Genomic DNA, 554554 nt, shown 5'->3' with positions numbered 1-554554 from the left:
AAAAGCTAAGGAGACAGAAGAGACAGTCATTCCTTTTGCCTGGAAATTGATATTTAATGGGCCTTTTATTTTATTTAAAAGATTTTATTTATTTATCAGACAGAGATCACAAGCAGGCAGAGAGGCAGGCAGAGAGAGAGGGGGAAGCAGGCTCTCTGCTTGAGCGGATTGTGATTGCGGGGCTTGATCCCAGAACCCTGGGATCATGACCTGACCCAAAGGCAGAGACTTTAACCCACTGAGCCACCCAGGTGCCTCTTAATGGGCCTTTTAAACTCAATGCTTAATTTCCCTGATTATAGTTATATCTTGGGAAGCAAGATATAACTTTCCTTCTCCCATTAGGGTTTAAGATGCTAAGAAATGGCAGTGCTGGGGTGGCAGACTGAGGACTCTTCCCTGTCCCTAACAAAGACCCATTTCCTTCAAGGCTATGCTATAGTAGCTGGAAGATGTATAACAAATTTTGAGCACTTACTCTGTGCTGGGCACACTTCTCTAGTCCTGTGACCTCATGAAAGTCATCCAACTAGATCTAAAGACAGACACTACTTCCATTGATCACACAAAGCTACCTGTCTTTGAAGACCCTGCCAGGAAGTTAAAGAAAATTTCTCCCAGGCTTTTTTTTTTTTAAACTTCTACCTCCAATCTGCTGACTCTTGCTCACCATACTCATAAGAAAGGATGGGACACAAGGGCTGTGTGTCTAGTTTGTCTATCTACAGCCCCAGAGGTTGGGTAGCTTTGGAGACATGTTCATGGTTAAGGAGGATGGTCCTCTGCCCTCAGATCACAGCCAGAAAGACTGGGGCCCAGTCAATTTAAACGTTTAATTTCATTTTCTTGTGTATATTTCTTCGCCCCAGACTTCTTTCTTCCTCTCTACTTTAAAGTGTTAAGAGCTAAGGTTAGGTGGATTTCTGTAAATAGAGGTTTTGTTTGGGTTGTGGGACTATGGGTGCATTCAATTTTTCTTCTTCATTTTCCTTCATGAGATTTAAAATTTTTCGTGACAAAAGTATTTAAAAAATCTATGTACCCTCTTAAAAAATTACTCTTTGTTTTTGTCATACTGAGCATTTGTTATATGGAAAAAATTCAAGGATTCCACCACCAAAACACACACATAAAAAAATGAGAAGCAGTGTATTCTGTAGTGAAGGGTCATTTTCTGGAGTCACACTGCTTGAGGCTAGCATACTTGCTAGCTAACCTTGAGCAAAGCCTGAATTTTTTGTGCCTGTTTCCATATATATGCCTATTATAGGGTCACTGTGAAAATAAAAATAATCCACGTGAAGTGCTTAGGGGAATACTTAACTTAGCAGCACTCAGATGTTAGCTACTGATAGCAACAGTTGAAAATGGAAAGGCAGTTAAAATCCCTGTACTTGCAAATCAGATAGCTGATATTCAAAATTAAATGAAAAAAAAAATTAAATGATAGTCACTGCATTTGGGTGACGTTATCTTAGAAAGTGAACCTTGTTGATTAAATATCTTAGGGAAGGGGAACCTGGGTGGCTCAGTTGGTTAAGCAACTGCCTTCAGCTCAGGTCATGATTCTGGAATCCCCGGATTGAGTCCCACATCAGGTTCCCTGCTCAGCAGAGAGTCTGCTTCTTCCATGGACCTCTCTCCTCTCATGCTCTCTCTCTCAAATAAATAAATAAAAATCTTTAAAATAAATAAATAAATAAATATCTTAGGAAATAGCGTACTGAGTGCTACTCAAACTGTACTTACTGGGCCCCCAAATTTACTATGGAAACATGCATGTCTCCATTCCATATATGAACACAGTCTCAAAAGCTAACTAACATAAACCAGAAGCTCAAACCCCAAAAGGGTCAGTTCTGTTTCTCTAAATGTTAGAGCCGATTTTCCTTCTTTAAAGATTTTTTTTTTTTCAATTTGTAAGTCATCTCTATACCCAACATGGGGCTCAAACCCATAACCCTGAGGTCAAGAGTTGCATGTTCCAAGGACTGAGCCAGCCAGGAGCCCCTGGACTTATTTTCTAAAATAGGTTTTTTTCAGGTCCAGTGTTCCCAGAAACCCAACTGACAGAATGGAGATGGGAAATTCAGACTTGCAGTTAAGTCTCGACTTCATTACAAATTCAACCGACTACCTTTCAGTCAGTCAAATTTCGAGACGTTCCCTCAAACATAAAATGCGAAGAACCGTTCGCTTTATTTCAAAGATGGTGTGAGAAGCATGCACAACTCACAGATCTGAGGGAAGAGTTTATATCAAATTAGGTATTAGCAGCCAGCACTCCTGGGCTGCCCTCCTCACAGCATGACCAATTATAAAACGCTTCCCTCGGGGCGCCTGGGTGGCTCAGTGGGTTAAAGCCTCTGCCTTTGGCTCAGGTCATGATCCCAGGGTCCTGGGATGGAGCCCCGCGTTGGGCTCTCTGCTCAGCAGGGAGCCTGCTTCCTCCTCTCTCTCTGCCTACTTGTAATTTCTGTCTTTCAAATAAATGAATAAAATCTTTAAAAAAAAACAAAAACGCTTCCCTTATCTCCCCGCTCATCCTGTTCTCTCTTTATTTTCACTGGGGTGTGGTTAGTTCCTAATCCCATAGACTTTGAGTGTGAATCAAATTTTGAATATGAAAAAGAGGAACCAAAACACTACCATCATGGGGTACCTGGGTGCCTCAGTCGGTTGAGCGTCTGACTCTTGATTTCGGCTCAGGTCATGATCTCAGGGTCATGAGACCGAGCCCTATGTGGGGCTCCTCACTCAGGCGGGGAGTCTGCCTTTCTCTCTCTCCCTCTCTCTCTCTGCCCCTCCCCCACCCCACACTCACTCTCTCTCAGATAAATAAATAATTTTTTTAAAAGATTTTATTTATTTATTTGACAGACAGAGATCACAAGTAGGCAGTGAGGCAGGCAGAGAGAGAGAGGAGGAAGCAGGCTCCCTGCTGAGCAGAGAGCCTGAGGCGGGGCTCGATCTCAGAACCCTGGGATCATGACTTGAGTCGAAGGCAGAGGCTTTAACCCACTGAGCCACCCACGTGCCCCTAAATAAATAAATCTTTAAACAAAACAAAATACTGCCGTTACACAATGAAATGCTTTGAAGTGTAGGTGATAGTGAGTCATTTGACTAGGCCACGGCATGTCCAAATATCTGGTCAAACATCATTCTGGGTGTTTCTGTGAGAGTGTTTTTGGATGAGATTCACACCCAAATCAGTAGATGGAATATAGCAGATTATCCTCCATAAATATGAAAGGGTCTCATCCAGTCAGTTGTGGGCCTGAAGAGAACAAAAGATTGACCCTCTCTTGAGTGAGAGAGAATTCTCCTGGACCATGGCTTTCAAGCTGGAACTATCAGCTCCTCCAGCCTACGAGACTCTGAGACTCGAACTGGAACATCCAGTCTGTATGTTGGACTCACCAGCCTCCATAACCGCACGAAACAATTCCTTATAATAAATCCCTTTACATATGTATCTCCTCTTAGTTGTGTTTCCTTGGAGAATCCTAATACAGAGCAGTACCGTTACATACTGAAACCCTGCAGATTAAATTTCAGAGGATTCAAATTATGCTTGAAAGCCAGACAGAAGGCAGGGTTTCTCTACCAGTGAAGGCCATATATAGATATATTCTCGAGTCGCAGGTATTTATGGCTGAAGCAAAAATACATGTAGTACTTTCCAACACATACCACTTTATACTGGCTTCCTACCTATTCCAACCTGCACCTCTGGGGATTACTTGGGTTTCATAAACGAGTCACTTACATAGCTAAAGCTTCTTCAGGAGGGTACCGTGACCCAAGAGGGGAAAGGGGAAAAGGGCACTAAGGTTTGTTTCCTTGGGCGAACTGTCAATGGATCTTATAGAATACCATGAAGACATTTACACCTTCTAACCACAGCCTGAGATCATGTCAAAAGCAGACTACTGCTTACAAAAGGCAGCAGCAGACAGGAAAGGCCTCATGTTAGATGGGACAGTGTCCTGAGGACAGATGACAGACCACTTAAAGACGAGTTAAATCTGGAGATGATAAGACAGAGAAAATTTTTTTAAAAAAGATTTTAGCTATTTGAGAGAGAGAGAGAACGTACAAGAGAGAGCACTAGCAGACGGAGAGCACGAGTGTGGGGAGTCGCAGACTCTCTCTACAGCAGGGAGCCCAATGTGGGGTTTGATCCTAGGACTCTGGGATCATGACCTGAGCCGAAGGCAGCCACTTAACGGAGCCACTCAGGCACCCCTGGAGATTATAGAACAAAATGAGGAACCCAAACATATCTTAGAAATAGCTAAGGCAAATGAATTTAGGAAATCATCTGGGGAGTAATTCTGGCTTATTAGTACTAAGTAACAAAAGAGCAAATATATCACTTAGTGCAGAGGGGCCTTCCTTGACCTGTGGTCTCTTTTTCTCTGCTTGTTTGGTCACTCAGCTTCTGTTCAAAGTCCAAAGCCAGGGCAGGGGTGCTTGGGTGGCTCAGTGAGTTGAACGTCTGACTCTTTATTTCAGCTCAAGTCAAAATCTCGGGGTCCTGGGATCAAGCCCCACACCAGGCTCTACGCCCGGTGGGGTCTGCTTGAGGATTCTTCCCGCCCCCTATTAGCTTCCTCTCTCAAAAAATAAATAAATCTTGATTTTTTTTTTTTTTTAAGTCCAAAGCCAGGGCAGTCATAATCCCACAGCTCTGTTCTCAGCCTTTCCTTGGGTCTCTTAAAAACACTCTGCAGGAAATGCTTGTTTTCTTTTTGTCCAAAGTCCAGCTGAATGGCTGCAGGGGCATCCTGTCTGAAATATGGAAACTTCTCTAGGAAAGGGCCACAACAATATTCATGTTCCAAACAATGATACCAAGATGTAGCATCCAAATAACAGGATATAGTTATTTTTTGTATAATTATATTTCCAATCATGTAAATATTTCCCACTTTTTTAAAATCTTCAATTGCTTTCCCTTTTTTTTAATGGATAGAGACATAAAGAGGAATTAGTTATATTTCAATTTCTTCTTTAATTAGTTTCAGCCCTATAATGGTCACCACTATGAGAGAAAATCCAGAACGGCCAGCAATGCTTGAAAAGGCAGGTAAATCCTGACTCAGCACACAGAAAAAGAAAACATATTCAATTTCCCACAATGGTCACATTTCCAAGCAGTATTTAGAATGTCATATCAAGTACTGAATTAGTATTAAGCAACTGATACCAGTAAATTAATAGATAGAGTAACATTTACCTTCATTTTTAAAGAAGGTATTTAAAAAATAGGGGTACCTGGGTAGCTCAGTTGGTTAAGCGTCTGCCTTTGGCTCAGGTCATGATCCCAGAGTCCTAGGATTGAGTCCTGCATCAGGCTCCTTGCTTAGCAGGGAGTCTGCTTCTCCCTCTCCCTCTGCCTGCTGCTCTGCCTACTTATGCTTTCTCTGTCAAATAAAGAAATAAAATCTTGAAAACAAATTAGATAATAAATAATAAAGTCTCCATTTCCCTAATACTCTTAAATTATCAGCATAAAGTAGCATTTTAATAAACTCACATTAAAAGCCAATAACCACCATGAATACAAGACTTATTTTACCTTTATTTGTGACTCTGCAGAGGTTTAAACCAGTAAATAAAAATCAATTTTCTTTTCACATAAAGGAAATTTGCTATTCCACTCTTATCTTCAGAATCATTGTAATAAAAACCTATTTGAAAAGGGTAATACAAAAGAGAACTTCAAGGTCTTAAAACACTGTGCAAAAGTTAGTAACTGGGGGCGCCTGGGTGGCTCAGTCATTGAGCATCTGCCTTCAGCTCGGGTCATGATCCCAGGGTGCTGGAATTGAGCCCTGCATCAGGCTCCCTGCTCAGTGGGAAGCCTGCTTCTCCCTCTCCCTTTCCCACTCCCCCTGCTTGTGTTCTCTCTCTTGCTGTGTCTCCCTCTGTCAAATAATAAATAAAATCTTAAAAAAAAAAAAAAAAGTAACTGGCATTAAAAACAGACCAACCAACCAAGCACTGAAGGCCTGGCTCCTGTTCTCTTTCTGATATTTGGCTTCCGATCATTCGCTTAGGAGAGTAGTTTCCAAAGTCTGGGGTGTATCAGAATCACCTGGAGAGGAAACAGAGCAGAGGGAAACCCAGGATCATTTACACATAGAATGCCTGGGTCTCTGCATCTTTCCTAAATTCTCCAGCAATGTCTTCCAAACCAGGCTGGTCAAATGACCTGGGCAGGATTAAAAAACAACCACAGTTATATTCCACACCACGCCCCTGGAAATTTTGATTCAGTAGGCTTGAGTTTTGGACCCAGAAATCTTAAAATGTACACATTTTATTTTTAAAAAATTTTAACAAACTTCCCAGGTGGTTCTGACAAGTCTGATTCGGGAAACACTTACTTAGGACAATGTATTTAAAATAAGTGTCTTTCAAAGAACTCTAGGACTCTGAGTTCACGAAGAATATTCATAACTTTGGGTGGGTTATAAATCACCATCCTGTGAGAATTCAACAAATGAAGCTGTCTAGAAGTGATTTGATACTAAAAACCCTACCCGATTTAGCACTTAAATTGCTTAATGATTTCCTGTCTGTCTACTCTCCCCACTCAGGCAAAGGTCTGCACATAAAATGCGTTTCTTATGGCTGGTAAGTGGTAGGCACCAACGTGCTCAGAAGGAAGTGGCCCCGCAGGATTTTGTCCTGTTAACCTATCCCTCTTCCATTCAGACTCCCACGGCTGTAAAGAACAGATCTATTTCAGGGCACCACTGCCCGGCAATGTCACCTGCAGCCTTATGCATCAAGACATCAACCCTGAAACCTTGCGAACCCTGCTCCCACCCCACTGGTAGGGAGATACCAGAAAACCCTAATGGGACAATTGTTTCTTTGGGGAAAGGCTCTCATCACACACCACAGATAGTTTCAAAGCTTGACTGTTCTTGAAGCCAAGACAAGAGAAAATCAATTATGACTTTAGACGCTTCAAAAATGGTGTGACTTTTGGGTTACCTCCTGTGACCCAGGACCCATGGATATCCAGCTCCACTCCCTGCCTGTCTCAGAATCAAGAGGTTTAAATTCAAAGTCCAAGACAGAAAGAATCTGAAAGCAATAACCTACACTGAATTTGGGAAATGCCCTTTGTTCTCATTTTCCTCGAAATCTGAAGTCAGATAAGACTGAGATACCCACATACATCAAATGGGAAAAGAAATGCAAAAACAGGTGGGAATTAGGATCCTTCAAACACAGGTGCTGATCTCTAGTGCTCCCCACAAAACCCTAGATCACAAATTGAGGGATGAGGTGATCTTCTTTATATAGAAGGTACTGAGCCCCGGGAGCCAGCAGCAAGCAGGAGCTTGCGGACAGATGCAGAAACGCACACGAATCCCAGGTCTTTCCTTAGTGACGATGGTCCTCCTTCTGGACAGCTTGCAGGAGACAGTTCAAATGTACTTAACAAGATTGCTGGGTGGGCATTTGAAGGGAAGAGATGGAAAGACCTCCTAAACCTAGGAAGGAAAACAAGGCAGACGCTATTAGCAGCAGGCCCAGCTGGAGGTGGGCTTGGTCTGTAGATTGATATAGTCCCCTTGGGTGGATAAAGACATATCTTCTCTGGAATTGCTCATCATCTTCTCAATGAGGACTCTAAAAAACAAAGAAACAGACAGAAGACGGATTAAATGGGTAGAACAATGGGAGAAATGACAGACCTTGTCTGTCTTATCACCAGACGGCATGCAGTCAAGCCATGAGGTTTAAACATCCGCTGTCCCCCGTTGTCTCAGGGGAAAGGGGAGCATCCTTGACCTTCAGAAGCTGACATTCCAGTGGCTCAGTCTGCTCTGGTTTGCTCAGGAAAAGGAAAGAAAGTCCTGGGGCACGGCAGCAGAAGGCGGGTAAATCTGTGTACCTAACCCCAGAACAACACGAGCTACTCACCTCATGGCCTCATTAATATTTTTGTTCTCCTTGACTGATGTTTCTGTCCAGCCTGTGAAACCATTCTCTTTACTGAACCGGTCAACCTGGTCTCTGCTCACTGCCCAAGGGGACAGGTCACACTGGCAAAAAGAGTACATAAAAGGCAACACCATAAACTTCTGGGGAAGAGGAACACTGCTCAGATGCTTCTGGATGCAAAACCTTTCCGCCAGTGGCTGAGAACACTGGCATTTAAAATCTGGCTAACATTCTTCCCAAAGAAAGTCCCAGCATCCCTTGAAAGACGGTAGAGATGATATTTTGCCAACTTGAGAAGGGGAAATTGATGCCGGGAATCAGAGAGCCTTTTAGACATGCTTACTCTCCAACCGCAGAGAGAGGCCAGGGCCCATTTTCCTAGATTGACCACATACTTTGTTGGCCAAGAGCAGGCAGGGCACCGGCTCTCCGTTAGGCAGGGTGAGCTTGCTGTCCAAGTCCTGTTTCCATCTCTGGCTATTGCTGAAGGTCGTGGCGTTGGTAACGTCAAACATAATAATGCAGGCTGACGCATCCCGATAGTACAGTCGAGTCATGGAGGTGAAACGCTCCTGCCCTGGGAAGAAAGGAGGGAGCCCTTGGGCAGGTAATACTGAGAACCAGTCTCAGAACCCCCTCTGATACCCTGCCCTTTCTACCTTCCTTGTGGGGTTGGGCAGTATGCGCTGTGGCTGAGTCCAGACCACCCAAGTCCAAGTCCCTGCTTTGTCATTTACTATCTGTATGATTTTGGGCAAGGGAAGCTTCCAGTGCTTCAGACTTCTCATCTGTAGAGCGGGGATAGAAGCAGTAGCCTTCCTCACAAGGTTGTGATGAGGATTAATGAGTCACTGAATCGCAAATGCTCAGGAAAGTGCTTGGCACATAGTAAAGGTCACCTATTGTTATTATTGTTTCTATTTTCTGGGGATCTTCTTTCTCCCCAAGGTCAGCTGAAACACCAGGAAAAGCACCCTCCCTCGGCTCTGAGAGCACCCACCTATGGTCTGGACAATCTACCGTCTTGCCAGCCATTCCACCCACAGAGAGATGACTGGACATTTATCTAGGGCAAAACATCTACAGAGGGGCGCCTGGGTGGCTCAATGGGTTAAAGCCTCTGCCTTCGGCTCAGGTCATGATCCCAGGGTCCTGGGATCAAGCCCCGCATCGGACTCTCTGCTCTGCGGACAGCCTGCTTCTTCCTCACTCTCTCTGCCTGCCTCTCTGCCTACTTGTGATCTCTGTCAAATAAATAAATAAAAATCTTAAAAAAAAAAAACTACAGAAAATATCTACAAACTCTCCATCCGCCACAACTCAACCATTCCAGCTCCAGAAAAACACCTTCTCGTTGTGGGTCGCCTGGGTGGCTCAGTCCATTAAGCATCTGCCTTCGGCTCAGGTCATGATTTCTGGTTTTGCCATCCCCCCTTTTCTGAGAGCTTGCTGATTAAACCAAAATGTCTTCCCTTGTTCCTATCCCATCTCCCCAGCCTACCTGCAATATCCCACAGCTGGAGCCGCACCATCTCTGAGTCAGACCACTGGAGAACCTTCAGAGCAAAATCCACTGAAAATACATGTACAATTGAATAAAATGTACCTTTAAAAAAATCTGTGAATAAACTCAGATCAAATATGCAGTTACTACCCTAGAAACATACAACTCTGATCCCATGTATCTTTATTTTTAGGCTCTCAACGGGTTGAGATGAACCCACACAAAGGCTTTTAAGAGTGGAACAGACAATTCGCTTTTTAAAAATCGTTATTTTTAAAGTGGACTCTACCTCCAGCGTGGGATTTGAACTTACGACCCCAAGATCAAGATTTGCATGTTCTTCTGACTGAGGCAGCCAAGTGTCTCCAGGGACCGCTAGCACGGATAATTCATTACCACTCTCTGAAGGGGTCCTCAGCTTTTACTCTCTCAACAGACTAATATATTTAATACTACTTGTCCCTAAGGCTGGGGTTAGGAGGTGTGGAAGCAATTATGAAAACAACTCCTGATCTCAAGTGAAACAGTTTCTGGAAGGTCTAGGGGGGTTTTCTAAGGGAAGGGATGATAGGGCAAAGGGGGGAAATGAGGTAAGTGTGGTGGCTTTTGTATCTTCCACATTCAATGTCACCGTTGGTTTCGAATCCAATTGTATTATGAGAAAAACACTGGGGGAATTCTACACCCTCCACAAGGCTGTAGGGATTACTCTGGGTGGGAATAAGGCCAAGGGAACAGATTCCAGAGGATTCCAAGGAAGAAGACACCGTACGGAGGGTGCTTGAGAGCTGTGCTCCAATGCTGAGACTCCAGAAGCTAAGCCTAAAAGAGTATGCCACAGGGACAATCTTTTGAGGAGAGAAACAGAGGAACTTCCCAGAATTGGAAACACATTTTTTCCATATCTGTGACAGGAATGAAAGCTAGGGGAAATTTAGAATAAACACTGAAAAAAAAATTAGCCAGAGCCATTATTCTTTACTAAAGGAAAACTAGAGCCATTGCTAAAAACTAATTAGTGAAACACTTTTAACCAAACCCATGAAATAACAGCCCTCCTATTATTTAGGAGTTTGGGGCAGAATGGTAGGGAAATCCTAAATGTTGCTGGATGTTTTCATTGCAATGTTCATGCTTGTTAATGTTTAAATTTAATTTAATTAATTTAATTCCCTAAGGAACCATCTTCAAAATTTACATTAGTGTAGGTTTTTTTCCTTAAAAAAGGTTCTCTTAATGTTTGTTAACTCTCCCCTTTTGCCACCTCTTCCCAACTAAAGACCTTAAGACAAAAAGTTGAGCCCAAGGCCGTCCCTAGAAAGAAATCAATGAACTTGGTGTTCCCTTCCTTCCCGCCGCAAGCTCTCCCCCCCCCCACCCCCCACCCCCGCTTGAGATGAAGAGGGGTGGGAAGACAGGTCGGATTCCTTGAATAATTTCTAGCTGTCTTTATTTTAAGCAATCCATGGACAAAAATACACACACAGCTCATCAGCCTTGGTGAGCACCAGAGATTGTGTGGCTCAGGGGCTCTCCCACGCAGGCATCCCCCAAACAAAGGGAGGCTCCTTAAGGCCAGATGACACCGTCCTGTTCCTTCATCAGCTACCTGTGAGATGCGGCTGGAGGGCCCCAGCTGGCACCCAACCAGGCCTCCTCGAGGGGGTCCCAGCGGACTCGGCTGATCGCAGAGATTTGCGGGTGACCGCTCGGGAGGCTACGGGAGACCTGAGTTCACGGTGCCCCCGAGAAACGCAACCTTTGAGTATTTCCTCAACCTCCCGACCCCATTCCTCTTCTTCACACCTTCGCCCAGTCCCTCTCCAGGCGCTCAGCTCCGACTGCATGAACCTCATCGGGGAAACCCAAGGGAAACGTGCAAATCGAACACCGGCAAGGACTCCCTCCAGGCTCCCGGACACTTACTTCCTGAGCCGAGTAAGGACCCAAGGCCACCGAGCCCCCGGCGGGCTCCTCACCCGCTGGGGTCCACCCTGCCCCCGCGGCGACGTCTCACCTCCCACCGTGGACTTGTAGTGTTTGCTGAAGCTGTCCTGCGAGTACCGCTGCACGAGCGACGTCTTGCCCACCGCGGCGTCCCCCACCACCAGCACTTTGAACAGGTGATCGCGGCCGCCCATGGCTGGCTGGCCAGACGGGTGAAGGAGGCGGCGGGGTGGGTGGGTGGGGAAGTGTGTGTGGAGGGAGTCGTCTGTTTTAACCCCTTCGGCTCGGACCCCCTACAAACTGAAGTTCGGCATTGCAGCCCACCGCCGGTTGGGGCTGCTCTGACGAGAAAAAAGAAAGGGAAACTTCGCACTCAACCTCTACGCGCTTCCTCCCCGCGCGGCCTCAGCCTGGGTGGGGCCCAGGGCCCGAGCTCCGAGCCGGGGGACTGTTTGTACCTTCCCCCTCACCCCGCCCCGCTGCCGAGAAACGGGACCCGACGCCGCAGAGCCTCGCCCACCGGGACTTCCCCGGAGCGGTGCCCGGGGCGACTGAAGTCGGGGCCAGGTCATTTCACAGTCGGGGTCAGGTGATGGGGTCTTCCCCACCCTACACAAACCAAATTCAGGGGAAAGAGCGGCTCACGCTTGGGTTCCCGGGACCCTGGACCGCCTCAGGCTGCGCGGTCCCAGTTCCTCCGCACGCGTCACGAGCTGGGCAGCTTGGTGCACTACGTTTCCCAGGTTACCACGCGGCGAAGAGACCTGGAAGAGTGCAGAAACTCGCCCGCGTGGCTACCTGGGAAATGTAGTTTATGAACTCCCCAAAAAATCTACACCTAATTTCAAGGCTTTCAAACTCCTTCGACGGTTCGAAATCTTATTTTAAAGTCATACTGTTATAGAAGGATCCTTTGGAGGCTCTTTGTTCCACATGATTTCACCTGCCTGAATCCTTCTCCAGATTGATTTCTCATGATCTTTAAAGGTTTTATGGAACTGGGGCGCCTGGGTGGTTCAGTTGGCTGGGCCACTACCTTTGGCTCTGGTGGTGATTCCGGTTGGTGATCCCGGAGTCCTGGGATTGAGTCCCTTGTTGGGCTCCCTGCTCTGCCCTCTGCCTTTCTCCCCTCTCATGCTCTCTCTCACTCTTTTTCTCTCTCTCTCAAATAAATAAATAAAATCTTTCTTTAAAAATAAAGGTTTTATGGAACTAAGATTAAAAATTATTCCATAGGTTCCGTAAATGATTCTACTAATAGAAACTCAAGCCTCATCCTTCATGCTCCTAGCGAAGTCCATTTGCTATTACTTTAATTTATTTATTTATATATTTTTAAATTTATTTATATATTTATTTATTTTTATTTTTATTTACTTTAATTATTTTAAGATAGACAAGCCCAGGATCCTATGAATATGAAGGCTAGCTCTTTTATTTGCCATATGACCCAGTATCAGTCAGGTTCGGGAACATTTGATCAAGAGACTGATCCGTGGGAAATCTCATGCCGTTAAATGTCAGTTATTATCATTTGATAACTGGCCACAGCAGTAAAGGTAGAAAACAAAAGAGTTCCTCATTCTCACTTCCACCATTCCTAGCCTATCATTTGAGCTGGATGGAAGTCGACTAGAGCACACTGGGAGACCTCCTCCATCTGTTGTTGCTGTTGCTCATAAATAATGATTAACCTACAGTTTTGCAATGACATAATTTTTCAGCCCATAATTTTTCTGACCTGTCCCGTCTTTGGTTAAAGAGTTAAGGATACATGAGTTTCATGGCAAGCAAAATAACTCCGTTCTCTGGGCTGTTGGCCCAGAGAAGAAGAGAAAACAACAAAGTTATGGGAAACACAGCTCTGCCCAGGTCTCTTGATAGAGAGGCTATAACTTATACCCTGGGAAGAAAGAACATTGACATGGTTCTCAAGGTATTTAGCCCAAAATATTTGTAACCCAGGTATGGAAGGTCAAGCTGGCTACCCATCTTTCCAGATGTCTGAGACCCCTTTCCAGCAGTCTCTTCTCAGTTCCCATTGGCTTTGACATTACTACTCTTTGACATTTATTTCTCACAAGGCTTTCTTGTTCGTCCTCCTATCTCTCTGATGATAATCACCTTTTTCTTTTATGGTTTCTTTTCTATCCCATGGGTCCCAAAAGGGGCTATTTTCTAAGGCTTGGTTCTTAATCCCTGAGTTAATCATTCTTTAAACTCTTTTTTTTTTTCTTAAAGATTTATTTACTTATTTGAGAGGGAGAAAGGAGAGTGTGCACATTAGCAGGAGGGGCAGGGGGAGAGGGAGAGAGGATCTCAAGCAGACTTCACAGTGGAGTCCAAGGTGGGGCTCAATCAAATGACCCTGAGATCAGGATCTGAGCTGAGATCAAGAGTCAGACACTCAACCGCCTATGCCACCCAGGTGCCCCTCATTCTTTAAACTCTTTAATGAAGGGGCACCTGGATGGCTCAGTGGGTTAAAGCCTCTGCTTTCGGCTCAGGTCATGATCTCAGGGTCCTGGGATCCAGCCCCACATCAGGCTCTCTGCTCAGCAGGGAGCCTGCTTCCTCCTATCTCTCTGCCTGCCTCTCTGCCTAGTTGTGATCTCTGTCTATCAAATAAATAATAAAATCTTTAAGAAATAAAAAAATAAACTCTTTAATGAATTGTCCTTGGCTTCATCTCTCTCCCTCTCTCTTTTAAAAAGATTTTATTTATTTATTTGACAGAGAGGGAGATCACAAGTAGGCAGAGAGGCAGGCAGAGAGAGACGGGGGAAGCAGGCTCCTTGCTGATCAGAGAGCCTGATGTGGGGCTCAGTCCCAGGACTCTGAGATGGTGACCTGAGCCAAAGGCAGAGGCTTAACCCACAGAGCCACCCAGGTGCCCTGGCTTCATATATCTCTTAGTCTTGATTTTATTTATATTTTTTATCTCCAAATGGTTATGTTCAACTGCCATGAAGGTACCTCTACTTCATGAAAACATCTCCTTTTCTCAGGTTCCCCATTTTTGTCACTGATCTCATTGTTTCTTCTTTCCACTCAGGCTTTGAACCTCGAGCATTTAAAAATTTTTATTTTACTGTGGCAGGAAGGCTTAACATAAGACCTATTCTCTTAACAAAATTTTAAATGTGTAACGCCATTCAAAAAGTACAAATGTGTAAGTGTGCCATAGAGGTACTGTGTCTTACAGCAGATCTCTAGAACTTACTCATCTTGTGTAACTGAAACTTAGGCCCATTGATTAGTAACTCCCAGTTCCTCCCAACCTCATTTTTTTGGCAACCACTATTTCAATCTTTGATTCTATAAATTTGTCTGTTTTATTTTTCTTTATTTTATTTTTTTTTTGAAAAAGATTTTATTTATTTATTTCAGAGAGAGAGCGCAGAGGGAGATTGGGAGGCAGAAGAACGCTCCTTGCTGAGCAGGGAGCCTGAAGCAGCGCTTGATCCCAGGACCCTGAGATCATAACCTGAGCCAAAGGCAGATGCCTAACCAACTGAGTTCTCCAGGTGCCCCATATTTTTATTTTTATTTTTTTTAAGATGTATTTATCTAGAGAGAGAGTGGGTATGCATGTGTGTGCTCACACACAGTGCACGGTCGTTGGGCAGAGGGAGAGAGAGAATCTCAAGCAGACTCCCCGTTGAGCTCTCCGGGGACCGAGACCAACTGGGGACTCCATCCCACCACCTGAGATCATGACCTCAGCCAAACCAAGCACTGGATGCCCAGACACCCCTAAATTTGTCTGTTTTAGATATCATATAAATGGAATCACGCAGTAGTTGTCTTTCTGTGATTTGGTCATTTCACTTAGCATAATGTCCTCAGGGTTCATTCACGTGGTTGCCTACTGCAGGATTTCCATTTTTATGGAAGGCTAAATGATATTCCAGTGTAAGCATATACCCCTTTCCTTCATGTATTTGTCTATCAATGGACATTTAGGTTGCTTCCATGTCTTGGTTATTTGTGAATAGAGGTTAATGAACATGGTAGTGCTAATATCTCTTCAAGATTCTGATTTCAGTTCTTTTGCATAATTACCCAGAAGTGGGATTGCTGGATCATATGGTAGTTCTATGATGAATTTTTTGAGGAACTGCCATACCGTTTTTCCAGAATGGCTGCACCATTTTGCTTTCCCACCAATAGAGTGCAGGAGTTCCAGTTTCTCCACATTCTTGCCTACAGTTGTCTTTTTTTTTCTTGGATAATAGCGATCTTGATGGGTGTGAAATAATATCCCATTGAGGTTTTGATTGGTATTTCCCTAATGATGAGTGACATCGAACATTCTTTCATCTACCTGTTGGCCATCTGCATGTCTTCTTTGGAGAAATGCCATTTTTTAATCACATTATTAGTTTTATTTTTCTTTTTTGCTATGGCAGGCCTCGAGCGTTATGAACACTTCCTTTTACACACATCACTTTATAGCCCCCTCCTTTTAAAAAAGCTGGTCACCACATCATCTGATTCTTCTTTCTTTCTTTCTTTCTTTTTTAAGATTTTATTTATTTATTTGACAGACAGAGATCACAAGTAGGCAGAGAAGCAGGCAGAGAGAGAGGGGGAAGCAGGCTCCCCACTGAGCAGAGAGCCCGATGCGGGGCTCGATCCCAGGACCCTGAGATCATGACCTGAGCCGAAGGCAGAGGCTTTAACCCAGGCGCCCCTCCTTCTTTCTTTCTTTCTTCTTTCTTTTTTTTTTTAAAGATTTTATTTATTTATTTGACAGAGATCACAAGTAGGCAGAGAGGCAGGCAGAGGGGGGGCGGGGGAAGCAGGCTCCCTGCTGAGCAGAGAGCCCGATGTGGGGCTTGATCTTAGGACCCTGAGATCATGACCTGAGCTGAAGGCAAAGGCTTAACCCACTGAGCCACCCAGGAGCCCCCTGCTTCTTCTTTCAAAAAATTTCTCCACCCACCTTTTTTGCTTCATGTTAGGGTCCCTTTCCTGGTTTAGGCTTTCATTATCTCATACCTCGATCATCTTCAATAACTTGTTCATTGGTCTGCCTGATTCAAGTTTCTTTGTCTTCAGTTCATCCTACGTACTGGACAGGATGATTTCCCTAAAACATCATTGTTCCTTCAACTGTCTAGCAAGTATCCAAAGATTTAGCAACCTCTCTGAGCTGGTATCCAACACCCTCTACCGAGCCACCCTCCCTGAACAACTTTATCTCACCTGATCTCAAATGGGAATTTCCCCCTTCAAGAAGGTCAGTTTCCTTATACTCTTTAAAAGCCCAATTTCATTTCTGACTTTGCACCTTTGCCCAGGGCGCCTTACTTATCAGAATGCCCTGCAGGCTTCTCTTCATATACCTCTCTTACCTCACTTCAAGTTTTCAAACTTCTGTGTGCACAAGAATCACCTGGGGCACTTGTTAAATATGGACATTCTGATCCAGGGGAAATTTTTTTTCTTTTTTAAGATTTTTTTTTTAAATTTATTTATTTGACAGACAGATCACAAGTAGGCAGAGAGGCAGGCAGAGAGAGAGGAGGAAGCAGGCTCCCTGCTGAGCAGAGAGCCCAATGCGGACTGGTCCCAGGACCCTGAGATCATGACCTGAGCAGAAGGCAGAGACTTTAACCCACTGAGCCACACAGGCGCCCCAGGGGAAACCTTTTTGTTTGGTACCAACATGATTCTTAGACCAGATTCCACTCTGAGAAATGCTGTTAAAGGCCTGACTTCAGTGTCAACTCATGACATTTCCGTTATCCCCCAACACCTGTAGCTTTTACAGTTGGCTTGACTTGTAGTCACTTATGTGACCAATTTATAATAATCTAACTTAAAAGCAACCAGCATGTTGCAAAGTAAACAGAGACTTCAAATACAAAATTTTGGTTTTGGGCCCTGTTGTCTGTGAGAAGAACTTCCCGAAGTTTCCCAAAACAGAAAGGTGAGGACCAAAGATTTAAGAGGGAAGATTAGCGAGTTCCTGGTGTCTCTCCCCACCGGGAATCACAGTTTCTATCCTCCTTTTGTTGGGGGCCAGGTATATTTCTTCCATAGTAAGTTGCAGTTTCCCAGAGAGGCAGTTATAAATAAGAGGGAGGGAAAGCCCATGCAGAGTGCCAAGCAACTGATTTGCATATGCATGTTTGGAACACAGTTGTTTGCAAGCTGGGGCAAGTGGACAGCCTTGTTTTGTTACTATCACACTTCCTAGGGCTGCCTGCCTCCCTCCATTTTACTTTTGATTTCTCACTTTTTATTCTGAAAATGTTCAAACCCACAGAAAACTTGAAAGAGGAGTAGTACAATGCATACCAGTACGTCTTTGAGCTGGATTTCAATGACTAACATTGTGCCCCATCTGCTTTGTCTCTTTGTGTGCAGGGAATCATTTGAAAGTAAGTAGTACACACTTCATCCCTAAATACTTCAGCACACAGCTCCTAATAATGAAATTTGCTTACGAAACCCAAATACCATGATCACCTAAGAAAAGTAACCTCAGTTGAGGAGTATCTGAACCTTTACATATTTCTATGGCGTTGAAATATTTTTTCTTGCCTCTGATCTAGAATACTAAGTTCATGCATTGTGTTTAGTTCTTTTATTTCTTTCATCTTTTTTTTTTTTTTTTAAAGATTTTATTTGTCAGAGAGAGAGAGAGCACAAGCAGGGGGAGCAGCAGACAGAGGGAGAAGTAGGCTCCCCACTGAGCAAGGAGCCTGATGCTGATCTCAGGACCCTGGGATCATGACCCAAGCTGAAGGTAGCTGCTTAACCACTGAACTACCCAGGCTCCCCTCTTTCATCTTATTTTAATGTAGAACTATGCTGTGTCCAGTACAGAACCCAATAGCCACATGTGGTTATTTATATTTAAATTAATTAAAATTAAATACACTTAAAAATCAGCTCATCAGTCATCCTAGCCACATTCCAAGGTGCTCAGGGGCCACACGCGGCTGGTGAACAGCCCAGATGTGACCATTTCCACCATCTGTTTTGCTTTTCATAACATTGACTTTCTTTCTAACGAGTCTAGGCCATTGTCTTATAGACAGTCTCACAGTCGGGATTGTCTGTTTTTTTCAGTGTTAGTTTCTGGAAGGCCATGTTTTGGCCAGAGCCCTACACAGAGGATGTGTTGCATCACTAATCGCAGGAGCCTGCTAGTGACACCTACGGTATGAGTCGGTAAGTACTTACGGAAGTGGTGACCCAGCACTGGGCAGGCACCTGAGGGCTCAGGAGCTTGACTTCAAATAGAAGAGCAAAGGGTAGGGGTGCTGGGTGGCTCAGTCAGTTAAGCCTCTGCCTTTGGCTCAGGTAGTGATCCCAGGGTTCTGAGATCAAGTCCTACGTCGTGCTTCCCTGGGCTCCTTGTTTGTTGGGGGGGGGGCTGCTGCTCCCCCTGCTTGTGCTCTCTCTCTCTCTATGACAAATAAATAATATCTTTTTTAAAAAATATTTTATTCATTTATTTGACAGACAGAGATCACCAGTAGGCAGAGAGGCAGGCAGAGAGAGAGAGAGAGGAGGAAGCAGGCTCCCCATTGAGCAGAGAGCCCGACGCAGGGCTCGATCCCAGGACCCCGAGATCATGACCTGAGCCGAAGGCAGAGGCTTTAACCCACTGAGCCACCCAGGTGCCCCCAAATAAATAACATATATATATTTTTAATTTTGTTTATTTATTTGACAGACAGAGATCACAAGTAGGCAGAGAGGCAGGCAGAGAGAGAGGAGGGGAAGCAGGCTCCTTGCTGAGCAGAGAGCCCGATGCGGGGCTCGATCCCAGGACCCTGAGATCATGACCTGAGCTGAAGGCAGAGGCTTTAACCCACTGAGCCACCCAGGCGCCCCCCAAATAAATAACATCTTAAAAAAAAAAAAAAAGAAGAAGAGCAAAGTGTTTATATGGTCTCCAGAGCCTCTATCACTGTTTCAGGACAGGGAGGGAAAATGCTTTGTGACATGAAATGCAGACGGAAGTGACACAGCAAGCAGCCGGACAGCACGGAGGGAGAGGAGGCACGGACCCTGGAAGGGGGAGGCCATGGGGCTCTGGCTGTCCCTGGGCCCCAAACTCCATGCTCCTTTAAATAATCATAACTGTGGGGGCACCTAGGTGGTTCAGTTAGGTAAGCGACCAGCTCTTGATTTCAGCTCAGGCCCTGATCTGGGGGGAGGGTCCTGGGATTGAGCCCCAGGTAGGGCTCCGTGCTCAGCGGGGAGTCTGCTTGATGATTCTTTCCTTCTAGCATGCGCTCTCTTGCTCTCACATAAAGAAATAAATCTTAAAAAGAAATAAATAATCATAACTTTTTGGTGACTGCTTTGGGCACAGGAAGCAGCTGGGTGAGATGCCTGTGACCCAGCTAAGCATTCAGCCGGAAGGCTTCACACCAAGGTCCCCTAGGGAACCCTCTAGAGAGAGGCTGGCAGGCTCTAAGAGCAACTGCCGCTCCCTCCACAGGCTTGTGCCCCAAGTCGGGTCAACTTTGCCCCTGGGAGCATCAAGGGAAAACACCAAACTCTAGTTTTTACAGTTCTGTTGCCACATTACCTCCTTGGAAGGATCCTCTCCCTTCCACCCCAAATAAGGACCAGGGAAAGAAGACAGAAAAAGGGCAAAAGCTAGAGGGGAAATTTTGGTTTAAGGAACTGAGCGTATGGTCCCAACTGTCCATGTTGGGAAGTCGCGTCTGTAAAATGAAGGTGTTCCCTTCCAACACAGATGATTCTGCTCTAATTTTCTGGGTCCTTTTAGCTCGGCAAGAGGGGAGGAAGGCAGAGATCATTGTACATATAGACCATCCTTAGTTGTCCACCGGCAATCCCTTGCCCCTCCACCGAGACCTGGAAATACCATTGTCTCCCTAGCTCTTGGAGTTGGACTCTAACATGAACATCAATGAGAAGTCCCCAGGCAGGAGACTGACGAAAGTACACACAGATCTAAAGAAGGAATGCATTGATCTACAGAGAAATTGGTCAACCTCAGAGGCAGGGAGAGGAGACTCGGAGTATACTGGTCACACTTCTTCGGGCACTGTCTGGTAGACACCAGAATCTTCAGGGAGTATCTGGCTGGCTGTCGGGTATTCTTATCATGGAGACTCATGGAGCTGAATAACAAGACCCGGTACCTTTCTATCTTCAAGTTATAAAATCAACTTCTCTGTTAGGATTCTAAACCCTCTGGGTACCTCCGGACTTCCTACCTTCCCACGTTGCTTGCTCTGGAGAGTAATGTGCTGGGGAGGCTTATGTGTCTTTTGTGCCCATTTGATCTTAAGCCCAGGCCTGAAGGAGTCTGTGTGGGTCCAAGTCAGCCTCCCTGAAATAATTTCTGGATGGGAGCGAGTTTCTGAGCCTCTGAGGATGAAGCCGGGCTCGGGGGCACCCAAGTGGAGTTCACCCAGTGGAGACCTATCTGTGAAGACAACTGGCCCGCCTCCCTGCACAGCTCTGTCCAACTTCAGCTGCACTCATGTCCCTGATGGGTAATATCCAGAACGGATCTGGGTCTGTTAACTTCTGGATTCACTAGTTCCTTCCTATCACCCCAAACTCTGTATCTGAGTATTTCTCTCTTCGTTTTGCTCTACCAAGTCAATCAACATTATATAGTAATAATAAAAGCTTCTGTTTATTGAATCTTCCATGTGCCCAACAGCCCCACAAAGAAGGCATTGTTGTCCTAATCTATAAATGGGACAATTGGAGGATCAGAAGAGGTGATTTATGACCACCAGTTGAAAGAGGTGAGATTCAAATCTATGTCTGTCTACCTCTAAAACTTGTGCTTAAATGTTATTATTATTATTATTTTATACATCTTATTTATTTTTAAAGAGAGAGAGAGAGAGAGCACGTGGGCGGGGGAAGTGGCAGAAGGAGAAGCAGACTCCCCACCCTGGGATCATGACCCAAGCCAAAAGCAGATGCTTAACCGACCAAGCCACCCAGGCACTCTACTTATTATTATTTTAACAATTAAGTCCCATGAGATTAGGAGTTTTCTAAGTCTCCTCATTCTGAAAGTGGACATGGGGATTCTTACTTATTGAGGTCAAAGAATAAGAATCTGTCTTGACTGGAGAAGGAGCTTGGTGATCATGCCTGGTGAGAGCAGGAGAATTCCAGTGCTGCCCTAGGGCGTCCCGGAGGATTCTGACTGCCATCTTTGACCCTGATACAGGAAGGAAATAACCCAGATTCTACATGATGCCTTGTCCTGTCTTCACAGCACGGGAGTTACCAGGGAGAAGGATCAGTAGCTGCTGTGCTCCAAGCTTGGGAGTGGCTCCCCCGAGAGCACCTCAGGCCTCGGGGACATGCCTCCACCCCAACCTCCCTGAACCTAGATGGAAGGACGGTTCAGATTTTGGCCTGGCAATCAGATCTTAGTAAATATTTCATATTTGATAGGGCATTTATTCTTTCAAAGCTTTAGTTTCTCTTTCTACAGATTTCTTTTTTTATTTTATATATATTTTTTAATTTAAATTCAGGTTAGTTAACATATAGTGTAGTATTGGTTTCAGAAGCAGAATTGGTGATTCATCAATTACATTCAACACCCGGGGCTCATTCCATCAAGTGCCCTCCTTAATGCCCAACCCCCAGTTACCCCATCCCCCCACCCACTCCCCTCAAGCCCTCAGTCTGTTCCCATAGTTAAGAGTCTTTTATGGTTTGCCTTCCTCTCTGTTTTTATCTTATTTTATTTTTCCTTCCCTTCCCCTATGTTCTTCTGTTTTGTTTCTTAAATTCCACATATGAGTGAAATTACATGATATTTGTCTTTCTCTGACTGTCTTATTTTGTTTCTTCCCACAGGTTTCTAACTCCTAAAAACCAAACACTTCGTTTCTGAATAACTTGTGAGGTAGTCAACAACTTGGGTAATGTACTTGAAACTCACACATGTGACAGTCTGTGGCAGAGTCAAGGGCAGAAAAACATGTGGTTGTCCCTGGCTGACCGTAGTTTGGAGCAATGTTCTCTATCTACTTGTTTAATATTCCTTTGATAGGAGTTAAGAGAAAATAATTTCTATAATGTCCAAAATAAGGGATTTTTTTTTTTTGACCAGGTACTGAGTGTGACATCACATTTAAACTTATTTGGAATTATTTTAACTTTTTTTTTTTTTTAAAGATTCTATTTATTTATTTGACAGAGAGAGATCATAAGTAGACAGAGAGGCAGGCAGAGAGAGAGAGAGGGAAGCAGGATCGCCGCCGAGCAGAGAGCCTGATGCTGGACTCGATCCCAGGACCCTGAGATCATGACCTGAGCCGAAGGCAGCGGCCCAACCCACTGAGCCACCCAGGCGCCCTTATTTTAACTTTTTAAAAAAGGTCACCTATAGCTCGGCAGTATTAGTCACCCATACTTAACTAAACATGAGTGTTGCCATAAAGTCTTTCAAATTATGGTTAAAAACCTTTTCTGGCTGGTCAAACTGTTCTCACTTTTCTGCAGTTTCTCTTTTCTTTCAATTTGTTTGTTTGTTTTTAATTTCCCAAAGCCAGTCATTTTCTTGGGAGCCACATGAAAAGATGTCTGTATCTAGATCATGTAATAAAATGCAGTATAATGGGGCCTGCGGCCCGATACTGTCCATTAGTCAGTTTCTGGATTTTAGCTGGAGGAGAACAGATTTCAGGAGACTGTCCTCTGGCGCTGGTGGATCTTGGGGCTGGTGTTGTTGCCTGTAATTATGTTGCAAAGATACCATCAGGGATAGACTGGAGCCTGGGAGGCCTGTTTTTAAATGTCCACTGGAAGATATTATCTATTTCAGTAGACAGTTAACACTGTGCGGTAATGTAAGGTGTCTCATGGGCAAAATTGACGTAACAGGTACCACATTTCTGATCATTTCAGCGATGCCTTTGTCTTCTCTCTGGCTCCAGGCACGGTGGGAAGCACTGGGCTGAGAGAAGCCTGGGTGTGAATATGTGACCTTGGGCAAGACACTTAACTCTGCTGAGACTCAGTTTCTCTCTTGTAAAAGGGCAATAACATCAATTTTGCAGTTATTAGAAATAATATTGAAGTTGTAAATGAGGCCATTATTATTTAAAAGTATACGGTATAATATACTGTGTACTAAAACATTATGTAAATAATAATTAACAAGCAATTATCCTCTTTCTGTTAGCCCTTAATAAACCTTATTAACATATTGCTTCTTTGAAGAATTAGTTCGGGAGCACAGGCCTGTTATAAAACACTGATTTCTGGACGCCGGGGTGGCTCAGTTGGTTAAGCGACTGCCTTCGGTTCAGGTCGTGATCCCGGGGTCCTGGATTGAGTCCCACATCGGGCTCCCAGCTCCATGGGGAGTCTGCTTCTCCCTCTGACCTCCCCTCTCATGCTCTCTCTCACTCTGTCTCTCCCAAATAAATAAATAAAATCTTAAAAAAAAAAAAAACCCCAAACCACACTGATTTCTTAAATGTTCTCATAAAAAAAAAAAAAAAAAAAAAAACCAAGAAAAGAAAGGAAAAGAAAAAAGAGGGGTGCCTGCATGGCTCAGTTGATCGGATGTCTGCCTTCGGCTTGGTCATGATCCTAGAGTCCTGGGATCGAGTCTCATGTTGGGTTCCCTGCTCGGTGGGGAGCCTGCTTTGCCTCCCACCCCTTACCTCACTCGTGCTCTCCTTTTTCTAATAAATAAATAAATAAATAAAATCAATCTTTAAAAAGAAAGAAAGGGTAAATATGTGAAGTGAAGGGTGTGTTCATTAACACAATGCGGGGGAATCTTTTCTCAACGTATACGTGTATCAAATCATCATGTTGTATTTTAAATATTTTACAAATGTATTTGTCTATTTTACCTTCACAAAGCTGGAAAAAAAAAGGCTGATGACTGAGATGAGTAATGCTCAGCATTTAGCATATGCTCCGCAAGGTTGTCACACATCCTGTGGGGGAAGTGGGGGACATATCCTGGGTGGGCAGCGGTTCCCGGCAGAGGCTTTGCAGTCCGACAGACCTGGGGGTGCTGCTTGGGCCTCTGCTCTTCCACATCTGCTGTCTCAGAAACACAGCTTTGTCACAAACGTGTGTCAGTGTGTGTCTCATGATGCCACGTTGTCACCCTCTGCCCTCCAAACTCCAGCCACACGCGACTACCCATGGTTTCCCAAAGCTCGAGGCTCACTTCCCTGCCTCTCATATCGCTCCCTCTGCAAGACGGCTCTTTCTGTCTCTCTCTCTGCTAACTCCGATTCCGCTTGGCTTCCTCCCAGACTCCCCAGACCCTCGAAACTGGGTTAGGCGTCTTTTCCATCTGCCCGCTCTTGTAGCCACCCTCCGTGTACCCCTGTGGTCACCGTACCGACACTGCCTTGTCATTGACCGATCCCCACCCTTTAAATAGTGACTAGTATCTTGGGGTTTAGTGCATGCTAGGCAGAGCTCAGTGCTTTATGCCTCACCTCGCTGAAGTCTCCTAGCAATTGTAGGAAAGCGGTATTAGTGCAGATAAGGAAAGCCAGGCTTGGAGAGGGCCCAGGTTCCTAAAATCAGGAACGCAAGCGGAAGATCTGGGATCTGGTTCTGGGCTGGTCTGACTCCAAACCTCTTGCAGTCCATTGTAAATTTCTAAGGGCTTCCAGGGTTGAGCACAGTGAAGGCACGTTCTCAGTACTCGACAAAGTAGAGCTGTTAATAATTTTGACCTGACCAGATGGTAAGACTCTGCAGTGAGGGAATCTTACCCCACAGACGCTTGTGCCCCTCAGCACGGTACCCGAAGGAGGCAGGCTCAGTGTGGGGAGGGCGAGGACACCACACTGGCTTCTGGTCTGTGTCCCAGAGCACCGCTCATTTTCAGTAAATGACTGATGTGCACTGTGGTTTTTCCTAATCACACATCTCTATTTAAGAGCTGTTTCTTTTCTGGTCATGCTCTGGCCCCTTTCCGTTTCCGAGCGAGGACCGGCTGGGACTCCAGAGGGGACCGCTCTCCGCATTAGGAACCAGTCACCATCTAAATAAACGTCCTCTTTATTTTACCAAATATAATTTATCAGTTACGTTGACATTTGTCAATTCAGTTATAGTAACTATAAATAATTCTCTTAAACACAGTTCTGTAACTTTTTAAGGATACAAGAGTAAACCAATGTCGCTCCTTGCAGCCAGGCCAAAAGTACACGCAGTTTGTGCAATCAGGGGAAAGAAACGAATCTTCCACGGAAGAGTCCACTTCATTTTCTTTCCCTCTCACCCCGCGGTCCTCTCTCTGCTCACGCACTTGGGGCTGGGGGCACGCCCGCCTTCCTGCTTCTTCGGCAAAGGAGGCTCCAGAGTCTCCTGGCTGAACTCCAGAGATGAGGAAGAGGGGAGGGACTGGGGCCAGGGCGACAGGAGGACACAGGGGAGCGGCCTCAGGGGCAGAGGAACTGGTTTTGGTGCCTGTACAAGAGTGTGTGCAGCCGTGTTCGCAGGTGGACGGCAAGGCGAAAAGAGGGCCCGAGGGGAGAGCAGCAACAAGCCCGGGCTGGTGTTAATGAACTCTGCCGGCCCCAGCCCCAGTCCCGTGGCCTCTACCTTTCCTTCCAACTCGAAGACTCCAGAAGGTGGCGTGGGTGGAAATGGAGGGAAAGGACAGATAGTGTCTGGAGGAACTGGCCAAGTTCTGGGGATGAGGCACAGGATTGGGAGGACCCGGGGTCACTGCCTAGCCTGCCCCTGGAGGTGGACCTTTTCCGCTACAGAGAGGAGGGTCGATGGCGCGGCTGCGGATGGGGAGCCTAGGAAATAACCTGCATCCGAACACTCAGATTCGCACGCATGCGAGTGTGGACAGATTTCTCATCTGGTCAGAGCAATGGGTGGGGCGGATGCCGAGGCTCCCGTGTTCCCCAACGCTTGCGCTGGGCAGAGAAGGGCAGCTGCAGCCGGTGCCGTCCAGCCTACTGGGTCCCAAATCCTCTGTTGCACGGCTGGTGAGGACAGGTGGAGGGAAGAAAAGGTGAGGAAGGGTATAGTTCAGGGAAGCGAGCTGCTGGTGGAGCGACGGGCCTGGGGGTCGGGCCTGCACAGAGGGGAGATCAGGAGGCAGAAGCCGGCCCGATGACACAGATGCAAACCCTCCTAGCAAGGAAATTTTCTCCGCCAGATTGGAAGGAGCACAAGGCCTTTGTATCTGGGGATGAGGTGAGCTGAGAGCCGGCTCCCTGACCGCTGGCACAGGACCTACCACGCGGTCACTATCGCTCAGTGGAAGCCTCAGACCACGGCCGCATGGGACTCTTCTTGGGGAGGCTGTGTACTGGCTGAAGGGGTGATTGAGCGCGGGATGGATGAGGGCAGAAGCCAAGACACAGGAAACCTGACCTCCACAGCGCGACAGCAGGAGTGATCTCGGGAAGTGACGGGGACTCAGGTGACCACATGAAATGTCCTCGGTGGCAATGAAACACCCTCGGTTGCCCTCCGCCTCCCAACCATACCCCGTGTCCTTGCTCCCTGTCCCTAATCTCGGAACCCAACCTGGCAAGCTCTGGGAAAGCTAGAGTTGAGAGACAATTAGACATCAAGATTGAACAGAGATAAACAATCGATGCTCTGGGCCCCGGAAGGATGGAGATCTTCGTAAACCTGTTGGTGGACTTGGGTCAATAGAGAGACCAGGCTCCGGTTCATTTCTTCCCACTGTGACAGTCAATGGGAAGAAGACCAAAGGGAGGGGTTTGCCGTGTTTATCAGGCAATCGGGTAAGAGGGGTGTGTGCAATTTGAATGCTTAGTCCACCTCAGTCTTTTTTGGGACAGAGGGCCGAGGATAGGGTTAGGGTTACAAGGGGCCAGGAGCAGCTATCTCTTTACTAGTGCTTTGAAGTTGGTCCATTTCTAGAAAAAAGTGTGTGTGTGTTTTAGGGGCTGGCAGGCAGGGGAGGGGAATGATACTTATCTCTCTGTTCAATCAAAAAAAAAAAAAAAAAGAAAAAGAAAAAGAGAGAGAGAAAACAAAAACAAACCCAAAAAGCCAGAGCCCACGCACAAAGGGTTTCTCATTAGGGCCACGACTGAGTATGCTAAAGCTAAACCAAACGTCCCCCAACCCCAGAAGGAAACCCCCGCCTCAGTCCACCTCACCTGGAGGCACCCACCATGAAATTGCACTTGGTGATTGTCTCAAAAATCTACTTGTACTGCTTATCTCAGTCCATCTGTCCTGTCGGAATTCTTGCTATACAAACTTGGCTCAATGTATAAAAATTCCCATTGAAAATAATGAGAATTCGGTATCAAAGTGAAGTCCTAGAAGGAGGTGGGAGTGTGGAGTTGGGTAGGGGAAGGGAAACAAAAGAAAAAAATTTGAACAGAAAGTGCATGGGGCGGGGAGGGGGTTAAAGGTGGAGTGACCAGGCTAGTCCCCGACATCCGTGTCTCGGTCCCCAATGAGCCAGAGGACATGGAAGCTGAGTGCTAGGAGCCCAGTGCCAAGCAGGTCCCCCAGAGCCGTCAAGTACGGGATGGAGAAGTTGTCTGGGTCCAGGCCCCGGCCCCACATCCAGTGCACCATCCAGTCTGCGATGTACAGGAGAATCAGCACCTGGGGAGACAGACGGGCCCGGCCTATTGCCATCCCCTCTCTCCAGGGGGAGCCAGAGGCCACTCAAGAGAGCACATTCTTTGTAAGCCTGGGCTTGGCCAGCCACAGTCCCTACGCGGCAGATAGCATCTTTCCACCCCAACCAGCCTTTTATGTTCCTCTGTTGCACAGTCACCGCCTGGGGCAGACAGTCAGCATCCCGAGAAGATGCTGCTACTCCCCAGGACCTCCCCAGCAGCATTACATCCTGCCCCCAAGTGGACTGAACGAAGGACCCCAGTGCCTGCCACGGGGGCCTCTCCAGGGGCCTGGCAGGGGGCTAGGGCCTGGAGCTGGCTTTTCTCGCAAGGATTTTTCCTTGGGGCAGAATGGAATAAGGACAGTGTTTGAGGCTGCTGCCGGCACAGCTGACTGAGGAACAGTCGATTACCCCAAGCTAGTGTCCTCCTGGCCTTTTCCATTCTGCTGTTGTGGGCTCAGACAATGCAAACCTAGTTTAACGTGAGCCCAGCAAAACCGAATTACGTGTAAAGTCGGCCGAATAGAAAGCAGAGAGTGCACATCAACTCAAAAGACATTTTGGATTATCTGCTGCTTTATCTGTGCCCTTGTGTCCCTTCCATGTCTACAGATCAAGCATGATCTCGACTAGACCTCTGCTAGTGGGCCCAGGACCAGTGGCATCAACAACAGCTGGGAGCGGGTTAGGAATGCAGAATCTCGGGGCGCCTGGGGGCTTGGCTGTTTGCATCTCTGCCTTCAGCTCAGGTTATGATCCTGGAGTCCCAAGTTCGAGCCCCATGTTGCGCTCCCTGCTGGGCTGGGAGTCTGCTTCTCCCTCTCCTTCTGCTCCTCCCCAGCTCATGCTCATGCTCTCTCTCTCTCCCTGTGTCTCTCAAAGAAATGAATGAAATCTTAAAAAAAAAAAAAAAAAGAAAAGAAATGCAGAATCTCAAGTCCTGCTCTTGATCTCCCCAGTCAGAATTGCACTTCAGCAAGGCTCCCATACGCTCTGAAGTTGGCAAAGCACTTGATGCGCAATACCGGGGAGAGTGGGCAGGCCTGCATCTTCTCTACACTCAGCACCAGTCCTGACATCTGGGCTCCTTAAATGACCGCACCTGCGTGAGGCTGAAATGCTTTCTAACGGTAAATCTCCAACACAGTCATTTGGGAGGGAGGTTTTACTCTTGACTGTACTTTGCAAAAACTGTGGTATGTAAATTCTACCCTAAGGGGCTCAGAAGCAGGAAATGGAGACCTTGGGCGATCCTGAAGCCAGAACTGATACCTAATTTTAGGCCAGCTTTGTTGTTCTCCAGTCTTCTCTCTGAGGCTCTGACACCCTTCCTGCTGCCCCACCCCCCCCTTGCACACAGCTCCCTGGTGCTCCCATGGCCTGCCCCTGGCCCTGTGTGAGGGCCGGTCCCCCATCGCCTTGCACCTTTCCAGCAGCTGCAGAAGAGTCCCAAACAAAGAGTGTGACCAGGACTTTGGGACATGTTCCAGGAAGGGCATGGTAGCAGCTGTCCGCTCATTCCAGCCTCATTCCAGGGACACATGGCTGAGCGGAGGGAGCAAAGCAATCAGGAAGCACTCTCTAGGGGACTCAGCACCCCGCTCTGGCCCTCCACAGGCCCAGAGGAGACCGCAGAGGTGAGAGTAGGAGCCCAGGGATTAGCCCCAGCAGCAGGCCCTCGGCATCTCCCTGTCACAGCCCCCCACCCTGCTTTCCCCACGGAGTATACTTAACTCCAGCTTGCAAGGGGGGGGGGGGTTGCAGCGAGGCAAGAGCCTATGGCTGGTTCTCGCTAAGCTGTCCCAACACACAGTCCTTTTAAGGTTTGGGGTGAGGGGCTGGAGGATGAGTGCTCACCCAGAGGGAACTGGTTACATGAAACGATGTAATCTATAGGGCAGTAGAATGCAGCCGTAACAAAGCAGGGTGCTCTTCTCTTTATGTATCCATGTGGAATGATCTCTTAAGATCAACTGTGCTGCGAAAACACAGGCTGTGGACAGTGTGTAGAGTGCGTGATGGGTGTGTAAAAAAAAAGGGAGGAAAACAAGAAAAATTATATGTTTGCTTGTATAGATATAGCAGGAGCTCGAAGGATATACAAGACATGGACCGCATGGACGGCTGGGAGGAAGACGCTGGGTGACAGAAAGAGGGCGGGAAAGAAGAGCTTTCACTGTGAACCTTTAAAAAGTTTTGAATGATGGGACTGTTATTATTACTCAAAAGTCAAGTCTATGGAAATTGACAATGTCTAACAGGGTGAGTGCGGCCCCAAGGGGAGCATAGGAGGGGGCTTGTGAGGGGGGAACAGTTCTGTGTCCTCATGGGTGCTGGACGGACGGATCGACACAGAATTACACACAAGCGCGTGCGTGCACAGAGGTGTGCGTAAAGCTGTCGTCATCTGAGTAAGCCCCACGGACTGTTCCGAGGCTGACTGTGGCTTTGCGATGGGGCTGATCTACATGAGAGGCTCCTGGTGGGGAGACCGGCTGAAGAGACATTAGGCCTCTGTGTACCTCCTATTTGCAGCCTCTTGTGAATGTATAATTCTTCCAAAATAAGTCGAAAAAATAATGGGCGGACACTACCAGGGAGAGAGCGGATCGTGTCACAGAACCGCAAGGCCGGGCAGGATCCCGCAGATGACCCAGGGTACTGGATCTGACACCGTTTTGAGCTCTGAAACCCTTCATTCAAACGACGTCTTCTCAGGAAGCCCCAGCATGCAAAGCAGGCAAGAGTTCTGGGGCCAGGCCAGTGGGGGCGGCCCACCCCGGGCCCACCTGCCCGGCACCCGACAACCACCACCTGCCCACAAACCACTACCTTGGGGCCATTCCTCTCAACTGGCAAATGCATCCCAGAGGCTCAGAGAAGTGAAGCGACTGGGCCCCAGTCACACAGCACGTGAGTGACCCTGCCAGACCCACACCCGGTTCTCCGGAGCCCCTGTCCTGTGTTTCTCGGCCAGCCAGGCCCAGAGCACGAGGCGGCAGAGGGGGTGGCAGGCCGTCCCCGCGCTCCTGCCCGCCTGTACCTGGAGCAGTGCGGCTGTCATGTAGAAGATGATGAAGATGAACGTGAGCGTCGTGTGCCCGCCCTGCATACAGCTGATGGTGTAGAGGAACACCAGGTGTCCTGGAACCACGAGGAGGAAGAGGACTCGGGCCGAGCGAGAATTCACATCTGGGGCCAGGGGACAGAAGGGGGGAGGAGTGAGGAGGAGGAGCCCTGGCCCCAAGCTGGAGGTGCCCCACTATGCCCCAGGATGGCAGGTGGCTGACAGTCTCTACCTCGCCACCCCAAGGTCCCCTGCCCCAGTGGCGTCCCAGGAAAGGACAGCCTCCCTGCCTAGGATCTGCTCTCCAGAGAGCCAGTGCGGCCCGGCAGAGAGGGAGAAGCGACCTAGCCAGGTCCCAGCTGTTTCTGAAGGGAGGTTCCCTCACTGTTGGCCCCCTCCCTCCAGGGCTGGCACGGACCAGGAGGCTGGGACTCTGCCATTACCGGGACTGAAGAAGGTCGTACAAGGACTGGGGCAGCGGCGAGGGGTTTGCTCAGAGTTCTCCCCTGGCATCCCATTCATGTGCAGGAAGGTGGAGATGCGGCTGGCCTGCACGGCCACCAGATTGCCCCCAACACCTGCAGAGGGACAGAAGTGCTTAGATGGGGTGGAGTGAGGAGTGGGGAGGGCATGACACATTCACGGGTCCCCAGGAGGAGGGTGAGACTCCAAGAAGGAAGACAAAGATTACCAACCCCCCCGCTCCAACCAGGGAGTCTTCTAGGTTGCTTCTATCCTCCCCTCTATGGAGACACGGCTGTCCCACGTGCCCCCAGGGGGACTGAGAGCGCAGGAAGGGGCACCGACAGATCTGCCCACTCAGGCAGCCCGACTTCACCAGCATAGCCTGCGCACCTGCTGGCCCACCCAGCCGAGGGGACAAGGCCTTGCCCTGCCCAGCCCCTCTCTGAGCCGACCCAGGCAACCCACGCTCCTGTGCTGGTTCCAGGAACCAAGGTCAAGTGTCAGGTTTGAGCTCTGGACTCTGGGGCCTGTCCTAGGAACCCTGTTTGTTGTTTGCCCTCCCAGCCCCGACCTCTTCCCTGCTCTTGTCAGCCCTGCCCGGAGCTCTGAGAGGCTGACTACAGACCGCGTGCCCCAGGCTCCCTTGCGGGCTGCTTCTCATCCGGTTTGTTCAACAGGAGCCACCAGGACACGCTCTGGGAGGGTGGAAGGAGGGCGAGCTCAGGTGGTTTTTTTTTTTTTTTTTTTCCTTTATCCCTCTCTTTCTGGCAGTGGCTTATCCCCGTCGGGAGCAGAAGAGTGTTCTCTCTAGGCTCCTGTAACATTTTTTTCTCCCCTTGACCCTTGAGGATGAGGGCTTCCGGCTGTTGCTCATCTCTGGGTCCCTCCCCTGCTCCCCCCTCTGTGAGCAGCCGGTTCGTTAGAGTCTGAGCTATCTGAGCCGGATGCTCTTGCTGCGGGAGTCCTGACTGATACGAAGGCCCCCGTGTCCTCTTCTCCCGCCCCTCTCCTTTTCCCCGGCAGCTGATGCCAAGACCTCACCATTAATGACAGGCGTGAAGACGGCCATCCCTGCAAAGTTGGGGTCAGAGACAGTCTTGTCCAAGATGAGGCCTCCCACACTACAGACGAAGACAAAGTGACACAGAGATCACTGAGATGTTGTATGTCAGCTCCGGGGAGGACTGGCCCATCTGGCCTTGGGGAGCAAGGGGCTCCCAGGGGTCCCTTGTCTCCTTTCCAGAACCAGTTGCTGCTTATAATATTCAGACTTGGCACAGTGCCCCCCAGAGCAAACTGGTGGTGTAGGGTCAGGCCCCAGCCACCTGTACCCGGCCCCCAGGTTGGCGAGAGGAGCCCGGGGCGAGCCGCCCACGAGGACCGCTGGGGTTTTGCCCACTAGTCCCCCTTGTGGTAACAGCACTGGGCTCGTCCTCAGGAACCACCTCCCTCAAACACAGCCCCTATGGTTCAGGTGACATTGTTCCAAGGATGGCTAGGCCCCAGCCCCAACCAGTCAGAGCAGCACATCCCTGAGGCCACAGTGAGACAGGGACAGCCATGTGATTGGACGAGAGCCAGTGAAATTCTCTGGCGGGACTCTGTGGAACTGCGGACAGACTTCTTCCCGCCGGAGTTAGAAGGAACCTCGAGCCACAGGCCATCAGAGGGAAAAGCAGAACCGAGAGAGAGAACACCACAGCCCAGATGGTGTGATCAATAGCCCTGAAACCAGCTGTGCCCTTCTCGTGCCCTAAGCCAGTGCATTCTACTTTTCAAGGAAACCCACGTCAGATGGTTTCTGTCACAGGTGACAGAAGGCCATGGAGCTGATACACTCTGGAAGGTGTTTCGAGGCTCTGTACCACTTTTTCTCTCTCTAGGGCTCACAGGGGGTCTGCGGCAGGGTGAGAGGGGGTGAGGGTATGTCCCGAGGGCCCGAGCCTACCTGCTGATGGCCATGGCGATGATGACAGGCTCCCAGCCCGAGTACAACACCTCCCTTGTGGCTGGGCTCCGTCGGGCCAGCACCACCCACACAGGCAGCAGGGCCACGAAGAAGGCACACACCAGGGGGTAGATGTATTGCCAGTCATCTGAGAGAGGCAGAGAAGAGGGAGGTGAGCGCTGCAGCTGCCCGCGCAGGCCTGCCCCGGCTCGGCCTGACAACGATCCTGCAGATCCGCAGGAACCAAAAATGCAACACAACACGCAACACAACACAACATGGGACCTCACTGATCCTCCCTGCAAGTCTGGGGGCGGGGCGGGGAGCCTTGTCCATTGTGTGGACGAGAAACCAAGCTGAGAGCTCCCCAGGCCTGGGGCTAATCGGGGGCAGAGACCAGCTTCCAACATCCCCTGCTTGGAGACCCAGAAAGCTCCGTCTCCCCGCCCCTTCCCCATGTTGCGGGTGGATTCCAGGCTTCAGCTTCTCTCCTTCAGCCTTTCCCCTTTACTCCTCCAAGGTAAGCAGGAGTCTGCAGGACCAGGCAGGCATAGAGTTCTCAGATACTCTCCCCTGTGGCTCTGCTGCCTTGTGTGACTTTGAGAGTATTTAGCCTGTCTCCAAGCTCGGGTACAAAACTTCGCTCCAACCAGGTGGTTGAGAACACGGAGGAAAGACTTACACATTTGTAAACCTACCGCCGTCTCCCCACATCCCACCCGGGGATCCACCCTGGTCACACCCCCAGTGGCCTCAGCCTCACCTCGCTCTAGGTAGAGTCCCCAGCTGATGCCTGAGAGCAGTGCCAAGGTGATGAGGTCACCCAGGCTGGCGGCAATGGGCGTGGCCACGTTGTCTGGGTTGATGCCAATCTTTCGAGAGCCAATGATGACCCCGATCATGATCATACCTGGGGAGGAAGGGGAGGGACCGGGCAGCGGAGAAGAGATAAAGGGGTATCAATGAACAAAAGGAGAGACTGGAGGTGCCAGGCCCCGCGACACCTCTGAGGCCGCCCCCCTGCCCCTCCCTTCCTTCCTTACCCAGGACCAGGGAGGCGATGAAGGCGGTGGCCACGCTGCTGGCACAGAGCAGGAAGGCGTGCGGGATACTGAAGTGGCCGTCCGGGATCCAGCCGAAGACAACGGCTGCGATGGACGCCAGGAAGCCCACGACCGTGGCCTGCACCTGAGGCAGGAGTGGTAACTCAGAGCGCCCAGGAGCCGCGGGTTTCCTAGCGCGGGTCGCCCGAGTGCTGGGCCAGCCCTCTGCCTGACTCTTAGCAGCCCCAGGAGGCAGGCGGGGCTGGACTGTACAGTCCTCCCAGGCCAGAATGATGTCTTTATTTATTTAGTTTCTCCCCAGACACTAGTCCTGGGCAGTGCACCCCGCAGGAGCCGGTCATCCCTCTGGGGACTGGGGTGAGAATCAGCAGAGCCTGAGCCTGTAGTCAGGAGACAAGGCCGGGACTCGAGCGGGGAGACCCCCAGTCTGGAACCCGTGTCGCCTCACACAGAGATTTGACAACGGTGGTCGAGGCCAGTCCAGCACTCCTGAGTCTGGTTTGTGGGAACTCGAGCCCAGCGGACCCCTGCGAGCTGGGCCCTGACATGGGACCAGCTGGGGCCCTCCCCGTCTTGGCTGCTTGCCTGGGAAGCTTGGTTCCCTCCTAGAGCCGCTTCGGGAGCGGCCAGCTCGGCAGGATGCTGGCGCCTCACTCACAAGCTGGCTGGGGCTGAGCTCAGTCTTTCAGATTCCTGACCGGGGCGGGGGGTGGGGGGAGCTTAGCCCACCCTCTCTAGTCTCTGCTTTCTTACCTGGATGAGGGCCATGTTCCCAGTGATCATGCGCCAGAGCTCCTTGGGTGTGTCCATGTGCCCAATGTTGGCCTGGGAGAGGGAGGGCAGGGGCTGGAGCTCCAGGCTGGAAAAGGCCTGCGGCTCCTTCGTTAGGACCCTGCCGGGATCAGGAGGCAGTGCACGGGGTCTAGGACTCGGGGACCGGGACGTAACCCCCAGGGAACATGAAGCCGCATCAAGGAGGCCAGAAGGAAGGAGCTAACAAGCCTGAGCTCCTAGAGCTGGGTGGGGGCAGAAAGGAGGCTCCCAAGGCAGCCCCCTCTCTTGTCCCCCTCTTCTCAGGACTGGTCCACCCTGTGCGCTGCTCATCCCAGGAAGCCCATGCCCGCCTGGGTCAGAGGGACCCGATCCCTGGCCCTGAAGCCAGCCTGCCATTCCAGTGCAGGACACAGCAGCTGCTGGTGCGGGTCTGAGGCTGCAAGAGGGTTTGGGAAGAACGAGGTGGCCCAAGAGTCCCCCGGAAGTCAGGCGTGGGCGGGCTGGACCTGACTGTTGCTCTCTCTGCTGCCTCCTCTAGACTTGTAGCCACATGGGCCAGCCCTGCCCCCCGGCCCCCCAGACCCCCTGAGCTTTTCTGCTTCCCACCTTCCACCCCAGAGCCCTGTATCCGGTTCAGTCTCGGGACCATCATGGCCCATCTACGGGGCTGTGGGCAGGGGGAGTGATAAGCAGCCCCCTCTCTATTCCCTTAGTGAGGAGCAAGCTGCCACGAGGGAAAGGGAACGGGACGGACAGGGGGCTGGGAGGGCCTGGCTCCACTCCTGCCCAGCTGCGGAGCAGGGCTGGAGATCAGAGGAGGCCCCCATCTGTGCAAGTGGAGGGACCAGCGTGATGCTCGCGGGTCAAAGCTGCACAAACAGTCACGAGGCGGGTTGCGGAGCAGGGGGCGAGGCAAGAGTCCAGGGATGGCCGGGACATCCAGAAACCAAGCCTGGGAACCACTCCGGGCAGGGAGCCCCTGCGCAGGAGCAGGACACACAGGCCGGGATCTCCCCACACCTTCCCACCCCAGCCCCACACTCCGGGCCTGGGCTCTGGGGAACGGCCTGCAGTGAGCTCTCAGTCTGGCTCCGCGCTGCCCCGTGTCTTCCGTGTGACCCGTGTTTCCCCGCCAGGATACTCACTGCAGTGGACAGCCTCGACGCCAGGGTCATTTCCAGGTTCCCCTTAAGCCCCAGCAGCGCAGGCACCAGGATGAAGACCTCTGTCACCTTCTGGAAGACTTCCCAGTGCTACAAGGTGAAAACAGAACCCAGGAATTTCAGTGCCCCCAAGAGCTGGCATCAGGTTGAACAGATAGTCTGGGATCAGGGGCTTGAGGAGGAAGTGGAATCAGCAGGGCGTGAGCAAGCCGGCCGCCTTTTCGCCAAGAACCCTGGACCCAAACCAAGACCACGGTGCTCCAAGAACACAGCCCCCCCTTCTTGCCACCCAGAAACGGGGAGACACAGAGGTGCTCTTCCAGGCGGGAGACCCCAGCCTGGCTCTTCTCCTTCTGCCTGCTTTCTGGAGCCGACGGACAGGAAGTGGGAACCCACAAGGCCATCAACCCTGGCTAGCTTATACCCAAGAACTCCTTTGTGATCCCCCCTCAAATAGCAATTCCCAACCTCTTTGCCTTCAGCCTAGTTTCTCCGTGGCCTCGGCCTTGGGTGGTGTTGTCTCAGCTGTGAGAGCTGGGCACCATGGGGCTGGGCTGCGGCCGAGGAGATTCGAGTTTGTTTGGTTTCTGTGTCCGAGGGCCTTGGGCCTCAGCCACAGCAACTCTCCTCTTCAATAGGCTCTGAATTAACACCAGGGCCCCCAGACCTCTGCGTGCTGGCCTGCAAGAGGCTTCTTATGTGTCCTCTGCAGTCCTTCACCCCACATAGCTTCCCCAAGCTCTCGGTTAGGAGAGGCGAGTGTACGCCCGCAGGAAGAGCACTGGACTAGGAGTCAGGAGACCTGGGTTCTAGTCCCAGGCCCATCAGGCCTCGCTCCCCTACCAGCTCCGTCAGCTGAGAGCTAGTTCAGTGCCCACTCTGCGCTAGGCTAAGCGCTCTCCGTGCATTTGCTCATTTCGGCAGATCAACAGTCCACTGCGGTGGGGGCTATTTTGATCCCCATTCTGTGCATAAGGAAAGTGAGTTTCAGAGGACACTGTGCTTGTTCCTGCTAAGGGGGAAAAGCCAAGGAGCCAGGATTGGCTATTTGAAAGCTGCTTTAATTGCAAGTGAAACTGAAGACTTGCAAAAAAGCCTGGGATTGCGCCTCCCTGCCGGGCTGAGGGCCACATGGGTTCCTTTCTTTGTTCTTTATTTGTTTCGGGAATGGAACATGGAACGCCTTCAGGTTGGGAGGAGGGGGCAGGCAGCCAGGCAGGCGTATGGAGGTTGATGAGGGGGTCAGGAGGCAGAGTGCTGTAGGTGTGAGGACACCGGACTGAGAGCCCCGGGGTCTCCTTCAGAGACGACGGTGATGGGCCTCATGATATGTCCCGGCGTCCGCCCACACGGACCAGCGTGGGGACATCAGGCACACTATGGGGGCCTCAACCTCCCGACTACAAAATGTACAATCCGGGGGCCACGTCGGAGGGTCTCTAAAGGCAGTTTCGGCATTGACACTCCACAGCTGACACACTGCTAATCAAACCCATGATCCTTATACCTTAGGATGTTACTAGAAAGACACCCCAGGAGATAACAAGTGTCAGCACGGGTGTGGAGAAACCAGAACCCTTGTACACTGTTGGTGGGGATGCAGAATGCTACACTGTCTATGGGAAACAGGAGGAGGTGTCCCCCCTAAATTAAAAATAGAACTACCATGGACCCAGCAATCTCGCTGCTGGATACGTATCCCAAAGAAGTAAAGCAGAGTCCTGAATTCATGTTTGCTCACCCATGTTCCTAGCAGCATTATCCACAATGGCCGAGAGGTATGAGCAACCCAGGCGTGCACGGGAGGATATGGACACGCAAAGGGTTTTAGAGACACACATCCAGCGGGATCATATCCGTGCTCTAAAAGGAAGGACATTCTGACCTGTGCTACAGCAGGGATCAACCTGAAGGACATTATACTAAAGTGAAATAGGCCAGTCACAAGAAGACAAATCCTGTGTGATTCTACTCATGTAAGGTGTCCAAAGTAGTCAAATTCACAGAATTGAAAAGTAGAATGGTTGGTTGCCAGGCGCTGGCAGAGGATTTAGTGTTCAGAGTTTCCGTTTTTAAAAGATGAAAAGTTCTGGAGATGTTTCACAACGATGTGGATATACTTAACACGACTGAACGGTATATTTAAAAATGGGTGAGGTGACAAACTTTGTTAGGTGTTTAAAAAAAAAAAAGTAATAATAACAAAATATGAGCAAGGAATAGCAGAGGGGGCCAGGGCTAGGGCCAGAGACCCGGGGAGGCTGGACACTAGGAGCGCCTATAAGGTAAGGATTTCTCTCCTCTTGTCAGAGTGCGTTTTGTTGGGCGGTGTGCCTGTGTGATGGGGGGACGTCCACACCAGGACCCTGGGGGAAGGGCACATCTCCTTAGGGCTACAACATATGCTGACCTGAGCTCCTGGTCTGGTCCCTCACAGGCGGAGGGCCTAGGACTCGCTTCAGGGGACCCCCTCTCCAAGACTAAGGATGGGAAAGAACCCCCTTGCCCTATTCCTTCTCCCCTAGCAACAGGTGCTGAGCTTTGAGGTACCCCCAGGAAGAACCAGGCCCTTGCAAAATGCTGGAAGGGATGCGAATCCCTTCTCACTCCCCCGGGGTGCCCCGAGAGAAGGCAGGGGAAGTCCTGGAGGAACTCGGGCACTGTTGCTCTTAGACACGGCTGGTGCCTACCACTGGGCTTCCAGTTCCCTGCAGGTCTGGCCACACTGGGCTTTGTCTCATCCTTTCTCACCTAAACTGGACCGAAAGTGGACAAGCAGCTCCAGAGAGGGGAAGAATTCGCCTCGGCTCCCCTCGTCTCATGAGGGCGGCTGACAGGGGGCTTTTGAAGCTTCTTTCGGAGCACAGCCTCATACCCTCCTCCCTGCAGACCACCTGCCCCTCCCAGCTGCCAAGCTACCAGTTTTGTGAGCTCGCCCGTGAGGTGTCTGTGACGGATATGGGCTGGTGGCATCAAGGAGCCTGGACAGACATATGCTAAGTGTACGCATGGAATATTGTCTCAATTGTTTGTAAAGAACACTGTCGTTGTGATGATTTAAGGACAAAATGTAGGGAGCGCAGCTAAGCCCCTCTGGCTGCCCCCATCAGCACTCCCAGAGCCCTCTGCCTCCCAGCAGACATGTGAGCAGGACGTAGAAGGTATAGGGTTTCAGCAGTGATGAGCTGGGAGGCAGGCCAGGGGAACAAGGCGCCACAATACCAGGCCCTGTGCAGAAGTCTTCCCAGCCCACACGGAATTCAGCCCGGGATCTCACACCACCTGACCTCCAGCCCGGGGCTGGCCAATGCCTACACACATTCTCCACCCACAGAACCTTCTCAAAGAGGCAGCTCAGGCGGGGGCAGGGGGAGCCTCTGACACACACACACACACACACACACACACACACACACACACACACGCGGGGGGGGGGGGGCAGAGGCTGGGGATGTGGAACCAGCCTGGGGGGGCAGGGCAGCCCTGAGGTTGAGCGGGTAGAATGTGGCAGGGGAGACAGTGAGCGTCTCTCTTTCTTCCTTTGGCCTAATTCAGGCCCATCCTGTTCATCCTGGCTGGGAGTGCCTGCCTGCCCCTGAAGCCGAACCTGTCAGCCAAGCCTGCGCCCACGCCTTCCTGCTCTGCTGGGGATAGGAAAGGGCACGTTCCAGGAAACACTGCCCCACTTGGCAGGGGGAGGGCGTCCACAGAGAGCTGTGCTTTGCAGAAACGTCGCTCCTCTTCCCTGTCTTTCTCCGTCCTAGAGGGGCCTGAGGTTGGGGGCTCAGGGGGCTCTGCTATCCAGGGGTGAGAAATGAGACTGCTTCCCCCATACCCCCAAATTATCCTGATTCAAAGCGATCACCCTAAGTTTTAGACCGCAGCAGCCCAACTGGTACCCCTTCTCTGTCCTTCCCTCTTGCCTCTTCTGTTCCTCACCTCCTCCAGACCCATATACTGACTCCTGCCTGCTTTGGAGTATTCAGCTCTGAGCTCTCCTCCCCACACCCCACACCCCACATCGGGACAGTAGAAGCAGGGAGGAAAGTCATAGCCAGGAAGAGTTGGAGTCAAGACATTAAGATGAAAATCCCTAGAGGTAAGCTCTGAGCACCAGGCTGTGGGAGGACCCCAGAAGCTGGGCTGGGTTTGACCTTGTGGGGTAAGGACTGAGTCAGATCCCCTGTCTGAGGCTTTCCCCCTCTGCAGGCATCCCAGGCATCCAAGGAGGGGGGCCTCAGGGCAGCGCCTGGGTATTCAGGGCTGTACAAAGTGTGAGAAAGGAGGTGGTCCAGAAGGATGGGTTCTGAGAGTCCCATCCAGCAGCGCAGGTGGCCCTGGGAGCAGGCCAGCCGGGGGGACCGCTTCTTTCCCCCCCGACTCCACTTTCATCTTGGTGGACTCCTCCATACACACAGCAGGGAAGGGAAGCTGGAGGAGGAGGTGTTTGGGCGAGGGGGTTGTCTCCTTTCCTTGAGATCCTCAGCAAGTGAGTAGTGAGTTAAAATAAGGACCTAAGGATCCCACCTGTCTTAACACAGCTGGGAATTCTGAGGAAGCAACCTTCCCCAAACTTCCCCACCACCTCCTGTCTCCCCTATCCGTCAAAAGGCTGACAGCAAAGGGGAGTGAGATGCCCCGTAATGGCCTAGGACCAGATTTGGGGGGGCGGGGCCCAGAGCACAGGTGGCAGATCCAGAGCCAACCATGTTCAACCCGCTCCTGTCCCAACGTGGGGCCCGATCCTGCTTTCCTTCCTGAATATCATGGAAATTGGCAGCCACGGTGGGACCGTGGAGCAGGTGGCAGTCCATTTAGCCTTTTTCTACTTCTGGCTGGTACACCAGCCCCTTATCTCACTGTAGAGGCTGGCTGTGCATGTTGACTGGGCGGAAGGGCAGATAAGAGGCAACAGAAATGACCTTCCAGAAAGAGACTGAATCTTCTGCAGTAGTAGGGAGATGGGGGGCCCTGACCAAGGAGACACTGGCACCAACTCAGACTTCTGCTCATTTGCTCTGAGACGCTGGGGACACTCTTTAGCCATCTCTTCCAGATGGCCCGAGTCTCTTAGGCACTCCCGGATTCTGTCTCACTGAAGGCCAGCTTAGCTTATGAAAGGGGGATGTGAGTGTGAATCCCTAGAAATCATCCTGCTCTTCCTGAATCTGAGCTTGTCTACCACCCCTCCCCTGCCCCTGACCTTTGCCTCCCTGGGTGTGGAATAAGAATGTCCCTGTGGTCCCATGTCCTGGTCTTTCTGCACCCTCCTCCTCCCCTGATATCACTGTAGCCATCTGCTTCAACCCAGCTGTGGCAGGAAGGCTGGGGGAGGGTGGGCAAGGACAAACCAGCCATTGTCATCCGCATCCAATGGACCCTAGCTCTAGGGGTGAGCCTAAGGGCCACATCGAGGGCAATTGCTGGCCCTCTGTGGGCATGTTGGGCAGGCTCCAAAGGTCCCTACCAATGTCTCTGGCTCATGGATGCGGAGGGTGGTGGTGGGGAAAGATGTCAGAACCCTCTTCCAGCTCTGGAATTTTCCGAGTACGTGGGAATGGGGTGGGGGTGGGAGACTGCTAAGGGCCTTTGCACTTGTTCGCTTTAGAATATAACTCCAATTGTTCCAGATTCTGAGCCACCCTGTTCTTCAAGGGAAGACACAGAGAGCAGACTCCTCCCTAAGTCTTTAACCAATTGGTGAACCATGGACATGGTGTAGGCCATAGAGGTTAACGGCACGGCTCTGAGTCAAGATGACCAGGGACAAGTTACCCAATCCCTCTAAGCCGAAGGTTCCCTAGCTACAAACTGGGAGATGATTACGTTTCCTCCTCACGGGCCTACCTCCAGAAGGGCCCAACGAATGCTCCCCATTACTGTTATTAGTACCCAGAAAATAAACCAACTGGAACCTGGTGCTATGCCTCTATGTAAGTACCAAACCAGAACTCAAAACTCTTACGAATTAGAATCGAGGTCACAGGAGAGGAATAGAAGAGGCGAGAAACTGCTACCCCTGTCTTATTTCTCCTCCTGCCACCGCCCCCCCCCCACTGCCCTAGGAGGAAAAGCAGCCACTAGGGGGAGGGATCCAAGGCCTGCCTTCCCAGCTCCAGCCTGGCTTCCCAATCTCCTTGAGGAACAACCTGGAAGATAGTTAGGGGAGAGGGACGGCAGCACATTCTGGCATGACAAACACCATCCTCATTAGCAACAGGCTTCTCCTAAGGGCTCAAGTCAACGTGGTCCGGGTGGACACCATTGACAGAACCACCTACAACCAACCACCCTCGGTCCCCTGGGACACCAGCATAGTGACCTCCATCCACCAGCAGGCCTCTCTGCATCACTGCACCGGTAGGGCTGGCTTGGTACTGAGAGGGGATACTGAGCTCCATGTCCTCCTGGGAGATTTCATGTTTAGGGACAAATCGGAAGGTCCCCAGGGCCAAGGCCAGATCTCCTCTAGTCTTTGCATTTCTCCAAGTACCTAGGACAGAGCTCAGCATGCAGCAGGAATTTGATACCTGCTAATGATTAACTTTGATAACCCTAGAGCCTTGGGGGAAACTCTACACGCTTGTCATCCTGAACTTCAAAAACTCTCCCCTGGTAACAAGACTGGGATGATGTCTTGGACCTGAAGGTTCTGGGTGAGTCCTAACCTGTCGTGCGTTACACAGCATATTCCTGGCTCTCAGCTTCCAGGTCCTGGCAGTTCCCATCCTTAATTTTACCCGGTAGCCCCACAAAGAGCCCTCTTTGCCTAGGGCAGGTTCATGAAAGACAGGTAAGAAGCAAAGAGAAGAGGGAGTTCTGCCCAGGCCCGGTTCCATCCTGTCCCCATTTACGCCCCATAATTAGCACTTCCAGGTCTTGCCATGTCAACCCCCCACCGCACCTCCTGCCCGAATCATGCATCAGATAGCATGTGCCCACCCCCGTTCCCCAGGGAGATCATGCCAAGGTTACAGGCAGATAAGCAACCCAGAATGCCTTTAAGAACCTTCCCACTTAATCTGAGACCCTCTTGGCAGCCGAACAAATTCCTGCCCAGCAGGAGGATGGAGGGGAGACTTGAAACGGAACTTTCTACTGTGGCTATCCTTGAAACCCCAAGTGACGGGAAAAGAAAGCATAAAGAGGAGTCCCATGTAAGTGTCTCCCCTACGGAGCTGGGCTCGGGAGGAATGCCCGGGAGGGACTGCAGGCAACAACCTCATTCCATCTCTCCTCCTCCAAGCCTGAGCTCTGGAACAAATTCTGCTTCTGTTAAGCAATGCTGCGCTCGCTGACCACCTAATCAGGGCTACTGGGCTTCCTCAAGCCTTCTGTAGAAAGTAACTAGACCAAGAAGAAATCGAGGACATGATCCAAAGGGAAACGGTTCTAGGAAGCAGCCGCTGCTTCTCCCAGGGAGGTGGAGAGAAAGCTACAGGAGTTGGTTTCCCGGGAGGAAAAAAGTAGCCCTGGGCTCATGGTCAAGAGCTGCCCTAGGCAGGTCCTACCTGCACGATGTCCAGCACCATGCCAGCAGCCACAGTCCCAAAGCCTGCCAGGAGGAAGGGGAACAGCACTTGCAGCCCGATGGAAAAGGAGGTCTCCTTGAGTGGGGAGGGCGGTGCAGGGCCACGGTCCGTGCTGACATCATCACTTTCATTGCTCTGGCTCCCGTTCTCTAGCAGGGCGTCCTCCTCCCGGACCCCCTTGGCGTTGGCCCGGGACTCAATCACCACCACCTCCACCCCGGCCCCATCAGGCCCCAGGAACTCAGAGGTCCCGGCCAATGGCTCTCGCCCGGGGCCATCTGAAGAGCAGGGTGAGGGAGCAGGGCCAGTCCCGTTGAGCTGGTGGGTGTCCTTCGGCTCTGGCTTAGAGGACATGACGGGAAGGGAGGAAGGGAAGGGGGACCTTTCCTTTCTCTCTCCCTCTCTTTTTTTCTTTTTGCTTTCTCTCTCCCTAAGTCGGGAAAGCACTTAGTCTTGGGATGAACCCAGGCTTGGGCGCCGCAGGGCCTCTTCCCGCGGCTCTCCGCTCCTACCAAGCGCTGCAAACACGGATCCAGCGACAGGCAGCCCCATCAAGCACTGCAGCCGCGAGCTGGAGGGAAGCAGGAGACCCCCCACCAGACTCCGCAGCCAGCCACCAGGGGTGCAGAGGCCTGACTCCGGCCGGCCAGCGTGCTGCTGCGGGGAAATGTATCTGGCCTCTTATCTTCTTTGGTTCTGAGCAGCAGGCTCCTCAGAGCCGGGGGCATCCAGTGTAGAAGAGCCCAGCCAAGTCTGGGGCACCCTCGGAGGTGGCCCTTCTTTCATGAAAAGTAGCCTGAGTTCGAATCCTCCAGAAAGCAGCCTTGGCCTAGGGCTGCGGCTCCAGCTCACGCCTCTGGCTGGGCTCCTTCGGCTTCCCACAGCTCCTCTGGCTCTGCTGGTCCCGGTGCACTGTCTGCTGTCCTTCCCCTTTCCTCCAGAGATTTCCTTCCTTCCTGGGAAGAACTTGCACTGCCCCAAATCCCTGGTCCTTCAAGTCACGGGAATCTGCGTGAAACACCTGGTGTGGGAAGGAAGAAGACAAAAAAGAGAATGTCATGACAGGCCGAGGACAGTTCATACCCAGACGACTTTCCCACAAGGTAGGCATAAAGGGTTTGCTGATTTCCTTGTTCTTTTCACTAAAACTACCCATTCCTGCCCTTGTGACCTCTGCAGGCCCAGCAGGAGCTATCCGTGCCGTCCTCCTGCCCAGCAGCCCACTGCCGCACAGGGATCACCGCTGGTCAACAGCAGTGAGATGAGGCCGGCCTGGGGATTGGGACGATGTGGCACAAGAGACCTTGACATTGTCTTCTCGGCAACCAGGGGTGGACAGGGACGTCCTCAGGGAGATCCCTTCTCGAATGCTCATTAAAAACTCAGGATTATTTAAGTGTGGTCTCCCAGTGGGGTCAGTCATAAATTCAGTCACAAGCTCCCTGCCACACAGCACAGACACCCCACTGTAGAAAGTGATTGTTTACAGTCACAAGACAGCTGCACAAGACAAACAGGCAGAATCTGATCATTAAATGAGAGTCTCCAGACCCCCAAACGTCCTAGCCCCCGAGTGGGGGAAAACAAAACAAAACTAGGAGGACTCCCTGGGCAATGGGGCAAGGCTGCCAGACCAAGGCCAAGAGCCAGAGGCCTACCCACTCCTGCCCTTGAGAGTCAACAGTGTTACAAAAAGCTCAGACGCTGACTGGGATCCAGGCTTCTGTCTCTACTTCTCTCCCCCTGCTCTTGGCCCTGTGGGTCTGTCAGATAGGACAAGAGAGTTATCTCAGTTTGAAGGGGGAGAGGGCAAAACTACTGGTTATTATGTACACGTTTCAGTTCCCTAGGTTCGCCCTGTTCCCCTGGGTGACTGAGAGTTGGATATAGTGGAATTCTAAAAAAAAACAAAAACAAAAAACAAAAGCAGCAACCAAAAAAAAAAAAAAAAAAAGTAAAACACAGCAAAGCAAAATACAAAGCACTATAAGCCAAAATGCACTTTTGCTCCCAAAGGCCACCGTCTAGATGGAATGGCCCCACTTTTCTTGTTTAAGGAATCCCCAGGCCCTGATCGCACTCTATCCCGTTTCACCAAAATAGTTCTTACGAGGGGAAAAATAAATTTAAAGAGAATTTCCCTAGGTAGGATGAACAAGTACTTAAGTATTCCAGACACACACAATTAGTCAACTCCAGTTTGGGAAAGGGTGATTCAAACTCCAGTAACTGACCCATGGGAATTGTTTTCTCTTTCTATGGGCTCAAGTCACACATCCAGATTCCCTTTTCCAAACTCCTAAAACACAGTCTTGTGGTTCTCTCAAAGACCCTCACTGGAGATACAGAAACTGCCTTCAGGGCGGGAGAGATGCCCCTATGCCAGCAGCGTCTGCTAGAACTTGACCCTCCCTCCTCCTCCCGTCTTCCTGCCAGGCCACCTAAACTGAAAGGGGGCTCGCAGGAAGAGAAGCCTGTCCCTCACCCCACTCCTTCCACTAAAGACACTCCGGACGGGCCTAAGGCCCTCAGATGAAAGCAGCAAAAGTGAACCAGGATGCCCTGAGGAGGGAACAAAAAAGACCCGTTTCAGTATCCGCAAACCCAGGGGAGGGGGAGAAGTAACTGGGTGGCCTCCCCCGCCTCTCTCACATTCAGACTCAGCAAATGCGCTGCGCGCCAGGGCTCCCGCCCTCCGCCACCTCCCGCCCCAGACCCCACAGGACTGACCTGCCTCTCGCTTGGGAGGAAGGGGGGCGCCTGGCGAGTGGCAGCAGGGACCCGTGGTCTCGGGGGGTGCAGGGCTCCCCCTCTTCTCATCACTCCTCCTCGGCAGTCCTCCTCGGCCCCCGGCGTGCCCCCCCCCCCCGCACCCCCGGCCAAGGCGAGCGTCCAGCCGCGACACCCGGCTCGCTACATTTCGCCTCTGCGTTACAGCGAGGCCGCCGCTCAGCTTCCACTAGGGGTAGGTGGCCGGGGAGGGCAGGATATACCGCCTCGGGCCCGGGCGGGGGGGACCCGGACGGGGGAACCGCGGGGCTGAACTCACTCGCCCCCAATCGCTTCTTGCCCGCGGACTCGGGCCCGACTGGTTGGCTGCTAGTGGCAAACGTGATCTGGGGCAGACTGGGTGGCACCCCCCCCATCAAAAATAGGTTCGGGATGGACAACGGCAGCAGCCAATCGGAGGCCGGGGAGGGGGCGGGCTCGGCCTCGGCCCGGCCCCTTTCCTTCGCTTTGTGCCCGGGAGGCGGGGCGCCGGGGAAACGCAGTGCGAGGAGTGACGGGAGCTGCGGGTCCGCGGGCGGTGTCGCGAGCTCGCGGGTCCCCTCGCTCGGCGGCCGGCGACCCGAGGTTCCCGCTGGCCGGCGCTCGCGGCGCAGGGCCACCTCCTCCGGGGCCGCCCCGCCCCGCCCCGCCGTGCCGGGAGCCCCCCTCGCCCTTTAAAGGCGTGTGCGCCTGTGCGCGTTTCCTCGCGCGTCTTGAGTGTTTCCTCCAGCCTGTGGCCTCCGGGAGGACCGGGAAGCGTCGGTGTGGGTCTTGCCAGCTCTGACCCCACGGGCTCAAGCAGCCACCCTCGTGCTCCTTCCCGCGCTTGGCACCCGGAGAGAACCGTCCCCACCTCGTTCTTGGACACAGCCCCTTTCTTGTTGGCTTGGCACCTCCGGATCCCGCCTTCCTCTAAGCAAATGGCTCAGCCCTGACGGAACCGGCCTTAATAACGTCCCAGTTTTGGAAGGGGTGGGGATGGGCGGGCGGGAGGGAAAAGAGGTCAGACTTGCGCCTGGGGTCCCATGGGCACCACCTGAGGGAGGGGCGGGTGGGGGGAGCCTGGCTTCCTCTGACCCACTGATCCTGGTGGCAGCACAGGGGAGAGAAGTCTCCATCCCGGCCTAAACGAAACCCAACTTTCCCTGACGCACCTTGTGGGATCAAAGAGGGGTGTTCCCATCTCGCTTTTTGCCACTTCCTCCCTGGGGTATCTCCACCTTTCCAACGCAAACTCAGTACCAGCTCTCTTTGGGATGTTTTTGTGTAGGGGGTGTGACCTACCCCAGAAAGGAACTGCCACCCCCCAGGTTTTCCCCTCTTGTCAGTGGAACCTGTGATCAGTGGTTCCTTCCTGCCCTCTTCCACTGGGAAAGTGGCTCGAGGGCATTCTAGCGTGACTCCAGACCCCTGGATGCGGTTTGGAATAGAGATGGGCCTGGGGAGAGAACATAGTACTGGGTTTGAAGCTGTTGGCTGCCCCTTCCTCTCTCAGACACACACGAAAGCACAAGTACCCTGAGCAGGTAATTCCTTTGGAGGCAGTGACGATCGTGAGCCCCTGGCCCCCTACCCCCCACTCTAGTACTTAGGGTTATTTCAGTTTAGCTGATAGGACATTTGCATCAAGGGCCTGCAGTCTCACAGGATCTCTAGAGGAAACATCAGTGTCTTCGAACCCCAATTTTGGGGGCACCTGGGTGGCTCAATCGGTTAAGTGTCTGCCTTCAGCTCAGGTCATGATCCCAGGATCCTGGGATAGAGCCCTGACCAGGCTTCCTGAGTATCTCCTGGACTCTCTGCCCCTCCTCCTGTTCTGCCCGCCCCTTTTCTGTTAAATAAAAAATAAATAAGTAAAATCTTAAAAAAAAAAAAAAGAACCCCAATTTTGGCTTCAAACACTGGGTCTCTTTGCCTGGAGACAGAAATGTCTGTTAGACTGGGGAAACAGTGGGCTCCAGCCAGAAGGATCCGTTTTTGAACGAATAGAGGGTGTAGAATTAGGTGGGAAACGAAGGCTGGTGTATCTGGAGACTTTTTGTCCAGGGACTGGAGACAATTCCTGTCCTGCTCAGTTCAACAGTCTTCCCTGCTGCTTTAAATCGGTGCCACAGCTCAGCCACTTGGATGTAAAATCTTCATCTCCCCCTAGTCCCTCCCCACCTTCCATTTTTTTACCCACCTGAAAATAGTTCGCTCTCCTGTGGGTTTTGTTGTTGTTTTCCATTAAAGTATACCAGACATGTGTGAACATGCACAAAGCCCAAGTGTACAGGTCAACAAATTATGACACAGTGAACATACCCATGTAACTGTGACCCAAGTCAAGAATTAAATCGTTACTGGCATCCCAGAAGCCCTCCTCATTTTCCCTCCTAGCCACCACCCCACCCTCCTTACCAAAGGTAACCTCTAACACCCTAAAACGGTTTTGCCTGATTTTGAACTGGTAGCATTAGGTATCATTTTGTGTCTGGTTTCTCACAATATTATGTTTGTGAAATTCATGCATATTACATTGTGGTAGCAGTGGTTCATTCATTTGCATTGCTTTACTGTATGGCATTAAATGAACATACTACAATTTGTTTAACTGTTATTCTGTATTTCTTTTTTTTTTTTTTTAAGTAGGCTCTATGCTCATGGAGCCCAACAAGGGGCTTGAACTCACGATCCTGAGTTCAAGACCTGAGCTGAGATCAATAGTCAGATCATAACCAACCAAGCCACCCGGGTGCCCCTATCCGTTATTCTGTTGGTGGACATCTGAGTTGTTCCCAGTTTGGGTTATTATGAATAATGCTGCTGTAGCACTTTTGTTTGTGTCCTTTGGTACACTTATGATCATCTTTCTGTTGGCTGTATACCTAGGAACAGAATTACTAAGTCAGAGAAATCCCACGTTTAGTGTTAGTAAATGCTCCTAAATAATTTTTTGAGCTGCTCATGTTAATTACACTCCTGCCCGCACTGTCTTAGAGTTCCAGTTACTTCACATTTTCAGCAACATTTTGTATTATCAATCTAAAAATGTTTAAAAATTTTAGCCATTTAAAATTAACAAGTCAGGAAACAACAGATGTTGGCGAGGATGTAGAGAAAGGGAACCCTCCTACATTGTTGGTGGGAATGCAAGCTGGTGCAGCCACTCTGGAAAACAGCATGGAGGTTCCTCAAAAAGTTGAAAATAGAGCTACTCTATGGCCCAGCAATCGCACTACTGAGTATTTACCCTAAAGATACAAACGTAGTGATCCGAAGGGGCACGTGCACCTGAATGTTTATAGCAGCAATGTCCACAACAACCAAACTGTGGAAAGAACCTAGATGTCCATCAACAGATGAATGGATAAAGAAGATGTGGTATCTATATACGATGGAATAGTATGCAGCCATCAGAAAATGAAATCTTGGGGTGCCTGGGCCGCTCAGTAGGTTAAGCATCTGCCCTTGGCGCGGGTCATGATCCCAAGGGTCCTGGGACTGAGCCCCACATCGGGCTCCTTGCCCAGCGGGGGGCCTGCTTCTCCCTCTCCCTCTGCCTGCCTGCATGCCACTCCCCCTGCTTGTGCTCTCTCACTATCTCTCACTATCTCTTGTGTGTCAAATAAATAAGTAAAATCTTCAAAAAAAAATCTTGCCACTTGCAATGATGTGGATGGAGCTAGAGGGTATTATGCTAAGCGAAATAAGTCAGAGAAAGACAATTATCATATGATTTCTCTGATATGAGGAATTGGGAGAGGCAGGGCGAGGGTTGTGGGGGGCAGGGAGGGGAAAAAATGAAACAAGATGGGACCAGGGAGGGAGAAAAACCATAAGACACTCTTAATCTCAGGAAATAAACTGAGGGGTGCTGGGGGGTGGAGGGGGAGGGATAGGGCGTCTCAGTTATGGATATCGGGGAGGGTATGTGCTAGGGTGAGTGCTGTGAATTGTGTAAGACTGATGATTCGCAGACCTGTGAATGAATCAAAGAAAATAATAATTAAATGTTAATAAAAAAATTTTAGCCACTCAAGTGGGTATACAGCAGCATCGCATTGTGGTTTAAATTTACATTTCCCTGATAACCAATGAAGTGAAGCACCTTTTCATATCTTTAGTCATTTGGATATCTGTTCAAGTATTTTGTCCATTTTGGGGGGTCCATTTTTGTATCTGGCTGTCTTACTGCTTTGTAGGAGTTCTTTAAATATTTCAAATATGATGGGGCACCTGGGTGGCTTAGTGGGTTAAAGCCTCTGCCTTCGGCTCAGGTCATGATCTCAGGGTCCTGGGATCGAGCCCCACATCGGGCTGTCTGCTCCGCAGGGAGCCTGCTTCCCACACCCTCTGCCTGCCTCTCTGCCTACTTGTGATCTCTGTCTGTCAAATAAATAAAAAAAAATTTAAAATAAATATTTCAAATATGAGTCCTTTGTTGGCTTTAGATATTGCACGTATTTCTACGCGTACATAAATACAGAAGACAGGACCCCTGGGACAAGACTGTGAGCTCTGGGTCCGTTTTGATCGCTAGTGTATTCTTGGTGCCTGGCCCTTAGTAGGACTCGGAAAATACACTGCATGAGTAATGGGTGGGAAGCTAAGATTCGTCCAGGTAGTTTGTCCTGTGTTGTGCTGATCCCTAGGGTCAGACCTCCAGAGGGGCTGGAGGGAGCAGATTTCCTTCCAGCCCAGGCAGCTGTGACCTTGGGAAGGGGAAGACACGCAGCCCTTCCCTACTAGAAGAGCAGAAATAGCTACAATCTGTGGAGAGAGAAGCACGGATGTAGGGAGCGGAGGTCACAGATGAAAAGACAGGAACTAGCAGCAGGTAGCAAGCCCGCCAGATGCTTCAGAACGAGGGACCCAGTTGGGGGTGGATGCTCAGGGACCCCCAAGGAGACGGTGGGCATCACAGCAGACGAGGACCTTCGAAGTTCACATAGGCCTCCTACTGCCTCAAGACATGCCCACTCCTAAAGCTTGACAGCTTAGGGAGCTCACTTCCACTTAAACACACTTCCCTCTCTGAAGGAGCTTCCTGGAGACTTCCATTGCCAGGTCTCCTTCCCACCTCCCCAAGGGGAACTCTTTTTTTTTTTTTTCAGATCTGGGCCTTGATTTCCTCATGGCCTGTAATGTCTGTCTTAAAGATGGAAGATAATTACGTCACCGCCAGTCCCTTCTCCGGGAAGTCTTTCCCCAGGTCTGTGGCGTTCTCTAGCACTTCTCTGTCACCGTCCTTCTCTCCAGTGTCTTCTCCTTTCTTCCTTCAGCCATAGCAGATAACACGTCAGCTCAGAAGTCTTTATAGGAGAGGGATTTCTCTCTTGCAACTCTCTAACACGCTCACAGCGCCCCTCTCCCAGGTCCCTAGAAGACAGTGAGGTTAGTGGTGGCTTCAGAATTTTCTATCTAAGATGAATTTGAGGTAGAAGACTGGCGGCAGAGGAGCAAGAGGGTGTGTCATGAAAATACCCACAGTATTTTCACTCAGAATATGAGATTTTTGGTGGGGTTGAGGGACTTGGGGGAAGGGGGAGGTGTTGCTCACTGACAGGGACCTGTGGGGCAGCCTGCTTCAGTCTTGCATGGCACTTTTCCTAATATGGGGTTCAACCAGCCTCAACCCTGAGGTCCTCCATGTCTTGTGTCCTTCCTTTAGGGACAGCTGGTCTACCAATGGCTTCTCCATTGACTACCTGGATACTCATCCTGAAACATCATAAAATTCCAGAGCCCTGTACATCCTGGATCCCGTAACGAGTGCGGCATAGTCACAAGACTAGCCCTGACATGGCTGGAAACTTTTCTGTCTTTTGTTCCTGCTCGGGAAGGGATGCCCCCTCCCATTTTTCCCCTTGCCATAACCCCTCCCCTGCTATCTCCCTCCCAGAGGTCAACTTCTTTCCTGCTGCCCAGAGCTGAGGTGATATCCCCTTCCGGTTTCATTCAGTTCTAGGAGGATGTAGTGATGGGGGTGGGATAGGGAAGTGTGGCCATCTGTGCTCAGGGCTGGTTGCTCTCACCATTGCCTTTGCTTCCCTATAACTGAGCTCCCCTTTCCCAAAGTCCCCTGGATACTCTCTCTGGATTCCTGTGAACAGGAAGGTTCTATGTATTTCTGAGCTGCAGTTCTGAAATCACTGGCTATTGCTGGAAAGCCCCAGCGGCAAGTCAAATTGTCTGGTGAAGTGTAACTATCCATGCTTGGCCACATATTAGGCCTGTGACCTTGGGTAAGCTCCTTTATGTCTCTCAGCCATATCTGTAAAATGGAGACACTACTCCCTTTTGCAGAGATGCTGTGAGGGTTGGTGATAATAGAGCATTGGGAACACTTCCTGCACATGGTAGGAAAATTTTGATTCCAAAAATTTTGATAACCAAAGAGGAAGAGGAACCATCAAGGACGAGGCATATGGAAGGGGCAGGTCGGGCTCTCTCTGGGACGCACACCAAAGTCTAGGCTTCGCAGACTGTGCGGGTACTCCTAACTGGGAAGGGTTAAAGACGGACAGTCTTCAGCACCTTGATGCCCGCGGGGAGCTAGCAACCAGATATGGGTCATCTTTTTCTTTCCTTTCCAGAGCCACAAGGCAAGAGGATCCTAATTTGCAAATCAGATTATCATTTTGAACTGCCCTCCATGTTTTCTGTTCTCTAATTATCCCATAGCCCAGGGTTTCCTAAACCGGTCTGGTCCTTGAAATCACCTGTGAGCACTTCTTTTAAAATATGGATTTCCAGGCCTCTCTTCCTGAAATTCTGTTTACAGAATCTGGTGCCAGGCCAGGAAATCCACTCTTTTAACTGGTGTCCCAGATGATTCCCATGATCTGACCAGTTTGGAGAATGGCGCCCCAATCTGGTGGTTTTCAACCACGACTGCATATTAGAACCTCCCGGGAAGCTATAACAGAAATAGACCTTTGTTGTAGGAGGAAACACTGAGCTTTGTCTGGGAAGGCTCTGGAAGTCTTCAAAGTCATGGAGATGCTTCAGTTGAAACTTCCTATGTAGATTTATCTATTAACTCACTTAATCCTAATAATTACACTATGATGTGGGCTGTTGCAACACAACAGGTCACAAACAAGACCATGGTTCAGAGAAAGGCAGGTATATTGAGAAGTTATTTAGTTTAGTCATTAGGGAAATGCAAATCAAAACCACAATGTGATACCACATCACAATCACTAGGTTGGCCATTTAAAAAAAAAAAAAAGGAAATCCTAGGTTGGCGAGGATGTAGAGAAGTTGAAACCCTTGTACATTTGCTGGTGAGAATGTAAAAGGGTGCAACCACTATGGAAACATTTCATTGTTTCCTTGAAAAGTTAAGCCTAGAATTACCATGTCCCCAGCAATTCCACTCCTAAATTGATGCCCAAAAGAATGGGGAGTAGAGAAAAGCATTCTAGTTGGAGGAAACACTGAAATGGCAGGACAGGGAGAATACGACATTTTGGGGCAAACAGGTTTTTCAGTATGTAGCTAGATGTGTGTTGGGGTGCGAAGGGAAAAGACAGTGTGGTTTGTGATGACCTCAGTTACACAGCTTGAGACTTATTTTACACAGACCTTTTGTTTGACATACTGGTTTTGTTTTCCCAAGTAGATTGCAAGGTCTTTGAGCATAGATACTTTGTACTTTTAAATTTATCCTAATTTTTAATGCATTATATTTTAAAATTTCAGTGCTGTTGGCTGACACATTCTATTTTTTTAAGACTTTTTTTTTTTAGAAGTAGCTTTGGGTTTACAATAACAAAGGCACAGACTTCCCATATACCTCCTGCTCCGATAAACACATAGCCCCCCGTCATCAATATCACTCACCAGAGTGGTACATTTCCTATGAAGCATGAGTCAACATCGACATATTGTAATCCCCCAAAGTCTGTCGTTTACCTTAAGGTTCTCTCTTGGTGCTGTACATTCTATGGGTTTGGACAAAGGTAGAATGGTACGTTTGTCATTAGAGTGTCATATACACAGTATTTTCACTGCCTTAACAATCCTCTGTGCTCTGCCTATTCATAACACCCCCTCCCCATGACCACCGATCGGATTATTTTCCTGTCTCCATAGTTTTGTCTTTTCCAGAATGTCTTATAGTTGGAACCATACAGAGTGTAGCCGTTTCAGACTGGCTTCTTTCACTTACTAATACAGATTTAAGCTTCCTCCGTGTCTTTTCATGACTTGATAGCTCATTTCTGTTTAGTGCTGAATACTATCCCATCGTGTGGACGGACCCCGGTTTATCCATTCAACTACTGAAGGACATCTTCTTAATTCCAATTTTTGGCAATTGTGAACCAGGTCTTTGTGTAGATAAACATCAGCTCTTTCGGTTAAATAAATACCAGGGAGTGCGATTGGTGGATCTTACGGTGAGGGTTTTGTGAGAAACCGCCAAACTGCTTTCCAAAGCTGCCGGCTGTTCTGTATTCTCCCCAACAATGAAAGAGAGTTTCCGTTGCTCCATATCCTCACCAGCATTTGGTGACGTCAGTGTTCTGGATTTTGGCCATTCTAATAGGTGTGTGGTGGTAATCTCGTTGTTTTAATTAGCGTTTTCCTGATGATGTGTACTACGGAGCATCTTTTCATGTGCTTTATTTGCCATCTCCTTTGATGAGGTGTCTGTGAAGGTCTTTTTATTTCTTCATTTTTAAAGATGTATTTATTGGACAGAGAGAGAGAGCACAAGCAGGAGGAGCAGCAGGCAGAGGGAGAGGGAGAAGCAGCCTCCCCACTGAGCAGGGAGCCCGATGCGGGGCTTGATCCCAGGACCCCAGGATCATGATCTGAGCTGAAGGCAGACACTTAACTGACTGAGCCACCCGGGCACCCCAGGTCTTTTGTTTTAAACATTTTTTATTTGAATTCAATGAACTATTATGTATTATTGGTTTCAGAAGTAGAGGGCAATGATTCATCAATCTTATATAACATTTATATAACATTATCTATGTATAACATTATATATATATAACTTATATAACATTACATCACGTGTCCTCCTTGATGTCCACCACCCAGTTATCCCATCATCCCTCCACCTCCCTCCCCTCCAGTCTGTTAAAAAGTCTTTGCCCAATTTTTATTCAGGTTGTTTGTTTTCCCTTTGTTCTAAGAGTTTCTTGGTTATGTTTTAGTATATGTGCTGCCGAAGCGAGCACTTGGTTATGTTTTAGATAGCAGTCCCTTACCAAATATGTCTTTTGACATTTTAATTTAAACTTACAAATTGAGTTCTCCTTCCTCAGACCCTCAGATTATGAGTCTCTTTCCCTCTCATAGTGTCAGTTTCTGGTGTTAGGTTGATGCCTCCCAGTTACCTTTGTCTTAGTCTTTTCTTCTGAGCTCTGGGCTTGGATGTCTCAGTACTTTCAGCTCATGATATCCAAAATGCAGCCTGTCACTTCCTGGGTATCTGCTCCTTCTTCAGTAAATGAAGTCCCCTCCCATTAGCTCATGTCCGCCACCTGGGAGTCATTCTCTATGTCTTCCTCTAGCCTACCTCCCTACTACCCATCCATCACCAAATGCCGCCCATTGACTCCACCTTCGAAATACCTCAAAAAGCATTGTTTTTCTTGAGGTAAAATTCACACATAAAAATGAGCCATTTCAAAGCATACAATCCACTGGCATTTGGTAAACTCACCATGTTGCGCAACCGTCAGCTTTTTTTTAGTTCCAGGACATTTGCATCACCCCAAGAGGAAATCTTTTACCCATTAAGTTCCACTCCCCTCTTCCCCAGATCTACTAGCCTGCTTTCTGTCTCTGTGGATTTCCCTATTGTGGACATTTCATAAAGGAAATACGGAAACCAGGCTATAGGTGGCCTTCTGCATCTGGCTTCTTTCATGCAGCGTGAGGTTTACAAGGTTTCTCCATGTTGTAGTGTGCGTCAGTATTTCACTCTTTTTTTATGGCTGAAAAATAGTTCATAGTATGGATATAACATATTTTTTTTTAATTTTTTTTTTCTTTTTTACAGATAGAGAGAGAGAGAGAGAGAGAGAGAGATTACAAGTAGGCAGAGCAGCAGCCAGAGAGGGGAGGAAGCAGGCTCCCTGCCAAGCAGAGAGCCCGATACGGGGCTCGATCCCAGAGACCCTGAGATCATGACCTGAGCTGAAGGCAGAGGCTTAACCCACTGAGCCACCCAGGCGCCCCTGGATATAACATATTTTGTTTATCCCATTCATTCATTAATGGACATCTGGGTTGTTTCTACCTTTTGAATATTAGGAATAGTGATGCTACGAGCTATTGGGTACAAACTTTTGTTTAAGAACTTCTTTTCAGTTCTTTCGGGTACATACGTAGCGGAATTTCTGGCTCAGATGGTAACTCTACGTTTCACTTTTTAAGAAGATTTTATTATTTATTTGACAGAGAGAGACACAGCGAGAGAGGGAACTCAAGCAAGGGGAGTAGGAGAGGGAGAGGCAGGCTTCCCGCTGAGCAGGGAGCCTGATGCTGGGCTCGATCCCAGGACTCTGGGATCATGACCTGAGTCGAAGGCAGCCATTTAACGACTGAGCCATCCAGGCGCCCTTGCTTCACTTTTTGAGGGAAACAACCAGATAATGAAATCTATTAAAAACCCAGGGGTGGGGGGGGGGGCGCCTGGGTGGCTCAGTGGGTTAAGCCTCTGCTTTCGGCTCAGGTCATGATCTCAGGGTCCTGGGATCGAGCCCCGCATCGGGCTCTCTGCTCGGCGGAGAGCCTGGTTCCCACGCTCTCTCTGCCTGCCTCTCTGCCTGCTTGTGATCTCTCTCTCTGTCAGATAAATAAATAAAATCTTAAAAAAAAAACAAACCCAAAACAAGGGGTGGGGCTCAAGGCTCAGTCAGCAGAGCCCACTACTCTTGATCTTGGGGTTGTGAGTTCAAGCCCCACGTTGGGTGTAGAGTTATTTAAAATGACATCTTAAAAGGTGGTGAGATGGAGCCCTGCTTCCCGCTCCATGCTTGGCTTGGGGCCTGCCTGAGATTCTCTCTCCCCCTGCCCCTCCCACTTGTGCTTTCTTTCTCTCAAATAAAATTACAGAAAAAAAAAAACCCAACAACCCAAGGATGTTTCTGTCACTTGGGGTTCAGCGCGTGCAGAGCAATCTGTCCCCTGACCCACATATTCCCGAGATGATTACAGCTCCAGCCCCGGAGAAATACGTCCCGACAGAGCTTGCCCTATGTTGTTGGAAAACAAATGATATGTCAACACCCTGAAGATGCGTAGCTCTTGTCCCTGTGGACTTTAGGGACGCCCGTGGATTTGGAGCGCAGGGAGGAACTGAGTTGCCCATGTGCTTAGCTCAGAGAAAAGAAAATTGACTTGTCAAATCCTTCCTCTCAGATAGCATGACTGCAACGGATTCCTGTGTGACACGTTCTTTCTCAGGAGTGCTGAGTGTCCATTTTCCGGCTCCTCTTTGAGTTCCAGTTTCTGCTTCTGGACGTGCTCATGAGCTAGTGCGGTGTTTACAGCATTGCCCATGGTGGCTGAGGAGTACTTTTTGGTATTAAACATTTTATATATTTTTGTATTTGGAGGTTTGGGTGTAACCTACATGAAGCATGCTACTTATCCTTTTTATTGACAGCTACATGGAACCCGAACAGTAAAATGGCAAATAGTTTCATTTTTATAGAATTATGTACATTTTCCAAAAAGTGAATGAGTGCAGACTTTGTGTCTTTCTATGATCTCCTCTGGGGGAGAAGACTATTGGGTCGGGAATGGCCAAGTTCTTAGCAACCCGGCTTCAACCTCCGGGGACTCCAGCCCCACTTTATTCCTTTCCTTTCCCTACTTCTTTGCATGTGACTATTTTGTCTTCCTTCCAACCTCAGGGAGTGAGGTGTGAGTAAGAAGCTTGAGCCAAGTCCTTGATGGGGATGTAGGGTACACCTGTGATTACTGTAGGAGCTTTTCCAAGGGGAATTTGTGCAGTGGTAGATGGATGCAGGTAGGGGTGGAGGAAAGTTCCAGATTCATTGCCCCTCCCTGCCCAGAGTCTTAGAGCTCATGTTGTCCTGGTCTAGCCAGCACTCTTTCCAGAAGCCTACAAGGATACAAGGACCACAGGGATGAAAGGTCTGCATTCTTGGAACTGGGATTTGGAGCAGTTCCCTGTCGAGGGCTTTCCTTCCCACTGCATCGCCTGGAACTAGACTATCCTTTCTGGCACTAGAAAACAGCGGTGACACCCAGCGGGGACAAGGTCCCTGCTCATTCTTCTCCCAGTTATCCTGTGGATTATTAGAGACCCAGCTGTCTCCAAACTCAGACAAGGGAAAAAAACTGAACCCAGAAGCTGGGGTGGGGGTGGTAAGAAATGCTGGCAGACAGAGGGAGAGGTGTGAATAGAGAGAGGTCAGCCAGGGGAACAGTGAGAGCTTGAGCTATGAACCAAAGCCAACGGTAAAACAGCCTTTGTCCTTGAGATCTCCTTGGACGGGTATGAATGAGCTACACACCACAGGGTCTGGAGACGGGTGGTGGGGTACGACTGCAGAAGCACTGGGCTTGGGCTTTTTGCCCGGCACTGGAATTCCAGGGCTGCCCCTTAAGAGCTGTGGGATCTTGGGAAGGTGACCTTTCCGAGTCTCAGCTTTCTCCCTCTTCTGTACTCTTAGGACAGGCTTTGGGCTCCAAGAGGCTTTTGCCCCGAACACCTACATGACCTTGGGCAAATTACTTTATCTCTGGGTCTAAACTGCTTCATCTAGAAAATAGGAACAGTTTTCTAGTTTCTTCCTCGGAGCTGTTGTGAGGATTCAGTATGATAATGGATGGGAAGTCGACTGCATTATTGATTGGGACCAGGGAACAATGGTGCACTTCAGGCCAGGGGACATGGGTCTGGATCTGGCCCCAGCTGGGTGTGTAACCCCTCTGAGAACCAATTCCTCCTCTGTTCGGAGGGCTGGTAATACTTCTTCATGGAGCTCTCGCAGGGTTCCAATGAAATCAGGTATACGAAAGCACTTTGAACAGCTCCGTAGGAAGGTGAAGGATTATGTCTGTTCTTCAGCTCATCACCCTCTAACAAAGGCTGACTAAGTTCTGAATTGGCCAAAAAAAAGGAGGGTGAGGGAAAGAACGTGAATCTTAGGGGGAGGAGCAAAAAAGCTCAAATACTCCCCGCACTGTGTTTCTAACTCTTTCCATGGAGCCTAAGCTCCAAGGAAGAGCCCATGGCCAAGAGCACGGAAGGAGGTAAGGTGAATTGGGGGGGTTGTGAGGTGGAAAAAGGAGCCTTTTGCTGTCAAACCCCAGAAAGGCATGAAAGGTCTTGGGTGAGGGAAAAGGAGGGAGTCTCTCAAGTCCCAGCTCCTCTGTCTCCCTCTCTGACCCCAGCTCCCTTGTGACTCACAAAGCTCAGCAACAAGCCTTGAGCCAAGAAAGGCTGCCTTCCAGTGCCCCTACCTGGCAGCTACTAAGCGGATTCAAATCTGCTCAGGGTTGCACTCCAGAGAAAAAGGACAGGAGCGCTGCTGTGCCCTAAGGGAGCGTATCTTGCCCCTTCCAGGCCCACCCCATGGGGCAGAGCCCCTCAAGTCAGGCTCCTCCTTGCTCCCCCATGCCATGCCCCCCACTTCCCTCTGAGAGGTGAGAACCAGGACTTGATGCCAGGGCCAGAGCCCTGCTGGTCCTGGGCCCCACTGCAAGGCAGGATCGGGAGTGCCCTTCTCTTGGGAGCTCAGCCCATAGGATGTGCCAGCAAAATGTTTCCACAGATTAGTGCCTCCTGGAGTGGGACAGCCGCAGCAGGTGGCAGGAACAGGACAGGGGAGGGAGCAAAGCCCACGAAGTCCTTGGGAGGATCCCAAGGACAGAGGCTTTCTTCTCTAGCCTTCAGCCTCCAGCCTCCAGAACCAAGAAGTTCTGGGGTTTGTGCAAAGCCCCGTGCCTCAGTTTCACCTCTCAGTGACCGCTCGATGTTACACTGCTCACTTTATTTGACCAGTTCTTGTGGTAATTACAGTGGTTTTACAGTTTGACTAAGTTCTGCTCCAGACGTAGCATCAACTGGAGGGATGTAGGGGCAGGAGAAGAGAGATGAAGGGCCAGCTGAAAAAGCCAAGGGAAGGGGGAGGATGAGAAAGGCAGTTACAGCACAAAGAAACATATCAGTGATGGAGAAGGCAGCCTGGAGAGTGTGCCCTAAATTAAGCACTTCTAGAAGATAAAACCTGGCTGAGGTTTTCCATATCTGCATTTGTCCAGTCAGGCCTTAGCAAGGAGCAGTTGAATAACCAGTATGAGACCAGCAAGCCTGGTAACTTGTAAGATCGGGGCACGAAATCAGTAAATGCTGGTTCAGCCGAGGGATGCGGATGTCTGGAGGAAGGAAGAAGTCAGGCTCCTGCCTGCCCACCCCTACCCCTTGGCCTTTTTCTTTGGTGACTCTGGAGTGAGTAAGGCGGGTGGGTGATGGATCACCAAGTGGTTTTGACCCAAAGTTTCATCAACATTAGCTTCTCCTTTGGGTTAGTCACGGCTGAGTTCAGGCACCCCAAATCCAGCCGGCTCCTCGCCCTCACAGTTCGTGCTGGTGGGGTACTGGCTCCTGGTCTGCGTCAGCATTCTGGATGAACTCAAAGAGGAATTTCACCTGGGTCTCATAGGCCTGGACTGAGATTTTCTCATTGATTCCGTGGATGCTGAGCGAGAAAGTTTGGGGAAGAGAGGAGAGAGCCAAATGCTGTAGTGCGTGTTACAGAGAAGCCCCCCACCCCACGTCCCCTGAAGCCACCAGCCTTTGACCTTCCAGGGGTAAGAAGTGAGGTTTCAGGAGACACAAGATCATCTCTCCAGGATCCAGCTCCATGGCAGAGAACGATATGGGGAATATAATAAAAATAAAATCCCAGGGAGTGTAGACTCGTTTCCTGCTTGGGAATCTATGTGATAATTTCTCCTCTGAGGGGAAATTATTTTCTGAATTCTCTTTCTTTTAGGCCAGAGTCTCCTGGCCCCCACATTACTCCCTCTCTAAAAGGAGAGGGAGGACGACTGTCCAGGGTCCCTGTGGGGCCTCCACTTCACGTGGGAACTACCCATCAGATCTCATGCTCATGACTTGCCTCCACATAGCACAACATACAACCAAACCACACACGTAACCTCAAAGATAAAGGAAAGAGAGAGTAGCAACCTCCTCTCCCAGTTAACAAACAAAACCCACAAAGCTGTTCTTATGCTCATATTCAAATGTTTTCATTCTATTGGTCTCTGACTTATGGTGGGAAAATCAAACTGGGTATGATAAGGAACAGAAAGGTAAATGGAATTCAACGACCCCCCCACCCCCCACCCAGGACTAAAAATTGGCTGAAGAACTCACCCACAAAGTAGTTAATTCACACACAGTAGTTACAATTGGTGATCATGTCTTAGATTCCTATAGTGTGTTTTCTTCTGAGAATTCAAAGCATGTACCCATCTTTGACCACATACAGGTCTGGATTTCACTGAGTGGTCACTGACAAGTCTGGAGTCTCCCTTTTTGGGGAGAAAATGAAGTCCAGAGGGTAAGTACTCCTCCGAAGGGAGGAAGGAAGGGGGGGGGGGAATCAGACCCAAGGGTCCTACTTCTACCAGGTCCTTTCCAATCACCTGATTATCTCCATCCCAGAAAAATAGTGGCCAAATCCCCTACATTCTGGGGAGTGGCAAGACTCTGACAATGAGGAAAGTTGGCCAGTTGGGCTCAATAATGTCTTCATTTTAGTTTGTGGAGACCCTGGCTTTCCCCCATTCTGGACACTGGCAGGAGAATGCGGTGGGGGTAGGCCAGATGTACCTCCTCTTTGGCCCTTGCCGTCCAAAGCATCTCCCTCACTCACCTACGGAAGCTCTGAGGATTCATGTAGAGGGGGTTGAACCGGTAGATGCCAGCGGTGAGGTTTGCATAGTGTCTGCTGTCTGTGTTGCCAATACAAATGCCTGGATGGAGAAAATCAAGACGAATGGAGCTTTATGGGAGCCGCCAAGCCACTGTAGATGGGGGAGGTGGACTGACTGGGAAGTTAGGACTTCTGGGTCAATAAGAACATCACCAGGGCCCTCCAGGGAGCCCGCAGCTGTGAATTTCTGTCCTTCAGGCTACCCATTCTCAAAACCTACAAAACGCTCTTTCAGGCAGAAACATGGACTCTCGTCCCCATGACACGAGTGAGCCATCCCTCGAATGATCCAGACCGAAGTGTCCTCTCTCCACGATGACCGGGGAGGCCAATACCTTCATTTTATACCCTTAGCTGGGCTATTTCACAAACTGAGCTCTCTAGAAATCTAGGTATCCGTTCTTTATTGCCTCAGCTCTCTTTATACTGCCCTAACTCCAAAATAAACACCCTCCAGAGAGCTTTCCCGCTCTAAAGTGTAGTCCTCTTTAAGCAGAACATAATTTCCTGTTATTTTTATCCTCTGAAGGATGACTTTGTCTTCCAAGAGTCAAACTTCAGGTTAGGAAAGTCCCAGGACAGTCTCCAGTGTGTTCATCTCTTGAAGATAGAGGTAGCTCACCCCACACTCCAGCTAGGGCTGGGACCTGTCCCCACTGGGAGTGGTCGTTGAGAAAAGACATTCCCCCCCAACCCCGCCCCACCCCAAAGCACCAGTTAAAGAATGGTGGGATGGTCTGAGATGTTAATTGTGTCTTGTTTCATTTTCCACTCCTGGTTTTCAATGGGTAACTAGGCCCTTCAAACTCCTTGCTTTGGGCATTTCTAACAGTTGATGTCTGCCTATCTTTATTCTGTAAAGGACTAAGCTTTAATGGGATTATGGTGGGTGCACCAGAAGGGAGACGGTAGTTCAGGGAGCCTTTGAGGGCCAAGAAAGAAGAACTGGGACTAAGAGGGCGGATAGTGGAGACCCAGGCCTTGCTCCGTGGAATGAGTTGGAAGAGGGGGCCGACCTCAGAGGGGATGGCTGTCTGGTATGCTCAGGGAGGTGGGGTCTTAGGTCTAGAGTCAAAGATCCCACTCCCCGAAGAGGCCAGGAAATCAATGGAAATCTCCAACCTGAAGTGACTTTCTAGCTAGGTCATGGAAGTCCAAGGTAACTGCCCAGGACTGATGACCACTGGCCCAGGGACTCCCACGCCATGTTGCTTCCTAAGACCTCGAGGGCTGGATTCAATGAGGGTGGTGGTAGGGGTGCCCTGAGACCCTAACAGTTCCTGCGGTTGAATTGCCTGAGTAGTGGGGCTTAGAGCCAGATTTAAGTTGATTAAAAACCAAGGCTGCCCCTTTCATGCCTGAGGATATAGAACTTCACCGTGTGCTCCTTAAGGGGCCCGTGCCCAGAACAGAGGCGGGTCCGAAGTGTGCGCTTCAAAAACGAGGGACCCGGGGCATCTGGGTGGCTCAGTTGTTAAGTGTCCAACTCTCTTTTTTTTTTTTTTTTTTAAGATTTTATTTATTTATTTGACACAGAGAGAAATCATTAGTAGGCAGAGTGGCAGGCAGAGGGGGAGGGGGAAGCAGGCTCCCCACTGAGCAGAGAGCCCGATGTGGGGCTCAATCCCAACCCCAGGATCATAACCTGAGCCAAAGGCAGAGGCTTTAACCCACTAAGCCACCCAGGCGCCTCAAGTGTCCAACTCTTGACTCTTACTTTTGACTCAGGTCATGATCTCAGGGTCCTGGGATCGAGTCCCACATCAGGCTCTTAGCTCAGTACAGAGTCTGCTTGTCCCGCCCCGCACCCCCCACCTGCTTTTGCTCTCACTTTCTCTCTCAAATAAATTAACAAAATCTTAAAAAAAATAGCAAATGAGGGAATCCATGATTAAACCTAGATTTTGAAAAACCTGGTCTTAGCATTAGAGCATCCCCTCCCCACGTCATGGACCGGAGATCCTCAAACTGTGGGCAGCCATCACCTGGTCCCAGGATGCCCTCAGGGGATTTGTTAAAAAGGTAGATTCCAGGGTCCTGCCCAGATCTGGTTAGCCTGAGTCTTTGGGAGTGGGTCCAGATTACCTGAACCCACTTTAATGAGTTCCCTAGGGAATCCTCTTCCACTCAAACGGGGGAGCCACTGTCTCCCAGCCTAGGTTTGGAAGGCAAGCTGGACAGCTAGGGAAGGGGCACAGAGGCACTGCTGCTGGGACAGGTCTGGGCTGGGAGAGCAGAAGGGGTTCCTGCCAATGGTATAGGCAGGGAGGCGTTTCTGAGCTGTGATGCTCGGCTATTATCCTAGGATGGGCCAGAACCAGCCTCAGAGAAACTTGGCCCCTTTTGTGGCTCCTCCAGAGGAGTGTGTGTGTGTGTGTGTGTGTGTGTGTGTGTGTGTGTGTGTGGTGGGGGGGTGGGTTCTGGGCTGGGCTGATCCCGTCCTCCATGCCAGAGAGGCTGGACTAGGCTAAGCTAGGACCCAGCCATGACTGACCTAATTTATTGTTTCTGCTCTTTTCCTGTTTGCTTTCTGACTTCCACTCCGAGGGGAAAATACAGTTCCAATCTCATCACGAGGGGAGGCAGCCAGATGTTTCCAGGCCGAACAGCTGGGGTGGAGGTGGGGTAGGAGACATTAGAGAGGAAAATGCTTCCAGCCCCCACCTCCCTCCAGCCACAGCTGATGAAGTCATTACCTGGGACAACAGTGCTGACTTCTGGGAAGATGGACTGTATGGTCTGGCGGAGCAGCTGGTAGCCCAAGGCCTGAGAATCAGTGGGGCTGATGGGAAGGGGTTCAAAGGCAGTCAACACGTGGAACTGGACCCGGTCGTCAGCCACAATGTTCTTGACGAGGTCTAGAACCTTGAGGGAGCAAGGAGAGGGAGTCTGAGTTCATACTAGCTGCTCTCCAAGTACCACATGAACTGCAATAGCTCTGATCGCTCTGCAGTAAGGCAGAGCCCTGGAGCGCACGGGGGAGCCCATTTCTGCACCGGGGCGTCAATTTCAGCACACTGGCTGCAGGAGACGGAAGAGTTGGGTCTTCCTGGCAAGCAATCTACAGCATGGCGGACTGAGGGTAAGCGTTCAGGGGGTTTGCCTCACAGCCACAAGGCAGGCAGGGAATTAGAAAATTAGGAAATCGTATGTCCTTCCTGTTGGGCTGAGTCATGGGCCGGGTGGAATGCAGAAGACACAGCAGAAAGGGGAACACGACCATCTTGAGGCAGGGTGACAGATGTGGTGACCTCATTTCAACCTGGGAATCTGAGACAGTTGAGGAAAGGGTCACACACTTTTCTTCCTCCTCTCTGGGCATCCCTGCTTCCTGTTTGTGACCAACTGCACCGGAGCCAGGAAGATGAGCTCAACACAGACGAAAAGTCAAGAGTTGGGGGACTGGTATTCAAGTTTTCTCTCTGCCTCCTTTCCTCAGGAAGGAACCTGAGGAAGCTCCTAGAAAATTCAGTCTGAAACAACTAGAGTTGAATCCAGCACAAGTCCTGGTCCCAGGCAGGACGTAGACCAGACCCTGAGGATCAGGTCACAGGGAGACATGGGAGAATGGACCGGGAGGCTGGCTTAGGGAGGCCCCCAGCCCCAGCCCACCCCGCAACCCAGGGAAAGCCCCAGCACCGGTCTCATCCCATCTGATCAGCAGTTGCTTTGAACTGCCTCTGCCCTAGAAAGAGGGGTGTCCCACAGCTGAGGATCACCTGCATGGGGGGCATTATCTCAAGAGTACCCCTTTTTATGGCACTGTCCCCTAGAATCATGTTAGCAGCTGAGTCTGGAAAGGAATGAGGGTCCTATTTCTGGTTTAGAAACCACCATTGAGCCAAACCAAACTCCCTGCTGCTGGATTAGTCTGGGGGTGGTAGAGGACAACTCACTTATCAGAGCTTTTTTTTTGACGCCAGCACTTCTGTCCTAAATCCTCTAGTATGTGAATTAGTACACAGTCCTGATGTGCCTTCAACCAACAGGGAGGTTCCCAGTCATCCCCTTTAAGGTGGGTTGGGACTATGCCTATTGACCTCTGTCCCAAATTACTTGAACATTCCTGCCCCTGGAAAGTGAAGAGGGCACACAGATGGGACCCCCACCTCCGTGAGAGGCCACAGGAGCTCCGATTCCCCACTAACTCTTAGGCCAGGTCCCGATGCAAGAGGAACGTAAGGGTAACAGCAGCACCGACCTGGGAAGGGGGCTGTGAGAGCTACTCGAAGGCTTCCCTGGCAGAAGGCTCACCATCACGAGTTATCCATCCCGCCTTCGAGCACCATGGTTATGAATGTCTTCCTTACGAGGAACTCGGATGTGGCTTCCCGAGCACCTCACCCCTCTCCCTTTTTTATCTTATGTATTTTATATCCTCCATGGGATACAGTACTTACAAGTCAGATCAATGGCATCTCAACTCTTTTGAAGTTCGAGGCCTCTGCCCTTGCTGCCTGGAGGCTGTCCCCAGGTCTCTGTTCTGTATCACGTCCCAGGGTAAATGTCACCCTGGAGGACTGACTCTCTGTTCCTACCCCACCCCACAGTCACTTTGTGACACAACATCCTGGGGTTTTAGGGTACTTGCCTCTTAAAAACCCACTTGGGGGGCGCCTGGGTGGCTCAGTGGGTTAAGCCTCTGCCTTCGGCTCAAGTCATGATCCCAGGGTCCTGGGATCGAGCCCCACATCGGGCTCTCTGCTCAGCGGGGAGCCTGCTTCCTCCTCTCTCTCTGCCTGCCTCTCTGCCTACTTGTGATCTCTGTCTGTCAAATAAATAAATAAAATCTTAAAAAAAAAACCCAACTTGGTTATATACTTGACCACTTGCGTATTGCTGTCCCTTCCCCACTGGAACATTAGTGCCATCAGGATGGGAATCTCGGCTGCTGTGCGCACCGTTCTTCCAAGTGCTTAGAAGAATGTCCAGCTCATAGCAGCCACTCAGCAAACACTTGGTGAAGCAGTGAATGAAGGAAGGAAGGAATCTTCTGTGCCACACTCTACAGAGAGGGGGCCATGACCCACCCCTTGAGAAGCTCATTACCATCCAAGGCGCCATATTCTTCCCTAACTCTCCTTCAAGTGGGGGCTTCCTGCAACAGCTCCCAGTGATTTTATTTTTACTCCTTGAGGCCCACTCAGAACAAACCTTCTACAGGGTAGCCGATGACATTTCTGAAGACTGCTCCTCACGCAGAGGTGCTGGGGACCTCTCTACACCCACAACATGGGAGACACCAGTTGGTGATGGAGGACGAGGATTCTGGGAACTGTGCATGCTCCTGCTGGATCCAGCCCAAGGCCCTGCACCCTTGGCCTTCAGACCAGCAGTGTCGGAGGGTAGAACCTGATGTACGGACAAAGAGGGGATGGGGTGGGGAGGGGCCAGAACAAAAGGGTGCTCTGTGCTTTCAAATGCGGGAGGCTTTCCATTCCTCACTGGGCAGGTGGGCTGGATGCGCCCAGGGATTCCAGGGATTTCATGAGACAGACTGGGAAGGAAGGCCACTCTGGTGGGGGACCAGAGAGGAGGGAAGAGTGCCAGCAGTTGGGGAGATGAAAGCCCCAGCTGGTGGAAAACAGCCCTTGGAAAGGGCATAGAGTTGGAATGAGGTTGGAAAAAAACTGGTAGAAAGAAGTTCAATGAGGGGAATTCAGTGATTTCCTGGCCCCATGATCCTCTAGGGAGAGGACAAAGGTTGGCACTCGATGAAAAGCAGCAGAGCCCAGGGCTCACACCGGTCCCAGCTTCCCCCGAATGCTGGGTGACGCTGGGCTGGCCATCAATTCATTCCCCAACCCCTGCAGGGAGGGGTGTGGCTTGCACCCTGTGTGAGGACGAACAGAACCCTCCAGGGTGAAGAAAGTAGGGAGAAAGGAGCGCAGAGGCCCAAGTGTGGCTGACCCTCGAGGATCTGCACTAGAGACTCAGGGACCACAACCTGCCCCTAAGCCTGCTTCATTCTGGAACGTACTAGTCATTCTACAGTTGTTGGGCTGCCTCTTGAGATGATTTTTTGAAGGATCAGATTTGCCTTTTGAACTTTTTTTTTAGCTCAACCTGCTGTTTAAATAAGCTAGCCTTTCCTGCAGAGGCCAAACATTCTGCGCGGCGGCTACTCAATCCTGTATCTTTCAGGTCACATGTCACTTCCCCAGGGAAGCCTTGCCTGACCCCACACCAGGTCTGGTTCCCTGTTACGTTCTCCACTAGCACCTGGTCCCTCTTCGTCATAGCACTCATCACAGCTTGCATTTACGCACGGATTTTAATCATTTTTAAAATGATGTTTCCAGAAGGCCACTCACTGTCAGGCTCTGTCCTCGATCCTCTTTACTTCTAATTTTATACATCCTTCCTGTGGGTTTTTATTGACTCTAGAGGTTTCATTTATGTTAGTAACACTCCAGCCTGTATCTCTAGTTTATTCTATCTCCAGACCCGAGGTATTTATAATTGCTGAGTTATAATTTATAAGCTTCTCAAGCTTCTCAAACTTCTTAACCATTATACTTCTCTCCCAACATGCTCTACTTCCTGAACTCTCCACCTTGGTTAAAGGCATCAGCCCCTGGCCCACAATGCAGGTTAAAACCCTCGGAGCCGTCCTGCCTTCCTGTCTCCCCTTACCCATGACACACGACATTCTGCTGAACCCAGCCTTCTCTGTCCCATCACCGCCACTCCGTTCGCTGCCTGAGAGGCTGTCACAGCTTCCCAACTGTCCCTTCCTCCATGCCCACCTCCTCTGCATTGCCACCGGCACCGTCTCCCCAGAAGCACATCCGAGGACATCAGGACCCCATTTGAAGACCCTGACAGGTCCCTCTGTCTGTGGCACACAACATCCTGAGCCCCACGCTCCATTTTCACCACGTGCCACTTCCGCCCGGGCTGTCCTCCTCTTCATCCCTACTTTACTTTAGTCGGGGTCTGAATGCCTGGCTTCCAGCTAAGTCCTACTTGCCTTTTATATGGTAGCTCACATGTCTTCTATACGGTAGCACTATTCCTAGTGGTCAGGAAGCACTTTCTAGACCCTCAGAGACAGTGACAGTGCCCTTCTCTGCACCGGTCCTTCGGGAATTTGCTCATCCCAAATCACTCTGGTCCTGGTCTGGTGTGGTGGTTGTGGAGCTGGACCCTTGGACGCACCACCTTGGGTATGTCACTTACCTGCCTTTTTGATCTGTGCCTCAGTTTCCCTGTTAAATAAGGATGACCGTAGGGTGGTCATGGGCATTAAATGAGTACACACATACCTTAGAACAGTGCCACATACCAAGCAAGCCTGCGGGATATTTCTGCTACTATTGTTATCATTCATCAGACTCCAAGCTCCCCCCGGCCCAGAGGTCTCCTATCCTAGCCACCTTCCTGGAAGCCTCCAGAGAAGGCTGAACAAATGCTATTGGATAAACCAAGCAAGGTTGGTTGGTTGAAAAATGGTGGCTGGCCAGCCCTGGGACGGGAGCTACACCCAGATCCTGAGCACCAAACATCCCCGATACTGAACCAGTGGCTGGGAACAGAAGTCACACACCTCCTGGACGGTCTGCGTAGGGTCAATCCGGAAGTTGACCGTGGCCTGGGCCACTGGGGGGATGACATTCACCTGGAGAGAGAACCACAAACCCTGGCCTGAGCCACATGTGCCTCCCGCCCAGGAAAGGTCAACTACCACCAGCAGAGAAAGAGGAGGTTGATTTGATAAAGGGACAGGGCTCCATTTTCCGTCGGTCCCTTGTCTTCCTGGGACTCCTGACAAGTGAGCTAGAGAGTGTCTCTGCGTTAGGCCAGACCTCCACGCTTCTTGGTTGTGGGGTGGGGGGTCACAGACTCAGTCCAAGACTGTTTTCTCGGAGGCCACGCAGACCCCGCTGGCCCCGTGCAGCATCGCGGGCTGTCTCCCGCACATGCTCTCTTCCCAGGGCGCCTGGGCTGTCCCTGCAGCAGCTAATGGTCACTCAGGACAGGGCGCCCCGAGCCGCTGCAGGCCCCCATCACGCTGTGCCTGATCCCCAAAGGCGGCGATGATGGTGGTTTCCCACGTCTAACTGCAAAATGTGACTCTGCTCTCTGCCTGCCCAGGAAGAACCCAAGACTAACTGGAAAAGAGAACGGGGCTCTGAGTGGATTTTTTCTTCGGAGGCCATGAGAGAACAGACTCCCCGACTCTGAATCTTTCTTTGAACTGCTGTGGTGCAAAAAATCACTAGAGTAGGGGCAGGAGAGCTGGGCTGTTACAAATTAGCCATGGGATTTTGCGTAATTATAACTTGTTTGTGCCTCTGTTTCCCGAATGCCAACTGGGGCAATGGTACCAGGGGGGGCTGTGAGCAGATCGAAAGGAGTAACCAATGTGACAGCATTCTGGACGGATGAAATGGCATTCACACGCAAGGGCACGGTATTCTGATTTCGGGGAATACTCTAGGCACGCTGGTGAAGACAGCTCGGGTCTGGCGGACACACTGGACACTGCCGTCAGTGATGCTAGGAGGTCACGGAAGTGCCATTCATGGTACTCAACCTGGGCTCAGGGCACCAGAGCTCCACGAGGCCACCCAGTAAGCTAGGGGCATGGTGCTCCCTAAAACAGTGCTGGTGGGACTGGTAGTAACTGGGCCAGTCTCGCCTTTCTCAAGACTGCGGGAAGGCCTAGGCCCAGGCTACCCAGGGTGGTTGTGGCTTGTTCCTTGAAACAGACCCACCCCTTCGTGGCCAACCCAACTGGAAGTAGACTAATTTGCCAAAAAGCAGTTCTTGGAAAAGAGAAATCCATCAAAGTCATCATTCACTCAAAGTTTATCTCTACGAGGGAATTTCTCCTAGAACTGAGGTCCTTTCAGATTACCCAGAGTCTAGTGTGTTTTAAGAAATAAATAATATATGCCTTTAGGCGTTGTATACATCACAAATGTTATTGTAGACTTTGTAAGTGGCAGGCGAGTTTCTCTCTTTTGACTCAGACTAGCACGAGGGTAAAATACATTAATCATGCATTAAATCTGTTGGCAGGATCAATCTTTCCAAAGATGGTGAAGAATAACCAAAAGACTCTTGATGGTAGAAAAATTAGAACCTTTAGTCCGCCTGACCAAAATGCTAGGTAAATACTTAACATGCTCAGTGAGTATCCTTCACAGAAACTCCCAATAACTTCCCTGCAAACCAGTATCATGGCTGTTTTTTTGAAGGGGTACAGACCCCAGTAACCTGAGAGGGGCCACAGACACCCCCTAAAATACACAGGTACAAAATCTGGCCAGCAATTTCAGCAGGTTTGTGGCCCTCAGCTACAAGATTTCTTTTTGAATATTACCCAACCAGTACCACTGTGTAGTTCAGCCCTGGGCCTTCCTAGTATTCGAACTGCAATCAGAGGAGGAAGAAGGGGCGGGAGACAAAGCCAAAAGTTGGAGAGGTGGGTGGACAGTGAGGAAAAGGTGTAGGGGAGGATCCAGGGGATGTTACCTTGACTCCTGCGTTGAACATGGTGAGGGCCACGGTGGTCCTGACCAGCGCGTTGGTTATGTAATTCCTCTCCATATACCTAAAGCAAAAGCACCAAGGTCAGAAGGTCAGACATTAGGAAGAGTTATCCAATGTGGAGAAAGAATGGGTTAGAAGATCACCCACTTTCCTGACTCTTGGAGATCTTTAAGACTAGGAGGGACATCCTACGTATGAATTAGATGTAGTTCTGGTGGCGAAGGGATGATTAATCAGGCCCTGTTTAGCCAGGAAGAGGGGACTGGGTAGGGGGTAGGTTTGGGCTGGAGGATGAGAAAGAAGGAAAGATAAAACTTTACCTGCTTACAAGCGGCCCAAATAGCCACAGGTTGCTCATGATAATATTGGCAGGGAAGGGGAACTGAAAGGAAAAGAACCAGATCAGCAGGGTTCCAGAGGGGTCAGCAGAACGGGGCCCCTGTACCCGAGGCCTGGGTCTCTCCCTCCTTTAGATCTGCCTTGAGGACCCTCAGCGGTAGCCTTGAGTGAGGACGAGTGGGAACCAGCTCTCAAAGGGTGCTTGGGTGTGCCAAGTCGTAGGGTCTCAGAGGAGCACCGACACCCCGGGAAGAGTCAGATCCTTGTGTCTTGGCTCAGCCTCTGGCTGAAAACAGGTGAGCACGTGCACGGCGCTGGTCAGCAGTGGGCCCCTCTACTACTCTGGAAGCTACATTTCTGCCACCCTTTCTTCCTCTCCCACAGCCGACCGGGAATGCGGGAGACGCCTTTTCCCACCTCGTGGGCCAGTTCCTGCAGTGTCATTTCCAGTGGCCCGCTTCCAAACCTGTTCGGCATTGGCGTCTGCTCCAGGCTGGAAGAGAAACAGAATTCTCAAGACTTCCGCAACCCCAGTTAAAGGTCGGCGATCTGAAGGCAAGAAGGAGGGAGACAGGATGTTTCAACAGGTCTGGCCGGGAGGCGTCTGGTTCACCCGCCACGGATCCGCCTGTTTGGAGACCTCAACGCCCAAATGGGACACTTCGAGTCCAATAGCAGAAGCTGTCCCTGTCCGGCAAGTCCGAGCAGGTACTCCGACTCTCACGCCACCTACCACACTGTAGCAGAATTCTCAGTCTCTGCGGCTACCTGTGAGTTCCCTGAGGAAAGGGACGGTCTGTTCCTGGGCACAGAGCCTTAACCGCTGGTCATCAGTTTCGTCTTTAACTGAAGTAATACACTTCTTCTTCCGACTTTGCTAAGAACACCCAGCCGGAGGGAAGCTTTGCTGTGATAGACCCTGCTGTGCTCACCCACAGCCTGCTGCCCTGAGGTCCTGGCCTGGCTTTTACTGCCAGCTCCTGCTTGCAATATGGGTAGATTCTTTTCTGACCTCTAATCCCTGCCTGGGTCCTGGTGCCTCTGTCCTCCCCGCAGCCCCCATCGTGGCTTCTCAGCCCAGCTCCAGGGCAGGAAGCCGAGCCTCTTGCAACTCACGGTGGGAAAGTACCAGGTCTTCCATCCCGAGTGTGGCAAGGGAGCGGGGCCCGTGCTGCTCACCGGCTGAGAGCGGCTGCGAGGACACCAATGGTGGTCTCCTTTGGGGGAGCTGAGGAGTGGCCTGGACTCATGTTTACTTGCAGCCTGAGGTTAATTGAACCCTTCTCTGAGACCGCAATCCTGCAGGAGAGAATCAGAGAGGCACTTCCTGATTTCCTCCCACCCTGAATTATCCCATGGGCCCAGAGGTCTGCCTGCACAGTGGTATGGTGGTCTAGGAGATTGGCTTCATGCTGCCTAAAAAAATCAGCCCTAGAGGAGAAAGGGAAAGGGGGAACCCAAACCTAGTGGGCAATCAGGAGCAGAGGAGTAAAATAAGGAGTTGCCTCAGTATGACTTACAGACTGAAGGGGGGTGAGAACACCTTCCAAAGTAGGGGTGAGCAGGGGTATAGCTCGGTGGTAGACCATTTGACTGCAAAGTAGCGGTGGGGTACTTTACTCACATAGCAAAGGGCTTCTTGAGCTGGGGAATGAAACCATCCAAGATGAAGTTACCCTCATCCACAATGAAGGCTAGCTTGACACCCCTTGCCTGCAGCAGGGCTGAGATCTTCTGAGCCCCGTTATGTCCTGACACCTGCAGACATTGAACCCATGGCCACCGTCCTTTGCAGCGAGACCTCCAGTAGCCAGTGGAGACACATTCAACATAGTAGGGGGCTCTAGAAACTTCCTGCCCAGTCTCTTCCTGGGGGGGAGGGTAGGGGGTAAGGGGCCTAGACAATCCTGCTTCACTAGACCTTGGAATATCACAGCTGGAGAGCCAGACCACCCTCATTTCACAGATGAAGAGACTGGGACCCACAGAATGGGGTTACTGGCCCAGGGTCAATGTAGGTGACATTACTCGAAACAAAATATTGATTCCTTGCTTCCTGTTGGTTCTCTTTCTATCACACCCATGTTTCTCAAGGTGTCACCGATGGAACACCTACCTGCCTTAGACATTACCAGGGCGTTTGTTAAAAAAATTCAGCGCGGGGCGCCTGGGTGGCTCAGTGGGTTGAGCCGCTGCCTTTGGCTCGGGTCATGATCTCGGGGTCCTGGGATCGAGTCCCGCATGGGGCTCTCTGCTCAGCAGGGAGCCTGCTTCCCTCTCTCTCTCTCTCTGCCTGCCTCTCTGCCTACTTGTGATCTCTCTCTGTCAAATAAATAAATAAAATATTAAAAAAAAAATTAAAAAAAAAATTCAGCGCTATGCCTATCACTAAATGAAAGAAGCCGATCTGAAAAGGCTCTATCCTGGATGAGTCCAACTATAGGACGATCTGGAAAAGGCAAAACTATGGAGACAGTAAGAAAAAAAAAGAAAAAAAAATCTGTGGTTTCCAGGACTTGGGGGAGGGAGAGAGGGATGAATAGAGGGAGCACAGAGGATTTCTAGGGCAGTGACACTACTCTGTATGACACTATAATGGTGGACCCATGTCACTGTTGGACCAAGCTAACAGAATGGACACCAAGAGTAAAGCCCAGTGTAAACTAGGGCTTTGGGTAATTAGGGTGTATCAGTATAGGTTCATCACTTGTATCAAATACCCCTCCGCTGGGGATGCAGACAAGGTGGGAGGCTATAAGGGAAGTCTCTACACCTTCTCAGTTTTGCTGTGAATCTAAAACTGCTCTAAAAAAATAAAGCCTTTTAAAACCAAATTCAGATCTATGGCCCCGGCTGTGGGAATCTGCACTTGGGTCCAGGGCCTTAAGATACCCTGGCACAAAGATACCCAGAGGAGCTGGCAAAAACCCTACACCATATTCTCGAGACCCTGCAGCTGGGGAGCAAACTGGCCTAGAGTGAAACTCCCTAACCCCCCCCCCCCCCAAACAGAGGTCCTCGAGATGGTTTACAGGGTGAGGAGGCTTTACCTCTTCATCATGGCCCAGAGCAATGAAGAAAGATCTTCGGGGGATGTAATTTCTGTTCAGCAGGAGCTCCAGGGCCTGCAAGATTGCCTGGGGGTGGGGAGAAGCAGAAGGGAAGAGGGAGAATCAGGGCACCAGTGACATGCAGCTGCCTGCATCAGGCCTGCTGTGGCTGGCTCAGAGACTCTCTTTAAAGAGAACACATTCAAGGGGCCCAGGGGGATGGGAGGTGAGGAAGCTTAGCTCCTTTCCCAGCAGGAGCGAAGCATACATGTATCAATTCACAGTTGAAAGTGTCCCTGGAGATCATCTACTCCAGTCCTTGTTTCACAGTTGAGAAATCAAGACCCAAAAAAGGACAGTGACCAAGCAATGGCTGGAACCCAGGTCGCCTGGAGCCAAGGTTCTTTCCACTATAACCTCCTGCGTCCCAGGGGTCAGCTGAGCGTGCCCAACCTGGGGGACTCTTTAGGGCCCCCAGGCAGAGGGAACAAAGCATTTCAGACCATCAGAGAGTTCTTGTTGTCCACTGTGCCTCGGCCATGGATGAAGCCATCACGCTCCAAGCCGGAGAATGGGGGCACCTCCCAGCCTTCGTCGGGGGCGGGCACCACGTCACTGTGCGCCATCAGCATGTAGGGCTGCAAGCTGGGGTCTGAGCCTTGGACAGTGAGCAGGTGGCTGTATTCTGCTACGACTTCATGCTGGATAAAGCTGGTTTTGAAAATGGTCGGAAAGACTGGGGACAAAGGGATGAAAAGCAGGGAGAGAGAAAGCCAGATTTTACACTTTCCTTCAGTTTTCCTACCATTTCATAGAAAATGTCTGCCTGGGGCCCCCCCTTTTTAAAAACATGCAGCGTCCTGTAGGAAACCTTCCGGAACAAAGCCAGTGGGATTCCTGATGTGCCCGGTCACTCTCTAAAATTCCTCTTCCTCATATTTTAATGTCCTGCTACGATGTAGTAATGGGCATATCGAGATTCTATCGTGGGGACAGCTGATAGAGGAAGCCCTGGTTTGGTGGGACTCACAATATGTTATCACAAGTATATGCTACCGGCCTATGAAGACAAGGAATGTGTTAAATTTTAAATACAGCAGTCCCCAATATCCAAATTACTTGGAAACAAACATGACTTTTATATTAAAAAGAAAAAGAGAAAAGACCTTTTTTTACTTGAAAAATAATATTCCTACTGTGTGTGTCATATGGAGAGAAGACTGCTCTGTCTAGCACAAGGCCACACGCCTGTGTGTGGGTGTGGATTTCTCAGGGTCGATTACTCAGGTTGCAGACAGTGCTCGGGGTGGGGGTAATTCACTATACACCTGGACCGACTCCTCCCAGCTCCGACAACTTTGGAGGGGCTGTGTTTTCCTTTGATTTAGGAAGAGGGCCTCGCTGCTCTCCTGGAGCTTTCCACATGGGGACTGGGGAGTCCCAAGCCTCCTTTTTCTTCTTGACCCATTCCTTCTTCGGCTCACGTTGGGGTGAGGGGCTGATAGGGCAGCTCAAAGTTGCCGATGGCCTCGAAACTCAGAAATGGGTCAGCAAAGAATCCGGGGAAGGGGCCAGGTGGATGGAGTGTGTACACAGGTGTGTCGGTGTGTGTGTGTGGAGGTAGGGGTGGGAGAAGCCTGGGGTAGAGTTTCTAGAAACTTGCACAGGAAGAAGGAATGCCTAGTTCTACCTTTTTTTTCTTCTTCTTTAATCTGAGTATAGTGAAACCAACGTCCCCTCAGTTTTCCGTATACAACGTACTGATCTGACAGGGTTAGACATTATGCTGTACCCACCGCAGGTGTAGCTACCACCGGTCCCGACACATGGCTGTTCGACCAGGATGGACGATATTCCCTACGCTGTGCCTTTTATTTCCTTTCTTTTGATTACATCATATTTACTGATTGTGACACATTCAGGGCAAAGATCGGGAGAGTTCAAACTCCAACCCGACAGCTTCGTGCTTTAGTTTTTCCAAGGCCAAACAAAGCTTTAGTCTCTACTCTGTCTCCATTCTGACTCCTGGGGCACTTCTATTCCTCCCCACTGCGTGTAAACTCAAACTAGGCCCACAGCAATTTGACTGTCCTCTGGTCAGTAACAAAAGAAACTTCTTCATCACCTTATTAAAAAACTCTCTGCTGTTCTGCCCCAGCCCTCGCCCCTTTCCACAGCTTGTGACTGACCTGTCCGAATGTATTCTCCAAACTGGGCCAGGGCTGTTGTATTCAAGTTCTCGGGGCTGAAGGACACTGTTGGAATCTGGATGGCACCTGTCGGGGCAGATAGAGACGGGAGATTACGGACGGTAACTACCAGTGGTTTTCCCATGGCTCTCTGTGCACAGAGAGTTCTTCTGCATCCGGGAACTTACTGTGGAGGGCAGAACAATCCTATGGGGCTGGCACCACTATTTTCTCTAATGCGAAGGTCGGGAAACAGGTTAGAGGGGTTAGGTGAGCTACTCAGGACTGTCCTGAAATAAGCAGCAGAAATGGGATTTAAAGCCAGATCTTTTAGGTTTTTTAGACTAATATGTATATTTTTAAATTTATTTGACAGAGAGAGAGAGTACGTGCATGAGGAGGGGGAAGGGCAGAGGACGAGGGAGGTGCACAGTCCTGGAAGAGCAGGGAGCCTGATGCGGGGCTCGGTCCCAGGACCCTGGGATCATGGCCTGAGCTGAAGGCAGACCCTTACCTGACCTGTAGACTAACATAGTTCTTAAAAGAAACAAAAGCCTATGTTCATTATTTACAACAGCCAGTATAAGAAAACAGAGTATCCATCAGTATATGAATGGATAGAGACTATGGTACATCACTAAACACCAGTAAATTCTGCCAAATTGTTTTCCCGGAGTTTGGAGCAATTCCTGTTCTCACCAGCAGGGCCTGTGAGTGCCGGAACCCTCCTCCACAGGCCTAGACTTAACTCGTCTTTTGCAAAAGTTTGCCCTGGGGGCAGATAAAAAATGAGGTGCTGTTGGTGTTTGCATTTTTAGTTCCCTGACCTCTAAGGCAGCTGGGCATCTCTTTATACAGCCGTTTGCATTTCCTCTGCTGTGAACTGCCAGGCTCAGCCACTCAAACACTCCTGAATCTCTTTCTCACTTTTATTTTCTTTCCTTAAGACCTATGTCTGGGGCTGTTGTGAGGACCAAATGAGTTAGCACTTGTCACATGCTCAGAACTATGCTTACTGTGCTGGTAAGTGCTGAGTTCAGGCTTACTTTAAAATGGTCTATTCACTGGGTGGCTCAGTCAGTTAAGTGCCTGCCTTCAGCTCAGGTCGTGATCCCCAGGTCCTAGGATGGAGTCCCCCATCTGACTCCGTGCTGGGTGAGGAGCTTGTTTCTCCCTCTGCCTGCCACTTTCCCTCCCACTGGTACTCTCTCCCTTTTCTCTCTCTCTGACAAATAAAAAAATCTTAAAAAAAAAAAAATGGTGTGCTGACTATATTCATAGTTGCTTGGATTTACCCAGAAGATCTCCAGGATACAAAGGAAGCTAATACAAGTAGCTACCTCTGTGTATTTGTGGGGGCAAGAAAGTGGTGGTGGTTGGTGGGGATCAGGGCCATAAAGACGGGGTGGGACTGAGACACCCCTTCCCCCACCCCCGACCTCTTACACTATTTTGGGTTTTAACTATGTGAATGTATTACCTATCCAGAAGTAAAGGAAACATTTTTTAATTGGCAAAAAAAGATATGTGTGTGTGTGTGTGTGTGTATAGTATTCAGCCACAAAAGGTGAAATCTTGCCATTTGTGACAGGAAAGATGGACCTAGAGGGTATGGTGCTAAGCGAGAAAGACAAACACCGTATGATTTTACTCCTATGTGGAATCTGAAGGAAGGAAAGAGAGAAAGAAAGAAATTAAACAAATAATCAAATTAAAACAAACATAAATACAGAGAACAGACTAGTGGGTTCTAGAGGGGATCAACCATGTGTGATGGATGGGAACTAGACTTGTGGTGGTGATCATTTTTCATTGTATACAGATGTCAAATTACAAAGCGGTACACCTGAAATTTTAGAATAATAATAATAATAAAGAGTTAAAAAAAAAAGGAAAATAAAGTCCAAGATGGGGGTGGGGTAGGGGTAGGTGGACAGGAGTAGATTTTGTGGATCCTGACCCTAAGTGGGAAGCTGCTATAAATTGCGTCTAAGCCTCACTCTGCCTCTGAAACCATGATCACTCCAATGAACCAGAGAAGCCCACTATCCTGGATCCCTACACGAGGGAGGCTTTGTGTGCAGAAAGCAGATTTATTCTTCATGGACTGGCTCACCCAGAGTCTCACTGATCTCTCAGCCAAGGCCAGCTTTCTGGACACATGATGGAAGGTGTGGATTGAGGGGCCCCTGGGTGGCTCAATAAGTTAAGCCTCTGCCTTCGGCTCAGGTCATGATCTCAGGGTCCTGGGATCGAGCCTCGCATGGGGCTTTCTGCTCAGCAGGGAGCCTGCTTCCCCCTCCCTGTCTGCCTGCCTCTCCGCCTACTTGTGCTCTCTCTGTCAAATAAATAAATAAAATCTTTAAAAAACAACAAAAAAAGGAAGGCGTGGATTTAGAAGCTCCTCCACTGCTTAGTCCTTAATCATCTCATCCACTTTACCCAGATGTCTCAGGCCTTAAATTGCTATTAGGTTTATCCCTTTAAGGCCTGTAGGCATTACACTTTGATCCATGATTACATGAAACACCCGTGGGAGGGGAATACAGTAAGGTAGGGGCGTATTTGATTAGCTATCCCAGAACACAGTGGGAAGAACAAATTCGCCCAGGCACGCAGAGCATTTATCAAGGGAGGGCCTCTGGAAGATATGTTTCCCTCTGTCAGTTTTGCTAAGGATTCACCCTGCATCACAGCCCACCACATACCCCACACAAGGAGATGTAGGCCATATAGCCACGTGGTTATAAGATCCTTACTTTGGGTTCTTTAAATAAGGAAGCTTTTGCTATCTTCTAGGTGAAAAAGACTGGGGTGAGCAGCTGCCCGCCGGCTTTCAGAGAACTCACCATTTGTGCCGCTCTGCTTCCAGACCAACCATCCAGGCACATGGACAATTTATCTTCAGTCACGGGGGTTAGCACTGGGTCCCTGCATCTGCCTGCACATGTTTATGTCAGTTTCTTTTAATCCATTATTTAATGAAAGGGAAAAGACTGGAGCTAAGCCCAGTGGTGAGGGTTTCGTTATCCCCTAGGATCTAGCCTTCCACAGAACCTTTCCGCTTTTCTCCTGGAAAATGCAGATTGAGAAGGCAAGTGAGTTTTTAACCTTGGTTTGAGGTCTAGGGGAGAGATGTCTGTTAATTTGGAGAGGAAATCTGGAACATCTCACACCCCAGGGTTTCAGAATCCTTGGGAGCTGCGTGTGGATCCTACAAGCTAGAGATGTTATCACACCCTGCTCCTTGTTGGTTTCTGGGGAAACTCATTTAAATTGACCTAAGCTTCAATTTCCCTCCACCTTAGGTAAGATTAAGATAACTTAGTTTTATCTTAAGATATCACAGAGACTTCACGGAAGTGAAAACTTTCTAAGGTTAAAAGTACAAAGAAAAGGGGCGCCTGTGTGGCTCAGTGGGTTAAGCCTCTGCCTTCCACTTGGGTCATGATCTCCCGGTTCTGGAATGGAGCCCTGCGTCAGGCTCTCTCCTCAGTGGGGAGCCTGCTTCCCCTCCTCTCTCTCTGCCTGCCTCTCTGCCTACTTGTGATCTCTGTCTGTCAAATAAATAAAATCTTAAAAAAAAAAAAAAGTAAGAAGAAAAGCTATTGCAATACTGAGGAGAAGCAGGGAGTAGGCTGGGTGATGGGCAACGTAGCAGGGGCGATGGTGGAAGCTGGGGAAGATTCCGGACAAGGCAGAGAACATCGGAGTCCCCCAGAAGCCAGGTCTGGGGCAAGAGTGGTGTCCCCAAGCCCCGGCACGAGGTACTGGGACTCGGGCTAGTGCTGGTCTGGGGAGTGTGGTGGCGCTGCAGTTCTAGTAATGGACCCTCTGCGGAGGGCGTGGGGCGGCACGGGTTGGCCCGAGGAGAGAGGGACCCGTATCTGGGCGAAGCCGGCTGCAGGGGACCAGGCTCACCTTTCAGCGCTTCCTTCATCCCGAAGCGCTCGCCTGGGCTGAACTGAGAAGGGATTTGCGGCGCCCTCTGATGCTTCTGACCCTTCGGGCCCTGCGATCTGGAGACTGTGGAGGTACCTAGCAGCAGCAGAGCCGCCAGAGCCAGCACGCAAACACACTGCGGAACCATGCTTCCCTCCGGTCTGCAACTGGAGTTTGGACCTTAACTACCAAGACGGAGATTGCTGTCCTGTCACTGCTCCAATTCCCGCAATTGTCTTAGCCCCACCCTATCCCCAGATCTGACCAATCGTCGCTTGCCCGGGGCTGAGGAACAACCAATCGACGGGACGGCTCCGCCCAGGTGCGCTGGGCCTTTTGGGAGTGGTGGTTTCTCCGTCTGGGGGAGGCAGAAGTAGGGCAGAGGTGAGGGCTCCAGGTCAACGGTAAGTCTGATACGCCGTTGATCTTCTGCTTTGAAGTTCTCAGAAATCCCTTGCTATATGAGAAGCCAATTAAAGGGGGGAAACGCAAAATAAAATCAGCAAAGAGTGTCAGACCTTAATCTGCTTCTCACTTCTGAAGTTTAGAACTTGATTACCATCCCCCTGGATAGGGGGCCCTGGCTTTATTTATTACCCGGCCCCTGGCTTTTTTTAACCTGAAATTGAAACAGTATTTCTCTAGCTATAGTCGTGGCTTTGAATCAGCTCAGAAGGCTTGCCCCTGTGTAGGAATTCGCTGGAAGTGTTTTAGATATTAATGTAAACACTGCATTTTTGCAACTCTAGGCAAATACATGAAGACTGAAGGATTTTGAGAAAGTTTGTGTTTTAATAATTTTGATGTATTTAATAAGCTGAAATTTTAATAGCTGTTCACAGTAAAGAATCATTTTGGAAAAAAAAAAAAAAAGAAAATTGGGACACAGAATAAAATTAGATTTATGGGCGCCAGAAAAAAACATTCCTTTCATATCCCTTGATGCAATTTAATCTGTCACCAGTCACATATTTTAGAATTCTCTAGAAAAAACATCAACAGTAGGGTTGCATAGCTACTCATGCCCAAAGCTGCAAATTCACACTCCTGGTGTCTGCCAAAGCTCAGAGAGGGAGTACTTTGTTCCCTTTCAGGAATCCTACTTAAAGTAATAATAATAATAATAATAACAACAACAACAACAATAATTCCAAACAAAAGACTACAATCATATATTTACTTTTCAATAGCAATATAAAAAACAGTATTATGAAACATTTCACACATATCGAAAGGTATAAAGAATAATATAATGAACACATTTCTGTATTCACCACCCAGCTTAGGATCTAGAATATTAAAAACAGATTTGAAGTGAGTTTTTAAAAGTGTAAATAGTGGGGGTGCCTGATTTTGTCCTGGGTCATTATCTCAGGGTTGTGGGATGGAGTCCTAGGCTTATTGGGGTATCTGCTTGGGATTCTCCCTCTCCCTCTGTCCTTCCCCTTAAAATAAATAAATAAATCTTTTTAAAAAACGGGAACATTGGCAGAATTTTTATACAAAGTGGCTTAATTTCTACCAAACTTCAAAAACATTTTTTAAATAAGATCTTTATTTATTTATTTAAGAGAGAGATCACAGAGGTAGAGGGGAAAAGCAGGCTTCCTGTTGAATGCAGAGCTGGACGCAGGGTTCCATCCCAGGACGCTTAACCAACTGAGCTACCCAGGCACCCCCAAACTTCAAAATTTTTATGATTTTAAGATGAGTACACATTTAGGCCCTTGCGAATTATTTGAAGAATACAAGGAAATATAAAGAAAACAAATCATGCTTCTTACACAGTTAGTCCTTTTTATTTTCTTGCTTAATAAATCTTTCTCTATTTCAATGTCATACATATATTTTGATGTGTCATCTTTTACAGTTTTAAACTTTTGCCTTTTATATGAAAAATAAAAAATCATTATCCAGAGATACTCACTCATAATATTTTGATGTGTTATTCAACTTTTTTTATGCCCTCAAACACTCACATAGAAGGTGTATGTCTTATTTATTTATTTAAAGATTTATTTTATTTATTTATTTGACAGAGAAAGATCACAAGTAGGCAGAGAGATAGGCAGAGAGAGAGAGAGAGAGAGAGGGGGAAGCAGGCTCCCTGCTGAGCAGAGAGCCTGATGCAGGACTCGATCCCAGGACCCTGAGATCATGACCTGAGCCGAAGGCAGAGGCTTAACCCACTTAGCGCGCGCGTGCACACAGACACACACACACACACACACACACACACACACACACAACAATGCATACTTTAAAAAGGAACCAAAAGTAAGGAAAAGTGATAAAGGATAGAGAGGGACAGTTCTGCTAAAATACAGATAAAGGGCTGCTCCATACAAAACATCATAAGGACTCTGAATCAAGTCACTCTGAGCACAAAGAAAATCACCCCACAAGGAACGGGGCTAAAGCTGCCAGCAAATTTCATTAGGCAAAGCATAGGAGCCTTACACCCATTTTCCTCTGTATAGCATAAGTAAACAATACTGGGAGTAGGGATAGGAAGATAAGCTCAGAGAAGGATGGCACCTGGGGATGAGAGTTGTGTGGTCTCACTCCCCAAATCCCCTTTGTTCTTGAACCAGGCCAGGGCAGCTGATGGTTCTTCATTGTCTTGACATTTGACTTTTGACAATTTGATCTGGACCCTCATCCCCTCTCTTCTTTCACTAGTGAACACGCCTCTGTTTCCAACCCCTTAATGAACTTTAAGAAAAGTCCAGTGTTACTGGGGTGCCTGGGTAGCTCAGTCAGTTAAGGATCCACCTCTTGGTTTCAGGTCAGGTCAGGATCTTGGGTCCTGGGATCAGCCGGATGTTGTGCTCCTCCCTCCCTCTCCCTCTGTCTCTCTCTCTCTCTCTCTGGGAGGAAGAAATAAATCCTTACCAAAAAAAAAAAAAAAAAAGTCCAATGTTACTAAAATTAACTGCTGATATTCATACTGGCATGCTTTTTATTAAAAACTTCAAAACTTCAGACATGTAGCATGTTTGGAAAAAATAATTTACTATGTGTAAATAGTGATACAACAGGCAAGACCGAGAGTATAGTGCTCAAAGCATGTCCTAAAAGAGTCGATGACATGGTGACATACACCAAAAGAACAGTTGCGAAACTCTCAAGGCCTAACACCTGCAGTTTCCCAATAAAATATGTGTTCCTCGGGTGTTGATAAGAGACAAAGTAGAGATTCAAAGTAATGCATTTAGGAAGACTTAGGTGGCAGAAATCCACTCGGGTTTGGTACACACAGAGCATTACTCTGTGTTAAGGCAAGATGGGGAAGACAAAAAGGACACATACCTGTGTTTTGGGGACACTTTCATGTGACTTGCATCTGGTATTGGATTGTTGATTTTTCTCAAACATAAGATCCAAGTGCATTTGGGAGATCTAGTCCCGTTTCCCTGATTTAAATAGAAAGACCACCCAAGGGAGGGGGTCAATTAAATCAAACAGGGTGGGGTGTGGGGGTGGGGGGTAGGGGTGTGTCAGTGGAGGGGTGGAGGATTGGGGGGTGGGGATGACTGAATAAGGATGTCCACTGCAGTCATTTCAGAGGACAAAGAGGGAGAAGTGATATATTTATTTGGTTTAACATAATCTCTTTCCAGTAGATCACAAACGACTTTAAAAATTCCTTTTTTCCCTGTATGCTTCCAACCCCCATGTTCGCTTTACACTCATAATATTCAACTAACTACATAGATATGCCCCAAATCTCTTCAATTTAGGAGCTTCCAATGTGCGTCTATTTAAAAAAGAAAAAAAACCAGATACGTACCATATACAAAGTCCTATATTTTGCTTCTTTCCTTTAGTTTATATTAAAAACATTTCCCTGAATTTAAATATCCTTTAAATTCTCTTACCATGTAACATTTGATACTCTCTATATGCAATGAAGGTGTAAAGCAAATAACATGACCCCAAAATCAATAATGGTAAAGGCGTGTGTGTATCCTAATGCCTCGCTTCTTCCGTTCCCTGCTCTAGGTGACCACTCCCTGAAATGGGGTGTGTCTGAGTGTGCTTTCAATCATTCCACCAGGTACAGGATTAGGAGAAAGAGAGAAAGAGAAAGAGAGAGAGTTTGGTTTTGCTTGCTTTTATAAAAGGGATAGCATGCTTTTTACAGTCTTTGCGTTTTTCACCCTACCAGGAGTTTGTGGGGTTTGTCCCTACTGTTCTGTCCCGCCGCAGGCTGTTCGCATTCCCTGTGTAGGCTACTGCATTCTACAAACCCTGAGCCACAGGGGAAAGAGATTCTTGGAGGTCTCTATCTAGGAGTGGGAATGTTGGGTTGTATTATATGCGAATGCTCAGCTTTATAGAATAATGCCGAATTATTTTCCAAAGCCATTGGACTAGTTCACTCCCCTCAGTAAGCTGTGCTGAGTGTATGAGCTCCTATTGCTTCATGTTCTGCATATTCTGACGAGCGCTTGGCATTTCAGACATCTTAATTTTGCCCATCTAGTGGCCGGAAAAAGGATATCTCATCGTGGTATTGATTTGTATTTCCAATTTAGTAAAGACTTTAGGCATCTTCTCATTTGCTTACTGGATATTCTTGTGTCTCAGTAAAATGACTATCTCTGTCTTTTGCCCATTTTTATTTTGAGTTGTTTGTCTTACTGGCTCTTGGGAGTTTCTATACATGTATTTATTTATTTTATTTATTTGACAGAGAGAGATCACAAGGAGGCAGAGAGAGAGACGGGGAAGCAGGCTCCCCACTGAGCAGAGAGCCTCAATCCCAGGACCGTGAGATCATGACCTGAGCCAAAGGCAGATGCTTAACCCACTGAGCCACCCAGGCACCCAGGAGTTTCTATATATTAAATACTAATATTTTGTCAGTTATGCTTATGTTGCAATATTTCTATCCATTTGTGTCATGTATTTCCACGTGGTCTTCGGTAAACTAAAGTCTTAATTTTCATGTTGGTGAACTTATCATTTAAAAAAATCATTGGTACTTTTTGTTTATTATTTAGTAAGTCTCTAGTTCAAGGTCATAAGTATATTTCAATATGTTATCTCTTTTATTTTTTTATTTTTATTTTTTTATTTTTTTAAATTTTTATTTATTTCTTATTTTTTATAAACATATAATGTATTTTTATCCCCAGGGGTACAGGTCTGTGAATCGCCAGGTTTACACACTTCACAGCACTCACCATAGCACATACCCTCCCCAATGTCCATAACCCTCCTCCCCCTCTCCCAACCCCCCCCCCCCCAGCAACCCTCAGTTTGTTTTGTGAAATTAAGAGTCACTATGGTTTGTCTCCCTCCCAATCGCATCTTGTTTCATTTATTCTTCTCCATCCCCCTAACCCCCCATGTTGCATCTCCACGTCCTCATATCAGGGAGATCATATGATAGTTGTCTTTCTCCGATTGACTTATTTCACTAAGCAAGATACCCTCTAGTTCCATCCACGTCGTCGCAAATGGCAAGATTTCATTTCTTTTGACGGCTGCATAGTATTCCATTGTGTATATATACCACATCTTCTTTATCCATTCATCTGTTGATGGACATCTAGATTCCTTCCATAGTTTGGCTATTGTAGACATTGCTGCTATAAACATTCGGGTACACGTGCCCCTTCGGATCACTACGTTTGTATCTTTAGGGTAAATACCCAGTAGTGCAATTGCTGGGTCATAGGGTAGTTCTATTTTCAACATTTTGAGGAACCTCCATGCTGTTTTCCAGAGTGGTTGCACCAGCTTGCATTCCCACCAACAGTGGAGGAGGGTTCCCCTTTCTCTGCATCCTCGCCAGCATCTGTCATTTCCTGACTTGTTCATTCTAGTCATTCTGACTGGTGTGAGGTGATATCTCATTGTGGTTTTGATTTGTATTTCCCTGATGCCGAGTGATGTGGAGCACTTTTTCATGTGTCTGTTGGCCATCTGGATGTCTTCTTTGCAGAAATGTCTGTTCATGTCCTCTGCCCATTTCTTGACTGTATTGTTTGTTCTTTGGGTGTTGAGTTTGCTAAGTTCCTTATAGATTTTGGACACCAGCCCTTTATCTGATATGTCATTTGCAAATATCTTCTCCCATTCTGTCTGTTGTCTTTTGGTTTTGTTAACTGTTTCCTTTGCTGTGCAAAAGCTTTTGATCTTGATGAAGTCCCAATAGTTCATTTTTGCCCTTGCTTCCCTTGCCTTTGGCATTGTTCCTAGGAAGATGTTGCTGTGGCTGAGGTCGAAGAGGTTGCTGCCTGCATTCTCCTCAAGGATTTTGATGGATTCCTTTCTCACATTGAGGTCCTTCATCCATTTTGAGTCTATTTTCGTGTGTGGTGTGAGGAAGTGGTCCAATTTCATTTTTCTGCATGTGGCTGTCCAATTTTCCCAGCACCATTTATTGAAGAGGCTGTCTTTTTTGCATTGGACATTCTTTCCTGCTTTGTCGAAGATGAGTTGACCATAGAGTTGAGGGTCTATTTCTGGGCTCTCTATTCTGTTCCATGGATCTATGTGTCTGTTTCTGTGCCAGTACGATGCTGTCTTGATGATGGCAACTTTGTAATAGAGCTTGAAGTCCGGAATTGTGATGCCACCAACTTTGGCTTTCTTTTTCAATATTCCTTTGGCTATTCGAGGTCTTTTCTGGTTCCATATAAATTTTAGGATTATTTGTTCCATTTCTTTGAAAAATATGGATGGTATTTTGATAGGGATTGCATTAAATGTGTAGATTGCTTTAGATAGCATAGACATTTTCACAATATTTATTCTTCCAATCCAGGAGCATGGAACATTTTTCCATTTCTTTGTGTCTTCCTCAATTTCTTTCATGAGTACTTTATAGTTTTCTCAATATGTTATCTCTTAAAAGGCTTAACTTTTACAGTAAAGTTCTTAATCCATCTGGAATTGACTTTTTTGTAAGTGGTATAAGATCACAGTCCAATTTTATTTTTTTTCCAATGAGATAACCAATTTTCCCAACACCATTCCTTAAATAGACTACCCTGTCCTCAGAGATTGGCAGGGCCAGCTCTGACATTTTACTATGTTTTCATATGTGAAAGGGCCTGTTATTGGGCTATTTTTCTTTGCCTTGGTTTCTTTGTTTATTTCTGTGTTAATATGACTAACTTAATTATTATAGCTTTAAAATGTGTTTCCATATCAGGCAAACCCTTTTCTCCCTCAGTCTGTTAATGTAGTGAATCACATTAATAAATTTAAAAAATATAAACCACCCTGGGAACAACCATTGCTTAGATAAACCCGCTGCTGGATTTTCCTTAAGGATTTTTGCAATTCTGTGTATGAATTTGATTTTCGCCTGTAATATTTCTTTCTAATAATGTCTTTCTTTTGGATTCAATATCAAGTGTATAGCAGCCTTGGAAATCTCAGACAAAATGGTAGAGATTTCCAGCTGACCTCATCATCCATTCCCCTTCTTTCTAAGTAGCAAGAATCCTGAGTTTGAGCTCAGCAGATGAATATTCAGCAAGACCACATTTCCCAGCCCCTGGCAGCTGACTTTTGCCCTGTGACTACATTTGGAGAATGGAAGGTAAGCCCAAGTGTTGCATGTGATTCAAGGAGGTGTTTTTATAGACACACTCTTGTTAAATCCCTCCCTCTGTGCTCAGATGTGATGGCCATAGCTCTAGCAACCCTGTTGGACCATGGTGGTGAGTTTTACACCACAGGAGGGAAGTAGCCCGAGTCCTTGGGGAGCCTCATGACAATCCCAGCTCTGGCATATCTACTTTTGGATTACTTTTACACAAAGAGAGAGAGAGAGACTTATTTCTACTAAATTTACACTATTAAAGGGGTGACTTTTCTCTCCCTCTTTTTTTTTTTGCATTCTCTGAAATTATATATATGTATGTGTGTGTGTATGTGTGTATATATATATATATATATATATGAAATTGGGCCCGAAACATAATATATTTTTCCAACAATTCTAAAAAATAAAGTAATCTGAGCCTGGTGTTTTCTCTGTTTTACTTAATGGCTGGAGGATTTTCAGCCTTTCTACTGTTCTTTAAATTCCATTTTGGTAAATTATATTTTATTAGCAATTTATTCATTGCACTTTAGTTTTTAACTTTGTAGTAGTTAAGAGCTGAAGCTCTGGAGCCAGAATACTTGGGTTGAAATCTTTTTTTTTTTTTTTTAAGATTTTATTTATTTATTTGACAGCAAGAGAGGGAACGCAAGCAGGGATAGACAGAGAGGGAGAAGTAGGCTTCCTGCTGAATAGGGAGCCCGAAGTGGGGCTTGAGCCGGAGACCCTGGGATGATGACCTGAGCGGAAGGCAGCTGCTTAACGGACTGAGCCACCCAGGTGCACCCCTTGGGGAAATATTAAGCTCCTTCATGTTCATGGAGTTGTGTTGAGTGGGAAACTTACATAAAACCTTTCTGGGGGTGTCTGGATGGCTCAGTTGGTTAAGTGTGTGCCTTCAGCTCAGGTCCTGATCTCCAGGTCCTAGGATGGAACATCTTGTCCTCAGTTCCACGCTGAGCAGTGAGCTTGCTTCTCCCTCTGCCTCTGAGCCGCCCACCTTCAGCTTGTGCTCGACCTCCCTCTCTCTCAAATAAATAAGTAAAAATCTTAAAAAACAAACAAACAGACACACCTTTATGAGTTTCGGTTTCCTCATCCATGAAATGGGGATAATAAGAGTCTGTACCCCTTCCCATTGTTGGGAGGATTAATTGAGTTAATATGTATAAAGCAGTTGGAAGCTTATAGTAACAGCTCAATAAGTTAGCTATACTCTCATTACTATCTTTTTCTTTTTATTTCTTTGAGTTTATTTGTTTGTTTGTCTGTTTTTAACTACCACGGTTGAATATCTGGTTCATTAATTGTCAACTTTTTTCCTGTTTTTGAAGATTTTATTTTAAGTAATCTCTACACCCAGCGTAGGGCTTGAACCCACCCAGTGTAGGGCTTGAACAACTGGGAGATCAAGAATTGCATGCCCTACTGACTGAATCAGCCAGGTACCCCTCCCTGCAGGGTTTTTTTCTTCTTAAAGATTTTATTTATTTATTTGACAGAGAGAGAGAGAGCACAAGCGGGGGAGTGGCCGGCAGAAGGAGAAGCAGGCACCCTGTGGAGCAAGGAGCCCCACGTGGGACCATCCCAGGACCCTGGGATCATCACCTGAGCTGAAGGAAGACACTTAACTGACTGAACCAGCTAGGTGCCCCTTCCTGCACTGTTTTGATACATAGTATTTGCATTCTTGTTTAAGTCTGAATGTTTTCAGTTTTCCATATGATCTCTTTTTGGACTCTGGGTTATTTAGAAATATTTAAAAAAAAAATTCTAAAGGGGGGGGCGCCTGGGTAGCTCAGTTGTTAAGTGTCTGGCTTGGGCTCAGGTCATGATCCCAGGTTCCTGGGATCGAGCCTTGCATTGGGCTCCTTCCTCCGTGGGGAGCCTGCTGCTTCCTCTCCCATTCCCTCTGCTATGTTCCCTCTCTCACTGTGTCTCTCTGTCAAATAAATAATAAATAAAATCTTTAAAAAAATTCTAAAGGCATCCTTTTTTGGTGCAAATTGTCTTTTTGTAATTGATTTTTAGCTTCAATGTATTGTGGTCATTGCTTGTGGAAAAGTCCTCTTCAAAATTTGTTGAGAATGATGTAGAGCCTAGAATGTGATCAACTTCTATAAATATGTTATGTGTACTTAGGAAGTACAAATTTAAATGTTGTGTGTACAATTTAACACATGTCCGCCAGATCAAGATAGTTGACTTTGTTGTTTAACTCTTTCATATCATACTCCTTTTTTTTTTTTTTCATCCATATGGTTTACCAACAGTGAAAGAAATGTCCTGAAATCTTCCATTGTATTGGTGGATGGCTCTTAGCCCCTCGTTTCCGTCTAGGACAGAGCAAAGCAAGGCCAGCCTGTTCTGGAGGTGACTTACTTTGCCTTAATGTAAAACCCGTCAAACACATGCATTTGCTCACATTTCAAAACCACTTTATTACCAAAATGAACAAAAGGAGAATGCTGTTTAAATTAAATAAATTACACAAACATCGCGAGTCCCGGGCTTCCCCGGGGATCCCATCGTCACAGGTCAGTATCACGAAGAACATTCAAAAGTATTGAAATTCTGGATTATTTCACTACCTTGCCCTCCTTTCCTGCCTCAGTCACGTGCAGACAGTGGTCTGTTTGACTTTGCTTGGGTTCTTTTCAAAGTCTTCTGGCAGTGAGGTTTTCGTCAATGTTTCCCTCTACCCCATGCGTTTCCAATTTCACCTCCACTGTCTGGACACTTGGTTCAAAGGACACCGCTGCTGGGGATGTCCTGAGGATCTGTGACCTTCTCCCACCTCCTGGGCCTGAGTTGGACTTTCAAGGAGGTGGAGTAGGGGAGATGAGTTGTCATTGGCTAAAGTTCTTGTCCTCCTGGAATTTGGCACTTCGGGTGCTGGGCACGGTGAATCCCAGATAACATTGTCTTCTGCCTTCCAAGTCTTGAGTTCCATTGGCAGCCAGATGGCATAATGAAATCACAGGGAAGCAATGCTTGTAGGCCAAGAATCTGTTGGCTCTTTGCCAGCACCCTCTCCTTTAACTCTAAGAAGACTTGCTAGCTGACCGGCTCACTCAACACACAGACACACAGCATAGGTCAGGCTGAAGTTAGGAATTGGGGCTTTTGTTCCCAGGTTGGGCCAGCCCAACCTGTTGGGCAGGGTCATTGAGTTGAAGGAGCTTGGAAGAAACAGTGGGGGGAAGACGGAAAGGTTTTCTGGGCACTTCCATGGGAATTTCCCCAAATACTTGCACATGCCATCTATTTATTTTCAAGTCAACAGTAGGGTTCTTCAATTAACCCCTCACATCCATGAAGAACGTATCCCTCTTCTCATCTGTCCTAGACGATGACTTCAGGTTCTGAGTCTGTTAAGAAAGCCCGTGGAGGAAGACCCAATCTGGATCAGCCCTTTGCCACGTTCTGCACCCACTTGGGGGGTGTCACTGGCTCTTGGGGGGCTTCTTCCCCTGGCTGGCCGAAGGATCGAGGCCCCAAGCTGATAAGGGAGAGTTAAAATCATTGGCTCTTCACCAAGTGAAAAAGCACAAAGCTGATTTCCTAAGCGGAGGAGGCATTTCTGAAGTCAAGGGGACCGTCAGGGCTCAGGTCCCACCATCTGGCCCTTGGTTGCCCCGAGTGCACCCCACCCCCCAAGTCTCTAGTACAAGAAAGGATTCCCAAGAGCTTTTATGCAGAATAACTGGCATCTGGTACTAGGTTGCCAGAGGACTCTGGTGGCTACCCACCTGTCCTTTTTGGATTCCCTCCGGGTCTCAAGTGGAGGGGAGCAGCCCCTGAAGGCAGCGGGGAGAGATCAAGTTTGGGGACAGCTACGTTGGTGGGCTGCCCCAGGGGAGGTAGCTCTGGTGGTCCCAGGACCCTAGCCACCCCCAGGCTTGAGTCTGAAGTGCTGAATAGCAGCAGAGCTCCCAGCAGCCTTGAGATGAGGAGGAAGGAGGCAGAGTCAAGACTGAGATTCCTGGGTCGTAGGGAGCATGTGGTCCCAGGAGCGCACAGCTGCCAGGGACAGAGTTGGGGCAGCTGGAGGGGGCAAGCCATCGAGCCCTAAGCAAGTTCGTTCCCGTGTCCTGTGATGGCTTGATACCATCTGACACCAAGCTGTTTGGGCCCGAGGGCCTTTGCACACTAGGTCAGCAGGGGCCCATTCTCCCTTCTGTTCTTGGCGCATTCTTAAAGGCAGCAGTCTGGGCCAGGGAGCAGGGGTGCGGTGGGGTGAGCTGTAGGCTGTCTCATTCTGGCCAGGGCCCTGAGCGTCAGCAGGAGAGTGAAGAGGTGGTTTTCCTTGCTGCTGAGGTTGGCTGGCTCTAGAGATGACAGGAGGCAGGCAGGGGAAGAAGAGAGGAGGAGGAGGAGCAGGAGGAGGAGGGGGAGGGTAGGGAGGAGCGGAGGTCCTGGTGGATGTGCTCTCCTCTACCCACCACTCCTCATGACCCCGGGCTCATTCTTCTTGGGAGTCCCGGGTGCCACATGCTCTGGAGACAGTGTGGGCGGCCGGCCGGGCCCTCACAGGGCAGTCAGGGTCTCCGTGTGAAACATACTCCCGAACATCTCCTGCAGGGCCACGGAAGGACAAGGGAGGGGAAGGGAGGGCGTTAGACCTGTTAGATTCACAGTGGCTGCAACCGTGAGGTGACCCTATGAGCCCCTGGCCCGAGAGAGCTTCCGAGGAAGCGTGTGAGTGTGAGAGGAGATGCTTGGAACCTGCTCAGAATCACCTCTGGCAGCCTCTGTGACCTCCACGTGTCCCTCCTCCTTTTTAGCTTCACTTTCTTTGTTAGCTGACAGGAGGGGGAAGATCAGACACGCTCTAAAGTCCTTTCTTGCTCTGATAAGCTGTTCGGGGGCCTAGCCAAGGTTTTTGGAATGTGCTAGAGATTCCACGGGAGAACAGAAATCAGCCTGCCAGGTCTTTGTAGCTCTGGATCTCTTTCCTAATGCCTCCCACACGCCGTCAGCACTCCCAGAGACCTGTTCGGAGGACATGGAACTCAAGCCCAGAAGGAAGGAGAAGAGGTACAAAGTGAGATGTGACCCCCAGGCCCGAAGCCAGACTCCTCCTCAGCTAGTCATCTGGGTTTCTTGTAAGTCAGGGCAGTGGGGTGGTCCTAGTTTCCCTGTCAGGACCACGGGGCCCTGTGCGGATGCTGATGCTTCCTCCCCACCGCGTGGCCACCAGCACTAAAGGGCTGGCTGTAGGCGACAACATTTGTAGTCTTCGAATTCTTCTGACCCTCCCCAAATAGAAGTGTCCTGAGGGCAGGGGTCTCAGCGCTGGATGCCCGCCCTGGAACTGCGCCAGGCAAACAGTCCTCACATGTCTGTTGCATTCGTGAAGGAACACACGAATCCCTCACAGATCCTGTGAGGTAGACGGGGCCAGCCGTCCCCCACAGCTCCCCTGCTCTACAGTGATAGAAACGGGGGCCTTGTGTGTTCTTTGTCCATCCCAGATCATGTGTGAATACGGTGCAGAGTTCAGCATAGACGTCACCTCCTAAGAACCTTGTCCTGTGCACCCCCCTCCCGTGATGCCCGTCAGGGAGTGAGAAGAGGTGGGATCTGCTATTATAGGAGAGTTGAGAGAGCAACCTTGTGGCCTTCAAGGGGCCGGCTCTGGCTTGGTGGGGAGAGAGCCTGGTGAACACCTTGGGTTTGGGAGGGTCTCCTTCCCGCTCCTGGCCCCCCACCCCCATACCTGTTGCCCCTCAGCTCACCTGCTCTAAGTCCCAGTAGCTGGGGCTGTCCTCCTCCAAATCATATAAGGACAGCTCCGGGTCCACTGGAGCCTGGAAGGGGAGAAGATGAGTGCAGGATGAGCTCCATGATTGGATGACACAGTCTGGTGCAAATGGCAGCCCCGGAGGGGCACCATGTTTTCTGCCGCATGACTCGCCCTCTCGCTTCTTCCCTCCCCTCCCTCCTCTACCTCACAAAAGGTAGCACGGTGGCCCTCCCCCTTGCAGCAGAGGGGTGCATCTGGGGCTGCCCTCCTTTGTGGGCACCTTAGAGGCAGGGGAGGTTGGCCTAGCTGACAAGGACGATTGGCCAGCTGCCTGACCTTGCGCAATCCATTTCCCTTCTCTGGGAATATTTTTCTTCATCTGCAAAAGTAGGATAATTGAACTCACTTGGTGGGCTTTCTACTTCACCATGCTGTCAAAAAGGGGTGTGTGTGTGTGTATAATTTATATATATACATAGATGTATATGTGAATATATTTTATAATATGTAAATATAAATATAAATATATTCTACATCCATAAATCATTTTAGATCTATAACCATAGTAACTGGGCATAATTTCTGCAGTAATAAATGGTGAGGATTCTTCTAGAATCTTCCTCTTTTTGCTCTGTGGAGCCCAAAGGCCTGTTGCTGCTCAGTTGTTCTAAGAGTGGAAGACGGGTGCCAGGGTCCTGTGTTTTCCCGGGCAGTCTTTCAGCACTTAGAACAGATGGTTTCACCTTCATTAGTCTCTTACGGCAAAGAGCAAATGGTTGCTTCAGGGCCAGAAAAGCCTTTCTTATGACCCAGGACAGGTGAGGTTTTTTATATAAGGAGGTCTGGGGTGTGGAGTCTTGGGAGGACAAGGGCAGGGGCTGCTGAGCTGGGAGGGGCCCTAGGAGAGGAATGGGGGGGAGGCCGGGGAGGTCCAGGCCAGGACCCCAGTCAGTGGGGTGGAGTTCTTCTGCCTCCCCAGCTTTCTGGAGTCCTAGACAGTGTGATTTGTAGCTCATTTGCATACCATTTAGTGAGCTGGCAAATTAAATGTCAAGAAACTGAGACCAAACTTGGATCCAGCTTCTTCATCCATCACCAGGCTGAAACCTCTAAGCTCTGCTAGATTAAAACAGGCAGAATCACTCCCCTCCCTTGCCCCAAACCTCTTCTAGAACTAGTGAAGGAGGAGGGCAGGTAGACAATGCCAGAATCCTGGGCATACTCTAATATGCTTTGAGTGTTTGTGTGACCTGGAAATTAATACTAATAAAACATATTACAGTAGGCAAAGTGCTTTCAAGTGACACAAAAGGCGTGATTATCAGTTAATCTTAAAAAGGAAGCAAAAGAAAAACGCTGTGAGGTAGGTAAGGTTAATTTAGGCTGCTTGTTCTACAGATAAGGAGCTCTGTGATGACAGTTTTAGAAAAGTGAAAGGACAGACTTGGTGCTGGAACCCAAACCTCCTCCTATGTTCTTTCTCATGCCCCCGGTCCTGCCATTTCAGTGCCCCGGGCCTTGGCTTCCCAATGTGCAGGGACCTTACCCCTTGGAAGTCACGTCCTGGGGCCACTTCTCTGGCGTTTGCCTGGGCAAAGAGGACAGCATCGTGTATGCTGGGAAAGACGTGGTTGCGCTCTAGACACCCATCTTCAAAGACGCCGCCGTGGCTGATGTCGTTGTACACCTGGGCTGGAAGGAGGAAAAGGCTTTCAGAAAGATAACAGTCATGTGGTCTGGAGCTGGGGGTGGGTTGTGCTCTTTGGGGCATTCCCAAAGTCCAGACCAAGGCATTGGCCTTGCAGTATCCATTCTGGACAGCAGAGGGCAACGTGAGCTTGAGGATGCCGAACCTCCAATCCAGGGCAGAAGGAAGCGGTTTGATTTAGAGAGTTGGTACTTTGTGGGGATTGAGAGGGAAAGGCTAAACCATCGACAAAGAGGCTGCTGGCACTTCTATCCCTGGACGGTTTGTTCTTCCTCTCGTTTCTCTAGACCTTTCCCACAACCTCCAATGCGTGGAAAAGCCCTTACTTTTACCAAATGCTGGAGATGATTTCCTGAGGACTGTCCAGTGAGGGAGGAGCCCACTGACTCTAACTGCCATTGCAGGTTCTCCCTCTGAGCAGGTTCCTTGGAGCCTGGGTCCTGCTCAGGCTAATTCTGAAGTTGGGACAGCCCCCAGAAGGGCTCTGGATCTCTGCAGGAAGTGCGGTGTATGTGCCCCATCAGTCCTCTTATATGTCTGTGTGTCCTTGCTTTCGGTCCACGACCTCACACTCTGCATCCCACAGATGATGTGAAAGTCTTCTGCTCTGTGGACATGTCCTCAGGGCCGTGTCTACGCACCCTCCGGAGATGGTGTGTATATAAAACAGCGTGCCCGTGTGTTCCCCAGAGAGCTACCGTGCGTGTGTGCTGTCTGCTCATTCACAGGATCACAGGTTTGAAGAAGACTCCAAATTTATCTAGTCAACTCCCTAATTTGATGTAAGTAGAAAGTGATGCCTAGGCATGAAGTGACTTGGCTAAGGATGCAGGCAAATTAGTAGTGGGGCAAATCAGAATCCGGTTGTCCCTCTTAGACTTCACACCCTGCTTTCCTGCCTCCTTCCATTACTGAAACCTCTAGGCTGTTTCCCCAGTCCGGCCACAGTCTCTTCTGACTTGTGCTCCAAGCGCTTAGGAGCAGGCAGTGGCTGGGGGTGAGTTATTTGAGTGCTCTCGTGTCCACCCTCCCACGCAGTGTTCCGCCAACCTGGTCCTCCCCTCTCCCCCCACCCCCAACCTTCGGGTCCTCTAAATGTCCTCTTTCTCTCACCGTGGATGTTCACCAAGAAGACCTTCACACCGATCTTCCCGTAGGTGGAGCTCAGCTAGAAGTGGTGGGGGAAGGGCGTTGGGATAGGGAGACAAAAGGAAAGGAATGTTCTGAGTAGGTCTCAAAAGTGACTCACAAAACCGCACTTCAGAGGGGAAGCCAAACAAATAAGCAGCCAGAGATAAACATAGCAGCAAAGCACACCCCTTCTCCCTGGAGTGCTGGCTGCCAGCTTTTCTGGAAAGCAGGACAGAAATGGACTTTGCCAATGAGGCGGGCACTTAAAGACGCCGTGGCCCCTTCTTGTGGGGTCAGAGCTTTCCCCTCAGTAGCTTGAATGTCCAGATTCCACCTCTCTCCCAACACTGCGGCTTCAGGCAGAAGCTGCGGGGAGGCTGGAGACAGGTTTGGACTCCAGGTCCCAGCTAGGGAAGCAGGCTGAGCCCACCGCTGGGGATGGGGCTTTCTGAGCATCCAGCAGATGCTCTGTGTGTGATACTCCGTCTCTGTGCTCTCCATAGGCCTCAGTTTTCCCGGGCTGCCTCTATCTGAGCCAGCTCTGAGGCTTGCTGACTCCCTACCATTGGAGGCATTGCTGAAAAGGTATCAGATGGATCGATACCTCTACTCAGGGTGTCCCATGGACTGCCGGTTTGGCCTGAGAATGTGGGGCACTAATATTATATCTTCTCTTCTCACTGGACTGGAATTGGCTGATGTTGGGGTGTCTGGGTGAGGGTGGGAAGGAACAGCAGATCGTGAACCGGGGCTGGGCCGGACTCTACTCAGAGGACCCTGGGGTGGGTTCCTGGTGGCCTGAGAAGGACCTTGGGATGGCCTCTGGTAGAGACCAGGGCTAAGGCAGGTGGGACAGCGACTATCCCTCTGGGATTTCTTTCCAGCCATTCATCACTGTGGGCTGTTTGGGCCTGCTTTGCAGAGAGCAGCCTCTCCTGGTCATGTCCGGAGGAAAGCTCCCTTTGGAAATGAATGAAACCTCCCTTGTCAAAATGAGGGCTCCAAGGAAAGGGAATGTGGGAGAGCAGCGGGGAGGGTGTTGGGGTGGACGGCGGGCTGGCACTCCCTCTGCCTGGGGCCTCACCTTGCCCAGGGCTTTGATGCCCATCAAGTCCACAAAGCTCACTCCACTCATATCAAGGATGATGGTGTGGAAGGTGACAAAGGGTGGGACGCTGGCCAGGATGTCACTGGGCTCACTGGGGGTCTCAGCGGAGGCTGGTGGCTCACAGTGGGCCGCTGGGGAGCTGTCAGGGCTGAAGGTGATGTAGGAGACGCTGGCGCCGTTAGCGGGAGTCTGGTTGTTGTTGGGGTCCGTTGGGGAGGCGTTCTCGAAGTCCTGCTGAAGCTCCTGCAGGGAGACAGTCTGGGGGTGGGGGGGTGGGGGGCAGGGTATCATCAAACTGAATCAGACTTTGCTGTAGTTGAGGCAGGGGCAAGGAATGTGCAGGTGGGGGTCAGTAACGTCAAGAATGTCGAGGTGGTGAATACGAGCCCCCAGAGACCCGCAGGGAGGGCACCTCCCAATGGCCTTTCCCCAGGCGGGGCCTGCGTGCTCAGTTTCCCACCATCCAGACAGCGCTGGAGGAGGCATCTGGGAGAGGCGCGGACGCCTCGGCCCACTCCGCTGTGGGAGAAAGTGCCTCTGGAAACAGCTGTGCCCCAGGACTCCCGCCCCCACATCTAAGCTGGGGGGCACCCCAGCAAATTCACCGCTGCTCCCCCTTTGGGGTTGTTCATAAGTCTATGCGCCACATCCCATCTTAGCCAGAAAATGAGGAGGGGCCGTGGGGGCTCTGTGGTTACCCCCAGGACCTGGCGTCCCCTCACCCAAGGAGAAGAAGGCCCAGAGACTTTACGTCTTTGCTTCAAGGAGTGCTGGGAGGAGGGGTCCCCGGGGTGGGGGGCAGGATCCAGGAGGGTAGGCTCCCCCTAGCGTCAGTTCACCTTGGTTTTCATAAACCGAGACTTCCTCTGCTGTGTGGGCCTCAGCCTCCCCTTCTCCTGCCTCCTGAGGTATTTTTGCTTGGCCAGCAGCACCTTCTGGGGGTCCACACCCGTCTGCAGGGAGAGAACAATTGCAGTTTGGACCTCTTTGGAGGTGGCCTGCCTCCCAGCGCCGTCTTCTCTGGTCAGCCCCTCTGGCCACCAGAGTCCTGAATCCTACCTTGGCAATGACCTTTTGCCTGAAGATCTCCGAGTTGGCAAAGTAGAGAGGGGAGCAGTAAGTGATAATCTTTACCCCTTCGATTTCCTGGACCTAGGACAGGGAGACTGAGCTCAGGTGGCAGACATGTCTTTATTGGCTTTTTTTTTTAACCCTCTTTTCTTTGGGGTGGGGGCAGGGCAAAAGAAATAGGTCTTAACTTTGGATTACTTACCCTATTATAGGTCTTGGGATTAACATAAATATCAGTGTCCATGACCTGGGCCAAAGCGTAGCCATTTCGACTGGATGAAAAAGGAAAAGAAAAACAACCAAGATCATGCTAAAAGCCAGTGGGCCTGGAAGGATGCTGGGATGGGAGCGGGGGCAGAAGCGGGATGGGCCGGGGTTTCTTCTTCCTCCCTGGGCATGCTGGGTTGGTCTTTCTATACTGGAGACACATGCCTGGTGGCCTATGGCTGGGCTATGACCTGAAGGATGACACAGCTCCCAGCCTGGGGCTCAGCACAGAGAAGAGGTGGAGTGTGCGAGGTGACAAGCTTGGGTGGCCCGGAAGTCACCACTTCCTGGTTCTGAGTTCTCAAGGAGGGAAGACAGGGCTTCCCTCTCATAGAGCATCCTGCCTGCCCTGGCCTGAAACCTCTTCCTGCGGTGCCCCTGACCTGTACCCCTTAACCTTTTTATAGGAAGGACATGGCATCTGTCCTCTGGCCTGGTATTCCCCTGGGGAGGGTCCCATTTGGTCTGGGGACTGGCAATGCCCTTGGACAGACTCCTGTTCTTCTCCTACTTTGTCTGGCCCCCAGCCCTCCGAGCCCAGGAGGGCTTCTTCTGAGGCTTTCGGGATATGGCGGTCAGTCAGCCCAGCCTGGGCGCGGGGGGGGGGGCCCACTGCTGTGCCTTGTGGGGGTGGGGGGCCGTTACTTACAACTGAGTCTGGAAGACCACCACCAGGGCGGAGAAGGCGACGCCCACGGCCACACCGTACGGCAGGCTCAGGAAGAACGAGGATAGGAAGCTCACCACCCAGACACACTGTGAGGACAGACATGTCAGAGCAGGCCTGGGGAGAAGGCTGCCTCTTCTGGGAGGTCTTTCAGGAATAGCCAAGGCCATTCTCTGTTTCCGCAAACTCAGATCCGCCCTCCCCTTTCCATGGCGTTTTTGCCCTGTCTTATGTATTGTGGCTCTGGGTGCGCTTGCCCGTCTCCCCCAGATGGAGCGTGGCTAGCAAGCTCGCTGGGTTTTTAGGAAGTGGCCAGGCCACCCAGGGAGGTCGCATGGAGCACACTGAGAGCACGAGGGTCAGATCTGCCCAGGTTCAAAGTTTCATTCTCCCACTCACTAGTGATGTGAGCCAAATTGCCTGACCCTCAAAGGGGAGTAGTGACACCTGTTTCATGAAAGGATGAAAGAGCTAAGGCACCTAAAGGTCCTAGCCTAGCGACGGGCACCCAGTGGTCACTCCACAAGCATGAGCTCCCTTTCCCCACCTAACGGGAGCCTGTGTGTGCCCGACACAGTCTCAGGGGTCTTCCCCGCCTACCCGCCTGGGGTCTGGCTATGTGGGTAGGGGCAGGGTTGGATGCTGTTGGCTGGACCCCTTGATTGTCCTTTACAGTCTCCCAAATTCCTCTAAAGGAAACAAATCTGCCCACATTCCTGTAGAGAACAGTGAGGCTCAGACGGGAGCCCAAACACAATGTAAATATCAGGGACGATTGTCATGACGGGGATTGTGGCAAGGTGGTAAAAGCAGATCATTAGGGTGGGCATTGGAACATTGCTTTCCCCTATCCTCATCACTCACTGGGGGACCCCGAATGGACCGGTCACTTCTCTGGCTTTAAAGATTTTCCTCAGGTACCATGCAGGCAACCCCAAGAGACAGTACCACGCAGAGGTTTGCCTGTCTAAGATTGGGGTTCCAATCCTGACTACTACTTACTACCCCTGTGGCCTTTGAAAGTTCTGTAACCTCTGTGAGTCTTGGTTTCCTCATTTTTTTTTTTTTAACTTTTATGCATCTAAGTCATCTCTATACCCGATGTGGGGCTCGAACTCACGACCCAGAGATCAAGAGTTGCACGCTCCTCTGACTGAGTCAGCCAGGCGCCCCTTGGTTTCATCATCTTGGAAGGAAGTCCGTAAATCCGCTCATAAGTTATGGTGGAGCTTAAATGGGGATGGTGGTTGGAGTTGTCAGTACCTGGTAATCTTAATACTATTGTCCAACGCAAGATGCGTTGGGACCGTGACTAATCGTAATAGTCATGTTTGCTGAGTGTTGCATGGCTGCCGGGTGCTTTCCCATATGATCTCACTTAATCCTCAGCCCCAGTGTGTGATGCTGCCAAGACCGTCATCCCCATTACAGAGGAGGAAACACAACTCCAGAGAAATCTGGCAACTCACTCCAGATCCTGGCACACTGGCTTTAGGTTCTAGGGTTTTGTTGTCACTATTTTTTTTAGAACGATTTCTATCTGCTTTTGCTTTTTTTGCAACTACAGATCATAAAAATAACCATAGTTACGTTTTACTGGACCCGGGTACAATTCAGATAACATGCTTCTTACTTGTATTATCTCATTTCTTCCTCATAAACACCCCGGGGGGCGGGTGGTGGTACAGAGTATAAGATACCCATTTCTCAGATGAGACAGCCAAGACTCAGAGAAGTTAAGGGACTTGCTGGGGACTTGCTGGTTTAGGGTCAAGCACAGAGCCAGTGAGCAGCTGAGATAGGGTGTGAACACAGGATGTCTCACTCCAGACCCTGGGCTCTTGGCAGCTGGTTCTGCAATGAGGGAGCCGCAGAGCAAAGGGATCACAGGCAGAAAGAGCTGACGGGGCTGTGGGGTTGGAAGAGGGTACCAGGGGCCTGGAGGGGTACCCAGAGGCCCCCCAGTACCTACACAGTCCAGCTTGCTCTTCTTCCACAGGTAGTAAGGGTCGGCGAGCTGCCTGAGCGAGTTCTTGAGGTTGACAGCGATCAGTGCTCCCAGCACAGACTGGAGAAACAGAACGTCGTTCTTTCTCACCTGGGGGGCCCCCTTCTTCCTCCCTGTCCTACACACCCCCGCCCCTGGTGTCTTGCAGGACAAAGCTGCAGTTCCAGAACATCTCTGCTGGTAGAGCCCCCAGATCTCTGCACCCCATCTTAGGGCTGGAGAGTGCAGGTCCAAGGCCGTGGGTCCCCTCCAGGCCCTTCTCCACGCCACCCCTCCCCCCTCTCCAAACCCCCCCCCCCCCCCCCGGTGCCCAGAACCTTCTGAGTCAGACACTCTTAAGCACTTGTAAACACTGATGGGGGGACTGACCCTGGGGTCAGAAGGCTGGAGTTGGCGACCAGCCCTGCACTTAAGAGCTATATCACCACAGATCATTAAGACTGCCTCAGCCTCAGTTTCCCTCACCTATAAAAGGAGGAAAGTAAACCCTGTGTTGTCTACTTCACAGGTTGTGATCAGGACAAAGTGCGACCATGCCGTCACTTTGTAGAGGGTTATGCAATGCCTAGGGATTGTTCTTACTGAAGTCTCCTGACTGCCTGTGCTCTCCCGCTGCACTCTTACCTTGGGGAGGGGGTATAGATAGGACCCCAGGACCAGCATGGTGATCATCACGACCAGGGACACACACAGGCTTGCCACCTGTTCCGAGAAAGGGTTGGGAACAGGGCATAGGGGTGAAATTCTTGTTCTTGACTTACTTCCAACAGATGCCTTTGGTGGAGTGGAGACCGATGAGGGGAGAGGAAGGTTGGAGAAGCAGCTGGCCCAGCTTGCAGGTGGTCCGGCTCTCTGGGGCTGCTGTTTTGTTTCCCTCTCACCTCTCGCCCCAACTCCCTTGCTACAGCACTCACCTGGGACTTTCCTCCAGCTCCATCCACAGCCAGAGTGACAGAGAGAGCACAGCAAATGACGTGGATTTTAAAGAAGGAGCCAAAAAAGTTGCTGCAGCCCAAGGCGATCATCTCCTGTGGGGACAGGGGCAGGATCGGAGGCGGGGGCCATGGGGGGGTGGGCAGCAGGTAGAGACCAGACATGGTCATCCATGCAAGCTGGATGTTGGGCGTCAGACTTGAGAATGACCCTACAGCTAGAAGGCCAGATACTCCCAAGCAAGCTGAAGTCAGCCTCCTGTGGTCATAGCCCTTCCTGCTTGCCGGCAGGCACCTTGCTCACCGCAGCCCCAAGAACCCCACAGTACTTGTCGCCATGCCTCTGTGGGACGGGGCCCGTCCTGCTTTGCCCTGCCGGTGGTGGCTGGACCTACCTGGTTCGAATCCACATCATAGCCGTGCTTGCTGGCCAGGGTCCGGCCCATGGCCAGGTTGATGACATAGCCCACAATGGCCAGCGAGAAGGCCGTGCCCATCATGTCCTTCCACTGGGAAACCACAGGCAACACGGGAGTGGGGAACCTGCCAAGGAGCCAGAGAGCAGGCAGGGCCCGGAAGTGTGAGAAAAGGAGGGCGAGTCCTTCCTCAACCCACGGGGACCAGCCAGGCCCCAAAGTGTGCCCGGGTCTACGTCCTCAGTATGACCCTGCGGGGCAGCTGCCGTCACTCGCATCGACAAAACAAAAACCGAGATGTAGACCCTCACTCGTCTGAGGTCCTGAAGCCAGTAAGTGGTGGGGTCTCGTGTGTTCACGCCCGGGTTCTGGACTCTGTGCTCACTAGTTCACAGATCCACAATCCCCGCCCTCTCCCTCTCCCCCTCCAGCCTCCTCTCCAGCCCTGCAACACAGGCACCACCTTCCCCTCCCAGGGCCCGGCGTGGTGCCTGGCACAGAGTCGATGCTCCATACGTGCTGTTTTGAGGCTAATAGCTTCCTTTCCACATGGAGGAAAAGAGCCGACACATGAGAGCAGGCGAAGAGCCGGCAAAGGGTCAATCAGGGAGGCTTTGCTCTGGCGGCATCCAGAAAATGGGACATTCGGGGAGCTGTGTGGTGGTTAAGATTCACCGTTCGTAACACAGCTAGCGTTGGCTGATTGCATGGCTCTCTTCCAAAATAAATAACAGAAATCATTTCCACTTGGTCATTGTCATAGAGTCTACAGTGCTTCGTCATCGAGGTTGTCCTCTCTGGGTCTCTGAGCCCAGGCCTTCATGGGGGGCATGTTGTTGGGGGGTGGGCAGGCTTCTTGGGCACCCGGACTCACCCATGTTGGATCTCTCCCACGATCTGCATGTGATACTTCTGGGGCATCTTACAGCCCCCAGAGATAGCTGTCGCCACCACCACCTGCAAACCCCAAAATGCAGAATGGGGATTGGCAGGGCAGGGCTCTCCCAAGCCTCCCTTTTCTCTGGGGACCCCAAATCCAACTCTCCTTCTCCCTCAAAGGGGAACAACCCAAGGAGCAGGAGGAGTGGGAGCCATGTACAGGGGATGGAATGGATTTACCCAGCCTCCAGTTCTACTGGCTGCCAGTGGAGGGGGAGGCAAAGGTCGGTAAGGGCTCCCTCGGCCTTGGATGGAGCTGAACTCCATTTCTCATGGCCTCTCCAGCCTGGCCCCCAACACTCCAGCCCAGACAGGGTCCTTACCACGATCATCTCCGTAGGGATGGGGAAGCGGATCCTGTGCATATAGCGAGCGTTGAGTTCCTTCACCAGCACCAGGAAGACGCCACTGATGAGGGCGAAGATGAGCGAGGCGATGTTGGTGTGGGGGAGGTTTTTGCAAATGTCAATGAAGGTCTGGGGGAGAGAGCGCCATGCTCATGGACTCCCACCTCTTCTTCCTGGGCTATCCCCACCCTTGGGTGTCTAACCCAGTGGAAGGATGTCATCAACGTGAACGGAGGCACACCAAAGCAGTATTCAGACCCTGGTCTCCCACGGCTCCCCATTTTCCTCCTGCATCTCCCAAAGGGTTTGCTGGGAGTTCACACCAGTGTGGGAGTGCTGATTCTTTTTCTCTTTTTCTCTAGGAAGAATTTGAGCTCAAGAAAGAGAGTTGGAGATAAGACATAAGGAAGGAATTCCCAGGTAAGGAGGGGTGGAGGCACCACATCAAGGAACTGATGGAGAATGGACAGCTCCTTTTCTGCAGGGATTAACCACAGAGAACCTCAGTGAACTCTAAAGGTCACGGTTTCACCCTCGCTCCCAAAGTGGGAGCCCCCAGAGAATCCTCTCGGAACCGTGGGTCAACCTTGTTTGCGAACATCGTGTAAGGAGGAGCTCACAGCTTCTTCCAACAGTAACCCCTGCTCTGTGCCTGCTTGAGCCCCTCCCCATCTGCAGGGATGCGCTCCTAGACTCACAAAGATGATGGACCCCGGGCCTGCATAGGAAGGGATGGTCAGTCCAAAGATGTACTTGAGCACCGAGATCAGGATCTGCAGGCCGGCCGCCGTCATGAAGCCCCGGATGAAGGACTCGGACAGGTAGATGGCCACAAAACCAAACTGCACGAAGCCCAGGCCCATCTGAGACGAGAGGGGTGGGGGGGAAGAACGAGAGGGGTTGGCAGTGCCCACATTGGCCGGACCCAAACCCGGGCTGGGGTTCCAGGCAGCAGCCCCAGGGAAATGAGCCCTTTGTGACCGGGTCTGGCCCTCTGCTGTGCCAGGCGCATCCCGAGTTGGCTTGGGGGCATGGGCCTCTTTGTTGCTTCCTCTCTCTGGCTTTGGTTTTCTTATCTGAAGAATACACCGGCTCCTCCCCCAGAGAGGTCCCTCCTCTCTCAGTGGACGACACCACCATCCACCCAGTGGGCTAACCAAAAACTTGGGGGTCATCCTCCCTCAACCCCACATCCAGCCTACCACCAACGCCTTTAACGGCCCTGGCCAAATGTTCCATAAGTCTGCCGCATCGTGGGAGCCCTCTCCTGGCCCTCGTGAGTCTTGCCTGGGCCTCTGCAGAGTCTCCTGACAGGCCCCCTGCTTTGGTCCTTCGAACCCACTTCCCGCTTCTCTTCCCTGTGGCCTGAATGACCTTAGAGACCACCAATCCCACCCAAAGGCACTGTGTAGGGGACAGGCCTCAGCCTTCATTGTCTAGCCTCTGCCTCTGTTTCCAGCCTCTTCTCTGGCCCATCCCCCAAAGCCACCTGCTGTCCAGATACCCCAAACTTCTTGCCTCGTCATTCCCTGGTCAGTTCACATCCTCAGGTCTCCATGCTTTAGGGTGCGTTCCCTCTGCCTGGACTGTCCTTCTGCGCCTCGTTCGTTCAGTTCCCGGCCAGCCTCTACTCGTCCTTTACACTCCGGTCAAATGTCACCTCCTCTCTGAGGCGAGGCCTTCCCCGACTCTCGACTCTCTCTTCGCTGCTCCCACACCCTTTGAACACAGCTCTGTTATGCAGCTTATCTCGCGGCCTACACGTTGATCTGTTGACATGACTACTTCCTCTGCTGGGCTGGGAGCTCCTGGGGAACCGGGCCCCTTCTCTGCTTATTTTTCCCCTGAGGCCTAGCCCAGCTCCTGGCACAGCGAAGCAACCAGAAACATTAACTGAATGAGCGGACGAATTAAAGGTGTCGTCTGAGGTTGCTTGCTTCCTCCTCTAGTGTCCCACCAGGCAGTGTTTCCCGTCATAAAACCTAGCAGAGGGGCGCCCGGGTGGCTCAGTTGGTTAAGCATCTGCCTTCGGCTCAGGTCCTGGGATCGAGCCCCGCATTGGGCTCCCTGCTCAGTGGGGTCTGCTTCGCCTTCTCTGTCTGCTCCTCCCTTTGCTCATGCTGTCTCTCTCTTTCTCAAATAAATCAAATCCTAAAACAGAAAACACCAAGCCCCCCCACTCCAAAAAAAAGCCGAGCAGAGGCCTCTCCAGTTTGTGCAACTGATGTGGAGCAGGCGAGGCTGTGGCTTGGGGTAGAGGATGTTGGAGAACTAGGACGACTGTGCTGGCAGAGGGACGGGCATTGGAGAGGGTGGCAGAGAGAGGCCGTGAGCCTTCTGGATAATCTGGGACTCGGGACAGTTTTGCCAGGGGCAGAGGCTGGTCTCAGGGACCAGCGGGAGGCAGGTGAGGAGAGGCACCGATTTCTGGAGGTCTTTTGTGGCCCCGGGAATGGGGAAATGGGAGGGGGCAGAGCCTTGAATCAGCGTCAGTGTCAAAAACTGGCTTTGGAGGCAGGGGCAGGACGGAGAAGATGCTCTCCCGAGGCTGAGCCGTCGGCAGGGACACGGCGGTCCCCTCACCTGGATGATGGCTGTCAGGCATGCCAGCGTTGCTGACACGTGCAGCCTCTCGGCCTCCATGGCCGCCGTGTCCACGTAGCTCTTGTTGGTGGCATTGTCGAAGACCCAGAACTTCGACTCTGGGGCCAGCTGCAGACAGATGTTACCCACCAGGATGCTGATAACGGCAAAGGTACCTGCGGTGCCCACCCAGCCAGCGAGTCAGAGGTTTGGAGCACAGCCCTGGACAACAGAATGGGGCCCAGCAGAGTTTCTCTGTCCCCAGAGGGATGGGTCCCCCCCACCTCCAACGTTCCTCTCCAGCAACACAACAGCCGCTCACACGTCACCGTGACCTGCGCGTTCAAGATGCTTTTACCTCGGCTGCTAGTGTGATTTCGTCGGGCGCATGAAGAAATGAGCTTGGAAATGCAAGCAGTGCCTGACCCAGAAACAGGCCTTGTGAGCAGGCCCCTTGTCTCCCCGTCACTTAGCACCAGAGAGCGCCAAGTGTCCCTGCAGGGACCAGCGTGAGAGTGACAGGGCAGCTTCCCACGTCTGTTCGTCTGTTCGGCACTTTGGGGCTCAAGTATATCCTGGCCCACCGAGTGTTCCCCACATTCCGGGGAGGGGGACGGAACAGGGAGTGCTAAATGGGCTCACGGCAGCTCCGCGGTTCCTCTAAGGTCCCAGGGGACCTGGGAGTGACTCTCACAGTGACAGTCCCTTCGGGACCAACGGGCACCCGCTCTAGGAGAATGCAGATAGAAGACAGAAACCCCTCTGCCACGCCCCCTGTCCTCGGGGTACAGGCCACCTTGCCCGCTGGGAGGGGAGAGGTCTTACCTGGCACCATCTGGTGTATACCCCCCAGGAAGAAGTAGGTGAGGAGGGGGAAGAAGGAGGAGTAGAGGCCATTGACGGCAGGAAGGTTGGCCAGCAGAGCAAATGCCATGCCTGCAGAGGACAAACAGATTGCAGGCTCAGGGGTAGGGCTGGGTTGTAGAGGTCACAGGGGGCTGGGAGAGAGGGAAGGGGGAGCGGCAGGCCAAGCCCACCTATAGGGCATGGACCCCTCACCTTGTGGGACCTGGATGGACCCACCGCTGAGCCCGCCCAGCAGGTCGGGGATGATGTAGTCTTTGATCTTGTACTTGGGGAGCCAGGAGAGCACAGGGAGCAGCCCAAACACCACAGCTTTGATCTTGGCCGAGGAACATCTGAGGGAAGAGGGTAGGCTTCAGTCAGCACAGCATGGTTTGGACACTCCGAGTTGCGGAGGGATCACAAGGTCCCGTTCCTGGTCATTCATTCATCCACTCATTCATTCGGAATTCATTCAGCATTCAGTAAGCACCCACGCTGGGCCTGATGCCGGGGACACGGAGGAGAAGGGGCGGGGCTTTCTTTAGGGAGCCATCCACATGTCCTGGGCTTTAGCTGGGCGTCTTCTGAAGCTGGCTGCTCCCCTGGGACATCACGTGACTTGGTGTGAAGGCATGGATTTGGGGTCACTTAGCCTTCCAAGCCACAGGGTCCAGCCCCCATCTCAGACGGCCTTTCTCCAGGCTGACGGAACACAGGGCTGGGCACCCAGGTCTGAGCTTCTGCAGCTTGGTGTACACACCGGGTTGTAATTACTTGCTTTTCATCTCCCTGAACAGCAAACCCCACCATGGCCAAGGGCTGTCTTGTTCATCTTGTGTATCTTGTACGTTGTATCGGGCTGCTTAGTAAATATTTGCGGAGTAACTAAATGAAAGGATGATTGAAAGGGTGGGCTGGTGTTGGAACTCAGTCAGAGTGGGGTCTGCCGCCATCTTTCTCAGCACCGCCCCCCAAAGGAAGCTCCGTTGTGCTTGCAGGGTATGCCTCTGCGGCCCCACCGTCCCTCGTGTGTGGTGACTCCGATGCTAGAGTTCTTCCTACTGTCAACTCATCGGGGGTGCGGAAAGAGTCGGGGAGCTGTTCGCTTGTCAGGGCAGGGTGGGGAGAGTTGATTCCTTCCCTGTTTGTTGAACACCTGGAGGTCTTTTCATCGAAACTCAGGAGTGGTAGGAACAAGGGCCTACAAACTCGAGGGTGACAGCTCGTGGATTGATGACGGGAAGGAGGTGGGAGGCATTTGCTTTTCTTCTCCCCGTGGAGGGAACTCAAATACTCGGGGCCCACGTGGTGACTCACTGGCCTGCTCTGATTAGGACTCCTTTCCTTCCCAGCACCCATTCCTGCTCTTTGCTGTTGTTCAACAATAGTTTCCCTGATCCTGGGTCCCCTGGATGGCACCCAAGACTAAAATCGATACAGACAATGCTTTGTACCCTGTGTAGAGCCTGAACAGGTTTTCTGTCTCAGCCTCCACTCTGGGAAGGGCATCACCACCAACACCCTCTGGGGGCAGGTGGCTGCCTCTCCCATCCTGGGGATGGTGGACAGGGCACTGACCAGCGGCAAATAGCTTAAAGCATCTCTAAAGCTTTGTCCTAAGGGAGACCCAGCCCTGCAGGAACTCGCTCAAGTTCGTTTGTGGCAGAGAAACTGGACTCCCCAACACAGAGCTGACTAGGGGAAGACACACCACCGCCCTGGGGCTCATACCTGCCCGGCTGTACAGCAAGCCTGCCGTATGTTGGGCAAGGCGATCTGAGGCCCCAGAGAAGGGCTGGAAACAGATGCCAAACACCTCTACAGAGGCCTCTGAGCCCAAGAGGGAAGTGGACAGAGGGATTAGCTTCTAGCCATTCATTCATTCCTTCATTGAACAAATATTTATTGGAGCACCTTCAGAGTGTCAGGCACTGTTTAAGGCTCCGTGCCAGCCTCGTGGGAATTGTTAGTTCCCTCTACCACTTTATAGTTTTAATCTATAATCTTTTTAGCCAACAGCAGATACCCTCAACCCTCCAGCACAGAAACAATCCGAACTTCAACTGCTTGGGAACCAAGGCTGGCAGGGCCCGCCTGTCCGAGGAGCCCAGCTGTAGGTGCCGTGCCCAGGCATTGAACACCCAAGGCTTTGGCTGTAGCCTGGCAGAAAGGAGCCTCCTGGGAGAAGCAGGGTTGGGCCAGGGCTAGTAGTGAAGACTCCCGTGGGTGATTCCCCCAGCCTAAACCAGTTCCACCTGCATCTCCATTCAGCCATTGCCAGTGACCTCAATCCAGGTAACTGAATCAGCTGTTTCCCCAGGGGCGTGAGGAAGAGCCAGCCAGCCCACCACCAGGCCCGAGCCAGGTCTGCCAGGAGTGTAGGAAGAGGGAAGGTGAAGCTCATAGCCTCGGGTTTCTGCAGGATGAGCAGAGATCATCTCATGAAGCCCCCCCCCCTTGGAGGTGAGGTTCTGCTGCCCCCCACAACACAGTGCCAGAGATCTGAGAGTGGAAAGAGCCCGGGGGTCTGGAAGGACCATATCCTGGTAGGGCCCTTCTAGGAAAGCCCAGGAATTTAGGGGCTGCCTTCAGGCCATCTCTGGATCTGCAGAAGGAAGGGACATCTAGGCAGGAAAGAGGACAAAGGGCAGGGAGTGGTGACGGCTTCAGATTTGTCTTGATCAGGAGGGAAAGGACGTTAAAGGAAGGGCTCTGATGCCCCCACTGCCCCTGGGGTAGCACACCCATCTAGAGCTCCCTTAAGAACCCAAGAGGGACTTGAGTGGACAAAGAATACGGCAGGACCTCATGCCAGGGATTGGAGATGCCCTACAGCTCTTCTGGAACTCGGGCTGCTAGTCCCTCCCCCACAGCCCCCGGCCCCGCTCCAGGTGTGGGCGTCAGTCCAGGAGAGCTTGTAGGATCTTAAAGTCAGGGTTCCAGAACCTTCCCTCCCCACGGCTTCACCCAGTCCTGTCTCAGCCATACCAGTACAGGACCCATACCCCCGTGCAGAGGGATTTTTGGTGAGGAGCAGCAAAGAGGCGTCTGGGCTCTGGGCCATGTTACCTGAAGGCATGGCGAAGTTTCTCTCCCAGTGGGTATGTCCGGTCCTTCTTCTCAAACTCATCATCAAGGACGGTGAGAGAGTATACAGCTCGGTCTACCACGTAGCGGGGCCTGGGCTGGTTCATGTCTGGGGCATTGACAAGCTTTGGGAGAGGCAGGAAGGGGAGACGAGGGGCATCTCTGGCTGGCACCAGCTCGAGGCCTTCTCTCTCTCTCCAGTTCAGGCCAAGCAGGCTTTTATCCTGGTTTTTCCCCGCCCCCACCCAGCAAGGTGCCTCCCTTCCCGCTTTCAGGTCTTTCCACCAGACTCACTTCTTTCGGTGGCCTTCCTTCCCAGGCAATGATGAGGCACACACTTGCCCCGGCTGTTTTGCTTGGCGCCCAGCACGTGGCTGGCACGCCACCCCTGTGACGTCACTGTCACCCCCGCCGCACACCAGGCAAAGAGGAGGTGGGAGTACACGGGCAGGAGTCACACTGGATATCAGCCCATCGGTCCTGTCCCCCGCCCCCAGCCCGAGACCCTGGTGCTGCCACAAGCCTCAGGGCGCCCTCCCCAGACCTCGGTTTCCCTGGCAGAAAGGCTCATACCGTTCAGCCAGTCATCTTGGGGGAAATAGAGAAAATGGCCTGCCTGGAGGCAGGGGGATGGCTGAGATGACCTCAGGAGGACCCTTCTTGAAAGAGACACCTAGGACTTCACCAACAGGTTTCCCCAGGGGGATAATGGCGCGTTTGGGGAAATCAGGATGGTCTGAACCGGTTGGCTCTCCCACGGCTTCCTGGGCCTAACCTTTCCCCCACCCTTGTGTACTGGTGTTTCTCTCCTCCTTGCTTTTTGCGCAACTCTGCTGATGCTCCAGGAGCCGAGCAGGGCAGAGCTGAGTGCCGGGGCCCCTGAGGCCCAGAGGAGCTCCCTGTGGGAACCATCCCCCATCCTTCCTACAACAACTGGTCCCTCCTCTTGTCCCCTGCTCCTGGCAGCTGGGAAAACCCCCATGGGGGGACCTTGGAGGAAGGAGGGAGAGGGAAGAGGTGGGGCAGGTTTGATGGAAGGAGGAGGGGACTGCGGAGTGGCCATGGCCAGTCTGGCAAAAGATTGGAAATGGGGTTGAAAGTGAGAAACCACTTAGGGGGCTAGGGACAACCCTTGGCTTCCTCTGGGGGAACCCGGGTGCATAGGGTTTGTCGGAGGGGAGCAGGCTGGTGGGTGACTTTTTGGAAAAGACCATGGCAGAGAGATAGAAAGTACATTAACAAGCGTCCAGAAACCTGGCTTCTGGTCCTGGCTTTTTGGTGAACGGGAACAGACATCACCCTGATGAGCCTCGGATTCCTTGTCAGTAAAATGGGAGTAACATATCTGTCTCACTGGGTTGTGAGCACCAGATGAGTTATGGGCAAGAAAGGGATATTTTAAATGTACGAAAAATGAGGCAAATGTGAGTTGCTATTATTGATAGGATTTTACCCAAGCTGATGAAGTTTGGGCTGGTCAATTCCATTCATTTGCTCGTGGGACCCTGAAGCCTGTCAGAAAGTATAAGAAGAGGGACCTGGGTGGCTCAGTTGAGCATCTGCCTTCAGCTCAGGTCATGATCTCAGGGTCCTGGGATCGAGCCCCATGTCAGGCTCCTTGCTCATCGGGGGGCCTCCTTCTCCCTCTCCCTCTGCCCTTCCCCTCTGCTCATGCTCTTCCTCTCTCTTTTTCTCTCTCTCAAATAAATAAATAAATAAAATCTTTAAAAAAAAAAAAAGCCTAAAAGCAAAGGTGGGATGCCTGGCAAACCCCCAGGGTGACAGCCAGCTGGGAGGGAGCTGGGGAGAGAAACTGCCCACAGTGCCTATACCCAGTCCCTCGCGGGCACTCTGTACGTCCTCACCAAATGCTTGTGGAACGAATCAATAAATGGTGTTTTGGAGAAGACATGGGCAGACATGAGTAAGAGCAATGACACGAGAGACATTTCAGTGGGAGAAGCAAGCGACAGAGCGGCGTAAAGAAAACCAGCACCTGCTTTAGAACCAGAATGAGCTGGGTTCAAAGATTCAGTTTCTTCATCTGTAAATGGGGATAATAACAGTCCCGGGTGGCTGCCGTGAGGATGAAATGAGACCGCGTGTGCGAAGTGGCTGGGCTTCCCAGGTGCCCAGTAGATGGTAACGGTGATGATTACTATTATTAAGATGGGAGGGTGCTTCCTTCGTCTTGGGAGAGACTACTGAAAGACATCCAGCCCTTCACCCTCCAGTGAGGCGGGTGCCCTTCCCCCGCCTCCTCCTCCCCACCCTCTCCAGGGGCTGCAAGGCTCTAGCTTTCCAGTGGCTTCCCTGGCTGGCCCTCTGGGAGCGATGAGTAAGGAGCATGACGGTCCAGAGGAACCAGAGCTCCAGCCCGGCTTGGGAGAAGGACTTATGGTTTGGAGGAAGGGGTCTTTCCCCGGCCACCAGACTGTCTGCAAAGGAATGGCCAAGAAGTTCAAGGGCAGCTGGACCCAAAGAGAGAGCCCCTTGGGAGAGCCCCTTGGAAGAGGGGGTGGTGGGAGACCTTGCCTCTGTGCCCCTGGCAGGTAGTGGGAGGCCCCTGAAGCCCCTTCCCAGGCTGCTCTCAAAGGTTCTAAGTTCTAGTGGGTGGGGGAGGGAGTTAACATCCGATTCCGCAGAGCCCTGCTAACCCAGCGCCCCTCACTTCCCCATTTCCTCAGCGGATCTTCCTCCCTGTCACCCAGGCCACCTCCACATCTGTCCCTGCCCTTTCTTTCCCCACCCGGCCTCCACCTTCAGCTGTTCACCAAATGTCATTGCTATTTCTTCCCACTGTCCCTCCTGCCCCTCACCCCCTCAGCGCTTATCGCACACCTGGACTATTGCATTAGTCTTCTGACTGATTTTCCCGGCTCCAGCCTACACCCCCTTATCAGAAACCCTCAGCCTCCTCAGTTCCAGGTGGATCAAACCCCAACTCCTTATTTTGGCATGTTCGTCCTTTCACCATCTGGCCCTGTTTTGGTGGATTGAGAGAATTGTTGGCTGGGTCCTCTGGCACCATTCAGCAGCGCCCCCCTCCAGGCTTGGCCCTATTTTACCCCTGTGCTCTGTCCACACTTTCCTCCTTACCTGCGATGCCCTGACTCACTCTGCCTCCCTAGACCAGCCCAGCCTTAAGACCTGCTTACGTTCCTCCTCCTCCCCTCCCCTCCCTCGCCTCTTTGTCGTGCCCTCTTCCTCCTCCTCCTCTTCCTCTTCTAAGAAGCTTTTCCTGACCACCCTGGCCTAGGATCTCTTCTTCTCCTCTGACCTCCCTTCATTTGAGGCCCTCCAGTCTGCACACCAGCGTTGGCTTTGGCTATTCCCAGCTGTCACTTCCACGGAAGGGAGGGAGGCGAGGGGATGGTGGTGGTGGAAATCCTTCTGGGAGGGGGATGACTCAGGACTGTTTCTGTCCCCGTGGCAGGCTTCCTACAGATGGCGACCAGATGCTAGGGGAGTTCCCTGCTTGCACAGGCTAACTGAGGAGAAAAACTCCCTTGCTTTACTGGCATGCAAAATCGGCCCAGTCCCATACACTCTGCCCGTTTCATTCTAGAAATAAGGTGTTGAAATCAAGAAGGCTCTGGGAGCTCTCCCAATCCTGACTTGGTACCAAACCAAAGAAGAGGAACCCAGCAGCCAGCTCCACTCCAGAACTTTTGTCTAGAAGGGAACTTACGTCTGAGGCTGGTCTAATCCTCTCGTTTTGTGGATAAAGAGACTGAGTCTTAGTGGGAGGTGGTATGGGGATTCGAACCAGGGACCTTGGACTCCATCTTAGCTGCTCCCGTTGGGTCCCCAACCTTCCAGGGATGACCCTGCTCTTGCTCTCTGGGGCGTCGTCCCTCGGTGGCCTCCAGAGTACTCCTTTCGGAATACCCAGCTGACGAGACAGGACTCCGGGGTTCTGCCTCTCCTCTCCAGAGCTCTGTAGGGGCTCTGACGCCTCTTCATGCCCATGGCTTTCCCAGGACGATGACAGACCGAGTGGCGAATCTGCAGCCACGGGAGCTGCCCCAGCTCCTGGTGAGGAGGTGGCCCGGTCCTACTTCCTAATTCTAAGAGTAGGGTTGAGGTGGGGTGGGGCTTAGGAGGGGGGTTACTTCATCCCTGGGCCAGTTCTGTGGGCTGAGAGGGAGAGGGGGATGGAAGGGGCCAGGTGGCAGAAGGCACGGGCTCTGGAGAGGGAAGGGGTTCCCAGGGACCCCTGGAGAGGGCTCCTGCAATGCTAGATTAGGGGTGGGAAGGTGAAAGAGGGAGCAAGAAAGGGAGAGGTGTAGGGGACAGGAAGACTTGATCCCTGGTTAAACAAACACAGCCCTGCTGAGTGATGTCAGCCTCGCTGAAAAAAGTCGAGAGCTCTGTTGCCCTAGGTGTGTAGCAAGGAGCCCGGCCTCTGGGCCTCTCGTCAAACAGCGTCAGCCCCTCTGCGCCTCCCCTCCCCCACCGGATCAGGGAGAAATGGCAGGTGCCATGTGACAATATTGAGGAACAAAAGGGTGCCCCTGCCGCCTCCTGCTCTGTGGAGAGAAGGAGGGGCGGGTCCCGATTTGCTGGAGAGACCTGGTTGGGGGGGGGGCGGGGGAGAGCTGTGGGGTTTAAGGGAAGTAGAGGGCCAGAAGGAAAGGGCATGCAGAGGGTAGGAGGGGTGGGTGTGTGGACAATTTCCAAGGCTTGGCAGGGAAATGGGGTCACATCTAGGGCAAGGGGGATTCAGGGGTTTTGCGGCGCTAAGGAGCTGGTGGGGAACAAAGGGGAAATAGACTCTGTGTGTGGGGCAGTATGGGCTGAGTAGACCTCCTCCCCGGCTTCTTAGGGGCCCCTCATCAGGATCCTAATTCCCCCCTGCAGTGAATTCATGCAAAAGAAAGCCCACAGGTATCTCTTCCCGGGCACGTTTCTGACTGGGTCTGTCTACATCCGTACAAAACTGTGGGCAGAGATGGGCTTGGGCATGGTGCCCGAGTTAATGCGTAGAAAGGCTTGGAACCGTGCCTGTGTGAGCGTGCAACAGATTCTGAGCGTGTCCTTATTGTTACCGCTTTGATTGCTGTGGAGGGTTCTCTTCCTCTCTCTGCAACCTCGGGCAGGTCATTCTGCCTTTCTTGGCCTTTCTCTTCCTATCTGTCCCTGCAGCCACCGCCAGGCCACCCCTTCCCTCTTCATGCCCTTGTCCCTCTCAAATTTCCCACAACTGGTGAGAGGAAAAGCAGAACATCTCTTTACATGAGGGCAGGACATCTAGGGAGCCGGGAGGCCAAGAGCCCTCTGTGGGGTTGTGGTCAAGTCTGGAGGTGATCCTGTCATTGTGGCCCAGGCTGACTTCCTCCTCAGTCCCGCTGTGTGTTGGGGTGGGAGGGAAGGGGAGGGGTGAGGGGGTGTTCCTGGATGACCACCTGTGCCAGGCACGGGAGCAGGCACGGGAGCAGCCCCGGCATGGCCAGCTTACCCTGGCATTCTTATCACTTGTCCCGACCTGGGCGGTCACTGTGTTCTGGGAAAGTTAAGGTCACTCTGAGGTTTCCCCTTTGCTTTAGCGGCTGCTTGCTACCTGCCTCATCCAGGGCGGGACCCCAAGGAGCCATCTCCGAGTGGGCTGGTGGGTGGGAGCTGGGGATGGAACAGGAGGCTTGGCGTCTCAGTTGGGGACTGTGTCCCCGGCAGGAGAGGCGAGGGTATAGAGGCTGTAGGTCTCCAAGACGTTTTTATCAATATCCTTTTATTTTATTGTCCCCATGTTTCTTGGGGAAATTTCTCACCCCCTTTCTACCCTGGCATGATTTCCTCATCAGTCACTTGAAGGGGAAGATGAGATGTCCCTGAGTGGCCTTCCTGTCCCCTGGCTCGTCTGCGGACGCTTACAGCCGAGAGATTCACAGTTACCAGCCCCAAATCCCACTCCTTATCTCTCGCCCACTCACCCCTCCTTCTCTGGTGTCCCTGCTAGGGACAGAGATGGGTGCTGGGCTGAAGAAAACAAACTCCAGCAAAAGGGATTGAGGTCAGACTCTGAAAAGCACTTTCCAGCAGGGAGACCTGACCAAGGTCATGGGCTCCCTGATACAGACTCTTAAAATAGACTCCTAGAGGTCTGCAAGGAGAGGAGGGTTAAGTCTTACTTGGAAGTGGGCAAATGGACAAGGAGACCAGTGAAGGACCCTGCGGGTCTCAATCAAGGAGTCCAGAGTTTCGAACGCACAGAACTGGTCCCTCTTTCCCTCAAGGAGCTTGCGGGTGTCAGTTTGGTTCAGTCCAACACACACTCTCTAAACAGGATGAGGTGTCAGTCTCTGGGAAGGCTCTGGACATTAAGAGATAAGAAAGAGTCCATCTCTGCCCCCGAGCGATTTATCCAGATGAGCATTTAGAACAGTCTTTCGGGCCTGGGAAGTATCCGGAAGAGGCCATTATGGTGATGGAGGAGACGTGCGTGTTGGTGCCCATGCCGCCCGAGGAGGGTTTTGCCAGGTTCACAACACCAGGACTGTAGGGCTCTGGGTGTGAGGAGGGAGTGGGGAGGACTGTGAGGCTTTGGGAGAGGGTTGTGCGTGTGAGTGAAGCCATGGAGGGGGGATAGCCTTCTCTTAGTTCACCCCCCTTGGGACACTCTCCCACCCGAGGGGCACACTCTGAAAGTGGGTCTTCCTCCTGGTGGCTCAGACCCGATGGGGCCAAGGGTAAGTGGGGAATTTATGCTAGAAAGAGAAAAGATTTCTTGACCTAGGCTGGGGACCTCACTGGCTGGTTTCGAGGAATGGGGGCACCGTCTGAGGGTGACTTGGGACCCCTCACAGCCTCAGGATGAGAAGTGAGGAAGCGGGGAGCTGACGGGGATGGCCCACAGCACTGTCCTCACCCCTACCCTCCTGTGCTGAAGCATTTGCCTGGGACCAGGTCCCCTGGGTCCTGTTTCCCCGGCCCGATGGAGCTGTGCCCTTGCTGACCCTCTCCTAATCCTCAGTTCCCTTCCTTCCGCCTCCTCCAACCTCTCAGGATTAATGGGGACAAATGGGATCCCATGCCGCCCATACAGCCGCCCTGAGCTGGTGGAGAGGTGAAGGAGTAAAAGAGAACATCTGGGGGGCAAGAGAGGGGGGAGACAGCCACACAGAAGCAAGCCAGCGAGCCAAGCATGAAGAGCCTTTTGCTTCCAAGACTTGAAAAGAGGGGAGCGGTGCAGCCAGCAACTTCAAAGGCCGGGGCTCCGAGGAAGAGCCAATATTTTTGTTCTTTCCTTTGCGAAGGAAAGCAGCCCTTGGGAAGGAGCTAGCTGTTTCCCCTCACTCTGTTTTGGGGTCTGGCAGACCTCCTCCACGAGAGCTCCCATCCCACCAGCCCCCTGCAGCCTCCTGCCCCGCAGCTGAGGTCCTTCCATGCAAGGGAGGACCCTGGGGGCCCCTCAGAGGTGAAGGGCTGGGGGCTGCTCTCACACTTGGGGGCCCCAGCGGCTTGCCCACATGGGCTCAGGTTGACCAAGAGCCTACCCCGTGACGGGTGGGCTCCTGTCAGCCCTCGTCTCTATGTCCCCGCTGCCTGCCCTCCTCAAGGGATGACCCCCAGCCCCATGGCGGAGGCCCGGGGAGGGGTGCTTACCAGTGGGTGAGAGGAGCCGGCTGGGCAGGGCTGCAGGTGTGTCTGGGGAGCGGGGAGCCGAAAGGTGTTCCGAGGTGTGCAAAAGGGCTCTGCTCAAATAATCCAGGGAGGCGTTTATAAATAACTTTACCTCAGGGCCACGGGGTGAGCCCCGGCTTCTGATTGGCTCTGAGGGGAAGTGGTTTTGAACACTACACCATAGCTAAGCCTGAGGAGATAGGAAAAGGAGATAAGGGGGAAAAGTTCCTAAATGAACAGCCCTTTTTTTGTTTTACCTGAGGAGCAGAGCTGTTTGATGGGAGCTTGGCACTTCCTAAATCCACCCCGAAGACAATAGGTCACATTCAGCGGGGCCCCTGCCCCACAGGCTCCCCCAAGGCGGCCGGCGGAGGCTGAGGAGGGGACAAGGGAGACCCCTCTCTGAGCTTGCTGTCCTGCCACTCGGAGGGCTGGGGTCAAGCCAAAGAGCCTCTTGGACAATGGAACCCATTGAGGCCACCCGAAGGGTGGGGTCCCGGGGCTGCTTGCTTTGAAGGAGGGAGAGCGGGGCGGGTGTCAGGGGGACAGTAGACAGTAGTGAGGGGACAAGCCATGGCCGAGGGCCCGCTGAACATATGGGGCTGCTGTGGAGATCTGGTTCCCGGTTCTGTCCCCAACCTTAAGGCACTTCTCAGCTCTGCACCTTGGTCTGTCTGCCAGTGCCACGGGGAAAGTATGCTTTGCCCTCCTAACTTGCCAGGTGGGGTGCAGGGGCGACATGGGGGCTTGGGATCAGATAAAGGGGCTCAAGAAACGGAATTTACCACAATTATATGTAAGGTGACTGGAATGCCGGCGAGTCTCTAAATCACAGGCCTCTGTCACTCTCAGGAATTAATGTCTGCCCGGTCAGGGCTCTGCTCAGGCTGCTACCTGCCTTCTTGACGAGAGCTGTCTGCCCATCCCAGGCCCACTGAGCACTGTGGGAAAGCCTCCGACAGGGTAGATAGAGGGCTGGGGGAGTTTCCGGATGTATCTCCTGGGAGGGAGTGTACCCCCTGCCCCTCCCTGAGGCCAAGTCCTCCTTTCTTTGGGCCAGCTCTGGTCCTGAATTTCCTTCCCATCCCTCCAGAAGAAAACAGAGGCTCTGAGGTGAGCTGAAACCAGTAGAGAATGCTTCAGTAAGGCCTGCCTGGAAGTCAGCGTGAAAATCCCCCTGAGAGGGCAAAAGGAGCTAGTTTCATATAATAGGGACTCAATAAATATTTGTTGAATGAACGAAAGAATGAATTGTCTGGGAGCCCAACCCAAGGGAGAGTTCATAGATGCATTGGCCGTGGGGACCAGAGAAACGCCAGAGGTCACTGAGAGTTGTCAGGGTGTAGCCGGGGCCCGGGACGTGACTGTGGGGAGCTAGAATGCAAGCCACCCTACACCTGCTGAAGGGAGGATGATGTGTGTGTGGACACTTCCTCGAGAAGCCCTTCCCCAGACTCCCACGCTGGCCTAGCTGCTGGGTTCCCATGATGCCCCTGGCTTCACCATGGTAACAACACACTGATCGCAACGGATGGGAATTATGCATTCAATTATCAGTGTCTCTCCAAAGACCTGGAACTCCATAAGAAGGGCGGAGCATGTCTATTTTGTTCACTTGGAATAAAAACGTAGCCCTGGACGTATGGAATAAAGGAAGGACAGTCTGATGGAGTCTCTAAGCAAAGCAGAGCCAGAGCGCAGGGTCCCATCCATGGACCTCTAGCCTTGTCCAGTGGCATGGGGAGCTTAACCTGTTCTAAATTTTGGGCAGGCAATTCCTAGAAAGTAGATGAGGCATCAGGCTCTCCGGAAGCCAGGGTGATAGGGGCTACCAAGATCCTACAACTAAATCCCCTTCCTGGGACACCAGGCCAGGCAGGGAAACTTTTGGTTATAATTTGGTTCTTTGAGAACAGAGAGGCATCGCTCAACTGACTGGAGCATCTGGGCTGCCTGCAGGTACATTTATTGTTGTTGTTGTTGTTGTTTTAAATTGGCCCGTGGACATTCTGGTCTATCAATTGGCCTAGTGTGAGTTTTGTTAATGTGAGTCAGCCTCCCCTGAGTCTGATTGACTTTCCATTGTAACATTTGGCTTTCACACAGGTGATCTGGTTAATTCTCATAACAATCATGTCATATAGGCATGTTGCTCTCATTTTTCAGTTGAGGAATCTGAGGTTGACTCAAGTGAAATACCTTGTCATTAGGTCACAAAGGTCTGGAAGGAAGAGAAGGAATCAAGCCTGGGTATTACGGTTTCAAATCTTACACTTAGTCTACTGTATCACTTTTATGTTTGCGCCCTCAAAGCTAGGAATGAGACCTTATCCAAGACCCCAGCTTTTAGACACTTTCAGTTTCCCTTATAGGTTTATCTCCAAAGGTAACCTGGATAAAGATGACTGGGGCCTCCAGAACAGGTTCTGGGGCTGAGAATTCATTGGCCATCCTCTCTCAACCCCTCTCCTGCAGTTTTGGTGAAATTTGGGATGGACAGATCTTGTATAATTAGGACAGGAAGGATAGATGAACCCAGAGCTTTCTACAAAGTCACCAAGGGAGCCGGACAGAGGTCTCAGAATCTGGGGACTGGTTATGGGTGGGAGACCCAGGAAGGAGGCAGCCGGACCAGAGGTCAGATGAGCAGAGGACAGGACCGGGAGAAGCCCTGATCAAAAGGGCGTGTTATGGGTATCTTGGGCGGAGTTAAACTGGGGGACAGAGGTAGGGCTCATGGGGAGAAAACAAAGACATGGAGAGAGGGCAGATGGCAGCAGTAAAAGTATGCAGAAAAAGAGATTCAGAAACAGAGAGAGGAACAAAACAAACAAACAAAAACCAAAAACACCTACTGTTTTGCTCCCCAAGCAGCCCGACCTTGAGGTTTGTTAAATCATTGTTTTCGTGGTGAAAGCAGGTGAGCTTCCCACCTTTACCTCTCTCTGGGGCAGAATAGATGGTCCTTTGCAAGCAAGCTACTTTATCTCCCCCGCCCCCAGGACTGGAAGCGGTGTTCATTCGTTCATTCATTCCTTCTCATTCATTCACTTAAAAACCCTTAACCTGTCCTGGGGATACTGAGATAAATAAGACACAACCTCTTCCCTGAAAAGATCTCATGCTGGTGGGGAAGACAGGGAGACGAGGAAGGCACCGTCGTCTAGACCATGGGGTGCGGTGGGAGAGCAGAACAGAGGCACCATTCTCTGCCCTTGAGGGGATGGGGAAGAGAGGTCGGGGCAGACTTCCCCAGGGTGGGGGGAGCTGGGGGGCCACAGAGGGCCTGCCAAGGCTGGAGCCTGGAGACATGAGCTCTAAACCCCAGGGCGGCTACCGCTGTGAGGAGGTGGGAGAGAGGCTGCCTCTGGAAACACTATTTTTAGAAAGGGTTTCCGGCTTGTCCCCAAACCCACTGACTTCTGAGCCCTCTCAAGGCTTTCTGCCATAAGCCCATTTCTGTGTTTCCCTCTGACCCAGAGGTTGGTCATTCCCTCTAACCCTGTTGTTCAACACCTCTCAACACACACACACACACACACACACACACACACACACACACACATATACGCACACACTCACTCACTCATACCAAACAGGTTTTAGAGATTTACTGAGTTATGCAGATAAAGCCAAAGCATTCATAAATTGCCCTCCCAACACCTCACTTCTGAGCTGGTCCAGTCAAGTTTTCAGATGACCAAACTGGGGCTAAACCCCCCGAGAAGGAGTCTAATTCTGCCACCTCTGTCCATCCTTGGGCCTCTGGCCTTATCTGTACCTGCTGGCCTCTTGCAAGTGCGCTCTCTGTGGGACCTGTGCCAAAGGTGTGGGCAGGATCATGTTTTGGGCAGTGACTTAAACAAACACCTCAAGGCTGGGGACAGAAAAATCTTTACCACCCTGCCCTGCAGTGGCAAGGTGCCTCCACAGCGACCAGTTTCACGAGTGCATGGGAACTGGGCAGGCTGTGGAGAGACCCAAGGAACAGTGAATTCTCACCTCTGTCTGCAGGGAAGCCAGGGGCTCCGTCCCCCTGCTGGGAGCATCTTAGGCTGGTCAGGAGATGGGAGGTGGGATGAGGAGGGGAGGCCAGCCTGTGTCTGGCTTTTCCGCTCAAGGAAGCTGAGCTCCTGCCATGTGCTTAGAACAGTGCTTGGTGCTCGGGACACAAGACCCATGGGAGCCGATCCTTAGGAGGTCGAGTCTGAAGGAAGCAGGCGGAGGGCTTCTTGGAGTACATCTCGTGACATCCGGGGGGCAGTTGTTGGAAGGAAGCTAGCGGAGGTTCTGAAGTATGGAGGATAAGGGCTCCCCGGAGAGTCGGATTGGAATTGGCCAAGAACCCCCGGTCCGAATAAAGTGAGTGCCGCAGACCCACAGAACGTGGAAAAGAGCAATGAGCCTTAGGGTTCTTCAGAGCCGTCTCCTCCCTGTGTCACAGATGAGCAGCTTGAGGCCCCAGAGATGGGACGGCCTTGCTCAAGGTCACCCAGAGAGGCATTAAGAGGCACCTGAAGTCAGTGCTTGCCCCAGGACTCCAGCCTGGCCTTGAAGCACAAAGCAGGTTCTCTGCCTACAGAGAGAACAGGGAATTACTTGGGGACTCCCTCCCGGTCCCCATTCTCGGAGTTGCTCAGTTGTTACCCTGAGACATGCTGTTCTTCTGAGGTGAGCACATGCAGAGGGACGGCCTTGCTCCCTGAGCGCCAGTTTTGTGAAGGTTGGGGTTTGGGGGAAGCAGACGTTAAGGTTGCGGTTTGGGGGAAGCAGGTCTGTGTGTTGGGACCCGAGAGCCCAGGGATGCGGTTCCTGGGTGGGCCAGTCCTGCAACTTCCAGACAGAGGAAAAGATCCAGCTCAGAACCAGAAGCAGGCGGACTGGGCGAGGGTGGAGGCGGTTCCTGCCGCCCTGGGCATGCAGAGGATCAGGCTGAAGGTGGGGAGGGGGCAGTTCCAGGTTATTAACGTTGACTGACGGCCTCCTGGCTCTAATTCTGCTTTGGGGCCTTAAGCCAGCCACATATTAACCTGAGTGTCGAGGCTGCCTCTAAGCGGGGCGGTGTAGAGGCCCAAGACCCCCAATTCGGGGGGACTGAGGTAGCTGGAGGAGCTGGGCAGTGCTAAGGGAGGGTTCCAGGGCCTCATCCTGTCTCCAGGGTGTAGCTGGGGCAGCAAGAGAATTGGGTCCAAACGTGTTGCTTTGTGACCTTGGGACCTTTGTGACCGTGACCTTGGGAAAGTTGTAAGAAAATGATGTCCCCTTTCCTAGTGCACATTCTCCAGGACAGAGTCCGAGTGGAAGGGACCTGCCTCCCCCCGCCCCCCAGCCCGGCCCAGGGCTTCCCTCTCTTCCTCCCAGGTTGCTGCCCGGACCACACCGAACGCTGCAGCGGTCCTCTCTGAACCCTGCTGCTGGCCGAAGCAGGGGTGTCGTAGGTCTTTCTGGGTGTCATCTCCCTCACAGCTCCTTGTCAGGGAGAGTGTTGCATGCCCTTGGCAGGCATCAAAGTAGACACTCAGGGTTTGCTAGTCATGTGACCTCAGGCCAAGTAGGGACCTGTCTGAGGCTCAGTCTGTTCATCTGTAAAAGGGGTCACGGGGCAAAAATGAAGTGCTTTCGTCAGGCTGGGGCCTTTCCTTTGGGCACCCACACACACACATGCCCCCAGAGGACTGCGCACGGCACAGCCATTGCTTCTCTCCGTTGGCTCTGATACCCCACGGCCTCAGCCACATCCCGGCCGGCGACACCCTTCCTCCCCCTGCACGGTGAATGCCCCTTGCGCCCTCGACCCGGGGAACAAGCAAACCGGGGGTGCTGAGCTCCACTCACAGGTCTTGCCCTCACTCTCTCAGGAGACAGCCAGTTGGCAGCATGGATTCTGGAAGGCTCTTCTCCCAAGCTGCTATAGTAGAACAAAACCATCACAGCGTCTCCCGCACCCAGACTTCAGAGCCCCGGTCCCCTCTGCCCCCCTTTGCCTCTGAGCGGTGCGAAGGGCGGAGGGCGGGAATGTGAGTGTGAGCATCTGTGCTGTGCGGGCTGAGTGAGAGCAGGTGCTTCTGTAAGAGGGAGCGGAGCTCGGGGCAAGCTCCTCCCTCACCCCCCTCCTCGCCTGGTCCCGTGGCAGCGTGGCAGCCGGCAGTCTGGTGGGCTGGGGGAGCCCACTCACCCTCTAGGTCTGGAGCCCTCCTTCCTGAGGAATAAACTCGCCCTTCTCGGGTCAGACTCACAGTAGGCATGGGCAGCCTTTGCAAGAGCAGAACCTGGCAGGGGGAGCTGCCCTCAGTTCGAGCGAGGGTGGACGGGAGCGTGTCTACCGTGAATTTGTTCCCAGGGGCCGTTTGGGGGGACACGTCCAGGAATTTGGCAGTGCGCCTCCCCCAAATAAACCTTCTATGGCTGGTTTTTTGCTTGTTTTTCCACCTTCCAAGGTCAGGGTGCTTATCCCCTGATTCCTCCCTCGCCTTCCTTCTGGGAAACTCCTCTGTGCCGTGCTACTCATGAGGGGCTCAGGCAGAGGTGGGAGCATGGTCACGGATAGCTTTTCAGCCCTAGAGAAGGGGCTTGTCCACTCTGGGTACGGCCTGGGACCAAGCCGGTGCTGCGGCCTGGGGCAGACGCAGGATTCAGGGTCCCTGAGGCTGCTCTGTTGACCAGCCTGAGCCCTGTTGTCCCTCTGGGAGTCGGGGGCATGTGGGATGTAGCTGGAATTCCCTGAGCATGCGGTCCCAGGGAGGGTGCAGGAGGGAGTTAGGGCACGGCCCCCCGGGACTTCCGCTGCCGCCACTTTTCTGGGTTTTCCAGCACAGCTGGCAGCGGCGGGGATGACGGGAGCAGGCTGGGTGGCTCTGGGGTCCAAGCCTCAAGAAGTGTGTTTCCCTCAACACACACAAAACAGATAATCATGTCAAAAAATGGGCAGAAGACATGAACAGACACTTCTCCAACGAAGACATACAAATGGCTCTCAGACACATGAAAAATGTTCATCATCACTAGCCATCAAGGAGATTCAAATCAAAACCACACTGAGATACCACCTTACACCAGTTAGAATGGCCAAAATTAGCAAGACAGGAAACAACGTGTGTTGGAGAGGATGTGGAGAAAGGGGAACCCTCTTACACTGTTGTGGGAATGCAAGTTGGTGCAGCCACTTTGGAGAACAGTGTGGAGATTTCTTAAGAAATTCAAAATAGAGGGGCGCCTGGATGGCTCAGTGGGTTAAAGCCTCTGCCTTTGGCTCAGATCATGATCCCAGGATCCTGGGATTAAGCCCCCAGTGAGGCTCTCTGCTCGGCAGGGAGTCTTCTTCCTCCTCTCTCTCTGCCTGCCTCTCTGCCTGCTTGTGATCTCTGTCTGTCAAATAAATAAATAAAATCTTAAAAAAAAAAAATTCAAAATAGAGCTTCCCTATGACCCTGCAATTGCGCTACTGGGTATTTACCCCAAAGATACAGATGTAGTGAAAAGAAGGGCCATCTGTACCCCAATGTTCATAGCAGCAATGGTCACAGTCGCCAAACTGTGGAAAGAACCAAGATGCCCTTCAACGGAGGAATGGATAAGGAAAATGTGGTCCATACACACTATGGAGTATTATGCCTCCGCCAGAAAGGATGAATACCCAACTTTTGTATCAACATGGATGGGACTGGAAGAGATTCTGCTGAGTGAAGTAAGTCAAGCAGAGAGAGTCAATTATCATATGGTTTCACTTACTTGTGGAGCATAACAAATAACACGGAGGACATGGGGAGACGGAGAGGAGAAGGGAGTTGTGGGAAATTGGAGGGGGAGACGAACCATGAGAGACTATGGACTCTGAAAAAAAATTTGAAGGGGCGGGGGGTGGGAAGTTGGGCCAGCCTGGCGGCGGGTATTATGGAGGGCACGTATTGCATGGAGCACTGGGTGTGGTGCATAAACAATGAATTCTAGTACACTGAAAAGTAATTAAAAATAATAAAAAATTAAAAAAAAAAAAGAAGTGCATTTCGTACCTGCCCCCCCCTATCCCCCAGGGTGCAGGAACAGGCCACAGCACGACTAGGTTCTGGGGAGTCCTGGGGACGGCTCACTTGGCCGGGGCTAGTTCCTGTCAGCCCTCCAGGGCCAGGCCGCAGCCTGGGCCACTCACAGAGCAGCTTTGTTCCCTGGGAGCCTCTCGAGCATTTAGCTTGTCTCGTCCTGCTGGGACATTCGTTGGCTGTGATTCCCACCGAAGACATCTTCAGGGGCAGGCAGGGCGCCAGGCTTGTGGGCGGGACCCAGACCGCGCCACTGAGCAGGGAGCTCCGAAGCAGCAGGGGCTCATCAGCCCGTGGTGTGACCATCAGGGCCCTTGGCCAAGGGCCTCGGCAAGTTTGCCTGGGAAGTTCTGATGTTGCTGCTGGCCCCAGCCGGGAGGCTCAGAGCAGACGCGGGACTGGCCCAGGCTCCCCGGCAATGAGCTGCCTGCTAATGGGCAAGTTACTGAACTTCTCTGGGCTGTTGGTTTCCTCATCCACAAGATGTGGATAATAACACACCTACCTCAGAGTGGCACTGGCGGATTAAACAAGGCCATGCGCGGAAAGCACTGGCATTTTCCGGAGTCCCCACTCCCCCAACACTGTCCTTTCTCTTCTGCCTTCTCCCCAGGCAGCTTGAAATGTTCTCCCTTCCCTTCTCAGTTGCCAGAGTCCTTCATCTCAAGCCACACCTCCTCCGTGAAGCCCGCCCTGTTTGCTCTGATTGCACCCACATTTCTGCAGTACTTTGAGGTGATAACCGAAGCTAGGAGCTTGACCACGTGCTGTTAAGGATTTGGCTCTGATGGTTTGCAGAAAGCTACCTTCCTGCATCATAAGATTTGGGTGTTTGACTTCTGCAGTGTCCTTCTCTGACCAAAGTGTACTCTGCAGACTAACACAGAGTGCCCCCATCCTGGGCCCTGCCCACAGCAATGAGAAGAACCAGCGTTCCTTGTGGTTTCAGCCCTGAGCTGTGGAGGTCCACGGGTGCTGAAGGAGGTTTCGGTCGCAGCCAAACCCCAGCAGCTGGTGCGCTCTGATTATTGTGACCTGCCCACAGTTTGCCAGCTTGTGCCCTCTCCCTCTGACTCAGAGCTTGGGAGGCTCCGGGGGTCTCTGGGTAGGTTTTTCTGCTTCCAGATCATTTTTACTGTCTGTGGTCCACCAGCCATGGAGAGAGGGCCCCGCTTTGAGAATTCTGCCTGGCTGCCTCCCGGGGCTCCAGTCCCAAGGGCCCAGCGTCCCAGCGCACCTTTTCACGTGTCACACAGAGATGGGGGTGGTGGCTTCTCCCCGGTCTGTGTCACGCTGTGTTGCGCCCCCCCCCGCCGGGTTGCTGTGGTACACTGCTAGCTTCCTACCATCAGGGACAGTATGATCGTGAGGCACATGGAGGGAGGCTGGACCCCGTTTCCCAGCCCTCCTTACAAGGAGGTGTGGCCACGTGACCGAGCCCTGAGCAGTGGCGTGTAGAATGAGGCGGACCACTGCCAGGTCTGGCCTTAAAGAGCTGGGCATGCCCTGGCCACACTCTTCCCTCCTCTTGCCACGCTGGGGACCCAGCTTCCATTGTGCGTGATGGCAACGGCCTGGCAGATGGGACAGTGACAGGTGGAGAGGACCCGAGCCCACGAAGGACCTCAGAAAGCTGAGGGCTCCGCCAGGCTGGGTGGTTCACCTTGAAACTGCTGTATGGGAGGAAAAGTCCTATATTCTGTGACGCACGGTACTGGGGTTCTCCGCAGTGTGCTGGGCTTGAGTCTTTAACACACACATGGGCCTGGTGTGATGAGAACACAGCCCCTCCAGCCTCTGCTGCTAGTTCTGCACCCGGCACTCCGAGGGCTGGACCGATTCCCAGGACTTGGCCTGGCAAAGGGACGGTAGAGACCCATTTCCTGCGTTCTCCTTCTCTGTTCCAGAGACTTGACCACTAGGGTTCTTCCTCTCCTGTAAAGAGAGGTCCGGAGGGCCTCTGATTCACCTAGGCTCTGGATCCCAGTTTTAGGTCAGCTGGGATGCCCAGCCCTGTGCGCCTCTAAGAGCAGAATTTTCCTGACGGATGCCCACAGTGAAGGCGAGCCTCCCTGGGTGAGGGCTCAGCCCTCCTGCTTGAGAAGACGGGGGCAGGCGTAGAGGGTCTTTAGTGTCAGGAAAGCTCCTCGTGGGGTGATAACTTCTAGGCTGTCCTTCAGAGGTTTCCTGGGACTAGCAAGCTGGTCATGTATAAAGTTGTGCTACTAATGGAGGTTAAGAAAAAAATAACGCTTTAATGACTGCTTGCGTCTGCAGACTTACAGTGTACGGGTCTTTCCCATGGGTCATCTAATTGCTGGCCACGTCCTGGGATGTGGGTGAGGCTACTCATTCCATCTTACATTCTCAGAGAGCGAGGGTCAGTTTCCCACTCAGTTGGGAAAGGCCCAGGCTCACACTAGACTTCAAGGTTCCTGATCTCCAGCCTTGTGCTCTTGTCGGGCTGAATAGCCGTGTGTTCTGACTTAGGCTCGGAGGTGCTGGGCTCTGAAGGCCATGTTGAAAAGAAGGTACTGCGTATACTTCGCTGAGCCCTGTAACCAGTCCAGGCCTTAACTTCTCCTTCTGCAAATGGGAAGGACATCCCTGTCATTCCCTGACCAAGCAGAGGCTTTGTTGTTCCTCCCACGCACCCTGTCCCCATCCAATTCCTGCCTTTACTCCAAGACTGCAAGGTGGATCGGTCTGTGGGTCCAGTTGTCTTGTCCAGGGGAGTTGGGGTCTGGGGAGAAAGAGGTATCCTGAGGCTGCTGCCCCCAGATGGGCCCACCTGGGGCCAACCGCTCTAGGCTGCCCCTGGGAGGTGTCATTTGAGAGAAGTCCTCAGCCTAGGGAGACTGGGGGGAGGGGGAGGGAGACTTGCTCTTTCACCTTGAGCAGGGACCATACCTGATGCTTGGGTGGAGCACAGGATAAGGGGCCAGTGGGGGAGAAAGGTTGGTTTAACCTCAGTGCCCCTAGTTTTGCTGCCCCACCAACTATACAAACACAGGCCTGTGCACCTGACACGAGAACACCCACGCGCCGGGCGCCACAGACCCTGGGCCCCACAAACCTTCAGCTTCTGTAGAAAAGCAGCCCGTGGGACTTCAGTTAGACACAGAGGAGAACTTTCTGGGGGTGAGAATATTAATCAGAGACTGAACAATGTGAAATCTTCTGAAAGAAGTATGGTAGCCTTGATAAATGTGGAAGAAATGCTTATCCCTCTCCCTTACCCCTTACTATGGAGATGGCGGGGGGAGAGGGGAGACCCTTAAACCGGACTTGCTGGAGGCAGCTGCATAATAAAGGCATGCAGTCCCTGTTGGTGAACTGCTTCAAGCCCAGGCGGAAGGAAAAGGAATGAAGGACCAAAGTAAGAGATGCAGAGGAACTATACCCCTTAATTCTGTGCCTGGGGATGGGAGACAGAGAGGGATTCTGGGCTTGGAATTCAGCAGTGAGGGGCTACTTGCCTGCTGGCCAAGAAGTTATCCAGGAAGCAGGATTCTTTGGTTTTTAGAACAAGGAGATGGTGAGGAGTCTGTGGGATGCGACATTTCCCTGTGTCCAGTGGGCTGGTGACAGCTAGAGCGGTCGTCAGGGCACTGGGTCCACCCAGGCACCTGAACTCTGGTGTCTGAGCCAGAGGGGAACCTGGTGACAGGTACTAAGAAGGGTGACTGGCCCCTCGGCTCAGCCAGAATCTACCAAGTGGAATGAGCTGAGGCCATGGGAGAGGGAAGGAGAAAGTCCTAGGGAAGTAGGATGATTCCTTGATGACTGAATTCTCTTTAGACCCATGTTCTGTTATGAAAATTGTAAACATACAGGTCAGCAAGCTAGATTTCCCCCATCAGTATTCTGCAAAATGGCTTCATCACATCTGTCCACCTCTCCATCCCTCTATCCGTCCATCAGCCCCTCGTATGTGTGGATGTGTTTTATTTGTTTGTTTGTTTATTTAAAGATGTTATTTATTTATCTGAGAGAGAGAGAGAATGAGCAGGGAGAGGGAGAAGGAGAAGCAGGCTCCCTGCAGGATGTGGGATCATGACCTGAGCTGAAGGCAGACGCTTATGGTTAAGGCAGCCTGGGATGCATTTTAAAGTAAGGTGCAGACATGTGTACTCACCTAGCCGGTTCCGGGATCATAGCCTTACCAAGAGTTCGGTATGTTTCGGTTAATTCTTGTAAGTCTTATAGGTCACGATGCGTGGATCTCAAGTGCGGTGCGTATGAATTCTGACAAACACCTACACCTGTGCAGTTCAAACCCCGTCAAGGTACAGAATTTGGTGATGGCGCCAGAAAGCTCCCTTATGCCCCTTCCCCATAAACTCCACCCCTCCCCCACCTAATAATTGCCCTGATATTTTTCTACCTGTTCTACAACTTCATTCGTGTAATGGGAATCATACAATGAGTGCGCTTGGGAAGGTTTCTCTCCCTCAGCAAAATGACTCCACATTCTCTTGGAAAGTGTCTACTTTATATAAAGTCAGGCCTTTTTTTTTTTTTTTTCTTTCAAACTACCTAAAACTGTGTCCCCCAGTCTAATCTTCACTGAGTGCAGGGAAGCTGTGTTTACAAGGGCAAGGTCAACAAACAGCTCAGCACACCCATTCTGTTTGTCCTTGACCAGCCAAACAGGGCTGAGCCCCCAGAGATCCGTGGGGTGTGCGAGGTTTCTCAGACCCCCTCCTCTCTGCCGCGAACTGCCTTCCCCCGCCATTTTGTATCTTCTTTCCACTTGGTGGCGGATGCACTGACCAGTGCCCTGAGGGCTCTCTGCCTTCGCCACTCACTCCCCCAACCCAGCAGGATCTGATAACCAGTCATTTACACGCCATAACTGATAGCTGGTTACACTGTAACTAGACTGCCTTCCACAGTCCCTGCCTCCCCTGGGTATAGACTTGTTCCCGCTTTCATCGCCCAGTGGGGCCCGGATAGGCTTCCCAGCCCTCTGCCTCTCTGACTTCCACCGAGGCTCCCTAAGGACGGGGAGCCCTGACCGCGTCCCCAGCTAACTCAGCAGTGCTCAGGGGGCGCCCCGTTTCTCGACAAAAGCTATTCTAGGTTTTTAGTCATTATTAGGATCCACCCAGAGATCTAGCACCAAAGGCTTGAAACTTGGATGACAGAAAAGTAATGCCGTGCTGGCAGAAACAGGGAGGAGGGGTGGAAGGGTATGTTTCTGTAAGACCCAACATCAGCTGCCAGAAAACCCCAAATGACAAAAATTCGGGAAGTGGGTAGACCAGATGAACAGTTTCAAAAGTGTCATTGAAGAATTGTGTATTTCCTCAAAAGTGCCTGTGAGTGAGCCATCCCACGATAGACTACGTTCAGGTTTATTCATAATATGAGACACCCCGCCCCCCAAACCTGCCAGATCTCTGAGTCAAAGCCGGCTTTAGGATTGTATCTAGATTTCCGGTGGCTCAGAGTTCTCCTGGGTACCCGGTCCCACACACATCCTGGGTTGAAGCCACAAACTTCGGCAAAGGCATTGCAGGCTTCGGTGGGGAATGGGAAATGGGTATGTAGAGTCCACCAGACCCAGACAATCTCTCTAAGTTGACCTTGCTGGACCTGAAGGGGAATCCGAATTGGTCCTTTTATCAGGAGTTGGTTGTTGGAGGGGGTACCCAGTGGGCTGGATGCCTCCCCACAGCCCCCTGTCCCCAGGCACCCCCAGCCCCTCTCTGGGCTCTTTAAGCAGTGGAATCGATGATACACCATCTTGGTCTATGATCCCCAAAGAGGAAACTTGAGTTAAGTTATGGGGATCGGACTCCTCCTAGCCTTTCCTTTCCAGGGCATTGGTAGTAGGGGAAAAAAAAGAAAAAAAAGAAAAAAAGAAAAAAATCCGTAGGAAGAGGGTGAGCCCTAAAATAAAATTTCAAGCAGCAGGTGAAGATGTCTTTCGGGATTGGGGACATTGTTGGTGCCCTTCAAATTGCAACCACTTTCTACAGTCCCCACTATAAATGTGTGTGTGTTTGATTGGTTCGTCCGAATTATAGCTTGCAAGTTGCTTCTTCCTTGTCTGTCAAAGAACAAACAGAGGAAAGCTCCTACTAATACTGAGGGTATAAAAAAAAGTGACATCTGTAGAAAACGCCTTTTGACCTTTCAAAGGAGTTTTCTTCTTTGAGGAATATATATATAAAATATATTATATATTTCATATATTTTTAAATATTTAATATTTTATTTTTATATTATATATATTTTATATACATACCATATATATATATATATTTTTTTTTTTTTTTTAAATAGATGACCTTCAAAGAGCTTCAGGCATTTTGTCCTTCACTGGTCTAGCCCAGGTTCAGGCTGGGGAGTGAGGTGGTGGGGCAGAGACAGGGCCAAGAGAAACACTCTGATTAGGAGCCTGGAACCCTTTCAAGCTGCCAATGAAACCACCTCTCAACTTCACCCCAGCCTGGTCGCAGCCTAACGGAAAGTGGGAACTTTAGCAGGGGGGCACCAGAGTCCCCAAATCTGCTTACTCCCTGGAACACATCAGCTTAAGTTGATGGACATTCCCCCTGGGCTGCCCTGTGGCGGTCAGGGAAAGGGCTCCCCCAATTAATGAGCACTCCAGCCACTGCCTGGGGGCTGGAGTCCGACCCACTGCTTCTCCGGGCCCTGGGGACTTTTGACAGCTCCCTGCATCCCCCCCTCCAATTTCATGCTCCACAAACAGCATGCTTCTTAAAGTCCCATCGGATGCAGAACAGTCTTTCCTTGTGTATTTTTTTTTTCTGCTTACGAAAGTAATTCTTGCTCATTGCAAAAGTTTCACACAAAATAGTAATGTACAAATAAGAAAACAAAAGCCTCCATAATCTAATTTTCCTGAGATAACCAGCCTTAGCAGCTGAGTGTACACCCTTCCAGATCTCTCTCTAAGCAGGTGCAGTTTATTCATGTCCTGCTACATGTTTCTCCACACCTCCGCTCATGCTATCTGTACTTGCTTCTTGGAATGCCCTTGCTGTGTTCACATCTGTATATTCTTCTGAACTCAGACCACATTTTTCTTTTTGTCACCCGTCCACCCGGACCAGGTGCCTCTCCTTGGGCTCCTTGAGTCTCTGCACAGCCTTATCACAGCAACTAGCATGATGAACAATCAATTCCTTGTTGACGCGTTTGTCTCTCCAATTCGAATCTAGGTTATTGGTCAAGAGATGAGGGTCATGGTGGACCACAGCCCCTCTGGCTCTGCTGGGCTTTCCTATTCACTGTGACATCCTCAGGGTCTCACACACGCAATGACCTATGATCGGCATTCCATACGTGTCTGTTGAATGAGTGAGCGAATGAGTAAGTTCTGGGTCATGGCCGCTGTCCCCACCATGGGACTTTTATATGATGAAGGTAGAGGACTACTGAGGGAGGCAACGACCCAAGAACAGAAGTTCTCTATGTTGCCTGGTCTCAAGAACAGCCTCTAGTTTACTTACAGGAGTTGTGTAATCTTGGGGGAACAGTCCCTTCAGGGTGTTGTGAAGGTAAGAGTTTATGAAGAGCTTACCTCCCATCCCCTACCTCAACAGCTCTCCTGCTCGCACCCAGGAGGCAAGGGGCCCTTTTCCCTCAAGCCCAGATAAACACAAAGAGATCAGGTCTCTGATAGAGCTTGTCCTAACTGGCTTCCCAGGGCCAGAGCTCCGGATCTGCTAGCTGTGTGACTTCAGGCAGGTGGACCCACGATGCTGAGCCCCCTTCCACGAGAATAAAATGAAAATGCTACTAAGGACACCTGCCTCCCAGGTTAGAGAAGACTCAATGAAAGATGATTGCTAAGCACTTTGTAAATTCCCCAGCCCTTATCCTTGTCTGTCCCAGTGGGGTTCAGAGTAAGAGCAGGGTGCCAGGAAATCTAGACTCCAGCTCTGCCCCTCTCTTCCAAGGTGACCTTGGGCAGGTCACTTCCTGTTTCCTCATCTGTAAAGTGGAGGTGGGAGGGGGATGTTTCTAAGTTTCCTTCTAGCTCTAACATTCAACATGCTCTGGGAAGTAAAAAGTATTGCAAAACGTCCCAGTTCCCCGTACTATATCATCTGGCTGTGGGCAGAAAAGTCTCTGCTAGTGGCCGCTTTCCCGGTGGTGGGGGTGGGGTCTCTCTTTCACCAAAGCCACCGAATAGGAGCAGTGAATACCGCCACTGGCAGGTCCCCAACTAGAATGCCCCTCCACCCCGCCTCTGGTCTTGTTTTCTGTGCTGTGTCACTGTGACCTCACCTGATGCTACAGAATCCTCTGTTAGCTTCTGAGTCCCCAGAGAGGGACCCGCTCGGGGACGGCTTGAGCGATGTGTCTTTCATGACATTTGAATTCTTTGGAACCTGATCATTTGAGGTTGGGATTAAAGAGACAAATCCCAGAGTCTGCTCTTGGGGAGGGTGGAGTGTCTGCAGGGAGAGAAGGCTGACGGGTGACCCGGTCTGGGGAGTGACGGAAGAACTCAGTACGTGGGCAGGAGTCTGCAGGCTTGGGAGTTGTTTAGGATTTGGGTTTACAGAGGGAGGGTGTCTGAAGGCCATGGACAAGGCCAGGCCAGCTGAGGCTGAGCGGCCAGTGTCTGGGCAACAGAGCTCACACGTATTTGATTGATCAAGCACTCCTTTTCCAGAGAGTGCCAGATAGCCCCCAGAAGGAGCACTGGGAGGACATCTTTATTTGGAATTCACCTCCCTGAGCACCACAGAAGCCGACTAGACGACCGCTTTCGTTGGTTCCCCGGGCAGACCTATGGTAGGAGCATGGAGAACATTCAAAGGGAGTGGTTCACACTAGTGAACCAACTAGTGAACCAGTGAAAGTAATGTCCTCCAGGCAGTTTATCTCGCGGTCTGATTCTCAAGGGCACTCTGGGCTGCATTAACAGACGAAGAAACCAATGTTCAGAACTGGCAGGACCCTACCCCAGATCACAACGCTTGTTAGCGGCAGAGCCAGGTTTCCGGGGCAGAAAGGCCCTCCTACTCCAAGTCCTGAGCGCCACATGCTGCCCAGGGCCCCCTGTGGCTCCCTGATATGCGGCTGGGGGGCAGCAGGTTCGCACAGAGCCTAGTCGAAACTGGGGGTCGGAGTGCAGGACTGTGGAAGGGTACCCGGACCGGGTGGAGAGAAGTGGCAATTTGGGATGTTTTCTGCTCATCTTTAGGTTGGGGGACGCTCAAGAGCCTTGAGCTGCGCTGTTGGAATGACTCCCGAAAGACAGAGGCAGAGACTGGAGGGACAACTGGACAGCCTTACAGGTCACAGAGGGACCACTCCCCTGGGTGGAGGTGGACCGTCACCCAGCCCTTGCCCCCTCATCCAGCAATCAGATGTTCCTGTTAACCAGGCAGCCAGGCTGGGCTCGTTTGTTGCCCTGGAACCCAGGGACCCAGGGAAACCTTTGTCACTACAGAAGTTGCCTGGCCAGGATGTATCATTTCTTCTCTGAGGCTTGGCTGCCTTTCCCTCTCTGGCTTCTTGCTACCCTGGGCCTTGAGCTGAGGGACGGTGGCAGAGGGTGTCACTTTCCCATGGTGGCTAGATCCCAGATCCTGGCTCGTGTCCTGCCCTTCTCCATCTGCCTCCCGCCTGGTGTGGGCAGCAAGACCAACTCTTTGCTTCCTTGCAGGAGCTGTCCACCTCCCATCCGCCCTCTAGTCTCCTGTGAGAGGTGGTCTGGGGGCAGTGCTCTAGACCAGCAGCACCTGGGAGGCTGGTTAAAGTCAAGCTGGTTGGGCCTTAACCCAGAACCTTGGGATCGGAATGTTTGAAGATGGGGCTCAGAAATCTGCATTCTGAAAGGCTCTCTTGAAGAGTTCTGAGGAACTGAAGGTCAGGAGCCAAGAGCCCCGGCATGAGGTCATCATACCGTACCCTGCTGGAGGGACTAATCTCCCAGGATGCCAGGAAGGAGTCTGGGTCAGTAGCAGTGAGATAAGACCGGTTGAATGAGCAGAGTTTCAGAAACCCAGGCAGGAAGGCAGTCCCCTGGCTGGAGGCCCTTGAAGTGGAAAGTCGCTCTGGCTGCCCAGTCCTCACCCACACCCCACCCCCACCTCGGGCTTCTTCACAGGAGAGCTCTCTTGGCCTGAGCCAGCCAGGAATGCTCATGTTTGGGTCCAAGGAGGAAATGTGAGGAAGGGCTTGGAGATGGGCCAAGAGGAGAGCCAAGGAAGTGATGAAAGATATTTTTGGGATTACTTATTCCAGCAAAGGCTGAGGGGGCGTCTTATCGCCATCCAAGAACTTGGAGAGGCTTATTAGACTCTTGACCTAACAATCAGAGATTAAACAAGAAAGGACTGAGCTGAGACGGCAGGAAGGGACCTGTGAGGTGCTGACACGGGTCCAGGACCAAGGCTGTGGGACCTTCTATCCTGGTGTTTTCTGAGGACAGTTCGTCCACTTGTTTTCCTCAGATACTGTTTAATGTCTACCCGGTGCCTGCCACTTGCTCAGTACAGGGAAGAGAAGGATCAACCAAGGCCCGATTCCTGCCCTCCTGAGCGGAAGTTCACGTGGAGAGTCCCTTCTGCCTGGAAAGCCTTTGTCCTTGTGTCCGCCCAGAGCAGACCTGGGAGGCTGTGGCTCACAGAGGTGTGGTTTTTGCCCAGACAGACAGACTGGCATGGTTTGGATCCCCAAAGCAGGAGCAGGGGGGAGGAGTGGAGGATGTGTGGGGATCCTGGTGGGCGTGGGAGGTGGTGCTGGCGGGGGGTTGCTGGAATGCCTTTCTGTGGTGTCATTCTCCTCCCTGGGGAGATACCTGTCCCCCCCCCCACCACTGCCTTCATGATCCTGCGGGGAAACATCCAGAGAGCTGGACTGGTGGCCAGCTTTCAAGCATGGGACTGCATTTCCATAGTCCCATGGGACTATGAGGGCTGTGGGCAAGCCTCTGACTGTCCCCTAGGGGAAACTCCTGCCTCAGAACCAGCGCCCCGGCCAGGCCTGCCAGGGACCTTCCCGGAATATCCTCCCCACCCCCGCCCCGGGGGCTGCCAGTCACTGGGGTACTGCTCCCCACTGCTGGATGCCTGGGCCACTCGGGCACCCCCGTTGGGTGCTGGTGTCCTCAGGTCGGTTCAGGTTTCCCTGGGGAACCTGGGTGATCAGGGAACTCCTTCTGCCTCACCGTCTGTCAGCCTCCCCGCTATTCAGTTTCTGAGGGTTTCTACAGCCCAGCATTGCAGGGCTTAGGAGGCACACAGGAGAAACCTCTGTCGCTGCCTCCTGGGGTGGCCTGGGCTTGTACGCATGAAGTAATGAGAGAATGATTCAAGTCCCAAACCACAAGGAAATGGGAGTAGAAACTGGGGCACCCTAGGTCTGTCCAACTCCCCTTCCTGAGTCATCAGTAACCCGCGGTAAGTTCCGGAACCTCTCTGGGTTCTTCTTCTGTTAAATGGGAGGATGATCTGTGTGTTTGCCCAAACCGAGGTGAGGCTGAGTTCGGGGACAGGCTGAACAGTGTCTTGTCCTCCTCGAGCCCGTCGGAGGTGCGGGCAGCTCTGCTAAATCTTTTAATCACCTCATCTAAGCTTCTTGGAGGCCCTGGGAGGTAGCGCTGCTATGACTTCTGTTTTACAGGAGAAGACGTCAAGGCAGAGAGCGATGGGTAACTTGGGCCCTGAGTGGTTGGATTCAGCACCCATCTGCCCAGGATTTTTTGCTTCCAGTAACCAGGAGAGTGAAAGGGCAGGAAGGAACTGGCCTGCTGCTTTCAGGCCCGGTTGCCTCCTGGGGTTCCCAGTCCTAGAGACGCAGACTCTCAGTCTCGGGCTTCAGACCTGGAAGCAGGACCTCCATGTCTCCACCCAGCTCCTGTGACAGGTGTCAGATGGGTGCCTACTGGAACCTTCCACGTCCTGCCTGAAGAACCCCATTGCCACTCCTGAGGTGGCCTCTTTGCCCCGAGCCAGGGTCCTTCACATCTCCCCACATAACAGCTCATGCATTAACTTCTTGGCCATTTCCAGAACATTCTCTCCATCTTCCCATTGTTTTTCTTCCCATTTGCCAGAAGAGGGGACTGAGGCTCGGGGTGTGTGTGGTTAGGGGGGTGGGGATCAGAGACTTGCCAAACATCCTATGGGTGGTAGACTCTCAGCTCAGTAATATTCACCAGACAGATGCCTCCAGAAAGACTGAGAGATTCGTGGTCCTTCCCCTCCCCAGGTCCCTCCGTGATTCCACATCACATCGGTCAGAATTCTGGGGACTCAATGCCCAGGCATGGCCCACACCTGCTGAGTTCATTCAGCCATTCATTTATTCAACCATACTACCTGCCATGTTCTGGGAGTTGTGCTGTGTGGGGGTGCCATGGGGAACTGCCTCTGGGTTGCTCAGAAGCTGGGCTGTCAGAGGGGCAGGGAAGCGGACTCAGAAACGATGGTTATATTCCCAGGTTCGAGTACTGAGGAGGGACACCTAAATTTGAGAAGCAAAGATGACTTCCTGGAGGAGGCGATGAGGCAAAATCTAATCCGAGACCAGAAGGATGAAGAAAACTAGCCTTGGAAAATGAGGCTGATGAATGGAAGGGAGGAATGTTCCAGGCAGGGGTAGTAGCATTTGGGAAGGCCTGATGGCAAAGGAATACTTGGTGCCCTTGCCCCCGTGCCCAGCCCCCACTTCCTGTCTGCTGGGCAAGCCGGTGTGGGCACCCTTGCATCCGCCTGCCCACTGCCCTGGCGTGGAGATGTCCCTTGCGAATGTGGATTATTTCCCTCCGGGGGTAACCGGAGAAGAAACGGCAGGTGAGGCGGCAGGTACATAGCCAGGAACATCCTGGCGCTGGCTCTGTCCTGGAGACCCGTGGAAAGCCTTTGTCCCCAGTCTGTAATGGGTTTCAGGAGAGAGCTTTAATATTTGCAGCAAACAGAGGCACAAAAGATATGGAGGGCTATTGTGGGCTCTCCAAAGAGGAGCTAATCCTCAGGCAAGCCACCTCAGCCAGAAGGGGTTCAAGAGCTGGGCGGGGGTGTTGTCATTTATGAGCAACTGTAGGAGATAATAGCAGGAGGGGGAAGAGCTCTACACAGGTGGAGGGAGGTGGTGAGAGGCACAGAGGCACTGGGGGGGTGGAGTGGGGGAGGGGATAGCACCTGTCTTGAAAGCTCAGGGCACAGACGACACTCTCCCACCCCAACCCATCACCGCTGGGCTCCTGTTCCGGCTCTGTGCCCGGAATCGGCTCTGCAGCTCCCTCCAGGCGGCCTGAACCTCCTTGTCAGCTGTCCTTTGCCCGGGGGATCAGTTGAGTCTGGGGGTGGGGTGTCCGCCAGGGCTCTCGGCCTCTCTTTCTTCCCTTTCCCTCTCTCTAGCTCGCTCTCTGGGCCTCTTTTTGGTCCACTGCACATAGACAAGTCATTTCTTGGCTCCAGGGGACCAAGGAAAGAAAACTCAGCTGTATTTGCATATTATTAGCATAAAGAGACTCTATTAGCATGAGTCTGTTTTCAGCTCCTCCCTCCTCCAAACCTGCCCCATCATCTCCAAGTCCCGCCGCGCAACAATGTCCTATCCAGTCGCTAGGACAAAGGGAAATCTTGGCGGGGTGGGAGTGGGGTGGTGGGAAACGGGCTTTGCCCTGTGGCAGGTGTGGATGGAAATAGCCCAAGTAAGAAATCTGCAGTCCTAGAAGTGAGAGGTTGAAAAATCTGACTCTGCAAGCTTTTCATTATTTGGACAGGGCGTTCTGCCAGAATCCCCTCACCCCCAAACAACTTCAGGGGTACAAAGGCTGGGGTTGGAAATAATGAGGAAATGTGATTGTGTACTGATTGGCATTATAATTTGCATAATTCTTTGTGATTTGCTGGGCGGTTTGGAGGGGGTGATTCCGTTTTCTAGAAATTTTGAAATACAATCTTTTTGCTGCTTCAAAGTTGCTCTCTTGGAGTTTTCATTCCTTTGCTTCTTATCAGCTTCCTAAGATGCGGATCTGCTTTCTCTCTAGGAGGGAGAAGAGGACTGGATAGGAGCACGGAGAAGGGGACGGGGTGAAGCCTGGCTGTTGGATACCTGATTTGGAGAAGAGAGGCAGGGCTCTGCCAGGACCCAGGACACCCAGGGATCCTGAGGTGTGTGGGATGGATGCCCTCTTAAAGCCCTCCCTTAGCCATTGCTCGGTGGGATCTTGTCTCCGCTCCTACATTCGTGGACGTGGCGCTGAGATGAGGCTGGGTCTGTCTGTCCACTTCCCATCGCTTCCCACAGGACAGCCAAGGCTATAGGATAAGAACCCAGAGAAAGCCTGACTCCCAGGCCATGCTCCAAAGGAGACTGAACTGATGGGGAAATCCAGAGCCTTGCTCCTGGGGAGAAGGGTTCCCCCAAAGGGCTCAACAGTACCTCGTCCAGACAGCAGGGTTATGAGCCAACTCTTTCCTTGGGGTGGAAAGACAAGGGAGAAGAAATCTGATCCCTCTTGTAATGGAACCCCGGACATTGATTTAGTTATTTCCATCTGCAACCCATTTATTATTATATATAAGTTGAATGAGGCTGAATTCAGTTGACGCTGAGCTGAAGAGAAACACCTGCGAAGTCCTTTGTTAGCCGACTTTCTCCACTCCCACCCCGCTCCACCTCGTCCGCCCTCTTTTGTTCACTCTCTTCTAAACACATTAAAACTATGTTGTTATATTTACCAGTAGCAAACCTCAATGCTATTTATTTATTTATATATTTAAAAAAGTTTTTATTTACACCCAGTGTGGGGCTCAAACTCACGACCCCAAGACCAAGAGCTACACGCTCTTCCCACGGAGGCAGCCAGGACCCCCTCCAGTGCTACTTAAACAACACTAAATCTCTTCTAAAACACAAATCAGATCACATCCCTCTTCTGCCTGGAAACTCTGGAAGCCTCCCCGGTGCTCCTTTTTGCCGTGACTAAGGACCCGCACGGTGTGGGTCCGGCTTCCTTTCTCACTTCACCCCTTACGTACAGCTGTCTGCCCGTCTCAGGACCCTTCATTAATTTTTTATTTTTTTGAAGATTTTATTTGAGAGAGAGAGAGAGTGGTGTTGGGGGAGGGGGAGAGGAAGAAGGGGGAGGAGCAGTGGGGGAGGGAGAGGGAGGGGAAAGAATCCCCAGTGAATTCTATGCTGAGCGTAGAGCCCGACTCTGGGTTCAATCTCACCACCCCGAGTTCATGACCTGAGCTGAAATTAAGGGTCGGAAGCTTAACCCGCTGAGCCACCCAGGTGCCCCTCTCCAGACTCTTTAGGCTCAGTGGCCACCCTATGGCTTGGAGAAGCCCGCCTCACTCCCACCTCGGCTTTTTTGTCTTTGTTTGTTGTTCTGCAAGGTCTGCTGGAGACCAGCTTCTCACAGCGCAGGCTCAGTCTGCAGGCGCTTTCTCAGGCAGATCCTCCTTAGTCTCCCCCCTGGACAAGAGTCTCGGAGTGTCACAGCAGCGCCAATCTTACTCATTTGTTCAGTCATTCATTGTGCCTTCTGTATGGACGTCGGCCTTACTGGCCTCCTCCATCTCCACCTAAAGCTCCTGGAACGTGCTCGTGAAATATTTGCGGCATGAATGAGTGAGTGTGGATAACAATACCCAAGGACAGCTTGGGGTTGGTGACAGAGTGTGGATTTTGGAGTCAGAGAGATGCAGGTTCCTGTCATGGCTCTGTCACTCACTGGTGAATGGCCACGGGCAAGTTACTCAGCCCTCCTAGCCTCTGTCCCTCCTCTGGGAACAGGGATAATAGTAACGTCTACACGGAAGATTAAATCCAGCATTATGTACAAGTGTCTGTCACTAGTAGGGGGCGATTAAAGAGCGATTATTAGCATGAAAAATTATACCTCTGTTTCCTACTTATTGTGTACCAGGATCTGGTCCTGCCCTCAAAAATGCACAGCTTAGGGGCACCTGGGCGGCTCAGTCACTTAAGAGTCTGCCTTTGGTTCAAGTCATGATCTCCCAGTCCTGGCATCGAGCCCCGTGTTGGGGGCCCCTGTTCAGTGGGGAGCCTGCTTCTTCCTCTCCCACTGCCCCTCCTCCCTTTCGTGCTCTCTCTCTCTCTCTCAAATAAATAAAAAAAAATCTTTTAAAAATTCAATTTATTGAGAGACACAGAAAACTACATGGCCAACTATGAAACAACGGGGGTACACACTGAGTAGAGAGAGGAACCAAGCAGCACAGGAACGAGGAGACAACCACAAACGCTACAGTGCCTGTGTCGGGAGAGCCTTTTATGGTTTATACGCCACGTAGACCTCCCGAGACAAAGCCCGTCTCAGTATGCCCAGTCGACAAGAGAACAGTGGCCCACAGAGATGACAACATTGGCCCCTGGCCCCTCTATCCCCCTGCCCTGTTGTGTGTGTGTCCCTCCAAATTCATATGTTGAACTGTAAAGTTTATTTATTTTTAAAAAATAATCTCTATGCCCATCGAGGGACTCAAACTCACAGCCCCAAGATCCAAAGTGGCCTGCTCTTCTGACCAAGCCAGCCTGGCGCCCCCATGGGTTGAATCCTAATCCCCAAGCTGATGATGTTAGGAGGTGAGTCGTGAGAGTGGAACCCTCTTGAATGGCATTAGAGCCCTTAGAAAAGAGACCCCAGGGGGGCTAGCACACTTCTTCCACCCTTCGGAGACACAGCAGCAAGTCAGCCCTCTGTGCCCCAGAAGAGGGTTCTTACCAGAACATGACCGTGCTGTTTCCTGACCAGAACCTAACCGTGCTGGCCCCTGATCTCCGGCCTCCAAAGCTGTGAGGAATAAAAGTCTGCTGTTTATTCTTTTGATTTATACCAGTCGGTGGTATTTTGTTATAGCAGCTCAACCAGACTATGACACCTGCTTTGTTTTTCTTCTACTGCCCTTGCGGCTCTGGACACCTTGGGGGATTTTGGCGAGTGGATCTCCCACACTGGAATGCGGGACCTGCGTCAGTCTGTCTCATTTCCTGGGGCAGCACTCAGTAAATACACATGGTGTACGTATTTTAGTTAGTAAATGGCAGAGGTAGGCTTCAAAACTCTTAAGCAGGCAGCAGAAGGGCTGGCGAAGAGCCAGATTCTGGAGCCTGACCGTCTGGGTCTGGATCTCAGCTCTGCAACATGCTAACTACTGTGCAACTTTGGCAAGTTACTTAACATCTCTGTGCCCCGCTCTCTGATGGGGGTGATCATTCACTCCTTAGTTTGTAGGATTGTTGGCGAGGACTACATGAGTTAATACTTATAAAATGCTTAGAATGTGGATGGTGTATAATAAGTCTCGGTACATAATTGACAGCTTACAACGAACCAACCAATCAACCAACCAAGTCAGTTGCATTTCTTGACTCTAAACGCAATATTCTTTCTCTACATCATATTATATAGTGCTGGAGAATTTCCAAATCACCCACATAGTCACGATTTCTTTGACCTTCGTATCATCTTTGTGAAGGAGACAAGAAATAATTATTGCCCCGTTTTCTAGAGGAGAAAACCACATGATATTAGAAAGGATACTGGCTCAAGGTCACCCAAAGGCTTAAGACGGTCTGACTTCAAATACACAACTCTAGCCATGATCTCACACCTAATTCCCTCCCCCAGAGGTATTGTCTGAAACGGAGTAAAAAAAAATCTAATCAGAGACGGGTAGGGATTCCAGAAGGCCTACAAATATCAGTCTCTCCTATTTTCAGGGTTTGGAAAACCACTTATATTTCCCCTATTCATAGGCTGTCATCGTACGTAAGACAAATGCTGCTGAGACTTGAAGGTGAAGGGAAACTCCTATGATTCAGGGGTGATGGCCCAAGGCTGCAAAGAGGTCCAGGAAGCTCCCTGCAGACCAAAGGCCTCTCATCTCCCAAAGCAGCTGTCTTGGTGAGCACTGCGTGGGCCCAGAACTCTGCCAGCTGAAGGGCAGACACAGCGAGTTCCTCCCCCAGGAATCTTTGGTTCAGTTTGGGGAGCGGAAGCAGGATCTACCCCGAGCTAAGTTTGCTGGCTGCCTGTTTCCAGCAACTCCGGGTGTGTGTGAGAATGGTATTATAATTTTGTTTGAAGTGACCACAATGCTAAGTAGACCATTTGGATCTCGGAGCTCACTCGGGGGAGGACGCGTAGAGATACGGATGAAGGATTTCATTTGTTTATTTGCTCGTTCATTCACAAAATTCCCATTTACTTCACCCTTAGCCTGCAACAGGGATGCCAGAGTCTTACGCCTTTATTTGCAAATAGATTTAAAACAAACACTCCTGCAACTGTTCCTGACCCAGTGCAAACCACCATCTATTGAATATTGAGCACGAATTCGACACCATACATACAGTCTCCCCGGAAGCAGGTGAACTTCCTGACTAATCTCAGAAGGTCGGGGCAGCCTCACGGTTTGCCATAATGCCTCGGTCACTCCCCGCACTTCATCTCATCAGGTAGACACATTATCATGTTCCATCGTCACAAGAAGGGTGAGTACAGGACAATTAGAGATTTATTATAGTGCATTGTTGTAATTGTTCTATTTTGTTATTCATTATTGCTGCTAATCCCTTGCTGCGCCTCACTTATAAATATATATCCACAGTTTGATATGTATAGGAAAACAGCGTAATATATAGGGTTCAGTACTATCTGTGTTTTCGGGCATCCCCTGGAGGGAGGGTCTAGGAATGTAAAAAGGGGGGGGACCGACTGTACCTAACTAGAACCCTGCAAGGTTAGCATCACAATTCCCACTTTACAGGTGAGACAACGGAAGCTCTGAGAGGTCAGGTAATGTGGCCAAGGTCACACAACGATGGAAAAGAGAGTCAGGGTTCAAACTCAAGTGAGCTTGACTCCAAAGCCCAGGCTGTTGTTGAAGTTTTAAAATCTGGATATGTGTGGGGCACCTGGCTGGCTCAGTGGGTTGAGCCTCTGCCTTCGGCTCAGGTCATGATCTCAGGGGCCTGGGATCGAGCCCCCACATTGGGCTCTCTGCTCAGCAGGGAGCCTGCTTCCCCGTCTCTCTCTCTGCCTGCCTCTCTGCCTGCTTATGATCTCTGTCTGTCAAGTAAAAAAATAAATAAATCTTTAAAAAAACAAAACAAAAAGAATTTGAATATTTGAGTTGTAAAAAGCATCTGTGTACAACACATCTAAGATGTGTATTACACATCTTAGTGTATTACTACACTAAGAAGTGTAGTAATAAAGTGACTGCCTGTTGCCCCCAGCCCCGCTGGAAGACCATCGTCACAAGAAGGGTGAGTACAGGACAATTAGAGATTTATTATAGTGTTTTTTTGTCCAGTTGCCTTGTGTGTCTGATGCCTATTGTGTTCCCCCACTTCTCGTCAAACCTGACCCCCATCCAATGTAACTGCTCTCTGAGTTTTGGGCTCATCATCCCCGTTTGGATGTTTTTTATTGTTCTATGTTGTCTTACCAGATGTGTTTATGATAAATATGTGTCTAGTTTTGCTTGCTTTTGAACTTTACTTAAACGGTAACCGCCTGTCTCATTCTGTGTTTGTTACCTTCCATACGCTTTCGAGATGAGCCCAGGCGATGTACGAGGCTTTCGTTTATTCATTTCCACTGCCGTGAAATTCCATTGTTTGACTGTATCACGTTTTATTTATACAATTTTCTGTAGAACAACTTGGTCATTTCCAGTTTTGTTTTGTCTCTTTCCTTTTCTTTTTTCTATTACAAACAGTGCTACAAAGAAAATTCTCGATCATGTCCTAAGCGCCCACCAGCAAGGTTTACATATATGCGGGGTGGAGTTGCAGGGTCATGGAGACTGTATGCCGTGTTTTTATTCAATACAGCCCCGATGTAGCTGTTCTGTTGGTCTTGGACCCACCCTTAGAGGAGGATCTTTTCTGGGGTCAGGGTTGGGCTTAGGAAAGGGGGCTCCAGAGTGTTGACTAGCTGGTAAGTCTTGATATTAGGCTTGGGGAATACCTACCCCTGGGTATAGTCACTCACATGGTAATTCACAGAGCAGTGTGCAAACTTGATCATTTCTCTCCAGTGCCGAGCTTCTGGGGTTGGAAACACCTGTTCAGTTATTGGCCAACATCCCAGGGGAACCAAAAACCCAGACAATCTTGTCCCACCTGGGAGACTTGGCTCCTTGGCCAGAGCATGTGGGCTTGGGGGATTTCTTATGTGTGTCCTTCTACAACAACAGAGTCCAAATTTGTCAGCCCTGGATTCAGGGCTCTGTGTTGTAACTGACCGAAGGCAGCTGGGTCTTGGTTAGAGCCTGACCTGTCTCCCTGCTTGTTCTTTTGCCCCTTCTTCCTTCCACCAGTATTCATTTTCTTTTTTTTTTTAAAGATTTTATTTATTTACTTGACAGAGAAAGATCACAAGCAGGCAGAGAGGCAGGCAGAGAGAGAGGAGGAAGCAGGCTCCCCGCCGAGCAGAGAGCCGGACATGGGACTCGATCCCAGGACCCCAGGACCACGACCCGAGCCGAAGGCAGTGGCCCAACCCACTGAGCCACCCAGGCGCCCCTTCTTTTTTTTTTTTTAAGATTTTATCTATTCATCTCAGAGAGAGAAAGAGAATGCACAAGCAGGCAGAGGGGCAGAGGGAGAGGGACAAGCAGACTCCCTGCTGAGCAAGGAGCCTGACTTGGGGCTCCATCCCAGGACCTTGGGATCAAGACCTGAGCCGATGGGGCACCTGGGTGGCTCAGTGGTTTAAGCCTCTGCCTTCGGCTCAGGTCATGATCTCAGGGTCCTGGGATCGAGTCCCGCATCGGGCTCTCTGCTCAGTGGGGAGCCTGTTTCTCCCTCTCTCTCTGCCTGCCTCTCTGCCTATTGTGACCTCTCTCTCTGTCAAATAAATAAATAAAATATTAAAAAAAAAAAAAAAAAAGACCTGAGCCGAAGGCAGGTACCCAACTGACTGAGCCACGCAGGCGCCCCTGTTCATTTTCCTTTTCAAAAATGTTTGATCACATAATAAATTCAAAGAGTTGAAAATTCCAAGTTTAAGATTACATAAGCAGACTCTGATTCCTGTATCTGACTCCCACCTGCCTAGCCCCCCTTTTGAAAGGTAGTCACTTTTATTAATTTCGTATACATCCTTCTAGAGTTTTCTTTATGTATAAGCAAAAATGAATATAAAGGGGCGCCTGGGTGGCTCAGTCAGTTAAGCCTCTGCCTTCGGCTCAAGTTATTATCTCAGGGCCCTGGGATCGAGTCCCGCATTGGGCTCCCTGCTCAGTAGGGACCCTGCTTCTCCCTCTCCCTCTGCCTGCCGCTCTCCTGTTTGTGCTGCCTCTCAGTCAAATAAATATACAAAAAAAATCTTTTAAAAAATGAATATAAAGTCCTACTTAGTCCTCTTTTTACCGAAAAGATAGCATCTTATACATAAGACTCCACCATGGCCTTTTCAGGCAGCAATGCTTCCTGGCTGCTGTACTCTGTGCCATCCCACAGAACGTTCCAGCGTCCTCTTTGACAGCCGTGTGGTGCACTGTTGTGTTCCACGATATTTATGTGTCATCGACTACGCGCCGATGTCCCTGCTGAGTGCGGGGGTTAATGGTGAATCAAGGCCGGCTTTAGGGAGCCCACAGTCCAAGGGCACGCAGACAAACGGTTAGGATGAAGTATTCCTGATCTTCCCAGAATATTTACCGGGAATCACGGACTTGTCAGGTAGCGCTCTGGGCGCAGGGTGGACGATGGGGAGCAGAGCTGATGACCCCCCCAACCCCGCCGTGGCGGAGCTAGTGATCTGGACAGAGAGTGGGGGGGGGGGGCCTGTGGGGGGCCCGTGGAAGGCCCCGACCTGGTCTGGGGGTCCGAGAAGCCTGGCTAGAGGAAGCGTGTGCTCGCTGACGACTAACAGCTGAGGAGGACTGGCCAGGGAAAGCGCTGGAGGGAGGCGTCTTTGGGGAACCCAGAGAAGTTCCTGAGTGCGGAGCTGAGGGGGACAGCGGCCAGAGCAGAGGCCCGGGCAGGCAGCATCGCGGTGAGGGCCTTGTGACCACAGGGGGATTCTGTCCGCGTGGGTGCCACGGGGATGGCCGGAGTGTGGAGTGGCTGAGAAAAGAACAAGAGGGCTGGCAGGAGCCCCACGGGGAGGGCTGAGGGTGGTCCAAGCATGACAGGCGCCAGCCGCCCAGACCCCCAGACCGGTGGAGCAGAGGGGAAGGAGAAGGGAATGACTTCCCGGAGAGTCGGGGGGAGGGGTCGCCAGGACTCAGTGGGCTGTGTGGGCGAGGACGAGGGAACATCAGCCATCTCCTCTGAGCCTGAGGCTGACCCGTCCTCCGTGGGCTCTTCTGGGGCCTCGCTGACACAGGGAAAGCCCTCCACCCCTCACCCCTACACCTATTGTACTACTGTCATCCAATCGTAGAGCTTCTTTAGAATTTTTCTGTACTTCAATGAGGGAAACCCACTGTCTCGCCCTCTCAGTCCCTACTCCCCTCCCCACCTGCCACCCACACCCACACACACACCACGCAGATCTAAAGGCACACATGTCCCCCCACCAGCACACATCCTAGAGGAAGCCATCAGGGACACACACAGTGAGCAGGTCCTCGTGTCCTCAGGGCATGAGGTGACAGTCGGGCAGCCACCGGCCTGCATGTTCCTGGGAACCAAGACTGCCTGGTGGGTGCCGGCCACCCATCTGACTGCTGGGAGTCGTCTGTAGCTGGGGACAGGGCAGCGGGGGAGCCTCTGCCGAATGGGAGCAAGCAGCAGAGAAAGTCAGCGGTCCACCAAATCCCCGGAGGCCGTGCACTGCCCCCCCACCCCAAGACTCAGCTCAGGTTTACTTGGTAATAAGATTTGGTTTTGTTTTTTTCCCAAGGCCTGGGGGTGTGTGCTGCTGAGAACCTGAGCCTGGACCCTCCCTGTTATTCATGAACAGCTTGGAGCGCCCCTCAGAGCAGGGCTGCGGTGGGACAGGGGTGGCCTGGGTCGGAGCCGTCTTATTTATTGGGGTCCTCTTCTCTGAAAGGATGGTGATGAAGGGGCCCCCGAAAGTGCTGCCCACCCCCGCTCTTGGGCCCTGGTGGTCTCACTTAGCCCAGAGTTGCAGCCCCCACAGGCGGCCTCCCTCTGCGGGGACCTGCCCTTACAGGGTCTGTAAGTCACTGGAAAGTTCTATCCTGCTCCTGACGCTGGAGAGGATGCAGAATGGCCAGTTTAGGGCTGGGGTCGACTCTCCGCGTGGTTCTGGCAAAGACAGGTCCTCACCTTCAAGCCGCGGTGTGTCTGCTGCCGGGCGGGCCTGGCCGGGGGCTCCGGCATTCTGGAGAGCACTGAGCACAGACTTGCTTCCTCAGGACAGCTCGGGGTGTGTGTAACCCGCTCTCCAAAGACCATGCACTTGGTTTAAAGATCCGCTGTCACCGTCTTGAAATTCTTCATTTTGGAACACGGGGCAGGGCGCTTTCCTTTTGCCCCGGGCCCCCCAGTTACTTAAGCCAGTCCTAACTTTTTGTGTCTTCTCTTTAGTATCTTTTGAATTTTGAACTGTGGCAAAATTTTTTTTTTTGCATTTTATTTTTGTTAGTTTGTTTGCATTTTATTTCACTTTAAAAAAAAAAAGACTTTATTTGAGAGAGAGAGAGCATAAGCAGGGCTAACAGCAGAGGGAGAGGAAGAAGCAGGCCTCCGCGGAGCAGGGAGCCTGATGCGGGCTGGATCCCAGGACCCTGGGATCATGACCAGAGCAGAAGGCAGAGGCTTAACTGACTGAGCCACCCAGGTGTCCTTGTTTGTTTTTGAAACTTAATAAAATGCCGAAAAGGAGGACAATAAAGGACACATTTATTATTGTGGCGCACAGTTTGCAACAGTTCATGTGCCCATTGCACGAGCTGCTGTAGACACACACCCGAACACCGTATGGTCAAGCCACAGTCCGGGGGACTCCCAGAAAGCCCGTGTGACCTGCAGACCACTCCCATGAAGGACCCAGACAGTGTCTTACTCCTAGACACATGCCGCTGCCCAGGATGAGCCAGTCTTGATCCCATAGCTGGGTGGGGAGACAAGGCTCCCCAGACTCTCCCGCTGACCCCTTCCCCCCCAGGACTCCCTACCTCCGGGAGTATCGTCAGAGTTAGAGGACATCGGAAGTCCTGTGCTCGCACACCAGCTCTGCTCGGCGCTTGAGGGCAGGGTACGTCTGTGGGGACAGGAGACCTCCGTGACGGGCGCTCATGTGGCCTGGGAGCCTCCGAATGGTCATCTCGTCCACCCCTGTCAGCTGGGCCCTGCCTGTGCTCTCTGTTGCCAGAGAGTCTGCAGGGACAGGGAGTCTATGAGTTTTCCAGAACCCTCATCCTAGTATGGGTCACAGATGTGGATTTCTGGCCTGAATCATTCATGTTTCAGTTTTTGCCCATTTCTTGCCAGGTGGAGGAAATTGGGATTCTCCTACCCCTCAGATCTCACGGGTTAAACATGCCCACAGCCTGAGGACCAGCTTTGAGGATCTGCACAGAGAGAAAAGCCCTTGCTTCAAGCGTCAGGCAGTGGCCGCTGGCCACTCAGCCTGCAAGGAGCACGGCTGCCCTCTGGTGGCCAATCAGCGGCAGCTCAAGGAGCCGCTGGGTGGGGGGGGGGGCGGGGGCGGAGTCCCCTTTGCTTGTCTCTGGGACAGCAGCAGCTTTGAGTCTTCAGATAAATGAATGTCCTTGCACTGTTGCTGGACCACAGCAAGACTGTCCTCACCTCAGGGCCTTGGCTCTTGCTGCCTCCTCTCCCTGAAATGCTCTTTGTCTAGATCTCCAGTGGCAGTCCCCTGTGCATTCTCTAGTCCTTATGCCAAATGACACCTCCTCAGGGAAGTCTTCCTGGACCATTTTGCCTGAAACAGCACCAACTGCCATTCCTGTTTCTTTCCACCCCATTTCCTTGTATGCTTTGTTCAAGCACATATCTACTATTTGAGAATAGGTTTCAGTTCTGTGCCTGTGACTTCTCTCCCTTATCAGAATGGGCTTCCGGAGAGCAGGGTCCTGGTTGGTTTTATGTGTCACTGGACCTCCGTGCATTGTACCTCAGAGATACCCAACGATACTCATGGAAGGAATAAATAAATGCGTACCAACGAGAGCAGCTGAGATTTAAGCCGACCTTCAGGTCCTTGAAATCACACCCTGAGGTGGGCAACTCCCACTGGGCCAACCAGCAAGCCGAGGCTCAGAGAGATTTAAAGGAGTCATCTGAGCTTCCGGCAGAGAGGAATGAGCCAGTCCTCGGTGCATTTTCCTGAGCTCCATACCCTGGGTGGGGGGGGGGGGGGGCAGAGCGATGTTCCAGGCCTGAACCATGGCTGCCAAGGGTTGAGGCAGGCCATCCCTTCTGGCCTGGTGACCAAGGGACCCTGAGCTGCGGCCTGATCCCAAGCTGCCCGGTGGTTTTGCGGGTGTGTGGTGGCCTGGGCGAGGAAGGCCAGCTCACAGGAGAGTAGAACAGGACTCCGGAGACCATGGCCTATCTGCCCACAGAGATGTGTCTTCTGGAGCAGGACTGTGTTGGGGAGGGCGGGAAGCAGGAAGGCTGGAGCCAGTGAGGGAACAGTGACTCCTCCGGGGTCCAGATTTGGCTGTGACATTCTGGGTTCCATCGGGGCCCTGAGGGCCCAGCCGTGTCCTCCCTGCACTCAGCCCGAGGCAGGGGCTGCACTCTGATCTGAGCCCCGCACAGACGCAAGGGGGATTGGGGGCTCCAGCTGCAGAGCCTGGGTTGCTGGGGCTGGGCTTGGGCAGGCAGGGGGCTGGCGGGGGCCAGGATGCCCAGGTCCCAGGCAAGCTTCGTCTGAGCACCAGGGCGGAGTCTGAACGATCAGCAACATCTACTCTTTGACTGGTCTTCCGGTGAGAGCTTGATGGAGTCTGTGAGGTAGTTCTCTAAGATGCTGCGATACTGGGGAGGGAAAAGAGAAGCCAGAGCTCACATCCTGAGAGGTAAAACGCCTCACCTGCCTTCCGGCTGCTGGTGGTTGGGCTTTTTATTCCTTCCCTAATGCGTTGGGAGGAAGCGGAAGTCCTGGTGGAGCGGGGTGAAGGGGGGTGGGGCAGGCACTGGTCTTCCCCACCCTCTTCTTTCCTCCCCTCCTCCTCCAGCTTCTTCTCCGGAGCCCAGAGCAGGTGGACGGCATAAGCCTCCTGACCTCCAGCGAGGTCCTACAACTCTCCATTCTCCAGAGGGAGAAACTGAGGTCACATCGGACCTCAGGCAGACATGACAACCCAGTCCTTCTTTCTGCTGGAGACCTCTCCTTGCAAACACCCACCACGTCTGCCTCCCAGCCTCCCCCACCGCCGCCAGGGCACCTGGAGGGGCCCAGTCAGTCCTCGGCCCTCCCCATGGCCTCTGTCCTCCCTGAAACAGACTCAGCGTTTCCGCGGGGCCTGTTTGCTTCTCCGCCCACCTTCCCAAACCCTTGGGTCCCAACAATGTCCAGAGAAAGCCTCTCCCCACCAGCTGGCCACTTCTCTCCCAGGACCCACCCTGCTTGGCTCAGGGTAAGGGCGGCATGGGGCAAGGAGACCCTTCCTTCAGGAGATGAATTCAAGGGCGAAAGGGTCTCTACTTCCAGGGACCCCACCTCTCTACCCTGCCAGGCTCTCGCCAGTCACCAGGCTTGGGCGTCCAAGCCCGCACCACTGGTACTGCGCGTGTGAGCGTGTGAGTCGGTTAGGGCCTCTTGCTGCCTTGGCGTGGACCCAAGCAGCCCCCATCACTACTGGTGAATGTCACAGCCCTTAATGCCGTGGTCCTGGGTCCCAAGAGATGGTGTCAGGGCTCCCCTGCTGCGCCCTGAGACACAGAAGATGGTCCCCTGATGCCCCATGACTCACTGCCATCCCCGGACGGTGTGGTCATTTAGCCTGATGTGCAGAGCCGGGACCCGGCCCTTTTCCACATAGTTTGTTTCTTGAGAGCCTTTGTCCCTCAGCCCTCCCACAGAGGGTCTCGCGGGGCCTGCGTCAGCCTGGGTGATGGGCCTTGAGTATCCCTGGACAGATTATTTAGAGTTATAAGAATGTATGTAATATGATAATAATTTTAACAGAAGGATTAGTACCAGGGGTGAGGGGCTGTGTTTGCTCTGCAAGGGATCCATCTCTCTGGAGATGTCTCCACACCCAGACCGGTTTCCCCTTGGCCGGGGAGGATGTCATCCGCGGCTTCCACGCTTGACCCAGAACCATCCCAGGGCTTCCCCAGCTCCAGGAGAGAGCAGAATCCCACCCGAGGTGTCTGAGAAGAGGAAATGGGGCTGAGTGGCTCCTTCTAGCCAGCACCGTGCAGCCTGGCATGTGGGTTCCAGCCAGGGCAGCCCCGCGTGCGTCCAGTCCTCCCGCTGGCCCTTTCTGCTGGGTGCGGGGCCCTCTCATGCCACGGAGTGAACGTGACCATCCTGACATTTCCAAACGTCCCTGCGAGGGCCAAGGAAGAGCAGAGCGTCCCTGGCTAAGGCCCCCGTTACACCAAGTGAGCCGTCTCTCCCCGAGAGGAAGGTCTCAGAGGGATTCTCCTATTGTCTGGTGTTTTCCGGGTCCCTCCCTCATCACAAAAGCCCGAGAACTTGGCTGGGATCCGGAACTTTCCTCATGAGATCTTCAGGCCCAGGTGGCAGGGCCTGCTGGTTCTTCCCCCGCGAGTGTGCCCCACCCTCACGTCCACGCAAGGCCCCGGCGGGACCCCAGAGACCCTCGTGACCAGAAGCCTGTGCCACTGTCCACAACGCCAGCCTCTGGGGAAAGAGACGGGGCGCGCCTGGAGGGGCTGCGGCCGGGCTTTCTGGCTCCTCTGCATTTTATTCTAGAGTCAAATGGATCACTGCCTCTGGAAGGTGCGAGAAACCTCCTCATTCATTACACTGGCAAAGCCTGAGGTCTTCCCACCAGCCTTCTTCACCCAGTAATAGTCACACCTCCCCGGGTCCGTGTTGCCGGAGTGCTTCCCATTTCTGACATCATTTCCGTGCCCTTGGCAATGTGTGCGTCTAACTGGAAAGTCACACAGTACCATCCTCATGCAAGCACCTGTGGGCCCAAGCGCTGTGACTGACCGTGGCATCTGTCCTCGCAAGCCTGGTCACCGCTATGGCCCTGCCTTTAGATCCTGCCTCTGGAGGACCTCAGAAAGGTCCCGCCCCTTCACCAAGCTTACCTGCTCACCAGCCAGCCTGCTTCCCTCCTGGACGTGGCGATTGTGTCTTTCTCCTGTTAGCTTAGAAGGAACTGGGCCTCCAGGCTGCAGGTCACGCCCATGGGGGCCAGGCCTGACCGCTCCCAGCCCAGAGAGAGTGCCAAGTTGGTAAGAGCAAACTCTCATCATCCCAGATCCCCTGAAGCAAGCGGTGTCCCTTCCTGGATCATGAGGGCATTCTTAGTCATATTTTGGAATAACTAAGTAGCCCCATCCTTGAAAGTGGCCAGATCGGGATACTGAAGTACCTACCATCTTTCCTTTCAAAATGTTAGCCGCAGACCTATTCTGGTGTTGAACTCACAAATCACTTTCCAACCAGAGTTTGCTGCAGAACTCAGATGTTTTGAGGGACCACGAGTGTGTCATGTGCCCCAGTGGACCGCAACACTCCCTCCTCGAGATGCTTGTGTTCTCCCCGTCTCTTCTCTAGCATTGTAGTCAATCATGCCTCTGATCGCCAAGCTGGAAACCTGGTCATCAACTTAAACAGCTACTGGTTCCTTCTCTCCTACATCCATCATCAACCGCTGAAGCTCTCTCTCCGAAGTCTGCTGAATCCACCCAGTCCTGCCACCTCCATTCTGTCATGCTCGGACTGCTGCAGTACCTTCTCATCCGCCCCTGGGGGCCGTCCTCCACGAAGCAGGGAGCTCCCCTGGCGGAAACCCTTATGCAGAGCTCTTGTTTTAAAACAGCTACCTTCCGTTCAATGCCTTCTCTCTACGATGAATTGCTTTCTTCGGCCCTTGCAACAACCCCAGTAGGAAGATATTATTATTTTTACTTTAAAGAGACGGAAGTGGTGGCTGATGGAGGCTGCATGACTTGCTTTAGGACACACAGTTAAGAGGTAGAGTCCGGACTTAACATCAGATGCACCGGGCTTCGGAGCCCCAGCCTGGGGCTTCCCTCCCCGTCCACCCCTTGTATCTCCCTCTTAAACCCTCCACCACTTCCCTGGAAGGAGAGAAAAGCCGCTGGTAGAAAATGTCATTGAAAACGTGTTTGACCTTAAACTAGAAATGTGCAATCTCCAGTTTCGCTTTAAACATCCACGTGAATTTTAGATTCTATGCTCTAGTAATTATGTTTGTTTCATTTTAATGTGAAAATGTTTCTCCTTCCAGTTTCTGAGTAAAGGACACGCCGGGTGGGGTGTCAAGGTGCTGGGCGAGCCCCCATGCACCTCGGGTCCAGCAGCGCGGTCTGGACAGCCTGTGCCCCCAGTGGGAATTTCAAGTCCCTGTTGGGGCTCTCCAGGACCTCATGATCTGTGCTGTTGACCTTGGGGTCTTCCTTGCTTGCAGCACACCCCTGCTTCCCTTCATGCCACGTTTCCTTCCACAGACCAACCCACAGTTGGTTCCTCATGTGAGCCCTGTGGGTTGGTCCCTGGGCCTCTGGCCATGCCCTTCTCTCCGTCCTTCTCCTGCGCCTCCCCGCCCCCGTGTCCACCAGCAAACTGCATATTGTCTTTCAACACCCAGGTCACATGCCGCTTTTGTAGACAGCATCCTCACCCACCCTTGCCACCAGCCTGCACTGAGTCATCTCTGTGCCTTGACCCTGCTCCCTCTGGGGCACGTAGCTCTATGACAGTCTGTCTGTGAACGTCTTACTCCCCTACCTGACCTTAGAGCCCCTGAGGTCCGTAGCTCCAGCCCTAGCCTGAGAGCTCAATCAATGTTTCTGGGATTGCATTATTTTCATTTTACAGACGAGGAAACTGAGGCCCAGAAGAGTCCCATGTCTTGCCAAAGGGTCCACTTGGAAGCACCAGGGCGGGATTCGAACGTAGGTCAGCCTGACTGTGGACACCGTACTTGTGACTTCCAGACTTCTCATTGGTAAGTTTCCGCCATTGACATGAGGGACTGACCTGGGCTTACTAAGCCATTCTCTTACCAGGTAGGATATTAACACAACACCGCCACCACCACCATCAGCAGAAAACTTCATAAAGTGGACACAGCAAGAAAGACGTAACTTTAAGAATAAAGGACGCTCCTTCTTCAGAAAGGGCAGATGCCGGCCACACACAGACACGGGCTGTGGGCAGATGGCGCTTCCCTGTGACTCAGCATTTGGCAACCACTGCACGGTGTTTGCGGAGGATCAGAGTGCCATACAAGGTCAGACAACATTCCTCCGCTTTCCAGCGGAATGGCATGAGCAGGCGCTGCTGTGGATTAAGAGCCAACGTTGCAGACTGTGTCATAAAACCAACCTCTTGGTCATGCGCTAGAGACGGACGCCCCCAGCTTCCCTCTAACACAAGGCAGCAGGGGCTGGGGGTTGGGAGGGGAAGCATGAAGATAGCCTGTGGGGGCACACCCCGGGATGAAGGCTTGGAGATGTCTGGGTGGCACACTCGGGGTGTGTCCCCAGAGGGGCGGCCACTAGGAGGGGGTTGCTGCCTCTCTCCCCTGGTCGACGCCCCCAGGCAGGGCCTTGGGGCCAGGCAGCTTGTCACCCACGACATCGGCAGGCTCCTCCATGGAGTGGAAATCCCCCATCTCTTGTGCTCCTTTCCTCAATTCAAAATCATTGCTGCCATGAGTTTCTCCCTTCTTCTGAGAAGCCCACCCTGATTACATGTGGCAGACTGATGAGGCAAGCTGATCCCTTCCCTGTGCTGATCACTCAGGAACCCTCCTCTGAGTTTCCAGACTCCGTATCCGAAGGGGATGAAAACCCTGTTCCTGTCTTCCCTGATCTTCCCGCCCTCCCCGCTTCCCCACAGCTGGGGTGTGTGCTGCTTCTCAGGGGCCCCCCACCAAATCGTTCCCCAGCACACACCTGTGCTGCGACCATGCGTGGGCCCATCAGACTGCCTCCAGAGAGCAAGGGGCCCCGAGCCTTGCACACTGCCCCGCACAGATGACACACTCAACGCGGGGTCCGCAGCTACCCGGCTGTTTGACTGGAGCATGTCAGCAACTGCCGCAGACTCGATCTCCCCCTGGACAGATGCTTGGGCCTGTGGGGCTTCTCTCCCACCAGCCCAGATTTGAGCTGGATCATCGTTCGCAAACCTTTACTGCATGAGCATGTCCGGGGGTGAGGGGCAGAACCGTCTGTTTTAGAAACTGCATAGATGATACTCCGCCAGACTGAGGAGTACCAGCTCTCCCCCCAAGGGAGCCTCATACTTCTGGCCTTCTGGGGCTCAGAATCAGGGTATGGCTGAGCCCATTCCATAACTCATTAGGACGACGAGCCTGTCCTACTTATGGCCCTCCTGCACCCAGTGTATTCTCTGGAAGCTCCCGAGTTACTCATCCTCGGGGGGCGGTCCTGGAGGTACTGTCCCCACAGCCACTCACCCTGGACAGAGCACGGCTGGCCAGCATCTCGAAGGCTTGTACCACGTTGATGTCATTCTTGGCACTGACTTCAAAGTAGGGGATATCCTTCTCTTCACACCAGCCTTGGGCTACCTCCTGGGGCACCTGAATGAGGGGAGATGTGATCACTGACCCTGTATCATCACCGCCACCAAGCCCACTGTAGTCATACTGCCCGCATATCCATATCCCCATATCTCCATATCCATACCCACCACCATCTCCCCACCGCCGCTCCCATTTATCCAGAATCTTCCATGTTTCCGAAACTTGACATGCACTCTTTAAAAACAAACAAACAAACAAAACTTATTTGACAGAGAGGAGAGAAAGAGAACACACAAGCAGGGGATGCTGCAGAGGGGAGAGGGAAGCAGGCTCCTGCTGAGCAGAGAGCCCGATGTGGGACTCGATCCCGGGACCCTGGGACCATGACCCGAGCTAGAGCTGATGGCAGCCGCTTAACCGACTGAGCCAGCCAGGTGCCCCTACATACATTCCTTCTTAACATAAATCTATGACGTGGTCCTCGTTAGCTCCATTTTCCAGATGCGGAAACTGAGGTCCATGCTCAGAGTGTAGAGGGTTGAGCAGGACTTGAGCACAGACCTGGACGAGAATTAGAGCTCACTGTGCTATGCTGCCTTCCCAAGGCCCACAAGGCACAAGGCCCAAGGCACACACACTAGGCACTTCTTCCTGCCGTTGGCTCCCCCTTCTGTCCCTTCAAAAGATGAACACTACAGACACTGGTCGGGATGGAGGACTTCCATCCCCGGAGCTGACTGACTAGGGCCTGTGCCCAGGAGGTCTGCTGCTGAGGAGAGACTCAGGTCCTTCCTAACCCTTCTTCCCCAGGATGGAGTCCTGGGAACAGTGGGTAAGCCGCTTCTATGGGCGGATGTCTAGTCCTATTAATTCATTCAGTCCCCCCATGACCTTGTGAGGTGGGTCTTATTAGCTCCACTTTATAGATAAGAACGCAGAGGCTCAGAGGGGTTTAGCAACTTGCCTCAGGTCACACAGCTAAGAAGGCAAAGCAGGAAGGCAGCGCAGCTCAGGGCTCCAGGGACATCAGGGCTGCCCTCTGCAGGGCACCGCATGAGGACCGTGCCCCTCCTGCCTCCCCTGCTAGACCAACTGGCTCCTGGAGCTCCGGCTCAGGGTCTTTTCAGCTACTGACCTGGCACCATGGGCCACTCGGTACGGGTGGAATGAGTACATCTCTACCCGACTGCAAATGGTCCATCAGGGTTTGAGTGTGTTGGAAAGTGCCCAGCAGCTCTGCGAGTTCCTTCCAAAGACAACTGGAGCCATTCAGTTTAATGCCGAATTATTTCCGGGAGGAGGAAATGGCCATATAGCGAACATTTGCTGTGCTTGGTACTTTGAAATTATGATTTCATTTTACTTAAGGGGGCAGGGTTTTTATCATGGAGAAAGGACATTCTGCCTCTCTCCCAGAAGACAGTGCAGCTGGGGGGAAATCAGAGACGGCCTCCCTCACCCCTGCAGGTCCTAGCAATGACTGTCTCACTGGGATTAAAGGAAGGCTCCCTGTCCCCTGTCTCTTGGGTTCTTGCTTCCCTGGGTCTCGGGCGTGATGGCAGCACCCGGGGCTCACAGCTGTCTCTCCCAGTGCCTCCGCTGACACCAGCATTGCCCGGCGATGGGAGGTTACCACCTGAGACTGGAGGGCGCGAAGCCTGGGCTCAGCCGAGCAGCCTTTCCTTTGGGGAGCTAGCAGACGCCTCCACACCCCAGGCCCAGGTCCCGAGGGGCAACCCTAGGCCTTGGTCTAGGCGTCTGATCTCCGAGACCCTCCTGCCTTTACGGGGAGGGCCCCAGAACTGGCCCGGACTGCTTCCTTCCACGGAGCACGGATGTCCAAGTCCTGGCGAGCAGCCGAGAAGGCTCACAGTTCAGGAACATTCTGAGCTCTCTGGAGGAAGGGTCAAGGGTGCCTGGTGATTTGTAGTGTCCTCACCCGTAACCACAAATAGATAGGTCTGAGGAGCTCATCGTTGTACATGGATGGCTCCTTCGTAACGCAAAGGGCTTCCTGCCTTGTAAAGTCCTCCCGCCCGAGGATGGGACAGTCACTCCTTACAGTGCCTTCCTGACTTTCTTCTTTCTGTCCGGCCCCCCTGTCCCCGCCCAACCCTCTGCTCCCCCAGGTGATGAGCATTTGACAGACACAGCACTGATACACAGGAGATAGATGCGGTAAAAACTGAAGTCAAAAATCAAGGCCTCTGCGTCTCCAGGATACAGGGACATCTCTTGTATTTCGTGGCATGAGACACAGAAGCCGGGATGAGTGCCCACGGGCCCGGCAACGACAGAGCTGGGACGGCAACCCTGCGGCAGCAACCCACTCGGCTCGGCTCCCTCCCTTCTCTCCCCGCTGGATGCTGGACGGTGAGAGTGACAGGGCCTGTCTCGTGCCTGGGTGCCTGGTTCTAACAGGCGTTTTATCTTACTTGCCCCGATCTTTCTCTGTTGGGTGATACCGATTGGTTAAATACATTAACCTTCTTGGGGCTCCTGGGTTTGGCTCAGGTCATGACCTCAGGGTCCTGGGATCGAGCCCCACATTGGGCTCCCTGCTCAGCGGGGAGCCTGCTTCTCCCTCTGCCTCTCACTCACTCATGCTCATTCTCTTTCTCAAAAACAAACAAACAAACAAACAACCAAAAAACAAAAAACCAAAAAAAAAATTAACTTTCCTGTCGTCCATCCCTTCCCCTCCGCTTCTCAAACTCAGCGAGCTGGCCTGGGAACAAAGCCTCCCAGACACGCCTTTCACTACTGGCTTCCAGCTCTTGCTGTGGTTTCCTGATTGTTTCAATCATCTTGTCTTTTATTTATAAAATGACAGTTCTTTATACTCTAGGCTCGGACTGTGGAAATGAATTCAGGGTGTGCTGCTTGGGGACTTGGGAAATAGGAAATTTTTGGAAGCATTACTTTGGTTGACTTTGCTTTTGGCTGACAATATATACTATTAACATTTTTCTTCTGCTCTAATCTTGTTCGTCAGAGAGCAAATGTTGAACAAATCTAGCTCAGTCCGCATAATTTTATGTATGATGCCTTTCCATCTTGTATGCATTTAATTTATTTTATTAAATATTTTACTGATTTATTCGATAGAGAGGGAACACAAGCAGGGGGAGTGGGAGAGGGAGAAGCAGGCTTCCCACTGAGCAGGGAGCCCGATGCGATGCGGGGCTCCATCCCAGGACCCCAGGATTATGACCTGAGCTGAAGGCAGAGACTTAATGACTGAGCCAACCAGGCGCCCCTAGTATGCATTCTAAATGACCAATTGTATAAATGTTAACAGTGTGTCAGATACATCTCAAACCTCTAGCAAAAATAACAGAGAGTATTTTCAGAAAATAGAACTCCCTTGTTGGTGATGTGTCAGAAATTGCCTACCTGGGCACAGAGCAAAGAATTCACATTCTAGTGAATAAATTCCTTGTAAGGATGGGTGCTAGAGGAGCTGTTCTTTCTACCAAACTGGTATTTTTCCACCATGACCTTCTATAGCAGGAATAGGGTTTTGTTTTGTTTTTGTTTTTTTTTTTTAAGTCAACAAATCTCTCTAAAATCCTTCTGGTGGTAAATATATGCATATGTAATACATACATATATAACACATATGTGTTTTATTGTGGTAACATCCACAGCATCTTCATGAACGTAAGATTGGCCATTTTAACTGTATTTTCGGGCACAGTCCGGTGGCATTGAGCGTGTTCCCATTGTGGGGAGGAATGGCTGGGTATCACTCCCACCCATCTCCAGAACTTTTTCCTCATCCTAATCTAGCAATACAGTTGTAAACATTTACTTCCTTTTTATTAAGTGGGGAAAACTCCCGTGTTTTCTCAGCTCATCGGTCGGAGGAAGTAAGAGGGAGGCTGACAAGGGCTTCGGTGTATTATGATCCTCACGTGCCTTATGGTGCCACTTCCTTCAAGCCCCAGGCCAGCTCCTGAGGTCTGTGTCTGGGCTCCCTGTCCCCCGGATTTGAGCCCAGAGAAGGCACTTCTTCAGCGGGTCCCTGGTCTTAGCTGCTCAGCCCCATGCAAGTGAGAGCGCAGAGCATGTCTAAGCGGGCCTTTTCTGTCCCCAAATCCTCTGCAAAGCTGGAGCCCAACAAGGACACTGGGGGGGGGGGGTGGGCAGTGGCTTCCCAGTCTCCTTCTCCTCACTCACGGTTCCTCCTCTCCACTTCCCTGCCCACATTTCATTACTGCCCAGCGCTTCCCCACCTCCAGCCTCTGCCTCCCCCTGCAGATGCGCTCCCCAGGGCTTGCCCGTGGATAGACCGACTCCTCTTGCCCGCCCTCCCCCAGGGTCCTCTCTCACTTCCCCACCTTGGCTGAGCCCCGGCTTTTCCTGGAGTCTCTGTTCCGCCTGTCACCCTCACCAGCGGGGGGGGGGGGGGGGGCTATCTCCAAATGACGCTCACCAGAGACCCCAGAGAGGGGGATGGGCTTGCCTGGGGCCTCTCTGCTTCCTTCAAGTCTCTATCCTTCCTCTCTCTGAGGAGCGAAGCCCATCACCACCACCCCCCCCCCCCCCCCCCCCGCTTGGACAGACACTCCCACCCCTTGGAGTCATCACCTGTTCTTTCTATCCTGCTTGCTGCCATCCTGACCCCCATGGCCCGCGCCTCCCAGGGCAGCGTAGCCGTCCCTGCCCCTCCAGCGGAACACAGACTGCATCTTCTCTCCAGCTCGGGCTCCTCTTTCCAGGTCTCGACTCAGGTGACCTCTGTCAAATATTGAATCTGGCCTCCCATTCTGTGACACAGTCTCCTTCCCTTCAACCTCCTCCCACCCTCCCTCTTTCTCTCCTGCCCTTCCGCCTTGGACACCGCAGCTGCCGGCTCCTTCAAACCTCTCCTCGGCTCTCTTTGTTCCTTTGTGGCTTGTCCATGCCCCCACATCGCTACCCTTCAGCTACTCTTGTCTGGAAACACCTTAGTCCTAGGCCCCTTGTTCCTGGCTCTCAACCCGCACGTGGCTACGGGAGAGAAACCCCATGCAGATGCCAGCTCTAACTCCTGGTCTCCGTCACCTGAGCCTCTGGTGTCACCACCGTTCTTATCCTTGACCTTGACTTCTCTCCAGGGTAACTGGCAAAGCTTCACCATGATTCCTGAGACTTCGACTCGGCTCCCTTCCTCCTCCCGCTCAAAAGAAGCCGGTGCCTCTGATTTCAATGAGAAAAAATCAGACTCTCGGGCCTGAAATCCTTCAACTTCCCACTCTGACCTGCAGGCTCATGAAGCAGCATGTTAAAATGGGAGTTTCAGCAGAGGCGCTACACTTGGGTGGATGTCAGATATAAAGTAGGTTGGGAGACAGACCGCCCCAGGAGCTTGCCCATTTCCAAAAGTTCATGACCAAGCAATTGTTAGATGACTCTAAGACCCACAGCATGGATAGAAAAGGACTGCAAAGTGGATTAGGAAAGATTTCTTTGGAAATAGCTGTGTTGTGGGTATACACCTTCGCCTCCTGCAAGAGAGAACAGGGTAAAGCGTAGCCTCTGCCAAAAGAAGGTTACAAGGAGGCCACCTGAAAAGCTTAGCATCCGACCCCTGGAGTTTGGTGGGTACAGTGGACAGGTGCCTGACATGCCCCTGAGGGATTTAAGGCAAAGGCCAGAGGGCACAGAGAGAACAGACTGCCAGGAGAATGAACCCCCCTTCCCCACCCCCATGAGGGAGCCAGAGCTCGAGGGCACACCTCGTGAAGCAGACGGGGCTCCACAGCGAGCACCAGCCTGGAGCTGTTGTAAGTCCCCTCAGCAGCACTGCCTGCAGGACCTGGTGCCCCCGGTTGGGTGGAGGATGGAAACTCAGGAGATGAGGAGAGAGAGGGGGAAAATGCAAGATGCTTGTCATGGGAGAGGCAGTAAATGCTTCCCGTGGAGGCTGCTTAAGGACCCAAAGGTAACCGGTGGAAGAGAGAACTTGAAACACCTGTCAGGACCAGAAAGTAGAAACTATCTCATGATAGTACCCATTAAACCAGGATTTTCTAGATCTCCTGACTTCTCCCTCTTGCTTCTTTTTTTTTTTTTTAAGATTTTATTTATTTATTTGACAGGCAGAGATCAAGAGCAGGCAGAGAGGCAGGCAGAGAGAGCGGAGGAAGCAGGCTCCTTTTTGAGCAGAGATCCTGATGCGGGACTCAATCGCAGGGCCCTGGGGTCATGACCTGAGCCGAAGGCAGAGGCCTAACCCACTGAGCCACCCAGGCACTCCATCCCTCTTGCTTCATTTCTGACAGCGTCTGAAGCCAGAATTATCCGGGGAGGGGAGGAAGCATGGACATATACAGTTGGCAATGAGATGTAAAGGACCATCTCCCCCACCTAGACCACAGTGTTCTCACCTATAACTGCCCCAAGTTGGAAAAAGAAAGGGAGACACCTTGCCTTTCAATGAACTTAGGACTTTGATTATTACCTGAGACTGGATGTTTGTAATTAGAAAACTGACACTAAATTTGCAACCTGAAGTGACCACAGAATCGACGTTGCCTAGATTTCTATTCCCAGCACAGACATCTCCTTTAAAGTTTTATTCTTGTATATTCTACAGCCTACCGTCATCTCCAATTCGTTGTTCTACAAGTTCCTTAAATTCTTTCTTTCTTTCTTTTTTTTAATATTTTATTTATTTATTTGACAGAGAGAGAGAGAGAGAGAGAGAGATCACAAGTAGGCAGAGAGGCCGGCAGAGAGGAGGAGGAAGCAGACTTCATGCTGAGCAGAGAGCCCAACGTGGGGCTGGATCCCAGGACCCTGAGATCATGACCTGAGCCGAAGGCAGAGGCCTAACCCACTGAGCCACCCAGGCGCCCCAAGTTCCTTAAACTCTTTCTGAACAGGAGGCTCTTCTTAATGATAGTGGTAGCTTCATTGGAAGCACCATCATCCATCCATCCATCCATCCATTGGTCCATCCATCCATCCAACCATCCATCCACCTGTTGGTCCATCCATCCATCCAACCATCCATCCACCTGTTTGTCCATCCATCCATCCAACCATCCATCCACCTCTTGGTCCATCCATCTATCCATCCATCTACCCACCCACCTATTGATTCATCCATCCATCCATCCATCCATCCATCCATCCATCCATCCATCCACCTATCCACCTGTTGGTCCATCCATCCATCCATCCATCCATCCATCCATCCATCCATCCTTCCACCCATCCACCTGTTGGTCCATCCATCCATCCATCTATCCATCCATCCAACCTGTCCATCTGTTTGTCTGTCTATCCACCCATCATTCCAAATGATGCCTCAGTTCTACCCTTTTCTCTGTTTGAACCATTGTGAAAATATAGCTCAAAGATGATGGCTCATTCCTTCATTTCTCTATTTGAAACACCAAGACAACCTTGTTCAAATGGCTCTTTTCAGTGTCATTTAAGCTTCATTTGGCACAAGAGCATCTTTTACAAATTAAGTCTACCTCTATTGTTATCTCATTAGTATGCAAGAAAGAAAGAGCTCTAATCAATCCCACTATAGCGGTAAACCTACATGAGTGGGGTCACCATAGCTATGGAGCAGACTAGACAGGCTGTCATGTAGTTACCAGATGATCCAGAATACATGAATGCTAATAAAAATATATATTACTAACTTTCCCAGAAAACTTATAGAGTCGAGAATATATAACTGCAATCCCCTGCCTGACCCTGGATGGAAATACTATTCTACAAGTTAATTCAAATTCCATCTGCCTTCCTCTGATGTCTTAATTCTTCCATTCCCTGTCTCTAGACAGAATTGCTTCCACTTCTTAGCTCCCATCATGCTATTTCTTGCCTTTGCTCATGCTACTTTTTCAGCCTGGAACCCACCTCCCCTCAGAAGCCCTTTCTCTATTCTAGGCTTGAGTAAATCCTTTCACTGGGGTCCCCAAATATCCAAGGTCTATCTCTATCATTGCATTTATCATAATCATCTTTTAGAGTCTCTGTATCCACTGCTAGACTGTGAGATTCTAGTGATAGGAACTGTGTCTGATTCAGCTCGGTATGTGTGGGACCTACCACGGGGCCTGGCACATAGTAGGTGCTCACACAATGTTTGGTGACTGAATGTTTGGACAGTACCTGCCGGTCTGCGAGATCGATCTTGTTTCCCAGCACCACCATGGGGTAGGAGGGCTCCATTGGAATAGTTTTGGCCAGAACATCACCCCGCCAGGTATCCAGCGCTTCAAAGGACTCTAGGTCGGTGACATCGAAAGCCAGGATGCAGCCATCGGAGCCTTTGTAGAATGTGGACACCATGGAGCGAAACCGCTCCTGTCCGCCTGTGTCCCAGATCTGGAGGGAAAGAGCAGCCACCCCATCAGGCCGTGATGAGGGCCTGAAGGTAGACCCAACAGGGCCACATGATGTCAAAGTTTCCTTTCCTGGGTAGGAGGCAGACAGCCCTGGCACAGGTGCTTGGGGTCCTTCCACACACAGGCATCTTCACCCTGTCGCCCACGGACACCGCAGCATATTTGCACCATTGTCTGAGCTCGCACATTTCCCCTGGCTCATCGGGACAAGCACTGTTATTCTCATCTGTCAGATCTGGACCTTGGGAGTGACTTGCTCAAGGCCACTTACCAAGATTTCCAGAGGACCTGAGACTAGGAGTGAGGCCTCCCAACTCGTAGATTTGTCCTTTTTCCACCCCATGCCCCCAGATCAGGGATCAGCAATATTTTTCTTAAAGGGCCATGTTGTAAATATTGTAGGCTTTGCAGACCACACTGCGTGTTGCAACTACTCAGTTCTGTTGTAGTGGGGAAAGCAGCCATAGACTGTAAGTAAACAGTGGACACAGCTGTGTTCCAGTAAAACTTAATTTACAGGAACAGGTGGTGGACAACATTCAGCCCCTGAGTTGAAGTCTGCTGATCTCTGCTCCAGACCTTTGTAGCTCCTGGTGCACACTGCTCGGTGAGTGGCTAGCTAGGGAACGTGGAATGACTTCCAGCCAAGCATGCTGAAGAGGGAAAGGCTGAGATGCTCACCTGCAGCTTCAAAGTTGTGTCATCCAGGATGATAATCTTGGAGAGGATGCTGGCCCCCAGCGTGGTCTGGTAGTCCTCATAAAATGTCTTGTGCACATATTGGTGGAGGAGGGAAGTCTTTCCTACACTGAGGACAAACCCCCAGACACATGTGAACAATGCACGAACACACACACGCACACACACACACACACACACACAGCCATACCATTCTCAGATCTTGCCATGCCCCTCTTGCTGCCATCTCTCCGAGAGTCTGAATTTCTAACACCTGCAGTCCCATGACCACAGTGAGAAATAAGGGATTAGGGAATGGACTTGAGAAGCCAGGACCCATCCACATAAACCAGAAACCAGGCAGCCCAGCTCTCAGGCTCTTTTGCTCATCCGAGCTCTCTCTCTTCCTGGGGGTGGGATGTCCTCCTTGGTGCCACTCTGAATCAGAGAGGGACCCACGGTAGGTGGGAAATATTCAGGAGGTCTCCCTGCCCTTGGGTAGGGGCCGCTTCCCAACCCCCATCCCCTGAGCCAATCTGGGCTTACCCCAGCGCTCCGATGATGATGAGCTTCAGGTCCACCTTCTTCCGGGGATTCATGGAGGGACGTCAGAGGCTGCAGGGAAACAGAAGTCAGTTGCATGCTGGTCAGAGTCTCCGGCAGCCGTTGCTGCTGGGCTGGCCTCTGCTTTCCCTTCCGTGATGTGCAGATCACTGCTCTGGGCCCAGCGAGGTGGGCTTGTTCGCCCGCAGAAACAGATGACCGGCAACCCTTATGCCCCCTGCCCGCTTCCTCTTGGGGCCTCCCTGAGGCTGGAAGTGTGGTGGCCCCACAGGACAGGCACATGGCTTACCCTTCAGCCTTACCAACCCGGCTCTTGGAGGCAGCCTGGAGTGCCAAGACCAGACGGGACTGAACAGAGGCCTCAAGGACAGTCAAGCCTGGGGCCAGGGATGGAGGGCTGTGTGGGAAGAGGAGATGGGGGCAGGACAAGGGGTCCATTGTCAGGACTGCCCGGGACGCTTTAGATGGGAGAGTGCCCCTCCCCCAGCCCGAGGTGTCGCTGCAATCACAGAATCAAAAAGCTCTTCTCCAGTGCAGCTGGTGGGGGTGTCACTGGTACACGTTTCTGGAAAGCTACTTGGCAGCAAGTATTGACAGCCCTAAAAATGTTTCTGCCCTCCATTTCTAGGAATTTGTCCTAAGGAAATAATCTGAAATGCGGGCACAGATTGTTGTTCGAGAATGTTCTTCACAGTATTATTTATAAACATTCAACAACAAGGAAGTGGGAAGGGATGCCTGGGTGGCTCAGTCCTTAAGTGTCTGCTCAGGTCATGATCCTGGAGTCCTGGGATTGAGCTCCTTCTCCCACTCCCCCTGCTTGTGTTCCCTCTCTTGCTGTATCTGTCAAATAAATAAATACAAATCTAAAAAAAAAAAGGAATTGGGCAAATAAATCATGGCATGCAATGAACTATTCATGTGGAGTTTTGGAAAATATTATATTAATGTGGGAAAATGCTTATGCCATAGGGTCTAAAGATTTTTTTTTTTTAGATTTTATTTATTTATTAGAGAGAGCAAGAGCAGGGGGAGTGACAGAGGGAGAAGCAGACCCCCACTGAGCAGGGAGCCTGATGTGGAGTTTGATCCCAGGACTCTGAGATCATGACCTGAGCTGAAGGCAGATACCCAACCAACTGAGCCACCCAGGCTCAACCTCCTGAGGTCTAAATGAAAGACAGAAGACACTGAACTGTATATATGATACCACCCCAACTATTATGAACATGAGTTCCCACTTGCATAGAGAAGGTCTAGAAAGAAGTATACAACAAATTTAAGTGGTTAATTCTGGGTGGTAGGAAATTACACAATTTAACATGTGTTCTCTGTGCTTTTTAGTATGTTCCTTTTTTAAAATAACATGGCAAACAGGTATCATTCCTGTAGGAGAAATACATACACGTGTGTGTGTGCATTTTTTCTAGACATGCGTATATTATTATTATTATTGTTGTTGTTATTATTATTATTATTATTATTATTTAACAAGCTACAGCAAAACTGTCGCAAAGGGTTTGCTTAACTGGCTCTCTGGGTTCTACCCTTATAGGTGCACTTCTGCAAACAGAATTCCGAGCTCCTGAGTCTCCCGTCCTTGGATGTACTCGGTAGGTGTACTGAGCAAACCTTGATCTGACTCATCCTGGCTGAGGTGTCAGAAGAGCTTGAGTTTCCCCGGTACTCGGAAAAAGCTCTACAGCGGATGTCCTCGGACCCTGGTTCTTGTTCTCTCACTCTGCCACTGAGGGGCTTTGGGCCAGTTCCTTCCGCTTTCAGAGTCTTGGCTCTCCAACTGGAGAGTGGACAGGTTGGGCCCCAAAGACTCAAGGTCCCTTCTGGTTGAAACATGCTTTATCTACTGGAGCTGTAACTCACTGGTCACATGAGCCCTGCCTGGGGTGCCTAGTGAGTGCAAAGCTAAAACAACAATCCCAGAGGCTGAGGGCTGCCCGTGTCCTTCCAGGAGCCATGTCATAGCCCAAGAGTGATTTGAGGCTCTGCTCAGAGCTGCTTGTCCCAAGAGCCAGAGCTGGTGTCACTGGACCTTCTGTCATAACCTAGGAGGGCTGGGTTGGCATGGTGGGCAACAGGTCCTGGTGATCCATGACAGTCATTCCAAAAAGACCTACCTGTCCCCTGCTGCGAAGCCCTGCACTAGACACAGGGAGGAGCACAAGCATGGAACAAACAGGACCCGCCCACTAGGGAGTCATCACGGGAGAAAGCCCAGGGCTGAGTGAGTACACCAGAGAGAAGGTGTAAAACATCCCAACAGGTGCACAGAGAAAGTTCTGTGGGAATCTGCAGGTAGGGAGAGAAGCTGACAGTCCAAGCGGGCCCGAGACTTGTGGTTAGGGGGGGATATTTCAGAGGGAGGGGTGAAGTAATCAGAACTCTGGGAATAGGTGAATGGACAAGGTGGTTGGTTTGCTTCAGGGAAGGGTGAGGTGAAGGGTAGGGAGATAGGAAAATGCAGGGAGAAGCAGCAAGTTTTAAGAGGGGTTATGGGGATCAGACCAAGATTCTGTCCATTCATTCCTTCGTTCATTCAGCAAACATTCCCTATGCTCCAGACAGGCAGAGGAAGATCACTGCAGGTATTAGTCATGGTGACATTTTGTTGTGGGTGTCACTGTCCGCGAGGAAACCACCCAAGGGAGAAATGGCTCAGAAGCCGCAGAAAGGTGGCATGTCTCCAAGCATCAGTTTCAGTCTCAGAAGGGGAGCGGGACCCACGGTGAGCTCTTTCGTAAAGGCTTTGGTACAAGAGGCTAATCTAGCTTTGAAAGATAATGCAGTGGTGTAGAAAGGGAGTCAGAGCCACAGGGAGGCAGGGACAACTGGGAAAGGAAGGAGCACCTGCAGACTACCTGCACGGGATGCTCTGTGTTCTCTCAGAGTCTGGGGAATCCTCCAAGAGTCCTGTGAGATGAGTACCTGAGACTCAGAGAAGCCAAGTCACTTATAACCCATCCAAGACCATCCAGACAGTACGAGGGCAAGCCAGGGTTTGAGCTGAAGGCCACAGAAGGCTCCTCTGCCATGTTGCCTCCTGACCTCCTGAGTCTGGACCTGTAGAATCTGTGTGCATGGGCTCTGGGCGCTGGGCTCAGGTGTGGTGTGCCCCAACCAAACCCTAGTAGAGTTGGGGGAGATGGAGAGAAAAGCGGTACAAATGGGAGTGGAGACCGGTCTGCGGAACGAGAGCTGTTGTGTGGGGACTGAAAACCAGGGTGAAGATTTAGCGCGCGGACGTGGCGGGCAATGGGTTTACACCCTGTGACAGGGCCGTGCCTCCATCTTGGAGTCGTCTATGCTCACACCATACGCTGCTCACCCAGCACTGTGTGGAGGACTTTGTGAATATAAAAATACAAATATGCATCTCATGGTGAGGTTAAATGAGAGAATACATTATTATAACACATTTACTGCCCAAACTAAAGGTTCAAGAAATGTTAGCCCTTTTTTTTTAAAGATTTTTATTTATTTATTTGACAGAGTGAGAGATCACAGGTAGGCAGATCACCAGGCAGAGAGAGAGGGAAGCAGGCTCCCTGCTGAGCATAGAGCCCGATGTGGGGCTCGATCCCAGGACCTTGAGATCATGGCCTGAGCCGAAGGCAGTGGCTTAACCCACTGAGCTACCCAGGCGCCTCAAGAAATGTTAGCTCTTTTATGACTCTTGTTAGCACACAGAAGGCGCCTATGGGACCGACACGACCGGTCTCTATTTTACCACTAAAGAAACAGATGTTTAGAGATGGGAGGTAGTTTTTCTCTAAAAACACAGCCTGGACTGGGAGGTAGAATTTGAATCTAGGCCTACCTGCTCATTCTATTGTCTTTGCTAAGCCTAGGGCAGCGGCCTCTCGGAGCCCCGAGAGCGAGGCTCCGGGCTGGGTGGTGTGGGTTTGACGTGGGGCAGTGGAGCTGGGATGCTTACGACGGGAAGCTGGCGGTGAGGGCAGGGGAGGTAGACAGTGGGTGTGTGTAACGGAGAATCGGTAGTACTACTGGGGAAGCACCCTACAGGTAATCAAAGGTAATACACAACATAAAAGTGGGCAAGGAATACGAATGGGTAACCGGCAGGCGGCTTGTGAATGGTAAGTAGTGAGCTTTGAAAGGATTCTCAACCTTACCGATTTTTAGAGACCTACAAAATTGAAATATACCTTTTTTTTCCCACCCACCAGAGCATGGCAAAAATTAAAAAGACCGACGGTAACGTTTAGTGTGGGCAAACGTACAGTGGATTTGCTATTGTATATTGTTGATAGACTGCAAATAGTATGGCCTTTTTGGGAGGGAAATTAGACAATGGCAAAATGTCATATCCCAGATTCTAATTTTAGAAATCTATCCTGCAGAAACGCACCTATGCGCAAACATATCTTTACACAAAGATGACTGCTGGAGAACACTGCTGTGACCCAGTGTCCATCGAGAAGTGATTCTCTACATAAATCGTGATCCATTCAGACTTTGGAATACGAGGCGGTTTTAAAAACAGTGAGGTGATGAAGTAGAAAAATATGAGAGCAATTTAAAAAGAACATCCCCGAAAATTCTGTGTACTATGATCTCAGTCGTACAAAAACAACCACCTCCCGTGTGTTGACCATATGTTTGGTATTATATTTCTGCTTGTCCTGTATACCCTGAAAGCTGTGGAGAGATACTCTCCATCTACATGATTGACAGGAGCTGGGCAAAGGCAGATGAGAAGCTGGGAGCTATTGTTTTATTTTATGTGCGTCTTGTTTTAAAATTTGTTACATAAGGTTCTGCTGTTATGGTAATTAAACAATATCAAATACAAAACCTTAAAATTTCTTTAAAAAAAGCACATGGGTGGTTGGCCCAACGTCATCCGAATGTGACTTCCTGACAAGATGAATCCTTGGTAACAGGGACTGATCACGAGTTTTGGAGTCAGTGTTCTCCGCACATTCATGACCTTGGTGAATTGCTTGACCTTGGTGAGTATGTTCCCTCTTGCGTAATATGGACGTGGCTCATGGCCTTGGCTTATCCTCAGTGCGGCATGCCTCATTTCTTAGAGCAGCACAGGCTCCCCCAACGGGGGAAGGCCCAGATAGATGGTTAACACCTGTATGAGATAGCGGTTGGTGGCAGAGACCGGAAATTGTAGCACCTGCCACTTTCCATGGTGTAGACACTCCTGCCATGGCTGATTTCAAGCCGTTGATGTGGATCCTGCCCCAGCACACTGGAGGAGGGACCTCAGAGATGATCTAGTCCAACCCCCCCGCCCAGTGTCTGAGCCATCTTGACTGCATCATGGCAAGACAGAACTAAACCTGCCCCATAGAACTCCTTCCCTCCACCAGCGGTGGGTTTCTCCTGGGGCCACACAAAACATGCTCGCTCCCTCTGCCGCATGCCAGGCCTTCTGAGGTTTCAAGTCTACTCCTTGACTCTTTCTCGAGTCTTGTCTTCTCCAGACCCTTGTGACTCACCTTGGCCTTGACTCTGAGCTCCCTCCCCCACCCCCCACCCCAGTCCCCTTCCACAGACCTCCTACCCCATTCTAGGAAGGCAGAATTTTCTGAGCTGGCTTTTTACAATAGCCTAGTCCTTGCCCTCAGGATAACTAGCAGGAACAGGAGGGTGACGAGGACCGTATCACTAGCAAGGGAAGGCGGGTTGGCAGAAGACACTGGCTGGGCTCACCAAGGAGGCGTGGGCAGATTTCAGATGGTGGCCAAAGTCCCTTCCCGTGTCCTCTGGGCTCTGCCCTTGGCCGGAGTTTGGCAACAGCTGTCCTTTTGAGCCTCCTCCCACTCACTCAGCTGCCTCGGTTGTCCAGGCTGACTCACCACCTTCCACTGTTAAGTAACAGGGAAAAGCCGGCTTGGAAGGCAGAGCCCTGCCTCCAGCCAGCCCTGGTCCGCCCAGAGCAGAGTGTGCGGGGACTCACTCTCTACTGCACCGACTAACTCTTCTCCCCTTCTTTCCTGGCATCCCTTCTAAGCCCGGAGCCCTGGTTACCCACCAGCCAAAGCTATGGTGTAGCTCAGTCCCTGGGGAGCAAGAAAGAGTGGGTTGATGCCCACCCCACCGGCCTGCCCCAACAGCCCTGGGGCTCGGGGCCAGTCTTACAAGAACTCCTGGATCTGCTCTCCTCTCACCCTCACACTTCCCTTCTCCCCCTACCCAACTGGCCCCAATCAGGATCCAATTACAATCTCCTGCCTCGCTGATGTTGGGTGGGGTGTCATTTCTGCGGACTTGGAGACCAGTGAGCAGGGGCAGATGTGAATTCCGAAGCAGACAGTCTCCCCACCTTGTTCCTACCGCCTTACCACACCTTCACTGCCTCCCCTCCCTGCTCCCACATCTTGGAAACGGATAAATATATCCACCTTAAAAATAATGGGATTTAGGATCATGGGGATAAAGTTTGTGTTTGCAAGGAAGCTATCTATGGAGTGAAAAGCTTTATTGCACTGAGGGAAGGCTTGTGACTCTGCTTTGCCCTCCTAAATCCCAGCAGGTCTAGACCTGCTCCTTCCAGGAAGTGCACTCATAGCTCTGGTTTCAGGAGGCTCAGTACTTGCTAGTGTTCTTTAAGTTCCTGGAAGTATTGGTCCTGTCTCGCTAAGTAGGCTGTCAGTGCCCAGAGGACAGGACACTGCCTCCCATTTCTCTATCCCTCCATAGAGCCTGACCCATGCTGGGAATAATGACTCTTTAATAAATAGTCTTTCACTCATTTCCTTCCATCCATCCATCCATCCATCCGTCCATCCATCCATTCATCCATCCGTCCATCCGTCTAGCACATGTACTATGTGTCTACCAGGCATCAGCACTGTATAGATCTGAGGCTACAGACAAGTCACTATGTCTATGGGACTTCTGTGATGGGGCATCGACTGACAAGCTCAAATTATTTTTACTAATGCATAATGCCTTGCAATTATAGGGCACTTGGCAGTTTACAAAATGCCAGCACAGTCCAGTGGGTTCCTGAGTCAAGAGCAACGAATTAGTGGCAAGCTGAGACTAGAATTCAGATCTGTCCAACTCTGTTCATTGCTTGCTTAGCGTTGCAGAGCTGTGCCGGGAGACACAATTTTGATTTAGAACAAGAAGGACTCTTTCCTACTCTAGAAGATCTTTGATCCCCGATGAGACCCACTGGCCAGCAGGTTCCACCCAAGAAGGTGCCCTGTCAATGTGGCAAGGCGACCCAGGGCATTAGCCAGCTGTATCCTCCCGCTGAGACGGATGGCCCATGCAGAGCCCTGAGCCGGGCCCCAGTTCCCCGGGCTGGGCGGGGACGTCCTTTCTGCCGGGCTCGCTGCCAGCCGGAGACGTTTCTCTGGCACGGGGTGGGGGTTCTTTGGGTTGGATCTAAGCCCTGCAGCTGCCAGATTCTTAGCCTCATACTTGCGTGCCTTGCCTCTCCTCCCCCCAACCCCACCCCAAAACCCCAGTACCTCTGGGGGTTGCTGGGTCAGACAGAAGAACCAAAAAGAACTTCCAGGGTGCTCAAGGCTGTGGCTGCTTAGCATCCGGCCTCCGAGGGCAGGCGGCGTTTCTTTCTGAGTCCGGGGGTCTCCTCTTAGAGCAAAGATCTCAGCCGGTTCAGAGGAAAAAGGCTTTGGATCAGAATGGCTTGTTGAGGCCAAGAGACTTCCTTCTGTTTTCCTCCTCTCCCTCTCATGCACAGACTTGGGAAAGTTGCAAAAGAGGCCGCCCTGGGTGAGCTCAGCAGCGTGGGTGGAGGGGGTGGGGTAGAATGGGAAGCCCGGCCTCAGGGCTCCCTCTGTGGGGTGGGCCCCGTGAGAATCAGAATCGGGTTTACAGGATGCTGGCCCCCGAGGGTGGGGGCGGGAGGAGGAACAAGGAATGGAAGGCTCCAGTGTGGGTGCATGCAGGTCGGAGCCTGCAGGGAAACACACAGGTTTGTGGGCACTGTGCAAACCTTCTGGCTGGTTTAGGAACCTCTGCTGGGGCAGCTGGGAGCCCCCCAGGAAAGGGACCTTTTCTTTGTGGAAGGATTGGTTTCCCATGGGCAGCAAATTTAGTCCCACCACGAGCCTGGCAGGGAGATGTTCTGGTCCTCACGCCTTTTCCTCACCCTAGTGCCGTCTGTCCACCGCATCGCACCACCTGGCCACCGCGCACACGCACACAGGCACGCACGCACACAGCACACAGCACCCCGTCCCCCTTAGGACGGGGAGGCAAGTCCTGACATCTCCCTGGGCTCTCAGATGAAGGCATGTGTCTCCACCTGAAGTCCTTAAAGAGACTACGGTAATTTTCAGCGCTGTTAGCATACGGCCAAGTTTGGTATTCCGTGAAGCTGCTGGAACCATGCCCTGGGTAACCACGGCTGGCAGATAAAAGGGAAATGAAGTGAGTTGAGACAAGCCGGCATTAAATGGGTTCACAGCTCCCCGGGGCTCTCCTTAAGGCTTGCAACATTTGATGGCGCCATGTTCCTTCCTTCGGAGATGGGCTGTTTCCTCCCTGGTGGGCTGTCCCTTAGTTTCATGGTCCTCACTCAGCTCATTCTTCCTCGGGTCCATTGATCCTCTGGGCCTGCCCCTTTGGTACTGTCTGTGTCAGTCCGGTCCGCTGGGTTCCCGTTCCGCAGAGGCAGAGCCAGTAACCTTCAACCCCACACCTTGCCACTCGCAGCACCAGGGACAGGCCTGGGTAAGGAGTTTTCAGTGGGACAAAAGCTCCGGCTGAAGCTCAGATCCTTGTTCCTATTAGCATACGCGCCTGCGGGGAGGGCACATGGATCTCCCCGAAGCTCGCTAGTGGACAGGAGGCACCACGCTGGAAAAACTCCCGAGCACGTTTACTCATCAAATTCTGCTTCGTTTGCCTGGGAAAGGGTGCACCCGTCCACCCTGGGGAGGACCCGGTGTAGGACATCTCATTTGTTCTTAAACATGGCTGCCCTTTAGAACCCACTGGCCCCTCCCTGCCCTACATTCTTCTACTTTTCTGAGACTAGATTTTTTTTTTCTATTTTCCTTTTCTTTCTTTCTTTTTTTTTTTTTTTTGAGTTAAATTTTAGTTAGTTAACATGCAGTGCCATATTGGTTTTTGGAATAAGAGTTCCTGAGACCAGGTTTCCAATGAATGTGTGTGTGTGTGAGAGAGAGAGGGAGGATGGGAACGAGGACCAACCCCCACAGAGCGAGGAGACATATCTGAGCCTCTTGGAGAGAACACGTAAAAGTCACCAACCACAGGATCTGCCGTTGTCGGCGCGTTCGGGGAGGGGAAGTGAACTCCCCTTGCCTAGTCCTTACAGTCTCTGAACACAGGAGTGAAACTTAGACTTTCAGGGGATGTTTGCAGAACCGTCCTTAACACCTTTGAAAGCCACCGTCAGGCTTTAGTTCCCACTTCTTCTGTCCGCATGGATCAAGGGTCAGCAACGTTCCTTCTCTTCCTCTGAAACATGCTGCAGTGGAAAATGGTGACCAGCCGCCTCTCCCCTTCAGGGGCGGCCCTGACCCTGCCTTCACGGAACTTCGTTCCTTCTTTCCCTCTTGCTTGCATTCATCCAGTCATCTGAGTATGCCCAGCCCTTTGGGGCACGAGACATGCACTTGAGCAGTGGAAATAAGACATGGTACTGATAATGCTTTAAGAAATGCAGCTACGGGGTTGTGGGAATTTAGAGGATTTGGAGGAGGAAAAGGCTTTGTGGAAAGGAGGGATTGGAATTGGAGCTTGAAGGATGGACAGGATATGAACATGCGCAGATTGTGATAAGCAGAGGAGGGAGTTAAGTTCAACATAAGAAGTCATCAGTGGATGGAGGGAAGGAGGTGCCGACTGTCTGCTTGGCAGGAGAGGGTGCAGAGAGGAGGCTCCGAGTCAAGGCTGACCACGCAGGACAGCGATTTCAATCTGGTTTCTCCTGGCACTGTGTCTAACGTCTCTTCACCAGGATTTTAACAATTGTTGTCAAAAGGGATGATTTTGTGGAAACTGCTCCTCTGGTAAACAGGATAGAAGGGTTCCTTGGAGCAGAAGTGTGTGAGTGAGAAAATGGGGATAGTTTGGTTTGATCCAGAGTAGAACAGTTGTAAGAGGACAGGAGGTCAAACTGAGGCATGGCCCTAGAGAGCCCTCGTTTCAGCTTGGATTCCCTCAACGTGCAATGGGACAACTGGGGAGTTAGGACCATGGGGAAAGTGTGATTCCAGCTGGGGTTCAGAAGTGTGTGTGGAAGGAGGAGAGACCAGACTCAGAGCATCATGACAATCTTGAAATACACCTGGTGAAAGGTAAGGACCAGGGATATGGGGACAAGGAAACAAGTTGTAGAGGCAGTTTTGTGACAGAACCAATAAGGTAGGGTGCCTGGGTGGCTCAGTCGGTGAAGTGTCTGCCTTTGGCTCAGGTCATGATCCCAGGGTCCTGGGATTGAGCCCCATATCAGGCTCCCTGTTCAACAGGGAGTAGGCTTCTCTCCTTGCCATTCCTTCTGCCTGTACTCTCTCTGTCAAGTAAATAAATAAAATCTTTAAAAAAAGAAAAAAAAAAAGAACCAGCATGGCTGTTGTGAAGATTCAATCCCTGACTGCTGGGTCCTTCAGCTGCTGTCACAGGGGTCCTCCTGCCCAGCCAGCCCTGAGCGGGATGCTACGTGTTCAGTGGGCAGCAGGAAATCTTTTTTTTCCTTTTTAATAGACTTTATTTATTTATTTTTGAGAGAGAGAGAGAGAGAGAGCATATGAGTGGGGGAGGGACCGAGGGAGAGGGGACAGAATCCCAAGCAGACTCCATACCCAGTACAGAGCCTGATCCAGGGCTCAATCCTGCAACTTGGAAATCATGACCTGAGCTGAAATCGAGAGTCAGATATTTAACTGTTTGAGCCACACGGGCGCCCCGAACTCTCAGTAAACCTTAATTACCATGGGAGACATGCTGCGGGACTAGGAAGGAGCACAGGCAGATGGAGGGATAAGCTCGGGCTCTGCTCCCTGAGCCCCTGGAACCGTGGGAATGCCCATGCCCTTGCTGAGGGCAGAAACAGAGAGATGGAAGGGGATATGGGAGCTTCTGTTTTGTCTAAACTGAGGTTGAGATGCCAGCAGGACGTCTCCGTGGCACCAGGGAGGTCTGGTCTGCCAGATGTCAGGGGCCGGAAGTTCTGCCGGGCCGACTCTCCCTGTCTTGTGCATGCCTTTGTCCCCAGACCACGGCATAGTGGGGGGCGCATGCTCAGTGCTCAGTCCTGACCCCCCTGCCCCACCCAGCCCCTCCCCCTCATCTCACTTCCCGCCAGAGCAATTCTGGTGATGGCTCCTGCCGTTTTCTCGGTCTTGAATCCACCAGCGCGGCCACCGCGGGTCTCGGAGCCTGCGAGCAGGGCACCAGGGCAGGAGAAACAGACACGGGGCTGCACCTGGGCTGGAAGATGGGCAGCGCCCCTGGCCCCCAGCAGCCTCCTGGGGAGGCCAGAGACATCAGAAGTTCAGGGACTCCATACCCGCGGGCAAGACTCTGACCAACGGGGACAGGAGAGAGCAGAAACCTGCAGAGAGTTCACGCTCACCTGCCACCCTGCCACCTGGTCATGGGACCTTTCTGAGCTGCACCCGGTCCCCACGGCCTTGCGGCGAGGTCTGGGGAAGCGAGCAGCACGTGAGCTTGCCCCAAATGTGGCGTCGACTTGAGTCATCTTCTTGTACGTTTTCCCTTCTCTCTCTTCCTCACTTCCCTTTGCCCGCTCTTGTTTCCTCCACATTGAACTTCCCAGTAAAATGTTAAATAGAAGCTTCTGACTCAAGAATGAAAAAAAAAAAAAATTCCCTGTTAGGGAACTTGGGCCAGGATAGGGTTCGGTAAGTCCAGGCTGGGTACACGAGGGCGTTAGAGGACTAGAGCTCCGGTCAGACCGCGCAGGGAGACGACTGAAGACCGAAGACTTCACTGGAAAAAGACGGACATTGGCAAACCGTCTGCTTGGAAAGGTCGGCACGGGGCTTGTGTCCATGGCTCAGACCCGCGCAAGAGGCACCTCATCTCCTAAGGGAAGGGGAGAGGAGAGAGAGGCAGGCTGAGGAGGAACTGGAAACATGCTCCCATTTAAGAAGCAGGAGAAAGAAAAAGATCCCAGCCGCAGGCCTGCCGAGGCAGATGCCACTGGTAGTTCATTCAAGCCCCCACACGCCAGGCCACCCTGCAGGTAACGTGTGGCCAGGGGTTACGGTTGAGCTGGTGGACAGAACCGTCAACCAGACAGAGTTCCCGCCTCATGGAGCTCGAGTTGAATAGGTGTGGGGGAAATGTCCTGCTGGTCCCTTCGCCTCCTTCAGATCTGGTGTGTCAGCGGGATCGGCCACCCTCCTTGTCCGTGGGACACAAAGAATGACCCTGAGGTCCTAGGGCTGTGGGAACCACGAGACAGAAGGGATCCCCATTCTTGAGTTGTGTGACTCGTCCCTCAGACGGTTCACATGAGAAACTTTTATTGTGTCGAGACACTGCGATTCGGGTTTATCTGTTACAGTAGTTGGTGCTACGTCATAACCTGGCGAGTGTTGGAAGACCAAGAGGCGGATGGTGAAACGGAGGAGCAGAAGCGTGTTCTGGTCCCGAGGCCCGGCCTTGCGTGTCCTTCACACACCCCATGTTTGTGGTCCGGGAGTAAGTTCTCCCGTGTGTCCTCTCCCCTCACCATCCCCGCGGGTATGCATTCTTCTGGAAGAGCTGCCCAGCCAGGTGGCCGAGCCCTGCCCTCGAGCTCCACTTAGAGAAGGGATCAGGCTTCACAGTCCCGAGTCCTCTGACTCGCACCGTGGGACAGTCATCTGCTCACCCTCCTGTGGCAGATGCACGTGCCAGAGCTCTTCAGCCGGATGACAGGTCGTTGGGAAGGACAGAGGCAGGGTAGCCGGGGCGGTCTCAGCACTGCGGACTTGGGAGCTATCTCCCCGTGTGCCTGCCAGGCCCCAACACCCGTCCTCCCTGTGGGGCCCCTCAACATCCAGCTTCCCGAGAGAGAGAGAGAGAGAGAGAGAGAGAGAGAGCCTGGTGGGCGTGACTGAGGCCTGTGCCTGGAATGTGGGTGCTGATGACTGGACTGCCGGCCCGCCAGCCTCACACGGAACAGGAGAGGGACGACTCCTCAAAAGAGGTGATGCCCAGCCCAGACACAGCAGGTTCCCTGGAACCCTCATAGCGGGGTCTTTCTTCCACAGACACAGGAGGAAGCTGTCTGGAGCTTCTTGGGATCAGCAACCGTGGACTTGTCGGCAGCAAATGCGTTTTTATTTTAAAAGGTAACTATTATTGGGGGGAATGACCAAAATCTCCCTGTCATCCTTGCCCTGGAGACATCCTGCACTGACAGATACCTGGGCTTGGGGGAAGGGGAATAAATTAGAAGCCGAGGGGACGCCTGGCTGGCTGAGTCGGTGAAGTGGCTGCCTTCAGCTCGGGTCATGATCCCAGGGTCCTGGGATCGAGTCCTGCATCAGGCTCCCTGCTCAGCTGGGAACCCGCTTCTCTCTCTGCCTGCCTCTCCCCCTGCTTGTGCACGCATGCTCTCTCTGGCAAATAAATAAGTGAAATCTTAAAAAAAAAAAAAAATTAGCAACGGGGGTGAGGGGCCAGGAGACGTGGATTCTAATTTCACTACGACTTTTGAAAAGTCATTTCATTATTTCATCACTCCAGTTTCCTCATTTTAGAGAATAGGGTAATAAGACCTGCTCTAATTTACAGATTTTTTTTTTTTTTTTGGAGGGGAGAAAACAAAGAGAAGAAAGGGAAGAAGGACAAAATACCCAAAGCTCCTGAAAGGACTTTGATAAGGTGAAAATAAACACATAAGAGCCGCTGATTAGTGACGCATCTGTTACAGGTTGAATTGTGTTTCCCCCAAATACATGTTGAGTCATAAGCCCCAGTCCCTCATTTGGAAAGAGGGTCTTGGAAGATGCAGTTAGTTAAGTTGAGATGAGCTCGTACTAGAGTAGGGAGGCCCTTAGCCAATATAGCTGTGTCCTTAGAAGAGAAGAGACACAAAGACGCACAGAGGACCACCGGGCAGAGACTGAAGTGTTGCCGCTGTAAGACAAGGAACGTGAAGGACTGTCAGCCAGTCGCACAAAACTTTGGAGAGGTAAGGAAGATTCTCCCCTATGGGTTTCAGAGAGACAATGGCCCTGTTGAGCCCTTGATCTTGGATTTCTAGCTTCGGGAGCTGTGAGCTGGTCCGTTCCTGTAGCTTTAAGCCACCCCGTTGTGGCACTGTTTCATAGCAGCTCCAGGGAACTGATTCCCAGGGTGCAGCGAAGCTTGCCCAAAACTCTTGACCTACCACTGAGAGGTTTGTGACCTAGGATCAGACATGGGACACGGGACAAGGACCCAAGTTTCAGGGGTAACAGCGCGGATATGAGGGTCACGAAGAGCAAAGGTCAGGTTTGGGAAGCCCACGGGGCTAAGCTGATGCCGAACCAGCAGAGTTTAGTCCACACGGATGGAAAGCATCACTTCTGCCTGGAGAGACAGCGCACTCAGAGCAGAACTGGCTCTGAGAGCAGAACAGGCTCTCGGCAGCCTCGGGCCTGCTCTCACTTCCTGCGGGCACAGAGCCAGCGCTGCCCTCATGCCCCAGGCCTCCAGCACTCAGGCCCCAGGCCCCAGGCCCACAGGGACATGGAGGCACATGCAACCCATCAGGGGAGCCTGCTGCATGGAGATCGCCTTTAGAGAGAAAGCCTGCTGGGAGGCAATGTGCCGGTGACCTCCCACAGGGCTCTTGGGTGCTTGTTTTAGAGGAGTCATGAAGCTTTTTTGCTCTAGGCCCTTCTGCCCTGTGTGAGACTTGCCCATGCTGAGTGTGGGTCTGGTCCCTGGGTGATGAGTGTTTACACATACGCACTGTAGCTGTTGGATCCTCACAATAACCCATGAGGTGGTTACTGTTAACATGCCCATTTTACAGATGGAGGAACTGAGGTGCAGAGCGCCCACAACTGGTATCGAGAAGCCAGCCCAGGCCTGTACGACTCCGGAGCCTGCGATGCTGTCTGCTCTAGTGTACTCCTTTGATAGTTTATTTGGATCAGGCTGTTCTGAATTAACTCTGGAAGTGATAATTTAGTTAAAAAAAATGAATGAACAAAACCAAAAAAGTGTGTGTGTAAATGTGTGAACCTGGGATCACCATGACTTCATACTTAAAGGGGGAAGGGAGTTAACATGATGAGCTAAGTCCTTCCATCCAGGAAAACCCATAGCTCTGGGAGGTGGGCATCTCAGAGACATTGAAGTCACTAGCCAAGGTCACCAGATTGATCCAGACAGGGCACAAATGCAAATCTAGGTTCAAGTTCAAATGCAAACCTGGTGTGTCTTCCATGACCTCTGTGCCAAAAGTGACAGCTGGGATCTGTCCTACCGATCGTAGAGTTACTCAGTGCCTGGCACAAAATATTTATGGGATTGGGTTGAATTAAACCCAAATGAATCTAATGTTCATTAAAAGAGGATTTGATCAATAAACAGACACCGTGCAGATGTTCCAAGACGTCCCAAGAGCTGACTGTGCTGATGTGGAACCTGTCACATGAGCAGTTTAGACACAAGAGTGTGTAGCATCACCCCCCTCCCCCCCCCAATTTTTTGTTTATTCATTTGAGGGAGAGAGAGCACATGAAAGTGAGAGCATGAGCAGGGGAAGCGGCAGAGGGAGAGAGAGCAGCAGACTCCTCAATGAGCAGAGAGCCCGATGTGGGACTCTATCCCAGGACCCTGGGATCATGACATGAATTAAAGGCAGATACTTAACTGACTGCATTATCCTGGCACCCCTATGATTCCTTTTTTTTTTTTTTAAGATTTTATTTATTTATTTGAGAGAGAGACAGTGATAGAGAGCATGAGTGAGGAGAAGATGAGAGGGAGAAGCAGACTCCCCGTGGAGCTGGGAGCCCAATGCGGGACTCGATTCCGGGACTTCAGGATCATGACCTGAGCTGAAGGCAGTTGCTTAACCAACTGAGCCACCCAGGCGCCCTATGATTCCTTTTTTTGCAGGAAAAAATAATTTCTTACCTATGGCTATCTCTGTGTATACAAAGTCTGCATAAAACAACTTCAAATTAATAATGATGCTTATCTTTGGGGATTAGGATCATTGAGGACTTTCACTTACTTTTTAATAAGAAAATCCTTGAAGATGCTTGCATTTTGCAAAAAGCAAGAGCAAAAGGAAGGGAAAGAAAGTCATGTTGTTCCTGGTGACAACAGATGCCCCCAGAAGAGATCCCACCATCGCACCAGGATGCAACTTGGACCTGGATTTACCATGTCAGCTCCCTCAGGGTGGGCCCTGTGGCCCCATAGGAGAAAAGGGTTCATTCAGAGCCCCTCTCTCCCCATACCCCTCTCCTTGCACATTCTGAAATATTTCCATTTACAATAAACTTCAGAGCACACAACCAGGAACCAGGATTCCTTGGGACTGTGCCTGGAACACCTTTTCATATTGGGGTCAAGTCAAAAGTTCACAGAAACTACCTCGAAGGGGCACCTTCTGGCTAAGTGTGGGGTGCTTTGAATATTGAAAAGACTACAGTAAGTTGAAGCACACTCACTTTTCTGAAAGCCGGTAAGTAAAGGGAAAAAGCCAAGTAAGCTTGCCATTCCTATATGAACTATACCTAATAGTAAGCCAATAGTTGATGAACGCATTTTTTTTTTTTTTTTAACAGAACAGCTCTGGCCAAAAAAAAAAAACAAAAAAAACCCAGGTGAAAAAAATTAGAATTTGAAAAGAATCTCTGTTTTGCAGCCCTAATGATAGTGTGGATCTCGGCCATGATAATTAGTGGTTGCTGAAATCTTTGGGTGAAATGCTGAAGGAAATCGGTTGAAGGAAATTGCTCATGGATGGATGTGTGAGCCCAACAGCTCCCAAACCCACTCATCCGTCCTAACCTTGTGAGTAAAGAGGCTCCAGGCATGATCTGCCTCCTGATGGGCTGCTAGGGGATGTGCCCGGCACTGTGGATGAAATATTATTGCCACAAAACCAGGCTCTAGAGCCCACTGCCATTTTGTAGGAAAGATGGACTCAGAGAGCCACATCGCTGGACATCTCAGGCTTTCAACCTGCAAAATTCAGAATGCAGTCGATTAGAGACAGTTCAAATTTGAATTTTATTTGCATCCTGATACACACAAGTCACCGATAAAAATGACCCAACGTTTCCCAGACAATGGGGAACATCTGAACACGGATTGCCTATTTAAGAGTATTACGAGGATTTATGGATAAATCTTGGATGTGATGATTTATGATGTGATGCCAGGAATTTGCTTCAGGATAATGCAGGCAGGTGGGCTGGGGAAAGGAGGGGTGGTAGGTACTGATAAAACAGGCCTGGCCACGTGCAGGTAATCTCTGTGTCCAATCTCTGCTTGGGTACATGTCTGGAGATTTCCAAAAGGAAATGTTAGCAACAATAAAAAGTATGGGCATACAACTTAATGCTGCCATCCTGATGGCGGTGGAGGTGGGTGCACACGGGTGTGTGTGAGGTGTGTGTGAAGTGTGTCAGTGTGTGTTCGTATGCTCTCTTTGGACCTAATTCAAGTTGCAGCTCCAGAACCGTAGCTTCCTGAAAATGACTTTTTGACCACCGTGAAGTGTGTGCCAACCTAACGGGCGCAGCTGGATTTCCAAGGGGTGTCGGGCGGGCAGGCAGGCAGAGGCACAAGGCTCTGACTTAGGGGACTGCCGGGGCCAGCCCAACACGGTTATTCCCACGATCAAAGACCGAGTAAAACTGCCGAATGAAGACATCTCCCAGGATCCAGAGGGGCCCAGCGGGAGGCTGGATGTCAAGCCCTTGAAAGCCGCTGCTGCAGAACTCCATTCCATCCACAAGGTCCTGGGGTGGGAGAGAAGGTGTAAGTGACGTAGGGGGAGAAAAGGGAAGTAGGAGGGCTGTACTGTGTGGTAGTGGTAGTGACTATACCGAATGGCCGAATGGCCTTGGACAGTCACAGTGTTGGCTCGTTGGTTCTTCCTCCCGCTCTTACACACCTCCACTTGTTTGCTCAGCAAAGTGTCTGCACAGTCTCGTATATGTGGACCTGGGCTTCTAAGTTCTACAATTCTGAGAATTGTTCACCTCTCATACACGCCCCCTGCCTCCCATTTTACAACTGGAAAAAGTGAAACCTTGTTGCATGACTGCAAGAGCAAAAGGGCTGGCTTTAGAAGATCTTGGCTTAAATTCCGGTTTCTTTAGTTTCTAGTGAAGCTCAACTTCATTTTTTAAGGGGGAGAAATTACACAGCTGGTTTTTTGATGTTCTGGGGGAGAACTAGGCAGGTAGGTATCCAGTGTCCTGTGGAAAGAGTGTTACTTCCCCCAAACTTACTTTTCAGTTTGGCAAAGACTTGGGGTCTACTAGGCAGCTGTCGTCTTTCCAACAACTGTTTGAGATTTGAGGTTGCTGATGAGAGTCTGGAGAGTTTACAGAGGGCTTAACGCGCCTTCTGGAGAGGAAGGGGATGACCACGCAATGCTGTTACAGCATCCTTGGCTGGCTGAGGGGGCTCTGATTGAAATCTACTGGCAGGAAAGGACAAGGGTACCACGCTGGGCAATGGGAAGGAAGTGGGGTGGGCAGGGACTCACATAGGGTGCAGGTGGGAGAGTATGGGGGTAATGGGGGGCCAGCGGGTATATAGGCTAGTTAGTATCTAGCTTGTCCCCAGGGTCATGTTCATAGTGGCATCTCCAGAATCCCTTTGTTGGAGAAGCTTAGGGGGCTTGACATGAAGCCGTGTTTTAAAGCAAAAATTTGTTTTCTTAGTAGTGCAATTGCTGGATCATAGGGTAGTCCTATCTGAGGACCCTCCACACTGTTTTCTAGAGTGGCTGCACCCTCTGCACCATCAGTGCAAGAGGGTTCCCTTTTCTCCACATCCTCTCCAATACCTGTTGTTTCTTGCCTTGTTGATTTTAGCCATTCTGGTATGTGTGAGGTAACATCTCATTGTAGTTTTGATTTGCATTTCCGTGATGATCCGTGATGTTGAGCATCTTTTCACGTGTCTGTTGGCCAACTGGATGTCTTCTTTGGAGAAATGTCTACTTGTGCCTTCTGCCCATTGTTAATTGGATTATTTGGGTTTTTTGGGGGTGTTGAGTTTTGTAAGTTCTTTATGTATTTTGGATACTAACCCTTTATTGGATACGTCATTTGCAAATATTTTCTCCCATTCTGTAGACTGCCTTTTAGTTTTTTTGATTGTTTCCTTTACCATGCAGAAAATTTTTACTTTGATGAGTTTCCAATAGTTTATTTTTGGTTTTTTTTTCCCCCTTTGCCTCAGGAGGCGTATCTAGAAAGAAGTTGCTGTGGCCAGTGTTAAAGAGGTTATTGTCTGTGTTCTCTTCTAGGATTTTTGTGCAACTGCACTACTAAGTATTTATCCAAAGCATACAAACATACTAATTCAAAGAGATACATGCCCTCTGATGTTTATAGCAGCATTATCCACAATAGACAATAGCCAAGTTGCAGAAACAGCCCAAGTGTCCACAGACACTTGATGAATGGATAAAGAAAATGTGGGATATATATATATATATATATGTATATATATATATATATATATATATACATATATAAATAGATGAATATTACTCAGTCATACAAAGAATGAAGCCTTGCCATTTGCAATGTTGTGGATGGAGCTAGAGGGTATAATGTTAAACTAATGCTAAGTCAGAGAAAGAGAATTATCATATGATCACATTCACTTGTGGAATTAAGAAAGAAAACAAATGAGCAAAGAGGAAAGGAGAGAGAGAAAGAAAGGTGAACTAAGAAACAGTGATGTAGTCTTAACTACGGAGAACAAACTGATGGTTACCAGAGGGGAGTTGGGTGGGGGGGATGGGTGAGACAGGTGATGAGGATGAAGGCGGGCACTTGTGTTGAGTACTGGGTGGTTTGGAAGTGGTGAGCCGCCATATTGTATACCTGGAACTAATATTGCCCTGTATGTCAACTAAATGGCATTTAAAAACTTTAAAAGAACATTTGTTTTCACTTGCACTGTCTGTTTATGCTTGGCGGCTTGGAGAGTGGGTTAATGGAGACCAAGGTGTGGCGGGGTAGTTAAGTCCCTAAAGTCCGCTACACCTTAGTACCTCCATTCTGATGCAGTCACCCTGGGGCTGTGGGTGACTCTCTGGTGAAGTCAGTATGTTGAGTGTCACCAAAGGACCGCATGTGATATTGAAAATCTAGGCCAACTGTGGTGTGAAGCGATCACAGGTTTCCCCCCAGGAATTCCCTTTCTGGGGAATTCTACCTCAACCCTACAAACTTAGGAATCTACTGCAATGAAAGACACTTTCTTGTCTGAGGAGAATGTTCATCTGAACGTGATTACAACCTCATTCCGTCCCTCCTCCCGAAGTAGCTCGTATCTTGAGCCTCCTAACTTTCTGGGACTCGATATCCTCATCCACAGAATGCGATAATAACATCCAGTCTTACTGGATGTTTGAGGGGCTAAACTTTTGTCCGTTGAAAAGTCTACAATCCTGTCAGAAAACGTCACTAAATGTCCAAGGTTTGCTGCTGCTTCGTGGCAGGACGGGAACTGAGAGAGAACCAGCCTGGCGACCATCTTCCCACCACAGGCAGCTCTGTCCTTTCTGGAGGGAACGCTCCTTCAGTGCAGGAGAAGATGGGAGGGGGGCTCGGCGTAAATGCAGCCTGAGTGCAGGCGACCGAAAAGAGGAAGTGGTGGGCTGGTGGGGGAGGCCCTATGATTTGCAGAATGAGGAAACAGTTCTTACCAGCAGGGTATAGGCGGTTGGTTGGAGGGTGTAGGAGACGCCATTGATGGTGAAGGTCACATCCGGCATGACGTTGAGGTTAGCACACTCCACCCCATACTAAAACACAACACAGAGGACCCATTTAGAGGCATTCCCCCTCTCCTGCTCCCGCCTCTTCCCTACCCGGCAGGCACGGACTTCTCCATCCATGGGTTCTGCCCCAATGGCCTTCTGCAGCTGCTTGATGTTGTCCGAGGGGCCTGTGATGAGGGAAGTCCCCGTGTCCACGATGGCCTGGCAGCCCTCGGAGCAGAACATCACCGTGCCTCCCACCTGGATTCTGAGGACGAAAGAAATGTCATCAGCCAACCCCTCACCCCTGTCTCTATCACATCAGTCCCCCTTCCCCTCGGCCCTGGAGTTCCCCAGGCTCCCCAGCTGCTCTCACCCTCTGCCGGGCTCTCAAACAAACAGCAGTGATACCCAATCCGATGGTCTCACCCATCAATATTTGTCAGTTTTTCTGTGACTGAGATCCATAACAGGAAATACATTTACTTTTAGACCCCATACACATACACACAATATAAAAATTTCACAAAATAGGGCTTAACCTTAGTATGTGAAGTGCATGCTGATATCTTCTATTTTATTCCATTTCATTAAAAATGTGCATCATGATCCCCTAAAATGAGACCATGACCCATAAGCGGGTTAGCCCTGCTGGTTTGAAAAACCCTCAGCAGACAGTGAGCCCTGAGGCTTTCTGCTGTTCTGTCCCTCGTGGCTAGCACAGGCTCTCACCTCGCAGAAACGTGTCCTTGGCAGAATTGAAGTGTGAATTGCATTTCTTTAAATTCCTGCATTCTCTGACACAGTGCTCGGTATGTGACAGGCATCTGGTCCCACGTCCCTGATTGCTCTATGCCACCCGCCCCCAATGTCTGCATGTATGTAGGTCAAGGTCCAGTCCGGGTCACCTCCTCCAGGAAACCCCTGCTTGACGAGAATAGAAGCCGTCCCACCCCATCTGCTGGGCCACTTTGGTGGTCTTTCAGACCACTGACCACTGTCCCTTTCACGATGGTAGCAGGGCGTGTGTGTGTGTGTGTGTGTGTGTGTGTATGATCTTCCGGACATGCTTCACTGAGGCGAAATCTGAGTCTGGTTGACTCCTGTACCCTGTGTCACCCACCCCTGGCCCTGTGTGTGAATTCATGTGAAACGAGCCCCAGGTAATTGGCGGAGGGTTTGTATTTATCGTCTGTCCACTCGAGGGCGCAGCACATAGACCAGGAAGGAAGCTGAGATATGGTAACGCGTGCCTATTGCCCTGGCAACGGCAGCCCCCTCCTGCACCTCCACATTTCCAGCCTCACGTGGCAAGCTCCCCCACCCCCCGGCTCCTCTCCCGGGGACCAGCACGCTGATTCAGGTCAACTCACTGAACCCGATTTGCCTTGTGCCCATCTTGAGTTCTTGCCTCGTACCATAACTACTGCAGGGAGAATACTCACGCATCCAGGGCAATCTGCCAGTAGCCTTGCTTGGTGACAGGGACCCAGTTCAGATTCCCAGAAAAATGGGAGTGGTCATAGCCTCCGAAAATGAGTTCGCTCCCTGCACCGCCTTCTGGGTCACTACACGGAAAGAAAGGCAGATCGTCGGGGAAGGGCCGCTGGGATACCATAGGAACAAGCTGGTCACCTACCTCAAGCATCTAGACAGGCAGAAATATCAGCCTGGGCTTTGAGATCAGGGCTCCCGATTACTGCAAGTTGATTAATCTGGGCCTTTTTGAGCAAAAGGATGAAGTATAGAAATAGCTCTGCCTGATCGTTTGTGAATGTCTTCTTGCTTCTTTGATAAAAGGGCAAGGGAGGAAGTAGATGGGGACAGCTGCTGGGTCATGCAGAACTCATGCAGAACCGAGGCTAGGACCCCTGGGGTGTGCACCACCACATGACTTACGTGCCTCCCCCCACCCCCCAAAAAAAGCCTTTTCCCCTAAGTATCTTTCCCACTTTTGTTTTGATGGTGCCTGGAGTTTCCGTATGACTCATCCCGGCGTGCTAAGGTAAGGAAACCTTAATGGGAATGCAACATGAATTACTAGAGCTGGAAAATTTATTTACTTTCCTTGGTGCTGCTGTTTCAGACTATGATCTGGCACCTAACAGGATTCTGGGGAAATAGGACACGAAACTGATTCATTTTTAGGAGGAAAAGGATCAAAAAATACAAAACTCAGGGCGCCGCGAGGCACCGTGGTAAAGGGGAAAGGAACCAGGTATTGCGGGCATCGTAGGAAAGCAGATTTGGGGAGATGGGGGCAAGGACTCCCGTTTGTTGTCAGCCTTTGTGCAGGGCCCTGGGCGAAGAATTTTACCTGCTTCATCCTATTTATTTTGTACATCAACCTCGTGTCCATCTGAGGAAACTGAGACTCGGGGCTTCAGGTCAGCCAGACGGCAAAGGCTTTGCTCTTTCCCATTCTCCCCCCTGTCTTTCCGGGCTGGAAGGGAGCAGGAAACTCTGCAGGGGGGCGGCAGAGGGGTCTGGGCCCTCTTGCACCCAGTTCTGCCTGGGCTGGGCCCAAATTCAGCGATGCAGTTTAATAAAGGAAATTCAAGACTTTCCGCGTGGAAGTGGAGAACAAGGGGTAGGGGCTTATGAGAAAACAGGGTAAGCTGAGGCCATATCACACAGGGGAGGGGTCGGAAAGGTCAGAAATCTCCGTCCTATGTAGGGATGAAGGTGAGATGACCCTTTCAGGATCCCAGGCAAGAATGACCACAGGCCACTCAGCTTACCCTATCTTCTCCTAAGCCCCTGTTCCTTGTTCTCCACTTCCATGAGGAGAGTCCGGAACTTCTCATTAAACAGCAACTTCCTATTTCCCCTCCCCCCACATCTGGCAACCACCATTCGACTGCCTCTGTGAAGGTGAGACTCCAGGAAGCCTCCTGTAGGTGAAATCAGGCGGCATTTGTCCTCCTGTGACTGGCTCGTTTCACTTAAGGTCCTCACGGTTCATCCTCTGGTAGCCTGTGTTAGAATTTCCTTCCTTTTGCAGGCTGAATAATAGTCTATATTAAATAAATTCTGGATCTTATTATGCCCTTAACAACTCATTATTTTATCATCAGTTTCCTTTTGAATTTTTTCCTGCCTCCTCCCATGGGAATCCAGCTTCCTGGTCTCACGGTGCTCGCGGTACCTGGCACCGTGGTAGGCACGTAATAGGAACTTGATAAATATTTATTCACTGCACAAACGAAGAGCCAACCCCAGAGATTCCTCCCATTGGCTCAGTGCACTACAGTTTACAAAGTAAGGCAAGCCCCGTTTCTTCAATGCCCAGAGAGGGTAAGCCCAAGGTCACGCAGCTGGTAATGGGTGCAGCAAGGGAGCCACGTCAGGCATCCGACTGTTAAGGCTGATGCTCCTTGGCTGTACCATGTTATCTCCCAGGGGTTGTAACTGACCTTCACCTTGGTGGGCTTGACGGGCCTACCTGCTCATGTACACGGAAAACATGGGTATATCCACCAGGTTCTGCGCCATCATGTTGTCGAACACCGGGGTCACCCCTCCCACAGCCAAGGAGGGGTAGCCCAGGCCCAGAATGCCATCAAACTCTGCGTTCACAAAGGTCTGGCCGGGCTCCGTGACGCTCTCTCCAAACTGCTGGCCGACCACAACCAGTCCTTCCACCTGATGGAAGAGAGCCCGAAAGAGAACTGCACGGGAGGTCTCTGGCACAGAGTCTCAGATTCCTGGATTCTCCCTCTGGTCTGAAGCGAACTCTTCCCCCACCCAGCTTTCCTTGATTACATGAGCCCAGTGGTTTCACCATATTCCCACACCCTCAATGTTCTTTATGTAAACTTTTTTTTTTTTTTTATTGAAGTTTAGGGGCGCCTAGGTGCCTCAGTGGATTAAGTCTCTGTCTTCAGCTTGGGTCATGATCTAAGAGTCCTGGAATCGAGCCCCACATCGGGCTCTCTGCTCAGCAGGGAGACTGCTTCCCCACCCCCCCGCCTGCCTCTCTGCCTACTTGGGATATCTTGCTCTCTATCAAATAAATAAATAAAATCTTTTTTAAAAATGGAAGTTTAATGCAGAAATTCTAAGTGCACAGTTCAGTGAGTTTTCACAAAATCACCCTGGTCAGCGAGCTCCCAGACCAGAAGCCGCTTCAGGCACGCTGCGAATTGGTTGTACCTTTCCTCAAAAACACCCGTCTGCTGGCTTCCAGGTACTATGTGTAATCTCGTTCACCGTCAGTATCCCATGATATGAACACACTGTCATTATCCATTGCTGGGAATTTGGGTTGTTTCCTGTCTAGACTATGGCTAACAGTGCTGCCTGGGCATGTCCTCTGGTGGACGCGCACGCAGACCTCTGTTGGACATATCCATGCCTAGAGGCAAAACATCTACAATATATTAGAAGTTTGATAACATGTGAGGTCAGAGTCAAGATTTTTTTTTTAACTTGAATTTTCGTTTAATTTAACTCTATGGCCATCCAAAGGACCTCACACTGTATTTAATAAATACACTCTCATTTCCTCCCCTGCAATTTTCATGGTCAACAGAATTCAGAGTAGTTTCTGAATTTTCCATTTTGTTCCACTTGTCCATTGGCTTATCTTGTGCCAATACCAAACCGCCTTGATTACTACAGCTTTAAAGTAGGCCTTGATATTCGTAGTGTCTTCCTTCATCTAGATTGTCTAGGCGAATTACGTATCCATATACATTTTAGAATTAGCTCATCAATTTCTAATAAAAATCGCTATTGTTTTGACTGAGGTGACATTTGATGAATAGGTGGATTTTTAAAAAATTTGACTTGTCTATAATACGGGTCATGAAATACTGAGTCATTTTCAATTTATGTAGGTCTTCCTTAATTTCACTCACTAATGTTTTGCAGTTTTTAGAGTGGAGATCTTTCACATTTTTTGTTAAGTTTACTTGTAGTTATTTGATGTTTCTGATGTGATCATAAATGTCTCTGAAATCTATTTTCCATTCGTTTTTCCTGATATTCAGAAATAGAAATGATTTTGTTAATCTAGTGTTCAGCGGCTTTGCTAAATAATTATTAAACCCAAAGGGTCTGTACATATTTTTGGACTTTCTACATATAGCATCTTGTCATATGTGAGTAATGACAATATAGTTTCTTCCTTTACAATCTTAATGCCCCTAGTTTCTATTTTCTTGCCTTACTGCACTGAGAGCATCTTTGACTCATTCTTCTTCTTCTTTTCTTCTTCTCCCTCTTCGTTCTTCCCTCTCCTTCCTCCCTCTCCTTCCTCCTTCTCCTTTCTTCTTCTTGCCTTAACTCATTCCCTGTGTACCGTTCCTTTGTGGAATTCGTCCTTGCTGCCGCTCTAGAACCCAGCACCCTGAGCAGACCGGCCCGCTGCCATGATCTCAAGCAGGAAGGGCTACTCCCGCCTGGCCGGGCTTCTCCCTGTCCCTGGAAGCCAGTTCCTTGTTTCCACCTCTTCCTGAGGCAGATCTGAATGTGTTCCCCTAATGGCTCTGAAGAATATTCTGTATCCCAAACTTCTGTCCAAAAGTTGAGACGAAGGAATTGTACTCACATAGACTTGGTCGGCTCCAAGGATTCCAGACAAGCTCCCGGTCCCATACTGAATGGAGAAATGACTCCCCAGTGTGCTGTACGTGTTGGACTGGGAAGGGTAGAACCTGGTGTGTGTCTCTGGAAAAGCAAGGATGCAGCTGTTGCCTGGGCTGCCAGCTCGCTCCCTTCTTCCTGCCCTGATAGCCCACAGATGCAAGCTCTCTTCCCTCGACTCCCAAGATGGAGTGGAGACCTCTAGAAAGGTTGGCCATGGCCCACCTTAGTGAGTTACTTGTAGGTTACTTGTAGGCCGCATGTGGTGGCCTAATCAGGGACCAACTAGTCATCTCTGGGCAAACATGACCACCCACAGTGACCTCATGGGGCACACCAAGATAAGCGTCCTGTATCAGATGCCAGCAGAAGTCTCTGTCGACTAGTGTGGGTCAAAGCCTGGCATTCAAAAGAAACCCAGGGGTAAACAAACCCCCTTCCAGGCAATGACTCTCAACTCCTTGCTTAGCCTGTAGACACCTAATCCTGAGGTTTTCCGAGACATCGTGTCTCTAGACCTTATCCAGAACAGACGCGGGCATCTGTCTTTAGCTATTCCCTTTCCAAAGCTAACAAAAACGCCTGAGTTACCTCTGGGCCAAGGGACGCACCCCTATGTTGTGCCCCACCAGGCGCACCTCTGATATCCTGGGATGGGCCACCAAACCCTCTTGAAGCAGGTGAATAGGCAGCCTTGGAACCCAGCCCACCTACCTGCTCAGAAACAGCCATTTGAATGGAACTCTCCCTACCCCTAACATTCTTTTGGGTGTTCCAAAGAGAGTGAGTCATTGTGTATTCAAAGATTTGTACTGAGTTTGTATTTTCAGTGGCTGAGTTTTCTCCTATTAATTCTGATCTGTATGAAAGTTGCTGGCTTGGCCAGCAGTCAAATTTTAGCTCTCTCCCTGGCCCAGCACTGTTTCTACCGTAGGCACTCCCAGGGCAGACTTGAGGTGGAGAGGGGAAGGTGGTGTGGCATGCCAGTTTCTGGAAGTCAAGGCCCCTCCCCCAGAGTGCCAGACCCCAGCTGCCACTCCCTGCTGGGGCTCCCGGGGGCCCTACTTACTGCAAGCTGGGCTGGTGCAGTACACAGAGGGGACCCAAAGGTTGGAGGAGCCAGTGTCGAAGATGACTGTGAAGTTTTGCGGCGGAGAGCCGATGGAGATGGTGCCGAAGTATTCCATCTATAGGAGACGGAGGGAAGGGAGCAGAGGGTGGGGAGTGGGAAAGGGGAAGGTGCTCACCAGGGGGCCTTGGGCGAGCTCTCTGGGACCAGAGCCCGGGTTAGCGCAGCCTGGAGCTTACAGAGCCTGGGGAGTGGCAACAGTAGGCAGAGGAGCAAACAAAGGGGAAATCACGTCTCCTGTCCCCTACTACTTCTTTAGCTCTCATTTGCACTAATTCTCTTAGTTGCTTTGAAAGCAAGACAGAGGATTGTAATGCCTTTGTTCTAACATCAGGGAGGGGGAGCTCGTGAAAGTGAAATCATTTGGCCAAGGACGCAGAGCAGAGCCCTCCTGTTAGGGAGGCCTTTTCTTCTGCAGAGAGCTCTGCCCATTTGGATGCATTGGGGCTTGCTCGGTCAAATCCACCGGGACCCAGGGGATCGGTCCCTATGGGTTATCCTAGAAGAGAAATCCACCCTGGCCTTCAGTGTCGCTGACCTGACACTGGCCGTGCCCAGAGGCCGAGCCACCCTCCCCCTCCCCCTTCCCCAGCCCCTGCCCCAGGAGTGCCTCACGTCCAAGTAGTTGATGAGGGGCTCGTTGGCATCCTGGTTCATCGTGCAGGACTCAGTGAACTGGATCATATCCAAATTCTGGGATTTCCAGAACTCAGAGAGCTGGCCCCGTGCCCGCAGCTTCTTCCGGAGGGACTGTCGCCTCCTGAGGGGCACCCTGAGGACACAGCCCGTGTGAGACACAGGTGCAGTTCTGCCTCAGACCCTCCCCCTCACCCCCCCCCCCCCATGCTTCCAGGAGTAAACTGGGGAATTACACAGCAGGAGATCTGCAAGGCAGCAGGGTTGCCAGAACTGGCCACAATATGGCCAGAATCCGTGCCCTCTCCGCCCCCGGCCTATCAGTCTTGTCTCTGCTCCTGAAGAGTCTTAGAACCTTAAACTTGAAAGTGGCCCTCCTTCTCAGAGATGAGCTCTTTGAGGTCGTCTACGAAAATGGTCCGCAGTTGTGCTTGAACCTCATAAAGGATTGATTTAAAGGGAGAGAAAGACTCCTGGGGGCAGCCGCGGTCCGTCCCTAGAGGACATGCTCGGTCCCCCGAGCCCCCAACCACAGCCGCAGGCTCCCGTTCTCCACTAGTGTGAGAAGCTCCCTGGGGCTTGGCCAGGGAGTTCCCTCAGAGGTCGGGGCAGAGGGATGGTTTGTCATGGGCTGGAGGTCAAGGCCAACACAAGACGGCCACTTTCCCCAGCCCTTCGTTCTCCTCTTTATTTCCCCGTCAGCTTTTCTCTCCCAGGGCAGCCCTAAGCTCGAGGGCGGGCAGCGGTGCCCGCTGGACGGGGTCTGGGGACGGGGTCTGGGGATGGGGTGCTGGGGACGAGTCCTCACCTGTGGAGCCGCTGTTGAGCCAGCCCCAAGTCCAAGAGCACCAGCAGCAAAAGAACGAGTGTCTTCATCATGGGCCCTGCCGGCAGCTTCTTCCTTGCCCTGCCGCGGCCTTCCCCGGTCCTTCTCCTTTCCTCTCTCCCGCAAGCCAGTGGGGACGAATCGCCCGAACTCTCGGATCTGATCTGCCCAGCCCAGCCTGAGGACCCAATGATAAGGCCTCTTGCGTCAATGGCCAGGCCCAGAACAAACAGAGCGTGCATGACGGGGCGTTTCCCTTCCTCCCCTCAGCCCCCCTTTCCCTCCAGCAGGGGCAGGGGCGAGCGCTTCGTGGGTCTGGGGTGGGGCTTGGGGGTCTGCGCACCCTCTAAGAGAAGGACGGTGGTGCAGGTTCAACTTCTCCCAGAAGTTTGGGTGTCCTTCCCTGGCCTCTAGAAACCCAGTGATTATGACTTGAGAGAGCCCTGTGCCCCAGACACCGGGACCCCCTCCACTCACATGTCACCACGAGTGGTCTGGCTGAGGACTCCCGTGGGTTGGAATCCCAGTCGTCACCTGTGGGACAGGTTCTAACTCAGGATACCCATCAATCAGGTTGTTTTCCCTCGTCTCTCCGCATTCCCTCAGGAACCTCAAGGGCGGTTGACCCTCCCTCCGTCCACTCTGAGGCAGAGACTAGTGCTCCTCAAAGCCCCGGACGTGGGAGATTGGGCTGTGAAGCTAGTTTTTTGCATCTCGAAGGCTTGAGGAATGTGGGGCTGCGTTGTGGAGGGAGGTTTGGAGCCCGGGCTGGGGGTTGTGGGGTGGGGAGGCACAGCACATGGTGGGGTGGGGGGTGGGGGGAATGATTCTAGAGCGGGGGCCTGTATCACTTTGCTAGGGCTGCCGTAACGACTTACCACAGATTGGGTGGCTTAACAGAAAGTTACTTTCTTGGGAGTCTGGAAGCTAGAAGTCCAAGATGAAGGTACGGACAGGATTTGGTTTTTCCTGAGGCCTCTTTCCTTGACTTGTAGGGATGGCTGCCTTCCCTCTTCCTCCGAGTGTGTCCGCGTCCTGATCTCCTGTCCTTATACGTCATGTTGGACTGGGGCCCACCGTAAAGACCCCAATCCAACCTAATTACTCTTCAGAGGTCTGATATCTCCAAACAGTCACATTCCAAGGTACTAGAGGTTGAGACCTCAACATAAGACTTTCGGGGGCTACGATTCAGTGTGTAACAGTGTCCAGAGACAGCAGGAGCCTCAGTCTGTTCCTGGAGTAGGAGGCAGTGGGGCTTAGCATGATTAGCTATTGCTATCCCAGCCTGATTAGCTACTGCTATGAACCCATCTCTACGGCCATCCCACTTCCTAAACAGAGGGTGGGCTTTATCACCTTGAGTGAGGGTGGAGGGTGGTAGGGAGGAGCACCCATGCCGGACCAGGACCCAGATCCAGGTTTATGGGACACTCTGAACCCGGGCCGTCAAGGCTCTGGAGCAAAGGCAGAGAACCGGGGTTTGGGTCAACTTTGCTCTGACAAGCCAGCGATCTCCGCAATGTTTTAGCTGCCGCCACGGCTCTGCTTTCCCTCTGAGGAGCCCCAGCAACAGACAGGCTTGGAGTTTGTAGCTAAGCAGAGTGCTGCCTTGGGCTCCAAAAATGTTTAGGAGGACATCAAAGGGACTTAGGGAACAGCCTGGACCCTTGAAGTGCTGACCCCAAAAGCACAAAGTCTCTGCAACATTTACCCACTTGACAGTTGTCTTTGACCTTCCCTGGGGACAGATGTCTACCTCCAGGAAGGCAGCCTTAGCCAGAAGAGGCTAGACGTTGAGATAAGCCGCTGTGACATTTTGCTCTGTCATGGTTTGCCCATGATTGCCTGACCGCTATGTCCCTTAGATCTCTCACCTGCCAAACTGCCTACATACATGGTTGCGTTTTGAGGGGGATGAAACATACAAAATACGGTACGTGGAGGCACTTGAAAAACCGTCTGTGTCATCCGACTGAAGACCTTCGCTATAAAATCCTTGCACTGGGAGACTTCTTGCATTAGGGCAAGGCCGCTTACATTAACAGATGACAATGAGGCACAGAGAGGCAGAGTGACGGCCCAGGAGTGCGTGTTCCTTTAGTGGCAGAGCTAGGGTTGGGACCTAGGCCTCCTCCTTCCCAGTCCGGGGATCTTTCCACTACGGGTGGGGGCGCAGGGTCTGGCTGGGTTTTGGAAAGTCTGATGCAGGTTCAAGGCAGGAGGATGGAGATGTTTGTCAGAACGAATGGGTTCTGTTCTCTCTGGACATGACAGAAATCTCGCCCTCCTGGTGGCAGATTAGGGGAGCCTCTCCGGCTAGAACCAAATAACATTGCAGATGATTTGGGAACAAAAGCCCTTGGGGGCACATGGGAGACTCCCTCGATTAAGCATCTGACTCTTGATCTTGGCTCAGGGCTTGATCTCAGGGTCATGAGTTCAAGCCCTGTGTTGGGCTCATGCTGGGTGTGGAGCCTACTTAAAAAAAAGGTGGGGGGAGCGCCTGGGTGGCTCAGTTGGTTAAGCCTCTGCCTTCAGCTCAGGTCATGATCTCAGGGTCCTGGAATCGAGCCCCGCATCGGGCTCTCTGCTCAGCAGGGAGCCTGCTTTCTCCTCTCTCTCTACTTGTGATCTCTCTGTCAAATAAATAAGTAAAATCTAAAAAAAAAAAAAAAGCCCTTGGATATGTGCCTGTTGTGGTGTCTGTGTGTGTGTCCGTTAAGAAGAGAGAGGGAAGAGGCTTTGGGGTGAAATGGTATCATGTGGGCAAAAACAGGCCCTAGTATACAATGATCTTGTCCTTCAGCCCTGGGAGAAGGTCTTTGGAAAGACAGATCCTCAGGCATGTGGGTTGGAGGCTGGTCAGATGCAGAACTGATTGTCTGTTTCCAGAACATTTGAAAGCTCTTGGTGTGACACCGTCCAATCAACTTCTCCTTTCTGGAGCTTCAGCTTCAGAAGATAAATTTGTAATAAGAGTACAGTTGCTCAGCGCTCTGTGGAAATCAGCTTTATCAGGGCTCCGGGGACAGAGTGTGTCCGTGTAAGACACAAGCAGCTGCTTCTCCGTCGTGCTCGGCTGGCTCCGGATGGCAGGGCAGCCAGGAATCCGCGATGCTCGGGGCTCTGTCTCTGGCAACATGGCCGGCTCAGCACGAAGTGACCAACTAGAAAATGTCCCAACCTCATTTCTGCTTGAAGCTGGTGAATGAAGGAAAGTCAACAATGCTTTGCGTGGTACAGTAGAGAGAGGGCTGGGCTGGGATGCCTGGATCTAGTCTTAGCTCTGCCGCTAACTGGACGTATGACCTTGGATAAATCACTTTTCTCTGAATCTAGTTTCCTTGTCTCTACCATGAAGAGGGTGGACAACAAGCAACATTTTGAGGACACAGACTAAGTGCCAGGCTCTGAGCTAAGGACTTTGGGAGCATTAGCTCATTCTATGCCTATACCGACCCTAGCCAGTAGGCGTTATTTTAAAGCCCACTTTACAGATGAGATAACTAAAGCACAGAGGGTTTAAGCAACTTGCATAAGGTGCTGTAATCAGCATTCAAACCTAGGTTTGCCTGACTTCAAAGCTGATGATCTGTACTGGGTGATCTTGAGGGTCTGACGTTCATGAATTTCTTCCTGTAAGAGAAAGACCAAGAGAGAGGCTGGGAGGGAGGAGGAGAGGGGAAAAGGAGGAGAGAAAATAATTTTCTGCGTGATGGAAAATTTGACTTTTAACTGTAAGAAGAGAGAAGGGTGTGTGCAGGGTGGCGGGGGTGGGGGTGGTGAGGCGCTGTGTAATGAGAAATTTTGTCATTGTTTCTTTCTGGCAAGTATCTCCTATTTTGCTTTCAAGGAGCCTCTGAGCAAGGATCGTGACTGTACGGCTGACAGGTGCAGAAATGCCCCCACGCCCCCCTCTGCTAGTTACCCCTGACCCAGACGAGGACTTCTGAAAACTGAAATTGAAGGTGATTTTTTGCTTGTTGCTGTAAGAGAGCTCCCGACACGAAGGTGTCCTTTCCCCAGTGGCTTCATCTGCTTTGATTTGGCAAAGCCTCTTGTTTTCATGCGACTGGAAAAAAGAAGGATCGGATGTCTCCAGCATCTTGCCATGTCAAGAATTCAGTTCGTGTGAGTCATTTCCAAAACCACTGTCAGCCCTATTCTGGGAAAGCACCTCTCAGACCAGCAATGATTGCCATATGCCCCGCAGAGGACTCGGCACTGGGGCGTTTCTCGCTTGAACGCTGCCCGTGTGCGCATGTGCACTTGTCCCTATACCTGTGAACAGGAGGGAAAGTTCCTGCCGCGGGCTTGGTGCAGGGCAGGACGGCATGCTGAAGGGGTCTGTTTCTCTGCTTGTTACTGAGCCCAGGCTTTGGAAGCAGACAAAGCAGGATTTTGGGGAGGTGTGATATTGGCATTGTTCAGGATCATCGGATTGCTCTGCAGTAGAAGGGGAAGGGTTTCCTTGCAGACTGATGTGAGGATTTTCTGAGACCATCCTCAGGAGGAGGGCTTTCCAGGTGCCTCTCAGCCCAGTGCTTGACACCCAGTTAGCACTTAGTGCTTGGGCCCTGGCTACACTATATGAACCAGGACAGGGGCCGGGCATGGAGTAGGACTCATTCTATGCCATCCATTGTGTGAAGTGCTTTAAAAATCCTCATTTGTGCAATTCTCCCAATAATCCCATGAGGTCAGTAGTCCTGGAGAGGTAAAGGAATTTGTCCAAGGTCACACAGCTGGTAATGACGGACCTGAGCGTAAACCCAAAGAGACTCTCCATGAATCCGCGATCTTTTACAACTCTCACCGCCATCTGTAGTCTATATATAGGTCACTGTACATATATATTTTTAAAGATTTTATTTATTTATTTGGCAGAGAGAGAGACATAGATCACAAGTAGGCAAAGAGGCAGTTGGAGAGAGAAGGGGAAGCAGGCTCTCTGTGGGGCTCGATCCCAGGACCCCAAGATCAGGACCTGAGCCAAAGGCAGAGGTTTTACCCACTGAGCCACCCTGGCGTCCCAGGTTACTATACGTATTAACTCCTGAAATAACGTTGCAGAGACCACCACCCTTTTGTGTCTTTTAACGTTTCACAAAAGCGATCAAGACTTCTGTCTGTCCTAGTTCTTCTTGTATGACCAGGTGCTTGACTATTTAAAGGCTGGGAAACGCAAAATAAATAAAGGGTACGAAGTTAAAATGCTTTCTGACCCTTAGTTTCTTTATCTGCACAATGAGTTTGTTAGGAAGATTAATAAAAGCATCTGGGGAAATGGATGGAGGACAGGGAGTGATCTGTAAACACCTGATTAAAATTTTATTATAAGGGGAAGAGAGAGTGCACTTCGGCAACTGTGACAGAAATGGATGCCTTTCCTTCGTGATCTCTGTGGCTTTTCATTTGCAGACGTCTAGTGGCCTGGGGTTACTCAGCCAACTGTGCTCTTGAATCTTTTCCTGCTGGTACCAGCTCTGCGGGCCTCAGAACTGGTTCCATCCTGAACTCCTGCAAGTGCCCCCAGGGTAGGAGTTGGGCTGCAGCGGAATAGTAAAAAAGGCGGAAGTTTAATCTTGGGATCTTTGTAAAGTGTGTTTGTCTCCATTTCTAAAAACTCTCTTCTCATCCCTTGTCCGTTAAATGCCTTGGAAACCCACCAGAGGGAAAACACATTCTAGAGGTGTGGTTAAGTTGAGGCCTCTTCCAGGATGCCAAGATACCCGTCTGATCTTCCTTTGTGGTTTAACAAGCTTCTCTGATCAGAGAGTCTCCACACGGAGCTCCATCTCGAAAGATCCAAACACCACTCATTTACTCATACAAAAATCGAGACACCGAATCTCACCGATTTTTTTTCAGAGACAAGAAATCCAAGGCTCCAAGAGAGTTATCCTGCCCCCAGGGTGGGAAGCAAGGACAGGAAATGGAGGGCCTTTCACACTAAGCTCTCCCATGCAGTTCTCTGGGGGGTGGTGGCAGGAGGTGACCGTGGCTTGGACTGGAGTGGGGATGGAACACTGGGAAAACGAGGTGAGCTTAGATTTCTTCCAGAGGTAGAACCTGCAGGCCCTGATCTTGAGTTGAATGGGGACAAAAGAATGGAGGGATCAGGGGTGCCTGGGTGGCTCAGTCGGTTGGGCATCTGTCTTCAGCTCGGGTCGTGATCCTGGGGTCCCGGGATCAAGTCCCGCATTAGGCTTCCTGTTCGGTGGGGAGCCTGCTTCTCCCTCTCCCTCTACCCCCTTCCCCACTATGTTCTCTCTCTCGCTCTATCTCAAATAAATAAATAAATAAATAAATATTTTTTTTAAAAAAAGAAAGAAAGAAAGGAGGGATCAAGAATGATTTTGGGGTCCCAGAGTGATAGACATAGACAGACATAGACTTGTGCGAAATGCTGTTGAGCCCAGGGTATTTATTCATCAAACATTGTTTGCGATGGGACAGCTTGGAAACAGGGGGTCAGGAAGACGAGCTGAATGATTATGGTGTAGCTCTACGATGGAACACTGTGGGACCGTCACAAAATGATGAAAAACTCCAAAGAAGAATCTGTAGTCTATATAGTTGGCTTAAAAAGCATGTAACATTGTGTGTGGTAGGCTACCATTGTAGAAAACACAAGGGGGAGAAGGTTTATAGTCCCTTTTGCTTCCATAGGCACAAAACACCTCTGGTAGGCTCGACCAAGAAACCAGTAGCATCAGAAACTTTCTGGGAAGGTGGGAGGGACAGGGTGAAGAGGCTTGTTGGATACCATATTGTACTTTTTTGAGTTTCGAGTCATTGACTATCTTCCTTCATTACTTTTCATGTGGCCATATTCCTTTATTAGTTTTCTGTTGCTGCTATAGGAAATTACCACAAACGCAGCAGTTTAAAACAGTGACAATTTATTCTCTTATGGCCACAGGCGAGAGGACTGACCTGGGTTTCACTGTGTTAAAATAAAGGGGTCAGTGGGGCTACGTTCCTCTCTGGAGGCTCTAGAGGGAAATCTACTTCCTTGCCCTTTCTGGCTTCTAGAAGCTGTGAGCATGCCTCAGGTTGTGGTCCCTTCCTCCACGTTCAAAGCCAGCAGGACTGCATGTCTCTGAGCACTTGTCCATAGACTCATCCCCCCCTTTGACTGTAGTGGAGGAAAGTTATCTTTTCAGCACTGGTGGGATTAGATCCAGCCCCGTCACTCCAGGTAATCTAGGATAATCTCCCCACATCGAGGTCCTTGATTTCACCCGGGTTAGTCATGTAATTCACAGAGTCACAGATTCCAGGGATTAAAACGCAGACATCTCTGGGGGGCCACTATTCTGCCTACCACAATGACCTATCCAAAAACATTTTAAATGCAAAAAAAAAAAAAAAAAATTTTAATGATTCCTCCACTTTGGGTATAAGCTTTTGGTGGGGAGGGATAATGGTGTTCTTTCCTGAGTACGGGATTAGGGGAGTGGACACAGGTTGGGAGAGGTGAAGAATCAGTCTCGGATAAATTCTTTTGAGATGCTCGTAGACTTCCCAGGGGTGATATCAGATTGATGCGTGATTGTGTGGGTCTTGTGCTCTCCTAAGACTTGTTGAAGCTGAAGATACAAATTTGGGAGCCATCAGCCTATAGAAAGTGGTTAAAGCCGGGGCTCCTGGGTGGCTCAGTGGATTAAGCCGCTGCCTTCGGCTCGGGTCATGGTCTCAAGGTCCTGGGATGGAGCCCCGCATCGGGCTCTCTGCTCCGCGGGGAGCCTGCTTCCTCCTCTCTCTCTGCCTCTCTCTCTGCCTGCGTCTCTACCTACTTGTGATCTCTCTCTGTCAAATTAATAAATAAAATCTTTAAAAAAAAAAAAAAGTGGTTAAAGCCGTGAAAGGGGCTGAGGACACCCAGGGAGAGTGTGGAGGGTGGGGAGGAGGAAAAGCTCTAGAACTGTGTTCTGAAGCCCGCAGGTGGGTGAGGGGAGAGAATGAGCTGAAGAAGCCGGGAGGGAGGCTGGTGGGCAAGTAGGAAACCCCATTACCTCCTCCCAGAGACCCCGCAGCCACCCAGACTGGAAGAAGCACCACCCTCTCTGCTTTTCTCCATCACGCTCCCTCGCCCGCTTTGCCCGTTGCGCTTGTTGCTGGTGTCCCCACCGTGCTGGGAGGTCCCTGAGAGCCGAGCTCTGGTGGTCTGCATCAGGGCTGTCTCCCCAGCAGCGGCGCCTGGCTCAGAGTAGGTCTTCGAACGTCTGTTAACTGAACAAGTGAAGGAAAACAAACCAACTCGATCCTTCTATCCCCAATCCATAAATAATGAAGATGGCTCTAAAATATAGAAGTTAGAGAAGAAAGCAGCACAGGCCTTTCAATGCCCCAGTGACCATTCCTCATGGGTAAGTCTCCACAGGAGCGGTCTACAGTGGATGTTTTTAAAAGCTACCTCTGGGGGCGCCTGGGTGGCTCAGTGGGTTAAGCCTCTGCCTTCCCCTAGGGTCATGATCTCAGGGTCCTGGGGAGGAGCCCCTGGGATCGGGATCTCTGCTCAGCAGGGTGCCTGCTTCCCCCCTCTCTCTGCCTGCCCATCTGCTTGTGATCTCTCTCTGTCAAATAAATAAGTAAAATCTTAAAAAAATTTTTTTAAAAATAAAAGCTACCTCTGGGGGCACCTGGGTGGCTCAGTTGTTAAGTGTCTGCCTTCTGCTCAGGTCATGATCCCAGGACCCTGGGATCCAGTCCCACATCGGGCTCCTTGTTCGGAGGAAAGTCTGTTTCTCCCTCTAATCTCTGCTTCTCCCCTGCTTGTGTTCCCTCTCTCGCTGTCTCTCTCTCTGTCAAATAAATAAAATCCTTAAAGAAAGAAAGAAAGAAAGAAAGAAAGATACCTCTGTTCCACCTGATGTCACCTGGCTTGGAATTCCACGACTGTCCACATTTCCCCTAGAGCTAGACATTCTCCTCTCGGGCTAGTGCTTAGCAAGCTCTCAATAAATCTTAGCTATTTTTCTGAGCTTTTGAAAACGCAAATACCCAGAGAAAGAAGGCTCATGGAGTCACTGACTCCTAAGAATGAATTAGTTTCTCAAGAGAAATAGTTTTCTGTTTTTCTAAGGTTTATTTATTTTTAGTAATCTCTACACCCAACCTGGGGCTCAAACTGCCAACCCTGAGATCAGGAGTCCATGGTCTTCCGACTGAGCCAGGCAGGCGCCTGGCCCCAGTGGGAATGAAGAAAGAATTTAGGGTGTGGGCCGGGTGGAGATGCGGAAAGGGAGAAAGCGTTTCCAAACGGATGCTAGAGAATCTAGAGCAAATCTCAGCTTGTGGTTTTGCTGAGGCCCACACCTGCGCAGCCTGGAGATGGGCCGCATCAGTCAGTGGCTTCTGATTTGGGGGGGTGGGGTGGGGCGGGGAGTGGGGTGTGAGTCTCCCTCTGAGCCCAGCCAGGCCATGGAGGAAATGAAGAGGCTCTCAAGGGAGGGGCAAGGGAGAGAGGATGGGGTAGGGCGGAGGAGAGCGGCCACAGTGAGAGCAGCTGCCTCTTCCAGACGGAAGACTGCCAGACTGCCGCCGCTGATGCTGCTCCCTAAGTCAGGTAAGTGGCTCCGAACGTGCTTCAGTTTCTTTCCTAAGTGCCTGGAACCCCGGGCGCGCCTGTTGTAGAGTCCACACTCTGCGGCTTAACGGGATGAGAGCAACATACCCCCTCTTCACACTGCTCCCTAGGGTGCTGTGATACACCCTCGGTCCCCTCATCGGAGGCGTCGGCTGACAACTGTGTATACGGATAATGGAGAGGAATTCTGTCCTTGTGGTTGGGGTATGTCTAACGGCTTACAGGAAAAGGACTGAGCTGCAGGCTTAGTGCCTTACAATAATGAGCGGTTATGGGCAGATGTGTATTGTTGGGACAGATGTAGGTCCATGTGTCCTTGATCCCAAACTTGACGGTGGGCACCTTGAGGGCAGCAGCCATGCTCTAGTCTAGACATTCCGGCCCTCGGAAACCCAGCACAGTGGTTGGCACTTGGAAATTTGTCTGCACCTGCTGGGTCTGAGACGGTGAATGACTGAAAGGGGGCTGGTCCGAGCTGGGATGTGTTGCAGGGGTAAAATGCATACTGACCTCAAGGACTTGATAGGAAAAGAGAACAAAAAATACCGTAATAATTTCTATATCAGTACAGGTTGAAATAGTCATTTTTGGATATATCGGGTTAAATAAAATATGCTATTAAGATGAAGGTCCTCTGTTTCTTTTTGCTTTTTAAAGTGTGACTACTACAACATTTCGAATTCATGTGTGACTTGTGTTACATTTCTCTTGGACGTGTCTGGTCTCTGTTGCTCTGACTTTTGTCCTCCCCTTCTCTCTTTTCTCAGCTCTCTGATCAGACTAGAGATGCCCTTCGCCCGGGGTATGTAAAGGCCTCAGAATCTTTTATTGGCCAGAGTAAGATCTCCTGTGTATTCTATACTTGTTGAATCACTGATTACACCTTAGCAAATGCGTTGCTCATACCATGTAATCTATCCCTTTGTTCTGGGGTAAAGGAATTTGGGCAGCAAGTAGGAGGGGCACTAACTTTTATTAAGCACCAGCATAATCTATTTTCAGGACAGCTCTGTGAAGTAGACCTTACTGATTTTTTCAGATAAAGAAACTGAGGCTCAGAGAGCTCTGACAACTTGCTCAAAATCGCCCACCTGGAAAGAAGCACAGGATCAGGAATCTGAACCTGACGTGCCTGGCTCAGAAGGCCAGTTTCCCCCTGACTCCTAGCATGTGGCTTTATTTTGCATATTTGAAATAGAGTCTGCAGGAGGTCCCCCCTCCCCCTTATTCGTAGGTCCTATTATGCCTGCACACGGAAGGAAGTCATTAGGGAGACCCTGGATGATTTATTCTTTGTGATTTCTAGATTGTACAAGGAACAAGCCCAGGGCTGGTTCTCAGAACACCTGGGAACATTCTAGTCCTGGCATGGCCCCAGTGTAACTAAGGGGCCTAGGATGCATAGCTTCCACCTCTGAAAACAAAGAGGACTTTTACCATTTGTGATTCCAATCCTGTTGGCTGGGGAAACCGAATGAGACTGCTCTTGTTGCTTAATCCCTCCTGGGTTACACCTAGAGTTGAGTTTTTTTTAACTTAAGAATTTTTTTTTTTTAACAGTCTGATAACCCGTTATTTCCTTATGTCGAGATTTCTATTGATGTGCTGGAAAACAAATTCCAGATAAGGGAGTCCGCGTTGTGTGGGTGGGCAGGAACCCTCAAGTTCATTTTCAAGGATCCCCTCCACGTAGCTAGTGTTTTCCAGAGCCGTTTTGTACATACAGCTGCATGCCTTGGAAATTCCGATCTGGTCTCATTGCTCCGATGACAAGAAATCCTCATTATCTGTTTAGCAGGTGGGAGGGGAAGGCCAAGTCTCTTCATAAACCTGCTTATGATTCCTCCCTGAAAAGCTGTTTTTTAAAAGAGTGACATCAAATCTGGGATGCCCTGAGGAGTGCTGTCTTCAGGACTCCCAGAGCCTGTTCCCTCACTGAAGTTGAATGTAAAGAGGAAGCAAAGTCCCGGGGCTCTCCTAGTTGCAGCTCTGACCTGTCCACTGTAGGCCGTTCAGCTCTGGAAGCTCCCCCAGGTCCAGCGCAGGCCCAGCTCAAACCTCTTGATCCAAAGTGTGCTGACGGCTGAGGACAAGGCCTATGAAGATTCATTTTCCAGAAGGTTCTGCCATTCCTTGTCGCCAGTCTCTGGAGGGTCAGTCTAAGTGTCCTGCAGTAGTTAGTTCTTCTGAATGGATTTCAGGGTGAAGAGTGATTTTTCTCTCTCCAACTTGGCAAAATCATACATTAACTCGCTGTCAGTTTTTGAGGCTTTGATGTTAAAAGAAATGGGTCAGGGAATATACCCTTAATCTAAATCCCTTTGAAACTTGGCTCGGGGGTCAAAAGTGTGGGTGTGGGGGGAAGGGACAGACAGAACTGTTAGTAAGGTTTTGAAAACCTGTTTCTTTTTTGTTATTAATTTCATTAATTGAATTTTATGAGATCATGGTCTGTGTGTTATAGAACATTTGGCATTATTTTAAAGCTGTGTTTCTATTTACACACACACTTGGTAACATTCTTGGTTGGCCCGTTTTTACTGAATTCTACCTTGTATCATTTCCCTTACATATTGGGCGATGACTTCTGTCTGCTTTCATTTCTCTGAAAATACATTTATTTTATTCTCACATTCAAGGAATATGATCACCGGATATAGAATGTTTTTCACTGAAGTGTAATTAACATACGGTCATGTTAGTTTCAGGCATACAATATAATGATCCAACAATTCTATACATTACTCCGTGCTGACTGCTGTCACCATCTGTCAGCAAACTATATTATTACAGTCTTATTGACTATAGTTCCTACGATGTACTTTTCATCTCTCCGACTTATTTATAACTGCAAGTTTGTACCTCTTAATCCCCTTCACCTATTTCACCCATCCCCCCACCCACTTTCCCTTTGGCAACCATCAGTCTGTTCTCTGTATTTAAGAATTTTTTTTTAAATTATTTGCTTCTTTTTTCTTTGTTCCTTTGTTTTGTTTCTTAAATTTCACATATGAGTGAAATCGTAGGGAGTTTGTCTTTCTCCGTCTGACTTATTTTACTTACCTTTATACCCTCTGGGTCCATCCATGTCTTTGAAAATGGCAAAAATCTCATTTTTTAATGGCTGAGTAATATTCCATTGTGTTTCTATACCATCTCTTCCTTAGACCTTCATCAATGGACACTCAGCTTGCTTCTGTACCTTTGCTATTCTAAATCCTACAATAAACGTGGGGTGCATTTATGTTTTTTCATGTGTTGTTTTCATTTTCTTTGGGCAAATTACTGAATCATAGGATAGTTCTATTTTTAACTTTTTGAGGAAACTTCATACTGTTTCCTGCAGTGGCTGCCCCAGTTTGCTTTCCCACCAACAGTGCACGAGGGTTCCTTTTTTGCCACATCCTTGCCAACACTTGTTGTTTCTGGTCGTTTTGATTCTAGTCATCCTGACAAGTGTGCAGTGGTATCTCACTGTGGTTTTGATTTGCATTTCCCAGATGATGAGTGATGTTAAGCATCTTTTCACGTGTCTGTTGGCCATCTGTATGTTTCCTTTGGAAAAATGTCTATTCAAGTCCTCTGCCCATTTTTAATCAGATTCTTTCTTTTTCTTTTCTTTTTTTTCTTTCCTTTTGCTGATGAGTTGCATAAGTTCTTTATATATTATAGGTGTTAACCCCCTTATCAGATATGTCATTTGCAAATACCTTCTCCCATTCAGTACATTGTCTTTGCTGTATAAAAGCTTCTAATTTTGGTGTGATCCCAATAATTTATTTTTGCTTTTGCTTTCCTTGTCCAAAGAGACATATCTAGAAAAATGTTCCTACAGCTGATGTCAAAGAAATTATTGCCTACATTTTTTTCTAGGAGTTTTGTGGTTTCAGGTCTCGCATTTAGGTCGTTAATCCATTTTGAGTTTAGTTTTGTGTGTGGTGTAGGAAAGTGGTCCAGTTTCATTCTTCTGCATGTTGCTGTCCAGTTATCCCAACAGCACTTGTCGAGGAAGAGACTTTCCCCATTGTATATTCTTCCTTCCTTGGTCATAGATTAACTGACCATGCGAGCGTCGGTTTATACCTGGACTCTGCATTCTGTTCCATTGCCTACTTTTGTGCCGGTCCCATACTGTTTTGCTTACTACAGCTTGGTAGTGTGTCTTGAAGTTTGGAATTGTGATGCCTCCTGCTTCATCCTCCTTTCTCAAGATTGCGTTGGCTATTTGGGGTTTTGAACCTGTTTCTTTCTTGAGTGTGCTTATCAGCAGCAAGTTCCTGTCACTCAACACATTCCGTGACTACTAACAAATCAAGGACCGTTGCTCGAACCTGGGTAGCTGCAAATAAAAGGAGGAAAACATTTCATATGAACAAACGCCCTGTTAAGTTACTTCTGGAAAACGAGCTCTTTTGAAGACCTTTCAACCTGTCAGGTGGCTGGGTGGCTCAGTCGGTTAAGCATCTGCCTTCAACTCAGGTGATGATCCCAGAGTCCTGGGATTGAGCCCTGCATTGGGCTCCCTGCTCATCCGGGAGTCTGCTTCTCCTTCTCTCTCTGCCCCTCCTCCCCACTTGTGCTCTCTCTCTATCTCAAATAAATAAATAAAATCTTAAAAAAAAAATCTTTTAACACGTCAACAATGAAGATCAAGATACATGTTACCCTCAAATTAATTATTTTTTCTGTGAAAATCCAGAAGTAAAGAATCTGTTGGTTAACCTTGCAGGCAGCAGCTCTGATGGGGACGAAAAGACAGTGATGTTGTTCTGCTTTGCTACAGCGTATTATATCCTCCTAAAAGATCATAACCTTCAGACTATATCTCAAAAACAAACAAACAAACAAACAAAAAAACCCAACAAAACTCCAAAGGAAAAATGACAAGGCTCACTATTAACATGACCACCAGGATGTGTCATCCCAGGGCATAGTGTGACACTTTCAAATTTATGTGCTTTTAACTGGGTTGAGAGCCTTCCAAGGCAGGGAGCACACAGTAGGCACTCAATAGATGCTGAATAATCAGGATGTGGTAGGGAGCCAGCCCTTGGCTGATTTGCCATTCTTGGGGCTCTCGCTGGCTCCTGGAGCTGCTTCTGGGAGCGCCCCGCATCCTCTAAACCACAGAAGGGAGTGAGGTGCGTTCATGTTCCTTCCATAGGGTACAGTGACATCCCCATATAGATGCAAGTCTTGAGATCCTGACGGAGCAGGCTTGGCAGTGCTGCCCAGGGGTGCCCTCGGTGGGGACGGAGGTGAGAGAGGGAGGGAGGAAAGGTGGGTGGAAAGAGCGCTGTTCTGGTGCAGGTGGTGGCTGATGGTGCTCTGGGAGGTCTTGGAAGGCTTCCAAGGGACAAGGTCAATGCTCCTCCTCCCTCTGGGTGATCCAGCCAAGTCCTTCCTACTAGTAGCACAGACAGAGAAAGACCAAGGCAGACTGGCTGGTGAGTCTGGCCTCCGGTGGGTGATAGAGGGGCGGGTCAGACTGAAGGGTGGGAGGCGGGAGGATCTGGGACTAAACCAGGCAGTCCCTGTGGATTCTTCCCGGGCCGCTGGCCACTCTTTCCTGCTCCCTTTTTCACAGCGGGCCGTGGTCTTACTTATTTAACATCTACTCTGCCGGCAGCTCGGGATTTCAAAATGAGGCTCAGGCACTGGGTGCACCTGATTAAGGTGACATTTACCGAAATGTGTTTTAAAATAGGGTCTCAGGAACATGGAGATCGTCCAACCCTCGCTCGTCACGTATCAAAATCGATTCACGGCAACAAACAAACAAAACAGCCGACAACCCAGGTTCATTGCACAGCCGTTTCACTGACCTACATTAAGAGCAGGCGGTATGAGAAGGAGGTCAGAGCCGCACGTGCATTTGGGGCTTCATCAGAGGCAAGAAGGGGAGATGCTCTGTGAGCAGAAGGGGAAACCCAGGGTTGTTGAAAGAACCTTGACCATCACGAGAACTTTTTATTCTCCTCCAGGCGCTGGGTTCACAGGCAGCTTCAAGGATGCTTCTGGCAATTTCATTCGCCTCTGAATCCTTCTTGTTAAAAACAGTCTTCACTTTCCAACGCTTCTGTTCCATCAGAAGTGGCCTCTTAGGGTTCTCGACTGAGGCCCCTCACACCGGCTGCCTGTCCTTTATCTTGATTCCCACCTTTCTTTGAGGATCACTGCCCCTGCATCTCCATCCTGATGGGGGGAGGCCAGCTCTCTCCCCACCTTGCCCTCCCTCATTCTTTCTTTTCTCCTCTCTTCTTTCTCGCTCCCCCCCACTTTTTTTTTTTTTTTAAAGATTTTGTTTCTTTATTTGACAGAGAGAGATCACAAGTAGGCAGAGAGGCAGGCGGAGAGAGAGGAGGAAGCAGGCTCCCCACTGAGCTGAGAGGCTCTATGTGGGGCTTGATCCCAGGACCCTGAGATCATGACCCGAGCCGAAGGCAGAGGCTTTAACCCACTGAGCCACCCAGGCGCCCCCTCACTCTCTTTTAACACGGTAATTACTCACTGCAGAAGAATTGGAAACATGGAGAAGTAAGAAAGAAGAACAGGAAACTCGCCAGGAACCTCACCACCCCGAGATAATTATTACTAACATTTGAGTACTTACTTTTCCCTGATGTGGACGTGCAAAGATGGCCATAATATGTGGCCAAGTGGGGGAAAAAGGATACTCAGGGCACACATACACAAACACACATGTGTCTGGCGTATTAATTTTAATGGAACATATCTGACATTCTGTTGTGTTATCTATCTTTTATGGATTTGGCACTAGGGTGTGAACATCTTCCCCCGTTAATAAGTGAGTTTTCATAGATCACTTTATGGATGTCCTACAATCCATTTCTCGGTATTAAAGACGTGTCTCAACTGCTGCTGTTGTAAATGACTTAGCAGTCATAGTCTGACACCCAAATGTTTGCATATCGTTAGAAAACAAAATTCAAGGGGTGCCTGGGTGGCTCAGTCGATTAAGCGCCTGACTCTTGATTTTGGCTCAGGTTATGATCTCAGTGTCCTGGGATCGTTTCCTCCGAGGGGAACCAGCATGGAACCTGGATAAAATTCTCTCCCCTCTCCTTCTCCCTTTGCCCCTCTCTCCTGCTCTCTGTCCCTCCCCCATCCCCTCCCCTTACACACACACACACACACACACACGCACACACACACACACACATTTCAACTGAGTGAATCTGAAGATCTAATTAGCTTTATTCAATGATTCATGAACGGGGCAGCATCTCTTCTAGCAAGTAGAGGGGAGCTCCAAGGGTTACAGAAAGGGAAAGGTTTTTAAAGGCAGAACAAGGAAGTCATAAATAGAAAAAAAAAATGAGTTCAGGAGAGGTCACTTTCATGTGGGGTCAAAGGGTATTAAAAGGTAGATTAGTTGATCTTCCTTTGGGGAATGGAGAGAACAGATGTGACAGTTTGTCTTCTTGGTCTTGCCAGGAAAACTCTGAGCAGTTAAGACTAGATTTCTGGGGGAGGTGGAAACTGCAGTTAGAGTGACTTCAAGTCTCGGTTTGGTGACTTGGCCTTAGGGACACTATTCTGGGTCTGTGGTTTTCTTTTGAACAACCCACATCCTTGGCTATTTTCTTAGGATAAATTCCTTTCAGTGAAGTTGCTGGGCCAAAGAAATAGGGTCATCTGTAGGGCCTTCTGATACACACCACTGAATTTCCCTTCACAAAGATTCTAACAACTGACTTTCTGCCAGAGTGTCCAACCCCAGAACATTTGCTAGGACTGAGCATTTTCCTTCTTAAAAACAAAACAAAACAAAAACGAAAACGATAACAAAACAAACAAACAAACAAAAAAAACGGTTTTAAATTGTTTTAATTTAACTGCTTTGCTTATGACTGAGCTATACCTTCGTTCATAGATGTTTTATAGATGGACCTGGCCATTTGCATGTCTTTGTCCAGACATATCTGAACATGGGTTCAGTGCTGGAGACTGGGTAATAGGGTAGCGTGCAAGGATTCATGAGACGCGGTTGGTCTTAGGATTCATGGTTAAGAGGAATCTCCTCTTTCCTTTGTCTAGAATTTTCTCTTTTGGAGAAGATGTTATCAGTGTCAAGAGACTACAGTTTCTTTAGATTCATATTCAAACTCTAAGTCATGTGTTTGGGTTCTTTGCATTTTTTCCTAATTTTTCTTGCAATCCGTCAGTTATGGTTGATAATGGGGCCAAAAGGTAATTTCACATCCTGCTCACATTTCTGTGAGAGACTCACGCAACCAACGGCATTGTGATCTTTTATTACTTTTTTCGACTTTCACCTCTTTCTCCCCACATTTATTCAACAATTCAAAGCATTTCGTTTCTTCTATAAGCAGCTTTTCATTTCCAGTTTATCATTCAATACCTTCTTTTCTTTCACTCCAGTATCTTAGAAAAGCAGCATATGAACCTAGTATTTAATTTTGGTATTTGTAACTTTAAAAAAATGGTATGTAGCAAGCTATGAAATTTAAGAGCAGTTAATTTTTATCTTGAAGAAATTTCCTTTAACAACCCATAAATAATAGCTGTGCTTTTTTTTTTTTTTTAAAGATCTTATTTATTTAATTGACAGAGAGAGACAGCACAAGCAGGGGGAGTGGAAGAGGGAGAAGCAGGCTCACCACTGAGCAGGGAGCCCGATGTGGGACTCTATCCCAGGACCCTGGGATTATGACCTGAGCCAAAGGCAGACACTTCACAGCTGAACCATCCAGGCGCCCAATAGCTGTGCTTTAATTCGCAGTCCATTATATAGACACTTCTAATGTATGGTAATTAAAATTAAAAGAATAATATTAAAATCAAGATACTAATGTTAAAAAGAAATTAAATACTAAAAACAAAGTAATTATTTTACGGAGACAAAATAGTAAATGAGCATTAATTGTTACAAACATGAGTTATGGTATAATGAAAGCTGATAGATTATCATTTGGAGCTCCAAGCTACCATTCAGGCATCCATATGAATTTTAGTGCAGAATTTCAAATTTACTGATACACTAATACTAATAGAGGATTTATTTTTATTTTTTTTTAGTTTAGGTAAAAATCAAAATAGCAGTTGGAAAAGCAGCTCTTGTTTTGAAACAGTTAATGTAGATGTCTCACATCAGTGAGTTCTTTATCAACTCATTCTGCTTCACTGTGTGAAGCAAGTAAATGTCGACACTGTTAGAAAAAGTCTTTATTTCCATGTGTCAGAAACTTATCATAATAAACGGATTTGGTTAGATTTTAGACATTTTTTTTGTTATCTGCCAGAAAATTAATAAGAATATAAACCACCTTGGGCACCCATGTGGTGCAGTTGGTTGACCAGGGGATTCTTGGTTTCTGCTTGGGTCCTGATTTCGGGGTCTTGAGATGGGTCACTGGTTCAGGCTCTGTGCTCAGTGCAGAGTGTGGTTGGGGTTCTCTCTCCCTCTCCTTTGCCTCCTCCCCTGGGCTCTCGCTCTCAAGTAAATAAATAAATCTTAAAAATATATATAATAATATAATGTATGCATAATAATATAATACATAGTAATATATTATACTATATATATATAGTATATAGGTGTAGGTGTATATATACCCCTACCTATGGAATGAGCAGTTAAATAAAAATCTGAAAAAATTTCAAAATTATAATGATGTTTCTGAAGCCGGTATTTGTCTTAGATGCCGTGCCCTTGAGCAATAAGCAACTTGAACAACCGTGCTTCACTACTCGAGACATTTATGTGGCCATTACAGGGAATACAGTGCTCCCACGTGCATAGAAACAACCCATATGGGAAATGCAGGAGCGACTACGGGATCGTGAGACCTGTGTTTGGATGCCAGTCACCCTGTTTGCTGTGACCTTGGGCAGTTCACTCACTACTCCCTAGGAAACCTTAGTCACCCCATCTACAGATGGGAGCAAGTACTATCAGCCAAGAAGCTGACATTCTGATTTTCTTAGGACGCGAATGTTAAGGCAATTGTCTGGGGTTTGCGGATAAGCCACCATGCAAACTGAAAGCCTGAAGATCTTTAAAGCAGCCTCCAACCAATAAATGGCCTTGTCACAAACCTCAAGAACACACAGGGTTTCTATTCTGAGAAATGAAATTTGGCAAAAACAACCTGAAAACAACAGTTAAAGTCCCAGAAATGGTGAGAATATTTACTTCAGAGGAAACCAGGAGGAAATGTGCTTGAATGTCTCCCCCCCTCCCCCCACCCTCGTCTCTGGGCCCTGTCTGCTCTGCTGACCCCGCTTGATGACAGCGACACGTCTGTGGCCATCCTGGGGAAAAGGAATGTGTCCAAGGTTCCAGCGCTTCGTCAAGGGCTCACTGTGGCCGGCTCTGTTCCAGGCTCTGGCCTAGCCCCAGGGCAGATAAATCAAATCAGACATGACCTCGATCCGGGGGTGGGGCTCTTGAAGTCTAGGTTGTGAATGCTCTTTCCTTCACCCTGTCCTCCTGGGTTCCGTCCCTCCTTCCTTCCACTATCCAAGGCAGCAGCTTCCCTCCCTCCCTCAGGAGTTCGGCGCTCCTTCTCCTTTCAGCTCCCTGGCATGTCGTGGTCCCAGCACCGCCCAGTTATCTTGCTGTTGTCCCGCCCCAGCACGAATGCCTCCTCCTCCGGCCCCCCGCCAGCCTTGCCTTGTCACCCAAGCTGGAAATGAACGGTCTTTCCTCTCTGATGCAAGAGCCATTTGTCTGGGTGTCACTCTCACACTGACCCACACCTGCCTTTGGTTACAGCTGTTGGAGTCCCCGTCTCTCTTCCCTGGGGCGGGAGGGGGATCTGGGAGCTCCCTCTCTGTGCCAGGGTCATGTCCAGTTCCTCCCTGACTCTGCCCGGAATTAGCTTGATTATGTCCTTCTGTGGGTGGCCCTCTGCCCTCCTGAGTCCAGGCATGGCTCTTATGGTTTATTTATGTAGTATTTTTTGGTCTCCTATACTGCTGCATGCCCGTTTCCTCCCACTCAACCACCCCACTCCTGCCATTGTTTTATTAATAAAAGCACAACCTCTAATCTGTTTAAACAGCCATAAAGTTATTTACATGTTTGTGTCAGCTTGAATGACTCTTGATGTTGTTTTGGAGTGAATTTGCCTATTGACTAAGGGAATGAAACACCACCTTGAAATTTCAGGCACCAGTAGCCAGCCAGGAAGGGTTCCGGGCAGGGCAGGTGACCCTGGGAATTTCAGTGGGAGGCAGTCAGCAGCTTAGCCTGGTGTGTGCCTCTTTTCCTCCCCAGACTTCCTGGACTTCAGAGCCGTGTTTCCCCCACCCCTGGTCTCTACCCACTCCAGCGGGGCCGTCTACATGCCTGCTGCATTGTCAGCTGGGAGGCTTGGAGAGTTTTCTGTTTCAAGAGATTCTGTCCTTGACATATATTGCCTTTCGAGAACAGCCAGGTCTGACTGTCCTGTGGCTTGTGGTTTGCGCCCCTTGCAGAAATGCCCCCCTCCCACTCTCTCGTGCTGATACACCATGAGTCCCCAGACCAGAGGTTCTCAAACTTTTTGTCTCGAGGTCCCTTTACACTCTTAAACATTATTATTATTTTTTAAAGATGTTGTTTATTTATTTGAGAGAGAGACAGTGAGAGAGAGCATGAGAGGGAGAAGGTCAGAGGGAGAAGCCCAATGCGGGACTCGATCCTGGGACTCTGGGATCAAGACCTGAGCCGAACATTATTAAGGAATCCAAAGAGCTATTGTTTATGTAGGTTATATCTATTTATAGTTTCCATTTTAGAGATGAAAACCAAGAATATTTTTTTAAAGATTTTATTTATTTGATAGCGAGTGAGCACAAGCAGGGGAGCAGCAGGCAGAGGGAGAGGGAGAAGCAGGCTCCCTGCTGAGCAGAGAGCCCGATGCTGGGCTCAATCCCAGGACCCCGAGACCATGAACCGATCCCAGGGTCCTGAGAGGCAGGTAGAGAGAGAGAGGGAAGCAGGCTCCCTGCTGAGCAGAGAGCCCGATGTGGGGCTCGATCCGAGGACCCTGGGATCATGACCTGAGCTGACGGCAGACGCTCAACCGACTGAGCCAACCAGGTGCCCACCAAGAACATTTTTAACTATTTAATTTAATAAAAAATAATACTAAAACCATTTTGTATTAACATAACATAGTTTTATGAAAAAAAATAACCTCATTTCCCAAGATATGAAAACTGCACTGAGAAGAGAGGCATTGACTTACATTTTTGCCAATCTCATTATTAATACCTGGCTTGATCATTGGGAGTTAGATTCTCAGATATGTTTCTGCATTCAGTCTGTTTGCCCAATCACACGGCATGCAGCCTTTGGAAAGTACACTTGAGTACAATGTACTCTGTACACTTGAGAAAGGCAACCAGCATCTTAGTCCTGTTATGGGTATAGTTTTGACCTCACCAACCCTCTGAAAAGATCTCTGGAACCCCCAGGGAGTCCCCGGACTCTACTTTGAGAACTGTCTGCTGCTTGATACCATTGGTTTCTTGATGGCAAGGCCACCTTTTTTTCATCCTTCTAGCCTGGTTTTTAAGCAAACTATGGTTATGATTCAGTAAATCTTGTTTGAAATACTTGGAAATATCCGTGACATTGGGGGTACCCCCCCCCCCCCGCCATGGCAGTAGCCCGGGGAAATACCGCGCTTATTCAGGTGATGCTCCAGAGGCTGCCAGCATCTGGATTCTTTGGGGGGCCAGCCTCGAGAGGCGCTGGCAGTTCTGTTGCGTACTCTCTGTGCTCTCAGATCCCTGCGTTTTGAAAAGGAGCATTTTGATTTGGGGGAACAGCCAAAGGCCATGTAGAGTGAAATCTGGTTAATAATATGCGTAGCCAATTGGGTAACACTACATTTTGGATTTTTCGAAAGTAACACCGACTCCTTACAATTTGGATTGCAAGTCTACCTTAATAGTCATCCGCCAGGTCTACGCCAATGTTTATACGCGTGCAAAGTGATGTTCAAGCATGTTTGAGAATTGTGCCATCATTTGGAGAGCAGACATCGGAAACTGTCTCCATGTCTACTACCAGAGACCCGTTTAATAAATGGTGGGCGTCCACGGAAGAGAACACTCAGCAGCTGAAAGAAAGAAAGTTCTGGAACTTGTTGATGATACGTTAACTCCAGGATATATTCAGTGAAATAGCAGAGGCAGAACAACGGATACAGCACGCTATCACCCGGAGGGAAAAAACTGTTTTGCGTGTGTGTGTCTGTATGTCTGCGTGTGTTTGTCTGTCTGCTGCTGTATACACAAGCTGTATGCTTAACTGGAAATGCTGGTTACCTCCAGGGAGGGGAACAGGCTGGCTGGGGTGAAGGGTGTGGGAAAGCAGTGTTTCAAAGACTCTCCTTTTGTACCTTTTAAATTCTGAATGACCTGAACGCTCCCTGATGAAACAAACTTGTCACCGAAAAATAATTAATTAATTAATTAATTAAAATAAATAACACAAAAACTTTGAAGGAAGCCCCAAGCTGAAAAGATGAATGATGTTTCCTCCTCCCTCCAAAATTAAAAATGAAACGATTCCTAACTCTTAGGCTATTCTCCAAAGAGTCCTCAGTAGTCCGTGAGTGGTGGGACTTTGAGAAGGAATGTATAATGTGCATGGGGCCATGTGCAGAGGGGACACGAGAAGGAGGCAAGGACATGCGTTTGTGACAAGAACCGGCTATCTCTACAGTGGTGCCGTATTCTCGTCACCCTGTCCCCGTTTCACAAATAGGAGTGTCCCCGTTTCACAACGACGGAGTCCAGGCAGGCTCCGTGACTCACCTGGGCTCTTGGTTCCAAATCTTGCCTTATTAAGGGATTTCCTTTCTGCTTCTGCAGGTCTTTTGTGGGGGTTGTGGGGGTTGTGGGGGACAGAAGGGGGACAGATCCTCTTTTATTTGGTCTTAAACCTACTCTGTCCTCACCTCACACCCTGAACAGGGGGTGAGCGGCTGCGATGGCGCCCGGTGGCCTGCGTCTTTCTGACTCTACCCCACCCCAGGACACCGCTCTCGGTGTGTGGTACGCCTAGCTCCCCTGTTTCCCAAACTGGCTTTCCCCACTTTATCACTTTGCCACGCCCCATCTCTACTTTATCACTCGGTTGGTTGTTTCGGGAGGACTTGGGGCTGTCTCAAATCAACCTCCCTTTCAAAAGGTAAAGATCTGCCAGCAACAAGGGAGGGGGCTCGCCCCGGCTCTGATCAGTGGAGGCTCCGGGTGCTAGAAAGCCATCTCTGGCTTCCGTTTGTTGGTTGGACAGATACATATGGAGGCTGTTGGGGGCGTAGGCACTGCAGGAGGTCCAGGGACTGGAGGGGTGGTGGACGGACAGCGGTCAAAACCCAGATACGCAAGCGAGGTAAATTCATACACTAGCAGATCGGAGGGGGCCGTCACAGGGAGAGGCTGGGGGGTGCACTCCAGGCCGCACGTTTGCCGACGGCCTAGCTGAAGATGCTTTGCTTCGGAGAGAAATGTCCTTGCAATGCTTTTGGGGGGCCTCCCCTGCAGCGGGGAGATGCTGATGTCCGCCCCACCCCGCAGGCTCCCGAGGTGGAATGAGAAAGGTGGAGAAGAGAGGGGCCCGTACCCTGGGGTTCCGTGTCTGCCAGCTGCTGCTAAATACCTCTGAGAAACTCTGTTTCCAGCTAAAGGAGACCACCTGTCAGGGCCCGGCACAGGAACAGGCTGGGTGAACTTCCGGGCGAAATGAATTGGACCAACTGCAGGTTCCAGAACTCCAGAGCAGCAGCAATGCCTTCCCGGACGAAGCCACACCACGGCTCTGCTCCGGTTAAACCAGCTGCAAACCAGCCCGAGGCCAAGGGGCTATGATTCACTGTTAAACCATATAGTCAGACCACTTAGTTCTCAACCCTGTGACATGGGTATTCTTACTATGCCCATGTCACAGATGAAGAAAAGGAGGCTCAGTGACTGTCCTAAGATCACACAGTTAGGAAGTGCCCCGAGACCCTGGAGCTCAGGCTCATTCATGACCATCTTCATGCTCGTTTTCCTCACCCCCACTGACCCTCCTCTGCCTTCCCAGCTATGTCCTTGCCTTCTTAACCCTCTGCTCTCTGTCCTCCTCGTTACAAACAAGGGTGCTCTCTCCCAGCCAGCCCCCGCACCCCAACTGGTGTCCCCGGCTCCCCTCTCACAGCTCCAGGCTTACATGTGACTTCTCACCCCCCCCATCCCCCGACACCAAGCCCTATGACTTGGTTCCTCATCTTCGGTGTTGGTGTCACGGGCACTGGGAAGATCTGGTTTCCAAATCCCCTCCCTACCCCTCACTCGGAAGGTGGGCAGGAGCTTGTCAAAGAGAAACTTGGTGAGGTCAACTGTCTTACTCAGAAGGGGGACAGAAGGAAAGGCAGAGGGGAAGTGGACCGTTAAGGTGCCTGATGCAATTCTGTTTGGCTGTAGAGCCCCAAGAGGCTGGGATGCTTAGTGGGTCCACTCCTAGGGGCTGTTTTTCATCAGTGGGCATCAGGTCGCCCTAGGGATGCCTTAGGTTCCCTTCACCCAACCTGAGAGACAGCTCTGCTTTTGGGGGTCTGCAAGCCAGCTCCCAAGGCGTGTCTGGAGAGGTGCTACCTGCCATCGGGGTTGGATTGGACAGCCCCACTTTATAAGGGGAAGGAAGTGGAAGGACCTAGTGCACACAAAGAGAGCTTTGGGTTTGGAGTCCAAAACTCAGTCCACACAGGGCTCCAGCCCCTGTGTGGGCCAAGTGGCTCGTCCTGAAGCTTTTCACATGCGCAGTGGGAGGGTTTGACGGGGTATGTTTTAAGATTCCTTCTAACTCTGAGAATCCAGGGATGGGCTGGCTCTGTCTGGAGAGGGGATGGACTTGGTGTCTCCATCCCTTGACGTGGGAGAAATAGTTTCACAGTGTGGAGAATAGCACATCCCCCCCCCCCCCCACTCCACCCTGAATTTGGGAAAGCTCTCACATAACACCCTCTAGTTCTATCCATGTCATTGGAAAAAGGGCAAGATTTCATTTTTTGGTGGCTGAGTAGTATTCCATGATAGATATTAGATAGATGGATGGATAGATAGAGAGACAGATAGTTATAGAGAGATACAGGTAGATACAGGCACAGATCTTTATGTCTATCTATCTGTCTGTCCCCCACGTCTTCTTTATCCTTTCATCTGTGGATGGACACCTAGGCTCTCTCCATAGTTTGGCGATTATGGGCATTGCTGCTGTAAACATTGGGGTACAGGTGCCCCTTCACCTGCTACCTCCACCCAGTATCAGCCTACCTTTCCAGGGTCCTCGCCCCTTCCTGTCCCACCACATGATCCTCTACTCCTCATCTGCCTTATTCTGGTTATCTTTTTTCTGGACATCCGTCATATCTGGTGTCCCTTAATCCTTTGTAAGGGGGCGAACTTGAGAGTCAAATAACCACACAAAGACAGCAAAGGGTAGCATGCACACACACACACACACACAATTTAAAGTCTGAGACATGTGGGTTCAAGTCCTAGCGCTGCCTCTCACTAGTTCTGAGACCTTGGGCAAGTGTGATCTGTGTCCGAGCTGGTTTCTTTACTAATGATTGCTCCTGTCTCATTGTCTGTTTATGAAGATTGACTGAGATACTGAATGTGCCTGGCGTGTGTTAAGTCCCCGGTAAACGGTAACTGATATGACATTGATGTCCTGTAGAGCTCACTTGCAATGTGTGCTGTGAGTCCTTTTGGACTGCTCTGACAAATGACCGTAGACTGGGTGGCTGGTAAGCAACAGAAATTTGTTTCTTACAGTTCTAGATGCTGGTAGATCCAAGATCAAGCCACCAGCACATTCAGTGTCTGGTGAGAGCCCACCTCCTGGTTCATAAATAGTAGCCATCTCCCTCGTGCCCCATGGCCTCACGTGGTGGAAGGGGGCAGGGGGTTCTCTGGGGGTCTCTTTTATCAGGGCACTAATCTTATTCACGAGGACTCTACCCTCATGACCTACTTACCTCCCGAAGGCCCCATTTCCTAAAACCATCACCCTGGGGCTTAGCAGTTAACACCCGAATTTTGGCAGGACACAAACATTCAGTCTGTGGCATGTGTGTAAAAATTACTCTCAGACTTCCTTTCCTTTTCCTTTCTGCAGAGAACTTCACAACCCTGAAGCCAGAGGCTAAATCTGATGAGCTCAGCAGGTAGGTGAGAGGAGGGCTGGAACCGTGGATGAGACGTACTGGGAACTGTGGAGGAGGGGTCTGCCTGGCCTGGGTGTGGGGACTCGTGCGAGTGGGACCATGGCTCTGGACGTTGGGGCAGAGGAGAGAGGCTCAAAATGGATGCAGGAAATGGGTAGGTATTGGAGACATGGAAGCCCGGAGATGCAAGAACTCCTCCGAGTGTAGGAGGCAATTCTGTGGGTGGTCACCGACCCTGGTCAAGGCACCTGGAACACCCTCATTTCTCTTGTTTGCTTCTCCCAGCTTGGGCACTGCAGCCACAGCCATTTCTGGCTCCGTCGGTGTTGTGGCTCTCATCTTGCTCCTGGTGGGTCTCTTGTCCATGACCCTGAAGAAGTGGAGACATGAGAGTGAGTTGAACAAGCTGGCCCTGGAACTGGGGGATGGAGATGGAGGTGTGTCTCCCAGGGGGGCAGTCTTGGGGGACGGCAGGAGAGGGGGAGCTGTGGCCTCTGTTGCTCAGACCTACCAGACAGACTCTGCATAGAGCAACAGATTGATTTATGGTGCAAATTCTTTATGCTGAGAGTCATATAGAAGCAATCTGCATATACACTTATGGTTTATAACATCAATGAAAAGAAATATTGATGCCACATAACCTCATCTAAGTAATAACCCAGATTACGAAGTTTACCAATAGTGCACACTCTCCCATCGCATTCTGGGCACTTTGCTTCCTCTCAGGAGCCCTGTGAGTTCAGTACAGCGAACTTGGCATTTCAAGCAGAAGTCCAGCAATCAACCAAGTCAAGATGGTTACTATGTCCACTCAAGCTGACCCTGAATTTATTCGTTTTTCTAGGACTGTTTCAGAAACAACTGAGGCACCAGACCGACTTTCTCCATAAAACTTCGGTAAGGAGATAGTCATCGTACCTAGAGGAGTATCTGGTCACTTCTGTCACGATTCCAGGCCGTTTCCTATGTAGATGCCATAGAAGGAGTAGTGGGATGAGACAGAAAACAGCCCTAAAAGAAACTGTTGTTTTTTTTTTTTTAAGATTTTTTATTTATTTATTTGACAGAGAGAGAGATCACAAGTAGGCAGAGAGAGAGAGGAGGAAGCAGGCTTCCTGCGGAGCAGAGAGCCCAATGTGGGGCTCGATCCCAGGACCCTGAGATCATGACCTGAGCCGAAGGCAGCAGCTTAATCCACTGAGCCACCCGGGCACCCTACTGGTTTTGAAGATAGAAGGAAATCCAAGTTTGTTCGGCAAAAACCCAACACTCTACTTGCAGTTCTGCAGGGGGCCAGTAGCTGGTATCGTGTCTGGAAGTCTCCAGAGCCTCGGTATCTGTGTCTAACTGGGGTCCTGTCTCTGAAGGAGCTTTCCTGCCATGCTGACGCCATATATTCCAACATGATCAACCTGGATCCCTGGAAGGAGGACGACTTTGCTGTCTATGGCAACGTGCCCCCTTTCAATCGCCCCAGGAAGACGTCCCCAGACCGAGTGGAATATGCCTCCATTGTATTCCGCTGAACGGAGGCCGGTGACATGCTTCAGGTGGAGTGTCAGACCTACACCCCAGCAGGATCCTGAGTCGGCTTGTGCTTCAGATGGGTGATGTGTGTGTGTGTGTGTGTGCACGCGTGTGTGTGTGTGTGTTTAGAAATATGCATAAAACATATTCTAATGGCTGTAAATGGATGGTATTTCTTCTAATTTATTGGAAATAAAGTGCCGTTCTAACGGAAAGGAGTGGCACACAAGAGACAAGGACATGCTGGTCCAAGCCACCCCGGCCCCAAAAGCAGATTCCTGAGACAGATGGGCCAACAAAGAAGACTTCTCTAGTTCTTGTCCTTCCTGAGGCAGGGTTCATACTATTCAGGGCTTAGCTTCTGGATTGTGTCTTATTCTGCCTTGTCAAGAATTAACACCCTGTTGGTATCTGTGGGAGACGTGAATGGTTGCCTACCTTGTACGTCTGCTCAACAGAACCGCTGGGCAGTATAGCAAGAGTCGGGGGGCGGGCAGCGGAGGCCTGGTGAGTGCCCGCAGACAGGGAGGGCCCTCCAGGGAAAGGAGTGTGGAAGGAATGTCACACTGTCGCCACTGACCAGGGACAGCTCTGTGGGAACTTTGGAAGATGTCTGGAATTACGGTTGCATCTCTCCTTTTCTTCATTTAAAAACATGTATTAAACCTCACCATGTTCTAGACTCTGGGAATCTAGCTGTGACCCCAAAAGACAAAACCTTGTCTTCACAGAGCTTACCTTCTAGAAGGGGGAAATAGTCAATGAACAAATGGCACATACACAAACTGTCCGATGGGGCCGTATGCTGTGGGGAAAAATAAAGCAAGTCGTAAAACATAGGCAAGGCCAGGTGGGAGCGGGGTGCTGTTTTGCATTGGATGACCAGAGGAGGCCTCACCATTGTTGACCTAAAGGAAGTGACAGTAAATAGGGAAGAACATTCTGGGAAGAAGGAATATCAAGTGCAAAGGCCCTGGGGTGGAAGGACACCTCACATGGTCAAAGAATAGCAAGGAGGTGAGTGTGTTTGGAGCGGAAGGGAAATAGAGTGAGGAGAAGAGATTTGTGCAACAAATCAGCCCCTGAGTTTGGGAATCAGGGCCCTAAGGCAGCATTTCCCATAGCATCTTCCATGGGATATTAGTTCGGAGCAGCCTGGTTTGGGAGTGATTGTGCCTCTGGCTGTACATACCACTCTCTGTACTCTCATTCCTCTTCTCTGTGAATCTCCAGCATTCTCCCCACTTATAGGGGGACTCCTGGACCCCGGCCTGATTTTCATGGCACCCAAACCCTGTCATTACCCAAGGTGATTTAAGTAGCAAGGTAGACAGTCCTCCCTGCCTCTGAGCTCAGAATCCCCCACAGTGTATCCTAGTTACAGGAGACGTAAATCGATGTAGGGATGGAGAGATTAAATGAGATCTACGACCAAATAAGTTTGGGAAATAATGAATCAGTGAAGAGTAGTGGCGAAAAAGAAAGTTTCACTTAAAGCCAAAGCTGATGAAAACCACGGCTTGTCTTCAGAGGGCGGAAGTGGCCTGGTTTATGTCAATAACACCATGTCCTATGACTCCATTCCATTCATAGGGAAGGAGGAGGAGTGGAGGAGGTAGAGAGGAAGCACTGACATTTCCAACCCTCTGCCACCTTTTCTGTGTCAGTCAAGGGCAAGTCCAGGAGTAGACAGCCCTTTGTTTCAGCCGAGACGGTATGCTTATCACATGCCCTGGTGGGCTGGGGATTTTCCTAGCATACACCCGCTGTCCCAGCGACATTCTTAAGAGATCCCCTTTCGCTCTGAAGTATCATAGTTTGTATGGGACAGTATGCGGTGACCCATTAACAAGGCAAAAGTGCAAAAGAAGGTCTAAGGCCAAGTAAGGAGGGGAAAGTCAAGATGGTTTGCACCATAAAGTGAGAGTGAGTTGGGTGGGGGCGGAGGAGCCGGGGAGAGTCATGAGTTAGGGGAGATGATAATGGGGAAAGTTTTGAGGGTAAGGTGGGGCTAAAGTCAGATAAAAGATTTCTACCACTACAGACCTCAGGAAAGCCTGCTGAACACACCAATGCCTGGTGTAGGTGTTTTGGGGAAGGGAAAAGGTGACTGAAATAAGCCTCTTGGTCAGCATAGAGCAGAAATAAGAGGGAAGTGGTAAAAGGTTCTATATGAATGAGCTGGACAAGTCGGAGGGAGGCTGAACGCAGAGCTGGAAGTGAGAACACAAACCCTCTGGAAACTCTCAGAAATCTCGGGGAGGGCCCCAGAGTTTCCAAAGAACCAACAGCTAGAATATTGAGTGAATAGTATTTAAATCTTAATGGGTAGATTGACCTCTACATCAATCTGGCTTGTAAATTTAAACAGGATTCTTTATTGCAGGACTTCTCAGAGCCTTCAATATGTAATGTATTCTGTGAATGGCCATGTAGTGGTCTTTAAACTCCTTTTCATTCCCCAAGGAGCATCCCATAGGACAGCAAATATTCCTTATAGCACCTGTGGGAAGAGCTGGTATAAGGGGACATCTGTCCAGGGGGCACTGTCACAGAGAGACCCCAGCGACCAGGCTAATTTTGCTTCTGCCCAGGGAGGGTGCAGAGTAGCCATTAGACTTTCATGGTGGCAAATGGAGTGTCTGCTCAGCCTGAAGCCAGGATACCCCCTCTACCAGCCTTGGTCTGTGACAACAACTCCAAATTCTTAGTGAAGCAGCATGAGATGTCTTTCTATGGTAGTAGCTCTCAGCTGGGAGAAGGTTCACTCCCCCTTCCAGAGAACATTTGAAAATATCTGGAGACGTTTTTGATGGTTACAATGAGGTGGGGTGTGTGTGTTACTGGCATACTTTGGGTAGAGGCCAGGATGCTGTGGAACATCCTATGATGCATTGCCCCCTCCCCCTCAACTAGACTTATCCTTCAGCAGCATTGCTCTTCAGAAATCCTACTCTAGGGTCTTCCTGGAGCCCATGTGCAAGCCCTCCCTGCGCCGGCTCCTATAGATCTCTAAACTGAAGATACTGCTCTGCTTTCTCTGCCCCAATCTTGGGGCCCATGGTGATTTTAACACCAGTAAAACAAACACTTAATAGTCATTAAGAAATCTTAGCACCTGGAACGAAGGATGGCCAACCATCCCAATTTGCTGGGGACTGTCCTAGTTTTAGTGCTGAGAATTCTAGGTTCCAGGAAACCTCTCAGGTATGGGCTAATAGCTAGGACTCCAGTACTAAATCAACCTTTGTGACTTTGGAGGAAATGGCTGCCCTCCCCAGTTTGGATGGGAGAACTCTGGATTTCTCCAGCTAAAGCCTGGAGGGCAAATGAGTTATGTGCTCTAAGAAGGTCCAGATCTTGGGCATTAAGACAAAGTCCTCCAGCTCATCCTCAGAAGAAGTTGTTCACAGCTCAACAGCCTTCCTCTCTTTGCCCTCTACCCACACCCATGACTCCTGCCCATCTCTGAGGAGCTGCTCAGAGCATTTTGCTGAGTGACTGAATGGATGCTGATCTTCTAGAAGATTCTTGGGAAATTCTGTTAAGTAGGTTGAGTAGCTTCTAGACGTTGTGGCAACTGTTCTTTCTTTTGGAAAAGCATAATCCTGCAAGGCTCTGAAAACCCTCAAAGAAAATGTATCTGTTTTAACAAGGACAGGAATTTAGAACATGAAATAATTTGCAAAGTCCTAAGAGAAATCTCTCTGTGACCAGACATGAGGCTTACTTCCTCTCTTAATGTTTCTATGAAAGGATAGAAAAGGCCACCTTCCCAGTGCCCAGCAGGGAGGAGTATTTTATCTCTGACATTATTTAGAATTACTGGTGCATGGTGATAATAAAAAATAGGTTGCCTTTGTTTTATTTTATTGTTCTATTTATTTATTATTATTGTTTTATTATTTATTTATTGTTTATTGTTTTATTGTATTGTATTTGTTTTATTGTTTTAAAATCCTCTACAGACAACGCAGCCCTCTAACGCCTGCTTCGGGGATGGACGCTCCCACGGCCACCTGCACCACCCCCTTGGGTCACCACCGTCGGCTCTCCGTCTCAGCCCTTGGCTTACTGTGCTCAACCTTTGCCAAATAAACTAACTTCGCTGAGTCCAGGCTTTCTCATCTGTAAATGGAAATAATAATGGCGATTTCAACAGGTGCTGTCTGATGATGTTACATGAAAATATTCTAAAACCTAAAAGATGCTATAGAAAATGTGAAGAATTACCAACCGGTTATTACAATTGATGATGTTATCAGAAGTTGTTTCTCTTTGATTAGTTGAGTGAACTGGATTGGCGGGACTGTGCTGCCGTCATGAGAAGGGACTGGCCATATTCATTAACACATATTTTTTGTTTTGAAAACGTGCCTCAAATATCACTCAGCAGCAGCTCCTCACAAACAGGGACTCAGCAAATAAATAAATCGCATGATCCCCAATTTTTCACTTCCTTTGGAGCTGATCGTCTAAGTGGGGAGCTAACATAGACACAAAACAGTGGAAGAAAATTTGTGTGCAAGGTAGGCTAGCCCAGATGGAGGAAAGAACACAACATACAAATATCCAAACTTAACAAGGAATGTCCTTCATTTTCAAGGGATTCTTGTTTTAGAAAAGGATATACTTTAGGCTTTGCAAAAAAAAAAGTGTACTGTACTAATATACTCTGAAAATATTCCTGGGCACGGAATGTTGAAAACTAGATCTAGTAAATTCATCGACACCTGGAAACACACCAGCTGGGGCAATCTTGATTGCACAGGGAAAGTGGGGGGACAGCTGGGGGTTCCGACGTGTTGGATGGATGTTCCTTGAGGTCTGGTGTCTGTGCACTCCCCTTCCATTCCTGCTATGTCTTCACCGTGCTTTTAGGATCTCCTGGTCATGCTCCACCTGATATTGGAGCCCCTGAGGCCTCTCTCTCAGGAACTTTGTCCTCTCACTTTACTCCCAAAGGCTTCAGGAACATCTGCTTGCTCACCACGGAAGCCTGCCCCTCTAACGGCAGACAGAAGCTGGGGCTTCTCTGACCAGAGACTGTGATGAGCCCCTCAGATGTCTGTTCCCTGCCTCCTTTTAACTTTCCAGAACACAGCATTCATCACACACCTTTGTGTGGTTTATTTTTATTTATTTATTAATTTTTACTTTTTGAGAGAGGTGGGACTGAGGGAGAGGGGGAGAGAGAATTTTAAGCGGGCTCAGGGCTCGAGCTCAAGATCCTGAGGTCCCGAGGTCATGACCTGAGCTGAAATCAAGAGTCGGACGTCTAACCAGCTGAGCCACCCAGGAGCCCCCTTCTGTGTGATTTCTTCTCTGACATCTATGATCCCAGTCACATGAGGGTGAGGACCATGTCTGTCAGTTTCACTCTGTATCCCAAGTGCTTGGCACGGGGCAGGCGCATCACAGACCATCAAGAAATAACCCACAGAATGAATGAATGGCAGAGTCATTTGGGAGGAAATAACACAGTGGCCATCGTAGGAAAGCCCTCAGTCTTTTCTAGAATTCTTTTTTAATGGCACTTTATTGAGGTAGAATTCACATACCATACAATTCACTCGTTAACACGCACATTGTTTTTAGTGTATCCACAGAGATGTGCAACTAGTACCACAATCAATTTTAGAATAATTTGCATCATCCCGGCTCCTGGTAGCTGGCACTCTCCATTTCCTCACAGGTTATTTTTGAAAGATGATACAGCCTGGGGTGCCTGGGTGGCTCAGTGGGTTAAGCCGCTGCCTTCGGCTCAGGTCATGATCTCAGGGTCCTGGGATCGAGCCCCGCATCGGGCTCTCTGCTCCGCAGGGAGCCTGCTTCCTCCTTTCTCTCTGCCTGCCTCTCTGCCTACTTGTGATCTCTCTCTCTGTCAAATAAATAAATAAAATCTTTAAAAAAAAAAAAAGATGATACAGCCTGAGATTGAGTCCCAGATCGGGGCTTCGCGCCCATCGGGGAGACTGCCTGAGATTCTCTTCCTCTCCCTCTGCCCCTTCCCTCCTCCCACGAGCTTTTTCTCTCTAAAATAAATTTAAAAATCTTTTAGAAAGCAAGGGGGGGGAGAGATAATACAGTCTACCATTTGCAGAGTGTTTTGTCATTCATAAAGTACTTCATATGGACTCGTTGATTCTTGGACAACTCTATAAGGTGGACAATTTAGGGCATCTGTCCCTGAGGTTAAGCTTCGGGTTTTGGAATGAGACCACCGGTCAACAGAAAGTTTCAGCTGGAAGGGAGGGCAGGAGTGGTGGGGGGTGGCCGGGGGCAGGAAGCTCCCGGCTGTGGACCGAGGACTCTGGAAAGGCCTGGGGCTGGGTGCTTCGTATGCTCGGTCATGTGAACGTACGGCCGTGCGCTGCACCCTGCTCGTGGCACGCTGACCTGCTCACCTATGCACAAAGTCCATTAGGGCATACAGAAGGCACACAAATACTGCGTAGAGCAAGTGGCTTTTGAAATCATAAAAGATGTGAATGTGAATCCAGTTCTGCTTCTTACAAAGATCCTGAATTTGAGAGCCTCCCCAGTTTTCAGTTTCTTCATTTTAAAACAGGATCCTCCATGTAAGTTTGTTGTGAGGATTAAATGAATTCATGTATGGTAGAGTTGCTGGCGCTCAATAAATAGCAAAACATTTTATGACTAATGGTGAACAGATTTGAAAAAAACCCTTGTGGCAGGAACACTATCACTACTGAAAAATGATAATTCATTGCTCTCCAGATTGTAGATAAACGGACACGCTCAAATACTGCTAGTGGAACATATCTTCTGAAAGCAGAAGGTCAATATGATGCAAGAACCATAAGTGCACTTTCCTTGAACTTAGATATTCACTTCTAGAACTTAATTCTAAGGAAAAAGTCTGAACTAAGGGGGGAAAAAATCTGTGTGTACAAAGTTATCCATGACGGTGATGGTGTTACCTGCAATAGTGAAAACACTGGAAACAACTGAGTAGATGACCCAGGGGATGGTTTGAGATTTAGGGTAGGTAGCCATTAAAAATGCAGTGAAGGGGCGCCTGGGTGGCTCAGTGGGTTAAAGCCTCTGCCTTCGGCTCAGGTCATGAAACCAGGGTCCTGGAATCGAGCCCCGCATCGGACTCTCTGCTTGGCAGGGATCCTGCCTCTCCTCTCTCTGTGCCTGCCTCTCTGCCTACTTGTGATCTCTGTCTGTCAAATAAATAAAATCTTTAAAAAAAAAATGCAGTGAAGGGGCACCTGGCTGTCTCAGTTGGTAAGCATGCAACTCTTGATCTCAGGGTTGTGAGTTCAAGTTCCATGCTGGGTGTAGAGATTACTTAAAAATAAAATCTTTTTTAAAAAAAACAACACAAATACCATTTAGGCACTGAGGAACTCCCTTAAGCAGACACCCTGAGGATAGAGGGAGCCTCGAAGAGGGTAAAAAGAGAAAAGCAAGCAAAATATCCAAGATACAGCTTTCAAAGGGTAGGCAGCTGCCTGACAGTGGGAGCCTTATAGATCTTGTTCAAGATCTTGGATTTCATCCTAAGTGTGGTGGGAAGCCGCAGGAGAGTTTTTAGCAGAGGATGACATAACCAGAACTGTGGATTTTGGTTTTTTTTTTTAAGATTTTATTTATTTATTTATTTGACAGCGAGAGAGAGAGATCACAAGTAGGCAGAGAGGCAGGCAGAGAGAGAGAGAGAGAGGGAAGCAGGCTCCCTGCCGAGCAGAGAGCCCGATGTGGGACTCGATCCCAGGACCCTGAGATCATGACCTGAGCCGAAGGCAGCGGCTTAACCCACTGAGCCACCCAGGCGCCCCAGAACTGTGGATTTTGAAAGCTCTTTTGTTATAATGCGGAAAGCAATTTGGAAAAGTATTTTTAAAAAGCAAGTATGCAGGGGAAGTAGTAGGGGAAAATGTATTAGGGTGATTGCCTAGTGAGCAAGGTGTTTCCCTTTGCCAGAATATCCATACTCCTGTTGGCGCACCATTTTCCTCCCTTCAAGACGGAGAGAGAAAACAGTTTCTCCTGCAGAGAGTAGCTGTGTTCTCTGGGACACCCCATATCCCGCAGCCGTTGGAGGCATTGCACGGGGAAAGGGCTTTGGAAGGGATGCGGTCTTCTGAACCCCGGGGAGGGTAGGGGAAAGCGTGTTATCGACGTCCATCAGCCACTCCAGCAGGTGATAAACTATCAAAAATAGCTTCCTGTTGCTGTTACAGATGTTATGACTTCTTTTATCACTGTTCTGATCTCCCCTCAGATCCTGCCTTTGGGGCTGGAGTCTGTCAAACTCAAAGTAGAAAGAGGAGGGTCATATCATGTGGGGCTTGGCAGACGCGCCCTGGATGGGGGGGCCATGTGAGGAACCCATTCCCAGTGGCCTCCGGGCAGGAGCAGGCTAAGTGCCCTTGTGGGTGAATCCTCATCTTCTCTTCGGCAGGTGTCTGCCGTCAGGTTAGGGGGTGCGTGAGCTGCTGGTGTACCCCGGGCACGTGTAACAGAGCACTTGGCTTTAGTCCCTCCCTTCTCCATGCCACCAATCTACTGAAGCACAGGCAGAAGGAGTGCTAGTCACCCAGGACACAGAGACCCTCGATAATTCGTACTTGGCTCCATAAAGCCGAGTCATGGGTGACCTAGTCAAAACTCCCTCCAGTTCTGTATGAGGAAAATACAGTCCGGAGAAGTCAAATGTCTCGGATCTCTAGGGCACCGACTTCCAAGTCAAGTGGATTTTCTACTATTGCTTCACCGTCTAGTGAAAATGCACGCACAGAGGACCCCGAATACGTCCCATTCAAAGATCCTTAAGAGCGACACAGCACTCTGAGCCTCGGAGTGGCATCATGGAATGTTCTGGTCCAGGAGTGGTCCACACAGAAGCACAGAGCTGTGTGAAGCTTACACAGCTCTGGCTGCCGCCGTGGCTACGCCAGGTTCATGTTCAAGGGTAATCACAGAGTCGAGACTCACCTTGACTCCCATAAGTTAACTGTAGCTTGAGTTAATTACTTAGAGGTCGCGGCAGAGATGGGAGCAGAGAGGAGTGTTTTTGACACTGGCAGGTGAATTGGGAGGGTGTGGAGAGCCCCATTAGGAAATCACTCTTGTGGGCTCTTAAATCTTGAGTGATAACAGGGCTCTCTGTTCTTAACGCAACTCATGCAAAGGAAAGAAATCGGCAACTCCAGCCACAGATGTATTTCCACGGCGAGCCAAGGATACATCAAGGACCATAACACTGAGCAGGACTCAGCCTAAGGGAAGGCTTTCTCACTTTTTTTAGAGAATATAAAGATAGATCGCTGCCATTTGTTATTTATCCCAGAAAGGAGCTTCTGTTAAGTGTTCTGCCTATTTATTTGTATTCTTTAACTTTAAACAAACTTACGAGTTTTTTTCCCCCCAAAATTGGGTATATATTATTTTTTAAAAGATTTTATTTATTTGACAGAGATCACAAGTAGACAGAGAGGCAGGCAGAGAGAGAGGAGGAAGCAGGCTCCCTGCGGAGCAGAGAGCCCGATGTGGGGCTCGATCCCAGGACCCTGGGATCATGACCTGAGCCAAAGGTAGAGGCTTCAACCCACTGAGCCACCCAGGTGCCCCAATTGGGTATATATCATTAACCCAATTTTACAAGTGAAAAAACTGAGGATCAGAGAGGTTAAGCAACTTCTCTCAAGTCACACAGCTACCAAGCAGTGTAGCAGGGTTTAAATCTGAATATATCTGATTCTGAAGCCATGATTCCACACTGATTAATTTGTCGTGAACAGAGAGGTGACATCCCAGAGACCTATAAAATTCTGCTTTCTTTGTTTGACAGTGAGATCATTTTACCCTCATGTCTTCTCCACTACCAAATCTCAATCCCGGGGGTTTAGCTTGTGACCCACCCAAAGCCTGTGATTGACCTTCCTTGCCTTCCTGGTGTGATCACAGAAACCGCAACAAGCGTCTTAGGTTGGTGCCATTTAAGGTTTAACGGCAAAGAAATTGTCCTTGCAAAATGGTCCTCATTCTTTGCCCTACATCCCATCCACAATCTCTTAATCTAGGGCCACATCACACACAGATTCAAAGATGGGCCAGGCTGGAAGGAACCTTTGCCAATATCTAGAGACCTGCTTCTTCATCTTCTAGAGGAAGAGCAGGAGTTACCTGATGGGAAAGTGGGTTGTCAGAACTCATGCAGCAAGTGAACCTGAGAGGTGGGACTCGAACCCAGGCCTCTTGACTCCCCCACCAGTGCTCGCTCCATGCTAGCAGGCCTCGTGCGTATGTGTGGTATTTAAATGCGCGTTCACATGGAGATAAAGAAACTACTAATCTCCTCCATCTACGTAAACCGTCTGCAGAGAGGAGCGGGGTAGAGCCCTGCAGAGAAAGATAGAAAGTGCTATCTGCTGCTTCGCTCCACTCTCCGCAACTGAGCTAGATGATAATCTCTGAGCAGCTTGCCCCCACCCAATTGGAAATGGTGAAACATTTGTGACTGACCTCCAATGACCGAGAAGCTTCTGGGTGGGGCTGGGGGAGGGTGTTGGTGGGGACGCTGTTTCCATCAGGACGTTGCTGAAACACAAGCCAGGGTCAGGCGTTGCTTGTGGTCCCGCGGTAAGTAGCCTCTGGGGAGGTAGATTTTTAAATTAGTTGGAGGAGTGTGTGTCTGTGAACATAGGTGTAGAGGTCTCGGAGCGGATTCTCTGCTTGTGTGCTGGGATTGCAGAGTGTGGAATTCACTTGCATTCGGCTTGGAGTGGACCTAAGATTGAACGGTTTGTACTCGATGGACATTAGTCTCTTGTTCCCGAGACCTAAGATGTGTGTGCGGTAACTGCCCTGGCAATCAGGGCTCTGGCTAGAAACTGCGTAGACCTTGGATCTAGACAGAGCTAGACGCAAGGAACTCTGTTAAACCTGCGTAAGCCTCAGTTTCTCCATCTGTAAAATGGGTGTACAACAACCCACCTTCCACCGTTGCTCTGAGGATAACAAACAAGTAGTAGATTTGGTGCCTAGTGAAGCATTCCATCAATAATAGCTATTAATTATCATTCTTGTTAAGTCAATGGGGAACTCGATCCCAGAGAATGTCTCCCTGCAGGAGTACTGTCTTTAAGATTTGTTCCGAGTTGCAAAAGATTGGCATATGTGGAGAGAAGGGACGGGACTGGGGTGGCAATTTGAAAACATTATGAGTGGGAGTCAGAGACTGCATGCCGTCACAAGGAAAGTTGTGGAACACGGCAAAGAGTGATATGTGACCCTTACGTAGAGTTTATCCTGCGCCCAGAACCATCCTAAGAGCTTTACATAAACTAATTAATTCATTTTGTCCACACAGCAACCCTAAAAATGCTGGTGCTATTAAGTTTCTCTTACAGTTAAGGCAACTGAGGTACAGAGGTGTTAAGTGACTTGACTGAAGTCAAACAGGGAAAGAAAAGCTTCTGGAGAACATTAGCGCACAAGAGCATGCTTAGAGCTGTCCTCTGGGAGTTCAAGAGGCGCAGGGCTCACGAGCGTCGATGAGACTCACGGAGCACTTGGTGATGGGCCAACCTGTTTCTCGCTCCGTATACCGACCTTGTTGTTTGAGCTGTGGCAACTCTCCTCCAAACGATACAGTGAGTGGGATAGGCTGTGCAATTGGCGGGACCCGGGGCAAATGAAAATCTGGGGTTCCTTGTTAAAAAATGATTAAGGATCTGGAGATGGCAAGAGCAGAATCATAAACCAATCCAGGGGCCCTCGCCCGACTAGACTACATAGGTGGCAGGCCCTGAGACCCAACAGTGAGGCAGGAACAGTGGAAGCTTCCACAGTCTCACTTACCCCGTGATAAACTCTAGGAGGGAGACATTTGACTTCCCAATTAGCAGAGGGGAAACCGAGACTCAGGGACGTTGAGTGGCTTCTCCAAGGTTAAATAGTGTTTCTTGTAGATAAATGGCTTGAATTGCAGTGTGTACAGAACGTGACAAAACGTGACAGAATGATTTGGCCCTTTCCGTTTACCGGGAGCTTTGTGGGGCCAGCAAAACAAATCTATGAATACTGCTGAAGTTGCTTGCGATTCTCCGGGTACTTGTTGATTTAGGCTTAGAACTAAGTTGCATTCAGGTTGCATTAATCTCAAGTAATTGCTGAAAGAAAATGCCTTCCCCCAGACTACGAATTCGAGATTTTGAGTAATCTGCTTTCTTTCTTAAAACTTGGCTGTTCCTGTCCCTATAAATGTGTATTAGCAGAGATGCGGCAAATCTGGTGAAACTCAGACTTGCTATTTCTGGTTAACTTGAGTGTCTCGTCACTTAAGTCCGTGTTATACTCAGGGCATTCTAGAACAACAACACGTCGGAACTGGATCTATTTAGCACATCCCCCCCCTCAGTTTTACACAGAGAAACTGAGGCTCAGAAAGAAGTGACATGTCCGAGGCGGCTGAATTTGCAAAGTCACCAAGCTGGAGAGTTGATCGGGGTTCTCATTTCTCATTCCAGATTATGTCCCAGACCCCTGGGGTGAGCCCCCTGCCATGGTAACCAGCACTGGAGGGAATCCAGAGAAGATTTTTCTGACGCTCAGGACAAAGGTGATGCCCTCTCTGTTGTCCCCTTTCCCATAGTGTCTGGTAGACCTCACTCCTCCCTTCTCACTGTTGGATACTTTGACCTTCTCTGTCCGCTGGTGTGTGGACACGGCAGTAGTTATGGGAGCAGGGACTGTTTAGGACTGAGGACTTCCCAGGACCATACGGCTTCGTATCTTCGGTTGCTTATAACTCTCATTTAAAAATCACGGGCGAAGGGCACCTGGGTGGCTCAGTGGGTTAAAGCCTCTGCTTTCGGCTCAGGTCATGATCCCGGGGTCCTGGGATTGAGCCCTCCATTGGGCTCTCTGCTCAGCATGGAGCCTGCTTCCCACCCCAACCCCCGCCGCGCCCGCCTCTCTGCCTACTTGTGATCTCTCTCTGTCTAATAAATAAATAAAATCTCTTAAAAAAAACATTTAAAAAAATCATGGGGGAGCCCTGTTTTCTTATGGGGCCCATTAGAAATGGGTGCATTGTAATAGGTAAGCCGGTTTGTGTTGAACCCTCTGTTTGGCTCTGAGGATCCCTCCCTGTTGAGCACCTCTATATGCAGGCACTTGACCAACCTTCTTAAATATTGTGTGCAGTACGGTGAAGGCTCTGGCCCCCAAATAGGGTTTGAATTCTGTCCTCTCCGTGGGGGATTCAAGTCCGGTTTTCTCATATGTAAAATTGGGACAACAGTAGCTACCTTGTAAGTTTGTCATTCTGATGATTAAACAAGATAATTTATAGGGGCATCTGGCTGGCTCATCAGTAGAGCTCGTGACTCTCAATCTGGGGTCCTGAGTTCGAGCCCCACATTGGGCACAGAGCCTCCTTTAAAAAAATTCAAAAAATAAAAAAATAGTAAGATAATTTATGCAAAATGTTTGGCATGATGCTAGCATATAACAAGCCCACAACGTGTGTGAGTCAAGAAAATGAAACAGGCGCTGTCCCCATTTTTCAGATAGAACACTGAGGCCCAGGGAGAGAAAGAAACTCATAGCCAGGAAGGTCAGAGCTGAAATTCCAAACCCAAGCCATCTGGCCACCAAATCCCCACTCCTCACCGTCTGCTTGTACCTACCCGTAAGGCTGCCTTACAGTGAATCCAGCTTTCTCCCACAGAACATTATTTACACGCGGCCAAATCTGTGTGGAAGCCCGCCAAAGACAGTGGCTTCCCCTGCAATCAGGGCTGACACGCATTTCACTGGACTGCCCTGTCCCTCCTTCTCCATCATCCTTTGCCTTTTCATCGAAGTTCCTACTCAGTGACTCCTCTCTGAGTGTTCTGTGGAGTGGGGATCAATTTTTCCTCCAAGACAGTACATATTACAGACATCATGCCTTTATCGAACTTTGTTGTGACGTCTCTTCTGCTTTTCGATTTTTTTGTATATTAATGTCTTGGTTTTTCAGGTACAATGCGAGCTTTTGAATGTTCAGATGGCGTTCTCCCTTTCGTCCTGTCCATCAGACTGTTTCACACAGAGCCACACACCTAGACCACTCAGTATATATTTAACTGGAACTCACACATGTAGCTGAATATCTCAATGTTTTATTAACATAGTAAGATACAATTTATGTAAATAAATTTTTTATGTAGATAAATTTAGTACTACGCTAATTGAGGGACTCAGAGTTTCTGGGCTTATTTCAATATTCTTAAAGTAATTTTTTTTTCCTGGGGCGCCTCAGTGGCCCAGTCGTTAAGCGTATGCCTTGGGCTCAGGTCATGATCTCAGGGTCCTGGGATTGAGCCCCACTTCCGGCTCCCTGCTCAGCAGGAAGCCTGCTTCTCCCTCTCCCACTCCCCCTGCTTGTGTTCCCTCTCTCGCTGTGTCTCTCTCTGTCAAATAAATAAATGTAAGTAAAATCTTTTTTAAAAAATATTCTTTTTCTGATTAGAAAAAAGATATGTTAACTGCGGAAAACTTTGACAATGACAGATAGTATAAAGAGTTAAATAAAACATCACCCACAATACACAGTTTTGTTAACATTTAGGTATATTTTCTTCTCTTTCCCCTTTTTGAACAAAGTACATTTAAATGAAATCCCTGATTCAATTTCCGTAAGTTTATATTTGTGAACAAATCTATATTTGATTTGCAAAATTACTGTCAATGAACTATTCTGGATTTGATGAACTGAATCAGGTGACTGGGGGTTATTACTAAACTACTGTAAAAGACAAAAGAGCTGAGTGACCAAAATGTTCTTTTTCGTACAAGGTTTTACTCTTAATATTTTTTTTAATTTATTTATTTTTTTCAGTGTAACAGTATTCATTGTTTTTGCACAACACCCAGTGCTCCATGCAATACGTGCCCTCCCTATTACCCACCACCTGTTCCCCCAACCTCCCACCCCCGACCCTTCAAAACCCCCAGGTTGTTTTTCAGAGTCCATAGTCTCTTATGGTTCGCCTCCCCTACTCTTAATATTTTTAATATGTTTTGTATGTAGCTAAATAAAAGCGCATGATATATCTTCATGGAACAGACTCCTTCTCTAGATTAATTTTTTCTCAATGTAATTTTAAATGTTGATGTAACATTCCATTCTGAATGTTGGTGTAACATTCTTCACCGTGATTTATTTAATCTTTGTTTTTCAATGAAATAATTTCCCATTTCCGTTTTTATAATTAGTGGTGGGTAAGACTACCTTGTAGGAGCAGCTTTGGCCCCATTCCGGATTGTTTGTAAATTGTTCCATGCCTTTACCCATCTACCAATTGGGGGTGTAAGGGTTTTTCTTAAGAATTTTTGGGGGGAAAAAATCTAAAAGCTTTTAAAGTTATACATAGCACACGCTCATTCTAGTGTTTTTATCTATTTGCCTTTAAATTTTGTTTATTTGACTTAAACATATGAAGTTTTAATATTTTAGAGTCAAGTCTATTTTTCCTGTTGCTTTGTGATTTCTTCCATTGCGTGTAAGCTGAGAAAGTTTTCTCTCATGTAGGATTTAAGAACGATTACTGAATATGTGAACGTTCAATCCATTTCCTTCTACTTAATGCCTACTTGAAAATATTTACTTCTTTAATTCCTTTGGAATTATTTTGTTACATCCCATCTGGATGCAAGCTATTTTTTGTTTTTCTTATAGGTAGCTAATTCATTATTCTGTGCGTGACATTTTTTATTTTATTTTATTTATTTATTTGACAGACAGAGATTTCAAGTAGACAGAGAGGCAGGCAGAGAGAGAGAGAGGAGGAAGCAGGCTCCCTGCTGAGCAGAGAACCCGATGCGGGGCTCGATCCCAGGACCCTGGGATCATGACCTGAGCCGAAGGCAGAGGCTTAACCCACTGAGCCACCCAGGCGCCCCCCGTGTGCGTGACATTTCTTAAATGACACTTTCCTTTCCTCCCACTGCTTTGTGAGCCACTTCTGTGATTTATTTATTATACATCCTAGCAAATTTTTTTCAAGTCTACACCACCCTTTAAAAGTGTTATGTTAGGGGGTTCCTGGGTTGCTCAGGCCTTTTAGGCATCTGCCTTCGGTTCAGGTCATGATCCCAGAGTCCTGGGATAGAGCCCCGTGTCGGGCTCCCTGCTCAGCATAAGGCCTCCTCTCTCTCCCACTCCCTCTACTTGTGTTCCCTCTCTTGGGATCTCTCTCTCTCTCTGTCAGATAAATAAATAAAATCTTTAAAAAATTAAAAAAACATTTTTTTAAGTGGTATGTCAGGGGCAGCCAGGAGATGCAGTCGACTGAGTGACCAACTCTTGGTTTGGGCTCAGGTCGTGATCTCAGGGTGGCGAGATGAGTTTCTCTCTCTCTGTTCCCCCTGCACTCTCTCCCTCTCTCTCTCTCTCTCCCTCTCCCTCTCTCTCTCTCTAACTCAAATAAATAAATAAGTCTTAAAAAAAAAAAGTGGTATGTCAAGAACCTGCCTGGTCACAATTCCTTTTCACATATGTTTTAGCTCTTCTCAACTGTTATTTTTCCCCCTGGGGAAATTTGAGATTTGATTTGCAGTTGTAAAAAATTCTCACTGTAGTTTTGATTGGAGTTATTCAGAACCAACAAATTCATTTCAAAGTGATCTTTCTCAGTCTTCTGGATTCCTGACCTGAAATATCATGTGTCTATTAGTTTATGTCTTTTTTAATTTTTTATTTATTTTTTAAAAAGATTTTATTTTTAAGTTTCTGCACCCAACGTGGGGCTCAAACTCACAACCCTGAGCTTAAGAGTCGTGTGTTCCCCTGAAGGAGCCAGCCGGATGCCCCAATTTTTAGATATCTCAGTACATTTTTATTACTTTCTTCAAATTATTCTTCAAATTATTCTCAGCTCTATCTGGTATGATGGCTGCTGAGGCTCCTGGGTCTCCCTCCCTGCAATTCCATTTCCTAACTGGTTATTGCTGATACAATAGGAAGAAAAGCTGATAATTTCAGAACATTATCGTGCCCTCAGGACTCTCTCAAGTACGCTCATCAATTCCGCTACTTTTTCGATCCGTTCTTTGGGGATTTCTAGGTATATAATCACGTCTTTTGCAAATAAGGATGAATTTGACTTGCCTTTGCCCCAAACCATGACTTCATTGCTTTCATGTATATGTTAATAGCTCAGGCTCCAGCATGAGCCTGCCTGGCACCAAGCCCTGTTAACTCTTCTTATAGTTTTGAGAGAGTTATTTAACCTCTCTTTGTCTTCATTTGGCCCTCTGTAAAATAGAAATAATAATTATACCTGAATTTTTTAAAAAAGAAAAGGGAAAGGAAAAAATAGTACCTACCCCTTTGGTGGCTGTGAGAATTAGACGAATGATATATAGAAAAGTGTCCCCAAGCCTGCCCAGTAACTATTCCATACCCTTATGGAATGATTATTGGAGGTTGGAGGCTGGAGGGACTTCCAACTTCCCAGAGTTAGAATTGCCAGGATTAACTTTTTAAAATGGTTACAGCATCGTACAACATCCTTGTTCTCAAATAACCGCTAAAACATTTTACCGCTTGGTAAGATGTTGATTATTGGTATAGAAGAGATAGTCTTTATTATGGCAAAAAATAAGTCTCATATTCTTATTTTGTTAACTAATGAAAAAAAGAATCGAGTATCTGACTTCATCCAACGATGGTTTTTGGCATATTATGGAGACCATCATTGCAAAAACTCCATCTACGGATGCTCTCTTCATATTCTGTAAGAGGCAGTTCCTGTAATGAGTGAGAGCTGAGCTTGGTTTGCTGTTTGGCTCTTCCAGCAGCGGCGGGAGGGGGCGTGGGGAAGAGGGGGGTGAGGTGGTGGGAGGGTGGGGATCAGGGAAAATTGTTCACCCTTCCCAAGCCTTTTATGGCCCCGTCTAGGAAACGGGGATCATGTCTATTCTTGCAGAGCAAGAGCGCAGAAGAGCATGGTAAATACTCAACACCAGTTTTCATTATTGTCATAGCTGACTTCCTGGATGTTCCTGGAGTAACGTCTTGATATTATCTTATATTTACTTCTGTATTCATAAGCGACATGATCCGGCAGAGTTTTCCATCTTTTTCTGTGCCCTGGATCTGTATAATAGCAGGGAAATTACGTGTTCCTTAAAAGTTCAAAATAACTCATTTCCTAAAACTATTTGGACACACATTTTGAATCGATTAATTCCAATAATGCTTCTATTTTCTAGAGTCATTTATTGCATGCTTCTTAGTATTATGTGACAAAAGCTGTAATAAGTTCTTCTCTTAGCTCCTCTTATGTCGTCCTCAGAAGCAAGTATCATTCATATTTGTCTTCCTGCAACCTGAGAACTAGTTATTATTGTCCCATCTTACAGATAAGAACACTGAGGCTTTGAGGCGTTCAAGAACTAGACCAAGTTCATGCAGGAATGAGCGGGGATGTGAACCTAAGCTGACTGCCGTTCTCTGCTTTTCCTGGCTAAATAGCACGCTGTCTCCGGATGTCTTTCTTGTTACTTTGTTTTGATTTTGGTCTCTTTTAAGTTTCCTGTGCCTTATGGAATCAATTTTTCTAATTTATATTTTTCTAGGAAATCATTATTTTTATTGAGATTTCATTTTAAAAAAACACCTTAGTAGCCTCATAATTTTTGATCTCCTCTGTTTCTGTGGCTTTATTCATTAAGAGTTTGGCTTATTTATGTTACCTCCTTTTCTTGATTATTCCAAAGTGCCTATTAAATTAGGGGAGAAAAGTCTAGTCATGTGGAGGAGAATGGATGATATTATAAAATGGAAACAGATTTTTTTCTTTTAAAATATCCCATTTCCATCGAAATTTGTTTCTCTTCTCCCCTTCCTTACTTCAGTATTTTTTTTTTAAGATTTCATTAACTTATTTGACAGATAGAACACAAGGAAGGGGAGCGGCAGGCAAAGGGAGAAGCAGGCTCCCTACTGAGCAGGGAGGCTGATGTGGGGCTCGATCCCAGGACCCTGGGATCATGACCTGAGCCGAAGGCAGACGCTTAACTGACGGAGCCACCCAGACACCCCTTACTTCAGTCTTTAAAAAAAACAGAATACTTGGATCTCGAAAGAGCCTGAGGAGGACTTTCGAGCGTCCAGCCATTCCTTCGCCAGGGCCTAGAAAGGACGTCTACTTGTCTCAGCTCCACAGTGAGGGAGCGGCAGGGCTGGGAGAAGCAGCTCGGCTCTCATCTCTCTGGCTTTGTTCTCTCTCCACACCATTCAGCTATGCTATGGCTCAAAATTTTAATTTTAAAAATAAGCTAATGAAGATTGCAGAAAAGGTCTTTTTAAGGGATGCCTGGGAGGGTCAGTCAGTTAAGTGTCTGCCTTTCGCACTGGTCATGATCCCAGGATCCTGGGATCGAGCCCCCCGGCACTGGGCTCTGTTCCATGGAGGGACTGCTTCCTCCTCTCCCTCTGCCTGCTGCTTCCCCTGCTTCTGCGCACTCTCTCTCTCTCTGTGTCAAAAAAAAAAAAAAATCAATAAAGCCCTAACTATATTGATAGCAATTATTGATTATTGCAATCCGTGTGGTTTTCAAGAAATCTTCTATTGTGCTCTTCATAGAATGACTCTCTCCAAAGAAAGCATGTCAGGCAGGAATGCAGTGTGTCCTTATTATTTCATGTCAATGTTGGGTTGTACCAACTAAAGGCCCCTCTATCATTAGAAAGGGGAAGCAGAAAGATGGGATCCAGGTGTACCCGGAGGTCTCGAGATTTCCAGGCAGGCCTGAAGTGAACAGAGGAAATCCTTCCAGCACTCTTCTGGACTGCGGTTGGCAGGTCCTTGGCCAGATGCTACATTAGTGTTGGTTCGGGTGTCAAAACTCAGCAGGTCAAAGAGGGCAAGACAGTCCCAATCTTGATGATGGGATGAGCCAGTGGCAAACTCTCTCATGGTCCAGGCACTTTTTTTTCACAACCTAATTACCCTAATTTGCTCATTTCCTGGTTATTTGGTATGTGTGTGTGGGGGGTGCAAATGAGCAGATGTTTTTGCCCACTGTCTGATCAGCAATCTGCAATTAGACCCCAAGGAACAACCTGTTCATTGTGGTTAGGGGCCATTAGCCACTTAAATAATGACATCTGTCATCATTTTTGTACCTCATCCTGTCCCAGTTCTTATCTTCAAACTATACTCAACATGAGTGCCTGAGTTTCCGCAAATAGACCGGCTCAATTCTAATAGCTCTACTTTAGGCGCCATCTTGGTGAAGCGTTTCAGATCTTCCTCCATTTACAAGGGGGTTGGGTCCCGATAATCCCACTGCAAACTGAAAGTGTCTGAAACCTGAACTGCATTTACTCTACCTAACCTACCAAACATGGCTTCGCCTAGCCCATCTTCAATGAGCTCAGAACACTTGCTTTAGCCTATGCTTGGGCAAAGATCATCCGACACGGAGCCTATTGTATAATAAAGTGTTGAATATCTCACATAGCTTATTGAACCCAGCACTGAAAGCAAACAACAGAATGCGTATCGGGGTGCGGAAGGGTCGTGAGTGTACCGGTTGTTGACCCTTGTGATCGCACAACTGACTGGGAACTACCTGGCACCAGACAGGGTACCGCACCGTGCCTGGCCAGCCCGCAAACAGATCCAGATTCAAAATTCCAAGCACGATTTCTACTGAATGGGTGTGCTTTTCCACCACTGTCACGTCTAAAAATCAAGTCAAATTGTCAAGGGCGCCCAACCGTAATCATGGAGTGCTTCCCCCATGCCTAGCATTGTATACCGGTCTTTAGAAACAGCATAACGCACCGAGCCCACACAAGAACTCGGTGAGGCAGAGGCTGTCATTCTCCCCATCTCACAGGTACAGAGGCTGAGGTACTGAGAAGTTTAATAATTCCCGGTCAGAAGGGAAGAGAACTTGGATTCTATCCGACATCTGTTAGACTTTAGGCTTGATCCTGGCACAGGTACAGTGTGTCATTTAGCTGGTAAGATGTTTGTAATATATTTGTAATATGTAATATGGTAAGATGTTTGTAATATGTGAAACGATGGCAGGACGTAGAGGCATTATAATTTAATATAAAGAGAAAGTGATTCTCAACTGGGGGCAAGAGTTGCTGCCTCAGGGTGTGGCTTTTGGAAATGTGTAGGGCCTTTCTTGGTCATTTTTGTTGTCCCATTAACCTATTAGGATAGTGGTCTCCTGGGATGTTGAAATGTCCAGCACAGCGGAAGAGAGTTCTAGACAAAAATGAAAGACCTGTTAGAGCTAGATCTCAGGAAAAGTGCTCAGAAACACTAATAAAGAGGAATAGTAGTAACTGACAATGAAGCCATCAAACTCAAGGGTAGCACACTCAAATGGCTTCAGGGGTCAGTCGGGGACCGAAAACTACATATATCCTTCCCAGGGCCTCCAAATCCAAGTCTTGAAAGGTCCTCATCAAACAGAATCACCGAGGCACCAAATTTGGCCAGCGGGCCTCCAGTTTGGAGCTTTTTAATGGAGGTTTTTCTGATCTGGAAACATGTTTACGATACATTCAGTGACGAGGAAAAGCTGCCGACCAGTACGATGCCGTGTTTAGAAAAGACTGTGTATACGTGTACACACGTATTTACACACGCACATAGAAAGAGTACCTATAGTTATGAGAGTATGTAGAAAATGTTACAGGATAAAAAATGCGGGTGATTTTGTGAAATGTTTTGCTTATTTGCATTTTAAATTCCACCACAAATGTCCGTTGGTTGTTTAATTTTTAATAAATAAGGAGAGAGAGGAGCCTTAAAAAAAATTAAAATTCGAGTGTGGTTTCAGAACACAGCCCTTAGTGGCTTTCTGGCCATTCCCTCTGATGAAAGAAGGAGAATAATTTCTGTGATTAAGGACAAATGAGACATCGAAGATGAGGTAAGCAATACTAAACCACTAGAGCGCCTTTAAAACTGGAACAACACTGTCGGTTTCCCAGACACACTGGCCTTGCTTCTAGCTCCTTTCTGTGATGTTCACGCCTTTTGTGATTCAATAAAGCTCTTCTGTTAAAGTCCAATCTCCCTTTTGCAGCTGCCCCGGAAATCAATACTGGAATTGGCTTGAGAAATCAATACCTGTCCAAATTTTAGTAGGGCTTATCCAAAATAAGTCAAGAGCCAGGCATTAAAACTCTCATCTATGCCTTTTTTCAATCAAGTTGCCCAACCCCTTGAAGGTCATTGTTTTTTCCTGAAAACCCCCATTTTGCTTCATCTCCATCATTTTTGTGTTTTATTTCCAGCTCTGTAAATTTTATTTTGTGCACAAGTCACTTTTAACAGAGCTTTCTTTCTGGAGTTTGCGGATCACTGGGGGTGGGGGTCGGGGGCAATACTGCATTTTCTACGCACTTGTCTGTGGACTTTGGGAACTTCCTGGAGTGTTTTCTCACCTGCCTGACTGGGTTGTGTCTACCTCCCGCTCCCCTGAACCCCTTCTAACCAGCCCATGATGCTCATGAGGCATGAACCTGACGCGTTCAACTTGAAAAGCAAAGGGTAACATTAGGTGCCTTCGGGAGCAGTAGCTCGAACTTATTATTTAGGAAAGGGGGCGGGTTAAGGATATAGGATGAATAAATTGGATATGTGTCGTTTCCAGCATTTGATCTTGTGAAGTCACAGCCAAGGACTAGCTTGTTACTGTGTGAAAGAAGATGGTGGTATTTTCTCTCTGGAAACTTCCAACTGGCCAACACCCACAGCCCTGGAGAGGCCTTCGTGGCAAACCCCACACATCTTCCTGCCCAACACTGCCTTCTCTCTCTTTTGACTCTTGGTCCCAGTTCTGATCTTAGAAAGCCCCTGTGTGAGAACCACAGTTAAAACAAAAGTTTTTAGGACTTTCCACACCGCCCTTAGCCCTTGGAAACCTCAAAGACAGTAAAAGTCTTGTAAAGGTTTACAGTGTACAGCAGGACACTGGGGGGTTGTGCCCCCATCTCAGGACCGTGTAAGTAAGTATCCTTTCAAAAGCTTTGAAGTTGTCCTGCCTTTATCTTAGAGTAAATGCCATATTCAGCAAAATGCTGATGAAATGCATACGCTGATTTTTAAAATCCACATATTCGTGGGCATACATCCAGAGTCTTGGTCCTAAAACCCCACAAAGCCGTGCCCGGTGTCCATTGAGTGTGTGCGCGTAGGTGTGTGTATTTAAGATCTGGGTTTCTTCCAGGACTCCCTCTCGCTGCATTTGCTTGAGTGGAACCCTTGGCACTTCCAGCAGCAGGCTCCCCGGGAGCCGGGACCAGTGGTTGGACTTGGAGGCTTGAGTTTTGAGCCCAAAGCTAGGCCTGGCCACATACCAGCTGTGTGACCTCAGCCGTGTCCCTCTGCTGAGTCCCACAAGATCGTTATTAGAGGGGGGGGCTCACGATCTTTCAGCCCTGGGCCATGTGAAAGAGGTAGGAGGGGGCTCAGCATTGAGTGCCTGTCCCACGACCTGCACCCTGCGCCCCGCTGTTGGGTACAAATACCTAACGACTAGTTACTCCTTCTTTTGTGTATTCAGAAACTGCGATCTGGGGAGAGGAAAGTCAGTGACCCCCCAAACAGCCGAGTTTGCCTGAGGGGAACTGGGGCATAGAGCCCTGGAGTCTTAGCAGCCACCTTGCCTCCTGCGTTTCTCCGGGACGGTCCTGCAGGTGCCCTGCGTGCAGACCAAGTGCCCAGCCTGGTGCCCCACACGTGTCCTCCTTCTGCCCCTGGAAGAGCCCGAGCCTCACTGGCGACCTGCGGCCACCCTGCAAGCCCATCATGCTGACAGAGTGAGTGGGGTTTTCCAATCAGACTCACAGGTGTAGCTGGCTTCTGAGCACGCACACCACCCTCCCTGGCTGCCCAGAGAGGCAAAGGCACCGGCTCTGAGACACACAGCATCAACCGATGGCTGTCTCTGGCTGGGGGCCGGGATGGGTGTGTGGCTCTATTAGAATCTCTGCAGCCTCTGACTCCAACCCTTCTCCCCTCCCAACAGAGACATGAAGCTCTGGCACGGCTTAGTGATCGCAGCGGTGTCCCTCATCCTACAGGCCTGCCTTTTCGCAGTCATCGGCTACCTGCTCAGCAGGCACATGGGTAAGTGGCCTTGCATGCCCTTTCCTTCTAGCCACTTGCAGGGACCATCCCCGAGCCTCCAGCAAGACAAGCCCCTGAACGCGTCTGAAATACCTACTTGAGAATCCACCGGCCAGATCACCCCTTACTGGGTAATCCCCACTCTGACCCGACCTATTTCTGGTTGGGGATGGCAGCCCACAGTCCTTCCACTACCCAGACCTTCTACCCAGAGACCAGAGCCGGCAGTGCTCGCGAGGGTGGGCTCATTCAGCCGGGGTCTGACTCACTTCATCACCGCCAAAGGACTCAATGGCGAAGACATGGCTCTGGGTATGACTGGACTGAGACACTGGCTTACATTCTTGGAGTGATTCACGATGGAAAATAGAGAAGTTCTGTTCTGGGATGGCATTAGGGAAAGTAAAATGAAGGCAGTCTAAAATAAAGAAATAAAGGAAGTAAATAATGAAAGTCTTCTCAAGCCATCCATCCCTCCATCCATCCATCCCTCCCTCCCTCCTTCCATCCATCCATCCATCCAGCCATCCATTCGTTCATTTGAACAAAAGAAAACTCCCTGTCCTTCTATAACTTGCATTCATGGGGGGAACAGACAACAAACCAGATAAACAGGTAATACACACACGTGTTGGATTATGGTGAATGCTATGGAAGAGGATGATGAAGCAAGGCAAGGAGATAGGAAAGGGCTGATGGCCAGCATCACTGACACTGACATGCCGACATTTGAGTATAAACCTCTGGAAGTGAGGGCGCGAGATGCATCTGCAAAGGCCCTGAGGCAGAAGGGTGTTTGGTAGCGAACAGTAGGAGCAGAGAGGCCAAGGTGGCTGGAACTGAGAAGAACAGTGACGCCATGGAGGTCCTTGGAGGCTGGGACTTCAGCTTGTACTCTGAGCTAGGTAAGGGCTGCTTCAGGGTTTTGAATGGGAGCCTGAGGTTTGAAGAGGTCCCTCCAAATGTTTTTGCCCTATTGAGGGCAGTGCTCAGAGACAGTGTGTGCTTGCTTGACCTAGAGAGCTGCCACTGTTGACCACTGCCCTGTCCCCTTTAGCCAAGGAGAGTGAGCGGCTACTGAAAGGGGCCAGGCTCCAGGCCCCAGAGAGCAGCCCTGCCCACCATCAGCCACTTGCTGCTAAGAAGGAGACTCCCAGCACTTCTGTGTCTGTGCCCCGTTATAGGCGTGAGTAATGGGGAGGAAGAGGCGGGGTGGGGAGAACGAACTTGTCCTAAAGCTTCTTCTGCTCTGTCTGGGCCCCCAGGGAGCTACCCTGCAGCGGCCCTGCTCTGTCCCCTTCTGCCCGACCCCCAGCTGGAGGATTCCTTGCACCCACCTCAGGGAGGGCCTTGCCAGTCTACCTTTTGCAGTAAGCTGCTCTTCCTATCACATGGCGCCCATCTCGCTGGGTTTGTGTGGGTCAGGGTTTGGTCCAGTGTGAGCCACTGCAGAAGGGGTTTGCGGCTGTCTCTGTTCTGTCTTTGTAATACTATGGCGCCGGTCAGTGGGGCGGCCAAGATGTCAACTGCCTCTGCGGGTCTCTGGCCATGGGATCCGGGTGTTTTAATAAACACGAGTCTTGGTGATGGTTCAAATCCCCATCCCCTTCTGGCGAGTGACCCAACAGGGACACCACCCTTTTGCTTTCTCTCAGGGCTGGGGAGACGCACCAGGCCACCATTCACACAGTGCAAATGGCTGCTTCCATAGCAAGACAACAGTCCCACTCTACTCACTCCCCGGAGATCACACTGTTTCTCATGGTTTATCGCTTGGCTGATTTGCATTCGCTCCATCTAATTTTAGTTTTTCAGTTGGAGGGATCTGGTGGTCAGGCTTCCCCCGCGCTGAGATAAGAGCCTGTGGGGACCAGAAGAGAGCACTCATGTGAACTCAGTGTTTCTGTGGGAGGGGAGGGGCCCTGGTGTCGCTGGGACCCTGGCCCGAGAGCTTCGCCGGAGCCCTGACCAGAGACTCTCAGGGACCTGGGAGGTGTCATCCACAGCACCAGGGGCTGTGCTGTGTCTGCGTGTCTCTGCTTGCCCCTCCCGACACAGCCCAGCCCTGGGGTGTCCGCTACTGGTTTTAGATGGAACTGGACAGAGCAGTGGTACCGGGACTCTTGGGTGCATTCCTGACTATTTTGGGGGTCCTTTCTCCCCCCCTTTCTTTGTTCAGTTCCTTTTTTCTCTTTTAGGGGGACTCTGTATTTCTCTGCCCCACTTGGCTTTGCGAGGCTGGCTCTGCCTGTCTTTGTTTCCTTCTCCCTTCCATTGTGTCCGTCCCTTCCTAACACCCCCCGGATCTCCTTGGAAGAACAGTTTCTATTTCTCCCTAGAAGACAGCGACACATCCTCAGGTAGCTCCGACAGCTCGGACAGCTCAGGCAGCTCGTCTCCAGCCTGCCAGGTAACAGACGCCCCCAGCGAGCCCAGCCCGTCGTACGCCATTGGGGTCCTTGCTGCACAAGACTTAGCTCCACCCAGGCTGCCCCAGCTACAGAGACGGGAGCAGGGGAGGCAGGCTTCTTGAATCCTTACGGCATCCTTAGGGGATGGGCGGAGGGTCGGGGCAGATCACCCACACAAAAGGGGGTCTGAGTGGGTTGTAAAAAGGCGAGTGCTAATGGGTCACCTCCTCCTCCCCGTACCCCACTCACTGGGCCAAAGTCCCCTTTGAGTCCTGACCTCACTGCGATTCAGTCTTCACATCTTTCCTTAAATCCATGAATCCCCTACAGACAGGAGGCACGAGCCGTGGGCAGTCTTCCCATCTCCCCCTTCCCTACTCTTCTCCAACCCGGGTTCCTGGGAGCCAGCTTCTTTCCCTTCCAGCTTGAGTTTGGGGAGCCACGCATCCTTAAGAGAGAATTCTGTCCTGGGGTTCCCCCCTCCTCGGACCCTGGTAGGAACCTTGACCCCCACGCCTCTGCTCTTTCTCTCCTCTCAGGCCACGAGGAATATGAATTACGCACAAGTGGTCTTTTCCGCCACCAAAGGACTAAAAAATGAATCTGCCCTGGACTATGAGAACATCAAGGAAACCACAGATTATGTGAACGTCAATCCAAAAAGCCACAAACCCGATTTCTGGACTTTTGCAAAGCCGGCTGACTCTGAGCCGGTGGAGTGCACGCAGGTGGCCCTGTGAGGTCTAGGTCTTTAAGGGGGTGCTGTTCTCCAGAAATTCTCGCACTCACCTTGTGGGGGAATGACTTTTTTTTTTAGCTCACTCAGCAAGAAGGAGTCAGATCAGCTATCAGGAAGAACTTCCACGATAAGTATGAACGAGGGGAGATATCAGTAGAGAAAGCAGGGAAGTCTTTCTCCATAGAAAATTGTGGGAAAAAAAATGTTAATCAACTGTAGTGGAGCTCTGTTTGGCAATCCTACCATTAAACGACTCTTGGAGTTCTTTAATGTTTGGCAACAAGCAACTTCCTTAAAAGTTTTAAATAAAATGGCAACCGCCGCGTCTTGGTTTCCTCTTGCCCAGCCCGGCACGCATCTTGCCCTCAGCACTTTAAGTAGGTCACTTAGAAAGCTCCCCATCATTCAACCTTTGAATTCCCCGTTTCTTAGGAACGAAAGCTGACAGGGCCCTGGTAAATACCAACCAGCAGCCCAATCTGTGATTCCAGGGGACAAAAAGTCTCCCCCAGTTCAACCCAATAAAGTGCAGTCTTCTTTTCTGGTTTGTTGTTTGTTTGTATTAAAACAATGAGGAATAAAAGGGCACTTTCTTAACTGCATGAAGCCCAGCTTGTCTCAAATCAGCTGACACCGTGGTATTTACGGGTAAGGTCCTAGACACAGTTTGACTGAATCATGAATGGAGTAAAAGTGTCCACAAGCCTGTCATTTCCTTCCTCTGACACTGCCCTAGAAGTTTTCACCGGTGGAACAGAAGAGTTGACAAAAATAAGGATTATCACTGTTGGAAAGGAGGATAAAATTCATCATCGTTTGTAGGTACCCTCCTCCTACAAAACCTCAGAGGATTTGCTTCATATGTTTTAAAATTGATGATGAGATACACATACAATATACTTTTTGCAACAGGCAATTAAGACACGAAGTGAAAAAACAATATTTTTTTGAAAAAAAATTTTTTTTTTTTGCTCACAACAGCTAAACATCTCAAACAGTGGGCGCCCCAGGAGCTCTCCTAGCCAAATTCAAACCCCAGAGGAGGGGCATGCAGGACTTCCAGAGGACTCTAACGTTACCTGTGCTCCACCTGCCGGCTTTGCGTCCTGGTACGGAGAGCAGTGGGCAGCTTTCATCTTCCCAGGCTCCTCATCCCCAAGATGATCTGAAGACGGGGTTCTGGTTTGCGTTTCTGGGGCTGCACAGTTCTGCCTATTCACACACCCCTCCACCTCTTGGCTCTCATTGTGGTTCCTCTCCCGCTCCGATTCAGATGTCTGTGCCCCTTAAATTCCTATGTCGAAATCCTAACCCCCACGGTGGTGGCATTACGGGTGAGGCCTCTGGGTGTGATTAGAAGGGGAGGGTGGTGCTCTCCTGGATGGGATTAGCGCTTTTGTCAAAAAGCACCCGGCAGAACTCCTTAGCTCCTTTCGCTTTGTGAGAATACAACCCACGTGACGTCTTCCATCCAGAAGAGGTCCTCACTATGCCTCGCGGGCACCCTGATTTTGGACTTCCAGACTCCAACGCTGAGAGAAAGAAAGTTCTGTTCTTTATAAGCCCCCCAGTTTGTGGCATTTTCTTATGGTAACCGGAATAGACTAAGACATCTGCTTAGAGAGCTTTTCTTAGTGGGAAAAAGAGTTTTTATTGATCAGAGGGGCAGAATGAGGAAGAAATACCAACAATGTCGCCACCAGCAACACTGTCTTTGTATCTAGAACTGAAACTCCACTTCTTATTGATCTCTTTCTGAAAAGAAAAAAAAGAATTTAAGGGGGGTGCTGATGAGGTTCAGATGAGTGATCATATACCCAAGGGAGACTAGGCAGGCCCGCTGCAGAGACAGGTCCCACACCAGGAGAGGGGACAGTTGAAATAGTGCAGGTAAAGGGCCTCCTTTCTGCAGGATTCTGGAAGGGCCCTGGAATCCAGAGAACCACACATTAAAAGAACACTTGAACATCTGGGTGGGTGAGGTCAAGGCATTTAGGACCCAGCTGTGGGGACAGGCAAGAGCTTGTACCAAACATGTGACAGAAGGAAATGAACACAGAGCAATGAACACAGACCTTATAAATGTTTGCACAGATTGGGTATGGAATGTTGAGATCAGACATCGTCAGCGAAAATATCCCAGAGAAGGGTGACTTCTGACCTCAGTTTAGAATGAAGGCTGAAAAGTCAACTGAAGGGAGAAGAGGCAGCAGGAAAGGGAGCAGGCCTGCCCAGCGCAGGCTCTCCATAAATGCTCCAGGAACTGACCCATCTCGAACCACAGGAGTCTATGCCAAGGCCCCCTGGAGCGCCTAGCTGATGTCCGCGAGCACAGAGATCTGAATGCCACTGACCATCTGATTAAGGTCTGTAAGGAACTCTGTTATGACTGGCTTCCAAGGTATGATACTCCTAGCAAATAAATATATCCTGGAGGTTAATTAGCCCCCGCCCCCATTGCTGGTCCATTCTTGGAAGGTCCTGTCTCTAACTAGGGTGGAATGTGAGACTGCCCAGTGACTAACGGAGACTGGTGCCCATCGATGGTGCAGATGACTTCTCAGATGCCCTGATAAGGGAAGAGGAGGGTTGATTTCCCATCCTAAGGAGTTTGGGCCAAAAAGCTGAGGGCTGAGGCCAGCTAAGGATGTGAAGTGACCGGCAAGTTCATTGTTAACCATGTTGCTGGAAATACAGCATCCTTTTTACCAACATGAACTTGGAAGGTCAGCTGTGTAAATGTGTATGAATGATCGCCTGTATGAGTAATCACCTTTTGAGGAGCTCAGTGTTCAGCAAAACGAAGTCACTTTCTCCCATGTCGTATGCCATCGGGACATCCAAGAATGACCGTGCCGCCCCACTCTGGATTCCCCCGTGAGTGTGGACTGGATTAAAAATCTCTTCAACTTTATCTTACAAGATATGGAGAAACTGATCTGCTACTCACAATGAGTAGATGGCTGATGACATGCCAGTTATGAACTGGGACTCTCTAGTGGGCCAGAATTAACATGACCGTTGTCAACGGAGTCTTGGTCTAACGGAGCTAGCATCCAAATGCCCACTACAATCATAGCCAAACTCCATGAGCGATGCTGTGTTTCCGGCCAACAAGACCCACTAGGGTGAGGAGGTGTTTTATGCCCACCATCAGTGGGCTTTTTGCTCCTGGGATCAGGATGCATTTCTGAGCCCAGGGGGCTCTCAAAAGGCCTCCTAAGCCAAGCCCCAGCCTCTAAACTGAGCACATTATAATAACTTCAGTTCCTCTGTGTTTTTGAGGTCCCGTTTGCTCTCTCAAACACTCATCTTTTCAGGAAACAGTCTCTACGCTCAGTCCCTCCCCTTGCCCTTGTTCTCCATCCTTTCTTTTCATTGTTGTTGTTTTTTAAAAGATTTTATTTATTTATCTATCTATTTATTTATTTGAGAGAGAGAGAGAGAGAGAGAGCGAGCATGAGAGGAGAGAGGTCAGCGGGAGAAGCAGACTCCCGGCTGAGCAGGGAGCCCGACATGGGCCTTGATGTCGGACTCAATCCCAGGACTCCAGGATCATGCCCTGAGCCAAAGGCAGTCGCTTAACTAACTGAGCCACCCAAGCGCCCTTCTTTGTCCTTTCTTGACAAATACATCCTCCATGAGCTCAGACAGAGAGAAGCATGTGTCCAGGTTAACTCCAGAGAACTGGGTCAAATGGAGAAGACGAAACTCCAGAACTTGTAGGGAAAGGTAGCAGGGTATGAGAGCCCGAGAGGCTCTCCCAGCCTTCCCTGTGGGTCCGGTCAGCTTCAGACTCACTTTCAGCTCCATACTGCCACCTTGTGACCCACAGGGCAAATCCCAGGACACTCTTGTTTTCCTCTGAAGTGGGTGATGATCCCTCCTCACCCCTCAAACTCTCTTCCCCATCGCCACCCCTCTCAAGGGGAGCAAATCTTATTTCAGCTTGAATATCCCATTGTCCCTGCTCCTAGGAAACACACACGCCCAGAAACATCCTGGTTATGGAGTTTCATGGGCCATTTGTAACCTCATCTCCAGATTCCTGACCCAGGAGCCAGCTACGGCAGCCTGGGCTGAGTCTAGAGCCCCTTGATAAACAAAAGACCCATTTACATAGAAAACACAGACCTGGACATCCGGAAACTCACTGGCCTATACCAAGCAGCGTAAGAAACCATTCTGAGAAACCTTCAGTCAACCAATTCCCTCCTGCTGTTCTCCGCCCTGCCCACCCCTTACCCCCCTGCTCCCATGCAGGTTCTCTGGGACTGAGCACTGTACTCCAGAGTCCACAGGAAGGCATAAACACTTCACCAAAGTGCCCAGCCCAGAGACAGCATGGTTCCATTTTTCCCGGGGTTTGCTGTCAAAGTGAGACTAACCCCGGACGACAGAGACCCTCTTTCATGATTCCCATAGGAGGTTACTCACCAGGAGCAATCTGGAGCCAGGCCACCATTATCTCCCCTGTAGAGTGTTCTATGGTCTACCGTCTTACAGCCTACCCTCCTCCCTCCAAAGAGAGGTATTGTTGTTTCTAGTTGATGAGGAAACCATTGCTCAGAGAGATTAGAGGACTTGCCCAAGATCATACAGATAGAAGAGGGACAAGCGTAGGACTCTAACCCAGGTCTTTGGAGTACAAAGGTGGTGTCCCTCCTACCTCCCAGTCATCACAATGAGCAACAGTTTACCCGGTACTGACTTGGGCACGAGGGACCGGACCTGTGGTGTGAGGGTGGTGGGTGGCTTACATACACAGGCAGGAGAAACGTCTGCCGTGCATGCTGGTATGGGAGGCTCCTAAGCCCAGCTCCACCAGGACAGCTGGACAAGGAAGAAGAGGTTGGGTGTCAGGGACTGACATGGGCAACAGAACATGAATGAAGAGGGATTGTGGGCCCTCACCTCTGCCTTGAGCCTTGGTCCCATTAGGGTCTGGGTCCCACTGCCCGGTTGCTTAGTACTGAAGGCTAGGGACACTTTGCTCACTTACAACACTCAGTTCAGGCTCTTTTTAAGGAAGCCGAAGGAAGCTTCTCAGAGCTGAGAGATGTCTTAAAGCTCAAAGTTACAGCCATTTCCTGCAGTTCCCTAGGAATAGAGGGCAGTGAACCTGGTTGCTGGGGCTGTTCTCAGGAGCTTTCACTGCATCAGCAGCCCCGTCCTCTAGCAGAGAGCTCGTGGGTCTACCAACCACTTCTACACCCACAGTCCTATTTGACCCTCATAACAGAGATGAAGGATTAACCAGCATTCTCCCCATGATGGCCATCAGTGGCGGCAGAACCGAGATGCGGTTCTCCTGACTTTCCAGCTGATGTTCTTTCCGTCACCAGGGCCATCTCTTAGATTAGAACCAAAATTAGGGAGGGGAAGTCACCCCGGGGTCTCAATCCCATTGGAGATAATGAGGGGGAACAGGACAAAGCCCCAGAGTCCACCTGCCTGGCTGCCGCTCCCAGTTTCATCATCACAAAACTGAGAGCAAAAGTAGAGAGCATGGCCACGGCGGGACCCGCAGTCACCAGAATTGAGTCCAAGGGTATAAATGTCATTGTCATGAAAATCGTCATGAAAGTCCAGCAATTCTTCTAGAGCCTGCTGGTTAGAAAAGGCTCTCCTGTAGCCCCACGCCCAGTCTGGCAAAGTCATGACAGGGTAGAGACGGAAAAGATGAAGGCACAAGATGATGCACGTTGATGATCTCTGTCCTAACGGGTGGGAAGACAGAGGCCCAGAGAAGGGAGGTGACCTGCCCGGGGACACACAGGCACCTGAAGGCAGAGCTGAGTCTCCAATCCTGGGCTCCTGATTTCATCACGGCAGGCATGGCTTGCAGTAAAGCTGTGAAAAGCCTCAAGGAAATCCAGAGTGTAGATCCAGCCGGAATTTCTGTAAGGATGTCTCCTCTGGGCGTCCCAGAGGAAGGCACCATGTGGGTCCACTGGGGGAGGAAGGAGAGCCAGCAAGCCATGCTGCCTCAGAGAAACTTCGTCCGCTCTTACTGTGCTCATTTTTATCTTCTTCTTTCCTCCCTCTCTCACCCGCTCTCTCCCAGCGTGTCCCACCCCTGAGGGTCTGCTTTGCCCTGGCACCATCCTATAAAGGTGAATGATGGGGGGCTGGCAGGGAGAAACACTAGCGTCCGTGGATTTTTCCTAGCTACAGGTGCCGCACTAAGTCCTCCATCTCCCCTCCGTAGACAGGCCGGCACAGCGGGCAAAGCCGGTGCACCTGCCGTACCCATCCTCCTCTCCGGTTTCCTTCCTGAAAGAAGCCTCCCCATAGAAAACAAACAAATCCAGGATCTGGGTAGAGAAAGAGGACTCTTCTCCGGGGTTTTCACTTCTCCCCACTCCTGGTTGCACCAAGTGTGCTCTTCAGGGTAGGATGGGGACAAACAGTCAAGGCGGGAGACCGGCCAGAGTCCTTGCCCCTGTTGGACCCCCTTGCCGTCCTAGGCCTGCCCGAGACCTGGGGCACCACGTGGACCACATGAGTGGGTTCCCGGGCACGCTGTGAATGCACAGGTTCAGGGAAGCAGAAGCTTTGACTCTCCCCGATTCCCAAGGTGTGAGGCTGGGAGCAAACGGGGGTCCACCCGCATACCAGAGGCACCAGTAACACCAAAGGTAGGGCAGCCACTCTGGCCCCCTGACCCTGCCTCAAATTGGGCTCCCCCAACTCCAACCCGGGCCCTCCCAGCCTTTATAGACAGTGCTGACATGGGCAGAGATCCTCGCTAGCCCCCTGGGCAATGGTTCCCTAAAAGGCAATGGTCTCAGTGGAGGCTTCGCCGTGCACCTGCACCGAGCCCTTCGGGGAGCCTTCGAACCCGGGGCCCCCACGGAGCCTGGGGCTGAGCGTGAGGGTGGGCCGGCCGCTGGCGCGGGTCAGCAGCGTGGTGTGGCGGCCCGAGGGGCTGTCACTGAAGAGCTGCGGGCAGCGCCGGGGCCGGGGTTCCCCGCAGCAGGCCAGGCGGCGCAGAGGGCGTGGCCGCAGGTGGCTGTTGAAACCCATGTAGACCCACGGGTTGCAACAGCTGCTCAGGTTGCCCAGGAGCATGGAGATGGTGAAGGCCACGTTGGTTGAATCTGTAGAAGGAGAAGCACAAGAAGCCTGAGAATTACCCAGCTGGGTGGGACCTGGGAGAGATTCCAAGACCCCACTGCACCGAACTGAGTTCCCAGAGGGGAGAAAGGACTCCCTCGGGTTCTAGAAGCAGAAAGGAGCACAGCTGGGACTTGGAGCTGGTACTCCGGCTTCAGTGGCCAATGTCACTGGATCTCATCTGGGACCACGGGGTAAGGGTATGAGCTAGGGTTTGCTCCAAGTTGACTTCTGAGGCGTACACAGAGTCAGGAACAGGACTAGTCCAAATGGGAGACGGTGTCGTTGTTCCAAAACCCAGAACTTGCCTCACTTAATGGAAAATAACTGTGATTCTAGAGCAAGTTCAGGCCCCTTTGATCTGCGTTCTCATTTATGTCGAAGATATGGGTGCACACTGTCCTCTGGACTCTGTCCTCCTTGACCCCTCGGGGCATCTCCATTCATCCTGTCACTCGGGGGTAGGGCATGGGAGCCCTGACGGTGCCAGGCCTCTGCTGGGGGCCTGGGAGGGCAGTTAGGCCCATGGGCCGCCGTGCAGGTCCCACAGCCTCATCTCTGACTGCAGTGGAGGGGCAGCTGCTAGAAACGGGGCCCCCAAACATCCTGTTCCAGATGAAATCTTGCTCGTATCCTCAGGGATTATACCCAAGGAATGCACCATCCTGCAGGGAAAAACTCATTTCTCTCTTGGACAGTCAAAACGGGAGCATGCAGACTGACAAGACGTCTTCCAGACACGAAATTCTTTCTGAAGACCACGTGGAGCTCCACAGGCCAGTGGGACGGCTTCTGGGATGGGCTCTGACCACCTGCGGGTTGCCCTACGTCCCGGCCGTGGCGCAGGTTGCACACTGCGGAACCTTCCGCAGAGGCTGTGGAATCACTGAAAGCAAGGTCAAAGCTCTACGGAATCTTAGGGGTTGTGGCACAGACGTGAAGCCGGCCCCACCGACTCCAAGGCAGCCATCCTGCACCCTTGCGCAGTTTCAGCCAACAAACTCAAAGGCAAAACTCAACTGCCTACTCTGTAAAGCATGAAGAGACCTTCAGAGACTCTGGTTCCTTGGGTACCTGGCCCATAGCTGTGTTCTGGGGTGTGGCCCCAGCAAAGGGAAAGTGTGTGGTCAGGACGCTGGGGTGAAGACATAAAGCACAATGGTGAGAAGCTAAAGGCATCTGGGCCTGGATTGACCCATGTAGGGCAGAGGATGGGGGGCAGCAGGGAGCACCTAGACGTGCAGGAGGGATCAACAACGAACGGAGCCTCCTTCATTTTCCCTACATTCGGGCCTGCTCCCCAGCTCACACCAGGAAGCTGCGGAAGATGTGGGAAGTTGCTTTGGCTAAGGGGGTGGTGTTCACCCTATCCCCTCCCTTGATGAGGACAGGGACTGAGGGTTTCCATGAGTGCCTTCGCCTGGGAAACTTCTGTTTGACCGGGACCCCTCGGAGTCAGGCCCAGTGCAGGGACTGGAAACAGGGCCCGAGCGCCAGGGTCTGCAGAGCGTCCACCTCTCAGGTCTAGAGGGCAGACCCAAACTGACCCGGACTGCTTCCCCACAGGACCTCAGCAGGCAGTCGGGGGCAGAGCAAGCAGATGGGCTCCAACCAGAGACTCACGGACAGGAGGCCAGGAAGCTGGAATGCTATGGAAAGGAACTGGGTGTCCTGGAAAGTAAGTTTAAAGTAATGGTGGATCTCAGCTCAACTAGAAGGGCCTCCAAGGGTTTCCAGTTTTCAGAGAGAGCACGTTGCCTTGTAAGGTAACATGCTGTTTCTGCCCTCCCTGCTCAGAGCAGCTCTGGCTTAGTGGTAAGTCACTAAGCAGGTGAGGCGTGTAGAGCCGTACTGAGGGGCAGGCTCACGGGTAGTGACACGGGGGGCAAGCAGGGAAGCCCACACTGACTGGGTGGCAGGGTCTCCATCTTCTGGGAGGTTCCTCGATGAAGGGACAAATGACTCTCCACCGCGCCCCCTCCCCGCCCCAACTGCCATTGGATGAGCTGAATTGTTGAAAGTCAAGCCAGGTCTTGGCTAATGCTCAGGCCATAGTGATCTCAATTCGGGTCCCGGCACCCTGTCTTACTAGTAGCAACACTGTGGACGAGCTATTTCACCTCCCTGCGTCTCAGGTTACTCAGTCATAAAGCAGAGAAGGCCTCCGGTAAGCACCGAGGACCAAATGTGCTTGGCACTATTCTTCTTCTATTCTGTGCTTGACTAGAGCGGGGGTGGGTGGGTTTCCTATGGTCGGTTAGAATCAGTGCATTCGTTGCTTAAAGGGTAATTTGCAAATAGCCTCCTGTCCAGAGGGATGTCCAAAAGAGGGGACAAATTGGGACCATAATCGTTGGTGGTGTTTTCACACTTCTCTTGCGGGCTTGTGTTCAATTCATGAACAGCCTGGCCCTTATTTAGTCTCTCCAGAAAAGCAAAGTATTTGTCTTGAGTGTGTCCTAAGATAAGCAAAATGAGATTAGAAACAAAAGCACACAGCAATGGGGATCCGTTCCCTGGAGCTGGTAGGAATTGGTAGCCTGGGTTTGCTGGTCAGCAAACTCTCAGGAAGCTTCCAGAAGAACCTGTGCTCATGGCCTCCCTCAGGGGGTTACATACACACCCATTATACATCCCAGGCTAAGCACATGACTCACATTGCATAGAATCCAGACACCCGCATTCACAAACATGTAGACGAGTTGACTTGCTCTTGTCCCCACATCCCACTCTTCTTACGGGAGCAGGAAGGGACGTCTTTGAACCCTGTCTTCAACATTTAAGCTGCCCACACACAACCCTACCTCCCAGAGTACACACTCATCCTCAGATGGCTGGACCATCCTGCAGTGTCTAAAGCTCGGGAGAGTTCCCTTGACCTCACCCCAGAAAAATGACAGTAGCAAGGCCTCCTTTGTGCCCACCAGAACATGGTCTTCATGGAGGATCCCAGGATCAAATTTTGTTTTTCATGTAGGAAGAAGTCCCCACTGCTCACCATGTCCAGATCCAGGATTATGAGCAGAGCAGGGGTAAGGGAAAAAAGGCAAGGAGACAGCAGGCCTACTTTCAACTTTTCACTTTGCCACCCACTGGCTGTGTGGCCCTGGGCAAGTCACCTTTCCCCTCTGAGCCTCTCTGCTCCGTTAGCAGAATGAAGGGGTTGAACTTGACATTTCAGCGTTGTCATGTGCCAACAGGCTAATTAATTGGAAGTGGTTGTTGAGAAGGAGTTCAAAATCATGCCCAAACTCAGGAGGGGAGGGTGCTGAGAGACACAGCTCTCAGCCGTGGTCACCAATTGTCATCCCAGACAATTTGAAAATTTCAACCCGGTCATTTAATGGTCATCTGTGAAACTGGCAGGTACTTGGTTGGCCAAATCTGCCAACAGTCATATTTTGCTAAGAACACGTATTATTGTTAAATATTTAAATTGGGTGCCCCAAATTTAAACTATGGAAATTTTACATAAAAGATATTCACAGACATCCGTAGGCTGGATGGGAGTTGTAGCCGCCCCTTTGCACAGGGGACAGGCACCACCTTTCATAATTCCTTTGCTCATCTGTTACTGGCCAGGCCCTGGGAAGCTTCAGAACCCTGTCCTAAGCCTGCCGTTCTCCCTTCCCTGTTCTTTTCCACTCCCCCTCCCCCACCAACACACACTTGCCTTCGTTAGGGGCATTCTTGTCCCACACGGACCACATCTGGACGCTGAAGAAGGGTGCCCAGCAGGCGATGTACGCCAGCACGATGACAAAAGTCATTTTCACGGTTTGGATCTTGGCCCTGGAGATGGTGTTGATGCTGCTGACTCGGGATGGCAGCCCCCTCGTGGCCGCTGCTGGGCCAGAAGGTGAGGTCCCGTCCCATGTCCTCCAGCCCTTTCCTTCCACCTTCCGGGCCTGCGTCTTGACTTTGAGGTTCTTACAGATCTCACGGTAGATGAGGCTGTAGCAGGCCGTGAGCATGGCCACGGGCAGGACAAAGATGGCCAGGGTGGTCCAGGTGATGTAGACGCGAGGCCCCCAAGGGACGCGGAAGTGCGCCCAGCAGTCCAGCACCCCAGTGCCCTGGATCACCTCTCGCAGAGAAAAGATGAAGACTTGAGGCAGGCTGAGGATGGCAGCCAGCAGCCAGGGGGCGGCGATGAGCGGGTAGGCGGACTGGCTGGGCTGCTGGAGGCTGCGCAGCGGGTGACAAACAGCCAGGTATCGGTCCAGCGTCATGGCCAGCAGCATGTAGGTGGAGGCGAACATGCTGAGCACCTGCAGGTACTTGACGGCCCGGCAGAGGAGGTCGGGGCCCTGGAAGCGGTAGGTGATGTCCCACAGCAGCTGGGGCAGCACCTGGAAGAGCGCCACACCCAGGTCGGTCAGGGCCAGGTGCAGAACAAACAGGTGCATGCGGGAGGGCTTGCGGCTTTGCTGCCCCAGGGTCAGCAGCACGGTCAGATTGCCCCCTGTCGCCAGCAGCAGGACGGTGGCCAGGACTCCGATCTCCACCTTGGCCAGCTCCTCATCTCGGCCCAGCCAGGGTGTGGTGGCATTGGGGGCAGACAAGGTGCCCCGGGGAGTGGGGTTGGCAGCCCAGGCAGGCCCAGAATCCATGGTTGACTTTGCTGGGAGGGATGGGGAATGGGGAGAGAGGGTGGACAGTGTGGGGGCAAGTGGAGGGGTTTGATGGGTGAAATGGATTGGGAAGGGGAAGGTTTCTGTTGGTGAGAAAGGAGAAGGGGGAATGACAGGGAGAAGGTGAAAATAGGGAGAAATAGAGACGAGGAGGGAGAAAGAGATAAGGAAGGAGAAAATGCTGATCGCACAATGGGGGGGTGGGGGGGGAAGCTTAGGAGCGAAGGGCAAGCCGGCTCAGGGAGGGAGACCCGCCGCCAGGAAAGGAAGAATGAGGCTGTGCAGTGTGAGACTTGGGGAAGGGAAGGAGCTCCCACCACTTCCCAATCCACCCCAAATTCACTTTCTCCCAACTTTTCTAGAAGCGGAAAGTGAATGTCCCTAAGCCTGCCTGGAGGCGCGTCTGGACCAGCGGCGCCGCCCACTGGCCTGCAAGCCCAAGGGAAGCCCGCGCCTGGTCGGGAATCCTGACGGGTGGGGAAGGGAGCGCCCCGGCTGGAGCCAAGCGGGTTTTATGCGCTTGCAGCGGGAGCCCAGCGGCCCCTCCGCGCTGGTTGGCTCCTGCAGAGGAGGGCGGAGTGAGGATCCCCAGCGCTCAGCGGGCGGGAGGACCGAGAGGCTGGGAAGAGGGGCGGGGGCTGGGGCGACAGAAGGGACAGCGAGGCAGTGGAGCAGCGACAGAGCGAGAGAAGCAGAAGACAAGCACTCACAGCCCCGGGCCCGCAGAGATGACTTCATCTTTGCTTGCACCCCGGAGCCCCTCGGACAGGTGCACACGCAGCGAGTGGGGGGGTGGTCACTCCCTGAGGCGGGGCCCTAAGGCTGGCAGCGCTGTTGGGGTGTCCCCTGCCCCAGGCTTCCTGTTAGCTCAGGAAGGGTCCAGAATCTTCAGGAGTGGCGCGGGGGAGGGAAGGCGAGTTGGCGCCCCTAGACGGAGCCCTGAAGCCCTTGGCCGGAGGTCTGACCGAGGCCACTGGTGGGAAACTTGGAGCCATAGGCAGGAAGAAAAAGGGAGGACGCGTGTGGAGAGGGAGCGGTGCTGGGGATTGGACAGAAGCGCGGGGTGAAGGGGCTGGACCTGGAGGCCTGGGGCGCTGGGTGGGAGCAGCCCACGGGAGGAATTCTTTTTTATTTTATTTTATTTTATTTTATTTTATTTTATTTATTTGACAGAGAGAAATCACAAGTAGGCAGAGAGGCAGGCAGAGAGAGAGGAGAAAGCAGGCTCCCCGCGGAGCAGAGAGCCCGATGCGGGGCTCGATCCCAGGACCCTGGGATCATGACCTGAGCCGAAGGCAGAGGCTTTAACCCACTGAGCCACCCAGGTGCCCCCCACGGGAGGAATTCTTGTGTGTGTTCCCAGAAGTCTTAACCCGTGGCCTCCCCACTGTGTTTCATGGGCAAAATCACAAACGCAGTTAACCACCCTGAGGGGGAAGAAAACAGACCTAGAGAAGTGGTGGGACTTGCTCTAGAAGGTCACAGAACCAGAAGATCACAGAGGCAGGGCTAACCCGAGCCCTGTGCCTTTCCCAGAGTGGACCTAACGCCCAGTATGTGGCAGGCACTGGTGCCCAGGGACAAATACACGAGGTGGATTATTGGGATTCTCTCCGGAACAGATTTCCAAGTTCTTTGGGAGTGACAACAGTGTAGTCCCCCCCCCGCCCCCCCCCCCCAGAGCGCGGGGTCCATCCTTGGTCAGAAGTCCTCTTGTCCCTCCCTTGAATCAAACCAGATGCCCCTGTAGAGTGTCACCCACCCACGCAGTTAGCATCACCTCTTAAAGAGCCCCCCTCCTAGACACCTACAGACTCATCTCCACTTGGCCCCACTGCCGTCGCTCAAACACCATCTCTCCCCAAAATACTGTAGTGTTCTCTTGTGGACTTCAGCCCAGGATCCACCTTCTCCAGGATTTTGCTCTCTATGAATGATCATTTTAAGTCTCTCTACTGGTTCGTTTCCGTCTGCAGACAAACAAGCTCTAGTGTTGTTCATTAAAAAACAAGTCATTAAAAAACCCTCCTCAGACACTATACCCCCACCCCTCACTATAACCGTCTTTCCTCTTCACAGCAAAGTTTCTATAAAGGGCTGCCTAGCCGGTCTCCATTTTCTTGTTCCCATTTATTCCTTGATATATGCATTGACGTTATGTATATTTACGCGTTTTTAAAACATTACGTATTATATAAATGATACCATACTAGAAATACCTCTCTAGAATGCACTTTTAAAATTCTAGTTGATTTTTGAGATCTGTCTGTGATCATACATAGTATAGCTCTAGTTCATTCGGCTTAACTGCTGCATGGGATTCAAGCATGTGAACTTAACGCATTTTATTTATCCTGCACCCTATTTTTAATCGTTGAGTTTCATTCCAGCTCTTTTTTTTTTTTTTTTGCTATTTTTTTAAAATGCTACAACGAATATTCTTATGTATGCCTCCTTGTATCCATGTATGAGAATTTTCTGGGGTGTACTTCCAGAAGTACATGCTGGGTATTGGTAGTCTTGGGTCATACAATGTATGAATTTTCAATTAGGTGAGATATATCCTAACTTTTATCTCTAAGTTCATTGTATTGATTTATCCTCCCACTGGCTGCACACAACTTTCCCGACAGCCTCACAGTCAGACTTCTTCATTTTCACGAGTCTGATTGGTGTGAAACAGAATCTCATTTTGCTTTTATTTTTTTCTCTGACTCCTGATTATTGGGAGTGTGTTTCCATATATTTATTTGCAGTTTGGGTTTCCTCTTCTGTGGATTGTTCTTATTCTCTGCATCATTTTTGACCAGGTCATTTTTCATACTTATGTGTAGGACTTTTTACACATTCTGATATGAACTCTTATGTATTCTGATAAGTCACAGATATTTTCTTCTATCTGCCATTTATCTTTTAACTTTGTTTATGGGGTCATTTGAGACCCAGAAAATTTAGATTTTAATGTCATCAATACTTTCTTTAATCATTTCTGCTTTACTGGTTTGTATTCCCTATCTTGAGAACAGAGATATCCCCTCTTTATTTCTTTCTAACATGTTTAACATTTGTTTTTCATATTTAGGTCTTTAATCTGCCCAGAATTTATTTTGGTGTATGTGTCAGGTAAGAACCCAACTTCATTTTTTTCCCCTCACATGGCAAACTGATTTCTTCATTGATTGAGTATTACATCATTTCTCAACTGCTACCTGTATAAGAAATATATCAAGTTCAAAATATGTATGAACTTATCTCTGGGATCTCTGTTCTGTGCCTTTGGTTTATTTTCTACCCCTGCTTTAACGTTTCACTATTTTATGTACTAAGGCCTTATAATAAACCTTAATATATGGTAAAAACAAGCCTTCCTCTTTTTCTTATTTTCAAAATGCTTTTCACAGTTTTAAGGCTGTGAAATTGATATCAGTTTGTCTAGTTCCACAAAGTTCTGTTAAGCTTTTGGTTAGAAGCATCGAGTTTAGAGAATAATTTGGGGAGAATTCACATTTATGATTTTAATCAGATCAACTCTATGTCCTTCCATAATGTTTTATAATTTTCTTCGTAGATGTCCCATCTTTTTTTTTTTTTTTAAGATTTTATTTATTTATTTGACACACAGAGAGAGATCACAAGTAGGCAGAGAGAGAGAGGAGGAAGCAGGCTTCCCACTGAGCAGAGAGCCCGATGCGGGGCTCGATCCCAGGACCCCGAGATCATGACCTGAGCCGAAGGCAGTGGCTTAACCCACTGAGCCACCCAGGCACCCCGTGATGTCCCATCTTTTGATAGAGCTCTTTCTCTATACCTAACAGTTTCTGTTGCCATTATGTGCAAAGTTTTGTTTTATCACATTTCTGGTTTGTTATGGGGACAATGCTGATTTTTGTCTCTTGCTCTTATATTCAGCAATTTTGTTACACACTTTTATAAGTAAATTATTTTGGATTATCTGTGCATTTAATATTGTCTGCAAACAATAATCATTCTTTGTCTTTTATTCCCAGTTCATTTCCTTTTCTTGTCTTATTGTAATGGCTAAGACTCTACTACAAAGTTGAAAAGCAGGCATCACTGATATTTCTGACTTTAATGAGACTGTGTCTAAAGGTTCACCATTAAGTATTGTGTTTATGGTAGTCATCTTCACTTTTAATTTTTTTTTTTTAAAGATTTTATTCGTTTGACAGAGAGAGAGGTCACAAGTAGGCAGAGAGAGAGGAGGAAGCAGGCTCCCTGCAGAGCAGAGAGCCCGATGCGGGGCTCGATCCCAGGACCCTGAGATCATGACCTGAGCCGAAGGCAGCGGCTTAATCCACTGAGCCACCCAGGCGCCCCTTCACTTTTAATTTTTAAATATACTTATTTTTACACATATGTAATATAAAGAGTCAAATGATTCTACGGTGGTTATGAAAAAAAAGGAATCCCCCCAGAGCTACTCTATTTTTTAACTCCTAGAGGTAATAATTTTCTTCTATTTTTAAAGATTTTTATTTTTTTATTTTTTTTTTATATTTTATTTATTTGACAGAGAGAAATCACAACTAGGCAGAGAGGCAGGCAGAGAGAGAGGAGGAAGCAGGCTCCCTGCGGAGCAGAGAGCCCGACGTGGGGCTCGATCCCAGGACCCTGGGATCATGACCTGAGCCAAAGGCAGAGGCTTTAACCCACTGAGCCACCCAGGTGCCCCTTTAAAGATTTTTATTAAAACTTTTTAACCATATACAAAAGTAGAGAGAATAGAACTTCACAGAACATAGTTGTTCCTCTTCCCTTTTTGCAGTTACTTGTCGCTCCAGTTTGTGGATTTACCAAACTCTATGCATCGAATCCCCTTTGATGGGGATTTTTGTTGTATCCAGCTTTGCTACTACAAATAGTGCTTCAATAAATTGCCTTATATATTTCCTTCTATACTTTGCCGGTATATCTCTGTTGTAGGCGTCTAGAAATGAGATTGCTGGGTTAAAGGGTATTTACATTAACAGTTTTACTATATATTGTCAAATTCTCTTCCCTAGGGACTGGACCAGTTGCATTCCCACTAGGAATCTATGAGGGTACCCATTTCCCCATAGTGTTGCCAACAGCGTGTTCTAAATTTTGGATTTTTTACCAATCTGGTAAGATAAAAATAGTATCTCAGTATATTTTAATTTGTGTGCCTTTTATTATGAGTGAAGTTGAGCATCTTAATGTCAAGAACCATTCTTTTTTTTTAAAGATTTATTTATTTTATTTTAAAAAGGGAAAGAGAGAGAGAGAGAGGAAGCAAGCATGGGCAAGCAAGGGGAAAGGACAGAGGGAGAGGGGGAGAAGCAGGCTCCCCACTGTCTCACAACTCTGAGATCATGGCCTGTGCCAAAATCAAGAGTTAGATGCTCAACTGATTGAGCCACCAAGGTGTCCCTGTCAAGAGACATTCTTATTTCTTTTTCTAGTGATTATTGATATCTCTAGTGAATTTTTCTGTGATTGTTGGTCTTTTCATTTTCTCTTTTGGAAACTCTATATACTTTGGCAATGAACCCTTGTCTGACATTTAAATTGCCAATATTTTTTCTTGTTTTGTCATTGATCTTTTTACTTGATTAATGGTATTTCTTGACAGAGGTCACCTTTTATTTTATGTTTTGTTTTGTTTTGCTTTATTAATTATTTTTATTAACATGTAATGTATTATTTGCTCCAGAGGTACAGGTCTGTGAATCGTCAGGCTTACACATTTCCCAGCACTCACCATAGCCCACCCCCTCCCCAATGTCCATCACCCAACCACCCTCTCCCTATGCCCCCTCCCCCCAGCAACCCTCAGTTTGTTTTGTGAGATTAAGAGTCTCTTACGGTTTGTCTCCTTCCTGATCCCATCTTGTAGGGCCACCTTTTAAAACTCATCATTAGATATATTTGCTAGCAACCTCCATATTTCTAAATAATAAACATATATTGCTATTTCTTCAGTTTTGCATTTCAAGCATTACCTATTGGCCTTCCCTTTGGTAGGTGAGCATATAGTAATCTTTCAAAACAGACCTACCACCCACCGACATACTTCCTGTATCCCCATCTTCCCACTGTAGTAATGGGAACAGTGACATATGGGTCGCCACTGGAAACTGACCTTGTATAAACTGAAAGTTGAATCTTTAGGGAATAATAAAGATTTGCAAAACCTTCCGCCAAAAATATTTTAAAATTTGAAAAAGAGATGATTTGTTCTCAAATAATTAAATCTAATCCTTTACAAAAGAATTTGCTTACTAGGATTTGAATGTCAGTATTTACGTTATACTGACTAGTAGACTAAGATGCAGAGAAATCAGAATAAAAATTGATAGGTGTCGGGGTGTCCAGGTTGCTCAGTGGATTAAAGCCTCTGCCTTTTGGCTCAGGTCATGATCCCAGGGTCCTGGGATCGAGCCCCACATCGGGCTCTCTGCTCAGCAGGGAGCCTGCTTCTCCCTCTCTCTCTCGGCCTGCCTCTCTGCTACTTGTGATCTCTATCTGTCAAATAAATAAATAAAATCTTTTTAAAAAATTGGTAGGCGTCACTTCAATTAAAGAAGAAAGAAGTGTTCTATTTCCATACAATTAACTTGAACACAGTGTTTTCAGTAATAGAGCTATCATGAAAAATGAAAATTTTCTTAGAGTATATATTTAACAATATTTCTTCTCTTAATAATCTTCCATTTTGGCCAAAAGGGTGAGCTCAGAATCCTTCCTGCATTATTACTAGCCAGCAAAGAGTGGAGTGCATGTCCTTCTTATACCACACCATAACCTGGATGGAAGAAAGTGGATAAGGACATTTTTCTCCTACAGCCTCTGGGTGCCTGGCCTGCAGAGGTCTCTTCTTGATTGGGACTCAGAACACGTTGAGTTAATTGCCAGAGCTGGGATTTCAGAGATGCTTGGTCCCTTCTCGTCGTACTCATCATCCATCAGGCACTGGCCTTTCTGCCTACCTGGGTAACCCTTGATTCACAGTCCCATAAACGTCTAGATGGAGGAAGTGGTCTGGGGAAGATGGGCCATTACTGGGACTAATGCATCTTTTACAGCCGGGAGCAGGCCTTGTTGTTGCCACTGTCTTCTGTTAAGTTGGTTTCACTCCAAGATTGATGGAGAGCCAATGAGTAAAAGGGGTGGATGTAGAGGACAGGAGGAGAGACTAATCAGTGTTGATTTCAGGGACTCCCAGAAAGTCTCTATTTATTGCCCTTGCCATAAAATAGCTGGTACAGTCACAGAATGTTTGTGTTGAAAGGAACTTATTTTTTTTGGTTCAGACCAAGAGGCTGAGAAGCGATGGAAGGGACCTCAGAGACAATCAAGTTCCATTCTCTCATTTTCCAGAAGGAATTCCAATCTTAAAGCCAAAGACACAAATGAGGTTCTCAACATCACATGGATATCGGAGGTGAGAGTCAGGACCCAAGCCCACCCATGTACGCTTTTCCCCATCACCCTCTCAGGGCTGTGACTCTCCACTCCAGCCATATGTGGGAATCTCTGGATCAAAGTGTAAATGCTCAGGGCTCATCCCAAAGATCTGATCCACTGCCGTGAGGCAAAACATCTAGCCCTGAAGCTGATAAGGCCAGCTCGGTGTTTGGTGGATAATAGAAGCTCAATAAACTTTTGTCGAAAGTGAATTCACAATTTAATGGGCACAAATGAGTAAATGAAATGTCCCTGCTGGTTAATGTTCCTTCATTTTTTTTTTAACTTTATTGCAGAAAATTTGAAACATTCACAAGAGTAGAAAAAGGAGTACAAATGATGTGCACGGTATATAATCTGCCTTTTGACAGGTTTTCTGGAGAGTAGAGGGAAGGGGAGACTCTAATGCCACTGAGAATTCCAACAGCCCCACTAGGCCAGGCTCTTTGGGAACCTCTCAGACCACATGTGGCTGTGCAAGGTGCGGGTGAGGACATCCAGTGTCCAGACATCCAGGTACCCAGAAACATAGCAGGCAGCTAAAAATGAGTGACCCTTCATAAGTTCTGCTGCTCCCTTTGCCCGGCCCCAGGGCGGAGCACAGCTCCAAGGGAGGAAAGGCCAAGTTAGTGCCGGACAGTGTCTCTGGTGCTGGGGTTAAGTCTCCAAGCATGCTCAGCTCTCTGGCATGGCTTCTTAGAACAGGAGAGGACTCTATTACAGTCAGATAACAGCACCGTTGACTCCCTCCGCAGGACGGTTGAAACTTCTCCTATTAGCTATCATGAGTTCATGAGAAAATTTTGGTTTTTCTTTTAAGCTCATTGTAGCTATCAGATCTCCATTAAGTGTTAATAAAATGATGGCAATGACTCCCAGAGCATCAAGTGCACAACAGAGCTCCCTAGTTTCTGGGAAAGCTGGTCCCCCGCTGACTTAGTGGGCTTGAGTGTTTGAGGCTAGGACCTGGGGAGAGAGTGGCCCTGGGGTGGGGACAGAAGTAAGGAGGGGCACAGCGGCTGAGCCCCAGGAGGGGGAAGGTGGGGGACAATTGTCAAGGGCCATTTGCTCCTCCAGGGCTCCCGCTTCCCCACCCCAGAGAAGTAGTGTCAAGATGACTCCTTAGGAAGGCCCGTGTGCCTGCCCACCACCTGCTTCATCTTACATGCAAGGTAGCGGGGCCGGGGAGGGGGTTGTTCTCAGGGCCCTCACAAGCCTGTTTCTAGAGATCTGCCCTCTTTTTCCCATCCTTCTTGCCCTACCCTCCCTCTACACTCTCAGTGTACGAACGCCATGCCCAGCAGCTGAGGGACCCCCACGCTCTACTGCCCAGGTTGGGCTGGTGGATGGGTAGACGGTAGTCCCCATTAGAGACGCTCCTCTCCATTTATCTTCTCACTCATCAACACGTCCCTATTCTGTGCCCCACTGGTAGGTGGGCAGTGGGGGGAGCTCATTCATACTTCTAATGTGTACAGGTAGGTAGAATGAAATGACCAAAGGGGTCTATTTCTCGCCCTCGATAATAGCATCCCCAGCTCTTACCATGGTTCTTGGCACATGGTGGGTTCTCAATAAACACTTGCTGGAAAGATGGATCAGGAAAGATCATTGGCTCTAAAGCCGGGAAACCCACTCTTCCCTTGCTAGCATCAGAGTGATGAGGTCCCCTCTTCACTCCGGCCTCAATTTTCTCTCATGTAAGCCGGGGTGGTTGGACTGGTTGAGCTCTCAGATACCTGCAGTGCCTCTTTTATGATTCCCTGGTGGAACAATTCCTCCCTATCCTGACCCATGCTGAGCCATTAAAACTAAATGTTACCCCTCTTGGGCGGTAGCTTATGTTTAAAACAGGCCATCTGAGAAAGAGGACCTAACCCAAGAAAGAGCTCTGATTCTGAACATTCAGAGCCAAGGGGGCTAAGAAATTCAAAGTCATGGGCCAGATTAGCCTCAGTCCCAATCAGTGGCTGGTCTTGGCAGCTGCGCCTCAGAGCACATCAGCATGTCACACGAGGGACGAGACCGCAGGGTATTGTGGGAACGTGAGGTAACAGAGCTCATCCTGAGAGGCCATGCCCGTCTGTAAGACGCCTCCCACCCTGGCTCTCATCCGTGTCCCCTGCCCAGGGTCGAACCTAAATTCATGCCTGGATTGAACATATTTCATCTTGGTCACAATGGAAGCTGAGCTGAAGATGCGGAATGAGATTTGGGCCAGAACTCCACCATGGAGCCAGGCTGCCTGGGGCTGAGCAAGGGCTTCTGGACGTCACACAGTGTGTGGGCTCAGCGTTCAGGTGACCTTCTCCAGACCCCGAGGAGCACGTGCTTCGGCTGCTCCCAAACCAAGTACAGAAGCCCCGAGCAGATCTCTTGGCCTCTGAAGGCCCCTCATATGACCCCGTGTTTTTTGCTGCCTGGTTCCCATCCCACTGTTGGCATCACAGCCCTTCCCTGTGCAGGTAGCCACATGGTTTTCTGCTTATTTTTTTAAAATTTTTATTATTTATTTGACAGACAGAGATCACAAGCAGGCAGAGAGAGAGGAAGGGAAGCAGGCTTCCCACTGAGCAGAGAGCCCGATGCAGGGCTCGATCCCAGGACCCTGGGATCATGACCCGAGCCAAAGACAGAGGCTTTAACCCACTGAGCCACCTAGGCGCCCTGGTTTTCTGCTGATTAAGTCACATGAAATTTCTTAAGCCTGGCCTCTGACACTATTGTTCACGAAGCTTCTGCTTTCCCCAGGCTGGCCTCCTGTGGCTCTCCTGTCCACATGGCTGCCTTTGTCCCCACGCCTTTGCTCTGATGCTCTCCTTACCTGAAAACGCTGTTTCCACCCCCCCCCCACCCTGCCCCACCTCTTGACTTCTCCGAGTCCTACCGGCTTTCAAGCCTCCCCTCATCCGCAGCCCTGAGCTGCAGGGAAGTCTCTCCTTTTCAACCGCACCGTGCGGGTTAAGGGGTCTTGCCTGGAATTTGGTCCTGCTGGGTTGCCCATGCCTCCCCACCCAAGCAGTAAATGCAGCAGTAGCTGCAGAGAGCTGCTGATAGCTGTCTTGTGTGGCTTAAACAACTAAAGGCCACATGTCCCAGGCTTTCTGAGACATACTCAAATTCAAATGGTCTGCTTCTTGCAAAACTTATCTTAGGTCACACATCCTAATTTAGGGTTCAGAGAACATAGGCTGTGGGCTAGCAGTGCAACTCAGTAAGTATATAGAGCAAGGGACTCATTTGTATGCCTATGACCAATCTGGGCTGAGTGGCCTGGCTGTAGAACGGTAGGCTGGAGGCTCTGTTTGCTGGGGACCTTCCGGAGCATTAATGGCTGAACCCACTGGTGCTGATGGCTATTTGCAAGGCTCAGACCCCGAGATGCTGGGGATCGATGACCTTCTCCCAAGCTCCCAGACATTGTCCCCCATGGGAAGGGAACTCCTCAAAGGAGAAGAGAGTGGCAATCAATGCATGTGTGCGAGCCTCTCGGAGCCGCACAGCACAGTGGGCCCCAAAGCCAGCTGGGCGGGGATCCTCGGGAGATGAATACTTATGAAATCAAAGAGTAAGTTAAATGGAAGAGCCCTGCCGCCAGACGTGCTAGAGACACAGAGCAGAGGCTGCTCTGGCTGGGCACCTCGTGACAGATCCTAGCACTCAGGGGGGGACTTTGGAAGTCAAACAGGGAAGTGAACATGTCCGCTTGGGGGCAGGAGTGACATCCTTATCATGCAACTGAGCATGTCAGTCCTGTGACAGGAGAACCCAGGGTGGGGTGAGGCATGGAGGGGAGAAGGAGTGAGTGGAGGAGGGTGGGAAGAGACGCCAGGCAGCATCTGGGAGCCACCTGGTGAGTATGGGGAACCCCAGAGAGGGAACCTCACCAGGTGGCCAGAAAGACTACAGCTCAGAAGTGTAGGTGAGGAGGACGCCCCAAGAGGAGCAGAGATTTCAAGCCTGGGATGACAGCAATTCTGCCAGTGGGTGGGCTGAGCCAGAGACGTATTTTTAATCCAGAGATACAGAACCTTGATCGGTTAAATGGAATCAGGGCCTGAGGCAGGGCCAGTTACCTTTAATGACTCATCTTTGGCTGGTAATGAACAGAACAGATTACAGAGCCCCAACACGTCCAGGCCTTTTTGGGGATGTGGGTACGTATGCAAGAAAAAGTCAGTCGGTGAACACTTAGGAACAGAAGGGCCATTTCCTACCCCTTGAGACTGAGCTTTTCTTCCCTCTTTTGGCCCTTTCTCCTTCTGGAGCTTCATGACAAATGTGCCTAAGGGTTGAGTCAGGAATATGAGGTTATGTCTTCACGCCTTTTGTTTGTTTGTTTTTTCTCCTAACTGCCCTTGTTTGAGTCATTGTGATGTCATGGAAGGTAAGCAGGCAGTTTCTTTATCTATGAAGTGGGGACACTTAATACCCACTTGCAAGTTATTCTGAAGATTAAAGATTATGCGTGCGCGGTGCTTACCAGAGCGTAGTACATAGTAAGTCCTCAGTGAAAATGCCCAGTGTCGCTCTCTGCGGCTCCTTCTGGCTCTGGCTCTCTCTTCTCTTTTTTTTAAATTTTTTTTTTTTTTTTTTAATTTGACAGAGAGAGATCGCAAGTAGACAGAGAGGCAGGCAGAGAGAGAGAGGGAAGCAGGCTCGCCGCCGAGCAGAGAGCCCGATGCGGGACCCGATCCCAGGACCCCGAGACCATGACCTGAGCCGAAGGCAGCGGCCCAACCCACTGAGCCACCCAGGCGCCCCTCTCTCTTCTCTTTTTAAAAAGTGAACATTCAGATGGAAAATTAGGGCCCAAAATATATTTCCACAAACTATAGCTACTTTTGGAATTGTGCAGTGGAGGGACAAATGATGACGGGGCAAGCAGAGATGGGAAGGCCTTACAGCCGGATGTCACAGATGATAGCATTTGTCTCCCGGGTGTCACCTCACCAACACCCCAGGGGTGCAGTGAAAGCCACTGAGATGCCCCTTCCTCCTTTTCCCTTCTCTGAATATTTTAAAAAATCACTTCAGCATGAGACTAATCAACACTCTACCAGATGCTGGGGAGAAGGAATGGGGACAAATAATCCTTTTGAGGCACCTGGGTGGCTCAGTTGGTTGAGCTGCCTTTGGCTCAGGTCATGATCTCAGGGTCCTGGGATCGAGCCCTGCATCGGGCTCCCCGCTGAGTGGCTGCTCCCTCTGCCCTTCCTCCAGCTTGTGCTTTCTCTCTCTCTCTCTCTGTGTGTCTCAGAAATAAATAAAGTATTTTAAGAAAGGAATTAAAATCTTTTCAGGGCAGATAAAATGAATTAATTTCAGAACAGCTCAACTCAACTTCTACCCATTACCTAGGTCCTAACCAGACTTCCAAGAAAACAGTTCTCAGCTTGTAGTCCATAGACCCCAGCACCACGACTGCTGCGGGTACCGGCCTGGAAATCCAAGGCAGCTTCCTGACTTCAGACTGGTCCCATCCGCCGAGTATCTCTGGAGACAAGAACCAGGCGGTCACATCTGAAGTCTGAGATTCACCATGACCTTGGAAACACAGAGAAGTGTAGCTTATGTCTTAGGCAGCCTGCCGTGCAGGTGGAAATTACCCCAAAGCAGGAAGGTAATAAGATTACTGTGTGTTTCAGGAAGATGACTCGGGCAGCTGTACCCGGGATGGCCTTGAGAGGGACGCTGGGGGCAGGAGGTCATTCAGTGGTGTTGGCACTACGCCTGGCCGGAGGTAAGGGTAGGGACACCGCATGGGAGGGACAGATGCCACATGGCAGTCCCCGTCATAGATGTGCTTTCTTTTATGGCAGGCCAACTCCAATTCCTTGTGGACGCTGGAAAGCTGTAGATGACAAACAAATAAAAATAGTCCAAAAATAGCAATTCCATTTACGCTGGCAGAGGCCCCAAGCCCTGAAAAGAAGATGGATGGTCTGCCTTCTCTGCGTATAATCCAAAATAAACAACACTGAAGGTTCACGTGGATGTCAACATTTAAAACGCTTCTTTCCAGATTCTACAGTTGAAGCTTTTGGGATACGTTCTTCAGAGCTTTCCTTATCTTTTTGGTTTCTGCGTTGTGGGGCCCTCAGCACGGGCTTAGCCTTTCTGGGAGGTTATCAGAACCAGCGAGTGAGGCAGGGCGGGTGGAAGGAAGTCAGGAGGTGCTTTGGGAGGGATTGGGGGTGATGAGCTTTGAGGCAGATTTGACATGGGATGATGAACATGGGATAAAAGCAAGAAGGAAGGAAGTCCTTGTGGGAGGTAAGACTGACCATGGAAAAGGAACTGCAGCTTCTGGGTAGAGACGAATTGTTCTAGAATCTAAAAAATTGAGCTGGGTAAGAAATGGGTACATCCCTCCAGAATGGGGACAGGCAGTCTCTGATCTTGAGTTCCAGTGCTCTCAGCGTGGGTGCACAGGCTCTGACATGTCAGAAAACTGCACCCCTTGACTCCGGGGAGAGGTCAGAAAAAGCCAGAGGCTAACATGAAGCCAGAAGTGCAACGGAAAATGGACACTCTTGGCCATCTTTAGACACTGATTTTGGACCATGCAATGAGGCTGAGTTAGAGAGCCAAATATACCTCAGTATCTATCAGTATTTATCTTATCAGTATCTAAAAGGTCTTGCTAAGTTCTTAAAAAAAAAAAAATTTATCTTTTGAGAGCCAGAGAGAGCCAGAGCATGAGCAGGGGGTGAGCGGCAGAGAGAGAAGGAGACTCCGTGCTGAGCAGGGAGCCCACGCAGGGCTCGATCCCAGGATCCCAGGAATCAAGACCCAAGCTGAAGGCAAAAGCTTAACCGACTGAACTCCCCACATGCCCTGGCCCTGTGAAGTCCTATCATTAAACACCAACAAAAATCTGCCTGGTTTTTGCTGTTTGTTTTACTTTTTTACGCCAGCACTTTGTAAAACGTGTCATCGTGGGATCCTTGAACCCTACGACGCCGAAGTTTCAACTTGACTGACTGACAGAATCTAGCCCCGGCACGCTTACAGCAAGGTTGTAACCTTTCGAAAGGGTGTTATGTGGCTAACAAACGAATAGGTGTTTGGAAAGAAACTTTATCATGGAAAAAGTCCTCTCGAGGTGTTCTAGGCGTGGGGAGACCTGAGCGGGGCTCTTCCCCTGTCTCTCCACAGCCGGAGTAAAACCTCCTTCTCCGTCCGCCCCCTCTTTGGGCTGATTCTGGGCTCACCAAGCAACGTCCTGGTTATAAATTCCATTCCGGCAAATGGGTGTCTCGGAAGGCAGGTGTGAATATCCTGGTGACCGGCCAGCCACGCTCCCTCGTTACTCATTTGCAAATTGGCCTCTGGCACCCCTGCTTCTTGGGAGGCGTGAGTAGCCCAGGCCTGTATCCCCAGAGACCTGAGCTCCTGACCTTGGAAAGCTACAGAGAGGGATACTGAGGAGCGGAATCCTCACCGAAGGGCAGAGTCACCTGCCTGCCCCCAGCTCACCCCGCAGGGAGGTGGGCCCATCTGGGGTGTCACCCGCCAGCCGCAGGTCTGCAGTTGGAGGCCAGGGCTTCTAAGTGTCCCTGGTTGCAGGAAGTCACTTGAGCGTTTCCTCCTGAGTTTCACTGTCCCTGGGAGATACTACTGGCCTCTGACCCTGGTGAGCGCCCTGTGCTGTGCCGACACAGAGAAACAGCTTCTAAATGTCTGTGGGAAGGATTTCAAAAGGAAACATTTTGGCAGAAGCCAGGTGAACCCCCCCCCCCAGACCCCATCAATGACATCCGGGGGGGACTCTTGCTCTGCTTGGGAAGCTGTATTTCTTGCTTCCACAAGGCCCTTCTCTCTCAGGCTCTACAAGTCGGTTCCTAGGCTGACGACGGCAGGGTGCGGGGCGAGGAGAATCGGGAAGAGCGCTGGCTCCGGCCGGCGGCCGTCCAAGGTGGGTCTCTGACGGGAAAGGACAGTCTGGTCCCAGCAGGCCTCTGGAAGCTTCCTGGTGACAAGAGCCGCTCTCCTCGGATCCCTGGATACCCAGGAGATGAAGAAAAGCCACACGGTGATCACTCAGCTCTCCTGTCAGGCCTCAGATGCCTGGTGAGAGCGGGGCGCCCAGGGGCTCCTGCCAACTCAGAGGAGATGGGTGGGAGAGGCCCACAGCCAACAAGGACGTCCCTGGGGCACAGCATCTCGTGTTAACCAATGCTGTGCATCCTTTACCTCAGGAGAGCTTCAGGGCGTCGTCTGGTGTCCTGCCAACACCGCGGCAGGTGAGTGGCTGGAGGGGATGCCAGACAACGCCGCCCCCCCACCCAGTGGCCTCTGAGCACTGCTCTGCTCCTGGCCTCTGAGGCCTCAGAGGAGAACTATGTGGGTAACCTCTTCCTTCCTTCTGTGATGCCCATGATTGGCATAGCCAAAAAGACCGCTTTTATATTTTTCAGAAAAAATATTATGATAGTACCACCTGGTTGTAACATTATTTTCATGTTTCCACGTTTACTTCTTTATGCAAATCCCAGACATCATGGAATAGGAATCTTTTAAAAAAATAAGGACATTTCTCCCATAACTATAATACCAATGACTTTCTTGCATAGCCATAACACCGTTTCGTACCCAAGACAAGAGCAGTAAGTCCTTTGTTTCATCTAATCCCCAGTCTACATCCCAGTTTCCCTGATGGTCCCACAAATGAGTTCGTGTGGTTGGTTTGTTGGCGGCAGAGCCTTTTCAACGTGTTCCCAGCATCCTCGGGCTTCCGCACAAATGTCTCAGAAACCAGCCCAGCAAAGGTAAGCCTGAAGGAAAGGCCCAAGCCCCCTCTCCTGTTTCGGCCAGAGCAGGTTTTATTATTAGGAACAAAAAGGGTTTTCTGTTAAGACAAAAAAAAAAAAAAAAACCACGAAAAAAAAGATTTGAAAATCATTTCCATGAGGTATTACTTCTCTCGCACATTCAAGGAGAATGCCTATTGCCATAATTGCCTTAAATCAAAGGGGCAACACTGGACAGCCTGGGGATGGGATCGTGGCAACCCAGGACTAGGGCAGGGAGATTTGGCAGAGTCAAACAGTTACAGAAGGAGAAGGATTTTATTCCCATTGGACATGAACCTGGACTCACAACGTGGAATTTTCCAGAACCTGAAATACATTGTGTCCACTTGGTCATTTCTCCCCTAGGTACTCACACATCTAACACTGTCACTCTTTCCTGTCCAGGTACCTAGATCCTGCTCTGTGCGCCCCACCTCATTCTGGATTATTCCTGGGGCAGACTGGCCCGTTTGGAGCCAATGAATTTTGAAACCTCCCCTGCTCAGGTCATACTTCTCCTTCCTCTAAGTGAACTCTAAAGCACATGACCTCAGAGGAATGGCCTTCCAGAATTTTCATCATTACAGTTTGGCATTACCAGAACAAGAGGAGCACAGGGCAGCAGTACCACAGCCCTGTCAGTAGCAAAGCAAGAACCATTCTGTCCCACAGGACGCCCGTGTGCAAGCAGCGGACGCTTTGCCGCACAAGCCTGAGTGGCTCAAACCCATGTAAGGAGAGGGGCGAGAAACTCTAGGAAATTCTGACCTTTTCAGGGAACCTTAATCGTCATAGCTATTGAGAATAGCTTGAGACCTTTCTCCTCCTCCAGGACAGGAGCCCAGATGAACCTGCCAAAATGTGCTTTTGAGTTCTTGAAGTTGTTCTCCAAATGAGGCTATTTGTCTGTCTTGTCTGTCCTGTTCGACTGCAGAATCGTAAACTCCACACAGAGGGTGACAGTGTCCGTTTTGTACGTACACATAAGTATCTGTGAGTGCATGTTTATCCACAATATGTGAATCAGACATGAATAAACATAGTTTGGATAGAGGAAAACTAGGGAACATTTGAAAGGAGTCATCCTTGGGGCACCTGGGTAGTTCAGTGGGTTAAAGCCTCTGCCTTCAGCTCAGGTCACAATCCCAGAGTCCTTGGATTGAGCCCCGGATCGGGCTCTGTGCTCAGCAGGGAGCCTGCTTCCCTTTCTCTCTCTCTGCCTGCCTCTCTGCCTACTTGTGATCTTTTTCTGTCAAATGAATAAATAAAATCTTAAAAGAAAAAAGGAGTCCTCCTTTCCCACCACTAGTATTTTTGTAATTTTTCAGTTAAAGTCTTTTAATATCCTAGCTTGCCTTTGAATCCAACTAATATTTATGTCTATCTACTAAGTACCAAGTTCCTCAGGGCACCTGAGTGGTGCAGTCGGTGAGCGTCCAACTCTTGGTTTCGGCTCAGGTTGTGATCTCAGGATCATGAGATCAAGCCCCACGGCATGCTCTATACTCAGTGTGGAGTCTGCTTCAGTTTTTCTGTCCCTCTCCCTCTGCCTCTCTCTCTCTCTCGTGCTCTCTTTCTCTCTCTCTCTCTAAAATACATAAATAACTCTTTTTTTAAACTACCTTAGTTACCTTTGGATATAAGAGATGCATGAACCAAAGCCCCCTCCCTCGGATGTTTGCAATTCAGTTGGTGACACAAACTTGCCCATCAGAAAGACGAAACCATGTAGGACAGTAGACATTCTCCCCTCCTGCCTGTTCAAACACGGCCCTGCCCGGTCACCATGTCCAGATCAAATTTTCCCTCACACTAAGCATTCCTCTACTCAGCCAGCCTCTACGGAGGACCTACTGATGGTCAAGAACAGTATTGAAACCAGAGGTAGAGCGTGAAGGAAACAGCTGAGCCTCCTAGTCTAGGACTTAAACCGATCTTGAAACGTGACCTGTTACTTACGTAGGCACGCTTGTTACTATCACAGTGGTTAGCTCCGACAGGATGGCGATGCTATCGTCCATCCTCCTGTCATCCCTCACTAGTTGGAGTTTGGTCACAGAATTGACTAAATAAAGTTTGAAAGGTTGGGTTGTACAGAATTCTCCGGAAACATGAAAAGCTATAAATTAATAGCAAAATCTTAATGCAGGGGAATTGCAAAACACTAAGAACTCGCGCTCACCCTTTAAAACACAGCTCCAAAGTGACCTCCTCAAAGATGCCTTCCTTCGCTTACTCAGGCGGACTTAATTCCTATCTTCTCTCCAAATCCGTACTACTTGGTGAAGACCTCTATAGATAAAATTCAGCATAGTAGCCGTAAGTATTAGTTTACCAAGTCTCCCCTGAGACAAGCACCTGAGTGTTTGGGGGAAGGGGAAGGACAACCCATACCCTGTGCAGAGAGACAGCTCCTCCCTATTTCTCGGATGGAGGGAGCATGGAGGATACCCGTGTCTGGCAGGCGTTTTCCTGACAGGATGACAGATGTGCAAATAAACATTTGCAAACTTCCCACTCCACAGAAATATGTCATAGTCCTGCCGACTCTCTTTCCTGAGAATATAAAGAAAAGGCGTTCTGAGGGGAAAGGAAGTGGGAGCTAAGTGGTCAAGCGTACCGAGTTTCAGCTACACAAGATGGAGACCTAGAGATCTACTGTACAGCATTGAGACGAGAGTTAGCAAGACTGTAGTGTAGACCTCAACTTTGGCCAAGAGGGTAGGTCTTAGTGAAGTGTTCTTACCACAAAAATATAATAATAATAACAATAACAACAACAATAACAATAATAAAGAGAGTGGGAGGGAACTTTTGGAGAAGATACACGTCATTGTATCTCAATGAAGTGGTTTAAAAAAGAAGATGAAGGAGGAGGAAGAGGAGAGGGAGGAGGAGAAGGAGAAGAAGAAAAGAGTTCCAGGCCTTTGAAAGAGAGAAAAAGAGAGATGGTCTAATCAGAGGCTGTGGTGGGTTGTGCTCACCCACCAGCATGAAGTAAGGACACTTGGGACAGTGGTCACTCAGCTTTTCCAAAACAAGATGGTGGTAGTAGATAATACTGGCTGTCACAAGAAGGGGATGACATCTCAAAAGAATCCACTAATAAGGGCCAGGGAAAAATTTTACCTGAGAAGGTGGGCGTCTGAACAGGAGAGGTCTTGTAGCCGCAGACATTGGTTTAGCTGACAGGGCCGGGGGAGGGGGAGGGGAGGCCATGGGCTGAGGGTCAGGAGGTGGAGGCAGGAACTTCCTTTTAACTTGGAGTTAAAAGGAAGCTTGAGATTCTCTCTTTCACTTCCTTGGACATTGAGATTTTAAACTCATTTGTAAATGTAGGTTTGAGAGGAAGTCTGCACCAGATGATGATCACGGGTTTGTGACTTTCACCTGAAGCCAAATTTCAAGGTTCTCTTGTACCCTGCCCAGCTAACTGGAAAATGTGAAAGTAAATACATTTTGAAGAGAGGAAAAAAAAAAAAAAAATGTGAGTTCCCACTGCTCTCAGAGGAAGGCTTTGCAACCAGGGGGTGATGTCATTGTTTTTGTTGCCTGTGAGAGAACTGGATAGAAAGTTCTGTTTTCACTTTTTTCCAAAGCATTTATGTGTCCAGGAAGGTGGTAGTGGGTCTCCAGGAATTGTTCCTTAACCGCCTTGGTGCCCTCCTTTGGAAAATGAAGGTACGTTATCCAAGTAGAGCACTCAGCGAGGTGGCTCTGGGCACAGCCCCGCAGTGTTTGCTTTCTGCGGACATCAGGAGTGGGAGCCGTGGTGACCGGGCATTTCTGACAGCTGCACGTCTATGCCCCAGCACCTAGGGAGCCATCACATGCGTGCCGGATCAAACGAACATTTCACAGCCCGCTAATGCACTCATCACAACGTATCCAACTTGTCTGATGGATCTGGGGTTTGAGTCGAAGGTGTGGGGACACCTGCCCTACTGTTGGAACTAAGAGATTTCCTGGGATGTGGGAGTAAAATCGGGATCGTATCCCACAAACTGGGCTGGTGGCCACCCCACTGTAGAGCACCCCTCTTTCCTACCGTCGATGCCAAGAGAAGACCCGACGGAAGAGGAGAGACACATATCCCTGCTCCCGTCAGACGGGAGCATTTCTGGAGAGACAGCGCCAGGCCAGCCCGGCCAGCCACCCCGAGCAGGGCCTCCCAGGCCCCCGGGGACGAGCTACGGTCGTAATCCAAGTACAGTGGCAAGCCACTGGGGTGGGGGGACATTCCTGTTTGTGGTTTTATATATTTTTAAAATATCTTGATGACTGTTGTGTGGAAATGGAGGTAGAAAGCATCTGGCGCAGGTCCTTCAGCAAGGACACGTGAGGGTGAAGGGTTCAGGCGCTGAGAAACCACGAGAACGTGTCCCCCGCGGGCAGCTGAGGCTCCAGAGGGGCTGCAGCTCTGTGCAGAGGGGGGATGTGACCGCCCATCACACGGAGTCAAGGTGACTGGCCTCACATCTCCTTTGTGCCCCGCGTGGGCTAATTCCCCAGCTATTGGGTTACGTACATCGGTTCACACCTCTGCCTCTTCTCGGTGTGGACTGGGGCTAGAGGCTGTTCTAATGAGGGGGCAGCTTTGCAGTTCCCTGCTAGATGAGCTGGGCCGTCCGGGGCCGCCGGCCAAGCAGGGAAGTCCAAAGCCAGGCCCTGTGGCCCGGGGACTCGGGGGTCCCAGGTGCACGGCCATCTGCCATTGCCTTTGGCCTTGTATGGGGACTTGTCATCTATTGCCCAGATGGAGGGTTGCGTGAAATAGTTCTGGCAGGGATCCAGAGACCTGAGGTGGGAGGGCAGCGACATGGACCATCTGTGGAAAAGCCTGTCCTGAGCCAGCAGGTGCCGATGCCCTCAGGGCAAGAGAAGGTGGCCGTCTCTCGATGCACCCATATACTCTTTGTCACTCGAAAATCATGAAACTCGGAGTGTTTGCGAGCTGAAAGTAATGTTTCTAACGAGTAAATGAATATGCCTCCTGTGGCCTCCCATGGCCAAAACCTTACCCTTGTCTTTGTGGACTAAACCAGGATAGTGTCCCACATGCAAGGAAAGGAGAGGAGGGCAGGGCTGGCTCCGAGGAGGGCAGGCCTGCCTTAGGCTTGCAGAGCAAGAGCTGAGATCAGGGGCCCAGGCTGCCCGGCCCCCGCACACTGCTTCCCTCTCCATGATGGGTCTGTAAGGAAGAACTTTGTGCTAGAGGGTGCGGCAGGGAACACTTTGGGGCCTGAAGGAGGCAGGACTGGGGTGAAATGTGTGGAGATGGGTCCCAATGAGGTACTTAGTAAACATTTACTGGCAGCGCTGGGCTAGGTGCTGGGAACAAGAGAAGCCCTGCCCCCTGCAAGCGCCTGGGGGGCTCAGTGGGTTAAGCATCAGACTCTTGCTTTCGGCCCAGGTCATGATCTCTGGGCCCCCGCGGTGGGTTCTGTGCTCAGCGGGGAGCTCTGCTTGAACATTCTCTCCCTCTGCGCCCCCCCGCCCCCATGTGCCGTCTTGCTCTCTAAAATAAATACCTTTGGAGAAAAAAAAAAAGAATAAGTGAGATGACGACGATTTGGGGAAGAAAAAAAAAGAGAGGTGAGGATAAAGGATATAGAATGAGGATAAAGAAAAAAAATGCAGAAACTGAGGAGGGAGAAAAACTAGAGAAAATGTAATCAGAGCAACTCCATGTCCTGGGGTCAGCAATCTTTCAGGGTCATAAAAACCTAACACGACCGCAGATGCCAGAGAGAAGCTGGGAATGTGTAAGTGTGGGAAAGACTCATCTACCACCGCTGGGAATATATAATGTCTAAGTACGGAAGTTCCTCAAAAAATTAAAAATAGAATTATCATAGATCCAGTAATCTCACTACTGGGTACTTACCCAAAGAAGACGAATTCATCCTATATTTACTGCAGCATTGATGACAAGAGCCAAACTGTGGAAGCAGCCCAAGGGTCCATTGATAGGTGAATGGATAAAGAAGATGGGACAGATATATACAATAAAGTACTATCCACCATTAAAAAGAATGAAATTCTGCCATTTGCAACAACATGGATGGAGCTAGAGAGTCTAATGCTAAGCAAAATAAGCCAGTCAGAGAAAGATACTCCTATGTGGAATTTAAGAAACAAAACAGGGCGCCTGGGTGGCTCAGTGAGGTAAGCCTCTGCCTTCAGCTCAGGTCATGATCCCAGGGTCCTGAGATCGAGCCCCGCATCGGACTCTCTGCTCAGCGGGGAGCCTGCTTCTCCCACTTTCTCTGCCTGCCTCTCTGTCTACTTGTGATCTCTCTCTCTCTCGAATAAATAAATAAAATCTTTGAAAAAAAAAAAAAAAGAAACAAAACAAATGAACAAAGGGGGAAAGAAAAAAAGAGACAAACCAAAACCAAAAACCAAAGAGTCCCCCCCAAAACCAGGCTGTTAACTATAGAGAACAAACCAATGTTTGTCAGAGGGGAGGTGGGTGGGGGGAGACGTGAACCAGGTGATGGGGACTAAGAACACACTTATCTTTTTTTTTTTTTTAAGATTTTATTTATTTATTTGACAGAGATCACAAGTAGGCAGAGAGGCAGGCAAAGAGAGAGGAGGAAGCAGGCTTCCTGCTGAGCAGAGAGCCCGATGCGGGGCTTGATCCCAGGACCCCGGGATCATGACCTGAGCAGAAGGCAGAGGCTTTAACTCACTGAGCCACCCAGGCCGCCCCAAGAACACACTTATCTTGATGAAAACTGGGGAATATATGGAATTGCTCAATCATTGTGTTTCGCACCTGAAATGAATACAACACTGTATGTTAACACACCGGGATTAATTTTTTGAAAATAAGACGTCTAAAATTGAAAAATCCACACAAAGCATCAGACATTTATTTTTCAGATATGTGAAGGACAAAGAGTTCAAATTGGCTGCCCTTGGGGAAAAGGACAGGAGACGCTCTAAAGACTTCCTCCAGCCCTGGGTTAGTCAACCGGGCCTGCTACTCTCCTCCGCTCAGACCCAGGCAGCAACTGGGTCTGAATCCCCAGGCAACCAAGCCCTGTTACTGAAACAGAAGAGGCAAGACCAGAGCTGTAACATGGAGAACAAGGCAGGCCTTTGACTAGGAAGAGATCGTGAGGCCCCCCAGGCAGCTGCAAGGCTAACTTCCAAAGTCAAGGCCTGTTAAATGATATTTGATTTTCTAGGTTGAATGGGAAACGTCAAGTAAAAAAAATATCTTCCTTGGGTAAGAGCTGAAATAAGGGAGGAAGCCACAGGAGGTAGAAGGGGTCAGGGCATGATCAAAGCCAGTCTTCAGGTTGCTCCTTGCTCAGATGGCCCAGTTTGCCCCGGATTAATTGGGCCTCACAGAGCTTGAAGACAAGGGGAAGAGGCTCTTATTAGATGGAAACAAAATAGGGGCAGGGAAGAGAATGCCAGGGCTGGAACCGTCTCAGCAACCATCTTTGCATGAAATGGAGTAGGGGGAGCCTTCGGTGGTTGAGCAGTCGCCAAGGACACAGAGGCAGATGGGCAGAGCCGTCAGCGGACACTGGCTTTTCTGACCCTTGTCTAGTTCTCTTTTCCTTTCCACACCGCCGCAGAGAGAGCTCTGCAAAGCAGAACGATGGTCTAGTGCCATGAGCCCTGCCTGGAAATCTGCAGGCTTGTGTTCGAGGTGCGGATCCAACGAAAACCAATTGCTAAAACTTGGACAAGGCGCTTAACTTTAAGCCTGGAGTTTCTCATTTGTGGACTAGATGACATTTTAGGAGGTTCTGGTTTCACTCCCAGGTCAGTTTCTAGCTTGGAGAGAGATGGTCCATACTCATGTCAAGCCTGGAAAGTCTAATTCCATATTTAGCGGGCCTCTACGCATACAGGCCCAGATCCCACAACGAGAGAGCCAGATTTTATGCCTGCAAGACAAGAATTCACATCAGGAGAAAATTTCCATGCCTAGAAAGTCAGATTTCATAGTTGGAGGGCCAAACTTGATGTCTACAAGGCCAGGTTTTGTGTGGAGGACCAGATCATATGCATGAAAAGGCAGAATTCACACATAAGAAAGCTAAACCAAGACTGGAAGTTCAGATTTCCCTACACAGAGCTCAGGTTCCATGCCCTGGGAACCTCCCTCCATAACTCATACACAAGCTTCCGTGTGTGGAGTGCCAGGCTCCACACTTTTTAGGTCACTTTTCATGATGAGACATTGATTTCCACACAAAGAGTGCCAGATTCCCAGCTTGTAGATTAAGATTTTGCGTATAGAATACCAACTTTCCTGCTAATAGGGCAAGGTTTAATTTTCTTGAGAAGCAAACTTCTATTCTTGAATTCCCATGTGTCATACCTAAAGTGACGATAGCCCACATGTCAAGACACGTTCCGGACTTGGAGGTTCAGACTCTACCCAGGGTGCCAGTTTCCATGTTGGTAGGGCTGTGCTCAATTTTTGCAGACTAAGATCCCATACACGGATCACTAGTTTCCAGTTTTGGAGGATAAGTTCCACATCTTGGACTTTTTAAATTTTTTATTATTTTTTATTTTTTTAATCTTTTTTAAAAAAGATTTTATTTATTTGACAGGCAGAGATCACAAGTAGGCAGAGAGCCAGAGGGGGAAACAGGCTCCCTGCCCAGCAGAGAGCCTGATGTGGGGCTTGATCCCAGGACCCTGAGATCATGACCTGAGCTGAAGGCAGAGGCCCAACCCACTGAGCCACCCAGGCGCCCCTAAAAGTGCTCCTTCTTTTTTTTTTTTATATATATATTTTATTTATTTGACAGAGAGAAATCACAACTAGGCAGGCAGAGAGAGAGGAGGAAGCAGGCTCCCCGCGGAGCAGAGAGCCCGATGTGGGGCTCGATCCCAGGACCCTGGGATCATGACCTGAGCCGAAGGCAGAGGCTTTAACCCACTGAGCCACCCAGGTGCCCCAAAAGTGCTCCTTCTTAAGATTAATCTGCCTTCCAGTGCATCCGAAGTCAAGGTGCCACACTGGCTTACCTGGTTTGTAATTGCTATTTTCCATTTTATTGAAACAGAATGAGTGAATTAATGAATGAATGAGTGAGTGACTAACACCCCTCACTGAACTGAATTTGGAGCATTGCCCTGGGGGGAATAAACTCCAGCCTAGTAGCAGAAAATTCAGCATATCGTACTTAGGGAAGCCTCCTTGATCCAAGACTGTCATCCTACCCTAGGACTGTGTGTCTTTGTCTGTCTTATTCGTATTTGTGATGAGGGTGATAAGGGCATAGTATAGAAACGAGGTATTTGGGGATGTCCCAAATTCAGGTATGTTATAGAATGAAGTGGCAGGAAGGACAGCAAGTTTTGTTTGATGATCTTGCCTTTTCCACCACTTGGCTGTTGTCAAAGAAGGCAATCCTACTAGAGTTCTAAGAAAGCAAAGCTGAGCGGGTCAAACTATTGAATTTACCAGAGCCTTTTCATTCAGGTGACAAACTCATGGCAAGGCAATCCACCCCTCCCATCCTCTCTTCCTTACTCTTGTCTGTCTTCCTATGCATCTTAGAATTAAGAAATCAGAATGTATTTCTCCAGCTATGTTGGAGAACAGCAGTATGCTACAAAATGCCACCAGCATTCGCCCACACCTTAGTTGAATACTTTGTGTTATTTCCAAGAGAAGACGAGAAGCCCCACGTTCACTTTCCATGTGTCAGCATTAGATCTTCAAGTTGGGAAAGGACTGGAAATTAGGTAGAGGCACTCTATATTTCCTTAAACACTCAGTGAGACTTGTGGAAAAAAAAACATTTTTATTTATTTTGGCCAAAAGATTACTGATATCATAGACCCACGTTCCTCTTTCACTTGGGTGAAAATCTCCTGCTATCCCTTATCAACCACTGCTCTGCTGGGCTAGCCGTCTGGATTATGTAAGAATTGGACTTAGATGAACTTGATGGAGTTACATTGTGAATTCAACTGTAAATAATGCACTTAAAATAAGAATTAGTATGTCTTTTGTAAGCACCACGCTTATCAGTGGCTTAAAAACCTTCTTTTCCTTTTGCTGTTTATTTCCGCGAGGTAGATTAGCCTGCACTCTTAACAGCAGAATGTTTACTTATGTAGAATAAAATGTTCCTAAAATGCATCTAACAGGTAATGACCTGAGCACTTTAGAAAACCCGCTTCATTAAATTTATTTTGGTAGTACATAAATTAAAATGCTTAAAGACTATTATTTTAGAGACTATGAGGTTGTTTGCTTAATCTCAAGGAGAAAGAGAGAGAGATAGGAAACCACGCTCAGAGTGTGGGCAGCCAGAACTTATCTTGCTGCTGCTGTCCCCACCACTGGACAGGCCGAATGCCGGGCAGTGACAGGCTCCCAAACCCCTGCATCTACTTGGTCTGGAGGCTTGATGTCTCTGCCACCCCTACCCTCTCTCCTGCATGGGTCCCCCTCTTGGCTCCATCTTCATGACATTGTCTACCACACTGAAGTCCCACACAGGAGCACCGATGGGGGGAGACTATGCCCCGTGCCTGCACCTTGCTTTAAGGGAAGCTGGGAAAACTTGGTTTCTATTTTCTTTTTTTTTTTTTTTAAGACTTTATTTATTTATTTGACAGAGATCACAAGTAGGCAGATAGGCAGGCAGAGAGAGAGGAGGAAGCAGGCTCCCTGCTGAGCAGACAGCCCAATGTGGGGCTCGATCCCAGGACCCAGAGATCATGACCTGAGCCGAAGGCAGAGGCTTTAACCCACTGAGCCACCCAGGCTTCTATTTTCAAAAAACGGACTCACTGCATGGGAGAGTTCCCAAGTATAGAGTTCCAAGGCTTCTAGATGCCTAAAAGGAATGATAGATGTTACTACTCAAAGTATGTACTAACGACATGATTTTAAATACGAATATTTAAATCGGCACATGATTGAGAATTGCAATCTAATGTTCATTTTATTACAACGCTTTATTGTAACAATGTCCTGCTTTTCCTCATTCCACAAATGATGCGTGCTTCTTAATTTACTTTAAATTAATTGCAGTAAAGGGAAAGATTAGTCAACAAAGAAATCTTTAAACAAAGACCTGCTTTATAGTGTTTGGTCTGGGGCGTGCATGTTAAAATACACATTGAAATTCAAGGCTTGCAATTTTATTCTCCCGTTCTACATTTGAGAAACTCATCAACCTTTACAGAATTTTTTTAAAAATGAAGTTGACACCAATCCCACTTTAAGTATGGAAAGCCCTTGGGAGAACATAACGAACCTGGCAGGTGTCAGAAGCCACTGGTCAGGAAACACTGCTTTCCTCTTCTCTGGATGACACTTGAATTTTAACCTCTCATAGCGTACTGAATCGGCCTGTGACATCATCACAGCTGGAGTGGTGCTAGCTAATCCCAGACCCACCTGCTCCTGAGATCCAGCTAACTAGTCACCCTTCCACCCCGTCTTCACTTGCTTGATGTTTAAATGCTATTACATGCTTGAACTGATCAACCAATGGATGGCCAAGGCCATGTTGAGTGGCTGCCTTCCAACCCCCACTCCCCCAAAACAACATGAAATGACTCCAACCAAGAAACCAGAGGCCTCTGCAGATGAAGAAATCCAGAGTGGATTAGAGCGCCCCCCACAGCCTGGAAGTGGAACTTAGAGCCTATCCTGCAGGGTCAAGGGCAAGCAGTCCCCCGCGGACCTTATGATAGCCTATCCCATTTGGCTTTTCATTTCCTGGGAATGAAGACTCTTTACACCCACGATGTGTTATTTGCTGAAAAGTACTTATAAATAGCAGCCTGTAATCTTTCATCATATTTGTTCATTTAGAAACAAAACGGTTGGGGCCTTATCTTTAGCTAATGCATATGGTATTCCGGTTGTAACCAGCGACCTTTCAGTTAAAAGAAAGTGACAGCAGCTTTTGCTTTCAACCAACCCATAAAACAGAGATGAGGAAACAGATTAAATGTTAAAACAGGGGCCTCATCCCTTAGCAGCCCGGTGGGAGTGAGATCGGAGAAGTTCACTATGGAATAGACAGACCCCTCTTGGAGGTCACGCAAGACACATGTTAGCAAGAATCCCACCTGAAGGACCACTTCTCCTCGAAGGGCCCCCAGCCCAGAGTAGCCAGAGCCTGTGGTCGTGTAGACAGTGCCTAGAGAAGCGTGCCTTGAGCCCGCCATCCAGAGCCCAGCACAAGTGTGGCTCCAGGCTCTCTGAAGGCTTCCGGGCTATGCCCGTCTGTGTGACGCTCGCCTCTTACAATTCCTGCTTACCAGCCAGACCCACCATTCTGCCTTCATCAATGTGCCTTGTGCTGGAGATTGCGTCACCTGTGTCTGTCTCGCCTCTCTTTAAGAGCAGTGTATGGTTGCTCTATTATGCTGATTATTGTCTTATTAAATGATTGTCCTGTTGTGCACTGGTAATGGGTGGGCACTGGTTAAAAAGAAAAGCCACAGGCCCTGGGGCTCCTGGCTGGCTCAGTTGGTAGAGCCTGTGACTCTAGATGTCAGGGTCATGAGTTCGAGCCCCACCCTGGGTGTGAAGATTACTAAAAAGAAACCCAAACCACAGGCCCGAGAGGGTGTCACTTAAGCCAAGTTTCAACCCCTGCCCCCCTGAAATGCAGTCTTCACCGGGTCAGTCAGGAATCATCTGATTAGCATGTATTGGTTTTGCACGGTCTGGCGTCTTCCTACCTTTCCGGTTTCATCTTCTGCTGCCCCAACCACGATGCAGCGACCATTGATTCATGGTGAGCTTTTCAAACCTCATCTGAGGCATATGGCTACTCCTCCTGGACAAATTCATGCTCGGCTTCAGGTTATAGTTTATGTTGCCTCTTCAAGGAAAATGTCCATGAGAACATCTCAGTTTTCATTTCCTGCCCTTCCTCTGGGGTCCCATCGTCCTAAGCTTCCCTCTTCATGGCAGTTACCACTCTGGGCTACAAATACCCGTTTGGCCGCCTGCCTCCCTCACTGGACTGGAAGCTTCTAGAGGCAGAACCAGCGGGGTTTTGTCTTGTTATCCTTCTCAAGCCTCGGACAGTGCCTGGGATGCACAATGGGAAATCAGGTATCATCTGTTGGCTGGAAGATTGAATGAATGACACATGAGATTTATGAATCGAGCCCGAGGCAGGCAATTTTGGGGTCTTTATAACACCTGGGCCCGAAGGAGACAAGAGAAAAGTCCGGGTGGGGTGCACGGTGTTTCCCCATGGCCTGGGGAGACAGGGTTGCCAGCCTGGTTGGCCAGCTTGGGGGGCAGCAGGCCTCTTTCACAGAACAGCCTGTGAAAACCTGAGTGAGTACTTACCCTGAGGGCCCCTGAGACTTTGCACATCCCGCTGTGGGGAGTTGATCTCAACTCCCTTGAGGTCCTGTTTCATAGAAAAAATTCATGAAGCCAGTTCTTCAGGGTTTGCTTAACAGGATCCCACTGGGGAGCCAGATTCGAAAGGTTACAAAGAATATGGGGCATTGGGCTCCTTTTAGCACTTCTTTGCTGGGTGACCCTGGGCAAGCCACCTAAACTCTCTGGGCTTCAATGTCCCCATGTACATGTCAGCCGAGTGTCCCTGGGCTTCCCATGCATGGGTACCGGTGAGGTCACGTTAACATCAGTGCTAGAACATGCTGACCTCTTGCTTCCGGCCGCTTAACAGCAGAGCCCAAGCGCCATGTTTTCCATTGCCTCTGTTATTTCTGGAGTCGAGAGGAAATCTCTCCCATATGTTCATGCTCTGCTGACAAATTATCTGGGGAGGATCCTTGGCCACTGTCACTGCTGCCAGGCCTGAGGTCTGATTTAAAAAGCAAGAAGTTTGGGGGCTCCTGGGTGGCTCAGTCAGTGAAGCGTCTGCCTTCGGCTCGGGTCATGGTCTTGGGGTCCTAGGATGGAGTCCCGCATGGGCTCCCTGCTCAGCGGGGAGTCTGCTTCTTCTCCCTCTGCTCCTCCCCACCCCCATCCTCTCTCTCTCAAATAAGTAAAATCTTTCCAATTAATTAAATAAATAAATAAATAAATAAATAAATAATGAAAAGTTTGTATGAACTTTTCTTATTGACAAAACTTCAGAGGAACCCTCTTACGATGCATTTTCAAGGGACCAGACCAGATGCAGAAAACATGAAAACAGGGTCACCAAGAAGACACCTAAACCTATAAGCATAGCCCCAGGGACACTCTTGTGAGGACTGGAACTCTTGCCTGTTGAACCATGTTCAGAACGAGGCCTCATCTTTTCCAAAGTTGTTTCTGGCTTAAGGACAGCAGGTGGCACCAAAATCAAGCTTTTTGGTAGCAGAAACTTCTGGAGCCTCAACAGGCTCTCAGAAAGAGGAGCCGTCGATTTCAGTGAAAACCTTTCATCTAAAAATCTACACTCGGCACAAGAACAAAAGCAAAACAGAGAGGAAGGGCCACAATCAGCCTTAGTCTCTTCAGATCCCGATGTCATTCCCTGCCGGCCACCCACAGAGCCACACCTTCCCTCCAAGGAATTCTGGGATGTCTATGGAGCCGGGTCATGAGAGGAGCTCCGGGGTCTGTCTCTCCTGGACTAGATATTCCATGGGATTCCAGTCCTGATGGTACCCTTGTCACATGTTGAAGCTGGTTCACCAGGAAACAGACTGTGGTCAGGGCTGGGCTCCCTGGAGAGGTCAGCCCAAATTCAGAACTAATTTGTGCATGAAGGAAGGGGTTTTTTTTTTTCTTTTTTTTAAAGGAAATTCTGTGGGCAATAAAAAGAAATGAAGTAAAGAGAACATGCTACAACATGGATGAAGCCCAAAGATATCAAGCTGAGTGAGAAAGACAGTGGTACAAGACCACACAGTGCATGATGCCATTTATAGGAAATGCCCACAATAGGCAAATCTAGAGAGAAAAAATAGACTAGTGGTTGTTTAGGGCTGGGAAGGTGGTGCTTGCAGAATGACTTCTAATGAGGGCAAGGTTTCTTTTGGGGGTGATGAAAGTGTTCTGAAATTAAGTTATGGTGTTGATTGCATAAATCACCATAAATATACTATCAAATTTTATACTTTAAATGGGTAAACTTTATGGGATATAAATGATCTCAATAGAACTGCTTAAAAAAAGAAGAGGAAAAGGAAGTATACTTTGATCACTTATATATTTCAAGTGAAAATAAACCTCAACTCACTATCCAAGACTCTGAGGATGGAAAATTAGGTCAATAATAATATTGAAGAGGAGAGGTCCCCTCTCTCTGACTACCTGAAGCACAAGACAGAGTGAGTTAGGCGTGACTAACCTGGACAACAACAGTGGGATGGAAACGCTGCCCCCACCAACACTACAGGTTTCAAGTTAGAGAATTTAAGGCATTATTGTCAAAAATGTTTCTAGAAATGATGGAATATTAGGATAAGATGTCAACGTGTTAGCCAGCATTGTGCTTTAAGTTCATGTAAGTTATTAACTCCTCAGGTTTCCGACTAATTGGGGGGGGAGGGTAAGGTAAATTTCACTGTTCATGGCGTAATGGATAAGAGACTGGGCTTAGATCCCAGGCTGCATCATTTCAAAACTTGGCTCTGTCTTCTGTGAAGCCAGGTCAATTGAAGGAATAACCTTACCTACCTTCAAAGGTTTTTGTAAGGATTCTACATATTAATGTAAAGTGCTTGGCACATAGTAAGCACTCAATAAATTCATTCATTCAACAAATGTTTATTGAATACAGTGGAGGTTTAATACGTGACACTGTGTTAGATGTTGGGAACTCTAAGACCAATAAAACAGATTCAGTCCTTGTTCTCATGGAGCTTACTTCCTGGTGGAAAGTGGCAAACAGGAACAAAAATTACATATATATGGCTATGGACTGAATTGTGTCTTCTTCCCCAATTCATATGTTGAAGCTCTATCCCACGATGCAATGGTATTTACATGAGAAGCCTCTGGGAAGTAATTACGGTTAGATGAGGTCATGAGGTTAGGGCCCTTATGATAGCATTAGTGCCCTTATAAGAAAAGGAAGAGATACCAGAGTGCTCTTTCCATCACATGAGGACACAGCAAGAAGGTGGCCATCTATAAACCAGGAAGAGAGTCTTCCCAGGAGCCAAATCTGCTGACATCTTGATCTTGGACTTCCAACCTCTATGAAGAAAATAAATTCTCCATGAGAAATAAATATCCATTGTTTAACCATCCAATCTATGTTATTTTGTTATAGCAGCCTGAGTGGACTCATACAGGTGTGTATATTAATATATATTTGATATAGAAACCTTGCATGAGGGTATGACTGGTTTTACTGATAGGAAGAGCCATATACTGACCCATGATGAGGAGCCTGCTTTCCCATTTTAGCAATGACACCTGCTTTCTACAGTGCCTTGGAGAAGGCACTGGGTGGCTCCTACGTCAGATTCCTGCACCTATACATTGATGAACTGAATGATCCTTGAAATGTTGGTCCTGCCCATGTCGCAGTTGGAATAACAATTCACCCTTTAGGCAAATCACACACCCGGGTACGCCAATACTCAGAATGACAGAGAGGGTGCCCTTAGATTCAAACTGTACTCTTCAAATGGACGATCAATTAAATCCCTAAATTTGGATTTGACTTTCTGGAAAATAAATAGTGTGTGCCAGACAGAGCAGCTCCTCTGGACCGTTTTCCCCCTCTTCCTTGGCTTGTTGTGAGCTCTGACTGTGTCCTTCTTCTGGAGTGTCTTCCTTCCCAGGTGACAGCGGAGAGAACAGAGCTCATGGTTTCCCTGACATGTTTTTTGTTTTAATAAATGACTGACATCTGATTGATCCATTCTCATTTCACTTGTTACTTGCACCAAAAAAAAAAAAAAAACTGTAAGAAGTGTAATGGCAAAAAAAAAAAAAAAGTGTAATGGTGCAACAGAATCATTTTAAAATTATTCAGACATGGGGCGTCTGCGGCTCAGGTCGAAGTGGGCTGGAGCCCCACACTGGGCTCCTTGCTCAGCGGGAAGCCTGCTTCTCCCTCTCCCTCTGCCCCTCTCCTGCTTGTGTTCTCTCTTCCTCTTGCTCTCTCTCTCAAATAAGTAAATAAATTCTTTAAAAAATACTTAAAAATCATTATAAAATTTTATTTTTCTGCTGCTCTCCTTTCTGAACACATTCCGTGGGGTGTCTTGGAGGTAAGAGATTTACTTAGATTCTTTTGCTCTTGGATAAATAATCCAGCTTCTCGGAGCAGGTGACAGCCTGTAGGAACCTTTCCAAGGAAGCATCTTATCATTTCCATCCACTGACCCCTGGAAAGCTTCCGCCATCAAATACACTGAAGGAAACCAAAGTCTTCTCCTGTTGTCTCTGGTGTAGCGGAATTGAGGGAAAACCATCAAGAATTCCGAGTATACCGGTATCCCCTGCTTTTTGAAAGTTCCTCTCACACCACTTTGCCTTTTTGAAAGACCTGTGTTACTACCCGTTTTGGCTAACTGAAAGAAATCCAAAGAGGAATTTTGCTTTTATAAAAAATGCTGAAAAGTGAAAATAACATTTCGCTGGGAGCCCTCACAGAGGCAGCATGCACCCCAGAAACAGCACTGAGGGGGTCCTGGCTCGTTCCCTCTGCCTGGAACTATGCTCAGCACCTCAGCGTCCAGCCACTGGAGTTCTGAACTTGGTCTGTGAGTATCCCTGCCTTATCTCCATTTATTTCGTGCTTCTGTTAGCAAGATGTGTCTCAAGGTATCAGAAAACCCTAAGGCAGATTATTTTGGGGGTCTGGAAATGCTCAAAATTTTTTCCATATAAATTAACAGTAATTATGTCTTTGCTTTACCCCATTTCAGGTTACAAAAGGTTTTGTAAGAAAGCTCTGTTTCAGATAGTGGGGGAAGCCCGTTTATTTCTGCCTGTCTATTTCACAAGGTAGCTTGTGATGGCAGAAATAATTTTTTTCTGGAGATAAGGCTAAAGGAACTTCGTAAAACAAGCCAATGCATTATTTTTGCTCCTGAACAATCCATTTGATCATCGACTGTTTCTGAAAAAGGAACTAGAAGTGAGATTTTTAAAATATAAAAATATGCTTAATCTCTTAAGTGCAAACAAAAATTAATAAGCGGATGTTTGGTGGATTGGCCAAAAAAAAGGGGGAAAAATGAATGACCTCCTCTGTGGGCATTTCCACACAAAGGTTGTGGGTGTATCATTGTGTAGGGAGGGCACTTTGACAATATCTACGACCAAATTTTAAAGTGCCCAAAGCCTTGGATACAGTGATTCCACTTTTAGAAATTTACCCCACAGATGTTCCAAATGTGCTCGAAGATGTAGGGATGGAGATATTTATTGCAGAATTCTTTATGAGAGCAAAACACAATCAAGCCAATAAACAAACAGGAAAAAAAAATCCCTTCATGAAGAAGTTTGGTTAAATGAGAGAGTAAGCTAGAGCGCATTCACACAATGGGATATTACTAAACAATGACCCTCCACCATGTATTGTTGAGGGGGGAAATGGTACAGAGACATTTGTTGGAAACCGCATTTGTTCAATACACAGAAACTACTGGCACAGGTTGCATATGGGGAGGGAAATTAGAAAACAGTTTTTCATTTACATCCTTATCTTTCATTTATGCCTTTTTTAGACATTTGGATTTCGTACCATTTGTATGTAGTATATCTTCAAAGAGAGTTAAAATTTCAATAGCCACAATAGTGACACAGAAATTCCATAGGAATAATATCTTACATTCATTGAATTTTGCTAGATGTCAGGTATTGATTTTCTAATACTTTGCATACTTTTTTAATTTGATTCAACCACAACCTTGTAAGGTGGATTTTTTTTTTTTTTTTTTTAAAGAGCGAGTGAGTGGGGAGGGACAGAGGGAGAGGGAGAATCCCAAGCAGGCTCCACACCCAGTGCGGAGCCTGGTGCAGGTCTGGACCACAGGACACTGAGATAATGATCTGAGACAAAACCAGGACTCAGGTGCTTAGTTGACTGAGCCACCCAGGCACCCCAAGTGGGTACTATTATCTGCATTTCACAGAGGAGGAAAATTGTGGTAGAGAGAGACTGAGTAACTTGCCCAAGAATTCACACCTTGTCGGTGGATGAGCTAGGATGTGAACCCAGGCATTCTGGTTCCAGAGACCAGTCTCTTAGCCACTACACTCCTGTATAATCTCAGACCTCCATAATGAACTTTTAATTATAGTGCAGCCAGTATACAACTTAGATAACAAGCTCAGATGTGCAAGAAATACTCACTTCTTTATTTTCTTTGAACCAACTTACATCTGATTCTCAGTTCCCATCCACATTTATTGGCAAAAACTATAATCTCAGTCATTCCTAGGGACTCCTCCCTCTAAGGGTTATGCAAGGTCTTAAGGTCTTACTGGGCAGCAAAGCCTGGCAGAGACCCTGCCAGTTGTCAGCCCTCAGTGATGACCCCAAAGATGTCCGCCAACCCAGATCAACACTCTCCAGCCACAGAATGGAGTCCTGCCCACTCTCCTGCCCAAGCTGAAAACATCTTTATATTCTCAGAAAATTGGTTCCTTTTCTTTCCCCACAGCCTTCAAAGGCATGAGGAACACTGTCTTCAATGAGCTCAGGTTTTATCTAAAGACAGCAAGATCATTCTGCAAAACATCTGTATGGTGACAAATTACTTAGGGTCTCTCTAACTTGCTTAGACAAAAAGGGAAGAGAAAAATCGGGGAAGAAATTCAAGAAATTCATATGTCAGTAAATTATCCTGCCATAGAGTCATAGTCCTGAAAAACAATACTTTTGAATTGGGAACTCATCTCCCTCATCATTTCCATCTTCAAGTGTTTGAACTTGTGTCGTTCTGGAATGATGACTGTAGTAGATAAATAAAACTGTGTCTCCCGTTGGCACAAATTTAGACTGAGACATGGGACAGTTAGTACGCACAGTCTGAAGGCAAAGGCACACAGAGTATACTTTGCAGAAGGGACAGAAACCTAAATGGAAATGAGGATAGTTCCCCTTTACACCTTGAACATCCTCAAATAAAAATTAGACAAGTTCCCAGCCTCTGCTCAGCTAACCAGCCTATAAGTGCAAAAAAAGAAGACAATATTGGAATCCAAAGCAGAAAGTGTTAGAATCCACCGGCCTGGAATCAAAGAAACAATGTTTAAATAGAAACCAGGTTGATAGAATTTTAACAGGGTTATAGCAGGCTGGAAAAGGAAGATGTATGATTTAAGCATAGGATCTTTTGACTGCAGGAGCCCGGGTGAGAGGTCTGCCCCAAATTCCATCTGCCACCAATGAAAGCAGAAAGGAAATGTGTAGAGAGAGAGCCAAGCCATGGGGAAAGTCTCCAAGGTGGGTGTGCCTCGTGTGTGTTAAGTAATCATGTCCAACTCAGCAAATCCGAGTTTCTTTATTCTTTGGGCTACTTTCCATTTTAATGAGCAGGGAACATTTGATCTTAAGCAGTTTCCGCTACCCAGTTTTCCTCTAGCCTTTGTAGAGGAGAAGAAATGGCTGCAATCCTGGTCCTATTTGCTTGTGAAGGCTCCTGGTCAGCTAATCCCTGGTCCTTTGCTCCACCTAGTGGATTTCCAGGCTAGAGAGGATTTGGAAAGAGACCACTGATTCGAAGAATATACTCTTGCTGATAAATCTGGACTTCTGTCAGTTTCCTTAGGGATAAGACCCTGTTCTACCCCCCCATCTGTCCTTGTTCATGTTGAATGAGATCTTTTATTTATTTCCATTTAAGCTGTGAGTTAGCAGAATCTAATGCATTCCTCTTCTCTCTCTCATATATATATATGTGTAATCGTACAGCATTATAGGCCCAGAAGGCTCAAGTCAGCACAGAAAAACATATTCTACTCATAATCATATCCCCCAAAGGCCAAACTCAATCAAACCTCTACAGGGTCACTTAATTAAATAATGGCCTACCTACTTGTTAATCCCCATGGAGCTCCTTTGAACAATAATTGGTTAAATAAGATTTTTTTGGAGAAGTTTCACATTTAATTATAAAAACAGACGAACGAATATTACAAAGCATGGGAAAGTTAAAGATTTCAGATACAAAGGGATTCAGAGCTGACTCTTTACAAAAATCCATATATGGAGACAAAGATAAGTACACTCTGTACTTATCAGAGTGTACAAAATAGATTCAACAATCTATACTTATTTGTTAGCCTACCCTGCCCCTGTCAGTCACCAGCCTTAAAATCAATCAGGTCATTGTTCTTTATTTCTTACATATAGTTGATGTTTAATTGCTGTTACGGGTTGTATTTGTGTCCCCTCAAATATTTGTGTGCTGGGGTCCTAACCTCCAATACCTGAATGTGGCCTCGTTTGGAGATAAAGTCTTTACAGAGGTAATCAAGTAAAAAATGAGGCCATCAGAGTGGGCCCAATGCCAGTATGACTGGTGTCCTTATGAAAGGAGGAATTTGGGCGTGCCTGCGTGGCTCAGTGGGTTAAGCCTCTGCCTTCGGCTCTGGTCATGATCCCAGGGTTCTGGGATCGAGCCCCACATCGGGCTCTCTGCTCAGCGGGGAGCCTGCTTCCTCCTCTCTCTCTGCCTGCTTCTCTGCCTACTTGTGATCTCCGTCTCTCAAATAAATAAATAAAATCTTAAAAAAAAAAAAAAGAAAGGGGGAATTTGGAGACAGACATGCATAAAAGAAAGAACACCAGGTGAAGACAAAGACGGCCCTCTACAAGGCAAGGAGAGAGGTCTGGAACAGATCCTTCCCTCCTGGCCCTCAGAAGGAATCAACCCTCTCAACATCTTGCTTTTGGACTTCTAGTCTCCAGAACCATGAGACAATACATTTCTATTGTTTACGCTACACAGTTTGTGGTACCTTGTTATGGCAACCCAAGCAAACTAGTAGAATTACCTCTGATAAGCGATTAAGGAGCTCTCTGCACAAAACAAACTTAACCCATAGAATGCTAGAACTGGAAGGGATCTCTGAGAACATATTGCTTGACCCTCTTGCTCCGAAATGAGATGCCTGTGGTCACACAGCAAGTTGGTGACTGAGTCACCTTTTTAGTTCAACTTTAGTTGGTCATGCTCTGTCAGAGCCTGCCGGCCATTTCAAAGATGGTGGCAAGATCAGCCTACGATGGTGATTGGACTAAAGCTTTGTTGGGAAGAACTTCCTGGGGGATACGACACAAACTTTGACCCTTCCTAAGAATTGGCTAATGGAAGCTTGTGCTGAGTAGATGAATTAATTGCTGGTTGGATGCCAGCCAGAAGACTGATACCCAGTGGAACAGTGAGACAGGTAACTTGACCTCTGGCTGGGCTGATAGGATCCATCCTCCCTTTTCAGGCAGGCCCTTGGTGGTGAAGGCCTGGCTCTGGCTGGAAGGCTCCCCCCACCCCAATGAACATGATTCACCAGAGTGACTTAATCATCTATGGGTCAGAAGCTCAGGTTCATGTGAGCAGGGTGGGGGCTGGGGGAATGGAGGCTGATGGAGGCTGAGTCATGCTTCGCAGTGGGTGTGGAGACTTGTTATAATGCTAAGCATGCTGTTGATTGAAGCACATGACACAAGTAATTGCTACAGATCCCAAAACAGCTATCACCTAGGATTATGGAGATCTGACCCAATGTCAGACAGCCCAGTTTCGACTCTGCAGCAGAGGCCTTTAAAAAGTGTCCAGGAGTAATTGGCATTTAATCAATGCAATCATTATCACAGCACGAGACTCCGGCCGCTTCAGGACCCCTTGCAACCGCTGAACTGCAGAAGGGTGGATATGTCCATGCAGTTTTTACCAGCAACAGCATTTGAGGCCCAGTCCCAGACGAGGTCCAAGTGGAAATATATTCATATCTTTATATTTGAGAAACACAGGTTCACCGTCTGTAAGAATTCAGTCTGATAACAATGACGCTATAAACAGGGATGGTTATTTTCTTCTGTAGAGAGGCTTAATCAGCCTTGATTTTGATAGACAGGAGAGGAAAAGCTAGAGCAGGCGGCTAAACATTTGCTTTTCATCCAATCTTCTCTAAACCTGCCAGGAAACACCGGGAAGAATAGGACCGCTAGGCCCTCCCTGAGATATGGAAGGAGTCTAGACGACTTTAAATTGTAGACAAAGAAATACTGACTCTGCTCTCATCAATTGCTCTTTGCTTTGTGAAGTGTTCCTACTGGGCATCAGACTGGGTATTTAAAGAACAGTCTGCCCCTTTGGGAGGGAAGACACTATGTTCAGGCCTTACCCTCTCTCCTTTCCCTGGCAGGAGTTTATGGTTCACTACCGCCCCCCCACCCCGCCCTCACCCCCTACAGAAGGGGTTTAGAAAAAAGAGAAGGTCCAACTTCCCCTGTGAGCATCTAACAAGTCTATGCATGACTGATGAGAGGAAGTGGGGAGAAAGAAAAGAAGTATCCTTGAACTTAAGGACCCATAAGAGGTTTCCTAAGATGATCGTAATCTATTTCAGTGTTTTTCAAAGAGCACTTCCGAATTACCCATTTCAGAATGACCTAAAGATTTTGCCAACAATGCAGACTGCCAGGCCTCCTTATGTGCTCAAATCAGAATTGGAGGGAGTAGGATCCTGGGATCTACACTATTAACCAGGGTCCCCAGGGACTCCCAGATATACTGAAATGGATTCTACTCCTCTTCCCCGTCTCACTGTGCTGTGCTCCAAGGCTCAACCCCTTCTCTATCTACACTCATCCCTTTGATTACATCAAGTCTCATGCCTTTAACTGTTTTGATATGCAAATGGCTCTCAGATTTATCTGCAGCCCACAGCTCTTCCCCCAAGCTCCAGAATTCTATATCTCACTGCCAGATTGATGTCTAATAGGCGCATCCAAAAACAAACTCTTGAAATTTCTCTCTGAACTTGTTCTTCCTCATCTCAGTAAATAGCACCACAATGCATGCCAAAACCTCGGAGTCATTCCTGACTCCATGCTTGATATCTTTCTCACTTTCTCTTCTACTCACTTCCAGTCCATCAGAGTCCTGTGAGCTCTGCCAGGTCCTTCTCTGCCCCCTGGGCTACTTGGTCTCTCTGCTGGTTTTCTAGATCTGTCAGAGTTCAGTGGCAGTAACAGAAGCCATTCTAGGGGTTTGAAACAGAAAGGGTTTTAATGCAGTTGCAATAGATGGATGCTACAGTGGTCCTTTCCATCCAAGTGCCTTTTCTGCAGTGTGGCTTTGCTGCAAGCCTCCAAAAGAAATGAGGTCTGATCTTCCCTTCTCTTGACCGTGGACCAGCCTTCTGGTTGACCACCAGAATGATGCAGCTGTGATGCTGTGTGACCCCAAGCCCCCAGACCTAGCCATAAAGAGGCTCTTGCAGTTCCCATTTTTGCCCTCTTGGAAGGCAGCCTTCATATAAAGCAGCTCAGCGAGATGATCGAGTGATGAGAGACCTGGTGGAGAGATAGGGCTCAGACTTAGGCATCCGTGCAAGATCCCAGACACGTGAGGGAGGCTCTAGGACCTTCCAGCCTGGCATAGCTGACAGACATATGTACCCACATATGTGAGCCCAGAGGAGATCAGCAGAATATTAGGCTCAGCCAAGCTAAGTTTTTTTGGTGGGGGGAGGAGGGTATTCATTACACAGCAATGGATGCCTGAAATGTCAGCCACGTTAGGGCTTGCGAAACCTTTGGCGTACTATAGGGACAGGCTCTAGGCTAGGCCTCCCAGAGTATCTTCTAGAATGATACCGCAGAACTGGCCTGCCAGACATGCTGCTACTTCTGCCATAATCTAGAAGCTAACGGTCAGGAAGCCACCCACCGCTTTCTGGCACCAGAAACACACCGCCTCTGCTATGATCTGGACCTCAGGAAATCACCAGAAGACCTGCCAGCTGCAGAGCCATGCACGGCCATGCCATGTCAGCAGAACGGAGAGTTCAGGTGCTGTCACCACGTTCCCTTGTTTAAGCTAGTTCTGAGTTCAAGGCTTGGGTGAGCACATCAGATTGGCAAACGGTAAATCCTGTCTGAACTTTTGGTGGAAAGAGGATCTGGAAAATGTGCTTTCTAGCTTTTTAGCCTGTGCACTGCTGAAAAGCACAGAAGGCAGGAATAAAACAAAAATGTTTTGTTCACGGTTATAGCACCTAATGCAACGTCTGCACCTAAGAGAGGCTCATTAAATATTTGTTACATGATCAAACTGATAAGGTCTGATAAAGGAAAGGCATAATTTAGAGATGATTGTCTCTAATTAGCCCAGAGAACGATATTCTGTAGGTCTAGAACCCTGACTCTGTCATTCCCCTTTTTGTCTATATCCTGGAATATAGAGAAAGATGTAGAACTTTTGGGGGTATGTGGGTGACTCGGTTGGTTAAGCATGAGACCCTTGATTTTGGCTCAGGTCATGATCTCCCAGTTGTGAGATCGAGCCCTGCTTGAAGAGTCTTTCCCTCTGCCTCTCCCCTGACGGCACATGTATGCACGTGCACTCTTTCTCTCTCTAAAATAAATGAAAATAAAGAGAAAACACAAATAGAATTTAAGATGTTTTTCAGCCCAATACTTGCCCACCTTACCGTTACTGTAGAACCATCTTGAATCAGACACACTGAGCCCTTTTTTTGGTAATGAATTTTCATTTAAAAGGATGAATTTGGAAGAATGGGAAGAAATCCTTGAAGGGCAAGCTCTTCCATCTTTCCGGCTTCCCATGGCTTTGGCCATCTCTCTTTGAGGGCTGTTCTTCAGGATACTGACAGCTTGATTTCTCTGGGTAACATCGTGCAAAGGAAATTAGCTCAGTGTGTCTTCTCCTGAATTCCATCTGTAGCTCAATGTTTTAAGGTATTTGTGAACAAGGCTACAGAGCGATTTCGAGAAGACAAGGCAGCGTTCCAGTCTCTGAGAATATTTCTTCCGAAAAACCTTTTTTTATAAAATACCACTGAGCAGCCTGAAAACCTACCCACGCATGAGCAATCTCCTGCGATATACAGAAAGCCTTTCAGGTGTCACGGCCATAAGAGCAGGTGGTTCTTTTGGGTAGAAAAATGATGGCAAGGATGTAGAGACAGAAAGCAAACTGTTTTGATATTCTGGGTACAGCTTTCCCCAAGTGAATCATTCCCATATGCCTTCTTTTACCACGGGCCCTTTTCCAGAGGAAGTGGGTTGTGTGAATAGAGGTGTAGAGATGGACTGTGGTGGGCAAACTTCTATGGTGCCCATTTCTGGCAGATCCAATTAATCTTTTGATATTTGTCATCCCACTCTTACAAAAGTTGAGGCAAAACTCGAATATGGATTTTTTAAAAAGATTTTATTTATTTATTTGACAGGCAGAGATCACAAGTAGGCAGAGAGGCAGGCAGAGAGAGAGAGAGGGGGAAGCAGGATCCCCGCTGAGCAGAGAGCCCGACGTGGGGCTCAATCCCAGGACCCTGGGACCATGAACTGAGCTGAAGGCAGAGGCTTTAACCCACTGAGCCACAGGTGCCCCTCGAATATGGATTTAATGCCCGTTTTTGCTGTCCTCAAAATAAATACCTAAACTGATTATGAAGATTCAGTAGTGCTAATCAGAGGCAAGGCTGCTTCTGAAATTCCGTATAAATAGATTTTAAAGACAAACTTATAAGGAAGGCTGAAATTGGAGCCGTTTGTAAAGGTGATCATTTAATTCACTTTTTTATTATGAAATATTTGAGACATACAAAAAGTTTAAAGAATAGGTATATACTCCTTAGTGAACATTTGTTGCTTTTAAGATAAAAATCTGAATTAGTGAAAAAGACTTCATTTCCATGTAGAAGTGCAGCAAAGCTGGAAATTGAGTTTTGCCCAAGGTTGTCCCCACCCCCCCCCCCTTTACCAGATTGTATAAGACTAGCTTTCTTATCATGTACAGGCACACCAATCTCCCTTACTGAGAAGGGAGATATCATTTTAATTAAAAGGAAAAAAAAACAGTAGCTAAGGTCTAATAGGGAAAGATGTGTACAGGAAGCTTGCTAATGGAAAACCTGACGTTTTTGAGGGGCACCTGAATGGCTCAGTGGGTTAAGCCTCTGCCTTCAGCACAGGTCATGATCTCAGGGTCCTGGGATCGAGCCCCACATCAGGCTCTCTGCTGAGCAGGGAGCCCATTTCCCCCTCTTTCTGCCTGCCTCTCTGCCTACTTGTGATCTCTGTCTCTCAAATAAATAAATAAAATCTTTAAAAAAAAAAAAAAAAGAAAACTTGATGTTTTTGGACGGAAGACAACTACATTGAAGACCAGAAAGGACACATGGTCATTAAGCTCATTAATTCTAGGCCCTTCAAATCTTAGAGTGGTGTCAGTTACTAGCTGTGTAACAATGACCCAGTTCCTTAACCTCTCTGTACCTCAGTTTCGTGAACCGTGTGGTGAGTAGAGTAATAGGATTTGCTTCTTAGGTTGTTACATGTCAAGCCCTTAAAACAGTAAGCCCTCAGCAAATGTTACCTCACTTTCTTTGTCCTCCTCGAAAGAAAGCGTCACAGGAAAGCAAGAGCTTTGTCTTATTTAGATTCTGTGTCCTTGGCTTCTATTTTTCCCACAGTAGGCGCTCATTAAACATTAGGAGGATGGATTAATTAATGACAATAGCTAGGCTTTGAGGCTGAATGTCAAACAGAATTTGTCCTATCTTTTATAGCTAGTGAGGGAAAGAATGGACGTTGGGTTTAGAATAAGCTAGGATTATTCTAGATAATCTAATATCTAGATATTCTAGATATTCTAATCTTAGATTAAACTAAGATTAGAAGACCTGCATTCAAGTTTAAATTCTTAAAATTTTATTTTTATTAAAAAAATTTTTTAAAGTTTTTTTTGTTGTTTATTTGAGGTGGGGAGGGCACAAGCGGGGTGGGAAGGGGCAAAGGGAGAGGAAGAAGCAGACTCCGCACTGAGCAGGGAGCCCCATGTGGGGCTTGAGCCCCAGGAACCTGGGATCATGACCTAAGTCAAAAGGCAGATGCTTAACCGACTGAGCCATCCGGGCACCCCTCACGTTTAAATTCTTTCGGCTCGGGGCACCCGGGTGGCTCAGTGGGTTAAAGCCTCTGCCTTCCGCTCAGGTCATGATCCTGGGGTCCTGGGATGGAGCCCTGCATCGGGCTCTCTGCTCAGCAGGAAGCCTGCTTCCCTTCCTCTCTACCTCTGCTTGCCTCTCTACCTACTTGTGATCTCTGTCTGTCAAATAAATAAAATCTTTTAAAAAAATTAAAAAATAATAATAAAAAATAAAAATAAATAAAAATAAATTCTTTCGGCTCTCTGGGTGTTGAGGCTAAGATTTTCTTTCTTAATTTGTAAAATGGGAATAATTCCCAAGGTTATTCTGAAGATTACGTCAAGGCGTATGTGAAAGCTCACAATAAATTATAAAGGGATATACAAACACATGATACTATTAATTTTTATCTCAGTACGTTTACCCATTGGATGACAATAAAATGATTCTATGAGAGTCTTGGAAGAAAGAAGCTTTAGCTAAAGATGTAAGTACTAAAAATATTCAACCCCAGAGGTACCACAGACATAGACTAATTTTTTCCATCTGTGCAGTTTAGGGCAGATTTGGCATACGCTCCATACCAGGCAAGAAAGAAACTATGGTTAGGCTGCTTTGAAAGTAAAGAAAAAAAAAGGCAGAAAAGGCAACTATTTCCTTTTATAAGCATGAATGTTAAAATAGGGAAAGCCCTCACCGAATAATTTACCCCCGAAGCAGGACTGTTTGAGCCATATCCTCACTTTCCCCACTCCCCACTTACCTTCTAATTAGTTCTCTCATACATCACGATTTATAGATTATGGCCACTTCCTCCTCACCGAGGAAAAACAACATAGATTACTTTTTATCAGCCATGGGTGACTCAGAGGTCAAAAGAGCAATTCTTTGTAGGGTACTCTCCCTAGATGAGTACTATTGGAAGACCTGGATTTCAGAGCCAGGGATTATTTAAAATATTATGGCTTTGGATGCCTGGGTGGCTCAGTGGGTTAAGCGTCTGCCTTCGGCTCGTGTCATGGTCTCAGGGTCCTGGGATGGAGCCCCACCTCGGGCTCTCTGCTCAGCAGGGAACCTGCCTCCCCCTCTCTCCCTCTGCCTGCCTCTCTGCCTACTTGTGATTTCTGTCTGTCAAATAAATAAATAAAATCTTTTAAAAAATAAAATAAAATAATAAAACATTATGGATTTAAGATTAGGCCCCACCCGAGATGCCTCAACAGAGCCTGAGTTTGAGGTTGAGAAACTGACATGAGGAAAAAGATAGAGGAGCAAAAAAAAAAAAAAAAAAAGTCATAGCGGGTGTGCTGATGAGTCACTGTCCCTTCCTTGAACTTTAGGAACGACAGGATGGAAGAGGGAGAAAAGAGGCGGTGCCCACTGCAGACCAGATGTTCCATGAAAGTCAAGAACTTCGGGGAACTTAATGATCTGTGTATGCTCTTAGGGTAAAGGCAATAAATATAATTTCCATGGCTGAGTTGTTAATTGTATCCAGGAAAGGACACCGGGAGAACTCAGCTTGACTGCGCTTCACGCTCAGAGCGATCATCCTAAATCTCATCACTTTATTTTCTTGTTCAAAACCTTAATCACTCCACAGTGCTACTGGAATAAGTCTAAACCGAGCAATGGCGTAGACCATTCTTCACGACATCATCTCAACTTTCCTTGGTAGCTTCTTCTGCCAATTACTTCTTCTCCTCCTCTTCCTGTTCCTCCTCCCCCTCCTTCGTTCCACACCCATGTGGAGCCCAGCATGGGGACTGAACTCACTACCCTGAGACCAAGACCTGAGCTGAGATCAAGAGTCGGACACTTAACCGACTGAGCCACCCAGGCGCCCCCCTAATTAATTCTTATCACATATCTTGGAACGTATAGGGAATTACTTATAATTTACCAAATAAAGCCAGATACTTTTAAGTGCTGGTGCATGTGTTTATATATTCTCTCATCCCAGCTGGCAAACCCTTAACTGTACTTCAAAGCCTGGCAAAAGTATCACGTCTTGTCTGTAGCTTTCTCAACTCCCACTCTCTCCTACTACTCGGAATGATTGTTCTTTCATCTATGGTGTCGTTGAACTCTGAGCATGTGTTTGTTAAATCACTTACCCTGACGCATTAGGTAGCTACATCAGGTTTATCCCCTTCCCAACTCACTGCGTTCTCCGTGAACGCAAGTGTGAGCCCATCATTGTTCAATTCTTGGCACACCGTACAAACACAAGACAGATTTGCTGAATTGAATCAAAAATTAGAAGAGGGCCAAAGCATAAATGGATTTTCTAGGCCTACGAATTATGCTAGGACTAGGAACTATGTACTAACTCTTCATGTATGATTCCGCTTTTGGTCTTATCAGAGTGCGTGTAACTTGCTTTTTAAAGAAACAGTGTCAAAAATAAAAACCAGTGTCATGACTATGTTTCTTCAGATAAAACATTATTAATTCATTTGTAGCTGAGACTTGCCCTTCCTATGACCCAGTTAGCTAAAAGGTAGCTGAATAATTTGAAATATTCTCCAGCTGGAATGGGATTACATTTGGGGTTTGCTTTAATCAGTGCACCCTCTCCTTGTCTTTGCCTTCAAAGAGCCCCCTTCGAAAGCACGAACACAGTGGAAACCGGATGAGCACTGCCGAATTTCAAACTTGCCACTTTCTCTCTAGCATTAAACTTTTCTTCTCTAATTGAACAAGTTAACTGAAGACGTATATAATGTAGTATCAGTTTATTTTTTTACTCTTATTCATTATGCCACCTTGTTCCAAAAAATCTTTAAGAGAGGTTAAAGGAAAACAAATCCAAATCCAAAACCAAATTGTTCCACATCTGGTCCACATTCACCCACAGCATCCCAGGGCTGACCATTAGTCAGTGTGAAAGACATTTGGAAAAATTTTCCAGGTACTAGTAATAGCATTTCCTGCAGTGGGATGTTGGTTTACAGCAAAGGATTGTGTTGATGCTCACAGGTCACTTCTACCTTATGACCCAGTATGAGTTTGTTCAACCTTGAAATCAGCCACAGAGGCCCCCTCCCAGGGTACATAATGAGGCTGTTGTTACCCAGCAGGCATTGCGGCTAAATAGAATTGTAGCTGACTCACATCTGAAGGGGCGTATGGGGTAGAGCGCAGAGCGTAAAGAGTAAGACAGGAGTTCTGGAGTCAATCTGTCTGTCTGCGTTTGAATCTGGCCACACCCCTGACTGGTGATGTGACCTTGGACAAGCTGTTTTAACTTCTCTATGCCTCAGCTGTGTCATCAGTGAAAGCCGAATGTTAAAATCTACCTTGTGGGTTTGTGGTGTGGAATAAGTGAATTAAACCTGTCGAGAGTTTCGAAGGGTGTCTGGTACCTGGTGAGCACTCAGTGTTAGCTCTTGGGGGTTTTACTTTTCCATTTGGAGGTAAGAGAAGTGGGTACAATGAAAAATGAAAGGAAGGCTGGTCATCGTTACAACAAAACTTTATTTACAGAACCGCAACTCAGACTGTTTTAGTATCACTATTAACAAAATGCCTACAGCTGAGGTATTGCTAAAATCACAATCAACACTATCCCGGTTTCCTATTTCTGTGTGGCTCTGAATGCAGCTTAAAACAAAAACAAAATTCTCTTTATAACGTACAATGGCTTAAGCAAAACCCTTCTTTAGTTTTTAGTTTTGTTTTTTTTTTCTATTTAAGGGTTGGAACTGAGACTGCTCATTTAAAATTTGCTATTTACAGAGAAAGTCCTAGAGAAGAGAATAACTTAAAAGACGGAGGTTTAGTTGATTTGCTTTTATAACACAATAACCTTATGACTCTAGAAGAATGCAAATAAATAATGTTGGTAAACAGTATGTATTGATAATTTTGCGACAAATTCATTTCTCTAACATTGTGCTGAGGAATGAAGAGGATTTCTCCATAGATTTTCAACTTTTATCTTATTCTATTTGCTGATTCACAAAGTCTTGCTCCATTTTAAGGAGTTTTCACCAGTATAACGCAGGAGAACCAGTATCTATGGAAACCTAACAGCTTGGTTTCTTAAAAAAAATATGTATGCATGGTCATACCCATAGATACACGCTTGGTTGACATACACACATGAATATGTACGAACGCCCCTTATTCAAGAATGTAAAATGAAGAGTTTCTGGTATCTAGTTCTAAGAAAAATTCCCCGAGATTGTGAGGTAGTTGACTGACACATGAAATAATCTTCTCCAGTCTGAATTTAAGAATACACCTTCACTGGGTGGAGAGTTGGAGAGAGGAAGAGGAATCAATAGAAGAAAAGAATTACAATGGCTCAAATTAAATTCAGGTAATGAATCTGAGACAGCAAATAAATAAATCAACAAATGTCCCATTTTCCCCCCAAAAAGAGAAATCAGTATTAAATCCTTACTAATACTTCTACAGTCAATCCATTAATATGTATTTTAAATAGGAAAGAGTCTGAATATTACACATGTCATAATCCCTCCCCTTCATCGAATCCAGTCCTCCGCTGAGATATCTAACGAGTCTTCGTCTGCGTTCTCCTCTATCTCTGGTAAGTTGCCCCACAGTAGGAAGTTTACACCTGAAAAGAAAAATCATAAAATTACTTAGTGCTGATTACTATCACAACTCAGAACATGCTGTAGGAAACCTTATATGTTAACATTCTTGTATGAAACCTTAGTGTTAACAGCAAAGAGAAAAGATATTTAAAAATGTACCACAGATTTAAAAAATTATCTAATAGCATTCATGTAGGACATAAACATTATGTAGGCCCTTTTAAGAAAGAGCTTGAATTCTAGAAACTTCGAATTCCAAAGGATCTTAAGAGTCCATTTTCTCAAACGCTGTCCCCAGCTATATTATTGCATAATAACTCTACACTAATAATTTCCAAATCTATTTTAATGATTTTTAAGGATGGAGATCTCGTAAGATTATTTTAGATCAAGCGTCTCTTTGGAGGGTCCAGGGAAAAGGCTTGAAATAAGTCTGCTCATCTCCTCAACCAGGATGGAAGTAGCTGGTGGCTTTTTCGTGATTAAAAAAAAGCAAGGTTTTGCAGCCAGTTGTCATCTGAACTGCAATCCTTACAACAGGTGGGTTTTGGTCTCGGGGGTATGAAGGTAGAACTTTGGGACCAGGTTGTAGCTGCCAACACAATAAACAAAACGACAATCTGAAGCCTCATAATAAAAGACAGTCAGATTTCCTACTGAAGAACCTAGCAAAGGTATGTAGTAAAATGACAGGAGCATGAGATGGCTTATTCTGGGCACGTACTCTATCATATAACTTGAAAGCACTAAATTGGGAAAAATACTGTTATCGGTTGACTTCTAGCAGAGCCAATGGAGTCCAACAAGGAAATGGCCACACAGTAGAATGGAATGAGCCAGGGTTGGGAGATTTGGTTTGGATCTAGTCACTGGTAGTAGCCACTACTATCAGGATATCACGGATGTTTTTGCTACCTCTACAACAAATGTATGCAACTGCAGACAATATATATTACTTTTTGGGTGTATTTAAATTTTTTATAGTGTGGCATTATGTGTATCCTTTCTAACTCGCTTTTTTCATTCAACATTATGTTTTTGAGATTTACCTATATCCCTGCGTATAGCTTTAGCTCATTTCTTTTTATTTCTGTATTCTGTTCCATGAATTAAATGTGTATATAGCAAATATATACATATATATCAAATAGAATGCATCTCTCATTGCTTCCTAACTGCCCATATTGCATAGGAGTTCAAGGAGACATGTACAACGAGGTGTTGAAACAGTGGAAACCATCAACTGTCTCTCTTGGTTGAGATATTAGAATCATAGCATGCAAGAAGTTAGCATCTCTTTCATGCTGGGGGGGTGGATACAGATGTCTATCCTATTTTCTGTAATGTGTGTGTGTGTGTGTGTGTTTGCACTGTTTATAATAAAAAATATTTCCCCTCCAAGAATGAATGGCATGCTGTTTCTGGTAATATGGCATTGATGAGCTAACAGGATAATAAGGAATTACCAGGCCAAAACCTAACGGATCATTAGAACCCATAAGGGTAAATGAGGGCTGTAGTCACCTTGCCTTTGAGAACATTCGTCAATCCCAGAGAATTTGAACTGAATTTTCTCAAGCATCCTCAGGAGAGCTTCGGGAAATCAGGTCAACACGTGAAGCCTAGTCTAGAACATAGACTTGGGGCCCTTTCATTCTAAACATTCTAGAATTTCATAAAGCTTGTGTATGTATTCCTTTGATGCTGCTGATTCAGGTGATTCAAGGACAGTCCCAACATCATGAAGAACCCTATTTTATACCAAGCCTCTAGAAGGTTTTACTTTAAATCACAATATTAGGGTTACAAAGGAGAAGCTTGATATTTTTGGAGTGAATACTCAAGAGACATGAGTAGCTTGGCACAATTGGTTCAAAGGAGAAAAAATAAACTAAGAGATTGGATCTGACAGAAGGAGCACCTTCCTTTCTCTGCTAAGGGAGGAAGGAAATCCTGTGATACATCTGTTTCTCATGGATTAGATTCAATGCAAATGGAAGAATGCAGGGCTTTTATCTTTGAAAAATTGACCAATATTAAAAAGTAAATCAAAATGGAAAAATCTCCACCCTGTGTTTTGAATTCTGTGAAGCAGGAAAAATAGTATCAAAGCAGAAACTTCCTTTAATGTGTCCCATGATCAACACAAATATAAAACTGGAAGCCCAAGCTAGGAGCCCGTATGGCAGGGGAATTCAGATAACTCCTTCCTCAAAAATGGCCCTCTTGGGGCGCCTGGGTGGCTCAGTGGATTAAGCCGCTGCCTTCGGCTCAGGTCATGATCTCAGGGTCCTGGGATCGAGCCCCACATCAGGCTCTCTGCTCCGTGGGGAGCCTGCTTCCTCCTCTCTCTCTGCCTGCCTCTCTGCCTACTTGTGATCTCTCTCTGTCAAATAAATAAATAAAATCTTAAAAAAAAAAAATGGCCCTCTTAACATCCCAGAGTCTAAAATTAAGACTCGCAAATGATGGGTTGAGAACTACAATTGAATGCCAGGTGATTAAAAAAAAAATCTGAGTCTATAAAAACCCAAGCATAATTGGTGGGTTTGAAGACCCCGAGAAGCTAGCTTACAGTTCATGATCTTTAGTCTGTGACGGCAAATCACCCCTAAGAAAAGGAATATGTTTTAGGTTGTGAAGAAGATTAAAACATACATCTAAAAACCTGAGAGTGTTAGTGCCAACCTGGATTGCTGAGTTCTTTAAATTTGTTCTGCAAACTTTAGTTGTCACTAAAAAAATCCCACTCAGAGTCAACCTGGTCTATTGTGTAAATAGATACCAGACAGAGAAAACTTGTGTCCTACAACAAAACCACATGGCTCCAGACAAGATAAAATGTATCATGTAAATATCCTTTAAGAATTGGTTGTATGTAGGCTCCTGGGTGGCTCAGTGGGTTAAGCCTCTGCCTTCAGCTCGGATCATGACTCAGGGTCCTGGGATTGAGCCCTGCATCGGGCTCTCTGCTCAGTGGGCAGCCTGCTTCCCCCCTCTCTCTCTGCCTGCCTCTCTGCCTACTTGAGATCTCTCTCTCTCTGCCAAATAAATAAATACAATCTTAAAAAAAAAAGAATTGGTTGTATGTTACATAATTAGGAAAACATACTGGTATTAAATATTTCCCTTGAATAAAATTCCATCATAATTTATTGCTATAGATGTCAAAATGCCTGTTTTTATCCTGGAGCAACATCACCAAATACAACAGTTACCCAGTCATCTTCCCTCCCACCTCCCCACTGCCCCAGCCTCCCCTCCCCACTTTCTTACACACACACACACACACACGCACGCACACACACACACACACACAAGCACAATTGACCATCAAATCTAAAATCTTCCAAAATTCTCTGGAGTTATAATATGTATCAAGGCAACATTTTAGTGCAACTAAAATATTAATTTAAAAAGACCGAGAAGAGGGGCGCCTGGGTGGCTCAGTTGTTAACCTTCTGCCTTCGGCTCAGATCAGGATCCCAGGGTTCTGGGATGGAGCCCAGCATCGGGCTCCCAGCTCAGTGGAAGCCTGCTTCTGCCTCTCTCACTCCCCCTGCTTGTGTTCCCTTTCTCGCTGTCTCTGTCAAATAAATAAATAAAATCTTAAAAAAAAAAAAAAAAAAGACTGAGAAGAGCCACGTTTGAGGCCTTATATACAATGGTGACAGCAGAAATGGCAATGAATTTTGGCTAGTCGTTTCCCTAACTGAATGCTTGGGATCAAAGGACTCAAGTTTCACTCTTTCAACGCAGGTAAGAGGGTTTCAGAGGGAATCCTAAAATGATCTATTGGAAGCTTCACTGAGGTATTGATAGACAAATAAATGTTAGGGCAATTTCTAAGTCAGCTGTTTCTTACCGGTAGAGTCTAGTCTGTTAATATCATAAACTGCTTGGCTGTGAAACATCCAGAAGTGTCCATTGTTGCAGGAAAGAAGGCAGGAACAACATGGAACGATCACATGATAACCTACAATGTTCCCACTGAGACAGAAAGTAAATACAGTTAGATACCCCCTAATAACTGGCCTTATAAGCATTTTTATGTGCTAAAGTAAATAGATAGACCATATGAAGACCTCATTTCCTCCTAACAACCTCCGCTGCTAGGACCTTTGGGATAGGAGTTACCCGGCAATGTTAAATTTGACAGTGCTACTAGAAAATGGTCTTCCAGGTAAGTAAAACAATACTAACACATTCTCCATTTCTTTCCTGGGATTCCTTTAGGCATTCTCCTTAAGCTAGCTTCTAGATGCTGGGCCCTAGGGTCGTGATGTGCTCTGTAAAGCACCCACAACTGATGTGTTGTGCAGACACGAGACATGAGATCAACTCAGCTCTGTGGGTAAAAGGTTTTTGCTGGTCCCAGGACCGTGGCAGGTTGGGTTCTTCTATGTTCTAGTTCGATGCCAGCACCTAAAAACTGTCTCAACAGATGGAGGAGTAGGAAGACAGCATGAGCCCCTGTAAACCAAACACAGGCTGGCTGCTCTAATTTTAGTTTTGGTGTTTTTGAAGGAATTCAGAAATAAAGCAAATCCATAGCTTCTCGAAAAAGTTGCAAAAGTTTTGACTCTCTTCAAGAGTATCCATCTGATTATAAGTACCTCAGTTTCCACAGATATTTTTCTTCTATGTGGTCACTATTAAATAGAGTGAATATAGAGGGAATGTCTTAGCTAGTGCTTAAAAAAATGACAACACAAACTACTTATACCTTGGGTTGTAAAAATTCTTATTATAGCTTGTTCCCATCCTGGGAGATGTGGGAGTCAGTCATTTTTGTGAGGCCCTATAAAAAAAATTACTATAAAAGGTACCATCCTACCTAAAATATGTCTTCTAATCATAATCTGCTTGAAAGGCAAACAAATGAAAGCAAGTTGTTCTTGGGCCAGGACTGACAGTTATTTGTAAGACTATATTGCAAGAGTAAATTCTATGGCTTTAATCATCATTTATATTCATTCACTCATTCAGCTCATGTTTATTGAACATCTATTATGTGCCAAGTACTGTTCTAGGTGCTGGCAGTCCAGCAGTAGACAAAGTCCTTGTTCTCATGGAACTAACGTTCGAGTAGGGACACATCAGACCATTTTGCTCCCCCATTAAAACCCCTTCAGTGGTTTTCCATTGGCCAAAAATCAAAACAAAAAACCCCTTCATGCCAAGGTCTAGACCCATGCTAATCCAAAATGTGGCTATTAAGGACTTGAAATTTGGCTAGACTGAACTGAAGTGTGTGTAAATAGAAAACATACACAAGATTTTAAAGACTATGAAGAAAAAAATAGAATGTAAAATATTGCATTAATAAATTTTTATGTTGGGTACATGTTGAAATAATATTTTGGTTTTACTGGGTTAAATAGAACATACAACTTAAATTAATTTCACTTATTCCTTTTTTACTTTTTAAAATGTGGTTATTATTAGATTTTATTTATTCATTTATTGTTTTTTAAATAAGATTTTAAATTAGATATATGGCTTGTAGATTTCTTTTTTTACATTAAAATTTTTTAAAATTTTAATAACATATAATGTTTTATTTGCTTCAGGGGTACAGGTCTGTGAATCATCAGTCTTACACAATTCGCAGCACTCACCATAGCACCTACCCTCCCCAGTGTCCATAACCCAGCTACCCTTGTAGATTTCTATGGGACAGCGCTGGTCTAGATTATCTGGATTCTGACTGTATCTCTAATCTACTCATATCACTCTTCCTTGATGTTCACAATGTCTCAGCCACTGGCCATTCTCTTCTTATTCCTGGAGCATGTTAAGTTCTTCTTGCCTTGGGTTCTCCACACTCGATGTTCCATCTGCCTAGAACATTTTCTCTTGGGGTACTTCTCATCCTTTTGGATTCAACTCCAATGTTACCTTCTCATGAAAAGGCTTCCCTAAGCATGCTACCTCAGAGAGTTTTTACCTACTCTCCCAAACTCTACTATTCTCTATCATTTATTATAATTATTTCCTTTGGAACACTTTCCACCCTATGAAATATCTTTTTTTTTTTTTTTTTAAGAAGTCTCCACACCCAGTGCAGGGCGTGAACTCACAACCCTGAGACCAAGAGTCACATGGTCCACTGACTATGCCAGCCAGGTACCCCAAACTTTATTTATCTATCTACTTATTTATTTATTTAAAGAAGGCTCCACATTCAACATGGGGCTTGAACTCACAACCCCGAGATCTAGAGTTGTGTGCTCTACCGACCCAGCCAGCTGGTATCCCTCATACTCTATTCAATATCTTATTTATTTAAATATCTTACTAACTGATTGCCTTATCACTAGAATATAATGTCTAAAAGCCAGTGATTTTGTCTTATTTATTGCAGTGTTTCTAGCCTCTATATCAATGACTAGCACATAGTAGAACTTCAATAGTTTGAATGAATGAAAAAATGAATTTAAATCATCATTAACACATAAGAATTTGAATTATTAGGATTATAATTTATAACCCAAACCCCATTTAAGTGTTAAAATAATCTCAGCTTTTTTCTCTCTAAAATGGGACTAATAATGCTCAAGTCTCCCCACCTCTCAAAAAATAATAGTAATAGCTTTCATCTGTGTTATAATTCATGATCTAGGGGCACCTGAGTGGCTCAGTGGATTAAATCTCTACCTTTGGCTCAGGTCATGATCTCAGGGTCCTGGGATTGAGCCCCTCATCAGACTCTCTGCTCAGCAGGGAGTCTGCTTCCGCCCTCCCCCCCTACCTCCCTACCCCCGCCCTGCCTTCTGCTCTGCCTACTTGTGATCTCTCTCTCGGTCAAATGAATAAATAAAATCTTTAAAAGAAATAATTTATGATCTATTAAGTCTTTTAACATTCATAATACTCCGTAAAGTAAATACAAAAGATATTTAAATTTCTATCTTCTTAAGTTAGAAGATAGTTTCTATCTTTTAAAGATATAAATTAGACAAGGAAATGGAGGTTCAGGGGTTTCGATGTTTAAGGAGTTTACTTGAGATCACATTGAGAGTAAGTGTAGGGTCAGGGCTCAAACCTGATTTGTTATGATTGTAACTGTGTGTTTTTTCCTCCTAAACTATGTTGTTTTCTTTCTGAAAATGGAACCAGAGATTTGTCAATGCACTCTGAAAAATTGTAAAATCATATACAAATGTGCCACAAGACCCTTCTAAAAAATTATTCTAAATAACAAATGGGTTTTCAATGGCTCATTGCATGGGTTATAACCAGTGCTTGATGCGGTCCACTGAACCTTTCTCCGTGTTGTGGTGTTAACATCCATCTTCCAAATGCAGGGCTATCTAGAATCTTGCCAAAAATTTACCATTTTAAGCATGCGATGTCCTTCAGTTTACATTTGCAGATTTCAGTGAAATAGCATCTTCCAATGAAGTCCACTGCACTGGAGAGGGAAATGTGCAGAAATAGTCAAGGTACTTTGAAAAATATTGTTGTAAAAAATGTACATAATGTAAAATTTACCAACTTAGTCAATTTTTAAGTGTACGGTTCTGAAGTGTTAAGTGTTGAGCAATGTCCTTCATTGTTGAGCAATGAACCTCCAGGCCATTTTCATATTGCAAAACTGAAACTCTCTACCCATTAAACAACTCCCCATTTCCCTCTGCAACCACCATCTACTTTCTGTTTCTATGAATCTGACTATTTTATATAGCACAGATAAGTGAAAGCACACAGTATTTGTCTTTTTGTGACTGGCTGATTTCATTTAGCATAATGTTCTCAAGGTCCATCCATGCTGTAGCATGCAACAGGATAGCCCTCCTTAATAAGGCTGAATAGTACTATATTGTAAGCATATACCACATTTTGTTCATTCATCTGTTGATGAACATTTAACATTTTTTTCCCCATCTCTCCGTTATTCTGAATTATACTGTTGAGAACATGTGTGTGCAAATATACTTTTTAAATCCTGCAATGAATTTTCTGGGATATGTATAACTAAATATAAGCACACACTCAGATATATACACACACCCAGAAGTGGGATTCCTGGATCATATGGTAATTCTATTTTCAATTTCTCAGGAACTTCCATGCTATTTTCCATAGCAGCAGCACCATTCTATGTTCCTACCAGTGGTGCACAAGGGTTCCAATTTTTTCATATCCTTGTCATTAAGTTTACTTTTGGTTGTGATTTAGCATGAATTTTGTAGGCCCAAAGAGCTGAAAGAGACTCTGGAGTAGAACATAGTATATTTTGTAAGAGTCAGTTAATACTTGTGAGCTTACCATAAATACAACAAAAGTTTCATTTAAAAAAATCTCATGTGTTCATTAATTCATACACATCTTAGCACGTTAATCCATCAGTCATAAACCCTTCAAGGAAGAACAGACCATAGGAAAAAACCTGGTTCCATTCTCAACTCTGGTTTCACCTCTAACAATTCACATACCTGAGCCCTCATCTTACTGTTTACTACAGCCATTGCAAAGATGAATGGGTTAATATCTTAAATTTGTGTGCATCTGTGTGGATGCGCTACGAAAAGGAAAAGCACTAGACAACAACTCATAGGATGTGTGCAATCGTAGGTTCTAGATTTTTTGTCTAGTGCTTTTTCTTTCTGCAACACACACACATACACGCACACATACTCAAACTTAGTAACCCAAATATCTTTGTATGACTACACTTAAACCACTTCAGAAAAGATTTCAAGAAAGGAAGAGTTTTACAGCTTGGAGTACGTTTTTAAAAATGTTCAAGTTTCTAGCATTGAAAAGTTCATTTTAAAGTGTCATGATTATTGGCCTGTTTCTCTGGCTCTGTGTCCAAAGAATAGCTGTTCGCCCGTATTTTGGATAATTACTCTTTCACTTTAATGATAAAGACCCAAATTTTGAAAAGTATGTAAGGGCATATATATGCTGACTATGGAAAGAGAAAGTACCTTTTAGAGCCCGAAAAGGTATATTTGAGTCAAATAAAATGGCTATTCATCCAAATAGGTAACAAATTCTTAAGGACTCTACCAACAAAAGTGGGTAGTGTCCGAAAACAGAATTTAAGAGGATTTAAATGCATAGTATCTGAAACAGTGAACAAGGATTGTTTCAGGGCTAAGTTTCTATTTCATCTCATACAAATCCAATTCTCGTTCATTAGGAGTGAGATTTTTGAGAAAAGAACACTGACTTACACGGACAATGAATCTGAATCAGCCTGCCAATTGCAAATACTGGCAGAAAATTATGAATATTTTTTGGCCTAAAACCTTATGGATAAAAATGAAAAACCTAGTGGCCTCTTCTTACAGTACAGAAAATCTTGCCCGACTTTACCTAGAGTCTAGGGTCTAGGTCATAGCCTGGATCCAGTGAGATTAGGATGGTTGGGCAGGGCACAGCGCCAGGGATTCAGGTTCAGGGATGTGGTCACATGACTGTAATTGAACTAGAAGCATGACATCAGGACTGACCACTCTGGCTAAACCACAGACTTTGTCCAGACAGTCTGCCCACTTAGTTATACTCCAAAGGGATCATCAGACTGTTGGGAGTGGCTGGAACACCAAAATGATAACTTCCTTGTTGACTCCCCGAGGTCCAAACCATACACTTTTCCCATTTAGTTAAAGGCTACCGTTGCCCGCCACTAGCATGACTTACTTGGTAGGAGGGATGTCGGTAGAGAAAAGGTCTATTTCAGTATCAGCCAGCAAAACAGCCTTCATTCCCCTAGAGCTGAGCACTTGTTTACAGAATTTGCAACACAGGATGGACACGCACCGGTCCTTGAAACTACAAGTGCTGGTAGACATGGCGTCCCGGGAAAGGTGCGGTGTGGGATTTTGAAAGAGGAGACAAGAGCAGCCCCTTTCCTCGTTTGATTCCCCCGGGGTTAAAAATTAGATCGCGAGGTCTAGAGCTCTTCTAAGCCCTCGGTTGGGAAGGAAATGAGTTCTTTTCTGACTCCCGTGGGAAGGTGAAAGTAGTATTTATTGAGGAGGCGCTCGGGGAAGCGAGTGGGGTTTGAAGCTGGGGAGGCGCGAGCTGCAAGGGGCCTCCGGAACTTCTCGACAGCAGGCTCCCCAGCCCCGAGGCTAAAAGGCTCCTCTACGCTTCAGCCCCCGCCCCTTTGAGCAATTCCCTAAGCTTTCTCCAGCGGCGTCTTCCCTTCTCGTCTCTTTTCCGAGAAAGCTCCCCTCCTAAGCCCCTCCCTCGGAGCGCTCCAATTCCTCCCGCTGGGACCGCCGGCCAAGCGTCCCTACCCACGCCTCGTCTTTGGAAATCCTTCTCCTCTTCCCAGGATCCAGAAATCCCCTCAGCTTTTCCCACGACCCCTGGTTGTCCTCAGTCCTCCCGGGACCCTCCCCCGCTCTGCTCGCTCGCCAGCTCCCGCTTCACTTCTCTCCAGGCAGCCCCCAGCCCTCAGCGTGCGGACTAGCTCTCGCGGAGTTTCTCTCGGTCCCCAGTCCTTCAGCTCTGCCTCGTGCCCCCCCCGCGGTCCCCTTAGGTCTCCCTCCGAGCGGCCGCTCCGGAGCGCGCGGTTGGGTTGGCGGGACGGGGCAGAGATCACTTGGGGCTCAGCCGGCGCTGGGGTCTCTGCTACCGAACGCGTCGTTTTTTGCTCCTTCTTCCGCTCTCTCTGCCTTTCCAACCGGCTGTCAGTTTGAATTGCCGGCGCCGCGCACCGATTGGGAGAACTAGAGTTCGTCCGCGTCCCGCATTGGAAGGCTCCGGAGCCTTCCCCTGCTGAGATCTTAGTGGCTTGGAGACCGAATGCCCCGCCTCAGTAACGGTGCCGAGATCTGTTCAGCTTTCTGGTTGGTGGAGTTTGGCTCCGCCTACGCTCTCATTGGCCGTTCCCTAGTGGTTTTGGCAAATCCTACTCCCGCCCCAGCGAAAGCGTCAAGGCACGCCCTTCGCGCTTCTTATTGGAAGATTTTCTACAGTCCCCGCCGGTCTCTACTCTCTATTGGTTAAAATTCTCCGCAACGCCCCTCTTTTCTACACCGGTCCAATTGGTCGTGCTTTCTCTCAAGAGTTTGTGTTTGGCTGTTAGTTCCATTTTAACCCCGCCCATTAATTCTACTTTAGGGCTAGGCAACCCTGGGAGGAGCTTACCTTGTGACCACGCCTCGGTGGCGCTAGTCACACCTCCGAGTTTCACGAGCTCCTCCTCCTCATTCCTGTCCTCTCCGGATCAGCTATTTCTATTGGCTGTAGGCCCCATCGGTCGATAGACTACGGGCGGTGATTGGTAAGGGGGTGGGCTCTGCTTCCCGGCGGGGTCCTGCGGAGTTGGCGGAGGCTCCTCAGGGGACTAGGGGACCGATCTGCGTAGAAGCGGGTGGCGGGGAAGAGGGGAGGAGATCTCTGAGTGGGAAGCGGAGCCGGGGGCCCGGGACCCGTCGCGTCAGAGCCAGGTAAAGGCTCCTTCCCTCTCCCCTTTCCTCTTCCCGGCCGCCGGAGCCCTGTCTGAACAAACCCCGGCAGGGGCGGGAAGGAGAGGGCGCGGATGCTTCTTGCGGCATCGCCTAGCAGTGCCGCCCGGAATCCTTCAGACCCCCTCCCCCCCGACCCTCTCCAAATCTTCCAGTACAGCCCATAATACTTCTCCAGACTGCATCTCTCTCTGCCCTTCACCGCACAGCCTGGGACTCTGCCCTGGGACTCTGCCGCCGCAAAGCCCTCACCCAGCCCCCTCCCCAAGTCCTCTTCACACGGGCACCCTTGGTCCACTGTGGGGTAACCGTCGCTGGCATCACCCGTAACCATCGGCTACGGTCTTTCCCTGTCTCCAAGCCCTGGCAGACAGCCGGGTTACAGCCCAGGACCCAGGATAGTTGTTCCGCCCTGCTTCCGGGGCTCTTGCCCTGTCCCAGTCCCCGGCCCGCCTGGAATGGCTCCTTTTATGCAACCCCGTTCCCAGACTCATAGCGGGTCCCCCAAGTTGCTAACATCCTTACGCACCATGTAACATCGTGGCCCACGGCAGTCTCCTCACCCCCACTCCCTCCCTAGGTAATCTTCCCAGTGCCCTCTCTCCACCTCCCAAGCGTGTGCTGAGGCTCCAGTTATCCCCGGCTCCCGTGCAGCCTCTGGACCCCACCTCACATCCCCCTCCCCGCTTCCTGCCCGCCTGAACCACCACGCCGCCTGGGCTCCCTCTTCCTCCCGGCGCGGGAAGTGGGAGACACCGGCGGGAGCCCGCCCCCCTCACCCCACAGCGGCGTCCTGACAAGGAGAGGGTAAGGGGCGACCCGGGAGGGATCGGCATGGTGGGGAGCTAGACGCCCGACTCTGCGCTCCGGCTGCTTCCCTCCCGCCTCCCGGGCCTGGGCCGGGGCGGGATTTCCTCCGGCACCTCCCGGTGCGAGGAGTCGGGACTGAGACCCTCCCGACCCCTCCTCCCCCAGCCTGGGTCTGGGTGCGGTATCTCGATCTGTGGGCATGGGTGACAAAAAAATATCAGGGGTGGTATTTAAGAGTCACTCTCGTCCCCGGCTTGGGGGAGGCGGTGGCTGCCTTCCGTCCCCCGCCCCCGGGTTTTCCCGACTCCGACCCTAGCCTCTAACCCGTTTCCTGCTTCTGTCGACCACATTGTTTTCCTGGATGTGCCCCGTGCCGAGCAGGCTTTTTCCTGCAGGTCTCTCCCCCCCCCCCCCCAAACATTTTGCTGCCAAGAGAAGCTAGTAACCAAAAACAAAACAACTGGGAGGAGGGGCGGGAGGGGAAGAAAAGTTGTGCCCGGGTGGCTTGTCCCTCCCTGGCTTTGATCCCTTTTGAGGTCCAGGGAGTTGCCCCAATCAGGGGTCAGGGGCCGCGTCGGAGCCACTGCCGAGACTGCTGCCTTCGGCTGGCAGCTGCCCAGTGCTGGCGGGGCTCGGAGGCCGCCGAGGTGCCGCAGTCCCCGCCCGGAGCCCCGCGTTCCCGCCGCAGTCCCCACCCGAAGCCCGCGCAGGCGGCTGCTCCAAAGTGTTTTCTTCCAGCCTTAAAACAAAATCCGGAGGGAGCTTCCTTCCTCCGCACCTCGCCGCGCCGGGCTTTGTGGGCCGGGCGGTGTTTGGCCGAGATGAATGGGCCCTGGCCGGGCTTGGAACGACGTCCCCTACCCCACCCCCGCCGCGATTAGGATCTACGCTGGGGCTGATCGCCCCCTCCCCTTTTCCTTGCATTTACAGGCAAGTGAACCGGAGCAAACGACTTCCGATCCAGTCTGCGCTGCTGCGGCTCCCGTTTGGGATTTGATTTGCAGCATCTTCGAGCCTGTGCAACAAAAAAACCGCGAAGCACGCCCAGCCCTCCCCCGGCACCCTGTTACGCACCCACTCCCTCCCGGGGACACAGCTGGGCGCGTCCACACCCCCGCACCCCCCACACCATGTTGTGCGGAAGGACTTCCACTCCCTGCCTCTGTCGTTGATGTCAGACCCCAGGCCAGCCTCCGGGCGCTGCAGTTCTCCCGGCTAATGCTGAGGCTGCGGCTCCGGCTCTAGCACAGGAACCAGCCGCAGCCGCGGCGCCCGGCCCCAGCGTCCACCGTCTGCATGTGCCCGCCGTAGCCTTCTGCCCAGCCCGCAACCCGCGCTCCCCGGAGCGCTGGAGACCACCGCGGGGGGCCCCTTCTGCCCTTGGGAGAAGCGGTCTTGGAGGTATTGATCTCGGTGGTTGGATTTTTCCCGTGGATCTATCAGTTCACAATTTGAATTTGGAAGAAAGAAGGAAAACATGACGTCTCCGGCCAAATTCAAAAAGGATAAGGAGATCATAGCAGAGTACGATACTCAGGTCAAAGGTAAGGGCTTTGAAAAATAGCATAATGCATATGCTCTGTGGGCCATTGAGGCTTGCATTTCCATCCGATTTGCAGGCTGTTCATTTCTTTGGGTGGAGCAGGTGGGGACAGGCTGAGCCCAGAGGTGGTTTCATAGGTGGGTTTGAGCCTCCGGGGATGGACTGTGCCAGGGGCCACAGGCTCTGGAAAGGAATTTTTAGAGTGGGCTTTAGGTTTGCTCCTGACGGGCTGGCCCTCATTTTGGCAGCCCTTTCCCCCTAGCCTAGATTGGGTGGGGGGAGGGGCGGGAGGTTCTTGGAGAGAGAAAGGCGGCAGTTTGCCTCTGGGTGTCTGGGTTAGGTTTCCTTGAAGGACAACTGAAATCTGACAGGTGTTTGGGAATTTATTTCTGAGGTTGAAGGGGAGTGCAGGTAGAGAAAGGCAGCCTTGAGAAGGTATACCATTTGGGGTGACCCAGGAGAGGCAGGGTTTTTTTTTCCCTGATGCACTATATCAAAAGGTGACTTTTGCTATGACATCGGTTGCAGAAAGTCTCTAGCCACCTTGGGTGCTCCTTGTACCTACCTGCCAGGTCTCCGGTTGCCTTGCATTCTGTCCGAGATCAGAGAACAGAAAGAATAAGGTCATTTCACACCCTGTCTCCGCCCTCACCTAAACATGAATGGAGTTGGCATGTTAGGGTTGCTGGGTGGTGCTGATTCTGGAGAATGGGAAGACATAATTGTTTAACCCTTCTGGGTTGTCACCCTCTGCTCCAGAATGCGTGCTTTTAAAGGCCCACTTCCCTCTGCAAAAATGCGAAGGGTAAAGCAGAATGTGGACCCAGCTGAGCTGTCTGCAGGTTTAGTTGACTACCTGACTTGGTGCATGAATCAGAGCCCCTTCCCAGACAACCTTTTTTTAATCGGTCAATCCCATAGGAGGGGTTCCCGCCTGTTAAAGAGCCCCAGGATGTGTTTGTACAAGGCACTGTCCCTTCCTGGCCAGCCACTGGGAAGAGCCATGTGCTCTAGCCCATTGAGACTTCAGCTGGGGAGTGGGAGAGGTGGGTGGCCTTGAATGTTACACCACATGGTTGGAGCTCTGGGTTTTCCTTTGTTTCAGAGTACAGAGGGAGGGGCCCCTCCTTCTTTCCCTGCACCAATGCAAGGAGACCTTTCCTATCATAGAGGACTTGGGAAGGGCCATGTCTCCCTTCTAATGATTGCCCAGGGTGGGGATAGTGTAGAGCTTGAAATGGGCAGCTGTCTTATCTCTTGGAAGGTTGGAATGTAGTTTGAAGTCCCCATTTTGCCTGTAGGGTCTTTTTAATGTCATCAGCTTGGTCAGTGCTGGAGGTGCCCTGAGGGGCCTTCTATCTACTTGGCTGCAAATATTGGTGGGTTTATTACAGAGATGGGGGAGTTGATTGATTGATGGCTTCAGTTGAACAGGGATTGGGAAAGGTGTGGTTGTGAGTTATAATTGAGGTCTTGGCCTCTTGTCACTGTTCATAATCTGGGCCTGTTTTTGTAAACAATAGGCCACTGGCCTCTGTGTCCTGTCCAGATGACTGTATTCTGCTCCTGGAGTCCCCATTGCCATTTTAACCAGATATGTCACTCTGTTTTTTTTACATATCCTATTCTTAACTGTTGCCATAGGGAGCGTTAATAACTTTGACTTTCCCAGATTTCTCTCGAGAAGCAGGTTATTTGACTAAGGTGCAAAGTGATTTTACATGTTTATTTTTCGGAAGGTTCAGGGCTGATAGGTGTTAATAGAACCTTGTCTGTTGATTCCTATTGGTGAAAGATTTCTCACGAGTGTCTCAAAATTGAACAGTTGTGTATTTACAAACATTGCTCATTGAGATGATGTAATGCAGTTGGCTATTTGGGGTTTCTCTTCAACCTTGCCGCAAGCAGGAGGCTGTTTTGCTTTGCTCTGATATTTTCCATTGACACTCTTCAGGACATAGAATTTTATAGGTGGCCGAGCATGATGTCTTACCCAGAGAAGGTGCCTGATAAAAAACTGATTTAAATGATTTAGTCCCTTATTTTATAGTGGAGGAGAGTACAGAGAAATTGAGAGGCTTGTCCAAGGTCACACAGCTAGGTGGTGGTAGTTGAAATGAGAAGGAGGTTACTGACTTCCCATTCTCTGCTTTATTCTATCTATTCCTATGTACAATGAAACATCATCTGACCAGAACAGGAAACAAGAAATCCTTAAGAAGCCCAAATCTGTCAATGAATAACAGTCGTAGTGATAATAGTAATGGGTCACATTTTGGATGCTCATGATGTTCGAGCCTGTCCGAAGTGCTGTAATATATAAGTTGTCTTGTTTAATTCCCACATCAACCGGGAAGGTAGATACTATTTTACCCTCATTCACTGCGTGAAGAAACAGGCTTAGAGAGGGTGAGAAGCCTTCCCAAGGTCACACAGCCAAACCCTGATAGCTTGACTCCATTCCTTTATTCGTCAGCTCTTTATTTAGTGCCTTCTGTGTGTTCTAGGGACTGGCTATAGAGCAGTGAACAAGACAAAGACCCCCTCCCTTACGGAGCTAACATTCTAGAAGCCAGGTTCTTCGTGGAAGAGCATGGAGACTGGAGACAAAGGACCTGGGTTCTAGGTTGGCTGTGCTCCCCCACTAGGTAGAAGCTGTCGGTCAGAATTCCGACTTGCAGGTTTTTCTGTGTTACACGGGAGTGGTACTGCTGCTCGTCTTCTCTCACAGATGCCAAGATAAAAAAGGTTTGGTCTGGTGGCTGAGAGCACTGGTTTTTGAGTTGAAGGGATCCAGGTTTCAAATCTCTGTTCAGTTGCTCGCTCACCTTGCCCTTTGGGCAAGTTCTGTGAGTTGTCTGAGCCTTAGTTTCCTCTCCGGAAAATAGGCAAAATCAGGTGCAAAATCCCGTACATTTCCTAGGGCAGGTATCAGGAGTCAATGGGATGGTGTAAGAAAATCCTTGAGCATGGTGTGTGCTCACTAGTAGCGCGGGCTACTCCCCTGTTATTGGGCTTGCTTCCTGTTGCACTGGGCTAACCGGAAGGCCACACTGCCCGTTCACCCCCAAAGTGCCAGCGGTTCCATGGGAGGACACGAGTCTGGGAATGAAAGTTGAGTTCTAGTTTAGGTTCCTCCAGTAGTGGTGAAAGGTACCTTAAGCCCTGTAGACCTCAGTTTCCCTTTGTGTAAATGAACAGGTAGACTAATTGTTGGCTGCCATTGCCTCGTATTCTCTGACCGGAGCCCTGGGTTTTGCCTTTTTTGATCAGAAACGGTTTGAAGCCTGTGAACTCGAAATGGACTCTGTGGGACCTCGTCTACCTGTGGCTTTTGCCTCCCTTTAAAGCACCTGCTTGCATGTGCCCTGAAGGGCTTCTGAGGCTGCAGCCCCAACCCTCCCCCAGCCAGCGTTTACGAGGGGCGTGCCTCCTTAGTCAGCCTGCCCTGTAGCCGCCTTCTTCAAAACCATCATTGTTTCTGGTTTGTGGGTGTTCAGATTCCTTTGAAAGTTCATGCCTCTCAATGTCTGACTCGAAAGCAATAATATTCTTAATGCTTTTACATGGCGCTTTCCAATTAATGAAACGCTTTCATACATATGAATGTGTGGAAATTCTCGACAACCCTGGTCAGGTTCATGGTCATAACCTGAGGCCTTTTGGCCTGTCGCCTGTTGGCTTCTTTCAAAAGACTGGAGCAGCACAAGGTGGTAGAGCCCAAGGCCTGGTTGTTGGCTGCGGCTTCCCATCCCTGCGGGGTCTCCCGGCTCGCTGTCGTCCTCTCCTTACTCAGGACCCCTTTCCTTTACCCTCCCCATACCTTGAGTTTTTCTAGTGCCCCAGAAAGCTTGAGATGGACAGTTAGTGCAAATATTCCAGGAGGAATCCTCTGAAACAGAGTGACACTGTGTGCTGAGCAGTCAAATTTTCTTTCTTGAGAACATTGGGGGGCTTGTCCTTTTTTTTTTTTTAATGTCTTAGAAGGGCAGTATGCGCGCAGCCCAGAGCTGAGAAGTGAAATTCTGTAATTTCCATCTGGAGCATTTTTGATAGAAAAGCCTCAGGCCTCTGCCTGGAACAATTTAACCCTTTTAGGACCCTTTCCGAGCAGGAGATGAAATTTCAAACTCCACACATATTGTGTGTGCGCACGCACACTTGGGAATGTGGATTGCTGGTATTTAAACAAGCTCGTTCCCCTGGGAGGTCGGAGCGCTTCTTCACTCATGCCAACAAAGGTCTTCTCTGAAGCCTCTTTCCTCCCAGCCCCCACTCCCCAAGGGAGCTTTAAATATAATCAGTTTGTGAAAAGCTGCAGTAAAACATCTCCTTGGAATCCCCAAGCAGATGCTATCATCTTCCTGCGAGATGATGGAAGGCTTTGCTTCCCTTGCTCAGGGAAAATAGGACTCAGCAGTCAGCCGAACTCCTGGAAGGAAAGGAAGCTCTGGGAAGACCGGGAGGAAGGTGGTGGGCGAGTTGCTGGGGATGCCGTGTGCTGGGCAAAGCAGCAGCGTGAGGAGGGTGTCTGCGAGGAGCTTTTTTTGCAATTTCAGGCATCCTGTTAGGGCACGGGAACAGAAATACCTTCGCAGAAGCCCAACTGGTGGTTATGACCACAGGGTCATGAACCGCCCAGGTTGAAAACCAGGACGAGGCCCGATCATTTCTCTGCTAGGAGGTTTACACAGTGGAACCCGGCCCTGATCCATTGGGTCCACACCCTCTTAAATCAGCAGGTGCCCCGCTCCTGACTCACATGCTCCCATTGTTCCCTCCCGATAAACACGGGCTGCCCGGGATACCTGTAGAGCCCTTCTTCCAGAAGAGACATTTTCTGCACCGCAATTGTGCCTACCTGCCACCCTAGGCCTCCGAGGGCTTTGTTAGGAAAGTATTAGGTCATGTGGCAGGAAAAAAGAAGTCAACGTGTAGATTTCTACTGGTAATAAAATGCAAGTAAACAGTTTGAACTTGGTGTCAGCTTTCAGACCTGGCCTTTGAGGGAATCTCAGAAAGTTACCTCAGAAGTTGTTCGATTGAGATAGCAAGGGGAACACTTAAAAAACCTTTTTAAGGGGGCCCCTGGGTGGCTCAGTGGGTTAAAGCCTCTGCCTTTGGCTCGGGTCATGATCTCAGGGTCCTGGGATCACATCGGGCTCTCTGCTCAGCAGGGAGCCTGCTAGCCCCTCTCTCTGCCTGCCTCTCTGCCTACTTGTGATCTCTGTCTGTCAAATGAATAAATAAAATCTTAAAAAAAAACACTTTTTAAGAATTACAAAATAACAGCTTTACTGATTTTACAATAAGGAGTAGGAACTTTCCTCTCTTTCATGGTGGGAGATTTAAAATTTACTCTCTGAGCCAAGCTTTAGTGGACAGATGGGGAGGTTAGAACATGCCCATTGTGCAAACCCGAGCTACCGTCCATCTCCAGAACTCTGCATTTTGCCTAGTTGAACTCTGTCCCCATCAAACAGTCCCCCCTCGCCCCGCACCCTGTATCTCAGACTGTTCTAGGTCCCACGTGTAAGTGGAATCACGCTGTATTTGTCCTTCTGTGATTGGCTTATTTCACTCAGTGTAACTCTTCAGGGCTCCTCCATGTGGTAGCATTTGTCAGAATTTTACTTCCTTTTTAAGGCTGTTGTACGTGTGGGCCGCATTTTGTTTACCCATTCGTCTTTCTACGCACACTTGGGTGATGTCTACCTTTTAGCTATTGCAAATACTGCTGCTATGAACAGTACGATGTATCTCTCTTTACCCTCTACCCAAGTTTTATAAGCCTGTGTATGCATTTCTCTATAATCTTGTGTCCTGATAAATCTTTTTAGAGTTAAGATTTAAATATACATGTTCATATTTTCATGTTGTGAATTTATATTTATGTTCATGATATGAACCTCGTATGTGGATAACAATTTTATGCCTTTTAATAATTACATGGATTATTAAATTTTTATTGTATTTTTTAACAGCTTTATTGAGGTTTAATTGACACGTAATAACCCACACATGTTTAAGGTGTACATTAGATAAGCTTTGACATATGTTATACACCCATGAAATCATCACGATCAAGATAAGTGAGCAGAACCGTCATCACCAAGAGTGTCTTCATTATGATATATTATTAAATGAGTGATATAATAACCATGTTATAGAAATGACATTAACTTAAAAATAAATCAGTAAAAGTCAGGTATTACCAGATTTAAAAACTATTTAAATAAATAGTGATCCAAGCAGTCCAGATTGGTTCCTGGAAATTTATTTATTTATTTATTTATTGCCTTAGTGAATAAAGATAAACAGCCTCGCAGAGAAGTTGGATTAGTAATCGTGCCTCAGCCAGTAGTGTGTGTTTGTCGGGGGGAAGGTACAGGATAGAGGGAGAGAGAAAAGAAAAAAAAAAAAAAGTGCATGACCTGTTAGGCGTTGATGAGTGACAGTAACTGTTTTTCCTAAAGACCTTGCTTGAACCAGTCCCTAGGGCCTCGCCCTTCTTCTGAAAGGGTCACAAGCAAGCCAGATGCCAAGGGGTGGGGCTGGGGGCTCCCCTGGGAGATCTCAGAATGCTCTGAATATGGCTTATTTCTCGTCATGACTGATTCCCTGCTGAGAAAAGACCAACCTGCCAGGTGAACATGAACTTGGTCCTCAATCTGAGTCTCACTTTTATCATCAACCATCTTTCTCATTTCACTGTGAGAGAGGACTGGAGGCCTATTGGCACGATTTGCCCTACTTGAACACATCTACTATTAGTTACTGTTCTGCTTGTTTGGGGCCTTACCGTGAACTTGTGCTAACTACTTGACACAGATTGTTCCTAACCCTCACACTAACCACAGGAGGAATACATTGCTCTTACCCCATTTCGCTGATGAATAAACTGAGGCGCAGGCAAATCAGTGACTCGCCCAGGGGCTGCTGCTGGTGAGTGACGGGACGGGAATTAGGACTTGGGCTGTTACCGGAGTCTGAGTTCGAGTGCTGTTCCTGGGGTGCCCCTCTCTCCCCACCCCGTTCCACAGCTTCACCTACTGAACTCTCACCCTGCTGGGTGCCTTCCTCCGTCGCCCTGACTAGAGAGGACCCCTCTCTCTGGGATGACTCACACAGCGAGCGCTATGGCACTCAACTCATACCACCTGAAGTTCAAATATGTGTCTTTCAGCCTTCCCGCATCTTCTCGACTTTGGGGGGGATGTTTGGAAGTTGTGTAGTGCCACGCAAAGAACCCAGGCTTTTTGGGATAGGCCCTCAGTGGGAACCTTGTCACCGCCAGCTCCTTCCCCTGTGGCCTTGTTCTCGTTAGGCAGCTTTTCCTCCAGGTGCGCTCTCCTGGGACGCAGAGATTTCCAGACCTACCTGGCTGGCTGATTGTGAATGTGTGTCAAGTATATGGCAAATTGTAAATGCTAAATACGTAGCTCTTACTATAGGGGACCCTTCAGGTAGGAGCGTGTCCAGAATAAGAGCCCTAAGTAGTGGCTCTTGGTGAACATTATCAGATAGAATGATGAATGCAGAATGCATGACCTGAACTACTACAAATGATTTTTTTTTTAATTTTTAAAAACTAGTTTCTTAATTTGATCTTGACAGTCTGTCTTATACAATACCACCAAGGTGACTTAAAACACACACACACACACACACACACACACACACACACAATTATGCTAAGATCATAGCATAGAAGACTATTTATACCCATCATTTGGCTCTGACCCTGCTTACGTTTTATACCGTCACAAAGCGGAATTGTCTCCACTTTCCTTCGCATATTACATTCTGTGCTTCTTGCTTTATCCATGTTGTGTCCCATCTTTGGAATGAATCCTTTTCCTTGAATGTGGAAAGCTCAGTTGTCCTTTAAAAGCCAGTCCAGATGCCACCACCTCCAGAAAGTCTTCCCGGCTTATCCCTTCTCTCTGCATAGTGATCTTCTGCGCAGGCTGCCCGGGGTGGGGCGGGGGGGTGGGGGGATTCCTCTGCATCTCCCCCTTGCTTTCTGCACAGGGTTAATCAGCACACGGTGAGCATTTCGTCAGCAGTGTCCTGGAGCTTCCATTACTGCATCATTCTATTACATTGTAATCTCTTTGTTTACATCTTTTTATTTACAACTCACTGAGCACCTTGGGAATAGACCTATCTTATTCACTGCCATGTGTCCAGCTTCTAGCACAAAGAAGCACAAAAAAATGCTTGTAAATAGAACCAAACGTTTTCTGAGTTGAGGTGGGATGTGACCCAGCCATGCTTCTGCCTTTCTCCCCCTATTCCAGTAAAAAGCCTTCTCCTTATGTTACTGTTGTGTGAAATTCAGAGTGGGTCAGAACATGGTGAAGATTGTCATTATGGAAGGGCAAGTACACAGTGTATAGCCCATGAAGGCTCCCCAGTGGGGGGGTGGGGTGGTGGTGGTGGTGGTGGTGGTGTTTTTCTTTATTTACACCGCCTCTACCCTCTTTAAAATCACTGCCCTAAAGCTCTATTGAGTTGATCAAATTTCGTCAGTCATATTTCTTGCCTCAGAAACCGGGAAAAATATTAACTCTTAAATTGCAGAGCGTCAAACAATGTAGGGTTTTCTGTAATTGAAGCAAAACAAATTCTCCATTTGTCCAGGATTTGTTATTTTAAACAGATATTTGAGGTCCAAGGTTGAGAAAGTTGAGGTCCATTTTAAAACAGAGTTGATTCCACAAGGGGACCGTTGTGTTACTTTTTTGAAGCGTGGGTTTGGAGAGAGCTATTGGCTCTTTGAAAGCAGCTGTCTAATCTATGGAAAACAGGGAGGAAATGTCCAAAGGGAGAAACAGGGAGACCCGCTCCCCTGATTTCAAGTCATTTCAGTAGCCTTGACCTTATTTATACATTGTGAATGAATGGTTCTGAACTTGAAATTTATATTCGTGAGGAAGGCAAAACAGCTGGGGAGTGCGCCTTCTCCATTTCTGTGGGTATTTTAGGATGCCATCTGTTAGGGAGAAGGCAGTTTTTAAAATAACCTTTTCTTCTGAAAATGCGCTAATCAGCGGGCAGGTGACCCGAGAGGCATGATGAAAGTTGGGACCTTGTCCTTGCTCTCTGTTCCCAGATCCTGCATCTCAAATCATAGCTTGGCGGGCAGGGTCTGAGTGCTCTCCCTGGAGAGGATGACCTCACCAGCCATGGGCGTCCGGGTGGCCAGGGCTCCACAGGAAGACAAGGCACAGAAAACAAAGGGATCCAAGAGCATGAGCTGGCCATGACTTGACATGCCACGAGCTTTAAGAAATACATCCTGTTTCTAAAGGGTTGGCAACAGTTTCTCCTTGGGAGAGAGTTAGGATCCTTTAGAGATCTCCCTTTTCCAGTAGTCTCTCTCTTGTGTTTTGATTGATTGATTGATTGGGGTGGAGAGTATTGGGTCAGATCTTGTCGGATGAGTAGGCTGCTCTTTGGGGAGGCCTCCCGACTGGGGTACCTATTTTGGAGCAACACTCCCTTTTGGTCATCACAAATTGAACTACATAGGGTTCTGTGCAGGGAGAATGGTTCTGAGGGAAAGACTGCCATTTGGAGGCAGAAAGTTGGGTGTTAGTTTGGCTTTGCCATTTACCGCTGTGATTTGGGGGGTAACTCTCCTCAGGTCTCCAGCCCCGTCGTGTCCTCATCTATGAAGTGGAGACAGTCATTCTTGGCCCTAGTTAACAACTGACGACAATGATGGTGGCTGACATTTACTGAGCGCTCCTTATGTTTAAGCTCTAAATGCTTTATGTACGTTAACTCATCAATCTCCCAACAGTCCTATGACGTAGCTGCTTTTATGACCCCCGGTTCCCAGATGAGGCTTGGGGAGGCTGCCCAAGTTACTCCAAAGCACACAGCTGGTGAACCATAGAGATGGAGGACGAACCCAAGGTGACTTGACCCTGTTCTAGTCCATAGTTCTCATTTCCTAGGATCATGGTGCAAAATGGAGTTCAGGCCATGTTCTAAATGTCTTTCTGGGACACACCGACTTGCCCTTCCTCACTACCCCCCCCCCCCCCGCCGTCTCGGTTTTCTCATCTAGGAAATTAGGGCTTGAATCAGAATATTGCTAATGCCCTCCTAGCTTTCATGCTTATTCTTGTTCTTGCTTACGTAAGATATTGAAGATTTGTCCCTATTAAGCCGGCACACTCGTAAGAACAAAACCCGCTATGATCTCTGAAGTTTGCTTTCCCTGGTTCTCTAGAGCTTTGCTGTGTCTGCCTGGCTGCTGCACGTACATGGAGGAAGTGTGGGTGATTGTCTTTAGTTATGATTTAAGAAATAGGGAAACGGGAGGCTTTTAAATCTCTGACATCTGGGCTGGGACAAACTAGGGGGAGGCCGTGTGGATGTAGAACTGGGATAGGGTTAATGTAGACATGTGGGCTCGTGGGGGACAGGACTCCAGGCTCTCTGAGGATGTCGGATGGCCTCTTGCCACTTGCACCCCTCTTCCGGGATTAGGCCCTTTGTCCACTAAGGGGTTTTTGTGGGGACTGTGATGAGGTACTCTTTAACGTGGAGTTGAAATGTTTTCACTTTGATGTTTGTTTTCTTTTCACCTAATGAATAGGCTAAGAAACAGTCTGTTGTTTTTAAATGAGTACTATTAATAATAATGACAGCTCATATTTTTATCATTACGGCACTTAAAAAAGATCATTTCAGGGAGTCAGGGAAGGTTGTAGGATAATGGAGGACTGGATGCGTAATGTTGGACAAGCCCTTCCACCTTTGGTATTCCCATCTCAGTGGGAAGGTAGAAAGATGGATCACTAGTTCTTTGCTTCATCATTTTTAGGGCCTGGGACCAAAAACTGGTTATTATAAAGGGAGTTGCCGTGTAGCGTTTCGGTGTTGATTATTGTCCCGAGGGACGGATAGAAACCGGAGAATAGATCCCATAGATTCTTCCGGCTCATCTCTCATACTCCTGGCTTAAAGTTTTATCTTTAAATGACATTAATAGGCCTTGTGTGTTAGTCGCTGTTGGAGTCAATTGTGCTGTATCTCTTGATCTCTCTCGGTTATTCCGTGATTTGTGGTGATGTAACTTATCTCAACTCTTTGCTGTCAGCAATTTTCAACCAAACATCGAAGCGTTTTGGGTAGATGATGTCTGTTGCCTTGATTCATGAGGTTCTCGATCTGGATATTTTAAGGTGGGTAGTGACACAATTTAAAAACATGTAATATTCCTTAAAAACTTCAGTAGCACTCCCCCTGCCAAAGCCTGAAACTGATTCGTACCACTTACCTCTTTTCAAGAGTCAGATGTGGGTGCGTGTGAGCTCTTACTTGCTCTTTTGACGGGAGAGCAGGACTGCTAGTCCAGAAATGCCAGCTCTTCTGTGTTTAGCAGCAAAAAGAGTTAATCATTGTCCAGGTAGAAACAGAACCCTCCCAAGTTTTTAACCTGCTATGGCCCCACATCTCCTCCTCACTGCTCCTAGAAGACCAGGCTCTCATGGGAGCAGGCGTGCACACACACACACACACACACACACACACACACACACACTCTCTCTCTCTCTCTCTCTCTCTCTGTCATGCGTGCGCACACACAACTTAATGTAAAACGATGTCATGTTTATGAGAGCTGGAATTCCTTGGGAGGGATACTTGGGTTGGGTAGGCTCAGTGGACACGATGTGAAAGCAGGCCTATCTAGCCTTGCAGTTTCCAGATAAGAGCGTGATATGTAATTGAGTAAGAATTTGAAAAATTATCCGATAACAGTAGAAGCAGCAAAGCACCCACTTGTGTGTTTCTTTTTCTTTTCTTTTCTTTCTTTCTTTTTTTTTTTTTTTTTTGCTCAAAAACTATTCAGAAGACGAGCAAGGAGCTAGCATTGTTTTCAGGGTGTGGGCATCCCCTCCCCACCCCACAAACCAAATATGTTTGCCCGGGCAGAGTGTGAGGTCTCCGAGAGAGCTCGACAGATCACGTGGTTCATTCTTCTGCGCCCCCTGGGCAAGTCTTCAGTTTCATCATAGGAAAAGGGCTGTCAGCTAACTTTTAAAAAATCTTTTCCGGAAGAGTACACTGCAGTCTACCTCTCGTCTTATTCCGGTGACCCAAAGTATAAGTGGTCTGTTCCTTCATTTGCAGAGCTTGAAACAGGATAAAAAAGAAGGCCTGATGAATTGAACTTGTGTTTTCGCTGCTGCCGCCGCACCCTCTGTACGGACCTTCGCTTGGTTCGGGATCTCGGGTTTGGGGAAGGAAGAGGCCATTGATGAAACTCTCCAGGCGTTGGCTCAGGCTTCTGGGGTGTTCTTTCCAGTTCCCTCCTCTCCTCACGTCTACCAGTGTGGGGATACTTTGTATTAAACACGGAAATCAGGAACTCGTTCCTACCAGCACCCATTATCCGGCACCTACTCTGTGGTTCTGTGCTAGGTTGTGGGCACATAGAGATATAGAACAATGTTTTGGCTTTCAGGAAGCTTCAGAATATTAAAAGGGATGGACAGATTGCACAAGTACAACGAAGGACCACGGTAGAGGGATATGAAAGCCCGGTGATGAGAGAACGGTCTGACAGTAAGCAATGGTTGGGGTGGACGATGGTGATTGTACCTAGTATTAACCTTGAGCTTGGCGGTCCGTGAAGTGCCTTTCCATACTTTATGTCATTTAACCTCTGAACGGTGTGATAGCAGGGCAGGGTGATGTTAGGCCTTTGAAAAATTTTTGGTTTTTTTTAGAAATATTTTATTTTGGGATAATTACACATCCCTATGCAGTTGGAAGAAACAATAGATTGCAATACCCTTTACTTAGTTTCCCCCAATGGTTAAAATCTTTCAACACCATAGTACGCTGATACCGTCAAAATACTGAACAGCCTCATTACTGCTGGGATCCCTCATGTTGATCTTTTATAATCCTGTCTCCCGCCCCATTATCCCCTCATCCCACCTCCCTTAATCCTTAGTCCTTAACTCCCAGAACTGTCAGTCTGTTCTCGTGACTGTAGCCTTATCATTTCCAGAACATCATATATGGAATTATATAGTATGTAGCCTTTTAGGATTGACTTTTTCTCACTCAGGGTAATTCTCTGGGGATTCATCTAGGTTGTTGGGGTATCACTAATTCCTTCCTTTTTATTATTGGCTAGAATTCCATGATAGGGATGGACATGGGTTTGCTAACCATTGACCCATTGAAGGACAGCTGGGTTTTTTCCAGTTTGGGGTTATTATGAATTAAGCTGTTATGAATATTCATGTATAGAATTTTGTGTGAACACGTATTTTTCCTTTTAAAGTGAAGGCAGTTTCGTGTGTTTTTTAATGGAAAGATTATGGATCAGAAGGTAGAAAATCTAGGTTTTGCTTCTCACTAGGAAGCGCTGGATATCGGTCCCTGAATTTATCATTTGCCTTCTTGGGTCTCAATTTCCTTGTCAATAAAATGTTATACTATATGTTCTGCCTACATCCCAGGGTGGTGGTTTAGATAAATTGAGATAGTAATATGATAACAAGTTTATAAGAGGTAATATAAACATATAGAAGTAGGATAAGATGCCACGTCACTGTTTCTGTCCTTTACATTCTGGGAGAAGATGGGCTGGAACCTTCCCCAGAGTAGTTCTTGAACCACAATCTAGAGATGGCTCTTTTAGGTTCTTTTTCTTTTTCTTATTGCTTTGTATGTATTTCTTATGTGTCCTGGTTACCCTTCCTTTATTGGTGATACACAGAGGGGTTGCTTATACCTCTCCCAGAGCTGGCTTATCTTTTCACTTTTTACTGGATTCTCTGATGTATAAGAAGTTTGGTTGTAAGATACTCACATCTATCTGGCTTTTTTTTTTCTTGTTTGAACTTTTTTTTTTTTTTTTTTAAACACACACATCCTTTTCTGTCCTGAAATTATAAGAATATTTGCCTGTATTTCTTCTAAAGGTTTTTAAGTTTTGCTTCTCACATATCTGTCTTGAGTAAATGAGGAATTTATTTTTTGTGAATGGTGAGGTAGGGACCTAACTTTATTTTATATTCCATATGGCTAGCCATTTCTAGTTTCACTTATTGAAAGGGTCCATCTCTTTCCCCATTAATTTGTAATGTCACATTAGTATGAATGTCGAGTTTGCACACGTTTGTGGGCAAGACGAACCCTCCATCGAGCTGTAGAGGTATTAACATTGTGCCACCTGGGATGAGAACTTCCACGTACGAAAAATTTCCTTAGGCTTAAAACGATAATTTTAGCAAATTATGTTTTAAAAAATTTTTGGAGATGCCCAGGGGTCTTCTCTATCATCTTGGGCTGGACACAGCGATACCTCTGTGGAAGCCAGGACCTCGCAGTGAGGAGGAGAGCGGGTGTTTGGCACTGTTAAAAGAATACCGGTTTTGTGATTGTCATTGTTTCCAGGTATATCGCCTATGCCACAAATAATTACTGTGTAGGTTCCTTGAGAGATTTAGGGGTGTCTGGAGTCTAGTCTGTCTCCTCTCCAGTCATATAAACTGGTGGAGAAAAAAGCCAACGTATACGAAAAGTATTAAAAAAAAAAAATGAACCCACAGCAACACAAGAGATGACGTCAGCCAGTGGATGACTGCAAATGAGTAATGTTGATAAGAACTTGAGGAATTCAGAGATGGAGAGGTGTGGGCCAGCATGAATAAGACCTTGACTGATGGAGTTGGCTTTGGCTGACTCCAGAGTAGGAGGGAAGAACAGAGGCAGTGTGTGCGCCTCTGTCGGTGGTGTTCCCACAGCCCCCACCGTGCTGACCAGTCCCGTATCACTTCCTACACCCGAATACAAGGATGGTTTTATCCGTCCTCACACCCACCTCAAGCCCCTTTCCCCAGAAACACGCTCCCTACCAAAGGGACGCTTGTGAGCTCCTGAGGGTGGATAGCACCTCACGGCCCTTTCCCAGCATCTGGTGCCATGTTTGCTTGTGGCTGGCCCCCGGGAAATGTTTGCTGAGTGAGTGAGCGGACTCTGGTTGGAGCAGAGGAGGCAGAGACAGAGGAGGAGGATGGGGCTTGATGGTTCTGGATGATCTTAAAGGTCAGCCCCAGTCTGGCTCTGCGCTGAGGCCCGCAGCCAGGGGCAGTCTGAAGGAGGCCTGGTGTGATGCGGTTGTGCTTCAGAGAGACTGCCTAGTTGGTCCAGGCGGGCAAGCGAGGCCTGCTCCTGCCCACGCACTGGATGCTTGTCTGTGCTGGGGCCCTGCTGTGGGTGCTGCGAGCATGTTGCTAAATGTGGCCAGTTCATAGAGCCACCAGTGAGGGAAGCGCGAATCTCCGTTAACTGAACTAGACACTTGTGCTCAGGCTTTTGATCCAAGGGGACTGGTGACTCGGGCCCAGGTCATGGTGGCTCCAAAGTCAGCTTGTTCCTTTACCCGCGGTCTGTGCTTGACCACATTGGAGGCCAGAGGTCCTACTAAGACGGGTAGCTGAGCTGCAGAGATGGGCGTGGGAGCCACGGGTGAGCTGGGAGTCAGGCCAGCCTGAGGTTCCTAGCTCCGGGCCCCCGGGGGAGAAGGCTGGTGGCTATGGCAGAAATAGTCATAGGGAAGTCAGGAGAAGATGCTGTGCTTGGCAAGAGAGTGAGGGTTATTTTAGACTCCTGAGTTTAAGGTGACAGTTCCATTCAAGGAGGAATTTTATCAGGTAAGTGACAGTGCCAGCCCCCCCCCCCCCTTCATTAAATCTGTCATTTTCCTTTCTTCTAAATTGGGAACATTGCAGAGAAGCTGTGAGATAAATGGCACCTCGGTGTACATGCCAAGTACCTGACCTCGTTTGCAGCTTTTTTACATTTCAGTTTGAGAAATGTATCCCCCTCCTTCAAGGGGACTCACTGTTTGTGTTTGAGAATTAATAGCATTTTCTTTACTCACACCCTGTAGGGGATGAGCCCTGGCTAAACAAGGAAAGCAAAAATTTGAGTTCTGAGCCTCCCTGCTCTGCTGATGAGCATCTCTCCTGCTCTGAGAAATACAGAAAAGTGGATTGAAGCCCCCCCCCACCCCCTCCGCCCCCTCTAACTCCCATGGTTGACAGAGAGCTGGCTAATGAACAAGTTACTTTAAAAACATCCCAGGGAGTGTGGGAGAGGCTGAGTTCAGCAAAACATGACTGGGTGGTGCAGGTGCCTTTTCGAGGTGTGGAGGCAGGAGTGGCTAATCGCCTTAATTTGAATAACTTTGGGATGGTGTGATAGCTCCTGGGTAGAGAGTTTCATTGGAGATTGTGATGTGGGATTTGTTGTGAGAGGGTCAAGCTAAAGCTATTTATAGGCAAATATATTTTAGATATTGGCAGTAGCACTGAATGTATCCCATCATCACCTCCAAAGGCTTTGAATTTTTAGTGTTATTTCTATTCTGAATAGAATGGCCTATGATTTACTGTCATCCAGTGTGTTGGATCTAGGGAGACTGGAGGAATTACTGTCCTCCTTTTTATTTTTTCTTTCTAAGTAACAGACATTACGGACAGTTGGCTTGAGAATTTTAAGTCCCAATTTGGTAGAACGAAACACCCAACTGGAAATCGGAAGGCTTGAGTGCCAGACCCAGCTCCGACCCATGCCATTAATTGCGTAGCCCTACATAATTCCCTAACCTCTTCTGGCCTCAGCTTCTCCAGATAAAAGACGACCATCTAATACTCACAACTGAGGCTTGCTGTGTTGATTAAATGAGATAACCATTTCATAAATGCTTTGTAAATGACACAGCCCAAACAAATATAAACCAAGATTGTATTTGCTGCGACAGAAGGTGGACAGTCTCTTGGAGTTTGTTTTCATGGTACTAACCTACATAACATTGACTCAAGCGTGTTTGTTAGAGTGAATCACCTGCTGCTCTCTGGGCCACACTTGAAAGGACATGCTATCTATGGTGAACCCTTCTGGTACCACCCCAAGTTCAGGTTGCTCTTACACAATCTGGGCGAGATTTATGCACACACATTCTTCCCCCTTGGAAACAAAACAGCGACTTGGGCAGGGTAGACATCAGGAAAGTGACTTAGCCAGCAAATATGTGATTAATAACATAGATTTGGCCTCTGTGTTAGTGTGAGGCTCTGTACACGGATGGGTAAACGATAAATAGCTAGTCTGCCAAGTAGAGCATGTTGGGGAATCCACTGGGCTCTGTTTATGCTGGAAGCCTAATGTGCCAGGGCTGTGGTCGGTACTGAACTAAAGAAATTCATACCAGTCGGCTGTTCCGCATTTATTTATTTGTACACATCTTTCTTGCCTGCTCAGCTGTGAGCTCCTTGAAGGCAGGGACCATCCCCGCGTACCTTTGTTTTTCTGGCATCTAGTGTGGTGCTTGGCACATACTGTGTACTGGGTTGTCGGATGGAGGGATGAGACTCTTTGCACTTTTATTCGGTTAGAGGGGTTTTTGTGGAAGTCACACACGTGTGATTATTTGTGTGGTCCTCTGAAAACGTTGCCGATGTCTTCTCAACTGTCGGCCATCACTGAGGGCGAGAGACCGTACTCCTGCATAGCTGGGTCACGCCAGCTCCCGCCTCCTGCTTCGGCTGCCTTGGCCTGATGGTGCAGTGGTGAGGGCTGACCGAACACTCTTCCCCACAGACTCTACTAGAACTGTGCCCTCCCTCAGCCCCCAGCCCCCTCTGCCTGTCTGCCCTAGGCTGCCAACTCCGCTCATTCTCCATCAGGCGGTCTTGCTCATACGCATGTCCATCGTCTTCCTCACCCTCCTCTTTCCCAATGCTTACCTAGCTATCAAGAGACTCTTTCTTCTCAGACCCTTCTGGATGGTGTAGTCCCGTTCATAGGTAAAACCCACACCAATCACTGTCCTCCAACACGCCTTAAGCATGGCAGGTGAACTTGAAAACGTGAAGGCAGCCTGAAAGGGGGAACAGGCCCTCTGTGAGGTTGGCAGTGAAATGAAAACAAAAAAGCCCCAGGGCTGTCATGGTCTAAGCTTCTAAAGTGCCCCTAAGCCTCCTTTTGAATCACCAGAAGTTTCCCTTTACCTCCTCACCTTCTCAAATGAAATTTCTTCTTTCTCAGATACCAGTCTTAAACAACAAAGCAAACAAAACACTCCACACCTATTTCTCATTCAGTTTGGCGCTAGCATAGAGAACTAGGATAGAGAATGGGATTTGTCACCGTAGCCTTGTGACTTTGAAGCAGTTTCTAGGCCTTCTGTGCCTCAGTTTCCTCAGCCACTGGAGACATTACCATTCTACGAAATACCACCCATCCACAGTGTCATGGTGACGTTTATGTATGTGAGAAACTCGGTAACTGACAAAGCACCGTTCGCACATTAGAAATTTTTGGTGTTAGGCCAGTTTTCTAGATCAGTTTCACTGGCACACACTCACCATTTCAATTACGTTATGGGCTAAGTTGGTTCTCTACCCACCTGAGAACCGAAACTGGTGAAGTGTGTTTGAAATTACAAATAATCTTATTATGTAACATATTCTGCTGGTAAATTAATTGAGGGCTATCTCTAGATTGTTAGGTGTGGATGATAAGGATTCTATTTTATACTTCTTTGGTTCCCATCACTGGTGTTTAACGCAGTGCTGGGCATTGCAGGTGATCGTGACATCCTGTGGTTGATTGTTGGAAAGTCATCTTAATCATGACCGCGAGTCATTCTTATTTATAACAATCTACGTGTCTTGACCTAAGGTTAAACAAAATTTATTTCATTGCTGAGAATGGACCATTGGAGGACCTTATAGATCTGTTTTGGTATTGAAAGCTCCAAAATTGGATAAATTCGAGTAAAGAAAATCAAATCTGTTTGCAAAAATGTTGCACAAAAGATTAGCATGTGTCTGCCAGTACCTATCAGGGCCTTTTTTTTTCTTTTTCTTTATTTTTTATTATTTCTTTTTAAGTGGCTCTATGCCCACCGTGGAGCCCAATTTGGGGCTTGAAATCAGGAGCCTGAGATCAAGACCTGAGCTGAGATCACGAGTTGGATGCTCAAGCGACTGAGCCACCTAGGTGCCCCCCCCTTTTTCTTCTGAAAGATGACATTCCTTCTCAATTAACCCAGGGAGCCATTTTCCCCACCTCTTATCTTATTGGGGTGTTTTAGAAAAAGACATACTAAGTGTGAGAACCTGAAAGCTTGGAGTTTATCAATCCGCTTAAAACCAGTTTTCCTTCAAATAGGTGATCTCGAAGGCAACTATTGTACTTCTGTCCGCAGGAAACAACTCAGGTTTGGTCCTGTCCTCCAAAAGAGGTTGAGAGGCAGGGTCGACATCAGGCAGAGACGCAGTGTTTGCGGAACGACAGGACGAAAGTATGAAGGAAGGCTGTTGAATAGTCTGTTCTGGAGAGTTTAGAGAAGAGAAGAGGTTGCTTTTTAAGGAAGGGTATGGTGGGCTTCTGTGGGACGGAATGGAGCCCTAGGATCTTGAAGCCTTTGTTTCTTTTTAGAAGCTTCCTAAGTGTGGGCCAGGGTTGTATAATGGAATGGATTCTTGGTTAGGTTCCTTTTGTCTTATCTTGCAAGCATATCACTGCACATACTTAAATCATTAACGACTCATTAAAACTCTTGGCCATGTTCATTTTCTACCCAGCCGAAGCCTGGGTGTGGTGGAAACCTGTGCTGGCCTGCTTGGCCGGCGCACCTGAGTGCCCGAGCAGTTCCCAGCACTTGGGCTGTCAGAAAGGCCACTGAGTCAACAGGCTGTTGCAGAGGGAGGCTGATCAGTGTGGATCCTTGAAAAGAAGAGCTAGGTGGCGGCGAGAAGCGGAGGGGTAGTCAAGGGTGGCTCTCCTCAGCCTGTAGGGCTCTTCAGTAATGAACACCTTGACTCTCTCTTTATGCAACCTCCCCTCCCCCCACCCTTAGAGACTGTATTTGTACTCCCCCCCCCCCCCTTCTTTCAGGATCTCTATAGCTTGTTTGCTTCAGGGTCTCAAAGTGCTCTTAGTTCTTTTAACTCATTTGTTCTCTGTAGGGCGAGGATTGAAGGTGTTGTTGGAGATGCCTTCCTGGCCTTGGGGTGAATGTCCCACAGGCTTTGCAGTAGGATATTGACGTGCTGTTGGTTACTTGTGTCTAATTTATAGATACATACATCTGTAGGTATATATGTTGCATACTAATACATATATACACGTGTATACATCTTACCTTATTAAAAGAAAAATGGTGATGGTATCACAGTTTAGTGTCTCCTAAAAGAAAATTTTAAGTATTAGTAATTTTCTGTATTTTCAGTATCTTACTTAAGTCTTGTAAGTAAAGAAAGAAAGGAAAGACTTTCTGCTTCTGACTTGAGTTGTTGAGCTATTTGTCCCTTGGTAAGCTGATCAATTGCCACTTGGGTTGTGAGAAAGATGGGCAATCAATCAAAATATTTCTGCTACATTGGCATGCTTTGTAATGGAAATGAAAATGACAGCATGTTTTTGTCAGCTTAAATGAATAGGTTTCCTTCAGATCGATGTCAGAGTTGGTGTTACAGATATCACAGACTATGAGTGTCAATGATTAATTAGGGAAATGCCTGATGGAGGCACATGATCTCACCTCCCATCTTACAGATAGATTTCCCTGTTGTAAAGTGTGTGCCAGTGTTGACTTTCCTTGGGAGCATAGGCATGACCCAGGACGCTGTCTCTGTGGGCCCTACGAGAGGGGCTTTACCCGATCTTGAAGGACCTTCCGTTCAGTTTGTGTAAAAAATACTCATTCATTCATTTTTTTCATTCAGGTACCCGACGTGTAGTGACACAGGTCCGCTGTGTGCCAGGCTCTGGCTTGGTGCTAGAGATAGAGTGAGCAGCAAGATGGAACAGCTCTGCTTTCGGGGAGCTGTCATCTTAGTGGGAGAAATACCCAGAAAACAGATTCATAAGCAGGGAAATTCAGGCAGTTGAGTGTAGTGAAGAAAATAAAAAGTAAGGCAGTGTGTTCAGCTTGGGGGGGCTGGGAGGGGCAGGGCGTTGCTTACTTAACCCAGGTGTGGTCCCAGAAAGCCTCTTGGAGGTAACATCTGAGCTGCCCAGGAGATGGGAAGAAAGAGTCAGCCGACGGCAGGTCTGGGGGCCGAGGGAGCAGCAGGTACTAAGGTCTGAAGGCGCACAGAGCTGTGCATGTGTGAGGAGCAGGAAGAAGGCGTGTGTGATCTTTTAGAAGGCAGAGAGCAAGCAGGAAAGGGTCTGCGGGGAGGTGGAGCTGGCAGGCAGGGTCAGGCCACACGGAGCCTAGAGAGCATGGCCAGGACTGTGCATTTGATTCCCAGGGCAGTGGGAAGCCACTGGAGGGCAATAAGCAGGGGAGTAACACATCTGATTTGTTTTTTAAAAGATCACACTGCTTGCTGTGGGGGCAATAGACGTTAGCGGGTAAAAACTGGAAGGAAGGTGCCAGTTACAAGACTCTGCAGGCAGGAATCAAGCGAGAGATGACGGTGGCTTTGACTAGGTCAAAAGTGGACCAAGACAGGGGCACCTGGGTGGCTCAGTGGGTTAAGCCGCTGCCTTCTGCTCAGGTCATGATCTCAGGGTCCTGGGATCGAGCCCCGCATGGGGCTCTCTGCTCAGCGGTGAGCCTGCTTCCCTCTCTCTCTCTGCCTGCCTCTCTGTCTACTTGTGATCTCTCTTTCTGGCAAATAAAAAAAAAAAAAAAAAAAAAAAGTGGACCAAGACACTTGCTTCCTCCCTCCACCAGGTGAAACCAGAGTGAGTGGTATTCTGAAGACATGGCTTTTAAGGGAGCACAGGTAAGGAGGGATGGCAGGGTGCGTCTGGAGCTCTGATTTCCATTTAGGCAAGACGAGTAACGCACCTTTCCGCGGGCCAGTGCTACCGCTTACAGCCCAGGCTCTAGAAGATCAGGCGGGCTTGTGGATAAGACCTGAGCTCTGCAGGCGCACTTGAGCTTCTTTGTTCGCCCACTTGAACTTATCTGGAAGAGTTTCAAGCTTTTGTTCTCTATTTGCCCAAGGCTGGGTAAAAAAACCAGCTCCTGGGTATGATTTGGGGGCTGTTGTCAGGGCCCCTGTGTGAGGGCGGGCTGAAGAGATATCTTGCACTCTTAACGTGACCTATTGAAAAATGGTCTCTTCCCTCGTTTTACTCAAAAGTGCTGTGTGTTTTTTTATACTTTAGTGTGAGGTCACATTTGTTTCCCATAAGAGCTGTGGATAAGGGTCTAAGGCTATTAGCTGCCGGAGTGGAGAAGGAGAGGATCTTAGGGAAAGTGACTGTATGTTGGGGGAGGTGGTTGTGGAAGGGTTGAGGCACCTGCATTGGAATGAGTTTGCTTAGCCTTGAACTCTTTGTCCTCTCAGAGAATTAATGTCCTAGGTTTTTTGTTTGTTTGTTTGTTTGTTTTTTTAAATAAAGGAGCTGGATTAGATCATCTCAGTCCCCCTTTCTTTTTTAATTTTTTTTTTTTAAAGATTTTGTTTATTTGACAGAGAGAAATCACAAGAGAGGCAGGCAGAGAGAGAGGAAGGGAAGCAGGCTCTCCGCTGAGCAGAGAGCCCGATGCGGGACTCGATCCCAGGACCCTGAGATCATGACCCGAGCCGAAGGCAGCGGCTTAACCCACTGAGCCACCCAGGCGCCCCCATCTCAGTCCCTTTTAGCTAACCTTTCCAGCTGGATAGATTTGTACCCAACTGCCCAGGCTGCTGTGTTTTTTTCCCCATTTTGTCCTTCAACGAGGAGCTCTCTGTGGCAATGCGTAAAATGCCAACTCACTAGTTTCCCCAGAAAGGGAAGACTCCTCAGTTTCAGAATGGTATCAGCCGTGGTGTCTGCATTCTGGTCAAGCGGCTGTGTTTAGAGGCTGTGCTCCCATGTTGGGGTGCTTCTCTGTGGGAGCCAGAAGGGCCTGTGCACCCACAGTAAGTCACATTTACACAGGGAACAGGTGGGCAAGCAGATATCCAGGAGAAAGGATTCTCAGGTCAAGGTTTTCCAGGGGAAAGATTTCTGAACTGTCAGCAATTAAATAGACCCACATTTCCCCTCCAGGCCCTAAGATGAGCAGAGCAGGAAATGTAGTGCAAGAGATGTCCCGAGTGTTGTAGAACTAACATTAACGACAAGTACCTCATATTTGTTCAGCATCTTATGCTTTGTGACGTAAATTCACATATATGATGCCATTTGACCTCATAAATCCTGTGAAGTAAGCAGGGCAAAAATTATTAACCATGTTTATCAGGTGGGAAAACTGAGGCGTTAGGTAGACTAAGTGACTTGCCCAAGGTCGCACGGCTAATAAGGACAGAATTAAAATTTAGAATGCAGATTTTTTAATTTTTAAAACTTTATTGAGGTGTAATTTCTATACTATAAAATATACCCATTTTAAACTTACAGCCCCGTTAAGCTCTGGCCAGTGTGCATACTTGTATAACCACAGTCATAATCAGTATATTGAACATTTCTGTACTTGAAAGTTCCTTCATGTTCCTTTGCATTAATCAACCCCCCGCCAAAATCTTTTGATGTGGAGTCCAATGCTCTTTTGCTGTCCCACACTCTGATTTGACAGCCTTTTCAGCTCTGTCCTTTTAGGGAGAATACTGGCTGGCAGGCAGCCAGCCAGCCTCATCATGTTGAGTTATGAGAATGAATGGGAAGCTGGTGGGTTGGTTACTCCATTGTTAGTTCCTTCCTTCCCTTCTTTTACCAGCTCCAGGCTAGAGAAAGATAGTGTGGGCTCTCCTTGCCAGGAGAGCTCGAAGAACCGGACGCCCGCTCACCTGTCTGTACTGGCTTCCCTATAGTGTGCAAGGGGTAGGTGGGAGGTGATGGGCTGCTGGAGGGGATGACCTCTAGAGGAGGCCCTACTCCTGCATCATCTGCTCAGTCTCCTCCTTGGAAACCAGCTTTCCTGGTACTTAGTTGCAATTCCCTAAGGCCTTAACCAGCCTGAACCCCATGTTTGAGGACTGGATCCCGAAGGTGTTGAAGGTCCCAGAAAAATGAGCAGATCCTGGATTTTGTTGCTACGTCGGACAGGTCCTGGATAGAGCCACCCCTTTGCACCTGAGTTAGGTTCAGAAGAGAGACCCTTCCCGATATGCTGTCAAAATCCTGGATTTTGACCACAGTGCCCAGTATATTCCAGAGAATTAAGGTTTCTGGCCAGGTGTTGTGTGGCATCCAGCAAAACCAGGGAAGGAGCCTGGGGCCCCTGAATGGCTCAGCTGGTTAGACACCGACTCTTGATTTCGGCTCAGGTCCTGATCTCAAGGTCGTGCGTTCGAGCCCCATGCTGGGCTCCACACTGGTTCTCTCTCTCGCTCTCCCTGTGCCCCCCAACCCTTGCTCTGTTCGTGTGCGCTCTCTCTCTCTAAGAAAAGAGAGGGGGGTGGTGAGCCTGATCCTTTTCATAGATGGCTTTGCCCCCAGACCAGCAGAGAGAAGATGGTGCCCTAGCAAAGAGCAGCCATGGGCGATGACTCAGAATGCGGTCTCTGTTTTCTTGGTGGCATTGCTCCCATTTAGCCACTCAGTGTGGGGACAGCCCATGTGCTGCTAGCTCTGATGATAATCGCTTTGATTTGTTTTGGGCTCCATGAATTTATGGGACCCTCTCCTATCTCCTCGTTCTTCTCAATAAGTCTGGTACCTTCTGTGAGGGTAAAAGCCTCTTCTCATCTGACCTAGGACAGCTGCAGGGACAGAACAGACTCGGATTTCTCTTCTGCCAAAGCTCATCTTAAATCTGGGGCCCTGCCGTATTGATTTTCTTCTGGTTATCTCCGCAAGTTTCCCTGGCTTTGCTGAAGGGGAGAAAATTCACCAGGCTGCATGCTCGAGCTTCAGGTTTCTCCTCAGCTGGCAACCCCGGGCAGAGAAAATTCTTTTTTTTAAAGAATTGAACCCCAGGCACTGGACTGTCTTCCGTCTGGCTCTCGGCAGCTGGAGGCCATCCCTCCCCTCTCAGTGTGCTGCCTACCTCGGCTCCGTGAGCCCCTGGTCGCTGCCCTCTTTCCCCTCGCGGGGGCCTCTTGCACTGTGTGGGCTTAGAAAACAGTGGGCTTCCTGTGTTTTGTCTACCAGCAAAGCTGGTTACCCCAAGGCCCGTGTTGACAGCGCCACGTGTCTGACTCCAGGGTGCTGTGGGAAGACACAATGTGAGGAACAAAGACTTAGTTGAAAGCCCCAAATGTGGACATTTGAGGTGGTTGCACAGAGATGGGGGTCAAAGGGCCGCTCATGTCTGCGGGGAGAGGGACGATTCCAATTTTGCAGAGGTTACAGGCCATAGCAATGCGGTCTCTTGCATTTCCCATTGGGGTTAGGTGTTTAAAGGTCCGTGGAGGTTTTGTTCCTTTTCATGCCCCAAGAGAGCTTTCCATAGCAATGAAAGAAGTGCAGGAAACGGGTGGGATTATGGAGGGCCCAGGAAGCAAAAGGACTGCATTTTAAAAGAAAACTCTGTGGACATGTTTGGTGGGTGCTGCTGGTTACCTGGGAAGATCTTGGATTTATTTGACAATTCCGATCTTTCACTTTGGCTTCATGTGTACACTCTTTTGGGAACTAGGGAGGGGAATAACACCCTCCCCAAGGATCTGTGGCTGAGCTCCCAGTCCCCAGGACCAAATGGAGCTGCTACAGCTAAGAAGCAAATTGGCTCCGCTCTCCCAGCAGAGCTCTGGGCTGTGTGGTTATTTCCTATCTTTTTCCCGCAGTATTTTCCTCTTTGCAGCCCTGGTTTTCTCTTTGGCACGGGAAGTCTCAGCTGCCTTGTCCACAGCCTCACCTGGGCCCAGATGGACTTCAGCTTCCTTCCCTTTTTCCTTATCCACTTTGTCACTTCTGGGTCGGAGACCCCCCTCCTCCCACCCCTGGGAGGAAAGCAGGGTTTTGTTTTGTCACCCGCCTCCTGGAAGGGCTGCACCCCAGCAGGACAGATGGCTGCCTGGGCTATTTTTAACTGTCTCTAGGGAAGAAGATTCCACAGCCTATTTTGGAACCTGTTCCCCTGATTGACAGCTCTCAAATTAGGAATTTCTTGCTGATACCTGACTTAAAATTCAACAGCTGTAATTGAAACTCTTTTTTTTTTCTGTTTGTTTTCCTTTTATTCCTTTGGAAGGAGAGAAATCCTGGAGGTCATCTAGGCTTACCCCTAATGAAGACAAGGCAACCCACAGATTTTCTGACTCCAAATTGAACTGGAAACTAGCTCCTCATCCTCTCACTGAGGATCCCATCAGTTTTGGGATCTGCCTTTGAAAGCACACATTTGGGGGCCATTCTGTGAGACTCAATTTAATTTTCTCGGGGAAAAACAAGTGCTACTGGAGTTGGAAATTGGAGATGGAGAATGCAAGGCATTAACTGACTTCCTCTGTTTTGTTTCTAGGGAGAGAGTTAAATGATGCTTATAGAATTACCTTGCTTCTGTTGGCAGCAAGAGTAAAAATAAACTCAGCTCACAATATACAAAGGTTCCCCCAGTGCTTTTCCCTGGCTCCTACCAATCTCTTGTCTTTAAAGCAAAGAAAAGAGGGAGGGGTGGGGGAGGGTTAGTATTTTTCTCTCTCCATCAGTGGGATTCTCTATATGTTAAATATCTCTTTTAAGAATATCTGAGGTCCCTGAAACTCTGCTGGAGCCTCCGTTTTTCCCTTGCTCTGTGCTGATGCAGACTGCCCTCGACAGGAGGCCCCGCGCAGCCTCTCTTGACAGACTGGATCTCGACGGCATAAAGCTCCAGCGGGAAGTTGATCATGGCCCATCAGTTTCAGTGCCTGGAATTGTCATGTGGCATAGAACGTTATGCAAATGAACAGAAACATACTAGACTGGTGATCAGGGGGTCCTGGGATGGGATCTCACCCCTTGACACTCCTTGATACTTGGTACTGGTGCCTTTTCTCCATAAATCATCACGTGAGACATTGTCTCCTTGCAGAGATGGCATCCCAGGCCGGGCTGGAACAGCAGGTGTTGAATCAACCGATAGGCTGTGTCCAGACCTGCAGTCAAAGATGAGCTGGCCCTTGGGGACATCCCTCATCTCTCAGCCCATGCTTCAGACTACGAGTAGTGTGTGTGGCTCATGCTTACCAGAATTAGCATCTCAGGGCTCTGGATATAAGGCTAACACTCAGTATTCTACCCACACATTTTCTGTATGGGAGGTATTTAACGGTCAGTTCTATAAAATCCCAGGCCAACTTGCTGTGCTCTCTACTTAGATTGCACCAAGGGAACATGAACTCATTTTGCTATCGACCCAAGAGAAACAGGCAGGTATAGAGGTAGCACCTTCTTATCTGGGCAATTGGACAAGTAGCTGGTCAGTCGATCCCAAAAGCCAGTGAAATCGGAGAATCTTAAAAAGAAAAGAGATACAATTCCTAAGCATTTTAACCTAAAAATATTTAAATGTACACACATTTCCAAATCTCTTGATGTGGGCCGGGACTTTTTCTTCAAACGTGGGTCTTCTGAATGGAGTTCTTTCGACTTTCTTTCATAAAGTACATCCTTAACACATTACCTGTGACTTCCAGTTTCAGTTTCTCTAAGTGTTCTTAAATACATTGAGAAGTAAAATGCATCATACTTCCCGAGTTTTTAAGCTCCACCACTCCAGTTTTTTACCATTGCCTAGCTCACGCCTAGTTAACCCATCAAACTGTTTTTGGCAACTTGTCTTCATCAAGTCTTTCCAAAGCTTTCAACTTGTTTTTCTTAGAAATGCTTTTTTGGTACTCCTAGTTAATCAGTTTATGTGACGATTTAATATGTAATTCAAATGGAAAGTAATGTCTGTTCTGAACAGACTACCCACCGGGAAAAACACCTAGCCTGACTGCTCCCATCAGTCAGGCTCAGTATGGGGGCGGATACGCAAGGGAAGGGCCTGCTAGCAGCCCAGCCTATGTAGTGCAGAGTAAGGGAAGGCCAGGTCTTACTTATCTGTGTGCCTCTACTGCCTAGGGTAGTGCCTGGCTGCTAGGATGTGCTCCAAAGTGGTAAAGTGTGTGTGTGTGTTGTGTGCACAGTGTGTACACAAAATTGGTGCCAGACTGTTCTTTCTAGATAGATGGATCTATGTGTATATCCCTGCACCTAGTGTACTCCAAATCAAATCAGAATCTTTATTGTTTAGGGGTTTTTTTGTGTGTGTGTGTGTGTTTTTTTGTCATACTAGTTTTTTGTTTGCCTGAGAAACTGAAAACTGACCGTGGGATGTTTATACTTGGTTAGAATGACATGCCTTTTAGGAAGAGTTTTCTTTTCTCTTTTCTCTTTCTTTTTCTTAGTGGTTTTTATTTGATTTTTCTTGGTGGTTTTGATTTTTTTAGGTTTTTTGGGGGGGGAGATACAATAATAAATACATTGAATTTTTAGAATAATAAAAATAATCTCAATGATAACTACCTTATTGCGTTCTACCGATGTGCCGGGCAGGGTGCTAAGTTAACCGGCCGCTCTGAAAGCAGACGCAATGAAGCACGTGGCTGTTATTCCTCCTCAGGGTCAAGGAGCGATGGGGGACTGGTGAGGGTGTGGGAGAAGACCTCCTCTTTGAACAGCTGACTAACGAGTAGTTGGTTTCCAGGGCGCTGCTTCTTTTTGGAGGGATCATGGGTCCGTCTAAGTGGGGGTGAAAGGAGCCCTTGAATCTAAAGAGGCTGCCTGGAGGGAGAAACTGATACTTGCTTTTGGCTTTCTGGGAACCGGAGCCACTCAGAGTGTTTGAATAGCTTCTGGTAGGTGGTGAAGCGAAGCCAAAGCGGCCAGGGAAACTAGCTACTGTGGGATAGGAGATCCCGCCGGTCCCTTTCCTCCCGGGCCCCTCGCTTGTTGGAGGGCCCTTCTGAACTCTCTTGTTCTCGTGGTCTGGATGTGTGCGAACAGGCTGCTTGCAGGGGCCAATACAAACAGCAGTGTGGGTCCGGGGGGCCTGGGCTGGGAGCCGGGCAGAGCGGGGAGGGGCCCTGTTTTGGAGCAGGGATGACGGAAGTAATTTTCCGAGCTGCTGGCATGGCTTTGGGTCTGGGCTGAACTTGAGAGAGTTGTGCTCCTTTGTCTTTGCACAGGTTGGGATCCAGCAGATACCACAAACCTTGTCTTGACAAATTCACTCCAGACAGAAATGAATCTGAAAAAGCCTGAGTCTGTGGGCCTCTTGTTCAGAAGGGTGGGGACAGCAGCAAGGGCAACAAACAGACAGAGACACCCAGGGGCTGGCAAACAGAAGTGCTCTGCAGGGCCAAGTCTGCATGTCACACTCGCCCCCCCCCCCTTTTTTGGGGGGGTTGGAAGAAGAGAGCATTTAGAAGTCACCTTCTCTAATCCCCCTTCTCAAAAGAAAAGCGGTAGCTAATTTTGTGGTTAGCTTTAAATTAATCTAGACACCGTGGCCTAGATGTTAAATGAAAGAATTCTGAATGTATTTTTCAGCCAAAGGGATTTTCTGCTGCTGTGTGGCCGTTTTTCCTACTTGTCTGCGGCAGTTATAATTTTTGACAGATGTCTTGACAGGAGTGTAGATTTTGACTGAAGAGGGCGATTTTATTTAATAGCAACGCTGATTTCATGTTAGAGTGAATTCTCTGGATCCTTCTTGGATTCCTTTATGTTCTTTGAGAAGAGAGACATTGACTGGGCTTGGCAGTCTTTGGGTTTTTATCCTGAGTGGAATAGAGTTGGCTAACTCAGGAATTCTAGAGTAGGGAATTTTGCAGTGGTGTGGATCACGGCTGTGGGAAGGTGCCGTGTCCATCATGGTGGATGGCTCCTCCGGTTTGACTCCCTGAAATGCACACAGGCGGAAATTGTCCACGCCCAGGTCGAATCTGGATGTCCACTCTTCTTCAGTTTCATATTTGGTTAGAATGAAGTCATACAGCCCTCACAAAACTACAGGCCTTAGCAGCTTCCCCAAAACATAATCTCCACAAGAGCCTTGGAAGGTGGATATTGATGTTTTTGTCCTCATTTTACAGAGAGGAACCCGAGGTTCAGAGAAGTCACATGCCCGAGGACACATAGATCCTAGGAACTCGGAGATTTCAGGATTCCAAAGTCCGAGTTAAAGTCTATGCTTTCCCTATAGGGATTTTGAACTTGACTTCAACCCTTTGCCATTTATGTTGCCTTTTGCATTCCTTAGACGTAATGGACTGAAATGGGTTTGAGAGACAAAAAGACAGAGAGAAACCTCACTGTGAGTGTTCAGTTAGGTGTTTGTGGAGGACCCTCGTTATCAGCCCAGAGCAGCCAACCTATCATTTTCATTGATGCTGACAGACTCATTCCTCCTCTGCTGGTGGCCAGTGGGTAGGAATCTGGGTGCCGGGCAGGGGAGAGAAGCTAAATGTGGCTTCCTGTGATTTACATAATAAAATAAGAATCTCCTCAGTGGCCTTTTCCTGTCTGCTGGTGGCTGTGGTGGACTGGGCCACCCTGGGGACAGCCTCACTTAAGAGCCTCCCTGGGTCATCAGGCCCACAGAGGATCTTGGGATCAAACGTGCAGTTAAATTGATGAGAGCAATTCATTAGGATAAAGACTCCCTCTACTTCCAAAGCAGCATGGGGCTCGGGCCAGTCTCTCTCCTTTAGAAGTCAGTCTAAGATTTCATATCAGGAAGAGATCGGTGCTGCCTTTTTCCACAGCTTTGATTATGTGACGGGAGGGAAAGATTTCAGACAACATCAAAATATTCAACTTTGAAAGAAGAGATTTTTTTTTTTTTGAGGCTACTTATCTACCTGCTCTTTCTTTTAGAACTGATTGCTCTGTGGGTTCAAAAGGTGACACAAGTGGCTTTTTTAAGTCTGGGAGGGCTTTTGCAGACAGTGTGTGTGTGTGTGTGTGTTTTACCTCCTTCAACTGCGATCCCTTGACAGCTGGCCTAATCTCTCCCCTGCTCTTGATCCTTTAATTCAACATTTAATTACCTATTTTGGTGCCCATATGAGGTTGGTTTTTTTTTTTTTGGGGGGGGGGGGCTTTTTCTGAATTCATAAAAGGCACCCCAGCTCCCCGAGGGAATAATGCCGCCCCCGCTGCCCCTCCAGTGGACCCTCCTTTGCAAAAGACAAATGAAAAGTGGTTTGGGTTTGTCCTCTTTGCTTCAGTTCACAAAACACCTTTCATTTCCTTTAGTCTTGATGGTCTTATACTTGTAAGAAAAATCAATTGAAATCAAAAGATGTTAAATTGAGAGAGAAGAAGATGTGGCCACACTCCCAGCTAGAGGCTGACTTTATAATTTCAGACTTATTTTGATTATAAAGCCTAGTGCCCTCCCTCCCTTTATTCTGCTTTTCTTTCTAGTTCTATAATGAGAAGTCTGCTATTCTCTCTCTACTGCTATAATTAGTAGTCTGGTCTAAAATATAAGAATCTTAAAAGTTCTTAACAGAAATACCAGTAACTCACCTCATTTTACAGAGCTCACTTAGCCTCCAAGGGTCATTCAGTCATTCAGCAAACACCACTGAGCGCTGACTGTATGCATAAACTCTGCTGGGTGCTGGGGATTCTAAGACAAAGAGAACATGCATGGTTCCTGCCCCCGAGTGTTGCAGTGTCTGATTGTGAGGCCTGCCTACAAACAACCAGGCATATTCAGAGTGGGAATTGTTGTAATTGAGCTACATACAGAATTCTGATTTTGCATGTGTCCATGGTGTAGCGGTTTCCATAGTGTGTTGTATTTGCCTGTTCACGTGTTCAGTTCACTTGAACAGTTCACCTGTTCACTTGAACAGTGCCTGTTGCACTGTTCACTTGCTTGTTCCTCTGTGAGCTCTCGAGGACTAGGAATGGCTATGGATATGCATCTGGCTATGGCCCGAATGAGTGAAAGGTTGTCTATTACCAATGCCAGGCCTGTCTTACAAGGTACTCCATAGGTTTTAACGTTCCTGCAAAATGTTTTAGTTACTAAAGATGAAGTGGAAGTGGTCTTGGCATGGAGCCACCTGGTAGATAATGGCTTTTGCATTCTTTCTTTAGCAGAATGTCTGATTTGCTTTTTTTTTTTTTAAAGATTTTATTTATTTATTTGACAGACAGAGATCACAAGTAGGCAGAGAAGCAGGCGGAGAGAGAGGGGGAAGCAGGCTCCCTCTTGAGCAGAGAGCCCGATGTGGGGCTCGATCCCAGGACCTTGGGATCATGACCTGAGCCGAAGGCAGAGGCTTACCCCGCTGAGCCACCCATGCACCCCTGTCTGATTTGCTTTTTAGGATCCTTTTTGGTTAAATCTCATGGAATTGTCAGTTTGCAGGTAGTTTCATGCGGTTCAGACTAATACAAAGAGACCATTTTTATGGCCTTCTGGTCTTCTTTACGTTTAGGCCACGCACTGAGGTGAGGTTCTGGGCAGGGACTGGACATCTTAAACATGTCACTGCAGGGTTAGTGTTTCTGAGTGTGTCTCCATTTGGAGCGTGAGAGAGGAAGCCTGTGCATCAGCTCTTCCTGTGACCCTCAGCTCCTGAGTGGAATTCCTCCAGGCAGTGCCTTTTTGCAGACTGGACAGGGAATGAAACTTTCTTTCTGTACCTCTTTAAAAATATTTTCATTTACCTTGGAGAACGTACAAGAACAGGGTTTCCTGCATATAGGAGGGGACATAGCAAGTGAAAAGGGTGGGTAAGTACACAGCAGCGTGAATGGGCTGCTCTTCTTAGCTGGGGCTCTGAGACAAGAACAGGACACCAGGTGCTTCTGATTGTGGATTCTGGTGGCTGCAGGTGAGAGCCGAGAGGCTTGAGGTCGCAGGGAGACTCGTGACAGCTGCTGGTGTCGTCTAGGCTTTCCTTTTGTGGTAGAACATTTTACATTCTCTGTGTCTTGGACTGAGACAGAGGAGGTATGGCTCTCGCTTCCAAGGGGGTGTGGAGAGAAAAAGTAGATCAAGGCTGGGGAGGCGGGCTTCCCGCCTGCTTTCCTTCTTCCACAGGGATGGTCTGGGTCTCCATGGAACGTGGAGCAGCTGCTCTCGTTCTGAGAGCTTTAGCTCCTGAGAAGGAGAGGGGTGCCTTGGCCGACTGGACTAAACCTTCTTTGGCAGCTTAAGAACTCTTGGATTTATTGTTCAGTCTTTCATGTTGGGGTTGAACCTGATTTGCTTTTGAAGGTTAAAGACCAGGAAGAGAAGCGCCTGACATCTGTTACAGCCACAGTGAGGTGCTGGCCACTTTCTAGTTGCTCAGTGGCCACTGACTGATTGGAATACATCAATGTCTGGATGTCGGACCCGTTGCCCAGCTTCCCTGTCTGATCTTGTGAGTGATAGGGGGGGCTTTTCCCACAGCATTGGGTTGGTGATGGGATTAGTAGCCAGGCTCTGTGTGGTCGCTGTCACAGTCCCGGAATGATCTTTATCATGCACTTACTGAGGCTGGGTATAGAAAGGTGATGTACGTCTAGCCCGCATCTTACGTGCTTGTTGTCTAGCATTAACAAGTCAGCATTTAGGAAGGGCATGTCGTTACTTATTTATTTTTCTATTTCTTTGTTTTTTTAAGGAAGTTCTATGCCTAACATGATGCTCGAACTCACGACTTGGAGATCAAGAGTTGCGTGCTCTGCTGGCTGAGCCAGCCAGGCACCCCCAAAGGGCTTACTTTTAATTAGAGCCTGATAGATTTCTTTAAGAAGGGCCTGAAATTGTGGCATCACCTCCAAGCAGTCTCTCTGAAAGGGATGGGGTCTGTCTATAAACCGTTTAATTTCATTTCTCTAAATGACCCCCCCCAAAAAAATCTCATTTCCTTTCTTTATTTCCTACTCAGAGCACCAAGTCCATTCAGCCACCTCAGAAGACATGATAACCAGGACACACCTCTTAGAAGTGAGGCTTTTTCTTTCTACAGAGGGATGCATAGGAACCTCTCATTCTCCTTTCACCTCTCTCCTGATCTGGTTAAGATTTGAGTGAAATGAATGTTGGAAAGAAATGGACTGCAGATAACTGCGAACCTGGGTAACGGCACGTTCCTATTCGTGGTGATTCTGTGCTCTGACTACGTGAGGTCCCCGTATTTTCCAGTTGTCACGCTATGTCACGGCTTCAGTAGTCTCCGTAGAGAAGACAGATGCCGGTTAGCTGTCTTCATCTGATGGAGAGGCGGGTGGGAGAGGACAACTATTGTCAGCTTCTCCACGGAAGTGGTAACCATGTCAGAGCCAGGCCCTGGAGACTGGTTTGGAAAAGCACAGAAGTTCCTGCCAAGAGCCCCTGTAGACCCCTAGACCTGAGCTTCTCAGTGCTGAGTTCCATGAGTTGTTCAGACTTGAGGTAAAGCCATTTCCCAGGGACTGGGAGAACCTGCCCAGTTTGGTTTGGACTGTGTCACATTTACTTTCTCTGGCTTGTATTTGCTACTGAATTTTTTTTCTTTTTAAGATTTTATTTATTTGTTTGACACACAGAGAGAGACAGTGAGAGAGGGAACACAAGCAGGGGGAGTGGGAGAGGGAGAACAGGCTTCCCGCTGAGCAGAGAGCCTGATGCAGGGCTCGATCCCAGAACCTTGGGATCATGATGTGAGCTGAAGGCAGACACTTAACGACTGAGCCACCCAGGCGCCCATTGCTACTCAATTTTCGTGTGAGACTTTTCCCCTGACTGCCATCAATGATGTCAGTGACACCAAAGATTCCAGTGAAGATAATTTTCTGGAAGTGCCATGGAAGCAAGAGGGTGAGAGAATGAATCTTGCCCCCGAGCCGACAAATGGGTCATCAGTTCTGTTGAATAGGGCAAGGCCTGGGGTTGTCATTTTGGGTGTATTCTGGGACATTTGAAGTTCGACACGAAGTATGTAGCATGGAGACTGGGCAGGGAAATGGCTTTGCAGAATAAAAGCTTCATGTGGATGCGATCCCAACGATCTTGCCTTCTGGTTTAGTGACGGCAAGGTGCTAGGTCATTGTCTGTGTGGGTGAAGAGTGTGTGAAGCAATCCGAAGTGAAGGCTGTCGGGACAGAAGAAATGATGTCTTTATTGGAGACTGAAGGTCTCCTGATCTTCAGTGGCCGTTCCTCCGCTGTGGGACGTATTTTGTCTAGCTAATTGGAAGTATGGTCTGGTTGCTGTCACAAGAGACACGGCTGTTGGCCTTGGACTACTTAACTCTCTTTGCTCACCAAATTGATGACATCAGTCATAAGGCATGAGATCTAACGTTTGGAGTATGTTTTGGGATTCTAGGTTCCTTGGCGAGTGGAGGGAACCTGCGCGAGGCGGTATGGAGTAAGTAGAAACAAACGAAACCCTGGGGTCGGGTCCGGTCCTGGCTGCACAAGGTGTATCGCTTCGGGTCAATTGCATCATCTCTCCGAACCTTAGTGTTCTCATTATAAAATGTGAACAGAATGATTGGCTGCCTTTGGGGAGGGCGCGAGGTTCGTGAGGTGCCTGGTAAGGGCCTGGCGTGTGGGAGCACACGTCAGCTCTGGCCGTTTCTGTTATTAGCCACAGACTTAGCCGTATACATCTGTCCCTGCAGGCCTCCCCCTTTTCCATTTGTGAAATGAACTTGACATTCCTTACTTGGTGGTTGACAGGGAGCCAAGGGAAATATCTGAGCTGGTGGGGATGCATCCTGGGACCCCCAGTTGGGGCTCTGTACGTTGCCGAGTATTTTTAAGTTGAAGGACTCTATTAAAAACACAGCCTGCCTCTTTTCCCTTCTCGGCCTCCCATTCAGAGGGGGCTTGCTGGCTTTGTGCTTTAAATAGTCCTCAGAGGGTAACTTGGAGAGTAGATATGCACGATCCTTGCGAGTCCATTTGCCCTGCGCTTGGACGCTCTATTCTTAGACCACAATCACCGGAATAGAAAGCCTGTGACCCGACATCCCACTGGAGCCATGTGTGCCTGGTCGTGGATTTTTTGGGAAGCAGGGACAAAGAACGGGGTCTGCTTCTGTCATTGAGTAGGCTGGGTCTGGGGCGGTCCCTTTCAAGCCAGGCTCCTCCTACTCGGAGCTTGTGAGCCTGGCTTACCTGCCACATACCACATTATGACCCTCATTAAAGTTCAGCCTGTTTACCCTGCTCCAGCCGAGAGGTTATAGGAAAAGAAAGACAGATAAGATATATGCGGGTGAACCTTTTCTGTTTCATGTTTCTCTGGACCTGTGATTAAAGGATTGGCATTTACTGAGCAGAGCTCCGGGAGGGAGCCCGGCTTTAGCTCTTAGTTTGCTCCTTCTGTGAGCCCAGGGCTGTGCCGGCCACGTTTCGCGTGGTCCTTCATTTAAGCCTCGGTGTCTTGAGCCCCATAACACGGAGGTAATAATTGAGGGTCAGGACTTGCCCAGGGGTTCATGATCGTGACTCTTCACTACTTCATACCTTGCACGCCATCTCCTAATAGGCAACCGTGTGGCGGTGTCGGGAAGATACTGGTGATTTAAAAGCATCACTGACTGTTTATGAGACATCTGAATGTAGCTATCATATTTGTGAGATTGGGTTCACACGCAGGGCTCCGGACGTTATCTGCAAACGTGCTGGCTCTGACCCTGAGTTTGGCACCTTTTTGGTCACCCAACTCCAGAGGCATGGCGCGGGGGTGTCTCTGTAATGTGGGGCTGTTTCTAACAGCAGTCTGACCCTTTAATTATCTTACTAAAGACATTGTCTGCTGTTCGTGGAGTGTCTTTCTCCAGAAAACCCCTGGAGCTTCCAGAGACATGATCTCAGCTTCATAATATCCTTGTTAAGACCGGAGGGGGCTGGAATCATTTGCTCTCCTTTACAGTGAGCGGGAGACTCAGGCACAGATGGGAGACAGAGGCACAGGAGTTAAATAATTAGTCTGAGGTCACATCGAATGATTTCCGATTCAGCTGACAAATCCGTCCAGGATATGGTCTCCCAAATGTCACAGCTTCCCTTACGGTGTCATTTGGTCTCCACCACGTTACATGTCTTCTCTTTCTTCCTTCTTTTTCTAATTTGGTAAATAAGATGTTTTTCACACCTACTGCCTGATTAATGTTGGGTTTTAATTTAGCTTTTCAAGATGATCAATGACTTCATCGAGAAAACTGCTGCCAGAATGTGGTTTATAAAACACCTTTGTCGTTATTTCTCCCTGATGCAGAATTTTCTGCTCTTTAATTTCGCACACTGTCAGTCTCTGTGGGTTAAGAGCCTTGGGGCTCTCAAGGACTCTCACAGAGTCCTTGACAGAGAAGCTTCTAGAGTTGGGAATTGGCACCCTTTTTTCAGAGCAGTGGTATTGGGGCAGGGGGAGGGGTGAATGTAGGAATTCCTTAACTTGGCTTCACAGAGGAAGGGGAGCACGGTCAAGGGTAGCCCACCTGCTTGTCTCATAGGACTAGCACAGATTTACCTTGTATTTGCCTTGCTTGTTGTAATAATATTACTATTCATAATTATACCTTCCTAGTTACCCTTATGACTCAGTATTCATAAAAACATGAGATTACTCATGAAACGTTTCTCCCTGTATTTTAGGTGGGAGTTGCTGAGGTGGTGTGAGGTTTGGAGAATACACATGGTCCCGTAGGGAAATGGCCAAGTTGTTTGGATGCTCATCTGCCTTGTGTGAAGTTTTGGGTTGGCTTTACTCCTTACTACTGTGAAGTAAATTATAAAGGGGAACATTTTACAAAAAGAGAGTCCCCCAGGGGTGGGGGATCCTTTGTTTGTAAACTATGTCTAGTTCCAAATGCTTTTGTCTCTGCATAACCTATGAAACTGCACATCTCTTGGCTTTATCATATATTTTATTCTGAATTCATTCATTCACCTTCTCTGCATACCCAGTGTGTGTGAGGTCGCCTGTCAGACGACAGATGACAGAGGCAAAAACCCCTGAATCTTAGGATCTCACTTGATTTAGTGTCACTTGACTTCATTAGCTTCTGCGGTAGTTCTAAGATTTTTCTAGATCCTGTCCCCCACTGGCCTGTTGACCCTATTTCAGAGTGTGTCTTAGACGCTGAGTGTCCTCATCACCCCCCACAGCAGCTTCTGGGCCTGTCTGCCATCATCTCTTACCTGGATGGTCTCAGCAGGAGTACTGCTGTGCACACTCCTGTCTTCTTGGGGCTGTTCTCAGGACAGCAGCTAGCAGCAGTCTTTTAAAAATGGAATTTAGATCCTATTTTACTCCTCTGTTCAAACCCACCAGTGGTTTTGCTTTCCCTAAGTGCTCGGGCCCCACTGGCTGTCTGACCTTGCCTTGTGCTACTCCCCCACCCCCGACTGGATTGGAAGGAATCTGAGAGACCATTAGGCCCACTTCTGTCTTACTGATGTGAGAATAAGAGTCTAGAGGAAGTAGGGGAGTTACCCAGGGTCATAAAGCTGGTTAGGGGGTCAGTCTGAAATTAGACCTTTGACATCAGGTTCCATTGTCCGTACTATATCTAGTCTCCCCTGGCTGAGAGTATTCACAGGCTTTCCGATTTGACAGTTTTCTCTCTAGACTACAAATAGGAGCTGAGATTTTATCTGGATATTCTGGGTTAGTGTTAGACAGATGGTGACCCTGTAATATGTGGAAAATTCCAAAGATTGACCAGCGTGAATGGGAACTCCTTGGGACGTGCCAGGAACACCCCAGGCACGCTCACTCTTCCATTGGCAGGAGAGTGTAGGGTGGAAAGGAAACCAACATCAAGATTCTTTGCCGCTCTAGTTGTTTTATTACATGTCACAGTCAGAACGTGTCTTCCATTTAAATTCAGAGTTTTTGATGAATGGCCAGACCAGCTGCAAGCCCTTTAGGCCTTGATCTTGCCAACTGTTCATTTTCTTGATGGACTTCCTTATTTCGGGCGCTTGTGTCTAGCTAGTCTATTGTGGACTTGTCAGAGGGGTGTAGAGCTCTCTCTTTGGGATAGTCAGTCCCCCCATGCAGCATGTGTCCTGAAGCTGGCTTGCCTCCATCCTCTTTTTAAGTGCGTGTGGTCTTTTGTTAAGTAGGGTTAAGTGAGAGAGGACTCTTAAGGAGAAAAAAAAAAAAAAACCTCCTCCAGCATTTGCTAGAACATGTTTGCGAGCTGACAGAGCTGTAATTGGGATGGCAGAAAAAAAAGACTTAAATTTATTAATTTCTTGCCATCTGTTTTGTGATATAAGGTGCCCTGATTTGAGTTTAGGAGGCACTTCATGTCTGTGTCATATTTAATTCTACGCTGTGTGACCTCTTTGATGGTACCAATCATGCAAAAAGCCCATGTGGTTGCGGCATCTAGTTTTGCCCAAACACAGGCTCTAGATTTTCTTCATCTACTTCAGCGTACTTCCAGTTTCGATACGAAATGGACTCTGGGGATGCTGATTTCCAGGTGGCTGTTTTGGTGTCAAAGGAAGTTTAGTATCCTGAGTTCTAGTAGCCATACTACCTGGAGGGTTTCATTTTGGTTTGGTCACAACATTTATTTTAGCTTAGTTTTCTTGCATGAGGTGGGCAAAACAATAAAGGTTAGAAAGTTTAGGACTGTGCCCTAAGACGCACAGCAAAATAATAAAACCTAGAATTAGGAATCAGGAGTTACGCTATTTGTAGATTTTTTTTCTTTTCAGGCTGGGGTTGTGGAGCTTCTGAGCACCACTGAATTCAGTTCCCTTTTTACATCTTTTAGCCCTCTGGGATTTGGGCAATGCCTAGGTCCTGATCGCAGTCAGTCACGGGAGCCCAGGGTGTGTATGAGGTGAACCTCGAGTAGTTGATTTCACACAACTAGGGAGGCTCGGGAGGCTCTACTCCTGGTTATGTACATTTTCTTACCAAGGAGCTAGAGGAGCAACCTCAAGGTCAGGGGGACTCGCCCTGAAGTTTTGGGTTGTTGGGATTACACTGGATTCGGACTCGGGTTCTTTCCTCAGATGCAGAATGCCCTGATCCTCAGACGCAGAGGCAGCCTGTGGGGTCAGTAACCAGGAAGTGGTATTCTTACCAATTCTTGTTTTCTGTGCTAAAAGTTCTACTTTGAAATTTGGGACTGCTTGCTTGCTTCCTTCCTTCCTTCCTTTCTTTTCTTTTTTTTTGCAATAGTTTTAAATTGTCTGTTTATTTAGACGAAAGCAAAAGGATATTAACCCAACCTTGGATATAAATATGAACCCATAGAGTCTTTTCCTTTTTTTTTCCCGCTATTTTGGTAGGATGTTAATTGTATTTCCTCTCTCAACCTCCCCCACTCCCCCATTTCTTTGGCAGACATTACTTGTCTTGGAAGAGCAGATGAAGAGCTGTTTGAGGACTTTTTGTAAGGGGACACAGTACAGATGACAGCCTCAGCTAATGGTAACCAGAACCCGGGAGCTGGGCTTGGCTTTCGCAAAGCACTGACTCTCAGTGGCAGCAATGCAGGTGACCACAGAGTGTTAAACACATCTGGAAAGGGGTTCTGACATCATCCCCGGCATCTGTGGGGAATACGCACAGCCCGTAGACCCATTCCTCTTTGACCCTATAAGGATTCTTTAAAGAGTCACGCCCTGAGTGGTTTTCTGGCCAGCCTGACTGCTCGTCCATCTTTGAGGAGATGGAAGGAGACAACCTGCCTGTGGAGTTCCACGGGCCCCGGAGGTGAATGGATTCTGCATTGGAAATTGCTGAAGCTAAGAGACTGGATCTTAGGGGACCCCAAGGGATCTGCTTTTCCTCTGCTCATTGTCCCTACAAAACTTTCCTGGCAGCCAGCATTGCTGTTTAGACGGGCCGTTCTCTGCTGCTTAAGTTGTTTGGCAGTGGTGTGTCAGGATGCGGGTTTTCTGAACGCTTTCCCAGCTGGTTGCTTGAGCAGTGGTTAGGGTGGGGCGTCCCGAGCTACTGGGGCTGGCTCCTGTCTGGATGCTCACAGGGGAACCGATGGGGAGAACACCTCCGTCTTCATTCGGCTGCCCGGCTGCCCGTTCGGTGGTGCTGGGGGGTGGCTCTTGAGAGCAGATAAGGGTGAGTTCAGGGAATGATGAGGTCTATTTTGGTTTCTTTCGGTGAAGTAATCACCAATCCAGTGTGACTTTTACCCTTATTCTTGGCATTCTTCTGCACTAGCCCTTGCCCTCTTCCTCGTGCCTTTAATTTTCCTGGCTCCTCTTGGTTGAACTTGTATAAGGCCTCCATTTTCAAGACTTTTTAGTTCCTAAGCCACTCAGGACTGAAAAGCGAGCTCTATAAGCAGCCTCAGATCCTCCACCTGGCAAACCATGGACCCACCAACCTGAAATCTGGGGTTCCAGGTCAAGTGCTGGGCACCAGCCATGATGCCTCTGTGACTTGGCCTCTCACGATATCCTTCCAGTTGGCTCAGCCCAGCAGGGCTAAAATTTCCCCTTATATTCTAGTCCCTTTCATAGGCAGAGGTCTTGTCTAAACCTTAAGGTCGTGGTGGCAGTGGTGGGGTTTTCTATATACACAAAAGAAATATAAGGAACCTCCATTTACCGAGCACCCAGATAAAACAGTTACCCATTTTGCCAGATTTGTTCAATCTTTTCCTAGCCCCTGAACATTTACTTTTTTTTTTTTTTTAAGATTTTATTTATTTATTTGTCAGAGTGAGCACAGGCAGGCAGAGTGGGAGGCAGATGCAGAGGGAGAAGCAGGCTCCCTGCTGAGCAAGGAGCCCGATGTGGGACTCAATCCCAGGACGCTGGGATCATGACCTGAGCCGAAGGCAGCCGCTTAACCAACTGAGCCACCCGGGCGTCCCTGAACATTTACTTTTATACAGGGAAGACTGGATAAATAACGAATTTCCCACCTTCTTTTAAAATCATTTTTCAGAACAATGAATTAGTAACCTAGTAACCTCCAATGGTGACCAACAATTTTTTTTTTTTCCTAAATACCATTACGAACTTATAGATTTATTGTGTATTTGATGTGTTTCTACCCATTGTGGTCATTGTTTATTAACGGTTTTGGGTGCTCACTATGTCTCATCTTAAGTCAGATGGCATCCCTTCAAGTTGACTCCTGTGTTCTTTTGACATGACCCTGTTTAACTTTGACAACTTTCTTGCTTTCTGACAGCAAAATCTTCCAGACTCTATATTCTGCAGCAGATGGGGAATCAGCCATTTCTTTGGGGGCCTTGATTCCTTTTAGTAGAGAACTCAGTCTGGGCTCTAGGACTGAATTACATTTGTGACGCCCTCCCCCAATACACACACAGCCTACATCCTGCTCTGCCCATAGTCAGTATGAGATTTTTGCTGGGAATGAAAGATCAACAATCAACCACTATGAATCTCGGGTAAAGATTCATCTCGGAGAATCTTGTGCTCTACCCCTGGTTCTGACACTTCTACTTCAATTTCCCCTGAATTTTGCTCACCCTGTGTATACTGTGCCTTCCCTGGCTAGAATAGTAATCCCAGCCCATGCTTCATAACCCATAAGAAAGGTTCTGTCTGGGCTCAGCTTAACTTCTGCCCTTTTGGGTCCTGTGTTCTGCCAGTTCCTAACATTCCATTTATCTCAGACTGTCCTTGTCCTCCTCAAAATCATATCCGGTCTTTCAAGATTTACTGCTGAAGAACCAGCTCCGGAGTTCCTGTTTCAGTTTGAGAACCTGTAGCTCTGTCTCATCAGTTTAGTATCAACCTCCCGAGGATCAGGCAGGGCTGGGGGGAGGTTAGAGTGTGCTGTTGGCTCAGCATGTCGCTGGCCGACTTCTTCTTAACCTTTTCTTTCCTCTTGTAATCCACGGATTTCGGCATCTTCGGAGTGGTGTTTCATAGGTTATCCTGTTGATTTTCTGCCAGGGAGGAGCAGAGGGCTTTAAGGATAGGTAATGGGCTACCGTTTCGTTAAATGGAACAATAGGAGAAGATGGCCTTGTGAATGGACTTGGCAGCCGGGCTCATTTGAACGGTTGGTTCTTGGCTCCTGTGTTGGCACATCCTTGACAGGAATTTTGAATGGTCCCAGACCTGACAAATCACTGGTTCTTTCTTCAGAGGCAAGTCAATAAGTCACCCTCAAGGTTGATTGTGTAACTGTCTTGAGTGTTAGTTTTGTGGATCTCTGGAGGTTCTGTGTATAAGGCTTAATTATTTAATCACCTTAGTTTAGCCTGCTTAGCTTCTTTACGTGGGGCTAATAAATGTGGAAGAGAAGCAGACATTAGGGTTGGAAAACCCAGAGCCTTATTGCCCCCTCCCCTCTTTGGGTTGGGTGATTGGACCTCTCCATAGCTGAGTGATGAAGAGCTAGGATCAAAATGAAGTCATCCCAGATCTAGGTCTGCTCTGCGCTTGCTCCAGTCCGCCAGCCGGATTTACTTAGAGGAGCATGTAGAGCCATCACTCAGGGCTGTGCTAATTTGCACTTCATTATATCACATGGGAGACCCGGTAATTTATAGCCTATCATTTTTGGAGACTGGAGATGGCTTAGCTTAGGCTTTGCTGAAACAGATTCTATTACATTAGAAGAGAACCTCGCTGGCTACACCCAAGATGCTAAGTGAGGAGGCCACGCAAAGGGAATAGAATGACGCTGGAACTCAATCCCCCACCCGAGAAGGGGAGTAGTAACATTCTGGCTTGGCCTCTTTTCATTTCCCTTTGATTCTGAGTAATATATTCGCTCCCTACGTCCCACCTGAACGATTTGGGAGTCTGTATTCCCTAGAAAGACTCTATTCTCGCACCCATCAGACGGAATTAGGTGCCAACTCTGTGGCCTTAATGAATGTTGAAGGATTTCAAAGGGCTAATGGAAATTCTTCTAGAAGTAACAATTTCCATTCTATTGGTAAGGCAGTTCTGCAGAAATTCCCTGAATGCCTTGGGTTATTTTAGACAGCAACATAGCTAGCGTTGGGTGTTTTTTGCTAATAGATGACAGAATGTGGACATTTGGAATTCATGGAGAATCCCTAAGTTGCATCTTTGACAGAGCTCTGTCTTTTTTCCTAACCCCTCACCAGAGCTGCTCACAGAGAAGGGCCTGGAGAGATGGAATTTACTTCTCTCCCTGCTTCTCTCCATACTTCTCTCCCACTGTTCTTTTAGAGAGGGGTGAGTGGCTGGCTGCCTGCCAGGTAGAATCCGGGACAAAATCTAAAGCCAGATTCAGAGTTACAAGCCTAGCCCCTGCCCAGGTTGCTTACAAAGAATGGAAAGGAAAGCAAAGTCTTGCATCGTTGGCTTTAAATTTGGTCCTCACCAAGTTATCAATTCTAATTTAGCGTTGTGCAAGTTGCTGTACCCCTGTTGATTGATTAATTTCGTTCAGGGTTTATGGAGCACCTCCAGTGTTCCTGGCACTGTGCTGGGCACTTGAGGTAAAAAGATGAACAAGACGTGGTCCTTGCTGCCCCGAGGCCACAGTCTGCTGGGAGAGCATCAGAGGGTGTGATAAGAGCTGTCCTAGCCAGGTTGCATCATTGGCATTTGTATCCTAAAGCCAGTGGGGGGCCGCAGAACTATCCTGTGCAGGGGGGTGACATGGTCCAATTTGTATTTTAGAATGAGGATGCCAGTGACTTAGAGGTGGTCACATTTCAGCTGGAGCCTCTGCTTAGTGCTGGGCACAGTTCTAGGTGCTGGGAAGCTATGGGCGAACGAATCAGACATTCTAGAGGTCAAGTGAGGTTGGGTAGACAGACAATATACAGGCAACAAATGGCGTTTTTCAGATGGTGATAAATAATTGGAAGAAAATAAATAGAGCCTTGGGAGTTAGAATGGGCGCTGGAATGGGAGCTGACATTTTGACGTAGTTTTAGTGAGGGCCCTTGTGAGGAAGTGACATTCAAACTGGGCAGCTATGGGGCGATCAGGGAGGAGTGGTCCGAATGGGGACAACAGCAAGTGCAGCAACCCTGGGATGGGAATGTACTTGGCGTAGTGTTTGAGTGCCGCAAAGGAGGTCGGGGTGGTTGGAGGAGAGAGGGCAAGTGGTATTGAGATGAGGTTGGAGGGCCTGTGGGCCATGGGAAGGAATTCGGATTAATTCCAAAGGAGCGAGAAGCTGCAGTTAATTAAATCGGAGGTTGGCAAACTGCGACCCCTGGGTCAAGTCTGGCCTGCTGCCTGTTTTGGTAAATAAAGCATATTGGAACACAAGCACGCCCATTGGTTTACGTATCGCCTGTGGCTGTTTTTACATTGGAAGAGCGAGTTAAGTAGTTGTGACAGAGAACATATGGCCTGGAAGCCTTAGATACTTACTTGCCGGCCCTTTATAGGAAGAGTTAGCTGACCTCTGAATTAAATGATCTGTTTAATTTTTTGAGAAGCTACTCCGGGTGCTGTATAAAGAATGTTAGGAGACAAGAGTGTATGTAAGTAGTCCAGAGAAGACCCAACACCAGAGAGCTAGAAGCATACTGCTTTTCTTCTGTTGAAAAGTACCTAGCTATGACCTATGCACAGCAAATGTGGTTGAACAAATGATGAGATACTGAGTAAGGCAGTGACCGTGAAATGAGGAGAAAGCAAGGCTTGAGAGATATTTAGGAGCTAAAAAGTCAGTACAGCTGATCATTGAGTGGGTGGATAGAAGGGGGGGCACACAGAAGGAGGGTCAGAAATTGGTTGAGGTATTTTGGTGCCTGGCGGTACCATTAACTGAGACAGAGAAAGTGGAGCTAGAAAGAGCATATGTTACCAGGGAGAAGGCTCTTCGGACATGGGACACGCAGCACATCCTGGAAGTGGTGTCAGAGGGTAGTTGAAACAGGTCTGGAGCTTAGTGGCGTGAGGCCGGGCTGCTGCAGGGAGGGATCTTTTTTTTTTTAAGATTTTATTTGTTTATTCGACAGAGAGAGATCACAAGCAGGCAGAGAGGCAGGGGGCGCCGAGCTGATAGCCCGATGTGGGGCTCCATCCCAGGACTGTGGAATCATGACCTGAGCCGAAGGCAGAGGCTTTAACCCACTGAGCCACCCAGGCTCCCCTGTGGGGAGGGATCTTGAAGCGATCAGCTCATGCTTGCTCTCCCAGGAAGAGGGCAAGGGTAGATCTCACAGGGCATTTATTTCCTATACAGATTTGGATCTAGGTAGGAGGCAAAGCTAAACTAACTACCTGGGCAGTTTGTGTCAGTTAGTCATGACTATAGGATATTTTTTCTGTGGAGGCTGGTGGGCTCCCGTGAAGGCCTGCTTCGCGCGTTCTTCTGGATGCCATCCTCTTTCTCCCCCTGGTCGGGCAACTGGGGCAGCTCTGGGGACTCTTCCTTACCAGACTCCCTGCTAACACTGGCCTTTTGACTCTGCTCCTGATTCATTCGCACATTTATCTACTCGAGGGTGTGGATCGGTAGGAGTCTTCGTTGTCCCAGGAGTTTCACTGGAGCCAGAATTCTCTGATACGAGGGTTAGACAGTTGCCTTAATATCATTCATTTAGTGCCCACCGTCTTCACTCACGAAGCTAGATAAACCTCCCGACGTGCCCCTCTTCTGTCTTCTTTGTTTTTGTCTGGGGAAGGGGAGCCACGTAAATGACTCAGAAAAAAATCACTTGTGCTGGAAATAGCCTTAAGATCGTTGTAATACTGGGCGCCTGGGTGGCTCAGTGGGTTAAGCCACTGCCTTCGGCTCAGGTCATGATCTCGGGGTCCTGGGATCGAGTCCCGCATTGGGCTCTCTGCTCAGCAGGGAGCCTGCTTCCCTCTCTCTCTCTCTCTGCCTGCCTCTCTGCCTACTTGTGATCTCTCTCTGTCCAATAAGTAAATTAAAAAAAAAAAAAAAGATCGTTGTAATACTAGACATGGATATAAATCTTCGGTTTTCACCAAAGTCCCTCATGAAAGCCCAAGAATAAAAACAAAATTGTAGGGCGCCTGGGTGGCTCAGTGGGTTGGGCCGCTGCCTTCGGCTCAGGTCATGATCTCGGGGTCCTGGGATCGAGTCCCGCATCGGGCTCTCTGCTCAGCAGGGAGCCTGCTTCCCTCTCTCTCTCTCTCTGCCTGCCTCTCTATCTACTTGTGATCTCGCTCTCTGTCAAATAAATAAAAAACAAACAAACAAACAAAAAAACCAAAATTGTAAAGGGAGGAGGAGGGCCGCTCCACCCGTTCTCTGCACCCGCACCATTATTAGCGCAATGTCACAGTTCTGCTGTTTGCACATTTTTAGAAGGCCGGGTTAACCTAGTCTTACAGTGTTCAGATTTTATGTGGCGTTATGTGCGAGCAGTTTCTCCTTCCCTAAGGAAACAGTCAAGTCAGTCTTGACACTTTCCTGACCTAAAGTCAGAAAGTCAGAAGAATACTTTCCTGACCTAAAGTGTTACTGTCCTGTGGTTAGTGACTTCTAGCAGGCCGAGGTAAGAAGTCTGAAGCCTGATCACTTGATCCCCAAAGGGATGGTAACAAAGCCCCTCCCAGCCCCCACCACCCAATGAAGTAGGTTGTAAAGAGAAATTAAAAACATGAAAAAATTGGGGCGCCTGGGTGGCTCAGTGAATTAAAGCCTCTGCCTTTGGCTCAGGTCATGATCCCAGGGTCCTGGGACCGAGCCCCGCATCGGGCTCTCTGCTTAGCAGGGAGCCTGCTTCCTCCTCTCTCTCTCTCTGCCTGCCTCTCTGCCTACTTGTGATCTGTCTGTCAAATAAATAAATAAAATCTTTAAAAAATAAAAACATGAAACAATTGTTTTTGAAATGTGCGTATTGAGAAGTGTTACTTCCATGTCAGTTCTGGTCCACCTCATAGATCTCCTACCCCTTTTATGTGCCTCTCAGTAGTTCCTTACACAACTCTCTAGAGTTTCTTTATGTAAATACAAGCAAATGTGAATATGTGTTCTTATTCCTCCCACAACTCTTTTTTTTTTTTTTTAAGATTTTATTTATTTATTTGAGCGAGAGGGTGAGCGAGCCCGAGCCGAGAAAAAGGCAGAGGGAGAGGGAGAAGCAGGCTCTCCGCCGAGCAAGGAGCCCGATGCGGGACTCGATCCTAGGACTCTGGGATCATGACCTGAGCTGAAGGCAGACGCTTAGCTAACTGAGCCACCCAGGCACCGCTCCCCACCGCTACTCTTTTTTTATACAAAAGGCTGCACATTATATATCCCATTCTGTAACTTGCTTTTTGTCCTTAGCAGTAAGTTCTAGAGATTGTTCTGTGGTGGTACAGAGAGAGCGTCATCCTTCTTTTCTCAGAGCTGCATAGTATTCCGTTGTGTGGACGAGTGCCTCCTCACTTACTGAACCAGTCCCTTCGAAGGACCCTTGCATTGCTGCCAAGATTTGCCGTGATGAGCAATCCCTCCGTGAACAAAGGCAGCTCTGTACAGAGTTATTCCTCATTCTTAGAATGCTAGTTGGTTTTATTGGTTGATAAATTCCCAATTACTGGGATTTGTGAGTGCGGCATCGATGACGGGACCGACATCCCTTCATCACTCGAGAGTCAGTAGTACGACTGCCCCATGGCCACACTGCTCCATCTCAGGTTTATTTTAATAATAAAACCTTTGGAAATTTTAATAATGAAACCTACTTAGGGCCCTTTGCTCAAGAAGTCTGAATCCCTGATCACCGCAATTACTGCCGTGGCAGCTGTAGAGCAATTTAACAGGATAATAGTGAATAAGATAAATTATACTTCAGATTCTTAATGGATTGATGTGCAGAAGTATGTGAGGGATGGTGGGGGCGGGGAGCAGCGCCTTTCCCATGGCAGCACATGGCTGTGTGAAGTAGGGAACTGGGCCACCGGAGTTACTACTGGGAGTGAGTCATTCCGTGCCAACCTCTGGGCTCTGTGGTGGGTAGAGCGTCCTGTTTACTCCAGACAACAAACTGTGTGAATTCTCTTGTTTGTGTGCCTCCGTGGAGTGGGTGGAAATTCTAGGTGACTTGCTAATTGTCTTATTTCAAGGACTCCCCTTTCTACTAGAGAAATACTATCTTTGGTGTGAAAATAGGGAGACCGACTAGTTTTACAAACAGCTGCTGGCCAGGGGAATAACAGTTCCTGCCAGGTGAGTGGTTAAAAAAAGGCAGACTGGAAAAAATCACTGTGGGATGGTAAGTGTTCTGCCCTTGTTTACAAAGCTCCCATAGTCTGCCTGTGTGTCGGGCGTGGGGGGAGGGATAGATCAGTTAAGAAGTAAGTACAGTGCTGGCTTTGTATGCCCCTCAATTTGTGTTTAGGGGAGAATAGTAAGGATGTGGGTCACGTGGCGGGGGAGGGGCTCTCAAAGGGGCCAAAGGAAGCAAATCCAGAAGGCTTGTCCGCCGTTCCAGCCGTACGGACATTCCTTGGCACCTCGTCACATCGCGGGTGCCATAACATCTGCGGGGTATTGATCTTGTACCTTCGCTCTGAGTACAAAACACTTAACACCCATTATCTTGTTCATTCCCACCAAAGCCCTAGGAACACAGGAGACGAGAGCAGAAAAATGAACTCTTTTCTTTCTTAATGTTTAATCAGCATTAACACACCTTGAAGGGCTATTGGATTTGGAGTAGTGTTGTGTTAATATTCAAGCAAACTAAGTGGTCTTGAAATACGAAAAGTCTTCTTGGACAAAGGAGCAGGGTTAAGCTGAGAGGACGGGACAGGTGAGAGTGCTCTGTGCTCCTGCGAGCTGGAAAATGGCTTGTGCCCAGGGAGGATGCCGCAGACAAGGTGGTCAGAGAATTTTGTGTTCAACTCTTAGTCCTGCCTCTTGTCTAGTTCTATAACATCTGATTTGCAACTATTTTAATCTGTAACATAAGGAGAATGATCTCTATTGTGCAGAGTCTTCAGAATGATTCAATGAGATTGAGGGATACCAAAGAGGGTCTTATAGGTGGTAGCTGGTACTATTATTAGCAGAGAATCTTCCAGAGGGGCTCATCTATAGTTTTGGCGAAAAAGAAGGTGCTTGCTCTTGCAAGAGGAGACTGGTACTTCTGCCAGTAGATCATGAGGACTGCCTTGAAGATTCAGAAACATATTGACAGTTTGGAGGAAGATGTTAGTTACCATGGCAACTTGGGAATTCATTTGGTGGGAGAGTTGTAACTGGAGGTTATCTCACTGGAAGAGACTGACGGTGGAGGTGAAAAAAAGGCCCGTCTAGCAGGAATGAAATCACGTTTTATATCGGCAGGAAATACGAAGAGACGTGCTCTAGAGAAAGTTCTGTGCATGGGTCAGGCCTTCCTCAGTAGTGGGGTATGTGTCATAGTGGGCCCAAATGCTGCTGCTGGTTAATTGCTTTTGTTCACGTGTCGTGGGTAGAAAAAATAAATGTATGAATGGGTTTTCAATGGTTTTTTTTTGGCATCTGAAAACATGACATCAAACTGTTGCACATTTTCCTACAGTTGATTACCAGTTCCCAAGAGGGTTTCATTACAAAGAGCATGTGTACCGAATGCATGGTAATCATTTAGTTTGTTCCTAAGGTAAATGACATAACGAATACTGGTATTTCCTCTTGATTGGGCAATTAAGGTGTATTTTCTTTTTATAAAGGCTCTTTTAGTAATATCACTCAATTGCTGATTTTGAAAAGCTTTTTGGTATGACGTGTATAGTGTCCATTGTTGGTTTGATGCATTAGTACATCTGCTGTTACCTGTTACCTTTTGTTAATTGCAACCTTGCCCAGACATGGAGGAATGAACCAAATGAAAGCCTTTATAACAGCATGATTCTAGATTTGCTCTTTGATTCTCCATAGGCCTCCAGTGCACATCACATCCACTTCTCTTTGGATATTCCCTTTGCAGTTGCTTCTGCCCAGAAGGGCCACATATGGCCACATTTCGCTGGCCAAAAAGCAAGTCATGTGGCCCTCCTGGGCAGAAGCAATTACCAGTAGGAGACAACATAGTGTTCTCTTTTCCTGCCTCGGTAATGTGAAAGTTTGTGACTAGGTAGAGCCTCTGTCAACCTGGGTCCTTAAACAGCAATGGTGGACATATTCTCCCCTCTTTACTCCTGTTGGTCAACATATTATGTTGGTCATAATAAGGAAGAAATGAGCTTTTGTTGTGTTAAACCACTGAGATTTGGGGGATGTTTCTTACTGCAGCAGAACCCAGCTCATCCTCACTACTTCAACAGACATTTATTGAGTATTTACTGCATGCTGGGCATTGTTAGGTTGGGATAAAACATGGAATAAGACAGATAAAACCTCTCTCCTTATAGAACGTAAAGATTCTATGAGAGGAGACAGATGATAGAACAAATGAATAAAGATGATTACAAATTGAGATAAGTGCTCCGAAAGGAAAGAAACAAGTTCATGTGATAAGCAAATATCCAAAGAGCAAAGAGGTCGTAAGAAGAAAATGACAGTCTCCTAGGATCCTTGTCAATGTTCTTTAATAGTTCCTGATATGTCTTAAGACCCTGGGTGCTTCTAGAGTAGTTTCTTTTGCCTTGGAAATAAGAGAGCACTAAAGGTAAGAGAGAAATGTGTTGTATTACTGGCGGCATTGTGACAAAATTAAGTAGCTGGTACATTTCAAAATAAAATGACAGCGCAGAATGAGATCAGTTTGCTTTTTTATCTATGAAAACTCATTAGCATCCCACTGGGTTTACTGGAGATGAAATCTGAGTTTTGTTTATGTGTTGTGTGAAGTCTCTCCTGGAGAGAACCAATTCCAGCTGCCAGCCTGTCCTGACATCTGCTTGCTTGGTGGATACTGGTCCAGTTTAGTGGTGTTAACCTGGCTTTTCAACTAAGGGGAAGTAGAACCGAAATAATACAAATCCTTTTGCCTTATCTGAGATGATTTTGGAAGCAAAGAGAACAATGAAATATTTCCTTAAATTTTCCATAAATGTACCCTGGGAAAGTCTGTGGACTGACTATACATTTTCTGAAAGAAGCTTAGGGATAGAGCTCAGGTCTGGTTGTTGAGACATTGATTCCATTTCCTGCTGGCAGTGATTGCTTTGTGGGACCGTGAGATGGTAAGAGGTCTCTTGGTACGAGAGTGGGCAATACCTATCCTGGGAAGAAGTGAGAAAAGTGGTGCTTGGAATTGTAATGGGGAAAGGGAGTTTTATCTGTTTTTCTTTTCTCTTTTCTTTGGGGGCAAACCAGAGGATTGAGACTCGGAGAAGGTCAGGAGAGGAGGCATGTTTAAATGAGAGTTAAAAGGAGAACCGACTCATTCAAAGACTGGGTAATAGGAGAGAGTGTGGACTGCTGAATTCTGTGTGCAAATTCAGAAAAATGCTTTTGCGACCACACTGAAAAGGACAATGGAGGCTCCTGCATGCTGAAGTTAGCCCTTCATCAGTCAAACCAGTCTTTTGATCACCGTCCTCAGAGGTAGATTAAGAATCTGTAAGCTGGAGCCTAGACTCCCCCCACCCCCCCGTCTTGAATGTTTTAGTCATCTCATGTTGGCAAATGCTCTGCAAATCCCATCTGGGTGAAACTTCAGGGAAGTAGGAAAATGGATAAAATTAAGAACTACCCAGCATCGAAGATATATATGTCCTTGCAAATACATGGCTATGTTGATATAGTGTAAATTTTCGTGCCAGGACACATGCCAATAATTTAATGATGTGTATAGCAAAGTTCCTTGTTAGCCCCATTCAGAAACCCAAAAATGAGTTGCAATACTGAAAGTATTGAAGCTGAAGGCCAAAAACAACGATCATGTTACCTAGGGTCTCATGAATAATTCAGCTGACTTTAATACTTTTTCCATGGTGAAAATAAAGCTGAAATATTTGGCATAATGCAGGCAAATTTTAACCTCTTTGGGGGGAGGAGATAGTTGGTTATGAGGAATGTGAAGAAGGGTGGAGAAAAATAAGGAATCTTTTCATATTTCTTTTAACCAAATATATGGAATCTCTCAACATTCCATGTCGAAAGAATATATAAAAATTCAGTTGGGAGTTTAAAGGTGTTTCCTCTGAAAGCTCATTAATAGTGAAAGATTTTGTTTAGGCTTAAGAAACACTCAGAAAATTGCTCCTAAAGTTATAGAAGGGTGGTCATAGAAGGGTACCAAGAGAGAAGGAGTACCTGATACACTTAGTGATATGCAAGCCAAGCGTGTTGGTCTGTTTCAGGAAAATAAGAATAATAAAATAATAATAAAGTAATAGTCCTTGGACATGAACAAAAAGAATTTACAAATGTTCTTGAAGGTGTGTGCAAATTGGATTAGTATAAATTGAATCATAATTTAATGAGTCTTTTTAGGAAGACATTATAACAAGGCATGCCGGAAGGTTAGAATTATTTTTTGTAAAGTGAACATGTTTTCTTCTCTCCAACTTTAAATCTCCAGAATTTTTCTCCAGACTTTTAAATCTAGGTTTTAACTTAAATCGAGACTTTTGCTATCCTGAGGATAAAAGCGCTGGACATTCTGTATCTTTAGACTCTAGTTCTTATCTCTTAAACAAATACATGAATTGTCCTATTTTTTTTTCTACTTTTATCCTAAAAATAATGAGAAGACAAGTGAGTTAATAGACTCTTAAGAATATTTTGCCTAAAGGAGCTTAGAAGTCATCTAGTGCAAGTCACTCACTTGACAGAAACTGAGGCTTAGAGAGGTTATGTGACTTGTCCAGACTCTCTTATTACCTCAGGGAAGGTGACTTCTTATGAATAGGCAAAATAATTCAAAGGAAAAAATACTCAATTTACTAAAAAATATATGGAGAAGGAAATAGACCTGGTTGACATGGTCCATTTCTTTTACCCTCCATACTTTTTATTGCTTGGCTATGATGTGATGCCTGGAATTTCAGTTGCCATTTTGTGATATAATGTGCTATGCTAATTCACTAAAGAAGAACAGATGGTGCGCTGAATCCCTGATGACAACATCAAGGTGCTTAACCAGCTTTGCACTTCCTGCCTCCAGGCTTCTCTTTGAATTTCTTCTTTGAATATCATGGACAAGGTAATTCCACAGAGAAAACCAACAAATAGGACATAGCTTTTGAAAATCTGTTTGAAGTCGTTGGAGAGCTAACAAAGCAATAAGGTATGACAGGGCCAAGATTCTAAAGAACAAGGAAATGTAGAGTTGCATGGGGCAACTTTCCCCTGTAGGGCATCCCTTGATTCTAGAAGAGGCAGCTGAGAGGATAGAAACCTAGTAGAACTTTCAAACACTCATGGGCTGAGGGGTAAAAAATTGTATTCAGAACCTGCCAAAAAGAGTGGGCTATAGTAAATGTCCCAAGCGTTGGGTTGATAACTGCCGGACTGAACTTTAGGATTAAGCATAACTGGAAATTGGCTAGTCTTCCCAAGGACTGAGGCTTGGCTTCATCTTTTCTCATTCCTTGATCAGATCAAGGATTTTGAGTGGATAATCAGTTTCCTTGAATCCTGCATCTTATCTTACTGTATAATCTTTCATATAAAATGCTCAGGATACAATGAAAAATAACCAGACATACGAGATGATATGAAGACATGATTTGAAACCAGGAGAAAAAATAGGCAATAGAAACAGATCCACAGAGGATCGAGGTAATGGAGCTGTTGGACATGGATTAAGATTAAGAAAAAAACCAAAATTAGTAATTCTGGCAGAGATCTGAAAACTAAAAAACTGATATGACAATTAGAAACATAAAAAGATATGATAAATGAAAGTGAGAAGGTATTGACTGTGTGTCACACAGTTGAAAATAAAAAGAATTAGTTAACTAATAATAGTAGAAGGAAGAACAGATACCAAAATTTTTTAAAAATATAAAAAGATACTAGAGATATAAGAAATCTCCCATAGAAATGATCTAACACACTTAGTAATTGGGAGGCCTAGAACAAGAGGACAGAGAGACCAGGATAGAAACAATATTTAAACACATAATGCTGCATTGTTTTCCCAAACTACTAAGTATATCAAACTACAGATTCAAGAAGTATTTTGAATCATGCAGAATAAATCAAGAAAACCACATCATAGGCAATCATAGTAAAAGTGACTAAGAAACAAAGACAAAAAGAAAATCTTAAGAGCAACCAAAAGGAAAACAAAGATCTATTATTATCCTCAATGGAGAATCGATAAGACTGACAGCCGAATTTTCAGTGGGGGTGGGGGTGGGGGAAGGAAGCCATACAAAAGCGAATTGATGTCTTCAAAGTGTTCATAGACTATTTTAAGATAGATTCAAGACAAAAACATGGGTAGGGATAAGAGGAGAAGAGTAATATATATAAATTGTCTATGTTCTGACAAATAGAAATAAAAATGAGAGTAGAAGAGGGGGAGGACACATAGAAAAGAGAGAATAGAGTCAGACTGCCACAAAATTAATGCACAGGTGTCAAAAGAGTCCTTGAAAGCTGACAAGCCAAATAGTGGGAGACTAAGTAAGGAAAAAAGGGAGCTATGGATATTATAAAAGTATTAGTGTAAAGATAACCCCTAGAACAAAGTATATACTCTCCCAAATAGGAAAAAAAAAAGGCAATAAAAAGAACTACAGAATGAATATAGCATAATGAAACAGCAAAAATAACATAAAATGTTGGGGTTGAGACTGAATGTATCAGTGAGATACAAGTATAAATGAACCAAAATTCACCTAAATAAAAGAAAAATATTTTCTGGTGGTTCTCCGGCAGAACACACCTCTACTGCATACAAGAGATATACCTAAAACAAAAGGATTCAGAACAGCTGAAGTTATCAGTAGACTGAAAAACATATACAAGGTTGTTTTTAGTTACCAGAATGCTCATTAGAGGCGGAGTAGATAACAGAGATTGTGGGTTAGTCGCACAGCGGAATGCTACGTCTGTACCCTAAGAATATATGAAGATGCTACGTCTGTACCCTAAGAATATATGAAGTGTAAATACATACAACAACATGGGTGTACCTCATGATCATAATTACGAGCAAAAGAAACACGAAACAAGAGTACGGGGTATGTGATTTCACCGAAGAAGTTTTCTACTTTATTTATGTGTGTTTCATCTTTATTGAGGTATCATTGACATATATAAAGTTGTATGATATTTGAAGTGTACACCATGGTGATTTGATACTTGATATTTGTATACAAATATTACTTAACAATCACCATCTGGTTACTTAACACATTTACCACCTCACATAATTTGTCTTTTTGGGGGGAAAAGGTGAGCACATTTAAGTTCTATTTTCTTAGTGAATCATAATTATTTAATACAGTGTTATATGTGATTATTATGACCATAGATTCCTTCTGCCCGTTTTTAAAATTTCACATTGATTCCATTTATATGAAGTTCATAAACAGGCAGGCAGAAAGGCATCTGTGGCGATAGTCATGAGGATTGGGGGAGGGTGATGGGAACGGGGCCACAAAGGGGCTTCTAGAACCACCAGAGGACCCTTTCTTGATCTAGGTGCCAGTTGCATGATCTTGTTTACTTTGCTGAAAAAATTTTAAGCTGGATACTGAAGAGTTGTGTCTTTTCTTATATGTATGTTACATTTTAATAACAGGCTTACATTTAAAAACATGAACTGTTTACAAAAAACAAAGCAATGGGTAAAGTCCCATGGAATATTGTATTTAGAGTCATTGGAGAGAGTGATTTTTAATTCCAACTTACATGAATACTGTCTCTAGGCTCTTGAAGGCCATTTCCTTTTTCTTATGATACCTCAGGGTTGCTCCCTGAATTTGTTCTTGTCACCTTCACATTAAAAATAGAGCCCAGAGGGGCGCCTGGGTGGCTCAGTGGGTTAAGCCGCTGCCTTCGGCTCAGGTCATGATCTCAGGGTCCCGGGATCGAGTCCCGCATCGGGCTCTCTGCTCAGCAGGGAGCCTGCTTCCCTCTCTCTCTCTCTCTGCCTGCCTCTCTGCCTTGCTGTGATTTCTCTCTGTCAAATAAATAAATAAAATCTTTAAAAAAAAAATAGAGCCCAGAAAAATAGGATAGAGAATTCAGAAGTCGATCTAAATCCATGCAGGAACTTAGTGTCGAGTAAGAGCGTGTTATTTCAAATCGGTGGGATAGGAGAGAAGAATGGATTTTTTAATAACTAGTTTTGAGACAACTGGGTAGCCGTTTAGAAAAATTTAAATTGGATCCTTATCTTCCTTTTTTAAATGAACGTAAATTTTAGACGGATTGAAATATACATGTAATGAAAACATAAAAATAGAAAAAACGTGGGAGAATATTTTTATAAGACCAGTGCTCTAACTCCTGAGCTATGGAGCTGCCCCTTGTGAGAATGTTTTTTAAAACCATTGCGTATAATCTAAACAGGACAGAAAATTTAGAAACTATGTGAGTAAAGATCGATAAATTTTAAAAGTTCTTTTTTTTTAAAGATTTTATTTATTTATTTGACAGAGATCACAAGTAGGGAGAGAGGCAGGCAGAGAGAGAGAGAGAGAGGAGGAAGCAGGCTCCCTGCTGAGCAGAGAGCCCGATGCGGGGCTCGATCCCAGGACCCTGGGATCATGACCTGAGCGAAAGGCAGAGGCTTTAACCCACTGAGCCACCCAGGCGCCCCTAAATTTTAAAAGTTCTTAATGATTAAAAATATAGTGAAAAGATGAAGTGGGAAATATATTTGTAGTATATGGCAGAGTGCTCATTTCTTTTATGGATAAAGTACTCACACAGTCAACAAAAAGTTAAAAAAAAAAAAAAAAAAGGACCAGTAATCCAAAAGAAACTATGAGCAAAGAGTGTAAACTGTTGTTTCAAAGAAACAAACGAAACACCACAGCCTTATTGCAACATATAAGCATACCAGTGTAGGAAACGCTGGGTGGATCTCACTCACCAGAGAAAAATACAAATTTAATTACAACTATAGTACTTAGGCATTTTGTACATATTAGATAAAAATATCTGCTAATACAGTGTGTTCTCAGGGTACAGGGCAGCAAGCAGTAGTGATCTTACTCATCCTTGGTTGGGTAACATCTGAAAGAATTTGAAGTGTGTATACCCTTTGACCTAGCAATTCCCTTCCAAGACTTTATTCTCTGCATATACGCATGTGTGCCTTCAAAACAGCGATCTTGTGATAGCAAAAAATTGGGATCAATGGCAGGGACCATCAAAAGGGGACTGGTTGTATAAATGAGAGCACAGCTGTCCAGTGGAGTGCTGTGCAGCCAGTGGAAAGAAGAAGCAGACCAATGTGTACGAATATGAAAAATTCTCCAGGATGCGCTGTGAAATAGAAAGAAACCTGGTGGAGAGCCGCATTTTGAAGAGGCGAGATGATGCCTGTGCATAGATGCTTGCTTGTACACAGAAAATTTCTGCAAAGATATATAAGGAAATAATACCAGTGTTTGCTCAGAGGTATAGAACTTTGAGGCAGGGTGTGGAATAGAGGAGGAACCTACTTCTCCTTGCTTACTCTTCGAAAGTGGCCTGTCCGTGTCCCTCTCTCCGCCCTGTGCATGTTATACCCATTTAGGAAAGCATAAGACAAGGCCACTTCTGTCCATGGCGATTCTTAGCAGAAATGCTGTTGTCCTTTGGGGTTCTGCTGTATTCCTGTCCCTTCGAACTAAATGCCCGTAGCACTTCCCTCGTCATTGTGCAACCCCACAAGGCCCCTGTGGGTTCCTGAGCATCCCAGGCCATGGGTTGGCGGGGGTGGGGGGGTGCTGTTTGAGTTAAGAATCTAACTTCTCAGGGCGCCTGGATGGCTCAGTGGGTTAAAGTCTCTGCCTTCGGCTCAGGTCATGATCCCAGGGTCCTGGGATTGAGCCCCGCATTGGGCTCTCTGCTTGGCAGAGAGCCTGCTTCCTCCTCTCTCTCTGCCTGCCTCTTTGCCTACTTGTGATCCCTGTCTGTCAAATAAATAAATAAAATCTTAAAAAAAAAAAAAAAAAAGAATCTAACCTCTCTTCAGGGTTTCTCAGGTCCCGGGTTCTGTTGGCCTACCAGGGTCTCCACGTGGGCAGCTGTGGACCTTTACCTGGAGAAGAACCTCAGGAAATGTCCTTTCTGGAACTCAGGCTTTTTAGCCAGTAGCAGTGGACTGGTTAGGGAGCCATGACTGGGCCATGACTGCTTAGGGACCTCTAACTAGGCAGAATTACACCTTCACCGGGGAGAGGGGTAGTGCTCAGGCTTTGGTAATAATGGGCAGGAGTTTAGGAAGCAGGATTTTTGGTTCCCTTCTCTTAAAAGGTATGGAGGATTGGTTGTATCCTGATAGGACTGGTTCATTTTTTCTGTGGTGCGCTTGGTAGCTTTCCTATAACAACAACAACAAAAATCCTCCCACACCATTCTGTGCCAACAGTTTCCTGAGCTGGAAGGGATAGAAGTTTCAGTTGGGAAATTGGCGTGTGTCTCGCCCTTCACTGTGGTGGATGCTTCCTCCAAGCCCAGGCCCATGTAACCTTGAATTAACATGATGTTTCTCGTGAGACTCGTGGCAAAGAACCTGTCCCACTCTGGCTTTGCCGGAGTCCACAGGAAGAGCAAAGATGGGGGTTGGGTGGCGGCCTCCCTGGACAAGCGGGAATGGTGCTCCTGCCTTGTCCACTTCACAGTGGCCAAGGGATGGTTCTGGCCCAGGAGGCAAGCTTTTGAGACACCAGAGAAACCCTAAGCCTTTGGGGTTCTATTGTCTTACAGCCCTGACATGTCCGGGGTAAAACCATGTCTTCTCAGAACATACCCAAAAATAGTGATTCTTTATTTTGAGGACTTTCTCGGGTGCCTTGGTTAGAATATTTTTTTCTAAGTGGCCCACTAAGTCATAAGAAATTCCCACCTTTTCCCAGCCCCCCAGATTTTCTCCTGTTTTAAAAGACTGGATTTTCTTTCATTCTTTCTCTTCCAGCTTCCCATCCCCTGCCTCCCTTCTCACCACCAGCACCCATCACTCCTGCTCCGGGTGTGGGGCGATACCAGACCCCTGCTTCAGAGCCTTGTGGGCATCCTGCTTATACTGACTGTTAAAAACATTTTAAGTGACATGCATTGCTTTTTTCCTAATTGGAAAAGCAACATGTTTATCCTAGACAATTTGGAAAATACAGGAAAGCGAAATGAAGAAAATAATTATCAAGGAAGTCAATACCCTTTTTCTTTTAAAGCATCATTTTCTCTCCCTCTTTGCGGTCCAGACTCCTTCACTTCTCATTTTACATCTTTGAGCGTTTGGGAATTGGCGAGGGGGTTGGAGACCCCTGGAACTCTGTGTTACAGTTGTTCCGGGCTGTCACAGGCAGCCCCGGGCTGTCTCTGAAGCTTTGCAGAATGCAAGAGGACATTGCACGCCAGAGGACATTCGGCTCGTCACCTTCCAAGGAGAGCGACTCCTGGGAAGGAGGAAGGAGCAGAAGTAGTGGGTGCGCTAGACCCTGCCGCAGTTTTCCTTCCTGAGACCTGGTCAGCTTTTGCTCTTGGGCAGGGGAAGAGGGTGTCTGGGGATTTGTGTTTTCTACTGGAATTCAAAACTCTGTCACCTGGGCTCTTCCTCTGTGTCCTTTCATTTTTAGGGCGGAACCTCTTTATTGTGAAATACTGATTTTTCATGCTGTTGAATTTTTCAGAGAAGAATTGGGATCCAGGATGGGAACCCTTCTGCTGGAGGGCTCTGGACTGTTGTGCTTGGCTCATTCCCGGCAATGACTGGGAGGACTGGGAGGACTAATGGCAGAGACGTCTGATGTCCCTTCAGTTTCAGATGCCCCAGGCCCCAGAGCCCCTCTTGAGGACGGCAGTGTGAACCGTCAAAAGAGATCGCCCCACACGTAGAGTTAAGGCTGCTGGGAGAACTTCTCTCCCTTCGGTGGCTGGTCATTATGTTGCGAGGTGGCAATTTACAAGCTTTCCCAGCTGATGCCATTGCTATGGTGTCAGTTACGGTTACCACAGTACGGTGTTGGCCTGAGGAGTGTAGGACATCCGGCCGGCAGCCTTGCAGAGTTCCTTTGCTTCCAAATGCTTTTTTTCCCGCCCATTCCCCCCAGTCGATTCTGATACCTTAGCATCCTTTCCTATACCGAATCGGAGGTTATTTTTACTCCTTATTCTCTCTCTGAAAACTCTGTAACTTTCAGAACAGGGGAAGAGGGAAGCAAACAGGCTTATTAGTAACTATGGTGGTTTGAAAAAAAAAAAGTTGCAGATTCTAATTTTTCAGAGACGAATGTGATGTCAAGATTCTCTCTGCCACCCTTCCTGCCAGACGGCTTATCAGAAGTATACATTCCAGAGCACGCTGGCGGCCATCTGAGTTCTCTCTCCACTTCTGTCTGTCGTTCTTTGACTTTCTTCTTGGTCTCTTCTGGGATGGGGGCGGCAGATGAATCCAGACAAGGTGTTAAGACAGTGGCCTTTAGCTGGGTAGAGCTTCTTTATTATGTATCTCTAATCGAGAGCGTTGACTGCATTTCCCCAGAAGTCCTCTCTTGGCGTGTGGCTAGGAGCCCACTGTGGTTTTGATTGATCAGGGCTCTGATCAATCACTTCTTGTCTTTCCCCACAGGGCAGAAGTAGTAGGTGCTCAATCAAGAGATTGGATTGAGGGGGTTAGAATTAAATCTGACTTGTATGCAATTTTATATTCAAATGAATCTGTTCCCAGTCTAAGTTACTTTTATAGATTGCTGCTCTGAAGATTGTCATTTCCCGAATTATCCTTTCTTGGTTCCTTTTCACCCATTTGCTTCCAGTGTTCCAAATTTAGGCATCTTGGAAGTGAGATTAGGTGGGTGTGGAAGGAACTTTGTGGAATTAAAACGTTCAGTCAGAGGGAAATAGGGGAAATGGCGCAAACCATCAGAATCTTCTGTCTGGGTTTTAGGATCAGAAAGTGGGAACCGTGATGGAGCAGACGGAATACCTTTGCTTTGCTTTAAATCCCAGTTTGCCTTAGAGCGTCCGTCCGCCCTGCGGTGACTGCAGGCCTTCCAGAGTCCTTGGATTTAACCCCCACAGGCAACAGCAGCTCCTGTGGAATGGGTGGGGTGGGGACTACTCTTCCCTTCCTTGGAGCCTTCCAGAGCCTTCTAGGCCTACCCTGGCCCCTTTTTCCTCCCCTTCAGCTTTTGGCCCTTGGCTTCCCCCGTCCAGTCCCCACACACCTGCCCCATGAAAGTGAGGTAAAAAAGCCCTTAGCTGTTTGTCTGCCCTGCTTTCAGTCCTCTTCCCAAGGCAGCAGGAAATACAATCCCAGGCCCTTTCGGCCCCTTCTATGTGGGTTGTTAGACTGAGCGTTTAACTTCTTCTTCGTGAAAATGCACATTAGCTATTCAGAGACTTAATCTCCTAATGATTTGTGTACGTTGGTAAAGAGGAAAAGCCATCATCCCTGCCTGGTACACTCAGATGTTCCCTTTGGTACACTGATGGCAGGATTTCAGAAGCGAGGGACCATTTAATTTAATTTTGCAGACGGCAAGAGCTCCTGCAGGAAGCTTGGTCACAATATGCCCCCTCCCAGGAGAGGAGCTCCGGCAAATTCAGGTTGCCCGGGGGCCTTGGCTATCCGGAATCTAACCCTCTGACTTCTTTTCGCCTCCCCTCCATTATAAAAATCTGTTCTTGGGGAGGGGGAGGAGAGAAAATTGTCCGGGTTGAAAAGCCGGTGACTGCTGTGGGATTGCCGTTTGTAGCGATGCTGTTCTGGACATATGGATTATGACCAGCTACAGATTAACCCATTCCCCCTTTAATTGTTTTATGGCTTTGTCTTTCTGAAATTGCCCCCTCGTGGCCTGAAATCCTTCCTGGGGTTTTCCTTGGTCTGGGGACTATGCTTGCCATTGAGAAAAAAATCTCCCCTTTTTCTGGGCACTAGGTCCTCATTGACACAGAGGAGAGGACCAATGGGGAATGTTCTTTTCGCTTTTAATTTTATATTTAGGGGATGCCTTCCCATAGAGAAGCAGGCTCAGGCTCCTGAGTTGGTACGGCAAGCAGTGGATGTTTGCTGCCCAGTCCTCTTAAGGTGTCAGGAGTGGAAGTCCCAAGCTGTTGGCTTTTAGGCCAGCCCCCAAAATGTGTTTGTCTGTCACCCTTGGGGCCAACAGACACACCCAGGATCTTGGTGGTTTTCACGGTCTGGCCGTTGGATAAATCTGATTTCAAACCTTGCCTGAGCGAGGTGTTTCTCTTCATGTTTCAGAGCCATGAGGCTCTAGGAAGAAGTCCGTGTTGGAGAGCTACAAACCTATTTCTTCATAGATCATCCTAGATGTGGCTATACGCATTCAGAGACTCGAACAAAAATATCTTCCTAAAACTTCTGTTTGTTCCTCTGTAGGAGAAGGTAAACATAAATAGCTCATGGGTAAGTTGTGAGCTGTTAAAAGTTCTTGGTTTCTTGGAAACTTCTTTCCTTTCTTTGCTCTTTTCTCTTCATTTGTTATGGCTGCCGTTCCCACCTGCAGAAAACTACGGGCAAACAGAGGAGGATCAGATAGTATTAGTTTCTACTTTTGGCTTAACCAGTACGGCCGAGGGTAATTGAACATTTGTGCTTCAATCATTGATCTCCATCTGTGACGAGGAGCCCAGTTCTCATTTTAGCCATCACCAAGTAGGCGATGGGAGAGTAGTAATCTGCGCTATAGATTTATTCGTTTCTTTATTCCCTCATGCATCTGTCCGTTCAACAGGTAGTTATTGATCATCTATCATACCAGACACTACTGAGATGCATCATTTTATAAAACCAAGATCTCTGAGAGTTAACGTTTCTGCACCCATTCTGCATTCAACACACATGATGAATATGTAAATTACTTAGGATTTAGAAGGTAATCCGAGCTTTTAGGGGAGGTCTTATAAAGCAGGGCACATTTGTGCTAAGATTTGTGCAAAGATTTGAAGGAGGTGAGAGGGTGTAAGTGGATACTGGGGAGAACATTCCGGGTAGGGGCAACAGCCAGTGAAAGGACCTAGGGGAGGGCCCCAAGGCTCAGGTGTGCTCGCTGTATTTGAGAAATAACAAGGAAGCCACTGTGGCTGAAGCAGAGTGGTCTGGTGGGGGAGCGGGGGCGTAGCAGGAGGTGACCGCAGACGGTGGGGGGTGGATATAGAGGGGAAGGACATGTTTGATCATGTTATGCCATGTAGGCCTTTGGCTTTTACTCTGTAAATATCTTGTATATATCTGTATCTCTCCATCCACATTTATATCTGTATCCCTGTCATTCTTGGTGTCATTAGATCTTACAGCTTTCCACCTCTTCCATGTTTTTAACTCCATACCATCAGGTGTCTCTTAGGAGTTGGCGGTGGAGGGGAGGTTGATGATGAGGGCGGGGGTAGGAAGGTTTGCATTCAGACTTGCTGGAGACCTGGAGCCTGTGCTTTTCTGAGACTTGGCAAACTGATGAGATCCCTCCCCTTCCTTCCCCTGACCCACGGAGCAGGAGGACTGCATGGCTTTCTCTTCATCCAGCCTCTCCCCTTCTTCTGTTTGAAGAATCTCAACTATGATTTCTGGCACATCTGGCATGATTTTAGTCGCTTTCTCAAGGTGTTTCCCTGCTGTTAGCCCTTTTACCCCAGAGAGCATCCCGAAACACGTTTCCTTTTCCACCACCTATGCCATACTTTCTCATTCTCCTTTCCGACAGCGAGGAAGTGAGGAAGTGGAAGCGAAAACACCCCGAAACTCCCAACTCCGGGAAGCGACGGGCTGGCGGCGTCACTCTTCCTTACCCACGAAAGCATAGTCAGAGGCTTAGTCATGAGGCGTTTCATTAGGGGAATGAGTTCCCTGTTGGCCTCACTGGGTGGCTGGTGGACGTGTCTGGGTCCAGTGTAGCGCCCGCCTTTCAACCAAGTTCCCCCTATTTCTTTGTGCTGAGAAGCCCAGGCGTGGTGTGGTTTTCCACAGGAGGATACAGAATGATTTATTCTAGGAGAGAATTTCATCTTGTGTCCCTGATTTTCTGTTTGTTTTCTTTTGAAAAGCTCTTGTGTTACTGCCTGAAGTCTCCAAATGGTTCTTGAAAACGCTGACCGGAGCCCTGTCCGTAGAGTGTTTTTCCAACTGCTGATCGTGACCCCTTTGTTGAATGGGTGGTGAAACCAATTTAATCCACCACTCACCAGCTTCTTTGAAAACGTAAATAGAATAGGAGGGAAAAAAAAGGATAGAAAATATCAAAGTGAATTGGATGTAGAAAAGATAAATGTTGCATCAGACTTAGGGATGTGTGTGTGTGTGTGTGTGTGTGTGTGAGTGTTCGTACAGGATTCACAATGTAACGTGCGTTGCTCGCTATGGGCCATAGTCAGCAAAAGTTAAACACCGTCTTAGGTATCCAGAAATCGTGTTTGCTTCATATGTGACCGACGAGGATGAGATGAGCAGCGAGTTCTTCAGAAGGTTCTGTCTCCATGAGATAAAAGTAGAAGTTCAAATGACAGTTTTTCACTAGAAAAACAACCCAGATTAGGTTCGTTACTCCTTTGTGAGGGTAGAATGTGCCAGAACATTACGCCGTTCAGGTCAACAGGAACTAAGCTTGTTGTTTCTCTCTGCACAAAGAATTGTGCAATTTCCAGGGGGAACTCCCCTCTGGAGGTGGAGAGGGAAGGGGAAGGAAGATCTGGAGAAAGGAGAAAGGAGGCAGTTCGGCAGGAATCTTCATTGTGAGTCAGGTTGACCCAGGATCTGCGCATAGTTAACTCGAAGGCTTTGTTGGAATCTGCCAGCGATTCATTGTTGAAGACAGGGAAAGCACAACTCATTTCCATTTATTTCAATTCAACATTTATGCCAGCTCTGTGCTAGGTGCTGGGATGTAACAATGAATAAGACATGGTCTTGGACTTGGGGCGCTCCTAGCCTGGCAGGGAAGACAGATGTAAATTGCTAATTACTGTACATTGTGCTGAGTGTCATAATAGTGAGTGTGTATAAAATGCTCCGGGATAGAGTTTATAAATTAGAGGAACTATGCTTTCAGGCTTTCTTTCTGAGAAATGTGCCATTTAATAATAAAGAACTGGAATAGGGGTTTCTTATCAGAAAGTTGGAGAAGACACTCCCCTGGAAAGGAAAATGAAATTTCTGAGAGAATCACGTTCGTCCAGTCAGGCTACTGTGTTATTTTGTGTCTTTTACTCTGAACATAATTTGATGTTTTAAAAAAATTACTTTCTTTTATTATTTTTTTAAAAAAAGATTTTATTTAACAGAGATCACAAGTAGGCAGAGAGGCAGGGAAAGAGAGAGAGAGGAGGAAGCAGGCTCCCTGCTGAGCAGAGAGCCCGATGTGGGACTTGATCCCAGGACCCTGAGATCATGACCTGAGCTGAAGGCAGAGGCTTAACCCACTGAGCCACCCAGGCGCCCTAAAAAATTATTTTACAATACATTTAGATGTAATCCCTGCCTGGAAAGTCTGGAGACACATAAAATAATTACACAATGTCCTTAAAAAACATTGACAAACATAACAAATAGGAACTTGAGTTCTTCCTCTGATGGAACGCACAGAGGTTTGTTTTTCCTTTCTCATTGATGTTTAAAATCAGTAGTAACTTTTCAGGACATGTAACATCATGACTAATTCTACATGAGAAATAGGAAGTCACAGAGTGTGTTCAAGGTCTAGAATGCGGGTCTTCCAAATCCAGGCTAGTTTACTTCTATCAACTGTGTGTGGCCCATGACTGCAGAACCAGATTGAGTCAAAAGCTGAGTTTTAAGGTCTTTTATTTAATTTTTATTTTACGAAGTTCAGTGGTGTTTGTTTTTATTTATTTATTTTTAAAGATTTGTTTATTTTAGGGAGGGGAGTGCAGAAGGAGAGAGAGAATCCCAAGCAGACTCTGTGCCCAACCCTGAGTCCAACGTGGGGCTCGATGTCACGACCCTGAGATCACAACCTGAGCCGAAACCAAGCGTTTCTAACCGACTGGGCCACCCAGGCACCCCTGTTTTTGTTTTTGTTTTTATTTTTCAATTGTCAGCTGACTTCCCTATGAATTTTGTTCCTGCTGACAAATTCCGAATACACCCATCTACGGATCTGAACAGTGGAGTATTTTTTTTTCCGAGGTGTGAAATGATCGGGCAGCCTCATAGTACATACAGCAGCCATACTGTATATTATGAAGCATTTTCTTCTTCTTGTTTCTTTCTGGGACTGAGTAAAAGCAGCTGGTAAAATCCTTTCCATTTACATCGTTGGAGACGCGGCCTTCAAGTGGTGTTAGGTGGGTGGGCAGAAGATGAAGACTGAGCACAGTTTTTGGATGAGGAAAGTGAAACCCAGAGACCCAAATCTTCTGACTCATGCATACCTCCTGCTGCTGTCTCTAAATGTCTAAAGGATGGCACTGATCTACCCGCAAGGTCCGAACTTCTGTTGTTTTTGTTGTTGTTGTTCCGTTTTGTGTTGTGATCCTGTTTGGGAGCACTGGACTTTTTGTGTCTTGGGAAGTCTTTGCATTTTCCTTTATTTGGAAAATTCAGTTTGAGGCAATCATTATAAGAAGACTTTTGGAAACCTTGAACTCTCTGAAAATAAAAAGTCTCCCATTTCCCCTCTGCTTTGGCTCTGTGCTGGAGGAGAGCTCTTACGTCACTAAAAGCGCTGTAGTTTGCTTATCTAATTTCTGCTCTGTGTTCATATTAATGAATATTGCTCTTAGCAAAAAATGCCCTTCTTCTTCAGACGATTTGCAGTACTCTCCAGGCTTCACCCCTGCCTCTTTCTTTAATCAGTCTTGTCTTTTTTCATTCTCCCACTTAAACTCTATGTTCCAGCTACTTTGAATTTCTTAGATTATTTCAATTCCTTGCATGTATGTGGCTTCTTTTCTCTTGCTTTAGGGCCTTTGAACATGCTGTTCCCTTTGGGCTAGAACACTTTTCCTGTCCTCTTCCTCTGGCTCACTGCAGTACTCCATGTCTTCTGGGAGCCCATCACTAAGCCCTAGACTGTCCATTCCCACAGTGTCTGCTTTTCCTGTGTTAATGGGCTCATCACACTGCAGTTTTGTTTTTTTTTTTATAGTCTGTCTTTTCTGATAGACTAGTTTCCTTGGGAAGGCAGGCCTAGCATCAAGAGAAGGGAAACTAGTTAAAATTACTGGAGTCTGATTAAAAAGACTTTTATATTAGACTGGCATTGCACAACATTTTAAAATTTATGAAGTCCTTTCAGAGTAATATAATTTCGTGAACCCCCTCAGGAGTTTAAAAAATAATGGTGTCATTTTTATAAACTATGATAAAGAGGTGAATTTAGGTAAAACATTTTCTTTTATATCAACATTATTAAAATTATATTGCACAGTTTATTTTAATAGAGACTTAAATTTTTAATAGCCTCCATTGTATAGAAGGTAATTTTTCTCTTTCCTCATTGAACAAGTGATATGCACTGTTTAATTTTTTAGAATAAATGATGTAACAAAGAGTGTGATTTGTCAAAAATAAATTTAAAAATAAAATATTGTGCTTAGTTTGGGACTAAATACGCATGAAAGGTTAGTTGAAAATTTAATGACCTGTGAATACATTTAAAAAAAAAATAAGAGAAACACTTTTTTTTTGACCTAATGGTTAGAACTTTTGTATTTTGCACTCTATTAGAAAATGGCTTCTTGGGCCGCCTGGGTGGCTCAGAGGATTAAGCCTCTGCCTTCAGCTCAGGTCCTGATCTCAGGGTCTTGGGATCAAGCCCCACATCGGGCTCTCTGCTCAGCAGGGAGCCTGCTTCCTCCTCTCTCTCTGCCTGCCTCTCTGCCTACTTGTGATCTCTGTCAAATAAATAAATAAAATCTTTTTTAAAAAAATGGCTTCTTAAATGTAATTTTCAAGTTTTGTTTCTAAATGGTGAGATACCACAGACGGTTCCAACTGTGTATCGGCAAGGCAGTAACACAGTATAGGTAGGGAATGCCTTTCTTCCAGAACTGAAAAGCCAGTAAACTGTAGCATGCTCAAAAGCACCTTGGCCTGAATGGAGGTTGCTAGGGGTTGGGGGGAGGGGAGAATGGGAAGTTGGTGTTTAATGGGGACAGAGTTTCAGCTGCGGAAGAGGAACACATTCTGGAGATGGATGGTGTTGACAGTTGCACAGCGGATGTGAATATATTTAATGCCGCTGAACTGAATGCTTAAAAAATGGTTAAAGCGGTAAAATTTATATTGTGTATATTTTACCACAGTAAAAAACCACCTTGGCCTAGTTAGTGATGTTTGACTCATCACTCCCAACCGTTGTGCGCACTCACGTGATATACAGAGGCTCTAAACTGTCCAATTTTAAAAGGAAGATTGGGAAAACATTCCTATTACTGATTTTTTAAGAAGACAAAGGAGCCGCAGCCATTGGCTGTGTGAAGGCTTTGGAAGACATGTGTCCACTGCTGGGAATTCACAATCGACTGCTTGGTCGACAGCCTTAACAAATGTAGGTGGAATTGAGTTCTACCCAGGGACGGATGACCTCTACGGTAAGCCCCGTGATGCTAGGTTATTAGACCGCATTTCCAGAGAGGACAGGCTATTACTGCTTCCTTCCTAATCGTGGAAAGAGTGAAAGATACAGGTAAGAGGGGACGGGATACAAAGGAGAGACACTGAAACCATGGCCTAGCTTTGTGTGCCACTCATACCTCATAGTTGCCGTTGGCCTTCACTCCTCAGTGACTGGGGATGGTCCTGTGCTCCCCTCCGTTCCCTGGGCCTCTTGGAGCGGGGAGGAAGCAGATCCTGCCACTTGCTGACTGACCCTGGTGGGTGTTGCTGTGGGTTGGTTGAAGGGACAGGGACACGAACATTTCCTGGTGGTTATGTGTGTCACTAGGGCTCACAGGGGCCTTCTGTAATCTCTCACGGGCCTGTGTGATCTCTGTAATTCTGTAACCCTGGTTGTTGATGTTCAGAAAGCATGAGGTTACTGGAAAGTGTCTTATTTTCTATGTAAGTATTACCAAAGACCATCACACCTTTTCATTTGTAGTATGCTAACAGATTCTGGCATCTGGATTATGGAAGCAATACTGAAAAAAAGATTGCAAATGGGAAGTGATATTTAGGAAAACCTTGCCAATTTACATTCTCGCAGGGGAGCCCTGTGTTCACACTCTGGTCAGCCCTGGGCAATTAAAACTTTTGTTCCAGTAAAGTTTCCTCCTAAAAAGGTTTCATTGTGAAAAATGCCCTGTGGGCATTACGTTGTGAACTCTTTTGTGGCTTTCAGAAATAATGGGGCAAAAACACTTGTCAGAATATGGTAGAGCTGATTAGATAATGCATCTCTCCTTTTTAATTTTTGGTTGGCCTTCTGTTTTCATTTTTAAAGGAATAGCTATTGCTTTCTTACAGAATGAGAAATGCTCATTATAAAAAATCCAAGCGAAACTGAGAGGTACAAAGAAATGAGCAATAAATTGTTCCACCTCGCATTACACCAAGAGTTCTTCGTTCATTCATTTAATGAGTATTCCTTCAGTGCTCCCTATGTGTTAGGGACCAGGGATCTGCAAGGAATAAAGCGAAATCCTTGCTATCATGGGGCTTCTGTTCCAGGGGAAGGATGAGGTGATAAATAAATACCTAAATAGATTTATAAATGTCTTGAAGAAAAATATAATTGGGTAAGGACATAGAGGAGCTCTTTCAGGTGGAATGGCCACAAAGGCTACTTAAGAAGGTGACATCTGGGCTGAGAACTGAGTGAAGTTAGGGAGCTAACTATGTGAATGCTGGGGAAGCATGCTTCAAACCAAAGAAAGCATATGCAAAGGCCCTGAGGTGAGATTGTACTTGGCATGCTCTATGAACAGAGAGGCCAGTGTGGCTGGAGACCAGTGAGTAAGAGTGAATATAATGGAGAAACTGGTGAGACAGTCAGGGACTAGATCATGTCAGACTTTAGAAATCCTTCAGCTTTCTTCTCCAATGAGAAGCTGTTGAAGGGTGATGAGCAGGGGATAGACTACAGGGGAGTGAAGGTGGCAGCAGCAGGACGCTTAGGAAGCTCCCACAGTAATTCAGAACAAAATGATGCTGATTTATATTTAGTTGGGAATGGTGGGATTGGTGGAGGGGATAAGATACAATTGGATGCTGGACACATTTTGAAGGTAGAGCTAATTAAGGATTTGTTCTTAAATTGGATTGGGAGTTTGAGAGAGAGAAAAGAGTCAGTACTGACTCCCAAGTTTTTTGGTCTGACAGGTGAATGAGGGTGCTCTTAGTGAGATGGGGAATCAGGATGAGTATTGAGAGCTGAGTTTGGGCATGTTTAGTTCTAAGTACCTGTTAGCCACCCAAGAGGAACTAACTATTAAGGCATTTATAGGAGGCAGGAGTTCAGGAAGCGGTCTAGACTAGGGATTCAAATTTGGAAATTACCAGACACAGAACTGGAAGAGATCTACAGAGAGCAATTAGAGATGGAAGTGAGGTCCTAGAACTGAGCTCAGGGAGCAATGAGAGGTTGGAAGGAAGGGGGAAGGTCCAGCCAAGGAGAATGAGAATGTGTCTTCAGGGGCATATTAGGAGAGGATGGTGTCCCAGAACCAGGGAGGACCAGGGAGTGAGCCCCTCTCTCCAGTCTGGTGGCGTGGAGTAAGCCACGTCCTGAGAGTCGGCATTGTGGAGGTCATTCCTGCCACCACGAGAGTAGACAAACACTGGCTCCAGTGAGCTAAAGAGAAAAAAGGAAGAGAGAAGGTGGAAGCAGAGAGTATGGACAACCATTTTGAGTTTTCTTGTAAGGAGAAGGCAAGATGGAAAAAGCTGAAAAGGAGCAGGGAGATCAAGGGAAATGTGTGTGTGTGTGTGTGTGTGTGTGTGTGTATACGTACGTGTGTGTTTAATAAGATGCAGGAAATATAGCCGGCTTGTTTGCTTATGGGAATGATCCAGTAGAGGGGAAAATGATGATACAAAACACAAGCATATGATTTTAGTGAGCAAGAACTAATTTTATAAGAATGGCATTAGGCCATATGTGCTTTAAAAATAAAAACAATTGAATGTAATTTTGCTTGAATTTAGAAGAAAAAAGAAATTGAAGTGAAGGTGTAGGACTTGCTGACTGCCTCGTACATGTTTCTGTGCCGCAGAAGATCATAGCTCTTACGAGCTCTCCCAAAGGCTAAAAAAATGATTAGGAAGATCTTGAGGATGCTGAGGTCATTGTTAATATTTTAAACCATATTTTTAGCTCAGTCTTCACTTTGAGACAGATTGGCTGATTCCTTGCCTGGCAGGATTAGGTGATTCATATTCTTACACTTTCTCGTACCTCTCTTCCCCATCTCCTAATTTTTAGAGCTTATCTGGACTTTTTTTTTTTTTTTTCCTTGCTTGGCAGTATTGCTAACATTTACATTCTGCCCTGCATGCTCTCCTGTGTTTGTTCTTGGCACTGTGTCTCCTGCCTGTTCTTTACCACGGTGTCTCTCTGCCTTTGGTTTTATTTTGATTTATCTATTGGGTGCAGGATTTCTGTTTCACAGGAGGGGTTCATGGGTCTATATAGGCTGAGATCTTTCAAGTCTGCAGATGTTGGAGTCTTTTACAGTTGACTCAGCTTGCCGTACTATTCTTGGATCACAGTTATTCTCCCTGAGAATTTTTTTAGAACATGGCGCCATCATCTTCAGGCCTCTGTCGTTGCTTTGGAGAAATCTGACCCCTGTGTTGTTAGGAGTGTTGCTTTTTGATCCGTTGATTCTTAAATGATTCTCTTTATCCTTGAGGTCAAAAAATGTAAACATCATATGTCCTGATATTGACAGTTTATGTACATTTCCTGGTCTACAGTATGCTTCTTCTACCTGCAGATTTAGTTCTTTCATTTTAAGGAAATAGATCTGTATTCTCTATCTGGCTCTTTGTTCTGTCCTATTTGTCTTCTTTTGTGTTTACTGTATCTTAAGCCCCCCTTTTTAAAAAACATGCCATTAATTAGATTTTAAAAACCCTTTAATTGTGAAAAGTTCCAAACATATAGAAACATAGGTAGAATAGTGTTATTGACCCCCATGTACCCATCACCTTGCTCAGTTCACCCCAGGCTTATTTTGTCTATATCCCCTCACCACCCCCACCCACTCCCCTCCATCACTTTAAAGCAAATACCAGACATTATTGATCCTTGAATATTTCAGTACTTGTCTCTAACAGAAAAGAACTTTTTAAAAAAACTTAACCACTAACAAAGTTCATCTCTTCTGTTTATAATCCATGTATTGTATATATAATGACATTGCTTTGTTGTGTTAGATCAGCAGTATTTTTTTTTTCGTATCTTTGGAGGGGCCTCCCTCCAAAGATACGAAGGGTGACTATAGTTATTGGGCCTCAAAATCAGGAAGGTGAAACCAGGGGCACGAGCCAGGGAACTCTCTCTGGCGCAGATGGCACATCCGATCAGGCAGTCACAGTTGTAGAGACGGGAAGTGCCCGCTGGTTCCTTGGTGGTCTCTGAGTTTCTAGTGTTCACGTGAACTGTGGAGGGAAGGGGAGGAGGACCCAGAATGTACAGTTTCTTTTCCAGCAGGAAGTGAAACTTAGGCCTTTTCTGACTCAGTAATAACTGTGAAGAAGGAGCTGAGTAGTTTGAAGACTGTGTTCTAGTTCTGTTTTTCGTGGTCATGTGGTTTATTCTAGAGCTTTTTAATCTGTAGGTCGAGAAATCAGCAGGTCATGAAATGAAATTAGTGGGCTGTAACTAGCATTTAAAAAGAGTTGGAAGAGTGCCTGGGTGGCTCAGTGGGTTAAGCGTCTGCCTTCCGCTCAGATCATGGTCCTGGGGTCCTGGGATGAACCTGGCATCAGGCTTCCTGCTCAGCGGGGGGTCTGCTTCTCCCTCTCCCTCTGCCTGCTGTTCCCTGTGCTTGTGCTTGCTCTTTTTATCAAATAATAAATGAAATCTTTTTTTAAAAAAAGACATGGAGGGGTGCCTGGGTGGCTCAGTGGGTTAATAAACCTCTGTCTTCGGCCCAGGTCATGATCTCAGGGTCCTGGGATCAAGCCCCAAATCGGGCTCTCTGCTCAGTGGGGAGCCTGCTTCCCCCTCTCTCTCCACCTGCCTCTCTGCCTACTTGTGATCTCTCTCTCTGTCAAATAAATAAATAAAACCTTAAAAAAAAAGACATGGAAAATATGAATTTATAGCATGTAGTAAGGATACATAGTTCATGAAACTTCTGATGTGTGTGTGTGTGTGTGTGTGTATTGTCTTGTAAAAGTTTGGAAGCCACTAATTTATTCTATATGATACCTATGACTTTATGAACTTTCTTGTCCAGAAAGTTACAGGATTGAACAGCCCATGAGGCATGGTTTATGTGTTTAACAGAAATATATATAGGACAATGTACTTGGAACTGTTCTGATGAGTTTACAAATATTAACTCATTAAATCTCTAAGAGGGTATCATTATTGTGGAACTTTTACACATGGAGACATTTGGGCACAGAGCAGTTAAGTAACTTGCCCAGAATCCCACAGCTAGTAAGTGGTAGAGCTGGTGTTTTGAACCCAGCCAGATTGGTTTCCAAGCGGATTTTGCTCTGTGCCTCTCCAGTTGAAAGCATCTCTGGGTGGGGCATGGACTTTTTCCTCTAACCTTTAAGAGGAAATGAAAAAAGTTGTTTTCCTACTCCACCCCCTGCAATATACTTAAACATTCATAGCTAAGGTAGTGCGAATGAGGACTTTTATTTATTCATTTATTTTTAAAAGAATTTTTATTTATTTGTCAGAGAGAGAGAGAGAGAGCACAAGCAGATGGAGTAGTAGGCAGAGGGAGAGGGAGAAGCAGGCTCCCCGCCAAGCAAGGAGCCAGACTCAGTGCTGGATCCCAGTACCCTGGGATCCTGACCTGAGCGGAAGGCAGACGCTTAACGGACTGAGCCACGCAGGCGCCCCAGGACTTTTATTTGTTAAATTGAAGAAATTCAGGGATTCCTTTTATTAACCTATCAACATTGCCAACTGAGAACTGTAGGTTTCCAGTGTGAAAGACAACCAGACGAGTCCATATCTCAGCTTAATACACAGAGGCAGGGGAGTGGTGAAGACATAGATTTTAGAAGTTAACTATCTGGTTCAAATCCTGTTGTGATCTTTACCTGTATGGGTGACCTCCAGCAGTCCACCAATCTCTGAACCTCCGTGGTCCTTCGTCTGTAAAATTGGGAGGAGTCAAAGTTGACTTTTAATGGGGACTTACGGGGCACCCGGCACATAGTCAGCCCTTCATCTCTTCAGTTTTCGTAACAACCCACGGGTACGGCTGCTGTTACAAGCTCCATTTTTTGGAGAGTGAAACAGAGTGACCGAGATTAAGCATTTGATCCAGGGATTCACAGCTAGCTTGCGGCAGAGCTGGAGTCGAAGCTCTGGTCCTCCGAATGCAGAGTCTGCACTCTTTAACCACTCGGCTTTCCTGCAGGCTTACCCCACTGGGATGTTTTAAGGATTAAATGAGATCATGTACCTTTACACTTGAATGGTGACTTGACTTTCTGTGAGCTTGTTTGGCTCATAGTAAGTACTTAATAAATGGTTTCTGTGATCCCTGTTGAATACCGTCTTATACAAGATAGTGCCTGTCCGTAACTTCAGTGGAGGCAGTTTTCTTTTCGAGAGAAAATAAGCTGTAGTCGACGACATTAGTTCTTATAACCAACCCATCGCTTGATGTATATGTTGACTTCTTGAAAAATCATCGGTTAGCTATTCTCAAGGATCTGCTTAGCAGAAGAGACTGTGTATGCAGCATCGAGAACAGTGCCTGGTACATGGTAAGTGTCTTCGTCTGAGTTTCTTAGAAAATAGAGCCAAACACACAGGCTTACACTTTCTCTGGGAGAGCCATCCCGGGGAAGCAGGAATGCGGAGAAAAGCGAAGTGACAAGTGGCAGGGAAAGAGAGCAAATGAAAGGGACTGCTTGTAAACTGGCGACAGCTTCACCAGAGGCGGATGGTTTGTCTTGTGGGACATCTTCAGAGAAACTAGGGGAAGCTACTGTGTCTCTGAGCAGTCCTTGGGGCAAGGAGAGAGAAGATCCACTTGCCTATTCCCATCTATTGGCCGAGGGTTGACTTCATGGAGTTTCAGCTCTCCTGTGCTTCTTGGTCCATGGCTGGTGGCTGAGGCAGTCTGTCCAAACCTCAGGCCTCCGTGGCAACGAGGAGACCCTGGGTTGGGACATGAGAGGCCTGCTGCACGGGTACAGGGCCAGGCGCTGTCCGGCTTGAAGGCCAAGGCCCAGCCGCGGTAGCTGGAACAGCACGAGTTGTTCCAGCTGGCCAGCCGGGCGGTTGTGCTGGTCTTGGGTGATGTGTACATGGGGTCTGCCTAGCAGGTTCTTGATAGTGATTGACTCCTAACCGCCCAAGTTAGCAAACTGCCCGGCTCTCTTATTTAAGTGCTTTGCAGTTACTGACACTTGGAGATCTGTCTTTCGTGCTCAGTCTGCTTTCCCATCTCCTCTTCCTTTGCTTTCCACCTAAATGGAGGTGTCTGTAGGCCTAGGCTTACTTCTCGTTGGTTCTCTATGCTTTCTATGGGCAACTGTGTTCACTTTTATAGTTAACTTCATACTTCTGTCTACTTGCTGATGGCTCCCAAGTGCCTGTTTCTAGACTTGACCTTCTCCTGGGAGCTCCAGACTGCACGGTAAAGCTGCCTTTTCCAACAGGAAGTTCCACAGGCACTTCAAAGGCCAAGTGAATGTCTCGGTCCTCTGTAATCATTGTGGTTCCTCTCCCTGCCCCACAACGAGTGGGTGCTCGGTCCATGCTAGTTGAACTACACCTGGAACAACCTGTCGACCTTCCTGCCATGCTAGATCCTTAGCAGAAAGATAAGCCTTCCAGAGCCAGCTCTCTAGGAATTTAGGGTCTGGATTTTAATACTCATCGGTTTGTTTTAGTTTGACTGTGCTGGAGCCTTCAGCACCTACAGTTTACTGTTGTCCCTTACTGCAGTGGACACGTTTAAATGGACATTTTTTTCTTTTGAAGCATTGTTCGGTTGGAGATCGCTTGGGTTTGGACTCTGCTTGTGCTATCCTCTTGCTTTTCGAGACGCTCACCTTGCTTTATTCGCAGTTTACGGAGCCTTTGTGAACTGCATTTGTATCTGACCTGCATCTCGCTTTTCTGTTCCCCTCCTTGCCCCCCCCCCCGATCCCATACTCTTCTGACCCGGAAGTGCTACTCAGAGCCTCCTGAGCCAGATCTGCCCAGTTCTGCCTCCTCGCCTTTGCCTTAGTAGCCACAGCCTTCCTTCCTCTGGCACCTTTATATCTCCGTAATCCTCCCCAGATCGAGGCCCCAAGACTAACTCAGGTCCACGCTGGTTTATACGGATCTCCTTGTCTCTGAGCATCTCAAACATTGTTTTGGTGCTTAGCACGCACAGGCTTATACTGTTGAATACTATTGCATTTAGTCCTCCCCCTTTCCCCCCAGCAATTGGATGGTAAACTCCTTGAGAGTAAGACAGTGCATTATATTTTCTTGTGTGGTCCGTGATTCATTACTTGTACCTTTGCACAGGGACAGTGCAAGATAAATATTTGCTGGATTTGTTGGTTGATTACTGTGGTTCTGGGGAACCGACTTCCAGTTGGCCTCCAACACCGAAATTAGGGCCATCAGGTGACATTTCCCAGAGGAGCTGTTGGTCATCTCATTGCAGATCTTTAGTTTGTAATACAAGTTAATTCTAGACTTTGGACTTTGGGAATTTTGTTTCTTAAACATCTCAGGCAAGGCCTAGGAGCTAAAATTACTACTTTGGCATTTGATGTGGCAGCTTGTTCATTTGGGAACCTTTTGTCTTTACTTTCTGTTGAATCACTTGAAAGACCCAAGGCAGCTTGCCAGAGCAATTGTGATGATTCAAGTTCATTGAGATATTCCCCTTCGCACCCTCCTCCCCCTCGGCTTTACGAGGTTGCTTTCTGTGTTCATTTGGGGGCTTGAAAGTTAATGGATGACAGAGTGTCCTTTGGAAACTCCTAGGACCATTTTTCTCCTCTTCCTTCCCATGGTCTGGTTTCCCTTTGTCTCCAGAGCTGTATGCATTGTTTTTAGATGGTGTGAAGTTAATGCAAGGGGAAGAGAGTTTCTTTTTTCATAACTTTGGGATAATCTACTACTCAGGCGGACAGTTAGGAAGATGGCCAAACTTAAAAGTACATCAGAAAGAACCGAAGTCAAAAGGGAAGCCAGGGAGACCAGAACTTCACTCCTGCCTTCCTCCTGCCAAGATCACTATCTTACCTTTAGACCTGAAGATCTCTCTAACCTGTCCCCTTTGCTCACCATCGCCTAGGGAGGGATAGTTTAGAATCACTAGCTTCAGGACCACTGGTCTACAGCGTGTATTATTACTAATAGTTAGAGTTGGTATGGGCAGGGGTTTTCCACTCATGGAATTCTCCTGCTCATGGTGACTTCTGTACGGTTCAGCCTGGATTGCTCATTAATGCTCAGTCCATCTCTTAATTTTAGAAGGCCTAGGAATCCATCCAGCAGACCTCTTCTGATCTTCCTTCGGCTCTGTTTTCATTGTGACACACACTTTGACCAGCTCCATTTCTGGCTGCTTGAAATCCAGACTCCTCTGTTAGCTTTTGAGTTGCTCCTCCCCACGTACCCTTATCTCTGACTAGGCCTCAAGGTACCCTTTGTTCTAGCTCAGCCATCCTCCTCACTACGTCACAGCAAGGCCATGTTCAAACATTCCCATTTCTTGGCTTATGTCTTATCTTCCTCTGGAATATGGCCTCCTCACCCTTCCACTTACTGAAATTCTACCCATCCTAGGAATACCAGTTCAGACTTCTGTGTCCTCCCTTCTTCCCTGCCTCTTTCTCTCCCCTCCTTTCTTCCCTCCACAAATTTGAAAACCTGCCAGATATTGTTCTGGGTCCCAGAGGTATGTTGGTGAACTGGAGAGACAAATTCTTCCTCTCAAGGACTTTAGTTTTCATCAAGAAGCCTTGCTTTAGTCATGTTAGTCCTCGCTACACTTTCTGACTCCTCAAAACTTTTACTAGTAGTATTTATTCCTAAATTCAAGTATACATATACAGCACACACCATATAGTATACAATAACATGAAAATTAATGTAATACAGATATCTAGCACAAATATCTGTTAAATAAATACCCAGCATAATTTATGTAACATAATATCTAGCATAATTTAGGTAGTGTATTAGTATATAAATTTCGAAAATGTATATTTTGATCCCGTCTTCACAATTAGATTGTTAAGTTCCTTGAGCATAGGGAACTTAATAATGCCTCTGAGCACTTTAGAATCCTTCACTTTATTCATGAGGATTCCTTTGTTTCTACGGAACCAAAAATCCAATGCAAACTATTTTAAGCAAAAAAGTGAATGAGTTGGCTTATGATGATGCTAAAAGGGTCAGGGATAAGCCTGGCATCTGGCCATGACTTGGTTCAAGGGCTCGAGTTTTCTTTTCCCATCTCTGAGCTCTGTTTTCTCTGGGTCAGCTCCATTCTCAAACAGGCTTTCCACTCGTGGTGGCAAAATGGCGGCAGCAGTCTCAGATTCTCATTGTCTTCAGGTCTTGGCCTGCAGGTAATGGCCACCATCTTTGGAGAGGGCAGAGGTGGAATCAGCTTTACCAAAAGCACATAGATTAAGAGTTGGGGAGGATATAGATGCAGAGAAGGAGAAGAGATAATTATCTATCACATCCCCATGTTCTGGAAGCTTCGGAGCTATTATTGGTTGGTTGTCAGATTAACTTATGTCTAGTTCTATGTTGTGTTTAATAGGGTGAAGTAACGATGAAAAAGGCCATCAGTCACTCTTCGAGGAAGAATATTTGCTGTTTTCTACTTTACCAAAAGTAGCTTGATGATGGCCTTTTCTTGGAACAGTGACAACTCAGCCATAAAAGAAGGGGTATAGCAGGTGGACTGAAGCTGATCTATGTCTCCTTTTCCTCTATCACTGTGAGCAGACCTTGTTTATTTCTACTTTTATTTCTCCTTGTTTGCTATAGGCTTTTTCACTGATTTCTTCCCTACTATTGGCTAATTTGGAGTGAGGACTGCTGTCTTTCTATTCTTGGTGAACCCATCAGGTGCACAAATACATTTTTATGATAAGAGTAGGTAAGAAAGGACAGTGGCTTGGGAACCCAATGACCTGGGTTTCAGTCCGACATCCACAGCTAAATAGCTATGTGATCTCTGGCCGTTCCTCTCCTTTCTCTGGGCTTTGGTTCTGTCATCTGTCCGGCAAGGATTTTGGAAGGCGCTGCCATTTTACTGAGTTTGTAGAAGAGCAAACCAGTAGGGTGAAGAGCCGGACTTGGCAGGGCATCCCAGCATTTTGTTTCCTGGGGAACAGTTTTGATAGGGGCTGATTACCCTTGAGATAAGAGGTCTTGGTAAGAGATACGCAGGGTAGAGCCTGATGAAAGCTTCAATTGTCTTCTTATATAACACTTGCTGGAAAGGTACTAGGAATTAATATTCCTGAGGTGGCTGAGGTGACATCATGTGTTTGTGAAAGGGCTAAGAGCAGGTAAGGCAGATTTTGTGGAAAAAGACTGGCAGTCAGTCCCAGTTCCAGTAGGGCACATGGGCTGATCTCACGCGCTGTGTTCTGAACAGAACGTGTGGAAGTTGCAGCTCCTATCCCGTAGGTGCCAGACCATCAAGGAGAAGGCGAGGGCCTGCCTGCGTTACTCTCCTGTGAGATTACATTTTTCTCCTGGCCTACCCACCCACCCTCATTTTCTCCTCAGAAATGTGGGACTCCTAGGAGGGGGTTTTGTGTGACTTCAGCAGAAAATTCCTGAAGAAGGAATTTTGAAAGAGGGGAAGAAAGGTACTCATATCTCTGAATTGAAAGCAACGGATTGAACAAAATTCTCCTCTGCTCTGCTGACTGGTGAATTCCCTGTCCCCTGAAGTGGGGACAGTTTTCAGAAGACTGTTGCCTGTGTTGCCAGACGTTATGTAATTTAGCATCTACATGATTAGAAGTGTGGCAAGGTGCTGTTTTTGTTAAATGATCAGTATCCTGTTAGGGCTAATTTTTCTTCTAATTTCATCCTTCTTGTGATCTTTCACCCTCTTTCCAAAATGGAAACGAGCCTCCTTCTAACTCCCAGGACAGGTGTACTTGGGATCTCAGCTGTGGCCAAGTGTGGACAAGGAGTCAGCACCTCCCGGGGGAAGGCTTGCTGGGTATGTCTGCTGATCCTATATTTGAACTCAGGCATAAAAGCATTCCTTGCTGGTTTTAATCTGACACCGTTCGGAAATGATGGAACGATGGTCTGCCCGTGGAGTTCAATGTTATGGCCAAGCTTTCCAGCCAGAGGGGCAGCTTCCGGTATAGGCTTTAAGAATATTCAATGCAGAACTGAGATTCAGCCCATGCAAATGGAGAAATGGAAACCAAGAATTCCTTCCTCTTTTGGTGCTACTTTGTTGGGCCATTTTCCCCTTAGCTGGCAGGATGGTGCTCAAAAGAACATGACTTTGGGGGGCATTAAATTTTGTAAATGAGATGTAATTCACATACCACAAAATTCACCCTTGTAAAAGTACAGGAATTCAGTGGGGTTGTTTTTCAGTGTATGCACAAGCTTGTACAGTGATCACCACTATCTAATTCCACAACGGTGGCATTAAATTTTGACTGGAATCTTTGAACGAAGTATCAACCAAAGGTCAACTCTGATGCTCAGGAAACTAGTTTTAAAACTTTGGTTCTTTTTGCAAAGGAAACTACAGAAATGTCATTAAAAAAAAAAAAAAAAGTAATAGAAAAAAGAGCCAGAGGATGTTGAATTTTTCTTAGGCTTGTTGTTTTTGGTTTTTTTTTTGTTTGTTTGTTTGTTTTTTTTTTTTGGTTTCTTTTGTCTGCTATTGATGATTTTTTTTAGTCGTTGGTCTTTGGGTTGGGACTTGCTCCCGTGACTATGCTATAATAACCGGTATTCAAAGTATAAGCAATAAGACTGTCCTTGCTTTCCTTTCCTCTCTTTCTTTGTCAAGCCGGGCTTCGTTAGGGCAGGGCACAGGGCTGTTTCATTCATCCCCACCATCACCTAGCTCAGGCTCTACTGTACAATAGGACTCAGTAAAGATTTAGTGAATAAATGAGCTGTGTTAGGTGCCCAGGGGAGGTCATTTTGGCATGTATCACTCAAGGCTCATGGTGACCTTGTACTTGGGCTTTGTGGATGACCATGGAATTCATTTGCATCCCTTGAGGTACAGCTGCTTCTAGAAAATGACTTCTTCCCATGTAGTTCTAGGGACCGAACCCACAAGGACCCCGTCACCTCCAGTTCCCAGGGACGCTCATCCAACTGAAAACTGGACCTCAAATGCCTTCCTGAGTGGATATGGTGAAGCACAGCGTGGGTGGTACGAGTGTGTGTCTTTGAGTATACACCCCGTGCACGTGCGTACTCGCGTAAGCACACGATGGGATTGGGAGGAATTCCTCCGTGCTTTTATAAATTGCCCCTTTCTTCTTTCTGCCCGTGTAGTTTATTGGTAGACCGGGGTGCAGAGGGGCCTCCAGCCTGGGCACATGGCCCAGGCGAGCTGGCATTCAGTGGCCTATTGTTTCCTGCCCCTTCTGTGCATGGACAGAGGACTGGGGCTGGCACAGCTGCCTTCTTGGGGACCATTGTTTGTCTTTGCAGCAGCGGCAGCAGCAGCAAAAGTCTGAAGCAGCACATTTTGTGCCGGACAGAGCAGCCATTCTGTCCCGGAGCTGCAGGCCTAGAGGTGGGGGTGGTTGGAGGCCCCCTTACACGTCGTGTGGGCATCCTGAGGCCGGCAGCCGGGGCGGTTTCTCCTTCTAGGCAGGTTGTGGGGGAGGGGACCAGGAATCAATCACAGCAGCAGGTGGGATCTAGTAGCAGAGACTCTACTTTTCCTGGATCAGGTAGGGGTGTCATTGCTTCCTCACTTTCTCTGCCCTCTGGGCATCCTGGCAGACCTCAGGGTGTGCTCCCGGGACAAGAAAAAACACTTTCTCCAAAGCTGCCCTGTAGAAGCAGGGAAGGGGCCCAGACCAGTCGTGAGCTAGTCAGAACATGGCTCGTTATCGAGTCAGTGGGCCAGTCCAGACTTGATTCTGAATGATTTCTCAGCTAGAAGGTGGAAAAGGGGATGTTCCATAGGTGGGAGCTATAGAAACTGTAATTTACCCAGAAATACTTCCAGAGCCTCCAGGTTTGTGTTCTCTGTCTCTTGTTTCCCTGGTCCACAGTCAAGCTCTTTGGCAAGTTAGACCTTCATTTAGCTTCAGCCTCACTTGCATCTAGTGGTATGACCCCTTGGTAAGTGACTTAACAGGTCTTACTTCACTTTTCTTACCTGTGCCGTCAGGATAATTGGGGATACCTGATGGGCTAGTTGTGGAGATGAGATGAGATGATGCATTTAAAGCCTCATGAAGGGTGCTCAGTAACCCTTCCTTTCGGAGTCCCCTCGGGGACGCCTGAGAGTGGGGTGCACTTTGTATTACGCTGGCCACTTGAGGCACCCGGGAAAGGCAAGGGGATGTCTGTGTTGGCTGGATGCCCCTGGGGGCTTCTTAGATTGGTTCACATCTTTCAGAGGCCGCTTAGGAAGTGCTGATTCCTTGGCCAGGGCAACCCTGGAGGGGTCTACCTCTGGAACTTCACGGGTATCTTGGGAATCTGCCTACGCCCCTCCTTTTTTGTTGGAGCGTGGCGCACAATACGTTGTACAGTGTTCCTTTCTGCTCTCCTGGTTAGTGAGATTACTGAGGCAAAGTCTTACATGAATTTTAGGTGACTCTGAGGGGGCGGACAGCCCCATTTCCCACCTACATCCTCTTGCAAATCTGAAACTGACTGGGTACCTGGAGAGCCTTTGGTCCTACGATGCTCTGATTCTTCCCTAATGGGCAAGTTGTAAGTAATATCAGTGAGCAGCGTGAATGTGCTCTCCACCCACAGTCTGTCCACCGAGGGGCCACTACTGCCGGCTTCTACTTCTGTCTACCAATAGGTAGAAGGGGGACAGATGCTTCTAGGCTTGACAAGGGCTGTTCCCTTTAAGAGGCCCAGAAATCTCTGGCAAGAGCTAGATGTCTGACATTGCCCTCTGCACATCTTCCCCCAACACCCTTGTAATCAGACTCCCAAAAAACACAGAACAAGGGAGCTTTGATGAGTGATGAGGTAGGCGGCTTTTCAGCTCAGCCTTCTGTCTGCTTGAAACCATCCTCCGGGGCTCACTTTCAGTTCAGGTGAGGTTCCCGTAGGCCTGATTGGCATTGATGGTTGGCAAGGAGGAGGCATGGGGATGAAGAGGGCGAGAATTGCACTTACAGATCCCCCCAGATCACCCATAAAGAACCAGATACTTGTGCTACATTCTGATATGGGTGAAAACAGAGACAAAAATGAAGATAAGGATAGATTATAGACGCCCAGCTACTTCAAGGAGAAGCTAAATGCACCATTTGCCCCTTGTCATTGATTCATAAGAGTGGTGGGCAAACCTTTCAGCCTCATAGCTCTGATCCTGGACTTGCCCCTGATTTATTCAGAGATCAGATGAAAATGCTAGATCTCCCTACCACCCCACCCCCATGCATTACATGCCATAGATAGAAAGTTTTGTTATGACGCTACGATTTGGGAATGACTTTGGAGCATGCCTAAGGAAGGGCATAATTGCATAGGTGCTCTTTTCCTCGGGGATTGAAACCACAGTCCCAGCCTAATGCAGCTTGCAGGGGAAAGGTGTGAAGGGATGGCTCCATTGCGACGGGACTGGGGATTGGAACGTAGGTCCCGCAGCATACGCACTGCGGGCCTTCTCTGAGCCGAGAGCAGTCTGGTTTTGGCAAGCTGCTCCCCGTGGCTGCCAGGACTCTTGTCAGTAACAAATGCTGTGTCGCATTTGACGCCGCTCTGGTTGCATCTGGAGCTACGTTGCCGTGGTTCCAGAGAGGGTGTTGGCTAACCCTGGGTGAGGACTCTTCCGCTAGGCAGAAATTCACAAGCTAGAGCTTAGCCCGAAGTATTTCTAGCTTTGACACAAAAGAGGCTCTGAGCATCCCGAGGATGAAGCGACAGCAGTGTGAGTGGTATTTGTTGGTGAAAAAAAAATCAGCTCCTTGAAGACTGGTTTACATTCTGTGATATCGGAAACTATGAAATCTGATCGATGCTGAGAGGTTTGCTTGGCTGGAAGTCTGGTGCTTGTTGCGTTCTTTATCGCCACTGTTTGATCTGGGGCAGGACCCTGTGTATCTCCATTAAAATATCCCAACAGTCACCCTCCTTTGTGAAGATGCGGAAAAACATCTTGAGACCATGGGAGAAAGTATAAAAAGTAGGAGCTTGGGCTCTAGAGTGGGTCCTTCTGGGGTTGGATCCCAGCTGCACTACATTAGCAGCTTGACTTCCTTAAGAGTCAGTTTTCTCATCTTTAAAATGGGGATGAAAGTAGTGCCTACACAACAGGATGGCTGAGAAGTGAATCATTAGGCTTTCAGCCAAAAGAGAGCTTAAGTTCTGGCACTGTGCCCGAAACACAGTAAGGTGCTCAGGACATGGTAACCCAATAGCAGATGCCCGATAAGCAGTTTCTCTTAAATGATTCAGCAGATTCCTGGTTCCAGTTTCTTAGTGGTCCCAGAAGGGTTGGTGGAATTTTTGGAGGTGCCTCATATCCTATGCCCATGTTAACCTTGAGCCTTTTTTTTTTTTTTTTTTTTTTTTTTGGTAATTAAAGGCTTTAAGTTCCTAACTAAATAAAAGGGGTAAATGTGGGTATGTATGTTTTTGTTTTGTTGTGTCTTGGCTTTAGGGATCGCCATCTGACGGTCTAGCCTTGCTTGTGTTGCAGAGATCCGCGCCCAGCTCACAGAGCAGATGAAATGCCTGGACCAGCAGTGTGAGCTCCGGGTGCAGCTTCTACAGGACCTCCAGGACTTCTTCCGAAAGAAGGCGGAGATCGAGATGGACTACTCCCGCAACCTGGAGAAGCTGGCCGAGCGCTTCCTGGCCAAGACGCGCAGCACCAAGGACCAGCAGTTCAAGTAGGGACCCCGCGGCTGCTTCCTGCAGGGACCTCGGGAATGGGGCCAGGGGTGGGGGGGTGAGGCGGGATGTGATACCTAGATCCGTGTGCATTCTCGAAAGGTGCGCGGGGACTTCCGACTGGCTAAAGGTAGAGAGCCCTCAAGGACTTCTTTCCGTATGGGTCGGATGTGCAGGTCAGGATCCTAGAGGGGTCAGAAGAGATGGAGAACTGTGCTACTAATAACAGCACACACTTTCAGAGCGCTTCCTGTGTGCAAAGTGTGGTTCTAAGGGTTTTACATATATAACTCATTTTATCTCCACAACAAGTTTGTGCCTTGATCGTTGTTGTATCCCCAGTTTACGGATGAGGAAACCGTGTCATAAAGAAATTAGGGAGGTTGCTTAAGATCTCTCTCTCTCTCTCTCTCACACACACACACACACACACCCCTCTAGTAAATCAATAGCAGAGCTGGGATTCAAACCCAGGCAGTCTGGCTCCAGAGTCTATGTTCTTAACAAATGACCAAACAGTCTTCAACTGGAAGAAATGAATGATGCTGTCGCCGTATGTCTGACTCACTGCCCACATGGTCTGTTCCTTGAGTAGCATTTTATGCAAGTGACTCTTTCACTCTGTCCTCACTGCCATTGCCCTAGTTTAGATCATCACCCCCGTTGTCTGAATGATTGCATTACTCATTATCATCCACAGCAGAGGTTCTCGACTCTGCTTTCATATTAGAATTCTCTGGAGACCTTTTTTAAAATGCCGAAATCTGGGCCTCATTCCAGAGCAATTAAGTCAGAATCTCTTGAGCGGGACCTGGGTAATGGCATGGTGTAAGAGCTTTGCAGGTGATTGTAAAGAACAACTAGCGTTGGGGTCCTCAGTGTATGGCTTCTTCCCATTCCAGTCTGCCCGGCCTGCTCTTGGCAGATTTAGCCTTCCTGGAACACACTGGAGATCGGGTGGGTTCTCTGTGCAATGGCTTCCCACTGTCTATGTTCTTGATGCCCAGGGTGTGGTCTCCCGATAGCGACACCACCTAGGATGTTGGAAATGTAGAATCTCTGGTCCCATCCCCAGACCTACCCTGACAAGAGACTCCCGTGATTGGCATGCACTTTAAAGTTTGAGAAGTTCTGCTCTAGGCACAAAGGTGTACACGCCTGGGCTTATTCTTCAAGCCCTTCTACATCTGGCCCTGACTGGCTTTCCAACCTTACTTCCTGTTCTGCTTTGGTTTTTTTCCTCCACTGTACCTTAGCCAAACAGAACATCAGCTCCAACGGGCCTTTGCCCATCCGGTTATTTGAACTTAGGTCCCCATTCTTCATATCTCTGCATGTCAAAGACATACCTGTGCTTTGAGACCCGTCTCAGATTCATCATGGTCCAAGAAAGAATGCTCTCCCTTTTCTGATTTTTACAGCATTTTTATTTGTTCTTTTATTAGGGCATTCAGTACTGCCTGCCTTTCATTTTCTTCCCTTCATGGACGGTGTAAGCTTTTTCTGATTCATTTTTCAGCCTCCCACAGTGCCTGGTGCAGTATGTGGTATATAATAGATGCTCACTAAACATTGTTGGATTAGTAAATGAATGAATGAATGTAGGAACTAATGCCAAGTATATCTTGTTTCTCCCCATTTTCTATTTTTGTTTATCACTCTAATAATTTGGGACACAAATTTTCCTTTACAAACCAGCTTTGAATATGGAGGCTAAGTTTGAGGAGAACAGATGACATTCTCAGTATAAGCCAGAATGAGAATTTCCTCCAGATGTTTTGTCCTCAGAGCTCCTTCTCTTTCCCAAGTCCTGTTCTCTTTATAATAAGCAATCCGGAGAGAATAAAATGTTATTTTAGTATATGATAAATGAAGATTTGGGAGAGAAATCATTTGCTTTAGAAAAATGACTCAATGTTGGATTTATTCTGTTGGTAAGCTACTCCTAAGTTTAAAATAGCATTTGATTTTTAGTACTATCATATTTTCAGCTTAAAGACATATTTACTATAAATTAAAGTACAGATGTGCTAATCTCTAAGTCAGCTGAATTGCTCTGATTAAGATCACATGCAGAGGATAGGGTGTTTTGGAAGAACTGATTTCCCTTCTGATAAAACTGGTACCTGGCTTCATCCCACCGCTCCCTCCAAACAACCAGTGAGTATTTAGTAAGAGCTGTCTGCGTACTCCGTATTGTGCAGGCACTGGAAGGTACAAGAGAAGTTTATTTTGTGTTTCCACAGGGGGCCATATCTCGCTGGGAAGAAAAGATTTTTAATACAAGAAGCAACCAGAGAGCAAAGCAATACTGATCTCATTAAGAAATCATTGGTTTTGTGTGGAATATAGATGTGATAAGAGGTCAGAGAGAAATCATCAGAGATTGATAAAGGATCTGAAATAGTCAGGAGAGTTTTCATGAAGCAAGTGGGACTTGGGCGAGGTTTTGAGGGTAGGTTTGTGTAGTAGAGAACAGCGTGTGCCCTTGAGAGGAAGCAGGAGCGTTTGCTGCCGAGGGGGTACGGGGTACAGGGACGAGGGAGGGATCCACCTTCATTAAAAGGAAGTTTCTTTTCCATTCCTTCAACAAATGTCCATTGCACATTCCTTGAACTCCTTCAAGCCAGACATTGTGCCATGGGTTATAGCGGTGAACAAGCACCATTCTAGCGTAGGACACTTACAGCAGGATGAGGAAGCGGACGTTAAACAAATCACACAGTTAGATGAGTTGAGGTAAGTGTTGCAGAACGGAAGTACAAGGTGCTCTAAGAGCTTGTAAGAGGGGACTTCACTCCTTTTGCCGTCCCTTGATGGGTAATTTACTTTAATAGCTTCCTATCTGATCTTATCCTGAGCAACAATCTACTTGCCCACCAAACCCCTTCTAAGTACCTGCTGGGTGCTGCACTCTGTGCTGATTCCTCTGGAGGCTGAGGTAAGCTCTGGAACCCTGGCTCACAGGCAAGAGAGACGTGGGAACAATGTGACGTGAAAGGGGCTTTGGTGAAGGTCTGAGCAAAATATCACGAGATTACAGATATTTTCAAAAGCAGTGAAAAATAAGGTTAGGGAAGTGGAGCAGACCCCAAATGATGGCGCCTTGGCAGGCGGGCAGAGAGAGGAGTTCAGGTTTGATGCGACAACGTGGTAGTGAGCCCTCTGGGTTCTCGTGTGGGGACACCAGAAGGTAGAGTTTCTATTCATATAGGAGAAGAGGAAACATAGTGGGGGACTGTTCGCAGCCTTGCCACGGCATCTGTGAAAGACCGTGTCCACTCTTCCATACAAAGCGCCACAAGTGCATAGAGAATAGACATCTCTTCAGGTTGCAGACTGGGCGGGGCTTCACGAAGGTGAAGGTCAGCGGGTGGGAAATGGGAAAACACAAGTGCAGGTGCTAGGTACTGGTCCTGTGAGCGGAATTCAGTGGAGACAAGGCGGAAGTTGTAGAAGGAGGATAGAAGGATGGGGGAGGGAAGCACTTCAGGCAGAAGGAACAGGGTCCGTGAAGGCACAGAGTTGCAAACATAAGACTTGTGGGTAACTCATCTGGAGGAATGGAATAATAAATGCAATTGTGAAACAAGCTTGGAAAAGTTGGAAGGGGCCTGATCCTAGTAGCCCGGGACTGCCAGGCGACAGGGTTTATTCTGTAAGCGTGGGGAGCCATTGATAGTTTTTGAGCAAGGAACCTAATTATGGCCGCGCTTCGGGACGGTTAACTATGGCAACACCGCAGAAGATCAGTCTTGGAGAAAGCCCGGGAAGCCGGAGGCCGGTTAAGAAGGTGTGGCGGGGAGCCGGAGCCGAAGGTTAACCTGGGCCTGACCCGAAGTCGTGCCCTCGGAAGTAGGGGCGTGAGGGCATGAAGCACTCCGGGCGAGAGAGGCTGGGCCAGAAGAAGGGTTGTGGGTTTCCTGGCTCTCGGGAGCGGCCGTTGTACTGTATTTTCATTCAGCCGGTGGAGTGTAGCCTCGATTTTGCTGACTCTCGGGGCTGATCCCGAGAATAGTTCATTCTCTGCCCAGAGCGTCTCAGTGGGCACTCGTCGCCTCCCCCGGAGCTGTAGCAGCTGTTGGCCCAGCAATGCCATGGATTTGGCTCTCTGCGCTGCCAGGAGAGCAGCTGCCAACGGCAGCTCCGGGCAGACGCGGCTCAGGGCCGTGGAGACTCTCCAGGTCTGGCTGGGGCAGGGTGGCCGGGGCCGAGGTCCGTCTACAGGGACCCGCCCCGCCCTTTTCCAGGCCAGTTTCTCAGCCTGGCTCCATTTCAGCCTCTCGCACTCGGTTCGGTTGGGTATTCGGTTACGGTTTTAAGTGACTGCATTTAGGGACAAACATTGCTGAGCTGCATTTTTCTTCTTTTGGACAACTTCTTACCCGGGAAGCCATTAGGCTGTCACTCTTCGGCTTTGCTTCCCGTTCTGCTTTGCTCCTGCTCACCTTTTGTCCTCTCCCACACTGTGCTCCGCGCCAACATCCTCATTAAAGCCCTCCCAGCTCTGACTCCTTTGCAGAGGCTGACCCTGTGGTCCCATCACGCTCTTTCTCTTCCCCTCCCCCCGCAGAAAGAGTGAGAGATGCTGCAGATGGAACTACATAGCGTTTATTTGATTCTACCCTATTCTGCTTTGTTTAAGAAGGGAACATGGCTTCCGCCTTCCCTTTGAATGGTGGGTGAACCCTGCTCCTGTCTGAAATTCTATCGCCTGGTTTGATTAAGAGCAGAGATAAAATACTATGTGAGGGTAGGAAGTCTTCTTAGGGAAGATGTTCTTGCATTTTCTTTGGCTCCTCGAAGAGTATAAATGTATTCCTATTTGCTGCTAAGCCTTTGATTGTCTCTTTTAAGTGGAATCTGTGTTAATATTGCCCAGCAGGACTCTAATTGATAATGCTTTGGCTGTGGCTGGTTTTTTTTTTTACATAGACTTGTTGTAAATTACCTTTCAGTCATAGCTCACTTGGTTTTGATCTCCTACTTTGAATAGCTCAGTTCTTTCCTTCCTTTTTTTTTTGCCTGTCGAATCTTTAGAGGAATCCTCCTACATTGCTATCCTGCTGTGTTCTTTCCAGAGACCTTATGCTACTGTAAAACCCACTGCCAACATCTTTTCTTTCTTCCAGCTTTTCCTTTTCCTCAACAACAAATATTTGTTGAATATTTTTGAGGTATTGTTCTAGACTCTTAGAGGAGGGAGATCCAAAGAAGTAGAAGGAGTGGTTCTTTCCTAAATGAGTTTATTGTGCGGTCAGGGAGAAATTCTACCTGAATGCTATAACACATCTTCAGTATAAGGCAACATGCGTGTGCTGCAGAAGGGGTGCGGCACGGTTGGCGTGGTCAGGAGACTTCAGGGAAGAAATGGAATTTGAACCAGACATTGAAGAAAATGGACAGGATTTTGATCGATGGGGGGGTGGTGGTGGGGATGTTGTAGGCAGGGAGGGGCACAGCAGGAGGAAAGTACAAAGTGCTTTTCTGGACACAGCAAGTGGACTGGTTTGGCTGGTTAACAACCGTGTGTGGAGGAGTTGGGCAAAGGCAGATAGGGCCATATTGCGGGGGGCCTTGACTTTCGACGGAGATTTGGCTCAATGCAATAGATACTGGAAACCTGCAGGTTTGAACAGCTAGGATCCAAGCTGAGGTATGAGTTCTGCTTACCAAACTTAACCTTAACCTTAATGGTGGTGATTGGCTGGAAACTCGAGATAGTGAAACCCGTTGCCACAGCAGATAATGAGGATCTAATTTAGGGTGGGATGGTAGGAATGAAAAGGACAGAAATTGATCCCTCAGACCATTTAGCAAGTATGTATCATGCTCTTCCCATGTGACAGACACATCCCAAGCAAAAGGGAAACTGTCCCCCTACACTCCTGGAGCTTCCAGTCTAGAGACAGATGGAAAACACCTGGTGCAGGAAGAATCTACAGGAATTGCTGACAGATGGGATTCAGGTTTCAAGTGAACTTGGAAACACAAAAGAAGGAGGGCTGTGAAGTTTCTTTTGGACTTGGGTGACTGGTGGATTAATGGTGCCTTTAATAGAAATACCAAAGGTAGGAAGAGTTGTTTTTGAAGGGGTACAATATGAGAAATTTGGCTTTTGGATGTTAAGTTTAAGATGCTAGAAGGATATTGAAGCTGAAATTTTCAGTAATTGAGAGAAAATCAATGGCTGTGTTCAGGGCTAAAGATCTGGGCTTGTATTCAGGGCTGCAGTCTGGGTTTTGGGTAGATATTTGGGCATGTTCATAGCGAGGTGATGATCGAGGCTGTGACAGTGTCTGATTTCCAACATTAAGGGTTTAGGAGGAAAAAAGAGGGAAAGAGCCTTTGTATTTTCTGTGGTACTCAGATTGCAGCGAATGAAGAGTGATTTAAAAGATATATTTATTTGTGCATTCGTTCAGTACACATTTTGAGGACTAGGCATTGCGCTAGGTTGGGGATAGGAAGAAGACAATATCCTATTCTCACTAACATGAAATTAGCAGGACATTAAAGAGATACACTTGGAAAGTAAACCCTCTTATTTGGCTGATTATGAGTTGTGCAACTCTGGGAAGGGAGGTGAGGGAGCAAGGACCCAGTATCTCAGGAATCTCGCAGACATTCAACCTGCAGTACGCCTTTCAGTGGGAGGTTAGGTACACAATTAATTAGAGAGACATTCTTGTAGAGTCCATGTTCTTGGCCTTGGGCCCAGTATTTGATTGTGTACTGTCTCTGCAGTTACGTCACCTACTGTCAATGGATTTTTCCTCTGGAGTTAACTTCAGAGCTGTTCCTCAGCCTGACAGGATAGCAGGGGGTTGAAAAGCAGAGTCAGTTGTCCATCGAGGTTGTTAGAGCTGTTATTGCAAATCAGAAAAGGGTGGCGGACCAGAAAGTTCCTCCTTGAGTAGTGATGACTTTGAGGACGGAGATAGGAGGAGGCATGAAGCTGCCGGAAGGGAGAACCCCTCACTTCCTGGGAGCAGTGTGTCACTCCTGCATTTTGGACGTATTTGGGAGCTGTTTGTTCCCTTGGGGAAGATTTTGCCCAGATGTAGCATCTGGTATTGAGCAAGGGTTGGCTTCTCTTTGCCATGGCTCAAGCTGTAATCTTTATTTAGAAACTAACAAAAGGTCCCCTGATGAGTGTCTTGTTGGCCTAGTCCATACAGAATTAGGTGGTGCTTGGGTCCTTTTTGGAAGACTTGGGAAGTCTCCTCACACATGGACAAAAGCAGGATAGAAGAGACACAAGAAGGCAGTTTTGGGGGGGCAGGGAGGAGGTCAGCAAGACAGGGTGCTGGCCAATCTTTGGAACAAAGACAAAATTCATTCGAAAGCCTTTGGTAGAGCTTAGTAGTAAAATGACTTAGTAGTAAAAGCTGAGAGCTTTATTACTATTTTTTATTTAATTTATTTCTTTTAAGTTGAGAGCTTTAATCCAGACACATTTGGGTCTGAATCCTGTCTCTTCCACTTGCAGCCCTGTGACCTTGAGCAAGTCGCTTAACCCCTTTTAGCTTCAGTTCACTCCTCTACGAAATGTAGAGAGTAATAGTCACCTTGAAGCGTTGTTTAAGGATTAGATATAATACATGTGAAGCACTAGCCTGGTGCCTCTAACTTACAGATGCTTAAAACAAAATGGTAGCTGATGTAATTATCATGACCACAGAAGGAGGATAACATGGCGGTCAAGATCACCGATTCTGGAAGCATATTTCCTGGGTTTGCAATCCTGGATTTCGCACTTACCAGCTGGATGATTGTAGTGAAGGTTCTTGGTTGCCTCAGTTTCCTTGTCTGTAAGTTCAGGGTCATACCAGTGTCTGCCTCATGGAGCTGGATTCTGAGTAAGGGAATTAATGTACATGAAGCCCTAAGGACAGCACTTAGCACATGGAAATACAAGGGCTGCTCTTGTCCCCAGGAGATGGGACTGAATGTACTTATCCCAGGTAAGACCTTGGTGGATTAGATTCCCTATTTATTCTCTGTGTGGAGTCAAGCATTCCTAAGACTGGCCTCAGGTAGTATCATCATTTCCGTCTCCCTTTTCCTCAGTGACCCCGGTGTGTGGGCCCTTGTGAATGACAAAACTCATCCTCCTTCCTGATTTTTGTGATATGGCTGCGCTGGGCAGGAACTATGCAATTATGTGACTCTCCATAATTGTACGTCCGGTTCCTATAAAAAGTAGTTGCACGTTTTGTCTTATAAGCTGTCATGTTCACAAGGTGTCATGAGCTACGTTGAACCAGGTAGTTAAGCCTGGCATGTTACTTTTAGACCCAGGTTTATAATCACCAAAAGGAGGGCATTTGTCTTCCCTCTGATGTCTAATGGGCAAATCGTGGGTTTCCATAAATATGTGCTGAGGTCCTGATTGCAAGCCGGGGTGGATGAAAGCGCGCCAGGCCTGGTCAGGTCTACCAGCAGCCTCTGTCGTGAGTGTCCCGGATTGTGGTCTACTGGATTGTTTCATGAGGTTAAACTGAAGCTGCTACATTTCTTCATCCATGGCTTTGTAGCATCCTTTCCGGGTATGGAATGATAGAGGGCAGTTGGGAGCAAAACATGCTTTAATGAGCAGTTGGGAGGATGCTGGAGACCACTGAGGGCTTCCGGTGCCTCCCAGGCTCCGCCGTTGGAATGCTAGCAGGACACACCTCAGGCTTTCAGCTTGCTGGAGCCAGCCACTGCAGATCCTGCCCCGTAACGACAGTACTGGGGTGCAGGGAACTTTCAGTATTTGTTTTCTCGGCTGTCGTAAGTCCCATAATGATTCTGCGGTAGACACAGGAAGTAATGTGCGTCTGGTTCGAAAGATCTTTAATTTTCAGGAATTCGCAGCCAATTAAATGAATTGACTTTGATCCAGTTCCCTTTTAAAGGCAAAAGCCATGTCATCTTTATTGGGAGCTGACTGCGTTAAGTGGGAGGGTTTACAAGATAAGAAGAAAAGACCGTCTCTGCCATAAGGACTTTTCATAATTGAAATGGGGAACATCAGACGGGCTGACAGAGAATAATAAGAACACATATGCGCATGGGCACATGATTCTAAAAATAGGACCCTGTCTATGGCAGGTTCTAGTAGTCACCTGGAAGGGAGGGAAGGTGGATTCCTCGGGAGGGACTTGCGCTTGGCTTAGGCAGGAAAAGGTAAAAGATAGCAGTTCTGTTCTCAATTAGGTTTGGCCCCAAGTTAATTGAAGTAAAGACTTTAATGTCTAATTCCTTCGTTGTGCTGAGGCATCGTGCTGGGAAGAGACACAGAGTCATATGGGAAGAGCTCAGTGTTAATGAAGGATTTAGGGAGAATGAGAAAAAAGGAGGGTTTGGATTTTTCAGAGCTGAAAAAGGATCATCTTTCCTGCTACCTCCTGGCCCTTTACACTGCCACCAATCACTGGATCATTGCCCCCTCGGGTTTTCAACTCAGGGAAGATCAATAAGCAGAGCTCTGCTTCTTAACATATTTTGGGTACAGCTGGTTAAAGAATCAGGATTAGAAAATGAATCGAACAAAGTAGGATTATCTTCAACGGTAGGACGCTGAACTGTGTTTGCCAATTTCTACTTAAGCGGTCGAGACAAGGCATCCTTGCATGGAGTTTAGACATCCCTCCCTAGCAGCCTCTGTGTTCAAGGAGAGGTTGTGGAACAAGTCTGGCAGCTCTCAGCCTGCGCCCTTGTAAACAACAGATGTTCAGAACTACTGTGTTCCGGGGGTAGGGACGGGGGTTTCTGTTGGTGCTTGAAATTCTTTGAATTTACAGGCAGCATCTTGAGAATTTAGCAAAAGGAGGAAGTCAGACGGACTTGATTCCATGGCATACAGGTGGAAATGATTCCCAAGACAGTTCCTTTGGAAGACAGAGCCCACGCTCCTGAGTGGACTCTGACAGAGAGCCGGGGAAGCCAGGCTGGCAGGCCCCATAAAGAAGGATCCAGCTTCCTAGGTGTATTGACTTTCTGCACTCCTCCCTGCCCTTCTTCTTATATAGGTGCTCGACTGGTCAGCCCCCTCCTTGCTTCTGTTTTGTCTGCTCATGGGTGGAAACGTGTGCCCTTCCCAACCACAGAGTCCCACGTACACACACACGCAGACATTCAGGTGGGCGTGCCACAGGGACTTTGCCATTAGCACCTCTGGAGGCCGTCCGGGTTCTTGGAACGTGCAGATTACGTGGTATTGTTAAGGACCTTTGTCTTGGCCGCTAACTTTATTCGTGTACATTTTCAGTGTTGGTTTTGCCAGATCTCCATTATGTTATACACTGGAAGTGAGTGAGGGTATTCTTCCTTGTAGAGAATTCAGCTAGACATCTTTTCTGCCCACCCCATTCCCAGCCCTGAAACACACATACTGTGTTTCCCGCTAGGCTTTAGGGACACCTTCTTTATGGCATAGTTCAGGGAAGCCACATGGAAAAAAGATACATAATACGTCTTTCTTTCTTTCTTTCTTTCTTTCTTTCTTTCTTTCTTTCTTTCTTTCTAAGTAAGATGTGGGGGGGGCTTGAACTCACAAGCCCGAGATCAAAAGTTGCACCCTCCACCTGCTGAGCTAGCCAGGCGCCCCTATAATACATCTTTAGTAGGCTTTCTTGCTTCCAAATTAGGGAAGGCTTTAGAAACATTCTCACCTTTAACCAAATAGAAAAAGCAATTTATCAGGTCTGGGCCAGTTTTCAAGTCACTCTCATCAGTAAGGATTGGCTTGAAAATCTTTGATAAGCTCACTTATTATGTTGGGGGCTTAAGAACATCCTTGTGCTTTTCTTTCTTCTGGAAAACAAGTCCACTCCTGGCCCTTTTGTTCATTAACACAGAAAGTTTTGGTGAACACCAATCCTGGTAAGTGAGGTTCACCTGTACGTTTCAACAGCGTTTTTTCAGCACTTAGTCTACACCAAAGGCGAATTAAATCCTCACAGAAGAGTAAGCCACTGTTCTCATGGAGGTTCCCATTGAATGTGAAATATATTAAGGGTAGGTGTGTGTGTGTGTGTGTGTGTGTGTGTGCACGCATATATGTATTCTGAGAAGGTGCAGAGTTCAAGGTTGAGGAATCAGAACTGTTGAGTGACCCTTTAAGTCACCCGTATTATATGTGATTCAGTCCTAACACTTGGCTTCATCTTCATCCTCAGTCCTGACCGATGCGTTCTGGCAGGTCCTGGGGTTCCAGAGTGCTGTAGAACTCAGCTTCTGCCCTCAGGAGGCTCATTGTCTCATGTGGAAGACAAGAGGTTTATATGAAAAAAAAGATAACACAAAGTCACATATATTTAGTGCCAAAGGAGAGATGGAGAAAGGGTTTCTTTTCACTTTTCTCCAGAATGGGATCTTTATAAACATTGTTTTTGGTATCATTTTAGATTTATGGAAAAGTTGGAGGAATGGTGGGAGAATTTCTGTCATTTACCAGATTGTCTGGAAATGTTAACATATTACTGCATTTGCTTTCTAATTCTTTTTCTCTCCAGACACAGCTCATGCATGTGCATGTTTTTTTTCTGAAACACTTGAGCATAATTTGTAGACATGATGCCCCTTGACCTCCATATACTCCAAAATGTAGTCACTTAGAATAAGGTTGTTCTATGACATGAGGACCAGTACAGTGACCAAAATCGGGGTATTAATATTGATAGAATAATATTGTATAATCCACAGGTATTCAGATTTGCCATTTGTTCCCCCAATTTTCTTTTTGGCCAAAGAGATTATGCGTTTCGTTCAGTTGCCTTGTCTCTTTAGTATCCTTTGATGTGGAATGGTTTCTAGGTCTTTCATTGTAGTTCATGCCCTTGCGATTTCTGGGGAACATTCAGCTCAGTTTTTTTGTAGAAGGTCTCTTAATTTGGTGTCTCTGATACTGTCTGGTATTTCTTTATGATTATCTTTAGGTTATGTGCTTTGGGCAGAAATACCATGGGAGCGATGTTATATTCTCAGCACATGATATCAAGAGTCACTGGCGGACGATTTCCCACTACTGGTGATGTTAACTTTGATCATTTGCTTAGAGTGGTGTCTGCCGGATTTCTCTACCACAAAGTTATTCTAGTTTATGCTTTGTAATTAATGCATTTTGGAGAGATACTTTGAGACCATGTAAATATCATGTTGTTTTTCAAAACTTCCACTTATCATTTGTAGCATGCAGTGATGATTCTTACTTGAATCGATTATTATGATGATGGTCACCAAATGGTAATTTTCCTAGTTTCCATATCGTTTTTTTTCTACATTTATCAGTTGGGATTCTGCTGTAAGGAAGAACTTCTCCATCCCCCCCCCCCATTATTTGTCTCGCTATTTCTGTACATCAATGTAGACTCATGGATTCTGCTTTTATTCAATAGGTTATAATCCTTTGTTTAAAAAACAAGGTTTTATTTATTTGAGAGAGTGAGTGAGAGAGCAGGAAAGGAGGCTGGGGAGGGGAGGTAGAAGCGGACTCCCCGCTGAGCAGGGAGCCCGACACGGGGCTCCAGACACGGGGCTCCAGCCAGGGCCTCCAGGATGACGACCGGAGCCAGAGGCAGATGCTTATCCGACTGAGCCACCCAGGTGCCCCTAACAGGTTTTCGTCCTTTACTGTCTTTATTGATTTTGATGTTCATTCCAGGCTGGTTCCTGTATCCTTTTGACATGTTCCCATCTTGTCCTTTCCTTTCTTTACCTCAGGAGTCCTTTCTTCCAGGAGCCCTGGGTCCTGTCCATGGCGGATGGTATTTAGAAACCGTGGAAGCTAGATGTGCTCCTTGTTACTAAACTCCTACTGTTTGCGGTCCCTCTTGGCAGACAGAGCCGGTAAACGAGTGTGTGTGCGCACACGTGCACATACCCACACACTTCTCTGTGTGATGTCTCTATCTGTGGGCTTATCTCTATTAAAGCCAGAAGTCTCGTCGGTATCTTCCAATTCTATTCCAACCCCACATGTTTTATTCTATTTTCTCCCTTTCCACATCTATAACCCTCTTCTCTGAACAGTGAGAAATCTGGCACCCATTATCTGTAATGTGTGTATCTAATTGCCCAGTCCTAATATATCCACAAAATAGTTTCAGAACCGCTAACCCATGCCTCCGAAGAAGAAGACTACTAACTAGAATTTAATACTGGTTTAGAGGGTTTTGTTTGTCTGTTTGTTTCCAGCCTCAAGGACCAAAACACGGTGTTCAAAAAGTTGGGTGCTGATTCCTTCTCTTCCAACCTCCAGACCTTCAGTGTGGTTTTAGTACTTATTTAAAATACCATTTGGTTTATTTCTTTCTGCTTGTATTTTATTTTTTCCCTTCCGAATGAGGTCCTGATGGACATTTCTCACTGCCCGATCTTACCTCTCGAGTAGAAACTGAGCAGCCGTGGGAGAAGTGAGAGACCTGCTTATCCATAGATGTACTTAGGGCATTATCGGAAGTCAGTGCCAGGGCTTTAGGCTGGACACGGGGCAGACCCTGAGGAGACCATCCTGAGGTCATTTCCCCCTCACTGCTGGGCCCATCGTGACCGTGGGAGAGCCCCCGGATGGGGTCTAACCCTCGCCACTTTCTCTCACGTTCCCGCTGCTGTTCTCCATGAACACCTCTCTCCTATCCAGGAATCAAGAGTCCAGCCCTCATCTCAGTTCTAGGCTGACTGTGAAGTCCTTTACCAGCAACTCATGTAATTTGCTTGATGTTGTACCTTGAGCGATCTTGATCTGGTCCCTCAAAGGTGAGGCTGCACGATACTGCTCAGTGATGTCCAGACTTGCAGAATTTGGGGCCCTGTTGCTGGCCTGTTTGCTGGCGCTCTGTTCTGACTCCCCCACTGTTTCTTCTCTTTGGCATTCTGTGCTCAGATGCACAGAAGAAGTTGTTTTGCGTCGATTCTGACCTGACCATTGTCTCTCTCTGCCTGGGGATGGCTTCCAGATCCCCCTTCCTTTGCCCCATGTAACTCTTCCCACTTATCCTACTCCTCTCCTTCCTCCAGACACATATAACATGGTCAGTGCTGCTGATTCCAGCTGTTCTGAATCTTGTCTGCAGCTTAAGTTCAAAAACAGATGGACCCAAAGCATCCTAGATGCTGTGCCAGTTTCCACCGCAGGAAAACAAGTTACTGAAAAGCATCAGGAAATTTAAGATAGTTTTGAAGTTTGATTCTCTGTCTTCTTAATAGTCCTCCCTGCCCGACTTCGCCGTCTTTCCTGACCCTTCTCCACGTCACAGGTGCCTCATCGGACAAGGACTGGCTTCTAAAACCTTTGCTCCCAGTTTCACCCTCTCTTTGTGCGGCTTGGTCAGCCATTAGCATGAGACCATGTAGAGGATCAAACTGGGCTGTTGCTCTTTTTCTCATTGTCTTTGCCTCTTCTGAATCTTCCCATCCAGGGCTGAAGAATTTCTGTCCTTTTGGCCATAGAGAGAAGATGAGGCTGGGTCTCTGTGTTTATAAATATGTGTGCATTTACTGGTCAAAGAAGTCACTAACTTGGGAATAATGTTGATGTTCTTCTGCTGACGTTACCAGTAGGGATGCAGAAAGGTGCCAGTCCCACAGCCGACCCTTGCAGTGCTAGGGACAGGGAACATGTTCCTTGGGGAACACTGACGTTGTGCCCATGTTACTGCTCTCCTCATTCTTGCCATTTGCTAACAGCTTTCTCCCAGTGTTCTGAGGGACACTGTTGATCTTCAACATTTCTAGTCGCCCTGAATCTGAGAGAAAGAGAATCAACATGGTGAGGCCACTTATCTTATATGAGGCAGGTACTAGCTGTCATTTACCGAGCTTCCAGAGAAAGTCATTGACACAGTCTGGAAATTACCAGGTGCGCAGTCCTAGAGGACTAGGCTGCTGTCAGGAGTGTCCTCAAGAGAAGTCCTCAGGGCTGGAGCTTCTTAAAGTTCAGGGACCGATGACTCATACGTTATGGTGTGTGTGTGCATAACACCTCCTCCCTCCCTCCCTCCTTCTCTCCTTCCTTTGGAGGATACTTGGAAGAGAATTCTTAGTTTCTCCAAAAGGATCTGGGGTAAGTAATCACCCCCAAAAAGATTTTATAAAAATATTTTGTAGTACAAACTGGAATGCACACATGTATAGACATTTCACGGTGTATTTTTAATTAACTGAGAGCAGCATTTTTGGAAAACAATCCCTATATGTCTTTGCTCTGTGTGTTGTACTCTGCTATTTTCTGCTTGGTTCTGTCTTACTATGTCCCACTGTTTTCTCTTGCGCTAAACTGATTTATTAACCCTACTAATGGGTTGTATCCCAGTTTGAAAAACATTGCTTTAAGAGCATTGGTTCTTAACATTTTGGTGTGTATGATATTCCCTGGGGTGTGTATTTAAAATGCAGATTCCTGGGGCGCCTGGCTTGCTCAGTCGGAGAAGCGTGTAACTCTTGATCTCAGGGTTATGAGTTCGAGCCCCATGTTGGGTGTAGAGATTACTTAAATAAATAAAACTTTCAATAAAATGAAATGCAGATTCCTGAGCACCTAGGAAAGCAGAAAGTCTGGCAGAAGAGCACAGGAAACCATACTTTTAAAAAAAGCACCGCAGGTGACTCTGAGGCACAGTGATTTGGGGTCCTGAGGACTCACTCTCAGAGAAGCTGTGCTCAGACTCGGGAGCCCGGCTGCTCAAGGCTCCAGGCCCCGTGCGCCCTTGGAGACGGCAGATACGAGCAGCTCTCATCTAAGTCCACACTGAGAATCTCGCCATGGATTGTTCCCTCTTGGATCTGGATTGCCCTGGGTAGTTCCCCTGTTCTAAGAACTGCTTTGACCCTGGTGGAAGCAAAGAAGGAGTTAACTCGAGGCCACAGAGCAGAGAGGGAAGGAACTCCAGGGTCATTTTACAGAGCGGCTGGGGTGTGGTCCAGGGCTTCAGTAGGTGCCCAGAGCCAGTCCCAAATTAGAAGGGGTGGGATTCAGAACTGCTTTTCCTAGTCACTTGCCTTTCATGTGTAACCACATGCAGCGTGTCAACATGCTTTCCGGCGCCGTCGGGCACCAGCAGTTTTGCTCCCTCCGGGTTCACGGACCCTCGGTATTCCGGTTATGTGCTGTCTTGGAATAGCTCTGTGCTCCGGGGCTCGGGCAGCTGAGCATTGTCCATTAACTCTTTCAGCACCAGGAATTTACAGGTTTAGTGGAAATAGAGCGAATGCCACCATGAAATGAGAAAATGATGGCTGTTCAGGAGACCTGAGTTCTCGCCCTGTTCCTCCATCTGAGCCTCGGTTCCCTCATTTAGAAAATGATGTTAGGTCTAGACTCTAGACCACCTAGAAAGTCTCTTCTAGATCTGAAGCTCTGTGATGTTACTTTTTGAACCCTCTGGCTTTTCTCTCTGCACTTGAACAAGTCTTTCTTCTCAATTCTCTTCTAGGTTGGACATAGGAGAGTCACTGAGTTGGGAAGTTTCCAGAGAACCAGGACGATATGTTAACAACAACAGAATGTATTTTTCTTTAGTGTGTGCCAATGAAGTATCAAATTGATAAAGCCAAGTTCATTGCAAACTTGGGTATTAAGGCCTGGAAATTTTGAGACATCTTTGTCTTTTCAGACATGACTCTAGCCACTTTGTTTTGTGGGTGTGAACCCATTGCATGGACTGTCAAGTGATAATAATAGTTATAACAGTAATAATAAACAATGACAATACTGATTCGTAGGAGTAGAGCACTTTAGTGTTTGTGAGCTTTTTTTATGGGCATCACCTTGTTTGACTTGATCTTTATAATAGCCATGTGAGTTAGGCAGGGCGGGTCTGCTGTCCCCATTTATTCTGTCAAGTGGCTAAAGAAGTGTTGAAGCCCAGAGTGCTTCTGTGGCTGATGCAGGATTACCCCGCTCTAGCAAGTGGCAGAGTAAGACTAGACTCCAGGTCAGAGACGTAGTTCAAGGTCTTTGCAGAGTGTACCACCTCTCTGGGATGGGGTACCGTCGTTCATCCGGATCACTTACAGACCTTTAGAACTCAATCACCTGCTAACTGGAAATTGACCAACACCTGCTAACTGGAAATTGACCAGGACATCTCTTACTCCACCCAAACCTGTAAAATTTTGCCAGAATAGTATCGGTCTGGTTAATAATATGCTGTCACTTAGAGCACACAGCCAGTGGGCGTGCAGACTCAGTCACTCAGTGACCGCCCAGATACATGGGACAGTGGTTGTTTGGCGCGATTGATGGAGGCTGGCTATACTAACTATTCATTAAATGAGTTGTTTTACTGTGCTCAACATTTACAAGATTTTTTGACTGTGGCATCTGTCATTAGTCAGTGCTGATTAGGTACCTGCCCATTTTTTGGTGATGGATGTTCATTGACTATTCCAAAATATACCCTGTTCTCAAGAGCATTCCTTCCAGTCAGGCAAGATAAATACCAAAACAACACATGAGAGGGGCCCCTGGGTGGCTCAGTCGATTAAGTGTCTGCCTTTGGCTTGGGTGGTGATCCCGGGGTGCTGGGATCGAGTCCCGTGTCGGGGGAGCCCGCTTCTCCCTCTGCCACTGCCTCTCTCTCTCTGTCTCTCATGAATAAATAAATAAAAGCTTAAAAAAAATTCACATGGGAACTGAGAGTGATGCGTATGGCTGATCTGATGACTATTTAGACTTTAGTCTGTTTAGCTCTGTAGTTTCAAAAAATCAAGTGCTACGTCTTTATTCCTCCTTCTTCATTGTTGTCGTGAGCCACGTAAGGGAGTTCATGATCCCATTGACAAGTATGCAGGAGGGGGAGGTCTGGAACTTAGGGATACCCTTCATTCCCAGGTAGCCTGTTGGTACTTGGCATGCTTACGCACCATTGGCCAGGCGGGAGTTACTGGCTGTAGGTCAAGGTTCTCTGCTTGTGACTGGTGCCGGGGAAATGCCTGCTCCCAAGGTAGTGGTTAGTGCTTTGAAAATAAGTGTGTGGATTTGGGGATGACGTCATTCCAGTTTGGCACAGACAGGTATTTCTGTGGAATGAAGTAGCAGGCAGGGGTGAGCCAGGCTGTCTTTCTCAGTCATCTCCCAAGATTTCATTCATTCAAAAAATCTGTTGACACATCTGCGTGTATTTTTTTTTCTTCGTATGTTTGTCTTGTGCTGTAATTACTTATGGGGTTTCTGGTGACATCTTAATTAACTAGAGAAGAAAAAACCAAAGATATACTTGTAGAGTTATTCACAGATCATTGTATGGAATTATTATATAAGAGATATGTGTTAACTGTATTGTAGATGGTTATAAAATCTTTTTAAAGGGCGCCTGAGTGGCTCAGTTGGTTAAGCATCTGCTTTCGCCTCAGGTCATGATCCCAGAGTCCTGGGATAGAGCCCCATGTCGGGCTTCCTGCTCTGCGGGAGCCTGCTTCTCCCTCTCCCTGCCACTCCCCATTCTTGTACTCTCTCTCTCTCTCTCTGTCTGTCTGTCAAATAAATAAATAAAATCTGTAAAAAAAACTTTTAAACTGAGAAACGTATTTTTGTTCCTAGCACGTCGGTCATACCTTTGTTATATCTTTTGCTTTTGCGGTGATGTTTTATTTTAAGTGAGTTAGCTCACACCTTTTGATATGATCACAGCCTATTTTGGGGGACTTTCAGGATGGAAATGTGATACATAAATGAATTTCTAGGCCTTTGGTTCTGTGGATTACATTGGGGGCTGGGGTGCATAGTGTTTGTTCTCTAGTATTTAGAGAATGCCCAGAGGATGCAGGCGGAGTTCACTAGCTCTTTGTTTATACCTCTGTACAGTTCTGAAAACGCTAGTGGCAAGACAGTATAAAATAAACAAAGGGAAGGTCCCAGATCTGCAGCAGCCCGGGAAGGCTGCTGGGCAGGCAGATCTACGTCAGCGAGACCAAGGTTCCACAACGGGTCAGTGTCCACATGGACATTGAGACCAGGATAATATGTGGGTTGTGGCTTATGGAAGGTTCAGGAGCAAGAAGACCATGTGTTAGATCCAGGAGGTTCTGCAAATGTGGGAGAAGCTGGTCAGAAACAAGAACGTTGCTCCGGTTATCTCTAGTGCCCAAGATAGTACCTGGCAGCTGGTAGGTGTTCAGTCAGTATTTGTTGAATGAATGAAATGAGAAGACTTTAGAGAAAGGACCTGACAATAAGATGTCAGGAATCTAGGCAAGAAACCTGAATGACAGAGATTTGAATCTTGTGTAGACACCCTCCATTGCTGCTGGGTCTGGTCTCATAGGGTCCACAGAGCTGTCTTGAGTGATTAAACGAATCTCCAGCCTCCCTCTCCTTGCCATGAGCACGGGCTGGGGTGGGGATGGTTGAAGGGAAAGCAAGGTGTCTTGCCTGTCATAAATTGATGGAGACATCTCCAGTTAGGGTCTGCGATGGCTTAGATTTGAGAACCCCTCCCAGTTCTCTGACCTAACCCAGGGGGAACGTTGGTCCTGTAATCATTCAGGAAATACTTATTAAGATGTCAGACACGATGCCAGTTCTCAGCTTCAAAGCAGACTTTTAAGCCCTCAGCTCGTGGACATGCCATGATCCCAGGGGTGTGGCTGGGCTCTGTGGAAGTAATCCAGAGCCACAAGAATTCCATTTCCATACAGCGTTTCCCCCAAACCTGATTATAGGGGACAATTGAGACTATTTTGAGGAAGGTGGGTATACCACTGCTTGAATCCTTTCTAATCATCTGTCTAGGCTCCCGAAGACAATTTGTGGGATGAACTTGTCCCTGAAAATGTGAAAGCTGGTTTCTCCATACATAGAATATACATTTTTGCCTTTGGCCCTTTTTCTGTCTCAGAGCTCTTCTACTCTGATCTCACTGCTGGCAAAGCTGAAGCGGAGCTGTGATAAGCCCCCAGAAGTGTGACTGCCCCCTCCCTCCCTGCCTGCTGTCTTTGAAAGATGCCTCCAGGCTGCCGCCACACTCTTGGGTCGCACAACCAGCGGCCACCATTACAAGGAGAATCTTTTTCAAGTCACTTCCCACCTTGGTGATTTTTTTTTTCTCTCTCTCCCCTCCTTCTTTTAACATCTTCCCCAGCAAATCCCATCCATCCTCTGGCTTATCTGGGTCAGCAAGGGTCTGATTTTATGCGTGGCGCTGTCAAACCATAAATCCGCCACAGCTTTCCCTCTCCATCCAGCCCGTCTGCTTCTGTCAGCATCAGCAAAATGCATAATAGAGAAAATAAGCCAGAAAGGCTAATAACATTCATCTGAATAAAATAATCTCTTTGGCTGCCTCAGTTCATTTCATTTTAATCAAGGTGCCAGGAGGGAATTTAGGCTTAAAAATCCGACTCCCTGCTTGTCACGAGTTCCCTGTCCGACTGTCACTAAATGATCCCTTTTATTAAGCAGGTACCTTTTTTTTTTCCCTTTGTCTTTTTATATCCTCTTCTTAGTTGGCTGCTCAATAACATATATCGTATGTATTTAACTCATTTTGGGCTTCGTTGCTCATCACATATGTGTCTATTTTCAAATGTGAGGAATGCTGTTTTTCTTAGATGGATTGGTATTTGCCATCCCCTTGGACAGAGTGGCATATTTGATAGGAATTCCAAGAAAGAGGGGCTCAGAGGAAGTTGAAGCATCTTGGGCTCTGGTGATCTGAGCTCCCTTTGGCTTCCTTCCTGTCTCCTGCAGCACGCAGTTCCCCATGTGGAATGCAGGACTGATTGTTCCACCCTGGTCCTCAGGGGAAGGACAGTGGAAGATTAAAGTCTGCTCTCCCATTGGTATCTCTCACGCGTCTTCCCAGAGTCATACAGCTGCTTGGTTAATTGCCGATTGTTGCTGTCTTATCCCCACAATTCTCGGCCAAGGGCTGTGCATTTGGAGCAGGCTGCGCTCTTGGCCCTGGCCCAGGGCCGGGTGAGGAGCCTGTTGGAAATTGACGAAAGCCGATCCCAGTTTGTTTGGAAATGAAAATAATAATATTTCTTCACATTTGTTCAGTGCTTTACTGTTGATGTAGTTCTTGTGCATTCGGCATCTCATTTTAACTGCACAACAGCCCCGTAGGTGGGCGGGTCGGGGGCGCCCAAAAGGAAACGTACTTCCGAAGAATTAGTGCAGAAGCTCCAGCTCTCTGGTAATGCCAAGCTCATGTCACGCGTCCCATCTGCAGAGCTGGGAGCACAGCAGTTCTTCCTTAAATGGCACCTTCGGCCAGAAGGCCTTCTGGGATTTTACAGTGAGGCTGGGCAGATCTTTAAGGAGTGAGACGGTACACCGAGAGGGCGCGTGTCCATTTTATGGGGGAGACAACTGAAACGGAACAGAGGGGTATGGCAAAAAAGGGAAGTGTAATAGGGAGGCCAACTTGGACCTTTCTTGAGTTCTCTCTTTACCCGAGATATTGTAGAGAAATCCCTTGGAGCATTTGCTGCTACATTTTCTTGAATGTCCACAAATAGTCTGAAGTTGAAGGAGAAAAACCAGCCTAATGGATTTGAAACTAATGATTCAGCTGTGCAGGTTGATCCTTTCAGTGCATTTATAATGATAATCTCTTCTGTGGTTCTGCGGGGGCATAGCCAGCTTGTGACTTTATGGGCCTCCTCTCTCTCTCTTTTTTTTCTTTTTTTCTTTTTTTTGGACTCCAGAGTAATTCCTTCTCAAGTGCAGTATTATGTTTTCTTGATCTGCCTCCTGAAAAAAAATTTTAAGTAAGAAAAATACTTCTGGATATTTTGTCTGCTTTTTAGGGATTAGTGTTTGAGGAGGTTTGCAGCTGTTCAGTACATTTCTAAGGGATGCAGACCCTTTTCTTTAAATGCCCAAGTATTACACAACCTGACTCCAGGGGCAGGGAAAGTAAAGAAGCTGTACAAACAAATGATAGATGGAAAAGATATAAAGACAAATTTCAATCTCCTAACCAAACGAAGTTCCCTTGGCTCTGGCAGCCCCACATAAAATAAGGCTGCAAAGTTGCTGAAGCAGGAAACCACTCTAGCAGAACCTGAATGCGCTCCCTATGAAATCACGTCTCGTTGACTTGCTTATTTTCCAGCCTGAAGTGTGTTTCATCTTTGTTCGTGTTGGCCGGGAAAATTGTCTCTATGGTGTATTTGTGTTCCCCTCATACTACATGCCCTTCGCCTCTCCCGCTCCGCTGCTGCCCCAAAATAAATACATGAATTAATTAAAACCCCTCAGTTGAAAGGAGGAATATATATGTCCAAGAAAGCATACAAACTCAGAGAACTTAAAATATTGCCTGAAAAACTTCAGTAATAGTAAAAGAGACTAGGGACCCATAGGAGAAGCAGACGACAGAGTTTAATACTATCTTGAAAGGATTTTTTAAAAGAGAGTCGTGCGTGGAATCCCCATGTGTGCAGCTGATCCAAAGCAGTGTTTTATTGGTGTAAATCCACTTTTAAAGTGCAGGTTTACGATGTGTACGCCATCACGGGGTCAGTCAGCGGGAGCAAGGAAGCTGTGTTCATGACCCCAAAATATTGAAATTGGGATTATAAATCAGAGTTGTAGTTTTATATCAGTTTCAGCATCCAGGTTATTTCTGGTTCTGATTTGGGTTGCCCAGTATCAAGAAAATCCTATTTCACACAGATGAATTATAATCTTGAGATAATTTTAAATTGAAAAAGGGTATTTTTGTTTTGAAGTCGAATCACTAACATTACCTAGCAGCTGTTCCATCCCCCTTCATAAATATTATTGGGTAAGCCCAAAAATGCATAACAAGCATAAAAACAATTGATAATGATGGGATGGTATTGAGCGTTCTCACTACCCAGCCATTGTCTAACCTGAGCCCAGCCTAGGGCCCCGAGCCTCCTGTGGCATGTAATTGAACTTGGCCACTGTGTGTCGAATCATGTGCCCACCTGCACAGCTTTAATAAGGAGGCACACAGGCTTGAATTAAAAATGAAACCTGCGCAGAGCAACATCCGTTCTAACCAACGGCACATTTTTTCAGAAGTTCAAATACACGCCTCGGTTCCTTATTCCAAAGTTTGCACAGAACGAAGCTTGCCTAGCGGCCGGTGAGACATCGTGATAGCATCAACTGCAGGGAATCTGGACGCCTTACACGTTCCGCTGGGGTTGCTCATTTGAAAGCATGTGTCACAGTCGTTTGAAATTGAAATGTGTTCCTCTAATTCTGGAGTTTCTCAGAACGCACTTTGAAAACTGCTGCTCACTGAAACCAATCATAGTCATCCCACCACTGGATGGTAGTGTATGTGCTAAAAGTATGTTACCACACTCGAACTTCCTGGATTAATTATAAATATATAATTCTGACTGTATTTACAAATTTATTAGTTGGAAGGCATACGGCTTTTTATTTTAAAAGATGCCCACTTCTGCCCATCCTTTTTATTAACTCATCTTTGTTTACTCATCCTTTCTTTTGAAGGTCCCCTGGGGATTTATGCTCTGTATCCTCTTCCATGGTCTCCGAATGGTTTTGCCTCTCCTGCCTCCACTTGTGATCTGCGGTGTACGTTTGAGGGCTAGCTGGCCCTTTGTTCCTACCTCTGATGTTCTGCTGTATTACAGGTCTTTCTTTCTCTCCCATACTGCACTGTGATACGAGCACTTTTACAACTAAAAGCCCCTAATACTGTACTTTGTTCATTTCAGACACAAACGTTTATACATTTGTGAAACTGAGTTGTAGTACCATTGTTACATGTATGAGCCCTCTAGGGAAAGACTTCATAGAGACCACCAAACCCAGGTCCACCCATAAGAAGGGACCGAGCAGTCATCAAGTTCAGATCTTGTGAGATCTGCTCTTTTAAAAAAGCAAGTGTAATTGCCTGATCTATTCCGTGCTTACGGAGGACATGGATACTTTGCCACCCAACAAAAATGTAAATTTGATTACTTAGGATTTGGTAACTGAAACTGATTTGGAATGCATTAGAAAATTTTCTTGCACTGGAAACACCAAAGGTCACTGAACGCCTGGGTTCAACTTTGAGTTTAGGATTGTTTCTTACTCACTTTTTTTGTTGTTTTTCAGAGGCTAAACATTTTAAAGGGAGTAGATTAATTACATGTCTCTCTCTCTCTCTCTGGGCTAGCGTGTGTGTGTGTGTTTGTGTGTGTGTGTGTTTCCACAGAAATCTTTCAATTTCCCTAGAAAAGTAAGAGGACGTAATACTGCTGAGGCAGTCTGAGCAGAAGTATTTGGTGTTCTGGCTACAGAGGTGTCGTGCCTGGGGCAGAGGTGGGGGAGGGGAGCAGGTAGAGAATAGCTTCAGTTTGGACTCTAACATTCATTGGTTTGAAGAAGCTTCTTAGTGCTGGCTAGACAGATACTTGATGTAATGGTCTGGTGCGTTCTGAAGCCAGAGGAGGTGTGGCGTGATGAGTTGGGAATCGTTCCCTTACTGCAGAATTGGAAAACCCCTTCTAAAGTTGAATTGTGTGCTCTACAAATCACAGCCGCCCGACAGCTTCCAGCTCTGAATGCAGGCAGTGCTGACTCAAGAACCAAGCCACTGTCCACTCAGCTTCCTTTGCATTTGAGAGTCTGACTGTAGGGAGGGAAGGAGGGGAAGAGACTGAACAGGTTGTGATTCTTTGCAATGATTAAGCCCCTTCTCTACACTTACAGGGCTTGGTTTTGAATTCCAGCTTTGCTGCTTTTTAGCTATGTGACCTTGAAGAAGATATTTAACTTTTCTCAGTCAACTTCCACAGCTGCTGAATGTGGTTAATAATAGGCCCTTTACATCAGGTTGTTTTAGGGTTCAAGTTAAGTAACGTGAGTATTGGGCCCGACCACGTGCCAAGTGCACAGTAAGCCCTTGATAAGAAGTGTAACAAACAACCCCTACTTTCAGTTTCTCTTTTTAAAGAAATCCAGCTCGCAGCTGCAGAACTTTCTGGTGCTTAAATCGGTGCTGCGAACTGTGTAGATCATCAGTTGATGCTCTTGGATCACAGTGTTTTCATTAGAAATGAACACCCAGGTTTGGCACTTAACTGCTCTGCTCAGACTGTGAAGTTTGAAGAATACACGTGTTCAGGTATGGTTTGTCTTGGTTGTGTGGAGCAAGACATAATGGGTCAACCAGGGAGCTCAACACCTCCTTAGAGGGGTTCTGTGGGCCTGAGGAGGTGTTAGGGACTTTTTTTTTATGGCATGGGCCTCATAAGTTGTTGTCCTTACTGAATCCTAATATGAATAATGTGTGGGGATGTGGTCTGTAGTGCTCTCATGATTTTTGTCTCTAGACCTCTAAGTTTTGTCTCCAAACCTAGACACAAATCAAATGTCTCAGTGGCTAAGGTTATGGACTTTGGAGTCAGACAGCCTAGACCTGTCCTAGTCGGATGACACAGAGCTGTCGTTCTAGTCCCTGATGCCCTTTTACTGTCTCTGTGACTTCTTACTAGTCGTGAGCAAGTAAGAACTTCTCAGAGTTTCAGTTTTCTGATTAGTAAAACGGGGATAACAGTAGTTCTTCTCTTACAGGGAAATGATGAAACTTATGGGATAATAAATATAAAAACCTTCACGAAGTTCCTAGAACATATGCTCAACAGATAATCTTGCTTCTCCTCTTTTCCTCTTCTTCTCTCCTCCCTCCTCTTCTCGTGATTCTTATTTTCTCCACTGAGTTTTTAGATAAGAGAAAACTAGAAGTGTAGGCTTCAGGAAAGATACCTGTTTCTGCCTTGGCTTTGATCACTGTGATTTTATGACACGGACTGTATTCACAGCTGTTGAACCTGGCTACTCACCGACACTGATTTTTTTTTCTTCTTGCTGTTTCTCTGCAGGAAGGATCAGAATGTTCTCTCTCCAGTCAACTGCTGGAATCTCCTCTTAAACCAGGTGAAGCGGGAGAGCAGGGACCACACCACCCTGAGTGACATCTACCTGAATAATATCATTCCTCGATTTGTCCAAGTCAGCGAGGACTCAGGAAGACTCTTTAAAAAGGTATATAGCTATTTCCAGGCACAGAAATACTTGGGTGGAGCAAATACTACCATCTTGTAAATAAGAGCAAGGCTCCTGTATTGGCCTATTTAAAAGGCTTTCCGTTGGTCATTCCTTACCCCGGTCTCGTGGAGAAAAAATACGGACTAGTCGTTCTTTTCTTCCTTTCTGAGTTGAATTAATAGTAGGCCTGGGAGAGGAACCATTTGCAAGGTACAACCCCACCCCTGGAAATATAACTCATAATCTGCATGTTTTAGTGATGACAGTGTTTGCTTGATTGATTTCCTTAAAAAGCGATTTGTGAAGCTGTTGAGATTTGAGGACAGTCAGTGTCATTTCAGGTTTTCCTCTCCTAGTTCATGTGTGCTTGTGTGTTAGATTAGTCATCTTGGCCAAGGTGAACGCATGAATTTAGTTATTCTTATCCTGACATATCTTGGTCTTTGGGTCCCTGAATGCTTTTTGAGGCTCAGTTGTTTTTCACAATTCCTTGGATGTAAGTTGGAAAGTCTGACCAAGGGAAAAACTCAAAATTAATTATGGTAATCTTAAGAAACTTACGCAAAATTGACCTTACCTGTTAGTGGTGGGAATAGTCTCTTGGAACTAAGGAGCCTCTTTTCTAAGCTCTCTCAGCCTGAGCTCCCAGCGGAGTCACCAATTCATGACTTTTAGTATAAATGATAGCAAAAGCCCCAACCATTGTACGTCATGTACCACGTCTAACATCCAAGCTCTGATAACGCCCAAATACTTTTCAGAAGGCAAATAATCCTCCCACAAGTACTAGGTATAACGAGGGTATATAGGGCTATTTTGTTGGTTTCAAATAAAGGAAATTCATTGGTTTTCATTTGACAAAATCCAGTGTTGAAATCCAAGGCTGGTAAAGAAAGGACTTCAGTGAACAGGACTGTGGTCAATCGTAGCCAGTGTGCCAATTCCTAACCTTAGGAAGTTTTCCACATTTCAGTAGGTCTGGAATTAGAACCCAGTTTCTTCTGTTTACACCAGCATGAAAAAAAGAACTGATTTAGAATATCCCATCAACATAATGCATCTGTGTAGGGGCTTTTCCTGTGTCTTAGAGACAGGATATGAAGAGTAAAAAGCATCTGACAATGAAAAGAAGGAAGAGAAAGAGAGCTCCTCCCGGAGTTCACTGACTATTTTTAGTGGCCTGGCTCTGCTGTGGTTGGGGCTGTACTTCACTTAGGGGTGAAGGTGCTTTTCACCATTTCCTCATGGTTTCCAGCATCTGCTCTAGCTTCCTTGTCATTCATCTGAATGATTCTGCAGCACTTGGTGATGTATGGATGTGGCTAAAAAGAACGACTGTAGTTAAAACTGTACTGAATGCTGGAAATGCGCCAGGGAGTAGATTTCATGTGCTCTTTTCACACACACACGCAGGTAGCTCTGTGAGGTGGTATGTGAGTTGGCTTGGCTGTAGCAATCTCTGCACTATGTATTCATCTATATCCAATCGTAATGTTGTACTTCATGGGGCGCCTAGGTAGCTCAGTGGGTTAAGCCTCTGCCCTCGGCTCGGATCATGATCCCAGGGTCCTGGGATCGAGCCCCACATCCGGCTCTCTGATCAGCAGGGAGCCTGCTTCCCCCCTCTCTCTGCCTGCTTCCCCCCTCTCTGCTTATGATCTCTGTCTGTCAAATAAATAAATAAAATCTTAAAAATAAAATAATGTCATACTCCTTAAATATATAGCTTTTATTAGAAAAAAAATTAAGCCTTTTTAGGTGGAACCTTGACTGTAAGACAGATGCCACTTCAGCTCTTCTCTGTGACCTTGACAGCTACTTCAGTTATCTCTAGAAGGACAGGGGCTAACTGATCATTTCCTCCTTCATTTTCCCTGTTCATCTGTGAGCGACGTTCAGCTCTCTCGACTTCACCCGAGCCCTCCATTCCCTTCCCTCCCAGCTTTAGAAGGTTAGAGAAGAGCCACGCCGAAGAGTATTACGGCCCCTCTAAATCTCTGAGAGTGTGCACTGAAGGCAGCCGCTTACCAAAGCCACGGATGCTTCTGCTTCCTCAGGTACCATTCACGTTTCACCAGGAGCTCAAGTGCATGGCTCATAGAGAAGATATGGGGTCTTTGCCCTCCAGAAGGAGACTCTGCCCATGAATGATATTCCAAGCCATGGTCTCAAGAGTTGACCTCTGTACACTGTGCATTGTTTTGCTGAGGGTGTAGGGAAGAACTTCTCATTCCTCACGGGACTATTTATATTTTATATGTCCCTGAAGAAAGAGGCACGTATCATGGGCTTAAAGTTACGTGCATTTTTACGAACTGAACACACTTAGTAACTAGCGCCCAGATCAAGAAACAGATGATTTCGGTACCCTAGAAGCTCCGCTCGGGCTTCCTCCCAGTCCTTGGAAGGAGGGATGTGGGAGGGGTGGTCCCAACCCCTAAGGATATACAAATGTCCTGACTTTTAACAGCAGAGATGGGTTTTACTTGGTTTCATACTTTACATAAATAGAACCATACAGTGTGTCCTCTTTTGTGTCTGGTTTCTGTCATTCAACATATGTTTGTGAGACTTACTCATATTGTATATGGTTGGAGTTCATAGGACTTTCTCTTGATCTTTGTAACTTTTCATCAGTTAAATTATAGTTATTATGAGAGATATGCATAGGATTGCTGAATAGCCAATGTTCACTATCCCACTGCGTGAATAATCTCTTTTCTCTCTCCCCCTGGGGTCCATTGTAGGCAGAGTGTTCTAAGGTAGAAGCTGGCTTGGCTGATCACAAGTGTAAATTAATTCTGTTTTGGCTGGGAGGGAGCCTTTCTGCTTTCTAGTAATGGGCACAGAAGCATTCTGTCTCCGTAACTTAATTTTTTTATTCCCTTTTGTTTAAAGTATGTTGCACATGAAGAATTAGAATCCCACTGGTTAAGATAGAATAATCAAGGGGCGCCTGTGTGGCTCAGTGGGTTAAAGCCTCTGCCTTCAGCTCAGTTCATGATCTCAGGGTCCTGGGATCGAGCCCCGCATCGGGTTCTCTGCTCAGCTGGGAGCCTGTTTCCCTTTCTCTCTCTCTGCCTGCCTCTCTGCCTACTTGTGATCTCTGTCTGTCAAATAAATAAATAAAATCTTTAAAAAAAAAAAAAGATAGAGTAATCAGATAAGAGAACTAAGGAATGAGCCCGGCCCGCTGTCAGTTAAGTGAAGCTTCCCAGGGCTTGCTTTGCTCTATCAGAGCAAAGGTCACTTCCAAATGACCCTTTCTCTTGGGCTCAACTCTGGAGCGACTCTGAAACCTTGGACAATTACTTCTTTCCTAAAGTTAAAAAAGTGCTTGACCTATCTGATCTTCACGCTGCCTTCAAAATTTAATATGCTGTAATTCTGTAGTGAATTCTGTGATACCCAATATAGGGTATCCTGAGTTGGGAGCTTCCTTCTGGTTGTTGGGTGACCTTTGTTAAATTGTGGTAAGGAAACTAGAATCCCCAAGATACAGACAAACAAAAGTGGGTGTGGGTATGGAGAGGGGGCTAGCTAGCTTAGGCAATTAAAGACCAAATTTCTTGAGGAATGAACCATTGTTTTAGATTCTTTTATCTATAATGGCCAGCAACCAAGATATGCCAAACAGGAATCCAAGTGTATAACATAGTTAAACCTTTTGTTTTACCTGTAAATTTGGTTCCAGCCACAAAAGGTAAATCCACATTTCTTTGGAGACACAGGCTTTAGGAACGATATCCTTATTTCTGGTTCAGCTATGGACACCTTTGAAAATTCACCTGAGCTTTATGTGAATTTGGTTCTATTTCTCCCTGGCAAAAGTCATGGGTTTTCCCCCTTTTTACATTCTTTTTAAAAAAACTCTATAAAACTTAATGATTCACTAGCAAAGGTTATGATAACAAAACTCACGTTTTTAGAACCCTTATGTGCTAGGTACAGTACTAAACATTTTATATGCTTAATCTTTACAATAATTCCATGAAGTAGTTGCTATTAATAACCTTATTTTATGAAGGAGGAAACTGAAGCTTAAGGACATTAATCAAAAAAGGAGGCGAGGGGCGCCTGGGTGGCTCAGTGGGTTAGCCGCTGCCTTCGGCTCAGGTCATGATCTCAATCAGGGTCCTGGGATCCAGCCTCTCATGGGGCTCTCTGCTCAGCAGGGAGTCTGCTTCCCCCTTTCTCTCTGCCTGCTTCTCTGCCTGCCTCTCTGCCTACTTGTGATCTCTATCTGTCAAATAACTAAATAAAATCTTAAAAAAAAAAAAAAAGGAGGTGAGAGGGGCACCTGGGTGGCTCAGTGGGTTAAAGTCTCTGCCTTCGGCCAGGGTCATGATCCCAGAGTTCTGGTATTATGCCCCACATCGAGTTCTTTGCTCAGCAGGGAGCCTTCTTCCTCTCTCTCTCTGCCTACTTGTAATCTCTGTCTGTCAAATAACTAAATAAAATCTAAAAAAAAAAAAAAGGAGGTGAGGCTGTAGTTAAATCCATTCATCTCACCCTGGAACCTGAGGTTTCCTCCTACATGCTGTGTTAGGTTAGGACTCTGGGTCTGGTGTGCCGAGTGGAGGGTATTCTGGATTTTCTTACTCTTTTCTGTTGAACCCAGATATTTCACTTAGTTCCAGAATTAACCTCTCCTTTTCTCTTACACACAAACTTTCCAAAGCTTTGGAGGTGTTAAACATCAACATTGGGTTCTTTCTTCTACCTGGTGTCTGGGCGAGTCGCTGGAAGTTGACAGTGAAATAAATAGGACAGCAGGGTTTTCTCCCCAGGGGCAGGATCTCTAGTAAGGGGGAAACAAAGACTCATTAAATGTGAGAATTGGCCAGAAATCTGGCTCACAGCTAACTCAGCTAATTTGGGGATGTCAGGGTGGCTGCACAATTGGCCCGTCTGTACTACTGAACCCCCTTCAGGGATGCTCCTTGCCGGCCCTCTGGCTTGTGGTTATGTCTGCTGGGACATACTTTACATTCTGCATGAAGCCATAGTGGAGATTCCTTTAGCTAAATATAACATCTAGAGAAAGTAACCTCCTGTCCACAGCTTAGAAACAGACCCACTTTGTCTAGGACTCCGGGGGAAATGGAGCCCATTTGGTGCTCCTGACATCTCCTTTCACGTAATGAAAGCTCAGTCTGTCTCACCCCTGTTGGAACCGCGGTTTAGGCAAATGTTATTGCTGCCACCTTCATTTGTTTAATGCGGTAGCTTCAAAACCAGGAGCCAGCCCTGCCAAGGTTGACTTCCAGCTCCACATCGTCTCTGTGAGAGATGTGTTCTACAGAATCTCACCAGGAGGAGAAATCATTTTTCCCACTTTTTCATTTGAACCAAAGTAAACTTGGTGTGCTTTTTCCCACAGGGGAGAGGACAATCCTGTCCTCTCTTCTTCCTTTCACTTAGCTGGAACACACAGAAGCTACCTCGGACCTTGCTTTTCAGCTCACTGTTTCTAGTCCTTAGTTACTCATGCTTTAGCCTTGGAAGCTGGTCAATTCAGAGAGTTCCAAGGCTCTCAATTTGCACTTTTTCTTTCTTCTCTTTTCTTTCTTTCTTTTTTTTTTTTTTAACAGTATTTCAGTTGACTGTACTTTTGTTTTGCCTTTAGTAACCTAAGTTCCATGGTAGAAAGGTTAAAGTGAGCAAGTTAGGTCAGATTCCTGGTAGACCAGTAGTTCAGTAGTTCTCATCTTTGCCTGTGTATGAGAGTCATTGGGGGGAGTTTAAAAACAAAACAAAAAAAACACCTTTGTGACCTTGAAGAGGCAGATTTCTGAGGATATAGAAAGCATGAACAGGGCACCTGGGTGGCTCAGTGGGTTAAAGCCTCTGCCTTCGACTCAGGTCATGATCCCAGGGTCCTGGGATCGAGCTCCGCATCATCAGGCTCTCTGCTCAGCAGGGAGCCTGCTTCCTCCTCTCTCTCTCTGCCTGCCTATCTGCCTACTTGTGATCTCTGTCAAATAAATAAATAAAATCTTTAAAAAAAAGAATATTAAAATTATAAAAAAAAGCATGAACAATAAAAGAAAAAAGATAAATTGGACACCATCAATTTTTGGACTTTTGTTCTTACAAAGACATTGTTAAGAAAATGAAAGACAAATCTCAGACTGTGAGAATATATTTGTGATACACAGAACTCAATAATCAGAAGACAAACTGCCCAAATTTTTAAAAATAGGCAAAAGATTTTTAATAAACACTTCACTGAGAAGATACATAAATGGCCAATAAACACATAAAGAGATGCTCATCATTAATCATTAAGAAAATACAAATTAAAGCAATAATGAGTGTGCTACATACTCACTAGAATGGTTAGAATTAAAAAGACAGAGAACAACAAGTGTTAGTAAGGATGGATGGAATTCTCGTATGTTGTTGGTGAGAACATAGAATGGTACAACCGCTTTGGAAAGTAGTTTGGTAGTTTCTAATAAAGTGTGTGTACTAACCACATGACCCAGCAACTCCATGGATAGGTATTTACCCAAAGGATATAAAAGTATATATCTTGGGGTGCCTGGGTGGCTCAGTCGGTTAAGCGTCTGCCTTCGGCTCAGGTCATGATCTCAGGATCCTGGGATCAAGCCCCACATTGGGCTCCCTGCTCATCGGGGAGCCTGCTTCTCCCCTTCTCTTTCTCCCTGTGTCTCATGAATAAATGAATAAAAAATCTTTTTAAAAAAAGTATATATATATATATATATATATATAAATTTTATTTATTTATTTGACAGAGAGAGATGCAGAGAGAGAGAGAGGGAACACAAGTAGGGGGAGAGGGAGAAGCAGGCTTCCTGCCAAGCAGGGAAGCCCCATGTAGGGCTTGATCCCAGGACCCTGAAATCATGACCCGAGCCGAAGGCAGACGCTTAACCAACTGAGCCACCCAGGTCCCCCTAAAAATATATATCTACACAAAGACTTGTATCTGATTTTTCATAATAGCTTTTGTTGTAGGCTGAGTAATGGTCCCCCTCCCAAAATATCCATGTCCTAATCCCTGGAACCCATGAACTTACCTTGTCCATTTAAAGACTTTGCATATATGGTGAATTTGAGGATCTTGTAATAAGGATATTTTTTACTACCTAAGTGGGCCATAATGCAATCATGAATGTCCTTACCAGAGGGAGGTACAAGGAAATTACAGAGAAAAGAGAAGAAGGCTATGTGATGGAAAAGGAGGAAAGCAGAGTCACAGAGAGAAGGTGGTAGGCCACTGGCTTTGAGGTTGGAGGAAGACGCCACGAGCCAAGGAAAGCAGCTCTAGAAGCAGGAAAATGCAAGGAAATGGATTCTGCCCGAAAGCATCCAGAGGGAACACAACCCTGTTGACACCTTGGTTTTGTCCCCATGAAAGAAACTGGTTTTGGACTTCTGATTTCTGACCTCCAGAACTATAAGAGATTAGAAATTGAAAATAGAACTATCATATGATCCAGCAATTCCACTTCTGGCATGTCTATCCAAAGAAAACAAAAAAACACGAATTCCAAAAGACAGATGCATCCCTATGTTTATTGCAGCATTATTTGTAGTAGCCAAGATATGGAAGCCACATAAGTGTCCGTCATTGGGTGAATGGATTGAGAAATTGTGTTGTGTGTTATGTGTGTGTGTGTATATGTATATATTTTTATATAAAAAACATATATATACACATATATCTATAGTTATAGATATAGATATATAATGGATTATGATTCAGGCATAAAAATGAATGAGATTCTGCCATTTGCAACAACATGGATGGGCCTTGAGGCCATTATGCCAAGTGGAATAAGACAGAGAAAGACAAATACCATGTGATTTTTCTTATAGGTAGAATCAAAGAAAACAAAAAAGCTTAAGCTTACAGATATAGAGAACTAATTGCTGGTTGCAAGAGGCAGGGGGATGGGGGTGTGGGAGATACGGGTGAAGTGTATTTTGTGTTCATTTAGTTTAAGTAAATTGAATGCAAATTAAAAAAAATTTTTTTTTAATTTAATTTATTTTATTTTAGAGAGAGAGAGAGAGAGCAAGAAGGGGGAGGAGTGGGGTGGGGGAGAGAGGGTGGGGGAAAGAATCCCAAGCAGGCTCCGCACTGAGTGTGGAGCCTGACGTGAAGCTTCATCTCAACCAACAATCTTGAGGCCATGACCTGAGCTGAAACCAAGAGTCTGATGCTTAACCGACTGAACCACCCAGGTGCCTCCAAATTAAAAAAAAGAGAGAGAATAAATTCATGTTGCTTTAAGTTACCAACTTTGCAGTACTTTGTTATAACTGCCTTAGGAGATTCATATTGTATTCATGACAGTCAAAACTGGAAACCACTCAAATATCCATCAACAGATGAATGGAAAAACATTGTGGTATATCCATATATGAATACAAGTCAGCAATAAGAAGACACGAAATGCTGATAGATAAAATAATGTAGACGAACTCCAGAAACATTATACTAAATAAAAGAAGCCAGATGCAATGAATACATTCTGTATGATTCGATATAGATGAAATTTTAGAAAAGTATAGCGGTTGAAAGCAAATCGGTGATTTGCATTGAGGCCAGGCTGGGGTAAGGGGTTGACTGCAAAAGGGACACAAGGGAGCTTGAGGGACTGTGGCAATGTCATACAGTCTTAATTATGACGGCGGTTACATGAATGTGTGCCTTTGTCAAAGCTTGTACGTTTAAAACGTATACATTTTATTGTATGTAAATTAAGCCTCAATAAAGTTGATTTTAAAAAATAATTTTAAAAATAGCACCCCGGGGCAATTGAATCAGAATCCGTGGGACAAGGCCTAGGTGATTCTTGCCTATGGCCAGGGTTGAGAACCGTTGTTGTAGGTATTCTGGTTCCTGTCTTGGGGAAACCCGAGAACACAGAGGACATCTGTGATCCTGTCTTGGGGAAACCCGAGAACACAGAGGACATCATAAGATCCTGTCTTGGGGAAACCCGAGAACACAGAGGACATCATAAGATCCTGTCTTTCTGTAACTGAGCCACATTTGCCCTGCAACAATGTTGACACATCTAGGCTGGTTTATCTAGGCAACCCATTGTGGCTTCCCTGCTTGATTCTTGGAGGGTGAAAAAAATTAAGTCTGAATTCAGATAAATAAGTTACACTGCAGAAAGTGGGAGATACAAGAAGGATGCTGAGGAAGAAATGTAATAGGGCACAATGAATTCTTTCCTCTAGGGTCTTCAGATGACCTTTCTCATTGGTTGATCAGTTATGAGAGACTTGTCGTGACCACTCAGATTTCAGGTGGCACCAACGAAATGAGTCTGGCAGCAAAAGGATAAAGGGGGTTTCAGACTAAAAGCGGTGCACGTTATCTGCCTACCTGTTTATCCCCAGTAGACAGGGACAGGATTTCCTAGAGTCTTTGAGGCCAGCTGCTTCACATATGTGAAAAGACTGGATTTTATAAGGAGGCACGTTCTGCAGTGGTCTTGTCATAATACAAAGTGATCCACAATGCCCGTGTAGTTGAATGTCCCTGGTGGGTAGTGTTGATTGAATGAATGGAGAAAGAATGGACTTCCTTTGGTTGTGTTCTACCCTTCTGAGAAAGAGTTTAACCTGGAAACATCTTTGGGAGAAGGAGCAGCTGACTGATTTACCCCAGCCTCTCTCCCCGAGTCGACCCTGCACCTCCTAGCAGTGGAACCCAGTATCTGCAATCGATTGGATTTCCTCCACGTTCTAACATGATCACGAACAACGTGGTGATCAGCTTTACAGACAGCTGGTCCCATTGCCCAGTTTGTCTTGGTGGTAGCAAAAATCTGTTCTGATTAATTGAGCTTTATTCTCTCATATCTGATGAAGAGATCCTCTTTGGAGAAAAGAATAGGATGGGAAGCTGAGCTTGTTGGAGTAGGGGATGGAAGGCTGCCAGCGACTTCAAAGGTATCTCTGCAGATAAGGGGTGTCAGGTTTGCTGCCAAAGCCAACACGGAGGGGAGCTTTGCAACTAGTGCCCTTGGTGCTGTTTAGCTTTGGTTTCTGTGACACTTAGGTCAGCAGCATCTGTATCCTCTCCCTTGGGGCCTCTCTCTGGGTGGTCCAGGCTTTTTTAGACTTAGGAAGATTCAGCTCAGAGGGAGCGTGTGCCTCAAAGATGCCTGCACTCTTCTGCTTCAGTTTATGTGTTTGCCTTTTTGGTGTCTCAGTTCTCAGACATCTGTCTGCCTTTTTGGAAAGAGCCCAAGGTGGTGTATGTGGAACATTCGAAGGTGTAATGGTACTGCCATCCTTATAAGTCAAGGAATGGCTCGGAGAAATTGCGTAAGGACAACTGCAAAACGGGGAGGGGGAGGTAGAGAGTGCGGTAGATAGAAAAAAGTGTCCAAATGCAACCTTGGGTCTGAATACTATTCTAAACTGGGAAGGCATGCAGTCAATAAGTGTTTTAACAAAGACTATAAACACAGCACTGTGCAGGCTAAAAAGAGCTTAAAATGAAATTGATGGGGAAGGTTTGCCCCCAGGGAGCATAGGGTTTCTCGAGCTCTTCAGAGGGTTTAGCTCTCCCCAGACTTTCTGTGGGATGATGATAATAAGACCAATAATAACATGCTTATAGGAAATGCCTGCTATCACTATTATACACTGTAGTAGGCCCTAAATGTATAATTTTCCTATATTTTGTGAGGGTTTTTTTTCCCTTGACTTTTTACAGAAGTTTAAAATGCTTAGAAGAGTGCACATATTGTAAAGCGCTCTATGAATCTTTACAAACTGAAAACAGCTACGTAATTAGCACCCAGATAACGAACAAATGTTACCAGTATCCCAGGAGCCCCCCTCTTGTCCCCTTCCCTTCGTTTCCCCCTGGAAAGTACTTACTATCCTGACTTCTAACACAATGGAAGCATTTGCCTGCCTTTAAAAAAAACCCTTGTATAAATGGAATCATCAAATATTCTTTCAGCAATTTAAATATGTCATTCTTTTGTTTCCTGGCTTCTGCGGCTTCTGATGAGAAGTCGGGTGTGTGATGGTAATTGTTTTTCCCTGTATGTAATGTTTTGGGGATTTCAGGGGCTGCTTTTTTTTTAGTTGAAATACAATATTATATTAGTTTCAGTTATATAGTATAGTGATTTGACAATATTATACGTCACAAAACACTCACTGTGGTAAGTGTTATTACCATCTGTTACCATACGAAATTATTACAATATTATTGACTGTATTTCTGAGGCTGTACTTTTCATCCCTGTAATTTATATATTTCATAACTGGAAGTTTGTATCTCTCAATCTTGAGGGCTGCATTAATATTTTTTAAAGATTTACTTATTTGAGAGAGAGAGGGGATGTGTGTGCCTGAGGAGAGGGAGAGGAGAGAGAATCCTCAAGCAGACTCCCCACTGAGCATGGAACCTGATACGGGGTCCAGTCTCACGACCCATGAGATCAGGACCTGTGCCGAAACCAAGGGTCAGACACTTTTTTCCTTTTTAAGTTTATTTATTTACAATCTCTACACGCATGTGGGGCTTGAACTCACAACCCTGAGATCAAGAATTGTATGCTCTTCCTACTGAGCCAGCGAGACCCCCAATATTTTTTCTTCAGCACTTTGAGTATGATGAGTCTAAGTATAGTTGGCACTGTATTTCTTTGGCTTAGATAAGTGCAATATCTAAATATTCTGGATCTGTGGGTAGTAGTTTTCCTCAATTTGGGGAAATTTCTGGCAAATACTTTTTTCCATCTCATTTTCTCTTCTTGCCTTGACTCCAACTGCACGTTCATTAGACTGCTGGATATAGTCCCACAGGTCACTGAGGCATGCCTTTTTTTTTTTCCCTGCGTGTTTCAGTTTAGATAATTTCTAAAATTAACCAATCCTTTCTTTTGTTGTGTACAATCTGCTAATAACACTATCCAATGAATTTTTTATTTTACATATTGTATACTTTAGTTTTATGATTTCCACTTGGTTCTTTTTTTCAGTGTCCATGCACCTTCTGAAATTTCTCTTGTCTTCAAAACATATGTGGCAATATTTAAAAATTGTTATCCGCTATTTTCAACAGCCATATCATCTGTGGTTCTGTTTCTGTTTACTGGCTTTTCTCTTGACCATGAACCTCATTTCTTTATTTTTTTCATGTTTACCAATTTTTGATTGTAGCTGATACTAGATGTCCTTATCTTCCTCTGAAAAGTGTTAAGTTTTGTTCTAGCAGCCAGTTAAATTACTGGTTGGTCACTTTGAATTTATGGGGAATTCATTTTATCCTTTGTTAAAGTGGGTCTAGTTTCGTTTTGTTTTTAGTTTTGGAACATATTCTGTATACTTAAGGCGTCACCTTTCTAGGGTTTCCATGGAAAGCAGGCCTTGAACTCCAAACTCTGTTTCCTCTACAGTGGGCAGCAACTAGGATAACCAGTAGTTCCGGTTTGCCTGGGGTTGATGGGGTTCCTGGGACATGAAACTTTCAGTTTTATCCATACTACAGTTGATGGCATTTGTGAGTTTCCAGTCTTTGGCTAGTATGGATAATGCAGCTCTGAACATTATATTGGAAGGTTATTTTTCTTCTCATTGTAGAGTTGAAAACATTAAAGCTCACATTGGTAAAATACTTTTGTAAGAGCCACAAAAAGATGACAATGGAATTTGAACTCCCTAGCTCTCTCTGCTATATCCCACTACCACCCATGTTTCAGGATTGATAGGTGGTGTCTTAAGAAGATAGTTATTGGCACATTATTGAGGATCAAAATCTGAGCTTTAAGAATAGTGAATTCAAAACCTGCTTCTCTCTTTGCCTTACCCTCTCCCCTTCTACTCTTCCCCAATTTCCTCTCCCTCTCTCTTTCCACTCCTCCTGCCTTCCCTCTCCCCTTTTATTCTTCCCCCTTTCCTTTACCTCTTTCTTTCCACTCCTCCTCACCTCCCTCCCCCCTCCTTCTTTCTCTATCTTTTTTCCTTTCTCTCTTCCTGATCTCTATTTTGAATAAACTTTTCAAACATTGTAGGATGTGTACATTGTAGGAAATATAAGAAGCAAATGTATGATAATGAAAAACCAAGTTGTACTCTACAATTATTTTAGTCAAGCTTTTCACATTTCCAGGGTATCTGGCTGATTTAATTGGTAGAACATGCAACTTGATCTCAGGGTCATGAGTTCAAGGCCCACACTGCGTGTGGAGCCTACTTTAAAAAAAAAATTACAAAAAAATAAAGATTAGCCACCTGGGTGATGCACTTGGTTGAGTGTCTGACTCTTGGTTTCAGCTCAGGTTGTGATCTCATGGGTCGTGAGATCTGCCCCTTGTGGGGTTCCACACTCAGCAGGGATCTACCTCTCCCCGCTGCACGTGCACTCTCTCTCTCAAACAAACAAACAAATAAATAAATATTTAAATTAGAAAAAAAAAAGATCTTCACTTTTCCATTTCATCTCATCTATATTTTCATCTCTTCTAATGACCAGGCCATATATTTATCTAAGTATCTGAAAAATGTCCTTGAGACTGGTTTGTCCAAGCCAGTATCTCATGCACACTCATTTTTATGTCCCTTAAGTCTCCTTTAATTTAGTGCTGTTCCTTTTCCAGGACACCGATTTGTTGAATTGACCATGCCAGTTGTCTTGCAGCCTGCCCCACCTTCTAGATTTGTCCGGTTGCTTCCTTGTGTTGTTGCTTAACTTCTTCCCGTATCTTGTATTTTCTATAAATTGGAGGTTGATTCCATTAGCCAAATCCATTCAAGTTATACATTTTTGGCTAGGATGCATAATGGGCAATGTATGTTATAACATGATAGTTATGTTGTATTACATTAGGAAATATACAATATCTGGTTAGCCGGTCGATGGTGATGCCAACATTGACCCTTCAGATTAGGGTGTCAACAGTTTGAACCTTCCATTTTGCAGTCAGACTTTTCCTCACATGATAAAAAGGCCATTGTATGGTGTTATATGTGACACCATCATACAAAGGTCGGGGGTTAATTCAGTCATTCATCCAAGGGCTTTAACATCAGTGGTAATTCCAGCCAAGTTACTTTAATATCATCTCCGTATCTCTTATGCTTGACTGTAAGATGCCTCTGTGAGAAAAGGAGTGGGTTATTAATACAACTCATCAGGCGCCATGCAAATAGATAGTAGTTTATAAAAACTTACTACTCTCAGGAGAAATCCCACTAATGGTGTGGAAGCTGACTAGGTACCAATATTTTTTTTTATTGTAAGAGTCACAGCAATAATAAAAACAATAGTAATTATAACTAATACTAAATGAGTGCTCACCATGCCCAGGGACTGTGCTAAGTACTTTTTAGGTATTAACGTATTTAATCATCACAACAACCCTTCAAGATGGTTTCATCGTCTCCATTTGTAGGTAGACACATGAGCAGAGGGGCTAAGCCTTTGACTTAGGGTTATGGAACTGGATAGGGGAAGAATTAGGATCCATGTGTAGGCAGCCTGTTTCCCCGGAATCATCTCTTCACGTGACCACGCTCTGCTGCCTCCCCAGTAGCCTGGGGGCAGTGACTGGTCAGCTGTGGGGCCAGCGTTTGGGCCAGGAAATAAGAGCTTGTGCATTCTGCATTTAGATGCTCCTACCAGGCCAGACTTGCCATGATGCTGTTCTGATTCTGCTTCTTGCCCAGCTTGTCCAGAGAAAGAGAGAGCAGCATCTTTGATTTCAGCCTCCCTTCTTGCAGGACTGGCTTCTTTTGATTTTCCTATGTATCTGTGTCAAGAGTTTTCCTTTGAATTTTTCCCTGCTTGTCTGAGTGTGATTTTTGTGTAAAATGGGGGGGAAAATAAATTCTCCTTCTCTTGGGATGACATCTTTAGTTTTCCCAGTCTCATTTTCTTCTTTGGATACGAGAATGGATTGTTTTCTGATCTCTTGGTTGTTTTACCTGATCCTACCTTTCTTTGCTTTTCAGCCTAGCTCTTAGGGTCCCCCCCTTCTTTTATCCTGTGCTCTAGAAATCATTTCGGTATATTTTCAGCTTTTCCTAATATTTACTCATTATGAAATTTCCACTTACAGGTTAATTTTAGTTGTCTGCACAAATTCTTGTCTTTAAGAGACCATCGGAACCTGGGAGCATCCCTCCTCATGGTCTCAAGAGCTCTCGGAATCATCCTCTTGTTGAGCTAAGAAGTTATTGTTAAGGCCTAGGGACAGGACTGTGAAGTCACAACAAAAATAACAAATTTTATTTTCTGTTTCCTTTGATTTCTAAGCAGACAAAAACCCCTGTAGCTTAGTTTTCTTTTTGCTTTTTATAGATTTTATTTATTTTTATTTTATTTATTTATTTATTTGAGACAGAGTGAGAGAGAGAGAGCCGTAGGGAGAAGCAGAGGGAGAGGGAGAGAGAGAATCTCAAGCAGACCCCTTGCTGCGTACAGAGCCCAGTACAGGGCTCGATCCCATGACCTGAGCTGAAATCAAGACTCTAACATTTAACCAGCTGTGCCACTGAGTCACCCCAGTTTTTTTTTTTTAATTGTAAAAGTAATTAATACGTTTTTTCAAGACATTGCAGGGAAACAAAAAATAATAAAAAGAAAATAATGGGGGTGCCGGGGTGGCTCAGTTGATTTAGAGTCTGCCTTCGCTCAGGTCATGATCCCATAGTCCCTGGACCAAGCCCTGCATCACGCTCCCCCAGCTCATACTTTTTGTCTTTCTCTCAAATAAATAAATAAGATCTTTTTTAAAAATTAAAAAAAAAAGGAAATAATGATTACCAGGAATCAGTTATTCCAGTATTTTTTCTGTGTGCCTTTTTCTTTAGAAAATTAGGATTATATTGGATATTAAGTTTTGTATACTTCTTTTCATTTAACATTTTAAGTGAGTACTATGTCCATGTCATTGTGCCTTCTTTCAAAACACTGTTTTTGATGACTATGCAGGAGGCCATCCCCTGGCTATTCATAGGTTCTTCATATATTCCTTATGGTTCTTGGGTGGTTTTGGTTTTGACTCCACTGGACCATGTTGTGGTACATCTAGGAGAAATCCAAAATCTCACTGGTATCTTTTTGGAAATTACTTGTTGCCTATGTTCTCCTTTGGAAATACCCTACTTCTGATCTGAAACAAGGAGAGGGGGTTTCCCCCATTTCTTTCCCTTTGTCTTCCTCTTCTGTCTTCCTCATCGTCTCTGAGCTCAGCCAGGAATCTGGACCTCAGAGCTGTATCCGAGCCTGGGCCCTGGCTAGATCAGTGGAGTACTTCTGCTGTGCTAAGTTTCAGTTTCCTTATCTTTACACTGCAGAAAGTTCTCATACCCTCACCCTGCCTTCCCAGAATGTCAGAGGAATCAGTAAAACCTGGGAAGGAAGGGCTCTGCCATTGTCAAAAAGACAAGAGATTACAAATGTTGGTGAGGACATGGACAGAAGGGAACCTTTATACGCTATTGGTGTGAATGCAAATTGGTGCAACCACTATGGAAAACAGTATGGCAGTTTCTCAGAAAATTATAAACTGAGCTACGGTGTGATTCAGCACTTCTATTCCTGGGTGTGTATCTGGAGGAATTGAAGTCAGTATCCAAAAAGATATCTGCACCCCATTCTCTGCAGCATTACTCACCATAGCCAAGATAGGGAGACGGCCTACTTGTCTTTCAATGGATGAACATGGAAAGCAAACGTGGTATGTAGATATACAATGGAATATTACTCAGTCATAAAAAAGAAGGAAACCCTGCCATTTGTGATAACATGAATGATTCTGAAGGGCTTTATCCTAAGTGAAATAAGCCATACAGAGAAAGACAAATACTGCATGGTATTATGTATATAGATAATTTTTTAAAAATCAAATTCCATAGAAACAGAATCCAGGGGCTGTGGGCGGAGTAAATGGGGTGATGTAGGTCAAAGGGCATGGATTTTTAGCTGTCAGAGTAAGGTCTACAGGTCTAGGGTACAGCATACAGTTGATGACACAGTAAAATGCACTTGCAAGTTACAGAGACTAGATCTTAAGCTTTCTCACCACACAGTCAAAGAGCTGACCGTGGAAGTGATTGATGTGTTGATTATTTTGATCTCGGCAATCCTTCCAGAATGTATGTGCATATCAGATCATCACGGTGCACACGCTAAATGCGTACAATTCTATTTGCCGATTGTTCCTCGATTCAAGTTAAGACAAAAGAAAGTGCTCTATGAGGCTTGGTTCTGCTCACACAGGAGAGGGTGCCCTGTGCCTTCTCCATGCTAGGATGGGTCTCTGTCTCTCTAGGCTAATCTTTGTCAGCAGCGTGTTCTCATAGAGGGTAGGGAGGAAAAAGAGAGGGCAAACTGGGAGACCCATTCTCTAGCTTTAATCATCTCCTCTCCAAAGCCAAGATAATCCAAGCCTTCTGCCCACATAAGCATCGCATCCCTTCCTGCCTTGCCTCTTCCCATGACCTTGTTTTCCTTTTGATGTTCATTTTGAGGGTGGAGAGTAGAAAAAAAACCTTCTCTTTTCGTAGCTGTCTGAGTCAGTGGCCTTCCTAGGCCTTTTGAGTTCTCAGGCAGGGAAACTACACGGCCCACCTGATTCTTCTTACAGGGACCTTAAAAGGGATGAACGCTGCTTTATTTAAATCCTGGAGCACGAGTACCACTACTAGTTCGTTCACTTCAATTTAATAACTGCTATTTGATTGTCTGTAATTGCTCAGTATTCAACTTGCCACTAGAAAAGTACGGTAGAGCAAGCTTAAAACATGGTTTAGGATCTTAGACTTTGATGGACAGACCAGAGACTGCCGAAGCAGGTTATGACTTAAGACATCAATTTAAAGAGTGGTGCAGATAATTAGCTGTCTATAGGAGCTTGGAAAAGGAACAGATTCATGAGAGGTGATCGGGCAAGCTTCAGAGAGGGGGAAGAGTTGGGCTGATGGTCTCTTAATTACATGCTGCCGGAATTCATAATTCTTCATCCATTTCTTATGGAAGTATCTTCTGAATATTTCCATATTATCTAGTGCCAACTTCCTCTCCTACTCCTTTGCCCCTGTTAGAGATGCTCCCCATAATACAGCAACAGAAGCTTCCTGTTGGCCAGGAATGGGAGAAGTAGGTGGGATGAGTTTGGAGCCTCGTGCTTTGAAGGCCAACTCAAGGCGTTTCAGCTACAGGTCAAAGAGAGCCATTGTTCATTCTAAGCGGGGCAATGGAATATTGAAGACCATGGTCTGCAGTGTTCGGCATGGTATAGGGTGGAAGAAACTATCTGGGAGCCTACTGCAGTAATTCAGGGGTATAATGGAAGCCAGTTCTTGGACCATGGCAGTGGGAACTAAAAGAATGGGACTTACTAAAAGACAGAGCAAAGAAATTGTAGGTGGGAGTGAGTGACCTGACATGAGGTGGGAGGGGGTAAGTGCTAGAGAGGACTCAACATTCATTTAATCATTCAACAGATATGCACAGCGTGCTGCCCGTGTTCCAGGCACAGTGATGGGCACTGTGATACGGCAGGTAACAGAACGGAAAAGGTCTCTGCCTACACTCTAGTCGGAGAAACACGCCACGTACAGATGAACCAGTGAATGGATCATGGGCCCGATGATGATAAAATCAAGCAGGGCAGGAGCATGGCGGTGCTGGGGTATTGCTGTTTTACAGAGAGTGGTCAGGGAAGGCTTCCCTGATCAGTTGGCCTTTGAGGTGCTCTTTAAATGCAATTAGGGCTTTTACTCTCTGAAAAAGGTCTTTCAGGCCGAGGGAACAAAATACCTAAGGCCATGAGAGGGGAGAGAAGCAGGAGGTCTTGTGCACGGGAGGGAAGGGGAAGAGTGATAGACGTGGCTGGGGGGTAGGGGCTGGCTATATCAGGAAGGGCCTCGGAGGCCACTAGAGAGGCCTGTCAGGATCTGGAGCAAAAAGGAATGATACAATCTGACTCCTGTTTCAGGAGGAATATTCTGGCTTCTGTGTGAAGACTGAGGGAGGAGCAAGGTGGGAGCGGAATAGGAGGAGCCGTTCCAGAGGCTTCTGTAAAGTCAGGCGGGAGGCGATGGCGCATTGGAACAGAGTGCTAGGCGTGGAGACTGGGAGAAGTGGTCAGATTCTGGGATGTCTTTTGATCCTGGAGCCAGTAGGCATTGCTGCTGAATTGAACATGCATGTGACCCCCAAAAAAGCATCAAAGGTGACTGCCAGCATTTTCACCTAAGCCATCCAAAGTTGGGGTGGCCATTTATTGGGGGAAGTATGTGAAAGAGCCGTTGATTCTAGTCCTGCCCTGTGATGAGCGAAGAGTGTAAGAGCCAGGAGGTAGTGACTTGTGTGAGGTCACCCAGGCAGTGGTAGTAGAGCTGGGGCCAGACCTCCATGACAGGCCCCCAGGCCTCCTCGGCTCAGCGTCACACACACGGCACCGTGAGGGTGCAGTGAGGATGAGGGCCGGAAAGGAGAGCTGAGCACTGAGCACGTACTAAACTGCTAGGTGAAGCCATGAAAGCAGAGAGGGCAGCTGAGGCCTAGAGAAAGGACTGAGGACCCAGCAAGGAGGACAGACGAGCCTATTAAAATGGGCTGGTGGGGGGGGGGGGGATGAGTGACATGGTTCATAGAAACCAGGTAAGAAGAAGCTGGCTCAGGGAGGGGCACTCTGAAGGGGTTTAGAAGAAAGGGATCTGAGCAGATAGCACTGGGTTTGGGTTTTGGAGCCCTGCGGTGCTGTGGTGTCCTCAGTAGGACCTCCACTGAAGCGTTAAACATTTTTCTTACCCTTTCTGCTAATGGTGAGAAGGATTACAGTAGTGTAAGCCTGAGACAGGGAGTTCAGACCGAACCAAAAATCTCTTCCGACTCTAGCATTTCCTTCTTGTGAACCTTACACAAGAATTTGGCCTTCCTAGACCTCTCTAAGTGGAAGGATAAAGCATGCTCTTTGCCCACTTGGCCTCCTGGAAATGGTGTGAGGTTCAAGAAGACAAAGGCTATGAAATTGCTTTGGCAGAGGAACGTTGCCCAAGTCAAGAAATCCTTTTCTGGTTGATTTTTAGCGAGTTCTTAGTTCAGAAAACTCTTGACCCTGGCATAAAAAAAACTTTGTAATCGGGATGTATTAAATGCAGAACACATTGACCAATAAAATAGCAATTCCTCCTTGAAACAACATAAAATATGTCTATATCATTTTGATTAAATCTTGCTTAATTACTGTGTCCATTAGACTCCTATCAAATCCTGCCTGGGTTTTTTAATTTAATTTAATTCAATTCTGTAGTCACTGTTACCCAACCACAAAAGAATTAGCCTTGCCCCCAAGGCCACAGAGGTCTGGCAGGCACTGGGAGGGTTTGCATCGGTCCCTCCGTGGGAGCACGGGGCGAGGCTGGCCATGCTGAGTTCTGAGCCGTCTGCCTGCTTCTCTGCTGCGGGCTGAAGCCCCAGTGGAGTTTAATTTTGTCCTTCCAGTCCCCTTCACATAACAGTATATGAGGAGCTGGAATGGAAATTAATTGTACCTGCTGGCATTATTAAAGTTATCAGTGCATATCCTCTCCTGGGCCGGGAAGAAAGGGTGTTGTAATCAGAGCAGATGATTTTTGACACACGGGATGGGTTTCCTCCCCAGGTTAGATGTAAGGACCTGAAGCGAGCTTGTTGCCTCTGGCCTGACACTAGTAGCTCGGGGCTATGTAGAGGTCTGCCTCATTCTCGCACCAGCCCTGGAGGAAAGGCACCCTCCTGCCTTCCCTGGATCAGAGGTCGTTTTGGGAGGAAATCGGGCCTTCTCACCGCAGACGAATGTATTCCCCGCTGAACCTTCCTGACCACCAGCTGCGGTCCAGTGTCTTGGTTCGGCCAGGCCCGAGAGTCACACCTTGTTCAGGTTCAGCCTGAATGAAATTAAGGCATTGTGCGACTGTTCCCTGGTGTCTCTGTTCATTTTAGCGAGCACTGATTAACTGCTCTCTGCCCTTACCCGAAACCTAGAGCGGTAGGCTGTCTCAGGATTTGATGGGATCCGGAAAGCATTTTTTTTTAAATCAGCTTTTCTAGAAAAGAGAAATTTTTGGCAAGTTGGCCAAAAGAAGGAGGGGAAAGGGCAGAGAGCCAATTCTTACCTTAAGAAGCAGGAGAGGAGAGATGCTTATTTGTGAGGGGGTAAGTGAACTTTCTCAGTACGGCTTTGCAAGGGAGCCGAAAAGCTTTTTTTTTTTTTTTTTTGACAAGGAGCTTACTTGGGTTTGTAGAATTCCATGAGAACTCTGGGATTAGCCTGAGCCTTTAGGGTTGTCCTAATCCCAGGCCACTTGCCTACTTGACCAGGCAGAAAGAGCTGGTATTAAGCTCCAGGTTCTTTTTCTCCAAAAGCTCTGAAGGAGACACCCGTCTTACAGTCTGGAGTTCTGCTTGCTGGGTTTCTGCAAACCCCCTCATGGGCCGGGAAACAATAGCCCTTTGACTGCATTTCTGTCCGTGGTGACGTGAGCTGATGAAACTGGCAAGCAGATAATGGAGGGAATGGGTTAGATGTCCTAGGCGGGAGGTCGTGGCAAAATGGATCTGTGGTTGACGAGAGGAATTTCAACACGTATCTTAATCAGTTCCTCAGATAGGTTGTCTGAGATGCCCTGCCTCCTACCTTCCTTGAATCAGCTTGACTCCTTCTGGTCCAAAAGACTCGGGCTTCAGAGGTTCGGCTGGGCATTTGTAAATCAGCCCAGCCAGTGGCAATGAGCAGTGAGGCTTTCTCTGGGAGATGCCACACAGCACAGGGAAAGAACATGAGACTGGGAATCAGGTAGCCTGGGTGGGGACCAAGGGCTCCAGATGGCTTCTTTGTTTATTTTTCTTATTGCTTTAATTCCCTACCACAATTTCGAGATTCTCTGGAGGTTGGCTGTGTTCAGAGAAGCAAATTTGAATAAAAATCTTGCTCTCTGCCCTTACCCGAAACCTAGAGCGGTAGGCTGTCTCAGGATTTGATGGGATCCGGAAAGCATTTTTTTTTAAATCAGCTTTTCTAGAAAAGAGAAATTTTTTGCAAAATCACCATGAGTGGAAGGGAGAATGGGGAGAAAGAGCAGGCAGCAAGCTCTCATTGTGTCAACAAGCTCTCCTCTAGTTCTGCATTCTAGAAACAGCCCCGATGAATAAATTCTTTTTTTTTTTTTTTCTTTGCTCTTCCTCCCTTTGGCTTCTGAATGTCTGTGCACTTGCCTAAGAAAACATTTCTCAACCTCTTCAGAATATTTAGAATTAAATACAAATTATAAGAATATGTCCCAACTTAGTGTACTCTATGCATTGGGTTTACACACAAAGTTGACATGCTCTGGCTTGGAGACCCTGACCTCAGCTCCTCAACCTGCTGTCTTCGGCCCCACATATTTTGCTTCAAAGCCCCTAAGGCCACGAAGAATGCGGAACTGACGGGTCCACCCCAACTACAAGCTAGGACATCTTGATTAAATTAGTGTGTGTGTGGGGCGGGGGGGGGGTGCGGTGGAGAGAAAGGCACAGTGACACAAAGGGCGTTTTGAGGGGCCCGGTAGTGCCTGTGGAGAATGAATGTTCTTGGTAAATATGGCCATGACCTGTAGGTCCGCACATGCCAGAGACACAGCTCAATTGTCCCCAGGAGCTGGGGGCTGGGGATGATCAGGGGAAGAGGCCAGTCTGCAGCCACACTCCCCATCCCCAAGTGCAGAGGGCAGCCCAGCATGGAAAGGCAGGAATGCAGGAAGGCCCACTGTTGCTTTCTTTTTTCTATAACTTTTACGGCAAGCGATTCTTTGATCATGGTCCTTGTTTGGGGTTTGGATCAAAAAGTGCCTTCCTTTTCCTTCCCTCTGCTTCTCAGTTCCCCACTGGGCAGTAAGGGAACTCCTGAAAGCATCCTTTGTTTCATGCCTCTTTCCACTCCTTTCCTGGGGGCTCCCCAAGAAGATGGGTGCCTGAACTCTGTAGGGCAGTGCCCCCAGGACAGTGTTCACCCTTGTCATGTACCACCGTCTTCATCCCATTCATCCTAAAGTCCCAAGACCGAAGGGAAGAACCGGTGGACGGGCGGACCATTGCAGGCTTCCACGCTGGCCGCCACGTCAGAGGGAGAGCAGTGGTGGGTAAGCCCCAGCTCAGCTCCATCCGCCCTGTGGCCACGGTACTCCTCTAGACACGGTGTATCATTTGCCCTTTGAACTGCCAGCCATCCCGATACAGCAAAATGGATTCTTTAAAAGCTGATTACGTTTTGGATTCACTCACTGAGCGCGGAGCCTGACACGGGGCTTGATCCCAGGACCCCCAGATCACGACCTGAGCCAAAACCAAGAGTCGGCCGCTGAACCGACTGAGCCAGCCGGGCGCCCCTCCCTTGCTTTTCTTAAATTACATCTTCTAGTTAGTCACTTCTAAACAGCGTAATTTAATTTTGTGTCTTGCTTCTTTTGTTTGCCTCACTTTGTGCGTTCCACCCACGCTTTACCTTGTTTCTTTTCATTGCTGTAGGGGCCCATTTGTGAATGTACCACAATTTACTTATCAATGTGCATTTTGTGATCAGTGGGCCTTGGGTTGTTTTGCTGGGAGACTACTCAAACCGTGCCGGGAACATTCTTATATGTGCACGTCCGTGTGCACGTGGCCAGATTTCTAGGGTGTATGCCTAGTAGTGGAATTGCTCGGTGAAAAAATAAACATATCTCCTTCTTTACTACGTAATGCCCAACTGTCTTCCATAACGTCAGTAGTCACTTTCACCCCCACCAACGATGTATGAGTTTCATTTTTCTACATCCTTGCCAACATTTAGTCTGGTCAGATTTTTAATTTTAGCTGTAGTTTTATCTTTAACTATTTCAATGTTAGCTGTTGTCATATTGGTTTTAGTTTGCATTTTTCTGATTATTGTGTTTAAGGGTCTTTCTTATTTTTACTGACCATATTATATTCTTTTTTTTTAAAAGATTTTATTTATTTGAGAGAGAAAGAGTGAGCAAGAGAGAGCACACAAACTTAGATATATTCTCTAGTGAAATACTGATATCCTGAATACTAGTCATTTTCCTGATTATGTGTTAGACATACATTCTCCTACACTGTGACTTACCTGTTGTTGTTTTTTGTGTTTTTTACTATTTTCTACTGACTAGTAAACGTTCTTAATTTTAGTGTGGTTGTACCCATTTTCTTTTTTGTTTTCTTTTTTTTTTTAAGATTTTTTTATTTATTTGACAGAGAGAGATCACAAGTAGGCAGAGAGGCAGGCAGAGAGAGGGGGAGGCAGGCTCCCTGCTGAGCAGAGAACCCGATATGGGGCTTGATCCCAGGACTCTGGGATCATGACCTGAGCCAAAGGCAGAGCCTTTAACCCACTGAGCCACCCAGGCACCCCTCCCATTTTCTTTTACGGTTAGTGCTTTTCTGCCATGTCAAAGAAAACCTTTCCTACCCTAAGGTCTTGAAGATATTTCATTGTATTATCTTCTGTAAGTCATAGTTTTGTCTTTCACATTATGGTCTAAAGCCATGCCCATGAAACCAGTTTTTATATATAGTGCAAGGTAGGGCACAATTTAATTAAAAAAAAAAAAGGTATGTAATTTCCATATGATCATTGACTGAAAATTATATCCCTCCTCCCCCACAACCACACACTTGGCCCCCCCTTTTTTTAAAAGATTTTTTATATTTATTTGACAGAGAGAGTGCAAGAACAAGCACAGGCAGGGGGAACAACAGCAGAGGGAGAGGGAGAAGCAGGCTCCCCACTGAGCAGGGAGCCTGATGCAGGGCTTGATCCTGGGACTTGGGGTCATGACGTGAGCCGAAGGCAGACTCTTAACTGACTGAGCCACCCAGGTGCCCCCCATACACTTGCTTTTCTAAAAAAGTGTCGAAAATTTACCCCATGCCAGGCATGGTCCTAAGTGCTTTCCGTGCAGAACGCAGAGAGGTGACATTGGAGCTGGGTTTCTAGTGAATGAAAAGGATTTTGTAATTAGAGACGGGAAAGGAAGGTGTTTGTGAGGCTGTCTGGTGTGGGGAGAGTGAAAGGCCCTTCCCTGTGGAAGGAACCAACCGGCTCTAGGACAGAAGAGCCCAGGCAGGAGGGAGGAGTCTCCAGAGGGTGGTGAATACAATAGTTTGGCTAAATCAGAGTATTTATGAGGAAAGTAGTTGAAACAAAGCTGAGAAGAGCCCTGAATGCCCAACGAAGGAGTCTGAACTTTATTCTGGAGAGCATTTGGGTACCGTGGAAGGTTCATTCATAGGAAAATGACGTAATAGAGCCGCCGTTCAGAAAGACTCGGCCTCTAATCCAGGCGCGGGGGAAGCAGTGCCACGAGGGATGAAAAGGAGACAGATGTCAGATGCGTCATGAAGGAAAAGTCAACAGCTTATGGCCACTTACCGGAAGTCAGTGATTACTTCTTTCTGTTTTTATGCTGCTGTCACAGAGTAGAGGCCAGTGTGGCGGTAAGGAGTTTGGGATAGCTGGTGAGCCTGACATTGTCACATATGCCCCAGGAACTAGATGGTCAGACCTTCCTTGGAGCCCCACATGGCCCATGACATGTGCTCAGTTTTAGAACTTCATGTGAAGTTCCTCCATTCTGCGGACTCTGGGTCACCAGAGAATGCCTGAGGTTTGAACCTGGATTCTGAGTCACTACGGCGAATTTTATAGATTCCCTTCATGTGAGGTACAGTGAGGCCCCTCCTGCCCTTGGGTGGACTGTGGTTTTTGAAAAGCCCCTAAGGAAGTAATGAGGAACCATATTTAAAACCTCAGATTTGCTTCTCTTTCGTTTTACCAGAATATTTTGGTCACCATGTCCTGGGAAATGGATAATTTTAAAACATAAATGTGGTAAGCCTTCATGTTCCCCAATATCTATGCATTCTTTCATACAGAACATATTTCAGTACTGGTTCCGAATCGAATATTGTACCGGACCTGGTGAGGGCTACATGCAAACATAACATAATCTCTGTCTTCAGAGCTTAGACTTCAGGTTGTACTTCTAGAAATGGCAGTTTATGTAATTCAGACCAACCTTATGCTCCTTTGGAGCTGTTTTTCCGCAGGAGGCATCTACTATTCCAGAAAAGATCACTGAGGGCCAAGAAGCTGAGCAGAGCTTTCAACAGCCTTGTAGGGCTAACAGGACAGAAACTGTAATACAAGGCCAAGGAAGGGGGAGCCCTGGTAAACTTCTCAGGCTTTAGGACCCCACAGGTCTATAGCTTAGAAGTGAGGGGGAACCAGAAATAGACGTCAGTCGTCTTACAGGACTGAAGCCTAGCTTCAAATTATCTTAATCTCTAACTGGATTAAGGTGGTCTAGGACAGTAGTCACTAGAGGCAAATATAAGTCTTCTCTAGTGGAAGGTCCTATCCTCCTAGGTCTAACAGTTCCCACTCATCATTTTGTATGTATGGTGCTTCTAAGAAAAACAATATACCCACGGGAGATCTATGTAATGGTTTTCAGACAAACCTTAAATTAACTATGTTTAATACATTTATGATATCAAGTAATAGCAAAAAACTGGAAATTATAAAAAAGAATCAACTTAAAAGGGATCAAAGATCTGACTCTAAGAGCTTAAACTCTTAGAGGTAAGCAGGCGTAAATCTTTGACCTTGGATTCGGTAACATTTCTTAGATCTGACACCAAACACAAACAGTAAAAGAAAAAAATACATAAATTGAACTTCATCAACATTATAAACTTGTGTGCTTCAAAAGACACTGTCAAAGAGATTAGGAAGACAACCTATAGACTCAGAGAAAATGTTTTCAAATCATATATCTGATAAGGATCTAGTATTCGGAATCTGTAAGGAACTCTTAGGGCTCAACGATAAGAGGATAAACAACCCAATTTTGCAAGAGGTGAAAGGCTTGCGTAGACATTTCTACGAAGAAGGTATCCAAATGGCAATAAACAGAAGAAGATGCTCAGCAGTGGTAGTGATTAGGGAAGAGCCGATCAAAACCACATGAAATACCACTTCGTACCCCCTGGGATGGCTGTCATGAAAGAAAATAAGAAAAGCGCGAGTGTTGGCAAGGATATAGACATGTTGGAACCTTCATACGTTGCTGGTGGAATTGTTAACTGGTGCAGATGCTGTGAAAAACCATTTGGCAGTTCCTCAAAAATGTCACCAAAACTTACGCAAAAACATAGGAGTTACCCTATGACCCAGCAGTTCTGTTTCCCTACATCTACACCCAAGGGAATCGAAGACAGGCTCACCGAGAAACTTGTACATAAATATTTATAGTGGCGTTATTCATAATCACCCCCGAACGAAAACAATCCAAATATTCATCAACTGATTAATGGCTAAAAATAATGCGGCATATCCATGCACTGGAATATTTCTCACCCACAAAAAGGAAATAAGTACTGATACCCACATGGAGGGACCTTGGAAACAATATGCCAGGTGAAAGAAGTCAGCCACATAGTGTATGATTCCATTTGATAGGAAATATTCAAAATGGTCAAAACCAGAGAGACAGTAGATTAGTAGTTATCAGGAGCTGAGAGGAAAAGGCGGTGGTGCTGGAAGTGAATATTAACAGGTATGAGGTTTCTTTTGGGGTGATGGAATGTTCTGGAATTAGAGAGAGGTGATAATTGCACAACCTTGTGAATATCCTAAAAACCACTGAATCGTACACTTTATTTTTTAATTGTGCACTTTAAAGTAGAGAATTGTATGATATGTGAATTTCATTTCTATTTAAAAAAGGAAGACTCGGAAAAAAAAAGGGAAGACTCAGGCACCTCGGTGGCTCAGTGGCTTGGGCCTCTGCCTTCAGCTCGGATCATGATCTCGGGGTCCTAGGATGGAGTCCCGCATCGGGCTCTCTGCTTAGCAGGGGGCCTGCTTCCTTCTGTCTCTCTGCCTGCCTCTCTGCCTACTAGTGATCTCTGTCTGTCAAATAAATAAAATCTTAAAAAAAAAAAGAAGACTCAAGCAGAAATTTTAGTACAAAAAATACACAGTAACTAATATAGAGAGCTCAGTGTGTGAATTGAACAGATTAGACAAAGAGTAGAGAATTAGACAAAGAATACAGAATTAATGAACAGAAAGGTGGGTCAGAAAAAAATAGATCTACTGAAGCTTAGAGAGGTAAAAGGATGGGAAATACAAAAAAGAGCATAGAAGACTTATGGGATATTGTGAATGGGCCTAATATGCATACACGTGGAGTTCCAGAAGAAGGGAGTAGAGAGAATGGGTAGAAACAATATTTGGAGAGAAAATGGTGGTGAATTGTCCAAACTAGAGAAGGATCTCAAGTTGCAGGTTGAAGAAGCATTATGAACCCCATGTAGGGTAAACAAAAAAAGTTACATGTGAGCACATTATAGTAAAATTGTCTCTCTCTGACAGAGACAAATCTAAAACTTTAAGACAGCTAGAGATAGGGAAAAAAGGCATATTCCCTTCAAAGGAACAACAACAAGGTAGACAGCTGAGTTCTCAGTAGATAGTAGAAAACAGGACACAGTGGAATGAAAAGCTGAAAGAAATATCTTTCAAAAATGAAAGTGAACTAGAGATTTTTAGGCAAGAAAAAAGAGGAGACTTTATACCAGCAGCCCTGCACTAAAAGGAATACTAAACGGTATTCTTTATGCAGAAAGAAAATGATCCCAGATAGAAGCCTTGAGATGCAGGAAGAGAAACAGTGTCCACCTAAATGAATAGTGACTGTTAAAAAAAAAAAAAATTCATGTGAGGTGTTAAAAGCACATATAAAATGAACGAAAGTGGCAGCAATGGAGCCTATCTTTAGGTGGGAGTGGGGAAATAGGCTTAACAGTATTGTGCAAAAAGCGGTAAGAATATTAATTTATATATATATAGACTTCGGCAAGTCAGGCATATACATTGTAATTTAGTTAGGGTTACCAGTAGAGAAATAGCATCTCTACCAATCTAAGAGAGGGGGAAACTCAGTTAATAAGAAATGCCCCCCCAAAAAATGGCCCCCCAAAAGATAAGAATGATTATGGTAAAGGCAAAAGTGTTGGGACATGAACACAGTGGTGGCTTCCAGGGGTTAAGGGTGGAAGAGAGTTAGACTGTGGAAGGGGGCAGCATGAGAGAATTTTTTTGGTGGATGATGGAACTGTCCCGTGTCTTAACTGTGGTGGATTTCACCAAACACACATGCCAGAAGAGTGACTTTGTATTTTTAAATATGGAAGAGAAAAAGAAAATAATAAATAAGAGGAAAGGAGGCTATGGGGACAGAACAAATGGCATATAGCCGTTTGGTGGATTTGAAGGGATCGGCAATTAATTATAAGGGTGCATCGACTCCTGTAAAATTAAAAGGTAGATTGTCAAACAGATTTTTTTTTTTAAAGATTTTATTTATTTACTCGACAGAGAGAGATCACAGGTAGGCAGAGAGGCAGGCAGAGAGAGTGAGAGGGAAGCAGGCTCCCTTCAGAGCAGAGAGCTGGACGTGGGACTCGATCCCAGGACCCTGAGATCATGACCCAAGCCGAAGGCAGCAGCTTAAACCACTGAGCCACCCAGGCGCCCCTGTCAAACAGATTTTAAGTAAAACCAAAATGTATGTTGCTTATTAGAGAAGACACATGACTTAAGTATAAGTATATAGGAGGATTTAAAGCAGAATGATGGGAAAAGAAAGCTCAATAAGATCAGACGACTAGATTTTAATTAAAAAATTATTATTAGAGATAAAGGGAGACATTTTATAATAATTGGAGATTTAAAATTACCAGGAAGTAGTATATACTTAATAACATAACCTTAAAATACATTAAGTCAAAAACAGACTATTAAAAGAAGGAACAGACAAACATCAACCCTAATGGGAGATTTAATAATACACATGTCTTGATGAGTGATTAAACAATTAGACTAAAACTAAGTCAGTAAAGATGTAGAGAGTTGAAAACCAGTTAAACTGCCTCAATGGCATATGCGGGCACGGTGCCCAGCGGTAGGCAGACGCACGTTCTCTTCAAGCATACCTGGAGCATTTTGCAAAGCCTGAATCAAAGAGAAACATTGAAGCACCCGGTAAAAAATCCGAGCCAGGGATTGGAAATTGCCGATTTCCAAACTCTGGACATTCTCCTTCTAAGAGTTCAATGATTTTTCATCGGTACTGAGGTACTGGCAAGAGGGAAGGTGCCTTCTTCCAAGGATACAGGTTTGTTTTTTTTTTTAAGCGTCTGAGGACCAGGCCGGATGGGAGTGGCAGTGAGGACGCAGTGCTGACGAGGACGAAAGATCGCACACCCCTCCTCCGGATCAGAGGAGACTTGTCCCAACCCAGTCTCCACCCCACCCCAGGGACATGCGTTCTAGTCCTCTGCCAACGAAGAGCTCTACCTGTCTCCTAGGGTCGGCCTTAGGCAACTCTTGGGTCCAGCTCGGGCACCGGGAGTGCCAAGAAAATGGTCTCTCCACACTCGGACCTCAGGAGCCTTTTCTCCTCGCTCAATGGTGGGATCTGAGGCAACTCCAAACGCACTAAAACTACACAGATCCTTCAATGAACTGGCTTTGCTGCTGGGTTCCTCTTTCTCAAAGTATTTAATCAGCGATTTTCCCAGTGCCCCAGGCATTTCCTGTACGGGCGCTGCTGACTTTTACTTCCTACCAGGCCGCCCTCCTCTCTGCGTTCACGCTGCCAACTTTCAGATGAGCTCTATTAACTCGTGTTCTCCCAGCCTTTCCCCAGCCATCTGGGAGCCACGCAGGCCTTCTCCCCATCCCCCAGCTCCTGGAATTCCTTACTGTGGGAGGGCATATGTTTGCAAGCACCTTATCATTCTGCCTTTCTTCCCTCCCTCCCTCCTTCTTGCCCAGTTCCAAGCCATTGATTGTTTTTTTTCTCCAGCGTTCATTTTACAGTTGCTGAGAGATTTGTACTCTCATGTTGCCTGTTTGCCTTTGTGTCTTTTGTCCCCTGTGTCCTGGTCTACCCAGGGCACTACAGTTACCTAGATACCATTTCTATGCCTTTAGTGTCCTGCCTGGGAGATCTTCAGTATGACCTCAAGAAATGCTTTGGCCCTGGAGATCAGAGCCTGAAGACATTATCACACCTCCTGCTAACATCTTTATCCGGAAGAGTTAAAGGTGGAAATGTGCCAAGAAAAGGATCACAGTGGTGATTGAAGAAATGAAGCCTCAGACGTGGTTGCCTCTTCCCTTTTAAGGGATGTTGCTTTCAGTTTATTTTCTTAGTGTTCGAAGGGGCCCTTCTCAGAGATGGAAACAACCATAGAGGAACATTCAGGTTGTGACAAGTCTGTGCCGTCCGAGGTCCTAGGAGAGCAGGGGGCCTTCAGCTTCTTCCTGGCCCCCAGCCCCATCCCTGGCCCTGCCCCAGTCCAGTGGGATTCAGTCTTATCTGAATTATGTGTTTCCATGGCAAGAGGTTCGGTTCCTTGTAACAGAGCAGAGTGAGCATCCGAGGCAGGTAGGAGCTGAATCCAGAGTTGATTGTCATGCCAGAGAATGGATTTTCTCCCAGGGCCACTAGTGCTACCGTGGTTATTAAGTCTGGCAAGTCATATGTTTCAGAACTTTTGGAAAAGCCTTAAGGAAATGGGCTTTCAGAAACAAGTGCCCTAGAGAAGAAAGCCCCTGGATTTCATTAAACCAGAACTTGGTAATGGGCAGTCTTTGATTTTTCTGACCTAGGCAGTAGGGAGCTCCTACCTTTGGACATTTGATTTATGATACCCTTTGAATGAAGTCCCAGTTGTGCAGATGAGAAGGATTTTTTTCTGTTTAATCTTCCTGAAGGGATAGAAAGTAATTCTATCCTCCTTATTTTCCTTCTACATTACCTCCCTCCACTCCCAATTTCCTCCTTTCTGCTAAATACCTACTCCCTCCTCCTTGGGAAAACTGCATATTTCTTAAGGAGTCATTGTTACTTTGGTTCTTACTGAAACTGAGGAGGAGAATGGATTGCATGGCAGGGGACATAGGGAAAAGCAAAGATTCTTCTTCCCTGTGGGCCCTTCCATCCGAGGGAGTTAGCTACAGTCCTGCCTGGCGACCTTCTGGGACCTTCCCAGTTCCACCTAACACGATCTTTAACATATTGTGAGGGCCCAGAAGGAGGAGCACAGTGTGGTGGAGAGAGCACTCAGGTGGGTGTTAGAGAGGCCTGGATTCTAATACCATAATACCAAACCATTACTGAATGTACTCGGTGCCACATTCTGTTTCAAGGACTTTCCATGGAGTATTATCTTATTACTAATCCTATTTTGCAGATGTGGAAACTAAGATATGGAGCAGTTAAATAATTTACCCGAGGTCCTGTGATCAGGTAGCAGAAGCAGGAATCAAACCCTGCTCCATCCCGAGCCTGCATGTCTCTTCACCCACCTCCAGGACTGCAGTGGTCCCAGGCAGGGTGCTGAAGAGCTGCATGACCCTAGAAAAGTCATTTCACCTTTTGTGGCTCATCTGTGAATTGTGACCTGAGGGAGTTTATGTGGGCAACTTCTGATGGAGTTTCCACTTTGAATAATTTATATGCAGAAAAGGAAACTATGTTATTTTATTCTGGTGGTTAGGTGAAAACACAATGTTTAAGTCTTAAACTAAAATTTGATCTAATTGATTCAACAACTGATTACTTCACAGTTCCTGTGTGCAAAGCTGCGGGCTGGGCACTGTGGGAGACAGAAGGGGGCTTTAAAAGTTATAATCTGGGGTGCCTAGGTGGCTCAGTCAGTCAAGTTCAGCTCAGGTCATGATGTCAGTGTCCTGGGATCGAGCCCTACATTGGGCTCCCTGCTCCATGGGGAGTCTGCTTCTCCCTCTGCCCTTCCTCCTACTCATTCTCTTGATCTCTCTCTCTCTCTCTCAAATAATAAATAAAATTAGAAAAAATAAAAGTTATAATCTATTCTGTTGTTTAGGCTAAGAAATTCAGATAATTAAACAAGAATCTCATTGAGAAACCTGTTGCATTAGAAGGTGAATTCCAAGACAGGTATTTTGGGTCTCAGACTGCATCCGGTTTTGGACATTTTCTTTTAAGTTAGGACTCCTGTCACCGGGAGCGCTTAACTACACCCATTCACTTCTGAGCTACTGGTGAGATTAGTTTTTACAGTGCTGACAAGCTCAAGAGGCTCTTTAAAAGTGAAACGTGTCTGCTTGGGGAGTCGCTGATACTGAAGCAATGTCATTATAACCTGCAATTTCTATCCTCATTTAGAAAGGCAAATTCAAAGGAAAAGGATATGTTGTAGAATACTTAGATTTTTTTGAAGTCGGATTTCTGTTTCTGGCATGCTGGGTTCCCCATCTAACTTGCTCTGGGGTTAGGTTAAAGTGCAGAATCCTCATAGATGAAATAGAAGGAAAAAAAAAATGGACCTCAAATGGAAAACTAGCTTGAGACATTCCCTTTCTAGTAAGGCCTTTGAGCCCAAAAGAATTGTGTTCTGATGGGCTTGGACATCAGGGTAATGTTGATCTTTCTCAGTGGCTTATAAATGTTAAACTCTTCCGTGTTCTGCTGTATTCCCAGTCAGGCCACAAGTGCTTGACACATAATAGGCATTCCGTAAATATTTGCCAACAGACTCCTTCTTGCTCACTCCTTGAAACCCAGCATTTCCCCCTTGCCAAGATCTAGGAGTTCAACCTGCTTCCAAACATCTGATTCCCCACCTTGAGAACACAAGTCATTGAGCGTCTTTGTTGGTGGGCTCTAGTCTCTAGCCCACTATTTTCTTTATTAATTCCACAACTTCGGCATACCCAGCCTTTTTAAACCTGTGCATAAAGATTCATTAATGGGTTATAAAATGAACCTAGTGAGTTATGACTAATATTAAAAAAAATAGAAGAGAAGAGAAAAGAATAGGAAATAGCAGAATGCAGTGTGCCTAATAAGTACTTTTATTGTAGACACACCATAATATGTTGGATTGCAGTTCGAAAAATATGTGATTCTGTAATCCCAGTCTCCCCTGTCTTTAGAAGGTAAAAGCACTTTAGGTGTCGCTCTCACGGCAGCCCCCGCCCACCTCTGTGTAAAAAGTCTTGCAATTCAGTATATTTGTATTTTACCACTGGCCTGGGCTCCCCAGAGTATGAGGTCGTAACTGGAGCACAGCCTTGCTAGAACCATCACGGGGTACCCTAATGCATGCACGCCGACTAGAGACAGTCCCTCTTCATATACACGAGCTGTGTAGCGGAGGGGACATGGAGAAGTGGTGTCTGAGCTCTGGCCTCCAGGATCGCCACCCGCGCACCCCCCGCGACTTCTGATGGGCCGAGGTGGGCTGGGGAAGGGCCAGACATGGAGTCTGCCATCCCGGAGCACGGGCCCTGCCGCCAAACACCCACTCCTTTTCCTCCTGTCCTCCCCACCAAAAAGCATTGCAGGCAGAGCGCCAGCTCATGAAACGGGGCCTCTTTGAAGTGCCGAATGAGTGTCCCTGCAGCTGTCACTCTACATCGTGGCGCTTCTCCTGCCAGAGCTTCATAGAGGCTTTGCATCCCTTTCCTCAGAAAGCTGTACGTGTAAATTCCATTTTATTTTATTTTATTATTATTTTTAAATTTTATTTATTTATTTGAGAGAGAGAAGTAGGGAGAATGAACCCAAGCAGGGGGAGAGGCAGGCAGAGGGAGAGAGAAGCAGACTCCCCACCAAGCAGGATGCCCGATGTGGGGCTCGGTCCCAGGACCCCAGGACCATGACCTGAGCCGAAGACAGATGCCCAACCGACTGAGCCACCCAGGCGCCCCGCAAATTCAGTTTTCAACTGGATTTTTTAAAACAATTGATCTCAGGAGTGTCTTTGGGGCTGGGGGGTGCTGGCGCTGGTGGAGGGAGACACATGCCCTTGAAAATTGGATTCTTTTTTGGAAAACTGCCGGCACGGGCTCATCGGCAGGGAACTAAACGAACCACTGTTTCTACCTGCTGACAGGCTAAGCCTTGAGACGGCGCTGAGATTAGCTCTCACCACATGGCGGAGGTGCGCCTTCCTCTCTTCTTCCTTTCATACGGACGGGGTCATTTTGTGCCTGTCAAATAATACAGCTTTGTAGTACAAATGCCTGTAAACAACAGCCCACCCACCCCACTAGTGCTGAGCAAAAGCACCAGAGGATAAATTAAAAGGTGGTCTCCCCGATGAAGGCTGGGTTTAAAACCTTTTCATAATCCGTGTTCTTTGAGAAATGCCGATAGACGAACCCATGAACCCATCTGAGCTCTGGAGATGGAGCCATCCAGAGAACACGGGCAGCCCAGTACCCGGTGGCCTAGACCACATGGCCTCTTGCATTTCAGCCGCTCTGGTCTTCCTCTGCGGGCGGAGGCTTTCGCAGGTTACGGTCCGGGGGAAACAAGGCTGTGCGTTTTCATTTCTGTCGTTCAGTGCTGCTATCTGTTGGGAAAGGAGGGTTCCCTGCCCATTTGGTAAACGCACAGCTGGCAAGAGCTGTAGCAATCTCCCTGCGAGCAGGCCCGCCCCAGCGGCCGGCTGGTGGAGTGTCCCCCCCCACTCTCCCCCACCTTTCCCAACCTACCCCCTACCCCCCTACCCCCCCAAATACACTCTGGCCACACGGTTGTGGGAGCTTCAAAATAAAAGATCCCCGCCTGTCCCAGAGACCCGGCATTGTTCACTGTGCCACATCTCTATTCTAAATTTAGGCATCTTTTTTTTTTTCCAGGCAAAGATTACTATGCAAACATTTAAGAGAAAAAAAACTTTGCCCAAAGTAATTTTTTCCCTCGACTTCTATTTGGTTTCCTGCAATGTTTAGATGACTCATTCTCTTCCAAGAAATTTTAAAGAAAAGAGATGCAGGCTGTGTGATAGCTACAAAGACTGCTCTGTAAATTCTTATTCCTCCCTGCCTAGAAAACCCATTGCATTTTTTTTTTTTAAAGCGGGGAACGGAAAGGCCCTGCAGACTTCATTGTCATGTACTCGGCCTCTTCAGGTTTTGTTGTTCCCGGGATTAAATGTCCCTTTTGTGTTTGGGTGGGGCCCCCTTGTAGCTTCCCAGCTCCAACAGCCCTTCCTGGCTTGCTGGGGCCACGCTTGCCCCCAGAGGCACACAGTTAAGGTTTGTGAAACAGAGAACGGTGGCCTTTTAGCATCCTCGAGAGGAGAGGGAGGCACTGGCCGGTTCCTGCCTCTCTCCTGCTGGCTCCGTTGTTCCTATTTGCTGGGGGCTTGGTGGGGCCACTGTAGCTGGGAGAGCTTCACGTGTGTTCCCGGCCCAGCCCTCAGCCACAGGGAGCCGTAAGTCAGAATCGCTTCAGCAGCCTGTTCAAATAAACAGGGATAATAGTTGAGTCGGTCCTTTTCCAACTAATCGGTACACGAAAGGAAACATCTGCCTGGGCTTAATTGCTTTTTTATTGGTTATGCTTTTTCTCCTTCTCCCTTCCCCTCGCCCCCCCCTCCCCCTGTGGCTAAGTTATTTAAGTCCTGGGTAAGCAACAGGGTAGAGGAATGGAAGCCTTCTTCCAGAACCTCTACCATTTAAACACAACAAGGTGGTAAGGGAGGATGGGAGGCTGGCGGGGGAGTTGGGACCTGGAGGTGGGAGGGTAGGGTGTTTGGAGGGCAGGGCATTTGGAAGTGATACTCGTGGTCACTTCCTAGCCTCGTTGCTGACTCTGGGGCTGGCTGGTGAGTCATTTTGCCTCACTTCACCTCCTTGGATCTCTCTGCTTCAGTGGACCTCAGCTCCTCCCCCCCATGATGGGAGGGAGAAGCCCGTATGTGAGAGTCTAGATGAAAGGCATTTCCTCTTGTGGCTCTTCCAGTAGTTGAGGGCATTGAATGAGAGACATTTGGGAATGGTAAATTTAAGACTGGCAAGCTAGCCTGAAGCCATCCATTTTGTAGAGCATCTTGGTCCCCAAGGAGAACTTGCTCATTATCTTCTGCTTTGGGAAGTGAAGCTGACCAGCCGTATGCAGAAGCAGGTAGAGGGTGCATGTAATGCGGACTCAAGAAGCCAGGCAAAATATCATGAAGGATCCTGGAATGGCAGAGGTTAGGAGGGGCCTTGGAATACGCTAGCCTTTCATGTTATGGACAAGAAAACAGATGCCCAGAGAGAAGAATCGATCACATTGTTCAAAGTTATCTTCTTGATCGTGGAGGAGCCAAGAATAGGAAACTCATGTGATTGCTTCTTCAAGGCTCCTCCCGCCCACTTCCACCCCACCAGGTGTAAAGAGTCTGTCTCTGCACAACAGAGGTCACGCAGATGTTGTGTTCCATAATTTTCATTGGTACGGTTTTTCTCAAGGGCAGTTTAATGGCATGAATGAATAGTCTTTGACTCAGCAATGTGACTTCTGGGACAAAATGATGAAAGGTGTGTGCATAGGTGAGGCAGCAAATAATTTAATAGAGTGTGTTTTATCATAAAAATTTGTAAGCAAAATGGATGTCCAAGAATAGGAGCTGTGGCAATATCATCTTCTAGAATGTTCTAGAAGAAGGATATGGGGGGAACTGTTCACAAACATTTGTTTGAGTAAGTTACAATGTGTATAATGCAACCCCGATTTCATGAAAATCGTATGGAAGAAACTAGAAAAACAGATAAAGTCTCAAGTGGTGGTTTCTTAGTGGTGGGAATTAAAAGTTGCTTTTCCTTTTTGCATGTTTTCTTGAGTTTTGGTGTTTTTGTTTTGTTTTTCTTTTTCCAGTTTTCTTATTAATTACAATAAACATATATTCCTTTTAGAATCGGAGAAAATAGTTTTAAAGTCATACATCTTGAATAAAGCAAGATTGCAAATGATTATGCTTCTGACATGCAAGACCTCTTTCTTTCTTCCCCTGGGAGTGGAGCCACACCAGGGGTAGTATCTACCTTCTGTTAGAAGGGCATTGTTGGTATCTAATGGATAGGAAAGAACTAGAAGGAGCTGGCAGAAGATAAAAAGAGGGCTTCCCCTCTCAATGACCCAATGATGCCAATCAGTTTTATCCCCTGCTCTCTTGGGCTCGGCATAGAACGCTTGGTACAGAAGGCATGGCTCTTTTCTCCGTGCTTCTTCATCCTTCTTTATTTCTACTATTCCGTCTGTGTCGTTAGATGCCCGAGAACCACTGCTGCTGAGTACTGACAGGTTGGAGACCCCTTCACATGTATTATCCGAATATGGTACCATTAGCTGATCTCCAAAGCAGTTATTACTGGGGTACCACTGTGCTGGGTGTTTGGGGCAGAAATAAATCAAGTAAGACCTTTACTTCCATTCCTATTTGGTGAGGTGCTTTGGAGCCCTTGGATGTTTATGTCCTTCTTTCTGTGGCATCCTATTTCACATCTGACTTTCTTCCACAATTCTCAAGAAGGCTCAAGTTCAAGTGTCCCAGAAGGCTTACTCCGCCTAACAACAGTTGCTAGGTCAGATGTGGCTTTCAAGCCGGCTCTTTGGGGACCCACTGAAAAATCAAAGCCTACACCATTTGCCCTCCACACGATTGCCTTAACTAGGCTATAGAAGGGGTGCATTTCATTTTATTAAAACTCTTTGCGTAATCTGACCATAATTGGGTCTGATCGGAGTGGTTATCTGATTTGCTGGATTAAATAATGGGCCTTAATTGAGTCTGTGTTAGTTGTAGAGCCCATAATGCTGTTCTTGCCTTGTCGCCCTTCCCCCCCCCCCCCCCTTCTGGTTTCTAATTAACCTCTGTTCCTCTTGCCTTGCAGAGTAAAGAAGTCGGCCAGCAGCTCCAAGATGATCTGATGAAGGTCCTGAATGAGCTCTACTCGGTAAGTCAGATGGTGCCTGGCTCTTTAACAAGCAGGGGAAAGCAGCATTTGGCAGCCTGCGGCTGTGTTCCCATCAGCGGCAGCACGGAGCTGAGCTTGAGGACGGTGCATGGTCCCCACTGGGGGTGACTCCTCCCATTTCTTTTCCTCACACTCTTATTTTCAAATCCGAACAAGCCCAAAACTCTCAAAATGAGCTCCCTACTCAGCTGGGCAAACTAACCATGGCCTCGTCGGGCCATAATCGCTGAGACCTTCATCGGCACAACTGACCCCCGGTAGCATCAAGCCGGGGACCCCAAAGCTAATGGCGAGGAACACAGCCTGCGTCGGGCCATTAGTATGTGCCTGCCGGGAAGGATTCGTGTTCAGCGTTGCACATCAGTTCCTGGCTCCATCTACGTGTTTGCCACAAAAGCGGGTGCCCTAGAGGGCGGCCCAGGGTCTGAAATGCCCCTCATCGGAGGGGCTGATTCAGGCAGCGAGACCGGGTGTTGACTCCCTGGGTTTTTAAAAAGGCCTTTCAGGGCCCGCGTCTTCAGCGGGGCTGTGCCCAGCCTTTGTGTCATTGTCTAGGTTTGTACCATTCTGTCCTGGAGGTGAAATTGATTTCCTGTGTTTACTGTGTTTCCTGCCTTCCTTCCTTCCTTCCTCTCTCTCTCTCTCTCTCTCTTTCTTCCTTTCTTTCTTCACAGGAAGACAGGCAGTGGTGACATGCATCAGAGCCATTTGCGATCAGAGAATTCCATGTTCTTGATCCAAAAGCCTAGGTGTGGCTCTTTTGTCATGGCAACTGTTAAGCAAGAAAATGGGGGAGGGTAGTCATCAGACTGGCCTCCAGTGACGCTCAGCTTGTTTGGACTTCCTGCTCTGTGACTCTTCTGCTCTGAAGCCAAGCAGATAGATGGGACTCTCTGGTTCGACTCCCAAGTTCTTATTTCTTTCAAGTGCAGCTAAGGCTTTTTTAGAAAAATAGAAGCCTGTTGATGTGAATCATTTATAGACTAGATGCATTTTCCTGAGCCCTGTTGTCTTTTTAATGTTTTACGTCTGCATTTTATTTTTAGAGCATCTTCTAGGCACCAAGAAGAGCTATTACTCCCTTTTCCTGGCAAAGAATTCACCAAGATAGAATATAACACATGAAGTCATTACATGAATCCTTTTATTTGCTCGTAAGCGTCATGGGCCTCTGCTGTTTGCTCTTTCTGCGGAGGAGGAGGATGGATAGCCAGCAAACCCCAAACCAGCTCAAACCCAGGTTGCCACTTCTGCAGTGGGACTAGAGGGAGTCACGAAAGAACAGCGCCCAGGGACCTGTTAGCTCTGCCTCGAGTCCGAGATCTCCTAATACGCTATGATTTTTAAAAAAGAAATAAGGGAAGGGGTACAGTTCGTGCAGGAATGAAGAAGAAAACTGTGGAACTTGTTGCTCTGGTTTGAAGAGGCTAAACTGGCGAGTTGGACTGCAGTCTTCACGCAGTCCAACATTGGCCAGTGCTTCCGTGTTGACGCAGAGCACGGAATCTTCCTGCTGGCTGAGAATCGGCCGGGCATGGAGTCCCCTGCCAGGAGGGGAATCGGTATACACTCTTTTTATTTTTATTTTATTTTATTGTCGTGTAGTTGACACACAGTGTTACGGTGGTTTCAGGCGTACAACACAGTAATGCAACAAGTGCTCACGAGTGCGCCTACCGTTCGTTCGATACAATTCTCTTATGATACCACTGACTATGTTTCCTGTGCTGTATCTTTTATCTCTGGATACACACTCATTTAATTTGTCCAAGGCCAAAATACAAATTTGACTCAGGTCTCCACATACTTCGTGTATCTACAGTCACACTTCCTAAAATATCCGACCGTAGTTAAGGGTCAAGTGAGTTTTCAGATTCTGTAGGCCATTAGAAAGTTTAGAGGACAGAATTGAGTTGTTTTTTCTGTAGGGTGAGATGAGTGTAGGACTGGCTTCAGGAAGGCACCATGGCATTAGGGTCTCTGACTGTCCCAATTTGCCTAGAACTGAAGGGTTTTGGGGGCATGAGACTTTGAGTGCTACACTTAGGAGAGCCCTTTGGTAAGCAAGGACAGTTGGTCACTCAACATTTGACAGTGGTTTCAATAAGGAAGAACTTGGCAGTCATATAATAGTGGCTTTGGGAAGCTACTTGCTGAATGTTCTCCTTCTCTCTCTCTCAGAGGAGTTAAGAAGAGAACAAGGGAGACCTTTTTATAGAGAGTTCTCACCGTATTTGCTTTTTGGGAAGGCAAGAGGACCTTTTGCTTCAGTGACCCCCATGGGCAGTGGAAGTTATTCGTGGGCATGGGATAAAGGAAACCAAGGATATAAAGAACCCACCATGTTTAGTGCTCTCCTTAACTTGTATCTCCCCTAATGCTCAAAATATTTCTTTTTGGGAGACTGATTACCCAAGGGTTGATAATTTAAGTACTCTTGAATCTTGATGATCCAAGGGACAGAGTCTTGGTGTTCCCAAATAAGGATGCCTTTGGGCAGGAGGCCCAGATTCATACCATAAGTGGCCAGCTGCCCCTCTGTACCTTCCTCTTTTCTGCCTGAAGGACGTTTGAATTTCCTGACTTGGCATTCTGTGCCAGGGGCTGCTTCCCACAGCTGCCATTCAGAGAGCAACCCTAGTGAGCATTCTCCTCCCTTGTGTTCCCCCCATATTGAGCTGGCTAGTTCGTAGGCTATGGTCATGAGTGGTTTTCATTTTCTAACTTGTGACCCAGGGATGCCTTTGGGGTTGGAGCATACTGCTTCCCGAAGAACTCTGGAATTCTCTGCCTCAGTTGTACTCAGAGTTTGTATCTGAAAAAGCCCAGCAATACCCAAAGGAAGGAGGGTCTGTGGGGGCACAGAAGCCACATGGATTGGCTAAGTAGGAAAAGTCAAGTAAGCCCTAGAATTAAGAAAGGAAGAAGAGGTGTTGTAATGCTGGGGTGTGGTTGCCCTAGAAGTTTCATGCTTCTGTACTCCTCTTGAATATATGGCTGCTTGATTTGGTGCAGCAGCTGTCTGCTGGCCGAGCTGCTGCAGACTGGTACTTAGCACCTGCTCCCTAGAGACAGTGTCAGTGAATAGACAGCCAGCTCTTTGCTTGCCTGTTTGTCTCCAGTACTAGGCACTAGAGATACAGAGACAAATAGATGTCCCTGAACTCAAGGCATTTAGTTTTAAGAGAAGAGACAGAAAAGTAAAGCAACAAGTAAGTATGAGGTGATGACTTTACATGAAATCAGGCTTCTTAGAGAGAGATTTGAGTTGAATCTTAATTGCCAAGAGCTCTTTTATTGTTCTCCAGATGTTCCTTTTTGGTTGTATTCTGTTCTTGTTTCATGGCACGATGGCTTTTTGTTTTTCATTGACCTCTCTGGGGATATTATTGATTGCTTTTGAAGTTTTCTTCTTTCTGTATACTTTCCGTTCTCTCCTAATTGCTTGTTTTGATCTTGGCCTTTCATATTAGATATTTTCCTTAAATTTTTGGTACTCCTTAGCTGCCTTTTCTTACTCTAAAGTGTGGCATTGAAAAGCCGGTTGAAAGATCTCTGCTGTCTGTGGTTTTTACTGTAGGGTGATCTGACTGCTGTTTCCTTGGGGAAGCCCTGATAATCACTAGTTATAGGTCTTTTATCTTGGACAGTCAGATTCCCCAGACAAGGCTCTTTTGACTTCCTGCCTGCGTCTGGGGCCTGAGTTGTGTAAGAGGCCAGGGCCATCACAATGTTCAGTATAGAATTTTCTGTTGATCTTCCTGTTTTAAGTTCAGTACCCCTACTCTCAGCTGAGCCTGGTGTCCCCAGTGCATAGGCCCTCTATAAGAGAGTGTGCCTCTAGTCCTCCCTGGAGTGGGAGAGGATGGGATCTGGTAGTCCAGCAATTCTAGGCTTTCAGTAGTTTCTCTTGTTTTAACTCCATCTTCATCCCACTGCCACCGGTTCCTCTTAGGGCTTCAGTGATGTAAGTCTGCTTGCTTCTTGGCTCTGCCTTCATTTGGTTTAGGGTTTGGTGGATCATTCACTACTTGCCTCCCTGCTTTTTATGTGCTGTTTTCATTCTTTTTGTTTTACTCAGTTTAGATCTAAGAAATAATAATAAAAACTCTTTTCTGTTATTTTAATGTGGCTTGGAGAGAGAGCAGGGCTAATGGCATAAATTAAGATTTTGTTTTTTGAAGTAAAGTGAATTCTCTTTGTCTAACTGAGAATTTAGACTTCTGAGTTTTCCCCCTAGTTTATATTTGCCCCTCTCTCTCTCTCTCTATGTATATATATATATACACACACACATATATATGTATATATGTATATTTCTCCAAGTTCTATCTTGACTTCCTGATTTTTCCCAGTTGTTTTGGCATGACTTATTTAAGCTTTGACCCCTAGGTACTTCAGTTTTTCCTTGAGTTGAAGGATACTAGCTATACTTCTTCCATATTTCCACAGAGGACAGATTTGGTGTCATTAAGTCAAAGTCATTCAGGCAACCACATTGATTGTAAAATTGTCAACTGTGGACATGACACCTTTCCCAACTGTGGAGAAGAGAAGAAGACAAAAAGAGGAAGTGGTGCTTACCTTTAGGAACTCAGTTTCCTAGACTAGGTGGTGTTTTACTCTTTTACAGAGAGTTCTTTAGTGGAATGGAGCAATATAAATCACTAAGTTTTATCACTTCATTGTTGTCTTCTTGGCATTATTCCTTTGAGTCCTTTTTTGACTCATTCATTCATAGTGTTTCTTGTATCATTGTGAAATGGAAAATCACTTTCTTAAAAATCACTTTTACAACTATTCATTCAAGCTTTTGAATCATATTCAGGTAAAAAGAAAGAAAAAGTAGTCTACCTTTACATGCCTCTTCCTCACTTCCTAGTCACTCTGGAATCTGGGGGACTGTTTGAATTACTTAGAAAGGTTTTTAATGCTACCAGTTACTAAATATCATTTCACCAGTATAGAGAGTGTACAGAGTTGATCTTATACTTATGGGAAATGATGTCAGGTTGAAAATAAGGTGAAGCAGATTTTAAAAGTTCTGGATCCAAAATGAGACATTTAAACTGTAATGAACTTTGATTTTGTCAATGTCTTGATATTCTTTATTCTTTCCACCACTTCTCGCTGATCCTAAGGGATTAGTACACCCATAAGGTCCATCAGGATTTCTCAACCTCAGTACCGTGGATGTTTTGGGCAGACAGTTTTGTGGTGGGGTGTCCCGTACCCTGGGTGGTTAGCAGCCTCCCTGGACTCTGTCCCCCAGATGCCAATAGCAAGCTCCCAAGTTGTGACAATCCAAAATGTCTCCAGGGGGCGCCAGGATGGCTCAGTGGGCTAAAGCCTCTGCCTTCCGCTCAGGTCATGGTCTCGGGGTCCTGGGGTCGAGCCCCACATCTGGGCTCTCTGCTCAGCAGGGAGCCTGCTTCCCCCACCTCTTGCTCTGCCTGCCTCTCTGCCTACTTGTGATCTCTCTGTGTTAAATAAATAAAAATCTTTATTAAAAAAACAATGTCTCCAGATTAGCCCCCCACTTAGGACCACTTCTCTGACACGAAGCCCTAATAAAACCAGCTCCTCTTTTCAAACCAGTCTTGACTAAACCTAACCTTTCCTCCCAGCTAACCCAGCTCTGGTCGTGTTCAGAGGAAGACACTGGTGCCTCGTGGCTCAGAATGTGGACTTTGTGGTCTGACAGACCTGAGTTTGAATCCTGATTCTGCATGTATGAGTGGTGTGACATTGGGTGGGATAGTTTAATCTCTTTGTGCCTCAGCCATCGTTAAAAGTGGAAATAATCACATGTCTTTTATGGAGGAATTGTGAGGTTCAGTGAGACGACTCACATAAAGCCTCTGACACGCAGCACATACTACGGAAGCGGTGGATATCATTATCAGTATTATGCCCTTACTCCCCTGTTCCTCGGTCTGCACCCTGCGCCCTCACACATTCACCCGGCTCCCACACTCTTTCTCCCTCTCAAAGAGATCACGCGGCATCAAAATATCAGCACTCTCGAACTTGAGCTCGCTTAGTTGTAATCGGCATTTTTAATTCCCAGAAAGAAGCCAGAGGCTCCCTGTGTAGAAACAGAGAGCTCCAGCAGGGACGAGCGGGCACCTTGTGGCTGGACGTCCCTTTGGGAGGAAGCACGCATGAGTGCTAGGCTTCCCCGCCTCCTCTGGAAGAAAAGAGATTGGACCCCCAGACAGTGGCTTTGGTGGGAAATGTGAAAATTGTTCTTTTCTCCTTTAATACTACTTCCTTCCTTTGGCTACTCTAGCTTTACCTGATGTGGTTTTATTCCTTCTTGGGCTCTCACCTGAATTGCTATGTGGATTAACAGTCTTCATAGGGTTGTTTTCTAGATCCCGGGGTCACCGTAAGGATGAAATGAGAAAATGTGTGTGTAGCACTTGGCACAAAGCCAAGCATATACTACGTGCTCAAGAAACAAGAGCTACCATTGTTCCTGCCCTTGCTGTTCTAATTAGCTCCCGTGAGAGAGGGTGCTTGACCCACATGAAGTGGGCCAGAGGGATCCTTAGAACTCTAGGCCAGTAGAAGGAGCTTTCGGAGCCTTTCTTTTTCCCCATTTTGTATCTGAAAAGTCCCGAAAGTATTGACTACTCTGACTGTGTCTGGAGTGCTGGACACTGGGGACTCCATCCCTGTCTGTGCTGGCCCTCTCAAGGTTCCTGACCTGCCCCGGAAGGGCTTTGCTCTTGGGATCCGAGTGGTGGTGACGTACATATCCTGTGTACTTGACCTTGTGAGCTGGCTAAGCGATAGAAATTACTTAGCTGATATAAAAGAGTCATGATTACAGGTGTTGATAAATAGAAGTAAATAACACATGATGGGAGATGGAAAGTCCTTTTAATAATAAGACATTGGCTCCGTTCAAATGCTGCTTTCCTGTGCTTTGGGGTAGTCTTTAATATGCAGTGTTGGCTGAGCAGAACGCTTAAGAACCTTTCCCTTAAGGGGGTGAGGATGTTGCTTCCTGTGGCACAGGCCCGGCTGAATCTGGTAGTCTGTAAAGCGGAGAACTGACCCTATTGGCTTGACCTCTGGGGGCGGGGGCGGGGGTGTCTTGCAGGTCATGAAGACCTATCACATGTACAATGCCGACAGCATCAGTGCTCAGAGCAAGCTAAAGGAGGCAGAGAAGCAGGAGGAGAAGCAATTTGGAAAATCGGTAAAGCAGGAAGACCGGCAGACCCCACGCTCCCCTGACTCCTCGTCCAATGTCCGCATTGAGGAGAAGCACGTCCGGAGGAGCTCGGTGAAGAAGATTGAGAAGATGAAGGAGAAGGTATGTATGCGTCCGCAGCTGTAGGGGCTGGGGAGGAACACTGTGGAAGTCAGGACTGAGAGTTTTCCAGTAGGTGCTATGAAGAGCGGAACAAAGAAACTCATTCCTTTAGTGCCTAATGGCCAAAAGTGAGTCCTTGCTATCTGCCCTGGAAGACATTGTAGGTACCAGAAAAACTTGAGTGTGGGGGCTCCAAGTTTTTCCTGTAGCAGATTCATAAGGATCAGAAAAGACCTCTCCCAAGTCTGGGAGAGGGACCACAGACCCAAGGCTGGGCTTCAGATGTCCCATACTCAGGGGCAGATGTAGGGACCCTTTCTTCCGGGTGGTGGTGCAAGGATGGAGAACAGTGTTTGCCGATAGAACCGAAGTGGGACATGCATCTCAAGTAGGGAGCCTCATTAACCTTTCCTGGACTGATCTACATTATGCCTTTGAATCTCATTAAACAGAATTAGAACCCAATTTAAGGCAGACGCGCACAGGGAGTAGCCGCACAATTGTGGTTCTCGAATGTACTGTACTTTCATCTTTTAGAGCACAATCTCCCCTTTTAAAAAAAAAAGTAGAATTGAACTTTTGTTCTGTTTTCAGCGCCAAGCCAAGTACACAGAGAATAAGTTGAAGGCCATTAAAGCCCGGAATGAGTACTTACTGGCTCTGGAAGCAACCAATGCATCTGTCTTCAAATACTACATCCACGACCTGTCTGACCTTATTGATGTAAGTGCTTCAAGCTGGGGGCTCAAGGGCGCCTTTTTCCTGGCTTTGGAGAACTGGGCAGGTGTTGCCCAGGTCTGTTGCTCGGCCTCTTGGAGCATTTTGAGAAGAATTATGACGACAGTAGCCGTGGTCCATTAGGGGCTTGCCATGTACCAGGCAAGAGGTGAAGCCCTTTTTACTTTATCTTATTCAGTTCTTACTACAATCCTGGGAGGAGGGCACTCTTCTTCGTTTTTACAGTTTAAAATTCAGAGTTTAGATGAGTTTACCCAGAGCCAGCTAATAAGTGACAGAGGCAAGATTTGTCCCTAGGTCTGATGACAAACTCATACTCGTAACTGCAGCGCACTTCCGTCTCTCAGGAACCATTCCCTGAGGTCAGCTGCTTGCACACAGACGTGAATGGCAAGAGTTACAGAGTTAGACGGCCATGCCTTACATTTAGATAGTACTTGACGTCTCTTAGTATTGCTTCATTTGACTATCCTTTCACCCTCTGGACCAGTGCTACTGTCTCCAATTTGAAGATTAGGAATCTGGGGCTCAAGAAGGTTACCCGCCCGCAGTTACACTGCCGTTGAGGGTCCTGGTCAATAAGGTAACTAGATGCCCTTGACCTGTGGCCTGTGCTTTCTGATTCGTGACGCAAAGATGATGAGAGAAGCCGGTGAATAGGCACATGTGTTTTGCACGCATTAGGCACAAGGGATATGCTTTTTGTCTTTTGCCTTATGGGTCAACCTTGGCCTTGCTTCTCCTGCTGCTTTTCTTCAAACTTTACCTTGAGTCTTGCAGACGCCCACCTGGCCCTGTTTCTGAGCCAGCCCTGACTACAGCTGCAGGAATACACCTTTCCCTCTAGTCTTCAAAGTGGGGGGCCGGGAGCCAGCTGACTCAGGTGTCCCCGGGCTGGTCTCCTCTCTCAAGCCTGATATTTGCCTCTAGCTGTCCGCAGGTAGCCACTGGGCTTTAAAAGCTTCTGGCCAGACCTGGCACACTTGCCTGACTTGGTTTCTCAGTGAGTGAGCCTGCCACAATTCGCAGCAGCGTTTGGGGCTGGTGTAAGATTCAGGTCCTGTGGGGCTTGGTACTGACCTGTTTTGGAACTCCGCCGTGCTGCCCTCTCCCCCACCTCTCTCTCCGGCAAACGGAGGAGCTGGACTTGATCTTGGTGCTGAAATCTGGCTTCACATGCTTGGGGAACTTCTCCAAACTAGTTCCCCCAGTCAGGGATTTTTGATTTGGTAGACTTCAGCCTCTTCATGCCCTGGGTGTCATGGTCCCACTGGGTAAGGGGAGCCCTTAGGCCTGTTCTAGGCACCACTTTCTTCTCTTTGCTTGTTGATGCCGCCTTCGGTGGAGGTCAGAGCGCTACACAGGATCCTTTCTCCTCATGAGGGGAATGGCTCTTCACTGTCGGGAGAGAGACGCCTGTTCTCAGCATAAGAAAAAGAATCAGTTCTTTTTTATGTTCCATTTCTGCTATATATCTCACATTTGGTTAAATAAAAAAAATAAGAATCAGCCCATGCAGTCCATCAGGCCTCTTTGCCCCCAGAGCAACTTTCCCGTCCCTTTCACCAGAATACCGACCTGAGAGGGAGACCGGGGCTACAGCTATGTGTCAGTCGTATGTTTGCAGTCCGTAGACCCTCCGCCAGACGTGCGTGAGTGTTTTAAAATCAGTCCAAGAAGCAAGGTATTTTGCACCTTATTCTCAGTGAAAAAGAAGATGTTAGAGCCCATCTTCATGAGATATGGTGCAAAGTCTCATGAAAAAGCATCCTTTTGGCCTCTTTAGCTAAAGCTCAGCTCGGGTGTGGGTGTAGGTTACTGTGGGCGGGTCCATGTGAGTAGCGTTCCAGGCCACTCAGACGGTAGAGTCACTCTTGGTGTGTTTGTTGTTTGTTTTGTTTTCATTTTTCCTGAAGTGAGGACAGATTGATTACTCTTTTTCTTTTTTAAAGCTGATAACATTACGTGGCTAGGTAAATGTCTATTTGGAATGAGGCTACGTGCTCAGCACCAAGGGTACAAAGTGTATAAAATAATTTTTGCCCTAGAGGTGTTCATAGACCTACAAAAAGATAATTTCTATGAAACTGACTAACTGCAATGCTGAGAGAAGCCCAGGGGGCCCTAGGACTGTATTCTTCAAACCAGAAACCATGTTCCATTAGGGGGAGTCATGAAATCACTTTTATGCATTTGACTTGCTTTTTTTTTTTTTTAAATGAATAAACTAGAATAGAACAGAATAGACTAGGATAGAATGGGAAAGAAATTGGAATATCTAAGGTATATCTTATTTAGATTAAGTTTTATTTTGTGAAACTGTCAGATGTGTGTGTGGGGTGGGGGGGTGTGTGACAAGGTGTATTTCTTACTGAGAGCCGGAAGTCAAAAAAAGTTTGAGTGACTGCTCTAGGAACAGAAGAATGTTTCTTAGTGTCTGTATGCTCCATGAAGGCGGGAACCAAGTCTTCTCTTTACCTTAATACAGAAACTGGGGCACCTGGCTGGCTCAGTTGGGAGAGCATACAACTCTTGATCTCGGGGTTGTGAGTTCAAGCCTCACGTTGGGCATAGAGATTATTTAAATATATATATATTTTTAAAAATTTTAAATACTAAGGTTTCTGTTTTTTTATTTTATTTTTTTTTAAGATTTTATTTATTTATTTATTTGACAGAGAGAGAGATCACAAATAGGCAGAGAAACAGGCAGAGAGAGAGAGGGAAGCAGGCTCCCCACTGAGCAGAGAGCCCGATACGGGGCTTGATCCCAGGACCTGAGATCATGACCTGAGCCGAAGGCAGAGGCTTAACCCACTGAGCCACCCAGGCGTCCCTTTTCTTTTTTAAACATACGCACAGTGCTTAATACACAGCTGACCACATAGTATATTCACTGAAGGAAGAAAGGAGTAAAAGGAGTAGGAAGAAGGTGATTTCCTAAGGCAAGATTTTTTTTTTCCTTTTGGTATCTTTTAATACTGCCTAGAGATATAATTTATATACAACGCCTGAGAGTAAGTGTTACAGTTTCAAGAGTTATGGTAAATTCAGACACGCTTGTAACCTACATCTCTGTCACGATTGCGAATATTTCCATTGCCTCAGAAAGTCCTTCTTTTCTCTTCCCAGTCAGACCTCCCCCACCCAGAGCAACCACTGTTCTGATTTCTTTCACCATAGATTAGTTTTGCCTGTTGTCGGACTTCACAAAGAGGGGGTTTTGCCGCAGGTGCTCTTCAAACCTGGCCTTTTCTGTGCAGCCTGATGTTTCTGGTCGGCAGCCCTGCTGGTGTCCCTGTCAGTGGTTTCTGGGATGATCAAGGCTAGAAAAGTGGCCAACGGACACCTTGGCCACACACCAACAGTGGGGGCAAGAGTGAGTGGGAGCCTGGGTACCTTGGGATCCAGAACTTGCTTTAGGACAGGGGATGAATCTTGTGCCCGTCTGTCACCCTCTGTGTTACTGCCTCCCTCCTCGTGGTGTGGAAGGGCGGTGTGTGTGAAGGCATTGAGGATAAGTGAAAAGTTATTTTTGTCGGTGCCAGTACACTGACACGAGGACTAGCCTATGACTTCGTTTTATAATATAACAAGATTGAAACTCGGACTGTAGAAACCCACATGAGGCATCTGACACGTACCAGGAAACCTTGACTTCAGGCCAGAAAGACACTCTGAGCTGACTTAATGGAGCCTAAGAGCTGTAGGCTCATTGGAATGTGGCTTTCCTCCCCCGTACTCCTGTGGCTTTCCCAACCCAGGAGCAGATGGATGAATGAAGAACAGGGCATTGTCCTCACGCATAGCTGGGGGCTTGTGAGGGCTCCGCGCTTGGGGAGAGAATCCGTGACACCACGAGCACCCAAGCTGGACATGAAGGAATGCAGCTTCGTAGGAAACTTACAAAGGGCATTTATTTTTCCCTTCCGTGTGAACTAGAAGTGGATCCGATGAAACACCCATGTTTCTTTTCTAGGCCTTCTCCAGAGTCTCTGGGTGAGGACGTGAACTAGTAAAGGGTTAATGAGCTGTCAACTCAAGTCCTCACACATCTGGATGGGCTATCATTAAATTCTTATAAAAATTTGATTTCCCCTGAGAGAGTTTTCATCAAACATTTATATAACCCAGAAATGGCCAGGGGAGCTCGGCATGGCCACGGAACTCATCAGAAGCCACTGAAAACGTACCTTGTCCCCATTGTGAGGAAAAGTAATGTGCTGCCTCCATTCACTGGGCTTCTCCTGGGAACAGAGATGAAATATTCAAATCTCGTTTACCTAACCTTGCCAGAAATTGCTTCCATGCTGAGGCCTCAGTGTCCGGCTGTCATGCTTGCGGAAATCTGTGGATAGCCAAGGCTCTGTAAAACCTAACCTGGGTCTCCCTGGTTGGCTGGACGCACAGAGGAGCCAGAGGGCACACTGTGAGTCAGGCCCCCACTCAGTGGCACAGAGAAGCTACAGAACAGCTAGATCAAGGAGGCAGCAGGCAGCCAGAGAAAGCTCCCTGCCTTCCATAGGCCGCACGGAGTGAGCGATACAAGGGGCTTCGGGGGCCACTTGGTCCGTTCACTGATGCGTATGAAATGCCTACTTCAAGCAAGGCTTCTTGGGGTGGGGGAGGCTACCATGAAGGAATGACGCTGGCCAGGCCCTCTTTGAGGCTTGTCTTCTGGTGGGGGCGAGAGAAAACAGCAAGTCTCAGAGTGAGGGAGTGTGTCCTGTGTCACGTGAGGGCTGGTGTGGTGTGGTCCTGAGTAGAGGCCAAGTTCAATGGATGCCAGGGTTGCAGGGCTGGCTGGCTTTCCAGAGGCTGGAGATTTGATTTGGATTTTGAAGATGGGGTCCAATTCCAACAAGTGAGAAGAGTGGGAAATACATCAAGAAGGGAGGATGCTGGGTAAAGGGCAGCAGTCAGTGGATTTGGGGATCTTGGGGACTGATGTGGAAGTGTCTGCATGATGCCAGATGTGTGTCAGTACATTGCCTGTTATCAGCCTCGCGACAACAGGTGAGGCAGGTGTTGTCCCCAGGGGAGGCTGAGAGAAGTTAAATTGCTCGCTCCGGTCGTGCAGCTGACTTGAGGCCCGCTGCTCTCCCGTATTCTGCCCTAAGCAGGAGCATGTCCTTGGTTAGAGCCTGAGGAAGGGAACGGAGGGAGATGATATCGATGGTCAGACTGCAAGACAGATGAGAGTTGGTTCTGGCTGGTGACCTCGCCTCACCATTCTGGTCTGGGAAATGAAGATAATACCAGCCTCGCTGGGATTAGTATGAGGATTCAGACGTAGAACGTACATAAAGCACTTCACACGCGTCGGGCAGACGGTAAACACACTGAGTAAAAAAAAAAGAGGTATTTTTAAATTCCCAAACTGCACAAGGTTTGAACGCTAAAAGCTTCTGTAGGTTCTTCGGCAGGGGAGTGGCCTAACAAAAGCCATCTTTGAAGACAGTGAAGCAGATAGCACTGGTGTAGGATACGGGTCTGAATCGGGGCAGAGGTGCAGAGAATGGAGTCACCAGAAATACAAAGGTGAGGAAAGGCGCCCCACACCCCCCCCCGATTCTCTCCCGCACTAAAGAGCTCCGCACTCGCTCAGCCCTGCGCACCGCATTACTTCTGTTCACAGACTCGCAGGCACCCAGTTCATCATCAGCGTCTGCGCAGGGCTAGTCCGGAAGGTTTCCAAGTTCAAGGGCAGCCTGGCTAGCCCAGCAGCGCCTTTCAGAGGAGGAACGGCTCCTGCACATGAAGTCTCCCAATCAGCTGCTTTTGTCTCGCTTCCATTTGCTCTTCCCTCCCAACTGGATTTGATGTCTTTCCATCCTCCGCCTCTAGTTAAGCTGTAACTGCTGTTCTTCCACGGCCGCCAGGCACCTGCCAGCGCCTGTTGGCAGCGACCCAGAGCCCAGCCCGACAGGCGCTCTGTCGCTGAGCTTCTTGTCAGATGCTCGGAGGAGGAGGCACGCCACGTGCTTTTACTTCCCCAATAGTGGCTGCTCCCGATGTGAACATGATGAGGGGAGAGGCGGGGGAAAGTGACTGTGATGCCTGCCTATGGAATGAAATAACAGTCCGGCAGATGGTTGGACTCTACCCATGGATTCTTCTCTGACATTTCTTCTCGGGTTCTGGATCCCAGAGCTGCTTAGGCAATAGAGGGGATAATGGATGGCCAAGGAATTTGGATCTCGGGGTCCTTTGGGAGGGTTGGGGAATATTGTCATAGAGTTACCAAATGCCACTGCTGAAGAAGGCCATAGAGATTATAATTAGTACAAGTATTTTCAGACTTTTTCTTGAGCAGAATTCTTTCTTCAAATCAGACCTTTCATAGAGCCCCAGTCTACTGGGCGCCTGGGTGGTTCAGTTGGTTAAGTGTCTGCCTTTGGCTCAGGTCGTGATCCTGGAGTCCTGAGATTGAGTCCCACATCTGGCTCTCTGCTCAGTGAGGAGCCTGCTTCTCTCATTACCCCTTCCCCAACTCATACTCTCTTTCTTTCTCTCTCTCTCAAAAATAAGTAAATAAAGTCTAAAATTAAGGATCCCAATCTATTATGTAGATAAAAAAGTGGAGCTGGTTTGGTTGAACCAGAGATAGGAGGCTCCAAGTCCTACTGGTTGCTGCCCTTTTACCCCCTTCTCAAGGGCAGCCTGAGCACTGGCATTGACCGTCAGAGCTCTCATCTGCAGCCTGAAAACCACCGACCTGGCCAAATCTGTTCATTTTGCAGCTGAGGGTACAGGTTCAGGGCTGGGGACTGGCTTTTCCAAGGTTGCCTGACTTCCTGTCAGTGCCTTTTTTCTTTTTTTTTAAATACGATTGCCTTTCTCATACTTTTTTTTTTTTTATTTTGCTTTAGAAAATCAGAATCCTTTGCACGATCTGAATTTTCCCAGTTAAGACTGACACTTAAAGAAGTTTTCTGTCTTTGAAATGCTAAATCCGAGTCTGCTGCTAAGGCCTGTCCTCGAACGGTGGGAGCAGGTGGGGGTGATGGCAGACGACAGGATCTGCTCCCCATTCTCCTCTCCTCCCACTGGGGTTCAGTGTTGGCGTAATGAACTGCTCTCGGGACACTTGTGAGTTGTGAACCTTAAATGCTGAGGTGGCCTGGTTTGGTTCATATGTTGTGACTTGACCACAGTGACCCTCGGTGAGTGGCAGGCTATATTTTCATTGTTGAGTTTTGTCATAATGGTATCCCCAGAGAAACCCTAAGGTGGAAGAGGATTCCCTTCAACCCTTGGCTCTTCTCATGTTTGCTGGATAGCCCTGTGCAGCGTGTGATGAAATAATTTCCTTCTGTCCTAGTGAGTGCTCTCCTTTCCTGTCAGCCTGTAGTCCCCTGAGGTGTGTCTTCCATTGGATTGGGAGTAGAAACCGGAAATCTCACCTGGATCTTGGAAGTCAGGATGTCAGCCTTCCGGCTGCACAGCTGGTCCCTCTGATATGGTCAGAGCTGCCCGGGGGGGCCACCTCCCTTCCTGCCAAGCCTTGGGACTGTCTATGGTTTGCTCATGTGCCTTCTCCGTCCCACAGCAGTGTTGCGACTTGGGCTACCACGCCAGCCTGAACCGGGCGCTACGCACCTTCCTCTCCGCTGAGCTTAATCTGGAGCAGTCAAAGCACGAGGGTCTGGATGCCATCGAGAATGCCGTAGAGAACCTGGATGCCACCAGTGACAAGCAGCGCCTCATGGAGATGTACAACAATGTCTTCTGCCCACCTATGAAGTTTGAGTTCCAGCCCCACATGGGGGATATGGTGAGGTCTTCTTCCCATCACCACATTTCCTAAGGGGCTTGAGCTCACTTGTGCCTGGATTCATACACCGAGGCCACATTATTCTGGGGAGACCAAGGCCTGGGCTGGCTTCCTGTGAGGTGGGTGAGGAGCATTCCACTCATTCGGCAAATAGCCACGGAGCAGCAGATAGCGACCGAGCGCCTGCTGGGCTTGACTGTGGACGTGGGGGATTAGGGTCCTCGGGGAGATTCCAGTCTAGTGTGTGGAGAGAGAGTTGGTAATATGCATAGGGAGGGGCACCCAGGGGGTCCAGCAGGATCAGAAGAGGTGAAAGACAGCAGGTGTATACAAACTAACAGTTCAGTGTGGGAAGAGGGAGAGATTTGGAGAAGGCCTCCAATTGATGAGTCCGGAGGAAGAGCTGATGTGGGGAAGTTACTCGCGGCTTTTGAAGCAGACGGAGGGCTAAGCACGGCAATAGTGATGTCATCCTTCATCACTTGGCAGAGATCTAAAGGATCTCATTCTCTTGATATTCAAAAACTGCACTAAAAGGTGTAACTTTGCTTGAGTATTGAACAAAAAAGAATGGGTAAGATGGACAAGAAGGAGCCAAGATGTCATTCCAGAGGCCTGATGCTGTCTGCCCAGGTGGGGAACAGGAACATGGGGTCCGTGTTTTGAACTTTTCCCCTCCAAGACTGAAACAAGAAGGGCGTAAACCAAGTGAGGAACAAGAAGCTCTTTGGTTTTAATTACTCTGAATCTTTTAGTTCCACTTGGGGTGGTTGTGCATGCATATCAGAGTGAGCCTTACTCCTGTCGATAGAAGCTACCCTGTACCTTCCGGGCTAAACCAGAAGGAGGATGTGTAGGCTTACAAAATAGAAAGATGGATCTTCAGGCATGGTTGGATTTAGGAGTCGGAATTTATCAAGACTGATTTTTTTTTTTCCTTTCTCTCGGCTTCACATCTTGTATCTTGGCTCTATTCTCAGGTAGGCTCTCATCCCATGAGGGCAAAATGACAGTATTTCCAGCTGAATCTTCTCGTATGTCCAAACCCAGTAGAAGGAGTATCTGCTTCCCTCCTAGAAACCCCCACAAAAGTCTCACTGGGTCTTCTTCGTTCTGATTGGCTGATGTGTTTATCCCTGGGCCACTGATCGTGGCTGCGTGTCTGCGGTTGGCTGATCGGCTTATGCCTAAGTCACGTGCTCCATCCCGGAATCGGGGAGAGACTCTTCCAAAATGCCTGACCTGAGTTGTGGGGTGGGAAGTTCCCCCAGGAGCTAGTCAGGCCAGAGTTGCCAGAAGAAGGAGGAAGGGATGTGTGGTGACTGAAAAACAACCATGTCCTCTCAACAAGGGAATAGTACATCCAATAGGATTAGTATGCAGATGCTTTTTAGAAAACCCTGTCCCAGAATGACAACTGTTGGCAGTGTAATTAGAGGATTCGCTGTCATCGATAGCCCACAGTGGAGTATGGGACATTTCTATCCTAAAGACAAAAATGTAGAGATTTCTTTCCCCTCCTCAGGGAAAACCAAACCATGCACAGTTTGTTTCCATTTCTGTGACTTAGGAAATGTCAGTGTCTGAACAGATGGGGAAGTGAAATGGCAGAGTGTGCAGTCAGGGGTGGGTGGGGAGTGTGCCACCAAGCCCCGGAAGCCCCGTTCCTCACCTGCCCTGGCCTCTGGTCCAACTTGTCTTCCAGTCCCCTCTTCCGGCTGCCACTGACATTCCTTCCCCAAAATCAGTGGAACTCCGGGACCAGCTGAGCGGAGTGATACATTTTCTGGTGTTGACTGAGTCGCCTTCGGAGCCAAACAGCTTGTCTCCATAAAGGGAGACGCCGAATGCTGGGTGCTCGGGCCCCCTCGTAGCCTTGTCACTGCCTCGGTTTCCTACCGCGGAGCACAGCTGGAACACATTACCGTGCACCCCGGTAGAAGACCTCTGCCAAGGCATGCATCAACAGCCCTGCTGCTTCTTAAAGGCAGAGGCGTGGAGGTCCGTTTTCCCTCCGTGAGTCCTCCCTGCTAGGTCTAGGTTGCTTTAAAATCAGTAGTTCACTCTCTGGCCTCGGCCCTCCCTCCCTGTGATACAGCTGACCAGCCACAGAGCCAGGCAAGGGCCAGGGTCAGCCCTAGATCTTGCAAAGGTTCTGCGTCCCAGCCCAGCCTTCCTAGGAATAGAAAAGAAAAAGAGATGAGAAGGCAAGTTTCTCCTGGTCCGCACAGCCTGTCTATCCCCACCAGTGTGGGCTGTCTGTAGACTATGGAGGCATCAAGAGGGAAATGCCTGGGGGTGCCTGGGTGGCTCAGTGGGTTAAGCCGCTGCCTTCGGCTCAGGTCATGATCTCAGAGTCCTGGGATCCAGTCCCACATCGGGCTCTCTGCTCAACAGGGGGCCTGCTTCCCTCTCTCTCTCTCTCTGCCTGCCTCTCTGCCTACTTGTGATCTCTTTCTGTCAAGTAAATAAATAAAATCTTTAAAAAAAAAAAAAAAGGGAACTGCCTGGAAGTCCTTGAACTGGGGCCAAGGTTCGAGTGGCATTTTGACCGGAAGCCCTGAAATTGGCCAAGGCCCCACACTGACGGGTGTTCTGGGGCGCTTGGCACATGAGTGGATGCCAAGCACTCTCCGATGTACTAGGAGGAGGGGCTTGGCTCTACCCTTGGTGCCCCCAGAGGCTTGTGGGGCTCTGGATGCCTGACCAGTGACATCAGGCAGCCAGAGAGTTTCACTCTTGGCTCTAACCCATCCTGGCCACTGAGCTCTCTCCATTGTGTCTGCTTATCCAAGAGCCAGAGTGAAGTCAGCTCTCTTCAGATCTGAGAGCTGGCTCAGGCCATCCCCTCAGCTGGGGGAGGAGGTCAAGCCAGTTGGGAGCTTAAAAGCCAATGGAGGAAAAGGTCAGGTCCCAGCCCCCTCCATTTGAAGAGAGGTTTTGTCTTCCAAGCAAGAGAATGGTCTGTGGGCATGTGAATGTGCCCACTCATTGCTGAGGAAGAGGGAGACCAGCTCTATCCAGATGTCTCTCCGCAGACAAGAGGCGAAGGGACACGTGGTGGCAAGGTGACAGGAGCTGCCTCCATGTGGGTCCTGCCTCTAATCTGCCAGCCTTCTGTTCCTCATCTGTCATCCTGGAGACTGTGGGTGATCTCGTGCCCATGCCACAGCCATGCCCCCATCGGGAGACGGTGGCTCAGCGATCTTTTCAGAGAAGGAAAAGCTCGTGGACAGCAGTCCTTAGGAGGAAGGGCAGACTCTCTCCTACACAGGTCTGGTACAAACCTGGGGCAGAAGGCTGGCTCTTGGAAAGTGCCAAGTTCCACCAGATTCTGTGCCCTCTGGGGCCCTCTAGCACAGCCCGTGGACTTGCTCCTGGCTTTACACTTTCTCTCGTTGAGTCAGAGCTCTCATGCAAGGCCCAGATTTATAAACACATGCTGGCTGCCAGCAGCGGCGAGCTAGCCTCCTGACCCACTTCTCGGCTGCTTTCACTCTCGTACATGAAGGGGAATGAAGGAGGGGCCGGAGAGGTGGCCACTCGGACTCCTGGCAGGAAACCCTCCCTGCCAAGGCATTGTGTCTGTGGCGCTGGGGCTGCCCGAGCACCCTGCTCTGGCCCAGCGCTGGCTTTTGCGGAGCCGCAGAGCCCACCAGGCACCAGCCTGGGGATGGGTCCCATATGGAGGGACCTGGTCTTTCCAAACAGGTCCCACTTCTCATTCCTTCCTTGTGCTGTTTGGTCCTGGCAGAGGTTCGCACATGCTGCCTTGGGGTTTTTGTTTTCACAGAGAAACTGTGAGGCTTCCAGCTTGAACATGAGTACTTTTATTAGTAGTAATGGGACTCTGGAACCGCCAGAAGAACTGTGTCCTCTTCCTGACCTGGTGTTGCTTTCTTTTGGCAGGCTTCGCAGCTCTGTGCCCAGCAGCCTGTCCAGAGTGAGCTAGTTCAGAGATGCCAGCAACTGCAGTCCCGCCTGTCCACTCTGAAGATTGAGAACGAAGAGGTGAGTTTCCTGCTTAGGAGACTCGGAGCCAGCCTCCGAGTTTCCCTGTTGAACCTCTTTCTTGCTGCCCATCTGGGAGCAGGTGGAAGGAGCATGCAGAGAATGTCCGGGCTGCCGCAAACATTTCCTAGCCAAGTGTAGCCTTGGATTTTCCCCCTCTGCTACATCCTGCCCTTGAACTCCAGGAAGTTGCTCTTGCATTGCCAAAGGTTGAGCTCTATTTTGAGCTTTTGCTAAATGCTTTTTCTTTCCCCTCTACACATTTAATCAAAATGGCACTTGGCAGCTGTGTGAACAATATTGTGTCTCTGAAACCACCCCCTCATGCCTGGCTTTTTCCAGCATTTTCAAACAAACAGAGGCCTTTGACTTTGACACTTAAAACATCTCCATCCTCTTAGAAAAGGGGGACTTTCTTCTGCACCCAGCGTCCTTGCTTTCAACGGCTAGTTCAAAAGGGCAGCATGATTAATTGTCCAGCTTCTTTCTTTTGTGCTCACGAGACTTCTTACCTGGCATCTCAGTCTTCTCTTCCCAGGACGATCAGGAAGGACTAGGGGGTGGGTCCCTTCATTGGCCAACGGGGCTCCATTATAGCCCAGAGCTAATATTAAACTTAAAAAGTCAACATTAAATAAAAGAGCTGGATCATTTACGTAGCCTGAGGAGGGGGATGGTTTTAGGTCTTCTGTAAAAAGAGGAGCACTGTAGAGCAGAGTCCATGTGATGGTGGTCACTGTCTCAGCACCGTCCGATGGGAAGCAGAGCTGCACCTTCTGACAGCAGCCCCCTGGTCCCCTCCAGCCCCTCCTCTCTCACTCCTCCCAGCTTCTCCCTTACCTGTCCCTCACGCGTTACATTGGCCCTTGTCGTGGCAGGTAAAGAAGACGATGGAAGCCACTCTCCAGACCATCCAGGACATTGTGACTGTTGAGGATTTTGATGTGTCCGACTGCTTCCAATACAGCAACTCTATGGAATCCGTCAAGTCCACGGTCTCAGAAACCTTCATGAGCAAGCCCAGCATCGCTAAGAGGAGAGCCAACCAGCAAGAGACCGAGCAGTTCTATTTCACGGTGAGGGGGCTTGATGGCTCTCGAGGAGCACCTGCAGCTCACAGGGAGACTTGGAACCTGGAGTCCTTGTCAAGTCTTGGAAGGGCAGACTTTGAATATCTTAATTTGGATCTGGGCATATTCAGAGACCATTCTTCAACTTCAGTTAAGACACAGATATCTCTAAGTTGTAGGTGTCAAACAGGGATCCCCCAAGAGAAAGGTGCTCCCAAGTACACTGCCAGGAAGATTTCTTTTCCTTTTTTTTCCTTGCCCCAGAAGACTTTTCTTTTCTTTTCTTTTTTTAAGAATTTTTATTAACCAGCTAGTAGGATTCTGTTGGAAAGTTTCCTTCTTGGCCACGGGGGATCACAAAAGATCTTTATTTCTTATTTCTTGGGAACTATATCCAATGTATTCTGGCTAACACATATCTTATTTCTAAAGTTGACAATCTCTTCTAGGTGATGCGATGACATTATTTTATAATTTTTGCTGATGGGAAATTATCTTTCACAAAAATGGCTAAAATTCGAAAGGACAGGTCATGTGCAGTGTCATTGGTTTCCAGAGGATTCCAAAACACTGTATTTTCTATATCCTACTCTTCTGTTAGACAAATAAACCCGATTATTTTCAGGTTGTGTTAACAGTCCTTTGGAAGGTTGCTGGCTGGTCTTTGGTGCTGCTTTTTTAATAATTAAATTATTTTGAGCTTGCCAGGTAGGATTCATTGCCTGGACTAAAATTTATTTTCTCATCTTCTGACAACCAAGAAAGGAGAAATTAAATTTGCAGATGTGAGATGAAATATAGCTGGTGAATATGCATACTGATTCTGAATGAGAGGGATTAACTTGTTTTTTAGTCAAGAAACACAATCTGCATGCAGTAAATTGAATTTTTCCTCCCAACTGGAACAGTTTGTTTAATTCTTCTTTGAACATTGCCCTTTCTCCATTAAGAACAGTAGTGATTTGCTATGTTTTCTAAAAAAAGAAATCTGGTTTTTTTTACTTAAAACTAAGAATCTTCAGATTTTTTTTTTTTAAATCTTGGAGGAGACTGTTGAAAAGGAGTGATTTAACAGTATTATTCTTTTAAAATGACTTTTTTCTTGTTATACGAAGTAAAACATCCATATGATACTAGTTTAGAAACAAAAAGGAAGAAAATAAGAATCTTCCATAATCGCACTACCTTGAGATAACAGTGTTAGGGCGTATTCCCTTCCTGGTTTTTTTCTCTGCACAAACATCTCCGTGAATATGTATTTAGAATGTGTTACAAAAAGTGGGATGTTGGCTATGCACGCTGTGTTATAATCTGCTTTCATTTAACAAATGATTAATATTTTTCCAGTTCATCTCATCATAACATTCCTAAATATTTTATGAGTGAAATACTAAAATCTACACAGAGAAATAATGGAATGGTATCTTGTCCCATTCATCCTTTTTGTAAAATGTTTAGCACACTGCCTGATCTGTACAGAGTGCTCATTAAGTGCTGAAAATTTATTGTCACTACAGTCATTATTAACTTATTCATTAATCATTATTGAATTACTCATCGATAACTTATCAAGGATCTTTTATGTGCCAGACATGGTGCTAAAGCTCGGAATGCGGGAGTGCGGAGTGTAGAGGGGAATGATGGATTAGGCATCCAAAGGGAGAACCTCCGTTTTTTACTTTGTATGTTTCAAAACAGTTACAATAGGTTGATTTTTGCAATCAGAAAAATAAGTATGAAAATTTTCAGCTACGTGCACATGCGCATAAATGGCGGCCAGGATGGGTGGAGTTGGCGAAACATCGCATACAAAGTGACTTTTGTGCTTGACCTTGAGGGATGAGTGAAACAGGCAGTGAATCAAGCAGAGAATGGCATTCCTTGAGAAAAGAGCAGTCTGTACAAAGCATAAAGGCATGCAAAACCGAGGCTAGACAGAACGAGAACGAACTTCTTGTCTATCATGAGGGCTGTCTTGCCACCCCAAGCTTTCTTATCTCCGGAGGTTGTTGAACACTCTAGAGGCTTTTAATAATAGGATTGTTTGGCTGGTCTGTCTGCACTGCTTAGATATAACACTACTTAATGACCCAATCTCATTACATTGTAGCAGATTTCCATTTTTCTTATTAAATAAGAAATTTTGACATAAAAATCTGTATTTAAGACTGTCAGAATTACTTTCTGGCTTTCAGTGAAGCAATGACATGTGTTCAAAGTTGACCCTTAGTGAGAGCAGGGATGACCATATCCGAACCGATGACCTCAAATCCTGCCCACCCTTTTGCTCCTAGTCCATTTCCTGTCTTTCGTGGCTGGAGAGCTACTTATCAAAATTATGTGCAAATTTCCATGGCTTACAGGAGTGTTTTTTGGTCTGGGCTTCTGTAATAATCGATGTATAAGAGAGTTCATCATTTTTGTGACTGGTGCTGGGAATGCACCAAATAATTCATTTCATGATAAAAGGGCTTTTTGGGGGGTGGCAAAATGGACATTTAAAAAGGGGGTGTGCATATTAGCATGACTGCCTGTGCTTGCCACACCATACGATGCCTACAGAACGGCAGATGTGCTTTTCCTCGTCTGCTGCCTCCACAGACATCGCCCCTGGTTTTTGCTGTGTCCTTCAGAAACATCAGAGTAGAGCATCCTAGAAGCTCCCTTCCCTTGGAAAGTTGGGAAGCTGTCCCTTACCATGCTTTGACTTGTAGGTAGTGTGCCTAGCAACCCAGGGAGCTGCTAGAAAGCTGTCTCGCCATTCTCAGCTGTCATCAAATTGAGCTGCCCAGAGGATATCGATTGGAAATTTAAGCACATTCTATAAAGGTCGGTCATTTGCAGGAGTCCCAAGAAAGTAAACATGGAATTTTAAAAGCTTATAGTGATTTTTAGAAATCATCTAACCACATTCTCATTTGAAAGATGAAAAAAGAAAAAAAAAATAAACAACCCCCCCCCAATCCGGAGAAGTTGGGTAGCTGTTCCAAGGGACTCAGCAAGAGCTGAAGCTAGAACTCGGGGGGGAGGGGTGCCTGGGTGACTTACGTCCGTTAAGCGTCCAACTCTTGATTTCAGCTTAGGTCCTGATGTCAGGGTCTCAGGGATTAAGCCCCTTGACAGGCTCCACACTGAGTGTGAAGCCTCTTTAGGATTCTCTCCCTCTGCACCACTGGCTGCCCCCCCCACCACCACACACGCACATGTTCTCTAAATAGGTAAATAAATAAAACTAAAACTCTGGTCAGCTGGTCTCAGGCCATGGGCTTCTTTCTGTCCTCCCTGCTGAAGAAGTGAGGTGAAAGAAAGACTCAGAAACAGCCCAGCTTTCTCCTCTCTCTTGCCCTAAGTGAGGTGATGTTTCCTGATCTTCTGGGCTTTGCATCACTCATCTTTTATAACACACAACCCAGCAGTGTCTACGTTTTATCTCATTGCTTTTTTTTTTTTCTGTGATTGTTAAAAATAAGGAAATTAGGGGCGCCTGGGTGGCTCAGTTGGTTAAAGCCTCTGCCTTTCACTCGGGTCATGATCCCAGGGTCCTGGGATCGAGCCCTGCATCGGGCTCTCTGCTTGGCAGGGAGCCTGCTTCCTCCTCTCTCTCTCTGCCTGCCTCGCTCCCGACTTGTGATCTCTATCTGCCAAATATATAAATAAAATCTTTAAAAAAAAAATAAGGAAATTAAAAATATATGTAAAATATATATAAATAAAATATAAAAAATATATAATATATATTTATATGTAAATATATATTTATACATAATATATTAAATATATAATATATATAACTAAAATATTTGGGGAGATGCAAAGAGTTCAAAACAGCATACAGAACAAGCCATGCTTCCTCCCCTTCTCTGGCCCTCACTTCCTCTCCCCTCTGCCTGGCATTGAAACTGATTTCTTCTGTGTTCTTCCAGAGATAGTCTCTATGTAGACAACCATTGACTTATCCTTTAATGCGACAGAATTACATTAGAAATACAATGAAATCAAATAAAGAGAAGTATAAATAGAAGTAGCCCAACTCATACTGTTCTTCACTTTGCTTTTTTCACTTAATTTTTTTCATATTAGTCCAAAGAGCTCTGCCTCCTTTTTAGATCGCTGCACAGAATTCCACTGTATGAATGGGTTCACCATCGTTTTTATTTAACCAGTTCCCAGCTCGTGGGAAGTAACACTCCCTGTTTAGCCCAGGACTGTCAAAGCCTTATAAGGCTGGCATTTCTCCTAAGCATTTCCCTGTATGGGGGTTGTTATGGGGTTCTTATATGGGGGAAGGAGTGCAGAAGGAGTTAAAGGTCATGGCTGATAAAGAGAAACTGCCTGAATTCTTGGGCACAGAATTGGTCAGAACACAGGAGAGAAGATGATATCTTGGCCACTGGGGCAGTGCTCTAGACCTAGATCTGGTGCAGTCCAAGATCTTTTTTTTTCTTGGTCCTCTCCTAAAGGCACTCAGGAAATGTGTGCTAAGTAGGTCTCTACTGAGCCCCTACCCTGTCAGTTAAAGAGGGAGATGACTGCCGTTTTACAGGTCTGCTCTGCTACGTATTCTGTCTTGACAGCCGTTTCCTTCTTTACAAACTGACGAAGAGGAGAGAAATGTCAGGGTGCCTGGATGGCGGGGAAGCATTCACCCCATAATGACATTCGTGTGTCTCTGTGCATGGGGCCAGCTCAACACAGCTTCCTCCTCCCACCCACCACATCCCTTTGTAGCAGTGGGCTTTTATGGCCTTCTGTTCACACAGATTAAATGCAAGGCAGAGGGCCACCTGGGTGGCTCAGTCGGGTAAGCGTCTGTCTTCAGCTCAGGTCAGGATCCCAGGGTCCTGGGATCAAGTCCCACATCGGCTCCTTGCTCAGCAGGGGGTTTGCCTCTCCCTCTCTTCCCTGCTCATGCTCTCTCTCTCTCAAATAAATAAATAATATTATTTTAAAAAATCCAAGGCAGGGGCACCTGGGTGGCTCAGTGGGTTAAAGCCTCTGCCTTCGGCTCGGGTCATGATCTCAGGGTCCTGGGATCGAGTTCCGCATCAGGCTTTCTGCTCAGCAGGGAGCCTGCTTCCTCCTTTCTCTCTCTCTGCCTGCCTCTCTGCCTACTTATGATCTCTATCTGTCAAATAAATAAATAAAATCTTTAAAAAAAAAATCCAAGGCATAGACAGGCTCCATGAGATTTGTACTTCCATCATACTAAAGGGAAGAGGTATTTTAAGTTAATTGGAAAAACATTCTTGGTGCCTCTTACTTTCTTGTTCTGAAGATCAGAAACCTGGTTTGATTCCACTGTCATGTATTAGCACAGAGCAAAGAGGTTTGGGGACGTTGTGTTTTTCGGCTATCTGAGTGGTGATTCAGATCCAAGGAAGGGATACTCCTAACTGCCTGCTGATTGTCTGGATTGTGAGCTATGATCATGGTCATGCTTGTCATCCTGTTCCGTCTGCTAACATTGGGGGAAAGATACCATTATCCTGGTTCTTCAGATGGGGGGTAAGTGACTCACCCAAGGTAAGCAGTAGGACTACAGTTTCTCAACTAAGGCTCTTTCATTTTGCTGCAGCAAAATGTCTGTCAGGAAGGGTCCTGAGAGAAAAACTGTTACATTAATACTTTTCAATAAATAAAATTCATCGCCAGCAGTTAATAGTTAGGAATTGTTAGGAAATAAATTAATGAGATCATAAAACCTGAATTGAAGGCTTATAGTGGCAAACAGAACCAAACCACCCAGTAGACTCTCTGCCTCCCTTCCTACTTTTTTTTTTTTAAGATTTTATTTATTTATTTGACAGAGAGATCACAAGTAGGCAGACAGGCAGGCAGAGAGAGAGGGGGAAGCAGGCTCCCTGCTGAGCAGAGAGCCCAATGTGGGGCTCGATCCCAGGACCCTGAGATCACGACCTGAGCCGAAGGCAGAGGCTTAACCCTCTGAGCCATCCAGGTTCCCCTCCCTTCCTACTTTTTGAAGAAATTCCCAGTTTTCATAATATTGAGTGTAAAATGTGGAGGTTGGGGAATGGCTCCAGTCAGACTGTGAATTAGGAACTTGGTTTTATTTTGGTGATGTAGAATAGAACCCTGCCCTTTCTCTTCTCCCTTGATAACAACTCAAGGTTAGTGACTTTACTTGTGGATGTTTGGAAGGAGAGAGAAAAAAAAATGAATTACCTGTATCAGAACATGCTTTAAATGAGGAAAGAGACACTTACTGACCAAGGAAGGGATTTGGAGATAACAGATAAACAGTTCTTTTCTTTCTTTCTTTTTTTTTTTTTTTTTTTTTTTTTTTTAGATTTTATTTATTTATTTGAAAGAGAGTAAGAGAGAGAACCTGAGACGGGGGAGGGTCAGAGGGAGAAGCAGACTCCCCGGTGGGTGGGGAGCCCGATGTGGCACTCAGTGCCGGGACTCCAGGATCATGAGCTGAGCCGAAGGCAGTTGCTTAACCAACTGAGCCACCCAGACGCCCCAGCAGTTCTTTTCATGGCCTGCTGGTCCCCAGGAGTCATTAGAAAGCCTCTTGTGCCTTCCTTGCCTTCAGCTGCCTTTGCTCCTTTCTGTACAGTCAGCAACCGAGGTCTTCTGCCAGTGAAGGCCAGGTCGTTTCTCCCAGCTTCTGTCTCATGCAGACCAGGGCTGACTAACAGGCGGGAGAGGGAGGTCTCAATGTGCCTGTGAACTCCGGGACGGCTTTTCCCTCCCACCGCCTGCTTACCGAGATGGAAAACTTCCAACCATTGTTTCTGCTCTTAGAGATGCAGGTCAACCTCAGCATAGTTTTTGATCCTTCAGGATTTCATGGGACCTGGAAAGGTGACCCATCATACATCTGTATCAGATTATTATTTATTTTAATGGTTCGCCAAGTGACAGCCCGAGTTAACTCTCAAACTATGATGTGAATGAAAAATTCATTTCCGGAATCACAAGTAGAAACATGAGTGAGAGGAAGGCATTTGCATCCACCTCCTTTGAGAATATTGGCTGTTTTCTGAGCAGTCTGGCCTTGTCTTAAGGGTTACAGTTTTCTTGGTGAGTTTTTTTTCCCTCATTAGGAAACCTTTGGAATCTCCTGGGGTCACCTTCCGAAGAGGGGCCTTTGAGGGTTGAGATGTTAGCAGTAGGTGTTTCCTGAATGTTTTCCACCGCTGGGCCCTGCAGTGCTGTTCCCAGCCCCACAGTTAGGCACTGGGTGGGGATGAGGCCGTCACCAGGGAAGACCGACAGCGGGTGAGCAGGCCGCTGGAGCAGATGGAAAGGGGGAGGTGCCAAGGGAGTCTTGTTGTCACACAGATGTTCTTGGGCACAGGCACAAAGGAGCAGAGGGAACAGGTCAGAAGTAAAGCAACAGAAATGATTTGGTATAGGGTTTGTTTTTGTTTGCTTTAGACTTAATTGAGAGAGTAGGGGTACACTTGAGGGCTTGGATTGTGACCACTGAGGGAGGTTCTCTCAGAGGAGAGTGAGACTGTGCGTGTCTTTCCTCATTCTTCAAGCATTTATTGAATGTCTGCTGTCTGCTGGGCATGGTACGAAGCATCAGGGGTGCAGAGAATAATGACTCTGACCTTAGGGAAAAGGCAGTCTGGAGAGGAAGACACATGACTCGGAAGCCCTCTGTGCCCTGGCCGTGTGCAATTTGCAGAGGTACATGCAGGGGCACCCGGGGAGCATGGGAAAGCCAGGATGTGCATCCCCGAGAAAGCAGGCTTTTTCTTTGTTTTTGCATGAGAAAGGGAGAGAAAAAATACACACTCTTTGTTACAATTTTACACTGTACAGAAAGGTACAGAGTAAAAGTAATTCATATTTTTTTCACCTTGCTTTCCTGCCTTCATCCTATGTGGTAATAGCCATAAAATCAGACGCTTGATGTATAATTATCCTTTTTGCTTAATACATCGATAGAAGGACAGAAGTATTACAATTTGAAATATTTTATCCACTTTCCCTCTTCCACTATGTCATGTGTCCCCAGTGAGTCACGGATCATACCCAGGGCCATACTGCCAATTTGCCTGAGTTTAGACGTGGGCAGATGACCCCCAGCCCAGCAGACGCGAGCCATTGTATAAGGAGACAACCAGGGTGAACGATGGTCCCTGTGAACGGCTGCAGGGTAGCGTGGAAAGACACTGTGTCAAGGCTCCAGTGGCCTGGCACTCCCATTTCCTAGCTGGCAGCGACCAGCAGTTCAGCCGCCGTCTCCCAAGGTCATCTTCTCATCTGTAGCAAGCAGCCAGCGATGTTGTCTTCCCTGATGTGCTCTGCAGAGTCACGTGGGACATTGTGCTAAGGGGCTCTGAAAACTCTTGAACTGCTCCACATATATAAAGAATTAATACTCTGAAGTTTTGTTCTGCTCCTCCTTCTGCCGGGCGCCCTGACGGATGGAGCGTGCTGTCTCGTTGGTTGCGCGCACGCACTGAATTGTCAAACGACCTGTGTCTGGAAACTGACTCTGCCGCTCACTCCCTGTTTGACCTCGAGCAACCTATTTAATCTCTCCGAATCTTGGTGCCCTCATCCGTAAAATGGGGACATGCTAATCCGAGTTCGTAGAGTTGTTTTGAAGATTTGATGAATTGTCCAGGGAAATCGAGTCCCTCCCGGGGCAGATAAGGGCTGAGAGAGGTCAGATCAGAAAATGCTGCACAGTGATGGTGTTGGACGGGTGGAACAGCTGGGAGTGCACTTCCATCACCTGGTCTTGTGTTGAGAACTGCTGTTACATGTATATGCGGGGCGGGGGCCGCAGCCCCTCTCTCCAAATGCGGAGAAATCCCAAGCTCTCTGCCAAGACTCCGTGCAGAAGAGAGGAGGGAGCCGAGTAAGAGAGAGCTCAGACGGAGATGCTGTGCTTGCTGGGTCGCAGCCTTTGGCATTGGTCCTGATGTGCTGGAATGCACCCCAGGGAGGGGCCAGGGTGCGGCAGGATATCAGTGGAGGTGACAAGTGGCAGGTGTGTGTCCTCACACCAAGAGGATCTGGGCTCAGTGAGTCCCTCCACTCCACGCCCGGCCCCCTGTTTTTCCGGGGAACCGGAAGTCATGGCTGAGGGACTCTAAGCGACGGTTTGGGACTGGCCAGCATGGAGCTCGCTCCCCAGAGAACAAAAAGCAGGCTACTCAGGCACCCTGGAAATCAGCAGCCGTCCAGATGTTCAGGCCTGAGTAGAAATAAAGAGATAAAAAAGGCACCTAGTAGAAATCGGGTCAGAAACGAAATGCTCTCTTGTAAAAAGGAAATTGTACAGCTGAGCATCTGTGTTTTTTTTTTTTTTTTCCTCCTGCTGCTGCTTCTTCAGGAGTCTGACCGCTCTTTTTCTTCCTCCCTTACAGAAAATGAAGGAGTACCTGGAGGGCAGGAACCTCATCACCAAGCTACAAGCCAAGCATGACCTTCTCCAGAAAACCCTGGGAGAAAGTGAGTGTGGGAATTCGGCTGGAGGTTTGGCAATGAGGGGAAGGCCAGGCCCGGAGCTACCTGGCTGAGCCTCCATCCTGAGCCCTGCGGGCCTGATCTTGTTATGTGAATGCATTGCTTTCCCTAGCCTGTTTGATGGGAAGCTTGCCACCCCAGTGACTGCTTGAGTAATGGGAGGAGGCCGAGGCCTAATGAAGCGCTAATGTGCACCATGCATTTGTTTAAACGGCGTGCGCTTGCTCTCCACCTCGGCCCCCTTCTCTGCCACAGCTGGGGTACAGGAGCCGATGGGTCCCTTACCCTCCAGACACTTTGTGGAAACTCTCAGCTCCTCTGTAGCGGGACCGAGGCGGCAGCCGGCGGGCAGGGCCGGCGAGCGGGGAGAGCAGCGGCTCCGAGGAGAGGAGAGGCTTCTCGGAGGCAGGCCTGACCCCCAGACGCCTGTGTAGAGCAGCGCTTTCTTTCCGCTTGGGAGGGTCCTACTGCTCAGCAGCAGCCCGGTCCGCCGTGGCCGCGCTGAGACCGTGGTACTGAATAGCCTGTCTCATCCAGGAATCAAGGATGATTTTACCCAGACCCTGGAAAGTAGCAGAGCAGGGAACTGGACTGGCACTCTGGACTTTGTCTCCTCAGCTGTCAAACAGAAGGCGAAGGTTGAGAGAGAAGCTTCCCTGGGGTTTTGGGCACCCTGCCCGGGTCCTGCCTAGCTCTCAGCATCCTATGACTAATGGGATTCCCAGGTTGGGGATGCCTCTGAGTGCCTGCCCCTCCTCCCTGCCCTGCTCATCTCTCCACTCCCAGACAGGGCCAGGAGGCAACAGTGGTGTATGGTAGCACTGGCGGGAGGAAAACCAGCAGAGAAGGCTCACGAACGAACTCTTGAGCGCTTTCAGACAAACTGCAGAGGGAAGAGAAGCATGGGGTACTTGCTGGCTCATTGGCGTCGGGAACGAGCCACACTTGTCACACCAGAGCCTTCCACCCGCTCGTCCCGTCCCATCCTCCTCCCACGCTGGACGGTTCCCCCAGATGCTGAATTCTTTTTATCTCTGATATCTTTGATCCTGTGATTGTAGAGGCATTTTCTTTTATGTGAAGAATGCCTGTTAGGTAACTTCTGTTCTGTTTCCTCCCCGCCACCCAAGGGACTCAGGCTGAACAGGTTTGGGTGTTGGCAGCCCAGCTTTTCTTATAGAAAAATCTTCACTCTTGGGTTATCAGATTGCTTCATAGAGTATCAGAGGAAAGAAAGCCCAGAACCATTTGAAGCAAGTTCTAACCAATTTTTTTTTTTTTTTTTTTTGCTAAAACAATCTGAGCATAGCTCATAAGCGAAATGGGGAACAGGGCCTTGGGAGTGTGTGTGTGTGTGAGTGTGAGTGGGTTTGCACACACACAAACATGTACTAGATTTGCTACTGCGGAGGGGTGAAGGTTGGTGTCCATTCATTAGTGCTGCAAATTGCCTTCATCTAAAGATGACAAGCTCGAGCAGTAAGGAAAGAAATAGCCGTAGACCTTCCTGTGAGCAAGTCATCGCGGCCCCGCCTTCTGAATGTGTTTGTCACCGTAATGCGAGAGCCCCTTGTTCTTGCCACAGAGGGATAATTGATGTGTATGAGTATTCCAGAATGGGAATGGGACAGATGTTGAAAATAATGGCTCGGAATAATATTTTCGCAGATGAAAGCGGAGCCGTTAGTAATGAGAGGCTGTTAGGGGAGGGGGAGGATGTTGCTCAGGATGCGCCGAAGTGTAATCGACAATTAGCAACCTTTAAAGGCAAGCAAAAGCCCTTCCTCACCCCCCCCACCCCACCCCGGTCCTTGGAGTAGTTTTTCCAGGAGCGTGGAGGAGGCCGGTAGGGGATGATCTCCCGGCTCAGCACCAGCTCGCGGTGCCCCTGGTTTATCTAATGCAGACCACACCTGGTGAACTGAAAGCAAACAGATCACATCGTGGCCCATACGCATACGCCTATGTATTTTTTTTTTTAAATGTAAGAATTCTTAGGAACTTTAAGATTTTCGTTGTTTAAAGCTGGCTGTGACCCATTAAACTTAACATTAGGGCCTGCTATTGGATTGAGAACCACAAATCTGATAGCAATTAAATCTCATTTCTCCCTTGTCACCCCAGCCAACCTAAGAGAATTTCATATGGATTGAAAACTAGAATGTTCTTATCTTCTCCCTCCTCCCCGCAAACAATTTTCCTTCTTCCTTCTTCCCTTGCCACCCTCACACCGTGTGTGTGTGTGTGTGTGTGTGTGTGTGTGTGTGTGTGTGTGTCCATTACTCTGGAGCAAGCCAACTCGTCCCTCCCTCGTCACACACACACCCACATACACAGAAGAGAAGCTGGGTTTCACCCCTGGGAAGGCTTCTAGTAATTTGTTCTCTAAAACACGATCCGCCTTGCTGTTCTTCCCCTACAGCCACCCCGTTTTCCCTTTGGGGAGCGGGGCTGGTACACCTAAGCGTCAGGGACATAGCAGCAGCGCTGGGAACAAGCATGAGAAACAGCATTTGCCCAGGAAGAGGCTCTGGGCGTTTCTCTTCTTTTCCGCCTGGAAGGCCAGTCACTCCGTGAGGCTAGCGGCTTTCTGGGGAGAAGGGGAGGGCATTTCAGTTAACTCCTGGGAGTGAGTCTTCGACTCTCTCTCTCTCTCTCTCTCTCTCTCTCGTTCTGCTTCCACATGAGCTTTTTGTCTTTGTCTTCCCAACAGGTCAGCGGACAGATTGCAGTCTGGCGAGGTAGGTGTGGCCTGGGACAGCCCCTGGGAGGGATGAAGAGAGGCCCATGGGGGTAGAGTGGTCCCGCGGTGGGAAGGAGCTGAGGAGTTGAAGTGCGAAGGCATTGGGTGACTGTGCAAAGGAGGGGACTTAGGCGGGGACTGCTTCCTTCCCTTTGCCTTGCCGAACCCGTCTGGCCTCAGATGGAAAGGGGGTCTGCTGTGACTTGGGGCGAGAGCTGAGCAGAATGGAATGTAGGGAGTTATCATTTGCTGAAGTAGTTTCAGAGGCTTCCCCAAAGCCATCGGGTCTGCAAGGAAAAGAAGTGTTTGGCTCTGGAGGAACCTGGTAACCTACCCTTAGCTGCTGGATTTCAGCATGTGGTTTGGGGAAGTCTCTGGCCCAGAGAAGGAAGATCAGAAGATAGCATTTGACCCGAGATTTTCTACACGGAAAAGATGAGAGCCCCTCACTGTTGCTGGATAATGAAATACTACTTTGCACTGGCTTGCCAGACAGCATGGGTAGAAATCCTTGCCTGGTGTACAAGTATGCAACCCTCCCAGTCTTCCCCCACCTTCCCCTCCCTCCCCGACCCCAGCCAAATATTTTCCCTCCCAGTCATGTAGCTGCTCTGAGAAAACTCGTGAGCTGGCGGAGAGCAAGGCATTCATCCAGCCAACGGTTCTCAGATGCCTAAAAATGTGCTGATTTAACTGGGGAGAGAGCTTTAATGGGCTGGACTCCTGAGAGACCCTGGGTTAGCCCATTATATCAACCACTTATATCCGCCAACACACACACAATAATCATGAGGCCATTTACAATTATAGGCTCATTATTTAGAAATAGCTTCATTTGGCTTTCATGGTTTTGTCATTGTGGATTATAGTAAAGATCCCATTAATATACCAGTCTTCTTGACTAGAGGGAACCAGGATAATGGAATCCCATGGAATGAATATGGTCTTGGTGATAGAGTCTTAATGTAAATTCACCTGGAGCCCCATATCTGGGGCTTGAAACTCTAGGAAAATTGCTCCCTAAGGATTTCCAAGAGAAAGAAAACTGTAGCTTCCTTTGGTGTTTCCTTGGGTCTCCTGCAAACAGAGAGAATCTCACTGTCCAACGCAGATACTTGTTACTGCACATTGTACTAGTTCCTTCCTAGTCTGGTTTTGAATGGTGGCAGGTAGTGAGTACAGAGACCTCTGTTCTGAAGGAGCCTTATTGGGCTTAATTTGGAAAGTAACTCGGTAGGTCTCTTAGCTGGTTCTGGGACTGAGCTGAATAATTCTACTTGCTTCATTAATTAACACACAGATTGTTTTTAATCCCATTTTCTCTTTTTTTCTCCCTGGCGCCGGCCTGGTCCTCTCTGATTTGGCGGGGTCAACCACAGGCGTAGCTCGACCGTGAGGAAGCAGGTAAGGGCCCAGCAAGAGCCAGGCTGGTCAGGTGTGATGATCACATCCCATAGGTGTTTGTGGAACCCTGCTGTGGGCAGGACAGACACTTTCCTGACTTCCTGCCTGCGTTTGGAAGATACCGTTCAGAGTAGGTCTAACGGGACAGGGACTTCATTGATGTAGTCGGCTCAGCTGGATGGAGTCTTCCTGACCTATTCCTCCCTCTCTAGTCATACCCCCTCCTCCTTGCTGGAGATTTGGTTTGACCTAGCAGATTGTGCCAGACCTGCCCATGGTGTCGCTTCTCTAGGACACCGTGAAAGGGGCCTCACATTTTATAGTTAAGTTTCAAATGCGAGTAGCTCCCAGCAGCTGGTCACCTAGGCCAAACACCTACACCACATGGCTGTAGGTGTGCAGATTTTTTTTTTCTATTGGCGTTGCGGTCATCCTGGTTGCATCTCTTAGACATGCTAAAAATGCAAAGCTAAATCTGGCCTGAGAATGATTGGCCACCTGAGGCTCAGCTCTGTGCTTTTGCGCGTGATCTTCGGTGTCGTACTAAAACCTGACGCTGGTCAGCCCGCTCTCGTTGCCGATCTCAGGGCAGGATCTTGGAAGGCAGGGCTGGGTAGTGCACATCAGTAGATAGTCTTAATAGTACTTGTGACTGTGCAAAAGAAAAAAAATTAATTACACTGTTTTTTGCAGCAGCAAATTTTACTTCCTAATTACATTTTATCGCAAATACTGAAATGATTTTGGGTCGCCTAAGCTCACACCAGCTATGTAGCAGGCCATTAGCAGGGGGGAGAGGGAGAGTGCTCTGTAATGTCTTTCAGGGGAGAACCGATCCAGGCTTTAAAAAATCGTTGTGGGTAATTCACAGTGGCGGTAGCCACAGGGAGATAATCGAATGTAGAGGGCACATGGTTTCTGTTGTGTCAGCAGCCCCGACAGTGTCTTCAGCCCCTGAGATGGCTCCGCCAGCTGGGCACCCCCCGCCAGATACTCGGATGACAGAGCTCTCCCTTGTCCTAGCTTCGCTGTCACTGTTTTTTCCCCGTCCCTGCTTTGGATTTCATTGTAGTGATATAATTATACATTTTTAAATTTATAATTAAATATAATTACATATAAATGTAATCAGATATAATTATACATTTTTTAGTTTATACAAATTTCGTTGTATCTTTTCTTCCTTTGGTTCCTCTGTTTCTTTCTTCTGCCCCTTCTCCCATCATTTTGTTTAAAACCAGAGAAGAATGGGGGCACCAGGGTGGCTCAGTTGGCTAAGTATCGGACTTGGGTCAGGCTCTCAGGGTCACGAGATGGAGCCCCACCTTGGCGTCCACCCTCAGCTTGGAGTCTGCTTGAGATCCTCTCCCTCTTCTCCCGCTTCCCTGCTCACACACTCTCTCTCAAATAAATAAATAAATAAAATCTTTAAAAAAACCAAACAGACAAACCCTAGAGAAGAATGGAGTGCCTTCCAAGGATAATCTATTGTATTTAAAACTAATAGGTGGACAGGTGCCTGGGTGGCTCAGTCAGTTGAGTGCCCGCCTCTTGGTTTCAGCTCAAGTCATGATCTGAGCACCGTGGGATCAAGCCCTGCATCAGGCTCCACGCTCAGCAGGGAGTCTGCTTAAAGATCCTCTCTCCCTCTCCCTGTGCCCCTCCCCCCCACTTGCACACATGCACGCACACTAGCATACATTCTTTCTTTCTCTAAAACAAATAAGTAAATCTTCAAACAAATAAAATTAATAGGTGGATATTTTAAAGAGGGAGCCGGCTTTTTTCCCTTCGACACCAAGGATAGGGCTGAACTTAGCATTTGTTCGTTTCAGTTCCTGGGCTGAAACTGGGCATCCTGCATCTGGCTGGAACAGAGGTACGAGGTGCGGGGGCCTCCCAGCCTCCACTGTGGACGTGCGGGAGACCGCGGTTTGGCGGTCAGTAGGCGGCCCTGCCCGGGCGTGCTGTCAGAGGGGAGCAGCGCCCATCTGGCGCCATCCTGCCACGTCTACACAGTGGTAGGCGGAGCATATGTGCTTGGCGCTAGATTTGTGTCAGAGCTCCGGGATGCAACCAAAACCCCAATCAAATAAAGACCTGTTTCCATTCTGCTGCCCCAGTTTCTCTCCAGCAACTAAGATCTTTTTTTAAAATTTATTTTATTATTTTTTAATGAACATATAATGTAGTATTTGTTTCAGGGTACAGGTCTGCGAACCATCATCAGTCTTATACAATTCACAGCACTCAGCATAGCACACACCTTCCCCAGTGCCCATCCCCCAGCCATCCCATCCCTCCCACCCCAGCAGCAGCTCAGATCTCATGGTGGGTCGGTAAAGAGTTTTTCTACACTAGGCAGGCAGGTAAATAGTTGTCTGGAAGATGAGCAGTCTTGTATAAGGAAATAAATAATTGTTTGGTTTTTTTATGGCAAGTCAGCCAAACAAGACGAAGAATCTGGTAGCTTTTGAGGGTCCCTCATGGGTTCCAGTCAGTTTTGACCCTAGCAAAGCCTGGGTTCAAACCACCCCAGCCTTTTCTGTCTCGGCTGCCTCTTCCCAGCTTTCCCTGCTACCCTCCAGCCCAGCATTTTCTCTCTCCCATCACTTCCACCTTTTCCTTGTCATCTTTCTCCATTTCTCTAAGGGTAGGTGCACTCCCAAGGTTTGATGCCCTTTTGACTTTTCTCCATATTCTTTCCCTTCTCGCTTCATTCCCTTAGAGGAACCTTCCTCTCCTAACTAAAGTGTCCATTGTTCTGAGTCTTTGGATCGAATGTCGAACTGATGGGCTGGACATCAGCTTGGGAGCTGAGACAGCGCCTCCTCCCCTGAACATCTGTCTCACCTGCCCCCGCCCCATTCTAACTCCCTTAGCACATCCCCTGACTTCTCTGTTTCTCCTAATGGGGGGGGGGGGGGGGAGTGGCTCTCTTCCTCACGTTCCCAAAGCCCTGAGTATTGTCTTTGACACCTCTTTCTTTCCCATCACCCACATCTAATCAGTCGTGTAGACTTGTATTTTCTCCCCTAGTAAAATGGAAATCTAACAAATGTAATAGAGATCAGTACCCAGCAAAAATCCTAACTCTCTCCCTCAGGAGAAACTATGCCAAACTATAGCTTATTTAGGCACCATCTGGCCACATTCCTGATTGTTTTCTCCTGCAAATCACAAGACCCCTGCTTTACTATGTTTTTCAAGTGATGCCTACTACCTTTCTCCCTCCGCCTTTGGTTGAAATGACCCTTAATCTGGTCCAGTGGAGATTTGGCCCAATTGTCCTTAAAGGCCCCTTCCAGCCCTAGGATTATACCACCAAATATATCACAAACTGAAGAATTAAACCAATACAGATTCTAACATTGGAGAAGGGAAGGGCAGAGGAAGAAGGGAAGAGACAGGCCCTGAAGGAGAGCACACATGGACGCTGCTGGGCTCAGAATCGTGGTGCGCAGAAGCAGTGGTGAAGGGAGGGTCTTTGGGGCTCTATGGGCGCACACAGGTGCATCCTGGGGAAATGGATTCAGTCAGAACTTAGAAGTATTACAAGAAGAGGGGTGGGCAGTAGGAGGGTCTGAGGCCTTCATGACATTGTCCAGGTTTTGCTCCCACTAGACCCTGTCTTGGGCTCCACTGGAACAGTGGAGACTAGGAAAATACTGTTGGTGTGGTGGGGCTGGTCTCTGGCCCACTCTTACCTGCCACCGACTGACCCTCGGGGCTACTTGCCATGTACCGCCAATAACCATGGACGGGCAGGCTCGGTGTCTTGCTGTGTGCAGCCGTCGATGCTCCATTTCCTGCAAGTCTAGGCAGCACTTGGCAGTCCCATAACTTGCTGAAGCCAGTAACCCATGAGCTTCCCAACCTACCTCTCTTTGGGTCTCTAACTACAAATCTGGGGCCAGAAAACCTTTACAAGCCCTCATATCACTTAACCTCATTATCACTCTTGACTACTCTTTAGAAATGAAAACTGCAATAACAGGGCGCCTGGGTGGTGCAGTCAGTTAAGCATCTGCCTTCGGCTCGGGGTCCTGGGATCAAGCCCCACGTCGAGCTCCCTGCTCAGTGGGGTCTGCTTCTCCCTCTCCCTCTGCTTCTCTGCTCAGCTCATGCTCTTTCTGTCTCAAATAAATAAATAAACTCTTAAAAAAAAAAAAAAAGAAAATGTAATAACAGTTTGTAAACATAAAAAGACCTCCAAAAAATGGAGATCAATTGATGGGTTGATGGATTTTTAATGGTGGAACCCAGTTTCTTCATCAGACTATGGAAGGGCTGACGAAGATTCTTCCTCTCAGATCGCCCTGGGCTGACTGGTGGAAGTCACGGGTGGCAACAAGAAGGCAGACACCAGCTGCTGTGGTGGGAAAGCTGGAGGAGGCAGACGGGTTTGGGGGTCATGACGATGAGCATTTGGGCCCCTGAGACCTTCCTGAGCCCAGCTCTACTTCGGCATCCTCACGCCTTCCTTTGGCAGCGTCCTGTGTTCCCAGTAAGCTTGGGAGTAAGAGGCCACGCCATGCTTCTGGGAGCCTATTTCTTCGTGAAATCCAGCTCCGTCCCTGATCCTGGCCAAACCCCACGGCCACAGCTAAAAACTTGAGGATATAGGCAAACCTGTTAAAGGGGCAGAAGCCACAGGACCCATACCGCTTGAGAACCAGTCTCTGTCTTGAACTTTTTATTTATTTATTTAATTTTAAGATTTTATTTTGCTGGGGCGGGGGGCACTTGGGTGGCTCAGTCATTTAAGTGTTTTACTCTGGACTCTGGCTGGGTGTGAAGCCTGCTTAATATTCTCTCTCCCTCTCTTTCTCTCTCTCTCTCTCTCTCTCTCCCTGCTCCCTCTAAAAAAATAATAAAATAAAAAATAAAACAAAGATTTTATTTTTTTTAGGTAATCTCTATAGCCAACATGGGGCTTGAACCCAAACCCCAAGATCAAGAGTCACACTCTCCACCAATTGAATCAGCTAGGTGCACCTGTCCTGAACTTCTACAGCCCTTTTTAGCTAGGTTTAGGGTCCTTTGTTTGATGCCTTTCTTCCCCAAAGCTGAATTGTTTTGTGTTTAGCTGTAGTATAAAGCCCTGCTGGTTTTTAGTAATGCTTGGTATACATATCGGGTAATGTTTGCTGAGCTCCAGGGATACAGGCTGGGTATACACACCTGACAGTGTTTGCTGAGCTCTTGGGGTATAGGCTAGGTAACAGCGAGATGTGCAGTCTCAGAGGGAGACTGCCTGTATTTGATCCTGGCCCTGCCACTTACCGCCTGTGTCACTATAAGCAGCTGTTTCACCTTGCTAAGCCTTCATCTCCTCTTTTGTCCAATGAGAATAACAATACACACCCCATGGGACTGTTACCAGGACCGATCCATCTAAAGCCCCTAGTACATCACCCACCACCTCTATAAATTCCTCTGTAAATGGTAAGCACTAAGGTTCATGTACCAGTAGGAAATACTACTCTCCTCACCACCCATCCCTCCCCAGCTGGCAGACATCAAATTGAGGCCCAAAGAAGTTAGGTCAGTGGCAGGGATGTGGAGGGAAATGGCAGAGCAAAGTTTGATATCTGGGAGGCCTGCTTCTTAGTTTAGTACCAATTAGCTTCCACAATTTCTAAGAATTGGGTTTTTTCTTTCTGACCTTTTATGCCAAGTAAACCCCATTTCTTTTTTTCTTTTTCTTTTTCTTTTTTTCAAAGATTTTATTTATTCAACAGAGAGAGAGAGATCACAAGTAGGCAGAGAGGTAGGCAGAGACAGAGGGGGAAGCAGGCTCCCTGCTGAGCAGAGAGCCCAATGCAGGGCTTGATCCCAGGACCCTGAGATCATGACCTGAGCTGAAGGCAGAGGCTTAACCCACTGAGCCACCCAGGCACCCCGTAAACCCCATTTCTGATGTCCCCTTGGATCATTGTGCTATCCTCAGCTGATATTAATTAGCACCTACCTCGTGAGAATATCATGGCCAGCCGTGGAGAGCCAAGAATTGATGGGATCTGCCCTGTGAAGCATGAGCTATAGTGGTGGCAAATGCAAACAAGAAATTCATATTCACACTGTTCAGTCGCCATCAGGGTTGCGAGAGCCAAGCACGAGGTGCTGAGATCCTGTAGACAGGGGCCCTGATCTCATCTGGGAACTCTGGGAAAGGATTCCTAAGAAAGTGATACTTGTACTGAGACCCTAAGGGGTGGGATCCCAGGGTGAGGAGAGCATTCTGGAAGCAGGGGAAGCTCATGCAGAGCCGTGGACAAAGAACTGATCTAAGGAATGGAAAGAAAGCCGGTGTGGCTGAAACAGAGAGACTAGAGGAAGAGCAGAAGGGGATGAAGCCAGAGGCAAAGGCAGGACCCTGGACACGCAGGACTGTGTGAAGACCCTAATGAGAAGTCTTTGAGAGAAGTTAGCCTAGAAAGTGCGCAATGGGCTATGCGCGCTCTCAGAGATCACCCAGCCGCTACGTGAAGGAAGGATAACGTGGTTGGGAGGCCCACAAGGGTGGGAATTGAGATTCTGCCGTACGGACCGGATTGTTAGCAGTAGAGATGGAGAGAAGGAAGTGGATTTGAACAGTATTTAGGAGGCAGACTTGACAGGACATATTGATTGATGGATTTGGGGTGGCTAGGGGTGGGAAGCTGATTAGGGATGAAAGGTGGTCGGCTGCATTTAGGACGTGCTGAGTTTACAGCATCCGTGTGGCATTCCAAGGGGGTGGTCATGGACGTGCTTTGGAACTTGGAAGTCAGACCAGACGCTTCTTTGAGGACTGGCCGGTGATCAGTCGAGACGAGTCCTGCACGGTCTGGCCCGTTTTCTCTGACGCCGGGCTGTGCCGTTGAAAGATTCTGATGTTATGTTTCTCTTTGGCTTTTCAGGATTCCAGCCAGGCAATTCCTCTGGTGGTAGAAAGCTGTATCCGGTTTATCAGCAGACACGGTAAGCAGGATTACAGTCTTGCCCATATTTGTGCAGAGTGGGGAAGAACTTCCAGGAATTCTTTGCAGAGCAAGAATAGTGATCGACTCTTCATCCTGACATGCTCAGAAACGGAATAAAAGTTTTATTGGTTCACGTAATGTTTGTTACCTCAGAATGGCCACACCTAGACATTGAGAGAAGCGCTTCACATGTTTTGGTTCCAAATGCCTCAGCCGCTTACCACACTCCCTTTTCTAGCCCAAGAGTGACTTTTAAATTACAACCGTGATGTGAGTACAGCTGGTATGATGTGACGGTGGTTTCGCCGTTACTCACCATCTTTGCGCGTGTCAGCCTCCGCCACACAGCCTGAGTCCTTATGTCACACTGGCTTTCTGCATTAGACTGTTCTGAAAACTACTCCTTGCGTGATGTTGCACTGATTCCTAATAATATTCAGGTTTTGTTCTGGTTTGATCTCACTGGATACAACATCAGCTGGGGTTCGGTGAGGAGTGGTTGGTCTTCAAGTTGTGGCCAACAGATGAGATTCTTTGGGGGCCTGGCTTGGATCACAGTCTCTGCTCCTAGATGAAGCGGGATCTCATAAACCACATTCCTCACCAGCTCCCAGGCTGCTTGCACAGAATCTAGCAATGGAGAGGAATCGCCAGAGAATCAAGCTTCTAATTGTCAAGAGCATATAGGAGGCACAGATATCTGAACGAGCAGCGTGAAGATTTCTAGGAACTGGACATCAGAAATTGTTTTTGGTTGCCGTCTTACCTGGTTACAGGAAAAGGGACAGAATGGCCTTCTTACAGCTAGAGAGGTACAGAGATGATCGTTGGACTCTGTGCAGGGGTAGACATTTTCTCTCCCTCCCAGGAGGCTGACACATCGCTTGGGTTCCTTTTTGGAATAGTAATTATTTTAGCACACTTACAGCTTATCTCATTCTAATCAGCTACAATTTTTTCATCTTGTCCCTATTCGCCTGAAGTAACAGCATCATATATCAACAGTCAACAAATATTTATCAAGCCCCTGATCAGTGCTGGGCGTTGTGCATTGTGAAACGGGAAAACAAAAAACAGGGATTGTGCACTGTTTCTGTCTCTGTTTGATCTTATGATGCAGTTGGGAGAAAATAAATAAGCAGTGGGAGAGCTAAATAAAAAGAGATAAGCAGTAGCCATTCAGAAGGGCAGTATAAGAAATTTTACAAGATAGTAATGATTAATGATCGGGCAATTGGCAAAGATAAGTCCTCCTGAGTTCTGGGGAGGAAAAATTATTTGTGTCTTAAGGACAATAGGAAGAAGAGAGTCTGAACTCCTGTTCTTTCTACTGTGCAGTCTGTTCGGTCATCTAACAAATTTATATAGAGAGAGATGGCTCATTGTGTGCCAAGAAAAAGTTCCTGCCTCTGTGAACCTTATATTCTATCGAAGACCAGATAAATAGATGATCGGCTGGTCAGCTAATAAATAAACACAGTAATGTACTGTATGTTTGGTGATGGTGAGTGTCCTGAAGAAAAACCAGGCAAAGAGCCAGAGAATGGACAGGGGATAGTGTTCTAAGTCAGGGAAAGGCCCTAAGGTGACCTCGGAGGGTGACATCGGAGTAGAGTCCTGAAAAAGTGAGGAAGTGAGCCACGTGGTATCTGGGAAGAGTGTTTCAGAGAGAGGGAACATCAAGTGCAGAGATCCTTGGCAAATGCAGGGGCTTGCATGCAGGAGGCCCGGGAGGCCAGAGCAGAGAGAGGGGAGAGGGGAGGGGCAGCAGACCAAGTCAGAGGCCAGACTCCTAGGGCTTCCTCACCTAAGGGAGGTGTTTAGATTTTATTCTGAGTGAGATGGGAAGCTCCTGGAGAATTCTGAACAGCTCTTTAAAAAGAGCTGCTGAGGTGCCTGGATGGTTCAGTGGGTTAAGCCTCTGCCTTCAGCTCAGGTCATGATCTCAGGGTCCTGGGATCGAGTCCCCGCATCAGGCTCTCTGCTCAGCGGGGAGCCTGCTTCCCCCGCTCTCTCTGCCTACTTGTGATCTCTCTCTCTCTCTGTCAAATAAATAAATAAAATCTTAAAAAAAAGAGCTGCTGGATGGAGACAAGGCCATGGGAGGAAGGAAGTGGCTACAGCTGCCTGGGGAAGACACAACATGACTGTGGCCAGACCCAGAGGGGTAGCTCTGGAGGAGCCAAGGAGGGGATGCTTCCAGATCCTATGGCTCGAACGTTCCCATCTCTGCCCTGCACATGACTGGTGCATGCGGGGACATTTCCGTGGTCTGGCTCTGGGGAAACAGGTGTGCTCCCACATTGCTGGTGGAACTGGAGACTGGTACGACCCTTCTGGAGGGGAATCTGGTGATACCTAACAGAACTGCGGATGCATTTATCTTCTGATCCAGCAGTCCTTGTAGGAATTTACTCTGAAGATGCACCTCCGACACTCTAAAGATCCATATACTCGAGGTGATTTGTTGCAATGTCATTTGTAGAAAATATAAAGAACAACCTCAGTACCGTCACACAGAAGAGTGGTTACATCAGCTCGAGTATACCTGAATACGAAGCAGTTAGGAAAAAATAATGAGCATGATCTCCATGAAATTACGTGGAGGGGTTTCTGGAACATGTTATCAAGCAAAAAAAAAAAAAAAAAAAAGCAAAGTGGGAAAGAATATCTAGAGCATGCTACCTTTTATGTAGAAAGAAGATGTAAGAATGCACGTGCATCTTCTCACTTTGGCAAGAAGAAATGCAGGAAGGATGAGTCTGGAAACGAATACTCAATTGTTCATCCACAGGACACGGGTGCAAGACGGGGTACAAAGGAGTGGGGGCGGTGGGAGTGGGAGGGAAGTGACATTTCTCTGGATATTGTTGTGTAATTATGACGTTTAGAACTGCATTCGTGTTTCCCGTATTTGAGACGTAGATACACAGATAAATAAAACAAGGATGTGGGTAAGACCCCAAGTGGAAAACAGAGTAACAAACCCAACTGCAGAACAAATGAATAGCATAGCCACACTGAGGAGAGGAGGAAGCAAGGAATCGAAGTAACTTTCGAAAGCAGTGTTGTGATACTCTGCTGTAAGTCTAAAGACAAAAAGAGCTGTAAACGGATTTAAAAAACAAATTTTTTTTAAGATTTTTATTTATTTGACAGAGGTCTCAAGTAGACAGAAAGACAGGCGGGGGGGTGGGGGGGGAGGTGTGCTGGCTCCCCGCTGAGCAGAGAGCCTGATGCGGGGCTCAATCCTAGGACCCTGGGATCATGACCTGAGCCGAAGGCAGAGGCTTTAACCCACTGAGCCACCCAGGTGCCCCTGTAAATAGATTTTTTAATCACAAGGATATGTCCTATCAATTCTGAAGCCATCTTATGTGTATTCTAGACTGAACAAATAAACATGTTGATTTAAAGAAAAAAAGCCCTCATACATAGTGGGTGTTCAAAAAACCTTTGTTCAGCTAAATTGAACTTTTCCCCCAAATAGGGACTCAGGGGATTCCTGAAATCCCTATAAGTCAGGGTTAAAAATTGTACACATACATGCAGTGGATATAGGTTCCCATGACTCAGTTCCAAAAGGGTCTGTGACCCACCAGCGGCTGGAATGTGTCCATCTTCACTCTTCGTGTTCCCTGGGAGGTAGATGTTACTATACCCATTGTAGAGACAGGAAAGCTGAGCCTCAGCTGTAGGTGGTGGGTCGGGGTGACCCAGAGGGCTGCAGGGAATGACAGGCTGAAGCAGGAGGGTAAGACCCCGCCTATCTTATGCGGAAGGGAGCCAAGCCCCGCGAGGCGCTATTAGAACAACCATTTCAAGAGTTGTGTCGGAGAGCACCTGCGGCAACGCCGGGGCCAGGGCAGAAGGGAAGGTTTCGTGCCACTTCCGAGTAACTTAGCCGCGTCCGACTGGTTTTGTGCTTTACGGTAGCCTGCACGGAGAGCAGATCCAAAACATCGCGATATGTCAGCTTAGTCGCGGGGGCCTGCCCTGCGTTCTGATAAAATGGCCCCGCTTTCCCCCTTTACTTCTGAAACCCAACCGTTTATCAGTGCTCCTACTCTCGGAGTCATTAGATTAGACACTAAGGATTCTGTTTGCTGAGGGGCGCCTGGGTGGCTCAGTGGGTTAAAGCCTCTGCCTTCGGCTCAGGTCATGATCTCAGGGTCCTGGGATCGAGCACCGCATGGGGCTCTCTGCTTAGCGGGGAGCGCGCTTCCCCCTCTCTCTCTGCCTGTCTGCCTACTTGTGATCTCTCTCTCTTTCTCTCTGTCTGTCAAATAAATAAAATCTTTAAAAAAAAAAATTCTGTCTGCTGAACAAGAACATCATGATCCTTCTAAAGTGTAGGTTCTCGAAGGGAAATGGGAAGCGCCAGCCAGAGGGGGTCTCAGTGTGTCTTGAGCCTGCTGCCTGACTTCCAGTTAGCTCTCCTATGATCGCTTCCCATCCTGGGCCCGTGGACCAAGGTGGCTTTTCGTTAATGGTCTAATATACTATAAAGGACTGATGTGATCCTTTCTCAGCAAACTGTTGGCTTCCCCAAGGACGCTGGGTAGGCTGATCCCTGAGATGACATTTCCTTAGACTCTGCTGTGTTTTTGACAAGTAACAGGGCACGTGACTGTTTCTGTCAGAACACTTGCTGTTTGCATTCTGTGTTTAAATGACATTATTTGGCTGTTACATCCCATTGGTCACTAATACGGTATTATTACATTGGTACTAATGGGGTTTTAACGTTGCCTGCCATTCTCTGAGGAATATTCTGGAGATTCCCTTAGAGGAGCAGACAACTTAAGTCCTATTACAAGCCAGGTAATTAAATTCCCCCTGCTTGCTTCTTAATATTTCTTCAATTGGATTCAAGATTGTAGTCTTGGTCTGCGTGATTTACCTCCTCCATTAGACCTTTGAGAATCCAGTCACCCCCTCGCCGAGAGGATAGCCCGAAGACAGTGGGCAGTTCTATTTTCTTAAAAAGTAATTTGTTTGAGATTTCCCTGATAGGTCAAAGTTTTTGACGAATCACGCCGTTACCGAGGTATTTGGACAAGATGCCCAAGACGGGGACACAGGGATCCTGAGAAAGGCTGGCAAGCCCGATGTGGCTACAGATGCCAGTTCAGTCTGACCCCTGGGCCAGACAGAGGGCCCTGCTACCTCTGCGGCTCCCCATATGGGGTTGTGAGCCATATCCGTGTTCAGACTAACAAGCAGGTTCCTGCCCTCTCTGTACTTTGCCTCTGGCAGGCCCCACAAGTCTGGTGTCGAGGAGTGAGTACATGATTGCAAACAGAAGGCCTGTTTGCAAACAGGGCTGACCTCCTGGCTCTTGTTCTTGTCACCTCTATAAGCTAAGGCTGGTCAGCACCCATCACTTCCTTTAGCTGGGAAATGGATGGGCTGGTGACCCCTCCCTTACTAGCTGTTGTGAGAACCAGTGGATTTATTTCTATGAGAGCATTTCTTAGTGGCAGTCACTGCACATGCATTGTATTTTTATGATTGTTTGTACTTTAACAAAACCCAAAGGGACTAGGTTTTCCTGCCCATTATCATACCTCGACGTCTAGGCACATTTGGGACGCAGGCCGCATTCAAGGACCAGTGACTGGCAGTTTTTCTTTTCCTGTCTTCTGATCACTTGCCTTTTCCTGTCCTCTCTCTTCCCTAAGGATTCAAAACATTGTGCCCTGGAAAGAGCCAAACAGTATTGAAAAAGCCAAAGCAATCACTGGGTCTCAGACCCGGGACTCCTCCGATGGTATCTGATGGCCGGCCTGCCATGCCCCTACTTCCCGTTCCCAGCCCTGGGTGACCAGGTGCCAGGGGTCACTCTTGTCACTTTACAGATGGGAACAGAGAGGCAAAGGCAGGGGAAGGAACCAACTTCCTAGTCTTCCTCAGAATCAGAAGTGGAGCCGGGTATAGACCTCTTTCCCCTTAAGTCTCTGACGCAGTGCTTTCTTATGCCTCCTATCCGTTCTGGTGACTTCTCCAGCATCCCTGCACGTGCTTTCTCCTTCGGCCTGAAGAAGAGAGACAGGTGCTTACCTGCACACTGGCTGGAGGACATAGACATTCAGTGAAGCTTGGAGCTGTGCTTGTGACTTGGTTTCTTCTTCTCCTTGATCACTTTTCCTTGTCTTTCCAGGACTACAGCATGAAGGAATTTTCCGGGTGTCGGGATCCCAGGTGGAAGTGAATGACATCAAAAACGCCTTTGAGAGAGGTAAGGAAACAGGCTTGGAGATCAGACCAGATGTGTGCCAGCCTCGGGGGCTAGTGGCTGCACCCATTCCCCGCTAAGAGGTACCCAGAGGATAGCAAGCCACTCTTCCCCCTGACACCTTCTCCCTTGTAGACAGTCCTCCCCAAGTCCTCCTCGGGCCCATTCATCCTACCTCTCTCCTGCGGATGATCTGCCGAGACCCAAGAAGTTAACTAGGATACTGGGCGGTTTATGGCTTCATCCAGAACCCTCGGTGGCAGTTAATATCAAGGCTAATGCGCCTGTTCATCGTAGCCCATTTATTATCTTGTGGGCTATTAAGGTAATGGGCAAGCTTTGGCAATTTCCGTCACTGTAATGGATATATATAGTTTCAATTTGAGGTTGGTCCTATCATTAAATCTAATTACATCTGATATGAAATTTTCCATAGGGAGCTCCAGCGTGATTGTTCTCCTGTAAGTAGGTGTCCTTTGTTGCGAGCCAGTCGGAGGGGTGAGCCTCCTTGGCCTCATTTTCCTCCCCCAGAGGCTCTGTCCCAGCCTGGCTTCATGATTCTTGTGAGAGGGCCGGTTGCAGTGGCCCATTCCGGCCCCTAGGGAATATCCCTGAGCTGGTCTAGCAGAAGCGAATTTATCCTAGTGGACCCTTGTGCCCTCCTCTAGCCGTGGGGCCCCTGGATCTAAGTAGTCTTGGCTTTATCTAGTCTCTGGTCCGCCCTACTTACGGCCACCATGCTGGGCAGAGCGCTGATGGACTCTAATGCGGACTGGGACAGGTCACCCCTTCCCCGCCACTTCTACTTTGTCCCGTGTGTTTTTACCTCTCTCACTCTCTTTCCTTTTTCGGGGGGCGGCTTATCCCCAGGAGAGGACCCCCTGGCTGGAGACCAGAATGACCACGACATGGACTCCATTGCTGGCGTCCTGAAGCTTTACTTCCGGGGCCTAGAACATCCTCTCTTCCCCAAGGACATCTTCCACGACCTGATGGCTTGTGTCAGTAAGTACATCCTGGCCTCAGCCTGGCTTCGGCAAGGACGCCTTGTCACGACAGACAAGAAATGTCCGTGGGGTCTTTTTTTCCCCATAAGCTTCTCAATAATATTTTTCTTTTTCCTTTTTCTCTGTGAAGTTTCTCCTCCTCGTCCTCTGTCCTGCACCCCTGGTGGCAGGGAAGAAAGATGGCTTTTCCCTAAGAGTCTAGGGCCACAAGTCAGAACTCCCGGCTTTTTCTTTCTGATTCGCCTTAAACTCCTTGCTTTGCTGGGCTTTATTTTTCTTCAGTAAAATACATTTCTATTCCTATATGAGACACAGTGCTTTTCAGTTATTGGGAGCTCATGTATTAGTGCCTATGCTTTTTATGATATAAAGGGGAAATGGTTTCTGCTTTGTTGCTTTATTTCTTTTATAATTGAGGTTCAAATGAATCTTTTATAAGATTGATTGATTTTTAAGTGGAGGGGGCGGGGCAGAGGGAGAGAGAGAATCGTAAGCAGGCTCCACACCCTACAACCGGGAGATCATGACCGGAGCCAAAATCCAGAGTCAGACCCCAAACCAACTGAGCCACCCAGGTGCCCCTGCTTGTTGGTTTAAACGTGGTGTGCCTTACCTGCTAGATGTGGTAATATGTGTTCTTTTAGGAATAAAAGCCCTCTGCACATTGAGATGTCGCAATATGATGTTTTCCTAGAAAGAGATATAGTCTCTACTTTATCCTTATGGGTTCCTGCCTCTTACTCTCAAATCTGGGGCTTGAAAAACTATGCTTAGCCATGTATTTTTTTTTAAAGATTTTATTTATTTATTCGACAGACAGAGATCACAAGTAGGCAGAGAGGCAGGCAGAGAGAGAGGAGGAAGCAGGCACCCTGCCGAGCAGAGAGCCCAATGCGGGGCTCGATCCCAGGACCCCAGGATCATGACCTGAGCCCAAGGCAGAGGCTTTAACCCACTGAGCCACTCAGGCGCCCCTTAGCTATGTATTTTAGCTCATTATCCTGAAACGTCCTCTCTTTTGTTTTCCATGGAAAACAATGCATGGAAATTTAGATTAATATCAGGTCATCCTGGAAGTAGACCCCAGTGGAATGATGGCTCCAGAGGTTGGAGAAGGCAGTGACTTTGAAATGGGGGATACAGTCTTCTTCCTGGATACACCAGGGTCTTCATGGCCCCCAAGTCTCCAGCTGGCCTCAGTGTGTGCCCTGAGCATTGTCCCACTCTGCTGTTGTAAGAGAGAAAGTCCCCAGGGCATTCAGTAAGCTCTCTTGTTCTATTTGTCGACCCACTCTTTGTGGAATTCTAGTGGAAATCAGTTCTGTGCCTATTAAATATAGGCACCCCTCCTGACTCCACATCTTGTTCTAGGACTGAGCTTAGATGTCTTCCATGGACTGGGGCAACCAAGACAGTTCAAGATACCTTGGCTGCCCAGTTCTCCACTTGAGGTGTGCTCCTAATCTACTGCTTTCCACTTCCTTTCACAGAAAGCCACTCTTAGAAAACAACAATATCCACATGGCACCCTAGTGGGGAGGCTGGTGGTGATGGAGGCCACCAGCCTAGGGCCTCACCTGTAATTGTATGTGCACAGCACAAGAAACAGGAAACCTCGGGTCTTCTTCCCCAGATATCATGACTTATACAGGGATCTGTCCTCTCTGGCCTCTGGCCATGTTCCGTCCAACCCCCTGCAGATTAAGACCGGGGGTGGGGGGGGGAGATAAGCCAGACCTGTCCAGAGGATGAGATGATGCATGTGTAGAGTGGGCGGGACGGGAGCTACACAGCCTGTCTCCCTCCGCACGCACGTTGATCCTCCAAGGCTAGAGGTCGAGTCTGTGGTCATAGTGGTTTGGGGACAGTTCCTTGTCTGTGGTTGCTTTAATAAGAGAGAGCAGGTGTTTGGGGAGTATCCCCAACCCCTTCTGAGCCCAGGGAGCATAGCCCTTCAGTGCTGCATCAGGACGCGTCTGGAGCCCAGCCCGTGCCCTGTGGCAGTAGTCCTGCCCCAAGGAGCCACAGGCATGGAACTCCCTACATGGTGCACCAGTGCTGCGTGGACGTGGCTGCTGACTCTGCAGCACCTGCTGGTGGTCCCGGCCCTCATGCCGTTACTCCGAGGGATCTCAGTTGCGATGGACAATAATGCATGGCTGTCTTCTTTCAGCGATGGACAACCTGCAGGAGAGAGCTCTGCACATCCGGAAAGTTCTCCTGGTCCTGCCCAAAACCACTCTGATTATCATGAGATACCTCTTTGCCTTCCTCAATCAGTGAGTAGACTTCCCAGTGAACAATGGGATCAGGCCTGGGCTTCGGCCCCGGAAGCTGACCCGTAGAGCTGTGTCCGTTCCCCCGGCCCCGTGCATGTTTGTGGGGCCCCGACAGTGTGCTGGGCACAGTTGTAGGCTGTGCGAGTACGTTGCGAAAAAGAGACAAGAGCCCGGATACCATTAAACTCACATTCCAGGATAGGAGACAGACAGATAACAGATATGTCAGGCGGGAAAGAGTGCTTAGATGAAGAATAAAGAAGCGTAAGTTCAGAGATAGAGTGCGGGAGGGTCGGAATGGGGGTGGGAGGGAGAGGGAGAGCCACTGTAGAGAGGAGGTCAGCAGAGGCCTCTCTGAGGAGACTGTGTGAGAGCAGCAGCCCAAATGGAGTGACTGAAGGAGGCACAAAGGGTGTTCAAGGCTGTCAAGCCCTGAGAGTCATGGTAGTAATGGGTTCGGGTTTGGGAAGCCACTGGAAGCTTTTAAGCAGGAAAGTGATAAGATCTGATCTGTATATATTCGTTAAGCCCAACAACTTCGAGAAGTTACCATCGAGGTCTGTGAGGAGAAGCAGGGGCACCTACGCAGAGGTTAACGTGAGGTCTCAGCCACAGGCGCTGGGAGCTTCAACAGGGGGACGGGGGGTGAGTCATGAGGGAGGGCGATGATGTGGGGTTGGGTTTGGGGTCCATTCTGAGCACAGCACTGACAAGACTTCCCGATGGGGAAGCTGTAGAGTGTGAGGAAAGAGAAATTCTTAATGTTTGGCATGAGCAACAGGGAACTAGTGACTCCATTATGGAGTTGGGGAAGAGACGAGGTGTGGAGAACAGAATCGGGACAAGGTACCCATGTGGCATGTTCATCTGAGGTGCCTGTCAGGCCTCCAAGGGGAATTTCTGACTGGGCAGTGGGACATCGGAATCTGACACTCGGAAGAAACCCAGAGTAGAGATACGAGTCTGAAGTGACCATGTGCTGATGTTTTAGCTGGTTACCCAGGGAGCGAGGCTAGCTAGAAGAAAGGTCTGAGGGCCAGTGGGGCCCTGGGCTTGGATGGGGCATGGCTTCCTGTGCGAGCAGTGTCCTTGCCGAGGGTGGGCGTTGGGTCCCCACAGGACAGCGAGGTAACAAGCAAGGACATGTGGTACTTGCCCCATGGGCACCTCTGTCTCCATGTAGCTCCCTCAACAGCCTGGAGCACAGGCTGTACGTGGGCAACAGGAGAGCCAGGTAAGGCCCTGGTAGGTGTTTCCTTTTAGTCTGCTGTGTCTTAAAAACATTGAAACATTTTAAATATTAGGGATTTTTACTTAAAAATAGCTCAGTTTCTAGCTTCTCTTGAAAACCCCATTAGACCTGTCACTGATGGCCTCGCCTTCTGCAAGGAGGCCATTCCGTGTGGAGTCAGGGCTGCTGCGGGGGGAGGCTGGCCCCCCCCACTCCCCATACCGAGGCTGACTCTGCTTGCCCTGTGTCATCGCTTCATGGGCCTTCCTCTCGTGGAGAGACAGTTCTCTAGATCCATGAATCTGTCAAAAGGAAAACAAAATTTCTTCATCTTCCTGGTCAGTTTGCCCTTTGCTTCCAAGGAAAACAAACTTGGTGGCCATCTCGTGAGCGGGGCTTGCTTACAGTTCACGGTCAGCCCGGCCCTCTGGGGGTCTAGGTTAGCAGCCCTGCCGGGGGCCTTGTCGGGACACCCACATCGTCCTTCAGCCCGGCTGCAGCCTGCCTCCTCCACGGGGCCGTGTCTGCGCCTTTCCTTAGCCGAGCCCGCTGCCGCCCGTGCTCAGCAGCCCTCATGACCCACAGATGGTGTTCACGTGCTGTGCCTTGTAGGCTGACGGAAATGGGAAACCTGTACCGACTCTCGAGCCGTTCAGCCCCTCGGGACCGCCAGTCCTTGTCTCCCCTTATTGACAGACACCTGCCCACCAAAGGAGCCTGGTCTGGCCCCCCAGGGTGGGAGTGTGAAGTAGTGGGGGAGCAGACAGGTCCCAGGGCAGCTGCGTGCGGAAGCACCATGGCCTCACTCTCCAACCTGCGTCTTCCTGCCGAGTGAAGGTGGCAGGGAGCTCGAGGGACAGGAGGAGCGAGAAAGGGAGCCTCTGGCAGAGGTGGACGTGGTGGCCACTGTTGTAGGAAGCATGGGAATTATACCCGTGTAACCATTACTTTTCTTTTGCTTTCCTTTTTTGTCTGGTTACAAAAAGGTGTATATGTTCATCAAAGTATTTCGTGGGGAAAATGCAGCATTAATAACCACAGTGTTTCCTAAAATAAAGGATGGAATTCAGGACACAGGTGCTAGAGAATACCACCTCTGTGGGAAGATGGCGGGTCGTAAGTGTCCTCTTATCAACAGATGTTGTGACTGTTGACAGGTAGCTCCTGAGGGAGACTCTGCTGGGCCCCGATTTCAGGACCGCTCTCCTTTGTTGTTCTGCGTCCTGGGGTGTGTGTACTTTATTTCTGACTCCAGTCTTCCTCTTGGGGTGTACACCTCCTCAATCTCAAGGAGCCAGAGAACTAATTTGTGTATAAAAGTGTGGGGGACTCCTTACACGTGCAGCAGCGCTGTGCAGACTTGACCTGGTTCCATACGTGTTTGTAGCTAGTGTCCTCTGGAGTGCCCGGCCCACTGAATGCACCTGGGCCTGTCTAGCAGGCCTTGTTAATCATTAACATTATCTTTTCTAGCATCTGCGTTAACTACCTATTGCTATGTAACAAATTACTCTAAAACTTAAACCAAAAAGCAGTTTCTGGGGGTCAGGAATCCCCAGTGTAGCTGCAGTGTCAAGGGGGGGCCTCTGGCTCTAGCTTTCTTGAGGCTGCTGTGAGGGTGTGGGGGCAGAGCCGTCATCTCCTAATGGCTCCACTGGGGGGGCGTCCGCTTTCCAAGCTCACTTGTGTGGTGTTGGCAGGATTCAGTTCCTCACAGGTTGTTGGACCGAGGACCTTCCTTGCTGGCTGACTGTTGGCCATAGGCCTTCGTCAGTTCTTCACCTTGTGGGCCCCACCACAGAGCTGTTCACAACATGGCAGCTGGCTCCCTTCCAGGCACATGAGTGAGAGAACACCCAAGACAGAAAGCATAGTCCTTGGTAACCTAATCTCAGAAGTGACATCCCATGCCTTCCGCCATTTTCCATTCACCGGAAATGAGTCACTAAATCTAGCCCACACTTCAGAGGGAGAACATTACACCAGGCTGTGAAAACCGGTAGGCGGGGACCATGGCGGTCATTTAGAGGCTGCCTACCACAGCCCATGTGCTGCCCAGTGACTTTGTGGCCCCCAACAGTGTCCTTAGCTCCCCCTCACTGCAGCCAACTCTGCTCTTTGCCTTTTGAAACCCGCGTTCTTCAGATGTCGAACAAGGTTGTCTTCTCGGCTCTTGCTGGTCAAGTGAGGTCCGCGGACCATCACTTGGAGACGGTTAAAAATGCAGAATCTCAGCCCCTCTCCGCTCAAAGACCCATGGATCCGAATCTGTGTTTTAACCAGGTCCCCTGCTGAGTCTCATGCTCATGAAAGTCCGAGAAACACTGCTGTAGGCCCTCAAAGGCTCAGGTCCTCTTTTTCATCTGAATGAGAGAGTGAGCTAGTGGTGCTTTTCGCCCTATTAAGGTGCCCCTGTGTCCCCAGAAAAGCTGAATCTTCCTCGAAATCTCCCCAATCTCCAGGTGCCTCCCTGTTTGGAAGGATTCTGGGCGGTTCTTCTGACTTTCACAAGGAGCATTTTGGCTTCCACACGCAGAGGGACAAGTAGAGTTGTGGTTGGGGTGTCTTGGAGTGCCCACAGCTGCTCGTGGGCTTATCTGTTCCCTTCTTTAACACATATTTATTAAGCATCTGCTGTGGCCAGGCCCTGTCCTCGGTGCTAGGCATCTAAGAGTGCACCAACAGTCCAGCTGTCCCATGGAGTCCCTTTGGGGTTCACGTTCTATGAAAGAAGACAGACCAAACTCTTGAGTACACATACCCTGTATCAGAGGAAGAACACTCTAGAGAAAATGAAGCAGGTCAGGGAACTGGCGAGTGCAGGGGACAGGGCGAAAGTTTGCTCTTTAAGAGACAGTGGTCAGCAGACACTTCCTGAGCAGGGGACTGTGGGCCGTGAGGTACGAGGAGGACCTAGAGAGAATGGCATCCCAGAAGCCATGGAGAGGAAGAGGGAGTGAAACCAGAGGTAAAGGGGATGACAGGCCAGCTGAGGAAAGGACTCAGAATCGGGTTAGCAGTGGGGAGAGCACTGGTGACCCTAAGGAGTGTTGTCTTGATGGAGTGGAAGGGGCCAGACCCGGATGGTGTCAGGTCAGGAGAGAAGGGGTGCCGCTGATGGATGAACCACGTGTGGTAGGTCATACAGCAGACCTACCTGTCTTGCCCTACAGTGGCATGCTGCAGCATGGATGCACCTGGAAAACATCCTCCTGGAGGAAAAAAGCCAGTCACAGAAGCCTGCGTGAGGCCAGGGTCCATTCATCTGCTGAGTCTGGAACATGCAAATCAGCAGTGACAGCAGATCGGTGGAGCCAGGGACTTGGGGGAAGGGAGGGTGGCGGGGGTGGGGCGTGACTGCCAATGGACATGGGGTTTCCTTTCTCGTGATGAAAGTGTCCTGGAACTAGACGGTGGTGATGGTTGCACGACATTGTGAATATGCTAAATGACGCTGAATTAGACACTTTAAAATGGTTAAAATGGTCGATTTTATGGTATGTAGATTATATCACAATAAAGTGGGGGAGGGGGAAGAGAGATGGTCTGTGCATCTGCTCCGGCTGCCGTAGCAAAGTACCACAGACTAGGTGACTTCAACAACAGAAATTCATTTTCTCATGGTTCGGGAGTCTAGAAATCCAAGATTAAGGTGCCAGCAGGGGCAGTTTCTGCTGAGTCCCTCCTTGGCTTGTAGGTGGCAGTCTTCCCTCTGCGTCCCCCTGTGGCTCTCCTCTGTGCACGGAGGGAGAGCTCTGGGGTCTTTTCCTTTTCCTATAAGGACAACAGTCCTCTTGGCTTCAGCCCTCTCCCTTAGGATCTCATTTAACCTTAATTATCTCCTTAAAGGCCCTTTCTCCAAATGCAGTCCCATGGGAGGGGGGGGTGGGTAGGGTTTCATCACAGGAATCTGGGGAGGGGGCACCCAATTCAGTCCATAGCAGAAGGAGTGGAGATGAATCGAAGAATCTCAGACAACAGGTACAGATAAGTCCCAGAAAGTTTTCTAAGAAATGGGTCAGTAATGTGGTATGGACATGGGGTTAAGAGGAGATTCTTTTTCACGGGGCCCGTATTCCTGCATGTTTGTATGCTGGTGGGAATGACCCAGTGGAGAGGAAAACTGATGGTGCAAGGGCAGTTGCTGGACTGGTACTCTTGCTGGAGAGAGAGGATGGAGTTCACTGCAGGGGAAGGAAGGCAGGACATGAGGGCACAGAGGCAAGTCCCTTAGTAGATGCGGGGAGCACGAGGAAGCTGACCCTTGGCGTCGGAGGTGAGACAGTGACAAGGCGAGTGACGGGATGCCTGAAGGACCATCAGGAAACATCAGCCAGAATTACACTGGACTTCTTACCTCTTAGCCTTTTGGGGACGTCAGGGAACGCCGTTAAATCATGGATTTAGGGAGGGACGTTGTGGTGTCTTCTATTGGAAAAGCTTTTAAAGGCCTGATGGATTCTCAGCCCCACGACTTGCCTGGGGCCATGGTGAATAATACAATTTCTCTTCATCCTTTTCAAACCTAAAATCAACCCTGATGCATTAATATCTTACCCATCGTCTGTTGGTTGTTGCCAAATCAAACCCCTGGGGCCGGTGAAACTGAAGGTTTGTAAGTGAAATGTCACATATTTAACACAGTCTGTCCGAAGCTTAGTGTTCTCCCTGAGGATTTAAGGTTTCGATTTTGGGATCTAGAGTGCTCAGTTTGATGATGTCTGTCGGGAAAGGAAGATGGCTAGCCCTCTATAAATCAATTGCTGGCAAATGTTGACAGCCCTGCTTCCCATTTCCTGACTAGAATCGAGGGTCCTGTATCAAGAAGCAATTTGGATATTAAAATTACAGAAAATAGGGATGGAGTACCACCTTTGTGCGAGGCACAGGGCTCTGTGCTGTGCGTGTGACAGCCCATTCAAGCTTTAAAACAGCCCCGCAAAGGAGGGGAACTTAGGAAGAGACTTAGAAACCAGAATATTCTCCTGGAACTGGTACACGATGGGGCCAGGACTCAAAACCAGGTCTCCTTGATTCTAAAATTTGGGGGATGTTTTTTTCTTTTTTTAATTTAATCAAAGGGACAAATGTGCATCATTAAAGGGTAAAAAGTCCAGAGAAGTACATCGTAGAAACAAGTTTCCCACCTCAATCCTGATTTTCTCATCCCTCCCCAAAGCCTGTGTTCCTAATCACTATCCTGAACCTTGTTAAGACACACAGAAGATGAGTTTGAATCAATTAGAAGAATTCACTAATATTATGGATAGAAGTACTAGAAATCTAGCCCAGTTCTTAGAAGAGATGGCATTATACAAGTCGATACCAAAAAAAATTTTAAAAGAGGGACCTGTTACCAGTGTTTTCCATTTTAAGTATTTCTTTATAAATAAAAATCCAGTATTTAAATTCTTATACTGGGCACAGACTTGAGGGCCTTCATGGATTATTGTATATGAAATGACATGCATTTGTGTGTGTACATATATGAATTTTGGGGGGAGAGAATCTCTAGTTTTTGTCAAATTCTTGAAGGAGGCTCTGACCCCCAAATAGTTAAGAACCATGGCTTTAACCCCTCAGTGGAGGTGTTCCCATTGTAGATTGGAAGAGAGGACTTTGGTTTATGTTTTAATGGGAGTAAGAAATGGAACTGGCCCATGAGACCCCAGTTCATGAAGATGTGTCCCCCTCAAGCCCCTGGTCATTGCAGCTGCCTGTGAATCAAACAGCCCTTCCCTTGGGAGGCTTGGCAAGGCTGCTCATCTCTCACGGGCCTTCAACTGGGACTCTCAGGGCTAGACTTTGTTTCCCTCTAATGGCCAGGCTTCTCGGAAATGACTGGTTTTCTTCCGTGTTCGCACATGTCAGATGCACTAAAGAAACAGGGCCTTCCTCCTCCTTGTCCCTGCTGAGGTTACCGAGGTAATTATCTCTCTCGTCTCCAGTGTTTGTTTGACCAAGAAGTAGACTTGGACATTTCTCCCCATCTTTTCTGAATCTTGGCTCTCTTTTAACTCAGAAGCCGGGGCGGGGGGGGGGGGGCGGCTTATGCAATTCAAACTTTCAGACCTTCTGTGTAGCAGCCCCACCCCTGAGACCCATAGCCTCACCGGTGGCTGGCCTCCCTGCATTTGACTAGGTCCTCGAGAAGAGTGGTTCTCAACCACGACCGTTTTCTCCCCGGAACAGCTCTTCGCATCCATGGTACTGCTTCTCCAAGGTGGACAGGGGACGTATGTGAATCTGCACTAGAGGAGAGAACCACTGGGTTAGAGAGAGACCAGCTTGGTAGTTGGAATCTGGGGAGCGGGATCCACTGGAAATGAACTCTGTCCCATTCTGAAGAACACCTATGCAGATGAGGGCAGCGGAGCCTCAGGCCTCCGGTTCAGCATCAGAGGGCTTTGGGTTCTCCTCAGATCTGTGAGAATCAGGTGCTGGGGACCGCCTGCTGAGGCCCATGGAGGAGGCAGAACTCCCTCGCAGAGCTCACAGCTCTACAACCTGGGGCTGGGGGCTGGGGGGTGCACGTATGGAGCCGGCCGAGCCTTCCACCTGGGTGAACAGAGACCAGTGGGGGCCAGTGAGACCAGCGGCTCACTGAAGGGCTCGGGTCCTTGGCCAAGGTTGGAGGTGTGGCCAGAACAGCTGCTGCCTGGGAAGGCCCAGTTGCCAGGCGAAATAGCCAATAACGAAGTCAGACTGCATCCAGAGGAGGCCTGAGCAGAAACTGAGCGGCATGCTGACCTTTTCCTGAATAAATCCTGATTGTAATAGTAGAAGATATTATGGAAATGAAAAACAATTACATTAGCTTCCAGAAAGAAATTCACTTGTTTAATGGAATACAAAAGCTAATCTGTTGGCGAATTTTTTTAAGAAGTCTAGAGCTCAGAATGGAAGATCCCTAGTAATTTGATTACTTTGCTCTGCAGGAAGGTACACAGCACACAACGCCTGCGTCTTCTGACCGTGTCATTATGAGGGCAGCCTGAGGGTCTCCATCTGCTCTGGCAGCTTAGTGGGGTGGTGTGTGGGAGTCGTCCCCGCTCTGCGGAGTGGTGTGTTCTCGAGGCCGGGGAGATCTGGCCGAGAAGGTGTGGAGCGGGGTGGTGGGGGGGTGGCAAGTAGAATTTGAACAAGTTGCTGGTGAGAGAGGAGGGGTGAGGCCTGCTAGGAGGTGGCTCCTGAGTGACCGGTCACTGTCTTCTCCCTGCGGACTTTCTAGAAGGGCTCCGATGCCCAGAAAAGCAGGTGGCAATTTGTGGAACTTCTGCTCTTGCTCTTGGCAGGGCCTCCCATGATTGTGTTCTCTGGGCATTCATGCGAGTGCTTTCCAACTTGCCCCTTTCCCTTCTCCTCCAGTTTATCACAGTTCAGTGAAGAGAACATGATGGACCCCTACAACCTCGCCATCTGCTTCGGGCCCTCACTGATGTCAGTGCCTGAGGGCCACGACCAGGTGTCCTGCCAAGCCCACGTGAACGAGCTGATCAAAACCACCATCATCCAGCATGAGAACATCTTCCCAACCCCCAGGGAGCTGGAGGGCCCCGTCTACAGCAGAGGAGGAAGCACGGAGGACTACTGGTAGGGGGCTCTGGGCTGGAGGCGGTGTGGGGGGGTATCCCCGGTGCACACTGGGTATGGGGACCAGATGGCCAAGCGAGACCCAAGGGAAATATCCAGAGCCTCTCAGCCTCCCACTCCCAGGCACTTCAAGCTGCCGGGATCCGGGGGGTGGGGTGGTCAGGCAGTGCCCTGCCTCAACCCGACGTGTGGAGTAAGTGCCATTTGGTGCCACTGCCCTGTTTCTTATGAGTTCTCAGTGGTGAGGAACCATTCTGGAAAATAATGACAACAATAATAGGAAGGTTAATAATCTCCAGGAGAGGAAAATGTGTAAAGTTGTATTTAGAACAGCAGCTCATCAGTGAACAATGTCTCTCAGGCTCCTGCTCTGGGCTGTGTGTTTTGAGAGACATAATCCCGGGTCCCAGAAAGAAGAATTTCCTTCTTATGCCTGATGCCCATAAGATATGAAGCATAGTTCCCTTACTGTGAGTTTATACAACGATACTCTAGAATGATCGCAGAAATTTGTGAAGAGAAGAGGGGGTGAGCTCCGTTTTGGGCAGATTAGACATACTTCCACCCTAAAGCGAGATTAAATCCTACAGGGCGAGGTTTTCATGACCGAGGCTGGGAACAGAGATGTAAAAGGAATCCCTAGGGCACATCTTTACTAGATCCTTCTGTTAGACAATTAACAAATGACTCTTTCCGTATTACAGATACAGTCACTGTAACCCAGAGAGGCCAGTGATAATCTTTCAGGCCACTTTAGGGGTGGGGATTCCAACCTTGACACGTCTTAGTACAGGACACCATCCAGGACCCCACACCAAACCCCGGGGCTACCACTGACAGCGTCATTTTCCCATCAAACACAAAGGCCACCACCTCTGTCTTTTACTCCTTAATGTCCCTTACCTCCTCCCCTACCCCCTCGCATGTTCCCCATCAAATGGTGCTTCAGCCTGAGCTAAAAGCATGAGCCAGCGCAAATGGGATTCCGTCTGAACGCAACATCTGGAACCAGTTCAGCAGCCCTGTTACTACCCACTGAGGCAGGGGGAGGAGGGGGAGTTTGTTGACTTAATTAGAGGCCCATGGGCCCATACTTCTCCCCGATCACCACAGAACAGCCTCCTGCCTGAGGAGTGAAGAACGTGATATTCATGTGTCCGTGAATGTAAAAATACCACTGACACCCCTGGCTTTGGTCTTGTCCGCTGTCCTGCAGATCCCAGTGCCTGGGTCCGAGCTGGAGAAGCCCACATTCGCCAGCTCGGAGAGAAAGCTTTCCGTCACTGACAGATGGTTGGTGGGGACGGGGGAAGTCGTTCAGGTCTCAGACAAGCTGATGAGCTCCAGGGAGCTGTCCTCGGGCATGTGACTTGGAGCAGCGGTTTCTCTCGCGGGAGGGTTGAAAAGCTGTGGAAGTAGTGTTCCCAGCACCTGCTTCATCTTCCTTCCACAGTGTGCCCTCACGTCTCAAATATTTATCTCAGGGCCGATCCCCGGACACAGAGACCCCCCCACAGCCCTGTTCCCCCAGTTGCAGCCCAGGGGAGCAGACAGAGTCACTGCAGGGGTGACTGACAGGGAGCAGCCCCCCTGCCCGCCTCTGCCCCATGCCGTTCGTTGTGCATCTGACTATCATTAGCAGCCTCTGGACAAACCGCAAGAGCAGTGAGGGGATGTTACTGCCGCAGACTGGGTGGGAGGCCGCAGCACCCGAGGACCAAGAGGAGGTGGCCTTGGGTAAGAAGGACCATCTGACCGCTGAACTCACACCCACTCAGACGGCTCCCAGCCTCTCTTCTTCTTTGAGAGGAGAAGGAAGTGCCAGGGAAGCGAGCTAAGGTGGATGGAGGGGATGGCGGGGGGAGTGGCAGAAGGGGTCTAGAGCCTGAGAATCCTGGAGAGTGGTTGGGAGACCGGAAGAGCCAGGGAGAGGGAGCTGCTGGCCGCTTGGTCTCCCTGTAGCCATGAAGAGGAGAGGGCAGTCCCCCTTCGCCTCGCTTACCAAGCCCTGCAGCTAGAATCCAGTTCCCTGGGACTGCCTGCTGTTCAGCCTGTGGGGCCTCCGCAGACCGCAGGTGTCCGCGGGCTTGCGGCGTGGCCGGCGTGTGGGTGTGGAGTCCAGCATAGAATTCCAGAGCTACCAGGGGCCTAGTAAAGGCATCATCTCGCCTTTCCGTTAGAACAGTGGTTTTCCGGGGCACCTGGGTGGCTCAGTGGATTAAGCCGCTGCCTTCGGCTCGGGTCATGATCTCAGGGTTCTGGGATCGAGCCCCACATTGGGCTCTCTGCTCTGCAGGGAGCCTGCTTCCTCCTCTCTCTCTGCCTGCCTCTCTGCCTACTTGTGCTCTCTCTCTGTGTCAAATAAATAAATAAAATCTTTAAAAAAAAAAAAAAAAAGAACAGTGGTTTTCCAAGTGGAGTCTTTGGACCAACAACACCTACGTGACATAGCACTGGCTAGGAATACAGACATTCCAGCTCCGCCCGGCCCTCGAGACTTAGAAACTGTGGGGGTGAGGTAGTCCACTTTTAACAGGCTGTCCAGGACACCCTGAAGTTGGAGAATTGCTGCCTTCGTGGATGGCCACGTAACTACACTTGCAACTCTGGAGGAAACTGGCCTTTGCCCTGTGCGCCCTTGCGGCCCCGAGGGCTTCTAGAGTGTTATGAAGCTCATCAGAGTTTTCGGCCCAGTAAACAGTGAAAAATTGTGCCCACATTTTTTGATAAGGAAGAATCTCTGGGTCTTTTCTTCCTTCCTTCCTTCCTTCTTTTTTTCCTTTCTTCCTTCCTTCCTTCCTACACTCATCTGCCATATCCTAACTTTGTGGTCTCAGGAAAATTACATCACTGCTCTGTGGCTCAGTTTCCATATCTATAGAATGGGAGACCAAGACTACCTGTCTCATAGGGTTGTTGTAATGAATAAATTAGTTCACGTAATGCGCTTAGAGCAGTGACTTGCTGGTAGTTAAGTGCTCAGGAAATGGTTAAAAAAATTTTTTAAATAAAAATAAAAAAGGAGGAATCCTGTTGATGCTCTCCCAGAAAGTTCTCTGGATTCTGGAGAGCCTCCTTGGAACTGACTTCTGAACTGGTCCCCTAGTCTTTGAGGAACCTTCTGGAGTGAAAGACCTGTCCCTATCCCAAGGGGAGGGAAAGGCTATAGGCTCAAAGGTAGGAATCATGAGGCCAGGTGGTGGGTAGAGGAGATGGTAATGCTTCCATAGAATTGTCTGGAAAGGCTCCCTTGTTACTACCAACTGCCAGAGGAAGAAGCTTTAGCAATGAATGGGGGTTTTGTCTGTTTCTCAGGAAGTTAGAATTTCCTGGTGCCCATCTCCATCCACTCTAATATCCACAAGGCAAGAGACCAGGAGTGGAAATTATTTTCCTGGTAACTTCCCTGACCGTTCTCATTTCTCAACCCTGGATGATTTTAGACTCCGTCAACTGTTGAAGAACTTGACCAGCTTCCATGCCCTGCCCTCTCGCAGAGTCCGGCCCACAGCAGACTCTTCGTCTCCCTCTGACTCACCTCCCACTCTCTCACCCACGCAAGACCAAACCACAAAGCCTAGAGACATAAGCAAAATGAGAATGAAGGAAAGGAAGACCACTTACTGACCACTCTGTCGTGTCTCCGTGAATTTTCAGGCGACGCTGTGACATTTTACAGACCACCAGCCTCAGACCATCAACCTTAGGTGGCTGAGGCTTAAAGAGATTCCGTCCCTTGCCCAGGGTCCCACAGCTACCGAGTGTCAGGGCTGGTTTTCAGGTCCTGTTGTGTCCCAGGCAAAAGCCTACCTACTGTTTTCTTCCGTGGGCGACCTCCAGGGACTAGTTCACCCAAAACAGCCCTTGAGGGGTTGAGAATAAGTCGAAGACTTATTCTGTAAGTTCAAAAGGGGTTCCCTCTGTCTCAGGATATTCTAAGCCCCAGGCAGTCTCAAATAGTTTTTGCCGCAGTGGCTAGAGAACCTCTGGAGCCTTCTGTTTTACCATCATTGTTGGGAGCAATCCGGAGGTGGAGAGCGTGAGACGGCTTCCATGCCCTTGCTCCAAGGAAGCTGCGTGAAGGAAAAGATAAGAGTTTGGTCAGCGAGGGGCTGAGGTCCCCGTGTCTCTTCTGTTGCAGTGACAGCCCTCATGGAGAGACCACCTCGGCTGAGGACTCAACCCAGGACGTGACCACAGAGCACCACACGAGCGATGACGGTAGGGGCCGCTACTTCTGGGGCAGCTGGGCCACGGGATTGTGGGGGCGGGGAGGACGGTGAAGTAGAAGGTAGGGATTATATAGCCTGTGCTCCCAGTGCACCTTGCTGCTCAGCAGCCCTCTGAAGACAGGCAGGGGGCTCTCCTGTCTCGTTTTCATTCCTTCCCTTCGCTGGAGCGACAGGCCACCCTCTCGAGGAGAACGGTCTCTGTGCTAAAGTGGAGATGGAGCGCTAGACCTTGCAGAGCCTTTAAAGCTTCTTGCCCCTTCTTCCGGCCCCTCACCCACCTTCTAGCTCCTCGTCTCGCCTGCCTGTCTCACAGGCCTGATGTTGGTCCCCTGTTACAGCCTAGACTCTGGCCAGGCAGCTGGAGACCAAAGTCAAGGAGAGCTCATTTGAGAAAACCGTAGGCCTGGGGAATAGAGAATCTGGTGCCAAGAACCCAACAGAAGCAAGCCAGAGGGGAGTGGGACTCAGGATGCAGAAACCACACGCTTTCACGCCTGCCGACTGGAAAAATTGACCCTTTCCAAAGTACAGACCTGTGAGCGCGGAGCAGCCTGGCGGTGTGCATGGCGAGGGGGGGTGTGCAGCTGTCGCCGCGGGCTCCCCGGCAGCGCCCATGATTTATTAGGGTCTGTCCAGCCAGCACGCCGTCCCTCCTTCCAACAGTTCCGTGCCTTCATTTTTGGACCCCTTGGGCTCTTGGAAGACGCAGCAGCTGACAAGGGGCCTCAGAATTTTCTGGGCACAAGAACGAAATGGCGCAGTCTTTGGAGCCTTCCCGGCTTTCTGCCTCGCTGTGAATTCTACAGTCCTAGGCCAGCTTTTTAGAGGAGAAGGAAAAAAATTAGGGCTGGTTATTTGGATGCCGAAGTCAGATGGATCAGTATGATAATCTTCCCCATTACAGGAGGGGAGTAGGTGAAGGAGGGAAATTTGTCCCTGCTAGAAGCTTTGTAGGCCTTATCTCTTAATCCTAGTGAAATAGAGCTACCCGCTATTTTAGAGCTGAGCAGACAGAGGCCAGAGAGGTCAGGTGATATGCCCAAGGCTGTATAGAACTGAGATGGGATATTTAGCTAGGTCTTCTCTGGTGGGCCTCTTGGAGAGAAACCTCCAGGCCTGCCTGTCCTGGAACAGGCCACCGATCACGCTGGCTGGGGCTGGTCCTGCCTATAGGCAGCCTTCCTGTCTGCTCCTCGGAATACCGACTTTAACCTCAGGGTCCAGGTTTCTGGGAGCCTTCTTGCTCTCTGACCTTCCCCCTGCCGCTCAGCGCAGATAATGGTAATGACAACACACTAAGAATCAGGGCTAACGCCTACGCCGCCGTGCTCACTGTAGGCCGGCCCCGTTCTTAGTGCTTTTACAAATTGCTGATTATTGACTCCTCCTAACAAGCTCATGAAAAAGGTACTTTTTTGTGCAGAGGAGAGAGAAGCTCACCCAAAAATAAAAAGTCACTGCATTTGTAAACCCCTTTTTAATTTTCAAATGACTTTTATGTCTGTTTTCCCCTGTATTAGCTACAAAATATATTTCTATATTTTGCTCCGTGGAAAGTAGATTGGCTGAGTTGTTTTCTCCTTACAGAGACTAAAAGCTCATGGTCTACTAGGGGCAACGGATAGTATAAATAAGTATTGAGAGTACAGTATGATAAATGTTCTGCATTTAATGGAGTTATTTTATGATCAGAAAAGAAGCTTACAAATGCAGCAGGACGAGGTCAGCGATAGGGTTTGGCGTTATGAGCTGTGGACGCACCAAAGAAGTTCCCATTTGCCCTGAGGAGGGCTCAGCCTGTTGGGCAGTGTGACGCGCTCTCCCAGGAGGCACACTGTGTCCAAGCAAGACGAGACTCCTGTCATGCACGTGTGGTTCATTTTTGCACGGAAAACTGCTGAGAGAATAAAGTATTCTTTGTATTGTTTTGTGTTTTAATGATGCTGTTTCAGTTGTGACTCAGTGTGCTTCGTCAGGAAGATGAGAGAGAAGGAGCTTCCGGGTGGGGGGAGCAGCATGACCAAAGGCAGGAAAGGGCGCACACGTGCTTTCGGGGTGATGGTGCAGTCAGCACGGGGATCCCTGCCTCAGCCAGCGAGCCTCCGTGGCTTAGTTCTCACACCGGGTTATCTTCCCACCAGTGTAAGTTCAGCTAATTGGGCTTTTCTGCCCAGTTTCCCGAGCCTTTGCGTCCCAACAACATGTGTTTCCTTCTTTTCTGCCCTTCTCAGAGTGTGAGCCCATCGAGGCCATTGCCAAGTTTGACTACGTGGGCCGGACAGCCCGAGAACTGTCCTTCAAGAAGGGGGCATCCCTGCTGCTTTACCAGCGGGCTTCTGATGACTGGTGGGAAGGCCGGCACAATGGCATCGACGGACTCATCCCCCATCAGTACATCGTGGTCCAAGACACGTACGTTGGGTCCCCTGGCCCTCTAGGCATCCCTGGCTGCGCTGTGGGAGTGAGACTTTATTTCTGGCTCCATAGGAGGGTGAGAGAGACCGACCCTCAGGGGAAGCCCACCCGGTCCCTGAAGGACCCCACCCAGACTCCGTGGAGGACTGTTGTTTTCATCTCCTCCCCCTGCGAGTCGCTCCCCACCCACCCACCACCCCACTAGTCATTTTGGAAACTTCCCAGCTCTCCTGCTCATCCACACTTAAACCTGATGAGTGATAATGAGGGGTTATTATTTGACCACTTACATTTCCGTTCTGGAAAGCTCAGAGTGGGAAAACATTTTTACTTCTTTTCTTTTTAAAAACAAAACAAAAAACCCCAAAACTCTGCTCATCCCAACCAGTTGGGCCGCTGATGGCGCTTTTCCACTTGCAAATGAAAATGATGCATTGCTTTGCTAGGAGAAATCTAGCTTAAGCGGCCTGGTGGAAACGAGCCAGTTCATTTAACCCAGATGAGGTTGACGTGGGGCAAGACAGGGAGAGGCAGGGAGAGGACTTCGGGGAGCAAAGGGAATGTGAACCGGGCCCAGAGAGACTTCATCAGCTGGGGTGTCGGGTGGCTCCCTGCTCTTTAAAGCAAAGTCTCTGGGGCAGGAGCACTTTCCCCTGCCCCCATGATCCCCCCCGCCCCCCAGCCCCAGCCTGCCTCCTTGCCCCTTTGCCCTGCCTCTGCCCCCCCCCCAACTCCCTGCCCTTGGATGCGATGCTGATACTGTCAGTGTTTTTAGTCCTTCCCTTAATATTATTTTTTAAAGGTTGATATCCTGAGTGAGTCTGCACCCTCCCAGCCTCTCCCCGGCTCGTTCTGCAGGGAGACCCTCCCTCTGTTGATAACATCGCAAACCTGGTGGCCGTCTGTGCGTGGACAGGACCCTCCCAAATTTAGCATTATGACTTCACTACGGGACCGAGAGAAGATGAATTGTGGGGGAGAAGGGGCTTTCCTTGTCATCAGTAGCCAGAGGGGCCGGGAGAGCAGTGGAATGACCTGGGACCGGCTTGGACGCTATAAGCGGGGCTCGATGCACGACGACCGAGTGTGGCGGTGTCCTGCCTCAACGCCGGCATCTCCAGGGCCAGCGCAGAGCAGCCTGTCCTGGCCCCCAGTGCTCGGGACCTCAACAGATAAACCGCACTCTGGACTGGCAGCCTCCTTCTCCAGGAGGTGGCCCCGGCACAGCTGTCCCGGGAAAGCAGCGAGGGGTCGAAGGCAGATGCCTCGAATCCAGGTGTCCTCTAGCTCAGCCTTGTGGCGGCCGCACAGCATCCCACAAAACGCAGTGGGATTATTTATATTTATTTAATGACCCTCCGAAGGCCCGTAGCTTTCCTTGCCTCTGCGCGCAGAGCTAGCCCAGCCAGGTGTCACTGCTGCCTCAGAGCTGTCGCGGGGGTCGCGTGTGTGTTGGGGGGCCATCTCGCCGATTTAACACTGCTTTTTGTGTTGTTGTTGTTTCCCCCTCCTCCCTGCCTGCCTGCCCCTTCGCCCCCAGCGAGGACGGTGTCGTGGAGAGGTCCAGCCCCAAGTCTGACATTGAGGTCATTTCTGAGCCACCTGAAGAAAAGGTGACAGCCAGAGCGGGGGCCAGCTGTCCCAGTGGGGGTCATGTAGCCGATATTTATCTTGCAAACATCAACAAGTAAGCTCTGCTTTTCATTTTCTGCTCCCCTGAATGCCTTGCGACACCCAGCCTCACCCTCTGGCCTCATGCCCCTCTCCAAGCCTCTGCCGCACCTCCCTGCCCAGGCCTAACACTGCATGTGCTCACCGCTGCTGCAGGGCGGACAGGGCTGAGGATGCTTCCCCAGGCCCTGCCTGCAGATCCCAGGCTCCCGCTGTGGAAGGCCGCCCCACCCTGGGCTCATGCAGTGTCCCTCAGCTCGGGCAGGGCCCCCGCTAATGATGAAAACTTGACCAAAGCTTTGGTCCCTTTATGCAACTTGGTTTTGCACTGTTTCTCACAGGTGCCTTCTCTTTTCCAATTCTTCCCCGAATAATAGTCTTTGATGTCTTCCTGGCCCTTCCTTTTCTGTCCAAAGATCCAACTTCGTGTGCGTCTTCCACTAAGCTCACATGACCCCAGAGGGGTTTACTTAGAGACCACGCGTCTGTTTCCTGCCCTGTCTGGCATTCGCTCCATCGAGGAAAGGAGACCGCTCTGCCTGCCCCTGCCCCCCAAGGAAAGCTTTGTCCTGAGCTCTTTCATCATTGCCTAACCCCCAGCTCCCTTCTGCCCTTTCATACCAGTAGAAATAATTGTCCGTGTTTTCCCTGTTGCTTTAGCCCTGTGTCATCGTCCCCTGTTAGTCCCTTTGCAGATTCCCATTCCTGTCCGGCAGGCTCTTAACTCTGGCTCCAGCTTTCATTGCGGCTGTGAGCCCCATCCCAGGGTCTTAACTCCACCCACACCCGGTCTGGCCCGCTAGAGGGATTCCACGCCCGTGCGCTGCTGCCTCCCCTAGAGACATTCAGGTTATTGGAGAACTAATCTCATCTCAAGGGGCCAGACACCAAGTCCCAAAGCCTGCAGACCTCTTTCCGCCAGACCCTGAAACTTGGCCCAGTGCCAGCGGGATGACAAGCCCCAGGGCCTTCCTGATGAATACGGATTGCAGATGATGTACAGTTTTTATTCCCCTCTGGCTTTGGAGGAATGAAATGATTTGCACATTGGAAACCTGTTAACCGTAGCCTCTGGACACTGAAACTGGAAGGAGAATAAAAGATGCTTGTTGTTTTTAAACTGCGCCAGCTCGCCCAGATCTCTTGGCTTTCTTCCAACCAGCCGGTAGCAGGGGGAGTGGTCGGGGCACGTGGCTCTTTCCATCTTTGGCCCTCAAGTTAGTGAAGTCGCTGATTCAGCTCACTTAGCATAGGTATGATTTAAGGCAGACCAGTAAAAAAGAATGAGGAATTTATTTATTTCCCTCCAGCCCGGTGCCCTGCTGGGAGGGCGAGCTAGTAAAAAGTAACTGTGGACTAATCACATTTTCTTATTTATTTACAAGTCTGTGTTAATTATAAGCCTATCATCATAAGGTTGTAAGCCTCTAATTAACCCAGAAACCAAGGCGGGGTTGGTGGAGGGAGAGTTAAATAATTAGTTAGGTACATGTTTTCAAGCGATCAGATATTTGATGCCATCTGTACCAAGAAATTATACAGGATAATAGCTGAAATAGTCAAAAGATGAACACCAGGTAGAAAGTCAGGGCGGTTCCCTTGAGCTCCTTACCTGGTGACGTCAGGATGGGGTTCTCGGAGGACACGGGCTCCCCGGACGCCAGCTAATCGGTGGGCCAGTGGCAGCCCCCCGCCGTGCTTGTCCTGAGGAGTGACTCCGCTCTGCCAGCCTCCCTGCCTGCCCCACACGTCCCTCCTTTCCCAGGCCCCGGGTTCTCTCGCACCCCTGGACCTTTGCATCTGCTGCCCCCTTCTCCCCAGATCAGCTCCTCCTCTCCCTTCAAGTCGTAGCCCAAGGATTGACCTCTTCGGGGAAAGCCATCTGCCACCCTCAAGGTCCTCGGGACCTGAGTTAGGTGCCTGCGTCCTGTACTCCCACAGCAGTTTTAGTCTCTCCCAGGACCGAGACCGCACTCGGATAACCCGCCAGGCTGAGCATCTTGAAACCAGGAACTCTGCCTTCCTCTCCTCCTGTCCCTGGGGCCTGGCCAGAGACCTGGCCCACACCAGCCGCTCCATAAGCTGCCTCCTCAGCGGTTTGAGCTCTGTGAGTCAGTGATCCTCAAGTGGAAAAAGAAAATCAGCAAAGAGTTATTTGGGTGTGGCGTTCGATTTCATTTCACACATTTAGCGAGGGCTCCCTGTTGTGCCAAGCGCCCGTACTGGCTATTCAGAGACGAATAAGATGGTACTGGGCCTTGGCGCTCAGTCCAGTGAAGGAAAGGCTGTATGGACAGGTGACTAAAAAAGCATCACCGTCGGAAGCTCTGAAGGAACAGAGGAACAGAAGAGGGAGTAATTGCTTCCGCCTGCCCTTGGACTTGGGGTACCCGGGAAGAGTCATTTCGGCCGGGCCTTATAAGACTCTGAGAACATCCTCTTTCTGCTCAAGAGTGGCTGACGCCCAGGGCTTAATGGCCCGAGCGGGCAGCTGCAGGGAGCACATGCCGGGTTCCACACCAAGCCCCGATGGAGAAGCAATGACCAGTGAACAGGACCAGGACTGGCACAGGACACTGGCTCAGCCACATAGACCAGCACTTCACCTTCACGTCCCACCCCTTCCCTTCCTCCACCTCAGCTCCTGCCTCAGCCTTCGTGGCCCTTAATGGTTTTGAGATCAGAGCTGCCCGGCTGCCAGCCCAAAGCAGAAGTCGGATTTCTTCTTAGATTAGATCCTTGTGAATCTGATTCCAAGGAAAAAAATGAAATTATTCAGCAGTAGGCAACACCCATGCTGCTAGGATTCTGCCAGGCCATCTTGTGGGAGAGTCTCAGCAGGCTGAAGGAAGCTCGTGCGGAGCCAGGGTTCAGCCCAGTACTGGGTGACTTAGGGTCACGTAGATGTATTTCCACCCTAAGAAAAGGCACAAACTTGGCCCTGACCACTGCAGCCTCTTGAAAAGTACTCTGTTCCATGTCTGCCCAAGATGCAACAACAGCCTCTTGCCTGAGCCCAGAATAATCACAATCCTGTACTTGGACTAAGAAACATGCTAGAATTTGAAAAAACCTACTCTCCTCCTGCCTTCTTGGTGATGGTGAGGATTTTTCTCCTACCTGGGCCTTAGGTTTCTGTTCAAAACAGGTAATGGAGGGGGCCTTTCTGCGCATCTGTCTTCCATTAGAAACTTTCACTTAATCAGACATTTTTCCTGGCAGCACCTTACATCTCCGGAACTCAAAGCCCAAGACCACCAAGTAAGTATCTGTTTCTGCTTTGCCCAGGTTGGGGGTGGCAGGGGAACAGAGACACATAGAAAGCAAGGGAAGGTGAGGCCAAGGAGAGAACGTGCCGTGTGTCCCTCTTCCAGAAGTCGTGGATGCCAACACCTGCCCCTCTCTCACTCTTGCCCCAGCTTTCTCAGGGCCAGGACTCCCTGATCACGCTGCCCTTTCTGTTTGTGATTGAAGGCAAAGGAAGAGGCCAGAATCTGGGAGTATCCGGAAAACATTTCGGAGCGACAGCCATGGGCTGAGTAGTTCCCTGACTGACTCGGCCACCCCGGGGGTGGGGGCTAGCTGCCGCCCATCTTCCCAGCCCATCATGAGCCAGAGTCTCCCCAAGGAAGGGCCAGATAAGTGTTCCATCAGTGGGCATGGGAGCCTCAACTCCATCAGCCGCCACTCGTCCCTGAAGAATCGGCTGGACAGTCCACAGATCCGGAAGACAGTGACAGCAGGGAGGTCAAAGAGCTTCAATAACCATCGGCCCGTGGACCCTGAGGTCATTGCACAGGTAAGGTGGGGTGGGGCTTCTGGACGCCCAGCTAGCACATCTCTGTTTGTTGTGCCCGCGTAGCGCCACGTTAATTACGTTAATTATGACGGGCCTTGAAACCGTGGAAGTCTGTGCATCACATACCGAGTTCAGAGGCTGCTAGACGTCTGGACCCGAGGAGGCAGCTCTCTACGCAATTCGTCTATCCCACTCTCCCCAAGAATTCGAAGACAGAATAAAAGAATTCAGACTCTTTATTCACGTACAGGCTCTCCAGGCTTGTACTTTTTAAAGCAACACATTAGCGTCTTTTGATAGAGTCCATTCTGCCCAAGTTTCGGGTTTCGAGAGCCTGGTAGGCTTTTGTGAAGCTGCGTGAGTGTCGAGGCTCAGGTGTAGCGCTGGCCATGTTTTTTGTCACCCTGTTTGCGCCCTTGTCCTGCTCCCTGCGGCTGATCCCGGTCCCTAATGGGAGGTGGAAGACCACCGACAGCTCCTGGGTTCACGGGGGGGGCGCAGGTAACAAGGGTTTCCAGCCCCAGTCCCCAGGCGCAGTGGCGGTGAGCTCCCTGGTTATGGGGTCTTCCTTCCGCGAATGCACCACACTGACAAGTCTCTGTTTTCCGTGGACTATTAGCGATCCAGCCCCACCTCTCAAAATCCGACTTCCGGGGTCGCTCCAGGCAGTTCACTCAGACGCCTCTCCCAACTCTATAATTTTCGTTAGACCAGGTAGGAGCGAAGGGCTCCCTGCTGCCCTCCTATGTTTCAACTGAGTTGAGATTCTTCTTGCCCCGTCTTCCAGGGGGCAATAGAGGCTGCGTCCGGTCTCTGTTGGCTTAACTGGGATGCTCTGCTTAGGGAAGGTGTACCCGGCAAGCCCAGTATTAAGCAGCGGGCCTGCGATGTCTTGCTTTGCTAGCGCTCTCCTCCTGCGTGTCTGCTGAAGCCCGTGGCTGCGATCTACCTTGTACCCTGGGAATCCTCCCAGCTCCCTCCTGAGCCAGGTGTTAAGACGAAGCTAGAATACGTTCCCGGTACTGGCTCTACTACAGAGCAGGACTGAGGAGATGATGGGGTTCTTCCTGAGCATTTTTATGGTTTGAGAACATCATAGGGATGAGGGAAAATCACCGTCAACAGAAAGCATAGCTCACCCTGTAAGGGCCAAGAACCTTAACCAGGGCCTTGGCTTGGAACTTGTCATCTTTCCCTCTGAGCCTGATTCCAAGGAGGAGCCCTGTGGTGGTTGGGGGTGCCGGACACAAGTGTGTGGAGAGATGGGGAGGGAGCTGGGAGGTCTCCCTGAGGGGCAGCTGGCTGCGGACAGAGGGTCTTTGGTTCTGCTGTTTCCTGAGAGCTAGGTGGTTCCACTGTGGCTCTTGGGAGGTGATTCACCTGGTGATTCACCCGGTGCGGGCTCTGGCTCCCCCTCCTGGTCGCTCTTCGGTCCCCTCTCGCGGTGATGGGTAGAGGGAAATGGCTTCCTCAAATTGGGCTCTCTGGTGGGGTAGGTTAGAGGGTGGGCGTAGCGGTGGCGGGGAGGTGTCCTGATGAATCTTCAGGGCGAGGGTTCTGGAACCTTTCCTCAGCCCTTGACCCTTCTCGACCTTTGGCTTTGAAGCCAAGAAAACAAAAGATCATACTTCATCTCCACCACTTAGTAAGAAATAGTTTATTATGTACAATACCAAGCATACACGAAAGTAGAGAGAATTGGATAATAAATCCCACATACTCGTGACCAGACTCCTGGCCACTCTTATTTCAGCAACTCTCCCCACCTCCACTGGATTATATGTCATTTCACCCAGAATTATTTCAGTGCATATCTCTAAAACCCGAGGACTCGATTTAAAATAACATCTCCGCCACTCTTTTCTAAAGGAAGAAAAAAAATCTCCTGATAATGAAAATCCCTTTTTTCCCCTTCCCCACATTCTGAACATTCATATGTTTAAGGATTTTGGCCAAGTAAAATTATCTGGACATCTCCCTCCAGTTGGTTTCTTCGTGATTTGGCCTGTGCTGTTGAAATAGGATCCTCGGGGACTTCTCCTTCCACCGGCCTCACCTCCTCTTTCCTGTTTTGCAGGATATTGAGGCAACTATGAATTCTGCCCTGAACGAGCTGCGGGAGCTCGAGCGGCAGAGCAGTGTCAAGCACACTCCTGACGTGGTTCTGGACACCTTGGAGCCCCTCAAAACCTCCCCAGTGGTGGCCCCCACATCGGAGCCCTCCAGCCCCCTGCACACCCAGCTCCTCAAGGACCCCGAGCCCGCCTTCCAGCGCAGTGCCAGCACTGCCGGGGACATCGCCTGCGCCTTCCGGCCTGTCAAGTCAGTCAAGATGGCTGCCCCAGTCAAGCCGCCAGCCACACGACCCAAGCCCACGGTCTTCCCCAAAACAAACGCCACTAGCCCTGGTGTCAACTCATCATCTCCCCCACAGTCCACTGACAAGTCTTGTACTGTCTGAGGGATGTAATTTAATTGTTCTAGACAAGGGGACTGGAGGGACTGACTGTTATTAAAAAAAATCTTCCTATTTAACTAGCTTGGGGACTTCAGTTGAAAATTAGATTCTAAGTTGTTCTTGCAGGAATTAGCCTTCCCATCACCCAAAACCTTGAGAATGAAGCCCTCGTTATCACCCTGCCCTGCCCTTCCCACTGCCCTCTGCTTCTCCCCGTCGTCGTAATCCAGCCAGCTGCAGTACATACTGTTCTTAGGTTAGCCAGAGATAGGTTTCTCCATTTTCAGGTCACTGTGAAATCTGGCACGGCAAGTCACGAGGACACGGGCTCACGTCTCGGTCCCCTCAGACACAGGGGATGCCTGACCAGATGGTTGGCTGCTGAAAGGCAGCTCTCAGTGGCATCTTGTTTTGGGTACTGACTATAGAGAACCATATATAGTCCATTCTTCGTTTTACACACACACACACACACACACACACACACAGAGGTTTTTTTCTAGGCTCTGGCATGTGGAGCCTCTCTTGGTCGCAGATAGTCCATTCTTCGTTTTACACACACACACACACACACACACACACACACACACATGTGGAGCCTCTCTTGGTCGCAGATAGTCCATTCTTCGTTTTACACACACACACACACACACACACACACACACACACACACACACACACACACACACACACACACACGTTTTTTTCTAGGCTCTGGCATGTGGAGCCTCTCTTGGTCGCAGACCAGTCTCTTTGTAACTTATTGTGGCAGTTCACAAAAGAGCCACCAGGGGTCTCTGTTTCTATTACAAATCTTGTTGTCTGGGCCAGAGAACCTAGCCTTTGAAATCTCTCCATCATAAAAAATTGAGCAGGATGGGACTGGATCCTGTAATCTGTCTGGAGTTGGGGGCTCTCTCTCTGTCTTCTCTCTGTTGGTGTGAACTGGTCATTGGTGTTTGCTTTTGCTATCCTCCATCCTCTAGGAATACAACCCAGTCTTTTTATAGAACTTCTCAAGTTTTTCTGAATGTATAGACATTTCTTGGGTTCCTGTCTTTGTCTCTGATGGGCCATTTTCCATTTAAGACACTTTCCTGTATAAGACAGTTTTATAGCTGGTTCCTTTTAGGGTAAAGAGTCTTAAGAGAGTTTT

General features: G+C 48.2%; 10 protein-coding genes across 29 annotated transcripts; 2 read left to right on the top strand and 8 right to left on the bottom strand.

Moving 5' to 3' along the window:
* Positions 1 to 5570: 5570 nt before the first annotated feature.
* On the bottom strand, positions 5571 to 12141 carry RAB29 (RAB29, member RAS oncogene family). Of its 4 annotated transcripts, none has more exons than XM_045983537.1 (6): positions 12045 to 12141; positions 11496 to 11761; positions 9476 to 9547; positions 8370 to 8551; positions 7954 to 8075; positions 5571 to 7659 (listed from the first exon to the last, which is right to left on the bottom strand). In XM_045983537.1, the coding sequence occupies exons 2-6, from the start codon at positions 11617 to 11619 to the stop codon at positions 7548 to 7550; spliced, it is 612 nt and encodes a 203-aa protein (XP_045839493.1). In that variant the 5' UTR covers positions 11620 to 11761; positions 12045 to 12141; the 3' UTR covers positions 5571 to 7547. The 4 variants fall into 4 exon arrangements, with proteins under 4 accessions (XP_045839493.1, XP_045839492.1, XP_045839494.1 ...); XM_045983536.1 differs by having other exon boundaries at positions 11496 to 11766; positions 12045 to 12133; XM_045983538.1 differs by having other exon boundaries at positions 12071 to 12086.
* Positions 12142 to 25449: 13308 nt separating this feature from the next.
* Positions 25450 to 47155, bottom strand: SLC41A1 (solute carrier family 41 member 1). The gene is made up of 11 exons (XM_045983311.1): positions 46769 to 47155; positions 44018 to 45059; positions 36489 to 36596; positions 35323 to 35394; positions 34549 to 34693; positions 34269 to 34415; positions 33506 to 33653; positions 32599 to 32678; positions 31536 to 31670; positions 31069 to 31217; positions 25450 to 28006 (listed from the first exon to the last, which is right to left on the bottom strand). Exons 2-11 carry the CDS (start codon positions 44390 to 44392, stop codon positions 27821 to 27823), a joined length of 1545 nt encoding a protein of 514 aa, XP_045839267.1. The 5' UTR covers positions 44393 to 45059; positions 46769 to 47155; the 3' UTR covers positions 25450 to 27820.
* A 10690-nt stretch (positions 47156 to 57845) lies between these two features.
* On the bottom strand, positions 57846 to 81948 carry PM20D1 (peptidase M20 domain containing 1). The gene is made up of 13 exons (XM_045982956.1): positions 81737 to 81948; positions 77816 to 77902; positions 76130 to 76362; positions 75627 to 75713; positions 74201 to 74334; positions 73756 to 73875; positions 72994 to 73069; positions 72558 to 72619; positions 72220 to 72298; positions 70286 to 70357; positions 65433 to 65601; positions 62677 to 62776; positions 57846 to 61491 (listed from the first exon to the last, which is right to left on the bottom strand). The coding sequence occupies exons 1-13, from the start codon at positions 81903 to 81905 to the stop codon at positions 61368 to 61370; spliced, it is 1512 nt and encodes a 503-aa protein (XP_045838912.1). The 5' UTR covers positions 81906 to 81948; the 3' UTR covers positions 57846 to 61367.
* An 11909-nt stretch (positions 81949 to 93857) lies between these two features.
* SLC26A9 (solute carrier family 26 member 9) lies at positions 93858 to 112293 on the bottom strand. The gene is made up of 20 exons (XM_045983312.1): positions 112169 to 112293; positions 109313 to 109452; positions 109079 to 109189; positions 108254 to 108429; positions 106369 to 106533; positions 105647 to 105799; positions 105259 to 105341; positions 104364 to 104511; positions 103951 to 104064; positions 103661 to 103738; positions 103001 to 103096; positions 101011 to 101117; positions 100297 to 100366; positions 100083 to 100175; positions 99863 to 99976; positions 99000 to 99281; positions 97898 to 97952; positions 96623 to 96768; positions 95069 to 95140; positions 93858 to 93905 (listed from the first exon to the last, which is right to left on the bottom strand). Exons 1-20 carry the CDS (start codon positions 112291 to 112293, stop codon positions 93858 to 93860), a joined length of 2376 nt encoding a protein of 791 aa, XP_045839268.1.
* Positions 112294 to 151496: 39203 nt separating this feature from the next.
* RAB7B (RAB7B, member RAS oncogene family) lies at positions 151497 to 176787 on the bottom strand. The gene is made up of 6 exons (XM_045982075.1): positions 176530 to 176787; positions 169034 to 169102; positions 168491 to 168617; positions 167574 to 167789; positions 159384 to 159509; positions 151497 to 153759 (listed from the first exon to the last, which is right to left on the bottom strand). Exons 2-6 carry the CDS (start codon positions 169084 to 169086, stop codon positions 153679 to 153681), a joined length of 603 nt encoding a protein of 200 aa, XP_045838031.1. The 5' UTR covers positions 169087 to 169102; positions 176530 to 176787; the 3' UTR covers positions 151497 to 153678.
* A 9450-nt stretch (positions 176788 to 186237) lies between these two features.
* On the bottom strand, positions 186238 to 198290 carry CTSE (cathepsin E). Its single transcript, XM_045982976.1, has 9 exons — positions 198137 to 198290; positions 197308 to 197464; positions 196633 to 196750; positions 195529 to 195647; positions 193420 to 193619; positions 191420 to 191542; positions 190101 to 190242; positions 189921 to 190019; positions 186238 to 186984 (listed from the first exon to the last, which is right to left on the bottom strand). Exons 1-9 carry the CDS (start codon positions 198205 to 198207, stop codon positions 186820 to 186822), a joined length of 1194 nt encoding a protein of 397 aa, XP_045838932.1. The 5' UTR covers positions 198208 to 198290; the 3' UTR covers positions 186238 to 186819.
* Positions 198291 to 236958: 38668 nt separating this feature from the next.
* Positions 236959 to 254363, top strand: RHEX (regulator of hemoglobinization and erythroid cell expansion). Of its 9 annotated transcripts, XM_045982058.1 has the most exons (9): positions 236960 to 237100; positions 238990 to 239081; positions 247364 to 247469; positions 249722 to 249950; positions 250058 to 250313; positions 250523 to 250623; positions 251681 to 251809; positions 252963 to 253033; positions 253574 to 254363. In XM_045982058.1, the coding sequence occupies exons 5-9, from the start codon at positions 250303 to 250305 to the stop codon at positions 253772 to 253774; spliced, it is 513 nt and encodes a 170-aa protein (XP_045838014.1). In that variant the 5' UTR covers positions 236960 to 237100; positions 238990 to 239081; positions 247364 to 247469; positions 249722 to 249950; positions 250058 to 250302; the 3' UTR covers positions 253775 to 254363. The 9 variants fall into 9 exon arrangements, with proteins under 9 accessions (XP_045838017.1, XP_045838014.1, XP_045838013.1 ...); XM_045982057.1 differs by lacking the exon at positions 247364 to 247469; XM_045982056.1 differs by lacking the exons at positions 236960 to 237100; positions 247364 to 247469; positions 249722 to 249950 and adding exons at positions 237198 to 237261; positions 237859 to 238113.
* Positions 254364 to 260547: 6184 nt separating this feature from the next.
* On the bottom strand, positions 260548 to 265505 carry AVPR1B (arginine vasopressin receptor 1B). Its single transcript, XM_045982289.1, has 2 exons — positions 264566 to 265505; positions 260548 to 260876 (listed from the first exon to the last, which is right to left on the bottom strand). Exons 1-2 carry the CDS (start codon positions 265503 to 265505, stop codon positions 260548 to 260550), a joined length of 1269 nt encoding a protein of 422 aa, XP_045838245.1.
* A 47785-nt stretch (positions 265506 to 313290) lies between these two features.
* FAM72A (family with sequence similarity 72 member A) lies at positions 313291 to 325056 on the bottom strand. The gene is made up of 4 exons (XM_045982183.1): positions 324029 to 325056; positions 321711 to 321788; positions 318237 to 318361; positions 313291 to 314391 (listed from the first exon to the last, which is right to left on the bottom strand). The coding sequence occupies exons 1-4, from the start codon at positions 324178 to 324180 to the stop codon at positions 314297 to 314299; spliced, it is 450 nt and encodes a 149-aa protein (XP_045838139.1). The 5' UTR covers positions 324181 to 325056; the 3' UTR covers positions 313291 to 314296.
* Positions 325057 to 325665: 609 nt separating this feature from the next.
* Positions 325666 to 553918, top strand: SRGAP2 (SLIT-ROBO Rho GTPase activating protein 2). 9 transcript variants are annotated; one of them, XM_045982177.1, is made up of 25 exons: positions 325666 to 325788; positions 327547 to 328160; positions 413949 to 414141; positions 439952 to 440114; positions 478898 to 478960; positions 486093 to 486308; positions 486903 to 487031; positions 494599 to 494823; positions 498733 to 498834; positions 499713 to 499910; positions 509261 to 509345; positions 512074 to 512101; positions 513483 to 513507; positions 520413 to 520473; positions 526639 to 526716; positions 527584 to 527718; positions 529894 to 529999; positions 538599 to 538823; positions 542965 to 543044; positions 545287 to 545467; positions 547011 to 547157; positions 550364 to 550402; positions 550616 to 550940; positions 551560 to 551654; positions 553018 to 553151. In XM_045982177.1, the coding sequence occupies exons 2-24, from the start codon at positions 328094 to 328096 to the stop codon at positions 551647 to 551649; spliced, it is 2961 nt and encodes a 986-aa protein (XP_045838133.1). In that variant the 5' UTR covers positions 325666 to 325788; positions 327547 to 328093; the 3' UTR covers positions 551650 to 551654; positions 553018 to 553151. The 9 variants fall into 9 exon arrangements, with proteins under 9 accessions (XP_045838133.1, XP_045838130.1, XP_045838129.1 ...); XM_045982174.1 differs by lacking the exon at positions 551560 to 551654 and having other exon boundaries at positions 494602 to 494823; positions 553018 to 553918; XM_045982173.1 differs by lacking the exon at positions 551560 to 551654 and having other exon boundaries at positions 553018 to 553918.
* The last annotated feature ends 636 nt before the right edge of the window (positions 553919 to 554554 follow it).

This window comes from Meles meles, chromosome 17, assembly GCF_922984935.1.
Source record: "Meles meles chromosome 17, mMelMel3.1 paternal haplotype, whole genome shotgun sequence".
Classification (NCBI taxonomy): Eukaryota; Metazoa; Chordata; class Mammalia; order Carnivora; family Mustelidae; genus Meles; species Meles meles.
This window is presented reverse-complemented; position numbering and strand designations above follow the sequence as displayed.

Bases quoted from the DNA above. Each gene is read 5' to 3' on its own strand.
- RAB29 (XM_045983537.1), bottom strand. From the start codon at position 11,619: ATGGGCGGCCGCGATCACCTGTTCAAAGTGCTGGTGGTGGGGGACGCC. The intron at 9,548-11,495 runs GTGAGACGTCGC...ATGTATTTTCAG, and splicing joins CTACAAGTCCACGGTGGGAG to TGGATTTTGCTCTGAAGGTT. The intron at 7,660-7,953 runs GTGAGTAGCTCG...TTTGTTTTTTAG, and splicing joins AATATTAATGAGGCCATGAG to AGTCCTCATTGAGAAGATGA.
- SLC41A1 (XM_045983311.1), bottom strand. From the start codon at position 44,392: ATGTCCTCTAAGCCAGAGCCGAAGGACACCCACCAGCTCAACGGGACT. The intron at 36,597-44,017 runs GTAGGACCTGCC...TTCACCTTGTAG, and splicing joins TGGTGCTGGACATCGTGCAG to CACTGGGAAGTCTTCCAGAA. The intron at 34,694-35,322 runs GTAAGAAAGCAG...CTCCTGCCTCAG, and splicing joins GGAACATGGCCCTCATCCAG to GTGCAGGCCACGGTCGTGGG.
- PM20D1 (XM_045982956.1), bottom strand. From the start codon at position 81,905: ATGGTTCCGCAGTGTGTTTGCGTGCTGGCTCTGGCGGCTCTGCTGCTG. The intron at 74,335-75,626 runs GTAAAGCCTCCT...CAATGTCTGCAG, and splicing joins CTCTGGGCCATGATGAAGAG to GTGTCAGGACATAACGGGGC. The intron at 72,299-72,557 runs GTAAAGTTTTAT...CTTTTGCTTTAG, and splicing joins TTTGGGCCGCTTGTAAGCAG to GTATATGGAGAGGAATTACA.
- SLC26A9 (XM_045983312.1), bottom strand. From the start codon at position 112,293: ATGAACCAGCCCAGGCCCCGCTACGTGGTAGACCGAGCTGTATACTCT. The intron at 99,282-99,862 runs GTGAACTGACGC...CCCCACCCCCAG, and splicing joins CTCGGTTTATGAAAACCAAG to ACTGTCTCCCTGCAGGAGCT. The intron at 93,906-95,068 runs GTGAGCTGAGGG...GTGGCCCTGCAG, and splicing joins GCTACTGGGACTTAGAGCAG to GAGATGTTCGGGAGTATGTT.
- RAB7B (XM_045982075.1), bottom strand. From the start codon at position 169,086: ATGAATCCCCGGAAGAAGGTGGACCTGAAGCTCATCATCATCGGAGCG. The intron at 167,790-168,490 runs GTGAGCATCTCA...CTTTCCCTCCAG, and splicing joins ACACAACTTTGAAGCTGCAG to ATCTGGGACACAGGCGGACA. The intron at 153,760-159,383 runs GTGAGTGGCTGT...TTCCCTCCCCAG, and splicing joins CCAGCCGTGCTCTGTCCAGG to TATCGCAGCATCTTAGAGAA.
- CTSE (XM_045982976.1), bottom strand. From the start codon at position 198,207: ATGATGAAGACACTCGTTCTTTTGCTGCTGGTGCTCTTGGACTTGGGG. The intron at 195,648-196,632 runs GTAAGTAGGGCC...TTGCTTTTCCAG, and splicing joins CTGCACCAGCCCAGCTTGCA to AGACACACACCAGGTTCTAC. The intron at 190,020-190,100 runs GTCCGTGCCTGC...GTTGTGTTTTAG, and splicing joins CAGAACCCATGGATGGAGAA to TATGGGGTGGAGTGTGCTAA.
- RHEX (XM_045982059.1), top strand. The intron at 250,624-251,680 runs GTAAGTGGCCTT...TGTCCCCTTTAG, and splicing joins CCTGCTCAGCAGGCACATGG to CCAAGGAGAGTGAGCGGCTA. The intron at 251,810-252,962 runs GTGAGTAATGGG...ATTTCTCCCTAG, and splicing joins GTCTGTGCCCCGTTATAGGC to AAGACAGCGACACATCCTCA.
- AVPR1B (XM_045982289.1), bottom strand. From the start codon at position 265,505: ATGGATTCTGGGCCTGCCTGGGCTGCCAACCCCACTCCCCGGGGCACC. The intron at 260,877-264,565 runs GCAAGTGTGTGT...CTCCTTCTACAG, and splicing joins CAAGAATGCCCCTAACGAAG to ATTCAACCAACGTGGCCTTC.
- FAM72A (XM_045982183.1), bottom strand. From the start codon at position 324,180: ATGTCTACCAGCACTTGTAGTTTCAAGGACCGGTGCGTGTCCATCCTG. The intron at 318,362-321,710 runs GTAAATTTTTGG...TTTCTGTCTCAG, and splicing joins GACATCGCATGCTTAAAATG to TGGGAACATTGTAGGTTATC. The intron at 314,392-318,236 runs GTAAGAAACAGC...TTTTCTTTTCAG, and splicing joins TAACAGACTAGACTCTACCG to GTGTAAACTTCCTACTGTGG.
- SRGAP2 (XM_045982173.1), top strand. From the start codon at position 328,094: ATGACGTCTCCGGCCAAATTCAAAAAGGATAAGGAGATCATAGCAGAG. The intron at 414,142-439,951 runs GTAGGGACCCCG...GTTTCTCTGCAG, and splicing joins ACCAAGGACCAGCAGTTCAA to GAAGGATCAGAATGTTCTCT. The intron at 440,115-478,897 runs GTATATAGCTAT...CTTGCCTTGCAG, and splicing joins CAGGAAGACTCTTTAAAAAG to AGTAAAGAAGTCGGCCAGCA.